Raw genomic sequence first — 409,818 nt, forward strand, 5'->3', positions numbered from 1 at the left:
CGTTATTCTGCAAAACCCTTATAATTTTGTCATTTGAATTTCTAACTAGTAGCTCCTCACAATTATTTCAATGTTCTCTGCTTCCACAGTTTGATTTCTCATTCTTACCCTTGCTTCCATTATCCTTTTTCACTATAAATTAACTTCACTCAGATTATGCACTCGTACGAGAAAGTAAGAGGGAATAAGAATCTCTTCAGTACATTCCTACATGGAGGTCTCAGGCTGTAGACACATCTACATATAAATAAGCAGGGCTGGACGTAATTGAGTAGGTGGGAAACAGGTAGAGCTTTGACTTATCTCCATACTTGCTGGCCTGCTTAATCACTGTTGTAATGCAGAACAGGAAGATCTGAAGGTCTGTTTTCATCTTCTCTGGGGAACGTTCTCTGGAGTAACTTGTGCCTTTCATAAGAGTAGGAAATATTTAGATAAATATTTTTCATCCCAAATTACCTGTTATTGGAGTCTAGTATAGGCCAGCAGTTAATAACTGTCCCCTGGGAGCAAGAAGGAAACAGGCAAGAAATTGTGACTCAGAGGTGTGTATCTGAGTCACAAGGCCTTTCTGGGATGGCACAGTTTACGCGTCACCTCCTCCTCAGAGCTATGCCTAAAGTTAGAAACTGACCATATTATGCTAATCCTTTGTTTTCTCTAAACAGAAACATGAGTGGTGTAAACATGCTTTGATCTAATCTCGTGATTTTTTCAGCTGTCCTGCAGTTTTTAGAACTATTATCCTTCAGAGTTTGTTTGCAGCCTTGAACATGACCAACCCAAGCAAAAGGGTGTGGGGTCTGCTCCTTAGTCAGCCCCTGAGGTAATGTAAGGCGCAGCCAAACAGCCTGGTTCCCTCTCAAAATTTTGCCTTGAAAAGCCTCAGATGCGCCATCCAATTAAAAACAATTATCTGGTTTTTTTTAAAAAGGGAACATTACAACAGATAGACCTTTGCCTTGGCTGTGAAGAAAAACTAAAAGAAACAAAGAGAGAGAGACTCTGGATCCAATCACAGCAAAAACCCTGCTTGAGAAGGTTGCTTTGAAGAATGGCTTGAACCCTGATTTTTGAGAAATCAAGTAGCTCTGCAACAGTCTGAATTTGGAGTGGAGGAGGGGAGAGTCTGCTGGGAAACATTATTGACAAATGTAGACCCAGGTTAATGTTTTTATGCTATTGGTTTGCATTATCACATGTTTCAACCTCAGTCATGTTTCCTGTTAACTAGGAATCCTGGTTTACAGTAAACCTGCCAAATTGTGGTACAGTGCAACTTTGAGTAGAGGATCTAGAATTTCTATGAGTATCCACTGTCTTGGGCTGCACATCAGAGGCGAATGACTCAAGCAGGCTTTGGGTGCATCTGTTGTCAACCTGCGACAGGAATATAGGCCATACCCAAAAAGCTACCGCAAGGCAGACTCTTTGCTGGAAGCAAGCATATAACAAGGTGACTGAATCCTGGGGACCCCAAATATGCATGCAGTCATGTCAGTTATGAAATTCCAAAACTGCACTTAAAAATAACTATATTAACATTTTAGTCTTTTTTAAAACAAAAGTATGGCTGATTGTAGATACATTTTGCAATAAAATTCATACTGTGTGGCTAAACAGTTAAATATTAGCATACTAGTCTGGGGGTGCCATGGTAGTTCTATGAAATGGCTATTTAAAACCCGATCCTGGTGGTGTGTGCATGAACCTTCCCCAGAACTGTGTTAAAGAAGAGTGAGAGCTGTTCTTATTTAAAAATGGATGCACACAGGTCATCAGGAAATTAGGAACATCTCCATCTTGTCTCACTTTCTCTAATACCTCCATCCCCTACTTCAAAGTAGACAGGTTACAAAGTGGTTGTCAAATGAAAGGTGAACCAGTTGTTAAATTAGTTAGTTACCTAAGATTTTGAACACCTGGGTTCAGTTCCCTGCCATGATCTAGACTTCCTGTGTTATCTTGGGCATGATTCTGTTTTGTTCTTTATCTGTGAAATGGAAATAATAGCATTTCCCCACCTCCTCGTGGTGGTGTGAGGGAAATACATTAAAGACAGGAAGGTGCTTAAGTACAGTGATATGAGTGCCTAAATTTTGTCTAGTTTAACAGCCTTTACCACCAGATGAAATCCTAAAATGATCCCCTCAGTGCCAGTTGAATTAGCTTTATGGCCTTTCTGTGCCAAAACTTGGTAAAAAGAGGCTGCACCAAACTGGCTTCCTATAAAGTAGTAACTATATGCTGTTACAAGTACTTTACATATGAAAGGACAGTTAAAGCACATTCAAATTCAGTTTTATGTGAATCTTAAATATTTTTTCAAAGAGTGAAAATACTTCATGTATTTCTAATTGTTTGATTGTATAAATCACTCTTTACAAACACCCATCATCCAAAAGATTTCAAAAGTGAAATACAAATGAAAGACAGCCGAACACACTTATTCCATGGTCCATGCAGTGTAATCCCAATGCAAGTCTATTTAGTAAAAAAAAACCACCAAGCTTTTATTGTGCACACATAGAATAATAGACAGCTTTTTAGACCTTTGGCGGTGACGACCATGGAATGTTTTCAATTGTTATTGAGGGATGACTAACACAGTTTTATATGAGTAAAGGAGATACTCAGTCAAGGACAGGAAAATAGGAAAGTGTGTTCTGTTCTTGTCTGATAGTACAGCTGTTCCTATGTTCATTATCCAAAGATAACTTCTATTGTCTCTGCAAAGTAAAAATATTTTATTTAAACCTTTTCACCCCAAGCTCCCTCTTCTCTGAACCTATAGTTCTGTTCGCTAGCATTAATCACTTACTCAGCAATGATCCTAGGAAGCCCACTCCCTGTTTATCTGAACATTTTGAATGTTCCTGAAACATCTGGGATAAATCAGGGACAGAAAATAACTGATAGTTTTAAAATATGTTTTGTTTAAATTATTATAACAAGGCCAAAATTTGCATCATCTTAAATTACTAGCAAAATTGCATGCAGTATTTATTGTGTTGTTAGGCCTGGTTAATCTATAAGGTCCTCTACATATCTGTACAGGCAAGGTACACTATTACAGCATGTACTAACTAAAGAGAAAACAAATTTATTTCCCCGTAGAAGCAAATATTAAAAGTAAAAATGTACTTTACATTCAATTTCCATTTTACAATATTGGTTAGGTTCTGCTGTTGTTGCTGTTGGGTTTTTTTGGTATATCTAAGCTGTTCCAGTATAATGTAGGGTGAATGTACACAGTTATACTATGAAAGTCATCTTGTGGCCACTCTCATTCTAGTAAAGCACTCTCATTTTTCAGTTAAGCGTATAGTTCTTCAAAAGGGGCTTATGCAGTGGTGCAAGGAGAGCAGTTGGTGTGCTAATAAGATACTTATAGCCAGCGCTTCTTATTGGAAAGACAAAGGATGAGCAGAATGTGGGACCACCAGCAGCGCCTCCAGCCCAGGTGTGCTGTCTGCAGCCCTATCCCATTTTTCCATGCTGCTGTATTTCCTGAGTCCTGCCTGGGGTCTGTACAGCAGCCCCACAGGAGGCCAGAACTGAGGGCAGTATAGCTGCTGATATAGGCCTGCCTGGAGGCCCATGTTTCACTCCTTTAAACTGCTGCAGTGAAAGGAGCAAAACATGGGGTTGCTGGGCATAGCTATATTGCCCTCAGGGCCATCCTCCAGCAGGGCTGTCCTATGGATCCAAGACAGGACTCGGGAGATGCGGCTGTGTGGGAGGGCTGGGAGCCTTACAGTTGCACCAGAGGAGATGCTAGCATGGGCTGCTCTGTGGTCCCACATTCCGCAATTTTTGTGACTGCAGTTCAGGAGAGTGTTGGGGCTTAGAAGTCTCCAGTGGAGCAGAAGGAGAACCACCTTCCTACCCTCTGCTGCCCCCATAACATGGGATGGATACTAGGAGTGTGGGGGAAGCGGGGAGTACAGGGTTCTGGGCAGGTCAGGGATGAGCCACGTGGGAAGCTTGCATGCAGGCATGCGCGCACACACAGAGCTAGTGCAGACTACCTATAAGAAATTAATTCTACTTGTGCCACAGGGTTTAAGTTAAACTTATTCAAAAACAAAATGTCATTTTAATGAAAGTGTCAACACACAGAATTAAACCAATATTGCTATACTGATTTAATTATCACTGTTAACTGGCAAAACATTTCAGTGTAGTCAAGACTGTGAGTTGGAGATCTAAAATCGCTGAATCCAGGTTCACTGAATTTTCAGGTCCTCACTGCTACAGTGCTTGTGCTTCAAACGTTGAAGTAGAATATTTACTTTGTTTAAAACAACGGTTTTCACTGGAAATTTTTCAGTGGAAACATTTGTATTACTTTTACATTTTATGAAAGCTTATATTTACATTAATTTGGATCAACATTTAAATAAAGTATGCAGTGTTACTTCAGTGCCTGGTATGCAGTATGACACTAAGTGCTGCTATGTACATATTTATGTCTCTCCAGGCTGTTAAATAAATAGCATTAAAATATAGGAACCTGCATGCTTCAGGACCTATACAAACCCTGACTAATGTTGATTAGCTAGAAACTTTTCACGATGCCTCTAAGTGTCTGTTACAGGTTTCTTGCATCTAGTGCTGGCCTCTGGAGGAGACAGATATCAGTAAAGGTGGACCATTGACATTAACTTGCATGCTGATTCCTATGCTGTTAACAATGTAGTTTTATTTATAATAATAAATATGAGCTTATTTTTCCTGTAGTGTTAAGTGAATGCTGAGTTATACAATAGGAAAACTGTTCCAAACAATGAAGTATCTTTCCCACCCCACTTCCCAGGTGTAGTCTAAAGACCTAAGAATATACTGTGTGGATGATCCAAATCATGCATTGTGAAACAGCTGGAAAGCTTCACAAAATAGTTCTGGTTATTACTAACTTTGGAAAAGCCTCATTTTTATAAAAATATGTAGCCAAACATTCTTGCTGGACTAAAAATATTCTTTCAGCTGTAATACTAAGTAATTCACTCCTGCATGAGGATTCTTCGAGTTTCTAAGAGCAGAACATAATGATAACCACTCTGGCACAGAGAAGTCAAGATTTACCACACTTCTACAGGAGGGTTAAGAGTTAATGATTTCTCAATGATCCAGTATGTGTAGAAATTGTTCATGGTGCTTCATGTTAAGCAGCTTAAACTGATACAAATGGGGTGGTTTAACATTTTCATGCCTTAATGTAAGTTTCATCATATTTCAGTATTTTTAAAGGTTATAACCCCTAGTAAACCAGAGAGGGACATGAGGTTTAACAAGAAGTTGAAAGCCTGCTTTACACACACACACACGTTTTTCTAAGGGTGCCAGTACTCTGAGTTGCACCAGAATTAGGGAGAGGCTAACAACCAGGCCTGGCCTGTGTCTGACACATTCTATTCTGCACGTTCATATTTTCCAGTTTTGGTGTTAATTTCAGAACCAGGGCAAATATTTTTGCAAACAGGAAAAGGACTGAGCAACGCTGCGAGGAAGGGGGGTTGAAAGAAAAAGCCCGCTGTTGGGACTGAACCAGCCAGGGCATTGGCCTAAAGATTGTTTTGAGAGTGGAAAGGAAAACTTGAACCCAACGGTGCCTTGCTGAGCTTGCCGCTAGGAATGCACTGCTTGAGCACGGGCACCGGCGACGCCTGAGAAGCGCCCCCAGCAGCACAGCCGCAGGGAGCACAACCTGGGGCCAGTTAGCCTGGCTGTCCCGCAGCTGGGCTCCGCCGGGGGAGGGGCAGGTCAGTTTCAAGTCCTGGATCGGTTGTTTTTCCCCAGACTAGCGCCCCCTGGAGCCGAGCGGGAGCTTGCGGGCCGGGCGCCCAGAGGCAACTGGGCAGAGCAGCCAGGGCAGGAGGAAGAAAAGAAAAGTGAAAGTCTCCAGTTCAGGAGCCCTGGGCGCCGGGAAGGGAGCGGAGCGGGGCCAGGCTGGGGGCAGAGGAACCGGATCGGGCGGCCGGGGCAGGGGAGGAGGCGGCGGCGTGGATGGCGGAGATGGGACTAAGGGAGGGAAGGGGCGAGGAGCCCGAGCCGGAAAGGGGCTGGGTTGGGAGCGGCTCCCCTCTCCCCGCCCCCCGCAGCTTCTGGAGGGAGCGGCCCCCGCTCGGCCCGGCCGCCCCTGCTGGGGGTATCAGAGCCAGGCTCAGCGGGGCGGGCGGCGGCAGCTCCCTGCACAGGCGGCGGCCGGGGCGTGCGCTGGCTGGGATCAGCTGGCGGCCAGGGGGAGGCTCCCGCCGAGCGGGGAGGGAGGAGGCAGCCGCCGGCCGCGCCAGCGCAGGCGGGAGGCGAGCGGGCTCGCAGGGGTCTGCCGCGCGCCCGGCGTGAGAAGCGGGGCGGGGGACGCCCGGGGGCTCCTTCTCCAGGCGCGGCCGCCTCCCAGCGGAGAGGCAGAGCCTGGGGCAGCTCCCCGGCATGGGCTCCCGGCGGCTGCCCTGGCTGCGGCGCGCGGGCCGGCGGCGAGGGATGCTCTGAGCCCGGCTCGGCTGCGGCCCCCCTCGTGCTTTGGGGGCTGGAGGAGGAGCGGGGGGGTCAGCGCCCTTCCCCCACCCCGCAGGCAGAGGCTGCTGAAGGCGGGATGCGCCGGGCTCCCTGTGCCTCGCCCGCGGCGGAAAGCCCCTGAGGCTGCCCGCGCCCGGCGCCCCTCTCGCCCCAGCCTTGGCCGGAGTGAATGGCCCCCGCTGGGTGCGTGCTGCATCGCTGGCTCGGCCGGGGGACCATGCTGGCCGGGGGGGTGCTGGTCGGCTTCTCCGTGCTCAGCCTCCTCACCTACGGCTACCTGTCCTGGGACTCCCCCGGGGCGGGCCTGGGGGAGAGCCAGGGCGCAGGGGCCGAGCTTGGAGAGAGGCCGGAGGCCAGCGCCCCCTCCTCTCAGCCCCACATCGTGTTCATCCTAGCTGACGACCAGGGCTTCCGAGATGTGGGGTACCACGGCTCGGAGATCAGGACGCCCACGCTGGACCGGCTGGCCGAGGAGGGGGTTAAGCTGGAGAATTACTACGTCCAGCCCATGTGCACGCCTTCCAGGAGCCAGTTCATCACCGGCAAGTAAGTTCGCTCTCACTTCTCAGCTCCTGAAACTGGCCGCCGTAACCTGCTCTGGCTTCCAACCAGCGCCAGCTCTCTAGCCATGTGCTCCCTGGCTGCCAGCTGGGCTTGTCTGGTATGGGGGAACGGCGGGGAAAGCCTGGTGGTTCGCTTGGAAGTTTGATCCGTTTTTTCCCTTGGACAAAATAGACTTTTCCAGCTTCCTTTTATAATGGAATAAAGACCTGTACTCTGTAATCTTCTCAGCCAGTAAGCCCTCAGCTGAATTCCCCACTTAATGTTGCAGGAATGGATTTTCCTTTATATCCCCGTAAATGCTCGCTGTAACTTAATCCATGGTGCCTTTATATATTCAGTGATCATTTAGGTCAGTTGTGTAACTTCCTCAGGGCAGACTGAGTACAGACGGTGACTTAAAGTCAAATTCCTCCTTGGTGAAGTAGAATGAATGTTCCAAGTTGTTTCCATACATTCTAGCCTGCAAGTTGTTGCTTTTCTCACAGTGGAACTCCCCTTGAGTGAACATCTTTCTGTGGGGTTAGGGGAGGGTTCTGTGGAAGCAGAGCTACACACAACAAGGTGTTGTGGCAGCATCTCTCTCCTTACAATGTAACTGCACTTTGCAAACAGTTGAAAACTTAATCTATGATGCCACCAGAAAAGCTGCCACTCGCTAAAGTGGGGTTAAAGCTGTCCGACTTGCACTATGTGGTAATTGTAAACAATCTGTTAGGTAATTAGTTATATTGATTAATGTGGTAGTGATCCAGATGGTGCAACTGGAAATAAGCAACGAAACGCCCATTGAATCCCGGATTGGATACATGCAAGTGGCCTAATGTCTTTCATGGTCATGTGGAAAAACTTGATTTAATTTCTGTTCCCAATTTTGTATTCCCCAAACTTACTGGAGCAGGGAGGAGTCCTGCAATGAAACTCACCCTCAAGAGTTCTCAAACTGTGAACCATATCACCATATCCTAAATAGACCATGTGTCTTACAGATATCTGCCCCCCACTCTAGCTCACAATGGCTACGTCTACACGTGAAGCCTACATCGAAGTAGCCTATTTCGATGTGGCGATATCGAAATAGGCTATTTCGATGAATAACGTCTACGCATCCTCCAGGGCTGGCAACGTCGATGTTCAACATCGACGTTGCACAGCACCACATCGAAACAGGCGCAGCGAGGGAACGTCTACATGCCACAGTAGCACACATCGAAATAAGGGTGCCAGGCACAGCTGCAGACAGGGTCACAGGGCAGACTCAACAGCCAGCCGCTCCCTTAAAGGGCCCCTCCCAGACACACTTGCACTAAACAGCACAAGATACACAGAGCCGACAACGAGTTGCAGACCCTGTGCATGCAGCATGAATCCCCTGCTGCAGCAGCAGCAGCCAGAAGCCCTGGGCTAAGGGCTGCTGCACACGGTGACCATAGAGCCCCGCACGGGCTGGAGAGACAGCGTCTCTCAACCCCCCAGCTGATGGCTGCCATGGAGGACCCCACAATTTCGACGTTGTGGGACGCGAATCGTCTACACGGTCCCTACTTCGACGTTGAACGTCGAAGTAGGGCGCTATTCCGATCCCCTCATGAGGTTAGCGACTTCGACGTCTCGCTGCCTAACGTCGAAGTTAACTTCGAAATAGCGCCCGACGCGTGTAGCCGCGACGGGTGCTATTTCGAAGTTAGTGCCACTACTTCGAAGTAGCGTGCACGTGTAGACACAGCTAATGACATGTAACATCCTGGCATAAGGTGGTAGCTTGTCAAGAAAAGTAATACTGGGTTGATCTTTAATAGGCCTTTGCTGTTACTGTAGCAGCTGGAAGGAAGGAGCAGATCCAGCACCATGTGACCAGCCAGTTCTATAGACCACCAGCAAAAGTCTTCTGCAGATCACAGTTGGGAAATCGCTGCTATAAGGGGAGAACTTATGCTATACAACAGTGACTCATCTGGTCATTTAAAGAATGGCATTGTTGGGTTCCAAAGAAATCAGGGCACTGCGCAAGCTTTTTCTGAAATTTTGTGGAAGTTTGAGAAGGAGAAATTGGCATGCCATCAAGACCAAAGGAAAAAAAAAATCTAAGGAGAGAGAGAGGAAATTTAGTTTATTTTAACCTTAATTTGAAATATCTAATATGCTAATTTTACTATATTAATTTATAAAAGAGAAAATAAAAATGGGCACATTTTAGGGAATCCTACTTTTTAAATCAAGTTTCAAGGAGAGTGGGATCCTGAGAATCTGCCTGTTTTATTTTTGGAACCATTTATTTACTTACAGTCTGCTGGACTAATGCCACACTTTTTTTTCTTTCCATTTTACTTTCAGAGCAAGAAAGGGAGGAGAAAAAGATGGCTTTACACAAATGTGACATAGGGGACCAAAGTGGTTAAGAGAGGCTAGGTCTGGGCAAGATACTAGCAGCGTAGAACCAGAAGAATATTGTGATCTCTCTTCTGTTTAAAAATGAGTGCCGCAGGTGATATCTTATGATGCTGTCTGCTTAGAGGTAAAATAAGAATAAATAAGGACCATGACTGCAATATATGAGTGAAAAAAAAATCCACCAGTAAAAACTGCTGTCATAATTAAGTCCTTTGAAGTTCTCTTAGGCGTCTACTTTCCCTTTGAATTCTGTGCATAATATCCCTTGAAGCTAATAACTCAAAGTGAGGTTGAAACCCTGAGCCAATGGTTTTAATGCCAGGTGATCTGCTCCCACAGTAGTTGCACTGGGCCCAGAGGAGGGGCATAAGGCAGTCAGCTTCCAGGAAGCAGGTCTACAAAAATCTGCAGTTGCTCCTGCAGAACCAGGATTGCAACAAATGACTAGCAGGAGGCAGGGAACAGGGAGAATCTTAGAATCATGAAGTTTTCTCTGACCTGTACAACTCTACACTTCAGCCCTGGCTGGGAATAATCTGATTCCTTACACAGTTTCCATTGCTAATTTAGAAAATATTGTCTGTCAGTTTGGAATTTCTAAAGCTCCCTAACTACTCTTGCTTTGCTGTTTGAGGTACTGTTGAGTTGGACAGTAGCTCGTTTATGTTTGAGGCATTGTTAAGTGGTTATAACTTTGCAACAACTAAGTTGGGGTGATGGTTTCATCATTGGTATAAGACTGAACACAGAAGATAGACAACGTTAGGTCCTGTATAGCTAACATTAGTTTTCTGGTGTTAGGTGATATGGTGCTTGCATTTTTACTTTGTCCATGCAAGTACTATGGAAGAATACGCAAGTCAAAATCCAAAGTTGGCAGGGCCTGACTAAATTCATTCTAGGACACTTAAGGAACTAGTTGAAATATTTCAGGTCCATTAGCAATTATCTTTGAGAATTCATGGCCAGAGGAGGTCCTAGAGGACTGGAGAAAGGAAAATATAGTAGCTAATCTTTTAAAAAGGGAACAAAAAGCACTTGGGGGATAATGGGCTAGTCAACATAGCTGTGACACTGAAAATTCAATGGACCAAATGATTACATAATTGGTTTGTAAACATATAGAGCGTAACACAATTATAAATAATAGGCAGCATGGGTTTTGTCAAGAATAAATCCTGTCAAATCAAAGTAATTTCCTCCTTATGACAGGATGATTTGCCTAATGAATAGGGGGGAAGAAGTAGATGTGATGTTTACTGATTTTTTAGTAAGACATTTGATGCAGATCCATATGGCATTGTCATAAGCAAATTGTGGATGTGTGATGTAGATGTAATTACTATAAGGTGCACACACAAGGCCTTAATTAAAGAGTAATTATGGTTCATTAACAACTGGAGAAAGTGTCCAGTGGAGTCATGCAGGGATGAATCCTGGGTCTGGTATTGCTCAATATTTTCAGTAATGGCTAGAGTAATGTGTGTGGTACAAGAATTAGGTTGGGAACTTGAGGCTCACAGCCCCTGACTTAAGCCCCCATACCTCAAGTTCCTGACCAAATTCCTGCACCACACACAGTTTGACCTGATGCTCACAATCAGGGAGGAATCAGTGGGAAAGTAGAGGTGGGTGGCAGTCTGGACTGCAGTGATCACAAGGTGGTAGATTTCAAGATCCTGAGGAAAGAAAGGAGAGTGGCAAAATATATACCCTAGACTTCAGAAAAACAGACTGGCTGCCTCAGAGAACTGATTGCAGAAGTCAGGGTTGATATATGTGAGGAGGGGCTCAGAGTAGAGGGTTGGGATGTGAGCTGAAGAGGCGGGGGGGCATCAAGTCATTCTGCCCCACCCCCCCACACAGAGACAGAGAGAGAGAGAGAGCGCGAGCGCCCCTACTCAGCTGGGGCTGCCTTCTATCTTCCTCAGGCAGCTGCAGCTCCCAGTTCCACTGCCAATAGCAAGTCCCCCTGATTCAAGTGGTGGTCTGTGGTAGGGAATCAGAGGGGAAAAGCAGTGAATGTGGGGAGGAGAAGAGAAGAGTGTATGGGGGCACAGCTGCAAAAAAAAAAGGCAAGTTGAGAGGCAGGGATAGTGAAAGGGCTTTGAGGGGAAGAGATGGGGTGCAGGGGTGGTGCTTCATGGGGAGGGGTGAAAGGTGGAGCAGCAGAAGTTCCAGCACTCCTCTAGAGTGTCTGATTTCTAAACAACACCAAGTTGACAACTCTAGCAAAGCAATGAGGAAAGGCACAATATTCAAAGTTAGTAGGGCTAGGGAAGGGGTGATGAGCAGAATGTGATATGCAGTCATATTTTTCAGGCACCAGTTTTTAATTTTATTTATAAGAACACTTTCTGGTAGCTTCAGGCCCAAATCTTGAAACCCAAAAGTGGCAGCATGGTATGGGATGCAAAATCTGTACCTAGTTTTAGGTCAAATGTTTATTGTCCCAAATGTATGAAAGTAAAGAGTTGAATGAAGGAGCATGCATGGTCAAAAGTAAATTATACTTCAGGAATCTTCTAACTGCCAAGAAATGTGTTGCTAATAACACTTGTAAGGAATTTTTTGAATGTGTTATTTTATCTGACTGTTTCTCAAACCTGGCAAATTCATTTTGGGGGGAAAAAAAGGAAAGATCTTGTGTGACCAAGGAGTCAGCCTACGAAGTGCATAGTGGATAATAATTATGAGATCTATAAAGACTTGCCTATGCACTTCAAAGTTTATTAATTCAATTCTCAGCATCCCTAGCCCATGTCTACTTCATACTTGTTCAATGAGTACTTCTGACGTTAATAGCAAACCAATGAAGGAATAAACAGTGGTCGGCTCTCGTGATCAAAGCTCTGGTGTTTGAATGCATCTTTTCTAAAAAAGACTCTTTGAAGTGAAACAACACTCAGGTAACTCAGTTGGGTTTTCTGTGGGAAAAATGGCTTGCATAGGAGGATGTTTATCTAGATGCAGAGTGATAAATACCTGTATTGTATCATCCAAAAGATCTAAGATCATTTGGGAAACTGAACTCAAACATTAGTAGCATGCTTTTCATCTGATAAAAGTAGCTAGTGGTCAACCATACATCCTGCAGCTCAGAAGAGGAAAATTTGCATGTCTAGTATTTCTTGCGTTTCATAAGAATGATCTCAGGCTTTTATTTTGACTTTTGTTGGGTTTTTTCCTAATTCTGTTATTTTAATACTTTATTTCCCACTCAGGGCTGCTGCCAGAGGTGAGAAGGCAAAGGGGGCAACTACCCCCAGGCCCCGCATTTCCCAGGAGCCCAGAGCTCCAGCCGCCGCCAGCACTGCTGCTTCGGCAGCAGTAATGGTTGGAGCACCAGGCCCCTTTGAAAAGCCACAGGAGTGCAGCTCTGGCTGCTTGCAGCTGTCAGGGAGTAGGTGGGGAGGAGGGCTGCACCCCGGTATGGGCAGAACTTGGCTGCACCTATTATGCTCTCAGCCCCACCACTTGCAGGCATGGAGCCTTACCCTTACCTTTCCACGTGGCCTGTGGTGCTTATTGGCACCGCCATTCCCAGTAGTAAGTTAGTAATGTTGGGGCATCTGCCCATATTGGAGTAAGTTTGTGCTAAAAGGTTTAACAGTGTACAGTGAACTCTCTTTTAACTGGTAGTCTATCGACTGGTAGTCTCAGATAACTAGCACTGCCACCACGTGCTATCCCAGCGCCTAGGTTTCCTCTTCCAGGAGGCTGTGCTGCTTGCAGGCGGCAAAGGGATTCCCCTCCCACGCTGGGCCATTGATGTCTCTTCCCCTTCTTAAGAAGGGACTGGTGCTGGGACATGGGTTGGGAGACAAAGCTGCTGCATCCACTGCTCCCCATCCTTCCCTGAGCCGGGGCTGCGGAGGTTCCAGGGCTGCTAGGTTGGCAGAGAGAGGGGAGGGAAGAGCATCCCTCTGCCACATGCAAGCCACCTCCCTGAACAGCAGCACGCCCGGGGCCTGAGCCACAGGGGGCTGCTGAGCCCTGGTGGGAAGTGCAGCAGGACAGGTGGCAGGAGCCAGCCCCCACTCCCTTCCAATGCGGCAGCATGGACAGGTCCTGAGCTGCTGAGTCCCTGCAGGGAGTGTGGAGCAGGTTGCGTGGGTGGAAGCAGCACTCTGTGGACTGGGCTGCCGAGAGCTTCAGGGAGAGGAGAGCTGCTGTAATGCATCCCCACTTTCAGAACTGGTGGCAAGGGCTCCCTCTCTAGTAACCATAATATTTTCATAACCTGCAACCTCCCGGTCCTGAGGGCTGCTGGATACGAAAGAGTTTACCGTAATAAGTATTTTAACAAATGTCATCAACATTTTAAGTATTGTACAGATTCAGCTGAAACATGCTTATATTTATTTGTTTTATCTGCAAAGAAATTAAGTCTATAGAGAGATTTGAGTGAATTAAACAAATGGCTATAGTAACAATTTTATGAAAATATGTAATACATGTACACAAAATATTATAATCAAAATTTGAGGTGTCGAAAATTGATAAAAATCTTTATTCCCACGGACGAAGAGAGATGAGTATTTCACTGAAAGCTAAATCATCACATTTGGAGAGTTCAAGGGGTTTTTGTTAAATTCTGATTAAAATGTTCGGCAAAAAGAATTCAATAATATTTGTGTTAGGAGGCTGGTTATTTTTTTCCTTTGTAAATTTTAATTTTTGTGAAATTTACATTTTGTGTCAAAGTTCATTATTTTTGGTAGGTTCAGGTACTTTCCCAGAAAAATCTAAAATATTAAATGTGAAGTATTTTATTAAATATTGCATCTTGCAGTTATGCTTTCAATTCATGCTATGTTAGGTATTGTTTCCCTTTTGATCTATCCAAATTCTTAAGCAGCTACTACAGTTCCTACCAATGTCAGTACCTGCTGCACCCTTATTTGTCTTTTGAATACTCTGAATTTTAATACATTAACATTTTTATTTTCAGTGAAGGGACCATTTTCTTCTTATCGTTGATTAACACACACATTTGCAGCCTCTTGGTACCCCTGCTTAGGTTTGGTTAATTTATAATAGAACATAATGAAATGACTTCACCAGACCAGATACTGCAGATATTTTATGACATGTTCTCAGTATATTTATATGAATCACAACTTGTCACGGTTTTAAAATTGTGTAAGTTCTATATTGCCATGCATGGGATCAGCTTAGTTTCCTTACGTTGTTGTTTTACCACTAACTCTAATATGACATTGAGAAGTGCCGTATTGCAGTATACAGCTTCTTGTGAGCCAAAACGTTCTCTTAGGAGAGAGCATGTAAAATTATTTTAGTGTGATTTTTTTTTTTTTTTTTTGCTTATCAGCTACTTGTTTAGTAGAATTTTTCTCAGTTAAATCCCAGTACAGAGAACTACTGACGTCAGGAGATCTTTATTTCTGTGAACTTAACTGGTAGCTTCATATCTAATAAGAAAGTTTAAGAAATAAATTAATATAATACTTGTGAATTGTTCCCCCTTGATGTTCGTGTAAAGATTCTTGTACAATTGACATCTAATTAAAATTACTTCTGCTTTTCTCTATGACCTCTGTGATGTAATCGTCAAGCCATCCTCTCTCACCAAGGTGGGCTGCAAAGAAGTCATACATCTTATTTGTCCCTGATTATTGCATCCCATTTGTGCAGTGGCTGCTTCTCAGAGTTTTGTTTGGAGCCCACTGAGTAGCAATGGGAGAGCTGACAAGATTCTGAATCAACAGTGAAAGAAAAAAAATCCGGAAATACCTAGTATGTCACTCATCTTCTACTGTTGTAGAGGAATTACTAACTGGCATATCTGGTTTATAATCTCCTTAATTTTAGGCTAGTGAGTTCCATATCTTAGGCTTCTGCTACACTACCATTCTCCCATCGGAGGGGCCATGGTAATGAGGCAAGCTGAAGCAGGCTAATGAGGTGCTAATGTGCATATTCAGTGCATCATTAGCATAATGGCAGCCACGCAATCAGCCTTTGAATTGCAGAGTGACAGTGAAGATGAGGGCAGCTTCGAAATAAGTTCCCCACTGCGACATTCTCTTACTCTGGTCTAGTTCTGTGAGAATAAGGGATTGTTGAAGTGGGATGCTTATTTTGAAGCTGTCCCCATCTTCACTGTCACTCTGCAATTGAAGTCTGTTCCTGTGGCTGCCATTATGCTAAGGAGGTGCTGAATATGCACATTAGCGCCTCATTAACCTGATTTGAATGGCTTCATCACCGTGGCACCTCGGCTGGGAGAATGGTAGTGTAGCAGCAGCCTTAGCTCAGGTCTACACTGCAAACTTTCATCAGTGTAACTAGATCACTTGATCCCTCTAAGCGGCTAGTTATGCTGTCCTAATACCCGGTGCAGACGGCACTATGTCAGAGGCAGAGCTTCTCCCATCAGCACAATTCTTGCCTGTCACAGTGGTGGATAAATCTGCAGAAGAAGCTTTCCCATTGGTGCAGCGGTGTTCTCATTGAAGTGCTGCAGATGCAGCACTGTATAAGTATACAAGCCCATTAATGCCCTGTATACAAAATATTAAAAGTTGTAAAAACTGCAGAGTTACAAATACCTTATTTTGGAACATGATTTGTTGGGTTCAGTGTAAATAATAGTTGCCTGTTTAATCTTTTTTAAGTATCTAAGATAACCTGTGTAAATACCCCTTGAACTAAGAATTCTTTAATTTCTTTTGGCAGGAATTTTAATTAGTTGTGCTGTTCTTCCTTTCAATTTATGGTCTACTCTCTGCACAATTTAATTAGGTCTTCAGGGACTGTTTTAAAACAAAAGCTTTTTTTAATCAAACATATGGTGCGTATCAAACTATTTGCCTACAGTAAGTTAACTCTTTCTACAGTCAGGCTGCTCCTGGTCCTCTAACTTGCTTGCTTTGGTTGTTGAAGAAGAAAAATGTCAATAGGGCAGGGATCTGAGAAAGTTATCTATTTCTGCAAAGTGGCATCACCTGTGTAGGATTAGCAGGTACCCATTTTTAAGATTAACTTCTGCATTTCAGATTACGTATTATAGTCTTCCCTACCCTTCCAGTTATTCTCAGGGGTGTCCTGAATCTACCAAATAACATCCAAAATATGCTGCATTATACCAGCAGCTGGATTTGGGTTTGAGTTTCAATGTGAATTTTGTGTGTGTGCCAGGCGAATCCCCTCTGTCATTTTCAGGATACAAGTCATACCTCATGCTGAAAATACATTTCTTTCATGGTATCAAGGGTTCCCAAAACAATATGACAATATGTAAGAAGCTGGAAAAATAGATAAAGCTGCACCATTAGCAGAATTGTTGGAATTTCTGGATCTTGGAGAAAAATTTCTTAAATAATTTTCAGAAAAAGATATTTTTCCCAATGTTAGTAATACAAAGAACTTAAGAAGGGTTTGTGGAGAAATTAGTTATAAAAAGAAAAAAAATTATCGAGTCTGGTATAGTTTGTGCTATTTTAAACCTTGGAGAGTTTCATGTTGTGTGTTTGGTCCTATCTGACAGTTAGCCGAGAAGTTAGGACTCCTTTGATTTCTGTAGATTGTGAAAGTTTCTCTTGAAAAAAAGTTCAAAGCCATCACTGAAACTAATTGGTTATGTTTTTGACTAAGGACAATGGGGGAATGGTGGACATGTGTCTTACTTTTTAGGCTATGGGAGAACTGCAGTAGGTAGTATTTGCAGCCTAATCTTTTTAAAGACTTGCAGAAACATTTTGTTGTAACAAGCAAGAAGATCAGCATATTTATAGTTATTGTTTGACTGTTTTTCTCTTTAACTTCTGTCTACCAGTGCAGTAACACAGTTGGGAACATCTTTTCCTCAGAGGATGATAGGACTTGATTCTGCACTAGGCTGGTCCAGCTTTATGACAGAGTAAATCCAGCTATATGACATAACAATGGAGCAATCAGTTCTGAATTAGGTACTCATTATTATTTATATGAGAAAGTAAAGTGACATAATAGACAAGTACAGTAAACCCTCGAAATATGCGATTTTGAGTTGTGTTTAACTTGAATTAAGGTGAGTTAAGTGCAAATCAAAATCTCTCTTCTCTCCCTGACCCCAGTTCAACTCCCTCAGCCCTGCTCACCACCTGCACACGGCTCTGGCTCCAGCTCACCACCCCCATGTGCAGCTCCAGTTCAACTCCCACAGCCTGGCTCCAGCTCACCTGCTGCTCCAGTTCAACCACCTCCCCCGCCAGTGGCTCTGGCTCAACTCCAGCCCCTGCTCCCCTGCAGTCCTAAGCCATCCCAAGCTTAACCCCTTGCCCCCTCCCACAGCCCTAACCCACTGTCAGGCTTAACCCTCCCCAGCTGTAGCCCCACCCCCCAGGACTTACATTTCGAGGAGCTCCAGTGCTCCTGCTGCTTCTCCACCTGCAGAACATGCATTCCACTGGGGAAAAACCTGCCCCCCCCGACTTACATGAAATTCGAGTTATGCGACAGTCCATGGGAACATAACCCTCCTGTAAATCGAGGCACGGCTGTGTACAGAAAACTTCCATGCTAGAGATTCAGTCCAGTTCTGTAACCCTGGGAGGTAGAGTCCTGCCTTCTCAAAAGCTTTCTATTTCCTCTGTCCCCCAAGCAGCCATCCCGTAGGTCTTCCCTTGTGATGGAATGAGTGAGATGAGCTAGAATTTACTCCTTCTTTGCATAGACCTTTAACTGGGTGCACCAGTTATTAAGCACTGTAGAGCTGTGGAAACTGATTTTGAACCATAGGAGAGAGAAGGAAGCAGTGATGAGTGAGTTGGGCAATGGAAGGAGACACAAGAATGGAAATTGAGCAGGGAATAATAATGAAGTACTGTGATGAATATGCAGCACCTCATTTGGCTAATTCTCCCTGCAGCAACACTTCGAAGCACCGGTATGCCATTTTTGGGGGAAGTAAGGGCAGTTTGAAGTTGCACAGATACTTTGAAGTGCCTGCAGCTACACGGCATGCCGGTGCTTCGAAGTTTGCAACTTAAATGTTGCCATGGGGAGAATTAGCCTAATGAGGTGCTGAATATTCATCACAGTACTTCATTATTATTCCCTGCTCAAGCTGACTACCATGCCCCCTGCTAGTGTAGATACAGCCTTCTTGTAAGACTAAAAAGAATTAGTCTTTATGATGTAATGAAGAATGCTTTGACTAAGATTTCCCAGCCATCAACATTAAATATGTATATATGCTGTAATGCTACAAAACACATTTTACTGTAAAGATTGAGATCGTGCATAACAGTGTTTGCCACTATTTTGGCCTGGTTTGAGTCCTTTGGCAGTAATTGATTGGTCCCACTGAAGGTGCATGTAGCAAATCTTAATGTTCAGTTTCAACTCTTAATTTTTTTTTGTTGTGTTGCCATCTGGCACAATTGTCATGTGTCATGAATTAAAATTTCATTGTAAGAGGAATTATTCTTGAATTTCTTTCAGATCCTGGTATTTTAATATCTGACTGAAATATAAGTTTTGAATCTAGCCCAAATTGAATTTCTGTTGATTGGTACAAGGCAGGTGGTGAGGCATGTGATTCCTCAGCTTCAGTATAAAAGGATCACATCTTTTGATATCTGAGTCTATTAGGAATACATGGGGTTGTTTTGGAGCACATGTTAAAGCATGTTTCTGCCACAGAAAAGCTTGGCTTTTGTTCATCAGGAAAACAGCCCAAGTAATGGGTGTTCTGCAACTAATCCCAAGACTCTTCTTTTTCATGTTGCTATTACAAGCCAACAGGATTTCTCCTGTGCTCTTTTGGATGGTTTGCCAGCTGTTGCTATTAAATGTCACCGTGAAGATCACTGCAATTTGACAGCCTGTGTTCTTGCTGGCAGTGTGGCATTCTGTCAGTTGGCACAGTGTTTGTCAGGGAGTGGAGTTCAAAATTTTGTTCTCACACATGCAGCCTTTCCTGTGGTGTTCAGTCTGAAAAATGGCAATGTGATGTTTCCTGAATATGGCTGTCACCTCTGTTCTTTTCCATGACAAAAAGTAAGTTTTGCTACTGTTATCCCAACCTAGAGAAGAGAGAGTGAATTGGATTCCATTTCTCTTTCTGTGCAAACACAAGTAATTAAAAAAAAAAAGAGTTAAATGCTCTGAAGACAGTGCAGCTGTCTGTGTCATGGAGTTCATAACTTTAGCTCACCGTCTCTGCAAACCAGTCTGTGCTTCAGTGATTTACTACAAGTTCTGGAATCCATTCTTCCATTGCTGCCAGCTTGCCTTTGGTATAGAGTGAAATGTGTTATACTTTGGTTTGCAACCTGATATGAAGAGTGAGGTCTTTTAAGGAAAGCAGATGTTTTATTCACATCTATAGTATCCTAAATTCGGAATGGTCTAAACAATGACGAGGTTTGTTGGACTTGGCATGCATAGCCAGTGTTCCATTAGAAGGGTGGAGTTTGTCCCTTTTTTATAGTAAGGGAACTATTTAAACATCAAACTCACTTTGGATCTTTTTTCTGTTGCAGTCTCTGTATCTGTATTCTTGTTGCTCAGCAAAGGGCACCTTTAAGAAAGGAGAATGAATGAGAACATTTGGCTATGTATTTCACCTTTAAAATATATTTCATACGAACTATAAACATATTTGTAAGGAACGCAATTGCATTTCATTCTTACTTTCCAGGCATTTATTTTAAGCTATGGAACAACTTAGTGACAGAACATTTTTAAATGAATATTTTGTATTAGTAACCCTTTTAAGCAAACTCCTTTCAGAATAAAGACAGTAAAAGTAAAGGTTGCAAAGATTTTGTTCCCTTCAGCTAAGGGTATAGGGAAGATGGGGTTTTGGTTTATTGTTGTTTAGTTCTTCTCTCTCCCCTAGCCCCCATTAACCCCCAAGTTCATACAGTTTTGTGGGTCTTTTTGTTTTTGCTTTGTTTTAAAGTTATAAGTAACCTATCATCTTAGCTCATGGCATCCCAGCCTGCATAAAATTGTGATGTCAAAGATGTGTTTGGACATAAAACATTTAAAATGCAATTGTTCTTCTGAATTACAGTAATAGTATTCATAAATATTAGAAGCAACTTTGGTTCTTCAGATTTAACTTTCATTTCCCAACACAGAAAACACTTCATTCACGAAGGACCAATTTGTGATCCCTCTTAATGTGGCCCTACAGCAGAGTGAGAGGGGAATTAAATCTCGCACCCCTTTTGAAGCTGCGTGATGGGTCTCCAGATCATGGGTCTCGACATAGTGGGGAGAATTTGTTGCATGCCTCACACTAATCTCTGTCCCATCTTTATTCTCTCAAGCAAGTGAGAGGGCAGGTGGTACAGAGGGTCATGGAGTGGCCAGAGTCATGGACCGACCCTCTCTCTCCTTTCCCTAGAGCTGCAGTCAGCAGCGCCCAAAGTGAGGAAAAGTAGGTTGATCCTTTTCAGAGCTGCAGTAACTTATTTTCTCTAACAAGTAGGGAGCGATTTTGACTTTGTCATCAGTTATAGTAAATCCCCTGGGGGAGCCCAGGGAGTAGACAGCCGCTGCGGCAGGGCTTCTCTCCTGCTTTCTCCAGCTGGGGAGAAACCACACTGCCACATCTATCTGTCCCCTGGCTTCTTCCAGCTGGGGGAAGCCCAGCAGGCAGACAGCTGTGACTCTGTGGCTTCTACTCGGAATCACCCAGCTGGGGGAAGCCAGGGAGAAGCTGAGCCACACCTCGCTCCCAGAGTGCTGGTGCTGGTCAGTTTCCTGGCTCCCACTCATGGAGGGGAACGGGAAGCCAGGCTGCTACCTAGTCCTCAGCTTCCCTCTGCTGGCAGGAGCCAGGAAACTGATCAGGGCTGGTGCCCTCATCAGTTTCCTGTGTCCCCAGCATTACACAGGAAATTTGACTTATGTGGATGTTGCGATAACATAACCCCTGCATAGGTCAGGCGTCAACTGTATTCCCTGCACCCCTCTTGGGATGGGCTAAGCTTTTACGGCTCATTCTAGCCCTTAGAGCAAAGGATGTTCAAAGGTATTTCCTCACAAAAATGCAAATGCTAAAGAGCAAGAAAATCATGAAACACTTGTGACCATTCCTAATATCCATATCCTGCCCCATTACTTTTCAACTGTATTAACATACCAGTGTTCTGGTACCCCAGTTTTTAATTAATCTGCTTTCTCTGTCTCATCATATTGAACCATATCACATACCAAATCAAGATATGAGCAGTGTTTAGCTTTTGTGCTGGTCCTACACAGAGAAGTGAATTTCATCCTTAATGAGCACAGCACCAGTTCTGGGACTGCTTTGTCGGTGCAAAAAGGAGATTCTTTTGACCAAAATCCTGAAGAAAATCATAGAAATTTGCTTCAAGCTTCTAGTTCTTCTTGCAGATTGGATATTTAAAAGATTAAAGAGATGTAAAAGAGAAGTGCTTTTTTGTCAAATGTCTACTTGAGTCTCATTAGATTTCCAGAGACTAGGATCGGATTTAATCCACTTGTTTCCTCTCCTGTGAGTAGCCGCTGTATTTATTAGCAATGTAACCTTTGTCTTCATCTGGAATGTGTTCTTCAAAATGACATCATCCCCCATCATCAGGTAGAAAAGCACTTCACTTTACTAAGCAGAAAAGCCCACTTATAAATGGTTTGTGTTGTGACTTACAGGTTGTCAGAGTTGTGCTTTGGGTATGGTGAACTGGGGTCACCACTCCAGGCCCTATGCTTTGGGGTCTCCTGTACATCTATTTGCATGTGTCGTGCAGGGATTGGTCTCACTTTCTGACAGTGACAGCCATAGCTACCACCTCTGTGAGTGTTCCAGTACTGGAGCACCTATGGGGAAAAAAAAATGCTGGGTGCTCAGCACTTGCTGGACAGAGACCTGTGGATGTGTCTTCCTCCCCACAGTGCCTCCTGCCCACCAGCAGGCACTCCCTCCCTCCCAGTGCCTACCACCTGCTGCAAATTTGCTGTTTCCTGGCACCAGGAGGCACTGGGTGGAGGGAGGAGAAGAGAGAGCAGCTCACTCGGGAGGGATTTGAACTGAGCAGAAAGAAGCAGGGCATGAGTGGGGCATGGGGAGGGGGAAGGGTGGAATAGAGGTGGAGCTGGGTGGAAGTCTGGCAGATTAGAAACACAAGCTGATTTATCCCAGGCCCCATCACCCTCTAGGGACAACACTGGATGTTGTAATAAGCCATGAATCCATTTTTGCTATTTGGGACATGTTTTTTGGTGTCTAGGAGAGTAATGAATTTTGTACTCCCATCCACATTCTTTGAGCGGGTTGCATTGGTTTTCTTTGGGGAAGAGGACTGATGAGTCAGATATGGCATGATGACTGTTTGAAAGGTGTTCACACACAGGGGATAAGGTGTTTAAATTGTGTAAATATTGCTTCTTTTGATGCTTAAATAAATCTGACTAGTACAGAGCTTTACAAACATTAATGGACTAAAATGACACGGTGTGGGAAGAAGGTAATTCTGAAGTATTCCCAGTCCCAGATAGGGTAATTGTGGCACAGAGAAGTAAAGTAACTTGCTCTGGGTCACACTTGCTCTAGGTCTGCCAGACCTAGGAACAGACTTCATTTTGTTGCTTTAAATGCCAGACCATTCTGAGATGGGAAATTGCAGTGTGCAGACACAGATTAGCTTCCGGTAGCTTCCAGAAAATTCTTTAATTGTAGGTAACACCAAGCCATCACACAGTGTTTACAAAAGCAGCTGGAAGATGTCTCCATAATTGGAAAGAGTTCTGAAGTGGGAGTTGTTGAATCAGGAGAGAGGGAATTTTGAAAGCACATTCCTCAGGGAATGAGTGGGAGCAGGCATTTCATCTGGAAACAGGATGACGTACCGTATATGAAATACCACGTATATTTTTGGGTTTTTATTTAAAAGAGAGCACTCTTTAGTGCTTCTTGTTTTCTTTTCCAAGCTATTTCAGGAAGCACTGTGATAGAAACCCACTTGTGATCCTCTGCTTTCAAACCATATTACCTTTTGTTCTTCTTTTCTTTTATTTTCCCATTAACGCTTTTTAGAAATTGCAAACACAGTGAATGTCACTTTGGAGATATCTTAAGAATCCGAAATGTTTTTCATTCTGAAATATGATAGCCTGCAGGGGTCTGCAACTGGTGGCTCCGGAGCCACATGTGGCTCTTTAAGGACTTCTCTGTGGCTCCTGACACTATAATTGCAAAGGAAAAAAACCCTTTTGATAAATGGTGACTGTCTAAAAGCCCAACAATAAAATATTCATATCCAAATAGCAAACAATATGGGATCTCAAAATGTTGAATAATTCCCCTCTTTAATATGTGCAGCACATTGTGGGATATGATACTTTATTAGCGACACAATCAAAACACAGATAAAGTCTTGATTTTGAAGAGGAAGCTTGCAGCATTCCAGCTGTGAATTTTAAGAAAGAAAACTGAAATTAAACATGAAGTAAAAATGGTTTAATTCAAGTGGGTTCAGGAGTGAAAGTCAGAAAGATAGTAGCGCGCGCACACACAAAGCGTGAAGAAATAGAATATGTAAAAACTTTGAGAAGGTCCTGCAGTAAATATGTATTGCATTACAAATCATTGTCTGCGTTTTTCTTGAAATAGGTGTTACAAAAAGTGTGGTTTGACGTTATTTATTAAAGACCATCTCATATTCACATGCATTGTGCCTCTTGAATTATTGAGTTTTTACCAAATTTGAAAAAAATGGCTGCTCTTGATATTTTGGTTTCTGACTGCTGGCCTAAAAGTATCAGAAAGATATTCTGTTATGCTCACACTCAGCTAAAAAGTAGGAAAAACATATTTTTTATTTTATTACCTGCAGGCATTTTGTGATGTTAGTATTGTCAGAATCCCAAAACATCTGTGTTCAGTGACAAATATAAATGTAGTCAGATGGTGGTCCCCAAGTTGTCATCAGTTATCTTGTCCCTGAAAATGTTACTGTGACTGTCTTGAAAAGTGCTTTTAACAGAGTGAGCAGGTCTGGCCATAGGGGAAAAGCACTACCACATCTGACTCTCTTCATTCAAAGGGACTACTCTGTTTGAAGCAGATAATCATGGGTGAAACTCATATGGAGTGTAGAGCTCTAGCGAAAGATAGTCTTCCTGTGTTTTCCCACTTGGCTATTGTGTTGGGCTTAAGCGATGCAGAGGGGTTGCCTGCGTATAACCTATGTGCAACAAAGGAAAGTCCCTGTGTCGACTCTGCATAGTGTCAGAACAGCCATACTGGATCAAACCAAAGGTCTGTGGCCAATGCCAGGTGTTTCAGGGGGGAATAAACAGAACAGGTATTCAAGTGATCCATGCCCTTTTACCCATTCCATCATCTTGCAAACAGAGGCCCAGGACACTTGAGAGCATGGTTTTGAATCCATGCCTTTCCCATCCTGGCTAATACCCATTTATGGACCTTTCCTCCTTTAGCTCAGGGGTGAGCAAACTTTTTACATCAGGCCCCACTTTTCATCCTTGCAGTCAGACAGGTTGGTGGGCAGTGCTAATGTAATCTAAACCGATGGAAATTTGGTTATGTTCGTGTGATAAACCCCCCTTTTGGCATGTGTAAGTATGGAGAATGTAAAACATTTATTAATTTGTATATAAATATGAATACACATGCATAAAAACAGTAAGATATGCCAACATTTTTAATGAGATGGATGAGCCTAAGACTCATAAACCAATCATGTTGCACCCTCCCATTTATGAAATGCCAGGCCCTTCCCCCCAGCCCCACCTTGCTCACCCCTCCTTTAACTTATCTAGTGGGTTATTATTTTTGGTGGAGGGGAACCCTGTTTATAGTCTTGGCCTTCAGAACATCCTCTGGCAAAGAGTTCCACAAGGCCGCAAGGGAGGCTACCATGGAGGTGGACCATGGAAAATCTATGTTTACTGTGTACGTTCAAACATACACTGAAAGAAATGAGGAAAAAACATAAATATTGTTTCTGGAAGGTAACATACCCCTATTTTGTTAGACCTTAGGACATTAATGCACCAGCGTACAAAACTAGAGAGAGAGGACAAAATGGGCTGCTCCCTAAGGCAGACATAGACTCAACCCTACCTTCCTTTAAGCCCACTCTGTGCTTATGCTTTGCTAAAAAGCCCCTGGTCTTCAATCAGGACAGGAACCCTGGCAAGGAAGGAATCAAGAAGCCTCAAAAGCGCTGTTGTCATCTAAGCTCCTGTCTGCAATGGGATCTAATGATTAAGGATGGCCACGATGAGTATTTTCTTCTCATTCTGTGCAACTGGATGCAACTTTACTCCTGTCTACCTGCCTTGCAGAAACTGGATGGATTCCACTGAGTATTGAGTTCCATCTACTTAGAATCATAGAACACTAGGACCGGAAGGGGCCTCGAGAGCCATCGAGTCCAGTCCCCTGCCCCGACGGCAGGACCGACCACTATCTACACCATCCCTGATAGACATCTATCTAATCTGTTCTTAAATATCTCCAGCGAGGGAGATTCCACAACCTCCCTTGGTAACTTATTCCAGTACTTGACCACCCTGACAGTTAGGAACTTTTTCCTAATGTCCAACCTAAACTTCCCTTAGCTGCAGCTTAAGTCCATTGCCTCTTGTTCTCTCCTCAGAGGCCAAGAAGAACAAGTTTTCTCCCTCCTCCTTATGACACCCTTTAAGATATCTGAAAATCGCTATCATGTCCCCCCTCAATCTTCTCTTTTCCAAGCTAAACAAGCCCAATTCTTTCAGCCTTTCTTCATAAGTCATGTTCTCCAGACCTTTTATCATTCTAGTTGCTCTTCTCTGGACCTTCTCTAATTTCTCCACGTCTTTCTTGAATTGGGGTGCCCAGAACTGGACACACTATTCCAGCTGAGGCCTAACCAGCGCAGAGTAGAGCGGAAGAATGATTTCTCGTGTCTTGTTCACAACACTCCTGCTAATGCATCCCAGAATCATGTTTGCTCTTTTTGCAACAGCATCACACTGTTGACTCATATTTAACTTGTGATCTACTAGAACCCCTAGATCCCTTTCTGCTGTACTCCTTCCTAGACAGTCTTTTCCCATTCTGTATGTGTGAAACAGATTATTCCTTCCTAAGTGCAACACCTTACATTTATCTTTATTAAACTTCATCCTGTTTACTTCAGACCATTTCTCCAATTTATCTAGATCATTCTGAATTATGACCCTATCCTCCAAGGTAGTTGCAACCCCTCGCAGCTTGATATCATCTGCAAACTTAATAAGCATACTTTCTATGCCAATATCCAAATCATTAATGAAGATATTGAACAGAACTGGTCCCAAAACAGACCCCTGCAGAACCCCACTTGTTATGCTTTTCCAGCAGGATTGAGCACCATTAACAACTACTCTCTGGGTGCGATTAGCCAGCCAGTTATGCACCCACCTTATTGCAGCCCCATTTAAGTTGGACTTGCCTAGTTTGTTGATAAGAATATTATGCGAGACCGTATCAAATGCTTTACTAAAGTCTAGGTATACCACATCCACTGCTTCTCCCTTATCTACGAGTCTCGTTATTGTGTCAAAAAAAGCTATCAGGTTGGTTTGACATGATTTGTTTTTTACAAAACCATGCTGGCTGTTTCCTATCACTTTACTACCTTCCAAGTGCTTGCAGATGACTTCCTTAACTACCTGCTCCATTACCTTTCCTGGCACAGAAGTTAAGCTGACTGGCCTGTAATTTCCTGGGTTGTTCTTGTTCCCCTGTTTGTAGATGGGCACTATATTTGCCCTCTTCCAGTCTTCTGGAATCTCTCCTGTCTCCCATGACTTTCCAAAAATGAGAGCTAACGGCTCAGCTACCTCTTCTATCAGCTCCTTGAGGATTCTAGGATGCATTTCATCAGGCCCTGGTGACTTGCAGACATCTAATTTTTCCAAATGGTTTTTAACTTGTTCTTTTTTAATTTCAGAAACTAACTCTACCCCTTTTCCACCAGCATTCACTATGTCAGGCATTCCTTCAGACTTCTCTGTGAAGACCGAAACAAAGAAGTCATTAAGCATCTCTGCCATTTCCAGGTTCCCCATTACTGTTTCTCCCTCCTCACTGAGCAATGGCCCTACCCTGTCCTTGGTCTTCCTCTTGTTTCTAATATATTTGTAAAAGGCCTTCTTGTTACCCTTTATGCCTGTAGCTAGTTGGAGCTCATTTTGTGCCTTAGCCTTTCTAATTTTACTCCTGCACTCCTGTGTTATTTGCCTATGTTCATTCTTTGTAATTTGTCCTAGTTTCCATTTTTTATAGGATTCCTTTTTTAGTTTGAGATCATGCAGGATCTCCTTGTTAAGCCACGGCGGTCTTTGCCCATATTTACTATCTTTCCTATATAGGGGAATAGCTTGTTTTTGGGCCCTTAATAATGTCTTTGAAAAACTGCCAACTCTCCTCAGTTGTTTTTCCCCTCAGTTTTTCCTCCCATGGGATCTTACCTACCAGCTCTCAGAGTTTACCAAAATCTGCCTTCCTGAAATCCATCATCTCTATTTTGCTGTTTTCCCTCCTACCAGTCCTTAGAATTGTGAATTCTATGATTTCATGATCACTTTCACCCAAGCAGCCTCCCACATTCAAATTCTCGACCAAGTCCTCCTTATTTGTTAAAATCAAATCCAGAACAGTTTCTCCCCTGGTGGCTTTTTCAACTTTTTGGAATAAAAAATTGTCTCCAATGCAGTCTAAGAACTTATTGGATAGTCTGTGCCCCGCTGTATTAGTGTCCCAGCATATATCTGGATAGTTAAAGTCCCCCATCACCACCAAATCCTGGGCTCTGGATGATTTTGTTAGTTGTTTAAAAAAAGCATCATCCACCTCTTCCGCCTGGTTAGGTGGCCTGTAGTAGACTCCTAACAGGACATCACCCTTGTTTTTTTACCCCTCTTAAACTAACCCACAGACTCTCAACACGTCCATCTCCTATGTCCATCTCCACCTCAGTCCAAGTGTGTACATTTTTTATATATAAGGCAACACCTCCCCCCTTTTTTCCCTGTCTATCTTTTCTAACCAGGCTGTAGCCTTCAATACCAACATTCCAATCGTGTATTATCCCACCAAGTTTCTGTGATGCCAATGATATCATAGTTGTATTTATTTATTAGCACTTCCAGTTCTTCCTGCTTATTACGCATACTTCTTGCATTGGTATATAGGCATCTTAGATATTGATTTGAACTTTCCCCCCAGTTTTTTCCTGGCACTCTTTTTACTCTGACATTGTTGCCCATGCTCCCTCCTACTTCCGACCCATCTCCCAGGTTTCCATGTTCTCCACTTACCTGCGGGCTTTGCTCCCCTGTCCCCAGCAAACCTAGTTTAAAGCCCTCCTCACCAGGTTAGCAAGTCTGTGTCCGAATATGGTCTTCCCCTCCTCGAAAGGTGAACGCCATCTCTGCCTAGCAGTCCTTCCTGAAATAGCATCCCGTGGTCGAAGAAACCGAAGCCTTCCTGGCGACACCATCCACACAGCCAGGCATTCACCTCTAGGATGCACCTGTCTCTGCCCGGGCCCCTACCCGCAACAGGAAGGATTGAAGAGAACACCACCTGCGCCCCAAACCCCTTCACCCGTGCCCCCACTTAACCACTGAAGTCCCCATGCAATGGTCTATTGACAATATTCTCTATGCTTTTGGACCTCCTCAGGACCTGAGAGGAGCACAAAATCCATGGAGGTCATTTTAACCGTCTAGACTGATGGGCCCCAGGAGGATACCAAGGAGGGCACCTTAAAGCCGGGAACTCGCCAGCTGCCCATACTGCTTAACTCAGGGCCTCTGCAAATTCTTATTGGCCTGGGGGTCGGGGGGCTTCCCTTGGCAACAGCAGCAGCAGAGGCCGTGCAGGAGAAAGCAGAGGGCTGACATGGCAGTGGAAATGGTGGGGGTGGGGAGAGTCGATCATACTGCACCCCCTCCCCCTTGCAAAATATCGCACTCCCCACTATGCGCACCCCTGCTTTATTAGCTGGTCTGCCGACTTGATTATCTAATTACCTCAGTCCTCTTCTCTGGAACAGTTAACTGGTATCTGAGTGGCTCCTCCTGTGCTCTGTTCCATACTCTTTTTTTTTTTCTACTGTCTCATTAAGGAGATGACCTATCACCTGAGAGGGAAGTCTTTACAGGTTGCTCAAGCTGTTTCAGTTCTAAGCCTTCTGTGAAATATGTGCAAACAATATATATGGTGCAGCTGCAGTTTTTTTTATTTTTTATGCAAGCTATATTTTAACAGCAGCAAAAGGAGAGTTTGTTGTCATGCAAGCTGAGGCATCGGGGTTGACTGTGGATTTTTTTGTTTTGTTTTGGGTTTTTTGTGGGGCATGAGGGCTTATTGTTTGACAGTAAAGACTAATGAGTCTGCAGTAGCACATGGGGTATGACTGCAAAAAGACAACTGAAATTCACTTAATACATCAAGGAAATACAGTTCAAAGACTCTTAATTCACAAACAGTTATGGGCTATTATTAAAAAGGGGGGCAACTATGTAACTATGCTATGTGACTTAGCACACAGAGCTAAGCAGTCAGTTTGTAAATATTTTCACTTGCACAATCAAATCCTATATATATATGTATATATATAGAAGAAAAATGTCTTACTGCATCTTTCTTTTTTTAATTGTCTTAAGATATAAAGTGTTTCTTAATATAGTAACTTAGTGTCTCACTTTCCTGTTACTTTCTAGCCTTATTCCTTCTTTCTAATCACAAAGTCTGCCAATGCTGATAGCTAGTGTGATGCCGGGTTTTCTCTGCATTTGCTATATTAGATGGGTAGGGTGACCATATCTCCCTGTCCCAAATATGGGACAGGGAGATATTGGCGGGAGAGGTAGGAGTGGCCCTCCTGCCTCCACCAATCCCTGGGGAGCCAGGAAGGAGGCAGCAGCTGCCAGCACTCTCTGGGAGCTCCGCGGAAGTGGAAGGTGCTGGCCCTCCTCCTCTAGCCCTGGGGAAGTGGGAGCCATCCACGCTTCCCTGAGACTCAGGGAAATGACTCCTGCCAGCAGCTGCACCTTCACAGCTGCTGGTGGAAAAGGTCAGCAGAGGGGGGGAAGGCCCAAATATGGGACAATTAGTCCCTTTTTAAAAATAAGTTGGGATGTCCCCTAATATGGGACGTATGGTCACCTTATAGATGGGGCAAGTTTTTGATACTGGAATCTGCAGCTATAGAACATGTCCATTTCCCAAGAGTGATTAGAATTCCTCTAGACAATACTATATTTTTAAAATCATCACCCAAGAGATTGTGGGATGGAGAAGTAACTATTTCTCCATTATGCAGCTGGTGGTATCTTCATCTCTATTTCATGTTATCGCTCTTAACTCAAATTCTGTGAGAATTCCACGTTACATTGCACAAATCACATACATTCTTCTCATTTTACAAAGCTGAATATGAATGAGTTGTTAAGGGGAGGGGAAACTGTTCCTCATCAAAATTTATCTGGAAGAAGTCACTGAAAGCAATATATGAATTCAGTTAGGTCCCAGTCTAATGTTCATTGAAGCCACTGGTAAATGGATCAGGTATTTATTTCATTTCCTCACCAGAGTTGCCTTCTGACTGTCTTTGAGCCCAAGGATTCCTGTGTTCGTATTCTTTCTCCTTTCTCCTAACCTTTTTCCTGTGTATTGCAGCAGCCTTCATTCCAGTTAGAGCTGAATTCAATCTCCTTAAGAGATTAACGGTGCTGCGGTTGCATTGGCCAGACGGGTTGTTTGCTTCAGAATGGTACAAGATTCTTCACTCTCTGTGCCTGAGGGCAGTGTTTCCGTGATACTTCATTTCTTGCTAGTCAGAAGCTTGAGTTAAAGTCTCAAATGTCTTTTGTGGTATCTCATTGTGCCGCTGCTAGGGTTTTGGGCCAGCCCCATTTTGGCTGCTATTATGCTAGTTTGAGCACATTTTTAAAGGTTTCATTTCATTTCATAGCAAATAAAAGCTTTGAAGGCTGTGATGAAAATTTTAGAACTCAACTTTAGGAATGTTGAATCTTTAAATATTTAGGAATCTGGTGTGCATTCATTAAGAGTATGTTAATATTTTAATTGTACTGTATGCTGAGTTTTATACCGATGGTCAAATGAAATAGCCATGGAAGCCCAGTTCAGTTAGACAACAAAGGTCACAAATTTCAGAGACAGACTCCAAGGTACCTCAGTGACACCAGACTGTGAAAACGTACTCATTTTACAGTATGTGCCCACTTCTGTGAGAAACTTGAGCAAATACCTATCTGCAGTGCTCTCTGTAACCTGTGCTCTTGTGCTGTTGCTCAGGAAAGATTCAAATGCTGTCCAGCTAATTAACAGTGCACCCACAGCTAGTTTGTTTTGTTTTGTTTCTGTTGGTGGTGCACATTAACACATGCCTTGGATCACATAAAATTCATTCTGCACATGGATAGAAAAATCCACACATGAATGGAAAAGGTTAGAGGAAATGTTGCATGTCTGCTGTGCTCAGAGACTGTGGAGACATGGCAAAGAAGCATGCTGCGCTCGTGCTGTGTGGACTGAGTATATCAACATAGCTTCTTTGGGCCAGGAACGGGAGGTGACTGATTTAATGAAGAGCTACAGGACGCCATCTCCATAAGTTAGTGAACATAAGCACAGAAGTGTCCATACTGGGTTAGACCAGGGTTCTGTCAAGCCCACTGTCCTGTCTTCTGACAGTGGGTAATGTCAGATACTTCAAAAGGAGTGCACAGAACAAGGCACGTATGGGTGAGCCATCCCCCAGCAGTCAGAAGCTTAGGGACACCCAGAGCATGGGCTTGACTCACACATGCCCACCCCAAATGTTGTCCTGGGAGGGGCAGGGGACCAGCAGCGGTCAGGCGTTGTTCTGTGTGTGGCAAGGTTCAGGGCAACTGCCCCAGCCCCCTGCTTTGAGGATCAGGGTGGCCTGAGGGACTATCCGGGGGACCTGGCTCTTCCCCACACTCACCAGCAGTAGTGGGAAAGCAGATCCCAGCTGCTTCACTCCACTTCCAGATAACGGTGAGCACAGGGGACAGCTCCAGTCCTTCCCCCAGGCCTCCTCTCCCAAGCGATGTGTCTGGGAGAAGAGCAGGCTGGGGCCGGTTCACTTTGCTTCCACTTCGGTATATGAACTTGGGGTAAGGAATGGAATGAAGGTGGAGTGGAGACTGGGAGAGGCCAAGCCTGGGGCAGATTGGCGGATGTCCCCCACCCACATAGGCATAGCTCTCCCCCAAGGGGAAGCCTTCCCCAAAAGCTGTGGATGCATGAGGAGCAGTCATGTGGCTGATGCCGCTCTTTTGTACCTACCCAGGAGCTGCCAATGATCTTAGCCTCCCTCCACATTTTTTCTCTCTTTTTAAGATTAACAGCCCCAGGATTTTAATTGCTCCGTGTATGAAAGCAGTTCCACACCCTTAATAATTTTATTGCCCTTCTCTGTATCTTCTCCAATTCAAATATGACTTTTCTAAGATGAATCAACCAGAATTGTATGCAGTTTACTGGGTGTGACTGCACCATGGATTAATATAGCGGCATGGTTATTTACTATCTTATTACCTATCTCCTTCACAAAAGTTCTTAACATGCTGTTTGCTTTCTTGATTATTGCTACACATTGAGCGGATGCTGTTAGAGAATTGTCCTCAAGGATTCCAGGATCTTTGTTCCATGATAACAGCTAATTTAGGCCCCATCATTTTGTATGTATACTGAATGGGATTATGTTTCCAATATGCATTATTTTGGACTTTTTCAGCATTGAATTTCATCTGCCTCTTTTGCCCAATCACCCTGTTTTGTTAGTTCTCTTTGTAACTCTTCACAGTCTGCTTTAGATGTCGAAATCCTGAATAAATTTGTATCATCTGCAAATTTTGCCACCTTAGAACTGTTTACTCTTTGTTCCAGGTCATGCATTCCTGAAAAGGTAAACAGCCCTGGTCACAGTACACATCCCTGCTATTTGAATATAGTACTGCCTATTTATGCCTACCCTTTGTTTCCTATCTTTTAGCCTGTTATTGATCCATGAAAGCATCTTCCCTCTTATCCCATGACGGCTTAGTTTGCTTAAAGCTTTTGGTAAAGGACCTTGTCAAATGCTTTCTGAAAATCCAAGTACAATATCTCCAATCAGTCACCCTTGTAAATTTTAATGGATTGGTAAAGGCATGAATTCCCTTTACAAATCTGTGAAGACTCTTTCAAAACAAATAATTATGTGATAATTCTGTTCATTACTGTAGTTTTAGTCAATTTGCCTGGTACTGCACTTATTCTTACCAACCCTTAATTGCCAGGATTTGCAGCTCTTTTTAAAAAATTGGTGTCCCATTAGCTGGCTGTCTGTCATCTGCTATAGAAGCTGATTTAAGCAATAGGTAACATAACTCAGTTCTGCAGTTTCATAGCTGAGTTCCTTCAGAATTCTTCAGTTCAGACTATCTGGATCTGGTGACTTCTTACTGTTTATGAATGTGTTCCAAACAAGGAAAGAATTGTAACTGTATGAAAGGTATTTAGGCACCAGTTGAAAGTCATTTTTTACTGGGCATCCAACTGCCCTTTGAGAATCTCTCTCCTGTCATATATAAGGCTGTCTGCCTGCCTACCAACATGAAGATATGGTAGAAATCCTAGAATATGTTAAGGTCTTCTTAACAGTCATTTAACATTGTGTGAGAAATAAGTTTATAGACAACTCATAAAAACAAATTTTTATTAGCTACTAAATAAAAAACTGAAGTGACAAGCTATTATAAAATATGCTCCTCAGTTGTTATTGATGGATAATAATTATACTTTGTACTTGCAGTCCAGGTTCTTTCACTATGCATCTTAAGAGATTTCACAAACATTAAGCCTCATAACACACTGCCACATCACTGCTGTTATCCCTATAATTGAGGGGGAGATTTAAATAACTGAGGTTACAGGCCTGGCATTCAGAAACTTGAATAAGTACAATTGCAACTGAAGTCAGTGGGAGCTGCCAGTACTCGGGAAATCTGAAAATCAGCCCCAATTTGGTGTGACCATGGCAACATACCAAGTCTGTGGCAGAGCTGGGAATAGAAAACAGGATGCCCATTTTGCTCCAACCACTGAAAAGCTATTGTTCTTAATAATGACCTTTCGACCTGATTTGTAATTTCAGTTGTAGAACGCCAACTAGGTCTTGACTAAATTTTTACAATAGTCAGGCAAGTGGGGGGTAAAGTGCCTGGCTAACCGGTTTCCTGCCCTTTCTTTTAAGTTGTAGCTGTTTAAGATAATACGACATAACAGGTTGTGATTGGGACAGGACAGAGAAGGTGACGTACACGGAAGAATGTTCACACCCTTGTATAAGAAACCACCGTGTGGATGCAGAGCCCAAACAATGTGCAGGCTAGACCAGCCACTTTCTTCCCCGTTCCTTTGCTTTTCATTCACTACATAGGCAAGGTACCAAGGAGGAATGCATAATGACCCATCCCGCAGTTAGTGTTACCCTGAGGACTGTGAAGTTAGTGTCTCTCCACATGCACACATCTTGATTTGATTTTTTGGACTGATAAAAGGAAAGCGAAGAGCCAGATTTTTAAAGGTATATAGGTGCCTAAAGATCCAGATGGGAACCTACTGGGATCTTTAAAAGTACCTAACTCTAGTTAAATCAATATGAATTAAGCATCTGAGCTCTTTGAAAATCCTACTAGAGCTTTTTCTAATTGTTAGACAGCTACATACTTTTAAAAATTGGACCCAGTGCTCTTTCGGTGTTCAAAAGGCAGAGGTGCATGATCAGAAAGCACCTCAAGTGTTTAACTTCATCCCTCTTCAAGACTGCACTTCAGCACATGCTTACCTTTGACTTTAGTAGGATTTAATCACATGCTAAAGTGCCATCCAGGCTAGAAATGCTTTCTTGACTTAGAGCCTGAGGTCATTATAATGAAACCTTCATTTTACCAGGACACTGAGTGTGGTTCATGTTTTATTTATTTGAAACTCCCAACTTCTGTTACTATCTGAGGATCTCTGCTTTTATAGTTTCTAGCCCTCATAGCTGCAAACAAAAACTTGAAAACATGGTTTCTCTCGCTTCAATCCCGAAATGGCGCAAAAAATGTTTTAAAATCTGATTATTTTAAGCCAATTTAATTACATTTTAAGACATGACTCACAGGCTGTTTTAACATTAGAGGATTAGCAATACTATGTTTGGAACTTGGTACTACATACAAGATTTTTAAGTGACCACATGTCCATGTATTATGATAAATTTTCTGTAACACAAACATAACCAGTGAATAGTGAACATCTCGTAGATGAAACATACCCCAATAAGGTTGAGATGGATATATGTGCATTGTTTGTTTTTGGTATGAACAAAACAGAGCATGAAAAAGCATCTTTCTGAGTCTCTGAGAATGCAGAGAGAGAACATAAGAAACATAACAAGGCCCAAAAACCAGTGAATGGGAGCCTGTTCTTTGACTTCGATGGGTTTTGAATCAAGGCCCATAATTTAAGGTCGTGATATTTCAGGTTCCCAAAAAGAAGACACTGCTGGAGGGGAACTGGAAGGCATATTTGAGGGATGTGTGTGCGCAAGGATATTGGGGGTGCTGGGGGGTTGGTGTACACTAAGGGTGGGTATTTGGAGTTGTGTGTGTACTGGGGGGGGCGTTATTTTGAGAGGTGCTGGGGTGTGCGTGTGCGCGCGCGCTGTGAGGCTTATTGGGAGTGCTGACATGGGGGGTGGGGTTGTGTACTGGGAGGAGTGCCCAAGAAGCGCTCAAGGAGGTGTCTCTAACTTCACTCTTGAGATGCAGGGAAAGGCAGTCAGCATCTCCATAGCCTTTTCTCCCATTCCAAGGGCAGGATGGGTAGGTGGCAATGTTCCCTCTAATTTTTTCCATATGTGGGTAGAATCAATTTTATGTGCACCAAGGCACATGCTGGTGTACACCACCAACAGAAACACATACTGATGGCTGTGAGCACTCTAACCAGCTGGGCAGCACCCAAATCTCTCCTGGGCTGCTACCCAAGTGCCCTTCTTGTAGGGAGCACTGGAGGATGGATCCTGGAGCTGTGGCTGCAGGGAAGGATCAGTTGGGATACAGAGAAAGATCTTTCTGAGCTGCTACTTCGACTCTGCAAAAATCCTGGACATTGCCTCTTCCTCGAAAGGTCCACCAGAACACAGAGGTAATGTCTAGGAAAATCTAAATGTATGATAACATTACATAAATCCCATCTCTTACTTGAGCAGTACTTTTACACTGAAGATTTCTTTCCTGAGTAATGCATTCCCTTACTTTATTGTGCAGTGCAGCAGTCTGTATTTTTAAAAGCCCACCTGTCTTGTCATCGGCTATCAGAGCAGTATAGTGCTAGCATTGCTCAACCACACAAACATAGAAGAGAATAGCCCCAGAAGACAGCTAAGGCATTACTGTATTGCAGTTAAGTGAAACGAAAATTACATGTAGGATTAATTTGTAATGAGTTGGTGTGCAGTGCATTGAAAATTTACCACCCACTAAGACTCCCTTTAAGTAAAGGGTACTAGTCTCATTTATGCTGGTGAAATTCCATGGCTTACAGTACTGTTATTTGATGTATTTTGATCTGGGATCAAAATCAGACTCTAACACTCTCTAAATGAGTGAAATTTAATAAAAATAGACTTTGTATGACTTTGTCTATTAGTAGACATCCTCTTCAAACAATCACCTGGTTTAATATCTTCAGACAGTCACTTGGTTTGCCATGACATTACCTCTGTTTTGATGCACAATCCTCTGTCCAGGCAGATTTTTCAGGGAATGGGCAAGGTCCAGGATTTATGCAGAGTGGATGTTGCAGCTCAGAAAGATCCCTTTTTCGTTACAGAATTTATAACTGTAACAATTTACATTGGTCTGTCAAATTACTATAGACCAAGGCAATAATACTGTAAAACCAAATCTTGTCCTCCCCCAGCTTTAGGTTGTACCCTCCATATGAATTCCAGCAGATCTCCCCAGAGCTGGGGAGCCAACTCCGGAGCACTGGGATCCTGTGGAAGCATCTCCGGTGCTAATCTTTCCAGACATGGCTTTGTGTTGTCATCCCAATAACTTTGGTGGAAAAGTAATAGGATTTTTAATTATTATATTATGAACAGAGTTCAGTTTTACAAAAGGTTTTACCCCTCTCATCCAGCACCCTTGGGATCTGGCTGGTGCCTGATGACAGAATTTCATGGATGATGGGAGGTCAATATTTTCTTGCACATTACCAGCACTTCCACTGCTTATGGAGCTCTTAGAAGACATTTAGGGATAAATTGAAGCTAAACAACAGCACAGAACACTGAGAGTTCAGTCTGGTGGCTGTAAAATAACTTTGAGACCATGGGAAGCTTGGCCACACCCATGATCAGTGGTCATCCATCTTAGAATCATGCTGGATTACAGATGTTGCCAGACATGAGAATTCCGAATGGGAGAGGTTCAATCTGTACTATTAAGTTTTAAAAATTTACTAAATATTAGTGTCCTGAAGGATATTTCATTGGTTCCCTCTACTAATTCAATCTCTGGATCAGATAGTGCCACAACCTGAAACAGGGCATACAAAAGATTCTAAATTAAAATAGATTCTAAATTAGAAAATGTGATTCCAAAATCTGCCTGTTGGTACAGGTGTCTGGCTTTCTGTTTCATATTCAGACCAAATCTGAGTGTAAAAAGTCTTGTTTGGTGTAACCCACAAAACTGCTGAGTTTGGTTCACTGTCCCATGTAGTGCCAACTAGACCATATACAGAGAGGGGGGAAAAAAAGTGTCCTTTGTAATCTTAGCTGAGAGCCAACTGACTTTTAGCTCAAGCTGTAGATGCTCAGGACGGGTTGAATAAGAATCTGTTTCCCTTCATCCCCTTTAATGGTCTTTGGACTGGAAACAGATCCGGACAGGGAATGATTCTACCAGCTGGACGTGTCTGTGCATCAAAGCCACATTACTCCTCTCTATCCCAGCATATGGATTTTTTTATTTTAAATAACAAATATTGGTTCCAAAACATACATAGGTGGGAGAAGAAACCTCCACGTTTTCATTACTCTGCATCAATTTTTTTTAAAAATCTAATAAATAGAACATCATGCTTTGAATGATGACATTCTGTGAATTTAATTTTTCCTTTTCATGCCATTTAACATTCCCAATAACATTTGATGTAGTAATTGAGAATTGTCAAATGATGAACTGTAGTGAAATAGAGTATAGTCTGCTACCCACTCAGTTCTTTGTTTAAGATACAAAGGCACGCCTACCTACAAAGACACTAGTTCAGATGATGGTAATAAGGGTGTTTTAAATTCCATGTTGAACCTGTTCTATGAATAAATGAAGAACTTTAGTTTCCCCTGCTTTCAATCAGGCACTTTTCAGCAGGGCGGGAAACTGTAATACTTTGCTCTTTGTTTTGGCTTTTTACTGAAGCCCAGGTCCAGCAACACTAATCATTTTCTGAAGCAAAAACGTGTAAGAAAAGAATTGCAAATGAAATAGCTGCTGGGCTAAATGATAGGCCAAAATGGTCAAAGATATACCCACCCAATAGAAAGACAAGAGCAGAGTTGAATGAAGCACCATAGACTGGTTTTTAATAACTTAAACCAGAGGAACAGTGACGATCAGTTGGTCTATTTCAGTGGCCAAAAAGAAGTGAACACAGTTCTGAGAAAGAAAAATATAATTATTCTTCAGAAACAGTCCATGTTATTCCTGATCATAGTGTCCAGTTCTACTGACAGCAGTCTGGGCATCAGATGCATGAAGAAAAGGATCCATAGTCAGCAATGTGTGACAAGATTTGTTGTTTTAATCTAATATTTCATGTTGTACATAAAATTCTGCAGATTCCATGCAATCTTTAGCAAATTTGTAGCACACCACTGAATAGCATGTTAATGTTTTCATTGGAGGAGCAAAAACTACTTTAAAATATAAACAGCATTCATATTAATATTAAGAACCTTCAGCTCTTGTCTCTGCTGGGAACAAGGAAAGTAGCATCATCCCCATATAACAAATGAGATACATTAAGTCCTAATAGAGTGGGGCTGACATTTTTCAGAAGGTTTTGAGCACCTCACACTGAACTCCAGGCATGCTTCAGATTGTGGAGATCTCTGGCAGAAACAGGAATAAAGCCTGGATCTCCAGTTGCCTAGTCCTGTATTTTAACCCAAATTTTAACTTCCTGGCTATCACATGTTGACACCTCTGACAATATACAACAGCACATGAAAGTATGTGTGGTATTTAAAAGTCAAAATCCCCTTTGGTTTCACCCAGTTAAAGATATTGTTCAAACTATCAGGGCTGTTGCTTTTCTTGGAAACTGTTCAGTTCCACCAGAAGCTCTGGGATTGCATGAGCCACCTTCTGGCACACATCAACCTCAGAGCTCCTGTTGTAGAAGCACAGTGAAAGAGGCATCTTCTTGTATTATTCTGCCAAGCGTTCAATGAGAGATTAAAACTAAAAAGAAGGGGGTTGTTGGTAGACATTTGCACTCTGTGTGATGAATGGGGTTTATTTTGTGTTTAATGCTCTCACATTTCTTTCAAGCTTTGAATTAACAATTATTACATTGCTAATTTATTTTTTCAGGCCAGCAGGATTAATCAGACCACTTTCTGTGTTGGAAATGCTTTGCAGTATTTTTCTGGGGAAAATGAAAGATTGTAATTTTATCAGATTTGTATTAAAAGGTGTATAGTTTACACTCTGTCACAAGAATGCTATTGTATAATACATTTAGGCTGTGTCTACACGGGCACAAATCTTTGAAACAGCCATATTTCGAAGATTACTAATGAGGTGCTGAATTTTATATTCAGCACCTCATTAGCATTAGGGTGCTTCTGGCCGTGGTGCTTCAAAAGCACTGCTTTCGAAAGCATGGGGCTTGGCGCAGCTACATGGGGGTCCTTTTTGAAAGGACCTGCACCTTTCAAAATCCCCTTATTCCAATCAGTGAGCAGGATAAGGGGATTTCAAAAGGGGCAGGGTCCTTTTGAAAAGGACCCCCGTGTAGCCGCGTCTAGCCACGCGCTGCTTTCGAAGCGCCGCGTCCTAATGCTAATGAGGTGCTGAATATTCATTTCAGCACCTCCATTAGTAATCTTCAAAATGGCCATTAGCATGGCTGTTTGGAAGATTTGTGCCCGTGTAGACACACCCTTAATGATTATGCAGAACAGTGGGGAGAAATAGAGGTGAGATAGCACAGACACAACAAGAGTCCATGGGTATTCCTACACAAAGGAGCTCTGCGATGGGAAAGGGCTGCCATTTTATTAATTTATTACCTCATTTTGCCAGCATTACTCTCCTGGGCTGTGTCTACACTAGCCCCCTTCTTCGAAGGCAGCATGGTAAATCAGCCTGAGCGCAGATTACTAATGAAGTGCTGTGATGAATATGCATCACCTCATTAAGCTAATGCTCCCTGGGCACTTGGAAGTTGCGCGAGTACTTCGAAGTGCCTGTGGCTACACAGCATGCTGGCACTTCGAAATTTGCAACTTCAAAGTTGCTGCAGGAAGAATTAGCCTAATGAGGTGTTGCACTCAGGCTGATTACCATGCCCCCTTTGAAGAAGGGGATTAGTGTAGATCCATCCCCTGAGTTGTATTTTATTCCTGAAGTAGCCCCGCTGGAATCAATGAGGCTATTTAAGTAGTAAGCTATAACTTTATGCACCTAGGGATTACAACATCTGGCCCTCATTTTCTGTAATTCCTTTCTTTACAAGGCAGTCTTAAGCACCTGTATATCAAGGTAATAGACATCTATAAATATCAAAAAGAAGCTGCATCGTCCTCTTAATTAACCTATTCCAATGGTCTAATGCAGTGGTTCTTAACCTTTTCACAAGTGCAGACCCCCAGTCACCTCCCAAACCATTCATGGACCCAATCAAAGCCAGATCTAGCCACTATGGACACTTCCTTACGGGCTTGTCTACACTACCACCTTCCTTCGAAGGAAGGATGGTAATTAGGGTGTTGGGAGTTTACTAATGAAGTGCTGCCACTTTTGAGGAGTAAGGGGACTTTGGAGTTGCCCCAGCACTTCAAAGTACCGACAGGTGAGCCACGGCTAGATGCGTGCTGGTACTTTGAAGTTTAAAACTTCGGAGTTGCCACGGGGGTGGGAAACTTGCCTAATGAAGTGCTGCGTGTGTTTGGCAGCACTTCATTAGTAAACTCCCAGCACCCTGATTATCATCCTTCCTTTGAAGGAAGCTGGTAAGTGCAGACACAGCCTACGTGAAAAAGCAAACCACAACATACAATTTCTGACAGCAATTAATAACAGTATTAGGAAATATTTCATTTAAAAGTAATACATTGTAACTTTGCAATTTATTTACAACTTTTCCTGTACAATCATTTGTATTTCTTTTTTTTTTTTTCCCCTGTGGACCTCCTGCAATACCTTTGTGGACCCACGGGGATCCACAGACCCCAGGTGGAGAACCACCAGTCTAATGCCATTCTTGTAAATATCACATTCATGTAGTTGTTGCATGGGTGATGAAAAATGGTGAATAGTAGTCTTTGCAGAATTTGGGCATAGCTATAAGTATATGTTATGTGTACCTTTCCACTAACTCCTGCCAAATAGCTCTAGGTTTCAGACATTACAGTGGTGCAATAAACTGATTCATATCATGTTTTACAGTAGCAGGATAGAGTACAGTATTTTTCCTATCTAACATCTGTTGCTTTTCGGATTCTTGACCTTCTTCCCCTGCCACCAGCAAATCAAAGTCCTCCTTCAGCATTTAGGTTAATACAGATTCGCAAGTGTGGTGTATGTAAATAAGACGCATGTTTGAAACTAATTTGGAGGTGATTTTGCACAACTGAAGTGTGCATTTTCATTAAAATATGTGAAATTATTGTTCAAATAGCTGTACCAACAAATGCAGATTCTGCTTTTATTTTATATATCTGAAATGTTTCTTTGTGAAAGGCAAACATACCAATATTTTTCATCTTCTGTATGAGCCGTTTGTTGAACTGAATTAAGAAAGCATTGTATTTATTTGGGTTTTTATGTATTATACGTTTCAACCATGAGATATTTTGGCTGAACAAATTTCACATGTGCATAGTAATTTTATTTTGGATGTGTAAATAATGCAGATGTTGATTGCTTCATTACTCCAGCAAAAATATTTCAAGACATCATTGACTGGTAACATTCAGCACATTGACATTTACTCTGTCTGCAGGAATGGTTGGCTCAGGATATTATTAGTGACTTGAGATAACAGAGAATAGGTTAACTGATCAAGTCCAGCTTGGTAGTAACCAAAGTCATTATGAATTGTTTGGATGAATCTTTGGTGGCTTAGGAAGAGCAAGTTGGTAGTCTTTAGTTCCTGGAAGACATGAATCAGCATCTGTAAGGCTATCGGTGCCAGCTGATCCATTTGCTTGAGGACTCAGCAGAGAAGGAAAGATTGAATGGAAATGAATGTTGACAGCACTCTCTCCTAGAATAGTACCTGAGACATAGCACAGAACTCACAACTGAGGAACAGTGGCCTCTCTGGGGGTGCATATTTGTGCCTTCTCATTTGGGGACTGATCCAGAGCCATGCAGTGGCTCTTATGCAGCTTAGGCTATGTCCACACTAGGCAAAGTAAGCTGACTGCAGATATGCCATTTCTAGCTACGGCAGTTGCATAGCTAGAATTGATGTATCTGCACTCAGCTTACTTGGTACTCCTGACTGAAGAAAGTCAACAGGTGACTTCCCTTACTCTTCATGCATGAAATTGAACCCCAGAAGATTGACCCTGAGCAGGTCCCTCCATCCAAATATTCCTCCCCTGTCCCAATCCCTAGAACACCGTACACTGGGACTCAGAAGACAGCCAGTGACTGCCTTTCTCAGATTTTTGTGCTGGGGAATTCTTCCCCTTCTACACCAATGTGTCACTGCAGTCCTAATGGCAAATACAGGGCTAGCAATATGGTGACAATCTCATGCACTGTGAATGAGCTGGCACTGCCGTTGTTCTTGCTTATGTCCAAGAGATAAGCAGGAGCCCAGACTCCAAAATTTGTACCTTCATTATTATTGTATTCAATTGAAAAGAAATATACTCCTCCTCTGCAAAGTCTTTGTTTCCATATGTGCGCACATGTAAACTGAAGTTCTGAATTAATTGGGACATGACAGCAGTGTTTTTTCGTCCTAATATGACATCACTCTGGCTGAAGCAAGAGAATGACCTCTTTCTGTCAGAGCTTGGGATTAGTGTAAGGGCTGGATCTATGGCAAACGAGCAATTATTTTGTCACACTTTTTTTCTTTTCATGTCATGTATATGTGTAGGTTTCAGTAAAGTCAGTACATTGATTGTACAAGCCATTTATACTTTTAAAAGATATTTGTGATAAAGCTGGGAAACTTGTGGTTCCATTCCCAAAGGAAACAATAACCATATATTATTTCCTTGGGGAATGTGTCTGATGTAGATCCATCATATTGCACTGTTGCTTTCATGTCACCCACAATGTTTCACATGCCCACCATCTCCATTAGCCCTTTTATTTAATCAATTTTAAATACACTAATTGTCTCAATGAATGAAAAGGTTAGTAGCAGAAATAGTGAGACTCTAATAATGGTTTGTTTAAAATGGGAAGTAATATATGAAAATATGTGATACTATTGTATTTGTTGAAAGTATGACATGATAGTGACTCTGCTTTAAAAAAAATCACTGACATGGAGAAATATAATTTCATCTTCTGCACAAACATTTCCCTTTACATCCACAGACATACAACCCCAGAAAATGCAGATGAAGGTTTCTGTTTCTTTTGTGGACAGTTGATATTCCTTAAAAAACAGATTCTCCAATGACTGCATTCAATGTGCAGCCATTCACCAGTGAGCCGTTCAAGGACTCTCTCTCCTTTCATGTCGCAGTTCCACCAACAGGCAAAGCAAGGGCAAAAAAATCACTTGGTTTGAAGCACACACTTTATGCTCTTCATTGTGCAGTATCAAGGCGGCATAGGGAAATCCTTTGCTGGCTTGATTGTTCAGCTTTAGAGCAGCTGCTCATCAGGTGACAAACAAAACTGCCCTGATAGACTGCAAAGCCTGGCTTAGTTCTCACTCCAGAGCTGGTGAGTAAATGCAGGTGTTATCTGAAATGCCACAGATTGGTAAGTCAGTGAAATTTCTTTTTTTCCTTTCTTTAAATGGCAAAAATTGGAGAAATAGGATTGGATTTAAAGGCTATGAAGGTGCTGGATGTTCACAGTTGAAGTGTTACATGGTAGATTATTTTAATTATTGCAAAATCAATCAAATTGCAGCGTTATGACGTAAGGCTGAGATCTCCAAAATGGTTTAAATGAATTGAGCAACCAAACGGCAGTGAGTTTCAATAGGATTTGGCCTATTTAACTCATTTGTGACCTTTTGAAAATCCCAGCTGAAATATTTTAGTTTATTAAATGATTAATAGACTGTTTTGTGTGTGAGAGGATTTTTTTTGTTGCTTTTTGACCAAAATTCTGGTGTAGCATCCCAATATTGCTCTGGATGAATTAATTAGATCTTCTGTAACAGAAAATCTGAAGCTTTTCAAATGAGACAAAAAGGTGAGGCTGCTTAAGTGATAAAACTGTTTATAAAAGTTGACTGTTCTTCCTACACACATACCCTTTCGAAAACCTTTTTTTTTTTTTATTATGACTTGATTCACAACCGCATAAAAACTGAAGGAATACAGGTGAGGCTACACAGTATGTGTGCATGTTGAACTGGCTCCACAGTGGTGTTTTTATGTGGGCAAAACACCATGGTTGCCTACAGAGGGCTATCTTTTTAAATTACATTTGCTGCTGTCAAACTACCCTATAGTTTCAAGACTCATCTGTGTAGTGCTTGCCTTGTGTGTATGATCACTGCAAAATAATGTAATTCTAAACTAGAAAACTTGAATGGCAAGACACAGAGCTGGATTCAAGTACCATTTTTGCAGGCTTAGGTATGCAAACAAGTATTGGGCCGCTCTATGGTCTAATATTCAAAAGGCATCTGATTTGGGCAACCTGAAAACTATGTATGATGGATTGAAGAAAGTTCTTAGACCAAACATTACCAAAGTCTCCCCATTGAGGCATTTAAAGGAACAGGCTATCACAGACAAAAAGCTGCAGATGTCCAGATGGGTGGAATATTACTCAAGTCTGTATTCCCACAAGCGTACAATACAACCTGATCTTGCCAACCTCATCCCAACTCTTTCAGAAATGTCAGAGCTAGATGCAGAACCTACAGAGGAGGAACTTTCTCAAGCCCTTGATGTTCTTTGCAGTGGAAAAGCACCAGGAAATGACAGAATCCCAGCTGAAGTCCTGCAGGCAAACAAGGCTGTGCTCATTCCCCTCCTCTGTGACTTACTCCTGTGATGGGGTTCTGGGGTCCCCAATGCTCTGCACCCTGTTTGCAGGCAGGAGAGTCTCTCACTCAGCAGGAAAACACCGGGTTTATTAGCCGACAGGACACAGCATCGTTCAGAGGAGTCAGTACAGCAGGCAGAGACAGCCAGTCCCATCCATATTGGGGAGAGGAGGCCCTGAGGGGACCCCAGAGCCGGGGCCTGGCCCCCTCCTTTGTCTCTCTCTCCCTCAGCCCAGACTAACTGCTTCCTAACTCCCAGTTCCAATTCAAACCCCTCAGGCTCCACCTCCTCCTCTGTCTCCAGTACAAAGGTGTTACCTGGTCATCAAGGTTACCCTCAGCAGGAGCCACACACCCTCTGTGAGCCACACACACACACACAGGTATCCCCCACTCCATCACATCTCTCCCCCCTTCCAGACCAAACTGAGCGGGGTCACTCAACTGGTGACCTGGGGAAGTTCGGGGCTCTCCCCTTGTGACAGGGCATTGGCTGTACCCTTTGTTCTCCCCCAAACAATTACTCACCCCTGTCTGGCTCCACAGGGGCACTGCTCCCTTGAGCCACAACCAGCTCCTGGGGTTCACCTACACCCAGGATCACTTCTGGCCCATCAGGCAGATTCCCACATAATCCCCCTCCAGGCAGACAGCCAGTACCACCGGACAGAAGGTTAGGATCCCTTTCCTCCCTTCTGCTACCAGCTCCTTTATTTCATCAGTCAGCGTAACTCCATTGCCCGTCTGTTCTTGTGTCCTGGCGAGAGGATGACTCTGGTAGGACAGAGTCCTCTCAACCCCTCCCAGTAACACCTCAGCATCAGGCAAAGAACAAGTACCAGAATCATCTGGTCTCTGGGGTTCCCTGATGATACTAACTGGATCAGACCGAGTTAAAGCATCATCCCCCCTGAGAGACACAGAGGTAGGCCCACTTCCCATCTGGGCTTCAGCTGCTCTCAGATCCAGCTTTGGGATCTTGGCTCCATTTGGAGCCCCCACAGGCTCAGGCAAAGGATTCACTTCCCCAGAAGCAGAAGCACTTTTTTTGCACCAAGGACCAGTGTCCTTAGCAGGGATACCACTGCCCCATCCCAGAGCCATTCCCTCTGCTCCAGCCCCCATGTCTGGATTCAGAGACACACCTGGAATGCTCTTTTCTGGTGGATCCTTCTCCAGCCACCCCAGGCTGGGGAATCTTCCTCAGACAATGGGCTAGTTTCCTTATTGGCACCTTTTCCAAACGCAGGCTCTGCTCTCTCCCCACGCTGCTGCTGCTGCTGTTTAACACAGACAGACAATGGGAGACACTTTCTCCTTTGTCCCAGCCCCCCGGCTGGACTCCACACACACACACAGAAGGTGAAGCAGCTTCTCTCACAGACAACTTGCCATTCCCAGTGGATCAGCTGCTTTCCTGCACAGACACACAGGCACCTTCCTCGGCCCAGGCCTGGAAAACTTTTCGCAGGTCTGTCTTGGCCACTAGTAGATGATGGGTTGGAATCGCTCCTTCCCTCCTTGAGCTGTGGCAGGCCACTCGGTTCAGAGCTCCAGGCAGTCCAGGGTTCCCTGCCCTGATTCGGGCTCACCTCTGCAGGATTTTCCTTAACCCTTAGCTCCGCCACTGCACATCCACGCTGCCTTGTCCAGCTCCTTTAATCTTGATTTCAGTTTCCAGGTGCTGCCACTTCACAGCGGAGTTGCTGAGCGTGGTTGCAGGCTCTCAGGCTGATGCCCGCTGCACCCCACGATTCCTAGAAGAATCCCTTCAGTGTGCCAGACTCCTTGCGGGTCACAAGCTGCCCAGGGTTAGGCCGTAGGCCCCTCCGCCCTCTGGGACCGACTCCAACAGACTCCCAGCGGAACCCCTTCTTCAGTGTGACACCCTCTCTTAGGGACCATGAGCACCCTGTCTTGGGAAGGACTCATTCAGCGTCAGCCTCCTTGTGGGTCACTTGTTTTTTGGGGGTTGGGCCCTTAGCCCCTCCACCTTCTGGGACCGACTCCAACAGATTCCTAGGAGTGACCCCTGCTCAGGTGTAGCACCCCCTCTCGAGAACCAAGACCGCAGTTGCTTGGGTTCGGCCGCAGACCCCTCCGCCTTGGGGAGCTGCACCTCACTGCCCTTTAGCACACCTGGGTCTCGCAGGCCCCACTTCTTCCAGGGCCCCGGTCACTTACTGCTGGATGCTCCATCCTCAGGGTGCAGAACATCCCACTCCTGACACCAGTGTGATGGGGTTCTGGGGTCCCCAATGCTCTGCACCCTGTTTGCAGGCAGGAGAGTCTCTCACTCAGCAGGAAAACACCGGGTTTATTAGCCGACAGGACACAGCATCGTTCAGAGGAGTCAGTACAGCAGGCAGAGACAGCCAGTCCAATCCATATTGGGGAGAGGAGGCCCTGAGGGGACCCCAGAGCCGGGGCCTGGCCCCCTCCTTTGTCTCTCTCTCCCTCAGCCCAGACTAACTGCTTCCTAACTCCCAGTTCCAATTCAAACCCCTCAGGCTCCACCTCCTCCTCTGTCTCCAGTACAAAGGTGTTACCTGGTCATCAAGGTTACCCTCAGCAGGAGCCCCACACCCTCTGTGAGCCACACACACACACACAGGTATCCCCCACTCCATCACAACTCCTAAAATGTTGTAGAGCGAGAGATGTCGCACAAGACATGAAGGATGCAAACATCATCATTCTCTATAAAAACAAAGGCAACCAGGGTGACTGCAACAACTACAGAGGCATTTCTTTACTGAGCATCACAGGAAAAGCATCTGACCGTGTCATTCTCAAATGCCTGCAAAAACTCACAGATTGAGCCTATCCAGAAACACAATGTGTCATCAGGACTGGCAGGTCAACAATGGAAATGATTTTCTCACTTTGACAACTACAGAAAAAATGCAGAGAACAAGGAAAGCCGTAATTCATTCATTCGTTCATTCATAGCATTTGTAGACTTAACAAAGGCTTTTGACACAGTTAGTAAATTAGGACTGTACAGAATATTAACCAAGATTGGCTGCCCACTGACCCCACTCGAGAGCATAACATCTTTTCATAAAAACATGAAAGCAGTAATGCAATGTGATGGATCTACATCCGAACCATTTGCGAAGAACAGTGGAGTCAAACAAGGATGTATTCTTGTTCCAACCCTGTTCAGCATATTCTTCTTAGTTCCACTAAAGAGCACATTTCAAAACTCACACACTGATGTATTTCTCCACACAAGATTAGATGTCTCTCTCTACAACCTGACAAGACTCAAGGCCAAAAATGAGTTCAAGGAAGTCCTCATTTGGGAACTCCTCTTAGCATGTTGATGCAGCTCTCATCACTCATAATGAAGACACACTACACTCATTGATGGATTCTCTGCCCAGAGACTGCAGGTTGTTTTCCCTTGGCATAAGCGTGCAGAAAACTGTTGTATTTACTCAAGGTATTCCGCAGCGACCCAATGTCATTCTGGATAACAACCCATTAGATGTGGTTTAGCAGTTTCTGTCACCTTGGATCTACTGTCGCTACAAATCTGTCCATGGACAAAGAACTGAACATCAGAATCTACTATTTCTGTCAGACTTACAAAAAGAGCATGGAACAATCCTAAACTGACAGTGAAAATGAAGATACTAATCTGCCAGGCATGCGTACTGAGTATCCTGCTATATAGATCTGAAACAGGACCACCTACTCAAACCAGGAGAGAGAATCAAATGGCTTCCATCTTCTCTGCTGCCGCAGAATTATGAATATCAACTGGCAAGATAGTTTCAAATGCAGATGTCCTATCAATGTCTCGCATACCCAGCCTCATAGCAATCTTCAACAGCAGAAGACTATGAGGGGTTGGTCATGTGAGAAGAATGGGTGATTTAACAGCTTCCAAAAGAAATACTCTTCACTGAACTGTCATGTGGGGCGAGAAAAGAGGAAGACCAAAGCTAAGATTAAAGGATATACGCAAAAACATCATGAAAAAAATTCAACATTGATCCAAACTCATGTGAACCTACATCATTCAGTCAAAATACCTGGCAACGATAACTATGACAGGGCACATTATCCTTCGATAGTATATGCAAGTCACACAAAAGAACTTTGTCTTAGAAGATAAAACTCTCAGACTCAAGAATTCAGAAATGGACTGGCATACAGTTGTTGCAGTCAACCATGCAAATCCAGTATTGGACAAATAAGCCATGAGAGAAGTGGCAGGCTCAAACACTGCCCATAGACCCTTGCGGCTGCTGCTAATCACGATCTCTCAAGACAAAAAGGGGCCATAATGTGTGTTTAAACTCTGATGGAGGCTCCCAGAAGTGGAAAGGCCATCAAGTTGTGACAGAGAGAGAGAGAGAGAGAGAGAGAGCGGGAAAACTGGCCAGGAAGCGTGTGGCTTTTGCAACACATCTGATCTGTAGCCTTCTCCACAAGGTTCCAAATATCGACCCATAAACTGAAGCTGCTACTCACCCGTGTGGGAATAACAGGGCAGTACAGTGTTTGGGAAAACTGTCTGTGTATCGTAGCAGCAACTCTTTATTGCCCTGTGATGCAAAGGGCTTCATTGGTGTAGGATGATTCGTGGATTCTGAAGCCAAAAGGGACTACTGTGTTCATCTCGTCTAAACTCTAAAGTCATTTCCTATGTACTGATGAAGATTAATGCTGTCACTCTTTAAAACTATAGGAAGAATATTGTGGGCAGGCAGATCGTATTACCCACAATCTTGAACTGGTAGGAAAATAGATTAGGTGATTAAATAGGCTTTTTTTTCTATCTTTAATTTCTCTTATCCTAAGAAAATCTGTGTAGAATTTCTTAGAAAGATCATATTCTGATATATAATATGCTATGCTAGAAAGATCATATTCTGATATATGTTATTTCCTTGATATGGCCTTCTATAATTAAAATAAGTCTCTCCCTGGACAAATTGCTCTATGTTCAATTTACAGGTACTCCCATACCTACAACATCTCTTGTATTCATACACAAAACTTGGTTGCGTACTTACGGTCCCAAGTCAGCAAAATACTTCATTAACGTCAATGGAACAATTCAGTGCTTTGTTGAAATGAAACATGTTAGCAGTAACTCAGGCCTGGTACATTGGAGTAAAATACCAGAGACATGGAGCAATATATACCATTTCATCATGTTGTTATTGTGTGTACTGTCATTTGAAATTAAATATTTTATAAGTACTTAGTGTTTAAAGGGATGTGTCCTAGAGTCAACCGATAGCATATGGAGTAACATTAGACATTTTTGCTGAAGCTTAGAAAATAAACTGCTTTTTTATTTTAAAAAGTCTTAAACTTATTTCAGTAAAAACAGAAGCAAAAACTCTAAAGAAACTCAAGATATGAATTGTAGAACTGCCAGCCATTGCATGTTACCTGTTGCTTAAATCAGCCTTTGTACCAGAGGAGAACTATTGTGTAGTACCCAGAGGCACTGAGACCTCATCTGAGGTGAGTGAAGTCTCTGCTGTACAGCCTCAGCTGATAGAGTGCAGGGCTTTAGACCCTATGCTCACAGATGCTATCCCTGGGGCCAGCAACCCAGGTCTGTCAGCGTTCCAACTGGTGCATTGGCTGGGAAGAACTGCTAGAAGGTCTCACAAGCTCGGGATATGCTTCCTCAGCCCAGGGAAATATGTAGTATCCAGAGGTACTGAGGCTTCATCTGGGGTGAGTGAAGTCTACAGGCCAAGACTGTAGAGCAGACACTTCAGTCACCCTAGATGAAGTCACAGTGCCTCTGGGTACTACAATTGTAATATCAGTTTTTAAAAAAAGGCTCCAGAAGTGATCCTACAAGCCCATAAGCCTAACTTCAGTACCTGGCAAATTTACTGGAATAAAGGTAAATATCATGTGTTGGAGGAGAGTCAATACACTTTTTGTAAAGGAAAATCATGTTGATCTGGAGGTGTGAACACCAAGGGAGGGGAAGCGGCCTCTGTATTTAACCAGCCATTCACAGTCTTTGTTTAAGCCAGAGCTGAGGGCATTGAATTTGCAGATGAATTGTAGCTCAGAAATTTCTCTTTGGAGTCTGGTCCTGAAATTTCTTTGCTGTAGGATAGCTACTTTTAAGTCTGCTACTGTGTGGCCTGGCACATTATAGACTAACAGAAAAATTTTGTTGTTATTTTTTATTTATTATTTATTTATAGTATTTTGTAAGCTCATGCTCAGAACTTTTCTGTTAGTCTGTAAGGTGCCACAGGACCCTTTGTTGCTAATACAGAAAAAGTGATTAGGGATAGTAACAGCGAATAAGCCATGCTAGTCTATACAGTATCAAAACAAAAAGCAGTCAAGTAGCACTTTAAAGCAAAATAGTTTATTAGGTGAGCTTTTGTGGGACAGACCCACTTCTTCAGACCATAGCCAGACCAGAACAGACTCAATATTTAAGACACAGAGAACCAAAAACAGGAAGCAAGGAGGACAAATCAGAAAAAGATAATCAAGGTGAGCAAATCAGAGAGTGGACGGGTGGGAGGGAAGATCAAGAATTAGATTGAGCCAAGTATGCAGATGAGCCCCTGTAGGCCGCGTCTACACGTGCACACTACTTCAAAGTAGCGGCGCCAACTTCGAAATAGCGCCCGTCACAGCTACACATGTTGTGCGCTATTTCGAAGTTGAAATCGACGTTAGGCGGCGAGACGTCGAAGTTGCTAACCCCATGAGGGGAGGGGAATAGCACCCTACTTCGAAGTTGACCGTCGAAGTAGGGCACGTGTAGACGATCTGCGTCCCACAACATCGAAATAGCGGGGTCCGCCATGGCGGCCATCAGCTGAGGGGTTGAGAGACGCTCTCTCTCCAGCCCCTGCGGGGCTCTATGGTCACCGTGTGCAGCAGCCCTTAGCCCAGGGCTTCTGGCTGCTGCTGCTGCAGCTGGGGATCCATGCTGCATGCACAGGGTCTGCAACCAGTTGTCGGCTCTGTGGATCTTGTGTTGTTTAGTGCAACTGTGTCTGGGAGGGGCTCTTTAAGGGAGCGGCTTGCTGTTGAGTCCGCCCTGTGACCCTGTCTGCAGCTGTTCCTGGCACCCTTATTTCGATGTGTGCTACTTTGGCATGTAGACGTTCCCTCGCAGCGCCTATTTCGATGTGGTGCTGCCCAACGTCGAAGTTGAACGTCGACGTTGCCAGCCCTGGAGGAAGTGTAGACGTTATTCATCGAAATAGACTATTTCGATGTCGCTACATCGAAATAAGCTATTTCGATGTAGCGTGCATGTGTAGACGTAGCCATAGTGACTCAGAAAGTTCCCATCACAATTTAAACCATGTGTTAATGTGCTGAATTTGAATATAAAAGTCAGCTCATCCACTTCTCTCTCTAAAATGGAGCGATTAATTTCTCTTCACTAACACACATACCTTGAGGTCCTTGACAGAACGCCCCATTCCATTAAAATGTTGACTAACTGGTTTGTGGATCTGGAGTGTTTTGATGTCTGTTTTGTGCCCATTGACCCTTTGTCTAAGGGAGTTAGAAGCCTGTCCAATATACAAAGCATCTGGGCATTGCTGGTACATGGTGGCATATATGATGTTAGTAGAGGAGCATGAGAAAGTGCCCGTGATTCTGTGAGTAACCTGGTTAGGTCCGGTGATGGTATTTCCAGAGAAGATGTGTGGACAAAGCTGGCAGTGGGCTTTGTTGCAGGGAAAGGTTCCAGGGCTGGTGTTCCTGGGGTATAGGCTGTGGCTGTTAGTAAGGATCCTCATGAGGTTGGGAGGTTGTCTGTAGGAGAGAACAGGCATGTCACCCAGGGCCTTCTGGAGTGTGGCATCCTGATTAAGGATAAGTTGTAGGTCTTTAATAATTTGTTGCAGTGGTCTGAGTTGGGGGCTGTAGGTGATGACCAGTGGTGTTCTGTTCTTGGCTTTTTTGGGCTGATCTTGGAGTAGCTGGTCTCTGGGTATTCGTCTGGCCCTGTCGATTTGTTTTTTACTTCTCCTGGTGGGTAGTTCAGGTTTATGAATATTTGGTAAAGTTCTTGTAGTTTTTGGTCTCTGTCAGTTGGATCAGAGCAAATGTGATTGTACCTAAGAGCTTGACTGTAAACAATGGATCTAGTCATGTGTGCAGGATGGAAACTAGAAGGGTGTAGGTAAGTATAGCGATCAATAGGTTTTCGGTACAGTGTGGTACTGATCAGGCCATCCTTGATTAGTACTGTAGTGTCCAGGAAATGTATCTCTTGCATGTTGTAATCGAGGCATAAGTTGATGGTGGGGTGTAGATTGTTAAAGTCTCTGTGGAATTCTTCTAGAGCCTCTGTACCATGGGTCCAAATCATAAAGATGTCATCAATGTATCTTAAGTAGAGGAGTGGTGATAGGGGACGAGAGCTGAGGAATCGTCGTTCCAGGCCAGACATAAATATATTAGCATATTGTGGGGCCATGCGGGTGCCCATAGCAGTTCCATAGTGATTAGGGATGTGTTATCTACCCCTTTACATGACTATTTTCCTCATTTCCCTTGAGGCATCTGTCACTGGCTGCTCAGAAGAGAGGATAGTGGGCAAGATGGTCTGACCCAGTGTGGTCATTCTTATGTTCTCTGAACTCTGTTTAAAACTACTTTTTGAACATACATATGAAATTGTAATGTATTGATGTAAAAACTGGACCAGATTCTCAGCTGGTTTAAATCAGTTTAGCTGCTGCATTCGCCTTGCCAAATGTTTTCAACACTGATCTGCATTTAGTAGAGCTGACACAGTCCAGCAGTAATTTACAATTCGCTTTGTCGTTGTATTGTCTTTATTATCACAGTCATTGGTAGTAATTGTTGTAATTAATGTAGAGCTCCCACTTCAAATCTGCTCATTCTTTCTTCCCTTCAGGCTTTTGGTTGTTTGGTTTTGTTATGCAACCATGACAGAAATACATTATCTCCCATGTTTCACTGGGAAATCTGCTAGCAAAACTAGCCAAATTAGAATCTTCAGTTTTTTGCTTTTTTTGTCAGGCCCCATGAAAGGAATCTAGATCTGAAGAAAATTCAATATTTTAAAAGTTTGTTTCAAATCAGCAGATCTATGCCTGCATCTCAGAATAATTACAAACATGTCTACTTCTTAAGGCATGTCTACACAGGAATAGTCAGGAGAATTAATCCAAATAAACTTTTAGAATGTGTTGGTTGAATCACATTAAAGCCCTGTGTGAATTTTTATTTTATTCAGAATTAAAATGTTTAAGTTCAGCTTCATTTACTTCCAACAAGAACTACAATAAATTGAATTCAGGTCACTTTTAATTCTGAATAAGAGTATATACCATGGAGAGTTTAATGAAGTTAAAAAAAAACACTTTAATGTCACACCTTTAGTTCATTTGGATTAATTTTCTGGAGTGTCCCTGTTTCAACCACCCCCTACTTTCCTAGCTGAGAATTCGTACTGAAAATAATTCATTTAAATGCCAGCTACTTAAAGAGGCCCTTATTTAGGGAAAACTGGTTCAGGCATCTGAAATGGTGTAGTTCAGGAGCACACAATCATCAGGGAATATCTGGCCATTTCCACAGAGTCCTGTGTTACACAGGACTGTATTCTTACTGTGATTCACACTCCACAAGTTGAGCAGATGTGGCCGTTTGAAGATACTTTCAAGATTCAGTGGAGAAGCTCTGTAAACTTCAGAGGAACTTTTCTTTCTTTCCCCTTTCTTCCTTAAAATAACAAAACCAGACAAATTACTGCAGGCAAGCTAGCTTTATTAAATTACAGAAACTAGGAAGTGAACCATTCAAAATTCTAGACATTCAACAAGTTCAGGTCATACCGATGTTGATGATATGCTGATTAATGTCAGCTAAGGATATAGAGCCTTGCATTCGGAAATTGACCTTTACAGCATAATGTCTACTCCACTTCATAGCAGGAGTTGAGCATAGTATAAAACATGGCAACATGGAATTGGACCTTTCCAGTCTGGGACAGAAAGGGGAGATGAATTTTCTCATTCAGGGTTTGGAGAATAGAAGTTTCCTGTTCAGTTTGAAAAGAAGTCTGTGAAAAAGGCTGTAGGGATCCAAGATCCAGAGGCCCTGTGGGGTCAGCACAACACTCTTATAGTACATATCTTTCCAATGCAGTTCTGTTGTTTTAAAGTTTCCATTACAAACCAGCAAAAAAAGCAGAATAAAAATCAGATAGCATTAAGCATCTCCATCCAGCTGGTAGAATTATTGAAGTGTTCTTATTGCAAACAGCTGAGCAGCCCTCATGCTAGTAAAGAGGTAATAATAGATAATAACACAATGAATGTTGATCTAATTGCAGTACACAATAAATAAAAATATAACTTTTCATATAGGCACATTTTAGCTGCAGTTTTACATGCTCAAGTTATTTCCTCTGTAAGAGAAGAAATTCTGATCTATTCTGCAAAATTTAGATATGTAAAAACCAGCCAGTTAATACCTAGAAATTCAGAAGAACTTATAAAACAGCAGAAATCACAATATAACCTTTATGTAATTGCTATTTATAAAGATCAAAATGTCAGAAATGTGTAAAATTAGATTCTGCATCCTGGTCTGTCAGCATTTGTTTGTATTTAATTGGTTACTAATGCTGTAATTATAATAATGAATTCCAGACTTTTGAGCATAGTACTTCTGTTTCTACATATGGGATTAATTTCAAGCAATTTATTCATAAGATTTATCCGGTCTTGCAATGGAAAATCATAAAATGTACAGAATTTATTTCAGAAAGATTGCAAAACAGACACCGTGAGCAAAATGCTCATGAATTTGCTTTCCACAGACTCTAACAATCAATGCCTGGCACTTATTGCCTCTGTGGTTTTGTTCTTAAATTAAGCCTGTGGCAATGCAAATAATAAAAATTGCAGGGTTCTTTGTTCATAAGCCTTTCCCATGGCTATTGGTGCTATTTTCCTTCCACAGTAATCTGTGTCCTAACTGCTTTGCTTTGTGACAAGCTGAAGGCTGTACTGAAATTCTGGAAGGTGCTCACCCGCTCCTAAAGACCCCTCCTCCAGCCACATAGAAGGAGCCACTGGATCCAGGACTCAACTAAATACGGCAGACAACAAAGAAATAGCAGGCTGGGTCACAGATAAGACATTATAAGGCTGCACGTTTCCCTCTGAGTATTATTGAAATTGGTGGATATAGTTATTCATTATTTATATATTAATTGCATACAGCTCTGGGCAGACTAGGTTAAAAACAGGCCTTTGCTTACAAGAGTTTATAGTGTAACTCAGTCAAATACTAAGGAAATGATTCAGGCAAAAGAAGGGGCGGAGACACTGTCAGCTCTTCATGGATCCTAGGATAGGTAGGGCAGCGGTGAGCAATCAGGGATAGTGAATGGGCTTCATGAGTGGCCTTCCTTCATCTCAGTGGGTCACAAGACATAAGTCAGGTGTGTGCACTAACTATGATGCCAAGAAGATTAAATACGTTGCACTTGATTCTCCTTCTTTATCCTGCTATTCCAACACAAGTAATGTGAAGCATGGCTCTCACAATGTGTGCAATCAGCATGCACCTCGTATGTGCCCTTGTTTTAAATGTGTCTAACTTCTCATTTGCCAGGGACTGCTTGACCTGTCTGATTCAGTACCCATGCCCACTCCATCCTTTCTATCAAACTCCCGCAACCCACCCTCTTCCCTGCTTCCTACCTCAAACGTGCCCCATCCCTTCACCTCCCCATCCCTCCCAGCACTTCTGGAGCACAGTGAATCCTTTGATTCTGTCTCTTTCTCTCACTAGTGCGCGCACACACACACACCACTGTCCATTCTCCTGCTTCCTCCCAGAGCTTGAATGCTGCAAATAAGCTGATTCGTGGCATTCAAACTCTGGGATGGAGGGGAAGGAACAGGGGTAGGGTACCAATCCGCTGATTCACACTTCTCCAAATGTGCTAGAAGGGAGGAGTAGGTAAGTGCAGGCTCAGAAAGTGTGAGGCATGGTGGGAGGATGCATGAAGAACCCCATTGGGCTTCATGTGGCCCGCAGGTTGCCCATCACTGATGTAGCGTATACTGGAAAGATTGCCTCCTAACCTTTAAACACTCCCAAGCTGAAACAGATGTCATTTTGTTTTGACAAGTGCCTCAGCATGATCTCCATGGTCTTCAAAATTTACACTTGTAAAACATTTCCAACAAGGACTCTTTCAGGGACATTTGTGTTGCTATTTATTGCATGTGTGGTATTGTTTGTAGAAGTGTCCACATACATTGCTCTTTCCTCCTCTCTGCCTAATATGTATTTCTCCTTCTTTGTCTCTTTCAGATACCAGATACACACAGGTCTTCAGCATTCTGTCATAAGACCTACCCAGCCGAACTGTTTACCTCTGGATAATGTGACACTACCTCAGAAGCTGAAGGAGGTTGGCTACTCAACCCACATGGTTGGCAAATGGCACTTGGGGTTTTACCGTAAAGAGTGCATGCCGACACAGAGAGGATTTGATTCTTTTTTTGGCTCGCTCTTGGGCAGTGGAGATTATTATACTCACTATAAATGTGACAGCCCAGGGATATGTGGCTATGACCTCTATGAGAATGACAATGCAGCTTGGGATCATGACAACGGCATATATTCAACACAGATGTATACACAGAAAGTGCAACAGATCCTAGCCTCTCATAATCCCAGGACCCCTATATTTTTATATATTGCTTACCAAGCTGTTCACTCTCCACTACAGGCACCAGGCAAGTATTTTGAACATTACAGATCAATAAATAACATAAACAGGCGGAGATATGCTGCAATGCTGGCCTGTTTGGATGAAGCCATCAATAACGTAACCCTTGCTTTAAAGAGGTATGGTTACTACAACAACAGCATTCTCATCTACTCATCAGATAATGGGGGACAACCAATGGCTGGAGGAAGTAACTGGCCTCTCAGAGGAAGCAAAGGAACATATTGGGAGGGGGGAATACGTGCTGTTGGATTTGTCCATAGCCCTCTTCTGAAAAATAAAGGATCTGTGTGTAAGGAGCTTGTGCACATCACAGACTGGTTCCCCACTTTGATCACGTTGGCTGAAGGGCAGATTGATGAGGACATCCAGTTGGATGGCTATGATATATGGGAGACCATAAGTGAAGGTAGACGTTCCCCAAGAGTGGACATTTTACACAACATTGACCCAATTTATACCAAAGCCAAAAATGGCTCATGGGCAGCAGGCTTTGGGATCTGGAACACAGCAATCCAGTCAGCAATCAGAGTAAACCACTGGAAACTACTGACAGGAAATCCTGGGTACAGTGACTGGGTCCCTCCTCAGTCTTTTAGCAACACTGGCCCCAATCGCTGGCATAATGAAAGAGTTTCTTGGTCTGCTGGCAAAACAGTCTGGCTTTTTAACATAACTGCAGACCCGTATGAGCGAGTGGACCTTTCTGGTAAGTATCCAGATATAGTGAAGCAGTTGTTGCGGAGACTTTCACAGTTTAATAAGACTGCAGTTCCTGTTCGATACCCAGCTAAAGACCCTAGAAGTAATCCTAAACTTAATGGAGGTGTCTGGGGCCCCTGGTTTAAGGAGGATGAGAAGAAAAAGATGCCAGGTAAAATGAAGGGAGAGAAGAAACACAAGAAGAACAAGAAAAAAAGCAGTCAGAAAAAGGGACAACCCTTAAACTGCCAATTGCACCTTGCTAATGGGTAGGATCAACTACTGTCATTGCATCAACCCAGGTCAGTCTGGCTCCAACTTTTGGGAGCTCCTGAAATTGCACCAGAGTAGAAATACCAGCTCCGTACTGTGAGTGACTGGGGGATTTTTCATCCTGGTTTGTTCTCAAATTATACCAGCACAAATTATCCTAATGCTGTACCTAAAGAATGTATAAATATCTCTGTGGAAACATTCTTCTCCAGCATAAATGATATTTTCCCTTCACAGCTACATTCCATATAATAATGGAAATAACACTCACTTCTAGTATTTCTTGCTGTTTGAAAGATGCTTGGTGAGGTGATTACATGCCCAAAATAGACTGTGTAATTCTATAATGATACGGAAAAGTTACTGGTAGACATTCCCAAATGGATAAAGTATAAGAAAAAGTAAAACCCAAAAATCTATCATTTTGAGTTATACTGGGTTGTAGTCGCCATGTTGTGATTTTATTTTTTAATTCACAGCAACAGATTAAGCCCCTTAATATTCTATGTACTTTTTTTAAAAAAAGCTGCTTTTAAGTAATTGTGTCTGTGATACATACATGGGAGAATTTTTGCGTGCCAGGTTACATTGCTTTCAATAAAAATGAAAGCACGCACATGACTCAGATAGCGTACATATTGTATTATTTACCATAGGAGTAGGCAGAAATACGTTCTTTGAGCACACCACCAAAATGAATGTAATGTTTATACACTTTAATGTAACTTTGCTACAGTACCTAAAATCATAATTTATTTTATAAGTCAATTATTTCACTTACATTAAAGCTTTCACAGTGGGTGACATAAGCCACCTTTTTATATGATTTGATTTGCTTTATCATTGGAGGTTTTATTTTACATATCTAAATCTGCATAGTACTGTAAAAACATAAATTACTGTAAACACTGCTAAAATGCAAAAGAAGAATGATCCGGGTACATCGTTTCTTTATATATTTGCCTCCAATTAATTTGAATGTGTCCAATTGATTATTTGACTCAGTAGTCACTTGGAATATTGTTGTTCAGTTTCTGTATAGAACTAAACTAGCTTTATATTTTGGGAGGGGGAAAGTCTACTCAAAATATTTTATTTATATATCTATTAAAATATTTTATTTTTATGGCATTCATAAAAGTATTCTGTCTCTCCTTTGTCCTAATGATCATAACTGAGTTCTTGATTTTTAAATTATCTTGCATTTGTTTTTTGGGGTATTTTTTTTTTTTGGTTTGATTTTCTTTAAATGCAGCCTCGATTTTTATGACATTGCATGTCTAAGATAAGGTTCCACCCTTCAAAGAGTTATTAAATTCAAGATGCTGTTAAAACTTTCTCCATATGTACAAGGCTGCTAGTGCAGAATTTTCAAATTCCCAGGTGGAAAATTACACTGGCCTTTTTTTAGTCTTGCTGTGTTACAGTAAATAGTATAATCCAGAGTTTACAGGATGCAGTCACAAAAGACCCCTTGGGATATTCCCCCGTGCGCTGATCAGGTGATTGACAACCACCTTCTTGCTCTCTGGAGCTCCCCCTACCTTTTCCTGCTGAGCCAGATTCCCTAGTCTCCCACAGCCCAGGCACAGAGTTGGGATTACCAGCTCCCTGTGGAGCAATGCAGACACCGATTAACTGCATCTCTGGGAAGGTGCAGTTCTAGGGCCCGTCACCCAGGAAACCAACCCCCAAAAGGGATCAAACCCCCATATAAATCCATCTCTCTCTGTGTGAAAGATTTGCACGTTTAGGTAAACCCTGTTTGTCAATGAAAGTGGGATATTCATATTGGTAGCCCTCCCCAGGTAATAATTTACGATGAGCTTGATTATAAGCAAAAGAGTTTTTATTAAGTAAAAGAGTAGTATTTAAGTGGTTGTGAGTAAACGCAGCAGATCAAAGTGAGTTACAAAATTAAAATAAAAGAAAACACACAGTTCTATTCCACTAAGAATCAAGTTAGTTGTGAGTTCTTTCCCTAAATATCTGTCCTTATATTAGGTGAAATTTTCAGGTCAGAAAGAGCTAATCCTGACCTGAGCTTTCCAGTACACTTCAATGTTCTTCTATTTCTCCTTAGGATGTGCCAGGCAATTTCCAAGGCACTCTGAAGATGGAAAAGCTCCAGGGCTGTGTTTGTACCCTTGTCCCCGTGGAGGAATTGTATTGTTCTCGCTGTTAGAAAGCATGTCCTGAGATGGATATTGTCACATAAGTGAATCACCTGTCCCTCTCCTTTTTAGGCAATCAGCCATTGCCTGTTTCCTGGCTTGAACATTGACAGCAAAGTCCAAGTGTCGATTGGCCCCCCATTAAAGGTCCTTTGTCATTTCAGCACTGCTATGCCCTCACAACTCATACTCTCACAATAGAATAACTGAACTTCCTGTTGCGGTCTTCACAGAAACAAACATTTGGAACATAAATGTGTAGACAATACTTATAACTTCAACTACAAAAATGATATATGCATAAAAATATGATTTACAGAGCTAGCAGATTATACCATTAAAAATGATAGGTGTTACAAGAGGTATGTTGTCCAAAGCATCTCTGAGTTATGAATATTTATATACATAACTCATTTTCATAATGGATGGGTGGGGGGGTGGTCCATCACTTATGCTCATGGCACATCTGTGTCTTAACATACAGCAAGTGAAATTAATACCAATGGATCAATATGATAAAGAGCCATCAGCTGCTTTTAGTAAAAATGGCGTATGGGCATTTTAAAAAGTAAAATATTGGCATACAATTATGTTTCTTGAGAGAATCTGTATTTGTATAATCAAAATTATAAGGTAAATTGGAAACAAAAAGATGATTTTGAAACATAGTAGTGCCTGTGAGATTTCTTAATGCACACAAAATAATTTTTGATTTTCTATGAAATATTCCTACATTGTGACCTAAGCCCGGCTTCAGAAAAAAACAGGTTTTTCACTTGCCCTGTAGAAAGCATTAAAACTGTGTAATCTAGGGAAATTTTGTATAATTGGCAGGGCTGAGATGAGCTTATCTCTGAATGGCTAAAGCATATAAATTATTCTCTCAATACCTTTGATCATAGCTTTTACTAATAGTATAGCAGCTAATTTATTTTCTCACACCAGCTTCTAGTAGATGGAAAGGTCAGCTTCTCCATCAATTTCCTGGGCTAATAGAACTAAAGTCCATAGTAAAAATGACATTATCGTACAATCAATGACGACTTCTTTGAAAATAAGTTTTGTGGTTTCATTGACATTTACTGGTCAGAAGTAAGCAGAGATGATTTTGGTTTGGTTACAGAGCAAAGGAAGAACTCATTCAATGTAATTAGCATTAGTGATAATGTTTGATCAGGGGAGAAAACATCTGCAAACCAGAGGATGCTACCACTGCAGGCTTTCTAAAGATTGCATAAGCTTTTAGTTCTGCTATCCTAGTAAACTCAACAGGTGAGAGGTATGTTTAAACTAGTGGGCAAAGCTTAGAGGATTGCAAGCTGGGTTTTAAAAAGCCTGGAAATTTTTGGAGGCAAATCTGAGTCTTTTATTGAACATTTCCAAAACTTCACAATCATTCCCTCACTTTTAGCTTTTGCCCTCCTTATTTCATGGTCCAGCTTTGGTGGTTCTCATTTTCCCCAAGTGTGCAGCTCACTCTTCTAACCTCCAACAGAGTATTCCAACCACAGCTGTTTCTCCATGTTCTTCAAGCATTGGTGGTATGATATGTACCAACACGAGGACGTTCTCTTGACTCAGTTGTCATGTGATAGTGTATTAGGATCTCATTCACTCACAAAGTTGAACATACCTCCAATGTATTGTTCATACCATATTCCAGTCCCAAGAAAGTCATTACAATTGAAAACAGCTGCCAACTCAGCAGCGGTACCCAGAGTTGCTTAGACACCAATCCCAGATTTCAGAGCAAAATTGGGAGGCCAGCTGGATGCTGTACAGGAATAAGGAGACAAGGCATTATTTTTGATGCTGAAAAACGTTTGTGAAGTCAGGCCTGCCTTTACGTTTACAGAGAAGAGAGTCTTGTATCCCTTCACCCCTCAAAACAGGTTTGCTACCCATTTTTGAAGCATTTAAAGAAAGAATAGGGTTTCTTTTAGATGTACTGCTTGTCACCATAGCCTATCATGTTGGTCACAGGAAAATATGAGGCTGTTATCTGTGTGGGCTGGTCTTGACCTCCATATATGACATCAGCACTGCTGCAGGAGCTTTGGGACCACCACCTTGAACACAGGTGCTGCATTTCTTCCCCTTCCCATGCACTGTTGGTGACTGTTTTTGTGAAATATGAATGTTGCTTTCCTTCCTTAGCTTCAGCCAAGGGTTCATTATTTCCTCACTGCAGCACTATGCAAAGAGAAGGGCAGAACTGGAAGTGGGTAGAAGAAAGGAGAAGGCTCTAAGGGAGAGGAAAGAAACACTCCCTCCTGACACATCACCTTTAGACACTGTACAATGCCTCAATTTTCTCTGGAAAAACTGGCCAATAGGAACAAGCTTCATCCTGTCCTTTTTTGTACTTTGTTTCTTAACCTTTGTCAGTCCCTAAAACCTGATTCAATATTTTTTAAAATGCTAAATGATTTTATCATCTGTTGTTGATAATTTTGTCTTTTTGGATTCAGCATCACATAGAACTGGAGGTGTTAGAGTTTCCTGGCTGCAAATAAAGCAAAGGTAAGTGTAAATGCGGGCTAGGAACGTTACATGATTCTAAAATGACAGTCTTTGTGTGTGATTCATTCCATGGGATGTGGGGAAAGATCATGGCCTACGGAATCTCAGGTTCTGAAGATGAGCTTCTCTGCACTAATGGATGCATTGAGTCAAAACCATGTAATAGATCTCTGTAGTCTTAAAAATCTTTTTGAGGAAAGGGCTATGCCAATAAAGCAAGTAATGCTTGCCTATCATATTGAGCTAGTGGATTTGAGATCAAGTTGGTAAAGAACGCTCGTGTTTCCATATGTAAAAAACTAATCTTTGGGTGGAATCTGACATATTGTCTAGACAACATCAAGCACTGAAACATAATTATTTTGTGGGTTTTCTGCAATCTTCTATTTTCTCTCTTCCTTTTCTCTCCCCCATGCATTCCCCACACAAATGCCCTCAGGAATTGCATGTACATTTGGATAGTTGCCATTTAAGAAAAGTCTGATTGCTATTCAATTTTGAAAAAGAGCTAGAAATAACCACATTACATTTTTGCAATCAATTTTTCATGTATGAACATGTTATAAAGCTAGAAGATCACACTCTGTTTTAATATTATCCTGAACCCTTAAACTACTCCCTGCAACTGTTTTGTATTTTTAATTGTTACATTCACAGAAGAGTCCAGCTCCTTTTGGTTGTCAAAATAAAACCTTAAAATAGTTATGGATTGTAATCAGTCATTTTAAATTGAGAGAATCAAGCATTTGCCTAATATTCCAAAAGCTTTGAGTTGAAATATCAATGCTTGATCCATTCAGCACACAGATACATGTGGAATTAATAGTGTGATATGGATCTTTCCAGCTGTTGTTTTCTAATTCAAATCTAAATGAACTCTCCTTTCAAGGAGTGTCTATTCAGGACAAAATTAATTCAGTTCCCCTAATCAAGATGGTATGGGAATGCTTGTTTTTCCTATTCTGTGAGTAAATTAGAGGGCTTCAATCCTGACAGCTGGCAATACAACGCTTTTCACAAACAGTGAATTTTAAAGTTACAAAAATATTTAATAGATGCCACACACGCAAGTTCCATTTTAATAAAAACTCACTATATTACAGCTGAGCAATAAGCTCTCTCCTGGTATTTTCCTGCATTTTAAAATGTAAAAATGAGATAATTCAGTTCATTCTTAGTCTTCTTCGGTAAAACCTCTATTGATGTGTCCAAACGTCATAGTGTGGCAAATATATTTTATATGGAAAAATCACACATTCACTTGGTTCTAGTACTCAGTTTATTTTCCTGGTTTCCTAGGAAAGACAGACAATGCACATTATCAAAAAGAGGATCATAAGACTTATTTTTTGTTCTGAAATAATTCAGGACCAAATTCAGCAATCCATCCTTATTCAGCAAAAAAGTTAAGCACGTGCTTAACTTTACTGCAAGGAAATTAAGTATATCCTTTAGTGCTTTGCTGAGTAGGGATGAAGTTAACAACATGATTAAATGCTTTCATGAAATAAGATGTTTGGTGTAAGATGGTAGGCCGGCTGAAAAAAGTGAAACCTTCTCTTTCTCTACGTTATTTTGCTTCTTACATCTCAGGGGACAGTTGATGATAACAGATGTAAACAACTGCCACCACTACAGAGAAACCAAATTAGTGTCTGAAATTGAATTAATATTACAACAGCACTCTATTCTGTAGTGTTTTTGTCATCTAGCTATCTTGTTAATTCTATTCATTTTGATTGCAATCAGGAAGATGGTTTCTAAGCAACACAGATTATTCATTACACTTTTTGCCTATTTCCATAATGGGAGGAGACTAAAAACCTGCAATGTCACTCTGACACCGTCTGAAAAACTTAATTTGTAAAATATCTAATTGAGATGCATAGGTGTTTCAGTAAAAGTCAAGCAATCAATTGCATCCAATTGCTTCAGAACCGGAAGGAACATATGTCATGTTTTGTGCTGATTTCTAGATTTGATTAAAAAATCTTCTGTTAATCACTTGACAAGATCTGTTGTGATAATTTGGCCCATGGATTGACACAAATGGTCAGCTCAATGTTTAAAAAGAAAAAAAAAAGGTGGAAATTTATAAAATATCACAGCAACCTATAACAGTTAACTTTTTATGGGAAAATGTACAAAAGGAAGACAAAGATTTGAATTAGTGAAAAACAGAGGCCTACTAATATAATCAAAAAAAGCATTATGATGCTTCCACATAAACAAGAGAATTTGTCTATTAAATAACAGCTTAACTTGTGGACAAACTAATGAGAGAACAGGCTACTCTGCCTATCATCCCCCTTTAGATTCCTCAGAAAGAGACTTGGGCTACATCTACACTACTGCAAAAGATTGACTCACTGGAATAGCTTAGTTTGGAATAAGGCTGCTGTGTAGACATACACTCAGGCTAAGGCTACACTGAGGTTTCTCTTTCAGGATACATTTACATTTATATAGCAGATCTATTCTGACACAGTATTCCATTCCCTTTACCCTTCCGTGTGAGAGGGATAGTGGGAAGTTAGAAATCGGCACTTGCAGCTGGCGCTGAGGTCAAAATCAGTTACCTTGAAATAACGTCACAATTTGCACGGTGTAGCACTAGTCTAAGAGATTGTTGTTATCAGGGAAAGGAAACAAGGGCTGTTTTTAAAATGAAAGATTTATTTAATAATTTACAGTTCAAATGCTTTAACTGTTTTCTCTTCTTTCTCTGTATCTTTTTCATGATGTGTTTGTCATCATACTAAGCAGGTTCAGGTCTCTGTCTGCTAAACCAAAACCTTGGTTAAAATAGTTCAGTGTTGGACAGTTTTGAGTCCTGTTAACACGTTGCATTCTTTGGATCCTTGTATTCCAGCTAAATTAATACAATATGTTTTGTACCCTTGTCAAGTCTAAAGTGTTAACATATATGCAGAAGTTGACATCTTAGCAAAAAGGCAGTAGTGTTCAAAGTTATTTTAAAACAAAAGTTTGTTTTTAAATCCTTAAATATGTTGAAATGGTTGGGAAGCGTGCAAAGTAGACTTTAAAAATAAGAGAGGGTTAATTGTTTTATAGCAATTGATAATTTGTTTAGAAACTTTTTAACAATAACTTTGATTTGTTTTCCCCTTTTCTTGTGTTAATTTTAATATTTATGTTTTTTGCAAGTGGTAAGAATTTCAAAGTTTTAATTTTAAGGAAATTTAGAAAAAAGCAAAAATTAAGTGCTTTAAATTGTTGATGGTTAAGGTTCTATTGAAAGAACATCTGGGGTAACTCTCTGTAGGAACAAACACCAGCTTAATTCAAGTGTAAGGCCAATGCAGGAGAAAATGTACCTGTGACCTTCGGGACTAATGCTGTGTGCTCTACAGCCAGAACTAAAGGCCTCCTGGCTTTTAGCCAAGGCTGTAGAGCTAACAATCCCTTGTCTTTGGTCTCCGTGCCTCTGGGATTACATAAGGTTGTCACTGCAGTGACCCCGAATTGAATTTTAAACTGCCTGAACCAAGAGCTGTTGCAGTACCATACATTTTGATTGATTTTTTTTGGTCTCCTTTTAATAAAACGTTAAAAGATACATTTGTGAGGCTGTTAAACAGACTGAGGTCTTTGTACCAAACTGAAATCCTGTTAGAAGCTATTTAATATGGAACAATTATCGTCTTTTTAACACTTCTGATTTTGGGGTCCATTTACTCCATCTGAAATAATACAACAGGCCATATGATTCCTTTAAAAAAAGTTTGCTTTTGCAGGGGAAAAGTAGCTAATACTTAATTGAATCCAGAAGCAAGTCAGAGTCTTTAAGTATATGTTTTTTCCAGTGCAAAGGTCCAGTTTAAAAGAATAGAAAGTCATACAGTTCAGTCCACTCACTGAAAATTGCCAGACTTGTACTTTCTCCTATTATCTAATTGCCAAAATAAAAAAAGTATCATCATCTGCTCTATGTTTGATCTGAAGACCACTTGAGGACTTTTCTCACAAGCAGTTTGATGAAGGGCCAAAAGCAGACTTTTTATTTACTGAAGAGCCTCTCTAACATTGTTAGCTATTAGCTATACGGTGGGGAAGGCCTCTTTTTTAAAATGTTCAATTTTATGGATAGACAATAAGCCACCTTTGAACTGACTCATTCTCCAAAGGTGTTTGCACTTAATTAATTTTCAGAATAACAAGGTACCAGAGCTAAAAGAATGATCCAGGTGGCCACAAAGCCAGCATCTATCTGTTCTTACAGGCGTGTCTTCTCCTTGGGCTGCCACCTTGAAATGGTGGAGAAGCTTACACATACTTAAAACTCTAAGAGCAGTGCTGTCTAGAGTCCTGTACTCACAGTTTGGAAGGGTTACCATATTTGAACTTTCAAAAAAGAGGACACCCCCGAGGGGGAAGGTATCTGTATTACTATCTACCAACTCTCATTGGCCATGTCTACACTAGCCCCAAACTTCAAAATGGCCATGCAAATGGCCATTTCGAAGTTTACTAATGAAGCGCTGAAATGCATATTCAGCGCTTCATTAGCATGTGGGCGTCCGCGGCACTTCGAAATTGACGTGCCTCGCCGCCGCGTGGCTCGTCCTGACGGGGCTCCTTTTCAAAAGGACCCCGGCTACTTCGAAGTCCCCTTATTCCCATGAGCTGATGGGAATAAGGGGACTTTGAAGTAGGCGGGGTCCATTCGAAAAGGAGCCCCGTCGGGACAAGCCGCGCAGCGGTGAGGCACGTCAATTTCGAAGTGCTGCGGCCGCCCGCATGCTAATGAAGCGCTGAATATGCATTTCAGCACTTCATTAGTAAACTTCGAAATGGCCATTTGCATGGCCATTTCGAAGTTTGGGGCTAGTGTAGACACGGCCAATTATAGTGTACACAGTAAATTAATACAACCTGAGTTGGTAGATATTGATACAGACAAACTTCCTTTCATGGGTGTCCTCTTTTCTGAATGTTCAAATATGGTAACCCTGGGTAATACTACCCATGGCAGTAGTGTTGAAGGTGATGTACCAGACAAAATAGAGCCCACCAGTTAAGAGAACAACCACTGACAGAAAAGCATCACCTCTTTGTAGATGAATTTGGAAGAATGCCAGGCAATGAGAATAAAATCAGAGAGAAACTCTGGAGCGGAGCCCTGAAGATGGTTAGTTAATGACATTTGACTATCCTTCCCACAACTCCTCCAGGAGTTCAGGTACCAGACGTACTGGTTCTTTCTCTCCGCTGGATTTTAATGGTGATGCTGAGACATCAGGGCAACTCAAGGTCTCTGTATCATCTGCCCAGGCCTTCACCCTGGAAGATTTCCCGCTTTCTTTACCTTTCAGGTTGCACACCCATAGTCTCTCAAGACTGAAGAATGCCTCCTACCAGGTCTACTTATGGAGCGTTGGCAAAACCTTATTGAAGTTGGATGTGGCAGCTGCCATTCAGAATGAAGGCAAGAAGAAGTTAAGCTCTTTATGGGAGTAAAATAACTGAGATGATAGGAGCCAGTCAGAACATTAGGTATGTGGGCAGAGGGCTTTCACTGGGTATTGTTTGATGGAGATGTGTATGTCTGTGAGAAGCACTGCCAACTCCATCATCCCCTCCCCATCCCAGAAAAGTAGATAGCAAGAACACTGAAATTGAAGAAAGGGAGCTTTGAGGGCAGAAGTAACTCACTTCCTGTACTATACAGGTGAATCCTGTAGATTTCAAAGTTACACCTATGTGATCCATACCCACAGTACTACCTAAAAGTGAGGGGAGAGTAAACAAAATGCAATAAGTTCTACCCTCTATGAGGAAGGGCTAGTGGAAGCATGGTGGAGACAGGAGGCATGGCTGTGAACTTGATGGACCTCATGTATCTGTAAGGAAATCAGGTTATGACCCTACAGAGCTTCAGTTCAGCTGCAGGTTCCATGGGATCTGACTTACCATTAACTACCTAACCTTCTGAAAAGAATCCGTTTTAAAGCCACTGGATTAATTTTCAGCATCATTCATAACTGTGTGGCTTTCTGCTTGAAAATCCTCTTATGTGACTGATCGCTTCATCCGTCTTTTCTTGCTCTCAGAAAACACCAGCATCCCAACAAAGGAGAACATGCAATGTTAGCTCCATTCCCACCATCCTTTTCTGAGAATTTTGAGAGGATTTCTACCACTTCATAACCCTGCACGCCCGAGGACTGGTCTGGAAGTGGTTAAACTATGTGTCTGATTGACCACTGAAAATGCCTGCTCTGCAATACTCATTTTCAATATAATGAGCCAGCAGAGACTGAGCCGAGTGCTTGTGCTGTTACTGGTCCTTTTTTTCCCGCTACTCTGCCTCCTAAGTACTTCCTAAACACATTGAATGAAAGCCTGTCTCTTTTGAAGTCAGTGGAAGCTTTGCTATTGAAAGCAATAGGGACCTAATTTCACCCGTAACATTTGCCTTCTCTTTTGCTCCCCTCTGTGCCACAGAATGGAAAAGAGCATGGAGCCTTCAGCTGCTGAACTGCAGCACTGTCCTAAGTGCCTATCCTCTTCTGTGTCACTCTACTGCCTTAAATAAATTCAAGAAAGAGCTTTACATAGGGTGCTGGTCTCATGTTCCTATCAGTGTTTGTAGTATTTTCACCATTGCTGAAAATAAGGAGACTTATCAGGCTGCAATTTCCTGTACCTTCTTTGATTCCTTGTACCTTATAAGTGCTAGCTTTTTTTTCAGCTACATCCACATCTTCCCTGTTTCCAAAGTCTTAAATAGGTAGTAGAGAATCTGAACAACAGTAGATTTTTCTAGTCTGTACATCAATTGCTTTTCACAAATGATCATCAGTGCCCAGGTAACACCAAATATACCTAGATATTTGCGAATCAGTGACAGCCAATCAAGATTGTGGAATGTATGAGCAATGTGGTAGAAAAGGGATATTAGGGACTTGAATAATCAGTTCTATGCTAGATGTGACACTCTCTTTTGCTACTATGATCTATGCTTGTGATCTGATTTTGTGCAAACAACTCAGATGATCATGCATCTAACTACACTCTCTGATATTTCGTAAGGATGTCAGGCTGTAGCTTGGAAAAGTTGGGTTTAAGTCTGTGCTCTGCCACAGATTTCTTCTGTGATCTAGGGTAAGTCACTTTTCTTCCATGTGGCACAGCTCCCAGTTGCGGGTAAAATGAGACAACAGTAATTCCCTTTACCTGACAAGGTTGTTGTGAAATAAAATGGGATCATGTGTTAACTGGGTACCACAGAAGTATCGATGAGAGATATAATATTTAATACATCACATAAATATATGCATGCAAATGTATTTTGTGTGCATGCATTTCAATGCCTTTGAAAATATGGCCTTTGACATTTCTGTGGCTACACCATGATGACCAGGTTTAACACTGGGTTTGGGAGATGAGAAATGCCTTGCCTTCTTGTTTCTTGACTCTTGATAATGCGAGAAACTGACCCAGAATAAATTTGCTTTTCTTCCTAAGAAAATACACAGAGGATAACAAAATGTTGGGGATAATTTAACAATATGAAAACTATGCAATATTGGATGCATTTTTGAAAGCTCCACTTTCTACAGTTTCGATGTAACCAACCAGAAAGGAACCTCATCTGTCCTCAAGGAGCTTAATGGTAATATTCACACTTCAGATGAGTATTAACAAAATAAAAGCCATATCCTGTGAGATGAGGGAGTTCTGAGCTGATATGCTGAATAACCAGCACTTTTAGGGCCTGTGTTCACTAAAGAATAGATCAATGGACAACAATCAATCTGGTGGGGGTGAAGGGGTTGATTTACTGTGTGTCTAGCATAAAGCGACAAGTCAATGGCTGAGTGCTCTCCAATTGACTCTGCTACTCCACCAAAATGAGAAGAGTAAGCTAAGTCGAGGGGAGATTTGTTAGTTGTCGACTTACTGAGTGAAGACACCACAGTAAGCAGACCCAAGCATGTCCACTTCAGCTACCATATTTGTTTTGCTGAAGTTGCATAACTTAGGTTGATGGCCCAGGTAGTTTAGACAAAGCCTTATCAGTGAGTGCTCAGTCCTTTATTGAAAAAGGACCTTTTGCATCTTGCAGCTTGTGGATAAACCCAGTGTATTATAACCATCCAGAGTTCACAACACCAGTCTGTAATCTTGAAAACCAAATGCTTTTCCTAAAAATTGTTGTTGGATCCCTTTAGAAACGTTTATAAGCCAAATATCCTAGAGAAAGCTCCTTTCTTCATAGATTCCTAGAATGTGAAACCATTTGGTCTGTGGCCACACTTGGCCAAACTTCGAAATGGCCATGCAAATGGCCATTTCAAAGATTATTAATGTGGTGCTGAACGGGATATTCAGCGCCTCGTTAGGATTAGGTCGCTTCTGGCTGTGGCACTTCGAAAGCACCGCTTTCGAAAGCGTGCGGCTCAGCGCGGCTACACGGGGGGTCCTTTTTGAAAGGACCCCGCTCCTTTCGAAATCCTCTTATTCCCCTCTACTGAGAGGAATAAGGGGATTTCGAAAGGAGCGGGGTCCTTTCGAAAAGAACCCCCATGCAGCCATGCCATGCCACATGCTTTCGAAAGTGGTGCTTTCGAAGTGCCGCAGCCAGAAGCGTCCTAATGCTAATGAGGCACTGAATATTCAATTCAGTGCCTCATTAGTAATCTTTGAAATGGCCATTTGCATGGCCATTTCGAAGTTTTGGCTAAGTGTGGCCACAGCCCAAGAGGACCCATTAGATCATCTAGTCTCATCTGTTGAATATCACAGACCATCACATTTTTAACAGTTTGCTCTATAGTGTGCCAATAAAGCATATCAGAAAGATACCCTGGCTTCATATAAAGTTGTCCAGAAAGGGAGAATCCATCACTTCCCTTGAGTTTCATTTGTTTTTGTTGTTAAAACTTTGTGCCTTATTTCCAGTTTGAATTGGTCTGGTTTCCAGTTGTTGGTTATTGTTACGCCTTTCTGCCCTTGATAAAAAGAAGTCCTTTAGCATTTGATAGTTTCTCCATGTCAAGGTACTCATACATCGTAATCCAGTGACCTCTCAAACTTCTTTGCTATAAACTAAATGGATTGAGATTTTTACATCTCTCTTACACACACATTTTCTTCAGCCATTAGATAATGTTTGTATTTCCTGCACCCTCTCCAGTTCTTCAACATCCTGTTTTTAAAATGTGGACACCAGAATTGGATATGATATTCCAATATCAGTCTCAGTAATACTGCTCTAACTCACTACTCCACTAGTTATACATCTAAGGGTTGCATTAGTCCTCTTTCCCACACCATCTGACAAAGTGGGTCTTTGCCCACAAAAGCTTATGATCCAAAAAAATTTTGGTCTGTAAATTGCCACAGGACTTCTCGTTGGTTTTTCCTACAACTTCACAGTAGGAGCTAATCTTCCATTGAATATCTAGTATGATCCTTATGTCCTTGTCAGAATCGCTGCTTTTCCAGATACTGTCTCCACTTGCCTCGATATGGCCTGCATTTCTTGTTGCTAGACACATAAGTTTGCATTTAGGTGTGTTAAAACAGCCTTCTTTGGAATAAGCCTAGCTGTAAAGTGATTCAAATCATTCTGTCCTTGTCATTATTTACCACTTTGTTGATCTTTGCCTCATCCACAAATGTTACCTACATTGCTTTTATATTTACTTCCAGATAATTGAGGAAAACATTAAATAGTGTCAGGTCTATTACTGATCTCTGTGGTCCCCAGTAAAAACAACCTCATTTGATGATTACCCACTGACAGCTACTTTTTGAGATCGGTCAGTTAGCCAGATCAAATCCATTTAACGTGTCCCCTCCTGATTTTTCATAATACTAATTTTTTAATAAGTCATGTGGTTTACTTCAGCCTGTAGGCTGCCTAGATTAGCAGCATCTCAATACCCTGAAGAATGAATCTGGAGTTCAGGAAAGACTTGGGAGCTTTAATCCTGGCCTGAATGAAGAGGCATTGCTCAAACGTTGACAACTACCGGCAGCACTGGACTTAGAGCATCCCCTGCTGCTGGATTCATGAAATGGCAAGGGTATCACTGACAGACGTGCAAGAGGCCTGTCACTCTCCCTCCTAGAAATAAGGAGCCGATGCAATGGGGACAGAGTGAAGCCTTGTCTACATAGTTTGGTGGGTCCTTCAGCTGTTGCTATGTGAGAGCTGTAGTTTCAGGTTTGTGTCTATAGGTACGATTTGTTTTTGTGTACAATATATTGTTTTTGCGTATAATATATAGGGGTGTTTCAAATAAGATGATCATGCCTGCACTTTTAGCCAAATACTGAGGGCTTTACATTTGGAATGAAAACTAAGGGTATGTCTACACTGCAATTACGCACCTCTGGCTGGTCCAGGCCGGCTGACTTGGTATCACAGATTATGGAGCTGGTTGACTGTGGTGGCTGGAGCCTGAGTTGTGGGACTTCCCCATCTTGGCTCAAGACCAGCTGCCGGTGTTTAATTGTAGCATAGACATACCTTATGAGACTGGTCCTGCCACTGTGATTCAGGATTGCATGTTCAAGCCCTTGGTTATTGTTCCTTACCCAAGGACTCCAGGGTTCTCATCCAACGTATATTGATTTCAGTGATGAGATGTGCTAGAGCAGATTTCAATAAAACCCTTGTCGTAGTTTACATAATTGGAGTGTTTTAGTGGTTATCTTTTCCCAGGAAGGTTTGCTCAACATTGTGAGATGAGACATCATCATGAAACAACAACAAAGAGCTACTAGAAACAGAATAGCTAATTCTTTAGACAAATGAGGTATCCAAATTTTCCGTGTTGGTTTGGAGTACGACATAGTGGTTTATAATTAATTAGGGATGACATTCATCCTGCATTAATTCCCCCACTTCACTCAGAAACTACTGTTGTGAACATGGATATACACTTAGATATTTTGTTACTTATAAGATTTGTTAGGGTGCTCAGGGCTGTAAAGTCTGTGCCCCTTACATTTACTGAATCATTCCTCACATCTTTGTATGGCAAGAAAACATTTTTACCTCAGTTTTACAGATGGGCAGGTATAGTAGGCCAGATTCAGTCTAACATTCTGTGAGCCGATGCCCAGGTGCCAGCTAAAGGTCCAGTGGGGCAAAGGGGGTGATGCTGCACCAGCAGCTACGCTAAGCAGCCAGGGCAGGCTGGGTTCTTTGGTTTGCGTTTAGTTCGGGTACAGCAGCAAGAGGAAAATTTCACTTATTAGAGGCTTTAACAATTACCTTTTATTTATACAAAGATAGAAACAATTTAACTTAAGAAAAGTTTTAGACAAACTAGCTAGCTTAAACTAATACAAGTAATGTGTACACAAGAAAGGCACATTGCAGGTGTGATTTTCACCCCTGCCTCTTAGACCTGGTGGAACCAGAGTCTTTCCCTCAATTCCTATAGGAAAGAAGTGTAATACAGGTGTAATTCTTACCCCTGCCTCATAGATCCGGTGTGACCCAGAATCTTTCTCTCAATCCCTCAGGAAGAAGTAGATACGAACCAGGCGTCCCCAGTCTCAGGAGTCAATACCAGACGTGGCCAGCAGGTGTAGGTGATTGGAGCTCAAAGGGGGTGGGCTGCCAAACCCCTCTTCATACCCCTTTGGTCACGTAGGCTTCTTCCTGGTCTCAAGTGGCCAATCGGGAGGAATGTGTTTGAACCCCAGGTTTCCCAGGGAAGGTGCAAGGCTCAATTCGCACCTGTGAATTGTGGACAATTGGGCACCTTTGGAGGTGATGGGCGGAGGTTCCCTGTTCTTCCTGGGGCAGTCATCAGGCGTGTCAATTACTGATCTCAGCCAGAAGGGCGGCCATTGGCTAGCCCATTCACTGTCTGGTTTCTGTGTATGGTAGAGAGTCTGGGTGAGACAGCACACCTGCGTTCCCAGGGCATCAAAGGCTGCCTGTCTCCCTCTCTGTCTCTCTCTCTCTCTGTCTCTCCCCCAGCGGGGGGAGAAGAAGAAAAGGCCAAATGAGGGCGGGGGGGTTCATGTCTGGCTACATCTACTTTCTAGCCCACAGAAACCTTCTTTGAGTAAAACACCTTGTGTGATTTATATTCAAGGGTTCTTTTCTACCAGCTTTACATACTATGTAGCCTTATACCAACAGTAGCATGGAGCCCTTAGCTCCCAAAGCAAGGAAAAAAGAGATTTCTTGTTGCTCTGAGTCTACAAGACTGAAGCTCCCCTGCCCCACACCACCACCACCACCACACAGTCTTCTCTCTCTCTTTCTCCCACACATAAACACCTGACCTTAGCCCTCTTCACACTTTCTATACATTTTGTACCTTCTGGTGATTAGTTTGCCTTTCAACCCCCAACAGCTCATCCCAATCATTGAATTCAGTTCCCATTGCCACGTGTGCCCTGGGACAACTAATTGAAGTTGCAGTGGATTCTTGGAATGGCAGGGGTATCACTGGATTCTGCAGTGGTCAGAGGGTTACTGTTACCCTACACTCTGTCATAGCAACTAAACCCCAGGTTGCTCCAAAGCCACCTGGAAATTTAGTGGCAGAGATGGGCAAAAAAACAGGTGTCCCAAGTCCTAGCCTCAATATTGTCCTTCCTCAAACAATTAATGCCCACTTTTTGGGTGCCAAAATGTGCCGAGAGATTTGCAGGGGTTTCTACGCTTGAGAAAATTTCACTCTAAAAATCTTTTGTTGCACCAAATATTTAGTTAACAGTATTTTTGTTTGACAAAAAAATACTTCTCACGTGCATAGCACCTGCTATCTTCTACTTCAAACCAACTTGCAACATGAATGAGCTCACTCTCCAAACATCCTCTGAGATATGTATAAAATAATTTTTCCAGTTTTCCAGGTGGGGAGACAAAAGTACAGAATTGCCAGTTGGCATAGAAGAAGGCTATGGAGGTGGTGTGAATAGAATGCCAGTCTTGGCTTCAGTTCAGAACGCCCTTCCTTCCCCCTTGTCCTCTTACAAAAGTGACAGCTAAATAAATACACCAACGAGAAATGTACGTATAACAAAAGGGAAGGTTTTCATTTTTAAAGTTAATTTAGTTTTGGTGACAGTGGGGCTGAGGCAGAACCAAGTATACTTAGAGAATCTCTAACAGGTGTTTGTGTAACTGGTTCTTAAAACATTCCAATTACTGGGATTCCTCAGCCTCCCCTGGAAGCATACTCCCATGGTTAACTATCCTCATAGTTAAAATATTTTCCTAAAGCACTAACATAAATCTCTGTTGCTGCAGATTAAGCCTGTTACTTCTTGGATGGATCTGCGAATGGAGTAACATTTGCAATGTCTCTTTATAACAACCCTTAGCATATTTGAAGACACCTATCAGTCTTTCCTCAGTCACCTCTTCTCATTACTCAACATGACTAGTTTTTGCACTCTGTCCTCCTAGTCAGGTTTCCTGTCCTAAAGCTGCCACAAATGGACAGACCAGATGCCACTGGTGCAAACGGTGTCCAGTCAGGAAAGTTGGCAACCTTAATTAGCATTTTTGTAGTTCTTTGGATTCTTCACCTCTTTCACAAACTGTGGCACTCAGAACAGGACAAAGTGCCCCAGCTGAGGTTTCAACTATGGCAAAGTGAATGGGACAATTATTTTTATGCTTTACGTACAGTACTCCTGTTGTTACACTCCAGATTTACACTAGATCTTCACACAACTGCATCACATTATCACACATTCATTTTGTGATTCACAATAAAACTCAGATCCTTTTCAGCAGCAGTACCACATAATCAGTTATTCAGTGTAGTTGTTCATGTGGGTTCCCCTGAACCACCACCACCTTCAGTGTTGTACTTTGGACTTGTCTTTATTATACTTCATCTTTTAGATTTTCAGACCAAGTGTCCAGCTGAAGTGGCTCCAGGCCGAGCATGGTGCTTTTATGGATCACACACCCTCCCTTTGATTCTATTGAGAGTCTACTCATCTAACTTGACTTTCTGGATTGTGGTGGTGGTCCTGTGATTTTTTTTTCTAGGTGCTTAAAAGTTAGGCATGATTCTCAGTGTTGTAACTCCAAAATCTCCTTGGTGCACACCCATATAGATTGTGATTGTTATATTTTAAGTCAACTTGAGAGGTTTGCACTCGTGAGTAGGCCATAGTCTTCAGTAGGACTATTCAGTGGCAATTTCTTGTCTGAGTAAGGGTCTTCAGGAACAAATCCTCCAGCTGTAAAATAAAGAAAAAATTATTTTGATAAAAAACTGAGATCTAGAAAACATTCATATCTATAATTATTAAAGATTGTAAATTACTTTGTTGATTTCCTTCACTTTTTAAAAAAAGAGAGAAGTTATTCTTTGTTGGACTGGTGAGGTAAATGATTGTCCATAAATATATTTATGTCCATTCATGGAGGCTGAATAGTAGCAAGAGCTGTTTTTTCCCCCTTCACCTTGATTTTTCTGGTGTAGGAGCCTCCTTGGTCATTAATGCTGTCCCTGCATTGCCAGCGCTTTGTTTCTATTAGTGAGCAGTGTGATTTTTATGCTGATATACCAATACAACCACAAGAGCCAGCATACTTATACAGGTATAAAATTCTCTCCTACCTGTATAGCTTGGGCCGGGTCTACATTCAGACTTCTAGCCAAGTTGGTCTTGGATGTGTGAAGAGCTGAGATCCCTGACAAACAGCAACCGGCTCACAGAAGCTTTTATTGTAGATGCAGTCATGTTAACAAGCCTTTTAAGAATATGATTTGTTTCATCTGCAATGAGAGACCTTGCAGCCCAGTGCATAGGATGACAGCACCATTCAGTGTGGATGCCCACTCAAAGGGTCCTTTGCAGTCTCTCTCATTGGGATGGTGCTATATGCATATGCCCATTAAATCCACAGTGCATAGAAGCCTTTTCTTGTGGTTTATGTCACAGCCCATAGCGCATGTGAGAGCGGAATGCTGTAGCGCTCAGGTTCTGGCAGTGGTCCAGAATGACTTCCAATGCATCCCTCATGTTTCAGCAGCTGACTAAAAGGTAGATTTTGGAAAGGTCAGAAGCAGATTGGAAGTCCTTGGAGAGGCTAAAGATGGAAATATTTCTCAAATGAGATATTTATACATGCTGAGTTGAGACTGCTCTAGGCAGGTTTCTCAGAAGAACAGCAGCTTCTCTGCTTAGGGGGATGGGGAGCTGCTTTGCTATTTTTACTTTTGAATCTTAGGGGGCAAACATGATACAATTGCTTGAGGTTGAATGACATGAACACAAAGTAAATAAAACCCCAAGGGGCTGACTTTCCCATTGTAAGAGAGCGCAGTACTTTTAAAATAATGAATATGAAGGCTATGCTAGTGTGTCACTCCTGATTGCCTTCCTGAATAGTTACTTAGCTACAAACCTAAATCTGAAGAGCTGTTTAAGAGAGACCCTGTTCTATGCTCATATATTTTTTGCTCATGTATTTGTCAGCAACTGACAAAGCAGTAATGTTTTACAAATGCTAAGGGCACATTCACTGTGAGACTGGACAGAAAGCTGGGCAACAAGGAAGGATAAATAGGGTAGGGAATGATTGGTTGACGGAGGGGGGGAAAAAAGAACCCCTTTCCCTCCTTCAAAAAAAACCTTGTTAATTTCCAAAACTCAGTCGAATCTGGGCTGGTGAGAGGGTCTCCTCATATTCTAATATGCTCTGTTTGTCTTTTTCTCACTCTGCTGTCCCTTTGCATTTTGTCTCTGCACTTCTAGCCTTCATCTAGAAATGGAATGCCCCAAATTGCTGTAAGAAAAGCTGATCTGGAAGTACTTTTGGCACTAGTGAAAGCAAGAAATATGTGAAACCTCATGAATCTGTTCTTAGAAGATTTCCAGCCAACATTTGCAGCCCAGGGGGTATCTGAGGCAAACATGAACTCTATACTACTTCCACTTAAGTAGAACCATTACAAGATGAGAGAGTTGAGAAATGCAAAACTAATGGCCCAAAAAGTAAAAAAAAGCACAGAAAGCTGATGGTGTGGCTGATCTCTGATTCCTACCCCAAAAACGGAGCTTCACAAAGCATGGAGGGAAATGTGCAACCCATAGACTGTCAGCTTTCAGATTCTTGACTGAAGAAGCCAAACAGTGTGAAGGAACTCTTAAGGAGGCTGGCTGAAGGATTTTAATATGGTATGTTGCCACTATTAGACCATTAGGCAAAATAAGAAAAACAATGGAAAAGAACACTGCTGACAATTACTTTCCTCCTCCCAAACCTTCCAGCCACATTTTGCAACCATTTGAAAGTGGAGGAGAATGGGGAAGGTAATGAATGATTGGAAGAAAAAGGAAAGTTATTAACTTTTCATTTGCCTGGCTTACTAGCTTAGGTCATGTTAGAGGGCAGAGCTACTGTTCAGTACTGTTAGAGAGAGGCTTTTAAAAATGCATTTGTGAGTAATAACCAGGCCTTCTGGATCAAATGGGGAGGTACCATATTGAAGGAATATAGATCTAAAGAAATACATTAAATATGTCTGTGTTCTCTGTAACCTTTCCACCTCCCATGGGTGGGGGAATGATGTGGCCCTTAAACAATTTCTGTCTTTTACCCCATGGATGTCTGCATTTCATCAGTGAGTGAAGTGAGTTTTGTGTATGTGTGAGACTCTTGCCTCCGAAACATACTTGGACTCCTTAATGCCATGGAAAAACTCCAGCTTGACATAAAGGGACCCAAAAAGCCTAGGGTTGCCAACTTTCCTGACTGGGCACCATTTGGAAGAGTTCTCAGGGGGTCATTGTCCAACCCCCCTGTTCAAAGCAGGACCAATCCCAACTAAATCATCCCAATCCAAGCTTTCTTAAGCCGGGACTTAACCTCTAGGGATGGAGAATCCACCACTTCTCTAGGTAACTCATTCCAGTGGTTCTCTCCCTCACTCTCTCTCACAGTGAAATAGTTTTTCCTAACTTCCTATCCTAATATTCAAACTCTCCCACTGCATCTTGAGACCATTGCTCCTTGTCCTTCTGTCACCACTGAAAACAGCTTCTCTGCAGCCTCTTAGTAATCCCTCTGCAGGTAGATGAAGGCTGCTATCAAATCCCACCTCATTCTTCTCGTCTGTAGACTAAATAAGCCAAAATCCCTCAGCCTCTCCTTATAAGTCATGTGCTGCAGCCCCCTGATCATAGCCTTTCCCCTGGCTATGTCTGCCTCCTAGGGTTTGTCTGCATTGGAGCTGTAGTGTGTTAACAGGAGCTTATGTACCTGAGACCTGGGAGGTAATAGTTTTACTCTACTCAGCATAGGTGAGGTCTGATCTGGAGTATTGTATCCACTGTTAGCTGCCACAATAAGAAAGCTTGGGTGAGACTGGAGCTACTGATAAAAGCTATGTCTACATGGGAATGCTACATTGAAATAGCTTATTTCGATGAATAACATCTACACGTCCTCCAGGGCTGGTGCTGTCGACGTTCAACGTCGATGGTGGGCAGCACTACATCGAAGTAGGCGCTGCAGGGGAGTGTCTACACGCCAAAGCGGCCCACATCGAAATAAGGGTGCCAGGAACAGCTGCAGACAGGGTCATAGGGTGGACTAGCATTTCCCGGACAACAGCTAGCCGCTCCCTTAAAGGGTCTCTCCCAGACACAGTTGCACTGAACAGCACAAGATCCACAGAGCCGACAACTGGTTGCAGACCCTGTGCATGCAGCATGGATCCCCAGCTGCAGCAGCAGCAGCCAGAAGCCCTGGGCTAAGGGCTGCTGCACACGGTGACCATAGAGCCCCACAGGGGCTGGAGAGAGTGTCTCTCAACCCCTCAGCTGATGGCCGCCATGGTGGACCCCGCTATTTCAATGTTGCGGGATGTGGATCGTCTACACGTGCCCTACTTCGATGTTCAACATCGAAGTAGGGCACTGTTCCCATCTCCTGTTGGGGATAGCGACTTCGACGTCTCACCGCCTTACGTCGATTGCAACTTCGAAATAGTGCTCGCCATGTGTAGATGTGGCGGGCACTATTTCGAAGTTGGCATGGCTACTTCGAAGTAGCTGGCTCAAGTAGCCGCGGCTAAAAAGTTCAGAGAACCTGTCCTTTGAGGAAAAGTTTTTAAAAATGGTATGTTCACTCTTGAGAAAAGAAGGCTGATGGGGATTGACAACAGCCTTCAAATATGTTAAGGGCTGTTATAAAGAGGACATTAATCGATTGTTCCCATGTCCACCCTCAGTAGGACAAAAAGTAATCAACTTAATAACCAATAAGATAGATATTAGGAAAATTTCTATAAGGATACTTAAATACTGGAATAATTTACCAATGGAGGTAGTGGCATCCCTGGAGGTTGTTAAGAACAGGTTAGACAAACACCTTGGTCAGAGATGTCCTAGGTGTACTTGGACAGGATGCTGAGGTAGACTACCTCTCCCAGTCTTACATTTTTATGCTTCCTTGTCAAAAAAGGATAAAATAAGTGACTTGCAAATGCAAATATTTGAGTGGGTGCAGGTGCATTTGCGATAAGTGAGCTGCTGGAGAGCTAGGTGGCTCAGTGTGTTTCTGATTGGTTGGAGTATAATGAGGATAGGCTTTGGATGCTAGGAAGCCTGCCTTAGCCTCACGACAGCGAGCCTAGTTTGGAAGCTGTAGCTATGGGAAGTTTAATCAGCTCAGCCCAGTTTGAAAGATTTGCTCCAGCTAGAAAGACTTTTCCTACGTTGGGAGGATCCATCTGGCTCCAGGTTTGGAACTCTTTCAGTTAGCTGAGGTAGTGTAGAAGCTTGTTCCAGGCTTGAAGAATTGAGGTTAGGCTGGAAGCCTGACAAAAAGTCATATCAGACTTTTGTTCAGCCTAGGAAAAGGCTTGACCTAGTTCTAGAAGATTTGACCTTAGCTGAGAGCTTTATTGTTATGAATTTGCTCTGGGAATTTAATTTATTCCTGGTCCTAAATTTAAAGATGTACATATTTTTTGCTGTATTTTTAGTGCTCCTGAGTCATGTTCTGCCTCTTTTCCTTTCACAGTACCTGAGTCTGTGACTCACAGTTTTCAGTCAGAATTCTCTGTGACCATAATAATACCTTTTGAAAATCAAGTTTCTAAATATATTAGCCTCGCCAGAAGTAATGATTACGCTCAGGTTACAAGATATTTATTCACAAATTTTGCAGGGTTATTTTGCTTGTCCTTCAAAGAATGATTTTGAAACAGAAATATTAATTCTACAGCATATAAAGGGAAGCCATTAACAAAGGAGAACAGTACTTGATTGCACTAGTCATCTTTTATAAAAATTCCCTGATTGCTTTAACCTTTCCCTTTTTTTTGCACTTAGCTCATCTGCATGTGATAAGTGTTAATAGCTGAACTGTTTGTATAAAAATGATGAGATCTGATTCATCTACAGTGATCTAAATAAAAACAGATCCTAGACAAAATCTACTGGAAATGAGCCATGTCTATGTTACAACAACATTCTGTACTAAATCCAAAAGTACAGTACAACATGATTCAGAGTGTTGGGGATATGTTGGGATGGGCAGTAAGAACTTTTTGCTTATTATATTATCTATCAGATGAGCCCACACGGTCACATTAATATTCTAATTCTTTGAAATTTGCCAAGGAAAAACATTCTGGCTACATCTATGCTACAGCAATCAGTTAACAGAAGTTACTGTCAGAAAATATCTTCTGACGAATAATCTGTCCCCACCCACAAGAATTATGAGGTTTATACTTCAAGATTGTCTTAAACATTTAAGCATGAAGTATCAAATATTTTTTTAAAAATTACTATCTATATAAATGCCCGATCCCTTTTTTGACTCTCAGAAAATTCCATGCCTTTAGTCATTCTTAATGTTCTCTAAACCTCTTCTAGTTCTATGGCATCCTTTTTGAGATGGTGTGACCCATACTGCACACAAACTTGGTCCAGATGAGGCTTGCCAATATTTTAAGGAAAAGTATCTTGTTAGCTTTGTTGAATTCAGCTCCATATTGTACAAAGATTCTGACTGAGCTGATCATAGATGAGTGCAACATAGGTGATTTATAGAGAAGGGCGTATCATTCACAAAAGGCTTCAAAATAGTTAATTTACCTTCTAGAAATAGTAGAAACCTGGAAGCTATATATTAATGTAAACCTTTCAATTAAACAGGTAATTTTCTAAGATTTCTGTATGGGACCAGTATAAGACTGAGATGAGCTGGTAGAATGTACATAAGAGGTAGTCAAATAACTAACTTTATTCAGTGAATTTGATCACTTTTTGCAGATTGTGAATAAACTGAATTTAAGGAATGTGCTAGCTATTACATTGTTCATGTGTTTTTAGGTGGCATATTACAGATTCTCACAAACTGCTGCAAGAATTCTCTTAAGAGTGAATACATAATGTTTTAAATCTTGAAGTTGAAATATGAGATTGATCACATAGATCACGAGACAGTTTCTTTTTCCTGATTGAATGACTTAAGCTTTATAAATACTTCTGTCAGGAAAAATATAGGTTTTTGTTTTCACTGAGGAAACTTCACACAGGGCTTGGAATTCACTTTGTGTCATGAACAAAACTGATCACTAGCATGTTCATGAAAACTGAATGAAAAGGCATGAAAAAGAAACCGTGATTTTCTTAATCAAAAACATCAAAATATTCATAATTTTTTCTCATTATTTTCCAAGTGCTAGCAGTTTCCTGCTTGCTGAAGACAGGAGAGCAAGAAAATAGGGGAAAAATAATAACTGAAGAAGAGAGAAAATGTGTAGGGCAACAAACACAGAAGGAAAGAAATAGACAGTGTTACTGTGGAAATAAAAGAGCACAGAGATTAAAAAAGACAAGAGACACATGGAATTATGGAACTGTGATACAGTTATTGATTGCACAGTATATTTTTACATGCCTAAGAACCCTTAGAAACAGGAACAGAAATGGCATTTTGTTTGCAGAGTTGTTACAATTTACACAAAAGAAACACGCAGTTGGCTCTATCACCTGGAGACTTTATTTTTGCTTTGTTGTTTTTATTTTTCCGTACCTGTAATAAGTCATTCAGGTTGAAAGCATGTGTTTGCTTTGTTAATATACAAAAACATATCATACAGAATGAAGTTTTAGAAAATGATGTTTAAGAAACTTTCTGCATCAATTTAAGAATATTACATCAATATAAATGTGATGCCTAATAAATGCATGAATGCCAAAGTGACAAACAGAGTAGAAAACCTTCAAGGAGTTCATTAGATTAAATAGATACCTGATACTTATCCTGGCAGCTGTAGGAAAGTTTGTTACTGGTGGCCTATAACACTATGCCTTTGAAAGAAGAAGAAATAGTGAGCATGACAAATGGGGAATAGGGCCACGGTATATCGAACTCATTGAGGGGATACTATTCATTGTCCACAGCTGGCTCAAAATGCTGGAGAAGGGGTAAGCACGTGGGAAGACAGAGCCCAAGTACCATAGAGTAGCAGGAATTGGAGGTCATGAGGGGGAAAGTTGATACAAATAAATGAAATGTCCCAGGCAGAGGGAATAAAGAGCATAGGTTAAAAATGGGAAAAGGGGAAATAACCCACCATCAGCATCCATTGTATAAAGCAAGTTGACTCTCCTCTTGTCTCCTCATTATTGCTCTAACATTAAATTTTAATGGAATCGTGTCCTGGGATTGTCAGAGGGAAGGTGTGGGGTCAGGACTGGCATTATGTTGGAAGGAGAGATGGGCTACGAAAGGGTTGAGATGTTTCACAGTATGACATAATTTGAAATAGAACTGGCATATCCAATTGAAACCATTGGAACTGTTAGGTAGTGATATGTAATTACTTCTCTAAGAAGGTGCTCAGGATTTCAAAGTGAGAACACTAATATTTCAGAGACTATATCTTCTATTACATGACTACATTATGGGCAGAACCTTAGTTATTCATCTTATCCAAAACAGCACCTAATACTCCAGCAATAGTGTGATACTTAATATGAGTTTGGTACTGACCCAAAAATAAGTTGTCATCTACTAAGGCCTTGACTCAAAGCCTACTGAAATAAATGGTACATCTCCCATTGACTCCTAGAGACTTTGAAGCAAGGGCTAAAGCCTCAACACAACTTCATTATGAAGACTTGTACAGGAAAGATTACATGAACTCCACTTCCATTTCATGAGGAAACTGGTTAGTATCTACAAAAACATGCAAGTTCTTCATTACTTTTTAACAGGTATGGATATGCGAGCGGTACCAGTGCTCTTTTTTTCTGTTTTGGCTGGAGTCATCTTAATGACTTTCAGTATAATAAATATTTTCCCTTCAGAGTTTAGACAGTATGAGTTGAGAGCTCAAATCCTGTATTATTCTGGGCAGCTCTAAAGGAAAGTATTTTCTTAAGGGAAATTACTGGAGTAAATATTTTTTAACTGAAAGTGCTCACAGAACAAAGGGGCCCAAATTGACAATATACTAGTTACTTGCTGGCTTAAATGTTTATTTTAGTTATGTAAGATAGTTATGTTATTTAAAGAAATATAAAAGTGATCATAGTACAGTATTTTTGTAAGGAAACTACTTTGTTTATTACATATTTTTATTTATGAAACTGAAACTTGGGTTATTGATAGAAAGTGAATTAAACTGCTATCATTTTTAACCCTTCATGTAAATCATTTGAATAATGTGATAAAACTATTATGACAGAATTTCAGTGGAACAACTATTGAATTTATGTAAACTGTCAAGGAACATCAAGTTTTCTGTTTGTGGGTAGCTGAACTGTTCCAGCCTGAGGCGTAAGAGAAGTTATTCATGTAGCTGAGACAACATTCAGAAACATTTATTGCAAATGCTAACAAGAATCAAATAGTAAAGGAGAGCAAATAAACACAACTAATGTTGAGTTTAACACATCTATGACAAGATCATGTTTGTTAAAGTCAAGTGCCAAATTTCCATTAACTAAAAAGGATCAAAATTGGGACCTTTTATTTCTGTATTTTACTGGCACAATAAACAAAATAATCAAACCACTGTGCAAATTTTAGTGTAAAACTCATGTTTTTAAATGTCAAGAAGAAACAAAGAATGAACTTTCGCAAATTGGTAAAAACAAATAATACACTAAAAGCTCTGGTATCTGGCTCTCAACCAGAAAGATCAATGAACAGGCATCTTCCAGTACAGATCTTCAATTAAGTAACCAGGACTAGTATGCTGCCCAGCATGTTAAGCAATTATGCATTCTGTGCTCTACTTTTACGCAACAAAGGCAGAAGACGAGTAATTTTGACAAAATCAGGAATTTATTCAAAAAAGCAGCTTCTAGCATGTGTCAGTGGGCTGAATCTGTAATGATGCAGTCTCTTACACCACCTACATCTACAATGATAAATGATGTTGATAATGATGATCCTAAGGCACTGCAAGATCGTCAAGTGCCCTCTGAATCATCAAAGAAAGATTAAATTATGTTCAGTGGTCTGAGTGTGCACCATGCACTGCCCATTGTGATGTGTGATGTCATAAAATAATCTACTGCATAGAACACTTTACAAGTAGGTGCTTCAGGAAACCAACCACTCTGTACGGCAGTACTGCAACTGGATTGATGATTACCTGTGTACTATTTTATACTTTATTCATTTTATTGTATTCTAATTCTTTAAAAATTGATATTCCATTGGTAAAGTGTAATCAGGATATTTGATTAATTGACATTCCCATGTCTTTAACTTACCAGATGACAGAGCTTTAACTGTATATACAAACAATAAAAATGCTGAGACATTCTCTAATTTGACAATGACCTAGACTCATGCTTAAATCTGAAGACATAGCCAAAAGCTCTCTGAAATGGGGTTTGAACAAGAGTAACTTTAATCACATGTGTAGTTCTACAGAAGTCACTTTATTATTTTGCTTCTGGGTTTTTTTTCTTTGTGGCTTGTGTTGAAAGCAATGCACTTTTGCAAATGATTGTTTTTATAGCAGTTTTGATACCATATCCCTTATTCTGGAAATCTTTGTAGTGTGATTGCTGCCACACTTTTTCAGAGGGGGAAAAATCTGGTTTCTGCTATTTGTTCACCCTGGATGTTTTGTCTTTATGCTTTGGTAAAAAATCTTAATTGAATGTACTTGTGTTCTTTCACTGCTTGTACTTTTTCGTTTGAGAAGCATTATTTCCACTTTCAGACTGCCTGTTTGTGGGCATCCTGGAGCTAAAGAGGAGTAACGCATTGTTACCTACCAGCTCTGTTTTTGGGGAACCACAGCATGACCACCTGTCAGCCCTGTGCTCTTGGCGAGGCAGGGAGTGACACTCATGGCAAACAAACCCTCTTCCCCCATGCCTCTGCTTGAATCAAAGGCAAAGCACTGAAACTGGCAGGGGTGGACACACCTAAATCCTATTGGATTTAAGGAAACACCCCTAGCCTCATCTGCATTGAAGATGGAACAGAAAGACCTCTCTATTAGCATAAGGAATGGAGAACAGCTTTTCCAAAGCAGGAATCCCACTGAAGTATGGGATACTGAAAGCAGAGAAACACGGTCTGATGGGAAACCTCTGCTCCAGATGCTAATGAGCTCAGGCCTGCTCACACTCAAATTAGTCATTATCAGACCTATTCTAAGAATGGATCCTGTTGACACACAAAATACTGAAACTGCCCAGTTGCATTGTGAGCTCCTTCAAGGAACATCACCCATAGCCAGGCATGAGCTGTCTCTATTGTCTCACCTCTGTTTACCCATAATCAAACTCAGTGTTCTTCTTGAACCATTGTCCTGTCTCTACAGAAACACCTACCCTTGCTCAAGAAAATGAACTGATGCCTGGATGTAAACTCTACATCTGTTCCATGGAGACCTCATCATCTCCTGCCTTATTGTGCTCGTGGCTCTACTTGTCTCCTGCTCTCTGGATCCCCAGCTACCATCACCATCTGGGACCCCCGATCAGTGCAAGCTCCACGGAGTGGTAAGATCTCTTTTTCTCTCTTTCTCTTTCTCTAGGCATAGCCTCCTAACCTTGCTTTATGCAATTAGTTCTATGGTTTGCTAGCCCTAACATTTGTAATCAGTTATTTCCTATTGTAACTGTTAAATTATATATTCACTACCCAGAAATAAATAACTTTCATGGTTAAACTGGTTGCTTCTCTCTCTTTCTTCCTCTCTGGCTCACTTGTCTTTGGGGTGTTGTTTTGGCCTCCTTATTCACTTTGCAACGCTTCTCGTACCTAAGCTAAAAGATCCCTGTGGTGCCCAGAGCGCCTGTGAGGTTTGCCCATCAAGTGGGTTACTAGTCGAATGATCGGGCTGATAGTGGGGACTGCAGAGAGTGCTGAACTGGGGTAGCATATGAGGGTGGCAGCTGAGAGTGCTGTTTAACCCAGCCACTGAGTCCAGGGGCACATAAGGGTCAGAGCTTGGCACTGCCGTGCAACCCAGCCCACTGAGTACGGGGACATATAAAGTGTCAGCTTGTAAGTGGGATTAACCAGTCCTCTCAGACGATCTCTGGCAGTGTGTGTGGGGCGGGGGGGTGGGAAGAACTGAATCCTGTGGAGGCTGGATTGAGCAGAAGAGTTCCATTGGGAGGGAATTAGCAGAAGGGAGAAGTAAAGCCCTTAGGAACACTAGTGTCACAAGCAGCACACAGAATTATTCACCTCTCCCTCCTGTAACCCCAAATAAATGAGCATACCCCAGAGTGACAGGAGAATCTGGAAACAGCATGTAGCTTGGGAGACAATATTTGATATCCAAGGGTCTTTGTAAAGTGAAGTCCATCTCTTGCAATAACCTTGCTCTGACCTGCACATTCATTATACTAGAATTAGTTACCAGTCACAGTTAACTGTTGAATATTGTGCTGTGACATAGGTCTGTAACACAGCAGTGAGTGGTCTTGACAGGCAGCTAAATTCTTGTAAAACAAACATGCCTTACTGTGATGTTCTAGTGTGAATCTCAGTATTCCTGAGACTTCTGAAGAACTGTGGCAGTTTCCAGTCATCTTTGTGATTATACTGGAATACGTTGTAAATCTCCAATGTCTCTGGGCCAGTCACACGGCATTTGGAGAATTTAACTCCAATTTCTCTGCGATATCTATTGCTTCCTGAACTGAAGGATCCTAGTGGCTTCATTTATTTCATTTTTGCCAACACTTCAGTTTTCTTCTTACACTCTCTTCTTCTCTTGGTGGTCACTCGATAATGAGTAGGGTGTCCTCATGTCACCCTCCTATTTGTGAGTCCATTGATGGCTGATCAGCCCAATTCTGGAGCCACAGATCTTATCACAGAAGGGGCAGGTGCTGGTAGCTATTGGAAGAGCATAGGACAGTTTTTGATGCTCTTTTCTTCTTCTCCACCTCTCCTTGTCTGCACTGTGGTGGGACCTCTCAAATCCCACAACCCCTTCACAGATTACCTTCTCCACTGAGGGTGTCTTGGGCAAGGTTCTCCCAAGTGTCAACACAGATGCTGCATTTTTTCATGTGTGCCTTCAGCATGTCTTTATATCACTTCCACTGGCGCTCAATGTGCCTCTGTCCTTCCTCCAGCTTGGAAAACAGAATCTGTTTTAGGAGGTGCTGATCAGACATCCAAACCATGTGACCAGTCCAACAACGTTGTTGATGAATGATAATGGCTTCAATGCTGGTCATGTTTGACTCTTCCAGGATGCTAGTGTTTGTGTACCTATCCTCCCTGGAGATATTTAGAATTGTCCCGAGGCAGCATTGGTGATATCATTCAAGTTCATTCAAATTATGCTTGTATGTTGTCCAGGTTTCACATGTGTACAGTAGAGTTGGAACAGCCACAGCACAGTAACCAAGGACCTTTGTCTTGGAATAGATGTCTCATTTCTCAATGACCGTTTTTCTCAGGCGGTGAAAGCAGAGCTTCCACACCTCAGACAATGCTGGGTTTCTGCATCAATGTTGACTTTAGTGGAAAGATGACTTCCAAGATACGGAAAGTGCTTCACATTTTGCAGCAGTTCTTCACTGACTTCAATAGAAGGAACATGAGATTGTCCCATTGGCAAGGGTTGGTGGAACATCTTCGTCTTTTTGATGTTCACGGTGAGGCTGAAATTCTCATATGCTTCAGTGAAGGCAATTAAGATGGTCTAATGGGCTGTGGGAGAAAGAGCAACAATCATATTGTCACACACCTACTGGAGCTCCATGATTGATGTTGTGGAGGTCTTGCTTTTAGTCTTCAGTCTCCTGAGATTGTCTATAGAATGAACGGGAAGCTTTTCAGTCTCCACACCAGCTGGACGCTTGCCATCAATGAGGTGAAGGGTCATGGCAATGAAGATGCAGAACAGTGATGAGGCAATGACACAGCCTTGATTGCTTCCTGTTTTGACCTCAAAGGGGTCACTTTGTGATCCATTGTTGCTCAATACTGTTGCAGTTGTGTTCTCATGAAGCAACCTTAAAATGCAAGTGAATTTTTTGGGGAGCTGATCTTTGAGAGGATGGGCCATAGGGTGCTACAATTGACTGAATCAAATGCTTTGGTCAGGTCGATGAAACTCATATACATGGCTTGGTTGTGTTCACAACATTTTTCTTGTAACAGCAACGAAGGGTCCTGTGGCATCTTATAGACTAACAGAAAAGTTTTGAGCATGAGCTCATTTATTTGGGGTTACAGGAGGGAGAGGTGAATAATTCTGTGTGCTGCTTGTGACACTAGTGTTCCTAAGGGCTTTACTTCTCCCTTCTGCTAATTCCCTCCCAATGGAACTCTTCTGCTCAATCCAGCCTCCACAGGATTCAGTTCTTCCCACCCACACACACACACACACACACACTGCCAGAGATGGTCTGAGAGGACTGGTTAATCCACTGGTTAATGGGACCAGCATCTGATGAAGTGAGTCTGTGCTCACGAAAGCTCATGTTCAAAACTTTTCTGTTAGTCTATAAGGTGCCACAGGACCCTTCGTTGCTGTTACAGATCCAGACTAACACGGCTACCCCTCCGATACTTGACAACATTTTTCTTGCAGTTACTGGGCAGTGAAGATCATGTCCGCTGTTCCTCGGGATATCGGAAGCCACATTGGGATTCTGGGAGAATTTCTTCTGAGAGTGGCAGAAGTCACTTTGCAAGGATTTGAGCTAAGATTTTTCCCTGCTGTTACCAGGAGGGAGATGCCATGATAGCTTCCACAGTCTGATTTGTCACCCTTCTTGAAAAGACTGATGATCAGTGTGTCTCTGAAAGCTTGTTGTATCTGCTCCCCATCCCAGATCTTGAGAATCAGAAGGTGGAGCTCTGGCCCACCTTCTTTGAAGACTTCTGTGGAGATTCCATATAGTCCAGTTGCCTTGTTGCACTTCATCACTTTGATGACAGCTTGGACCTCATTGAGACTAGGAAGTGTTGCAAGATCATCTCCAGGTGGTTACTGAGGGATTTGGTCAAGGGATTCTAGGACCATGGTGGAGGGGCAGTTCAAGAGCTCATTGAAGTTCTCCCTCCAGAGAGAAGCAATGACTTCATTGTCTTTCAAGAGTTGGGTACCCTTTGATCTCACGGTATTGATTTCATGGTTGTTTGGTCCATAAACAGCTTTGAAGAAACCTCTTGTATCGTTGATGTCTGCAAGGTGCTGGAGTTTTCATGCCTTCTCAGTCCACCACTGGTTTTTCAGAGTCCTTGTTTTACATTGCACTTCTGCCTTGGCCTTGGCATGTGCTTCTCTCTTGATCATGCAATTGATGTTGCTTTGCCAGGCCCGAAAGGCTTTCCTTTTTGCCTCAATCAAGCATTCAATTTCTACATCATTTTCATCAAACCAATTCTGATGCTTCCTGGTCTGGTAGCCAATGGTTTCTCCATAAGCTCCAATGATGGCATTTTTCAATTGACACAAGTGTTCTTCCACGTCTTCAGTGTATACTGTCGGCAGCTTCCTTTGGAGTGTTATGTGGAAGTCACTTGGTCTGATGGGGTCCTTCAAGCCTTTTACATTGATCTTTCATCAGATCTGTTTCCTCTGACTTCTCAATTTGGTGACAATCCTAATCTTCATTGTGAATCGAAATAAAGTGGTGGCCAGTCCAGAAGTCATCAGCACTAGTTGTTGCATGTGTGAGAAGGAAATCATGCTGATCTGAGTGTGGACGATGACATAGTCTATGAGGTACCAGTGCTTTGATCAAAGATGTTGCCATGAGGTCTTAAATTTGTTTTTTTGGAGGAACACAGTGTTCAAGATGATGAGCTCATGCTCCGCACATTTTGTAAAGAAAAGCACTCAGTTGGAGTTGTTGTTGCCGCCTCCTCCTTTCCCAATGGTTGTTTGCCAGAGATCCGTGTCTCTTCCAACCCTGGCATTGAAATCTCCCAAGAGACTAAGTTTGTTGTCTTTGGGTATATCTTTCAGGACTGGGTCCCGTTGGATGTAGAACTTCTTCTTCACACCATCTTTGGCATCTAGAATTGGTGCATAAGCATTGATGACAGTTGCCTGTTGGTTTTTGGCAAGCTTCAACTGGACAGTCGTGAGATGCTCATTGATGCTGACAGGGACTTCTGTTAGCTTGTTTTTGATGGCAAATCCTACTCCATGAATTCATTTGTCTTCCGTTGGGGGTTCCTTTCCAAAAGAATGTGTACCCTCTGCCTTCTTCTGGTCTACATGTTTCTGCCATGGGTGAGCCTGCTGGGAGGAAGAGACTCCCTTGCAGTATCACTCTTGGGTTCATTAGAACACACAAGCCCACTCACAACGACAAGGTGACGATCTGGAGAGTAGATTTAAAGATAATAAAATATTAATATATCTACAGTGTTGTGACTTCAGTAGTGTGTAAATGTGTACTTCCTTAAATGTCTGATATTCAAATACCGATATTCAAAAAGTGATGTCTTTGTTATAGTTCTGATTTGAAGCAAGCTCTGTCGTTGGGTTGGAGGTGAAGAAATAAGTATAAAAATATTACCTATGGTATGTCTATCCTGTCTGCTTATATTAGATGCCCATCATCAATTTGCCTATTTTGAAAACTAGGAATCAATTATGTCATGTCTAAACTGCAGCTGGAGTAGGTTTGCTGGCTTAAGAAGACAGACACGCTCGCTTGAGCAGAGCTAGATTGCTGAAACAGCAGGCTAGCCAGAGGTAGCATAGGTGGCATATGGACCTGGTTGCCCAAGTAACTACACAAGGCACAAGCTGCTACTTGTGCTACCTCTGCCCACACTGCTATTTTTAGCACATGCCCAGTAGATAGGCACCTTTAAATTTAATTTGTTCTCCAGCTGACTCCATGTTGTTAGGTTTCAACAGATGATCTCCTAGCCCTATGTGTAGTTTAAAAAAAAAAAGACAGACACAAGTATAGTCAAGGACACAACAGCAAATAAAGGCAAGATATCCGCAACTGCACTGATTTGTATAGTGTCATTTTTATTAATCAGATTTGTTGGATATTTATTTAGTGTATATGTATGTATCTCTCTTTATGTGCGTGTATCTCCATCTATCTATCTATCTATATTAGCCAATATTGAAGTTGTTTTCATAATATTTTTCTAACCAAAACATTTGCGTTTTTTTGAATTATTCTTGCTGCTTGTGAGTTAGTCATAAGTATTCACTAAATAATTTTTGGATTAAAGATGATTCAAAAACTGTTCACTATTCCATATTTGAAATTCACAATGGTGGACTGTTCATATTGTTTTGACTCCCTTATCAGATGGCTGACCCTTTCTAATGGAGAAAGATTAACAATAACAATGAATAACCCATTTCCAGGACAAACTGGTGAAACTTTGAGAGTCACATATAACTTACTTGTACAGATACCTGCAATTCACAAATAGCGTCATTCCAGGAACATCAGCAAATCAGATTCAGGTAATGTATTCATTATTAGTCTCACAAATTTGTTATTAGTCAACCACCAAGGTTAGATATGGAGAACTGGTTTATATAAAAACTCAGTTCTGTAACTCATATTTTTTAAAATTCACGAAGAAAGATTGTTGATTTATTTTCTCCATGTTTCTAATACCTTACAGCAAAAACCAATTACATACTTACTACTATATTATTCAATATTTCAGTCAGTGAAGAGAAAATCAAGCTTACCATTTTTCCTGAAGACAAAGACTGCTACAAAATGAATACTGCAGTGGTAGCTTTCAGCTATTTACTAAGGACCATATTCTCCTGTGCAAAGTGGTTTGTAATGCAAACATTTAATTTGTTAGAATCAAGGAAGGACTCAGGTGCTGTCACAAGTAATTTCTCAAAAAGTGAAATTTCTTGAAGCAAAAATTCACAAAACTGAAATTCTTCAGGAAGTCATGGAAATTTGCATTATAATACCTTGTTCCCTAATGTTTCCAGAAGGATCTCACAGAATTAATAGTAAAGCTGCATTTTTTTTTCTTTTAGTAATTACTCTGCTTGTACCAGCTGGGCAGTATTCCCTCTTGTATGGCTATATTTCATACAAATAATTACAGAAAATGTGATAGACTCATTTGCATAAATTTATTAAAACATATAACGAGTGTCTAAACATGCATTGATTGTGAATTATGTGAACTATGCCTATTTCATACATCAATGCAATTTGAATAGATATATGTGCCACGCTGTGTTAAAAATTGCAGTAACAAGCACAATTCCTATTGGAAATACTGCAAACACCATAATTAGAATTGTGCTATTGTATTTCCATGTTTTGGGTGTGACACACAGGATGAAATTGTGCAGCCCTTTAGTGCCATTAGAAAAGCCCACACCTCTCTGTGAGGGTATATGGAAACAGAACTCTACAACCAGTGTGATACCAATTCAGTTTCTATTGCTGCCTTTTTCTGTAGGGCAATGTGATGGGGTGGTTACCCTGCACTGGAAGGACAAGAGGTAAACCCAGCTCTAGGAGAGGGCTGAGACGGAGGAGCCGGAAGCTGAAGCAATTAGCTGTCAATTTAGGCCCAGCTGGAGCTGTATAAATAGGGTTCAAGGATAGGCGGACAGAACACTCTTGCTGCAGATTTGGAGCAGGAAGGACCTGGCTGTCAGGGAAGCTGCAGAGGCTTCCTGAGATGAAGTAGTGCTGGGGAAAGGCAGGCAGAGCTGGGGAGTTCTGGCTTGACCTCACTTCCAGACTGCAGGGCCTGAAATACTAAGGCTGGGAAGGAGCAGTCGGGGCAGGAGAAAGCAACAGGTTTGCACTCCCCTATGTATGATGAGTGGCCTTTCACTCACTCGCCCCACTTTGCTTTTTAACACTACAAAAGCAAACTAGCCTGAGAAATCAGTGACCATAAGTGTTGAGAATTTCAATCAATCAAATGCTTAGGACCAGACCCCTATTTGTGCGTAAACTAGTAGGGGTCCATTTAGGTCTATTTAAGGTCCATATAACTAGTGTAAAAGAGTCAGGCTGGCAAACCCCAGTTGGAAGGGTGAAAAACAGTTCAGGATGCAGGCTGGGCTAGGGGATGAAGAGAAAGAGCTAATTAAGCTCCCAGGTGGAGGCAACAGAGAGTGACAGCAATTCACACAAGGATTTCACTTCCATCATCCTGGCCGGGCTTTTAAAAAGCTGTCTCAGGCAAGAGAGGGTGTGAGAGTGAGAGGGAAGATGAACAAAGTAGGAAGGTCTGAAGAAGTGGGTCTGTCCCGGGAAAGCTCGTCACCTAATAAGTCATTTTGTTAGTCTTCAAAGTGCCACATGACGCCTGTTTTCTTTTGTTAAGGTGGGAAGCTGAAGACAACTGAGATAAAAGAAGACAGAGAAAGAGAGCAAGAAGTATTTACAAAAGACAGCAGGGGGAAAGGGAGTGGTTCAACTGGAAAGTGCCTTGGCTCCCCTTCCCTCAGCCAGACTGAAGCCCTGACCATGGCAAAGTCAGAAAGGACTGACTAGCCACACCAGACTGACACAGGTGGGTACAATCTAACCCCTCTGGCAAGAAGGGAGAGGTGTGGGGGCCCTAGCAAGACATGGGGTACCCTGCCACACTACAGGATGCTAGTTATTTACATCATATAAGGATCTGGGATTTACAGTAAACTTTGTTTTAATCAATATTCAAACAACCGGAATTCTCAATTAACCAGCATTCAGTCCTTCCCCAGCCATTGATGCCACATCCTCTTCTTCCTCTGGCAGCTTTCATGCTGAGTGTGTGTGCAGCCAGCAGCTTCTCTGCTCTCCCACTGCCCAGAGTGGCTCCCCATGCTATGGGTCCATGCACAAGCCTCACAATTGGAGCCCCATGTGGCGCAGCCATACACAGGCCCCACAATTGGAGCCCCATTTTAGCTTGTTTTATTTACCTTTTGGTTTTTGAATCTTTAGAGTCACATTTTTACAATTTCTCATTTTCTCCAACTAAAAAGCCAATATTTTCATGTAATCACATGACTCCAGGAGCTAAGCCTTTAAGAAAAATGACAAATTGTGAGATACTGAAAAAAGCTCAAGCACTGGCAATACTTTATTCTAGCTTCAGTAAGAAATAACATTTACTCACAAGATACAACCCTTCTCGGTGTACTTGAATTCAAATTTCCTGGTTTCCACTGTCCTTTTCTTAATGGAAAGGTTTTTTTTTTCTGCTCACATATTCTCTTGAACAAATAAAATAGCTGTTCTACATAAGTTTTTCTGTCCTGCTCTATTGCCACCCTCCCAGCTACTCACAGCTCTAATGTAATGATGAAGACATTGCCCATGAAGTTCAAAAAGCTAGCTTAGAAATCACTTTTAAAAAGTGAAACCTTTTCGAGGATTAATCAAACCTACAAAGTCACACAAGGATAAAAAAGTAACCTCCAACTTAAATACACATTTGTTAGCAGCCTTATTTGTTTTGTTTTGGTCTTTTATTCCTCTGTGAATTCATTAAATTTTGCTCATTAGATGCAGTTTGAAAGAAGACATGTATAACTACATCCCTGGAGGGCAAGACACACAAGCTAAGCATCTGCTGGAATAAGTAAAATTTACAGGGGAGAATAAAATATTTGGAGAAACACTGGAGCAGTTTGTGTCAGGAACAGCTGAGGAAGCCAGCATTATGCTACTGGTTGTTTAGGAAAGTTACTATCTTAATTCTTTTTTGCCTCTTCCAATCACCAAGGTAACAAAGAATAGAATCAGATTCTGCTAGACAGATCTTGCCAAAGACTTTGAGAAAATATATTTAATTGTATCTATGGGATGTCAGTGAAGAACCCTTAGTAGGTGGGCATATAAGAAGTGATGAGATGGTTCTGCTTTGGAAATGGCACACAAATTGCCCATATGAACTATCAAAACAGTGATATACCATCATTTAAACAAGGGAGTCCTAGAAATAGTCTATAAGCTAAAGAAATATTGAAACCTAATATATTTTACTTGATATGTAGATCTCACATAGTGTGGATAGTGGAAGAATACAAATTGTTAGATCTTAAACAGCTGAGGAAATTCACCATAACTAACAAATGCCTAATGGAAATCCTACATTTAACACTATTACTGGGGAACCTCATCCCTCACAGGATCTTGTGGGTCCCATAATACCATCCTTTACAGTATGGTTGTGGCTATACTGCCCCTCCCTTTCAGAAGGGGCATACAAATGTGGCTGATTGAAAATGCAAATGAAGCACAGATTTAAATCTCATGCCTCATTTGCATACTTGCACAGGATCACGATTCTGGAAGAGCTGAATTCAAAAGCCAAAGCAGCCATGCAGACAGGGTTCATTTGAAAGGAAACAAACTTTTGAAAGCACCCTTCTCCTTGCAAAAACTCAGGAAGTAAGTAAGGGTACTTTGAAGTTGCTGTGGTGAGAATTAGCATAATGAGGTGCTGCATATTCATTGCAGCACCTCATTGGTATTCCCTGCTCGGGCTGATTATCGTGCCCTTTGCAAAGAAGAGAGCTAGTGTAGACACAGCATTGAAGTGCTGAACTTCCCCATTCCACTTGCACTTAGCTAAAGGCACAATATTTTCAAATTGGTCCAGTGCAAGGAGTTGTACATTTTCTGGAGAGAACATATCAGCTCCTCTAAACATGCCTTTTCTGAGCAGATAATTCTGTGTATCAATGTGGCATAACTTGCCTTCCGACTTAGCAACTTTAATAAACTTGTTATCGACCTCTGGGTCAACTCTTAAAAATTTCACCAGTCTTCTCAGGAAGACATTTGGGTTCAAAGTCCAGCTGTATTAAACTTGGCAAATCTGGCTTTGTATTTGGAGTCTCTTGCTTATGATAATTGTTTCTCATGTACTCACAGGACCACTTGAGTAGCATTTCCTTGGCCCATTGTCCTCTGATAGAGGCCTGTAATTCTGATCACCAGAATGAATGTGGTCATGGTCATCTGAACTCTTCACCTTCCTCCCTTTTCCCAGGGATAAAACAGGCCATCGTTTTACCCTGGCATTTTGCTCTTCACTCTGGTTAGTATGTAGATATCAGCAAATTTCCCTTCCTCTTGTGTAGTACTAAGGAACTTAGCACAGATGGCCACACTGGTCTCCTCAGAGCATATACTCGGGAAATGTTCCTGTGTATAAAGGGTCATAACTCTCTACCTTTTTTTCATTTGCCCATTTTGCCATTAAATCACATGTCCAATACACAGATTCTCTGTGACTCACCTTATTCTGTGGGATTCCTGAATTTTAACCCATACATCACAGGGGTGAGTTCAAAGTTTTGAATGCAGGTTTCAAAAATTCATTATATTTCAAAGCCTCTTTCACGCCTTTTCATTACATACTTGCTATGCTCTCCCCAAGAGTTTGGAGATAAGCATGGGAATCCCCTTGTCCTCTGAAAGCTTATGTGGTTTGCAAATTCTTTCAAAAGTGGTGAAAGAAATATATTTCTCTGCATGTGAGACTGTTCTTCCCAGCTGGATGGCTTTGAGGAAGGACTGATTACTTCTTAAGAGTTTTAAATCTGTATCTTCAGCATTTTGTGCTTGTGCTCACTAGCCTAATGCTCCACTACACTGGGTCAATGGCTCACTGATGAGCAGCCATTTCTGCATTTCTCCTTCTCAGTTACCAGGGCTCTTTGCAGTGTCCATTTTCTCTCCTCCAGCTCCATTTCTTTTACCTTTTCTCTTTCCAGCATCTGTAACTCTCTGAGCCAGTCTGAACTGTGCGACAGTCTTGCTGTGGGCTGTATCTTTGCCCTCAAGTCCCTTTGATGGATCACGTTGCTCTTTTTTGCTGATTATGGTGCTTACTCATCTTACATTTCCTTTGTTTTACTTCATTTCTCTGAAATCCAGGAAATGAAAAATAAACAAACTTTTATTCCCAACCATCTCCTGTGAATTTCTCAGAATCCAATTTTCTTGGATGTGAACCTTTAACCAGCAAACTGTGTGTAAACCCTGCCACCTATGCTATTCTGACATTGAGTCATCCTACTACCACTTGTCTCCATGAGAGAGACTTGCCTGTGTTTAAATGGTCAACAGCTCCCCAAGGCTCCAGTTTCTAAGACAAACAGTCTAATCAGGGCTCTGCCAGCTCTTACTTGGCCATGCAAGTTAACACTTGGTGTACCCTGGCATCTGAATTCCCCTCAAGCGTCCGGCCTGTCATTGGACACTCTCAGTAATCACCAGATTTGCTGTTCTCTGGTACAGCACAAGGTCAAATCTTTACAACATTACAGCACTGAAATATATTTCTAGGGAATCAGACATAATGTTATGATCAAAGGTTAAGTTTTAATTGATACTGAACTTAAAGGAAAAGGACATTCTACACATATAAAGCAAAACATACAATGCATTTCTAGGGCTCTACTTACTAATGGTTTCCTTTCCTATTTAATAAAGTAGATTGTCTCCTGAGGATTCCAACTGACATACCTTCAGGGTTCAGTCAAAACCAGGATCCAAGTTTCCATGAATGAATACTCCACCCTCTTCAAGGGGTTTCCTCAGTAAATGGGTACTAAAATGGTTTTCTCACCCTTCAGTTAGTCAGTAAATGTCTGATATGACCTCCACAGAGTGATCTCTTCTGTGCTTACCCCACACTGATTTTACACCCCTCAATATTGCCCTGGCATGCAGATGTAATTCCCATTGTATTGGGCTGACAATGCTTACTTTAACTCAAGAGACAGAGAGAGGCTAATAGCCATGCTTTGGGAGAAAATCTGTTTGCCAACTCTGCCTGGTTACATAGTTTAAGATCTGAAGAAGTGGGTCTGTCCTGCAAAAGCTCACCTAATAAATCATTTTGTTAGTCTTTAAAGTGCTCCATGACTGCTGCTTTGTTTTGTCACCATTTTAGTAGATACACACAATTCTTTAAATATCAGTAGTGTATACGTCACATTGATATTAAAGATATTAAATTAATATTAAAGATCAGCTGACACCAACTTTTTTTTGACACTGTTGATAGATAAATGCCATGAAATTGGTGTGTTATGCCTGTTAGGAGCTGCTGACACTGAGTGGTGAACCCTTTTACCCATTGGCATTGGAGACTTGATCTGAATATGGCAAGTGATAGTGAATCCACCACTTCCTCTGGGCGACTGTTCCAGTGATAAATCGTCTTCACTGTGAAAAATGGGTGCCTTATTTGTCATTTACATTTGTTTGCCTTAAGCTTCCAGGTATTGGCTCTTGTTTCACTTTCTCAGCTAGATCTCAGCTGTTTAATAATTGATTATTTTTTTCCTGTGAGGTTTCTCGTACAACTGCTGCACAACTGGCCCAGTATCAAGGAGTCCCAGGCAGTTTTCTAGTATACCACCTTCTCTGCTTTATTTAGTCTCCTGGGACAACATATCTTCTTTCATATTAGTGGAACAGGTTGGAAACTGCTTTCCAGTTTCTTCCCTAGGGCTCTAACACTGAAGGTGTCACAAAATACAGTATTTTTCAACCAGATGGCTGTCTCTATCTCTAAGCTTACTTATACCACATATAATTAAAATGTCACCATTTATTTTTGGTGACAAGTACTTTCTACCCTGTAAACTCTTATACTCTTGCACTGAGCAATATGGGTGCAGTTTTCTTTTAAGTACTGGAGCAATTGTATTTCATAAAAGTTACACTCCCTACGTGAAACGGTTAGAGAATTTCCTTCCAAATATAATTTCACCCATTAAATGTATCCACCCATCTGTTATATCAAAATATATAAATTGTATATATGATCAAATGGTCTTTTAAAGCATGCAGAAGAAACCTAAGAATACTGGAAGAGCTAGCAATCGAAATACCACTAAATTTGTTAGAAAACAATACTTTGACAGAAACCATCCACGTTGTATTAAATATTGCCTTCCTTGCATCGTATCCTGCATTTATTTAACATCAGAATTTCCTGTAACATTTTTGAGTCACTCATCTGAATTGAGAGTCAACACTGCAAATGACTGCATAATTGGGGTATAATTGCTCTGATTAATTCAGGAAGAAATGGATAGCCCTGGAGAATGGAGGAAGGAAAGGGAAATACATAGAACTATTTTGTTTTAATAATCTGCAAATATTTTCCCTCGCACTAAAGGTTTCAAGGCCCGATAAGCCCCTGATTATTTTTCATATGAGATCAGGAACATAAATGAAACAGACAGAACACAGTGAGCTAGTATCCCATCGTTTCACTCTGGAGTAATGAAAGTGCTTTTTTTCATCATGAGTGAACTGAGACTCATAGTTTTATTCTTGAGTACTTGGTAGGTAACTGAACTGGTAGGGTATTGCAATTTACACTTCCCACCAATCCTAAATCAAAAAGGTGGAAAGTAGCCTTTCCAAGTGGTTTGGTGGTGATTAACTCTGTTGAAACAAATGCAAAGCTTTTATTACTCAGGGTTTCCTGGGGTATGCTAATCCCTCACCTTCTGGTTTGTCAGATGAAAAAGAGCTTAAACTGCTTGATATTTTTGGAATTGCCGTGCCATAATAGCAGTGTTGTACAATTTTACAGTGAACATTATCAGCATCAAAGGCACCAAACTGCAAACATGATGCCTGCTTCACTTGCAAAACACCCATCTACACTACTGCTGCTCAGGAAACTGATGTTTAAACAGCCCTTTATTTGTACTTCACACTAATAAGCTCATAGTCCTAGTTTGCAAAAAGAGGCCACTATGAAATAAGAAGTTGAATTGTCTGAAAGCACTGGTGGGAGAATTAGAAGCATATACATGATGGGTACTGTGGGGTATGAAAACTAATGTTTTACTAAATTAGCAGACACAACAGTTGCTAAAGTTATCCCTTTGTAAAAACTGTTCAGTAAAATTATCTAATGGACTGTTTGTGAGTTGTTTGGAGAGTTTTTTCCTTTAGAAGTATTTTAGGGCCGAATCATTCTCTTGCTGACGTCATTGGAAAACTCTGATAAGCTCATTCCCTTGCCTTGTCCATTTAAAACATAACCTGCGTCTGGTTAGGTTTTTTTTTTTTGTTTTAGTTATTACTTCAAGAGCCTGATTTGCCCTGCTTACTTTGTCACAATCCAAATTGTAGGATCAGTTTCTTTAGGTTATAAGTTTTGATCCTGCAAATTCTTATTCACAACTACAGTCTTTACTGATGTAAATAGTCCTGTGTACTCATGTAAGAAAGGACTCTCCATGTGAGTAAGGGGTGGTAGGATCAAATCCACAATTTGCCACAACAAAAAGGATCAAACTCACCTGTGTTGTAACTCCATTTAAAGTTAAGAAGGATACACTAGGATGAATCAGGCCCAGTGGGTTGAAGCAGGAAGTTTGCATCTATGATTCTGAGTACTTTGCCAATAATCTGTGTAGCTTAACATATCAAGGCATTCTGGATACAAGTTTAATTGATTCATTTTGGCAAAATAGAAGAATAATAGTATGATTTGATGTAATTGCTGTAATATCCATTCAAAACTCAGATGGGATTGAGAATTGCAAAGGTTGCTCTAGCTCACTAAGGAAACTGAATTATTTCTTGAGCTTTGCTTTTGAAAATAGTTTATTCAAATTTTATCTTTGAACATTTCCATTGGGTATTTATTTCATTATTTCATTGCCATCATACGGCCCTTAAGACCACATGAAACTGACTTCAGGATTGGCACTTAACTGCATAAACATAGAATGCACTGGTCTCATATTTTCATTTTACAGAATAATGATCAACAAGTAATTCCAATCATATAGGGTAGCGATAAAAGCATGTGTGTGCTTGGTTTTTAGCTTAGCCTTGAAGAATTTTGCAGCATTCAGCCTTCTAATGTATATCTTTTTCTATGGAATCCACAGATTTTGTCTGGGGTGGAGTGCAGATTGAACTGTGCTTACAGACTTCGGGGTTACTGGTTTAGAATGCCAACCACTGAAACTATTATTAAATGTGAAGTTTTTAGAACTCCCATCCTCAGGTTCCAATTCAGCAAGCTACTTAAACATATACATAAGATATGAGTAAGTCCATTGACTTTTTGCAGAATTACTCACAGTCTCAAAGTAGACTCATGTTTAAGCAGCTTGCTTAACCAAGGGCTTGACCATTGAAGTGAATAGCCAATGATCAAGGAGTTTTGCTTAGGACTCTTATGACATGGAAAAATGCTTTCTTTTTCCCAGTTCGCAGCTTTGGTGTGTGAGTTTCTAAATGATATCTGGTGTACAGTGTCATTTTTAAGGTGCCTGTTTTTATAGAAATAATATCTGGTGCAGGGACCATATTTTTATTTCTTTTTTCCAAGTTGGTCTTTTGTTTACTTGTGAAATGTTTTGGATCACATTCTGTGGACTTACATCAGGTTATTTTAAATCAAGCAGAACTTCACAGGAACTTTGCCCTAACACAGAGCTCAGGTTGAGACTGTATGGGTGCAAGTGTGTGGATAGAGATGCAAATCAAGGTAAATGTCAACACAGAAGGAACTGCTGTAATAAAGTTTAGAGAAGCTGAAATACAAGATAGTGAATTCTTGTTTACATTGTGAGCGAGATCTTCAGCTGATCAATATAATATATGCATAGATGAAGTTCTGACTATTTTAGTTATTCAGAGAAGCTTATACCATCTGAGGAGCTGGCTTTTTAAATGATTTATGTTATTGTTTTATTTCTTTGTCAATATAGATCTGAAACATAATATTAGAGGATATAAAGTGTTCCTATTTTAAAGACAATACTGAAGGAGGGAAAAATAGTTTGCGAGTTTAACCTCAAGTTATGCTGTCTATAGTGGGAATTTTTAACTCTAAATTATCGTGTCTATATAATTATGCACATTGGCTACATCTACACAAGAGGGTTTTGTTGATGAAACCGCGGCGCGTCTACACACAAAATGGGTTTTATGAACAGGCTGTGGACAAAACTGGGCACTTCAGCTGACAGTGTTCTGCCTCACCGGGATGAGGAAGAATGTCTTTGTTGACAAAAACCAAAAAAGCCATGTCGATGCTTCATGGGGCCCTCTGTCAACAGACAGAGCTTCCTATTCACCGGGCAGCCCTGTTTGCTGAGCTTCCAGTGGGCCATTCCATCAAGAGAGTGGCCAGGCAGTCTGGCCACTCTCTGTCAACAGAGCAGATTGCTTTTTCGATCTGCTTTTCTGCGTGGATGTGATCTGTCGACAAAAGTTTTGCCGGAAGGTCTCTCTCTACAGTAACTTCCGTTGGCAGATTGATGTAGTGTAGACGTGGCCATTTGGAGGAATTCTCACTCCTGTTTTGACACCTGTATGCTACTGCAGTGGCGCACAGAAGCCAAAAAAGCCCTTTACCATCTAGGGTAAAGTTCTTGGAAAGTTGTACAAAGCATCTTTGCAATAGGACACAGAGCTAGGAATATGTGGGTAGGTGAATATTCTGACTTGTGCGAGTTTATTTTAACCTGAGTCATATTTCCTTTTGTGTAGAAAGTTTATAAAATTAGGCAGGTTCAAATGCATTTAAGATAATGACTAAGGTACTGGCAAATGTGAATGTTAGTCAGATCTTGGCCCAGGAGCTAATCAAGGTTACAGTGTTCATACTGCAAGGTCATACTCTGTTTACAAAAACTGCACGCTTTCCAGCCCCAGCTGTCCTGCCACTTCACTGAAGGACCTGAGACAATTTTCTCAGTCTGTCACATATAACTGTACTGGGTAGCTTATCAAGATATCAGTGCACTGACAAATAAACTGCAACAAATGAATCTACTTGTTTCTAAACCTCCTGAGAGTCTGGAAGGTAAAAGAGACACACAACCACCTGGCAAACAATAAATATTACATTACTCAGCATCTCATAAATCTCATGCCTTCTTTTCTGAGGTAGATTAACGAATATGGTGCCTATTATTACCATTCATTGTTGCACTACACAGTAATCATTTAGATGTGGAAGCTGGAGGCCAGGGCCTGCTATTAATAACTTTGTATAGAGCTACTAATAGGGCAGTTAGCCAGTGGTATTGCTATGAAACCTAATTTGGGTTTGACGCCTTCTCTTGTCCAAAAATAACACAAAAGAGCCCAAAATAAATCCATGGCTAAGCGTATACAATATTAAACGATCATGAAAGGCTAAAGGAGGACTGATGCTTTAAAATACAAATAGGACAATGAAAGAAATATTCTTGGTAGAGCGGGGGAATGACCTTGGGTGGGAGAACAAATTTAGTCATTAGAATTCTAGTTAGAAATGGGCTAGAAGTGAATCACCCCAGTCTCAGGTGTGTTGAATCAGAACTCAGAATGGGCCTGATTCGAAGCCATTGACTTCTGTCGACTTTGGATCACAGCCAGTATATCCCAGTCATGTTTGATTCTGTTAAATTGATTCTGTTAAAAATTAAGCATTTACACCACATGTGAAATTGAACAGTTAGAGCAGGGTGTGGGAACCCCTGGCCCACGGTCTGGACCCAGACCCCAAGGCTCAGCCTTCCTTCTGTAGCTTCCAGCCTCTGGCACATGGGGGATGTGGAGCAGGCAAGCTAGGGCCAGACCTGGCCCCTGAGGTCTGCTTGGCGGGGGGAGAGCAGAAGTGGCTCTGCCTCTGCTGCCTTCGCTCCTCCTTCCACTTCCCCAGCTGGGAGAACTGCAATGTAGCACTGCCTGGAAGAGGCTTCTGCTCGGGCTGTGACAGGCTGGAATTCCAGCCAATCAGAGCAGTGGGGTGGGGAGTGCCTGGGAGCAGGGGAGAAAAGCCTCTCGAAGGCACTTTTCTCCCCACTGCCATTCCCCCAGCCAAGGGAGGGGGCAGCAGTAGGTAGAGATAAATGCCCCCCATGACCCAGTCCACTCCTGCCCCCTCCTCCTGCCCAGCCCACCCCACTCTGCTCCTGGATCCCCACCCGTCCAGGTGCGCAGGCCTCCCACCCTCAACACCCTCCTCCAGACACCCCCTCTTGTCCAGATCACCATCAGCCAGTTCCTGCACCCTCCCTCCAGTCCAGACCCCTCACCTCCAGCTGCTCCTGTACCCCCATCTACAGCTGCCGCCAGCCCACTTATGCACTTTACCTCTCACACAGATCCCCCAACCCCAGCCCACTCCTGTACCCTCCCACTCAGGCAGACCTCCCACCCTTAGTCTGTTCCTGCACCCTCCCTCCCGCCCAGACCCCGCACTTTTGTGTGTCCCCACCTGGTGGCCCCCAACCCAGAAAAGATTCCCTAACCCTGAGCTGGAAGCTTCTTTATAGGTGTATTCAAATTTCATTATATTTTAAAGAGTGATATGTAAAAAAGACAAAGATATAGATGTTGATTTTGTCTCCTTTCTGGCTGCCCATCTCTGGAAAAAATAAGGGAGGTAATATAGGGTTGAACCTCGCTAATCTGGAACACTGTTGTCCAGCAACATCCATAATCTGGCATAATTTTAGTTAGACGGACAACCATTTGTCATGGGTCTGGCCAAGTTTCTAGTGGTCACATAAAGTTTGTCTACAGGTGCCAGTCCTGGCTCTCAGTGTTTTGTGCTGTAATTTACCCCTAAATATCTTCTAAGAGCCCACTAAGCAGTGGAAATGTTGGTAATGTTCTAGAAAATATTGACCTCCCATTGTTCGGCAAATTCTCTCCAGCACCAGTCAGGTGCCAAGAGTGGTGGATGAGAGAGGTTCAACCTGTACCATGACTCCCTCAAAATAATCTTCCTGCCCGCACATTTCCCTTTAGGGTCAGGACCCCCACCTTGGGAAAAGCTGGTCTGGCCCCATTAAATCTGTATAGTATGTCACGTTCTTATGTTCTAGGATAAAGAACACAAAATACCTGATTTCTTTGGGGAGACTAGATTTCACAGTCCATAATATATTTTTCTTAGCCATGAATTTGACAGGAGCCCAAAGATGCAGTAACTGCTGGAAAAAATGTTTCTTTTTTTAAATTCCTAACTACTATACAGGATTTTTTCAAATAAAATAAGGAGATTTTTTGTAGTTTTGATTTTGTGTGACACTCAAGAAAGCATTTAAGTCTTTCTTGGAAAGTAATTCCATTTGAAATTGGGATGCATAAAACATTTCCATTATTCTTCAAGATTTTTGTCACAATGAGCTGATTTAGACATTTCTTATTATACTCAAAGTATCAGTATTTTATCTGATGGCTCCTGGACAGTGAATAAATTTTTCCCTATTGCTTTGAATATAGTGAAGCCATAAGTAATTTACAAGCCTTGACGGTTTCACATTCTGAAAATGTTAAGCTTGTCAGAAGGCAAGCCCTCTGGAATCTATGCTTTGCAAATGAGATGAAAATTGGGCTTATCATCATTCTTCACTTCTCTCACTGTCAGTACACCATCTGCCATGCTCCCTGATTTAATTCTTGCATTCAGTCTCCATTTACATCTAGGTTCTCATCAAGTTTTGCTGCTGCTTCTTTCATAATACCTTAAAAAGTCAGTCTCCCTTCTCCCTTCTTTCATAATACCTTAAAAAGTCAGCATCCCCACCATCAAAACAAGAGCCCATGACTTAATAATTTCTAGAACCTTTTGCTTTCTGGCCTATCCTTCTCATTTATCTCCCTTCCCTTCTATCAACAATACTGACATCAAATTAATCCTTTTTCCAACATTGTGATCGTGTTCCCAAATTCTTGGATCTCTGCACTGGCTTACCCTCTGCTTCCACATAATGTTGAAACTTCTCATTCAAAGCTCTAAATAACACCCTCTGTCAACACCTTCTGATTTCCAATGTTTCTTTCTTAACATCCTGAATCATCTTTGTCCATGCTGGTTTCATGCTGCCCTATAAACCTGCAACAGCTTTCCAGTACATGTACGTCAAGCCCTTTCCCTCTTCTGCATCAGAAAGTGCCAGAAAACCTGGAAGTTCCACAAAGCATTCAGTCAAGATTCTGAGGTAGTTTATTTGCCGTGATTGGTTTCTACTGAGTGCAAGCAAGCTGTCAGGGAGCCCGCTATAGTTCTTTCAGTTTCTAACCCACAGAAATTTTTCTGAGCACAGATTTAGAGCAATTGTGAGACAGCTCTAAATTGTATCTATTGGCAATGGGCTCTAAGGGACTGTCTGCAAGCTCAGAGGTAACTACTCCTACTCCCTCTTTCTCCATAGCCCAGTATCTTTAGGAGCTGCAGGGAGTGGGTTAGAGGAACCAGAAGTAATGACTCTTTTTATGCTCAGTTCCTGCGCCCCACGCTCCCCAACATTATGGCTTTGGCCATATTAGCCCCTCCTTTTGGAGGGGCTATGGTAATGTGGCACTTTGGGATATGCTAATGAGGCACTGCCATGAATATGCAGCATCTCATTAACATAATGGCAGCTGCGCATGCTTCGAAACTGCCAGATTCAAAACACAGCCACCCATATAGCCGGGGGGCCTTTCAAAATGACCCCCTTATTTCAAAAGCCCCTTATTCCCATCTGGTTTTGGGAATAAGGGGCTTTTGAAATCAGGGATCCATTTCAAAAGGCGCCCCTCCACCAGCTACATGGGAGGCTGCGTTTCAAAACTGGCAGTGTTGAAGCATGTGCGGCTGCCATTATGCCATACTCATGCAGCACCTTATTAGCATATCCTGAAGTGCCACATTACCATAGCCCCTCCAAAAGGGTTAGGAGTAATGGAGAAACCAGAGAATCTGGCTCCCTTTTCCTTGGTACTTTCTACTTAGTTTGAAGTGCTTATGTTTGTTGAATGAAGTCCATAATGGATATGACTAATACATAATTATACTTGATGTTGAGATTGTCTCAGACAACTTTTCTAAATTTGCATATTTTCCATGGTATTCTCAGGCAATGTGAAGAAATACTATTAAATCAGATCTTCTACTTTAGAGTCTTTGCCCACAAAAGCCTATGCTTCAAAATATCTGTTAGTCTATAAGGTGCCACAGGACTTCTTGTTGTTCTTGAAAGCACAGACTAATACGGCTGCCTCTCTGATATTTACTGGGAAATGTATATTTATTTCTCATCCAGAATTAGCATTTAACAGATGTTGATCAACTCCCTTGATGGGCTCAGCAGAGCAATGGGTGAGCTCTGGATCTCTCTCTTCTTCTTGTGGGATTCAGATTGCAGAGAATGAAAGAAACATGTAGGTTATCTGGAAGATTAACAAGGAAAAACAAAAATGTAGAAATACCAGCAAGACACAGTCATAGAAATAAGTCAGCTCTATACTATTTTGGTTGCTATAAACACCCAAGCTAGAAAGTGGCTGTGATGCATAAAATGAGAAGATGTAGGCACCATCCATGAAGAAACATAATGATCTGGTTCTTGCTTTTACCACTGACATAACAGCATGGCAAGTGTACAAATATTCTTTATGTACTTCTCAATGACTGTAGAGTAGAGTCACCTTGCTTTCAGATCATCTGCATTTACTCTCCTTGCTCCAATATTGGTAATCATAGAATCTCTGATGGTCCCTTTACCATATTGTTATTCTCTTGACATAAAGAAATTCAACAGCTCCTCAAAGCCTGTCTTCTTGCTTTCTTGCTTGCTTTCGTACCTTTGCACCTAAAAAGAATTTCCACTTCAAAATAGAGCTAGATCCTCGCTAGTATACTGAAGTCAAACAGTGTACACTACCCAGGATCTGGTCCAGTATTAATAAAAAGCTTTTATTTGATTTAAAAGCAGAACCACTAAAACCTAGAGCCAGATGCTCAGCTAGCGTTACATTGATTTACACCAGTAGAAGGTTTGATTTTATGTCAGTTTTGTCTCCCTATTGGCACAGCTAGGTATCTATACACTGCCAAAATTAGCATCAAATATCTGTATAGGGAGGGTTTTCAAAGTGGTTTGGGGATTAGATTAATTCTTAGATCTATGCACCTAAAGATTCTAGTTTAATCAAGGGATTTCTTTGCCTTTGTGTGTTTCTGCATGCACCTCTGCTTCTCTCTATATTGTTTTTATGCCCCCTCCATTCACACTAAACTCTGTATTCTTTCATCTCTTTCATTTCCAGCAGTGAAATTAGATAAATTAAGTTCATATGCTGGTCAATCCTCTTCTAAATAGATATTTTAAAAGGCATACGGTATGAAGCCCAGAATGACTCAGAGTCCCATGGGACCTAATGTGATCGTGCAAACCCTCAACCCTTTAGTCTTGATGTGAGAACAGCTCAGAGATAAGAGAACTGTAATGCACTGCAACCTTCTTTCCACAGAGCGAGCTCTGCATTGGCTATCTTTCAAGCCTGTTGCGTCTTTTTGTGTCCATACTTGATATGGTTTAATGGCTAGTCCTCGTGAAGCAACAAATTAATTTCATTGTGTGGAGAGGGCTGCAAAGTCAGTTTAACCTAGGTATTTAGCCCACTGGTGCTTTTTATGTCTGTTTAGGTAAGATATGCTTTTTCTTCTTTCTCCTTACTTCCAGTCACTTTGTCCATTTGGTAAATCCTTGTATTTCACCTTTATGTCAGTCTTCTGAGCAGTAAAGTTCTTTTATTCCTCTGTAAGGGAGAGTGGAAAGGAATTTGCTGAAATCTGGCTGTGCCTGATTTTTAAAGAAATTTGTAACAGATATGCCTATATTTGTCACCACATATATTTCAAATCAGAGCATTGTTTTGTTGATGTTGGCAATGCTGAACAAAGTCTGAAAGTTCTTAAATGTAAATGATACTATTAGCCAGATGATTAGTCCTGAAATTTAGATTTTAGTAGCATCTTAGAACAAAGTAATATTAATTTTGGGATGAAAAATTAAAAGTATGATTGAAAGATGCAATATTTTTCTCTTTTATTCCTTCCTCCTACTTGTACTGTCTCTCCAATGTACTTCTTAAATATAAAATACATATCCCAATACATAGTTACTGAGATTATTTCAGTGACTATCTCTTGAATATTATGCTTAATGCACATATGCAAATAGTCATGTAGCTAAGGTTATGCCATTCAGTCTATGAATGCTTTTCTGGATTTACTGCCTGAAGCTATATGCAGTTCAGGAGAAATCCTATACGCAACAATTTTTGGCAATAGAACTCATGCATTGATATTAGTGAAATGACACCAGTGAACTACCAAAGAGAAAGGATCTCTATGCTGATGTACTCAGTCCAGGACTAAAACTGGGATATGTGTACCACCCACTGCCTTTTTTTTTTTTTTTAAACAAAAAAGAGGTGCCAGTACTAAGCCAGCCAATCCCATGGCTGGGGCTGCAGAGGTGCTGGTACTCTGTACTGACAAGGACCAGCACAAAAAAGCACCTGTACCACCTATTGCTCCACAGTAGTTAGAGAATCCTATGGCCGCAAAGAGATCCATTGTTTCAGACATATTTCCCAGGGCCATAGTTCTTCATAGCAGGATGCAGTTAATGGCCCTGTATTCTGGCAGGTTCAGAACATTTGGGACTAAAAATGGCCAAACTGTTGTCCTCGTCAGGTTTTGGACCTGCTGCATTACCATACCAAAGATTCACATTGTCTCCAGTAGGCAGATTCTTACTCAAGTGGAGCAATTAACCTATAGTTAAAAGGTGGACGATAGTGGCTCAACATACAGAGATCCAGTTCTTCACTGGATTAATATGTAGGAAGAGAAAAAAGAAAACCACTTTTCTTATGAAAGACAGGCTACCACAATATTACAACATGTAAGTTTATGATAGAATTTTGGACCCCTTTTTAAATAAGTATCAACATATATATATATATATATATATATATATATATCTCCATGTTCAAAACATAGCATGGCCTAGAATGGTGGTATTTGCTGACCTCACTGCTGGAGTTCAAGGCCCTGTATTTGGGGCATTGCTAAGAGCTTCATTATTTATTCTCAGATTTTCTTTTTAAGACTATATCTTCTACTTCCATTTCCTCTTTCCATTCTTTCTTTTCCCCTTCCACTCTGCATTGCTGAATTGAGGAACTTAGACATGGACCGGGGTATACTCACTGAGAATTATTTTTTAAGAATGCCCGACATTTAGTACAATCCCAAGATTTTCAATCATCCAGGGCAATGATCCAGAGTGATGCTGTCTCCTGCAGTTCACAGGTAGCACCCCTAGGGATGGAGGGCACATTTAGCAAAGGCCCCAAACTGGGTAGTACTGCAGAGAGAGAGATAGTAGCCAATACAATCTCTCCTGAAGGGCTGTTTGCACAAAGAGGGTTAGGACATTGACTGCCTGCGTTCCCTCAAGGAGGAATTATACCTCTCTCAGATATTGCTTCTCAGAAGTGTCTTCAATGAGCTAACAAAGAAGCCATTTCCAGGAGGCGTGGCTTGGTATAGAAGATTGAGGATGAAAGGGCAGAATCCCGTTCCCTCTGCCCACCCCATACAGGTACAGCCTTCTCATAGGCTGTGGGAAAATTGTTCAATAAAAGAAAATCATTGCTATAAAATGCATGTCAATATATCTTTATAAATGTTCATATGTCCTTGTAGTTGTGTTCTGTGTATTCAGGATATAGTGTTTATATAGCGATGCAATGCATCAGTACTGAAATGGATTTTATTGCAATGTTTTGGTATGCGGCTTTCTAATTTACATATATGTTTACAAACACAAGTTATTGCCATGTGCCTCCCTTTCTTTTGTCCTTCCTTCTCTTTCCTGCCCTTCACTGCCTTTATTCTCTGTGTTGTATATTTGTCTGTATATTGATCTATGATTTTTGCTGTGTTTCCTCCCTCCTTTCCCTGTGCTTGTTCCATCTTTTTCCCCATTTTCTTATACCCAGTTCTTTCTCCTTCCTTTATGTATACTACTTTCCATACACCATTGTTTTTGAGCTTTAGTTTTACTTCCCACATCAATCTTTCTCTCTCTCTCCCCCACTCTTCAGTATTACAACTTTCCCTTTTCTAAACAAATTCTCTGTTCAAATTCTCTTGTCCTCTTCATTCATTGGCTGTCTCTAACCTCCAAAAAAATCAATTAATTCTCTCTACAGCTGCTTCTACATGGCCCCTTTCTTTTCGAAGGGGCATGAAAATGTGGCCAACTGGAAATGCAAATGAGGCGTGAATTTAAATATCTTGTGCCTCATTTGCATATTCCTGTGTGATCTGTCTTCTGGAAGAGCCATTTCTGGAAGCCAAAGCAGCCGTGTGGATGGGTTGCCTTCGAAAACTAATTTTTTTTTTTCAGGAAGAATGGTGCTTTCAAAAGCGGGGTTTCCTTTCAAAGGAACCCCTTCCACACAGATGCTTTGGCTTCCGGAACTGGCTCTTCTGAAAGTCAGATCACATGGGAATATGCAAATGAGAAATGAGATATTTAAATCTGTGCCTCACTTGCATTTCTGTTCAGCTGTATTTACATGCCCCTTTTGAAAGGAGGGGCCATGTAGATGCAGCTTATGTGTACACCCGATAAATGTCCATGCTCTGATTCCCTCTCATGTAATCGGGTCTTCCCCTACAGCATCTCATATGTCTCTTCTGTCCCTTTCCACCTAAATTCAAGTGTCTTATCTTCCATCTGTCTGTGGTGTCTGTGCATTTGTTTCATTTTGTAGTGAGGGGCAGTTTGCATAGCTGCCTGTGTGCCTGAGCACCTGTTTTGCAGAGAGGGGCAGTTGGAAAGCTTGTTTGGCAGTTGGGCAAGTTTGCAAGCTGTGAATTGGGAGAGCTTCCTTCCAGGTGGGCCTTCAAGGGCTGATTAGATTGGAGGCAAAGGCTTTGAGCCGGGCCTAACCAGCTAGCAGCTCTATAAGAAAGCAGCCCCAGCCTGTGAGCTGCGAACAGGAGCAGCTGACAGAGAGTTTGCCTGGGAGATCGCCTTAGGGAGGAGTCCCATACCTGTTTTTACCTTTCTTATACGGTGTTTCTCTTGTGCCCTTCAAGGCGGCACTAGAAACAAATAAGGGATCTCTGGAAAGGGAAAAAATGGAGAGTGGTATGGCTGGTGAGAGGTCTGTTGCTGTGACCTGCATGTCATGTGCCATGTTTGTCTTCCTCCTGAATGATAGAAAGGATTTTCTATGTACCAAGTGCAAGCTGGTAGCCATTTTAGAAGAGAAGGTTAAAGGACTTGAGGCACAAATATCAACCCTCAGGTCCATCAGAGAGGGTGAAGACTTTCTGGATAGAAGGCAACAGATAATACTGCAGGAACAGCAGGCTACCCAAAACAAGGAGGAGAACTGGAAGCATGTTACCTCCAGGAGGAGAAAACCAGTTCAAGTCACTCCAATTCCAGTGGAGTTAAGTAACTGCTTACAGCCTCTCTCCACAGGTGACACGGAGGAGATAATTGGAGCTGATACAATCCCTGGGAGGTATCTGAAAGAGTCCCCATGGTTCAGAAGGCATGGGATGCGCAGTCATAGGGATGGGAGTTCTATGACCACCACCGCTAAGAGAAAAAGATGAGTGGTGGTGGTTGGGGACTCCCTCCAAAGAGGGACGGAGTCATCCCTCTGCTGCCTGGACCTAGAATCCCGGCAAGTTTTGCTGCTTGCCTGGAGCTAGAATTCGGGATATTACACAGTTGCTGCCAAAAATTTTTAAACCTGTAGACTATTACCCCTTCCTACTTCTTCATGTAGGAACCAATGATACAGCTAAGAACAACTTTGACAAGATCACGGCAGATTACGTAACCCTAGGAAGGAAGATCAAGGAATATGGAGCACAAGTGGTCTTCTTGTCTATCCTCCCTGTGGAAGGAAGGGGTCCGCGTAGGGATCGTTGAATCACAGAGGTAAATGCGTGGTTGCGTAGGTGGTGTAGCAGGGAAGGATTTGGTTTCTTTGACCATGGGATTCTGTTTCATGAACAGGGATTGCTGAGAAGAGACGGGATACACCTCACTGTGGCTGTGTCTACACATGCCCCAAACTTCGAAATGGCCATGCAAATGGCCATTTTGAAGTTTACTAATGAAGCGCTGAAATGCGTATTCAGCGCTTCATCAGCATGCGGGCGGCAGCAGCGCTTCGAAATTGATGCGCCTTGCCGCCGTGCGGCGCGTCCAGACGGGGCTCCTTTTCGAAAGCACGCCACCTACTTCGAAGTCCCCTTATTCCCGTGAGCTCATGGGAATAAGGGGACTTCGAAGAAGGTGGCGTCCTTTCAAAAAGGAGCCCCGTCTGGACGCGCCGCGCGGCGGCAAGGCTCATCAATTTCGAAGCGCCGCTGCCACCCGCATGCTAATGAAGCGCTGAATATGCATTTCAGCGCTTCATTAGTAAACTTCGAAATGGCCATTTGCATGGCCATTTCGAAGTTTGGGGCACGTGTAGACGTAGCCTAAGAGAGGAAAGAGCATCTTTGCGGGCTGGCTTGCAAACCTAGTGAGGAGGGCTTTAAACTAGGTTTGTCGGGGGAAGGTGACACAAGCCCGGAGGTAAGTGGGGAAGGAGGACGGAACAATCAAGTGGGTTTTCTGGGTGAAGAGGAGAAAGTGGGCCAATCGGCCCCTTCTCTAAGATGCTTGTACACTAATGCCAGAAGCCTGGGGAACAAACAGGAAGAATTAGAGGCCCTGGCACAGTCACACAAGAATGAGGTAGTTGGAATAACAGAGACTCGGTGGGACGATTCGCATAACTGGAGCACGGTCATGGAAGGTTATAAATTGTTTAGGAAGGACAGACAGGGGAGAAAAGGAGGAGGAGTTGCGCTCTATGTGAGGGAGCCGTATGATTGCTCAAAGCTGCAGTATGAGGAAGGAGAAAATCCAGTTGAGTGTCTTTGGGTTAAGCTTAGAGGTGGAAGTAACAGAGGTGATGTTGTAGTTGGTGTCTGTTATAGACTGCCAGCTAAGGGAGATGAGATAGATGAGGCTTTCTTCAGGCAGCTAAGTCAAGCTTCCAAATCACAGGCCCTGGTTCTCATAGGAGACTTTAATCATCCGGACATTTGTTGGTAGACCAATACATCAGCACACAGACAATCCAGGAAGTTTTTGGAGAATGCTGGGGATAACTTCTTGGTACAAGTGCTGAAGGAACCGACCAGGGGTCATGAACAACTTGAACTGCTGCTCACAAACAGGGAAGAACTAGTAAAAGAAATAGAAGTGGGAGGGAACCTGCAGCAACTATGAGATCGTAGATTTCATGATCCGGACAAAAGTAAGAAACGCAAGCAGTAACATACAGACCCTTGATTTCAGAAGAGCAGACTTTGACTCCCTGAGAGAACGGATGAGCAGGATCCCTTGGGAAATGAAAATGAAGGGGAACAGTGTTGAAGAGAACTGGCAGTATTTTAAAGAAGTCTTACTGAAGACACAGGAACAAACAATCCCGCTGCATAGTAAGAAATGCAAACATGGTAGGCAACTGGCTTGGCTTAACAGGCAAATCCTTAGTCAGCTTAAATTCAAAAAGAATGCATACAAGAAATGGAAACGTGGACAGTTGACTAAGGAAGAGTATAAATATACAGCTGGAGAATGCCAGGCAGTAATCAGGAAAGTGAAAGCACAATTGGAACTGCAGCTGGCAAGGGATGTGAAGAGTAACAAGGAGGGTTTCTACAGGCATGTGAACAATAAACAGGTTATCAGAGAAGGTGTGGGGCCTTTACTGGATGAGGGAGGTAACCTAGTGACAGGTGATGCAGGAAAAGCTGAAGTACTCAATGCTTTTTTTGCCTCAGTCTTCATGGACAAAGTCAACTTCCACATGACGGTCCTAGGCAATGCACTATGGGAAGGTGGAGGGCAGCCATCTGTGGGGAAGGAACAAGTTCTGAGCTATCCAGAAAAACTAGATGTGCACAAGTCCTTGGGTCTCGATTTAATGCACCCCAGGGTACTGAGGGAATTGGCAGAGGCCATTGGTGAACCTTTGGCCATTATCCTTGACGACTCTTGGAGATCAGGGGAGATACCGGATGACTGGAAGAAGGCAAACGTAATGCCCATCTTTAAAAAAGGAAAGGAGGACAATCCAGGCAACTATAGACCCATCAGCCTTACCTCAATCCCTGGGAAAATAATGGAGTGAATCGTCAAGGAATCTGTTTTGGAGCACTTGGAAGAGAGTAAAGTGATCAAAAGTAGCCAACATGGATTCACCGGGGGCAAGTCCTGCCTGACCAATCTTATTAGCTCCTATGACGAGGTAGCAAGCTCTGTGGACATGGGGAAGTCAGTGGATGCAATATACCTTGACTTCAGCAAGGCTTTTGACACGGTCTCCCACAACATTCTTGTCCATAAGTTAAGGAAATATGGATTGGATCCTTGGACTATAAGATGGATAGAAAGCTGGCTTGATGGTCAGGCCCAACGGGTAGTGGTCAGTGCCTCAATATCTGGATGACGGTCTGTTTCAAGCGGAGTGCCGCAAAGCTCAGTTCTGGGGCCGGTGTTATTTAACATCTTTATTAATGAATTGGATGAGGTACTGGACTGCACCCTCAGCAAGTTTGCGGATGACACAAAACTAGGGGGAGAGGTAGATATGTTGGAGGGTAGAGAGAGAATCCAGAGTGACCTGGATAAATTGGAGGACTGGGCCAAAAGAAATCTGATGCGGTTCAATAAGGAGAAGTGTAGAGTCCTGCACCTGGGGCAGAAGAATCCCAAACATTGTTACAGGCTGGGGACCGACTGGCTCAGCAGCAGTACGATGGAAAGGGACCAAGGGGTTCTGGTGGATGAAAGGCTGGATATAAGTAAACAGTGTGCCCTTGTAGCCAAGAAGGCTGACAGCATACTAGGGTGCATTAGGGGGAGCATTTCAAGGAGATCTAGAGAAGTAGTTATTCCTCTTTATTCGGCACTGGTGAGGCCACATCTGGAATATTGTGTCCAGTTTTGGGCCCCCCAGTATAGAAAGGATGTGGATTTGCTGGAGCAGGTTCAGCGAAGGGCAACAAAAATGATTAGGGGTCTGGAGCACAAGACCTATGAGGATAGGCTGAGGGATTTGGGCTTGCTTAGTTTACAGAAGAGAAGACTTAAAGGTGATTTAATAGCAGCCTTCAACTTCCTGAAGGGGAGCTCTAAAAAGGAGGGTGAGAAACTGTTCTCAGTGGTGTCAGATGGCAGAACAAGGAGTAATGGTCTGAAGTTGAAGAGGGAGAGGTGTAGGTTAGATAGTAGGAAAAACTACTTCACCAGGCGGGTGGTGAAGCATTGGAATGCGTTGCCTAGAGAAGTGGTGGATTCTCCATCCCCTGAGGTTTTTAAGTCCTGGCTGGACAAGGTCCTGGCTGGGATGATTTAGTGGGGGTTGATCCTGCTTGAAGCAGGGGGCTGGACTAGATGACCTCCTGGGGTCCCTTCCAGCCCTGTGATTCTGTGATCTTACCTTTTATACCATGTGTTCACTTTCTCTACTCTTCCCTGTCCGTCCACTGTTTTCCTTTTCCTCTTTTTTATTTCCAGTCTCATCTCTCTCCTCTACCCTCTTTGTTTGGCCTTTTTTCCCTTTGACCATAGTGCTTCCAGAAGAATTTTTCTGAACAGAAGCAAATGGAAACCAATCAGTGATGTTTTTCTTCATCATTCTGAGAGAAGAACAAATGGCTGTCATTCAAACAAGCTGTTGACTCTGAAACCTAATGGTAAGACTTTAAATTACAGTATTGCTAACCATTTCAATGAGGATTATTTTAGCAGAAATGTTCAGCTACAGTTCTTATCTCAAAAGCCCAAAAGACCCCCTACAGTTTTTTAGTTAACCAAACACCCCAGATGTCAGCACCTCCATTTACCCTCCTGACAACCTCTGAAACAGAGTCATGCACTGTCAGTACTGAGGAACATTGGGAAACATAGGAGCAGACTACAATAAACTGAATTTAACAGTAAAAGGCCTAAAGCCCATTAAGTCAATGGGAATCTTTGAATTCATTGGCCTTTGGATCAACCCCGAAATCAATAACACAAAGAATATTTATTGATTTGAATTATTAATTTTCATATTTAATTCAGTAATACACCTCAAACTTCTTCAGAATTTACAATTTGTTGCCCTTGGGTGTTGGAGGATTCTGCCACAAGAGAACATGAGACCTTGGCGGTGACTAAGTATTGCAATTCAAGACTATGTGGTCATGAAAATTAAATATATGTCTTACCCCAAATCAAACTGTTCCATCTAGATCTTTGGCTACTGAATTTGTTCATGAGCTATATATCTAATATTCTGAACAGTGTTCATAATGAGAAGTTTACACAAATGGTCTTTTAAAAGCTCACTCTTTCATTTTGAAAGCTACAAATTGAAAGTCTGTGTTTGAAAATATCAGAAATTAAGAGAGAACTGCACTCTCTAAAAATAACACTATATAGCTAGAGTTCATTGAATAGTAAAACCTTTAACATAACTGCCACTTCCTTTGCCACGGTGAATGCTTTTATCACAATTTGTAAGTAAATTCATTCAGTTGAATTACTAGATTATAGACTCTTCGAGGAACCAACTATCCAGTTTCTCATACATTTTACCCATATACAATGTTCTCTTGAATTTTTGTTTCGTGTTCTTTAAAAGCCTTTTTGTTCTCTGTTTATATCTGAATTTTTCGCCTAATATAAGTCCTGCAAATTTAAGATTTGTTTCTGTAGCCTTTGTAGCATCCTCACAATTAATCTCTTTTCTTTTCCCAATGTTGAATTTAGTGGCCCAGATCCTTGGTTGCTTTTTTATTGTTTTCACTTAGATGTACTCTAGAGGGCTTATGTGACTTAAGAGTGCTCCACTTCCCCCACCCCTATCCCTGCAGAGAGATGAATTTCATCCAGAGTGAAAGATCTGTTTTAAGAACTATCACCATCACTAAGATGTTTTCATCTCTTCTTTCACTTTTTTCATAATGTAACTTGCCCGAATCCAGATTCCTTGGCTTTTCACACTATAAAGAAGGGTAAGTAAATATTTCTATTTTTCAATGTCCAATATTTTCAAGTTTTGCCAATTGCAGTTTGACATTTCCTATGGAAACTGTTTGGACCTACTTTGGATTTTATTCAGATTATTTCATGAGTGGGGAAAGGGTAAGAAGAATGACTTTTTTGGATCTTTGACTTTCCTGTGTGCAGCCACATGATGTCATAATCATAAGAGCACCAGTACAGATGTGATGAAAATGACTTAATTTCCTTTTGACATTTTGTGTTAATTACATGGCAAACATGGGGTATTACTAATTTCTATGACTAAACAAGTATAGAATTAACACCCCCTGCTGACTCCCTCTTCTCAAGTGAGTTTTATCCATGAAAGCTCGTGACCTAATAAATTTGTTAGTCTCCAAGGTGCCACCAGACTGCTTGTTGTTTTTAAAGTTACAGACTAACATGGCTACCCCTCTGAGGGCAGGCTTAAGCTAGACCTGAAAGTCAATCTTAGATATGCAATTCCAGCTATGACAATTGTGTAGCTGGACTTGATGTATCTAAGATCAGTTTGTCAGATCAACCACACACAGGGAGGTCAATGGGAGAAACTCCTGTTGACTCTCCTTACTCCTCACAAGAATGAGGAGAATCACAGTCAATTGTTGAGCCCTGATGGCTTGGTTTAGTGTGTCCCCACTCCATGTGCTAAATCGAACCCTGGAAGATCAACCCAATCACATATGCGGTAACTTGATTCAGATGGGGAGGCAAAGGGAAGCTATAATTACACTTTTCACCCACTAGACTCTGATGCGATGATAGGAAAAAAGGGCAGCTGGTTCATGGGCTGGAGCAACCAGCTGCAGAGAGGAAGGGTGTAGATGCTGCCCTTCTTACAGTACCCTGCCCTCAGGACCTGGTGAAGAGGCATGGGGTATAGGGGAATATATAGAGGATGGCATGTGAGGCTGTTACCGATAACACATACTGAAGTTCGGAAGGGCTGGTGCAGAGGACAGACTGGAATGGGGGCATAGAAGTTAGTCGGGGGACAACATTGAGCCTGGGGCTGAATGGCATTGGGGTGCAGGACCACATGGGCTGATGGAAGTGAGGGGGAGGCTGTGTGGGATGTAAGGAAATGTGAGGACAGGGGCAGCTGTGACTTTCTGAATGGAGAGTGGGGGTGTGGGGATACATAAATACAGGAAGATATGCCTGGCTGAATGGGTGAGGCTATGGGTCAGTCAGGGAGTCTCCCCAGCTCTCTAGCCAGTACCTGATCATGACTTTCTTTACAAAGGCCACACCCTCTTTCTTTGTGCTAGACACACAATAAGGCTCTGTCTACACTGGCACAACTCTTTGAAATAGCCATGCTAATGGCCATTTTGAAGAGTACTAATGAGGCGCTGAACTGAATATTCAGTGCCTCATTAGCATTAGGATGCTTCTGGCCGCGGTGCTTTGAAAGCACCGCTTTCGAATGCCCGTGGTTTGGCACGGTTTCAAGGTGGTCCTTTTCGAAAGGACCTGCACATTTCGAAATCCCCTTATTCTGTTCAGCACCTCATTTGCATATTCTTATTTCAAAATAAGAAAACCAGTGTAGACACTGCTCTTTTGAAAGTAAACCCCCATCTTCAAAAGAATCCTTCTTCCCTTTTTTATGTCTACACTAGTTTTCTTCTTTCAAACAAAGCTCTTTCAAAATAAGAATATGAAAATGAGGTGTCAGATATGTAAATAAGCACCCCATTTGCATTTTCAATTTCCCTCATTTGCATACCTCTTTTGAAAGAGGAATGCAAGTGTAGACATAGCCTAAGTGTAGGAGGTCTGTGTCCTTGCTTCGCATGCATTTCATTCAGTGTAAACTTACCTACAAAGAGCGTTCTGCTATCTTCATCACTGTAAACAAAAGTTACTATATTCTTAACAATCTTCTGTGGTGGAAAGTCAAGATGGGTTGCAGATGTTGGAGTTGAAAGTTTTATTTCATTTAAGCATAACACAGACCCTGATTTTGTAACTTGGCTGCCTAAAATCTGTTGGAGATTTGAGTAATTATTACAAATATAAATTTAGGTAGTTAACTTTTAACCACCTCCTTGAAATAATTTGGTTTTAAGATTGTGTCAGGGATTTTATCCCTTGGGCATTATCGTCCCCGTGGGCCAGCGGAAACAAGCCTTTGGCCATTAAACATCAATACAGGTACAGGAAAAATCTAAAGTTACATAGGCTGCCATTTAGCAGCCCCTGCAACGGTCACGCTGAGTCAGTTGGTTTCCCCGGTAACCTGAACTCATGAATTATTCATGACTGCAGGTTCAAAATGGAGCCCTCTGATTGACCCCAGGTAAAACCTTCCAGCACCTTCGGCCAAGAGGAGGACCTATCTGAAGACACCTGCATAGAACCTCCAGTAGGTAAATCATATAACGAATATTTATGAGATCCCTCTATAAATTCAAGAGCCGCAGCCCATTCGGCGGCCCTGAGGGACTCAGGCTAGAACCTGTTACTTCGCACGGAGGGGCGTGGCCACCTAGTGGCGTCTGCTGGACTACGAGGCCAGGCTTAAACAGCCAAAAGGCCTGAGCTGAAATCACTACGGAGTCTGCCCTTCAGGCGGCGCCAGCCAAAAAGCTAGAAATCACTACGGGGCCTGCCCTTCAGGCAGCGCCAGCCGAGAGTGGGAAAACACTGCAGTAACCGGCTCACCTCAGGAGCCCACCGGTGCGGAAGCAGCGCCAGCACGCCTCAACGCTAGCCAGCAGCGCATTGCATTGGGGAGCAGCAAGCGGGCCCTTTGGCCAAGTCACCAGGTGGCGAACTGGCCCCCACTCCAGTGGGGGTACTGCGTACCCGGTGACGTAACCAGGGACCTGCCATCAATATCACCAATGCTCCCCAGCATCTGCGTCTGCTGTGCCTACCTGGACCATTTCACCGGACAAGACATATTCACCTGGACGAGACCTCCATTCACCGGACAAGTCACGTAATCTATTTACTGGCCCGTGGCACAGCCCGGGACCTTTGCCAAATTAAACACTTCATTTAATATGACACTTTTGGGTACTGGGTCCCCTAATAGGGGGGTAGGGGTCACACCTCTGCCGCGCCCTTTCCAGGGCCAGGGAATGGTTGTACCCAGGGCTCGACCCTAGGGCCGGGCTTAATCACCCAAATTTAAAAACATTTAAGCTATACACTTGAATTAATAGTTTGTAATTATAGTTTAGATTAGATACTTAGAATTAGTTAATAAGTCATACCCACCACTGCGCAGGTGGGTTACCATGGTGAGGGCACAGCCTCCCGGTTCCCAAGTAAATCCTGTACCCAACCTATCCCATAATCTCCCAGCACTAACTGAGAGGGGCCATGGCAAACCCCCAGTTAGAAGAGGGACCTCAGAGGCAGAGTCTTAAGGTCCCCAGTGTTGGCCGGAGTAGCAACCCGGCCTGAGCATACTGGGGAAGGAGTAGCGCCCTTCCCTGGCTTGGAGCTAAACTGCAAAGAATAATAGATTCACCCTAAGCCTCCTCCTTGTTTCACCTTCGTCCCTGGAGCTAGCCACTGCCTGCCAGGAGGGTTACATCTCAAAGCAGGAGGGTACGTGCATCACCCCTGGTCCTCTCGCTGGTGGGGGGTGGGGCGGTCTGCAGAAGGGCAGGGAGGTCTAACGTTGCCGGGCCTCCGCCACCTCTCCTATGCATCTTAGGTCCTCAAGGATCCGGACAACTAGAGCGGGGAGCCTCGCAATCTGGTTGTGCTAACCGGGCGGCTCAGAGCGGGCTGTAAGAGGTTAACAATTCCCCGCGACAGATTGAAATTGAATTTTACAATAAACATACAATGTGAATTCATGAGAATTTAAACAGTATTGTTTTAGGCATTGCATATAAATTAATGCCACTGATTTAGCTAATTAACAGCTGCTGTTAGGCATGTGGGAAAGAACTGTGAGAGGTGAAATGACCTATGAGAATGTGAGAATTTGTCATCCCCGCTAAAAAGGTATTCTGTTAGTGTGCATTAGTGAACTTTGAACTCACACCAGCAGGGCCACAAAGGCCAGCTAGCGCAAACTAAAACTTGCATACTTTTGTTGTGCACTGGTGCCCTATTCAGACAAGCCCTACATTTACAGGAAGTCACCTTGTGGGTGGGGAAAATATCAGCTAATGAACTAATAAACAGATACTACAAAGTATGAAATCACATAATGAAAGCAAATCTGCATTAAAGGAACTCCTCTTTCCCCTGTCTCATTAATCCAGAAAATAATTGCCCTGCTTCATATTTGGCCAGGATACTGAGGTTAATAGTCTGGTATTTTAATGACCCTGGGTTGGCAGGAAGATTTATAGATTCACAGGGTTTAAGACCAGAAGTGGCCATTTGATCATTTATTTTAACCTCCTGTATAGCACATGCCATTAAAATTCACCCTGTTAGTTATCTAATAACTATGTCTTTATTAATAGCTTTCCTCAACTAAATCTCTATTGTATTGTAATTTCTACTTAAGTAGTACCTAAGAACTTTAATAGTAGGCCAGGATGCTAGTCACAGACAAGTACCCCATTCTCCTTTGCTCCACAGAGTCACGTAACAGAATTAACTTGAAGCGTGGCATTTCCTAACTTTGAGCATTTCACTTTGTAACCTAAATAATTTTGTGTTAATGCAGGGTTCAGGCTGAAGGGGGTCTGGGCAGGAGGGAATGTAGGAGTGGGATGGGGTGGTTTGGGCAGGAGCAGGCTGGATGAAGGGGAGGGGAGTTATCTTCCTGCTGTGTTGTTACTGGCCCTTCCACAGGAGGGGGAACATAACTGGGGAAAAATTGCCCTGGAGAGACTTTTCTCCCTCTGTCCCATACACTGTCCCCTTTCTCTGACTGGCAGGAATTCCACATAATCAAAGCAGTGGGAAGCCTCTCCCCCAGCCAGTGGAGGAGAAGAAGCAGAGGCAGCAAAGGCATAGGCAGCTGTGGCAAAGCCACTTCCTCCCCTCCCCCAGGCTTGCCTGGATCAGGCCCACAAGGCTCAGGGCTCCACACACCCCCCCCATCCCCAGCTGCTACAGGCTGAATGCTGGGAAAGGGACCCTCGAGGTATGGATCCAGGTAAGCTGTGGGTTTTCCCCTCTCTGCTGTAATAAAACTGGAAATAAGGTGAGTCTGGGATCGTAAAGGTATGCATCTTTATTTATTAATGAAACAGTTGTAAGTAGGGCTATTAATGTCTACGCCGCAGGTGCTATTTCGGGATACATACGTTTCCCGAAATATAGCCCTGCCATGGCTTTTCACAGTGCTGAAATAGTGCTGTTTCGGGTGCACTGTTCTGATACAGCACCAAGTTTGGAATAAGGTATTTTGAAATCATTTATGCAGTTTGCACAGCACAAATTGTGTAAATTATTTTGAAAAAAATCTTGCCATGTAGATCTAGCCTTAGTGATTTTAAAAAGTATCACTAGCAGTCGGATTGCACATAGAGGTCAAATTTCAGCACTCTACCTTAGAAACGTTGCTGAACCTGTGTTAATGTATATATGTAACCCACACACCTATATGTGGTTAACTGGCCCATGTACCAGTACCTTGCCCACTTCATATGCATCTGCAGTCCTGCTACACGCAGGAATTGAGAGAAGATGGAACATGCTCAGTTACTCTGTGGAGCTAAACACCTGCATAGTCTATTCAGCACAAGCAGCTGGGAGGGTTGAACAGAGCATGGGGAGTGATGACAGAATCTTCAGCCATTCTTGCTGCTAAAATTAAAGATGTCTCCATTGACGAAGCCCAAACTGCAACGGGGGTTGGGGGAGCGGCACATTGTTGTGGGGATGGCAAAAGGGACACTTCAGACAAAAGCCAACTGTCAGCTCCCGTTTCTGTACCACAAGGGTATGATAGCTCGTGGAAGAAAAAGTCAGCAGACTTTTTCAACAAAGGAAAGTTGGATTTCCTTACTGACCTCCTCTTTAGAAATCGGCTGAAATTTACAAGAGACAAATGCTGACATGAATCACGCTCTGGGGGGACACCGACCAGATACAAGTTCAAGGTTATAAACTGGCAAGGCTATGAACAAACAACTGAAAACAGGGCATCGGGCACTTTTAGTCAAAGGCCAAGCAACCAGCCGTGTCTGTAATTCACCAGGGGTGAACCAGACTTCCACATGGGGGGAGGTGCTAGGAGAACAACCAAGACACGTCCAGGTGATGTGGCAGGCCGAAGCCGTGGGGAGCAGACGCTTTGTGTCTACGGGCGGAGAACGCTCCCCGCGGAAGCTTCCCCTACCCGCTACGCTAAAGCCGCAGGCCGCCACGGAACCCCGCGGAGCAACCGGTCATACGGCGAGCGCTTAGCTCCTCCACTCGCTCGTGCTCCCCTTTGTCCCCGTCGGGAGAGAGATCTCGCGAGAACTTACACGCCTCTCTTGGCCGGGCGCAGCCTTCAGGAGGCTGGCTGGAAGTCACCCGGAGTGTGTCGATTATGACGCGAGTGAATGGAGCGCGGCGAAGGGCGGAGGCAGCCGCGCGCGCTCGCGGCGCGCAGCTGTCAGCCCGTAGGCGGGGGGCAGGCGGAACGCGTCCCCGCTGCTGATTGGACCCACGAGTCTCTTGGCCGGGTAGCCAGGGTAGCCGCCGTGCCGCACAAGGAGCTGGCACCGGGCAACATCCTTCCTCCCCGCCCCCCCCCCCCCCGCCCCACTAGCTCCTCTGGGCGAGGGTCCCGTCCAGCTCCGCCGCGGGGAAGGGAGAGACAGTCACGCACCACCTCCCCACGGCTCGTGCACCAAACGTGCCCGGCGCCCCCACGGCGCGAGCGCGGTACAATACGAAAGAGGCGGGAAGGCGACGTCTGCTCGCTAGTTTGAATGCAAGGGGGCGGCCGCAGAGCCCGTCTTCCGTGGAAAACCCGCGGAGCGCCCGCGAGCGCCGCTAGAGGGAGCCGCGCGCCAGAGGGAGGGGGACGGAGACGGGAGCGGCAGCTGCCGCAGGAGGAGAAGGACCCTCCCCTCTGCCCTTACTTCTCCGGCTCGGCCGGTCCTCTTCTTCCCCAGCGCTGCGCCGCGGCTGTCAGGAGCGGCGGCCGGACGAGCCGCACAGCTCCCCGCAGGCCGGCTCCTTCTGCTGCTGCCGCCCAGGCCCCGCGCGGAGCAAAGGCGGGGTGGACAGGGGCTGCAGCTGAGTCCCCGCTCCTCCTCCTACCCGCCACCTAGCTGTTTTGTTCGTAGCCGCTGCTGGGCTGGCCGCCTTTCTCCCTCACGCGCTGCCGGTCGGCTGCTTTTGCTTTCCCTTTCGCGGGCCATTTCCCCCTGGACTGACACGCCCGGGCTGTAGGGACGACGAAGAGCCGATCGGCCCCAAGGAAGAGCGGCAGGGGCAGCTCGCCCGGCGGCGTGGAGCTCCTCACCCCTCCCCTCCTCTGCAACCATCCGGCGAGAAAGTGAACAAGGCAGCGAGGGGGGACGTCCGCCCACCCGCGGGAAGGAGAAGAAACGCGGCTCGCCGCTTTTCCGCCCCTCTCTGCCGCCCAGGCGCCGGCAGCAGCAGTCTGGACTCATGATGGCTTCAACCACCACCTGCACCAGGTTCACCGACGAGTACCAGCTCTTCGAAGAGCTTGGGAAGTAAGTGTCCTGCCGGCCGCTGCAGCCTGTGCGGGATGGGGGCGGTGGTCCCAGAGCGGAGAGGAGGGGTATGTCGGTTGCGGGAGGTGGTTTGACGGCTTAAGGCTCGGCAAAGAGGTGGCTTTTGTCGGGGGGTAAAAGGAAAGGAGGGTCAGGCTGGCAGCTGCCTCAGGTCCTTTGCAAAGGAGACTTCGGTGTGTTGCTGGGCTCCGCAGTTGGAGCTGTCACTGGGGAAGGGAGTATTCACCCCAGACACGTACCTAAAGATCAATGCATATTTTATAGACACCGCTACCTCTCTGCTCTGGCTGCATGTCTGTCTTATACTTGATGCAGTTAGATCCCGCATTTACTGGGGCAGAAAGCCCAGCTGGGCATACAGCTTTCAAATGGGGGAAAGGACGACCCTGCCTGACTGTAACTTGCCCCCTCCCTGCCTCTTGTTATTTGTGAAATGTTGTTGTTCTTGCTCTTTATGACACACTACATCTATCATTCTCTTCGGGATTTATAGCCACCATTCTCGCTAAGGTGTGTGAGAAACCCGAGGTAGACGAGGAGGCTCTGCCCAGGGCAGTGTGTGCTTCTGTATTTTTCATGCCCACGGTCAGAAAAGCTGTGTGGGTATTTAGACACTCGAAAATACACATCCATTATTCACAAAGAAGCTTGATGGCTGGGAATTGTTAATACCTGAAATTAACTGTTCTCCAGTTTCCCTCTGATTTTTGTTTAAATTGAGAATTCATTGCTGTGTCATTTTGTTGTGTAAATGACTTGAAAAGGCTTGTAGGGATACCATTTGGCATTAAAAACATGGAGACTATGTCGGAAACAGCAGTCTAATTCACATGCTCCTTTTCTACAAGGAGTAGGAATGTCCCTGTGTAGTGTTGTAGCATTGTATTCATTAAGATGACTTCCTAGTCACACAAATAGGCTCAGGGCTTAAATAAGTACAATCTTCCTGTTGACAGAGGCAGAGGTGCAATTTTCACTTAGGTTATTTCATTTTTCACACTTAACACTTGCTGGCTGTAAAGAAGTCGGAGCATTTGAGGCTTTTAGAGTCAGTAAAAAATGTTCAAGTATCTGGTGTGTAAATACCTCCACTTATAATTTGCTGAGCGTGTATTTTAATTGAGTCTGTGACTTTTGTGATCACTTGAAATCCAATGTAATGTTGCAGTTTATAGAATCAGTTGCTATTGTGTCCTCATTTTTCTGTCTCCCTTATTGACAGTGTACATTTCAATCAAATCAGTTAAAACATTCAAATTATTAGAACCATTATCTAATAGTACAGCCCTATATTGATGTATTTCTGGTTATTGTTTTCAGGGGGGCATTCTCAGTGGTGAGAAGATGTGTGAAAATTCCTACAGGACAAGAATATGCGGCCAAAATTATCAACACCAAAAAGCTGTCTGCCAGAGGTTCGTATTTTTCAACCCAATATTTTCAGTGCGCCTCTCTCCTTTTTTTTTTTTCCTCCCGAACTCCCTTTTCTCCTTAGTATTATATGTAAGACGCACACACCAAGCAGATATTTATTATTCCTCCATATTTTTTCCATTTACCTAAAATATTAGTTGGATTTCCCATGGTTTTTGAATAATCTTTGGCAATGCTAAGATATGAAATTACTGTTCTGTCATGCTAAAAGGGGAGATGTACAAATTATAAAGCATTTTTGTAGAATGCAAACCTGCTTTTCAGCTTTGTATGTGAGCAAATTTGAATAACCGTCTAGAATGTCATTTTCTTTTATTACTTTTTGAGAAAATGCTCTCAGTAGATTTTATTTAATAAAAAAAGTCAAAGCTTAATTGAATCGCATTCTTTCATTGTATTAAAATAAGAACTGAATTCATCAAGCCATATTTAACAGTGAATGTGTTTAGAAAAAAAATTTGTCTCCTGCACATACGTTTTTTTTTTTTCCAAATGAAAATGTATTGCAACAGGGTAGACATTTTATAAAGTAACTATTTGTGTACCAGATAGCGATGGTTAAGTGAAGCATTTGTACTGTACTGTTGTTTCACTCAAGGGCACATTTTCTTCTATTTGTATTTTCCTCACTTGGTATAAATTTGGGACTGTATTTTACAAGTGTATATTTACTCAATGGTTGTGTGTTTACACAGCAATAAAGAAACTATGTATTTACTCATGTTAGGACTGTTGAAAAAGGCCTTATATTTATTCTCTGGCAAATCCATACTAACATGCTTGTACTAGGATGTTAGGATTAAAGATTATTCTCTGTTAACGTAACATTATCTTTACTTTAGTGTGAATCTGTGCCCTTGTGATGAGCGTGGAAATGAGGAGTAAACAAGCTATGTCAGTGTGTAAACCTGCCTATGTGGCCTGGTTTACGTTTTATACAAGAGAAGAATTGTACAGAAACAGGACTCATATATGTATGAAATGAATTAATGAAATAACTGAATTCTTCTAATATATGGTGGCATAGATATAACTTTTAATGTTGCTTTTACAGTTGGGATCAACATTTCACATTATATAATTTTATTTTCAGCTCAGTAACAGGGCTATAAAAGTTTACTTTTCACTAGCTTTTAATTTTCAGGCTCTTCCTGTGTGTGCTTTTTTTTTTTTTCCTTTTGTTTATAAAACCATATTTCTAACAAGTCTGTTCATTTTTAGGAGTTGGCTTGGTTTTTTTAATGGAAGGATGAGAAAAGTAAATAGAAGCTTGTGGTTTGAGAGAACAGCTTTTTTCTTAAAATACAGTTTGTTTTTAAACTCTTTCTCTCTGATAGTGTTGATCTGTTAGTTTACATATTTAAATGAAAAAATAGGCAAAATATTGACATTTAAAACAGACAAATGCTTAAAAATTTTAGTCCCTTGTGACACAAGAGACTGTCAATAACAGGATTGTTAATTAATTGTTTGTATTTATCATATATGATGTGTATTAAACATATACTTTAATCATAATGGCTACGTCTACACGTGAACGCTACATCGAAATAGGCTATTTCGATGAATAACGTCTACACGTCCTCCAGGGCTGGCAACGTCGACGTTCAACATCGACGTTGCGCAGCACCACATCGAAATAGGCGCTGCGAGGGAACGTCTACACGCCACAGTAGCACACATCGAAATAAGGGTGCCAGGCACAGCTGCAGACAGGGTCACAGGGCGGACTCAACAGCAAGCCTCTCCCTTAAAGGGCCCCTCCCAGACACAGTTGCACTAAACAACACAAGATCCACAGAGCCGACAACTGGTTGCAGACCCTGTGCATGCAGCATGGATCCTGGGCTGGGCTTGGATCCTGGGCTGCAGCATGGATCCTTAGCCCTGGGCTAAGGGCTGCTGCACACGGTGACCATACAGCCGCACAGGGGCTGGAGAGAGAGCGTCTCTCAACTCCTCAGCTGATGGCCACCATGGAGGACCCCGCAATTTCGAAGTTGCGGGACGCGCAACGACTACACGGTCCCTACTTCAACGTTGAACGTCGAAGTAGGGCGCTATTCCTATCCCCTCATGGGGTTAGCGGCTTCGACGTCTTGCTGCTTAACGTCGATGTTAACATCGAAATAGCGCCCAACACGTGTAGCCGTGACGGGCGCTATTTTGAAGTTAGTGCCGCTACTTCAAAGTAGCGTGCATGTGTAGACACGGCTAATATGTTACAATCCAATCATAGTGGTTACAGTGGTGACATTTATATTAAAATAAATGTTGAGTCTCCCTTAAACTCCTAAAAGCAGCACAGTAGACCATATATATGTTTTACTTTGCTCCTTTCTTGCTCTGATTTATCTAATTGTTGCATCATATTCATGACCGTATTGATCTTTGGTGTGTTCTATTAATTTTAAATGGATTTTCACCAAGGGAATTGAGAGTGTACTGAGCAGTGTAGCATCATCCATAGATCTTGGATTTCTGCATTAATGATACTGAAGAATTCAACTTGCAATTCCCTTCCTTTTGTGGATTTAAACTTTAAACTGGGGTACTAGATTGTGGAAATGTCAGTTTCCTTGCAGATACATATGTATACATGATATATTGCCAGTGGATGTAGGGACTATTAACCGTCCAGCTTTGCCTGTACAAATTTTCACAAATAATTTGGTCATCCCTCAGATGACTTATGCAGAGATAGTTTTCACACAGCTCTGCTAAAATTGCTTCCAATTCTGTTGCAGTAATGTGGTCCAGATAATGAGGATATTAACACACCTAACAAATTGCTTTGTGTGTGTGTGTGCGCATGCACTTGAACATGTGCATATATATCTATAGATTTGTATGTGTAAAACTATAAAGACAGGCTGTGTCTACACTACAAAAATAGCTTCGAAGTTGATTACGTAATAGTAAGTAACTCTGAAGTTGGGGGTGTACACAAACCATAGTTAGAAGTTTAACTTTGAAGTAGGGCACTACTCTATTTCTGGGAATGGAGTAAGGACTTTGAAGTTCAGCTCCTGACTTCAAAGTTAACTTTGAAGTAAGGGAAAAATTCATGTAGACTCTCTCTCTGCTTGCTACTTTGATGTAGTGCCTAACTTCGAAGTTAGTTCCTAGTGTAGACACACCCTTTTTATATTTTATCCTGTATATTGCTCCAGATATGAACCAATAATTCACAAGCATGCATCAGGTTAGAAAAAACATGTACCTAACCATTTGTAGTCCATTTAAAAGCATCCTTCTAATTTCTCTATTTTCAGATGTTTCTTGCTATATAGAAGCTGTATGTTATATACCATCAAGCTGTGATATGTTGTAATGTGATATATCCAGATGACACGTTATGGGTTTGCGGGTTGTAGTTTAGATACTGTTTGAAACCACACCATTATTTACCTCTTGTTACATCTTGGCATGCTTTCTACTGTGAGATGGAGCTGTTGACCTCCATGGTTTCATACTATAATTCACTGGTGTATGAAATCATACAGAGAATGCTGTTATAATTCTGATGGCTGTTTCATAACGTGAATTTCATTCCATTGCACCAGTATAAAGAAGGCACTCTGCACTGAGGAGAAATTCTCTTATGGTGACTGGCTGTTTTTGGTTTAGTTCACTAAATTGGCATAGTGGTTAATTAACCTTTTACTTGTATAATTGACAAAGAGGTATTTCAACAAATAATATGGAAAAACAAAGCCTTTGACTATATTTTACCAATTTTTTTTTTAATTTTATTAATATTCTTAGTTATGGGTTTCATTTAGCATAGCTCTGTCCGTATGCTTCTTCACACATATTTTTTTGAGTATATTTGAACATTTTAGATTCATAGATCTTCCACTATGAAATTTTAATCTGGTCATACAAGACTGTCTGTTGCTTGCACTTTATTCACTGTTTTCCTGTACAATTAAATCTTTACAGAGGCATTTTTAATCACTTTCGCATTTAAAGTGCTACATGTTCTTTTTCATTTGTTTTGTCTGAGGAGTCTTTGGTACAACACGTTGCATTTCTGTTGTTCTTATTTTAAAAACTAACGCCAAATTACATGTATTCAGAATGTGATCGCATACCTAAGTAATCCAAATTGTACTAGGAAAAAGTACTATTGTTTTAAAGTTGTGTTATTTTTTACAGAGAGCAGTTTGATTTAAAACGCATGATTTGTTATAATACAGTAGGGTCTCAACATTCGTGAACCTAAGGTTCGCGAATTCAAGTTATTTGCATGTGGCCGCTTCCTTGGGGCTCCAGGGCATGGAGTGCCGGCAGCTGCCGTGGCTTTCCCCAGGGTGAAGAGCACCCACTTCCTTCCCCCAGGGAGGAGCTCCGGCAGCTGGGCTCCAGGTGGGAGTGGCTCCCACACAGTACTGTATTCGCACAATTCAACGTTCGCGAGGGTTCGTAACACTGCGAATATTGAGATCCTGCTGTACTGAAAACAGAAATTTCATCAGTTCTGTGTTTCTCTTTTGATTTGTAATTGTTAAACAATAAAAGGAGTAGGACTTTTCATTGTAGATGCACCTTTGGTAATTTATTCTTGTGTTAGTTAACTTACTATTTCAGAAGGAACATGCAGAAGTTCTGCTTTTCACTTGAAAACAATGTTACAAAACTTTAAATAAGTATGAAGAATTAATTCAGATTGATATTGTTAGAAAATGAACAGTTGGCTACTTGGATGAGAAGAACTTGTTCTAAATAAACTAGGAGCATGAATATGCTGTAGGAAAATAGACCAGTGAAAGAAGGCAGAAGATTTGGAAAAGAGCATGGAAAGACATGGGGAAGAGAGCAAAGATCAGTCTATCTGTGCTGCTTCTGCATTGTACAAGGCTTCATTTTAAAGAGTGTTTTTCTTACTATGTTTGTTTTTTCAATAAGTTTTGGTTTGTTATTTGCAGAGGGTGCCCTATTTGTGGGCATAGTTAGGATGAATAAAGTTTGCTATTCTACAATTTTTTTTATTCTATCTTGCCCTATCATGAGCCAGACTTGCAGGCTAGTAGAGGTTTTTTGTTTTTTTTTTTCTTGTGGATTTAACCCTATCATGAGCTCTTGGTGGATGACTCCTCTGCTTATGCAGACCCCATTTCAGGATCAAGGTGTAAATCTCCACTTACAATATATGTGTTTTGCACACAATAAGTACATATGGAAAATTCTGGCAACCATCATGCTTTTGATGTCAGACTCTCTATTGCTGGATTGAAAAGGAACAGAAATTGGTGTGCTCAGCAGAATCACTGAAAGGATGTAGTGATTTCACTCATCTGAATCTGCACTATGGCTGTAGAAACCAGAAGTACTCTCCTTCCGATTACCATTTGATAGGAACTGGACAGTACTAAAGTGGTGGTGTCCGTCTTGCCAAAAAGTATCTCATCCAACCCTTTGTTCATTGCAGTAGAAAGGTGAGCAACTATATTTGGAAAGCATACATATATTTGTGGGGCAGAGACAGGAACTCATAGACGTAATCACTTCCTTTCTTTCCCTAGTCATGTCAAGGCTGGTCCCTACTCTGACACTCCTAATACAGAAGGTGGGGGCTCACAAGAGGCCTTTAAAAATACCTTGCCTTTAGAGGGTTCTACTTAAAAGCTCCTCAAAGTTATGGATTCCCTGAGCCTGGGACGTAGCTGTCCCCCTGCCCACTCCAAAAAAAAAAAAAAAACACAAAAAAAACCACAAAGAAAACCAAAACACTTTTAAAACCCAGAAAGACACACGGGATGTTTCCCTGTGGGGTAGCCCCAAGCTCTTAACCCTCCCTTTGGAGAGAGCTCAGTGGGAGAGAGGAAGAAATTAAGCTGCAATCTGATAGCTGACCTTTCAGTCTTACGCATGCATATACACAAACCTTTCTCTAGGACACAAGAATCAAATCATTGCCTTTTAAACAAAAAAAGGTGATTTATTAAGAAAACAAAAGACCAAGCGTACAAACAAAAAGCATATTTGATTACTAGGAGTCACAGAGCAACTTTTTTTTTTTTTAAAACAAAAAGGTAGAAAAAAGCACAGAGAATTACTTCCCTGGGATTAAGTTTAGAAATTATAGTACAAGGGAGTACCTCAACCAGCCTGAGAAGTCCTACACCAACACCACACCCCCCAAAGAAAAAAAAATCTGATCTTGACTAAACATTTCCTTTCTACTTTCATATCTGTCTGCCTAGTTCTCCTTGTCGACTGGATGTTCACTGAATTGCTTAAGCCCTGTTTAGGCTTAAACATTTTTGTGTCTCTTTCTTCTGGTCATACACAAGAAGACTCCTCATCAGTAACTGCTTTTATTCAAACCATCCCTCTCTCTTCCCATTGGCTCACCTGGCACCCACTTTCTCTGGATTTAACCCTTTACAGGCATTCATTCATGACAACCCATGACCTGATCCAAAGTCCACTGACGTGATGGAGAGACTTGCAATTAGTTTCATAGAGCTTTGGATAGGTTGTTGGAGGTTTCTGCTGTTTGTTGTCTTTTCAATTGGGCCCCCTCGCCACTCCTTTCAACATCTTCCTATTTTATGAAAAAGAGAAGTACTTCACAGATATTTTCTGTACTTTCCCCACAGAAGAGTCCCCGTACGCAAGTCAGTGCCACAGGTGAACCCACCAATTGCAGATTCTTACAAATAACTGTGATGGGCCCAAAGGCTGAAGAAGTGCATTCATCCTTTTGGAATGACATTTTGTTGGGAGAATGAGGAATTTTATAGATTGAAATACTCCAGCCTCAAAGCAAATCTATCCGTATAGAATATTTTGCAAACCATAGCCTTTAAAATACTGTAGGGAGGTAAATGGAAATATGAAGAAGTCAAGGTGATATTTTTTCAGCATAGTTTTTCATGGCAAAGAGAGAGAAATTACCAAACCGCTATAAACCAGTAGCTCATTTAGTCATGTAACTTGACTCTATCAGTGCTGTATGGTTTTGCAGAAGTCCTGAAAATGTCATTAATACACTAAGTAGTGCAATACTGTCTACCATGGAGAAAAATTTCATTTTCACCTCAGCAGGTAATCATTATAACCTTGAAACACAAACTTTAATACAATTTAGACTTTTTATTTATTTATTTGGTTAATTTTAGCATGACTAGAAGATATTCTTGGACTGCATTCAAACAAACTCTTAAGGATCTGATCTGATAATCTCAAATGTCAGTTTTGTATATGCAAGGACCACAGAACTGGGTTCTAAGCCATTTGCTTTTGTAAAGTTTTGCAGATTCTCTGGTTAATTGTATGTTGATTGATTGGTAACATGTTTTCTGTCAAGGTTTTGTGTTGCCCTTTCAGTGTTTCATTTAGGATGACAGGAAGTGATACTCAGTTACACCTGATTGGCCTTTTCCTAGTAACTCAGGCTGCATCAACACTATGAGATAAATTGGAATTTAAGGCAGTTAGCTTGCTATTATCACATGACTACCTTCAGCGTAAATACTATTGGCTTGATTTAGGGAGCACTGATATCGAGATTACAGTATCACAGTTGTCTGATGGGTATAGTGTCAAGCTCGAATTCAGAAGTTTGATTAAAGGCCAGTGTGGAAGCACTATGTCTTAAAATTGAATTTAACCGGAAGTGTCCCATATGTAACCCACAGTGCCCCTCAGTGTTCTGCTCCGGCTGCTGCTTTCAAGTTAACTAGGGAACAGGAAGACATTAATTTCAAAGTGGGAGCAGGAAGCCTGTGGCTGTGGGCTCATGTTTGTATGAGAGTTTGAGAAGTATCTTTCTTTCTTTGCTATTAGTTCTGTGAGCACATCTACCCATTACAAATAGCCCCTGCAGGGAGTTCATTGTTCTGTTGCTATACTTATTTTTTTCTGTGCTGCGTAGTACCAGCCACTGCCCTGCCGCACAACATGACAACAAGGCTGTTGTGGGGGTTGTGCTTGCATAAGGTGCAGAGAAACTTCTCGGTAGTTCACATTTGTGTGTGAACCCCCTTCCCTCCTCCACAGGTGCCATGCAGTCTGGGTCTTTCCCATGCTCAGCCACACTATGTGGGTAGTTTCCAACCCAGTAAAAGGGTGTGCCTGCTGTACGGTGGTGACCATGCTGCGAGGCAGCACCACATAATAGATTGCGTGTGTTTAGGGCTCCAAGGGCGGGAAAGATATTTAGGGTTTTACAGCCACCGGGGGAGACATTTGGGGGTTTACAGCCACTGTGAGGCAGTCTCCCCTAGTGGCTCAGATTTTCAGGGGCTTACTGCCACTGAGGGGGGAATCTCCCCCCATGGCTAAGATAGTTGGGCACCTACTTCAACATTCCAAGCGGCTTTGCTGCTGTGGACCACAGCGCCCCCCACACCCTGCCAAAAATACTGTTGGGAGCTTGTAGTATATTGCAGACACCTGCTGGGTTTTATATTTTGATTAAAAAATCTTTTTGCCAACATCTGCTATTTGTCTTCGTGCTTTGACCCTCTCAGAAACGTGAGGGGAGGGCTTATTGAGATTTCTGTTTGTGTTACAAGTTCACTGTATGATATTTCAGTGCTGTCACCTATGTTACCAACACTTTTACAGTTTAATGGGTTCTTAGAAGACATTTGGGGTAAATTACAGCTAAATAACAGCACAGAACACTGAGAGCCAGGACTGGTGACTGAAAGCAAACTTTATAGGACCACAGGAAACTTGTCTGTACCCATGATAAGTGGTCATCCGGCTGACTAAAATCATGCCAGATTACAGATGTTGTCAGACGAGAGAGTTCTGGATTAGAGAGGTTCAATTTGTACTGTATTTTGTTACTTAAATTCAAATCAAATTTCAAAGCAAAGGTTATTCTTAAACAGATTAAGAGGAAAAAAATTAAGTGCCTGGTCCTATATACATTTGCTACTGCACATGTGTATATATACTCTCCTGCACAGTCCAAATGACTTCAGTAGGGGTACAAGCAGGAGTAAAGAGATATTTAGTAGTAACTATTTTCAGAATGGAACTTTCAGTTTGTGATCTTTTAATAATACCTGTATTTTGAAAACCAGGAATCCAGGCAACTGTATTACTTGCTCTTCCACATCCTGTTGTGGTTCTCCTTGCTACTTCTTTCAGTCTTTTTATCTTAGTAACAGAGAGAAAGCCGTGCCAGTCTATATACTATCAAAACAAAAAAGCGGTCAAGTAGTACTTTAAAGACTAACAAAATAGTTTATTAGGTGAGCTTTTGTGGGACAGACGCACTTCTTCAGACCACAGCCATACCAGAACAGACTCAATATTTAAGGCGCCGAGAACCGAAAATAGTAATCAAGGTTGACAAATCAGAAAAAAATTATCAAGGTGAGCAAATCAGAGAGTAGAGGGGTGGGGCGGGGGAGTGATCTAGACTGTAAGAAGGAAATAGTGACTAGAATAGCAAAAGCAAGAGCGAGTTTGAAGGAGATGGATAAGATCTGGAAAAGCAAAGCAATTAGCTTAAGAATGAAGCTGGGCGTCTTGAAAACGTGTATTCAGCAGCATGTTGTATGGATGTGAGACATGGGTGATAACAAAAGATTCGAAAAGAAGAATATTGGCATTCGAAAGGAGTTGTTATAGAAAGATTCTGCGAATTGGATGGATGCAGAAGGTCACCAATGAGGAATTATATAGGAAGATGCAGCTGAAACAGAACCTGCTGCAGAAGTTTATAAAATGGAAGCTACAACTATTTGGACATATTTGCAGAATGAATGACAAATGACAAATCAAGACCCTAGTATTCGGCATAATGGATAGTTCGAATAGGAGAGGCAGACCCCACAGAGAATGGATAGATGATGTAACAGATTGGTGCGGAGCTAGTCTACAGAAACTAAGCCACTCTGCCCTGGATAGGGAAAGGTGGAAGGAAATAGTGAGAGAGGCATCAGACACCAGTGGGCGCTGAGCCCATGGTTATTGATGATGATGATGATGATGAAGTATGCAAAAGAGCCCCTATAATGACCCAGAAAATTCCCATCCCCGTTCAAACCACGTGTTAATGTGTCAAATTTGAATATAAAAGAGAGTTCAGCAGCCTCTCTTTCCAGACTGTTGTGAAAATTCCTCTTCAGTAAGACGCAAATGTTTGCATCGTACTAAAGAGGAATTTTCACAACAGTCTGGAAAGAAAGACTGCTGAACTCTCTTTTATATTCAAATTTGACACATTAACACGTGGTTTGAACGGGGATGGGAATTTTCTGGGTCATTATAGGGGCTCTTTTGCATACTTGGCTTAATCTAATTCTTGACTCCCCTCTTCTGCCCCTCTACTCTCTGATTTGCTCACCCTGATGATTTTTTTCTGATTTGTCAACCTTGATTACTATTTTTGGTTCTCTGTGCCTTAAATATTGAGTCTGTTCTGGTATGGCTATGGTCTGAAGAAGTGGGTCTGTTCCACATAAGCTCACCTAATAAATTATTTTGTTAGTCTTTAAAGTGCCACTTGACCGCTGTTTTCTTTTTTCTGGTTTTTATTAGTATTTTGATATCGGGTCCATAAACTGCTCTGTATGTGTGGCATACCTAAAGTATTACTTGCGTGCTTACACGTCTTCATATGAATGTCATGTACAGTAATAAGTTAGTTTTCTTAAAATGTGAAAATAAATTTTAAATATTAAATTTAAATATTTTAAAAATTCAATTGAATGTTTTTATTTTGTTCTTTAGTATACTCAAAAGATCAGTATTTTATGTCTGTTGTGATTTAAGTCCCAAGCTCAGTGAGGCACTTTAAAGCATTGCCTATCTTTAATTGGTGAGTTGTTTTATTGATTTCAAAATTAGGCAGATGCTTATGTTACATACATTGCTGAATCTGGGCTAGAGTGAATTATTGTTTCCCATCTAATTAGCTTTAAAAAAAAGCTTCTAAACATGAAAAATAGCAATACTCTAAGACATGGATATTAGGTATGTTTTCTGTCTGTTTTGTTCCTGTGTTCAGATCCTTCATCTTCCTAGTTATGTCTGTAGACAGAATTCAGGGTGTTCAGCCTAAAATTCCAAGCTAGCATTACTTTGCTATCCATCCCCCCAACACATGCATGTATCAAAATAAAAAATGTTAGGGTGCATTGGAAATTCATTTTCAGACAAATGCTAATGAAGTCCAAAATGTAGAGCAGGAGTCAGCAACCCACCCAGCACATGAGCTGATTTTCAGTAGCACCAGCTCAGCCACGCCCCTCCTACCCCCATGCAAAAAGTCCTGGGGCTGAGCCCGCATCCATGGGATTGGGGCCGGAACCTGAGCCCCCACTGCAACACGGAGGTGGAGCCATAGCCCCTGCTGCAGTGCAGGGCTAGGGCTGGGACTGGAACCCCCCACCTGCCAGAGCCTTGCGACAGCTCCAGGAGTGCAGAGCTGGAGCCCATGGCAATCCAGGGAGCCTGGAGTCCCTGGGGAGTGGGAGGCAGGAGCTGCCTGGAGCAAAAGCTGTGTACCTCTCCTGGTCGGACAAATTCTCTTGTTCAGGACCTATCTGGTCCTGACTATGCAGGACTAGGGAGATGCAACCCACTGTGTGTGTTTGACTCCTGCTATGTGGCTCAGGAAGAGCAATGCAGTGCCCTTTGCATATGAACAGCCAACACCATGCAGGGTGCCACAAAGTATGCTGCCTTGTTTTAAAAAAAAAAAAATTCTTTGGTCAGATGAGCTCATGACTGAAAGACAAGCCCTAATTCCCCTCACACAGGGGACTTCAGGTGACTTTAGAAAGTATCACTGGCACTTGGACTGTACATAGAGGTCAAAGGGTCAAATTTCAGCCAGTCCACCTCAGAAAGGTTGCTAACCTCAGAAGTAGAATATATTGAAAATAGCTCTCAGAATCACCCCATTTAATGTAATTGATAAACGCAGCATACATACGCTGTAAAATTGTTGTCTCAAAGTTTAAAGGATGGGAAATATGAACTGTCAGTGTATGGAGCTTATGAGCAAACATTACTTATAGCAAAGAGTCTTGTTTTAGGTGCTTTCAGAACTTTTTTCATTACTTAAGTGTAATTAAAAACTGCTTAATTATAATATTCTTCAACATGAATGCAAGTGCTGCAGAGTCAGGCATGTTGCATATTCATGCAGGTGTAGGAACAGATGGAGTACCTCCATAATACCTATATTTGACATCTGATGGGATTTGCCAAGTCTAAGCTTTCATTTACATTTTAACTTCTTCAGTAGATGCGTTTGTGATTTAGTCAGACAAGGTAGGCCTATGAGTTATTGGTATTGCAGATTGGACCTCATACCAGTACTTAAATAATGTGGTTTGAGAGATTCCTTGTGTAAGTGTTTTTTGAGTTTGATGTCTATAATTAGTCTGTTTCTCTTCTAGTTTTGTTCATTTGACTGACTATTCAAATCTTTCAGTGAAAGAAGCACTTCTTTTTATCAGTACTATAAACTAAAATGCAATGTATCATTGAGAAGTTCTTGGTTGCTGTGGTACTGCATTGCAGTGAAGATTTTGTACTGTAGTGTAGATTACCTTGATTTGCTGCAAGGCAGCTCAAGGTACCATTGAAGTTTTGTTGATAATGATACCCAGGTTTGATGACAACATACGATGATTTGCATTCTGCCTTTCATAGAAAGGCTTCTCAAGAGATTGCATGCCTTAAGGCTTGAGCAAATTTCAGTGGAGAAAACACCCTTCAATAGATGTTGTTTTGACTGTTCAGCATGAAAAGAGAGAGAATTATTTCATCATGAAAACCTAATGAGTGTCTTTCTGCATTTTTATATGGCACGTAACTTTTTAAAGGTAACCTGTTCTGGCTTCTTATGTTAAAAGATATATTACAACCAGCTATGCCAAATCAAGATATTTTTCCTTTGCAGCTTTTGTAAAGTGGAATGTTTATCAGCCTTCAGTACTTTTTTGCTAGTTAAATCTTTTTTTCAGCTTTTCCTTAAAGGAATAATGTAGAGTATTTTTAGACACACACTCTCTCTCTCTCTCTCTCTCTCTCTCTCTCTCTCTGTGGAGAAATATTTTTTAAAATAGAATTACCTTAAAACTCTTCCTTGAAAAGTTTTTAATTACTTTAAATGTTGTTTCATAATATTTTGATGCCATGAGAAACGGAAGTGACTATAATATATGACATTAACCTGGCTTGTTTGCTTGAGTCAACATATGTGAAATAGAAATAAGTGACATGTTTGGTGAAAACCCAATTAAGTAGTGTTCAGGATGACTATTGTTTGCATATGTTTGCTCAGACCACGGTGCAGAGGTCTGTATAGTTAAGCATAGAGATTTCGTGTAGATAAGCTCCCAGGGCAAATTTTGCATCCAGAGTACAGGCATAGCAAGTATCTGATCCACTGCCTATTGAATTGGGTATTTTTCAACTGTTGTAACAAAAATCAGTGGAGTTAGACAGTATAAAAGCCTGCTGAGAAGAGCACCAGGCTTAGAATCTTCTACCATGCCCATTTCTGATCTTGGGGTCAGGGTGGGACTAACAATGAGAAGGACCCTACCCAGTTTTACAACCATGAAAGCCTCAACATGGACTGTGAAATCTGGTCTTCTGTGTGCTTTTACCCTATATCATACCAATTTCCTGGGGAGACCAGTGTTACTTACATTGAGAATCTTGAGCCAAAAGGGTGTTGGAGGATAGTCACAAAGTTATTTTAGGGGAGTCATGGTACTGCCACCATTAATTCTGTGCTTCCTGCAGAGCTGGGTGACCAAAGAGCAGCAGCTGTTGGCCAGGCACTCTGCTCAGAAAGCTGCACTGCGCTAACAGCAGTGCAGAAATAAGGATGGCAACACCATAACATGACATCTGACTACTGTGCTGCTGCCTGCAGAGTTGGGTGACAGGAGGGCTGTGGATTCTGAGTCCCAGCTCTGCAGGTAGCAGAGCAGATGTAAGAGCATCATTACTACACCAGGACATTGTTACATCTGTGCTGCTGCTGGTAGCAGCTCTGACTTCAGAGCTGAGCTCCTGGCCCGCAACTGCTGCTCTCGAGCTGCTCAGCTCTGCAGGCAGCATCACTGCCAATAGCAACACCAGGAGTAAGGGTATCCTTCCTATAATCACCTTGCATTTCCCCCTCAACTCCTTTTCAGGTCAGCACCCCATCAGTTATAACACTGGTAAATTTCAGTTTTGAGAGGCTGAAATCCTGAAGTTTATTATTTTAAAAAGCTTATGACCATGAAATTGACAGAAGTGGACTGTGAACTTCATAGGGCCCCAACAATAAGCCATTGACCAAGTTAGCATCCCCTCCCCCTGTAGGAGCTTGCCTGTGTTGGGCCCTAACACAGCTCCTACATTGTGTGCCCCTACTGAGGAATGGGTCAGGCAGCCCTCATGACTTAGACCTCTACCAGATGGAAAGGTGGCAGACTTTCCTGTGCTGGAACCCTAATCTTTCCTCCATGCACTTGGCTGTGATGTTGCTGCCATGGCTTGCCATGTCACGTTCAGACTGAAAAAAAGTAGGAGAGAGTGTACAGCTGGGCTGGAATACTGGAGCCAGGTTAGTGTGGGATAGAAATTCTGTGGGGAAGACAGAAGAGAACAGAAAGGCCCTTTCTGTTACATCTGATCAGGCAGGGAAGGAAGAAAGGGGGGAAGTCTATGCTGTGGAGATTCTGGGAAGGAGGTGGAGTCTTTCTAATCCCCAACATTCATTTAGGCAATAAGCTTTCACTGGACGTGCACTTAAACAGCTTGGCTATGTCTACACTAGAAGCATCTCTCTACAGAAGTCACTGTCGGAAGAGATTTTTCGACAAAACTTCTGTCACCAGATTGCATCTACACATAAAAGGGGATCGATCTTTTGATCCCCTCTGTCGATAAAAGGGCCCCCTGGAGCGCCTACACATTTTGTGTGTAGACGCTTCCCTGAGTTTTGTCAACAAAACTCCAATTTTGTCTACAAGACTCACGAGTAGCCCTTGGAATCACTTGTGATCTCTCCACCCCATTAGGCCATCACTTAGTTCCTATGCCAAAGAATTAATCAGAATAACGTTTTGAAAGTCTGCATCTAGACAATCAGTAGCTAATGTGTGTAAGTGCTATTTTTCCTGTACTGTCTCTAAATCTCCTGCATGTATATTTGAGGAGAAATGAACCAAAAACAGTGGCTCTCATAGCAAAAATTTAATTCGGCATTTGACATGAAGGTTTTCTGTAGCCTGCTGCCATTGTTGCCTCTACTGTGTAAGGCCAAATTGGCATGTGCTGCTGAAATAAAGCTAAACGAGGAATAGTTTCTGTTGAATATTAGCATTCGTTTCTATAAGGTCACATGCTTTTGTGTTTAAGAAAATTGCTAAAGAAAGTGATGACAAAATCCAGCGCTTACAAATTGACTCATGGTTCATTTAAAGGAAAACTGAATCAGTTTGAGACTGTTTACTTTGAATAAATTGAAACGTACGTAAAAGTGAAGTATTTTATTTGCCGGTGTTAAAACTGAGCATTATTACAGTTGATGGCTGTTCTGGTCAATAAAATGACATGTACAAGTGCATAACAAGGTTTCTGTTGGTTTTGTTTTATATTTTCTGGCTAAAATTGTCAAAAAACTGTGCCTTTGAGAAAAAATCCCACAGGTGCTTTAAGAAATGACCTGGTTTTTTTAAAGTTCTGATCATCCAGGATCTCTTATTTTGGAGTGTAAAGTATTCTAAAGCAAAATTGCAATTTAGTACCTAACTCCCATTGACTTCAACTGCTGAGTGTTCCAAACCTTTGAACATCAGGCCATTTAAGTGCTTAAATACAGATCTGGGAACCTTTATCTTCTGTTCCTATTTTTGGAAAATCTTGGCCTCACTGAATGTGTCTAGCTGATATTGGAAGGTTAATTATAAACTATATTAATCCTTTAGGTTTTGTTCTTGAAGCAGGCCAGCAACTAAGCTCATGAAAAGTTCAGTGGGATTATTAATATGTGTAAGGTTGTGTGTGTGTTTAAGATCAGGCCTTAGTATGCACTGGACAGAGAGTGGAGCAGATTGAAGATGTAAGTAAGTATATTCTGATGCCTGAGATCAGTCATCTATCTAGGATCATGTTTCATAATGCAACTTATAACAATAAACATTTTAAATATTTAATGACTAAATGATCTCTGGAAAATCAGTTACTGTACGCCATAGCATTTTGCAATTTTTGTTTCACTTAGAAGTTGTCTGGGGATAAACGCTTACGTATGGGAGGCATGCATTTATGGGTGGAACTTTATCCTACCTTGTTTTCATATAGGACATTTTTAGATTGATTGGGTTTAGTTTTCTGGTAACGTTCTAAATATCTCTGCCTACTGTGGAAAAATCATTTATTTAAACATTTTTGCTCTTTTAATATTGTGGATGTTAATACAATACAGAAAAGAAATTAGTGTTTATTTTCTGCTTCCACTAGATTTTAGAAAATAAGCTGCCATTCTCTCCAATAAATTCTTGAGACCTGAATCATCAGAGAGGGAGTTCCACAACACAGTGTATTTCAGCTAAGTAGAGAATTTTGCTCAGTGATGGCACAGAACATTGTACTAACTATTGTATGGAAGAAGAAAAGCCTCTGAAAATAGCTTGTTCCTGGTGTTGAAACAGAAAAGGAGCATATGACATAAGTCAGCACATTAATTTACAAACCACCTGGCTCCATTAGTATTAAATAAAATACAGGCTGTCATTATTGGATAATTATGTTACTATCAGGCTTAAGACTCAAAATGGGATTCAGCTGCTGTAACACATACATGGTAAAGTAATACAATATTACCTACTCACACTGCTTTCTTTATCTTCAGTCAATAGACCTGAATGTAAACAATGAATTTGAGTATGCTACTTCAGTTCACTAGTTGCCTAATGGGGAATATGTGACTACACAACTTACATAAATAAGATTATGGGGCCATGGTTTAACTGTAAAGTTCAGGTTTCAGCCAGGTTCCATTATAAAAATTTACTAAAATTTTCAACTTTAGATGGTTAAAGTTGAGCATCTAAATACATATTTAGATAAAATATGTGGCCTGTTTTTAAGAGTTGATGAATATTTGAAAGTACCATTGATTTTTTTTTCCTGCATTCTTCTCATTTCTTTGTAGGAATATTTTCATCAGACAAGCATTTATTTTCATCATAAGAATGAACCACCCAACACTGAAACCACCTAGCCACCCAGTGCTAATCAATTAGCCAAAACAATAATTAAAATAATTTAAAAATTCAAACCCCTAACTCAAGCAAAGCTTTTTCCCTCAAAAGGGGAGTGATAGAGCATCTCTGACATCCACAAGTGATTTCACTACTGATTTTATGTAGCAGGTACTCAGATTCTTCTATGATGGGCAGCAGTGTAAAACTCATGTGTGGCATGTTAGGTAGGGGTAGAAAAAATACCCAAAACGTTAATTGAGTAACAGAGCAGCAGTGTTCACTTGTGCATACTTGAGTACAATCTAGATGTGGTGTGTGTGCACATGGGTGTACTTTTTACTCAAGTAGTTTTCTAGACGACATGAGTAACTTGAATTTGAGTACATCCCCCACCCCAAAAAAAGGCAGCTGAATTTACTCAAGTAACTTTTGGGGTACTTTTTTCTACCTCTGATGTTAGGTGAATGCTGAGTACTTCTAATTCAATTATGAAATCCCAATCTGTCATGATAAACACACAGTGTATGCATTTGTATTTCATACTTTTTCTTTCAGTTATGTACATAATACTTTTGTGTTCTTTAATTGGGCAGGCACTCATAATCTTTTTTTCTTCATGTAAAGCCACAAAGTGAGCATTAAGTTTAAAATTACCACAAGAGAGTATACACAATAGCTGGATTCTTGTTCTTTCTATTTATCCCTAAACCCCATTCTAATATGGAGATGATCTAGACCTGGCTCAGGCAAACATTATGGTCTGAGAGCCTCACGGGGGATGGAAATTGTATAGAAGGAAGGATGCAAGGAGGCTGTGCGCCCCCCCCACCAATGGCCATATGCAGCCTGGACCCTGTCCAGTATCCAATCCCTCCTGCTTGCTGCATCTGATCTCTGGGGACCCATGCCCTTTGACCATGTCTCCCCCGGACTCCACCACCTCTGCTCTCCAACTGTGCCACCTGGAGCACTGGGGTTAGTGGTGCTGCAGCTACCCCACCTGGAGCATCTGGGCTGGTAGCATGATGAAGCTGACACTGTGGCTAGCTGCTCATGTTCGCTGTGGTTCCTGGGAGATGGGCTAGTTCCTTCCAGCAAGGCTATCTCAATCCTACTCCCCAATGGGAGCTTGGAGGCTGGACTGAAGGGTGGGATTAGCCCCACAGGCTGTAGTTTGCCCCTCGCTGACCTAGACACTGGATTTCAGATTTTTTTTTGTTTTCAAAGTACTCACTGTTGCAGTCTCTTACTTAGGAGCACAAATCTCATTTTAAGTGATTTAGGCACTTAGGAAACTCAATCTCATTGACTGCATGTCTAAATCATTTTTAAAAATGAGATTTATGCTGCTAAATAAGTTAGATGTTACAGTAATGGCTAAATGTATTAAACAAATCTTGGCTTTGGGCCGTACATCAGTAAGGTTCTTGGGAACATGCCCCACTTTAAGCAAAGGCACTGAAAGAAATGGGCTTACTTAGATGCTTAAAATTTAGTTGGCTGATTAAGTGTATTTGTGTGTACAGCTGGTCTCAACCTTCAATACTACAGGAGACTGTGGACAACCTTCACTCCATACCTCCTTTCCTAGAGCCTTATTTGTTTTACAAGTCCATGTTCTTCTCGTGCGGAATCCTTGGATGGATCATGATGAGCTAGAACACATTCTTCTCAGTTTGAGGGTAGCATCAATCGTAATTCTGTCACTTTGGTACATATGTAGAAAATATCACTGGAACTGACAGTTCTGATTTCTGTCTCGCCAGTGATGTCCTCATTTCCTGTTCCTCAGCACACCTTCAAAATTTCATCACAAGATGAAAATGCTAGCATATGGTCTGAGTAGGTCTCATACATCAGCTGCCTCAAAATCATAAGCATAAGCCTTCCTTATTTTGGGGATTATTCTTTTTTTGCTAGGGAGAGAGTTAATTATCTTACCTTTTATATATAGATATTAGAAGAGGTGACCAAGAAAGCAGAAATTTGTTTGTGCTTGAAAATAAAAAATAATAAGAATAACAATAAAAACAAACAAAGAAACTTCTGTCTCCACTCTCCCTCCTGCCTTTTGAATTTCATGTGTTTTGGGTGTGTCTAAATTTTAATTTTCAGTTCTTTATTCATAGATCACCATGATATCTATATTCTTGAAACTGTCTCTGTACTAGATACAGTAATGTATTATACGGTTTTTTTCTGAATCTACAGATATGTAACTGAATTTGAAATTTGCTACTTTTTTGGTTCTATCCAGATTTTCTTGTCTCAGTTTAGCTTCATTTTCAACATATGACAGCGTTTTCCAAGCTGATCACTTAACTTTTATGTTATACACATCCATCCCCTGATATGCATTGGTCTTATTTTTACATAGTCTAGACTCCAGTGAATTAAGTCTGAAATGTGCCCATTTTTAATTTGTTAGTTACCTTATACTTGGTATAGTGTAGAATATAGTTCTCAACCTGGGAATGGAGTCTTGAGCGCCTTGTCCCCTCCCATGGCGATGAATGGAAAGTGAGGTACTTCTTAGATGCCAGGAAGATTGAAAGGGCTGCCTCATTATGGAAAGAGGGTCCTAGTAGGGATACAGGTCACCATGAGAGAATATCCCATGACAGTTTTGAAGGAGGATAAAAATCTAAGAGAATTTTCAGTAAACTTAACAAAAGTTTTTCTTTTATGTAACACCCCACATACTACAGCTCTAGCACAGTAACTAATGGAAGATTATTGCATTAAGACCGTAGGTTCCACTGATGGGTTTATAGAGATAAGGAGTTGATTCATTCTTGAAACTAAATTAATACAAATCAGATTGAAAATCAGAATCAAGCCCTTCTGTCTTCTTCCTTCTTTCGACTTATCTATTGCTAATAGTGTATTTATAAAGGCTTTTTAGTAACTGACCAGTGTAGGATTGTTTTCTTGATGAGACCTTCTGTGGCTATCTGAACAAAATGGTCCAACAAGTGACTTTAATTAGATAAATTGCCAAATGATGAGCATGGTTGCCCCACTTGAAGTTCTCATAATGGACTGTACAGCGGTCCCTGACTGATGAATACATTGACTTACGACCAGCCTCCAGCTCACACCCCCTCCCCTGCATGCCCCAGCTCACTGCCCCCAGTGGGAGGGCTCCAGCCTCATGCCTGGGGCTCACCTCCAACCCATGTGGACCTGGCTCCAACCCCCATGCCCCAACTCTTGCGGACCTGGACCTGGCCTCCTCCCCCACAACTGCCGTGTGGTCCCAGATCACCCCTCTGTGCGTCTGGCTCAGCATGCACTAGGCCCTAACCTGACCCCTGCTCAAGCACCCCGCCTTGGTGCACCCCTCCCCTGCCTAGCTCAATCCCCCTGCTGCCCCAGCTCACCATCCCTATGCCTGGGGCTCTGGCTCCCAGCCCCCAGTGGGGCTCCGGCCCCCCTGCACTCAACCCCCCCCCCCAGTGCACCCCCCCCACGTTCAATCCCCCACCTGGCTCAACACCTCCCTCCTGCGGCCCCAGCTCACTCTTCCCCCCTGTCCCCAACCCTGGTTTACACCCATTCAATCCCCCCACTCCACCTGGCTCAACCCCGCCCCAGCTGAGACCCACACCGGCACGTGGGGCTCCAGCTGTCAGCCACTGCAGGTACATGAGGCTCTACTGGCCCCCCGCCCCCGCCAGTCCACCATGGCCCCAGATCACACTGCTCAGCACACGAGACTCTGGCTTCAGTCTGCACCTGGGACTCCCAACACCTGGCACATGGGGCTCCAGCTCCAACCCCGCTACCCACCACTCCTGCAGCCCCAGCTCCAACCCCCTGGCCAGGCTCAACTCCCGCCCCAACCATCTGCTGCCCAGGTCCAAACCCTTGCAAGCCCCAGCTCAGCTGCACCCTCCTGCCACCCCTGCAGCCTTAACCCACCCCAGGCTTACCCCCCATGCCCCCTCACAGGGCCACAACCCAATCCCTCCCTGACTTGTGCTAAATTCAAGGTATGTGAGGGTTGTGTGGAACGCAACCCTCACGTACGTTGAGCGATTACAGTATGAGGGTATTTCTGACTTACGACCAAATCAGGTTATGACCAGGTGTTCAGAACATAACCCATTTGTGAGTCGGGGACTATCTGTACTTTTCTCATTTAAAAGTGAAATGTCGCTCAGGAGAGAGGGATGTTTCAAAGCTGTCATCAAATTCTCACAATTGCTTTGAGTGGTTGTAATGTTCTCCCTTTAGTGTTGACTGTGGAAACTTGAAAAACCATTTTAAAGTTGAAAAAATTAGTTGCTTTTTTGACTATGCAAAGATGGCTTTAAAGTTGGCGTTTTAGTTTCCTTTCCTTTCTTCTTCTTTTTTTTTTTTTTTTGTCTTACTGTATCTGTAACTGGAATATTAAGCTTTACCATCTCTATTTTATTGAGATGGCTCCTCAGAGAACTGGATAATTGGGATGGGTACTCTTACAGCCACGGAGAGAGAATTGGGATGAATCTCTTATAGAAAAACAGTTTTCTCAAGTCAGCAGTTTGAATTAATTAGATATCAGTAAAAACAAAAGAGCACCTGATTCTGAGCTGGCATATATAATCAAGGGGCAGTGCCCTTTTATACCAGCTGAGGATCTGGCCTGAGTTTTTTTAAACAGTTTAACTAAAAAATTCTTTCCTCTGTTACTTGCTCTGGTTTCAGTCTTTTGTGATAGCCTAATCATACTGGAACGCTAATTTTCCGAAAACTCTTCCAACAACAATGAAAGTCAAGATGATATTTTCAGTGTTTAAAGAGATCCAGGAAGAAAAGAAATTGGAAAAATATGTTTTGTCTTTGTAACAGAAAACCAAGTAAAATCTGGAAATTTTAGTCCAATCCATTGTTTGTTTAACGTGGTAGTTAGAAAACCAGAGAGTGCTGCCACTTAGTAGGAACATGTCATCTTCTCATGGACTGTCCAGCTTCTCAATTTGTTACTAACCCAAAGTAATTGTTCATTATGTTGCAACTATGATCTCTTCATTGCACTTTGTACTTTATCTTACCTACTATTTGTTTACTGACAAATGATCGTAAATCAGCGATTAAGTACTTGTCACTGTTTGTTTGAGAGTCTGTTTGGCATACTCCTTACAACATACCTTCTTATTTGTTTTCAGTATTACAGTGGCAGGATTGTGTTGCAATAACTGTGTTTTCCAAATTTTAGGGCCTGATTCTGACATCGCTGAATTCAGTGGAAAGGTTCAGTGGTCTTTGCATCAGTCTCTTAGCGTAGAATTCACATGTATTATTTTTTGTCTGTTTAGTGATAGGCTGTCTCTAGCCTGTTGGGGCTGCGGTACTTCACATCAGGTTTCAGAGTGACCTTAAAATGGTGGCTTGAGATAGGTGGTGGAAGATTTCCCCTCACTGAGGGGACCTCTACCAGTGGGAATCTAGTAGAGATGATGCAACTGGTTTTTATGCTAGCTGTCTGCCTCACTCACTACATAAGGGATGGGAGGGGGCACTTTGGGAGGAAACTGAGAGGCAGGCAGGGAAGGAGCCATGGAAAAGCAGAGCTCCCTCCCCTATGTCTTTTCTCTATCCTGGCTAAAGTTAAAATAGGTCCTCTACTGTTTTCTCTTCAGCTGTGGGAAACGATAGGGGAGCTACAATTGTCTCCCAGCAGTTGCAGTTCTTCAACACGTCTGTTCACAGCTTGGACAGAGTATAAAATTGGGGCCATAGCTTTTAGCCCCTGTGAACTCAGTGTGCAATGTTACTTCCATACTTAAGAATTTTTGGAAGTGTTCTTGAAGGCAAGTTATTTTGCCTCTGGATTTTCCTAATTCATGTTCATTTCGTGGCATAATGAATTATGGAGAATTGTGACAGTGGAGTTCTGTAATGTACTACAGTGCCAAGGGCACAGGGAGGGAGCAGTGATATTGCAGTGGCAGATGGCTGTCTTGTACGCCTTCTGACAAGGAAATTATATTCTGAAGCCAAGTGTTTCATTTGATTATTGATTCTCATGACTTGCCTGAAATAGGTTATTTCCCTAGAGTGAGTAATTTTAGTTTCCTGATGTTTAAATAGAGGGTGACAAGAAGGAAGTTGTAATGATGAAAAAGAAAGTTTATTATTTTAAAAAGTATAAATATTCAAGGTGTACTGGAAAATGGTGCCCTCATTGAGGATTGATGTCAGAGTTCTGTGTTTTACCTTTAGCAACTGAAGACCAAATCACTTCAAGCTGCGTCAGAAAGCTCACTCCTTCTGTTTCAGGTGCTTGGGATATTGCCTTCTGTGCTGAGGGAAACACATAGGACCTTGTGTTGCAGGGTCCAGTACGGCCCCCACGACTCTGAGCCCAGAATCCTGAACTGTAGTCTTTGCAGCTATGGAAGTATGAAATTAAAACAAAATGGAAATATCAAAGATTGTAATTTTAAAAATTGATAATCGTTTTGTAGATTTCATATCTGAAGCAAAGCATTGTGTTGACATGAAATGTGACCAATTCTAGCAATGTTAGCACCATAGCTGGTGGAAAACCAAGGGGAAGTAGTGTGCAAATCCTTGGTGGATCATCAGTAGCAGGAAATGAATTTGGGATCTCTGGATCTTCATATATAAGCCTCTCCTGTCTAAGCTAGAAAACCCTAGTTTGCTAGCCATGGCCGTGTCTACACGTGCCCCAAACTTCGAAATGGCCATGCAAATGGCCATTTCGAAGTTTGGGGCACGTGTAGACGTAGCCCATGACTGCAGTGGGGTACTTTAGTGTCCGTCCTCCGAGCCCCTGCTCCCACGTAGAATAGAATGCTGCACCAAATAGGCATATTTTATATACTTCCACTGACCAGGAAGCTTGTCTTGAACTTCAGAGGCTTCCTAGTTCAGTTCCTGTTAAAGGGTTCTGGTTGTAATGCTGGTGTCCTTCAATGGGTCATTGATAGTATGGGTCGATTAATATTCAGAGAGCTCACAAAATGTGAGCAACACCAGTTTGAGGGGAAAAAAGATCCAGCTATCTTAACCAAACTTGTTGAAGGCTCATCCATCTCGAGCTGACCTAGTCACCACAAAGTGCCATGACATAGTTACATATAACCACTGCTTTTTCTTGTGCCCATACTTTGCCAGTACTTAGTACCGGCACCACCTATGGAGTTGGCTGGGGGGAGGGGCGGCTGATTACCAGCACCTCTTTTTTATTTTATATTTTTATTACCAAAAAAGGCACTGCTTACAACAGACAACATCAAAGTGCCGTGAGAAGGAAGTGATGCTTATTCATCAATACTATGAACTGCACTTGAACTGGTCATGTAGAGACAAAAGAATTACTGTTTCCAATTTTTTGAGTCGTTTCATTTCCCGCAGGGTTTATCATCGTGAGATTTCTGCTTACCAGTCTGATAATTAATTTACGCAGTTCTTTCTGATCAGAAGTTTGACTTTCTCTGTGAAGATCTAGGATAAGTCTGTCCCCATATTTAGAGAAGTTATAATGTAGGTAACTTTCCTGTCACAAAGAACATCTCGTTTTCTGAATATTAGTTTTTAACTGGGAATCATTTTTAAAAAAAAAACAAAAAAACCAAACAAACTTGTGCATAATCTTAACTATGTAGTCATTTCAGTGGGGCTTCTTCCTGTAAATTAAATTTAGCACATGCCTTTTAGAATCAGGATCCAAGTTAGTAAAAACCTATTTTTAAAAAAGGTTAGGCCTTTACTGAACAAGATATGCAAGTACATGCCTGCCTTTTAGAAAGTGAGTAATCCATGGGACTGTTTGCATGCCTTAAGTTGTGTGCTTATGTTCCTTGTTCAAGTAGTAACACAGGGAAAGTTTATATACTTTATATACTAGAGGGTGCTAGTTTATATACTATGAAAACAAAAAAGCAGTCCGGTAGCACTTTAAGGACTAACAAAATAATTTATTAGGTGGTGAGCTTTTGTGGGACGGACCCACTTCTTCAAATAATAGCCATGCCAAAATAGACTCAATATTTAAGTCACAGAGAACCAAAAATAGTAATCAAGGTTGACAATTTTTTTCTGATTTGTCAACCTTAATTACTACGTTTTGGTTCTCTGTGCCTTAAATATTGAGTCTGTTCTGGTATGGCTATGATCTGAAGAAGTGTGTCCGTCCCGCAAAAGCTCATCATCTAATACATTGTTTTGTTCATCTTTAGAGTGCTACTGGACTGCTTTTTTGTTCCTCACTCAATCTTTTTACTTATTTGTTTAATTAGACTAATGGTCCCTGGCTTGATGGAGAGAAAATAACTTTGTCTGAGATATTAATAAACACAAAGATGTGCTGACAACATAGGCACTTATGATGTATGAATGAAATATGACAGTGTCAGGTTAATTTTTCTTTAATTTGTCATTGGCATTTTATGTAAATGTTGTACCTTCCTGGTCCAGCATCCTCAGAACCTGACCAGTCCCAAACCAGGCAATTTGTTGTACTAGGGGAGATCTGTGCTGGTCCTTCTGCTGCCACTGGTTGCCAGGCTCTGTTTCAGTGGCAGCAGAGTGACTGATATTGACCAAGTGGGAACTGCAGTGGGGAACATGCTTGGCTCCGCCCATGAGTGCAGGTTTCTCTCCTGGCCCCCCACCACTGGCTGTGGGGCTGCACTCCTGGTTCCCAGACTCAGGGTTCCTCAGTGACCCTGCTTCTTCCCATGAACATCCCCTATAGTTGCTTCTCCCCAACCCTCTGTCCCTGAGTTTGCAGCTCTCTGGAAGCTCTGGGAGGAACAAGAGTAATTTCAGTGGTGACTAGCTCTCAAGTAGATATTCATTTATGTTTCGTGTTTACCACAAGATGCAGCCAATAAAAAAAAAAGACGTATTTATTGGTGATACTCCTGCTTAAACAAATAGAATTTTGTCTGTATGAAAAGACAAAAGATGGAATTCAGGAAAATAATATTGAACTGGAGGGGGCAGTCAGGGAATGAAACCAAAAGTTAGAAAATTCAGAGTTGAGATTACAGGGACAACTTCCTCTGTTCTTATGCCCTGGGTTGGGTGTGCACTGGTTAGATTAGCACCTACCTTAATTGTTTCAGATTCTTTTCAAACTTTTGTAAACCCTGTTACATCACTCAGCATGTAATGGCTGAAATGGAAAAGGATGCATTTTGGATATGTTGGAAGAGCAGACTGGCTAGAGTTCCGAACTACATCAGGGAAATTGTTAAATAAAGTTTGTGTAAGTAACAAGATGTTTACCTGTTGTATTTTGCTTCTCTGTTGTATACCTGTTAATGCTTTAATTTCCTTAAGGTCTTCAGATCAGAGACTCTCTTCATATATTTATACAGAACTGAGCACAGTGGTGTCCTCTTCTGACCTTGGCCTTTTATGTAACATTGGCCGTGTCTACACTAGCCCCAAACTTCGAAATGGCCACGCAAATGGCCATTTCGAAGTTTACTAATGAAGCGCAGAAATGCATATTCAGCGCTTCATTAGCATGCGGGCGGCCGCGGCACTTCGAAGTAGGCGGGGTCCTTTCAAAAAGGAGCCCCGTCAGGACGAGCCGCGCAGCGGCGAGGCGCATCAATTTCGAAGTCCCCTTATTCCCATCAGCTCATGCTCATGGGAATAAGGGGACTTTGAAGTAGGCGGGGTCCTTTCGAAAAGCAGCCCCGTTGGGACGAGCCGCGCAGCGGCGAGGTGCGTCAATTTCGAAGTGCCGCGGCTGCCCGCATGCTAATGAAGCGCTGCATATGCATTTCAGCACTTCATTAGTAAACTTCGAAATGGCCATTTGCGTGGCCATTTCGAAGTTTGGGGCTAGTGTAGACGTAGCCATTGAGATACAAACTAGGAATGTAAAATGCTGTTTAATGAGGCAGGGAAGGTTGCTGCATTTCATGAAAGTACACAGGCCTCTTTCTGAGAGGCATAGTGGGGAGATCATCCTGGTCAGAGCAGCCCCTGACTGTGCTGGAGTAGTCCTTCTGTTGCCGCTTCTACCCCACTGCCTGCCAACTGTGCTGGAGTGTCCCCCACCTGTGGGAGCCCCATGGGTCTGGAGTAACCCCCTGCCCACTCTCATTAAGTGTAACCCGTAAGTCTCAGCCATTTAGGTGAGTTTTACTGGTTAATCATTAATGTCTCTGATACATGCTCCTCTTTGGCCTTGATGTGGTCACTTCGGTATTTTTCCTGGAGAATTACAAAAAAGACTCTGGTATACAGGTAGTGTTTCTGTGGATATCTGGGTCTAATAACCCCTTCTGGTGAGAGAAAAAGGTAATGCATTTATTGTTTGTACTCTGTGTGCTGAGCAGACTGGAGCAGCAATTATGGGTTTTTGGAGATGGTGTATTGATAAAATATGAAAGTTCTGTAGTGTCTGGAAGATAGTGAGATTATGGAGAGACAATTCTTTCTTGTATATAAGGAGAAAATCATTGGAGTGGTGGTCTTTGGAAGGGAGACTTTTAAGGAGGATCTTTGTCTGAATAGATGGCTCCTGTACAGTAAGAAAGTAATTTTTATATTATTAGGTAGAATATGAGCTACTGTCATGGGAATGTGTAGCTCATGTTGGAAGTGTATCAAAATGTGTGGTATATATGTTTTTGTAGCACTGAAGTAGGTTGTTCAGGATTATGAGCAGAGTGCTAGCCCCTCCATTTCTCTTTTGCATTGGTGCTCACAATTTATAATGCCCATCAATTCCATCTGCAGACATTGTATTACATCAGTCTATGGATATTAAAAGTTCCTAAGCAATGTTCTCTCTAATCTTTTCCATTCTCATACAGATTTTTTCCATCCATGTGTGGAGTAACTTTTGTGGACCAAGACATATGTAAATGTGCACCAACACTGGAAACAAAACCTAGCTGTAGGCACTCTGCTAATCAGAATTCCTCTTGAGTGGCTGTAGAAGTGCACAGCTTACAGGAAACACTGGTCCTGAGGCTTCTATCTCTAATGGATTGTTTATTGACTGTTGGGGAAATGAGGTAATTGAAGATTTGTGTAGAAAATTTGACCTAGTCATGAAGGCAAAATTTTCACAGCAACTTGATTGACTTGGGAATTTAAGTCCAAGTTTTAAAACTGACTTGGGCACTTAGGAGCCTGTATCAGGAGACTCAAGCACCTTAGTTCCCATGTCACTTTTAAAACTAAGGCTTAAGTTCCAAAGTACTCGGTGGTTTTGAAAAAATTATGCATTTAACTGGGACTGCTGTGTAAACATATTTCTAGAGTCTTCAGGGAGAAGCCATTTTGAGGTATCAGTGGAGCAAAAGATTTAAGAACAATTTTTAAAATGGAAAAATGTTTGTTATAAGTCCTGTAAATTTAAAATATTTTGTCTGAATAGTATCAAAATTTCATCTAAAACCAAGTTTAAGCAAACATTTTTTTAGTCCGAAAGGATGGGTGGCTTTTATGGAAAAGTTAAGGTATCAGATTTGGGCTTAGAAAGGAAAGTGTCTCAAAACTATAACTGTGGAGTGGCACCTGCAACTCTCTAATGCTCTACAAAGAGCTATTTGTGATTAAGAATATTTTCAAATACTGTGGTTGTTTTCCATAACTTAAGTAGCATTAAAAAATTGTCAGAGATATCCACAAGAGTTTTCTGGGCAAGCTGTTCCTCTGTTTACCTGCAATCTGTAAATGCCAAACATTTATGTTAATGAGAAATTTCTAGAAATTATGTTTAGAATATGGAAGCATGTATTTATCTGAAAGCCTTAAATATGCAGCTCTGGAAAATTCACTGGCCTTATGTGACCATGGATATTGATGCGTATTGTAGCTTCCTTCTGATGTTTAGATATTATAATACTTGTTCACTTTTCTCAATGTCTTTGCAGGATGTGGTTAAGGATTACCCTTGAGTGATAAGCCGATTAGTCACTTTGTACAGGACTTTTCTTTCTTAATTAATCCCTGAAGCTATTTATAGATACAGCATTTACTTAAATGCTTTCCTGTTGGATGGAAGTGACAGTGTGTGAATGTATTTTTGCATGTTCGTATGGCTGCTGAAGAAGATATTTATGCAGAATCCTATTGCAGAGTCCATTGCAAGATATCTGTGTAGAGTCCTATGTGTAGGGACTACTAAATTCATGGGCCAAACTGGGTTTAATCAGACTGCATCTTTATAACTAGATATTTGGGACTACCTGGAGGAAAACATGTACAGTGCACGCAATTCATGTTTTTGCATAATTTCCAGGGGCTTTCCCCTCTTTTTCCATCCAGGTCCCTCCAGTTGGGACCTCACCACCCAGTTTCCTGCCCTTCCCCATCCCCTCCGGAAGGTTAAGTTGGACTGCAATGGGGGAGGGGCTTAGCTCCCTACTATACCAATCATAAGGTGCCACAACCCCATTTCTCGCCCATTATTCATTCCTTTAATAAACACCTCTTTGTAAGTCCTTTTCCAATCCATTTATCCAGTCACTGAATTCCCTATGGAGTTCCTGCACTGGCCATCAACCACAAGATACTTGACTGCCTGACTTTAGGCACAGGGCTGTCTCTTTTAAACCCTTCATTCCCAGGGCATGCATCATCGACTCCATTGCTCCTTTTGCTGCAGTTCTTACTCCCCTCAACACCTCGCCCCAGCTGTAAAGCACAGTTCCCTTCATTTGGCCAGCCAGCCAACTACCCCCCACGCCATGCCAGGTGTGTAATTTTTTTATAGGAATGCCCAGTTAAAAAAGGGATTTTGGTTGTTCCAGTCAGCTGACAGGGCCCCTAAAAGTCGTCTTGGTCACAGTGGCTAGGTTTGCATGGCTCCTGGAAGTGGGCAGCATGTCTAGCTCTTAGACATAAGGGCAGCTGGGGGCTCTGTGCGCTGCTTCCACCGTGAGTGCCAGCTCTGAAGCTCCCATTGGCTGGAAACTGTGGCTAATGGGAGTTTCTCTAGGCTGTGCTGGCTCGTGGGGGAAGTGTGCAGAGCTCCCTGGCTGCCTCTGTGCCTAGGAGCCGGAAGGAGGTGTCAGCTGCTTTCTGGAAAGTGAAAGTGAACAAGAGTTGGGGAGAATGTGAAACAGAAGGGTGGGGGATGGAATGAGTGAGGAGCAGGCGGGAACGAGGGCTGGGGAAAGGGTGTCTACTTTTCCTCAGTCAGAAAGTTGGTAGCCTTACATTATAGACAGAAGGAGGGAGTTCCCTTTTTGAACTCGCATCAGTTCCTCTGAAGGAAAAAGGACAGTGTAACTTCTCCAAGAAGCTTTGACTAAAGTCTGCACAAGTTACACACCCATGTCTTCCTGAGTTGTGTTGTACAGGGAAGCTGGGTTGATTCCTAATACCGCTCTCCAAGTTTATTGGTATAAGTGAATGCGTTTATAAAGGGGAACTTCCCTCTGCTTTACATTAAAATGGTGTTAATAGGTTTTAGATAAACAGGGTTTTACTTGAAATGCTTTCATTTAAATACTCTAGAAAAATTAGCTAAAAGCAACAGTGATTTATCACATACTATTTGCTGTCAGTATTTGATATCCAGTACTCAGTAAACAGAATGCGATCAACTAATATGTTAAAAAATACACCCCAAAAAGAAAAATTTGGGTACAATCAAATAGTGAATTAATATCAAGACTTTTTCTAGTTTTGTGGCAAAGCCAGATGCTATTTTATTTTAAACTGCCTTTTTGGGAATCAAAGTTAATTTAGCTGTAATTTCTAATAGCAGAGGGATATTTGATGTGACACCAAATTTCTGTGCACCCATTGAAGTAAATTCTTAATCTTTCCTTGCCTGTCACATTGGGTTTGGGAAACCAATCAGTATGGATTCATAGAGCCAACACACCTCCTGAGGTCACAAATTATTGATTTAAAAAAAAAGAATTTTGTGTAGATTTTTTACTTTGTGTGTATAGTTTCAAAACGTCCAGTGTAATGATTAAAATAGTACCCATTTCTCTTTTGTTATATATGTCTGTCTGTGTATATGAAATTAGATTTTGAATGGGAGGAGTACAGACTGTTTTTCAGAGCATCAAAAAAGGGGAAGAAATAGAGAAAATGAAGCCTGTTTGTACTAAACAATGGCAAGAACTGAAAGTCTACATTCTGATACTTGAGGTCCTCTCCACTGTGGCCCCTTAAACCTTTGAACTGTCTGATGCAGGAATTCCCAGCCTACGGGTCAGGACTCAAACATGGATCACAATTGGATGTTCTAAGGGCCGTTGGTTGGGATCTTAAGGAGCCATTGCAGCAGCTTGACTCCTTGTCAGCTCCCAGTCCCTTCCCTGTGGTGCTGAAATGGAACTCAATTTAATTGATTTAACAGCCAGCAGGAGGGATCCCACCCTGAAACCTATTAAACTGCCAAATATCAGAGGGGTAGCCGAGTTAGTCTGTATCTTCAAAAACAACAAGTCCTGTGGTGCCTTATAAACTAACATAATTTGGCGCATAAGCTTTCATGGGCAAAGACCCGCTTCATCAGATGCATGAGTGGGGGGTTCCAGAGGAGGGTTTAAGTATATGGGTTTATGAAAAGGAGGTAATCCCAGCCTCAAGAGAAGGAACTGAGCTGACCAGGTGAGTTCAGTCAGGGGGGATGTGGCCTATTATCAGTAGCTAATTTGGAGGTGTGAGCATCGAGAGAAGAAACAGCTTTTGTAATTGGCCAGCCACTAGTCCCTGTGTCCCAACCCATGCCAGGGATCCTGCGGCTAGTGCTGCTGGCCAGGGCTCAGTGCCTCTGCTGGTTTCAAGTCTTGGGGCTGTGGGCTCCCCCACTCCCCCAACCCACCAGCTGGGAATCCTGCGGCTGGTGCTGCCAGCCAGGTATCTGCACCCCAGCCAGCTCCCAGTTGCAGTGCTGCCAGGGTCCCTACCCCCTGACCTTAGGTTTTGGAAATCTTATGCAGGACAGGCAGTCCTGGCTGGGGATCCTGTGGGTGGGGATGGCAACCCAAAAATCTGGCAACCCTATCTGAGAGGGGTTTAAGCCTGAGGCTTGGGGTGGAGACAGGGAGGGGTTGGGAACTGCTGGTCTAATCTGATTTCTAATCAGATGTATTAATGCATGACTGATAACTCAGTCTAGCCTCTCTGCAGTTCTGAGGGGGTACTGTAAAAAGTGTCTTTAAATACAAGTGCTGTCTGTATATTATCCAGCTTGTTAGGTGAACTGTCACAATATAGATTAGAAACTTCTTGCAGAGTGAGATGAGACCTTAATTTTTTTTCAAACTTTTTAACATCTTGACTTGCAAAGTAAAATGGGGTCAGGGAAGGTGGAAGGCATGAGTTGGAAAAAATTAAGGGTGTTTCAATGTAATTGTAATTTTGAGGATGTATCCGTTACAGTGGTTGAGAGTAGAAGGCTGAAGAAGCTAATTTTAGACATTACTCTGAGAGCTGGTAGACATGGCTCCAACTAAATATTCAAAGTATAATGTTCCAAGGAGGGGTTGGGGAAAATAATTTGTCTTTCATTGGACACCAGTTGAACAAAAGAACAATAGCTTTATATTAACCCTTCTCTGCTGGTCTCGATCATAGCATTCATGTATGTTTTGACATTCCATGGCACTGTTTGCATGTGAGAGAGAGTCAGTCCAGCAATTGAAGTACAGCATTGTGTCATATGCTACATATTAGGCAGCATTAATGTGGTTAGTAAAAGCAAACAAGCAAAATCATAGCTAGGAAACAAGTAAAAATTATGTTGGTTAAAGCAGTTTGTCAGTAGAAAAGTGTACCTTGTGAGATGTGAGTAGGTATGGCAAACCTGGAAGCATTCCGGATGAGATTGTTTGTGAGCAAGGGGAGTGGATTGGATGACCCATTATGTCATCTTTGATTCTCTGAAGCCTAACTTGTTCTAACATGGTATCAAACTAAAACCTTTGACACTGTACAGATGTTTTGTCTTCATTTGTTTGCAAAAGACTTACTTTTAGTGATCCTAGTTCCGGGCCATGCCTTTTCTTTGTTTTAATAGCATGGGAGAAGTGAAACATGATGTTTTAAGTCTTTTGTGAGAAAAGAATGTGTGAGGATTTGTGCAGCTTTATTAACTATATCTATATTGATGCAAGCAATTCTTGTGAAAAGTATCTATTTCTTAGCTGACCTGTTTTAAATTGGAGTAATGCACTGCTGTGACACAGTGATCCCATATTTTTATGGAAATGTGTTTTTGAATGTAAATATGTATAATTTGAATATGCTTTCTGCAAAACATAATATATTAACTATCATTTAAGAGCTTGTGATCCCCTAAATGTATAAAAACAACAAGAAGTCCTGTGGCACCTTATAGACTAACATATTTTGGAGCATAAGCTTCTTGTTTTTTTTGAAGCCACAAGACTTCTTGGTGGTTTTTGAAGATTCAGACTAACATGGCTACCTCTCTGATACCTCAATGTGTATATACTATTTGTATGCATGTACCTTTCTTGTATGTGAAATTGCGAATATGAAGTTAAACTCTGTGTTAATCTAGATCATTTAGTGAAAGCCATTTGTGTTACTTAGGGAACATAATGGCCTGTTGCTCCAGGTAGTGATCTGTGAATGGTCTTGTTTTTCTGGTAAACTTCTATTGTGTTTGGTCCTACAAAGACAGGTGACAGGGTTGTGGAGCTCCCCACAGGGCAGGTAGGTGGGCTCAGTGGGATTATCAGGACATCCGATAACAGTCTCAAGGGGATCTCTTTGCTCCAACCAGTCGTATGCTTTTTAATCCAGTTTTTAAGAAATATAAAGCTAATAAAGTCATGAGTCATTACTGAAGAGCAAATTAATGCACATCAGTATAGCGCTGTTACAGATGTGATGTTAGTGGGAAGTTTAAAACAGCATGTTTCTTTCATATGTCCCCTGCTCCATCTTCTGCCCAGCACGATATCTAGAATTACAATAGGTTGTCACTGTTTCTTTTTAGATATGACGACAGATTCCTATCAGTGTGCCTGGATTGATTTCATCTGTAGAATATGTTTCTTCTGAAGTGAAAGAAACAAAATACAAGTGCAGAAAAAATTTAACCTAGACTTGCTCTGTGGGAATTATCCAGCTGAGCCCTATTTCTTGATAGTACCATGCAAAGCCCCTTTGAGCGAGGTTTAAATCTATTTGAGGATTTGACGCATTGTTCTTGCTTTCTGCTAAGGCAGGGTGGGCAATTAACTGGCTGAAGAAACCTGATAAACTTCCAGTTGCTTAACAACGGTCAAAGCAAACAATAACTATCATGTGTTTTCTCTAAGCTCATTTGTATTTAAAATAGCCCTGGCAATGGGAGACATGACTAACATACTGTCCAGGTAAACTACTTAGACAAAAACTTAAAATTAATTTGTGTGAACATTGATGCTTTACACTGATGTCACTGAATGACAAATATATGTGGAGAATTAGATCTGATAGAGCTAGGTTGTTAGTAGCAGTTTCATTTCTAGAGTGTTAAGCAATGTTTACATTAGTACTGTGGAGTGTGTTTCCTTAGTAGAGCAAATATGTAATGAGAACTGATCATCAGTTAAAAGAGCAAACTGGGATCATATTGATTAATAATGGTTGTAGAGGTGGTTGCGAGATGCAGAACAATCTAATAGTGTATTCTTGTGGTTGTGTGGGTCACTCAAATGATGTCTAGTAGAGTCAAGTTTGTATTATGTCACAGGAAAGATGCTGGAGAATCAGGTCAAAGATCTTTCTTTTAGCTACATGAATTCATGGTTGTGGGTCAAATACTGACCTATCTGTTGTGAACGGGCGATAATCCAAATCTTTAGGCGGTTATAGCCTAATATGTAAGAAGAAAGTTGATTCACTGGTTAAATAATAAATTTAAAAAACCCTAATCCATAGTGTGTGTAGGAGAGTGCCAGTTCTGAAATAAATAGGTGTGACTTTGCATGCAGGGTTGTAGCTATCAAATTGAAGTGTGTGATTTCCAGCTTCCCCTGGGTATCATTGCGTACAATCAATCCTTTCTTGCATTTTGGGTATAGTTTTCAGCTGGGCTCCATGCTAACTCAATTTTTTTTTCCACAATGTTGTGCTGAATTTATACTAGAATGAGTTTTTGGCCCATTTATGGCAATTTCCTGATGTGTGCATTAAAAAAAGTAGTTAAATGTCCACTTAGTACCATTTTTCTTCCTCACTGTTTGCTTGTGAAAGTATTTTCATGGTGAAAATTCCACCTAGAGATTTCAGTCTGAATTTACTGAAGTGGCCCCTTACTTTAAAGAAATATGAAAGGGTAGATCAATCTTTGCAACAAACCTGGGCAAGATTGGGATTAAACAATGACTGTATCTTGTAGATGGGGCAACTGTGATGTTAAACCCGAAAATAGAAAAAGGAAGCATAGGACCTATGAATTAAAAATAACTGCAAATTTAACAGCATTTGCACACACAACCAAGCAAGTGTTTACAGTAGACCCCTGACTTATGCATAGATTGCGTTTCTTGGTATCCGCATGTAAGTCAAACTTTGAATAAATTGGGATGGGTGGGGGAGAGGGCCCTGCTGCCTTCAGGTCCCCCCACTCCTGGCTGTGTCTGGCTCTTTGCTTCTGTGAGCAGTGGGGAGCCCAGAGCAAGGCACAGCAGCAGCACCGATTTGTTTCCTGGCTCCCCTCTGCTTTCTGGAGCCTGGGAATTGATCCGCACTGCTGTGCAGGTCAGTTTCCTGGCTCCCAGGAATGGTGGCAGCTGGGAACCAGACCCAGCAACGCCAGTCAGTTTCCTGGCTCCCCTCCACTTGTGGACCCGGGAAACTCACCAGCACTGCTACATCTAGCTCTGGACTTCCCACCACTCACAGGAGCCAAGAAACTGACCTGCGCAGTAGCAGCACTGGTCAGTTTTCTGGCTCCCATGAGCAGCGGGGAGCTAGGCTGCTGCCTGGTTCTTGGCTCCCTGCCACTCACGATTTTGATTTGTTTTATTGCAAGAAATGCATATGTTGGAATCTTGTAAGTTGTGGGGTCTACTGTAATCATCATAGGAAAATAAGACTATAAGGACTGTCAGACTTCATCAGATTAATTGCCAGTATAGGCCAGTATCCCATCCCTTTAAATGGCCATCCTCTGGGAGACAAGTATCAGAGCGGTAGCCATGTTAGTCTGTAGCTTCGAGAACAACAAAAAATGTTGTGGCACCTTATAGACTAAAAGATATTTTGGAGCATAAGCTTTTGTGGGCAAAGACCCGCTTCTGGGAGAGTGCACAGAATAGGGTGATTTTTCTACTAATTGACTCCCAGCTACTGTGGTCAGACATTCATCAATGTCTTCTTGACCATCTTGGCTTGCAGCCAGTGTGGAAATCTATCCTCCATGAGCTTACTGAGGTTTCGGTGTTTTTTTTAAATTCAGTTATACCTTTGGTCATCATAGCATCACACTCACCCCTGTGAGTTCAACCAGTTAATTGTTCTGTATGTGGAAAAAGTACTTCCTCTTGTTCTTATGAAACATGCTGCCAGTTAATTTCATCTGATGACTTGTTTTTCGTATTGTGAGAGAGTAAATAACCCATCGCTATTCACTATGTCCATACCATTCATGATTCTACAGACCTCTATCATATCACCATTAGTCTTTTTCTTTCCAAGCTGAGCCAGCCCTAATCTTTTAGTCTCTCATTGTACAAAAATAATGTAATAACTGGAATCGTCTTTAGTTGCCCTTCTCTGAACCAGTTCCCATTTCACTGGATCCTTTCTGCTTTGGGTAACTAGGATTGGACACAATGCCCAAAGCATGGGTACATGATAAATTTATATAGCAGCACTATGATTTTTTTTCTTGTTTTCTGTATGTTTCCTAATTGTTCCTGACATCCCCGTAGCCTTTTTGACAGCTGCAGTACATTGATCAAAAACTCTCGGAGAACTGTCTGTGGTTACTCCACAAATCAACTCCTAAAGTGGTAACAGACAATTTAGATGACAGCATTTTGTATGAATCATGTTTTCCTGTGTTGTTCCTTTGCAGATCTCTGTTGAATTTCATCTTTTTTGATGCCCAGATACCCAGTTTTCTTTGCTGTCAGTTTTGGACTTAATTATATTAAATATTTTTTTATCATATACCAACTTTACCCTTTTACTGTTCACTCCCTTTTTGATATCTTTAGTGAATATGTTGAACAGCACTGTTTCCAGAACAGATACTTGGAGGTGGGACCATGTTCTTTACCTCTCCCCATTGTAAACACTGACCTCATTATTTGTTTTATACCTTTTGTTTCCTACCTGTTAATCACCTGCTAATTCATGAAAGAACAGTCTGTTTGACTTTAGTTGTGAAACAACTGTCAACTTTGTTTTTTTAAGAGCTTTTTCATAATGAACCTTGTTAGAGGCTTTCTCTAAGTCCAGAGCACACCATATGAATTGGATCACCTTTGTCCACGTTTGTTGATACTCTCAGGGAGTTCTAGTTGGTTGGTGAGGCATGGCTTTTCTTCACAAAAGCCTGCTGACTTTTCCCCAACATACCATGTTTAACTGTGTAACTGATAAGTCCATTCTCTACAAGCTGTCCGATACTGAAATTTGTCTCACAAAACTCTAGTTGCCAATTGCCAGTGTCGCCTCCGGAGCCCTTTTAAACATTAGTGTTACATTAGTTAATCTCACTAGCTATCATCTTTGTACAATACTACAATACTTGATTTGCATGTGCAAATACAGGCATAAATTACACAGGAAATTTCATGCTCCTAAATCATGTGTCCTTTTGTCTAAAAGGAAAGGAAAGGCAGAGGAAATTAATCTCAATTAATACCCAGTACCCCCCACAGTTTTTGACATTGTGAGGACTCTGAATTTCTGTGGTTGGTATGAGAAAGCTAGGTTTTAAAATGCACGTTACATCTGTGTTCCTTAGTTAAAATACAGGTGGCAGAATTATTTTAAATTTTGAGTTTTGTTAGCCAAAGTAGCTGTTAAAGTAGGTAAATTACCAAAAACCAAAATCAAGATGGTTAGATACATTTAGAAATTGAATTCAACATAGCATTTTAAATTTTTCATGGTACAATAAAGAAACAAGTTGGGTGTGGAAATATCTTTTATTGTATAATTATATCATCCACCTTGTGTGTCTCATATTCTGGACCAACGTGACTACAGTCACTCTGCGTACAAGAGGTAATGAAATATTTTAGTTAATACAAGGTCTTATTACAGACTTGTTACAAAGAGAAACATTTAGCTAAGTTTTCTATTCGTCTATGCAGGGGACTTTTGGTATCAGACTAGACCTGTAGATCTTTTGACTACAGAATCTTATTCTTACCAAGCTGGTAGGAATTTATGGGACTGCTGGAGTTAGTTCAACCAAATGATTTTAAAGTAAGATTTAGTAATTTAGAAAAGCTGCTGAATTATCAAAATTTTGAGTTCAGATGATACATGTAGCCAAGCTTTGATACTTACCCATCCATATTAAATCCAAATGTAGCATGCCCGTAAGTATTTTGAAGCTATTCTCATTTCTGTGTAGTTTGACCAATGTGGTGAACTCTTACGTCAGTTTAACCAGAGGTTCAGGAAGAGGCAAAAGTCACAGTTTACATCTGATTCAAAGCTGCTTCCTCTTTTGTCTGAGAAACTCAATCATCTTGACCACAAAATTTTTGTGATTTCTAGATAAACTCTTTGAAACCTATGGGATGTGTCTCAGCTTCTGCTATGAGAAAGCACGTCGCCTGTTAAACACATGCAGTATTAGGCTTAATTAGCACATTTCTGCAGTCCTCAACACTCTAAACTGAGTTAAGTATCGGAGGGGTAGCCATGTTAGTCTGGATCTGTAACAGCAACGAAGGGTCCTGTGGCACCTTATGGACTAACAGAAAAGTTTTGAGGATGAGCTTTCGTGAGCACAGACTCACTTCATCAGATGCATCTGATGAAGTGAGACTGTGCTCACGAAAGCTCATCCTCAAAACTTTTCTGTTAGTCCATAAGGTGCCACAGGACCCTTCACTGCTAAACTGAGTTAGTGATTCAGTGTAGTTTTTGACATCTAAAACTAAACTTGTCAGTCAGGGTAAGTGTGCATCCACTGTAGTCAGTCTGAGGATTTTAACTGCTCCTTATAAATATTTAGTTCTGCATAATCAAATAATCACTTGAGCAAACAGATGTATACATCTCATTCTGATTCTTGTCAATAGAAGGTGGCTTCTTCAGCTTAGCTTAATTTCATTTATTGGTTTCTCAAGACAGAAATGATGACCATATTCCTATTCTCTTTCTGGATTTTACTTCAGTCACCTTAGATGGGATTTTCAAGAGTTTCCTCCCTCCCATGCGGTAGCCTTCTGGCCAGGCAATGACCATCTCACTCACAGTCTTTCTTGTCCACATATTTCAACTTCAGGGAGAAATGTGTCAAATGACATAGAATGCTCTCTGCTGGGTGTGGGGGTGGCCTTCTTCCTCCTTTTAGCAAAGGTCCATGGGCAAATCAAAAAGTGGCTATGCTTCTGATAAGGTTTGAAATACCCATCTGGGATGAGAGTTGTGTACTCCCACTATCTAATGAAAAAACAGAGCATCGCCTTTATGGGTTCTTGCAACTGTCTGGAGGATTCTGATACCTTCATGCAAAACATTGTGTGCCCCATTTTATTTTGGGTAAGCATGGCTATATATTGAACACTTGGTCTTTTAGCTACTTAGTCAAGTTCAATTTCTGTGTTGTGTGGTCCTCTGGCCAACTTTGTATAATTCCAGGTCCTTTTTCCATCAGCACTGTTAGCTGTTTGCAGAAATGTCCATTTTGAAGGTAGAGCTTTTATGTCAAGTCTCTTCACGCTAATGGAATTTTTTTTCCTTTGTGTATGAGTCATCATGCAGAAGGTGAGATCATTTGACTTATTTGCTTGGGTCACTCACCAATAGGAGGTCACAATTAATGAACTCGTGCAAAAAAGCGCTGCATATCATTGAACCAGTATGTATTGTTCCCTAAAATTTGATGATAGGGTTGAGAGGGACACTTCATATGCAGAATTCTTTTTGGCAACTGCCAGACATACAGATGATCAGGCTGAATGACTTTATAACATGTTGGCTGGTTGATCTTAAAGATTTACACTTCATGTTGCCTTTTTAAGATGCCACTTGAATGAATTGGCTTCTTTGATTAAAAATGAAAAATGAATACTTCAATTATACCTTTGTATATATTGTAATATAAATCTTATTGATTGCCTTTCAATTTAAAACTGAACTTCCATTTTAAAATGGTATGAACTGTTTGTGGCTTTTGTATGGTAAGGCTGGCAAGGCCATAGAATTTACTCAAACTGAAAGGGCCTGTTTCAGAATGCCTTGAGTGAGCTTTAATTTTCTAATACGATTGCTATAATCTTGACATCTGTATACATTTTATTATCCAGTAACAGCAATGTGCATTACCATGCTGTAGCAAACAATACAGCTTAAACTAATGTCTCTCTATTGCAAAGGTATAGGAATAGTGTATATAGGAAAAAAAAGGGTGTAAAAGAGAGAGTTGCTTTACAGACGTAGCAACAGTTTTTGTGGTTAAATCTAACAAGTTAGCAATTCAGTCTGTCTGCTCTGTGTGAAACAGAGAAACAGCATCTGCTGTTCAACATGTTTTGAAGGCTTACGCTTAAGTGATGCCAAGATGTGTAGATGTCTGTCTTGTCAATAAACTTCATGTTTGCTGTGTCGTTGACGTATTGGTTTACTAGCCTATGCTGCATTTCTGAGAAAGATGTCATTTAGCTGCATTGTTTTAAAAATCTGAGTAGTAATCAAAGAGGTAAGTAGGAGAAATGCCAAGTATGGTAGGAGAAATGCCAGCCACCTGTGTCAACGTGTAGTAGAACTTGTTGGGGCCAGTGGTGAAAGGGTGATAATCCCAGTAGCAAGAGAGGGAGACAGACATCAGGGGACACAGTCAATAGATCTTCCTGGTGACCTCTATCACCTCTAGGGCTCTAGGCAGGAAAGAGGGAGGCTGATTGGCCAAGATTTCCTGTCTCCTAGTCCAAGGGCCATGTGGAGCCTGTTTCAGCTACATTCCAGCAGCTCACCCTGAACCCAGCATGACATGCTGTGGGTCTAGCCTATTGAGAGCATCAGAGAGGAATTTTTTTGCGCCAGGGAGTTATTTATGTTCTTCCCAGCACCTTCCAGTAGTATTGGGCTGTATAAGAACATGCATCTCACCCAACAGGTAATCCTGGGATGGAGTTGTTTTATTCATTGCAGCATGTGGCCAGTTTTTAGAGAAGTTAGGGAATAAAATTCACAACTCCCAGTAGTAAAATTCTGATTTTGGTTTTGGGCCTTGGGTTCATGTGATAGGGTGAGACCTTGTGGTCCGTGGCCCTGTGGGAAGGATGGTTCTAAGACTCAGACTCTTTGTCCCTGAGGCCAGAGGGAGCGCAGAAGTAGATTGATGAGTGCTTACCCCACATTGTGCTATATGATAAAGAGCTCTGTTACCTTTGCACCTCTGTTACCCTTGTCTTATAGCAGGGGTGGCCAAGCTGAGCATTAGAAGGAGCCAGAATTTACCAGTGGATATTGCCAAAGAGCCACAGTAATATGTCAGCAGCCTCCCATCAGCTCTTACTCCCTGACAATAAACACTTCCCTCTTTCCCATCTCCCTCCCTGTGCTGCCTCTGCGCTGCAATCAACTGTTTCACAGCATGCAGGAGGTTCTAGAGAAGAAGGGAAGAGAGAGGATGTGGCAGGCTCAGAGGTGGGGGCAGGAAGAGGCGGGACTTGGGGAATTACAGAATCGTAGAACTGGAAGGAATCTTGAGACGTCTTCAAGTCCAGTCTCCTTGCGCTCATGACAAAACCAAGTACTGTCTAGAGCTGTGGTGTCCAACTAGTTCCAAAGCAGTAGCCAATATATCTTAATCTTCCTTTTTTGTTTGTTTTGTTTTTTATCCTAAAAAGGATCTTGTTGGAGTAGGTTTATGAGGAACTGAAATAGGATATTACAACGGAATTGTGAACTTAACCTTAATTACTCCAGTTGCTACCATTTCTGCTTTGCATAAGGAAGTGTTTAGGTAGTATCTATTTTAAAGTACACCACACATCTAGAGGAAGTGAATTGCAAAGGAATGCTTTACAAAGAGGTAAAGTTAAAATTTCTACTGACCAATCTCCAGTATTATGCTAGTCACATGAAGTCATGTGGAGAATAGATATGAATACAGTACTTTTAAATATTGAAGGATGATGAAAGCTCTTATTAGCTGGTGGGAATGGTCATATAAGCAGAAAAACAATGTGCGTCTGTTTTTTCAGACTTTCAGAATAGTTTAAGAGCTTTTCATTTTCAGTACTCTTAAACATGCAGAAAAGTAGATGTTTATGAGAAAGCAACACATGAACTGATGATTTTGTGTGGAGAGTTCTGCCTGAAGTAAGTTTTCTTAGTGATACAGTTAAATGCCTCTGACTGTGGACAAAGATTAGGCACAGTAAAACTTTAGCTGACGCAATTTATATATTTGACTGCCTCTAGGAGTTTCAAATATTAACATAAGCACTGTGTATAGATTATCAAAGTTAAATAAATCCTAAAGGCTGAACCTAAAAAGGAGATTCTAATTGTGAAACTGCCGCCATTACCATGTAAAATGTCTTAGTTTATTCAACTTTAAAAAAATTAGTTTGCCTTGCCTACAACCATTCTGCCATTCTTAAATCACATTTTTCTGGGGTTTTATAACTTTCATAAACTTCATTTGGAGTCTGACAAGTGTAACCTTTGTGCAGGCTGAATCATCGAACCCCCTGAAGTGTGATTAAATGATTCAGCTTCCAGTCGACTGGTTCCTCAGGCTGTGTCATGTCATTATTTTGAGCTGTTGCTGAGTTGTGATTCATTCTTGTGATGTAGTATCTCAAAACCCAATGAAATGTGTAGCAGGAAACTGACTTCCAAAGTTAGGCATGCTCATGGCTTTGATACGGTTAACATCTCCTATGGTCAGTGAAAGGGAGATTTGTCGTTTCCAAGATCTGAAATGAGATCATGCATCTCCCAGCCACCAAACAAGACTTCCTGATCCCACAACTCTGCCTCCCACCAGGGTCACTGATAGTTGTAGCAGCTACTGGAAATGCCATGGGCATCAAGTCTCCAGCCCCATATTTGAAGATACGAAGAAACTGTGTTTGTGTAATAGAAAACTTTATTCAACCAGGGGATTGCAACTTAATATTGCAAACCAAAAGGCCCTATTGGGGCATTATAATTTCAGCCTTCTGGAGTTTGATGAAAAAATGTAGGGACCTCATGCTAGAGAATGCCAGGCAGGAGTTCTCTCCAGTGCCTGAGGACCGGTTAGTGGTAAGGACTGCACTTCAGGCCTGACTAGATGTACCCGACTTGGCTATTAGGTCCATGGCTTCTACAGTCTCTTTGCAAAGATACTCTTGGTCTCTCCAGGAAGAGATGCAGAGGTTACAGGCTTGTCCCACTGTTTTCTCTATCGGCCTTATTGACTAGCCAATGTACTAACTTTCATCTTTTCTAAAACCACACTTGGAAAGGGAAGAACAGTGTATTTACCTTAGACTAAGACTAATACAGGTTTTCTACCTTGATAATATGAAACCGTTCTGTAAATCACGTCAGCTGTGTGTGGTGATAGCAGATGGAATGAAAGGTCAAACATTCTCTCCTCAAAAGCTGCTTCTTGAATAACCACACGTACCTGCATGTGCTAGACCTACCTCACATCACTCTTCCGCCCCCCCCCCCCCCAAATAAAATCAGTGCTTGTTTGATAAGAGTGCAAGCAGCCTCTAGTACATATCTAGTGCAAGTTCCAGGTCTGTACATTTGTAAAGTGACAGCTTGGTCCTCAGTGCATGTGTTTGCTTCTCAGAAATCAACAGAGGATGCTGGAATTGAATGAGCGGGCCTGCAACTAGAACCTTTTAGTTAGACTTTACTCCTACCTCCTGCTTCATTCACCAGTGACTAGAATAGTAAAAAATGGTAACTGTTGTTTTTCAACACGTTTCACATGTGCATTCCACGACTGCCTCCTTTGTATTGGTGTTCCAGCAAGAGGGAAATGGAAATAGGGATTACCCTTTCTGCCTACACATACTGGCACACAACAGTTTTTTCTGTGTGTTCTATTGAAATGTTTTAGTATTCCTGTTCTAACTTTTTAATGATTTAAAGCAAGATAGCTATGCACATGAAAATCTGGGCAGTATTACTAGTTTTGTTTTTCTCTTACTAAAGTTAGTGCACATTTTCAGTAGCACATTACTTTCAGCTATCCTACTAATTTGCATAATGTACTGAAAATGCTGACTGAGGAGGATTAAACATCTCTATTAATGTTAAAGGAGGAGGAGTTAAATTGTATACAAAGTTACACTATTATTTAAAAATATTTTGTACAGGCTGCTATTTTTGTGTGAAATTGCTCATCCTTAATGACTTTTTTGCTATGCATGTGAATCACAGCTTTTTTACACTGTCAGTTTTACTACAGAATTCTAACATTCTTTATTTTGTACATCCATCGTAGAAAACTTACTATATGAGACTGTAGCATGAAGAGCTATAACCACTAGTAAAGTGATTAACAAAATATGTTCTCTAAGGCTATGTCTACACTATGAAATTAGGTCAAATGTAAGATCGATTTTCTAGCACAAAGTTTTATGAAGTGGAAGATCCATGTCTACACTGGTACATAAAGTCAATGGAGTGTGTCCAATTCGGATTGCCAGGTTTGACTTTGTCAGCAATGCACCGTGAGTAGCTGTCCTACAATTCCTGCTGCTCCATTGCATTGTGGGGTGAGTGTGATGGGACAAATGCGCTGTGGGTGTGTGTCATCAGCATCCCATAGGTCACCTCCCTCCTCCCCTCCACTTGGCAAGCAATGGCAGAAATGTTTTCCCACCCTTTTTTCATACATCATGCTCGGGGTACTGTTTTTATTGTTAGTAGGAAAGGAAAAAGCATGTTTGCAGTAACATATTTCACCTCTTCCATATGTGGATACATTTTTCATTAACCTCCTAAAATTAAAAACCCGCAAAATTAAAATGTGTCTATGAGCTTGGAAGAAAATGTTATTTGCTTATTATATGCATGAATAAATACAGATTTACAGATCCTAGCATATATATTTATCTTATATTATATGGGTAAATCTTGCATGCATATCCTTCATCAAATTCATGAAATGGGTTACAAATGTAATAAAAATAAGGTATTCAAAATTTAACACATGGGGGATGAGCAGCCAAAAATGCTCCTCACCTCGGGTGATATTTGGTCTTGTGCTGGCCTGTACAGTAGGCACAGTATGTTGATATATTTAGAGCTATGGCTCTCTTTTTTTTTTCTCTTGAACTTCACTGAACAATTGGTGTATTCCCTGCCAGTGAAGTGAGTCAAAAGCTGGTGTAGTCATTTAAAGATCAGAGAATCATATGGCTGAAAGCATCTTGAGAGGTTATCTAGTCCAGACCCCTGCACTCATGGACTATATAATACTCATAAGTGCTGTCTAGACTATATCTGACATGTTTGTCTAATCTGCTCCTAAAAATCTCCAGCAATGGAGGTTCCACAACCTCATTAGGCTATTTATTTTGGTGCTTGACTACCCTGGCAGGAAGTTTTCCTTGATGTCCAACCTAAACGGTCCTTGCTGCAATTGTATCCCATTGTTTCTTGCTCTATCTTTAGAGGTTGAGAAAAATTGTTTTCGTCTTCCTCGTTGTAATAATCTTTTAGGTACAGTAAATGCTTTTTTATCTGGCATCCCCAGTTCCCTGGCTCATGGGCCGCATGGCAGCTGGGCCTGGATGGGGACACTGGCCCCATGACAGCCTCCTCCAGCTAGCTGGTAATGGCAGTTAACTAAAAGTGCCAGTTATTCAAATGCCAGAAATGTTTGCATTGTAAACCTATAGTTATATAACTCACCAAACAACAAAGAATCATGAATTTATTATGCCACTTTACAAGTCACATGGAATCATGATAAACAGGGAACTCAGTAGCCTTTCTTGAGATGCAGCAGGTCTTGAATTTTCTAGTATGTTGCATTAACATATTAGGACTCTGGGTGTTTTAAATCTTTAAAGTTACCTGTGATTTGGTGCCTGCAGAAACCCATTGTCTTCCTGGTACATACCTAATGCTGTCATTGTTCTGCTTTAAACTGTATTTAAATGGGACAGTGTTTTTCTAGAGTCAAACAGTATTTACCTTCAGATCTGCTTGATGTGTGGTTATAGGTCTGCTGAATTTTCCAGATTATGATTTTATCAGAAAGTATAATTATTATTAACAGTAATTTGGGTATGGGAATGGGTTAGAGGCCACTTGATTTATGCAGAATTATATTTCTGTCTAGTTAGAATCAGAAAGGGAGAGAGAGAACTCTGATTTTGGAAGATTTGCCTTAACTGTGTAGTGAAAATTTTGTCGTCTTGTTTCTCTGTTGGAAAAGAGACTGTTGTCAGCATTGCAGATCCAGAACACTATGGAGCTATTTTGGGTCTTGACAGAGTTGCTAGCCATGTTTTAGCAGCAGAGTCTTTATTGCTCGTGGTGACGAGCAAGACAAAAGATATAGAAACATAGAGATCTCAGGTTGAGTCTTTGGATAAAACATATTGTTTACTTGTAACCTAAAGAAATTTTATACAGAAATCAATCAGCCTGGAAACCCATACTACTACTTGTATCTTGGTATAGGCTCACTTTTTTGAATATAAATTCAAGTTTAAATAGATTTATGGTACCTGCAGTATGGCCTACTTCTTAGAACATTGGATTGGGGCTCATGCGAGCTGGGCTGTGGCCCCTACCCTGCCACTGGCCTGCCAAGTGAGCTAGATAAATCACTTCACCTCTTTATACTGCAGTTTCCCCATTTGTAATTTGGAGAAAACAATGCTGACCTCTTCTGTGAAGAACTTTGAGATCCATTGATGGAAATAGCTAGGTATTTATTATCCTTAATAAGAAAGGAAATGTGTAATCAACTCTGTGTGTGTCCTTTTAAGCAAAGGAGGTAGTAGATAATCCTCAAAACATGCATGCTGAATTTTGTGGTAGCTTACCAAATAATTAAAGTGGCATAAAAATCTAGACTGCTTAACTGTCCCGCTCCACTGTTTCTCTCCACCCCCACCACCGCTCCCCAAGCAAGCGCTATACCACCAGTTTTTTCTGTGACAATGCAGAATGCAATATTAGAAGCAAGAATTCCAAAGTGTTACTGATAAGGGTGTGCCCTTGGTGGTGATGTAATCTGAAAACTTCTGGTGACTTTGTGGAATAAAACTGTTTAAGGACACAGCACAACAGCTCTGCTAATAAATCTTAAAGCTGCCTGTATGCATTCATGGATTTATCTCTTACAAGATCGTTCCGTACAATGTTCAAGTATGTCTTCTCTGGATATACATTGTTCATCCTGAGGCAGTGGAATGAGCTGACTCCACCTCATATATGGTGAACTATTAGTTTTCCGTGTGGTAGTCGCATGTTGGATCCTTTTACAATTGGAGAGGGGATATTTTAATGGCACAAGTGGACTGTAGGCCCCCCCTTATGTTTCAGTGAGAGATATTTAACTGCTATCTGTGATTTTGGAGTCTTACTTAGAACCTGTGAGAGGTCTCTCAATGAAAATTATTCCATTGCAATCAATAATTCTGTAATCTGTACATGAAAGAGATTCTAAGTATCCTCCAGTATTTTCATACTTTGTTTCTGAGAGACTGATGTTGTCCGAAGAGCACATATTTGTGCAAGATCAATAAAGATCAATCCTTTATTTATGGAATATTTTGTAACTATGTATGGCCTAGGTGTCAAATTAGTATTTAGCTTCTTTTACGAAAAAATGGAGCATATGCACACAAAATAATTTTGGTAATAAATAAATAATATGGCAACATGTAATAATGAAAATATGTGAGCTTCCTGTTTTTGTAATGAAAATCAACTGGCTGTAGCATGTACATCTGTGTTTAGAACTGGTTTCACTATGAATCTGCACTGCGTTTTAGAGGCATTCTAAAGGACTTTATATAGTTCCTCTTCTGTATGTGGCAACAAGTATAGGAAACTTTTGACTGGATAGTGATATAAACAGAACAATGTTGTTGAAAGGTCCTATGAAAATGTTTTTATTTTGCTAATGCGTGACTTTTTTCTGTGATGAAGAAACTTTAAGGTTTTGCTCATAAAGTGAAAATAGTTAGACATTTTACCTGCTATGATAGTTTCGCTGTGATTCCCTCAAATAGTCATAATGTGATGGCAAATCCAGTTTGCTAGGCAACAGGTAGCTGGGTGGGTGTCTGCTGTTTTTCCCTTCACTTTAATATAGTGTCCATTGGAGACCCTCACAGTGCTGCAGTTCTATTTAGTAAATATTCATTAGCTTGTGGTACTTAAAATTAAGTAGATTCTCCTCCTGATGCACCTCTGTTCCTGACTTGCAGGCTTGAATTAATCCATGTTGTTTGTATGGAAGTGTGACTAGCTAACTCTCTTTGTTGTACATCAGAAACTTCCAGTAGGTGCATATTGATGTTACCAATGAGTGCCACTAAGCTGGTGCTAAAAGTGATTTAACTACAAGACTAAAATTAGTTCATGCGCTTTTCCCAGAAATTTTTTTTCTGCTCCATGGTTTCTAATAGGAGCAGAACATGTTAGTCCTGATTTACACTTGGAATTCAACCATTTTCACCATTAAGTAAGCTGCACCTGTGGCTGACATCCCTTGTCACATCAGGTAAAACTTATGTTAGACTCGGGCAGGTCCAGTGTGACCGTGTTTCCATAAGCTAGAGAAGAGTCAATTGTAGTAAGCACTGTGTCAGCCTTTCTTTAACCCGCCTGTCTGTTGGATGCTTTCTCAAGGTAATCAGAATTATGGATTTTAGTGGGGCACCCAAAACTTGTATGTAATTTACCAATGACCTCATCCCAGAGAGTTGAATCAGCTGCATAATGTGTCATAAAGTATCCTCGAAACCACATAGTGATAAAAAGTCTCAAAGGGGTAGCAATTTCTCCACTTTTGATGTTCATCCCACTTAATTTGCTTCATCTTCTGGACCTACTAATGGCAAGTAACCCCTTCCCTCCTTGTTTCTCTTCCCTCAGTCCTTTGTGCCTTCCGCCCGCAGCTATATAAACCCTGGATTCTAAGTGTGTATGTCAATCATCTGAAGAAGTGGGTCTTACCCATGAAAGCTCATGAGCTAATAAACTTGTTAGTACTTAAGGTGCTACAGGGCTGTTTGTTACTAGTGTTAGAACTTTGTCTCCATAAGTACATAGTATGCACTCTGTGACTTCTCTAGGTATTTCTCTAATTGTTTGTAAATGTACGTGAAACATATTATCCTTTTGTTTAGTGCTAAAGCATTTTAATCCCATTTTTGGAGGGTACTTAAGGATATGGGTAACTTCAAAGATTTGACGATCCTGTTAACTTCACAACTTAATATTTCCTAAATAACTTCTTGAACTGAGGCCTTTAAAAGGAGAAACTAGAAAGAGGGACTGAAGAAAGAACAAAACAGTTTACCCAGAGCTGAAATTATCACAATGAAACTCTTCACTCTTTTTTTGTCATTTTCACTGTATTTTGCAGTAGCTCTATTAGAGGCATTGGGTTTCTATTTATTTCTTTGTTTTTTTTCCCATGTGAGTACTCCTCCCAAATCTGTCATTCTCTCGTCCGGCAACATCGGTGATCTTGCAGGATCAGAGAGTCCCAGGGCTGGGAGAAGGAGAGGCCAACCAGACCAGCGGTAGGAGCCCAGGGCAGAGCAGCCGCAGCTGGTGTGGTGGCAAGGGGGAGGGCCAGGAGCAGCAGCAGGGAGTAGAGGCCTGCACTGTAAAGATGGCAGCCCAGGCTCACAGCAGCTCATCCCCAGGTCTGGGTGGGAAGCCACGTGCGGGCCTGCTCCCAAAGCCGTCCCCTCTTCCTCCTGGAAGCTGTGGCCCAGGATGGAAGGGGGAGGGGTGGGAGAGCCTGTGGGAGGGTGAGGGGAGAAGGGGTTGGGAAGTTGTGTCAACAGTGGGGAGGGGAGCCCAAGAGCAAGGGAGGAGGCTGGGGCTGGGACAGAGCTGGCCCAGCAAAATCACTTGTCAGAGTCAGCTCAGGTCCTGAGGGTGCTGGACAGGGGATGGTGAACCTGTATTCCATTTGATTTTTTTTGTTTATTATTTTACACTAAAAGCATTTAGGTGTTTCTTTTCACATAGCAAAGCAGGAATATTTTATATTTATAGCTGTCTGTGAGGATTTAATCTGTGGAAGACTCATAAGTGCTTGAACAAAAGATTTTGAGGCTTAACTAAATACTCCTTCTGTTATCATGGTGAACCATCTGACAGTTGTCAAATTGCAGGTTACAGATCAATTTAGGGCCCCCACTCTTTCGAAAGAATGGGCCAGGGTAGCAAAATCTGGTGCCATGAGGACTGCTCTTTTGAAAAAAGGGCCTGTGGGGTGTCCACATGGGCCTCGTTCCCCCCACCCACCCAGAAGGTTTTAAAAGTTGGAGCTCTTCCTGAGCCGGGAGCAGAAGAGGGCTTCCAGAAGAAGAACCTCATCCTTTTGATTTCGGATTAAAAGAGCACAAGTGTGTGTGTGTATGTGTCCACGCTCCGCGTGTTCTTTGAGAAAAGGGCCTGATTTTCTGAAAGACCTTGCTACTGTATAACCCACATATCCTTGTTTATACCCTAGAATGCATATAACTACATTTTTCGTCACTGCTACTTCTAAAGATCTTTAGTAAGAAAATAAAAAAAAAAACCTTAAAAAAAAGTAAAAAAAGTTTGTAACTAGTCAATTAAAAAGGAAGAGTAAGGAAGTGATTTTACATACCACCTATAAAAGCAATGGCAAAGCGTGTTTTAATGTGTTTTGTAAGCATTTAGGCTATAAAATATCGAGCTGTTTGACCGTGTTGTTGCTGATGATGATGATGATTAATTGCCTTTTAGAAGCAGCTTGATTTCTGGCTCTCTTTAGTGAGATTCTGTGAAAGAAAAGGCAGCAAAACAGCTGATTTTAATAGTCTTTTTGGTATGAGATATAAAAAGTACCTCAGGAGACCATTTGTGGTCTTTTGACGGTAGATATAAATACTCTTATGACAAAAGCCAGAATGGCAGAGTAGGATGTCAGTAAATATGAATTAGACCTGAAAGTAATAGTAGAGCCAATTGAGAGTTCTCCCAGAACAATGACTGAAGTCAGTAGGAACATTTTGCCAGGGTAATGACTACAGAATTTGACCTAGTGTTTTATCATTGAATCTTGCTTTAGGTTTTTTCTAAGTACCAACTTGTCTGCATTTGGTATGTGAAAATTTTGTTTTGAAGGACAACTGTTCTTTCCTCATGTTACCACAATACAAATTCAGACAGATGCTAGTGTGGTAGAAGAGTATTGCTTCATTAAATTTTTACTGTAGCAAGCCAGACTTTGGAAATGTTACATTTCCAGATCACATCAGATATTCTTTATTTACCTTTTCATCATGATTTTATATAAATAAACACATACCTAAAATGTGCCTGGTGACATAGATTTAAAAGACTAAGGGAAGATGCTCTGTTAGACAGTGATTTATTAGTTTAGTACAACCTTGTTAATAAGATTTTGAGCATAGAATTCATGAAATTTACATTAACGTTTTCCACAGCACAGTAACTAACCTCTTGTAAAGCAGATTCTCTCCTGCTTTACTTGCTGCTAGAATGGGAATTTTTTGTTTTGTTTTGTTGGAAGCAGCTGATTACTGTTCTGTGATTCTTGAGAGCTGCTTCAGTCCTGACATGCATTAGAGCTGCTGCCAGGTAGCTGCCAATCACGCAGGATTGTTGTAGCAAGTTGGAGATCTGTTTTGCTACTTCCCAACCACTACATTCTTTATACTGGGATTAAATCTGTATCTGGTGCAGATGGAAGAGCATTGAAATCCCTTCCATCAGGGGAATTCTCTGCTGGTAATTTGTTGCCATAATCCATTGCCATTATGCCACAGAAATTGCTATGGGGGTGAATTCCAGAAGAGAATCTAGCTCACTGTACAGGAGTGGCATTCACTCTAATGCCTTAATACATTCTGACCCAGCTTCAGAGCTGGGGTGTTTACACACTGATCCTAGCAAGCCTCAGGAATAATCTAGTTCACTTGGCTGACCCCTCCTTGGGACCCGTCAAATCCAAGAGAAAGCAGAAAGCTCATACAAATAAGTTCCCAGTTCCATGCACGTGATCTTTGTGGATTCAGACCCTTGTGCTGACCATGAGGGGTAATTACTGACCATGTGCTACAGTTATCCCTAAAGACCAACCTCTGTAGCAGAGAGGGAGGGCTTGGTGATTGGAAGGTCACAAGGAGCCTCCCTAGAACATTACAGAGTAATGAGTTTGTGAAATTATGAGCTCTGTTCCTCTTACCCCTGATTCTGATTGCCTTAGCAACAAACCTGTTTAACCTATCATAGAATCACAGAAGATTAGGATAGGAAGAGACCTCAGGATATCATCTAGTCCAACTCCCCGCTCAAAGCAGGACCAACCCCACTTGATGGTTTGTCTATACTATTTAGAAGATCGACTTGGTAAGGCTTGACCTTCCGGGGTTGATTTTTGCATACCTGGTAGAGATGTGTGAAATCGAACTACATGGGGTTGGCATTTGACATCTGTACTCCTCAGTATTGCGTGGAGTAAGGGAAGTCAACAAGAGTTTCTCCTGTTGACCTCCCTGTGTGAAGAGGGCCAGGTACATTGATTCTAGCTACGCAATTGCCATAGCTAGAATTGTGCATCTATAATCAACTTATCTGCCTAGTGTAGACCTGCTCTATATCATACCAGCCTTGGCTTCATCAAAGCCTGATCTTAAAAACCTCTAAGGATGGCGACTACACTAGCACTCTAGGTAACCCAGTTCTTCACCACTCTCCTAATGAAATAGTTTTTCCTAATGTCCAGTTTACCCTCACCCCCTGCTACTTTTGCACCATTGCTTCTGCCACCACTGCCTCCATCCTGTTTGGAAACCACCTTCTTCTTTGAGTGACTGCTCATATGTATTCTAAGATGGGCATGCGCTGGTGTGTGTCCAGTCATTGGAAGATTTTTGCCCTAGCTAGTAGCCATATGGTTGGAGTGGCGCTGATATGGCGACCAATATATGCACTGCCCGACCCACTCCTTTCTCAGTTCCTTCTTGCCATGCTGCTGGTCATTGCGGCTTTTTCCTTCCTCTACCCAACTTATTAGCTAGTAGCCTAGTAGCCTGTTCTTATAGTGTAAATAGTTCTTAAGTACGTGTAAATAGTTTTATTGTTAGGTAGTTGGTTCTCACCCATCTTCTGATAGCTGAGATGGGGCTTTCCTTCCTTCTCGGTGCCGGGGAATGCCTGGTTACCCAGGCTGTAAGACTTGTCCTAAGTGTGGCAGACATATATGCCCAAGAGCGACCCCCATTCAGCTTGTCTGACTTGTTTTGGGGGAAGGACAGTTTTATATGACTGTTGCTCAGTTTGTAAGGCTTTTAAGCTGAGGACTTTGAAAGATAGAACACAGCGCCTCACAGTCCTCCTAATGGAAGTGGCACTTCAGCCCCAGGAGTCCCCAGCAGGAGCTGGAAGTGGTGCTTCTTCAGTGCAGAGTGCACCAGCACCTTCCACCGTGGTGCTGACTAAGGATTCCCAGAACCAGGAGTAGGTGCAGGCACACAACCACTTTATTTATCCAATCCATACTTCCTTAATTTGCAGGCAAGTATATTGAGAGATGGTATCAAGAGCTTTGCCAAAGTCAAGGTATATCGCATCAATTGACTTTCCCATGTGTACAGTCCTTTACCTGATCGCAGAAGCTAATCAGGTTGCTCAGACATGACTTGCCTTTGGTGAATCCATGTGGACTATTGCTGATCACTTTCCCCTGTTCCAAGTGCTTTAAAATGGATTGTTTGAGGATCCCTCCATGATTTTCTGCAGACTGACATAAGGCTGACCCATCTATCATTCCCTGGATTATTCTCCTTTCCTTTTTTTAAAGATGGGTATCATATTTTGCCTTTTTCCAATCATCCGGGACCTCTCCTGATCTCCATGAGTTTTCAAAGGTTATGGCCAAATGCTCTGCAGTGACATTTGCTGATTCCCTCCAGGACCTCATGCATTAAATCCGGACCCAGGGATTTGTGTATGTCTAGCTTCTCTAAATAGCTCTTAACCTGTTCTTTGCCCACCAAGGTCTGCCCACCTCCTTCCCATAGTGCATTGCCTAATGAAGTAGTCTGAGAGCTGTCCTTGTCTGTGAAAACAAAGGCAAAAAAAGCATTGAGTACTTCCGCTTTTCCCACACATCTGTCATCAGGTTACCTGCCTCATCCAGCAAGGGCCCTACACCCTCCCTAATCACCCTCTTATTGTTAATATGCCTGTAGAATCCTTTCTTGTTACCCTTCACGTTCCTTTGACCATCAGTTACCGCAGCATTTGGAACATCAGCCATGGGACATACAGCTCTTTGTCAGAGCATAAACCATATTTATGCTTCTTCCCAGTGGCATGCTAGAGGAGGGATTTCTAGACGGGAGGAAAGTGCTGTATGCATTTTTTTTTTTTGCATGATTAGGAACAGAGCAGCATTTTAGCCCAAAGAAGATTTAACATTAATATCAAAAGACGATTGTTTTCCTTTCCTATAAGAGCATCACAAACAATAGAGAAAATAAACTACAAAATATTTTCCAGTGTCCATATTCTGCTTTCATTAAGTGGCTGATATCTTCAACACCCTGAGACACTTGTATTTTTAATAGTAGACCCCCTGACTTATGCGAGGTTCTATTCTCACAAGCCGCACGTAAGTCAAATTTCAGTCAACTCGGAGGAGCCAAGAAAGTGACGAGGGCTGCTGCCCTGGTCAGTTTCCCTGCTGCTGTCAGTGCCAACAGCTGAGAGCCTGACTTTTAGCTGTCACCACTGACAGGAGCAGCTGCTGCTGCTGACAGGAGCGGGGAAAATGTTCTTGTCAGGGGCAGGGAGAGTCAGGCTGCCACCCCGATGAGCAGTTTCTCTGCTCCTGTCAGGGTGGCATCTCAGGGACGGCAACCCCAGATAGATTGATTTTGCAAGTCTCCAGCAGATGTGCAAAATTGAACTCTGGAGAATTGACCCTGAATGGATTGATCTCCTGGTAAGTGTAGACAGGCCTCAAGATATGTTCAGGGTTACTGTTTCCAACTTCCATCTCCACAAATGACTCCACACAATGGGTTTTACCAGCACTTGCTCTGTGGCAACTGTCAAATTTATTGTATGTGATAAATCTGTTACAGACATTGAAAAGTAACTGATTATAAGCTACTTTCCTTTCACAGCATGCCCTGATAACAGATATGATTGGCTGAAAAACGCAGGCAGTTGAAATAGACTGTAGTGGGCCTCTCATAGCTGCAAAACGGAAAACATTCCAGCTGTGTGATACGTAATGAATGACATTGAAATACAGTTTTGTTTTGTTTTTTGTTGTTTTCTTTCAAATCTGGAAGAGATGTGCGAGGGTGGAGCAGAAATGATCAGGTTCTATTATCTTAGTTTATAAAACTCTTTGCTATTGCAGACCTGCCAAAAGAAATTTTAGAAGCAAAGTAAGAATGCTGCTGTTTTTTTCTCCATTCGTGTACCCAGAATGCTTTTCCAGCTTACCCAGTTGTATTACATGTGCTACTGGATATGAGTTCCTGAAATTAACTGAAAATTTTGTAATATGCAACAAATCTTTGCTCTGTGGACTTAGCAACACTGTGCTAACTTCTCCATGGATTTGTGCTGGAGATTTAATTAAATCAGGAGAAAGTTCACTACCTTCTTCGGGTTCAAGGGAAGATGTGTTTGATGAATGTGAAGAGGAGAAAGTGGGCCAATTGGCCCCTTCTCTAAGATGCTTGTACACTAATGCCAGAAGCCTGGGGAACAAACAGGAAGAATTAGAGGCCCTGGCACAGTCACACAAGAATGAGGTGGTTGGAATAACAGAGACTCGGTGGGACGATTCGCATAACTGGAGCACGGTCATGGAAGGTTATAAATTGTTTAGGAAGGACAGACAGGGGAGAAAAGGAGGAGGAGTTGCGCTCTACGTGAGGGAGCAGTATGATTGCTCAGAGCTCCAGTATGAGGAAGGAGAAAATCCAGTTGAGTGTCTTTGGGTTAAGCTTAGAGGTGGAAGTAACAGAGGTGATGTTGTAGTTGGTGTCTGTTATAGACCGCCAGCTAAGGGAGATGAGATAGATGAGGCTTTCTTCAGGCAGCTTAGTGAAGCTTCCAAATCACAGGCCCTGGTTCTCATGGGAGACTTTAATCATCCGGACATTTGTTGGTAGACCAATACATCAGCACACAGACAATCCAGGAAGTTTTTGGAGAATGTTGGGGATAACTTCTTTGTACAAGTGCTGAAGGAACCGACCAGGGACAGTGCGCAACTTGACCTGTTGCTCACAAACAGGGAAGAAGTAGTAGAAGAAATAGAAGTGGGGGGGAACCTGGGCTGCAGCGACCATGAGATCGTAGATTTCAGGATCCGGACGAAAGGAAGAAGGGTGAGCAGTAACATGGAGACCCTTGATTTCAGAAGAGCAGACTTTGACTCCCTGAGAGAACGGATGAGCAGGATCCCTTGGGAAATGAAGATGAAGGGGAAAAGAGTTGAAGAGAACTGGAAGTATTTAAGAAGTCTTACTGAAGGCACAGGAACAAACAATTCCGCTGCGTAGTAAGAAATGCAAACATGGTAGGCAACTGGCTTGGCTTAACAGGCAAATCCTTAGTCAGCTTAAATTCAAAAAGGATGCATACAAGAAATGGAAACGTGGACTGTTGACTAAGGAGGAGTATAAACATATGGCTGGAGAATGCCGGGCAGTAATCAGGAAGGCGAAAGCACAATTGGAACTGCAGCTGGCAAGAGATGTGAAGAGTAACAAGAAGGGTTTCTACAGGCATGTGAACAATAAACAGGTTATCAGAGAAGGTGTGGGGCCATTACTGGATGAGGGAGGTAACCTAGTGACAGGTGATGCAGGAAAAGCTGAAGTACTCAAAGCTTTTTTTGCCTCGGTCTTCACGGACGAAGTCAACTTCCCCAGGACGGTCCTAGGCAATGCAGTATGGGAAGGTGGAGGGCAGCCATCTGTGGGGAAGGAACAAGTTCTGAGCTATCTAGAAAAACTAGATGTGCACAAGTCCATGGGTATCGATTTAATGCACCCCAGGGTTCTGAGGGAATTGGAAGAGGTCATTGCTGAACCTTTGGCCATTATCCTTGAAGACTCTTGGAGATCGGGGGAGATACCAGATGACTGGAAGAAGGCAAACGTAGTGCCCATCTTTAAAAAAGGAAAGAAGGACCATCCAGGGAACTGTAGACCCGTCAGCCTTACCTCAATCCCTGGGAAAATAATGGAGGGCATTCTCAAGGAATCCATTTTGAAGCACTTGGAAGAGGGGAAATTGATCAAAAGTAGCCAACATAGATTCACCAGGGGCAAGTCCTGCCTGACCAATCTGATTAGCTTTTATGATGAGGTAACAAGCTCTGTGGACATGAGGAAGTCAGTGGATGTGATATACCTTGACTTCAATACAGCTTTTGATACGGTCTCCCACAACATTCTTGTTCATAAGTTAAGGAAATATGGATTGGATCCTTGGACTATAAGATGGATAGAAAGCTGGCTTGATGGTCAGGCCCAATGGGTAGTGGTCAATGTTTCAATATCTGGATGGCGGTCTGTTTCAAGCAGAGTGCCGCAAGGCTCAGTTCTGGGGCCTGTGTTATTCAACATCTTTATTAAAGACCTGGATGAGGGACTGGGTTGCACCCTCAGCAAGTTTGCAGATGACACAAAACTAAGGAGAGAGGTAGATATGTTGGAGGGTAGAGAGAGAATCCAGAGGGACCTGGATAAATTGGAGGACTGGGCCAAAAGAAATCTGATGCGGTTCAATAAGGAGAAGTGTAGAGTCCCGCACCTGGGGTGGAAGAATGCCAAACATTGTTAGAGGCTGGGGACCGACTGGCTCAGCAGCAGTACGATGGAAAGGGACCAAGGGGTTCTGGTGGATGAAAGGCTGGATATAAGTAAACTGTGTGCCTTTGTAGCCAAGAAGGCTAATGGCATATTAGGGTGCATTAGGATGAGCATTTCGAGCAGATCTAGAGAAGTAGTTATTCCTCTTTATTTGGCACTGGTGAGGCCACATCTGGAATATTGTGTCCAGTTTTGGGCCCCCCAGTATAAAAAGGATGTGGATTTGCTGGAGCAGGTTCAGTGAAGGGCAACGAAAATGACTAAGGGTCTGGAGCACAAGACCTATGAAGATAGGCTGAAGAATTTGGGCTTGTTTAGTTTACAGAAGAGAAGACTTAGAGGTGATTTAATAGCAGCCTTCAACTTCCTGAAGGGGATCTCTAAAAAGGAGGGTGAGAAACTGTTCTCAGTGGTGTCAGATGGCAGAACAAGGAGTAATGGTCAGAAGTTGAAGAGGGAAAGCTATAGGTTAGATATTAGGAAAAACTTCTTCACCAGGCAAGTGGTGAAGCATTGGAATGCATTGCCTAGAGAGGTGGTGGATTCTCCATCCCTTGAGGTTTTTAAGTCCCGGCTGGACAAGGTCCTGGCTGGGATGACTTAATAGGGGTTGATCCTGCTTGAAGCAGGGGGCTGGACTAGATGACCTCCTGAGGTCCCTTCCAGCCCTGTGATTCTGTGAATGTGTGCTATAAGAAGTACCAGTAAGCTGCACTTGTATTCTGCAGTAGCAGAAGGCTCTCAAGCATTGAATACAAGAATATGTTAATAATTTAACCTATAGGTTCACTGTGCATGAGTAACTGTGCCCTTTCAGGTGAGGGCCTCACTGCTGTCTTCTTGGGAAAAACAGTGTTGGTAAAATGAATACAATATCCTCAAAAATTACCAATCTAGATGAACAAATTGAACTGATTGAAAAACATGGACTAGGATTTGTGCATCACAGGAAAAGGGCAGAGGATTTAAACTGTTAGAAAACTTAATCATGTATCAATCCGCTTCTTATGACAAAATCAAGAAACAGTGTATCTTACCCACTGTCCCCCTGAGTTGCTGTCTTTTACAGCTGCCACCTAATAGACTTAGGGTTCTTCTACACTACAAGATACATTTGAATTTAAGGCAATTAGCTTGATATTACTAGATGACTGTCATCACTGTAAATACCATTAACTCAATTTTGGGGGCACTAATATTGAGATTATAATATCACAGTTGCCCAACAGGTATAACATCAAGCTCAAATTCACAAATTCGATTAAAGGCCAGTGTGGAAATGCCAGTTCTTAAAATTGAATTTATGAGCCTCTACAAGTGTTTCCTAAGTATCCCACAATCCTATGTGTGCTGCACCTGTCTCCCAGCTCTCCACCGCTAGCGGGAGATGTGAAACTGACCAGGGCTGCTGTACTTCTCTGGCATGGGGCCAGGCACTCCGCAGCCAGGCAGCTCAAGCTGCCATTCAGGGCCAGCCACCCCGCAGCTAGATACCCATGGGCTAGCACCCTTGGCCACCTGCAGTCAGGTGCCCCCAGTCAGCCGTCTCCAATAGCATTTCCACCAGAGCCGGTGAATGGCAGGGTTTAGGGTTTTTTTTGGAGGGAGTGGTGTTTGTTTTTTTTCCAGGAGGTTGTTTTTTGCGGGGAGGGGGAGTTGGGGTGGGACTGGGGCTGGGAGAGCCTGCGGGGAGGGAAGTAAACCCTCACATTAAGGGACTATTGAGAAGAATAGACAACTCTATTTCACCATTAGTCCACTAAATAGAGGGTTTACTGTGCTAGTGGAAGCTGGGAAACTGACCAGGGCTGCTGCTCCTGGCTCACAATGCGGGGCTGAGGGAACTGCAGGATAGGTTTCCAGAATGCACTTCTGCAACAGTTGATGTTTGGTGATTTCAGTGTGGAAACAATGTGTCAAATTTGTTGGGAGCCTGTAGGAAGAGAGAATACTCAAAATCGAAATTAAAAGAAACAGCATTATAAAATTGATTTTAATAAATTCAAATTTATCTCATACTGTAGATATATCCTTATTCTCTTTGTTCTTTGGAGTTGTCCCAGTAGCACATGAATGAAATAATTTAATCTTTGGTTTCTTTATTACTGAGCTTGAATTTAAACGGGGAAAGAAACCAGCTTGAGTCTCAGTTTCTAAACCCAGTTTGCAAGGCTGTCTATTAGAAAAACTTTAAAAAAAAAACAAGATATATTGAACAAATGTGATGTGGGATTAATGAGATATAGTCAATATGGATCATCGTGTTATTTTTAGTTTTCATAGTATGAGTATTTTCAGGTAGCTTGGGAGGTTATAGCTTCAGAATTCTTGTATTAGAGAGTGCTATAACATAAAGCCCATACCTTGTGAAGTGTGATTAAATATCATCTCTTTGGAAAAGAGTAAAGCTTTAAGCAGTTAAATTGCAGTTTGTTTGTGAATAGTGTTTAGGAGATGTGCTATATTTATGAGCAAAGATTTAGCAACCTGGTAGTGTAGCAAAAATACAACAAAGTTAGTTACCTTAAAAGTACTTAATTTTAAAGGGAAAGAACAGAATTATTACTCAATTTGTAATCTTCTGTTTGAACTGATTGTCCTTTCTGCTGTAGAGCAGTTTTATGCGGAAATAGATAACTTGTTCCTGTTTTTCTTAATCTGTTATTCAGCAAATATTGAGATTAAATCAAATTATTTTTCAGTAATTTGCTTTCATTATGCATGAATATTTCTGGTCCAATAGCATTGTCAACATACCAAAAGGAAATCTTATGTAATGAAATACTTACACACTTTTGGGGAGAAAAAAAAAGAAAGAAAGTTTAATAGTTCCAGCTTCTGGTTTTATATGAAAATTCAGACAGTGCTAACAAATTTCCTTTTAAAGCCAGAATAAAAGTCACCAGACCTATATTTTCAGTCTTATCAGCCCTGTTCCTCATTCTGTAATTTTTGCCCCAAGAGATTAAAGTCTACTCTGCTGTCTGAGATAATCATTTCTGAGTTGAAAGAGGTTTCCATAAGGAAACCAATGTCTCATAGTTTCTGCATGTTTTAACTCTGGCCTGTGTTGGAATAATATTTGTCATGACGTAATTTAATTTTATAGTTACAGTGACTACAGAAAAGGTGGGTGGAGTTGCCTTATTTCACGGAGCGATGCCAGAGAGGGTGTACAGTCTGAACCTCTCTTATCCAGAACTCTCTCATCTGGCAACATCTGTGATCCAGCATGGTTTTAGTTAGCCAGACAACCACTTGTCATGGATGTGACCAAGTTTCCCACAGTCCCGTAAAGTTAGTCTACAGCCACCAGTCCTCACTCTGTGTTCTGTGCTGTTATTTAGCTGTAATTTACCCCTAAATGTCTTCTGAGCCCAGTAAGCAGTGGAAGTGTTGGAGTATTGCTGGACAACATTGATCTCCCATAGACCAATATATTCTCTCGTCTGGCACCTGTCATGTTCCGGGGTGGTCAGATTAGAGAGGTTCGGCCTATAATAGGTTCTCTGGGGTTGATTGTCATTTATGCCAAAGCCACACTTTACACTCTTCTAGTCATGTGGAGGAGCATAAAATGTAGGTGTAAAATAGACTTTATTGCCTTTTTAAGGCTTCTTTATTCTGCTAGAGGATTATAAAGTGACATTGATGAGATTCATACTCACTGTTGATCTTTGAGAATGAAAGAACACCATCTATGAATAGATTTGGGTGAAATAGATAATGAAGGTTCTCTTTGCCGCTTCCCAGAGACCAGGAAGCAGGTGACTTTTTTTTCTTTCTCTAAGACCTTGGCTTTCACATCTGGAAATCTGCTAAATCTAGAGGAGAATGTTCAGTATTTTGATAATATTCTTTGTCTATTCTCTGTTTGGCTCAAAAATGGGATTCCTGAGGTCTTCTTTTGACTCAGCTATATCAGGTTTCTCTTTTCTTTTGTTAAATGTTGAGTGCCCAAAGACACCCATAAGCTGCCAGCGAATTCAATAGAAACTTATACATCGTAAATGAATGCACAAATGTTAAATACTGTGTGACAGGTCAAATGTATCACCTAATTTGGTTAATTTAACCCCACAGATAAAAATATGTTTTTAGAGAGCTAATCAAAAGCATGAAATTCTTTCCTAGTTCAGTGAAATTTGAAAGGAATATCTGCAGGTGAACATTTTCCAACTGTTTTCAATGCCAGTTCTTGGTAAAGATGGTAATTCATGAAGATGGAGAGATGGTCATCTGAAGAGAATTGCTCGGGACACACTGTCACCAGCTCCAGATAGCTTCATTACTTCTCTTCTTTGTCTCCCCTTTTAACTGTATTCTACTTTTTCTTCAATCATAACTTTTATTAAAATACTCTTTAAGATCTCCAGCCCATTCTTCATCCTCCAGAATAAGATGCAAGTTCTCCCTCACCTATGAGTAATAGAATTCCGAGTTCTGGAAATAACATCTGAGCACAGGATGCAGCTTGTTGACATTGTGATTTATTTTTAGAACCATACATGAAAAAAACTTGAGCTCAGATTTCCAAATTATTTTCTGAAGCAGGTTCAACTTCAAAACTGGAGATTTTGCTCATGTTCTATTATAGGTAAGTGACTCTTGGTGACTGTTTTAAATGTAATGGTGATTCATGCCAGTCATCACCGGCTAACAGTCAGTGGGTCATGACTCATTTCAAGCTATAAAATAAACTACTACTGCTAAGTCATGTGTGAATGTGGCTACTAGCATCCATAACTGATATAGAGAGCTGCAGGGTTTTTTTTTGTTGACAAATTATTACTTCACCAGGATTTGGAAGGAAAACATTGTTCTTCTTCGAGTGGTCCCCGTGGGTGCTCCACAATAGGTGTCGGGCTCGCCCGGCACCGCAGATCGGAAATCTTCCAGCAGTTTCTCCTGGATCGCGCATGCGCCGGCGCGCACCGCCACCCTGCACGCCCCTGGCCGCGTGCACGATCCGGTCCCTGCCAGTTCCTTCTCAACCGCCATCGGCTGCAGACGGAATCCACTCAGGCTAAGGCCAGAGTCAGATTACTTAGTGGTCTTTTTCCACGTGTAATTTGTTGTTTTTTGGTTATTAAACAAAAAAAAAAAAAGAAGAGAGAAAGCAAAGACAAAGAGAATACCAGCAAAAAAAAGGAAAAAGAGAGGAGCGGAGAAGAACAGAGCAGACGTGAAAGGCCATTAGGCCTCCCGCTGCCGCAGGCCGGTGATCACTCTTTGAGGAGGAAAGGCACGGATTAAGTGCTAAGTACCCTCTTAACAATAAAGGACTCACCACAATGGCCTCTTCAGGTTTTACACAGCGAGTCATGCTGTGAAGCTATGCCGGCCTCCGTGGGGCATAGCGAAGGCATCCGACGCCTGCGGGAATTGCAGGCTACCCGGCTGCGTTCTCACTGTGCTCTGACCGCCCCCCAGTGCAGAAACGGAGGAAACTCTCCCTGGCTCGATCCTTGCCGTGCATCTGCAGCGAGCAGGACGAGCGGAGCACACAGCTACCAGCCGTCTTCCCTCCCTGGCTCGATCCTTGCTGTCCATCTGCAGCGAGCAGGACAAGCGGAGCACACAGCTACTGGCTGCATACTCAGGCGGCGGCACCGTCACAGGCGGCACAGACCCCCGCGGCACCAGCGGTGCAGGGGTGCCAGGCACGGAGCCTGCAGGCACCGGAGGGGGATACCCGCGCAGCACCGCAGCTGACGGTGCCGACCACGGTGCTAACAGCGGGGCCGAGATTCCCAGCAGGGGAGGGGGCGGTGCTGGCCCCACAGCGGAGGGGCAAGGCAACATCAAAAACCCGGCACCGCAGTCCATCTCTGGACAGGGCTGTGCTGCTGTTAGCACCAAGCCCTCTCCCTGTGATACACATGCCGCACCAAAGGCCTGTGTCTCCACCGGCCCATCAGGGGAAAAAGAAACAAAAAAAAAAAAAAGCTTTCTCTGTTCCTCCAACCGATGTCACCACGGCTTGGGCCACCTTCACCATTTTCTGGGATTGGATCCCCCTGGAGTACTGTCACAAGCCAGTTTCATCTCTATTGGTGTCGCCACGGAGGTCTCGCTCTCCCAGACATCGGGGGTACACACCCCATGAGTGGTCCAGGTCTCCATCTCTGGACCCTTGCCATGCTGCCATGGTCGTCCCTATCAGGCTGGACACAGACAAACCACAGGCCTGCACCCAGGGGCAGGTCCCCACCCCCGGCCGCTCAATACCCCTGTGGGCGCTCCCGATCGGGGACGGAAACACAGTTGTCTCAAGGGGAGTTAAATTTAGAACCCCGAGACTTTCCTTCACAATCCTCCAGCGAGCAAGTGTGTCATCGCCCGCGGGAACCCAAGGGTTCAAGGGAGGTTTACCTTAGGGGTTCCTCCTCATCTTCCCCAGACAAGGCCATGGCCCCCGGGGATGTCTCTCCCCAGGATGACCTTAAACAGTTTCAGGAGCTGTTTTAAAGGGTGGCTTTCACGCATGACATTTAAACGGCAGAGGTGCAGGAGAAACATCACGAACTCCTGAAAAATCTGAGACCCCTGGCTTCATCCAAAATTGCTATTCTGCTGGACGAAGCCATTCTGGAGTCAGCCATTACTATATGGCAGACTCCGGCCTCTGTTCCGCCTACGAATGGGAGAGCGGATAAGAAATACTTCGTCCCGGCAGAGGGCATGAAGTTCCTCTTCAGTCACCCACAACCAAATTCTTTGGTGGTCAGGTCGTCCCAGCAGAGGTCAAAGGCTTCTCAGTACAAATTGGGGGATCAGACAAAGATGCTAAGAAGCTAGAGCTGTTTGGCAGGAAGGTATATTCCTCTCCTATCCTGCTATTGAGAATGGCAAATTATGGGCACACCTAGCAAACCATAATTTTGATAATTACTCCGGGCTTACTCCCCTCAAGGGTTCACTCCCGGAAGACAAAAAGCCGGTGTTAAAGGCGATTGTTCAAGAGGGCTATGCAGCATCGCAGACGGGAGTCCAGATTGCCATGGACGTGGTGGACATGGTGGCACGCTCAACGGCTACAGCAGTGGTCATGCATAGAGAATCCTGGCCCTAGGCGTCGGGTATCTCGAGGGACCTACAGGCGAAGATCGTGGACGTTCCCTTTGATACACAAAAGCTGTTTTGCAGACTCAACCGACTCGGTCCCTCACTCCAGTAAGGACTCGAGAGCTACACTTAGAAGCTCGGGCATTTATACTCCCCCATACAGGAGGGAAAAACTTTATCCTCAGCAAAGACGCTACGCTTACAACCACAGCGTGCTCAATATCAACAGGGCTACAGCCACAGGCGCTATCAATAGCGGCAGCAGTACAGAACCCCTAGGCGATGTTCTCAACAAAGCCGTACGCCCTCGGGTCAGGCCTCAAAGGCAACAAGTTTGATGGGTACGTCGGGGGCTGCACTGTCAATACCCTCGCTCAATGCCACTCTCATCTCATGTTCCATCATCTCCTCAGACCGTTCCACTCCCAATGGCAAAAGATGACCACAGACATATGGGTGCTGGAGATCATAGCCACGGTTACGCGATCCCCTCCTAGTCGCTTCCACCGACGAAGCCTCCCACCAGGCCTCACCTCAGGGGCGCTGCCACGAGGCGAGGCTCAAGCAGAAGGTGACCCATCTTATGTTCACAAGTGTGGTGGAAAGAGTGCCGGAATAATTCCAGGGGAAGGTTTTTATTCACGCTACTTCGTATCGGAGAAGAAAATGGGACACCGGAGGCCCATCTTAGATCTTCGTGGCCTCAGCCGTTACTTGCGCAAGCAACAGTTTCGGATGATCACAGTTGCGTTGATACTCATGGCACTGGACAATGGAGACTGGGTTGCAGCACTCGACTTATGAGATGCTTACTTTCATATAACAAGCCACCCGGCACACAGACGCTTCCTCCGGCTTCACGGTCGGCCAGGAGCGCTTCCAGCACAGGGTTCTTCCGTTTGGCCTCTCCTCGGCCCCCAGAGTCTTACCAAAACCCTGGCAGTGGTGTCAGCCTACCTGCACAGACAGGGGGTGTTTATTTTTCCCATATCTGGGCGACTGCCTGCTAAAAGGGACCTCGAAGGCAGAGGTCTCACGCATGATACGCGTCACAGCGGACACGTTTCTTCGCTGGGCCTAGTCATCAACCTTGCAAAGTCAAAGTCCGAACCCACACAACATATAGAGTTCATAGGGGCACACACAAACTCTATCACAGTAAGGGTGTACCTACCCAACGCCCACTTCCACGCAATCAGTTCGCTGGTGCAGGTCATTACATACAGCCCCACGGTGCCGATCTTACTGTGCCTACAGCTGCTGGGCCATATGGCGGCAGTGACGTTTGTGGTACAGAATGCCAGGTTGCACATGTCAAGCCTGTAGCATTGGCTGGCGAGCGTTTACAAACCGCCATCCTGCACTGTCCACAGGGTGGTGTCGCCCACAACAGAGGTGCGCAGATCCCTGGTGTGGTGGGAAAACCCCGAGAATCTGCTAGTGGGGGTGCCTTTTCACCAACCACAAACTTCTATTTTTCTTACTACCGACGCCTCCCATATGGCATGGGGAGCGCACATCGGCGACAAGTAACGCAAGGGCTATGGTCCCCTGCGGAACAGACACTGCACATATCCATACTGGAGCTCAGAGCAGTGTTCAACGCCTGCAAACATTTTCGAGATTACCTGCATGGCAAAGTAGTCGGGATTCAATACCGACAATACCTCCATTATGGTCTACATCAATTGATAAGGAGGAGCACGATCCCGTGCCCTATATGCAGAAGCACTCCGATTGTGGAATCGGTGCATCGCCAACAACATAACGTTGAAAGCCTCGTACTTGCCGGGCGCGCACAACGTGAATGCAGACCAGCTGAGCAGGCGCTTCGCAATCACGCACGAATGGCAGATCCGCTCCGATCTGCTACAGTGCATTTTTCGTACATGGGGGTTTCCCCAGATCGATCTGTTTGCCACCCAGTACAAAAAAAAAAAAGCGTCCCCAGCACTGCTCCAGAGCAGGAGTGGGGCGGGGTTCCCTGGGGGACGCATTCACGTTTTTCATGGAAGGGCTCCCTACTTTACGCGTTTCCCCCGCAGTGCTTATCCACAAGGTCTTGCACAAAGCCAGAAGGGAGAGAGCTCGCACGATACTCATAGTCCCGCTTGGGATCGGCAGCAATGGTTTCCCTGGCTTCTGCGCATGTCAGACCGCTCACCGCTCCCTCTACCGATGGCGCCAGACTTTCTCCCGCAGGCTCAAGGGTCCATAGTGCACCCGCACCCTTAAGGCCTGCACCTACAAGCATGGCTAATCCATGGCTCAGCTCGTTAAAGAGCACATGTTCGGAGGGAGCACAACAAGTCCTGGAATGTAGCCGAAGGACCTCCACCAGGAGGACTTACAAGCACAAATGGACTAGTTTCACAGCCTGGTGTTCTGCCAAGCAGTTAGCTCCCCTTGACGTTCCTATACCTGTAATATTAGAATACTTATTGGACCTCAAGAGAGGCGGGCTTTCTCTATCCTCGCTAAAGGTGCACCTCGCCGCTATATCAGCCTTTTCGGCATACAGAGGAAGGGCCCATGGTATTCGCCCATCCTATCATTACCAGGTTCTTGAAGGGGCTAGTAAACCTGTACCCCCTCGGAAACCACTTCCACTATCGTGGAATTTGGGCTTGGTGCTCAGCACGCTATCGGGTCCACCTTTTGAACCATTAGCCACAGTTCCCATATGTCTCCTTACGATAAAAACAACCTTCCTCCTTGCAACTATGTCAGCCAGCAGGGTGGGTGAGCTCGCGGCAGTGATGGCAACGCTGCACTGCACAGTATTCTCAAAGGAGGCGGTAACCTTAAGGCTGCACCCAGCCTTTGTTCCAAAAAGTCTCTCTGGAGTCCAATCTTAACGAGCCAATAGTTTTACCCTCGTTTTACCCGAAGCCTCACAGCTCTGGCAAGGAGGCACGCCTGCATCTCCTAAATGTGAGGAGGGCGTTGGCCTTCTACACAGACAGAACTAAGTCCTTCTGGAAAATGGACAGGCTTCTAGTCTCTCTCACTCCTGGGTCAAAAGGAGAAGGTCTCTCTTCCCGGAGAATCTCAAAGCACATTGTGCCCTGTATAACAATGTGCTTCGAACTTCGAAAGACTCCTTTGCTGGCCCCGCCCAGGGCTCACTCCACCAGGGCGGTGGCGGCGTCAACAGCCTTATTCAAGGGCATCGCGTTAACAGACATCTGTAGAGCGGCGACCTGGTCATACTATGACACCTTCGGCAAGCATTATGCCCTGCCTTGGGTATTCTGAGAGGATACCCATCTGTCGACAGCAGTCCTCTCGGGGGCAAGCTGCACATAAACCGATTACCCACCTCCTTATTTGGGTTACTGCTGGGTAGTCACCTATTGTGGAGCACCCACGGGGACCACTCGAAGAAGAAAGAGAAGTTACTCGCCTGTAGTAACAATGGTTCTTCGAGATGTGTCCCCGTGGGTGCTCCACCACCTGGCCATCCTCCCCGCTTTGGATCTCTGTCAAGTGTTTTTCAGGAGCATCCGAGGCGGTTGGTCAAGGAACTGGCGGGGACCGGATCGTGCACGCGGCCGGGGGCGCGCAGGGGGGCGGCGCGTGCCGGCACATGCGCGATCCAGGAGAAACTGCTGGAAGATTTCTGATCTGCGGCGCCAGGCGAGCCCGACACCTATTGTGGAGCACCCACGGGGACACATCTCGAAGAACCATTGTTACTACAGGTGAGTAACTTCTCTTTTCCTTCTGAACTGTAGATATATTGGGAGGTGCTCCTACCTAATTTATCAGTATATGTTTATTAGCCAGGTTGACTTAGTTGTCACGTACTGGAGTCACAATTCAGATGAGGCAAGTATAATTTTGGAGCAGGTACAACCATATTCCTGTTGAGCCCAGCAAACATTTCCATAAGAGTAGTCAGGACCTATTTCCACAGCCCAGAAATCAGGATGAGCAAGACTACCATTGTTCCCTTCAAGTTAAGAAAGAACTCTGTTGCCATCTGTGGCATACATACTGCTTGTGGGCAGAGGATTTCAGAAGAGGTGAAATTTTTTGAGTCTTTGGAATACAGCTGTTCACATGCTCTTGGGTGGTAGCTCCTTTTCTCCCTTCCTGCACAAGAGTGTGACCCTTACCATATGCAAAACTAGGCCAGAGCGAGGCTCTTGGTGCTAGGGAGCAATCTAGGAATTAAGTGAGCTCTTCATGACATTGTCATTTCAGAAAAATGTCTGTACTATTAGCCATTTTGCTTCAAACTTTTTGTGTAGGGTGCTCATGAAAGCAAGGAGCTTATAATAGAACTGGCTAGAGCACTGTCTCTGGTCTGAACACACAGCTGGGAATTAGGGAACTTCCAATTGTTAATCTTGGCTTTCACAGTGAATTCTAAGATAGCACTGCAAAAAGCCCTAAGGGCAAATATGACATCTAGTGGATTTTGCCACTGGAGATCTTCAAGATTCTGAGTGAAAGGGGAGAGCGGGAAAATAACGACCGAGTACACTTCATCGTGGAGTAAAACCTGATTTATTGTAGTTGTAGTTCCAGAGATATGACAACCCTTAGCACAGCTAGTGTGCAAATTTTGTAGTTCTAGGTCCAGCATTCCATTTCTTCACCAGTCTGCCTCCAGAATTCTTCTGTTTGCCAGATGTGGCAGAAGTCCTGTGGGGCACAGCTCTGTGGCATAGAGGAGATGCAAGTTCCTTTAAATCCAGCTCGCAGGATCCTGTCCTGCAATCCCTGTGCAAACAGAATCTGCCGTGGTCTGCTGCAGTTGGGGCCTCCTCTGGGCATAGAGAAGGAGAGAGAGTTATGCTACGAAGTGTGTGGATTATTGCAGGGTAACTGAAGAGGCTACAGAGAAGTGTGTCCTCAGTGTGAAGGCATGTACTCCTTGCACACTGCAGAACTCCGCTCTGTGGAAGTTTCATCTATGTGGAAGTGTTTGTCAGGGAAGCTGGGCTGGGAGAAGTTGCAGGGGGAATCCCTTTGATCTGCAGCTTAATACATTCACTGATCAAACTTCTCTGAGGGAGATTCAGTGGCTATCGAGGTTATTGAAGCAACTTTAGAATGCTTCTTCCTTTGCAACCTGTGGAGGATGATTCCTCCTTTGCCCCTGCTTGAAAAACCCTCTTTACTGGGGCTGAAAGGTTGGAGGATTTGGGTATTAATCTTTCATTGATCTTCCCTCACCTGTTAAATTAATACTCGTGATTACTTATCTCACAGGGTGTTAGGAGATTAGTTAGTTAGTAATTGTAGTAGGCTTTGAAGATATCTGATAAGTATTCCTGCTGTTCATCTTCTCAGGTATGACTACATTGACTGCCCTTTTGCCATATTCTCCCACTGCTGGAAGTTGCTTTTAATTTATCTTTATGTATACAGCTCCTACACAAGACTATAAATGCATTTAACATATGTTTAAGACTTATTCATATAAACAAATTAGCACCTCTCCTCCTTCCTAAAATAACCACCCTCAAACTGCTGATCAAGCCCACCCATTACACCTTCTGCCCAAAGGCCTGGGAAAATAAATGGGTTTGTACTGTGATCAAAGGATTCGTCAGCTTCTGCCTCATGTTCTATTCACATACAGCCAGGTAGGGAAAGGGGTGCAGTTTTATCACAAATGGCAATGTCGACCTATGCCATGTTGTAATTTTATACTTCTGCTTACATTTTTAAATGAGTCATTAAAAGCTAGAATGTTGAGGAATGGCTGTACAATCAGTCCTCGATATAGGTCGCTCCAATATAAGTTGTTTCGCACTTACACCATTAAAACGTTGAGGAATGTGTTGTGAAGATTCCTTGCATTTAAGTAGTTGTGTCATTTAGGAGACGGAAAATTAGCATATCCTCCTAGCATCGTCTGTGACTCTCCTCTGTCTCATAGTGCACATAGGATAAACATGGCTTAATGTATTTTGGGTTAGGATCATTTCTTTAAATGCTATTTAAAATGCTGTATACGTATGGAACGGTAAGTGAGTGGTACATAGGCAAAATGTAAGTTCTTACAGTCCCTATCCTCCTATTTACATAATTTCTTATGGGGGAAAATTCCTCATTATATTTATTTCACTGTAAGTAGCAACTTTATAGTCTCTGTGCCTGACATATGTTGAGGACCCCCTGTACTTGCCCCATATAAAGCAATGGGTATATGAAAGTTTAAGCAGACGGGTGCATTCAGTAGTAATAAAGTGTTGGCCTTTTGTGTTATATAGCACGTTTGAAGTAGGTGTATTTTTTATAAGATTAATGAACTCATGGGATTCTTTCCAATTTATATCATGCATGCTCACAGCATTTATTTTCTTTACACCATGGTTTATTTGACATGCTCCAAACAGTTCTAGAGAATAAGAAAACATGACAACTTCTTTAAGATAGTGTGAAGTGTTCATTTCTTGCACACATGCTCTCACTTTACATTTGTTATTGTTCTAGACCTTTATCTAATCCAGATGTAGTCTGTGCCAGTGCCCTAAAATACTACAATGTACAGCAGTACCCTTCTGGTGTTAACATTTAAAATATTGATTATATTAATGATAACTGATGGTAAAACACTTGGGCTGTGCATGGATAGGGTGGGTTGCTGTGAGATGATCTCGTTTTGTCTGTAAACATAGGTTCCAGTAAAAGAAATTCTCTCGTTTAGCCTTGCAAGTATTGGTTTTAGAACATCGTCCTTGTTTCTGTATAACATGCCTCAGCAATTTAGTAAGTCAAGTAATTGTTCAGCAGCAGGATTCTGCAAACACATACTAGTCTGCAGAATAGAGCAGAGGAAACAAAAGCAAGTTTGCATTTAATTTTCCTCCAGTCCAATGAAGCCAAAACAAAACCCAAAGCCCAGGTAAAATAAATACAGTAGAAGCTCAGAGTCAAACCACAGTAGAACTGAGCAGTCAGCCACACACCTCATTTGGAACTGGAAATAAATAGTCAGTCAGAAACAGAGATTTTAAAAACAAAAAAAAAATCAATCCAGTGTGTTAACTATAAACCACTAAAAAGAGAAAAAAGTGAAGGCAGCAGTTTTCGTATATGTAGTAAAATTTCACAGCTGTATTAAGTCAATGGTCAGTTGTAAACTTTTGAAAGACCAGCCATAACATTTAGCTCAGCTATGAACTTTTCAGTTACAAAAACCTCTGTTCCTGAGGTATTTGTAATAACTTTTAAAGCCTAAATTAATATTGAATAGTAACAGAGAGGAAGCCGTGCTAGTCTATACACTATCAAAACAAAAAGCAGTCAAGTAGCACTTTAAAGACTAGCAAAATAGTTTATTAGGTGAGCTTTCGTGGGACAGACAGAAGAAGTAGGTCTGTCCCACGAAAGCTCACCTAATAAACTTTTTTGCTAGTCTTTAAAGTGCTACTTGACTGCTTTTTGTTTAAATTAATATTGCTGACAGATTGCTTTATTCATAGTCATCACACATTAGTATTTAAATAAGAAGACACACATTGATATCTACAGTGAGACCCAGGGTCTTCTCTCTAACCAAATCTAATAGTAAAACCAAAGCTTCCCTTTAATCTCATATTTTTCACCGGTTTATTTTCAGTGGAATTCTTGAAAAGGGTGTTTTCAGATTGACAGACAAGGGTTTTTCTGCATCACAAAATCCCTCATATTTACAAAATTAAACTAAAATAGCATGTGTGTGCATTGTCATGCAAAATAGCATTTGGCAGCTACTGGACATTATATCATTTCTACCACAAACCTAGATAGTACTACAGAAGTAGGGTAGGTTGGTTCTTTTAAATAGACGGCCTGATAAAAATGGAAGGGAGAAGAAAAAAGAGGGTGTCAAAATGAATCTTGGTTGGTGCATTTGCAAGTATCAAACCTTTTTTTTTCCTCCATGGGCTTTCATTTTTCCAGGGATTAGCCCAAAACAATCATTACGAGATTAAAAAGTGACTATAAGCTACTTTTCAATAATTTTTCACCCTCATGGTGCTGTTTCCACTTCTATTTTGTTGTAATCTTGGAATCTGTGAATTGGGGTTCATCTATGTCTATTCCCTTTCCAACAGGAATGCACGCATGGCTCTTGTGTTATGGGTAACACCCATCAAAGGACTAGTTTGAAAACAAAAATTACAAGATGCTGGAAACAGTGTTATGGGTTGAGTGGTTTGACCCACCAGTTCCAATGTAATATGGATTTCACTGCTTAGTATCCTATTAAAATTTGTAAACACCATTCTGTAAGTCCCTAGTTCACTAAAGTAGGTCTTAAATCCATCCATGTCTAACAAAACACGTAAGCCTTTTATTATGTATAAACATATGCTCAGGTGCTTGTTGGACTGCTGAACTGGGGTCTAAAATACCAAACATCTCCCATTCCACATGCATCTATTATTTTTCTGATTTAACACCAAACAATAGTAGTTCTTGCAGACTAAGTCTAGCTTTCTTGAGAACCATGATTTCAGGAACTTAAGTTATTTTCAAATTAATGAGCCTATTCATTTAGAACCTTAGGATTATCTACTTTCATCCTGCAGTATGAACAATACAAGCAGAACAAATGAAACAGGAAAATATAATATTTCATAGACTGAATATTCTGGTACTTAGAGTTTGCAGTGCACTGTGACCAGTTTGCAGTTCTCTTTGACTCGAGCATTTCTAACTGAATCAGAAAAAATATTTCTGATTTCATCCACAGCATCACAGGACATCACTTTTGCACTTATTACTATAAAGGGATATGGAGAGAGGCTCAGAATATTGCTAAGAAATGAAGTACGTTTTCAGTAGTAAGAAATGAATTACAGTTTCATGGTTTACTAATTCTAATTACAGTCTATTTTCCAACATGTCTCCAAAAGTGAAAGCTAGAGGGCATGAATTTGGACTTTCCTTCATACTATCCATTCCAAAGGGGCTTTTTTTTGTCTTAGAATCATTCTTTCAAAATCTTAATCTACACAAACCAGGTATGTGAACTGAAACTTGAATTACTAACATTTCCACAGACCTTGGTAAAACTTGAACAATGATCCATCAATCCGTCCCCCCCCCACCATACGTCACTCTCTCTGTCATAACAGTCAACTATCCAGTCTTTGATCAGTCCTCCCCACTCCAATACTGTCATGAGAACGGTGAAAACTTTAGCACAGATTTCATATGGTTACACTATTTTCAACAGACCACCTGTCAGAAAACCAGGTTGAGCAGATCTGTATCAGCAGCTCTTTCAGAAGGTCAGTGCAGGATGTCTGCGCTAGAAGAGGAACACATGTAGGTTCAGACCACCATTTGGTCATGGTACAACTCAAGTTCAAGCTTAAGAGGTACACCACAAATGTGACCAAGCCAGGATTGAGACTCAACACAGAGCAGCTGAAGGATTTAGAGATGAGCCTGTCCAACAGATATGCACTTCTGGCAAACTTCATCCTGAAAGATGCTACCGTGGAACAAATTTGGGAACAAACCAAAACAGCCTGGAAAGAAACCTGTGATAAAACACTGGGAAAGAGGACAAGGTGTTACAAAAAATGGATCACGGCAGAAACTCCAAGCAGCAAAACAAGAACAGCCAAGGTGGAAGCTCAGGGACTGTATTCAGAAGCCAATAAAGAAGTTAAAAAGGCTGTAAAATGGGATAAGAAGAAATTTGTGGAAAACCTTGCACAACAAGCTGCAAGACAGAGAAATTTGAAAGAGCTCTATAACATCACACGGAAGCTAGCTGGGTCACAACATACATTGGATCAGCCAGTGCAGGATAGGGAGGGGCACGTGCTAATAAAGTGAGCAGTTCAGTAGATGGAAGGACCACTTGGAAGAGCTACTGAACTGCCCTACCCACATGGAATCTCTCAAATCACCACCTGCAAATATACCACTGCAAATTAACAGCAGCAGGCCTTAAAAGAAGAAATCAGAAAACCAATTGCCCATCTGAAAAGCGAAAAAGCACCTGATCCAGACAAGATCCCCACAGAAGCAATCAAGGCAGGTAGGGAGACAACAGTCAACATGGTAGAGACACTTTGTTGAAACTGTTGCAACGTCATGGCATCCCATCAAAAATTATTAACTCAATTAGTCCAATGTAAGAACTCTTGACATGGCAAGTTGTTCACAATGGCAGCTTGCAGAATCCTTCAGCATACTGTTGGGAGTGCGACAAGGGTGCCTATTGTCACCTTTCCTGTTCTTGATCACAATGGACTGGATTATGAACAGGACAATTGATGGCCATCAATGAGGCATTCAGTGGATACTTTTCAAACAGCTAGAGGACACGGATTTTGCTGATGATGTCGCCCTCCTTTCACACCAATGTGGAAGCATGAAAGAAAGGGTCACCACACTAGACAAAACTGCCACATCAATTTTGAAGTGCCGCGTCTGCGGGCATTCTAATAAGGTGCTGAATATGTATTTCAGTGCTTCATTAGTAAACTTGCATGGCCATTTTGAAGTTCTGGGCTAGTGTAGACGTAGCCAAGGATATCAATGCCAAGATAGGGAAAGCAATAGCTACATTCAAGATTCTCCATCTCACATGGAATTCACAATATCTGTGAAGATGAAATTGCACATTTTCAACACGTGAAGAGTGTGCTCTTGTATGGTTGTGAGACCTGGTGTATTAAAGAGTCTTCAAATCACAAGCTACAGACATTTTTAAATAGATGCCTGAGGTACATCCTTTACATCAAATGGTAAGACTTCTTCACAAATGAGGAGCTGTGGAACAGTGCAGGACAAGACCCAATGGACACTGAAATCAAGATAAGAAAGTGGTGATGGCCAGGTCTTCCTCTCAGAAAACTATCATTCAGCACAGTCCATCAAGCTCTCACATGGCTCCTGCAAGGAAAACGGAAAAGAGGAAGACCTCAGACAATGTAGACAAGGTCTACTGAGACTGAAGGACAACTAGAAGCTGTGTCCCAAGACAGTGACGTGGAGGAGACTTGTAGAAGACATATGATCCATGCACAGTACAAGGGTTAAGTAACAGTACTATGTACTGAGCCCTGGTATAAATGAAAACATCTCTCATCCATAGTCTCCAGAGCACTTCAAATAGATATGTTTCAATTGTTTCATCTTTATTTGAATCTTGCCTGGATTATACTGTTTATATATCACTGTAACCCCACTGGAGTGGAGTGAGATTGGTGCAAAAGTAGTGTAGCACAGTGGAGACTCAAGCACCCTTAATGCCAGATGAAAGTGATTCTAACATAGCCATTGCTAAAACACACCCTTGGTCATTTCTTTTTGCTGCCAAACTCTGGGACCCCATTGTTCTCTGTTCCATGGATTAATGTAACCCTCTTCCATAAAGCACCCTTGAGTCTCACCTCTCTCCCTTCTTCAGTCAGCATTTAGGAAGTAAAAGTCATTTTGTCCCAACACTTAAAGCTGTGTCTTCTCTCCTCTTGTCCTTTCACTTGGTTCATCTTTTATTTTGAAAGCCTTGCCTAAGGAGTTCAGTTCTAGGTCACTGGTTCAAATCTAGCCCAAGTCAGCGTTCAGATTATTGGCCCTTTGGTGAGCCTAATTAGAGGCTTGTTAAAAACCTAAGACAATTTTGGGCACACTCACAGAAAATGTAAATATAATAATGATCACTTTTGGTTACTATTTTCCATTTGCTCAGTGCCTTATGTGAAATGTGCTTGTGGTATCTATTCAGTTTTTAGAGGACAAGGAATATAAATAAATAGAGATCGACTAGGAGCCTTTTATACTGTAGAGAAAACATACAGTATAAAGAAAATTCTAAGTTTCAGCAGAAATGTGAAGGACTGAACAGAAACTGAACAACCATTTGGTTCCTTCAAATTAGTGAGTTGAAGCTTGTGTTGAAGTGCTTTGATAGGGTGATGTGGATAAGCTTCTACCAGTATCATTCCCACTTCGTTGGTAAATAGAAGTTCAGACTTCAAAGTCTATAAATTTGACACTTTTTCTGAGAGGTAAATATTGAAATAGGTGTTGAGGGATAGGGGGGAAGTCCTAAAGAAGCACTCACTATCTCAAAGTGTATTTTCCTGTCGGTTCTTATTATTGGAAGTCTCTGCAGCTGAACACAAAAATGCTTTTTGTTTTCTGTATGCCTAAAGGTGATTTATGAAACAGGTGTGTTATTGTTGTCGATTAAATGATCATGCAGCATTTTAGATTACTAGTCTACATTTTGTTTGCCTTTCTTATCCAAAAGTCTGACCGAATCAACTCGTATATGCTGAAAATGACTACATAGATATATCAAGGCAAACTGTGAGCTCCAGTTTTTTGTCTGTTGATGCTTTTGACCAGGGGCCCAGTAAAGAGATTTAATCTGCTGTTTCCCATTATTGCAGACTGTCCTCCATTATGGTTTGGAGTATCCATGGAAAAGTTGTTTTTACACTAATGACCACTTGGCAAGTGCTTACTGTCAGGAAGTATTAGGAACACTGGCTTCAGTTAAATGCTGTTCTCTTAATGGCAGTAGTAATTTATTTGCTATATAAATTTATTGGTGTTTCACTTTTTGAGTCTTAAATGCCAGTGAGAGAACATAAGAAACTAGGAACGGCCACACTAACGGTCCAACTAGTCAAGTGTATTGCCCTCCAACAGAGGCCAATGGCTGATCCCCCAGAGGGAGTGAATAGAACAAGTAATCACTAAAGCGATCCCTCTCCTGGACATCCATTTCCAACCTCTGACAGACATGATGGACACCATTCTTGCCTATCCTGGCTCATATCCATTGATGGACCTAACCTCCATGAATTTATCTAGTTCTCTTTCTAGCCCTGTTAAAGTCTTGGTCTTTACAACCTCCTCTGGGAAGGAGTACAGGCCTACTACGCACTGTGTGAAGAAAAACTTCCTTTTGTTAATTTTAAACCTGCTACCCATTAATTTCATTTGGTGACCCCTAGTTTTTTTGTTGTAGGAACAAGTAGATAACTTTTCTTTATTCACTTTCTCCACATCAGTCATGACTTTATAGACCCCCCCTTACTACCTTGTTTTTAAGATGGAAAGTCCCAGTTTTTAAAATTTTTCTTCATATTACACTTGTTCCAAACCCCTAATAATTTTTGTTGCCCTTTTCTGAATCTTTTCCAGCGCCAGTATATTTTTCTTGAGATGAAGCGACCACGTCTGTATACAATATTCAAGATGTGGACGTACCCCGGATTTATGTAGAGACAATAAGATATTCTCTGTCTTATTGTCTATCCCTTGTTTAATGATTCCTAGCTTTCTATTTGGTTTTTTGACTGCTGCAGCACACTGAGTGGATGTTTTTCATAGAATTACGCACAGTGACTCCAAGATCTCTCTCTTGAGTGGTTATACCCATATTAGTCCCCATCATTTTGTATGTATAGTTGAAATTATTTTGTCCAGCGTTCGTTTCTTTGACTTTATCAGCATTGCCATGTTGTTGCCCAAGCATTTAGTTTTGTGAAATCTTTCTGAAGCTCTTCACAGTCTGCTTTGTTCTTAACTATCTTGAGCAGTTTAAGAGCAAATAAAGATTGAATGTCACGTTTCCCCAGGAACAGGGAGCTGAGTGCTAAATAATTTGATTTGGAAAAGAGCGCTACTTGTAAGAATTCTAAGAACCAACATTCTGCTGCATTGCCTTTGGTTTAATGATGAGTGGGTGGAGGTTGTGCCACTTTGAGTTTTTCATCATTTGGGTATATTAAATCCACTAATGGAAAACTCAGAGGCTTCCTAGCTGTTATGTGAACTACTGTGCTGTTTTTGAATTCTCATATAGTCTACAAATGACTGTACTGCAAAATGTCAACGGTATCGTAAATTATCCTCTCTTTTAAATCAACAAGCTCAGGCAGGGACATGGTAGCATAGATGGTCTATTAATGATTTCAGCATCTTAAATTATTGGTCCTAATTTTAGAAATAGAATTAAAACATTTTTCAGGAGCTAGTGTGGCTGAGAAATCTTGAAAATATATTTATTTGATTTTATTCATTCCCTAATAAACCACATTCCTTGGTTTTGAACAGGGGCAAAGGAAATTACTGTGACAGCGATTTTAGCTTTATATAATAGGCACTTAGGCCACAAGCATTTACATTTAACATAACCCACAGTGATTGACTTTGCTTATACATTCCTTAAGAAGTTTGTCATCTGAGTTTTGTCACTGTTTTTCATAAAAAGACATGCTTTATATTTGGTGACTCCCAAAGAATTATGCAAAGTGAATTTGGGGATGCTGTTTGTCCCCTGAGTATCTCAGTTGACAGCATTTTATATTGCTAAAATGCAGGCGGTCTTATTGCATTACATCCTGTGGTGAGTTGCACAGTATTTTGCATAATTCTCTGCATTGCTCTTTTGTGTACATGGCAGTAGTTGTATGTAGAAGAGCTTTTTATAACCTCAGCCCTCAAATCTGATATGCTTTGCTAAACTATGAGATTATTGCCTAAAGAGCTCTAGTTAACTCCTCTTGTGCCATTGGTGTGTAGAGTATCTTTTGTAGGCATATCTCTTCTCAATGATTTAATGAGAAGGCAGGGGATATTGACGTGCTCTTTTGCATAAGTGGTGGAGGTCATAAACCAATGCAGAAATATTCTAGTATAAGGTGTCTTTCTCATTGCTTATAGTATATGGCTGTGTGGGAGGCACAGGAGCTTTCTCTTCACTGACCATAACATTCCTGATGTCTTGTTCAATTGATGTGTCAAGTCAAAGACAGCTAAATTAATACACTACCATAAACCATCCATAAACCAGAAAGAACCTTCCATTGCAAGGACGTTTGATTCCTTTTTGAGTAAAGCTAACTGGATTTTTACTTTTTAAAAAGGCTTTTATCATATTTTTTCAGGCTAGGAGGCTTGAGCCTTTCTTTTCAGATGTGGGTTTTGGTACAATGAGCAGCAGGTTTGGGACTTCATGATTAGGATATTGCAGTATAGTCTAAAAATACATATGCTATAAATCAACCAAGAACATTAAAACGAAAAGCAGTCAAGTAGCACTTTAAAGACTAGCAAAATAGTTTATTAGGTGAGCTTTCGTGGGACAGACCCACTTCTTCAGACCATAGCAGGACCAGAACAGACTCAATATTTAAGGCACAGAGAACCAAAAACAGTAAGCAAGGAGGACAAATCAGAAAAAGATAATCAAGGTGAGCAAATCAGAGAGTGGAGGGGTGGCGGGGAAGATCAAGAATTAGATTGAGGCAAGTATGCAGACGAGCCCCTATAGTGACCCAGAAAGATCCCATCACGATTTAAACCATGTGTTAATGTTCCGAATTTGAATATAAATGTCAGTTCGTCCACTTCTCTTTCTAAAACGGAGCGATAATTTCTCTTCAGTAACACACATACCTTGAGGTTTATTTAGGATATAGTTGCCAACTTGCTAAGTGGTGTTGCTTGCTTTAGCTGCACACGGCTGGTGCTCTGGAATCTGTACTGTCTGGGTGATGGTTTGTAGAGGGAGTTGAAAGTATTGGTTCCAATCTGTAAAATCCTATGTGCCCATTCAGCCCCCACCCCGTTTCTTTCAATGCTGTATTGCAGAAACTGTGTTTAGTGCAGTGCTTAAAGTGGAGTTCCCTCAACATAAAAGAAAGGGAGCAGTTGGTGGGGTGTTTATTACTAGTGCCCTTAGGACTGGAATATACAATTCTCTTTTGCTTAAAAAGAACCCAAATTAGTTGACTTTTGAATGAAACTGTTGAGATTTATACCAGCTCAATATCCGGCTGTCTGGTTTTCCTGAAAGTATATTTTCACCAGTTCTCAAAACTATTAAAAACTAGTACAGTAACATTCCTTTAATTCAGCCACTGATGATTAGGAAATCCTGATGGTCTAGCAGGCAAAAATAGTCCCATTTACAAAGATAATCTGGTAAAATTTGATGGTCCAATATACAGAAGTCCCCCAAGATATGTGGGGGCTTGGGTGGTTGGTTGGGGCCGTGGGAAGGGGGAGTAGGGGGTTAAGCCTGGGGTGGGTTAAGGCTGCAGGGGGATCAGATGGAGGGGGTTTGCAGCTGGGGCATGCCAGGGTGGTGAAGCGGCAGGAGCATCTGAATTATGAAGCGAGAGGAGCACAGGGGTGGTGAAGAAGCTGGGGACACGTGGGCATGGTGAGCTGCAGTTGGGCACAGAGATGGTGAAGCTGCAGGGACCCAGGGTGGTGAAGAAGCTGGGGACATGAGGTGGGTGGTGAGCCATGACTGGTGGCAGGGTTGGACTAGGGCATGGGGGGTTATGGTGATGTCCAATAGTCCATAAAATTTGGTAATTGGGTGGCTGTCCGGTCCTTGATGTGCTGGATTAAAGGAATTCTACTATGTAGATAAAAATCATTTGTCCTACTTCTGGATGCTCTGTAGGTCCTTATTTTAACTGTTACATACTCTGAGAAACCAATATAGTTATATTCTAGCACTTCTGCTTTCAGATATTAGTGACTCCATCCTCTGATTTCAATAGAACCCAGAGGCCTATATTACACAGTAGGACGTAAATGTTGGTGTGTCCTTTAAGATGTTCATATGTTTGAGTTCTGAAAAGTGAATGTTGATAGCATAGTTTATTTAAAACTAGTCTGCCATTAGAAGTGAAGGATCCCTAAAGTGGGCAACAAGCAAACTGAGCTTTTGTGAATCCTGAGAGAAGCATTGCTATTAGGGGGTGAAATCTGTAGGAGAATCTCATGATATTTTTGTGCAGTTGGTCAAACCTATAAGGTAAGGAATAAGGAGCAGTCCAAAGACTTAGGGTAGAAACTGTGAAATAACTTAAGGTGAGATAGTGTAGTGGTTTTGTGATTTTACTGTCTGAAGTGTTGAAGATTGAGAGCCAGTGACATTGGTGGATTTATTATAGTGTTAATCCTAAGAGAATAAATTAATGGGCTTTCAATTGCATGTTGTATTTAGCTATGAATGTCATGTATATATATATCTTACCCCTAATAGTTGCGCTGAGATGATTGGAACAGTCAACATGTTCTCCATTGGGAGATGTCAGAAGAGTACTGAATAGGTATGAAAAGGCTCGTTGAGAATCATACTGGCCTTCAGTGGGAAAATGGAATGTTTGAAGTTTTCTTCTTAGCTGCCTCCTGGACTCTGCCTCCTTCCTTCTCTCCATTCCAGTCATGTTTCTTTCATGTGCAAAGACCTGACTTTTAAGATTGACATTCAAAAGTTATTTTTTGTGGGATCTATGCTCTTCAATGAATCAGTTACTTTTGAAACTCCCACCTAATAGATTGTAAGTAAAGAAAAGAATTTCTCACTAAGTTAAATAAATTTTGAAAACAATGAAGATAAAAAATTCAAGAGCTGCTTTCTTTGTAGCTTATCCTGGAAAGGCATATCTCATTCTTCTTTCTCTCCCTGCTGCAGCTATATCACTGATAACAATGGCTGTAGCAGAAGTCCTGAGATTCTGGAAGCAGTTCTAGGTGGTACAGCTCCCAGTCACTGGGTATGATCACATGATAGAACAGTGTAAAACTTTTTTTCTGGTTGTTTATATTTTCTACCAAGAATAGCTTCCATTGCTAAAACTGTCATGGAAATGAAGCTTGGCCTTCAGGCACCCACACAGTATGAAGAAAGCTAAACGAAGCCCGAAGAGTCCATTGGATTCCTCAGTCCAGTTGGGCAAAGTCTGAAAACCTTAGAAGTCCAGCAGTTGGCTACAGTTAAAAGAACATATAAATACAGATGCTCCTCAGAAAAATGAGTGCTCTGTGAAATTCCTGGTTGATTTTAATGTGAGCAAATAGGAATTTTTTTTTAATAAGCGATGTGTGTACTGTTTGCTGGAGCTCTAGAACGTAATACAGAGGTGCTGGAACAATTTTGATAGTGGGTGTGAGTTCTTGAACCCACTGGAAACCCTGTATGTAATGGAAGCCACTTCGGGTGTAAGGGATGCTGCAGCTTGAAGTTCCAGCACCTACGTTGCAATAACAAAGAAAAAGTGAAGGAATAAAAGTTGAAAACATCAAAAAGATGGGAACATGTTCTTTGTGGCAATCAAACAATGCCAGTAGGTTCAAGTTATTTTCTTAAAAAAAAAAAGGCAAAGAAAAAGAAAAGAAAATAGTGCCATTTCATAATGCAAGACGAGGCTCCATCTGAAGTACTTCATTCATTTTGGGGAATGCTAGTTGTGTTGGGATATAGGTGGGTTCTGAGATATATGAAGAAAGAACCACTAAATTTATCTAACATTCAGAGGTCTTAGCAATGATGAGGATGAAGAACATAGGTTCTCAGATCGTGGTGTTGGGGGTGATCTGAATAGCTGCTTCTTAAAATAGTGACACAGTTACACTTGACATAAGAGTTCTTACCATGCTGGAAGTATAATTTGTGCATGCATATTGCAAGAGCAGTTTGAGATTCCAAGTGCAGGGTACCATGTTCCAGGGCAGGTTAGGCTAGAATACCAGTGCTAGCACTTCTGCTCCTATAAAATGTGTTATAGTGTCATCAAGGAACTGTTTGGTATAAATAAGTTACATTCTTCCATCACTTTAAGCTTTATCTTCCCAATAACCTTGCATCTCAAATTCCGATATTATTTAGCAAACATATACGGAGATTCTTTAAGCCACTGGCCACAAAAATCGTGTCAAGTTCAAGATATTACATATCAGGAGGAAATAACTACTGGAAAAATCTACTATCAAGGATACATTCATACAGTCACTGTCTCGAGTTCAGTGCTTTTTACTGCATATCTTTTCCAGCTTTTGCTGAGCTGCATTAGTCTTTGTAGAATCTGACAAGTTGTAGCTAAAGCACATATTGAAATCTATGACATGTTCCATTCAAGTTATCTACAGCTAGCCACAGGAAATGGTATTTTCAAAAAACACCTTTTCCATTTATAAACACGTATTGTTCCTATTGCTGCTTTTCTCTGAATGGCTTCATAGGCTGTACTTCGTCTCCCACTACATTGACTGTTTAGTGTGACTAAATGTCCATAGCTTATATACAATAGCTGACTAAAGAGGTTTGCTTTAATAAAATAGTTTAGAATGAAGGAAAGAGTTCTGGATTTATCTTGCTGATGTTTAACCTCCTCACTTGTATTTTGAGTTTAATTTATAAAAGAAATATCTCAAAATACAGCAGAATTGTCCTGGCTGTTTTAATGAGTGTGAGTTTGTCATCTCTGTGTATGAGTTAATATTTCATATGCTATGCATTTTTAGCTTCTCAGATGGAAGGATATGAAGGGGGAAGACAGTTGTTTTATAATAGACGTACAGACAGCTAAGAGAAAAATAGATACATAACTCTTTCTTGCAATGTTACATATTTAATTACATGTTTGCCTTTAAAATCTGATTTTTCTATTCCTGTTCAAATCTTCTCCCCCTTTATACTGGGATGTATACATCATCTTAGCACCAGTAATTTATACCCTGCCACAATTATATGAATTCCTTTTCTGGTTTGCAGTAATTTGTCCTTCAGTTAAATTTCATTCTTTGATGTATTTTATGTAAATATTTGTTTCTCAGTATGGATTAAGCATAAACATTTTATAATATGAAATAATGATAGGCAGTGAAAAAAAGCAAGGGTGTTGTTTCATTGGACCTAATTATCCTTGCTAGTACATCTAGCTGGGTGTACCTTTAAGACATTGTTTGTTGTGATTCACCAAAGGTCTGGGATTAATACAGTAATTAATTCAGTTGCTGGCAATTAGGAAGTCATGTATTCGAATGTTAAATTGTCATATGCAATCTTGAAAAAGTTCATTTCATACCTCTTGATTTTTGAAAGCAATATTGTATGTGAAACAAGGCAAAATATGTACCAATGCATCAGCACTTTGTATTTTAAATTGAGCAAGTGAAAGATAGGCCTATCTCATGAATAGGTCATTTGTTTTCCGAGTTCCTTATACATGCAAAATGTCCATTGACTTGATGAGGGTTTGGGGTGCACAAGAAAAACAGGAATATTTTTTTTGGCATGATATTTAAGCTGCAAGACATACTGGACTGTGATAGTGATAATTACTCCCACACTTCTGGACGTACCTATTATAGCCACATGATGCGTTAATTGGCAATGCCTTGCCATGTCATGCTTCATTGTGCCTAGAAAATAGACATTAAAAGAAACTGCACACAAGCTATGACAGAAGAACATTTTATGGGGGAAGGTGCTAATTAAAGATGCACTATGGAGAATGAAATTCTGTAAGCAAGAAAAATTTAGGACTGTATTTGTTCTACTAGTTACTTAATATTTTACATCGTGTTTATAGCTGTTTATATAGTTCACTGTAAAAACATGTACTAAGTGCAATATTTAACAACAAAAAGATAAATTCATTTTATACTATGTCCGTTCTAAACTGTGGTTTAAAATTCCTGTATAGTGATGAGAGCTGTGCTACCTGTGTGCATTCAGAGTAAATAATACAAATATAAGTGTTATTCCTGCTTTAATCTCTGTAAAAACCAATACAGCAAGGACTGAGTTAGAATTCTCAGCACCTTGCAGGAGATACTGAGCGACTAAAGGATCAAGTCTTAAGTGCATAATCTTATGATTACTTCAACCTAGGGTCTTTTAAAGGGGAATTATTAGGACAATGGAACTATGATTGTTTATATCAGCTGAGTATCTGCTCCAATATTTGTTGTTGCCTCAGTTTTTTGTAAATATTTCCCATTTTATGGCAAATAAGTAGCGAATACTCTAGCCTAATTATTTAAAATGTATTGCAAGGTAATGTGTATTTCTTTCACAGACTGAACATTTTGCCAGAAGGAAATTATAATGCCAAACAGATATGCACAGTGATAACCAAATATGTTGGCTTGCCTGAGATAATGTACAGTACAGTATTATTTTCATAATTGTTCCTCTATAGGGAGCCAGACAGCTTGCAGTGCAACTGGATGGCTGGTATGCCACGCTCCCCAAAAGTGTTGGAATTTCATTGCTTTTAATTATTTATTTTCAACTTAATTGATGCTAAAGCTTACTTTATTTGCCTTTGGAAGTTCCTGCCAACTTCAAGGTACTTGCAGTTAATTATTTGAGTTTGTTATACATACAGGCTGGGTTTACATGTGTCCTTTCCTTTCGAAAGGGGCATGTTAATGAGCGGGTTTGAAAAATGCTAATGAGGCGCTGCAATGAATATACAGCAACTCATTAGTGTAATGGTGTCCGTGGCGATTCGAAAGTGCGGCTTTGTGAATAGTGCATTGCCCGTGGAGATGGGACCTTCCGAAAGGACCCCCCCAGTTTTCGAAAGCCCTTCTTCCTATCTGATGATCGGAAGAAGGGCTTTTGAAAACTGGGGGATCCTTTCAGAAGGTCCCATCTCCACGGGCAGCGTGCAATTCGAAAAGCCGCACTTTCAAATCGCCACAGCCACCATTATGCTAATGAGGTGCTGCATATTCATTGCAGCATCTCATTAGCATCTTTCGAACCTGCTGGTTAACATGCCCCTTTCAAAAGGAAAAGGCACGTGTAGACACAGGGACAGTGTTTCAGCAAGGTCTTCATTCAGCTGCTTTAAGTTTAGTTTCAAACGTATTTTTCAGCTAGAGAACCCACATCTTCTCTTCTTCTGGTGGTTTAGCAGTTATAGGCAATTGTTTAAGGCTCTTTGATGATCATTCCTGAAAGTGATTTTCTGTTACCGCTTGTACCCTGATAATCTCCAGTTCCCTAATTTATATAATCTCTTCATTCATTTGACATCTTTATGTAACTGTCATTCAGATTTTCTCCAAATATTCAATCACTAGTCATTGAGTTAGTGTAACCTGGAGATTCTATTCTGATTTTATGATATATCTGTTACACTGGGAGGTTGCCAGCCAGGATATCTAACATTCAGCTATCTCCACTTGGAATAGGGTTTTGCCGTTCTTGTCATACTGTTTGTTCTAATGTAGGTCTCTGAAAGATATGTCTTTTGTAACTCCTGTGGGTTTTTTGTCCTTAGTTCAAGAAGCTTGTTAGATATTGACACACAGATTTTTATTCTCTCCCCAAAAATCTCTCAACTGATGAATTTAGAAAATCATTTTATGAGGTGTGTTGACATATTCAAACAAGTACTTAAAGATGGATTTGTTGATCTCAGCGAGACTTTTACAATGAAATTCTTTGCTGTTTGCGTTTACCATTCTTCTCACATATCTTAATTATGAATAGTAACATCTTGATAAGGTGTGGTTCAACTGAGAGGTCTAAGAGATTTGCTAGAATGAACTACTCATAAATTGAGGATCATTAGCTGTTATTAACTTGTTTGGAATCCCTTTGAGGAAAAAAAAACCCTGTGATTTCGAATGTCCTACTACATTGTTATTTCATTTTAGTTGTGCAACCATGCAGTTTCCCCAAAATGTAGCTAGTATTTCTGTCTCCTTTAATTCCAATACATTTGCGACAACCTTAGGGCAAAGGTTTTAAGCAGTCTCCTGAGAAATCTCTCTGTGTGTGTGTGTGTGTGTGTGTGTGTGTGTGTGTGTGTGAAAACAAAAAGCACTCAAGTAGCACTTTAAAGACTAGCAAAATAGTTTATTAGGTGAGCTTTCGTGAGACAGACCCACTTCTTCAGACCATATCCAGACCAGAACAGACTCAATATTTAAGACACAGAGAACCAAAAACAGTAAGCAAGGAGGACAAATCAGAAAAAGATAATCAAGGTGAGCAAATCAGAGAGTGGAGGGGTGGCGGGGAAGATCAAGAATTAGATTGAGTTAAGTATGCAGACGAGCCCCTATAGTGACTCAGAAAGGTGTGTGTGTGTGTGTGCGTGTTTTCATTCTATTTCCTGTATTTACCCTTGAGTCCCTGTTTGGATGCCTTATGGATGGCATCATTATTTGTGTCTGGCCAGAACAGGACATTTCAGTCTGTGTTTCTGCACTTCTCAGTATCCATATGGGCTGTAGCATTCCAACCGCATGCTGTGTAGCATGATGACACTGTGCCCAATGTCCAGAACCCCATCATATTCAGTAACTCATTGGGTTTTTAACAAATTTTTTTTATCAGTACAGTGGAATGACATATAAAAGGTTTAATGTTTCTCTCCCTGGGTTTTCCAGGCATCTTGTGGTAATTCTAAAGGGCCCGTGTATGTCTCCTTTTCAGTACAGTCTCTTTTTCTGATTATTTTTTGTGTTGGTTGCCATAATCCAGTAGTTGATACAGTAAAACCCACCAAGACCAACCATTCTTGGGAGCTAGCAAAAATGGTTTCTTATCAGAGGTGGTCTCTCTCCAACGGTTTGCACACCCAGAGGGTGATGGTGTTCCGTAGCTGCACAAAGAGTTGCTTTTGACAGGGGGTTTCTTGTCAGAGGTGGTCATGTGTATACACAGATGTTGTTATGGGAAATGCTCCAAAGGTCATTGATTTTTATATTCACACAGGCAATCACTGATTCGTTAAATTTGAAATCTGACTTTAGGATGTATATTCAGAATAACCTATGTTAAACTATATGACTTTCTTTAGCTTGAACAGAAGCTACATGGATAGATTCCCCTGTCACAACTTAAAAACTAGCTGTTTTAAAGGCCTGATCTTGTGTAGGCTAAAACTGGGGTCAGGGTGCTTTTTCCAAACTGCTGATCTCCCTTTATGACCACTGAAAGCTGAGTGTAGTAATTTCCAATATTGGGTATCTGCTCTCAGATATTCCATGATCAGGAAAATAAAAAGTTACATTTGGCAGGTAAATCACTTGTGTATTAAGCTCTGTCATAAGCAATTGCAGCACCTTTGTTTGCAAGCTGTAAAATGCCCATCTTGGTTCAGCTCCAAAATGGCTCAGTTTCAGGAACCCTGAGTGGCTTGCAGCCCAACTTTTGCACATGGGTTGGATTGAGTGCTCTAATATTGAAGTTAAATTTTAAAAAATTCTCTCTCCTCTCTCAGCATGAATAAAGAAACAGCCAGAAACCTTTTGAAATAACAAAACAAACTCGGAACTAGTCTTTCAATGATTTTTTTAAAGTCGTGATTCAGCACAATGCTGAGAAACATGTATGCAGAACATTACATGATGATCATACCTGTGGATATGTAAGCCTGCAATCTCTCTTCCACTCCAGACAATGCTGCAGTCAGATACTCAGGATAAATATCACCCCTCCTGGGGTCTGGCTTTTTAATAGAATATTAATTCCAAAACTACATCCATGAAACTCCAAGAAAAACTGCCTTCTGAGGTTTGCATCCCTCTGTTTCCTCCAGTCTAAGGCTTCTCCCCTGATTTGCCTGCATTTGGGGCTCCTTCTCTCAGGAGCCATCTTCCCCACCTTTGGATAGGTGTCTGCCTGAGGGCCATGCCCCCTCCTTTATTTATAGGTCAACCAGTGAATCAGCAAAACTCAGTTAATACTTTCCAGCAAGATGATGACCTGCTAGCATGTTGTGGTTCTTTTTCAAGTGCCAGCCCTGTGTATTCCACATTGTGGCGTGCTGTCAGCACATCTTGGTATGTCCTGTGTAGGGGTCACCGCTATTCCTAATTGGCCCTCCTCACTTTGTTACCAGTCAGATCAGTTCATGAAGGCACACCTTACACTGAGTCCATCAACCCTCGAATTGCAGAGTTGCAATCTCCTTCTGGCTCCTAATTGCTTTCTCAGGGTATACCTACACAACGCAGCTTTTACGGACAAGGTTGAGTTGACACAGACCTCCTGCTAAAAGTCAGCGTGTGTCAATGCTGTTTGATGGAAGTTTTGTCAAGTAAGTGCAACTGTAGACACAGCCTCAGAGGCTTCTTGGTGCAGTGGTGTAGCCCCTTTGCTGTCCCAGGCCGTTCACCTTCACTCTTGCACTCTGTTTGCTCACCTTTGTAGCTGGTTTTCTTTTCTCTGGTGTTGGCCACAGCTGTGGGTGCCTGTTTTGAGGATTGACAGTTCTGGCAGCTGCATGGGGATGTGATCAAGCTGCTTGATTGTAAGACTGTCTGCTCCTTTCTGCCTGTGCTCGTAATGGAGTTTGTAAACCCCATTACACACAGGCTGGTGTTCCATAGGCCAGGGACCAGAAGGATCTTGCAAGCATTGTGTGTTGGTCCATGGCTAGGCCCTTTCTCTCCTCATATCATAGAATTATAGAAGAGTAGGACTGGAAGGGACCTCGAGAGGCCATCGAGTCCAGCCCCCTGCCCTCATGGCAGGACCAAGCACTTTCTAGACCATCCCTGAAAGCCATCTATCTAACCTCTTCTTAAATATCTCCAGTGAAGGAGATTCTACCACCTCCCGTATGTTAGACTGTGGGCATAAAGGGTGATACAAAATATCTATCTCTTCAGTTCCTTCCATATTTACTGCTACATAGTCTTAGACAGAACCTTCCTAGTGCTGATCTTTTTCCTCATTGAGTAAATATTTTAAAAATCCTTACAGTTCGTATTTGGTTTTATCAGAATTATTAGTTTTCTTCAACCTTCACCGCAGATATTTCTGCCTGACTCCCTATGACAGGGTTTAGAGTATTGCTCTAGTTTTCTGAGTTTGAAACTTGTGTCTTCTGTTCTTGCTCCTTTCCAATCAGTGGTGACCACCTATACTGCTATTACTGCCTCAGATATTTCTGAATCTCCTCTGTGTGCAGCATCTGCTGCTCTTTTCCCAGCTGAACCCAGCAGGTGTGAAACTCTGCTTAAAAATACCTCATGTGGCATGCAACAAAGCCTTAGTTAGACCTAGCTCAATGCATCCTTCTCTTCTCCCCATTTACATTGTACAGTGATGAAGAACATATCTCTAAACATGATGGATCTGACTCAGGAGTTGCACAAAGGTATAGACTCTTCATCTGTCTTTTAATAAGTGTAGGATAGGTAGACTCTTGTAAGCATAAAAGCAGATCCCCTTTAAATCTACTTTGAAGAAGAGAGTTTCTTCCCTGACCTTTTGGGCAAGTCTTTCTGCTCAGATTTTAGGCATTTCATGGCTTATGGACATGATCAGATGGCATATGACAGAGAAACTAGTTCAGTTCTGACCTCTGCATCAGAAGCAGTACTGGCTGTGGCACTGACAAAATGTAAGGTAGTGGGATGTTAAGGACCCAGAACTCTCAGTACCTATGAAAAACATCAAAGGGGAAACATTCACCAAAGGTAGGGCCAGGGCCCCATATGCATCCGCTGCTGACCACTAACGATCTTCCCACACCAACTCTAGCATTCTGAGGTGAGGAGTCCATTTCCCTTGAGCAGAGTAGAGCCTTACACTTCTGCAGAGGATGTCTTCATCCCTGAGGAGCTGCATTTTTCTCTGTTGTTGGACCAACCCTCATTATGCAGACTCAAGAGACCATCAGGAGTCAGGGAGTCTGCAAGGACTCCATCCCATGTGCTATTAACACTATGGACTTCATCACTGATGATAGTGGGTCTCAATTTTGTCATTGTTGAAAGAAATTGATGCACTGGAAGAACTGTTGTCCCCTTCATTGAGGGAGAGCTAGATACATTAATAGAGGAAAGGTCCATTAATGGGTTTTAGTCAAGATGGGCAGGGACCTTGTCCTTTGCTTCTTTTTGCCAAAAGCTGGGAATGCATGCTAGGGGATAGATCACTTAGGGTTAACCTGTTTCACCTGTCATTGGCCACAGTGGGAACTGTCTTTAGAAAATGACATTCTTTACTCAATTACAGGCATACCTGTATCCCTGAATACATTATCTTTATTCAGATGCACACATGCTAGATTCCATGTGATTATGAAAGCTGGGTTATTTAGCTGATGCTAAAGGTGAAGGAAAAAAAGCCATGGAGGATAAGAAGGAAAATAGAAAAATTCTTTGAGCACTAATAATGAATAGGTTGCATCTTATTCAGCCCTATGCAGAAAACCTGTCAGCGATTGCTTTATGTACATGCATAACCTGCACTGTGTGTCTTTGGTCACCTTTTCAGTTCCCTTAGTAAGTCGGGGCTAGAGAGAGAGAGGGAGCCTCAGTAGTTAGAAATTGATTCCACCTGGCAGACGGTACCAAAGACAGCTTAGAGGAAGGATCAGTCAACAGCTGTTTCTGTTTTACAATTTGATTGTACAGCGGTTGATTTCCCCTTTTTCTGCAAATGAGATCAACAAAGGGGGGAGGCTGGGAGTGGTTCTGTTTTCTAGTTTACTAGGTGTTTACCCATCATCATCAATAACCATGGGCTCTGTGCCTGTTGGTGTCTGATGCCTCTTTCACTACCCATTTTACCCATTAGCATCATTATATTTTCCTTTGTCTGCCTTTGTATATTCCCTTGAACATCTGCAACCAACCACAATAAGACAGCTGCTAAAGTGAACTCTGCTCTGGAAGAAAGATGAGGCTATTATTCTTTGTAAACATGATGAGGATGACATTAAAAATCTATAGTTGAATTTATAGACCTTAGTTTATACAGCAACATTATTGCCCTTGAGCACCATCATGCTGTATTTAAGATGCTGTTGATGTGATATGTAGTATTTGTATGGCAGATGTTAATGCTATTCTATTTCTGACACAATTGCTGTTGTCAGAGATCTGCAATTTAATTTATAGATCACAGGTTGTGTTCAAAGATATGGTCATATATCATACAATCTTGTAACTCCGCAACTGTAAAACACCTGTGGTTCACATTTTTCTGCAACAAAAACGTAGGTAGAGAAGGGATATGGATTGTGATAAGGAATGGGTTCATGCCAATTAAAAGGAACAAATGAAAGGAATTACCTTCCATTTGTCTCATTGGAAGTTTTTCTGTACAAGACCCTGAAAACAAGATTATAAAGTCTGTCCGGAAAGTATATTTCTCCAATCATCTGATATATATAAAACACTTTTTGAACACGTCCTTGTTTATTTCAGTTAGGCTATGTTGGTGCACACAGGTACAGCCCTGCAAATCCACAGATATCCACTTTATATCCGTGGGTATCCGCAGCCATGGATATGGCTGCAGATATAGGCAACCCACTTTTGCGTATACAGATGTGGATACAAATTTTGTAACTGAACTCTGCACATTTGCCTATATCTGCTTTATATATACCATTATCTACATCCACAGATATGGATACAAATATCTGAAGCTCATTTTTGTGGATTCCGATGTGGATACAGATTTTACATCCACGCAGGGATACATACAGAGGCCACATTAGCACAACCCATAACAAAGAAACACCTTTCAGAATAAGTCACCAAAAAGTATATATTAGCCTAACAGGTAATCAGCCTAATGGAGAAATAGTGTGATATAGGTGTTGTGGGGGGATGCTGTTATTTACCATTTAATTGTTGAATCCTCCTGTAGCATCATTGTGTTAGTAGAATGCCCAAGTGCATTGAAAAGTGTTGTCCTTTCGTTGAAATATTAGCACTTCATTAGTGGTGTACTTAGTACCTTAAACATCACTGAAACACTTAATAGTCTAGGACTAGGTTTAGAATTCTTGTAGAGATTTGGGACTGTCTTTATTCTCACTAATTCTGTAACCATAATTTATCATCTGATAATTATAAGTCCTGATGTAAATATGTCCCATCTCCCACTGAGAAGGCCGCTTGATTGGCTAAAACTGTGGTAGGCTCACGAGCCAGTCAAAGCAAGGGTGAATGTGGTACCCTGATTCAATGTGGCATATAATTTAAATGTACAATCATGGCAGTTCTAGTTTTTCAATTAACAGTACCACATAGAAGTATAGCACTTTAAAGCCTAACAAAATGATTTATTAGGTGATGAGCTTAAGAAGTGGGTCTGTCCCACAAAAAGTCATCACTGAATAAATCATTTTGTTAGTCTTCAAAGTGCTACATTTCTGCTGCTGTATTTTGTTGGAATACAGACTAACACGGCTACCCCTCTGTTATATAGTACCGCATAGAGTGAAGTGCCTTTTCATAATTAAATAAAAATTTATGATTTTATTTTTTTTCTTGCAGATCACCAGAAATTGGAAAGGGAAGCTAGGATCTGTCGTCTTTTGAAGCATCCTAATATTGGTAAGAACATATAATCGCTTTGAGGTGTGTGTCAGTGCAGAAATTAAGAGAAAATATAGAATAGCTTCATAGAAGTAGTAAGTTGGGAGATGTTAAAGAAAACATCTGGTGAAAAACTTGCTTTGAACAACAGAGTTCATTCCAAACTCACAATACTCTCCTGAGGTGTCATGTCCTGGAGGTGGACATCACCACACTGACTTCATCACTTAAGATCATATTTTGTGTTTTTTGTGATCTGTGTTTCTTTGTTGAAGATGTATATAAAAGGGCAAAACCCTTCATTTCCCCACAGTAGTCTTGATCACTCTTTTTTGCTTACACGAACATGGTTGAGGCGTTTATATGGATACATCTGTAACCCAGCAGCAAAAGCATGATTTTAGTTTCATGCTCAGTAATTTGCCCCCCTTCCCCATGTTTTTCAGGTCAGTGTTGAAGTGTAAGAAACTAAGTATAGGAACGAAACATAGAAACAAAAAACAAAACAAAAAATCCATCATGACCACAGTTCAGAATGGAGATTGGAATCACGCAAAAGTCTCTCTCAAAATGTAAAACAATTCTTTTTTCCTCAGAGAGCACAGTAAGTGAGAAAACAGGAAGCTCAAAGATGCAAAAACAGGAGGATCCTGGCTGCTCCCTTGAATGTTCTCAAATGTAATAAAAGATTTCGTTCGATGCAGTTTGTTGCTTTTTTACCGTTCCCAAACTAGTCTGCCCATCCCTTGCTATAGTAAAGTAATGTTGATGCCAAGAAAGATGATAAAGAAACGTAAACAGAAGTTGCTATGAAATGGGAAGAGGCAATCCACAAAGGACTCTTGAAGGATGACTTAATGCAATTTAAATTCCTTTGTTCCATTAAATAGTTTGAACCAATATTATAACTGTATGCTGTCCAGATTATAGTAAAATAAGGTTATAGTAAAATAAACATACGACTTCAAAACACAGATGTGTTGTAGTTGTTGAGGAGACACTGTTAATGTTCAATAAGGTAGCATAGAGGAAGTTCCGTGCTGTGTACTTTACTCTGAAATAGGTAATGTAGTAAATGAATAACACAATAGAGTAATTTCTTGTAATTGGCTGTTCAGTTTCAGAAAGAATATCAGGACTCATAATCTTATGACAGGGACTGTTTTGATTTTCATCCTTTAGAATCCCCATGAGTACTATCAGTCACTGAAATGTATCTACTTCCCTTTCTCTGTAAGAGGACATACTAAGCCTGGAAAATGTCTGTCTGCCAAAGAACCAATTTTATATCCATTATAAGAGCTTTCAAGAATTAAAGTACCTTGGTTGTGCAGTGAAGAAGTTTGCTTTTAGATCTGGTATCTGTTGTGTCGTAAGTTCACAGAGAGTTTCAAAAGTAGAAAAAAATCTTTACATTTATGAAGTCTCTAATTTTCAAAAGTGGGGGCCTGCAAGTGTCTCCTAAAACCACATTTAGGCACGTAAACTAAAAGCTTGCATGCTTCATTGCTAAATTACAGTAATCTCTTGATTAATACGGAGGTTGCATCCTGGGCAACCTCTGCGTAAATCAAATGTTGTGTAAATTGGCGGGGGGCGGGAGTTGGGGAGATCCCCAGGATTCCTCTGGCTGGGGGAGCAGGCATCTGGGGGACGTGGTGGGAACAGCCATGCAGCCCCTGACTTCTCCCAGCTGGGGGGCACAGAGCTGCTTGTGGCAGTTTCTCCCAGTTGGGAGAAACCACACCACAAGCAACTGTGTGCCCAGCAGGCTCTCCCAGCTGGAGGAGCTGAGGCCTTTTGGGGGTGGTTTAGATTTACACAAAACTGACATAAATGCAGGTTAAGGGCAAATTGAAATCTCAGTTCTTGAGGGCTTACTATAGTCCAGGCTTTAAACCCGGGTATACCCTGTGTACCTGACCCATCCTAAAGATACCTTGAGTATCCATTTGGTCAGGGGCTCAACTCATGGGAGTGAGAAACTTAGCTGGGGGCGGAGCTTCCCAGACGTGGGGAGATCATGTGGGTGTCAAGCAGGCTGGGCTAGAATGAGCATTTTCTGGTTTTCTACCTTTCAGCAAAATCAATACGCTTCTGAACAGCAAAGCCTAGGATAGTCCCCTGAAATTTGGGAATTGATCAGATGGCTCTTTCTATAATTGTTATTGCACTATGTACAGACAGAGAAGCCATCAGTCGAGCTGATAATCAGCTCTTGTCTCATTTGGCAAATACACAACCTTTTTCCTCAAATGTGGCAACTGCTCTCATGGACGTCTGTCTCTCCAGGAGCTGCTCAATTCTTTCACATATCGGGTCACCTATTTGGGTGCCTAAATGAAAACATAGCAGCCTAACTTTATGCTCCCCTTTTGAAAGCATAAAGGCAAAGTGTCCTGAAATCACTATATCTTGACTCTTCATTCTGCTCCTCCTTTTTTGGTTTAGCAGCTGTTGGTTTAAAATATAATCTCTAATGGGCGACATGACTTAAAAATAAATTAAATATTTTAAAATGCTGTGAATAACAATGTTGCTATGCAAATAAGAGGTGGGAATTTCAAAGGCCTTTCAAGGACCTAGGCATCCATCTCCCGCTGACTTTCATTGGGTGCCCTACTCACTTAAGCACTGTTGAAAACTCCATTCTAAGTTGTAATGTAGACGTGACAGAGACTGTAAAACTGTAGAAATTTTACTTAAATTTACTTTGGGGCCTTTTAATGACCTGAGGTGGGATTGCTAAGAGTGTTCTGTTAGTCTTATTCTGGTCCAATTGCAGTTAGTGGAAAGCAATGTTAGATCAGTGCTGAGTTTATGATCTCGCAAATTAGACTAGGTTTATGTTGGTTGCATGTAACTGGAGCTGCATCAAGGCTAGAATATAAAAGATATCTATTGTATGTATTCTAGAATAGTTTAAAAGGAAAACTGGCACCCTATCTACTTATAAATGAAATCTCTAACGGGCAGCAGTACCTTCAGCCTAGAACTTTTGATGTTACAAGATACTACCCATGAAGTTCTCCTTATTAACAGTATAAAAACTCAATTTAAACAGTTTTCCAACTAGAATTCTCTGTTGATCAGCAAGAATGTGATAGTATCACAATAAAATTTAATTTCTGAACGTGCTTATTTTAGCAAGTTTTGGTATAGCTATAAATATGCCAGTATTGTGTGAAAATAATCATATGGCAAGGGGCATGTTGATCAGTAGGAATACTTTTTTATGAGGACAAGCCCATTTAATCTATAAAGAACTATGGATGTATAACATTTATTTTCTTTTGAACTTCATTTTTCTCCATAAGTGATACACACTTCATTGATTGATTGTAGTCGAAAAAATAATGGAATATTTTGAAAAGAGAGTCCTTTCTACAGTAAAAATATAAATTAGGTTTCTGAAATCATTCTTGAGAATGAAGTCTGCAGAGAAAAGCAACCATTTATTGTAATTTATTATTTTCCTTCTCAGATTACAAATTTAAATTGGTTTTTCATAATTTGCTGTTTTTCTGTGTATGTCTCTCTTTTTCCCTAGTTAGAATTGAATCACCCTTTCTCTTCTCTTTCAGTCTTTAGTAGCTGTGTGGCCAGGTTTTACCGTATCAAAACTTAAAAACTGAAATAAACAGTTCAGAACAAAAATCCCTTTAAAAGTTGCTCTTGCCTTTTTCTTAACTGACAGTAACTGAAGTGCCCTTTTTTGTTCACAATTCATTTAATTACATCTCTTTTCTGAAACTGTACTTTTTGCAATGACAGGGTTTGATTTATTATTTTTCTAAAGCAATTTATAGACTGTTTACAATTTCTAGACTATGTTCTAGTTGATTATCTTTAATAGATATGAGCAAAGCCTTACTAATTTTATTTTCCTGATCAGGTATATTAGGGAAAAAAAAACCCAACCTTTCTTAATTGTCTTTTGTTGTATTTTTCTTTTAATCCTATGAAAACAGCAGGGTGTTGATAAAAGCAGCTTTTAAAATTTCAGCACAGAAATATTTTATCCTGTTTAGAAACAAATGGTATTTCTCTTAAAAGGGAACTAATGCAACAAACCAAAAATGTAGAACACTGGGAACCATGTGAAAGACTCTTTATATTTTCCTTATGTCTTAACGTAAGAGAATAATTATTGGATATTGAATCTTTGGGGAACATTTAATTATCCTACTTTACACTTCCAAGCAGATATCCACCAGGAGGCTAGCTGGAAAAAGTCTATTCATTGGTTTAAACTCTGTTACAATAAAGAAGTGTCTAGAATTAAACTTCTTCCTCATCTACTTAAATATATAGTTTTGGTTTCCTGAAAATGTGCATGCCCCATCTCTGGCTGCCAACTGGAGCTACATTGGGCGTAGCTGATCTCCTGATTTATTATTTGTACAGCTAGCAGTATTGCTCTTCAAATACTGAACCTTATGTGTACTCTGTGGGAGTAGGCATGTGCATGGTGTCTGGAAATGGACAGTCATGAAATCAGTATCTGTTCGCCACACATGCACCTTTGGTTTTCTTGTGCATCTGACTGAGCAGATAAGATTAGTTGGCCTGACTACTCTTCTGGTTCCTTCTTACTGCCACAGGTCTGGTTCTGAACCTCCAGGGTCCAAAGCCTGGTCTTTATTCCTTTATCTGGACATATATTTTTAGAACTATTATGTTCTGATGCTATAGGGAACATCTTTTCTAGAAGAGAGTCTACTAGAAAATGTTGTTTTGCGAAGTGGAGATGCAAGTGTGCATCAAAGATTTCTAGCTCCTCAGATCTTCTTAGTTTGGACTGTATTCACTTACAAAAGAAAGCAGGCTAGTCCAGCAGCTCCTTATGGGTCCACTTGGTGTCGATCAGTTCATACCATCCACCTTGATGGGATTACTGAGTCTACACATACTCACTATTTTTTGGAAAGACTTAAACAGAACTGATTTTGCCAATAAAAAAAATGGACTTAAATCTTATCATTTCAGTACTCTCTGTGCCACCCTTTCAACCAGTAGATTCTTGCTCCATGTTTCACTTATCCATGAAAGTTGCTTTCCTCGTAGAAATCATCTCAGCGAGTAGTGTTGATGAGCATGGGCCAATGCTCGTGGCTCTTCCTTATGCTTTGGGTTTGTACCTTAAATTCATCTCACAATTAAGGAACATAAGAATGGCCATACTGGGTCAGACCAAAGGTCCATCCAGCCCAGTATCCTGTCTGCCGACAGTGGCCAATGCCAGGTGCCCCAGAGAAGGAGAACAGAAGACAATGATCAAGTGATTTATCTCCTGCCATCCATCTCCTGCCCTTGTACTGAAGGCTAGGGCACCATACTTTACCCCTGGCTAATAGCCATTTATGGACCTAACCTGCAAAAATTTATCAAGCTCTTTTTTAAACCCTAATAGAGTCCTGGCCTTCACAGCCTCCTCCGGCAAGGAGTTCCACAGGTTGACTGTGCGCTGTGTGAAGAAAAATTTCCTTTTATTAGTTTTGAACCTACTACCCATCAATTTCATTTGGTGTCCCCTAGTTCTTGTATTATGGAAAAGGTAAATAATTTTTCTATATTCACTTTCTCCACACCATTCATGATTTTATATACCTCTATCATATCGCCCCTCAATCGCCTCTTTTCCAGTCTCTCTAGCCTCTCCCCATATGGGACCCGTTCCAAACCCCTAATCATCTTAGTCGCCCTTTTCTGAACCTTTTCTAATACCAATATATCTTTTTTGAGGTGAGGAGACCACATCTGCACGCAGTACTCAAGATGTGGGCGTACCATAGTTTTATATAGGGGAAGTATGATATCTTTTGTCTTATTATCTATCCCTTTTTTAATAATTCCTAACATCCTATTTGCTTTACTAACTGCCGCTGCACACTGTGTGGATGTCTTCACAGAACTATCCAGTATAACTCCAAGATCCCTTTCCTGATCTGTCGTAGCTAAATTTGACCCCATCATGTTGTACGTGTAATTTGGGTTATTTTTTCCAATGTGCATTACCTTACACTTATCCACATTAAATTTCATTTGCCGTTTTGCTGCCCAATCACTCAGTTTGCTGAGATCTTTTTGTAGTTCTTCACAATCCCTTTTGGTTTTGACTGTCCTGAACAACTTGGTGTCATCTGCAAACTTTGCCACCTCACTGCTTACCTCATTTTCTAGATCATTGATGAACAAGTTGAACAGGATCGGTCCCAGGACTGACCCCTGGGGAACACCACTAGTTATCCCCCTCCATTGTGAAAATTTACCATTTATTCCAACCTTTTGTTTTCTGTCTTTTAACCAATTCCCGATCCATGAAAGGATCTTTCCTCCTATCCCATGACCGCCTAATTTACATAAAAGCCTTTGGTGTGGGACCGTGTCAAAGGCTTTCTGGAAATCTAGGTATATTATGTCCACTGGGTGCCCCTTGTCCGCATGTTTATTAACCCCTTCAAAGAATTCTAATAGATTAGTTAGACATGACTTCCCTCTGCAGAAACCATGCTGACTTTTGCCCAACAATTTGTGCTCTTCTACGTGCCTTGCAATTTTATTCTTTACTATTGTTTCTACTAATTTGCCTGGTACTGATGTTAGACTTATCGGTCTATAGTTGCCAGGGTCTCCTCTAGAGCCTTTTTTAAATATTGGCGTTATATTGGCCGTCTTCCAGTCATTGGGTACCGAAGCGGATTTAAAGGATAGGTTACAAACCACTGTTAATAACTCCGCAATTTCGCATTTGAGTTCTTTCAGAACCCTTGGGTGAATACCGTCTGGTCCTGGAGACTTGTTACTATTCAGCTTATCAATTAACTCCAAAACCTCCTCTAATGTCACTTCAATCTGGGAGAGTTCCTCAGATTTGTCACCTAAAAAGGCTGGCTCAGATTTAGGAATCTCTGTAACATCCTCAGCCGTGAAGACTGAAGCAAAGAAATCATTTAATCGCTCCACAATGGCACTGTCTTCCTTGATTGCTCCTTTTATATCTTTATCATCCAAGGGCCCCACTGCTTTTTTAGTGGGCTTCCTGCTTCTAATGTATTTAAAAAACATTTTACTATAATTTTTTGAATTTTTGGCTAGCTGTTCCTCAAAATCTTTTTTGGCTTTTCTTACTACATTATGACACTTAATTTGGGAGTGTTTGTGTTCCTTTCTATTTTCCTCACTAGGATTTGACTTCCACTTTTTAAAAGCTACCCTTTTCTCTCTCACTGCTTTTGTAACATGGCTGTTAAGCCATGGTGGTTCTTTGTTAGGTCTCTTACTGTGTTTTTTTATTTGGGGTATACATTTAAGTTGGGCCTCTCGTATGGTGTCTTTAAACAGTTTCCATGCAGCTTCCAGGGATTTTAGTTTAGTTACTCTACCTTCTAGTTTCTGTTTAACTAGCTTCCTCATTTTAGTGTAATTCCCCTTTTTGAAATTGAATGCCGGAGTGTTTGACCACTGCAGTGTTCTTCCCAACACAGGAATATTAAAAGTTACTATATTGTGCTCACTATTTCCAAGCAGTCCAGTAACAGTTACCTCTTGGACCAGATCCTGTGTTCCAGTCAGGACTAGATCGAGAATTGACTCTCCCCTTGTGGGTTCCTGTACTAGCTGCTCCAAGAAGCAGTCATTTAATAAGGCATCAAGAAATTTAATCTCTGAATCCCGTCCTGAGGTGACATGTACCCAATCAATATGGGGATAATTGAAATCTCCTATTATTACTGTGTTTTTTATTTTGATAGCCTCTCTAATCTCCCTTAACATTTCAGCATCACTATCACTGTCCTGGTTAGGTGGTCGGTAATATATTCCTAATGCCATATTCATATTAGAGGAATGAATTGTTATCCATAATGATTCTATGGAACATTTTGATTCCTTTAGGATTTTTGCTTCATTTGATTCTATATTATCCTTCACATATAGTGCCACCCGCACAACCTGTTCTGTCTTTCCGATATAATTTATATGCCGGTATGATAGTGTCCCACTGATTGTCCTCATTCCACCATGTTTCTGTGATGCCTATTATGTCAAATTCCTCCTTTGATATGAGGTACTCCAGTTCACCCATCTTATTAGACAGACTCCTAGCATTTGTGTAAGAGAACTTTAAAAAACTACGACTATTTATATGTCCGCCTTTCACAGACGCGTTGGATTTTTTTATATGCGATCGTTTCACATCTGATCTTGCCCATATATTATTTCCCACATTCCCTATCTGACTAACTTCTAGGGAATCCCTATGTATGGAGCCCCGTGTAAGAGAAGTCTCCATCCGATCCAGGTGCTCCCCCGCACCAGTCGGCTTTCCCCCACCTCTTAGTTTAAAAACTGCTCTACGACCTTTTTAATGTTTAATGCCAGCAGTCTGGATCCGCCTTGATTTAGGTGGAGCCCATCATTCCTGTATAGGCTCCCCCTACTCCAAAAGTGTCCCCAGTTCCTAATAAATCTAAATCCCTCTTCCCTACACCATTGTCTCATCCACACATTGAGACTCTGAAGTTCTGCCTGTCTATCTGGCCCTGCGCGTGGAACCGGAAGCATTTCAGAGAATGCCACCATAGATGTTCTGGATTTCAGTCTCCTTCCTAGTAACCTAAATTTGGCCTCCAGAACATCTCTTCTGCCCTTCCCTATGTCATTGGTACCGACATGTACGACGACCACCAGCTCCTCCCCAGCACTGCCCATAAGTCTGTCTAGATGCCTCAAGAGATCCACAACCTTTGCACCAGGCAGGCAAGTCACCATACCGTTCTCCCGGTCATCACAAACCCAACTATCTATATTTCTAATGATTGAATCCCCCACTACTAAAACCTGCTTCTTCCTAACAGCTGGTGCTCCCTCCCCCGGCGAAGTATCCTCGGCGCGAGAGGATACCATAGCACCCTCTGGAAGGAGGGTCCCAAATATGGGATGGTTTCCCTCTGCTCCCATTGACTGCCCTCCTTCCCTGAGCCTTTCATCCTCCGTAACAGCATCAGGACTGTCAGATTGGAGGTGTGACAGCCCTACTATGTCCCGGAAAGTCTCATCAACAAACACCTCTACCTTCCTTAGCTCCTCCAGTTCAGCCACCCTGGCCTCCAAAGCCCGCACTCGGTCTCTGAGGGCCAGGAGCTCCTTGCATCGAGTGCGCACATATGCCACCCGCCCACAGGGTAGGTAGTCATACATACTGCACTCAACACAATAAACAGGATAGCCCCCACGCTGCTGCTGGGCTTCTGCCTCCATTTCCTACTCTAATTATATATGAGGGTTTAATTAAATGTTTCAGATAGAGGTTGTTATAAAGGATTTAAGTTTAAGGGCAATAGAAGTCACTGGCTCCCTCCAAGCTCCCCCTCTCAACTCCCTTCTCAAAACTCCCTCCTGTTAGCACTCACCCTGTTCGCAAGCACCTGGTTGCAAAGCTCCCTGGCCGCTTACTAGCGGGGTTTAAGTGCTCGGCCTCCCTGATAGCTCCTCCCTCTGCCTACAGCTCAGCCAATCAGCACACGGTGTTTTGATTCAAACCTAATCAAGACTCTCAGCTTCCAACTGCCTGCCTGAGCACACGGCCTTTCAAACAAACACTCAGCTCAGCACTCCAAACAAACACAAGCCCAGAACCCCCAAACACAAGCAGCCACTTACCCCAAGGTGCTTTAGTTTGCTCCTTCCTTCTCCTCCTCCAGGAGAGCCTCTCAAAACTCCCTCCTGTTAGCACTCACCCTGTTTGCAAGCACCTGGTCGCAAAGCTCCCTGGTCGCTTACTAGCGGGGTTTAAGTTCCACCAGAACCAATCAATTCATTTACCCAATCTTTCAAAAAACTTATATATCCATAGAAGAAAGCAGACGCCATTCTGTCAGTGTTCTGGCCCTTTTAGCTGGAGAAAGCAAATCGGTCTCCCAGGCTATTTGTCATCGAAATAGAAAGAATTCAGGATTGGGCTATATCTTCTCAGAGTCTCAAAATGGATTTGGGGCTGTATTTTGCTCCTGTCATCTCATTAATCTTTCTTTCCTTTATGGGAAAGGGCTTATTCCAGGGTAGCACAAGCACTGTCTTTGGCATCACTTCAAGAAGTGCCTCTGTTTGATATGGGCAAAGCATCCATGTGAAGTTCTAGCTACACATTTTCAAGGCATTGTGCTTTAATTCAAGCTCACACAATTAATGCATCCTTCAGAAGTAACTATCAGAGGGGTAGCCATGTTAGTCTGTATCTGCAAAACAACAGGAAGTCCTGTGGTACCTTACTGACTAACAGATTTATTGGAGCATATATCGGAGCATCCTTTGGAATGGCGCTGCTTCATTCAGCTCTGCCACCTGCATCCTTCTACCCTTCTCCTACTAGTATTACTTGTGGACTATACATAGGGACTCTCTCATGCACTTTTTAACATCCTTCTGGAACATATCATGACAGATGCTCTAGATGACCACTCTGGAACCGTAAGTAGTGGCGGTCAATCTATAACCAACTTACATTTCGCAGATGAAATTGTTGGACTGGCAGGGAGTAAAAAAGAACTAGATAACTTTGTTAAATGCCTAGATAAAACTTCAACAAAATATGGCATGGAAATAAACACAGAAAAGTCAAAACTTATGGCCAACAATCCTAGGGGTATATCTGCACAAATATCCATAGAACAACAGAAATTGGAAAAAGTAAAACAATTTAAATACTTAGGGTTGATCATCTCTGATGCTGGTAGCAAACCAGAACTACTCTCCAGAACAGCAATAACAACCGCAGCAATGGCAAAATTAAAACCAATCTCGAAAGACAAAAACATATCCCTAAAGTCAAAAGTAGGGCTCATGCAAGCTCTTGTACACTCCATCTTTTTATATGCTTGTGAGACCTGGACTCTGACAGCAGAACTAGAGTGCAAGATCAAGGCCCTCGAAATGAGGCTATACTGCAAGCTTCTTAACATCCCCTACACGGCATGTATAAGTAATGAAGAGGTCAGAAACATCATCAACTCAGCAATAGGACTTCATCATGACCTACTATCCAGAGTGAAAAAGAGCAAACTAAGATGGTATGGACACAATGAGATCATCAGGCCTGTCCAAGACCATACTGCAAGGCACAGTCAATGCTATAAGGAGACGTGGCAGACAGAAAAATCAATGGATAGACAACATTAAAGAATGGACAGGGATGAGCTTTGCTGCAACTCAAGAATTGGCACATGACCACCAAAAATGGAGAAACACTATAAAGAACGTTGTCATGAAGGTGCCCCAACGACGTCTGTCAAGGGACTGATGATGATTACGATGATGATGATGATACATAGGGAGCAGCATTTGAAGAGGAAGAAATTATTTACCTTGTAGTATTTGGAGGCTCTTCAAAATGAGGTCTGTGTAGGGTGGTTACATTGCCCTATGGCAAATATGGGACACCGGCCTCCAAAGATGGGGGGCTGCTGTTCCATGTCAGGGCTCCTCAGTGATGGGGGCGCACAGTGAGGCACCAGGGATGGGGGTTCTACAGCTTCCTAATGAGAGGGAGTGGAGGATGGCGGGGACAGGTGGGGCACCAGAGAATGAGGAGGCAGCCCTGTGGCAAAGCTCACCAGCAGTGGGGGCTACTTCCGTGGGATGTGGGGGAATGGGGCAGCTGCCCGGTGGAGGGGCTCCCTGGTAGTGGCAGCTGCCACCATGAGACACTGAGTGCCACGGAAAAGGAGTCTCACAAAATACAGGACATTTAGCCCATTCGCTCCAAAGTTGGAATGCCTGTGAGACAGCTTAAATGAGAGACTGCCGCAGGAAAAACAGGACAGATGGTCACCCTTTATCTGTGTATATATTCCACCACTTGCCTTGCTTCTCCTCTGCACTGTATCATCTTTTGGTTCACAGCTGATGAGCCAAGTCACATGGGCTGACCACTGGACACTCCTTTCAGAGCTCTCAGGCTCCATGTATGCATATCCACAGTGGAATACAGATAGGTACCACACATCTTGAAGAACCTCCACTTATTCTTAAAGTACATAATTTCCTTTTCTTTGGGGCTCCTGGTCCCTTCTCCTCCACCAGTTGGTACTCTTTGATATTCCCAGTGTCCAATATGCCCCTCCGCAACTGCTCTTTAAGGGTTCCAGGCTCCTTCTATCCTGTTCCCCCTGACCCTACTGCATCATATTATGTGCTCCAGGGCTCCCTTACGGTGTCTTGCAGAAGGAAAGCCAGGCAAACACACAGATAAAGTGGCTAATTCTTTTATTAGCAGAGCTTCAGTGGTTGTCGGTGAGATTTGCTTGCAGCAGCCGTGAGTTTCTCTCATTCTCCTCTCAATGCATTGACTTTAGCATACTTAGCACATCCTGGTGAATTTACGGTGTATTTAGTGAGTGTCTCAGTTATCAAGGCCTCAAAACTTTGAGAGTTCTGCTAATCCCACACCTTCCCAAACAGTTATCTTCTCCCCCACACCCCACAAGTATTTCCCTTTTACTGCAGATGAGTTGTTTGGGAAAAAGCTCAGAATCCAAGGACCAGCAGAGTTTCTACCCTACAGCCACATATCTCTGTGACCAGACTTTTGTGCAATAACTTGCTGTGGACCCCACTCTGACTCAGAATTTTCTAAAAAAAAAAATGGTTGGGATGGGAGGCAGAAAATCTTCCTTTTGTGTTCCAGGATATTGGGTCAACAGAACTGTTAATAAAAATCTGGGACTGTCCCAAACAAATCAGAACCCTTGGGAACTGAGACTAATAGAGGACCACATTCTCAATCAGGAACCCTCATAGTCTGACGAACTGGGTCTTTGCTCATGAAAGCTTACACTCCAAAATATCTGTTAGTCTGTAAGGTGCCACAGGACTTCTTGTTTTTGAAGATACAGACAAACTCGGTACCCTTCTGATACTCATAGTTTATGAAACTGGTATGGGCTGTTTAATCAGCTAACCACTAGCTAAACCAACTTGGACAGGACGTCATTTTTAAAATCTTTGCTATCAATAGCACTCTTATCGTTGACCTTTTACTTAGAAACTTCTTCTGTAGAATTTGTATTTAACATCATAAGATAATACTTCTAGCCAGACCACATTTTTCTGAAAGCATTTCGTTTGCATGGAGGCAGGGAAAACAGCATATGTTGGTATTCTGCAAAGTAAAAGATTTTCCCTTAAAATGTAATGATATTCTTTGGTCTTAAATAGTACAAAAGTGACTGTGAAAAATGTTAATTGAGTGAGAGAGATACTTTCTTGACATTAAGAATTCTCATGCACTTGTAAGCCGTGATATAACTTTTTAGTTTAAAGTATACATTGCCAAGGTTGTAAATTTCAGTGAAGAAAATCTGAGGGCTGGCAGTTTTCCTTTTTTGAAAAAGAAGGTGATGAAAAATTAAATAACGTTATTCCCAAATGATTTTATGACTAAGATTTAGCTGAGATTAAAGCTATGCAATGATTTTTTTCTTTTAATTTCCAAGGCAGTTTTGAAAAACAGAAAATGTCGATGTACCAAAAAGCAAAACGCACACGTTTTCAGTCAAACGTAACATTTAATTTGACCCAAAACAAAATAATTTTGTTTTGATTTTGAGATTTTTAAAAGACTTTTTAATAAAGAAAATGTTGAAATTGCATTCTGAATTTTGTTTTTTCTTTTAAGATTTCTTTTTCAATCCAGAAAGCTTGGTAAATTTTGCACAAACTTGAGAAATGTTTTGATCTACTTGAATCTGTAGTTTGCACCAAAATAAGTTTTGGTTAAAATATTTCTCATAATGCTCGGTGAGATTAATTTACAGGGAATGTCTTCTTTTTTTTTAAAAAAAAAAAAAAAAAAAAAAACACCATACAAGTTGGTGAAACAAAAAAGAAACTAGCTTCTCGATCTTTTATTAGGATTCATTTCCTGACATAGGAAAAAAAAACAACCATTATTCACTGAACCCATCAGTAATTATTTTTAATATTTGTTTATACAAATTTGGGAATGCACTAAAATGTCAATATCTCCTACTGTTCACTTTTACACCTAGCGGATAAATGATGAGAGGTAAATTAGAGTTTGTCTGCACAGACTTTGTGCATGGCAGGCTACCGTGTGTGTACGGTGAGTGTGGTATTCTGATGCATGCTAGCTAGCCCTGCACTGAAAATGTCGTCATGTTTTTTGACTCTACGCTTGTTTCACACTGTAGTAAGTCAAACTATGCTACAGAATTTACACTGCATGGTAACTGAGTCCACATGGTAACTTAGGTTATGGCTATGCAACAGAGGTGTTACAAAACAGCTGTTTTGAAATATTTTATTTTGAAGAATAAAGATTCTTCTGGAAGGGATGGTTTTTTCAGAGAGAACCCTGTCTACATGGTTCTTTTTCGCTTCCAGAACAGGCTCCTCTGGAAGTGAGATCGCTTGAGAGTAGGCAAATGAGGCACGGGATATGTAAATCTGTGCCTCATTTCAATTTTTGCTCTTGCTTATTATCATGCCCCTTCTGGAAGGACGGTACAGCAAATACAGTGTAAGTTTACAATGTACAATACTAGTGTTCTAGGTAAATAAAGTACTCTGCATATATTGTTGTTTCTTAGTATCAAATGTTGTTTTTCTTGAGTGTTGCACATTGCTAGTGTAACCCACACACGTGTGTGGGTAACTGTCCCACATATTGGTAATTAGACCACTTCACAGAGCATGAATGTGTCCTCTACAGTGAGCTGGCCTTTAGATCAAGCTGTAGAGGCACCTGTGCTAAGCTCCAGATGTCCCAGGTTCAAGCCTGCTTGTGGGCACTTATGCTCGTTATACCTCTCTATTGTCCAGAATATTTGAATATCCAGTAACCTCCCACAGTTGGGTTTCGATGCAGTATTTCAAGAGACCCTTTCAACTTAAAAATGTGAGTTAAAAGTAGTACCCATTCCCCTGTCTGTCCCTGCATCCCATTGCCATTTTAAGTGATTTTACCGCTATGTTTCCCTATTTTTTAAATGCCTGTGTCTTCTGTTGTATGAAAGACTCATAGAAATCAAAAGCGAAATTGGCTCTGGTGAAACAAACTGTCACAAATAGTACACAAAATAAATCAGAAGGGAAATGGACTTTGGGAATTGCATATCCTACTCCAGTATTTTATCCTTCCTGTGACTCTGTTTAATGGGCTTTGTGCAGATCTCTCTGCAGTCAGAATAGACACTTGTTCAGGGTGAAAGGAAAGTTCTCCTTCCACAATTCTTTCTCATTCCCCTTTTCTTTCTTTCTCTCATAAAATAAATTGCATATGAGCAGCTTGTATCTGAGAGTGCTGCAGAGACATTCTCATTTTCCAGCTGAAAATGGGAAAACACTGTCTTGGAAGCATTACATAATGGCATGAAATAGACAGATACACCAGCAGCAGAAGCACAGTTTTATCTGTTTGTTACACTCTTTCTAAAAGGTCATCAAGAATATTGCATGTTCTAAGGTGGATTGAAAATTCATGATATTATATGAATGAAATTCAGTAAATCTGAGGTCAGAAACCAGAATATGTCAGGTTTACATTACAGCAGTTATGTACTGGAAATCATTGACTTCACTGTGCTGCAAGAAGAAATGTTATGCTTGTCGTGTTAATCTATGTCCCCACTTGTGTGCTCAATCCTGACGTGCTGTACTTTTCCTGCAGAGTTACTTTGCAGGACCATATTCTGAATGATCTTCTTAATGCTCTCATTGTACATGTTTGAGAGGAATAAAATGTTATATTGAACAGATTGTCAAAAGGAATTAATTGGTTATGAAGATGTTAGGAGGCTAGAAAATCTTTCACTACTAAATCACTGGTTCAGATCCAGCCAATGAACATCTCATGGTTGCTCAGTTGAATATGTGAAATTCAAATAGTTCCCTAGTTGTAGCAATCAACAGACTAAAACTTATGACCCTAAATGACAGTACTGGGGTGTCCTCGGTAGTTGTTTCAGCAGAATGGAAGATAAGCAAATTAACAATTATGTTAACTACCTTCTCATATCTAAAGTTAATCCCTCTAGGTCGTGGTAACAGATAGTTCCAGATCATTACAACAGACACTTTGGCTTCTATCTGGTGGGAGGGAGTAGTTTGAGCACTGATCTGCTAAACCCAGGATTGTGAGTTCAGCCCTTGAGGGGCCATTTAGGGATCTGTGGCAAATACATTTAAAAAAAAAAAAAAAGCTCTGTCAGGGATGGTGATAGGTCCTGCTGTGAGTGCAGGAGACTGGACTCAATGATTTCTGAAGGTCCCTTCCAGTTCTGTCAGATAGGTATATATCTTCATATTGATTACACACGCACTAACAGTTTTCTTTAACAGAGAGCTGAGACCCAGCACCTGTTGAATTCTGGAAGACAGGTAGGCACAAGCCTGCCTGCATCTGAAGGCCTTGTCCTGTGCCTAAGGGGAGGAGCTGCTGGACTTAGGATTCAAATGGCGACGGGACAGCTGGGGTCATAGGTACAGGTTCAGAAGGGGTACACTAACCAGAGAACCCTGGACATATGCTCCTTGAAGGTATCTGAGAGCTAAGTGAATGCTGCCCAGAGGAGCTTTGCCTGGATGTGTGAATCAAGGGAGTAGAAGACGTAGGCCTCTGTGGTCACAGACCATCTCCCAGTTTGCTCTAGTCACTGAATTGCCTGGGACAACACCTGATTGAGGGAAGCTGGTGCAATTGCTAGATCAGTCCGAGGGTGTTAACAGACTGTTCAACCAATCAACTGAAAGAGGAGAAAGCATACACAGAAGGGAAGTGCAAAGGGGAAGTTGAATGGGTAGGTTGAAACAGACAGTAGCCAGGCTAGCATGAAGGGAGATTTCTGTGGCAAAACTGGATGATTGGATTTCACTGTGCGTAGAGTTGCTTGACTAGACTGTAAATGTTAGACACACATGCGCACACACACACAAAATAATCATTGTTTGTAAACTGAAGTGTTAGAGCCACTTGGATGAGAATGCAGAAGCAGAGGTCCATGTCCTGTCACATGTTCATGCAGTAAAATAGAGGGTTTGATTATTTGTCTACAAGAAATGTGTCCTCAGCTCTGAAAAGCATAGCACCATTATGAACTACTATAGGAATAAAACAGTAATACTATATTGTACAATGATTTTATTGTTATAGCAAGCTAATGTGATCATATACTTCCAAAAGAGACATTATAATGTAGATTAATACAGCTACTGGGGCCAAAGCTTTTTTTATGTAGTTACACTTCAGATTACATTCAAAGCATACCCATTACTGAGCAAAAAGCCCCCAAAGGACTTGTGCAATTTAATGTAACTTACATTTTCAGCTGTTGCATATACCAGTGCTTCCAATTCTGGAGGAGAGAAAGATCTGCAGCAGAAATTCTGACGGGAAAATAATCCTCTCAGTACTGAAGAACACCTTCTTATGTTTTTGTTTTCTGGTCTTTAACCTTATGGTGTAAGTGCTCAATTCACAGTGCTTGCTTAGCTGTCACAGAGGCTATATCTAGATTACAGCAATTTGTCAACAGAAGTTTTGTCGGAAGATATCTTCATACAAAACTTCTGTCGACAGATCGCAGCCAGACTGCCAAGTGAATTGCAAGAGCAAGCCACTTGTCAACAGAGAATGGCAGACTGGCTGACTGCTTTCTCAACAAAACGGCCAACCGGAAGCACAGCAGATAGGGCTATCCCGTGTCCCAGAAGCCCTGTCTGTCAACAGAGGGCCTCTCCGTAACATCCAGGCCGTCTTTCTGTTGACAGAGGCATTCTCCTTCATGGGGAGCGACAGTACACTGTCAACAAAAGTGCTGTGTTGTTTTGATTTACTGTCGACAGACTGCCTTGGGAATGTGGACGTTCTCCAGATTTTAGTGTTAGACATAGCCAGAGAGTTCAAATTCTGCTGAGCCTCTGATTGTTAATCTGCATCTCTGAAGACTTCTGCTGGTTTAACACTATGCTGGCATTCTCCTCATTGTTTCTTTTGGTGGTGACTTAGAATCCAGTGATTCCCTTAATTATTCGGAAGTATCTTCAGTCGTGCCTGCTCTTTTTAATTTTTGTTAGGCTGATCTTAACACATCACAGTAGCTAGTTATAGCACAGAACCTGCTCAATGCTCCAGGAGGGGAAGACAAAAAACAGTTTATTTTCACTTCAAGTTACTCTGCCCCTTTGATTATGAATAAGAAACAGTGTTAACATGAGTTGTTTTAAGGCATAGACCTTTACTTTTAAATTCAAAATGTCTATGACTACAATTAGTATGAAAATATGCGTGACTCTATATTCAGATACACATTGGTACTTTACAATACTTGTTAATGATTTTGTAAGTTCCATAGCAACTGATAGAAAATACCTGGAAGAGATTGACTTAAAAAAGCCTCATTCTGACTTTTACAGTAGCATAAATCAGGAGTAACTTGAGTTGAAGTTACCAAAGTCTGTGTATAAAACTGATAAGAGGTATGAATCAGTCCCTCTGTGTGTGCATGCACATATAATTACAGCAAGGTAATTTTTTTGTTTTAATCCCACAATTCCTTGTTTTCCAAATCATTGCAAATAAAACAGTATAGACTTCAGGAATCAAATGCATTGTCCTCTTTTTTACATCCATAAAACAAATCATCTAGATATATACTTTACATGCTGATACGAAAAATATGTGAGGTCGTTTCCTCTTTTCACATGGCTGTCCTAAATCATGGGCCTCCATGAGATCTACTTTCATTTCCAGTTGCCTCATCTTAGTACCTCCAGCAGTTAAATGAGATGGTCATTTTAATATATCTAGAATGCTTTCATTCCAGTAAGTTAACAAAATGGTTTTGATTCTTTGATAAATAAAATGGATTGTTTTCTTCTAGTGATTTTTTTTTACTTATATAATGTTTTCAGTTTCCTAGTTAATATAAAAGTCAGTTAAATGTGTGGTCAGAAGAATGGAGCCAGTGTTTGATTCTCAGTTACGGGATGCTGTTGAAAAGAGAAGTGCAACAAAAGTAAACAAATAACAAATGACAGAAGCAGCTGCAATAAAGCCTGTCCACATAAATCTGAACACGTTGTAATATGGCTGAGGTGAAGATATGAGGGTACATAAGTTGGATCTGCCTGTGTATGGATGGGGCATCATATGCCTTTTTACTATCTACAGTTTAAGTCACACACTAATTGTTGTTTGAGTTCTTTTACCCATCAGAGTTGTCAGTTATGGGGTGGAGAATAGGAGGTTTTAGGAAGTGGAGGATTAGACTTCCAGTGCTTGTCAGGAAATTAATTTGGGTAAATGTATTAAACAGTAGATGTGCCTTTATGGAAGTGGTGTGGAGAGAGAGAGGGAGAGAGAGAAATCGGGAAAATAAATATCTTCAACTGTTTAACACTAATCAATTTGTTTTTAAGACTGTCCCAACCAAGTATGACGTAGTCGTATAGCAATAATGCTGTGCTCTGCCACACTTTAGTGTAGTGTGTACAATGCAGAGATATATAGACACTGAGTAAAATAAGTGTAAAACAGTCTTACAATGGACTATCTTTTCATTTCAGATAGGTCCTGACACTTCACCCATTTATTTAAATAGGAGCAGGATTATGCCTTTGGACTGTACTCCAAAAGGACGATCTGGGGGAGGGAGAACTAGCTAGAAGAAACAAACAATATGAAGAGCTACATATAGCCTCTTTTATGTAGCTAGAGCTGTGCAAAAAGGAACATCCTGAATGTAAATCATAAAGAGACACCAAGTTACTGTCTTTTCTAATAGTATGGGGATTGATGGAGGCCCTTGAAGCTTCTAGAAAAACAAAAATGGTTTACCCTGAGCTCACAACACTTGTTCCTTTAGCAGTCAGACACAATATACCTGGAGATCACAGTGTAGTATTCTTAGTGTGGTATGGAAAGGAGGATGCCCTATGGTTTGCTGTCAGCTGTGATTTTTCCCCCCTCCTATACATCACCCTATTTATCGTACCCATATATATCTGTTGGTAAAATATAAACCCCCATGAACCAGCTTTGGGGTTAAAACTGCCTATTTGTAGCTACCTACTATAAGAAGCTTTTAATTTCTGAAACTGCATTCGTAACATTTTTCTACCTCCTGCAAAGTTTTGTTTTCTTTCCAGAGTAAAACTGTTTCTGATCTTAAATGTAAAATACATTAACCCAATTTGCATAAGTATCTTGAAGACCTTGCAGCATCTGTGTAAGATCAGTAGACTGTGAAAGCCGTTGCACTTCACTTAGATTTATTGTTTTGTTTACCTGGTGTATCTCCTTTATTTAAAAAAAAAAAAAAAAAGAAAAGGCAGAGCCCTCATACTGCCAATTGCATTACAGGATTGAGAACAATTGACTAAATTATTTTTAATATTGTGTATTTTAACATACAAGGAATAAATCTTTACTTCTGAAACCTTGTATAAAGTTTGACTTGAAAAAGGTTCATAGTGAATCAGACCACATATAATACAAATGCGTAGACATCATGGCTCCTGGGTAAACCACAAACATTCAGCATTCCTCTGGACCGTTTCCTACAAAAACACAAGTCTCTACTACTCCAGCTAAAAAGAGATTTTTCTTTCAACTCGCTTGGTGTAATGGGCTATGTTTTTGGAGCAGAAGGTTCTGAGTACTTTGTCAGATTGGTATCCAACTGCTGGAGTGAAATCTCATCCTCTCTGTTAAGGTGGAGGACAAGGTGTGCCTAGCTAGCTGGAATGGATGTGTATGAGTGCTATTGGCTTAGATAGAATAGGTGCAGGTCACCTATTTATCTGAGTTGCCCTATAGTAACTGTCCCAGTATTATTTTAAAAATAGTGAATAGTCTTCTTTATCTGAAATTACAAGGACCTCTACTTTTTGAAGAAGAAATCCCTGAGTTCTGTTCACTACAGTAAACTCTTTCATGTCCAACAATTCAAGGACTGGGAGGTTGCTGGATATTCAAATATTCTGGATAATAGAGAGGCATACCTAGCAATGTATACGCATGCGTGCATGTGCATACACACACACACAAGAAGACAGGATATTAAGAAACAAGCAAAAATGTATGCAGAGGACTTTATTTACCAACAGTAGTACTGTACACTGTAAACGTGCATTGTATTTACTTTCACTATACTGTACTTCAAGAAAAGCTAAAATTTACTTGATCTTTAACTTAAACAATACTGTATACTATAGTTATTTTAACTTTCACTATACAGTACATATACTGTGCTTATATGAAACGTAACTAAAATTTACTTGATCTTTAATTTAAACTTAACTTTATTTCACCACTTTATCTTAAACTTGACTACAGCGCTGGTTATTGGATGTAGGCTCTTCTGTGTGTGGAGCCTGTAGCTGTAGCTGTGTGTGGCAGTCTGGCTCTAGAGACTACATCTCCCATGAGGCTTTGGGAAGGAAAGGGGGCTTTTTGGTGAGGCTGGAAAAAGAAGATGGTGGTCTCCTGTTGTTGGAGAGAAAATGCTGATTAACTGCTTCAAGGCAGGAGTGTAGTTTTCTCCCAGCCAGGAACTGCTTTGGGGAGCTGCAGCCTGCTTATGAGACACCCTGCAGGAAAGGACCTTGCAGAGGTCAGCTCCAGGTCAAAGGGTCTGTTCAGTTGGTTGCTTTGCCTGGACTGACACACACAACCCTGTATATTTGTATTAGCTTTCAGAGGCCTCACTGAAAACAGTGTGTAACCCTTCTGTTAACGCCAGATGCCTGCCAGAAGGGCCGGGTTCAACTCTTGTGGGGTTTTCCTATCAAGGATACAATCAACCGGCTCGAGCCCCCACCCAGTGGCCTGGGACAATTTCACCCCCGTGCTGCGTGCCTGTAAGGCGGTTCTCCCCCCCCTCGCAAGCACAGAGTCTGAGATAGAAATGGCTTGTTTAATGACTGTAACCTACCCCAAGGTTACAGCGACAGATGCAGTATATCTCAGCACAGAAGAGACAAAACCCCTTTTACCCAGATACCATCCCCATATGCAGTAGGACCCAGTCTCTTGCTGGGGCTCTTGGCCCTTTTCCACACACACACAGTTACAGGGTGTACCCTCTGCGGTGCAGTCCCAAACTCAAAGCCCACAGATACATCACCAGGGCAATACTAGCTGTCCACTTGTCTGTAGCCTCCCCTTGCTGTCACCAGCCGTCTGCCAGTCGCCGTCGTCCGCCGCGGCTCCTACCGGCCGCCCGCCGGTCGCCGTCGTCTACCGCCGCCGCTCCTACTGGCCACCCGCCGGTGTCTACCGCCGCCGCTGCTCCTACCTGCCAGCCGGCCGGTCGCCGTCGTCTACCGCCGCCGCCGCTGCTCCTACCAGCTGCCCGCTGGTCCTGCTGTTGTCCACCGGTCCTAACCCCACTGCTTGGGATTGCCCTAAGGCAGAACCCAGTGATTTCAGCTCTGTGTGGCCTCAGCTGCCACTCTGTGATTTCAGCTCTTGGTATCTCTAGTGTGGAGTTTCACAAACACCCTAGTATTCAGCTCTATCTTTTAACAGGTGGGGAGGGTTAGTCAAGCCAGGCTTATAGCTATATGGCCAAGGCACTCAGCAAGCTGGCTCAACCCATACCCTCCCCCTTGCTCTCTCACAATGCTTTAAACCAGGGAGCCCTGTGTAATCAATGTCTTACACAGCTAAGGCGACTGCCCTGTCCCCCACAACAACCCAGAGCATTGGTGAGATCTCACAACTCCCACCTTAAGTGTCAGCTTAAATTGTGATTTTTACAACTACATGTTTACAATAGACCAAATCTCATGGCTTACTTGCTACCCATTAGGCTTTGCCTGAAAAGGTATCACACATGCACACCTTTTGCATTCTCATGCAGATGACCTCTGGGAGACTCATTCCTCCCAGCCTTCAGCAGCACTGCATTCCTTCTGCCACATTCCCTACAAGTGCAGGCCCATAAAATCTAGTGAGAAGGAATTTCAGGTGCTGCTTTACCTGCATGGAATTCTTGCTTAGCAAATCTTGTTTTCAGCATGCAGTGGGAACAATAGTTAAAATGTTTGCAAAATGTTAAGATTGACTGTTACTAGCAGATAATTAATGGTACTCATTATTTGAAATGCAGAAGATATGGGTTACGGCAAGGTGTTTGCATTCTATGAATTACAAATTTCAAAAACCAAATTTCCTATGTCAGTCATTTTTTCATAATAAATATGCCTGTATTAGCTGCTGCAGAGATGAATAACTTTCATTGCTGTCTTGTTGAATAAAATATACTTTTTTAAAACATGCACAATTGCATTCTTACAATAACTTGACGTGAGCAGCCATCTCATTTTACAGTGTTTTTTTAAGCAATTTAGCACAATCCTTTTTTGTTTTTTGTTTTTTTCCTAACCAGTGGAAAAGGAGGTAGAAACAGTGAAATGCAGAGTCTTGAGTACAGTTGCGGCATCCTGGCATTCACTGGTAATTGTGATGATCAAGTATTGTGGCATTTATTCTTTATGGAAGTATAATTTAATTAGAATTTGTAAGCTGAATGCCTGGCATCTTTGAATCTACTTTCCACATGATTCATAAATGGCTTTTTTTAAGCATACATCCTCTGGACTAACTTGGTTTTGATTTGTGCAGTGAACAGAACTCTCTTTTGTTCTTTGTTTTCAATTAATATTTCCCTTTCATTTAGGCTTTCTGTCCCAAAGGACACATATTTCATAGGAGGAATTTATGAGGTTCTCTAGTTTATTTGGGAGCCGCTACTTGATGTCAGAAAAGAAATTTACACAGAAATTAATGAATTAAATGGTGTTTCTACAGTTATGAAAGTGGAAAAATATTTTTGGGAAGGAACATTTCCTTCTGCCATATTTTTCCACATTCTCCCCTCTTCAAAAGACTAGGACATAGTTTTATGTAAGGCATTTAATAATAAAATGTTAAGTGGAGATTGTGTTTTGGTTTTTTAAAGCATTGCACTAGGATTGTCAGCAAAATAATCTCTTTTATTTTGGTCTTCAGCTCAGCTAGACTCTAGACTTTAGAGGACAAGTCTCCCAATGCCACATAATTGTTGATAGCAATTTGCTGCATCTAAAACACATACATTACTAGTAATTTTATCTCCATCAAACACAGTAAATTATAATTATCATTTTCTGCCTTTTTCTTATTTTGAAAAGCTAATCTCATTCATTTGAGGGTAATTTGGGTTCAGGGATAGAACTACTGGGAGATGTCATTTCTGTACTTAGCAAATAACAGTGAGAAACATGCTGTTCTTGAGTTTGGTAGGGCTGACAACATGTCAGAACACTGGAATTTGGTTTAACAATCCTGGCCAAGCATACAGAGACAGATGACAGTGTCTGCGTCTTGATTATACTTAATTCTGTGCTGTAGCTGTTAGCCTATAACTAGCTATGATAGTTGTAGAGAAGCATATAGAAATACTGTCAGTTTTCAGTAGCAGGAACCATTCACTTCCTATTATTGGGGAGGGTGAGTGCTTCTCAACACTGCCAGTATTTCTAGAGTCCCATCAAAAAGAGAATATAATGGACTCTGACAGTACTTTCTCCATCATAGGGTGGATAGTTCGAAATGACAAGTTGATTTGGATGGTCCTAATGTACCAGTTGTCCTGGTGCTCTCTTTGAATTGTTGGTCTAATGCTCTAAATTTATGAATGATGTCTTATAAGTAAACAAATAGGTACAGGTTAAAAGTCCCAAATCCATCATTCTCTTTGTCCAGCAGCACCAGAGGTGGCTGGGGTTGGGATCTGGCTGGGGAGACCGTGCGGGGGTTGGGGTGGTAGAGGTAGAGAGAATTGACTGCCCCTGGCCAGCATGGGGCAGAATTAACTACCCCAGGTCCAGCAAAATCCCTGGTCCAGGACTGCTCAGGACCCAAGGTTCCAAACCAGGGAAGTTGAACCTGTAGTACGCTTCATGTGAAGTTTCTCTTCAGATGGCTATGTTAGGGTTTCTTAATTTAAAATTAAAGATGAATTTTTAATGCATAAGTAAATGACATTTTTGTGCAAATTTCTCGATGGAAAAGTTCCGGAGACCAAACTTCTTTCTTTATACAAAAATGACCTTACAAGCAGCAACCGTACAAGCTTTGCTTCAGTGGCTTGCTGTAGTGTTTTCTAATGAACCACCTCTGGGAGAAGACGCACAGTTTCCATGACCACTCAGTCTGCGACAAATGTGTTGGTGGTGGTTTTTGTGATGTGAACACCTCTCTATTAGAAACTGCAGTACATTTCAGAAAAGTTGCCAAGCAGCACTGGATTTTGAAGACCCTTCTTATTCAAGTTCTCATCCACCTGCCAACAATCTTAGTCTTATTTTTTTACAACTAAATGAAAATAATTTACAAAGGGATGATATCTTTCTAATTCTGTTTGGAAGTTGTGGTGGTGTAGTAAGTGTTCATATTCCTGTTGTTTCTGTGATAACATTTTTGTGTAGCTGAGCTTGTTTTATGTAGAACAGAGTAATAAAGATTCCATGCTTATATATTAAACAGGCCCTTTGTGACTGGCTAATGGAACTTGGTTTCAGTAGTTTCACAGGCACAATCTGTTTCTAACTTGACTTTGCCCTCTAGCTGTCCCTCTCCCTTGCAATATGCCTGTATTTCACCTTACAGTGCTGGACAGGGTTCATTGTGACTGTCCTTTTTCATGTTGAGGATATTCTGGTGTTTTACTCTGTTTCCATGGCAGCAGGCTCCTCATTCCAGTTGGAATCAAACTGTTTATCAGTCTGAGTGTAGATACAAATCTGGCTGTGAGACTAGCTGGCAGTATTCTGAAATGCATGAATATTTTGGGTCTTTGGCTCTGCCAAAATCCCATTCCAGTTATCGTTCTCCACACTGGAAGCTTCTATACCCTCAGTCCTTGAATGTACTGCTACGTTTTTTCTTCCTGTGGAAATTGCGGCATGGTGACACAGGCAACATAACCACTCTACATTTCATGCTTGACAACTCAGTGGATGTACATTTTTCTTTCTGTCTTTCAGACTGCACGCTGCACCACGTATGCCTACATTCTTGGTCAATCTATCTCTGTCCTATTTCCTAGATTCCTTGAGGTTGAGCCCATGTATTTGTTTTATACTAATGACTGACGTTTTAGTGCATCCCCAGCTCAGCTGCCCTTCATATCTGGAGGCTTTCCATGAGCATTAGATCTGTTTTCTCTATATATACCAGAATCACCGTATTCTTTTTGAGATGCATCTTTAATTAGGAAATGTTCTTAATGTCTCCAGAACTGCATGTGGATGCCAGTATTCTCAGCTCTATCATGCAGGTGTATCTTCTGTCTTCTGCTTCTTGGTTTAAAAAAGGACTAATTTTGTCTGGAAGCATAGTACTTGTCAGATACCTTGATCTGCTGTTCCAGTGTTGTGGGCATTATGCTTGACAACAGTATCATACTCACTTCTTATCCCTTTTTACCAATGAGATAATAAAAGCTTTTATGTTTATTCCCCTTGATGAGCTCCATATGGAGACTCTTGTTTCTATTGTTTTCATGCTCATGCAAAACTTTTAGTCTGCAAATCCAGCATTCACAAGAGTCTGAGTTCCACTGTGATGCCTGTTCAGTTTGAGTGTTGCTCTGCTTGTGAATCACACTCTTGGTTATGTTTCTCATTACTGGCCACAACCCTGTATTTTCTGTAACATTTCTGGGTAATAACATGAAAGGGCTCTGTGTTTCTAAAACTAAACTGGCTCTTAATAAAGAGAGCTGTGTGCAGAGATTCTGTATCTGTAGCTAATGTTTAGGCCTTGTGTATATGGACTGGCTTTCTGGTGCCTTCTCCATACTCTTCTCAGGTTCTGTGAATTGTGCTGCAGAGGTAATAAATTTGTTTCCAGACCCCCAAAATGAGCAAAAGTTAAAGTGTGATGACAAATTTTCATTACAAGTCTGCTGTTTGTCATGTATTAGATGAATATCCCTTTCCTGTCTCCACTAAAACATTTTCAGTCACTTGGAATCATAACTCATTTATGCAGCAATGTGTTATAAAAAGGGAGTCATTTGTAGTTCTCTTTGGTTCTGGAAACTAGTGGCAGAAAATGGTTGATAGTTCATTGATACAGGGAAAGCCATGCTAGCTCAGGAGCTTTCATAGATGGGCCTGAGTCCCAGTCCAGTGAAATGACACCATTATGGAAATATTCCAGCTGACTACAGTACTTCATAACCCTCAGCTTCATGCTTTATTAAGTTATTGGAAGCATCCTGCTGTTTAGATGTCATTTTGATGGATTCTAGGAGCATTTGGTTATCTAGGTTAGTGGAAATTTTCTTTTCACTTTGTTTGACATTGTATGGGAACTTGGTTTCAAGGAAGCCACCTGGGAAGTAAGACATCAAATATAGAAACTATCCTGGTTTTGGTCTCTTAAATCTTTCAGGCTGTGTCTACACTAGCCCAAAACTTCGAAATGGCCATGCAAATGGCCATTTCGAAGTTTACTAATGAAGCGCTGAAATACATATTCAGTGCCTTATTAGCATGCGGGTGGCCGTGGCACTTTGAAATTGACACGGCTCGTCGAGATGGGGCTCCTTTTTGAAAGGACCCTGGCTACTTCTAAGTTCCCCTATTCCTGTCTGCTCATAGATCACAGATAGGAAGAAAAGCTTTCGAAAACTGGGGGGGGTCCTTTCGGAAGGGCCTGTCTCCATGGGCGGCAAGCGATTCGAAAAGCTGCACTTTTGAATCGCCGTGGCTGCCATTATGCTAATGAGGTGCTGCATATTCATTGGCACGTGTAGACCCAGCCATTGCGTTCTAGTCAAAGCATTTGCAAGAGCCCAGCTCTGTATACAGTACTGACTGCTGTGCAGGGAAACGGGTTCCCTTTTGTCGTCTCATTAGCCTTCGTCCCATCATGCAGTAAATAATCAGCGAGCTGAACACTAAAAGCCCTGAGTTTTGTATTATTTTCATTGGTTTCAAAATAAAAAACATTGAGATTTCATATTTTAATACACAAAGACAGATTTGGAGTCTGTTTGCACCCACACTACTTATGTTTGGAAGAGTTTTATTGAGCAGCCAGAAATACAAACTACCATTAATTGACTAGAAGCCATCCTAAAGAACAGGCAGATTGGTCATGTACACAGAAAAAGACAGTCCCGGACTCAATGACTTGACAATGTAATATGCTATTGATACACTCCTACATAAACTTCTGTGATGTTGAAGAGAGTAAAGCTTTGAGTCCTAAACATACTTTTTGAGTGGAAAGGACCTTTTGAACATAATTTGTATGCTAAAGTTCATTACTTCCAAAGTATCCATTATAAGGAATAAATAAAGTTCATTTTGAAGCAACTATAAAGACCGGAATTTGACTGAAATATGGATTGCAAGGACCTTTATGCAATTGAACCATTTAGTCTGAGATTGCTCTCTTGCAGGGTGTAAGCTAGGACTGTACGTACAACATGCACTTATGATAAAGTCTGATCTTTTGCTCTTGTGAACTAGCTTTCCTCATTTTCAGGTCATCAGTCTCTGAACATTCACATTTTAAAAATAGGTTTTGTATTCTGGAGGACAATTCTTCTTATTTATTTGCCCATTTCTTTACGTATCTGTATATGTATTTATTCAGACTGACTGACTATAATCGTTCCTGGTTTGCCCAGTTATTGGTTAGGGTCCCATTGGGCTAGGTGCTATTCAAACAAGAAAAAAAGTGTCTCATTTGGAAGAATTTACAATGTAAGTAGAAAATGATATACCTATGTTAAAAAATAGTGCATTCCTAGGGCATGTGGTTATTGTGAGATCACCGATGACTTTGGACTCAAGTACAAAAGCCAAGTACTTGCAAATTCCAAGAAACGTAGCTGTCTCACAATAACCACAGTCTCTGCTGCTTTTCTTTTTTTCATGTTGAAAGTGATATACTTTGGCTTTAAGTGAAAATTTAGAAAGGATAACTGATTTACAGCTGTAACAGAGAGAAAGCCTTGCTAGTCTATGTACTATCAAAACAAAAAGCAGTAAAGTAGCACTTTAAAAACGAACAAAATAATTTATTAGGTGAGCATTCGTGGGACAGATCCACTTTTTCAGACCATAGCCATACCAAAACAGACTCAATGTTTAAGGCATAGAGAACCAAAAATAGTAATCAAGGTTGACAAATCAGAAAATAAAAATATCAAGGTGAGCAAATCAGACAGTAGAGGGGCAGAGGATGGGGCACCTTGATAATTTTTTTTCTGATTTGTCAACTTTGATTACTATTTTTGGTTCTCTATGCCTTAAATATTGAGTCTGTTCTGGTATGGCTATGGTCTGAAGAAGTGAGTCTGTCCCATGAAAGCTCATCACCTAATAAATTATTTTGTTAGTCTTTAAAGTGCTACTTTACCGCTTTTTTGTTTTGATAATTTTGAACTGTGTTGGTGTACTACAGACATATGATTTTGGAATCTGACCAACCAGGTGAACTTTTGCTCTGTGACACAAGTTAAGGGTTCTTACTCTAACTTTAAAACAAAGAGAAAGTTGTCAAAATCTAGGTCGTAGATAAGGTTATGATGACAGTGTGCCTCATGATATCTGGACTCCCAGCTACTGAAGTCAAAAGTTTCAAGGGAAATTATTAATTTTTTTTAAAAGAAATCAGAGATGGAACTTACAAAGATGCAGCGCTAGGTCCCGCCTCAGCAAGTTAAGCATGTTTATCTGGAAGCATGCGAGTAGTACCACTGTGTTTAAGGATGGATGTATACAGACTTGCCAGTGGGGAGGGCCGCTAAGGTGGTTGGAGCTCTGGGCCCCTTTGAATTGCCAGGGCGGTGTGGGTTACCTCATAGGGTTATTTGTATTTTTCATCTTTACCTAAGGAAAAATTGTTATAATCCAGTGAAGATCCTTTTTTTTTTTTTTTTAACTACAATCAAACTTGCTGTGCTATTTTGCTAGAAGAAGCATACAGTAATATTAACAAATATACTGGTTGGAGTACAAGTGCTATGGTATTTCTTCTTCAAACAATTGCTTATATCCATTCCGATAGGTATGTGCATGCACTGTGTGCAGAATTGTTGGAGACTTTTTCCCCTCTACCTGTACCCTTTGGGTCATCTGTGGGGCCCCCTGGAGTGGCACCAGTATACATACATACAATAGCCGGCCCCTCCCCCTGCTCAGTTCCTTTCAACCACAGTGATGATCAGAGGAGCACTCAGCCCTTACCTTTTAAGCACATTCCTAGCTTTATTATATTTCTTAGTAGTTGTGCAAAGTTTGATAGTTACAGTCAGTAATTTTAGCAGTTGTAGATGTAGTTTGGAGGGCTCCCCCACCCCCAACATGTTCCACCCCAGACCACATTCTGTGTGCCCCAGGGTGTCAGCCTTGTGACTTGTATGGGAAAATAAGGAGTCAAAAAAGGTGGATGTTTTTGGGCAGAAGGTATATTCATCTTGGGGGCTTTAGTTATGTGTGGCAAATCAGGAGGCAGTCTTGAGCCACTATGCATTCAGTACTCGGTCAGCTATGGGGAAATTTCATGACCATCTCCCCCCAGACTCAAACCAGGAATTTGGAACCCAAATCCAGGAGGGCCAGGTGGTCTCCTGTGTGGCCTTGCAAACAATCCTGGGTGCTGCAGACTCCACAGCCCACCGTACGACCACAGGAGTGGTTCTATGTAGAAACACCAGGCTTCAAGTATCTGGCATTCCACCTGAGGTCCAGACAACCATTCAGGACCTCCCATTTGACTGCCAAGAACCGTTTGCAGCCAACACAGACTCCATCAGCCCCCAGAGTCTTCACAAAGTGCATGGCAGTGTTGATGTGTCACCTGCTCAAACACAGGGTCCAGATGTTTCTATACCTGGAATATTGGTTCATCAAGGCCTCACCCTTAGTACAAGCCACGAACCACTTAGCCCATGCCAGGGGCACGTTCCAGTGTTGCTAAACCTATCCGTAGCCCTTCCCATAGTCCTTCTGCCGTATTCTGATCTCCTAGTCCAGGAGCATGGGAGACTGTGTCACTCCAACCTGGAGCATCTCCATTTGACAGCATGGAAGCTTCATGGTTGAATCCCATAGAATTGCAGTTTTCAGAACTGGTGAGGCAGATGCTTATGGGAAGTAGGAAACCATCCAGTCTAGCTAAGGAGAAGCAGTTCTTCATTTGGTCCTTGCAGCAAGGCTCTTAGGTGATGCAGGCTTTGATCCAGGTCATTTTAGATTATCTGATCCACCTTAAGGACCAAGGCCTGGCAATATCCTCAGTGGAGGTTCACCTGGCTGCTCTTTTGGCATTCCACCTGGATGTTCTGAGAGCATCATCAGTGTTCTCCAGCCCTAGGGTGGCCAGATTTTTAAAGGGCCTAGACAGAATCTATCCTCAGGTCTGTTGCCCGGTATCACAATGGGACCTTAACTTGGTACTCCACAAAACAATGGGGCCCTCATTTGAACCTGTGGCCACTTGTCCACTGTCCTATTTGTCATAGAAAATTGCATTTATGGTAGTGTTACCTTGGCCAGAAGGGTCTCAGAACTAAGGGCCCTTATGTCAGAGCTCCTGTGTACAGTTTTCTATAAACAAAAAGTGCAGTTGCTTCCTCACCCAGCCTTCCTTCCCAAGATGGTGTCCCAGTCTCATATCAACCAGGACATTTTTCTACTGGTTTTCTTCCCGAAACCATATGTGCTGCGTTCCCTGGGGACGACGTGTACTCTACAAAGCTCTTTTGAAAGAAGACCTTCCAGAAGCTCTCTTCCGAAAAAACTTCTTTCAAAAGAGTGTGTCCAAACACCAAAAAAACCAACCAACCAACCAAGCAAACAAAAAACTGGATCAAAAGAGTGATTTGCCCTTTTGAAAGGGAGCATCCACATAGCCCCTGCTTTTTTGAAAGAACAGGCCAGCAGTCAAAAAATCAGGTGCCATGAAGACTGCTCTTTCGAAAGAAGGACCCTGCAGAGAATCTACACTCATTTTCTTTCGAAAGAAGGCATTCTTCGTCAAGGGGGAGTGGAAGAGCGCTTTCGAAAGGCGCACCATGTTCTTTTGATTTACTTTTGAAACAACACTTTTTGTGTATAGACGTTCTGCGGTGTCTTTCAAAAGAGCCCCTTTTGAAAAATCTTTTGAAAGAATTTGCTAGCGTAGACACAGCCTGGATGTTAGACATGCAGCAGCTTTCTGTGTTGACCGCACAAAGTCCTTTCGTAAGTCTCGACGACATTTTACTGCCTTTGAGGAAAAGATCAGAGGACAGCCTATATCTTCCCAATATATATCATAATGGATCACTTCATGTATACAGACATGCTATGCGCTGTCGAAGTGCTACCTCCAGTGCTGACAGCACGTTCTACCAGAGCACAAGCATCTTTGGCAGTATTCATTGCACAGCTTCTAGTTCAGGACATTTGCAGGGAGGCATCGTGGACCTCAGTTCACACTTTGCAGCTCACTACACAATCACACATGAGACCAGAAAGGATGCAGCTTTTGGTGGAGCAGTCTTGCAGACGGTGACCTCCTGAGTTCCAGACCCTTCACTAGGATTACTGCTAGTAAGTCACCTATCGGAATGGACATGAGCAATCATTCCAAGAAGAAAAAATGGTTACTTACCTCTTATAACCGTTGCTCTTTGAGAGGCATTGCTTGTGCCCAGTCCAAATCCTACATGCCTCCCCTATGTCAGAATTCCAGCTAGAAGGAGTTGAGCAGGGAGACGTATGGCTGTTGTATGTATGCACTGGTACACCAGTGCTACTGTCGGGGGCACTGCAGCTGACCCAACAGATACTGGTAGGGAGAAAGTCTCCAATGAACATGCGTGCAACATGCACACACATCTATTGGAATGGACGTGAGCAACACCTCTCAAAGAACAGCAGTTACAAAGCAGGGGAGGAGGACCAGAGGCACAGGCAGCAGTAGCAAAGCTGCTTCCTCTCCCACCATCAGCAATGTCCATAGGCCAGATTGGGCCCTGGCTTGCCTGTATTCCAGCCCAAGGCTCAGGGCTCCATACCCCCAACCTGCCACAGGCTGAATGCTGGGCAGGGGAGTCTCTGGTCTGGAGCACCCAGCCTGTGGCAGCTGAGCCGCTAACCTCTAGCAGCCTCTATAGCTGCGGCACCATGGTTCAGGAACATCAGTGCTCCAGCTGGACCATGCGTATTACCAGACCAGAGAATCTGGGATAAGAAATGTTCTTCAACCCGTATTAAAATCACAGACATTTTTAAATATTTTAAAAACCCAAATGGACAGAGATTTAAAAACTGAAATGGTAAAGCTCTGCATGCCCCACTGCCTTGTGGGTTATCCTGGGAAGGAGCAAGGCTAAGGGAGTAAACTCTGACAGCAAATCTGGAGGGGAGTCCTAAGGCGGTTCTGTGCCAACTTCTGACCTGGCAACTCCTGCAGCTGAGCTGGTACCAGACGTAGAGGTTACCCTCTCCTTTGGACTATATCAGAAAAGCCGAGAGGGGGACACTGGTGTCCAGTTAGCCCAGGGTCACAGAAAAAAAAATTGCCCAGGCTCGCACCTGGAGAGGTACTCCAGCATCGCTTAACAGCGTTGAACCAACATGGGAGGTAACAGATACCGGTTATAAGCTCTTGCTCAGTTGGCATAGAGAATGAGTGCCAGGGGTTGCCTTCGACGGTGGGAGAGATCATCGCATCTCACTGGACAGTCACCACCCGCCTCAAGCTGGGCAGCCCCCAGCCAGAAGGGTACTGTCCCGCCACAGTTCACGTGCTTCACTGGGTGCGTGAGGCTTAAGGTTCTCAAACTTGACAAGTGACTGAAATTTGAGCACCAGGCAAACCAATAAGAAAATCAACAAGAAAAGGAAACCATCAGAGTTTTAAGCTTGCTTGCTGGAATGTGCGGACCATGCTGATCGGTTTGACTGAAGATTTTCAGGACATCAGTGACACCCGAAAGACCGCTGTCATCAATGAGGAACTGAAGAGGCTCCAAGCTGACATTGCTGCTCTGCAAGAGACGCAACTCGCAGATTCGGGATCTCTAAAGGAAAAGGACTAAACCTTTTTCTGGCAGCGTAAAGCCCAAGAAGAACCCAGGGAGCATGGTGTTGGCTTTGCCATCAGAAACACCCTTCTACAAATGGTGGAATTAGTCACGGGCAGATCAGAAAGACTCCTTCAGGTCATACTTCAAACTTGCGCTGCTCCTGTCCACCTGATCAGCGCTTACGCTCCAACCCTGCACGCCACACCAGAAGTAAAAGGCAAGTTCTATGACGTGCTTAGTGCTGCCATAGCACAAATACCTGCTCACGAATAACTGTACATTTTGGGTGACTTCAGTACAAGAGTTGGAGCTGATCGTGACTCATGACCTTCCTGCTTAGGCCACTTCGGTGTGGGAAAAATGAATGAAAACGGACAGCATCTTCTCGAACTTTGCACATGCCACAATCTGTGCATCACAAACACATTTTTCCAAACCAAGCCACAGCACCCACGCTCGAAAAACTGGCATCAACTAGACCTGGTCATCACTAGACGTGATAACCTCAAAAACGTCCTTCTGACACGCAGCTATCATCGTGCTGACTGCGATACAGATCACTCGCTAGTTTGCTCCAAACTCAAGGTGAGACCCAAGAAGCTGTACCACTCTAAACCAACTGGAAGGCCCCACACTGATGCCAGAAAGATGGCAAACTTGGAGAGATCCGAACAATTCAGAGAGACCCTCGAGGAGAATCTGCACAGGACCGCTGGGGGTGCCGATGTGACATCCAGATGGCAGCATCTGAGGGATACAATTTACAACATGGCCTTTTCAGTGTTTGGAAGAAGAGCTAGGAACACAAGTGGCTGGTTCGAAGCTAACTCCGATGAGATTCCAGTCATCGAAAAGAAGTGCGCTGCACTCTTGGAGCACAAACGCTCACTGAGCCAGAGTACCCTGCAAGCACTCAGAGCAGCCAGAAAAACAGTACGGCAGACAGCCAGGCACTGTGCCAACAACTACTGGCTCGAGTCACGCAGCAGCATCCAGACCAGTGCTGACTCTGGTAATCTCAGGGGAATGTACGAGGGTATGAAGAAGGCATTAGGACCCACCCAGAACAAGATGGCACTTCTGAAATCCAAATCTGGTGATGTCATCACTGACAAAGACAAACAGATGGAGCAATGGGTCAAACACTACTCCGAGCTCTACTCACGTGAGAACATTGTGGTTGATACAGTCCTCAGTGCTGTCGAGCTCCTACCAGTAGTGGACGAACTGGATCAGGAACCAACTGGGGATGAACTGAAGAAAGCCATCGACAGCATTGCAGTAGGAAAGGCCCCAGGCCAGAATGGTATACCACCAGAGGTAATCAAGTGTGCCATGGACACCCTCCTGGAACCCCTACATGAGCTGCTGTGCCTGTGCTGGAGAGAGGGAGAGGTTCCACAGGATATGCGCGACACTAACATTGTAACCTTGTATAAGAACAAAGGAGACAGAAGCGACTGCAACAATTACCATGGACTTTCCCTCCTAAGCATCACTGGTAAACTGTTTGCTTGTGTCATCCTCTGCAGACTCCAGAAGATTGCTGAGAGGGTGTATTCCAAATCGCAGTGTGGATTCCGCTCAGAGAGAGCTACCATTGACATGGTCTTCTCTCTGAGGCAGCAGCAGAAGAAATGCAGGGAGCAGAGGAAGCCACTCTATATTGCCTTCATCTACCTAACCAAGGCCTTCAACTTGGTCAGCAGGGATGGACTATTCAAACTGCTCCACAAGATAGGCTGTCCACCACGGTTACTCAAGATGATCCAGTCTTTCCATGAAGACATGAGAGGAACCGCCCAATATGACTGCACATTATCGGATGTTTTCAGCATCAGGAGCGGCGTCAAACAAGGATGCCTCCTTGCTCCGACATTGGTCGTGATCTTCTTCGCACTCTTCCTGAAGCACGCCTTTGGATCTTCAACAGAGGGCATCTTTTTGCACGCAAGATCTGATGGGAAACTGTTTAATCTTGCAAGGCTGAAAGCTAAATCTAAGGTGCGGGAAGTCCTCATCAGAGATATGCTGTTCGTGGATGACGCTGCTGTAGTGTCACACACGGAAGACCAGCTTCAGAAACTGCTGGATCAGTTCTCCAAAGCATGAAAGGATTTCGGGCTTTCCATCAGCCTAAAGAAGACAAACGTACTTGGTCACGACGTTGCTGAACCTCCATCAGTCAGTACTGACAACTATACATTAGAGGTCAAATGAAATTTAATGTGGGTGGCAAATGAAATTTAATGGGGGTAAGTGTAAGGTAATGCACATTGGAAAAAATAACCCAAATTACACATACAACATGATGGGGTCAAATTTAGCCACGACTGATCAGGAAAGGGATCTTGGAGTTATAGTGGATAGTTCTCTGAAGACATCCACGCAGTGTGCAGCGGCAGTTAGTAAAGGAAATAGGATGTTAGGAATTATTAAAAAAGGGATAGATAATAAGACAAAAGATATCATACTTCCCCTATATAAAACTATGGTTCGCCCACATCTTGAGTACTGCGTGCAGATGTGGTCTCCTCACCTCAAAAAAGATATATTGGCATTAGAAAAGGTTCAGAAAAGGGCGACTAAGATGATTAGGGGTTTGGAACGGGTCCCATATGGGGAGAGGCTAGAGAGACTGGGACTTTTCAGTCTGGAAAAGAGGCGATTGAGGGGTGATATGATAGAGGTATATAAAATCATGAATGGTGTGGAGAAAGTGAACATAGAAAAATTATTTACCTTTTCCCATAATACAAGAACTAGGGGACACCAAATGAAATTGGTGGGTAGTAGGTTCAAAACTAATAAAAGGAAATTTTTCTTCACACAGCGCACAGTCAACCTGTGGAACTCCTTGCCGGAGGAGGCTGTGAAGGCCAAGACTTTATTAGGGTTTAAAAAAGAGCTTGATACATTTTTGCAGATTAGGTCCAGAAATGGCTATTAGCCATGGGTAAAGTATGGTGCCCTAGCCTTCAGTACAAGGGCAGGAGATAAATCACTTGATCGTTGTCTTCTGTTCTCCTTCTCTGGGGCACCCGGCATTGGCCACTGTTGGCAGACGGGTTACTGGGCTGGATGGACCTTTGGTCTGACCCAGTATGGCCATTCTTAGGTTCTTATGTCATCCGCGAGTTCGTTTACCTCGGGTCCACCATCACTGACACCCTGTCATTGGAGACTGAGCTAAATAGGAGGATCAAAAAAGCAGCCACAACTCTGTCCAGACTCAGCAAGAGGGTGTGGAATAACATCAAGTTGTACACCCACACCAAAATGCAAGTCTACAGAGCCTGCATCCTCAACACCCTCCTTTATGGCAGTGAGTCTTGGACCCTGTACGCCCACCAGGAAAAGAGGCTGAATGTCTTCCACTTGCGCTGCCTCAGGCGCATCCTTGGAATATCATGGAAGGACAGAGTGCCCAACATCGCCATCCTTGAGCAAGCTGGAATCCCAACCATGCACACCCTCCTCAGGCAGCTTCGACTCCGCTGGCTTGGCCACGTCCACAGGATGAGTGATGTCAGAATGCCAAAAGACATCCTGTACGGCGAGCTAGCCTCTGGCAAAAGACCTCCCGGATGTCCCCAATTGCGCTACAGAGATGTTTGCAAGAGAGACATCGGGGAGGTAGACATAGAGCCGGACAGCTGGGAGGAGCTGGCAGACAGTCGCAGCAGATGGAGGCAGGAACTACACAAGGGCCTTCAGAAGGGTGAGATGAGGATCAGACAGCTCGCAAAGGAGAAGTGAGCCCACAGAAAGCACAGTAAGGACCTGCCAGACACCCACTACACATGCAACAGATGCAGCAAGAACTGTCACTCTTGTGTGGGCCTTCACAGTCACAGTCGACGCTGCAAATGATGATCCCAAATGGAACTACGAAGGGCGCGATCCATAGTCTATGTAGACTGAAGGATGCCTACTACTACTACTACTACGAAAGCTCTGCATCTTAATTTATCAATGAAGCTGTTGTAAGTAGGACTATTTGTGACTTTTAAAAGTATCACGGGCACTCAAACTGTACATAGCAGTCAAAAGGTCAAATTTTGGCCCTCAGCCTCGGAAAGGTTGCTGACCCCTGTGTTACAATATTATAGTTGTGTTATTATAGTATAGTGGTACCCTTATTAACATAAGACAGTTTAATACCTGACTTTGATGCCACAATGATAAAGCACTTTCGGAGTAGATAAATGTTGTCATAGGCAGAAAAATACTACAATTTTACTCTAGTTTGCACAATGTGTGTCTGATGGTAATTATAAATCATACTGTCTGCTTTAATAAATATTTTACTTTTGTATCATTTCACAGAATCAGAGGATTATAAGGACCTCAAGGATAATCTAGTCTAACCCTCTGCTAAGATACAGGATTTGTTGTCTAAATTATCTGAATAGTAACAGGGAGGTAGTCCTTTTCTTGAGGGACAGAGTAGGCCAAGTGACTTACTGAAGGTCACACAGTAAGACTTTGTCAGAGCTCTGTGAATTGAATCCAATTGTTCTGAGTCCCTGTGTAGTGTCCTCACCTCTAGACTATCCCTTCTACTTCAGAAGATTGTAAAATGAATAAAGCAGAATCCTGCTAAGTGATATCTGAATGCATGCCGTGTATTCTGATCTTACAATATACCAGATTTCTGTTAATTAAATCCATTTTATTACGCTTTTGTAACCTTCCAGCCTGGGTCGGCAGGCACTTGACCAGACATGTCTTTAGCTGTCCTTATTGGGAGTTTTTACTTTAGAGCGTTACACCATATTTATTGATACAGAACAATGTTTAGTCCATTGTGAAAAGAACAAAGTCAGCTTGTCTGCATAAAAATTGCATTAGTTTAACCAAAGGTGTGACACAAGTCCAACCAGTACAAAAACCTTTGTGGACACATTTCTTTTTAAGCGAGGCTTATTTTCACTGAGTTTTAATTGATAGGCAATTTCTTTAAAATGAACAAAAATAACGCACTCTTAAACTGAATGTATGTACAGGAATTACACTGGTTTAACGGGGCAACTTTCCCAAATTGACATGGCCTGAGTAGTAAATCTCAGTACAAAAAGCTGAGCCTTTGCTGGCAAGTGAGAAAAAAGTGACCTTTCTTGTGTAAATGATAAAGTATCAGTATTAGTCAAGTGCAGACTAACATCTTTCAGCTGTATATTTTAAAATTATAGGTGAAATACTTTTCCCCTCAGATTTTTTTTTCCACTCCAAAGGTCCACATTTTATAAATGTTACATATTTAATGTGAGCTTTTGCACTATGATAATTGAACAGGGAGCTCCTACAGTATGATGTGTTCTTTTTCCTTCATATGGAGTAGAATATTAGTATTTTTAAACTAGAATCAGTTAGACTGTAGAGACTACCCTCTCTCATTTCTTGTTCCAAGATACTTTCTATGCAATATCTCATTCAGAAGAGAATGCAGCTGCAAAAGAGAAATAACAAAGTTAGTCATTTAGTGTTGTATATGGGTATGGAAATTTACAAGAACAGCTTCACCTCTGTCTCTTCTTTTGGTCTCCCAGAGTAATCCCCAGGAAGTGATTGTTTCCCGCGCTGCTTTGCTATGGGGAGTTCCTGCAATCTGAATGCTATTAGACTAAGCTCACAGACTACATAGGGCTACTTGTTATATCTCTGCAGAAACCAGGAACTGGGAATTCTCCAAGATAACTATCAATTTGTTCTTAAAACAAGATATTTTATTTAAATCATAGGCGAAAATAATTAAACCACCCTGAGTGTCCTAGGTGAGCTTTAGACTTCACTGTAAATTAAGCTAGAGAAGGCTGTATCATTTGAAACTGCAGAAAACGATGACCAAATTTTACATTCTCACACAGGAGGATGCCTTCTGTCACTACTTTGGTCCTGCCAATCAGCCTGTAATGCTGCTTAGCTGGAAATTGCCCCCACCATCTGTGAGAGTGTGCTAGAGTCTCTTTTTCTTCCTTAAAAAGTTGCAGCCTCCTTGTTGGTTTAAGTCCTTTAAAATAATGACTTTCATTAATATATTACCTTGTATCTCAAACCAGCTCAAGTAAGTCTAGGGAAATTCCATTCTAGGTCATCAAAAGTGATTCGTGCAGGTGATGGGTATTCGGGTAGATGGGATCCACGGCGTTATAAGGGTCATATTTCACTCCTGAGTTTGGAGTTGGATGTTATCATATCTTGTGTGAGCAAAATTTTCCTTAGAAAGTAGCTTTCTCTTTACAAAGAGTCCTCAAACAATTTTAGAAATTAAACATATGACTCCTAGTTCTGTCACTCCTGGTTCAGCACTGTCTCTGGATCTGAAGAAGTGGGTCTTCCCCACGAAAGCTCATCACCTAATAAATTATTTTGTTAGTCTTTTAAGTGCTACATGACTGCTTTTTTGTTTTACTTCAGCAGGGTTATTAAAGATCATGTACATTTTCTTAATTGTGCTTGATTATTCATTGAAGTGTCTTAAGTACTATAAACTTTTGGAACATTAATTTTACTTACATTTGCTGTCTCAAATTTATAAACAGAAACACAAGTCCTCAATGACTCAATCATTCTGTTCTTTGAGCTGACTTCTCCATTTTGTATTTACATTTGTTTGTCACCTATTACAATATCTAAGCACATGGTTGTATAATCTGGCTGTAATTTTTACTTTTAAAATATCATTTGTAAATACATGTATCAATTTCAGCAATGGTGGAAGATTTCAAAATCCTTGGTTGGATTTAAAGTTTAACCATAGATGCTCATGGGCAATAAAGAGAAATCCCAGTTAAGAATATCAGATATTCTGATGGCTAGGGCAAATAGACCCCCTGCTAGCTGATTCTTGAAAAAAAGAATACAAAATAATTTGATAGTTGTGATATTACAATATCATATGTCACTTTGGAAATCTGTATATAGTGGCTTATCTATTACATGTATAAATGTATTAACATGGAGCAGACAGACATAATTCATAGCAATCATCACTGTCGATACAGGATATGAGATTAAAATAGTCTTTTGTGCAAGTCTGTTTTAGTCACACTGTTTAGAATTTGTTTGGTACTTTTAATTTAGAATCTCAGTGCACTTCAGAAACCTCATAACATGTACAGCTTTGGAACCTGTAAGGAGTAAGTTAACCATGTTGCCTGTTTCGTAGCTGAAATGGTACCTTAGAGCTGGTAGAAAGAAACTTCAGAATTTTGAATTTTTATTTAAAAAAAATAATTTTTCCCTCTCTCCCCCATTTTCTAATGCCTGTATTGTGCATACCCTTTGTAGGCCCCAATTATGCAAGCATGTGCTTAACCTTACACACAAAAATACAGGTTGAACCTCTCTAACCTGGTACCCTTGGGACCTGATTGGTGCCAGATGAGAGAATTTATCATACCGTGGGAAGTCGTTGTCTAGCAACATTTCCAACACTTCTGCTGCTTGCTGGGCTCTTAGACATGTAGTGGGTAAATTAGAGCTAAGTAACGGCACAGAACACTGACAGCCAGGAATGGTGGCTGGAAGCAAATTTTATGGGATCACGGGAAACTTCGCCACACCCATGATAAGTGGTCACACAGCTAACTAAAATTATGCCAGATTACAGATGTTGCTGGATGACAGAGTTCCAGATTAGAGAAGTTCAGCCTGTAGTTCTATTGAAGCCAACTGGACTCTTCATATGATTCACATCTTATTTTTAAGGACGTCTTTTGACTATTTTCAGGATGAGGATCTATGAAAGACATGTCAAATCAAATCTCCCTTACTGACTGTTCACCTTTTCCTAAATTTGTCATGCGAAATGGCCAGTTTCATGTACTGCCTTATAAGAAAATTTCCAAAAATACATATAAAGATCAAAATAATATATTTTTGGGTTATTACTCTAAAATGGATGCCATAAATTAGATTTTGTATGCTTTTACAGCATCCCTATCAATTTGTTACATACACTGGTTGATCTAGGATTGTGGTTTTGTATTCCTAATCATTTAGTCTTTGTGTACACTTGACTTCTGATAGCAAAAAAGGTGTATTTTCTCGGACTAGAAAATGAATTAAATTGCATGTTGATTTTTGAGGCATACCTTGCTTATTGTGCAGTCCGTGACCATTTCCACTCAAGTTCTGATTTTAACGTCTGTTTTCCTCAGACTGGAAGAATAAAACTCTAGACTGATTTTTTTTTTAACTGCTTTATTAATATTTTATCGGTAAGAAATGCAGAAAATGTATGCATTGTCTATTCAAGAAACAAATCACAACAGCAATTTATTTTGAGCTTTTGTACCGTCCAGGAGTATGATAGTATGATAATGAAGTTCCTAGGAGACTGATGGAATGCTGCTGTCTCTGTTGAGAATAATTTTTATGTGGAATAATTGCATTTAGCCTACTTCTTGCACATCCAGTAAATGGCAAATATGGGGCCTGATACTAAGGCGTACTTGCTTACATCATTTCCCACAATAATCAATGGAAGATGAGGGCCCTCAGCACCTCAGAGGCAGTGAAAGGTATCTGTAGGACTGGGGAAATAACCTCCTTCTCCTTTGAAAGGCAGGAACACTCTTATTACTGGCAATAATCAGTTAGTAAAGCTCTTTCTAAGATGTTTTTGAGGACAAGGAAGGCCAAGAGGAAATCCTAAGCGTGCTTGGCTGATTAGAGCCCCTGTAAACCAATTTTCTAGACTTAGAAGGTCATACACTTATCAAAAATAGATCTGGATTTTGTACTGAAACCTTCCACTTGCAAGCTTTGAAGTGTGGGTGTGGGTGGGTCCTTTTAGACAGCTTGGCAATACTGTCAGATTTTATTTTGTTGTCCTGAGGCCAGGGGCTAGTTCAAGCCTCCTTTAGATTGCTCCAGGCAGTTCCTTGGCAGAGTTAAGTGTATTTTAGGTAAAGCTATATATATATATAAAGTGATATATTTTAATAACTGGTCTTTCCAGTCTTTGTTTTTATATTTCTGTTTTTCAAGTATTCCACACTTTTCCACTTCATTTGTATATGTTAAAAGTGTCTAAAAGGAGGAGAGAGAAAGAGAGAGGGAGAGAGAGAGCTTACCTTCCTGTTGCAGTAGCTGTTCGGTAGATTTGGTCTGTCTGAGTATCATATGCAGGAAAGCTTGTCCATTGCAGTAGATTTAATCCAGGTTCTTATTCTCTTTCTTGTCCTGCTCTTCAGTGATCTTAAGTTGCCAGTTCTGTGCTCGCACTCTTAATCAGTGGTTTCTGCAGCTACTAAATTCCACACCATCATGATAAGTACACACTAACCAACCTAAGAAGCAAGGGTCAGAAGTTTCCTTCCAGTTCTGGAATTTCTATGCCATAGGATGTGATCTAAGCCTTGATAGTTGACTCCTCTTTCAGGAAAGCAAAACTAATTCCATTCCCACTTTGTTTTGGAGTTCAAAACCTGTTAATCTTAATTTATACAATTTCTATGTCCTTTAGCTGCTGTTTCACTTACCAGCATTTCTAGATTTGTTAGCATGAATCATCATGTTTTGTCACAGTCTCTCATTTCTCACATACTTCCATGAGCAATGAAGTAGTTAATATTTAAACTATCAACATTGTCACATGAATTAGCGTGGAGAGTGGCAGCAGATGACTAAGGTTCCAGCTCTGGAGGCAGCAGTGCAGAAATACCATACCGTACTATCCTTTCTTCCATCTGCTGCTGGTAGCTCTGCCTTCAGAGCTGGACCCCGAGCCAGCCGCCACTGTTCACCAGTTGCCCAGCTCTGAAGGTAGTACCATTGCCACCAGCAGGACAGAAGTAAGGATAGCAGTGCCACAACCCACTCTGCAATAACCATGCATCCCCCATATCACTCCATTTTTGGGACAGAACCCCTACGATTACAACACTGGAAAAGTTCAGATTTAAATATGACATGAAATTTACCATTTTAAAAATTCTGTGACTGTGAAATTGACCAAAATGGACCATGAATTTGGTAGGGCCCTAACTATTGTGAGAGTGTATGGAACTTCTTCAGGAGCAAGACAAGATTAGTGCAATCTCTGAAAAGGATTAGGGCCTTCAAAGGTCTCTTTCGAAGAGTATGTCTGAAGTGGATTTCCTGGAAAGTACCTTGAGGTATGCATAATGCAAATTCTCACCTTCAAAGTCAACCTTTTGAATGTAAATTCTAGAGAGAGAGAGAGACCCATTCCATACAGCTTCTGGAAGCTCCAGATCGAAGACCCCTGATCTGTATGACAGGGTCATCTACATGTGTTCTAAGTGTGCTTGTTCTCAGCTGAAAAGTAACAGAGAGAGAGCTGTGTTAGTCTATATACTATCAAAACAAAAAAAGCAGGCCAGCAGCACTTTAAAGACTAACAAAATAATCTGTTAGGTGGTGAGCTTTCATGGGAGAGACCCACTACTTCAGACCATAGCCATACCAGAACAGACTCTATTTAAAGCACAGAGAACCAAAAATAGTAATCAAGGTTGACAAATTAGAAAAACTGTAATCAAGGTGGGCAAATCAGAAGAGCAGAGGGGCGGAAGGAGGGGGGAAAGTCAAGAGTCAGACAAAACAAAGTATGTAAAAGAGTCATTACTTGATTACTATTTTTGGTTCTCTGTGCCTTAAATTTTGAGTCTGTTGTGGTATGGCTATTGTCTGAAGAAGTGGGATATCCCACAAAAGCTCACCACCTAGTAAATTATTTTATTAGTCTTTAAAGTGCTACTGGACTGCTTTTTTGTGATGAGTTGTGATAAACTGGAAATCACAAAGAATCCAATAGGGCTGAGGGTAGAATGACTTCCGCTGGAGAAGTTAGGATTATTGTTGTTCTGGTAAGATTATTAGCGCGTGTGTAATATTTTACTGTTTTTTTTTCCTCCTCTGTAATATGTTGTACATTAAGAAAAATGTAGGCGTGCATAGGAAGTCTGTGTGGTATCTTATGTCGGAGGCCATTGCACCAGTTGTATTGGGGTGGGGAACCTCTTTTGGGTCAGAGACCAGTGACTCTCAGAAAAATTATTTGGGGGCCACATGAAAGTTAGGGTCTGGGAGGGAGGATGTACGAGTGAGCGGGGGGCAGGGCATCTGGGTGGGAGCAGTGGGTTGGGGGCAGCAATGAGTGGAGTTTCAGGAGCCACATAGAGGTGTGTGGTCTACATGACAGGGAGGATGCAGGATCAGGCTGAGCATGGTGGCCTGGGCAGGAGGGGCTGCAGGAGCAGGGTGGCTGTCGGTGTGGAAGGCAGCAGAGGCACAGACAGAGGCAAAGCCACTTCTGCCCTTGTCGAGCAGAGCCCGTGGGCCAGTTCTGGCATCAGCTTGTCTGGATCCAGCCTGTGAGGCTCAGGCCACCACACCCCCACCTGCTGCAGACCGGATGCTGAAGAGGGGAATCCTGAGCCTTGGGGTCTGGATCCAGGCAAGCTGAAGCCCAGATCTAGACTGCGGGCCAGGGGTTCCCCACCCATTACCCTTGACCAACCTACCTGTGCTGAGAAATAGATGGCAAAACTGGGAACTGTGTTGCCTGGAAGTATTCAAGTTGGATTGCAGAGGGACACTCATTTCCACTCAAAAGAAGCAACTTAGTGGGTGCCCTACCTGTACCACTGACTGGGAGAATAGGCACAAGTGCCCTGAACTGTTAGTGTGCATGCAGTAGGTCTTTCATGGCTCTTTTAATACCCATAGATTGCATGAGCGTGCATTTTAGTGTTCTGCATCTCTAAAGTCGGTGACAGAGAACTAGCTGTAGCGCATATTAAGTTTAAAATAAAGTCATTTGCGTGAAGGTAACATTCAAATTTCTTTTCTCTGAAGCACGAGTGTCCAATCTTAGTGACATTTGTCTGAGAAGAATGAACTTAGATTAGCAGTTATCAGGACAGAGGTCTGGCTTGGATATAGGAGACTGGTATTTGGGAGATAATAAGGTTTGTATTTAAAATACAGTAGAACCCTGAGATACGCGTACTCGAGTTGCATGTACCTTAGGTTAAAGTGACTCTGAGTGGTGGGGAGCTGGCGCCTGGTTCCAGGCTGCCCACCACTCAGGGAGCCAGGAAACTGACCAGTAGTGCTGTGCTGCTCAGTTGCCTGGCTCCTGTGAGTGGCGGGCAGCTGGGATCCAGACACCAGCTCCCCAGCACTCACAGGAGAGGGAAAACTGACCAGCACTACTGTACTGGTCAGTTTCCTAGCTCCTGTCAGGATGGTGAGACTCAGGCTGCTACCTCTGACAGGAGTGGAGAAACTGCTCCTATTGGGGCAGCGAGAGTCAGGTTTCCCATCTCCTCTCAGGGAAAACAGACTGACTATTGACTGCTGCCACTGACAGGAGCAGGAAAACTGACCAGCACAGCAGTGCTGATCAGTTTCCCCTCTCCTGTGAGCAGCAGGCAGCCCAGAACCAGGCCCTCATCTGCCCACCACTCACAGGAGCCGGGAAAATGATGAGTAGTGCTGCTCTGGTCAGTATCCTGGCTCCCAGAGTTACACAAAATTTGACTTACACAGGGTTGTGCAAGAATGCAACCTCCGCCCAAGTCGGGGTCCACTGTACAAGAAGAATGTGACTCACAAAACTCTCCTTTAGCCTGACAATTTGTGAGGCAAATCAAAATATGACTTTAATTGTTCTTGGTATCATCAGAAGCTACAATAAATGGATTTTTCAATGCTATTGTATTTCGGATTTGTATTTCATTATTGTTCTCTATTCTGCGTACTGCAATCATTTTGTTTAACAGTATGACAAAAAGAAAACGAGGTGCTACTTTTTAGGTGTGATTAATTCATCTACAAGTTCCCTTGTATTAAAAAAAAATTCTGTCTTATTGTTCTTATCACATTCTGGATTTTTGAAGAGCATGGTTATCCTCTGGAAGAACATAGATCTGTTACTTTATTTTAAATTTTATTTTTCAAAAGCAACATCAAACTAAAATATAGAAAGAAATGCTATTCGTTGATGTTCTACCCAGCAGCATTCTTCAGAATAAACAAAAACATTGGCACCAAGTACAGGAGACGTTGAACTCTCACAGTAGTTTACCTCAATTAAGGGTTAAATAAAATACTGAATAAAGCTTCTGGGTTCTGGCACTTTAATTAGTGTGGTTGATAAGTAGTAACTGGTGATCACTGATTCCAACCTGATTAGTAGTGCCAGGAGCAAAAGGAAAACGCATAAAGTCTTGGGTTGCATGAAAACTGCCTTTCTGTTAGAGCTCTTCCATTACCAGGTTTGCTTGCTGAAGACTTTCCATCAAAGATGTATTTAATTTCTCTCTAATGTCTTGTGAATTAGCCATGGTGATGTATGTGAAAGAAGAGAACTGAAATAGAGGTATTTCTCATTCATTCCACCTTAAAAAGGTGGCAATTCATTATAGCACCCCTGAGAGACTTATGGATTACCCAATGCCAAATAATAATAATAATTAGGTCCAAATGCAGTCTTTTTAAAAGAGATAGAGGGGACTTCTGTACTCTGTGAATGCTTTGTGAGCCTCTAGGAAGAGGGGAACAACAAAACACGCTATTGATTAGAGTTCTTCTGTCAAACATATTATCTTCTTTTACTTACAGCCATTCAGTCTACCTTGCCTGAGTCCTGTGTGGGATTTCTGTATATAATTGAGATGAATAACCAATTTTTTTTTTAGTAATGATTCTCTTCTCCCTAAATGTACCCTCATGGCAGTTTGTCTTTTGTTCCTCATGGCAGTTTGCCTTTACGGCTACAGGGGCTGCTGTCTTTCCGACGAGGATTCTCTGAGGCAGGCTGGTCACAGACCAGTATGTTCCGCTACAAGTGCAAGCCCAACTGGGCATGGCTCTCTCTTACTGCATAAACACCCCTAGGTCCTCAGTCAGTCTTCCCCACTGCAATTTTCTCACATCTCCATATATAACCTTTTCACCTGGTTAGTAAGTGCCTGGTAACTTTTTATGGACTGACAGATGATAATCCCATTGAAGGACTTGCCTAGTCCAGGGACACAGACTACTCCCCAGTATCCTGATACAGGGTGGGAGTTGTCCCATCTAACTAGTAGGCTATGGAAAGATATCTAATGTGAGGCTTGAAGAAACTGCCACCCACCTTCAGTCTGGCATATCCAAAACAGAATTTATCTATGGAAAATATGGTTTCATTGAAAAGCATCACCTCCATCCTGTCTCCCACCTCAGCGATATGACATAAACTGAACGTGAGGTAAAGGTATTATGTCTTCCAATGAGAGAAACTGATAAGAACCCTGATAAACTGGGAGACGGGAACTGGTTGGCGAGGCGTGTGAAAGCTACCACTCTCCAGGCTAAGTCCTGAGTTTGTTAACTATTGGTTCTAATGGTGTTACTTGACATGTGGGTTACTCATTTAACCTCTTGGACATGATGAGCATAGGCTACTTTTATTCAGGGATGCTATTTGGAATAGTTAGCTAATGTCTGTAGAGTGCACTCTATGTGAATGAGAAGTGTATGGTAACCTTCAGCAGAGTCTTTGCTATGCTGTGAAACCATTAAGTGGAGTTGTTGTTGTTAAAAAGCTTCTTAGCGGCTGCTGCAATGGACATGTTTCACTTCCTGAGTGGAGACCGAAGGGCCTCTGAGAGGTTTCCCTGCTGCTTTTCTGGTGTACGCTGTCCAAACTGCAGGAGGAGTGCTTTAGTGTCGATTTGGTCCAAGGTGACTGCATTCTCACACAGGAGAGCGCAGCTGTCATTTGCACACAGAAATGCTGATTTCCACAAAAATACTGTGGCATCATAGAAGAGAATTGTATCATCCAGTAAAAGAAAGTTGTACCGCTGTTCAGTTAATTGCCAGAGACTTCATTCGAAAGCCAGAGAAAGAGTGACCCAGAAAGGCTGACAGGATGTGAATACTCAATTGGTATAGGAATGGATAAATGCTGTTAAGCATTTCCTAGATGCAATCTCAAACGAAGACTTCCCATTTTCAAGATGAGCAATAACTCAGGGAGAATTTCATAACTGTAGAATGTGATTTGGTATCTATCGTATGTTTCAGGGCTTTTTAGGCAATTGGAAAAATCTGGTTATTAATTTTTGTTTTTTCAGAATAGTCTCCAAGCTATTAGCACTGAGTACATTGTCCAGCAGTAGGTCTTTAATAATTCTTTTACTATACATGGATTGTACAGGCATGTGGTATAGCAACTTGGATTTGAGTCAGTGTGTTGAATAGCGTACTCTTACTAAATATGGAAAAAAAAATTTATGAATCAATTCATGCATATTTTTCCCCACTTCATTTCTCATATACATATGTATTGCTTATACACAATTTAAGTTTTGAAAAGATGAGTGTAGTTTGGTTCATGTTTATACTTATGTTAAAATTCTTCTACTTTTTAGAGTAAGTTACACAAAGAGCCCTGTTCTGTATATCTTTGCAAAAACATATTCAGTGTAGTCAGCACTTAGGTTTTGCAGTCTTCCCAGAAAATAACACCTAAGTTAGCAGAGTGACTATATTTTCTTAATTGTCTTTATTTGATAGCTTCCTTTATTTTTGTCTTTTTAAAATCTCACTTTCTAGTGTTGAAAGAAGCTTCATCTGCTTGATAACTTCATGTTCATGGTATAAAATCAGTGGTTTCCAAGTGTCTTAAATCTAAATTCGAACAAGAATACTTTGTTTAAAGTTGAGAAATTCCTCACGTTCATGAATATATGTTGCTGAGAGAGTTGAGCTTACAGTCATTCTTCGACCCTGCCCCCCATGCATTAAAGTTCAAACTTTTCCAGAAGTATGTATGATCATGCCTACTTTGACTTTTTTTATAGGGTCATCTCCACAAAGTAATGGTAGACCAATAATCATTCTTATTTTTCATCTCTGAACTCCCTGTTATTCTTCAGTATACCCTTTCATATAGGGTGACTCTTAACTTTCCATATTATTCTCTGCCCTACCCTTATGAATCTTATCATTTTGTTTGCCTTTTTGACTACTGCTAAGTCTAGGTCTTCATTGAACAGAAACTGCTGCAATGCTGGTCATGTCCTTTGCATGATCTTAGACAGTTATGTCAAAACTGGTTGAAGGATGTGTAAGTAATTTAATTTTTTCCCGGTTAGTATGTGTTGTTGTGCATTTATCAAAATTAAAGTTTGTTTGCTATTGCGGTGTTCATTTTCTTGGTTTGGTTAGATCCTTCTAAAATTCTGCACAGTTCTCTGTGAACTTGACTACCTTATATTGCCTATAAATCTTGCTGCCTTTCCAGTTTAATAAAGGTATTAAACAATACTGGTCCTAGTACAGAACTTCATGGCATTCTGCTGTTAACTTTAACCAGAATGAAAATAAATTTGTTCTCACTCTATTTTGTCATTAGCCAATTCTTGACTCATGACAGCATTTTTCTGCTCATCCATGGGTTGATTTTTTTTTTTAGTAAAAGAAGCCTCTACATTTTGTGCTCTGGTGTGTGACATTGTGTATCCAGAAAAAAGAGGCCACTTTTGAAAGTATGGGTGTTGCATGATGACCTGGCTGATAGTTCTTGGATACAAGGCCCAGCATTGCAGTGCCCTGCCTCAGTTTCTGTTTTCCAGCATTTGTAAAGGGACTTCCCAAATGTCTCATTTCAGAAATGGACTTGTTTGGGTTTATTATGAAAAACATGTCTTTGAGGGCCATACACAACGACTCCAAATCTGACAACATCCAGTGGATAGAAAATTCTACACAGAGGATTGTTTTCCACTCTCTCTTCTCCTGGGCTGATCTTCAGCAGTGCTCACGTGATGTTCTTATTAAATGTATGTAAACATAACTTCAGCCCCTCCTGGAGCACCCTAGGCCCCTTCTCCCAGTTCTCTTTTGCATTCTCCTAGGAATCCCCTTGTTCGCAGAAGGGTGCCATTCCTCCCCCTTCCAAATCCAAAGACACTTCTTACTGCTCCTGCTTTCTCCTTTCTTACTGACATCCCAGCTTCTTGTATGGAACACTTGTTCCCTCTTGGATGGCTGACCCGAGGACTCCGGCTCTTAAAGAAGCAGAACATTGGATCACAGTAAGGGTATTTCTATACTTGTTGGAAGATTGACATGCTGTTGGTTGTTTTTCCCAGGTTAGATTTAGCGTGCCTAGTGGGCCTACACGAAATCCAACTGTCATGGCTCCTCCATTGACCTCTCTACTCCTGGCAGTCACAAGATGTAAGGGAAGTAGACAGGAGTATTTCTCTTGCTAACCTCCTACTATGTGGATGGCAAAGATCGATTTTTGATAAGTTGACTGCAGCTATGCAATTCTTGCAGCTGTATTTGCATATCTAAAATCGATTTTATTCATAAGTGTAGATCTGGCCTAAATAACAAACAGAAGTAACTATAAGCCATAAAGGTAATTGAGAAAGCCAAGCCAATATGAGAATCTGGAAGATTCAAAATAAGTAGTCTTTACATAGCCAAGTTATTTTTCTCCCATTTCTGTACTGTTGGTGTTTAAATATTTTTCCTGAAAATTGTTTTATAATTCATGCTCTGTCCTTTATTGGATATTTTAGTTCTTACATTCCTGCACTGGCGAGCAACATGGGGGCCTCTTCTGTGTGTACCCCCCTCATGGCAAACAATACATACGAAGTAAGAGAGAGTTGCTTTGCAGAACCAGCCAAACTATCCATTCATTCTGATTTGGACCACAGATTTGACTTTTCTGATTCAGCAGAAGTTCTGGAGAACCAGCTTTTTCTTCAGTATTGTATAAGCATGATATTTTCCTACAGTAAAATGTTACTGAGGATTAGGTCATGTTTATTTGGTTCCCCTATTTTAAAATTTCATATGCATGGAAATATTAAATATGCTAAACTGCCATCTGGGAAAATCTAAAAATCCTCATCATGTTTTCTTTATAAGCTTAGTTTCCTAATACAAAGAGATTTTGGGGTAGCCTGAGTTTGTATTTGGTACTGTAAACAATGTTGTCATTGTGCATTGAACCACTGATGCCAGCACACTTTATTGTAGTGGAAATAGCCTAGGAAATTGTCACAGCATTTTAAGTGATGATGATAATGGTTGACAATTAAAAAAACACTTGGGAATTGTTTCACAGTTCTTCTGCAGTGTGGTTTTAATGACTAACACAATTTAAAAGTTTCTGCCAGTGACTAGATGTGATGTTACTCAGAGAACAGTCTGGGCCGTTGAACAGCTGTCTCCACTCAGTTCTTCATCTTGGGTTGCCTTTTACATTGCTCTCTCAGCAAAGCAACCGTTCCTGACCTGCTCTCCCACAGGCTGTAGCATGTAACTTATCCCCAGTTCTGTTGCATGAGTGGTTCAGACAGCCACCCTGAATTATATTAAAGAGTGACATCAGCAAATTCCCAGTTCGATTTTCCTCCCAGAAATGTGCTTTTTATATTGCCCAGTGCCCTTCTGGACAAACTCTTATAGAGTCAGTCATTTCATTCATAGAAAACGGTATGCACAAGTATCGTTATTTCAAGTGGATTTCTCCAAAGGCTTCAGTCCAAACACACACTGGTTTGGATAAAACAATGGAATGAGTTTATTTACTACAGAAAGATAGATTTTAAGTGATTGCAAGTAAAAGAAAGTAGCATATAATTTAGAGCTGGTAACAAAGGAAGAAAAGATAAAACACAAACTAAATCCTAACTTAACAACCTAAGTAAGGTCACAGCTAGTGGCTTCTCTCAACACATGTTGTAGCAAGCAGTCTTACAGGGTGAACTCCTTGAAGTTGAAGGAAGGTAAATGGTGTTGCGAAGGGTCCATGGACAAAAAAAAAAAATGTCATATGCCTCTAAACCAGTAGATTACTGGGAGTTAGTAAATAGTGAATAATGTGAAGGAAATTAAAAGTATACTCTCATTTCCAGATTCCTCATCCCTTCATTCTTATCTGGTCCTAACTAGCCCCCTCAAGCATTTCTCATTTTTCAGAGGTGACTCTATGGGAGTGGTTGTCCTGCAGACCCACTGTTTCCCTAAATATAGCTGAAACTAATCCGCTTGATAGTCCGGGCTCCCTGCTCTATGGATGCCTGTAAATCTAGTTGAGCTCTGGTGCATGTAATTGGTGTGTACTTCCTTGCCTTCTGCTCCCCATACTTCTACATTCCTCCACTGCTACTATAGAGACCTGAAATAGATTTGAAGTCCATGATCTGTCAGTACTTTGTTCACTTGTAGCTCTTCACCACTCTTGTATCTTAGTTGGAAAACAGGTGGGAGGAATAGACAGTGTGGGAGAGACATGAGAAATGGGGAGGAATTAGTGGTTTATTTGGTTGTTTTTTTCAGGGAGGTAGGAGCTGGTTCTGCATTATATTCCTTATTCTACAGATGGACTATCCCTCATTGTCCTTGCTTGTAGGTGAGTCTCAAAAGGTATGCCCCCAGTTACATGTGCACTAATTAAATTCTTTCCCCTAATTTTTCCTGCCATGTACAAGAGACCCAATCCATTAGACTTTTGTTTTTTTTCCTCTATTTCCTCCCTTCTCACCCACGCGCACAAAAATCCCCTCAGCACTCCAAGGTGCCTCTAGACCTTTTTGCTGACTCATGAAGTCTGTATACTGACTCCCTCACCCCCAAGTAGTCCATCTCTGATTGATAGTATCCCAAATGTTATGTCTGACAACCAAATGGTGGAGACAGAGTGTGAAGAGTGCACATCTGAGATAAGAGAGTTTTCTTACAGGGAGAAGTAAGTCAGGGCAGGTGGGACTCCCGGTAAGAGTCCTAACCTGCTGTGCTTCTCCACTGATAGAAGCCATATCCAATCTTCATGCTACTGCCCTCCTGTGGAAAACCATGAAAGCAAACAGTTTTGAAGGGTATGGTGGCCAATTTTGTATGGATTAATGGATCAGCAGTTTAGAATGAAATGGGCTGAATGCCGTAAAGCCATTGGATTATTTCCTGTTGCAAAGGTAGAGATATGTTTCTACAGGCTTGCACTCTTTTCGTTTTTAAAAAGGATTACAAGTGCCTTCCAAAATGCATTGAATTGTTGGAAAAATGTATTTTTATTTTTTGAAATGAGTGTTTGACAGTTAATGAAATAGACAAGTAACCTGTGGACATGTACAAACAATGCTCTCTCTTCTGCCACTCCCGTCGGCAGCAGCAGGACATAAAGCTTCACACACGCAGGAAACCCATGGCAGGAAGCTGAAAGTATGCTAGGAGCAGCCTGCACACGCGGTCCAGCCTGATGCTCCAGTGGCCACATGGCAAGTAGCCAGCCCCCCTCCGAGCCCCCACAAGGCTCCCAGGGCTCCCAGGGGGAGAGGAAAAAAAAAAGGCTCCCTCCTGGACGGAGCGGGAGCTGCGGGACCTCCTCGGCCTCTGGCAGGACAAGGAGGTGCTGCGCCACATGGGCGTGAAGCAGCGCAATGCCGCAGCCTTCGGCCGCCTGACAATGGGCCTCCACACCAGGGGCCACCCGGAGCATACCGCGGAGCAGGTACACTCCAAAGTAAAAGAGCTGTGCCAGGGATATGTCCAGGCCAGGGACCAGGCCAGATGCTCTGGGGCAGGATCAGCGATATGCCCCTTCTAGAGGGAGCTATGCAGCATCCTGGAGCCCCCTGTGGCTTTCCTGGACACCTCCAGGGAGGAGCTGCAGCCGGAGGAGGAAGAGTAGCAGCCCGGATCGGGGACCCAGGAGGGCGAGGGGACCACGGACTGGTCGAGCGAGGAGGGGGAGCTGACCATAGTGATCCCCTCCCACTCCTCCAGCTGGGCGACCAAGGGCGGGACATCTCCAGACATCGCCGAGGGACCCTCAGGTACGTCCAGGGAGGGCCGCACACCTACTCCACAGGGTGGTGGTGACACAATGGCTAGGTGCCCGCACATGGAACCGGTGGACCCAGGCCGCACACAGGCCAGCCTCCCCATGGGATGTGGCACCCGGCTGTGCCACACGAGCAACTCCCAGCACCCACCCCCAGTGGACAGCGCCATAAGCCACACAGGGGTTGCAGCCAGTTGGTGCTGGGGATGGTGCCCAGGGCCCGTGCACCACAGGCTGGGAAGGGCCACCTGCAGGAGAGACCCCTGGAATCACACCCAGGCTGGGAGGCCTGGTCCGGGGGGTGGGGGTGTCAGTGTCCCTTGGGAGGGTGAGGGCCCCATGGGGTGGGCTCGGGCGGGTAGGTCACAGTCGGGTCCCCTCCGTCCAGGGCACACTACAGACACGCTCTCCTCCTCTCCACGCAGCCACACCATCCATGGGCCAGGACAGCCCTGTGCCATCCCTTGTCCCGGAGAGCCCACCCGCAGCTGTCGGAGGTGTCCAGACTCCACCCCAGGCAGCGCGCTGTTGGGGCCATGGCCGGAGGGCCCCCTGGAGGGCCGAGGAAGACCCAGCCACCCAGCGACAGGCCGAGGAGCACCCCCAGGTCGCCCAGGCTGACATGGAGTGACGGAGGGAGGCCTGGGATAGACTGCTGGACACCCTTGAGGGCATTGGCCATGCTGTGCAGGAGCACTCGGCCACTGTGGCCCACCTCTTGGTCCCCCGGTGTCTCCCCCTGCTGGCCCTGCCCCCTCCGCCCCCACCGAGCCTGCCCCCACCAGGCCCACCCGCAGGCAATATTTGCTGGTGCTACTGGCACCCTCCCCACCCACCACCAGGGACCCCGCATCTGGGGGGGGGCAGGGGCTGACGGGGTTCGCATCCCACCATCCCTGCCCCGGAATGAGCACCTCACCCCCCTCCGAGTTAGGTTCCCCCCATACGTATTATTTACGAACACCCAAGTTATATAAATGTTTCTTTATTATTCACCACTCTGTGCTGTGCTCCTTGGTGGCTGTGAGTGTTCGAGTGCGGTGCTGGTGGGGGTGGCAGGGACAGTGGGTGACGGATGTGTGTGGGATGTGGGTGTGCGTGCAGGTCAGAGGTGGCCATCGGCAAAGGCCTGCCTGAGGGCCTCTCGAATGCAGGGGCCGTCCCGGTGGGCCTGGCAGATGGGGGCAGCGCCCGGCTGCTCATAGACAGCGCCAGCCAGAGGTCCATCCCCCGCCCCGGGGACATAGGCATCCCCCTTTCCCTCCACAATGTTGTGGAGGACGAAACAGGCACCCACCACCTGGGGCACATTGGGGACCCCGACCTCTTGCCGTGTGAGGAGGCACCACCACCACCCCTTTAGACACCTGAAGGCCCGCTCCACCATGTTGCGAGTGGGGTTGAGGCGCTCATTGAATGCCTCCCGGGTGGGGTCGAGGTGTCCTGTGTAGGGTCTCATGAGCCACGACTGCAGGGGGTACGCTGCATCTGCCACCAAGCAAAGCGGCATGGTGCTGTCCTCTGCCACGGGGATCTCTCCCTGGGGGACGAAGGTGCCGGCCCCCATGTGGCGGCAGAGGCCAGAGTTCCAGAAGACCCACGCATTGTGGTTGCGGCCAGCCCAACCCACACAGAGGTCGGTGAACCAGCCCCTCGCGTCCACCAGGGCCTGCAGCACCACCGAATGGTAGCCCTTCCTGTTCACATACTGGGCGGCACTGTGTGGCGGCGTGCAGATGGGGATGTGTGCGCCATCCAAAGCTCCAATGCAGTTTGGGAAGCCCAGGTCCTGGAAGCCAGCGACGGTGTTGTCCACATCCCCCAAGCGGACAACCCTATGGATCAGCATCGCATTGATGGCCCTGATGACCTGCAGAGGGGGAAGGTGGACACGTGCTCTAGTGCGGGTGTGACGGCCATTCGCCCTGCCTCAGGCCCATTCTGCCCCCCTCCCATCTGGCCCCTGGCCTGTGCAGCCCCTGCCCCCTCCCTTCCAGCCCCTGCCCTATCCGGCCCCTTGCAGGGGACGGTTCCCCTTGCCCCAACCCACCCAGCCCCACCTTACCTCCATAATTACAGCCCCAATGGTGGCCTTGCCCACCCCAAACTGCTGTCCCATGGAATGATAGGAGTCCGGGGTGGCCAGCTTCCAGATGGCAATCGCGACCCGTTTCTCCAGGGTGAGGGCTGGCCACATGAAGGTGTCATGGTGCCGGAGTGCGGGGGTGAGCCGGTGGCAGACTCATCGAAGGTCTGCCTCGGCATGCGGAAGTTCCACAGCTGCCTTTCCTCGCCCCACTCCCCCAGCACCATATGCTCCCACCAGTTGGTGCTGCTGGGGCGGGTCCAGAGGCGTCGGGGCACCTGTGGGGGCACCCGGCAGTGCCCCGGTGGAGGGAGCCCTGTGGCCCTGGGGGGACTGCTCAGCCACCCAATGAGCTTGGGTGCAGCTGCAGCGAGGGTGCACAGTGCTGCCAGCAGGACGTCCATGATGAGGGCGTCCTCCTGCAGGAGCTGTCTCTGGGCCTCCATGGCAGGCACGAGTGGGCTCTGCTGGGCTGGGACAGGCTGGGCAGCACTTGGCTCGTGTGGAGGGGAGGGTGGAAGGAGGGGCCCTTTGAAGGAGGCAGCTGGCTGCTGCCCCAGAAGGGCTTGTCAGCCATGGGACCCAGTCTGCGGCATTTCCTGCCTCCCTTCTTTCGAAAGAGAGCTTGGAGCTGTGTGGACGCTCTCTTTCGAAAGACCTCGACAGCACTTCGAAAGAGCAGATCGGAACGCCGATCTGAAAAATGGCGGCGGGTGCTCTCTTTCAATGGCCGCTTTTTTGAAAGCCAAACTTCAGTTTTTGCCCTTTCGAAAGGGCACTTACGTGTAGACACAGCTTATATGTATATATTCTATAAGTGTTTCTCAACCCTTTTTTTAATAAAGTTACTCTTTTTCAAACAGAAAAAACATAGTAACAGAGAGGGAGCTGTGCTAGTCTATACACTATCAAAACAAAAAGCAGTCAAGTAGCACTTTAAAGACTAGCAAAATAGTTTATTAGGTGAGCTTTCGTGGGACAGATCCACTTCTTCAGACCATAGCCAGACCAGAACAGACTCAATGTTTAAGACACAGAGAACCAAAACCAGTGATCAATCAGGACAAATTCTGTTCTGGTATGACTATGGTCTGAAGAAGTGGGTCTGTCCCACGAAAGCTCACCTAATAAACTATTTTGCTTGTCTTTAAAGTGCTATTTGACTGCTTTTTGTTTAGAAAAAAACATAAGTACCCCCAGTACCCATAATTTTCAGATATGCAATTTTTTTTCCTACCATTGCAACACATTTATTTAAACACCTTAATTGTAACTGGTTTGTTGGAAGAAATTGCCATCGTGTTTATAATTCTGCAAAGAGGATAAATTAAAAAAAAATTAGATGAACCTAAAATAAGTCTAGGGTTTTTTTATTCATACATATCTATGTATTTTTATACAAACATCAATGAACAGTAATCAATGAAATTACAAGAAAAATTATAATGAATATGAAATTTGAGCTTGTTTGAATGAAATCAGATATTCAAACCAAGGTTTCAAACTGCTGAGGGCCACAATTACATAAATATTTCTGATAGTTTCCTGTGTGCTACCTTCTTCCAAATCTTCAGTTTTATTCTTGTTTTCATAAGGAATCGGTCCATTTTAAACCCTTTCAGTTGTAATTATAAATACTAAATGAAATCTTGTACAAAAAGCAGCCCCCACCCCTCCTCCAGAGCCATGCACCTCCCCCTACCCCCCCCACACACACACTGTAATTCAGTGCCGGTGACTTACCAGAGCTGCTGCTGCCACCACCGCCATCACCGCTGCCACACGCCTCTCCCTCCAAGCGCCAGGGAGGGAGATGTGCACAGAGCGATGCACAGAACTCTCAGGGCTCCAAGCATTTTATTGCCCAAAGAGCCGCATGCAGCTCCAAGTGCCCGTATCCCTGCCTCCCAGATTTCTCTCGTGCGCCTAAGGGTACGCATGCAATGTCTCAGTATTGTGTCTAAAGAGTCTCTGTAAGGTGTGTGAATGTAGCTTTGAACCATGGTGTATTTCTGAGGAACTACCTGGTTAGTTGTCACAAGTTTGTTCTTGCTACCTTTTTAAGGGAAGAGAATGCACACATAAAATTATAGCTAAGAAGACATCTGCCTTTTCGCAGGGCAGTGCTTCAAATTCAGTTGTACACTCACTTTGCCCAGTAATCACTACTTTATAAGATAGGAATTTATTTAAGCCAACGTAACGTAACTGGTGAGTGCCATTAAGCACTCTATGTTCTGTAAGATTTCACAAGAGTCTATAACACTTCAGTTCACCTCAGACACATACCAATGTCAGAAATGAGTGTTGTTATGAAACCATAGCAAAATTATGAAATTCAGCCCTTTCCGGAGACAGAAGAATGTTGATTTTATGGTGAGTGTCAGAGAAATATTTGCAAATTCCCAAATGTCTAGTAATTTAATTTTTGTATCTAATATTGGCACTTTTCGCACATGATTTGGGTTTCATTGTGAGAAGGTCATAGAGCTCTGGGAATATAAGGGAATAGGAATTATCTGACTGGCTCACAGAGGCGACTAGTGCAGGGATTCCAGCAGGGCACTGGCCATGTGCTCCTGCCCTGCCCACTCAGCTCTTCCTGAGGGAGTGCTGCACTGCTTACAGCAAGTGCGGGGGCAGTCCCTACCCTCCCAGAGTGGAATATCACCTCTGCTGGATCAGACCAATAGTCCCTACAGTGAAGTTCCTGTATTTGATAATGACTCATACCAGCTGCTTCAGAGGAAGGTTCAGAAATCATGCGCCAGATAATTGTGGAATGACATCCACAAAGTGAAAAAGTATTTATAAACTTCATTAGTTAGAACAAAACAGCAGAAGTGTAGCACTTTGCTGTTGTGTTTGACTGGAGTACAAACTAACATGGCTACCTCTCTGTTACCGTTCATTAGTTAGAGTTTGCCTTATACACTGAAGTATCTGTGCCTTCCAAAAGTTTGTTTTGGTTTGCTTGCTTGCTTGCTAATCTTTATCAGTAATACTCTTGGTTGTTCTGGTACCCATAGAAAGATCTAATTGTTGTTTGAATCCACAAAGCTCTTGTTCAGAATCATATCTCATGGCAATGAGTTCTGAAGATCAGCTACACTACTTAATATTGAAATATCACTTGGGATTCTTCAAGGTCCATGTCTTTTGGGTGCCGGTGCTCAGCTTTGGAAAGCTGCTGTCTATATAATTGGAGGTGTCTGTGCTGCAATTTTTTTTAAAAAGTAACAAAGTCTTTTTCCCTTGTGCAGTCTCAGAGCCCAGGCTTCATCCCAACTTCAAAGGTCTATACTGTAATTTGACAGCCTCCTAGCCCAATTGCCATGAGCCCAAGTCAGTTAACCTGGGCTAGCTGTAGCCATGCTACAGGATTTTTGTGGAAGTATAAATGTACCCATCAGTTTTGTAGAAGCTTCAGTAGTGGTGGTGGTGGTGGTGTTCTCTGCACTGAGCAAAAACGTGGATTTGGAAAGGAAAGTGTGTTGTATTTCTGTTTGGTGGGATTTTGCATTTTGGAGAGTGCAGTTACTTATTTCTTAAATCACATCATTTGTTTGCACATTTTAAATGAGCGTTGGACTGAAACTACAGGCAATTAATTTAGCTAGACTTTGAGAAACTGACAGGAACAACATAATAAATCATCTAGTCATCAACAGATTTGTTTTTAATATTGGCTACTTTCTACTTACATAGAGCCAGGGTATTGTAATGCTAACTGAAGTGTGAGAGTTTGGGATTTTTTTTGTAGTATTCTCTCTCTTTCATGCTTTTGATATATTCACAATGAAGTTTGCAAAAGGTAATGCTTTCTTGTTTCTCTGCCAATTATAATACCTTGGAACATACTTATTTCTCCTTATTGAACGCTTTAATTGTTAAAATGATGCTGAGAGTAATTTGTTCTGCTGAAGTCTAGGATTAGTTGACACTTAACTGTTTTTATATTTCATACCAGGTTAATGGTTTTGAGAAAATAAATCTTATTCCTAATATGTGTCTAACACAGTTGAAGTTCAACAGCTGGGAATTGCTTTACTCTCTTATTTCCAAAACTGGTGATCAGAGAATTTTTTTAGGGAAAGGAATTAATTGGCTGCCATTTTTTCCACATATGTTAATGTGATATATTTTAAACTAGTGTTTGCAGAAATGCTGTTATACCCTAAGGCTATGTCTACATTAGAAGCGTCTGTTGACAGATATTACTGTCGACATGGTAATCTTGACAGAACCTCTGTCAACAGATTGCATCTACACACAACTTGCTCTGTCGACTGAGAACTGCCAGACTGCACTGCCCTCTGGTGTCAGACAGCAGAGTGGCAGCTCTGCAAAGAGGGCTGCCAGGCAACGAGAAGCCCTCTCTGTCGACAGAAGTGTCTACGCTGCACTTTTATTGACAGTAATCTGTCCAGAGATTGTTATGCCTCAAATTTTTGAGGCATAATACTGTTGAGGAAAATGCAGAGTTCTGTCGAGACTTTGTCAACAGAATGCTTAAAGTGTGTAGATGCTCCCTGAATTATGTTGACGGAAGGCCCCTTCTGTCAACAAAACTGTCTAGTGTAGACCCAGCCTTAGGGCAGAGGCAAAGTGCTGCCCATGCTTGCTGCTGTGTCTGTAGGTGATGGGGAGAAAGAATAGGAAATGATCACAGAGTGCTTTTCTGACATGACACAGCATCCCCAGAAAGGTACGCTGCGAATCACATATACTGTACAAAACGAAAAGCAGTCAAGTAGCACTTTAAAGACTAGCAAAATAGTTTATTAGGTGAGCTTTCGTGGGACAGACCCACTTCTTCAGACCATAGCCAGACCAGAACAGACTCAATATTGAAGACACAGAGAACCAAAAACAGTAAGCAAGGAGGACAAATCAGAAAAAGATAATCAAGGTGAGCAAATCAGAGAGTGGAGGGGTGGGTGGGGGGAGGTCAAGAATTAGATTGAGCCAAGTATGCAGACGAGCCCCTATAGTGACTCAGAAAGTTCCCATCACGATTTAAATCATGTGTTGATGTGCCGAATTTGAATATAAAAGCCAGCTCGGCTGCTTCCCTTTCCAGAACGGTGCGATAATTCTTCTTCAGTAACACACATACCTTGAGGTCATTGACAGAATGCCCCATTCCATTAAAATGTTGATTAACTGGTTTGTGGATCTGGAGTGTTTTGATGTCTGTTTTGTGCCTGTTGACCCTTTGTCTAAGGGAGTTAGAAGTCTGTCCAATATACAAAGCATCTGGCATTGTTGGCACATGATGGCATATATGATGTTAGTAGAGGAGCATGAGAAAGTGCCCGTGATTCTGTGAGTAACTTGGTTAGGTCCAGTGATGGTATTTCCAGAGAAGATATGTGGACAAAGCTGGCAGCAGGCTTTGTTGCAGGGAACGGTTCCAGGACTGGTGTTCCTGGGGTATAGACTGTGGCTGTTAGTGAGGATCCTCATGAGGTTGGGAGGTTGTCTGTAGGAGAGAACAGGCATGAAAAACCCTAAGCAAAAAAATTAAATAAAAAGCAAATTGAGAAAGGGTTGGGCAGAGAAGGTGGAATACACAATACCAACCAACCAAAAAATCCTGGGATAGTGTGGAAAAATGGAGTCATGAGAGGGATAAATCAGTGTCTTTTTTTTTTCTTCTTTTAATAGTGCGACTTCATGACAGCATATCAGAAGAAGGATTCCATTACTTAGTCTTTGATTTGTAAGTATATGCTTTGTGTATGGTTGTAGAATAAAAGCACACTGGGGACCTGATGTTTAACATTTTTAATGGAAACAACAGTCTTATAAAATGATGTTCATGCACATAGTCAGGATGATACATAACTGATCAATTGTAGTCGTGCCTGACTTGTGTAGGTCATTGTGATAACCACTTGTTCAAAATTTTGCATATCCAAATGTTGAAAACCGTATGCAGTGTATTTAGAACAGCTGCTTAAATTAACACCAAACTATTACATATTTTCAAGTGATTAGCCACTGTTATGATTTTTTCTGCATAGCTGCAACTGCCTAAAGTTTTGTTTATTTTAAATGGAACCTTTAGCGAATTTGCTTCTTGAAATGTAGGTAGTGGTTGTCTCGTTATTTCATAGCAAACTAGACCATCTTGTGATTTTAAATTAATATAAGTGTATAATTTAATTTTAAATAACAAATGGGGCTATAAATCAATTAACTTCACCTGCCTCCATGTGTCCTTCCTCTGTCTGAGAAGCCGCTGGGGAGATTGGGCTTCCAGACTCTGCAATCAGAAGAACAGAAATTTTGATTTGCACATTTCCCACAGAATGAAAATTCTAGGTCCCTCCCAGCTCTGCTTTTGTCCTTCATCTCTGTGCCTCAATTCTCCATTTCTAAAATAGGAACAAAAATATCCACACATCTCACAGGGTGTTTTGAAAATAAATTCATTATTGTATGTAAAGCCTTCAAATATTGTAATGGTAACCATCACAGAACCACTCTGAGGAAATTTAAAGTCCTTTCTTTAGAATAGGGTTTGAATAATGCACAGCAAATAAAGTTGCCCTGGGGCCACACACTGAGTGAAAAGAAAATACATGAGCACTTTCTAGTCTGTGCATTAAAAGGGCTGGAGTGTGGTGGGGAGGAAAATAGCATGTGTTTACGTAAAATCATAGCTTAATAGAAGTGGAAGGAACCTCAGAAGGTCATCAAGTCCAATCCCTTGCACACATACAAGTGGAGTGTGTGTGCACACACAGAAGAGCATAATTAAAGTTGCATAGTAAACCTTTATTCTGGCGTTTCCTGATCTTAGAGTTCTTGACTTAACAGTGTACTTTTTAATATGACTTTTTGGGAGCATTTGTGTCTAGGTTCTTTGCGTGATGCACAGCTAGTGCTCAAGTCATTAATGTAATATCAAGCTAATATGAATGCCAAGCATAAGTTCATAATGTTACATACTTCGTAACGGTCATTACTTTTCAGTTTTTTGTCATATTGATGCACTTTTTTGTAACCACTCATGAAATGAGTTTCTGCAGTTCAGTGGACTGAAAAAGTGTTAAATACCCATTTTTTACCCATGAATATTTTGTGTGCCAGAATATTAATCATTGTGGCAAAGAAAAACCATTTAAAGAAGAACTGTAATACTGTAGCAAATTACATAAAACAGGGCATTTTAGTACAGGTTGAACCTTTCTAGTCTGGCAAACACTTGTCCGGCAACATCCATAATCCGGCATGATTTTAGTTATCTGTAAGACCTCTTATCATTGGTGTGGCTGAGTTTCCCATAGTCCCATAAAGTTTGTTTACAGCAATCAACCCTGGCTCTCAGGGTTCTGTGCTATTATTAGTGTAAAGATAACGTAGAATCAAATGAAATAAGAATTTTAAATGAATCAGAATGTTCCCTAGAATTACTGTGGGTAGAAATTCCAAGCTCTAGTACGAATATAGCAGTAGGGATATAGTATCAACCACCTGATCAGGACAGTGATAGTGATGTTGAAATGCTAAGGGAGATTAGAAAGGCTACCAAAATAAAACACTCAATAGTAATAGGGGATTTCAGTCACCCCATATTGACTGGGTACATGTAATATCAGGGCAAGATGCAGAAATAAGATTCCTCGATGCCATTAGTGACTGCATCTTGGAGCAGCTCGTACGGGAACCCACAAGGGGAGGGGCAATTCTCGATTTGGGACTGAGTGGAGCACAGGATCTGGTCCCCAAGGTCACTACTACAGGACCGCTTGGAAATAGTGATCTGGTCCACAAGGTCACTGTTACAGGACTGCTTGGAAATAGTGATCATAATGTAATAACATTTAATATTCCTGTGGTGGGAAGAACACCTCAGCAATCCAACACTCAGCATTGAATTTCAAAAAGGGGAATTATGCAAAACTGAAGAGGTTAGTTACAAAGAAGTGATGACACTAAACTGTTCAAGATAGTCAAGACAAAGGCAAACTGTGAAGAACTTCAGAAAGGTCTCATCAAACGGAGTGACTGAGCAACAAAATGGCAAATGAAGTTTAATATGGGTAAGTGTAAGGTAATGCATATGGGAAAAAAATAACCCCAACTGTACTTGCATTATGATGGGGGCTCTTTTAGCTATAACAAATCAGGAAAGAGATCTTGGAGTTATCATGGATTGTTCCTTGAAAACATCCATGCAGTGTGCAGAGGCAGTCAAAAAGGCAAATAGGATGTTAGGTATTATTTAAAAAAAGGGATAGAAAAAAGACGAGTATCTTACTGCCCCTATATAAATCTATGGCACGCCCACAACTCGAATACTGTGTACAGATGTGGTCTCCTCACCTAAGAAAAGAGATCCTGGCACTAGAAAAGGTTCAGAAAAGGGCAACTAAAATAATTAGGGGCTTGGAACAGGTCCCATATGAGGAGAGGCTAAAAAGATTGGGACTTTTCAGTTTAGAAAAGAGGAGCCTGAGGGCGGACATGATAGAGGTATATAAAATTATGACAGGTGTGGAGAGGGTGAATAAAGAGAAGTTATTTACTTGTGCCCATAGTACAAGATCTAGAGGACACCAAATGAAATTAAAGGGTAGCAGGTTTAAAACCAATAAAAGAAAGTTCTTTGTCACTCAGCGCATAGTTAACATGTGGAACTCCTTGCCAGAGGAGGCTGTGAGGGCTAGGACTATAACAGAATTTAAGAAAGAGCTAGATAAATTCATGGAGGTTAGGTCCGTAAAAGGCTCTTAGCCAAAGGTAGGAACGGTGTCCCTGGCCTCTGATTGTCAGAGGCTGGAGATGGATGGCAGGACACAAATTGCTTAATCATTGTCTTCAGTCCACCCTCTCTAGGGCACCTGGCACTGGCCACTGTCAGCAGACAGGCTACTGGGCTGGATGGACATTTGGTCTGACCCAGTGTGGCCATTCTTGTGTTCTTCTTATGTTCTTATTTTATTGCTAACTGAGCTCTTAGTAGACATTAAGCAGTGGAAGTGTTGGTAATGCTGCTACATAATATTGACCGCCTGTGGTCTAGCAAATGTTCACATTCAGGGCCAGTCAGGTCCCAAGAGTGCCAGACTAGAGAGGTTTGACATGTATAAGAAACTTATTTTATTCATTGCCACTCATTTTCTATATTTCCCCTGCAACTCCTGTAGATATATCTGAATAAGGATTTCCTTACTATCAACTCTTCCTTTGCTTAATCTTGGAGTGAAAGCAATACCCTATGCTTATGATCAGTGTCCAGGTTTTATCCAGCTTAAGTTTACCGCCCCTATTTTTCCCTTGGAAAAAAAGGCTCTATGTTTCCTGGATGCTGTGTCAAGACCTAACTGTATTTTAAAAGGGTCAATTACCTGGTTTCAGTATTCAATGTTCTTCACAAGTTTCCCCTTCTCCCAAGGGCAGAGTAACTCCATTGAATCTAACTGCCATTAGTTCTCATTTGTAAGGATATTATTGTTACTTAATTAACAGATACACAATATAAATGAAATTTTTAAGAAGCCAAATGAATACATGAAGTGTAAGTTTGCTGAGAGGAAACTGTCCACAAAAGAAGACATACCAAAGTAAATAGGTACAGCTTTTTGCCAGTTCATGGGAAACTTCTTTGTTTGCTAGACTGAATGATTAATCTGATTTTCCTGGAAAATGAGAATTCTCCACGTTTTTTTTTTTATTTTTATTTTTGGTGTATGGCTTTTACAACCTGGAGAAGCAGTCTCATTTGGACATTGGTTCAGCCAGTGGAATTCAGAATGCACAGCATGTATCAAGGAACTCTCTTATTATAGCAACACAAGTCCTTCTTCAAATTGCCATTTCATTTCAGTAATTGCAAAGCTGAAAATCTTGTGCACTTGCCAAAAAGAAGGTTTATTCTGTGAGGCCATATGCCTCCCTGTCGATACTCTTTTTACAGTGATTGCATCTATATATTTATTTCATTATCATGTATTGTACTATTAAGAAAGGAAGTAATTCTAACACTGACAAATTGTATATATAACAAGTAGTAGAGACAGGAGTCATTGCCAAAAGGCTGCTGTCACAGAGACTAAGGGTAACATTAGCAGAAAGCAGCTGTTTATATCCTCTGCCCATTTTGATCCAATATTGTTCTCCTAAATGCTGTTAGATTACTCTTAACTAGTAAAGGGGGACTGTTTGGTAACTTGATCTGTGTAACAAGTTGTCTGTGTGAAAACAAAATTAAAACTACAGATGGCACACATTTAATCTCTGGGAAAGACAGAATTTTTTTCCACCCATGTGAAATATTCCTGCTGTCAGTTCATTGGTTCAGGCAGATACAAGTCAGATGTGCCAGTGAGCAGAGGTTTTAGTTTCTTGGAGAGTCGTCTCTCCTGGCAACTGGCAAAGAGTGTTGACCCTTTTATTAATGTATTTTAGAAGCATTGCACCTACTGTGTTTGTGCAGTATGTTCGAGTGCATAATAAATAGGATATCTCAGCAAACTATGGGTACTATGTGAACCAAGACAGTTGATCAGTGTATAACTGTTAAATAGCGCTCTGCACCATATTAACTATAATTTGATAGGGATAGCACAAAATGAGTGTCAGTGTTACATGACTGCAAATGTACACAAATTTCATTGACTTGAAAGACGCTGTCTTACAGAGACAGACAAGCCTTCTGCAGTGTAAGATGTCTGCGTGTGTTACACAAAGGACCAGACAATCAGAATTAACCTATTAATAGCTTAAAGGCGCCTGCAGATCATCTGAGTGAAATGGCTGGCCATGTGCATTTCAGTTTGTTGTTCTCTTCAGAAAGACTCCATTGCAATATGCATTTATGTGTGTGTTTAGTAGTTTCAAGATATGTTTTGTGAAATATTCCATCTGAGCGTCGTATAGAGTAACAAAAGAAAAGAGATCTGCAAGTTGAAGAGGCAGGTTGACTCAAACTGAAAACAGTGTTGCATTCTTGTTTTTAGCAGGCATGGATTTAATTTTATTTTTATTTTCAAACTAAAAAGTATTTCTTTAGAAGTGCACTAAATCCAGTGATCACTTGAAACATTACGTAATTTTTAGCGGTTATAGATGTCTACTTTTAAATGCACTTTGGTGACTTGTTTGAAAAAATAATGGAGATAAAACATTTTGCAATATTTTATATTCCACAAAAATGTCCCTTCTCTGTGGCTACGTCTACACTTACAAAAAACTTCGAAATGGCAAGGCTAATGGACAAATCGAAAAATACTCATGAGGTGCTGAAATGAATATTCAGCACCTCATTAGCATGCCGCCCACCGAGGCACTTCGAAAGTGCTGTGTTTCACTTGCCCGTGGCTCATCTACATGGGGGTCCTTTTGAAAAGGACCCCACCAACTTCAACTGATAGGAATAAGGGGATTTTGATGTTGGCGGAGTCCTTTCAGAAAGGACCACTGTGTAGATGAGCTGTGGGCAAGCCAAACGCTCAAAAGTGCCGTGGCCTGCGGCATGCTAATGAGGTGCTGAATATTCATTTCAGTGCCTCATTAGTATTCTTCGATTTAGTCATTTGCTGGCCACTTCGTAGTGTTTTGTAAGTGTAGACACAGCCTGTTTCTTTAGCATGGAAACTATGTACTTGGCACTTTTTTTCAGTGATCTCAGATTGTGGCATAATGCAGTCATACCGTACCCCACTCCAAATCTTTACCTTATCTGAATGTTTGGTTTTAGACTGTGGGATTAGAAGGAGTTTACAAAATACGGTGGCATTAAAATTGAATCCTACCCAGGAAACTGAGGTAGGAGTGAGGAGGGCCTTTTATAAATAGAAAACAAGGGATCATTTTCACAATCTGGTAATTTCTCTAGAATTACTGTTTTAAATAAATTTGCTATTTGGAAGGTGGGTTTGCTGGTTCATTTGTATACCATAATATAAGACACACTTTGAACTGAATCATTTTTTTATATATTAATTTTATATTAAATCTGCACATTTAAGCATGCAATTACTTTAAAAAAAAGTCTTTATTCTATTTTGTTGCATAAAACAGTATCCCGATAGCTACTTTGCTGTAATTCACTAGTTGCGATTTTAGTTGCAGAAAAATCCAGGAATTCAAAGTGACAGTTCTCCCAAATGTAACTCCTCCTACTTGCATTCATACGGAAATGTGAGGCCCCCTTGTAAACAGTATTGCAGATCCCCATGAATGAGACAATGGTTTAAGGAGGAGGGGTTTAGTTTTATTAGGAACTGGGGACCCTTTTGGGAGAGGGGGAGCCTATACAGGAAGGATGGGCTCCACCTAAATCAAAGTGGATCCAGACTACTGGCACTAAACATTAAAAAGGTCATAGAGCAGCTTTTAAACTAAGAGATAGGGGAAAGCTGGTGCAGAGGAGCACGTGGATCAGACAGAAACTCCTCTTAGATGAGAGTCCATCGATAGAGAGACTCTAGGCTTTAGTGAAAAAGAGAGGAGGGGAGATAACAAACAATGGGCTAGATCAGACAATCATGTATGAAAGAATCTAATACATCTGGGATGGGAAGACAAATAAGCAGAGGCAAATCTTTAAAATGGTTCTACACAAATGCTGGAAGTCTGACTAATAAATGGGTGAACTAGAATACCTTGTATTAAAGGAGGAAATTGGCATAATAGGCATCACGGAAACCTGGTGGAATGAAGACCATGTATGGGACACAATCATACCAGGGTATAAAATATATTGGAAAGATGGAATGGGCCAGGTGGGTGGCGGAGTGGCACTGTATGTGAAAGATAACATAGAATCACAGGAAATAAGAATTTTAAATGAATCAAAATGTTCCCTAGAATCACTGTGGATAGTAATTCCAAGCTCTACTAAGAATATAGGTGTAGGGATATATTATCAGCCGCCTGATCAGGACAGTGATAGTGATGTTGAAATGCTAAGTGAGATTAGAGAAGCTGCCAAAATAAAACACTCAGTAGTAATGGGGGATTTCAAGTATCCCCATATTGACTGGGTACATGTAATATCAGGGCAAGATGCAGAAATAAGATTCCTCGATGCCATTAGTGACTGCTTCTTGGAACAGCTGGTATGGGAATCCACAAGGGAAGAGGCAATTCTTGATTTAGTACTGAGTGGAGTGCAGGATCTGGTCCCCGAGGTAACTACTACAGGACCGCTTGGAAATAATGATCATAATGTAATAACATTTAATATTTCTGTGGTGGGAAGAACACCTCAGCAGTCCACCACTCCAGCATTTAATTTCAAATAGGGGAATTATGCAAAAATGAGGAGGTAAGTTAAACAGAAATAAAAAGCCAGAGTGACTAGAAGAAAAACCCTGCAAGCTGCATGGAAGCTTCTCAAAGACACTATAATAGAGGCCCAACTTAAATGTATACCCCAAATAAAAACATACTAAGAGACTGAAAAAAAGAACCACCATGGGTTTACACCCATGTAAAACAAGCAGTGAGGGATAAAAAGGCATATTTCAAAAAGTGGAAGGCAAATCCTAGTGAGGTAAATAGAAAGGAACATAAACACTACCAAAATTAAGTGTAAAACTGTAATAAGGAAAGTCAAAAAAAGATTTTGAGGAACAGCTAGCCAAAAGCTAAAAAAGTAATAACAAAATGTTTTTTAAATACATTAGAAGCAGGAAGCCTGCTAAAAAGCCAGTGGGTCCCCTAGATGATACAAATACAAAAGGAGCTATCAAGGATGATAAAGCCATTGCAGAAAGACTAAAAGATTTCTTTGCTTCATTCTTCACGGCTGAGGATGTTGGGGAGATTCCCAAACCTGCACCATTTTTTGCGGGGAATGAAACTGAGGAACTGTCCTGGATTGAAGAGTCCTTAGAGGAGGTTTTGGAGCAAATAGATAAACTGCATGTTTAGAAGTCACCAGGACCAGATGGCATTCATCCAAGGCTTCTTAAAGAACTCAAATAGGAAATTGCAGAACTATTAACACTAGTTTGTAACCTGTCCTTTGGATCAGCTTCTGTACCTAATGACTAGAAAATAGCTAATGTGACACCAGTATTTAAAAAGGGCTTTAGAGGTGACCCTGGCAATTACAGACCGGTAAGTCTAATTAGTTGAAACAATAGTAAAGAATAAAATTGTCAGGCATGTAGAAGAACATAACTTGATGCGCAAAAGTCAGCATGGTTTCTGCAGAGGGAAATCACGTCTTCCTAATCTGTTCTTTGAAGGGGTTAACAGACATGCAGACGGGAGATCCAGTGGATATAGTATACTTAAATTTCCAGAAAGCCTTTGACAAGGTACCTCATCAAAGGCTCTTATGTAAATTAAGTTGTCAAGGGATAAGAGGGAAGGTGCTTTCATGGATTGAGAACTGGTTAAAAGACAGGAAACAGGGGGTATGCAAAAATGGTAAATTTTCCAAATGGAGAGAGGTAACTAGTGGTGTCCCCTAAGGGTCGCTCCTAGGACCAATCCTGTTCAGTTTATTCATAAATGATCTGGAGAAGGGGGTGAGCAGTGAGGTGGCAAAGTTTGCAGATGACACTAAACTGTTCAAGATAGTCAAGACAAAGGCAAACTGTGAAGAACTTTAAAAAGATCTCATCAAACTGAGTGACTGGGCAGCAAAATGGCAAATGAAATTTAATGTGGATAAGTGTAAGGTAATGCACATTGGAAAAAATAACCCCTGCTATACTTACAATGTGATGGGGGCTCATTTAGCTATAACTAATCAGGAAAGAGATCTTGGAGTTATCACGGATAGTTCCTTGAAAACATCCACGCAGTGTGCAGAGGCAGTCAAAAAGGCAAATAGGATGATATGCATTATTAAAAAAGGGATAGAATATAAGAAAAGGAGTATCTTACTGCCCCTATACAAATCTATGGTATGCCCACATCTTGAATACTGTGTACTGATGTGGTCTCCTCACCTAAAAAAAGAGATCCTGGCACTGGAAAAGGTTCAGAAAAGGGCAACTAAAATAATTAGGGGCTTGGAACAGGTCCCATATGAGGAGAGGCTAAAAAGATTCGGACTTTTCAGTTTAGAAAAGAGGAGCCTGAGGGCAGACATGATAGAGGTATATAAAATTTTGACAGGTGTGGAGAGGGTGAATAAAGAGAAGTTATTCACTTGTGCCCATAGTACAAGATCTAGAGGACACCAAATGAAATTAAAGGGTAGCAGGTTTAAAACCAATAAAAGAAAGTTCTTTGTCACTCAGCGCATAGTTAATATGTGGAACTCCTTGCCAGAGGAGCCTGTGAAGGCTAGGACTATAACAGAATTTAAGAAAGAGCTAGATAAATTCATGGAGGCTAGGTCCCTAAAAGGCTGTTAGCCAAAGGTAGGAACGGTGTCCCTGGCCTCTGATTGTCAGAGGCTGGAGATGGATGGCAGGAGACAAATTGCTTGATCATTATCTTTGGTCCCCTCCCGCCCCGGGGCACCTGGCACTGGCCACTGTCAGCAGACAGGCTACTGGGCTGGATGGACCTTTGGTCTGACCCAGTATGGTCATTCTTATGTAATAATGTGACATCATACTGTGCCCTGTTTATTTTTTCCATGTTAACTGTTCAAATCTTAGCAGGAATTTAGTCATTTTGGTGGTCTCCTGGATATTTTTCAATACTAGTCTTGGTATATAGTGATTACTCTGTGTCATGGGTAAAGAATGGAACTTTTATTGTCCTCACAACATGGATCCTGTCAGTAAATAATATTGTCTAAACAGTGATTGCTGCTCTGGTACTCTTTCCAGTGGAGGTATTGTGCCACATTTGCTCCTCCCAATAGATGTAGCTTTCCGGGGGAGGTGTTTCAACAGACCTAGAACTGGCAAAAACGCCCTTCAGAATGCATGCTGGCGATGACTACGCAGCCATTCAGTGGTGTATATGGTGAATTTAAAGTTGGAGACGTGTGTGTCCTCTCACTGTTTTTTACCACTGAAACTCCACTAGCTTTACTGAGACTGCTGTAATGATTCTCTCTGATATGTCAGATGAGGGCCACTGTCTTGCCTGGCTAAGATGCATATTATTTAAAACCATTGTCCTCCTCTCTCTCCTACGTGTACTTGCAGGGTGTTCTAAACTGAAAGCGGCAGTTGCATGGGACAGTGTACAGTAGTACCAGGTCACTGAAATTGCTTTTCATTTCCTGTCACCTCACATGCATACACATGAACACTTATTTTAGAGTCAGCCTATATGTACGTAACTCTTTTAAGTTTCCTTCAACCTCCTAACATTATTTGTTGCACTTCTCTGAAAGCACTCAAAGTTTTCAGTGGTTTTACAGTATGTATGCCAAAAACTGAATATAATGTTCTTATTATGGTTGAACTGAAGCACCAAAGAGGTTAGAGAGGGTTTAAAAAAAATTGAAGGAAAAGTACTTCCAATTAAAAAGTCATTTTTCAGAATACTTTCCACAAATTGTAAATATAGTCAAAATGTTTACTTAATGAAAAAAATATATTTTCAAAATTTACTAAAAATTATATGAAAATAGAAAAAAGTATGTAAAACCATAGAAAAAATCATTTGCAGAAAACTGTTTCTAATAAATAAAAAGTTCAGTAACCATTTTGATATTTTTGATTAAAAAGAAATTCCCAAAGGTATCAAAGTTTAGAAACAAACGTTTCAAATCCTTCAGAATTAAAATGTCAGTTTGTAATAGAGACAAATGATTGCTTTTCTATTCCATGATGTGTTACCTCTGTGTGTTTGACATGAAAGGTGGATAGATACAGAGAAACATCACACAGGACACTCTTAATGGATGGAGAAGACGTTGAAGAGGACCAGTCTTATCTGGCTCTTTTATGTCTTTTATATTACCAATTCCCCAATTATATCAGTGCTTCACAGATAAATAAAATCAAAAATATTTCTAGTGGATGTCATGAAGTTTTCTGCTTTTCTACCCCTTTTTAGCTAAAGAGGCTCTATTTACGAAATAAATATTGTTCAAGATCATTTACCGCCTGCATTCTACAGTGGGGGAAAAACATGAACAAGCCACTTTTCCATATTAGTGAGACAGATGAGTTCAAATTGTGTTAACTCTGCCTGTGTACATGTGGGTATGAAACAGCTGAAATACTTCAATATTCCTTTATATTAGTCAATTAGATCCTTTTTCACAGAGTCTGGTGCGTTCTGTCATAGAACAGAGTGCATTTGTTGGAATACAATTGTTACATTCATCATCAGCATTGCTGTAGAATTTCAAGAGGCGGGACTATTGTGTGAGTATATGAAAGAAAGACAACTACAAAAAGACTGATTTGCCTGGAATAAGTGTCTAAACCTTCATGTTGCTGCAGAAAGAAGAAAGGTCACAGACAAATGTTAAAATATACAACCATGGTGATCCGAAGGCTCTTATTTCCCTTCCCCTCTCCACTTTCATCCTGTTACTTTCAAGTGTAACCCAGGAGAAAAAAGAAGCGAGGGTTTATTTTGTTGAGATTTGTAGTTGGTGTTAATTTGAGGGCCTGCCTTTTCCTGTATAAGACTTGTTGATATGTACATGCTTTTCTCAGCAATTACATTCTGTATGGCTGAGTCTACACTTTCCCCCAGCTTCGAAGGGGGCATGTTAATCAGGGCGACAGGAGATTACTAATGAAGTGCTGCGGTGAATACGGAGCACTTCATTAGGCTAATTCTCCCCCGTGGCAACTTCAAAGCATCAAACTTTGAAATGCTGGCATGCATGTAGTCGCGGGCACTTAGAAGTGCCTTTACTCCTCAAAATTTTGGGGAGTAAAGGCGCTTCGAAGTAGCGCGGGCACATCAAAGTTCCCACGGCTACATGCATGCCAGCACTTTGAAGTTTGAGAATTCGAAGTTGCCACTGGGGAGAATTAGCCTAATGAAGTGCTGTGTATTCACCATATCACTTCATTAGTGATCTCCCATTGCCCTAATTAACACGCTCCCTTCGAAGTTGGGGGCAAGCGTAGACAAGCCCGGTGTGAGGTAAATGTGCTTTCATAAATTATCACAACAAAAGACAGTGTAAGAAGATACTTGAATTTTAGCAAATGTTAGAAATTTACTTACTGATTATAAAATTCATTGCCCTGAATACACGCACCCTCAAACTGAATGATGAAAAACTGTTACCAGCTGTTGCTCTATTAAGGTGAAATGGAAATAATTTGGGTTTATTTGGGAAGCTCTCCCTCTTGTTCCCACATGTGCATTTCCACAAAAAGATGCACGTGATATAGAGTGTCTTGGCAATCTTGTATGATACTAATACTCTGTTTTATCTTCAAAGGAAACAAGTTTAATTTGTTGTCATAATATGCTCTTCAGAAAGTTCTAGATTTAAGATAGGAACAGAAAAGATACTATTTGCATGATCAAACTGCATTGGAACAGGGCAGTCAAATCCAGTGTAAAGATGCAACTGGTGACAGATGCCTGCTCAGAATGTAAATGCTACCTGATGCCACAGCAAGGTAGTTTTACTTGCAAATGCCTACAAATAAGAATTCACAAATTTCCATATTTACCATTGCTCACTTTTATTCACACTTCGTTAGAAGGAAGCAGACACAGGCCTCCATTTTTCAGTCATCAGTGTATAAAAAAGAACCTTAAAGCATGTTCTGGATGATAGTAATATATTCATAGGTCTTGGCTCTGATGAATATCTAAGTTTGAGTGAAAATACTTGTGCTAGCAAGATCCACCTTACAGAAACCTTCCATAAAATGTGCTTGGTTTCATTTGTGTGTGAATGTTTGTGTTTATGTAGAAGATAACGTTCTATTTGTTTGCTTCCACCAACCTCCTACTTTGTGAAGTTATTTGGGAACAGCTCCTTTTATGTCTCTATTGTCCAGGGGCACCACTGCTTTTTTAGCAGGCTTCCTGCTTCTAATGTACTTAAAAACCATTTTACTATTGTTTTTTGAATTTATGGCTAACTGTTCCTCAAAATCTTTTTTGGCTTTTCTTATTGCATTTTTATATTTAATTTGGCAGTGTTTATGTTCCTTTCTATTTTGATCACTAGGATTTGACTTCCACTTTTTAAAAGATGCCTTTTTATCTCTCACTGCCTCTTTTACATGGTTGTTAAGCCATGGTGGCTCTTTTTTAGGTCTCTTACTGTGTTTTTTAATTTGGGGTATACATTTAAGTTGGGCCTCTAATACGGTATCTTTGAAAAGAACTCAAATGTGAAATTGCAGAAGTATTAACGGTGGTTTGTAACCTATCCTTTAAATCAGCTTTGGTACCCAATGATTGGAAGACAGCTAATATAACGCCAATATTTAAAAAGGGCTCTAAAGGAGACCCTAGCAATTATAGACCAGTAAGTCTAATGTCAGCACTGGGCAAATTAGTAGAAACAATAGTGAAGAATAAAATTGTCAGAGACGTAGAGGAACATGATTTGTTGAGCAAAAGTCAACATGGTTTCTGTAAAGGGAAGTCGTCTCTTACTAATCAGTTAGAGTTCTTTGAAGGGGTTAGCAGGCATGCGGACGGGGGGATCCAGTGGACGTGGTATACTTGGATTTCCAGAGAGCCTTTGACACAGTCCCTCACCAAGGGCTCTTATGTAAATTAGGTGGTCATGGGATAGGAGGAAAGATCCTTTCATGGATTAGGAACGGGTTAAAAGACAGGAAACAAAGGGTAGGAATAAATGGTCAATTTTCACAATGGAAGGAGGGTTAGTCCTGGGACCAATCTTGTTCAACTTATTCATCAGTGATCTAGAGAAAGGGGTAAGCAGTCAGGTGGCAAAGTTTGCAGATGACACCAAACTGTTCAGGATAGTCAAAAGCAAAGCAGACTGTGAAGAACTTCAAAAAGATCCCAGCAAACTGAATGATTGGGCAGCAAAATGGCAAATGAAATTTAATGTGGGTAAGTGTAAGGTAATGCATGTTGGGGAAAAATAACCCCAATTATACATACAATATGATGGGGGCAAATTTAGCTACAACAGATCAGGAAAGGGATCTTGGAATTATAGAGGATAGTTCTCTGAAAACATCCACACAGTGTGCAGCGGCAGTCAGTAAAGCAAATAGGATGTTAGGAATAATTAAAAAAGGGATAGAAAATAAGATGAAGAATATCTTACTTCCCCTTTATAAAACTATGGTACGCCCACATCTTGAGTACTGCGTGCAGATGCGGTCTCCTCACCTCAGAAAAGATATACTGGCATTAGAAAAGGTTCAGAGAAGGGCAACTAAAATGATTAGGGGTTTGGAATGGGTCCCATATGAAGAGAGGGTAGGGAAACTGGGACTTTTCAGTCTGGAAGAGAGGAGACTGAGGGGCGATATGATGGAGGTATAGAAAATCATGAATGGTGTGGAGAAAGTGAATACAGAAAAGTTTTTTACTTGTTCCCATACTATAAGAACTAGAGGACACCAGATGAAATGAATGGGTAGCAGGTTCAAAACTAATAAAAGAAAGTGTTTCTGCACACAGTGCACAGTCAACCTGTGGAACTCCTTGGCAGAGGACGCTGTGAAGGCGAGGACTCTAACAGAGTTTAAAAAAGAGCTCGGTAAATATTTGGAGGTTAGGTCCATAGATGGCTATTAGCAAGGGGTAAGGTATGGTGCCTAGCCTTTTGTCGAAGGCGGGAGATGGATGGCAGGAGACAGATCGCTTGACCATTGTCTTTGGTTCACCTCCTCTGAGGCACCTTGCACTGGCTAGTGTCAGCAGACAGGATACTGGGCTAGATGGACCTTTGGTCTGACCCAGTATGGCCGTTTTTATGACAAATGTTGAGGTCCTGCCCTCCCTCTTATTGAAGGTTGAACAATGTCAAGCTCAATCTCTCCCTGTATACTGATTCCTTATACAGTAGTTATCAAATACACATCACAAGGTTATGGAAATTAAGACAATTCTATTACTTTTGCTAATGCTTGTCACTGTCCTTAAAGTACCGAAGAGGAGGAATAAGCTACATATGTAACGTACGCACTTAGAGCAAACACTTTTTTTAAAGAAGTCAAGATAAATAAATACTATATGAAATTTCTCTAAATCAGTGCTTCTCAAGCAGGGATATATGAGTATAGAGGTTTTCCAAGGTGTATATCAATTCATCAAGATAGTTATTTATATTTACAAAAGGCTACACAGACAGCAATAGCAAAGGCAGTGCAAACTAAAATTTCATACAGACAATGACTTATTTATATTTTTCTGTCTACTATCCCCAGTAATGTAAGTACAATATTTATACTCCAGTTGATTTATGACTATATGGTAAAAATGAGAAAGTGAGCAATTTTTCAGTAATACTGTGCTGTGATACTTGTATTTTTATGTCCTGTTTTTGTGCGTTTTTAAATGACGTGAGGTGAAATTTGGCGGTACACAAGACAGATGAGACCATGGAAATGGGTACAGTAGTCTGGAAGGGTTGAGAGCCACTTCTCTAAATGAACAGTACTTGTTATCTTAAATACGCTCACGGTCTCTCAGATTATCCGAAAGCCTTGATCTAATTTGTCTACATTGATGATTTGGAAATCCCAGTAGTCATCTTACTCTTCCTGATATTAAACTGAAATGTGGAAAGGTGAACACATTCTCTAACTACCACAATATCTAAGAAGCACAACTTCTTGGCTTTCAGCCCTGTTAACTGCAGTGGTGCACATCAGCTCAGCTTGATGCCACGGCTTACTAAGCCTCATTAGTTATCTAAATAGAGAGCCCTTGCTGCTGCAACTGCTATTACTGAATTCCAGGGAGACTCAGTTGTATTCCACCCCACCACCTCACGCACACACTTTAATGTCATCAGCATGTAGCTAAATGTTCTAAATCAATCACAGTGCATGTCTGTAATTTGCAGTTTCTTCGAAATGTAGGACCTGGTGCTGGTCTCACTAAATCAATAATAAAATTGACCTCTGTGTTCAGGATTTGGCTTATAGCTTACAGTATATGTGATTACTTCCCTTTCCTGCACTCACTGGCATTGGAACAGTTTTTATAGTGACAGGGATGCTTCAAGAAAAGCAGCAGCATCAATCATCATTATCAACAACCATGGGCTCAGCACCCATTGGTGTCTGATGTCTCTCTCACTGTTTCCTTCCATCTTTCCCTGCCCAGTGTGGAGAGCCTTAATTTCCGTAGAAGAGCTCCTCACAAATCTATATCATCTACCCATTCCTTGTGGGATCTGCCTCTCCTATTTGAACCATCCATTATGCGAGATACCATGGTCCTGATTTGTTGTTCGTCGTTCATTCTGCAAATATGCTTGAATAGCTGTAGCTTGCATTGTATAACATTCTGCAGTACGTTCTCTTTCGGCTTGTATCTTCCTATATAATTCCTGGTTGGTGACCTGCCTCCATCCTATTCTCAGGATCTTTCTATAACAACTCCTCTCAAATGCTAGTATTCTTTTCTTCGAATCTTTTGTTATCACCCATGTCTTGCATCCTTACAAAATGCTGGTGAATACACACGTTTTCAAGATGCTCAGCTTCATTCCTAAGCTAATCGCTTTGATTTTCCAGATCTTATCCATCGCCTTCAAACTCACTCATGCTTTTGCTATTGTAGTCACTATTTTCTTCATATAGTCTAGATCATACATTATGTGGTTCCCCAGATATGTGAACTTCTCTACATTCTGTAGTTCAATCTCATCTACACTGATCTTCCTTCCTATTTCCTTATCTCCAAATACCATTGTTTTTGTCTTATCAATGTTCATAATCAGTTCATACCACTTTCCTTCCTCATTTAGCAACTGCACTGTTTTCTCTAGCTTTTCCTCATCTTCCTCAGTGATAACTGTATCATCCGCGAACCTCAAGTTGTTAAATCTTATCCCGTGCACAGATGTCCTTCTACCTCTTCCAGGGAGGTATATAAGATGATCACGAATATTGAAAGGAAGTGGCAGCTGAAGCAGGTAGCAATCAAAGATGAGAATGAAAGGTGCTCATGAACAAGGAGAAGATTGTGCAGTGATGGACAAGATAATTGCACTGACCTGTGCAAAGGACAGTTGGATCCGAGTGTATCAGAGACTCTGATCAAAGACTTGAAAGAGGTATCACTGCTGAGCATTGAGAGTGAGACCAATATTTCGAGGGAGGAAGTAGAAAGAGCAGTAAAATGACTAAAGAGCAAGAGCCCTGGAAATGATAGGATCACGGGAGAGGTGATTAAATATGGCAAAGAAAGTATGATTCAAGAAATAGTCCAACTATACAATATAGTATGGAGAGAAATGAAGGCACCTAAGGAATGGACAAGATCCATGGTAGTGACAATACACAAGAAAGGAAATGCATTGGAGTGCAAGAACTACAGAAAGATTGCCCTAACGAGTCATCTGGGCAAGGTGCTGAAGATGATACTGATGGAGGGACTAAGATCCCAGATAGAAGAACATCTAGTGGATGAGCAAGCGGGGTTTAGGAAAGATAGAAGTACCATACAGCAGATACTGGCACTAAGATTGATAGCGGAGGAAGCTCGACGAAAGAACAAGCATATCTACCTTTGCTTCATTGATTTTCAGAAGGCACTGAACAGTATATATCAGAAAATGACTTGGGCGGTGTTGGAGTCGTACAGAGTGGAAAGCCGACTGATACAGTTGTTGAAGGATATCTGTGACAATGCGGAGGCAGCAGTGAGAACATGCAGAGAATTAGAAAATTGGTTTAGGACGAGTAGAGGTATGAGACAAGGAGATCCAATATCACCAAGTATCTTCATCATGCACCTAGAGAGAGAAATGGACAAGATCAGGGAAGAGGTAGAAGGGATATGTGTGAGCGGGATAAGATGAGCATCCCTGCTGCATGTATACTCCCCCTACCTCCCCAGCATGCTAGTTTCATTTCCTCTGTCAGCATTTCATCTCATTCCCCTGTGGAAGCACAGGCCACAACTCAGCCCTTTCCATGCAAAGATTTAACATTATACAGCATTCCACTTCTGAGAGGAGAAGTGTGACCTATAATTTCTCAAGAAGGGACTGTTAATAAGCAAAAACAATCTGCAAGCAATAAGTGCAGGAGACTGCACTTGATGACCTCTCAAGGTTCCCTTTCATTTCCAGTGTTCTGTGATTCTGTGAAATGGGAGCGACTGTTGCAGCTCATCAGCAACAGCGCTCTTCAACTCCCACAACCAGTGGTAAGTCCTAATCTTCTTCTCTGCTTTATGTTGATACAAGGAGCACAGGTTCTTGAGCCGAAGGGTTTGCACTGTCTTGAGACACATCTCGTGGTGAAGAGCTCTTACCCCTGCAACTTTTAGCTGTTGTGTTCTCTCTGACTCTCTCCTACTTCCCCTATTTTGTAGTCTTCTCAGTGAGCTCCAATTGTTTGAGTCTTCAGGTGATGACTGTATTTCTTCCCGTTAAAGCTTTTTCCTTATCTTTCTAATGGCTACTGAGGCCATGCCTACATTACCCAGCAAATTGACCCTTGCAGGGTCAACCTTCCAGGGTTCAATTTCACACACCTGGTACAGACATGTGAAATCGACCTATCAGGGATCAGCAGTTGAACCCTGTGCCAGGAGTAAGGGTGATTGATGGGCGAAGAAACTCTCCTGTCAACAAGGAGGACAGGCACGTAAGTCGATTGCAGATCAGTCGATTCTAGCTGCGCAATGGCAGATAGGCAATTCTAACTACAGCAGTTGACTTACCTTCCTAGTGTAGACCAAGCCTGAGATGTTTAGCAACCTGTGATCCCTGGCTTCTGTGGGGAAGTATGCTGCCTCGCTCTGGCAAATCTGTAGACACAGAGTCCCTGAAACAAAAGCAAGAAATTTTGTTTATGCTACTTTGTCTTCTGATACTTACACATCTAAATGAGGCAGTGCATGCATGTGGGTTACATTTGCATTTCCAGAGTGACTAAATAATCATTTATAGATGAATCAGTGAAAAAAGAGAAATTACTTCAGCCCAATTTACTACTTAAACAAAACTAAGTTAGCAGCAATAACAGCAGAAAAGATAGCTTGCTTGGGCATAAAGAGTGCACCCAGTGTTCAGATAGAAAGCTTCAATAAAATCCCAAGGGAGTACTTATGCTTATCACAGCTCCTTCAGTAAAAGAGTGTGTGGCTGCTTCAGCCTATTATGCACTAGGATTGCCAGAAAAAAGGAGTTCATTTCTTGCCATGAATATTGTAGATTCAGAATCAGGGACAGAACTGGGCTTTAATTCTGGGAGATTTTCCCACTCCTTCCCCACATCCTCATGCTGGACAACACCCCCCTCCCCCCCCGCACCCTGCGATCCTACCAACATCCATGCCTGTCTCGTTGCTATGGGAAATGAAGAGGCACATCTGTCAAATTATTTTGTAGGCTTTGATGCTGCAGCTTGCAGTGTGCTGTTCAAAGTGTTTCATTTGAGTGCAGTGAGACTGAAACAGAGGCTCAGGTAAGGTTGAGGTTGCTGAGGGCTCCTGACTGAAAGGTAGTAAGTTTCATGCCTCCAACGCTCCCTGTTACTTTCATCCCAAAAGAAGGATGAAATTAAGAATAAGGTGGCTGTATCTGAATTGAGTGGTTTATGTAAACTTTACTATGAGGCACTGATTATTAGTAGTAAGCATATTATTAGTACTTGTATTGTGGTATTGCTTAGTTGATCCTGGGATCAGGATCTTATTAAGCTGAAGAGTGTGAAGTCTAGTCTGTATCTGGAAGCTAGCTTCCACCTCATGTACATAAACAAATGCCAAGTAGTGGTGTATTTGCTTTCTCCAAAATGCTTAGCAGTAGTTTGTTTTCCATATTCAAGCACCATGAAATGATTAAACAGAAGATTCTAATATAAGTAAGCTGATCTTTTAGTTATGGGCTGCCTTAATTTTCTTCTGTATGGATGGATTTTAGAAGTAAACTTTAATTGTTCCTGCAACTGATAGCACTTTGAAAAGCTGATTTCATCACATGTTCCTGTATAAGGCTTTATTTTCTACAGTAGCAAAAAAGTCAGCAAAGGAGCCAGATGTGTAAACAGGGAATTGTGTTTCAAGTTCATGTTTTTGCATTAGAGATGCAGTCAGACCCACCAAACACCCCAGATCTCTGGGAAAGCTTGTATCTGTGCTTGGCAGCTCAGCTGTACATTCCTGTTTTGTAACTAAAGATACATTAAGTTTTACTTCACAAGAAAAGTTACGCACAAGATGGTAGGAATGTACTGTGGCCATTTTGATACTAAATTACCACGGTAAGAGGAAGAGAGAGATTAATGTTAATTGTTCTGGTTTTTATTGTTCGTGTTAAAGGTCAGTGCTAATGTTGTTGAAATTTCCCTAAGAGCCTAATTCTTTAAGGGGAAGGAATGCAGTCCTTTCTGGCTATTTATTTGCTATCAATAAAATTTCATTTTTGTTTTTTTATTGCTTTTGATTTTCCACCTCATGTCACTAGCTGTGATTGCCATGTAAATATCCAGTATCAGCAAATATAGCAATCTCTTCTGCTTTTCTTCAATTTTGATTAGAACAGACAACATTTTGGTGTATTCTATAAGAGCTGCTTGGATGAAAAGCTTTTTTTTTTTTTCTTTTATTGTCTTTTACTTTTGGTTTGGATCTAAAGAGCTTGTTGTAATGAGGCACAAGATTAAAGGTTGTTTTGTTTTTATTCATTCATCTTACATAAAAATTAAACCATTCCTCTTTACTGAAAACCGACCTAACAGAAATCAGTACATCTAATAGGCTGTGTCTACACGTGCACGCTACTTCGAAGTAGCGGCACTAACTTCAAAATAGCACCCGTCGCGGCTACACGCGTCGGGCGCTATTTCGAAGTTAACTTCGACGTTAGGCGGCAAGACGTCGAAGTCGCTAACCTCATGAGGGGATCGCAATAGCGCCCTACTTCGACGTTCAACGTCGAAGTAGGGACCGTGTAGACAATCCGCATCCCGCAACATCAAAATTGTGGGGTCCTCCATGGCAGCCATCAGCTGGGGGGTTGAGAGACGCTGTCTCTCCAGCCCGTGCGGGGCTCTATGGTCACCGTGGGCAGCAGCCTTTAGCCCAGGGCTTCTGGCTGCTGCTGCTGCAGCGGGGGATCCATGCTGCATGCACAGGGTCTGCAACTCGTTGTCGGCTCTGTGGATCTTGTGCTGTTTAGTGCAAGTGTGTCTGGGAGGGGCCCTTTAAGGGAGCGGCTGGCTGTTGAGTCCGCCCTGTGACCCTGTCTGCAGCTGTGCCTGGCACCCTTATTTCGATGTGTGCTACTGTGGCGTGTAGACGTTCCCTCGCAGCGCCTATTTTGATGTGGTGCTGCGCAACGTCGATGTTGAACATCGACGTTGCCAGCCCTTGAGGACGTGTAGACGTTATTCATCGAAATAGCCTATTTCGATGTCGCCACATCGAAATAGGCTACTTCGATGTAGGCTTCACGTGTAGACGTAGCCATAGAGTGTTAAATTATGCCCTTATCAAATATTTTTCTGCCTTAGCAACCAACACAAACATCTGGAGGGCAGAAGACAAAAAGAAATGAGAAGGAGAGAGAGAGAGAGAGAGAGAGATTTTTTTCCAGAGTCCCCAGTATATTAGGCCAGAAAATGAGGGATTTATCCTCATCAGTAGATGGATTCAGGAAATAAAAATGTCATTTGCAACAACCTAGCCCTGCAAAGGGGTCTTTACTACAGGTTTAGCTGAGCCGTTTGTTTTTGTTTCTCTGCTAATTGCTTTATTGCACTGATTAACTAAAGTACAACCTATAGCTTTTTAGCCGCAAGTAACGGCTACGGTGCTGTGGAAATAAATATTGTAGTTTTGTAGAACTCAGCTCCCCCTATGTGTTTACTTTTTCAAATAACAAAATACAGTTAGGGTCTGCAAATAAAGAAATGTGGTTCAGTGTGTTTAAAACAATGGATTTTCAAGCAACTTAATGCAAGTTTCTTATTTTCCACTCCGGCTTAAGAGGGCTAGTGTATGAATTCTAGTGAGCACTGGCATGTAGCACACTAAAGCCTGTGTGGACACTCTCTTGGTGGACACTAAAAGTTCCCTTTGTGCACTAATGTAGTACACGGGACTTCATTATTTACTTGGGGAACTTTTTGTGTCCACCACAGGAGTCCATGCAGGTCAGGTAGTGTGCACTGGAATTTACACTTTCCTGATGTAGTCTAACACAACAGGAGCATAACCCCAGAGCTAAAATTTCTAGTGTTTTGACAATGTACTACAGTGCGCTTCACCAAAGCATATGAGAATGCCAGCCTCACACTGAACATCAAAAAGACCAAGGTGCTCCACTAACCCTCACCAACGGGACAACCTCATGTACCTTCTATTGAAGTCAGCGGAGAACTTCTGGAAAATGTGGAGTGTTTCCCATACCTTGAGACTCATCTTTCCACTAAAATCAACATTGACACAGAAAGCCAGCCTCATCTGAGCTGTGAAAGCGCTGCTTTTGCCCACCTGAGACAAGGGGTCTTTGAAAACAGGACATCTTTGCCAAGACAAAGGTCCTTGTATACCACGCAGTGGTTATTCCAGAGCTACTGTATGCATGTGAAACCTGGACAACATACAAGAGTCATTTGAAGACACACTAACAATATCATCAATGCTGTCTCAGGAGAATCCTAAATATCTCTTGGGAGGATAGGTGCATGAGCACCAGTATCCTGGAAGAGTCGAACATAGACAGCATTGAAGCCATTAGAATTCACCAACAATTTCATTATAATGGTCACATCGTTCAGATGTCTGATCAGCGCCTCCCCAAACAGATTGTTTTCTGAGTTGAAGGAAGGATGAAGGAGCATTGGGAGCCAGGTGAATTGATATAGGGACATGCTGAAGGCACACATTAAAAAGTGCAACATCGGTATCAACACCTGGGAGAGCCTTGCCCAGCACCATCCCCAGTGGAGAGCGGTAATCCATGAGGAGGTGGCACAATTTGACAGGCCCCACCGCAATGCAATCAAGGAGAGGCAGAGAAGAAGAAAAGAGCAGCAAAACTGCCCTTTGCCCCTCCAACAGCTACCAACTCCCCATGCCTCTGATAGGCCTATTCATGTGCTTAAATCTCTCCTAAGTGTTCTGTTGTGCTGGTGGCCATTAGAGTATATGGGGTGGGGGGCGGGGTGTCCCAGTTACCTGTTTGTGCACACCATGAGTAAATAAGTTGGTTCTGTTTCCTGGAATACACATAATTGTCCATGTGTATTTTGGATAAAGTTATGTGTCCTTATTCTAGTGGGGTTTTTTGGTGCATAACTGAATTTGAACTATTTTTTTTCTTTAAAAGAATTCTGTGACAAAAATTAAGATCTTATGTGTTATTTATATGTACTTTGTATTAGAATCACAATATTCATCCTGTGTCAGTTCCCACCACAAAACAAGGATACAGACTTCATTGCAGTCTGTATATGTTCATAGTTCATGTATTTTTTCCACCACAGCATGAGTCATAGATCTAATTCACACTGAAGTAAACAATTGCATCTTCTTGAAATAAATAGGTTTGCACATGCTTTACACCACCCAGGAACTTAGGTGGGAAATTCTAGCGTTGTATTAAGGGTAACAGCCTATTGCGAAAAAAGGGATAATGGTTATAGTCATAACAATAATTGTAAATAATTTTTCCCCGCCACGTCTGATTGCTTCTGGCCCTAATGCATCATTTGTTTTCACAGAGTTACTGGAGGTGAACTGTTTGAAGATATAGTTGCCAGGGAATATTACAGTGAAGCAGATGCCAGGTAAGTGCTTGATTTCTAGATTATCTATTGTTAGATTTTAACCATCTCCTTTAATTTTACTGGTACATATGCAAATTTACTTATTTTTCATGTTTAAAATTTTAATTCATGTTTAATTGTGGTGTTTGGCATCAGTTAGAATAGAGGAATTCAATCTACATCTATAGTTCCAATCAAGGCTTTTTTGGATGTGGAAGATAGACATAGTCTAATGGCTTAAGCTCGTTTTGGGTGATGGTAAATTTCTCACTGACTTCAGTAGAATCATGATTTCAACCCTGGTTTCATAACCTGATTGTGACGCCCACTGTGTCTTTACTCAAGGCGCTTTCTTCCTTAATTTTCCCATCTGTAGAATGGAAATAATCCTTAATATGACAAAATGCTTCTTGCATGTTGATATTGAAAAGACTGCATATTAAATATTGCCAGTGTTCTGAATCTGAGATTTCTTCTTTTGAGATACATTTTTTGAGATGCAATATTAGCTACCACTTGTATCTGAGTCAGTACTGATACTGTGGAACTACAGTACTATAACAGCCTATTGTGGGGGAGAGGGGAGAAGAAAAAAAATCTGAAAACTTAATATGATTCTTTAGAGGTAGGGACAACCAGGGTTCTAAATCCCTTTTCTTGTTCAGTGTTCTGCTGAACTTGTGACATTTCCAAATTGGCAAAAACTATGGTCCATTAGTTTTCCTAATGCACCTCGTCATATTTGTCCCATTACCAGACTATGTGGGAAAGTTCCTTTTGAAATAAATTCAACTAAATGCTTCTGTATATTCATAATGCTCAAATAACAAGTGTATAGAGATGCCAAGTAGTAAGTAGTGAAACATTCAGTCAGTCCTCTACAGCAGCAAAGGTTGTTCTTTTAGACCACAGTCCTTTTATGTGAAATATTGTACGTTTTTGGGAGTGTTTTTAAATAATAGTGCAAATATTCTGTCCTGTCAGTTTTATTTAGCAGAAGTAGTACATTAGCAGTGTCCCAAGTGTGTACAATTAGTAGTAAAGGGATGATGGTGAACAAAGGTAAATTTGGACTGGATGTTTGGAAACTTCTTGACACTGAAATTGTTTAGAATTAAAAATAACCTTCCAAGGGAAGTTGTGAAAACCTGCTCACTCGGGACATTTAAAACTAAGCTGAACAAAACATGCTGCAGGGGAGAAAACTGGGTTTGTATTTGTGGAGGGCTGACTGGATAATTTTTGCATGCTGTAATTTCCTTAGTTCTGTGGAAACAGCCACATTTTCTAATACTGATGCCAAATCCCACAAAGTCATTAGGCCGTGTTTTTTAAAGAAAAAAAACTGAGGTGATGATTCTGTTTTAAAAGTTGTTATTAGAAGATGCAAAGAGATGCATACAAATATGCACTGTATTAGCAAGTGCAGTGTTTAGGCATGTTATGCATCTATGAATGTGTGTGTGCATCCTTAGAAATCGCTAATGAGCTTTATAGATGCATGATCTATCATAAAAATAGGTCTTGTTCCTGTAAACCTTTAATGTCAGTAAGAATACTTAAATGCATTGGTGACTACTCACACAAGAAAGTGTTTTCAGAACTGGATTCTGCTTCCTGATTTATGACCCACTGAATTTAATGACAAAAACATTTAAAACAATCAGTATCAAATCCATGGCCCTTCGGCAAGTTCAGTACATACAGTTCTGGAATTCTGACCCATTCAGAATTTTAAAAATAGCTTTTCTCATCAGCTATCTTTAGTGTGAAAAAATGTCTGAAAATCATTCTATTGGTGTAGAAGACCAAAGTTTTCTGTTTTGTTGTGTCTTTCTTTGGAGGGGACGGGGTTTAGAGGGACTTATGAATGGGCCAAAAATTTCAAATTGCATATATAAAACCATGCTGCTAGCTCCATATTTTAAGAACCTAAATAAAAGTGGCCTGATTTTTCAGTAATAAATATTTCAAAGAAAACTGTGGCTTCTGAGCATTTAGTTGTGCATTTAAGAATTTAGGAACCTATATTTATATACTCATATTTGAAAATTTTGGCTCATAGCCTTATAATGTTGGTTTTCATTTTACACATGGCTACTAACCAAACTATTATTGTTACTGCTGTTTTAAATGAAAATATATACCTCCTTACTGAATGAGTTACATTTCTTTTCCCATTGATACTTTCTAAGAGAAACCATTATGTTCAAAATGCTTTTTTTTTTAAACCTCTTTACTCTTGTTTCCTCTTTATTGTTTCATTTTTATTCATCTTATTTTGCACTGGTGTGTTAATATTGATGTCAGACTATAAACTTTCTTAGAAAGTACATCAAAACCCAGTAATATTTCACTGCTTTGTCTTCCCAATTTTTTTAATATTTGATATATTCTTTAAAAATCACCACACTGCTGAATGAAAACACTGCACAAATTGTTCTGTCTGATATCACACTTTAGGTGTTAAATGTCTTCTTTTTGTTTGTTTCATTTTGGTTTTATTTTAGATCTGGAAATATTTTTATATTCAGCATTATTTTGTTCCAGTTCTATGTGCAATTGAGATTTGTCAGGAAATGTAAATCTGTTTTTGTTCCTTATACATTTTTTTTAATTTTTATTTTATTTTGTATGTAATGTGATTATGTGCCTTTAAAATGTTTTCCCTTCCATTCTGCCCTTGTATCTTTACAGTCATTGTATACAGCAGATTCTAGAAAGTGTTAATCATTGTCACCTAAATGGCATAGTTCACAGAGACCTGAAGGTCAGTATCTGGTGCCCATAAATTGGATAAGAGTTGTTTTTTTGTTTTTAACTTTGAAAGGGCATAGGGTGGGGTGGCTGAGATGTTCCCTTGCTTATCCTCCTCACCCTCGAAATGACTAAATGAATAAATAATGCATGACGCCTCTTTCCAGTTTGCAAGTCTACAGGCCTAACATACATCATGGCAGAAGGGGAAATAGTTGCCTTAAGACTGCAACCTGTAACCTTCCAAAGATTTGAGATTATCCCGCCTAGTTGCATGTGGTTTGTGCAATACATATATTTTGGAAGGAATTTCATTAATCATTCTCTATGCATCTGGAGTTGCACTTCGGCTGTGATGTATGTTAGTCTGCAGATTTAAACACCACTTCTGTTCTGAGACCATGGGTTGCAGTAGCAGAACAACTGGTCACACATTGCTCCATTAGAGTATGATGAACCCTCAGGCAAGAGATGATGATTGTCATCTAAATTAAAGCATAAATTAAAAATGTAGCTGAAATGGTGCATTACTTCTAGTAATTTCACCTACATGGCTACTACGATTTCTTATGCAACAAAGAGCTCTAAGGAAGTAAGGAGGGGAGAAAAAAAAACAAATAACTCTAAATATTTAACACAACTTTTAAAATGATGTTAAACACATTATAAGTATCACTACTTTGTGGCTCATTTAAAACACAGTAATCTCCAAAATAGCATATCCCTGTTACTAGGTCTTCTGCATTAAATCAAGTGGAATCCAGGTTTTCCTTCCTTCTTCCGAACTCCCTGTACAGATTAAAATGGGTTGAAATCAAGTAAAGCCTGAACATGGCAAAATCCTGTTTTTCTGAGATAGTAGTTGCTCTGTGTGAGTGATGTGTGCACATTTCTGAAGGTTGTATAAAACATCTTCAGTTGTTTGCTAGTTTTGCACTTTAACCCAGTCTCGCTGAGGGTATACAGACAGTGAGTGTAAGCTTGGAACTAACACACGCCCCCTGGTGTTTGCATGCAGTCATTGCATTCAGCAGATCCTGGAGGCTGTGCTACACTGTCATCAGATGGGCGTAGTCCATCGGGACTTGAAGGTGAGTAATTCTGTTGGAGCAGCCCTCACACCACACAGCTCCCAGTTACTGTTCAGCTGCAGATGTGCATGTGAAGGCAGAAGAGATGAGCATGTCTTTTTGCATAAACCTGCTTGTAGACTTTGCCGAACTGGAGTATCTCACATAATGGAACAGATTGTTTCTATTTCATAGTTCAATTTAGAAAACAATTTCAGTTACCGAATTTGTCCAGTGACACTATAAAAATGGGCAAAAATTGAAAATGACCCTGTGAAATCCTCACAACCTGCTCAGGGACTGTCGTTACCCATACATGTGTTTATTACAGAGAACAAAGGGGTAAGGAGGTTATTTTTCAAGTTTTGAGCACAAAATATAGTGGCATAAACAATATATCACTCTGCTATCCCAGAGCTGTTGGGGGTGGGAGACAGCAGAGCTAACATGAATATGACTTTCAAGCCATTTGTAGAAAGAGGTGCCTGAGAAGCATAATACAACATGAGGCCAAGTGCCCTAGTAGTGAAGGGCCATCCTGAAATGATACTACCAAGGTCTGACCTGTTCTACTACTGTTGTAGCCAAAGACTTGCTACAGGCCAGCTTTGTTTAAAACTGAAATTGCTACAGTTTTCTGACCAGAATGCTTGGGAAGGTTAGAGTTCTTTTCAGAGTGTTTTCAGTGTTTAGAGTAGAATTTTGAGAAAGCAATTTTCTTTGCTTAGAGCAATATTACACCATCGTAATTGTATAGATTTCCAATTGACTGGAGATAGCTGCTACATCAAATTCCTCTCACATCTGATACAAGTTGGAGATGGAACTAAAGAGGCTGAAGTGCCCTTTCTGCTTCTGGACAGAACATAAGGTATGTCTACACTGCAGTTAAATGGTTTGTGCCAGCTGATTCTGGATTAAGGGGCTCAGGCTAAAGGGCTGTTTAATTGCAGTATAGATGCTCAGGCAAAAGCCCAGGTTCTAGGACCATTATGGGTGGTGTCTTCCCAGAGCTCAGGCTATAGCCCCAACCAAAAAGTCAATGCTACAGGTAAACAGCCATGCAAAATTGAGTGAGCTTGCACAGGCCAGCCATGAGTATCTAATTGCTCTGTAGACATATTCATAGAGACAAGGTAGGTAGCCCTATAAAGACACGGGTACTGACTTCTCATTCTTCATACCAAAGAAGAGAAAAACTAAGCTCAGTCAACACTCAGTCTTCAAGATGCCAGGTGTAGTTGGTCTGTTTAAGTAGAAGGCTAATGGAAACTATTTGAAAAAATGGGGTTTCCTTTAAAAAAAGATTTAAAAAAAAAAAAGCAGCCCAAAGTCTCACCCCTTTCCTTTGTTTGAGCGCACTCATTCTGTTTTCCTCTGTATTGCCAACTTTCCCCTTGGTCAAGGAATTTTGTTACAGAGAGGTAGAATTTCCTGTCCAGATTGGGGTTTTCCATCCCTGCTGGTAGAGCCGGGATCAGAATGCTGCCTTATGTCTCCTCGTCTCTCACCACTAGGAAAGAACTATACAGTTATGTTATTTATAGATTTCCTTAATGTTATGCTAGATAAATCTATGGGGTTGTAACACAGGAAAACAGGAATCAGAAAACTGACAGGATCTGGTGAATTCCAAAAGCACAGCCTGCATCTCTTATTTTGCTTTTACAAAGCTCCTGTATTTCATATTTTGGACAACATTACAATACCAAGTCTCTGTCCAGGATATAAATCCTGCTTAGCAGATGAACAACACATGTCTCAGCACCAGCTTTGAGAAGAGGATATACAATTTGACCAGCTGCTCTAAAGATGCCTGTTCCCACAGCATATACTCTAAGATTCGTGGTTAAAGAAACTGCAGTGTAGTTATATGCACTAAGATAAGGAATGGTTTGTCTTACCATTCATAAGTTTGTATAAAGTGACGTTTTCTTCAAAGATACAGGAAAAAAAGAATGATTCCTCATGTTACTCGACTGCTGACCCCAGACTATTTGTGGATCTTTTTATTTTGGCAAATTCTGAATGAATTGGACGCAGCAAAGACACTTTGTGCCTACCACGCTGTAGTGCTTCATTTTAAAATAATATTGTTTTCAAAATGAAACTGAAAATCAGCCCCCTAGATATGACACAGAAGGAAGTATATTCCGGGGTCATTTGAGTTTTCCACCATTCTCTGCACCTGAAGGTCTGGTAAAACTCTAACACTGGAGAGGCTACTTAAAACTCGCACTGCAAGAGGTTGAACCTTGGGGGTTGAGGAGATGGTGTGGGGAATGTTCTAGGCCTTTGTTTGGTCGGTGGTAGCTTTTCTTCATACCCTATCAATATCCTGACATCATGTAAGAGTGACCTGTCCCATTTGATGTGAGAGGGATGGTCTGGCTTTATTTTAGGAAATTATGCATATCATTCTGGTTCTTTTTTCAATGCAGCTGAGCAGCTAGAAATGAAGAGGTGGAGTGGGACAATGTGAGGAAAAAATCATATCGTAGGATTTTTAAAATTACTGGTGGAAGTACATTTTTGAGGCTTCCTTTGTCACATAGTTCACATAGGTTCAACATTCTTGTATGTAGGAATTTCAAGATCTAAGTTACAGTGGCACTGGCAATCAGTAGCAGTGTTTTTCTTGACAAACGATGATTAATAACTCCCACAAACTCCCATTGTGAAATAATAGGGATCATGCTCTAAATGCATTGAAACCCACACACAACCTTTATGAAAAGACCCTTCCACACACAAGCCATAGTCTCAGCTCAGTTAGTTTATTTACAAGTAACAGTTTTAATCAGCACTGCTTTTCTGCATGCATGACTGCAGCCAGACTTTCTTAGTATAGTGTGCAACTTTTGGATCCAGACCCATTTGTCAGTTTCATGGATGATACACAAGATTATGGTGTAAAATCTCCGTCTTCCTGTCCAGTTATGCATATATGTCTTAGTCATTTGAAGTTCATGCATGATAAACATCTATTGTGTTTCTTACTCCAGACTGGTAGCTGACTGTTCTTTAAGGACGTAGTCACACAGTACACTGCCTGGAAGGCTATTGATCTTGTCACAGGATAAAATGAGCTTCTTACTTATTATCTTATGGCAGTGATGTTTGCTTACATTACTTTAATCCCATTTAATAGGGAGATTACAGATTTGTAATGGCATAAATGTGTGGCGGGCAAAGATGTATAGCCTATTTTGAATGGGTTTACATTGTGAAATGATATATGGTTGATGAATTAGGACTTCTGTTTGTGAGCTGGTGATGTATGAAATTTTGCTGTGTTGGATTGTTAAAGATCACAAACAAATAAGATCATCCATTGCTTTAAATGGTTTATATTAGCCATGCATTCTAACAATTGCTTAGTCTGTGTCACTGAAAACCTCTAAATATTAGACTGTACATTTAAATAGGTGGGGGGGGGGATGAAAACAATATACCATTGTCTATATTAAAAGTACTGTAAACATATTAAAGTTAAACATTTTAAATTATTTTTAAATATTGGGGGTACTGTGATTTAAGTAGATGGAAATAACACAAGTCAAAAATAGATTACATTTTATTCTGGGAAATCTTAATCTTTTTAAAATAAATTTGACAAATTATAAATTGTTTGATTTTTGTATATGTTATATTTTAATGTAATAATTTATATGATCTAGCAGATATGGGGTGAACAGTTAATGACTTTCTCATTTATTTTGAAAGTTGTATTTCCTTTAAAAATACCACAGGGGAGCACAACCCTGTTGAAGAACTACAGCTATATTATAGTTTTCACTACTACTACACCAGATTTCATGTAATCCCTTGTTTTCAGAACTCTCAATAATTTATTAAAAAATGACTGATTCCTTTAGGACTGAATTTCCATGTTTGGCCTCAACCGAAAAATTGATTTGGGAAGGGGTAGAAGATAAGAAATCAACTGCATTTCACCCAGGCATTTTTTTTTTTTTTTTTTAATTTGGTGAGGGTGAAAGCATACTTAAAGCACACTTTTAAAATACTGTTGATCAAACATTTTTAGATACAGCTACACCAAAACTAGAGAGGAAGAAAAGAAGAAAAATTGTTGTAAATAACATTTAATGAAAAGGTAGTTCTTTGTCAGGTTTTTGATTAATAAAAGTTTTATATGAAAGGAAAAAAATCAAAACAAGATTTTAGAAGAACCTATTGAGAACCCATTGTTTATTAGCAGCAGCAGCCCTGCAATGACTAAAGGCCCTATGCATGTTAAGGTCCTTTTATGCTATGCACTTGCACAAGCATATCCTAAAAGACAGCCTGTAACCCAAAAAGCTTACAATCTTCAACCCACCCTAATCCTGAAAACATTATGCACACTATTAACCTTAGGCATCTGTCTAGTTGTACTGAAAACAATGCAATTGCTCACATGCTTAAAATAAAACTTGCGTTTAAGATTTGGAAGCATAGGGGCTTCAGTTTAAGACAAGATGTAATGAGTTGGTGCATTGTTTTTATCATCTCTGCAAAAGAGATGCTTTGGGTAATTAGTGGCATAAATTTGCAGGCGGGAGACTGTAACAAAAGTAAGCCTACAGCCTGTCCTTTTGTTGAGTTTTGTTTTTTTAAGAAAGTGTTTTAGTATCAGAAAGGAAAATGATTATCGGAAAGAATATGGGGTTCCAAAGTTTGCGTCTATATTTTTTTCTGAATTCTGCAATATTCTGCAAATTCTAAACAAAGAAAAAAAGTTAATTTTGGTCTACCCCTTTTGCAAAGATGGCTGTCCTGTATATTCATTCAAAAGTGTGTATTTTACAGCACGCAGGCTGTGGCTACACTAGCTCCTCCCTTTGGAAGGGCTATGGTAATATGGCACGTTGGAATATGCTAATGAGACTCTGCAAATTCATTGCCCTTAAGAAAGGAGGGGCTAGCGTGGCCACAGCCACACAGTCATATTTTAAACTGAGCACACTGTTTGAAATGCCTACTTATGCATTTCCTTAGCTTCTATTTTAAACGTGTAAAGTTAATGTTGCATTTGAATTCACATTACAAACAAATCAGAGTACTTCATACCTAATCAGAATACCTGAAGCAGTGCAGAATTTTTTTCAGTTTCTTCTGAGACTCATAAGTAACCATTAATAGTGTTCTATCTAAATTAATGATAATTGCCAGCAGTAGTAGGCAGACCTATTCTAAAAGACTCTCAGATTCAGTGTATACCAGTTGTTATACAGTAGTTTCTTGCTGTTGACTAGAATCTAACTTGTAACTGAAAGTAATGATAAATAGCAACAACAATCATAGCTATTGTTACTGTGCTTGCTATTGTTCATGTATGATGCACTATGCAGTCACAGAGGGTACATTCCCCATGCTGACGATCTTGCACTGCATAATTTACTTCATTTTCTAAATACGTGTATAAAATCATGACTTTACTGTTATTACTGTGTGTGTTGCAAAGCACATTTGTAGTGTTGCTTCAGATAATATGCTGATCCTGCAAAAATTCTGCATGCAGAGCAGACACAATGTAGATTATTTCCTTCAGCGTTTTTGCAGGTAAATTGTGATTGCCAGCTGTTACATATTGTGTCACAAAGACAGATGCCAAACACACTTCCCCATAATCTCTCCGCTATGTATATACATCTCCTTTAGTCTTTGGTTATGCAGGATTGGTAAAGCCATTTGCAAGTCAAGAGGTCGTTTAGAGTAGATAGATTTGTGTAGTATTCAAGGGAAAAACGCATGGTTTTTTCCACTTCATATGATATTTTTGTACTTTTCAGTATTGTCTGTCATTGAATAATGTACTAGAAACTGTAAATTTAAGAGAGTTACTCACAGTTTGTTCTTCTCTCATTCCCCCTTGCCCTTTACCCTCTGTCTCTTTTGCTTTCTCTCTCTCTCTCTGCATAAAGCCTGAGAACTTACTTTTAGCTAGCAAATCCAAGGGAGCAGCTGTAAAGTTGGCAGACTTCGGATTGGCTATAGAAGTGCAGGGAGAACAGCAGGCTTGGTTTGGTAAGTGAACTTTCTTTTATTTTTTAATCTCAAATTTCTGTCCATCTTCCCAACCCTTTTCATTCCCACTGTAATAATAATGCACAATCACACATAGCGGAGCTGAATATGTAATGTTTGGCTATTTTGATACTAATTCAGTTTGTACCTTTTACTTCACTTTGGACTCTGTCCTGCAGAGTGTTGAGCATCCTGAATTCTTACAGCCTCCCAAGAGTTTGGGAGCTCATCATCTTGCTAAAAACTCAGCAGATAAAATTTTAAAAGCACTTGTATGACATAGGTGCCTAACTCTCATTTGCAGACATCCCTTAGGCATTGAGAAACCTAAGTCCCATAGACTTTCTGTGAGAGGCACAAAGATATATTGGAGAGTGGAATCAAAATGATCCATTTTGCCTTCAAAAAGAGAGTAATTTTCTTACTTCATTATTTCCTGAGTCCCTGTCCCCCATTCACAAGGAAAATATTTGCTGTTATATTGTACCAGGGATCTGGCAGAGCTCTTTACACACATTCTGAGATTGATGGTAGCACTTGCAGAGAGACACAAGGTGAGGAAAAGGTCACTAGGTATGGAGGACATACATTGGACCCATCAGGCTTCAGAAAAGGTAATACAGTAAAAACTTGATTTAATGGAGTAATGGGGGGAAGAGATGACCGTTAAACCCCGAAAGTCCATTAAATCAGAGGGTTTACAGTACGTTACAGTACAGTACAGGACAGTACAGTACAGGGTATGTTTACTGAGACGTACCCCTGCCAGGCTCCCCCAGCCCCAGGCTTCCCGCAACACCCTGCAAAAAAAAAAAAAAAAAAAAAAAAAAAAAGCCTAATACTCACCTGCTACTGGAGGAGCTGGAGCCCAGTGCCACTTGTGCTGGATCTGCCCCGTGCCCCGCGGCTGCAGGGAGCCCCAGGCTGCACAGCGAGAGCTTCCAGAGTCTGCTGCACAGCCACAGGAGCCGCCACCACCACTGCAGCTGCCACATGCTTCTAAAACCGAATGAAAAACACTTATGTGGAATCCAAATGATTTCTGTTAAGTTTTAGAAATTGTTTGAGAAGTGGTATCTCTCCTGGAGAGTGCCGTTGCAGCCCCTGAACTGGGGCTCAGATAATGCTTCTACTTAAACCTTGAATTCGGTGTGGAGCATAGGTGATGACATGCTCAGACCTGACAGGTTAAGAATACAGGAGTTTGGGTTCCTTTTAAAAAAAACAAACCAACCATAGATACTGGAATTATTATCCAGCCAGAACTTGTCTTTCTCCTCCCACCCCCAACAGCCCAGCTGGGCTGAGAAAGAAGCGGAATCTCCTCTGCCTGCTGCCCCAGGACAGCTGGAGGAAATGGGGCTTTCAGCATCTCCCAGCTCCCACACAGTCCAACTGGGGCTGCAGGGGAGTCAGACTCTCTGCTACCTGCCAGCACAGCACAGGCAGGAGTTTCAAGTATCTCCCTCCCCCCTAAGCAGCTCAGCTGGGGCTGAAATGGAGTCTGGCGTTCCTCTACCTGCTGGCTGCCACTGCAGCAGGGACTTTCCCTGGCTTTCACAGGAAGCCCAGCTGAGAGCGGGATGCTCCAGATTTAATTCTCAACGTAGACCCTTAGGCTATGTCTGCACTAGCCCCAAACTTCAAAATGGCCATGTAAATGGCCATTTTGAAGTTTACTAATGAAGCGCTGAAATATATATTCAGCGCCTCATTAGCATGCGGGTGGCCGCAGCACTTCGAAATTGACGCGGCTCATCCCGACGGGGCACCTTTTCAAAAGGACTCTGCGTACTTTGAAGTCCCCTTATTCCCATCTGCTCATAGGAATAAGGGGACTTCGAAGTAGGTGGGGTCCTTTTGAAAAAGAGCCCTGTCGGGACGAGCCGTGCGGCAGCGAGCCGCATCAATTTCGAAGTGCTGCGGCCACCTGCATGCTAGTGAGGCACTGAATATGTATTTCAGCGCTTCATTAGTAAACTTCGAAATGGCCATTTATATGGCCATTTCGAAGTTTGGGGCTAGTGTAGACACGGCCTTAGTCACTTCTCCTCACCTTCTCTTGTATTCCATCTTCACATCCCTCCAGCTCACCTTCCACATCTGTCCTAGAGTCCAGGAGGCACATAATTAGTGGAACCACAGCCGTGTGCAGCTTCACTAATTGGATTCACCGTCCTTGTTTTCCTCCTGTGCACCCTACAGGGAACTATGCTATTTTGCAGATAGGGTATGTCTACACTGAAATCAAAAGTGGGGTGATTGATTACAGGTCAGGTAACCATATAACTAAAAATAGCACTGAAGCTGCAGCAGCACAAGAGCGTACCCAGGGTTCTGGGCAGGCTTATACAGCCCATGCTGAAGCCTGTGCTGCTGTAGTTTTATTGCATTTTAGCTATGTGAGGTTGGTTAAAGCTACCCACCTGCGTGTCTGTCTAATCTACAGTCACAGTTACTTTTGGTTTTAGCCAATATCTATCCATAGCTAACCCTTAAATTTGTGTGCCCTGTCTAATACCAGCATATTGAACTTTCTCTCTGTCTCACTCTCTTCCCTCCATGGGAGTTTTTATCTGGAGAATCTTCCAGCACTTAGTAACTCAGAAATACTATTTATAGCTCTGAACCAATCAGGATTGATCTCTGCATACTATACTGTCCCAAAAAATTGTGGGAGAGAGAAACTATTTCCCAACAGAGTTTCACCAAAGTCTGTGGATTTATGCCAGCAGAGAATTTGTATTTTGTTTGGAGCAGGCAAGATGCTTTCCTCTTTTGCATATTTGTTAATCAAATAAGCTTCATTTCTGTGTAGCTGTAAAAAACTTGGTATTGTTTTCCCAACATGTTCTACCCAGTTAGCAGGTGTTTAATCTACTGTAAACATGTCAGGTAGGCTGTGCTGACTCACAGAAGCATGTGACTCATTACACACATTAAACTCCATGGGGAAAAAACACCTGTTAACTCATTGGGAGCTTGATAGAGCCCTAGTTGCACCTTGTCTTAACTTTAGAGTTACCTATATCAGGTTCCCAAAGAAAGGACACTGCTGTAAGGAGAGAAGCAGGATATGTACATATGTGGTATGGGAAACAGTCACCAAATGAGGATTCCAGGATCACAACTTAGCACTCAGCCTGGGTTGCAGCTTGCCACCCAGCCTTGGTGATAAGCTGATGCTCCCCAGCCGGGGGCTTTGCATGCAGTCCTGGGTGGGACTTCCAGGACTTGCAGCTTCCCATTGGTCCCTGGCGGGGGGGGGGGGGGGTGCTGATCCACCGTGAGCTCAGGCTGCCAGCTTACCAGCTTGGGTTCTCTGGCTGCTGCTGGCGTACCAGCAGTGGCTGCCCTGCTGTGAGCTCCTGCTGCTGGTCTGGTTGACCCCTCCTCCTCCCAGTCCTGGGACTCTTAGGTCCTGCAAGATTTGTGGTCCTGCCAGATGTTGCTAGATGAGAGAACACTGGATTTCAGAGTTTCAGCCTGTTTTCTGTTTGGTCAGTAAGTGCACTTGAAATACCACTGAAGAATAAAATATGCGATAACATTTGTCACAAATTTTTGTGGATGTCAGGCTGAGGATCCACAGAGTGGACAGATGTCTGAATGGAAGTATCCAAAGGGTACATTTTGGGATTCTGAGGTAATCTCCAGTGACATATTTTCTACAGTTTAGGGCTCTCCTGTGCTGTCCCTGATCAGTCTCTTAACAAACAATCAGAACAAATGTTCATATGATCAGGGTGGTGTACTTTTCTCCCCTCTCTTTAACGCACTCGGAGCTAACTAATAGCTGGCCTGACTAAAATAAAAAAGAGGCTGCATTTTCAGGAAGAGGGACTGAAAGGCCTAGTAGGTTTCCTCTCTTTGTAACTTTTATGATTCTGGGACACTGAATAAATGCACTTGCTTTTCGTTGTGGAAGGTCTACGGTGGGTTTACTGTAGTGCATAAATTATGAGTGTCTGACCCCAAATCTGTTTGTGAAACCTTCTTATGTTGCTGTGTTATTGGTGTAGCTCCACCAGTGGTAACGTGGGATTGCAGATCTAGGCAGGTAGCCAATGATATTTTTACTCCCATACCTCTACACTGGACATGGTGGTGTTGTGTCTATCACACCAACACTCTTGTTGTCAGCTCCTACCTGATGGACTGAACTACTGGTATCGCAAGGGTCAACAATTTAAAAACTGAATATCTAATTTAGGAACAGTCTGTGAAGGAACGTATTATTTCAGAAATACTTCATTTGATATACTGTATGTACAGATAGAACACAACTGTACTCATGACTTACTGGGTAATTCCCTCATTGTGCTCTCTTATAGGTTTTGCTGGTACACCAGGGTATCTGTCACCAGAGGTGTTACGAAAAGATCCCTATGGGAAGCCAGTGGACATGTGGGCATGTGGTAAGAAACAAATGTGACAAACTGTATTTAGCCCACTACATTATCTTCTGTCAGTTAAGAAATTCTGTTTAATATATTTCAGTATTACTTTAAAAATTTTCCTCATCTCATATTTACCTGTTCAGTAGTTTATATGAACAGTAGGTATTATTTGAGTGTTACAGTTAAGCAAATGTGCTGTCAGAGGACTCTGGGCCCTGTCTGTATTCCAGGTGTAACCATTTCAGAGAACGTAGATACAGCCCAAGTTTCCCTAAGCATGATCCCAAACATGTTTCCCATTTCTATTATAGATTGGGCCTTAATTATATTTCATTACCAAGCTAAATGCCAGTCTCTTTGTGTGCTTAGCAAACCAGCTAAAACCAGGTTAAGGGACGACCATTTTACAACCTGGTTCTTTATTATGTACTTTTTGTAGCTTAGACAGGCTGATTAGGCCATCGCTGTGATGGCACATACATGGTTTTTTTAGTTATCGCTGAACCTAGCTGAGTAAACGATGGATAGGCCTGCCTGTTGTGGTTCTTTTCTTAAAGTTTCCTATCGTCTTTACAACCAATGCATATCCACTGATGAGAGCACTTACATTATATTCCTTACTTCCCAGTGTGCCTGTTCTCCTAATACCTAGGCATAGTCTTCCCCTGCATTCTGTGTACTTTGTTCAAGCTGCCCAAGAGCACTGTCAAGATGTTTATTTTACAAGATCTGGAAGATTTCTTTTCAGATGTACTGCCAAATAAGTCATTTGCCTTATTTGTTTGTACCTGTTTTGTGTCGCCTTAAGGTATGATTAAGTTTATGTACGCTGGGGCTAGTTGTATGAATGGCTTAATTAGTGCTACTCTGGACTTCATGCAGGTGTCATTCTCTATATTCTCCTTGTGGGATATCCTCCTTTCTGGGATGAAGACCAACACAGACTCTATCAGCAAATCAAGGCTGGTGCTTATGATGTATGTATTATGAGCTACTCTTATAACTGTTTTGAATTACAGATTTCAATATCAGTTAATTTAGTTAACTTGATGGCTGGGGTGCATGGAGAAAGGTAGTAGCCTCCCATCCATCACAGTTACAGAAGTGGGTGGATGATGTTGTTTGCCCTGCAATATGCAAGAGGTTAGACTGGATTATCATAATGGCCCCTTCCAGCCTTAAACATTTATAAGTCTAACAGCCCCTGAGTCACTGATGATCCACAAAACAGGTACCAAAGAGGAAAGAGAGTGATATCTTCTTTTGCACAGAACAAGTGTGAGACCATGAACTCATTTACACCACACCTGTCTTCCTTTGGTTTGTTAATAAAATCATCTTTTTAAAACTGTGATCTGATTCCTGTGACCTAGAAGGCATGAGGTTCTGTGTGCACATGCCTGAGACTAAAAGGTCAGCTATTAAGAAATTGCAGGTGCTTTCAAGCTGTCTCCCAAGGAAGTGTTAAGAGCTCGGGGTTACCCTACAAGGAGACATCCCAAGTGTTCTCATCCTGGATCCTCAAAGGTGTTTTTGCTCTTGGGTGGTGGCAGTGTATTGCCTGAAGTCAGAGAGTGTGACCTTGGTGAGGTTGGCCGTTTGTTTTTGTTTTTATTTACTGGAAACCTTTAGTATCGGGGTACTTTAAAAATTCTTCCAGTGCCCTACCTTCTGCACTCCAGGGCTACGTCTACACGTGCCCCAAACTTCGAAATGGCCATGCAAATGGCCATTTCGAAGTTTACTAATGAAGCGCGGAAATGCATATTCAGCGCTTCATTAGCATGCGGGCGGCAGTGGCGCTTCGAAATTGACGCTGTTTGCCGCCGCGCGGCGCGTCCAGATGGGGCTCCTTTTCGAAAGGACGCCGCCTACTTCGAAGTCCCCTTATTCCCATCAGCTCATAGGAATAAGCGGACTTCGAAGTAGGCAGGGTCCTTTCGAAAAGGAGCCCCGTTGGGACGCGCCGCGCGGCGGCAAGAAGCGTCAATTTCGAAGCGCCGCTGCCGCCCGCATGCTAATGAAGCGCTGAATATGCATTTCCGCGCTTCATTAGTAAACTTCGAAATGGCCATTTGCACGGCCATTTCGAAGTTTGGGGCACGTGTAGACACGGCCCAAGTGTCAGAGTAAGGAGTAGCCTTGGCAGTAGTAGACCCCTTAACCTTTGGCTGAGTTACTAAAGTCCTCAAATCATGATTTAAAAACTTCAAGTTACAGAGGATCCACCATTTATGCTTCAGGTTGAACCCATCTAACCCAGAACTGTCTCGTCCGGCAAACTCTGTAATCTGGCATGATTTTAGTTAGCCAGACGACCACCTATCATGGGTGTGGCCAAATTTCCCGTGGTCCTGTAAAGTTTGTTTACAACCACCTGTTCTAGCTCTCAGTTTTCTGTGCTGTTATTTATCTGTAATTTACCTCTAAATGTCTTCTAAGAGCCCAGTTAGCAGTAAAAGTGTTGGTAATGTGCTAGAAAATATTGACCACCCATTGTCCGGCAAATTCTCTCGTCTGGCACCGGTCAGCTCCTGAGGTCTCCAGACAAGAGAGGTTCAACCTGTAGCTAAAATCTGCAGGTGACCCATACTGTGTGCTCCATTTCATAAGCTCTAAATTCAGTCATTTAAAAAATGAAAAACACTGGGGCCACATCTGCGCTAGAGATTTTGAATTTCTTTACCTGCTCTTTTCCCTTGAATTTGTAATTTTGTCTGTCTGTGTCAGGTTGTTGTACACTGTTCTATGAATGCTGCACTGCAAAATAAGTTAACATTTGAAGCAAGCTTTTTAAAAGTCATCAAATAAAAAAGAAAAAAAACATGTCAGCAGAAGTAGTTTGAAATTGTTCTCTTTATAGAAGGCTTCATTTACTCTTCAAGCTTTTAAGCTCTGCTGTTTGTTCACGTGGCATACATATAGAGAGAGCAAGAGAGAATTACATATTTATATTTTTTCTTAAGTTTCCCTCTCCAGAATGGGATACAGTGACTCCTGAAGCCAAAGACCTCATCAATAAAATGCTTACCATCAATCCTGCCAAACGTATCACAGCATCAGAAGCACTGAAGCATCCATGGATCTGTGTAAGTAGTTTCCATTTGCACTCCTCAAAAATTTCACATAAAAAATAGCTGATAGCATTTTCTAAAGTCTAGGACACAAATTCAGAAGGTTAATGACTGGGTATTTTTTGTTAGTTTGTTTGTTTGATTTTTTTTCCTTCTTTAGAGCTGTTTCTTTGCAATGTAGTTAAATGGAGGAGATGAAATTATTATTATTGAGACTTTGTAAATGTAGAAATATTTTGCCAGAACTGAGGCTCCAGTCTGAGAAACTGCACCATACAGGCAGACCCTTGTGTCTGTGCAGAACAGAGATTTCACTGGGGTCCTCCTTGATACAGACACCCACTTGCACTGAGGAGAATAGAGGAAGATGGCTCTTAGGACATCGTTGTACAAATGCTCAGGGAATACAGTATAGAGTGGTTCCAGTAAAATTTCTTGCTTATATTGTGCTTTGCATCTTCAAAGCAGTAAATTCTTGGTGCTCTTGGAGATAGATAATTGTTATTGCCCCATTGTGCAGGGAGAAATGTGAGGAAAAACAGGTTACGGTAGAAATTTATCTGAAAATACTCTGCAAGTAACTGACAGAGCCACAGTCAGAATTGATGTGTGTCTGGGTGCCCAGCTTTTTACTCATTCTCATAAGCTGTCTTGTCTTCTCTGTCAGAGAGCAATACAAGTGATAATGAATTCAAGGGGAAACGAGGTTGTTGAATATTTCTTACTAACACATTCCACATTAATATTAAATAAACTTTAATTTCTCTTTTTAAAAGAGAATTTTACAAAACTTCACAATAAAGGATGCTATTGTTGGGGAGGGGATATTCTTATACTTACATATGGCCAAAATGGTTTGCTTTTAGGCAGTCTCTACACAGGTGTGAATCCCACAGATTTAAGTTGGCATTTTTCATGAGTAATAACTAGTACTAATTGAGTCTCCAATTTTGCACGAGGTTACGTTAGCATCGATACCTTCACTCAGGCAAAATCCTGGGGACTTCTCAAACCAAACTCTAGAAACCAGTGAATGATAGGGCTTAGGAATTTGTCCCATATTGGTTATGATATGGTCTTAAGCTGCTATCCAGTAAATATAATGTTACTCAAATATTTGTGTGTATTGAATATATGGTTCTGTTCTTCTCCCTCAGCAACGTTCTACTGTGGCCTCTATGATGCACAGGCAGGAGACTGTAGACTGCTTGAAGAAATTCAATGCAAGAAGAAAATTAAAGGTAAGAAAGCAAATTTCTTCACGGGAATTTTAGTGGCAGCTGATTTTGGAACAGTAAAAGGAGAAGGTGGCATATATGACGAGAATTAGGTAGACATTATTAAAGGGATTTTATGGTAAATATTGCCTATCTTCCAAACACTTAAAAACAAGACTGTGTAAACAAACATTAGGTATTTAGATGTTAAAATGAGTACATCTATGTGAACTCTGCTGTGGTGTCTATTAACCAACATAAGTTTGAGCTCTACGGGCATTTCTAGGAACATGTGTACTGCTTTTAGAGAGAACTGTCAAGGAATCCGTGTGCTTTAGATAACACCAAGTTAATATAAATATTATCTAAATGCATTTCTGGAATCAAGGCAACACAGATAGCTCATCCATTTGAAAATCACAGTGGAAAACCTCCCTTAGCTGTGGTAGTGTATCCTTTATAATCTTTGCAGCCCAGCCAGTCGTGGCCAGCGTTACGTATGCACAAGTACGTACACAGAATAAGTATGTTACATATAAATACCAAGTTGAACACAACTCATTCCAAGCAACTAAAGTGAGGGTCTTGGTTCTAGTCTCAATGTCATATGATTGCAATTTAATCAACGACTCATATTGTCGTGTGTGCGTATGTATTTTTGGCAAGACTTGTACTGGCAGCTCAGTAACTATTCAAGGATCTTATCATAGGTAATCATAGCTAGCAGCCTATTTAAGAATAATAGCTTATTTAAGATAATAGCTTATTTAAGAATAAGCCACAGTTCCTTCATTCTCAATGTACTGCACCTTATGCCAAATAATGCATGGAAAATTCATCATTTCAGAGTTGACTTAGATATTTAAATGATTTATGATTAAGCAGATTTGCTTTTTTGGTCTATTCATGATCACAGCTCTAATTTGAGATAATATGTGTGTACACAGGGAGCTATTTTGACAACTATGCTGGCTACCAGAAATTTCTCAGGTACGTTTGTTGAGCTCCAAATCTTTATGTTCTTTACATTTTGACAGCTGCTCACTGCAACCAAGATCTAATTGGAAGTAGTCTAGTATTGTCAAGGATTTACTCCAGCTGCTGTAGATTTAACTTAAAGGGTCATATTGAACATCTTCTCAGGTAGCTGTGCTAGTTGTAATAATTTGATGCAATGTCTGTTTCCTTTATTTTGAAGGGGGAGGATGTTTTTCATTGTTCTTTGTAGAATCCTATCAAGGAGATCAGACTAAATATTCAAGATAGAAAGAGAAAAATATGAAATGGTAAAGACAAATGTGCAAGTTGAAATGTTGTGAAAGAATAATGTTGAAAAAATTAAATTACATAGTACAAGCAAGATTGTATATTCAAAACTAAAATACATTTCTAAACTTTATAGACACTGTTTTGGTTATGTTTTATCTTAGATAAAAAGTAACCGTATAGTACATATTTTACTACTTTCCTGGTATCATATCAAATCAAGTTGACCTCTAATTACCATTCCTATTTGTTTGGCTTTCTTAGTACTGACAAACATATGAAAGTGCTTCATGCATTAACTCTTTTGTCATTCTCAAGCTTCATGTTATAACAACATAAGAGTACTTTTCGCATATGAAATATAAGTTTTGGTACACATGTTTATAGTAAATGAATTCTAAAGCTGAACTTCAAGGTTTATTAGCCCATGACATAATTACAATATGTGTCTTAATTAGGAACATCCACAAAATATTGTTAGGCTTAAATTTATAGTTACACATTTCAAGCTTCTGTGAAACTGAAAAGAAAAAATACTACAAATAGAATAGTTGTACATTTCTGATTACCTAAACTTCTTTCCTTTCAAGTTTTCTTTTTTTCCCCATCATCTAATCCACACCTTGCTGATTAGCCAGACTCTTGTAACTGTAGTCACATGTTTTTGTTTACGTTGTACTTCAGTTCTTATTTGGAAAGGAGGCACTGGGAATTTCCCAGTGTAAACCTCAGTATTTGAGAATTATTCTGAGCACCTCCATCAAACCAGACATTGATAATGCACTTAAGACCTCCACAAACAGGAATGTAGGCAATTGAATACCTTAGGGTGAACTCTGAAGTTCACTGTAATACTGCAGCAATGTGTCTGAGATAATTTATATTGCAATATGTTTAACAAATAAAAATGTTACAGTACGTTGAGCATTTTTGAAGAATAATTATTATCAAAGCATCCAAAATATAAAAAGCTACAGCAGGATGCATGTGAGACCAATTGGTCCAATCTCCTAAGTGTTTGGGATACACATTGCCTTTCTTGGTTAGGTTTCCCTATTTAATATACAGCTGTGACATGTAAAACCATTTTTAGAGATTGTAAATTGTATTTGATTAATGCTTAATGCCAGTAATTTTCAATTTCCTTTAAGAATTGAAGTGCTTTAGTCTGAGTATCTTGTCAAAAATCTTAAAAATGTGAAGCGTGTATAATTTCTAATCACTCTCCATAATCTTTGTTTCACATACATCATACGTGAGATCTAACACCTCTCTGAATAATACAAATGTCATAGTCCTTCAAAAATATTATTTCAGAATGTCTCAGCATGTTGATCAAAGACTTTTCATCCATCATTTCAGTGTTAATTTAAAACATACATTCAGCATCCTGCACTTGAGAAGACATTTTAGTTTTTGAGTTATTCATCAAGTTTCGTTGAAAGCATGCTTTTTAAGGTTATTTATCCATAACAATATGTTTATAAAAGTGTTTTATTTTTCCTTTTCTTTCTTCCTTGTATGTGGAATGTGTGTTTCTTGTGAGGTAAGACCCTCAGCAGCTGAAAGAAACATTTTTCCTACCTTTTAAGCAAAACTGCTCTCTGCCCTGAGCCATACTAATCTCTGCTTGTTGTCACAATTGCATTTATTCTCAGTTTGCTTTCTGGCTTATTAGCAGTGCCTTAAGATTTTTTATAACTTTGTTTTTTAGTTGTGGGAAATCAGCATGGTTGAAATTTTCATTGTTAGCTTACTTTAGAATATGCTTTGCTACTGCAATTTTTGGTTTGCATACAATGTCCTTGCTTACACAAAATGCTTTTAAATAGTATTAGAATCCTATCTCAAGCTAATGAAAGGCAAAAGATTCATAGCTAAAGCTGGTGTTAACACCTCTTTAAATAGTTTTGTGTGGCTATTGCAGTATACATAGTACAGGGTATATGCCATACTTGTTTAGTTGGCATATAGTTTAGGGTTCCTGTTAAGATACAGGAACCACATAAGTATGGAGCATGTCCCATAATATGATGTATCACATCAGAATCTCAAACATCAGACCTCTCAAGGTCTCCCTCTAAGTGTTAGAAATCCGACAGGCACAATGAAAGGAGTAATGGCAGTCACAAGCTTATTTTCACCTTTCTTTGTTTATTTTTATTTTAAAACATATTTCCGAAGCATGAAAAATATTTTAAATGGGAACCAATAAACTTCTGATTTTCCTTTTCTTTCCTATAGCTTGAAAATAACCATTTTCTCATCAATTAGTTTAAGAATTTGACTCTCTTTCTATTCTGATTATTTGTACAGTGGCAGTGCCCAAAACCCAATCAAGAATCAAAGCCCATTGTGCGAGGAGCTGTACTTACAATTAGCAAAAACACAGTCTTTAGCCAAAAAGTTTTAAAACAAAACAGCAGCAGATTATAAATTGAACATATAACATATTATAACATTGTTTTCACATATAAAATATTCTGCTTAGATGGAAATATTTTCCATCAATTTTAGCCTGAAATAAATTTTTATGAATGAAATTTTTCGGCTCCTAAAAACAGGGACTTCTGATGATGGCAGAAGTTATAGTCTTAACCGTAATCTGAGTAGATGTTTTGTAACTGATACAGTGCATTTGAAGGAGTGATAGTTTGAGCATTATGTGCGGCAATTTTTTGTTATGACACCCCCACCCCCGCCCTACCAGCATGTGTGTGTTCCATTAATATATTCCAAGCCCAAAAGTGTTCCATGGCCAAATTAGTTTGGGAAACACAGGACTAGACAGAAGATATGCTGCACTTCAATTCTAGTTAGTGCTCCAATGTCTTTTTAACAAATGTAAAAAGGCACTTTCGTGAAGATCTGTCATTTGTGCCTGGTTTCTGTGCTATGTAGTCTATCATGTAGAATCACAGTAATATGAGCACTTGACCCAGATACAAGAGGTGAATAAGACATGAACATAGAAATGTAGATGAAGCAGAAGCTTTATGTTCATTAATTTAATCAAGAGAAATGGTACCTCAGCAAGCTACCGTGGCTAATGCAGTTCCTAAGAGAATAATCTCTCCTTCTGCCAGTCAAATAAAGGGGCCTGTCTCAAGTGTCTGTGATCCCTGCTATCCTCCTTCATGTTTAGAATAAAAGTCCAGATGAGTAATGCTTCAAGCTGTGCAAGATACTGAGGCCAACTCCTGTGCCCAGGAACACCAAGACCCAGGTCCAAAGCCTTCCAAGGCAACTGCCCTTGCAGCCTTTCCTTTGTTTTTGCACTTTTGTCCTCAACAACTAGTGCCACCCATGTAAAAAATTTGTGGACAAATGTCAGCCCAATGGCTTAGCCACAGCCACTTAGTCACGTTATGATGTCACTGCTAGCTATAATAGCATGAACAAGACTTAGAAGTTGCAACTTCCAAGTCACCTCTGCAACCTTCAACTCTTCTCCTCCTCCTTCTCCTCCTGGGTATCTTGCTATTTGAAGAGGGCACTGAGAGTTGGTCACCTATCCCAGAAGTAGTTCTGAGTACACCAGATCAAAGGGACATGAAGTCAGTGATGTGTCCTTGGCATCCACTGAACTAGGCAGATGGCTACACGCTGAGATGCATGGCCATTTCCAGCCCTTATATTCCCCTCCACTCTGCTATAACCCTTTCTATCCCCCAGAAATCAAGGTCCTCTAGGAACATATGCTTTTGTTGGCAAAGACTCACTTTGTCAGAGGCATACTTTTGCCCAGGAAAGCTTATACTCCAATATATCTTAGTCTGTACAGTGCCACAGGACTTCTCATTGTTTTTGCAGATACAGACTAACATGGCTGCTCCCCCCCCCAGCCCCCGATATTGGCACACTAGGGTTTTTCGTCCCTGGTTTGGCTTGGCCACAACCCCAATATCAACTAGCAAGGTGGGGTAGCCATCCCATTGGTAGCTATCCCAGAAAAGCTCATCTCTCCCCATTTCTGAGCAAAACATGTACAAATGAATAAAATGCTATCAATTGTTCAAAATACAGTGGAACCAGAATTAGCTGATCTAACTGTGATTAAGGCCGAATCAGATGACCAAAAATATGCTTAAACCAGAGAATGGGTGACAGGTCTCTAGCTGTCAGCCCTGGCATGCGGAGTTCCAACTGTCAGCATGACAGGCAGAGAGCGCCAGCCTCCCAGGGCTGCCAACGCAAGTCCCTCCACTGTCAGTGCCTGGCATTGAGTAATTTACTTAATACAGAGAGCCAGATAATGGAGGCTCAGTTACATGGAGTTCTACTGCATACTACAGTATGTTTCCTAGGAGTACATATTCACTCATAAATAAAGCAAAACAATAAATGACAGGCACATCTTGTGATCTGTTGTTTTTGGTATTTTTGGCTGTAACCCTGCAGGTGTTTACCCATGTGAATAATTCAGCTGAATTCAGTTCATCTACTCATACTGTTATATCAAGCCTTTGCCAATTCAGGGATTTTGTGTGTTTGTTCACACGCTAATGCACAGATTTTAGAAATATGCTGTAGTTCTGTTTGTGAAATACTGAGGTTCCACTGGATATGATAGTGTTTAATGTTCAGTGTAGATCTTAACAAAATCAAAGGAGCAAAGCTAAAAACATGATACTGCAGCCTTACATCCAGTTGTTTTGAATTCCTAAAGTAACGTAAACATTCCATTTTCTAAATGTAAAGCAGTGGAGGCAGGACCTAGAAACAAAGTGCTTGCTTTATTTCATGCCTTTTGAACTTCATTGGTTACCAGCTGACATTGAATTTATTCTCTCATGTTACAGCAGCAAAGAGTTTACTGAAAAAACCTGATGGAGTCAAGGTAAGTTAAACAAATGCCCCAAACTATATAGTTCATTCAGTCTTTTTTTACTTGTACCTTTCAATTTTTGTTGACTTTGCAACTGGAAATAACTACATCCCTTCTTCATAGGTTATGTTACGTAATGGTTCTCACTGTGTGTTTGAAGTTAGTTTAACCTCAAATTAATGTCAGAAAACAAATAGTTGAAAAAACTGGACTGTATTTTAAATAAGGTTAGAAAAATGCTGACAAGGAAGTATTTTCCTTGCTTTTTTCTATATAAGGTAATCCTGTCATTAGTGACTAGCTGTGTTTTTAGCTGCTTAATATAAATGAGACTTTGGTCATGGATATGTTGGGTTTTCAGTTGCTGCTACCGATCTGCTGCTTCCCTGCTTCCATGTTTCCTTGAATTTCCATTTAAATTAATGGAACATCAGAAGCTTACTGGTGGTTTGGGCCCGACATCAGGTACATTCTACCAGCAGTACTTGGTGTGTCTGGCAGAAGTCGGGGTTTAAGATCTCAGTGAGCAACCTCATCCTGATTAATACACCTTCGTAAGAATGGGAACATGTTGGTAACTTTCATGTGTGATTTAGAATTCCTATTTTCATATCAGCAGGTCCCTCAGGAGGAGAGATGCTTCACAAATGAATGTTCTAAATAGATATTGTGAAAAATAGCAAAGAAGAAAATCACTGAGCATTGAAACATGTTTTATTTCTTTTTTTTCAGAGGTTTCCCAAAGACTAAATAAAGCTCCTCAGCTATAGAGCAGTGGCTCTCTAACATGAGTGCATGTACCCTTGGGATATGCAGAGCTCTTCCAGAGGGTACATTAACTCAGTGTTTCTCAACCTTTTTTGGATTAAAAAAAAATTGGACTTTATGTTGATCTAATTTTTTTATTTATCCTTTTTGCACAATCATAAGTGGGATGGTAAGTTAATTGCCTTTAGGCAATTTCTTCCAACTAACCAGTAAGGATTAAGTTGTTTAAACAAATGTGTTGTAATGGTAGAAAAAAATTGTGTATCTGGAAATCATAGGTACAGGGGATACTTACACTTTTTATTTTTTTAAGGGGATACTTTATAAAAAAGGTTGAGAAACACTACTTTAGAGAATACAAAGTTTCTTCTCGGTTTCTGCCTTATTTCTCAGGAGTGTATCTTAAATCTGAATTTTAGTTTTCTCTTAAGGTTTCTTTAAGAGAATGTTTACTTATATTCAATTTCACAGGAGATTTGTACTTTCCTCATTTATACAATCAATCTCCCACACTTATAAATGGCAAAGCTCTTAAAATGAATTCAGCATACTATCACCTGAATGTTACATAAAATGAAATAATGCGACTCTTTGAGAGAATGAAGAAGTACATCATTATGTATGATTAGGTTGTTCCTATAGAGACTACTTAACACACCTTTGTGGAATGCAGGAATTTTATGTGCTCCAGTCAGGCAAATATTTTTATAAATACCATTCCTTCTACAGGTTTATAATGGTACCTGCTGTATCTCCATTTTGAGAGCAATATGACTGAGAATTATCCTCAATGGTTTGCTAATATTAAACTTGTTGGGAGCTGATTATTTTTGGTTTTCAGGACGTTTCAGGTTTTTGAAAATTTTCCTGCTCAGTTTGTCAGTCAAGGGGGGGAAATGTTTACCTGCATGGGAATCTTTATTTTCAGCATTTTTTCCTCGCGTAGAAATTTCCCCTACCAAAAAGAAAAAAAAAAAAAAAGAAGAAGAATCCTTCCTTTCTGCAGATTGGGCTGTCATTTTGAAAACAAGTATATACTGTACCTTCAATCCAACCAGTCACATTTTCTTCTTTTCCTTTTCTCTCTGACTGGTCAATTCAGAAAAGGAAGTCCAGTTCGAGTGTTCAGATGATGGTGAGGATCTTTATCTGCCAGACTTTTCCTCCTGTGAAACATTCACACTTAGAAATCAAATAATTGCATTTAATATGTTAATATAACTTGAGAAGCTGCAAGACTTTTAACATGCAAACTTGTGACTTCTAAGCCAAGAAGTGCTATGTGACATCTGTGATGAATTGCTTCACGATTCTTTAAAGCAAGATTTTAGCTATAGAAACAGAAATACAAAAAAGTAGATGTAACATTGGCCAATGCAGCTGTCTTTAGTACACTAATAAAAATGGAATTTGTTTAATCTTCCATTATTTTAATTTCCTTGAACTAAAAACTAACTACATTTAAAATAATAAATGGGTAATAGTAAGTGTAATGGAAACATTAATCTCTGTGTAATTATTCACATAGTAACCTCTAAAAATAATTAAAAATTGTATTTGGGAAATTGCTAGAGCTTTTACCCATATAGTATGAATAGAGTTCATCAGGAATCCATTAAGCAACAGTTCCCTGCTCCTGCTGCCCCTGCTTTCAAAAAATATATGACTACATCAGCACTTGTATTGATTCCAGCTTTAACTGAGCACATATCCATTATTTAGGACATTTTAATGTGATCTGCAAAACCCTGCTTTGCATATGTCTATTGGCCCTTGAAATCAAATTAACAAATGGAAGGATGGTTATTTTCTTTTTGGGAATATTGTACTTTGAAAAAAATCTTATGATTTGATTGTAAAAGTGTCTTTATTTTCACATGACTCATGTCAGGATGACAAGTGCAGGCCACAGCAGACATGCCATCTCCCTTTAATTCTCCAGACCCCAAGTCCGCTCCGTTCCAGGTCCAGAGCATCATCCTAAGAGCTCCTTTACTCAGGCCCCCAACTACAAAGATCCTCTTCCCCTAGCACCAAGATCCTCAGGCAGTCAGTGACCATCCCCATTTTAATGGCATTGCTCATGAATTCTGAGATGGTGGTTGTGACCCTGGCAAGACAGCTTACTCAGCATGACACTTCACGATGCCTGCCTACTGCTGATCCAGAGAGAGAGAAAGCAAGTATTCCATTTCTTCCAGCTGGCACCTCCATCAGGAGCAAACAGACTTACCTTTGAAGAGCAAAAAATATTTGTCTAGTAAATGGCATCTTCTAACATGGTGCAATTTTTTTCATGCAAATGAACAGTGTGTTTTCATACAAAAGTACAAGCCATTTACCAGATAAGGTGAGATATTTACACACACCTCATGACTGCTCTGGCAGTCTACAGAAATATCACTTAGAATGCTTGGAGATTTTACATCCTGAGATATCATTTTAAACAGTATATGCACTACGTATATTTCAACTTTAAAAAAAAAACTTGAATGCTTAGGAGGGTATGACCCTGCCCAATTCTTCTCTGAGAGAGAGAGGGAGAGAGCATGTGTGTTGATATGAGAGTTAAAAGCTGTTTCATGACAACCACAGTTTTAGTAAAAAATGTTTTCCTTCCTGACAACAAATAGGAGTACACCAGTTGGAGTCACTTAATTAGTTGGCATGAAAATGCTGAATTTCTTTTTTAATAGTTTTCCCTGCCTGTTAAAATAAATGCAGTAAAGGTGATTTAAATACATCTAAAACCTATAATATTTTTTAAGTTAGGAGGTGTTTAGCCAAGCACTGCACATACCAAGGCAATAACTTGACTATGCAATATATTCTCTTTTTTGTTTCTATGAATGTAAATGTTGTATTCTTGACATACTATTAATAAGCTTGAATATATATTCTTCAGTTCTCAATGGTAGGTGGAATGAATGTTATTGTTCATTTTAATAAGATTTGACCAGGGGAGTGGGGAATTAATCCTGCTCCCCTATTCAGGCAAAATTCTCTCTGAAATTTGGTTCTTCTGTTTGTTGTGTTTTCCATGACAAGCGCTTCTATGGCATGTTATTTGATTTCTGATGTTGCTGGTTAGCACTGTATGAAGTCTAGTGAAACTTTCATTCCCTCCCTCATACATGTTTTGTATGTTCTCATTTCTTCTTTGATTGCTTTTCTCTTGATGGCCAAATTGTCAATCAGTACTCATTTTTAGTTATGAAACTTGGGAGAGTGATCTTCTCTTGTTTCAAGAGAAAAAGGATATGATTGTCCATATTTGTATTGTTGTTCCATAATCTCTGTGATTTTAATTTGAAAAAACATCCAGAATTCAGTGAGTTTTTTTCATTTTTAAGAAATGCAGGTAGTAATATTTTCTATCATTTTTTTCTTACTAAACTCCTGTAATGTAGCTAAGTGCTGTCCAAGATTGTCCCTAATGTACAGACATTACGCTGCTTGGCATGTATCTTTCAGTATCTCAGAGGACAAACTGAACTCCAATGCAAGCCCATTTTGCATAGTAGCTGTATGTCTGTATTAGGGATTTCCATCGTCTTAACTACATGGGTGCGGTATTGGATGGGGAGCCGAGTTCATCTGTACCTTCACAAATAACAAGCAGTCCCCTAGCACCTTGGAGACTAACACATTTATTAAGTCATGAGATTTTGTGGGAAAGGCCCACTTCTTCAGATGAGTGGAGGGAAGTGGGTCTTACCCTGGAAAGCTCATGAACAGGTAAATTTGTCAGTCTGTAAGGCAGTATGGGACTTCTTGTTATTCATAGGTGTAGTTACAGTAGAACAGAGTTCCCTAATCTAGAGATGTCCTAACTAAGGCATTGGCTATGTTGCAGATCTGCTCTGATACTGGTAATTGATGGGTGGCCACCATTGTACCTGCAGCAATGCAAAGAATTCCAGTGAAATCCTGGCACAATTAAAATCAACAATAGAGCAGCTTCTGTTGACTTCAGTGGGGTCATGCTTTCACCCTTAGTAAACATTTGCCCAAATATAGCTTACTGGGCACCTTTATCAGTCTGTATCAGGAATTGCATCAGTGAAGAGGTAGAATTGAGGGAAAGCTGAAGTGTAAACAGGGCCTAAATATCATTATCCCCATCACACAAAGAGGTTAAGTGATTTACTCTAGGCCATGGTAGAGTTCATGAGTTGAAATTAGAACTCAGAAATTCTTGGTGCTCAGCCCACTGCTGAAACCATTAGTCTCGGGCTAGGCTAGCATATCACATTACACTTTCTGGTAAATACTTATTCAGGGCTTCAACATTGAATGTTTCCTAATGAGTTTTATATAAGAAAAGGAATCCCCACCACCCTGACTAAAACAAAGGTTTGTCTTTTGGTTTTTAATGTTGTGGTAAATTTTGTTTTAATACTGACAAAATGTCCATCAGTGAAAGAAGAGAAGCCTGGATTTGCATTCTTGAATTTCTTTCCTGTTTAATGTTTGTTTTTGGTACCAGAGTACTGAGACACAGTGGAATTTTATACCTCTGACTGGTAGAAATGATGCCAACCTTGTATACAGATATCCTACCTTACATTTTGCTGCTTTGACCTGCCCCTGTTTTAACTACGACTGGTCAATTTAAAAAAAAAAAAACTAATTATTTTAATTGAAAATAGTCTGTCGCTGTTATTGTCAAACTAACAAGCTTTCTAGTTAATATGAAAACTTAATTTGGGGCTTGATTTTTAAAATCTCTCTAGTTTTATAGCCACAGTGATATTTACCTGTCTGATTTCACAAGTGCCATTTTGGAATGTGGGTTTTAAAAATGGGTATACGAATCAGAACAATTCAAATTCATTTTTAAAGTCTTACTGAGGAACAGCAAATATTTATTTTAAACAAATAAAAGCTTAGTTCTTCAAAAACTTTCATGTTTTGACATCACTGAGATTAGTCCCATATTTAACTGTCGTCAGGGTCAGAGCTTAAAACTGTAGTGTTGAGAAGCTACAGTACAGAAAGTTAAACTCTTAGGTTTTGTGGTCTGAAGAGCCAGTGTACAGAAAAAACGTAATATCACTGCAGGCACAGCTAGATTGGAAAAAGATAGCATCAAGGGTTTCAAAAACAAGCAAATTTAGTTTATTTCATGTAATAAGAATGAAACGTATGTTTTCTATTGGAAACATGATATACTTAATTGAAAAAAAATCACACAGTAAATATACCTGTACACATTCTGTCACCCATATAAATCTAGTGTTGCCAATTTCAGTGGAGTAACTCCAGATATATATGGGTGTAAATGAAAATTACAAACAAAATAATAATTAAACTAGTGACAACCTAGAAAAAAAGTGAAATTATGCTAGATTACTTAATATTGTTGTATGATCGTAAACTGACAAAAAAGTCACAATGGAAATATAGGCCTTTTCTATCTAAAAGCCATATTAATAGTGAATGCCTATTACTTGGTTTTTCCCCATTATTAAAAACTCTTAAGTGTCACAGGTGAAACTGCTTAAGCTCTATATAGAAATTCCTAGAGCAAGTCCAAAATACTGTAACTAGTGTCTTTGCAAGGGGCTATAGCAAATTATCAAATCGGTTGTCCATGTTCTTTTCAAGTTCATAAGTTGCCCTTTTTGTTTATTTTCCTATCTATATCTGTATATAGATATTCTATATAAAGAGATATAGATGTGCTAGCTACCAAGAATTCTAAGGCTTGTCTATTTCTATTTTCTGCATACTTACAGATAAACAACAAAACCAACGTGGTAACCAGCCCCAAAGAAAATATTCCTACCCCGGCGCTGGTATACCTGGATTCTTCTTTTTCACCCTGTCTTTAAGTTCTTTACCATTTTCTGTTTGTTTGGGGGGGTGTTGTTTTTGTTTTGCTTTTACTCTTTGTTTTCTAACATTTCAGAATAATTTTTCTCTTTTTTTGCTTTATTTTCTTTTTGTGAGGACGTCCATTGTGAAGCAACATATTTATAAATAGAAAATGTGACACGAAAGCTGGACGTGGTGTGGTAGCAGTAGTAGTGATAGTTCAATTTTTTTGCATGCTGTGTCAGAAAGTGAATAGAATGCTCTTTGTATTGCCCTTAGCTTTTCACCTGATGGTTGTTTCAGTGCTTTTAAATGCTGGCTTACTTTTTAAATTGTACCCATTATCTTTTTTTTTTTTTTTTTTTTTTTGCCTTAACACAAGTTTTGACATCAAGTAGAGCTAACAGGATTATTGCTAGGCAACAAAATAGACCTTATTCAGATTTTCATTCACCCTGTTCTCTGACAACCCAGCAGGACTTTGCAAGGCTTTACTTACTGGGATCAAGAGGCACCTTAGTCCGAAAGCTTTTTGTATAATACCATTACAATTTAAATCTACAGTAGGCATTACTTGGTAATAAGTTCTATTGGGGGAATGTTACTAAACAGTAGGACAGTGTATGTGAATATTCTATGTCACCCTCTTTCTTTCTGCTAATAAATCACATTTCTTCTGAATATACTATTGAGAAAGGCTTATGCACACAAATGTTACTTTTTAATTACTTAAATTTAAGCAGTATTACTTTTCATGTACTTTCGTACATAACGCCGAAGAAGTGTTTCTGTTCTTTAATATAAACATAGGGACAAATTCTGCCACTAGATTTGCATGTGCAACTCCAATAAAAGCCTGCATTGTTAAGTCATTTTCAGAGCAGTAGTTTAGAGGCTTTATGTTATGTACATGAATCTTCAACTCTGTCAGGTATTCCCAGACATCTGTTAGATCATTGAAAAGCTACAGTGGCTTCTGCAGCTTGTTCCTGTCCCAGTTAACTGGCATATTAAGGCACACAAGATGGGAGTTAAGCTTTGAAATGGCATCAGGAATTTCTGGCATACTTGGTATCTGTGCTGTTCAAATGGGCAAGAGGACGTAAGTTTGCTTGGCCCATATTTATTTTAATTTTTGTTCATTTGTGCTTTAGTAATAAGCACATGGGATCTTTTTAAAATTAGGGTACTATTTTTGAGCTAAAGCAGGGATCAGACAAAAAAAAGTCAACATATCCAATGAGTCAATGTGGAAGAGTGCCTCTTCAGGTCCCCAGAGCTCCAAAGCCCTGTGTGTATGTGTTGTTTATGAATAAGGTCTTTGCATGCTGCTACAATAGATAAAGTAGTCTTCCTTGCTGGCTTGCCAGTCAAGGAGTCTTTATTAGAGACGTTGTTTCATCATCTGGCAGCTGTAAACATTTGCTTTTGCTCTTGTCACTGTTGAGCACTTGTTCGCTGGTTCTTCTCATGCTCCCTCACACTAATGTGAATGTTTATACCAATGAGCACTGCTTTTCTCTCTATTTTGTTCTCACTCAGGAGCCCCAAACTACAGTAATCCACAATCCTGATGGAAATAAGGTATTCAGAAAGAATCAGCTCCATCTTTCTTCTCCAAAGCGCACATTTCATCCACTCTTCTGAGCCAGAATGTGCCCATTTGCCCAGGACTTAGCCAGAAAAATCTCTTCCTGGTATCTGTTGTACCTGGTGTCTCTTGGTCCTTATTCACCTGTGACTTGTTCCTACTGAATGTTTTTTTTCCTGTCTGTCTGGTGGCACTCTCAGCTCCTGTGGATGTCTGTAGGAGATGAGGGCTCTCAGAACCCTGAGGAACCAGGTCCATAGTGTTTTGTACATCTCTTGCTTCAGGCAAGAACTTCTAGTTTTCAGAAAAAACAAAGGAGGGTTATGTTCAGACAAAGTGTAGTGAGGTTATTTTTAAGACTTGTGTATGAAACTCTCACTAAAATTGAAGGCATATTTTGAGTCTTTTGCATCTGCTGTTTGTCAGCATGCTTATGCATCATACTGTGAAGTGTCTTCTGCATGGACCTTGTGACTTCTTCCATCACATCATACTGCCGTTAAAACTTGAAGTGGCAAGATGCTCTTTTGAGTTCATAAATCCTGATTGGATACATTTTTCTCATTGGTTTTCTTTTGTCTATGTGCTGTGATGTTTGTGTTTGGTGTGTGTTTTCTATAACATGGTAAATTTTAATCCCTGCACGGACTTGAAGAGGGCTAAGGAACATTTTTGTTTGTGATTCATGTTCCCAGTTTTTATATGTAAATTTCACTTATTTAAACAAGTTTTAAGATCTGCTGAAGATTTAAAGTCCCTAAAGGATTGTTGTCACATTTATCTAGTATGAATACTTGTGGTCATTCTGTGCAGTATTTGTAAAGGATTGCATCTGGAGTGTTTACAAAAAAATCACATGCAAGCATTTCTCAAGCATGAAAAAAACATTAACTGCGTGTATTGTTGTCATATCTCTTCTCAGTTTGTGTATTTTATAGTTGGTGGGTAACAGTAAGGTGTGATGTTAATTTCACTAGTGTGCCAACTACTTTCTACGCTTACTGTCCATATTTCATCAGCCATGCTTCATTAATAGGCAGGATACAGCCAGCATTTTAATTTTAGTAAAATGTTTACTAAAGACCAGCATAGGGACATAGAACACCAAAACACTGGAGCTCTTTGGCATGACTACATCTACTTGACTTTATTTTATAGATATAGATCACAATTTAAATATTTTATGTCCCCAAAAAAGTCATAACATAGACAGGAAAACCACTTATGAGTACAATTACTCTTAAATTTCATAATCTGCAAAAAACAAATATTTTAGCACAACATCTGGAGTGGATGCTTCCATATTACTGGCCACATCTCTCGTGTGAGCTTGTGCATGATGTTTCCTGCTTGTATGTGTGGTTTTTATTTTCTTCTAGGTACTGTATATGGTAGAGCATGGTATGTTCATTCTTTGGAGTGAATAGTCTAACACCATTCACAATAGGCAAAGCATGATGGTTTATTTAGCTTGGTTTGTATATGTGGATTGATTAGTGTCATTTGTATATTAATGCATATAATTTTGTTCTTTTACATATGAATAATGCATTAACCATTCCGAAAGTTTTCTTTGACTTGTCCTTGTGAAATCATAGTAGACAAAGGAACACTGTCAAGGGTATTTTGAATTTTTTATTTCATTAATTAATTTAACGACCCTTCAGAAGTTTGAAACAAATCTTATTTTTCCCCCGTCTCAGAAGTAGAACTGGCTTGCTACAGGTATTTTTATTCAAGTATTTTGCATCTGACTTTTTTCTTTTTTTTTTAAATGTGCAACAAAGTGTTTATTTCAAAAATCATAAAAAATGGATCTTCTGAAAATAAATTTAGGAGAAAAAAGTTTTTGCCTACTAGCTTTGACAGTGTCCTTTTAAGTTGCTCGCTAATTTTTCATATTTCTAATATCTTATCAAAATTGTGATAAGCAGCCTGGCCTTTTAACATTGCAAAGATTTCATTTCAACTGTCTGAGGGACAAGTCATTCCTGTGTGTGGCTAGTAGCTTAAAGAATATTTCTACAAAGATATCTTAGATTGCATAGCAGCATTGTTGTGGGTCTTTCTAACATCTGTCTTGGAAAACTTTTAGCACAAGGAGAGTATAAAAATGAAATCATGGATTTGATCCAATTCTTATTGAAATCAATGGGAACTTTAAATTTATTGTATCAAGTCTTATATGAACAAAGGAGTTATTGTAAATTGTGAAATGCAACATTTTGCTTACTTTAATGCAAAAGCTCACGTGGAATGACTTATTTTACACAGTTGATATTCGTGAAGCTTAAAATGGCAAGTTTGAATATTTGGCTGACGTAATTCATATAACAGTTCAGACATACTTTGTCTAGTAGAATGTACAAAAAAAAGAAGTTAACTCCTTTTCATAAAGGTCTTTTTATATTTCCTGTATATCACTGTGATGTTCAAAAATGAGACAGCCATAAATACATTTAATAAGATGTTGCCTTTTGAAATGGATGAAAATTGACATTTGATTTCAGGTACAAACATCTCAATCTGTGTGGCCTTTTGTTTGTGAATTACATCCATGTAGCCTGCTTTAAGGCTTTGCATGATCTGTACAATACCAAGTCTAGTTTTCATAGGTGCATGAATAATATTTCTGGGTTATTTTATGCATTTCAATTATATTTACTTCTCAACAGGAGTCAACAGAAAGTTCCAACACGACTATTGAAGATGAAGATGTGAAAGGTATGGTTAACAGTTTGAAAGGCAAAATTGTGGTTACATACATGTATTTCACTAGGTTTATTTTAAATTTTGTTAATCTGTTGGAGGGTGTTCCTAAGTAATCTAAGGAGAACAGTCTGTTATTTTGGGAAATTGTATTCATTGCTCAAGTTCTGTGTGTTTATTGCTGACTTCTGATAGTCTGACTTTAATATGTACCATCCCTGTAGTATTTTGGAATGAAGGAATTTTGCCACTTAAAATTATAGCTATGGCAGTAGTAATTGCAGATTTAAAAACTGATTTAATATTATTTTAAGTTTCATTTTGTACTTGGTATTTTGACTTTTTTGTTTGCTTATTTTAATTAATGAATTTTTAGTGCATTTTTAGCTTAGCATTTACAAAACATTTCTGTTCAGATGCCAGCATTTTTTTTTTTTTGTGATTCTCTTGTATTCTGGTTCTACATTTGTCTTGGTCTCTCTTTTTCTTTTTAATTTTCTGTACACTTACCTTCCTAAGTTTGCAATCTTTGGAGGTTATTTTAGATTTGAGTTTTGGGTTTTTTTTTGTTTTTATTTTTGTATTGCTATTATTATTACGATTATTATTATTTTAAACTGAAGTGTGACCTTATTCATTATTATTTTTAATAACATTTTGTGGATTTAAAACCAGTGTATTCAGCTCATATTTTATATGTTTCATACAAGCCACAGGTTTTTAGCTTTAAGTACAAAATTTTAATTGTTGTTGATTCAAAAAACAGGCAGAAATAAGGGACATCTTTAAAAAATAAGAGGGGGATTGGACTGTGGTAAGAAAAAGAAAGATTTCTCAGTTACTTAGCCATTACAATGGTGAGCTGGTTTTTATACTAGAAGTATTATGTCTGTAGGTATCCTTATTAAAGTGTTTATTAGCAGAAAGTTACAGTATGTTTTCTGAGATGCTGGAATCTTCAGTGTGTTTAACACTGAGAACGCATTTTAGAATATGGATTCAGTGGATGCAGTTGCTTGAACTGGGTTTGGTAAACAATTTTTTCCCTTGAATAATGGAGCATGCGATATCCTTATTTGATGAAGTAACTGATGTTGCCTGAGTAAGGAATGGATAATGTAAAGTTTTAGGACTCATGAGTATCTCTGTCAGAAATTTAATCTGGTATATATTTTAGAGTTTGTGTTTGTGTGATCAAGAACTCCTCCTAAATAAGCAGAGCTAGGACCCCCAGATTCAGAGTACATCTTCCTCTTATCTTACCTTACAGCAACCTGTGGGTTTGGTTGTGCCAGGAAAGCAGGATGTTTCTGTAATGGGATTGCTTCTCGTAAAACCAAACACAAGAGAGAGAGAATCACCAAGTACATTCCTCAAAACTGGCATAACTGAACGGGAATGTTGTAAGAGATTGAGCCAGGATGAGCCTGGAATAGGACTGCTTCTCAATTAACCTTGCAGCAAAGAGAGAAAAAGGAGGAAATTAGAAAAGTGCTCTGTTTTGGTACAGCTAAAACATTGCTTAAGCTTTGGAAACTAGAAGAAAATGTGATTGGAGACCAAAGTGACTAGAGTCTATTTTTGTTAAAACATAGGGAATTATAAGAATTTGTGAGGATGAAGAAAAAAAATACAGTTGGTGGAGTTTTCTTTTTAAAAAATTACTAAAAAATATTAAATGGAAAAATTTTAAAATCTCATCTAAGAAATCCAGAATAAAAATTCATAAAAATAACACTATTTTTGAAAAATACAGTATTTAACATAAAGCATTTCCATTTTCCTTTTATTAAAAAAAGTCTTAATTAAGGATCTGAGCAATATCAGATAAATCTGCAAGTAAAAAATTTAAGATAAGGTAATTCTTTTAGGTAGGACACTCCATTGTTTATGAGCTGGCATTGAAATGAGCGTCAGTAGTCTGGGGATATCCTGTGTATTGTCTATTTTGGTCGAGAGTTTTTTGTTTAATGACGAAGTGGCATATAGTTTCTGTTTCACTTTTATTGTGTGTGCAATCAAATCTTACAAGAGTTACCATCCACTGTGCAAAGCAGAGTGAACTATCCAGGGTTAACGATGATTCTTGGTCCACCCTTCAGAACTTCTTGTTTACTTCTCCTTCCTGCCACCAACACTCCATTCACGCAATACAGCAATCCAAAATTTCCAAGCATGTCTCTGGGAATGTGTGTGGTGCTATTGTGTAGCTACTGCTCTTCAAACCCCATGAAATATTTGATGCTCACTCTGGTGACAAGGTATTTTGGCCCTCTGCAAGATCATATGAATATGTCACCAGCCTAGTTCCTCTCACATAGGGATTTCTGAAAGCCGCATCCGACAGGCCTGAGAAATAAATGGGCAATGAAGCAGTCAAACCTTTATTTAATTTTTCCTTTGAGTAAAAGGCTATCAGACAAACACCCTGTACACTATGCCATTACACCTATTGCAGCACAAGTCCATTAATGATGGCATTTATGTTCCTGACTAGTGAGTAAGAGGATAATAGGGAAACTATTTTTAAACAGACCTTTAATCTTGACATGTCAAAATCAGGCACTGGAGATTATCACAATTTAATAACCCTACGTAACTTTTTGCAAATTAAAAAATGAGCTAGATTGCAAGTTTTCACCCATATAGCAATGTATCAAAACTATTAATATCCTCTGCTTTGAGGGACAGGTAAACAAATTGCTCTGAATTCCAACAAACCATATGTTATTTTTTTTCCTCCAAAGCAACAAAGGGTGGGGAAGTGAGATTTAGAAATTCTTTTCAAATTTAATAGAAATGTAATGAAATGAAATCTGATTTTGGGAAGTTTGTCGCTTACAGTACAATAGGTTTGGTGCAGTTCCTTTGATTCACTGTTACTATCAAAAGATAAATAAATTTCAAAAATATTTAGAACACTGTGTCAATCTTAATGCTTTCAACATTTCCTGAGGGTGTTTTGTAATTATTTACAGTGTAAATGAGCCATTAGTTGGGTTTAGGATTCTAAACCTTTCAATGTCAGGATTTGCTCTGCTGTGTTATACAGCTATCAGCACATAAGAGCTCCAGTCCCACTTGGAGTTTTTGGATGCTACCATAGTATAAATATGTTCTCTTAATATAGTGAGAGTGGTAGATTAAAAAAAAAAACTATCCAGAATTAACCTAAAATGCTGTGGAAGCACAAAATCATATTCGTAATTAAACCCAACTCTGCTAGTTCCCCTGAACATGCTGACACTTGAAGAGACCTTTTCAGACTGAAAATGTGTGAATTAAAATGCAGTTCATTTTGCTCTTTGCTGTGATCAACACTTCATCTACTTTCATTTTGCGGTACAGTATTCATGGGGATGTCACAAGAAGGCAGTGAATTTGTTTCCAGCGAGGACTGAACAATACTCATTTGAGTTCCCTTTTCACCTAGACCCAAAGGTTCATATCTCACGCTCCTTAATTGATGATTCCAGAACAACTGCACCACAACATTCTTGCCCATGGCAAAGGTCGAAGCCATTCCAAAACCAGGAAATCCATTGGAAGATTTTAAGAGCATTGAGCCATGTCTCTGTTTTACATGTAAGGCTGTGGTTCTGTGAGGGACTGATTCTGAGCCACAATTGACCTTTGTTCAGGTGGATGTCAGAAAAGGAGAATGTGAAGCAAACCTATAGGCCAGGGTGGGTGAGTTGAGCACCAGATAAAAGTGAAGAAAATAAACCCCACAAAATCTTCACTGATGTGACCCTTGACTGAGACACCTCACTGCCCCCACACAGGAAGGAGGGTGAAGAAATGAGATCTGGGTTTCAGGGCTTTCCCCAGGCCAGATTAACTCTCCGTTGGGGGGAAGGGGGCCAAAAATAGGCATTTTCAGCATTCAGTGTGCACAAGGGTGCTTCTCAGGAGGAGGTGTGGGGTCTGGGTGAAAGGGAGGGTGCTAGAGCGGGCTGGAGTGGGTGTTTGGGGTGTGATTGGGAGGGAGGGAGGGTACAGAATCAGACAAAGAGTGGGGGTGCTGCATGGGGGGCTGCAGGAGTGGGCTCTGGTTGGGGGATCTGGGTGGGAAGTAAGGTGCATAGATGGTTTGGGACAGCAGTGGGGGGGAGTTCAGGAGCAGTCTGGGTGGAGGTCAGAGGTTTGAATAGGAGGGAAGGTGCAGGAAAAAGCTGTGTGTCTAGGCTGGAGGGAGGGTGCAAGAACAGGCTGAGGCAGGGTGCAGGAGCCAGGTCAGGGGGTCAACAGGAGGATGGGACGGGAGTGGGTTGGCAATGCATGCTGCTGCCATCCCTTACCCCCCTTGCTGCTCTGATTGGCCAGAATTCCAGCCAATCAAAACAGTGGGGAAGACTCTCTACAAGCAGCACCTGCTGGTCCCTGAGATGGGGGAGGACGAGCAGCAGCACGTGGACCAGTGGCACGCAGAGCCTGGGGCTGTAGCCTATGCTTCCTACCACTCCATCTGAGCCTGCGGGTTGGATCCTGCCCACAAGGCTCAGGGTGCCCCACCTCCCACCCTGCTGCAGGCCAGATGCCAGGGATCCAGGCCAGCTGCAGTATGGTTCCAGACCCTGAGTTAGGGTTTCCCTACCCCTGCGTTAGACAGACCAGAGCTCTTCACTCAGCTACGAAGCCTCACCCCTCCAGCAGAGCTTTCAATAACTCATCTGAAAGGTACCCTGCCACATCTCGTCCACACTGACTCATCCCACAAAGCAGAGCCTGTGGTGACTCATTACTCAGGCATGTCACATCAGCCTATCCCTGAGCAGGGCATTGGTCAAACTACCCACCAGGCACAGGTGTTCCACTCTCACTACAAATCAATCTGTGCAACACCACCACTGAGCTAGGAACTTACCTGCTGCCCCTCAGTGGAGTGGAGTAGTATGCAACAGGAATGGGCAGAAGTTGGCATATGCACCTCATTGATTCAGAGCTGAACACAACCACCCGTATCATTAGTAGTGATCTTCTCCATACTTTAACATCAGGTTTATATAGGGTGGTATGTGTAGCTCCCATAAAACTGCATGGGGTTGGGGCTATGATGGACAAAAACAACCTGCCGAGTACACACCTTATACCAGGTGCAATTAAGCAACCCGTACTTCCTATCAGAAGATCTACGCACCTGCAAAAGAAAAAACATACACCTGTTGACTTGTCATAATATCGTCCCATCCATTGGCAGCAGTATCATTTAAGCACAGTGCAAATCTCAGATGAGCAATGGCACATTAGGGCCTACCTCTTTTTCTTCGGAGAGCGGCAGCTGCTCTGAACAAAAAGACAGGCGTGTTTGAATATCTTCAGAATCCCTTGTTTCTTTGTTTTCAACCTTGGAAGTATAAGTAGATCACGCATTAGGCTTTAACAGACTGTGAGTGAAGGAGTGGCTGCCATAATGAAGACATTTGGTTTAGACCAGTCTTTTCAGTGTGACTGCAGTGTAGAGTCTTAGCACAGTCTTCGCCACCTGACTGTCTGGTAGGTATGTAGATTGTCACGTAAGAGGTGGTGACGTGCACAGTTAGAAGATTGGAAGATGGACTGCAACTTGATGGAGTAGTCAGAGATGACTGAACAAAATAGATATCAATTTCTAATGTAGAATAGATAAGTCCCTTTTGCCCCTTTATTTTAGGAACCAGCCAAGCTACAGAAAGTTCCCAATGTACAATTCTGTTTGAAAATAAAGAGGAGGCCTCAATGAACTATGTTAGTTAGATTTTGCTTTCATGCTCTGTTTCCAAAAGAGAGAAATCCCTGAAAAAGTTTGTTGTGCTAGTATAGATGACACAAGTTGGTCATCCCATGACAGTAAGTGTGGATAAAAAGCAAACTCCCTGGTTTTGCTGTGTAGGTCTCAGTGTGACTTAAATGTGTGTAATACTCAGGAAAAGTGTGTGAAGGTAGGCTAGGCATGTAGGGAAGGCCAGGCAGAAGAAGAGGCACTGAATGAAAACGGAGGTGTTCCCAGGGGCTTTTATAGCTTGTGCCATGTAGAGGGAATTCTTTTGTCCTTACCGTGGAAAATGACAGATAAAGGTGAAGTATGGAGTCACATGGGTGAGTCACATGGCAAGTTCCACAAGGCACCAGTCATTACCTATACTTCAGATGAAACATCTTCAGGAAAGTCCATTCAGCGTAGATGGGCATCTCCCAGGATCCACTGAGAGTATCCCTTGACGAGCCACTTTTGAACTCTCTCTCCAAGATATGGGGGGGTAACTACCTTGTGGGTGTTACCTCAGGCATAAATATTTGAAGAACAAGTATTAAGTCAACATTTGTAACTTCAAAACAAAATGAAACCTACATACGAATAGCGTAATGCTATTCACAAAATCATAGCCTTTCTATAGGCACCCTACTTGACAGCCTTTGTACAAGATTTGTTGCAAATATATAACAGTTCTTGCAACAATGATCTGTATGGTTATATTTTAATTAGATATTCACAGTAGAGTGGCCCCTACTCTTCTATTGACAAGGTTTCATTGTGTGTTTTCCTTACGTTAGCTCAGCTGTGTTAACACTGCCTATTGCTCTGACCACTCCTTTTCCCATTGCATCTGGAGAGATAGAACCACGGGCTTATGCTGGGCCTCTGAACTTGGGTAAGTTTTGCTCCTTGTGCAAGAAGTTGTGAAGAGACTCCTGTGTGTTCTCTTCCCTCTCAGTTTGATACACACACAGCTCGCTACAGTCTAATTGTAGATTATACTTGTTCGTAGTATATGACCTAGAACTAATTTAATTAAGTCCCTGATGTTGCCTTCTCTTCTCAAAGTTTCAGTGAGTGATTTAGCTTGTCTTGAGCATATTTCAGGTACATTAACAACCACTAACTTTTCAGCTTAAATAACAGCATCACAATGAAGATTTCAGTTAATGGACACAATAGTTTGAGGAGTTTATGTGCAGTTAATGTGAAGAAAAGTAGATGCAGGGTAATTTAGTTTTATTCATAGTGTCCTCCTTCAAATCATTCACCGTAGTTTAGCAACTGATCTCATTAACTATATAATTTAATTGTAGCTGGGCCTCTGCCCTAGTAGTGATAATATGTTGATGATTAAAGATAGGGACATACTATAATTCCAAATTTTTCTTGGGTTTATAGTTTGAAATTTAGCTGACCCTGGAGTGCAGTTACAAGAGAACTTAAATAGGTTTGCCTATTAATGTTTATTTGGTTGTTTAATAACAAAAGGAATTAAAGTTTATGTACTCTTCACTGCCATCTAATAGGAAGGGTAATCTGATAATAAAAATACATGTCTGAGTTAAAAGAGAGAAGTCTTGCTCCTTGGTCTGCTGCAGAACAGTCAACAAATGCAGTAGAAACTAAGCAGCAAAGCTGTTGAGCAGAGCATCAAGGATCTGACATCTGTTTATTTTCTAAGTTGTCCTGTCATTTTAATGATTTCAGTTGCTCCTCCTCCCATATAAGTCAAGCCCTACATGCCTGTCATCTCTGTCCTGGTTAAATCAAATAGAAAACAGGAAAATTGGCTGAAGGACATGAGCTCTCCTATTAATTACCTTAATTATAAAACTTTTATCAGGAGTCAGCAAGCAGTCTTCTCAAGGCAGACCAATAAGCATCTGAAACAACTCTCTACTGCTGCTTTGCTACTGCTGTCTTGTCGGTTCCATTATACAAGGTGGAGAGAGCACAGTCTACAGGCCCATTCCTGAGTTCCCCTGCCCTGAGTGGAGGCTCCTTCCTCCTATTCCCATGCAGATGTAATGACCACATAGTGGGCAGGAAGGAGGTGAGTGGGCAGGAAGAATTTCTGCATTTTGGGGAATTCCATGAGCTCTCTAAGGCTCATCTACACTGTGAGATAAAATTGAATTTGAAAGAGTTAGCTCTACATTAATGTCACTGACTTCACTGTAAATGTCATTCACTTGCTTTAGTTTGCCCTAATAGCGACAGCAAAATGTCGATATTAACGGACAGGTATAGAGTCCGTCTCCAGTTTAAAATGTCAAATTAAGGCTAGTGTGGAAGCACTACGTCTTCCATTCAAATTTATTAGTCTCCATAAGTGTCCCCTGTGTACCCCATAAAGCTATGCACTGCATCTGGCTCCCAGCTCCCCACTACCAACGGGAGCAGGGAAACTGTTCAGGGCTGCTGCACTTCTGCCGTGTGGGGCCAGGCACCCTGTGGTCAGGTGGCTCCTGCTGCCTGGGGCCTGGCATCCTACAGCCCAGTGGCTCCAGCCATGCAGGGCCAGGCACCCCGCAGCCAGATGCTCATGAGCAGGCAGCCACCCCACACGTGCCCTTGGCCACCTGCGACCAAGTGCCCCCAGCAGCTCTTCCACCAGAGCCAATGAGTGGCACGGTTTGTTTGTTTGGGTTTTTTGAGGAGGGATGCTTTTGGAGAGGTCATCGATGTTTGGTGATTTCAGCGTGGAAGCAATATGTCAAATTTGTTGGGAGTCTGTGGGAAGTGACAGCAACGAAGGGTCCTGTGGCACCTAATATACTAACAGAAAAGTTTTGAGCATGAGCTTTCGTGAGCACAGACTCACTTCCAGCATCTGATGAAGTGAGTCTGTGCTCACGAAAGCTCATGCTCAAAACTTTTCTGTTAGTATATAAGGTGCCACAGGACCCTTCGTTGCTGTTACAGATCCAGACTAACACGGCTACCCCTCCGATACTTGTGGGAAGTGAGGATACTCAAAATCAAATTTTAAAAAAAGCATTATAAAATCGATTTTAATAAATTTGAATTTATCTTGTGGTGTAGACATAGCCTAAATCACACTTCTTTCCCAAATCCCCATTTGTCATTACTTTTTAGTCATGGTTGTCCCTTTTGGGCACTATTGTTTACTCCATATTAGGGCTAATGTATACTAGGAAAATTTAAGTCAATTTCAGAAATGAAAATAAAAAAGCAGTCCAGTAGCCCTTGAAAGACTAACAAAATAATTTATTAGGTGTTGAGCTTTCATGGGACAGACCCACTTCTTCAGACCATAGCCATACCAGAACAGACTCAGTATTTAAGGTACAGAGAACCAAAAATAGTAATCAAGGCTGACAAATCAGAAAAATTATCATCAAGGTAAGCAAATCAGAGAGCAGAGGGGCAGAAGGAGGAGGGGGAAGTCAAGAATTAGATAAAGCAAAGTATGTGAAAGAGGCCCTATAATGAGCTAGAAAATTGTCATCCCGGTTCAAACCGTACATTAATGTGTCGAATTTGAATATAAAAGAGAGTTCAGCAGCTTCTCTTTCCAAACGGCTGTGAAAATTCCTTTTCAGTAGAACACAGACTTTCAGGTCATTAACAGAATGGCCCACTCCATTAAAGTGATGGCTGACAGGTTTGTGCATCAGGAGTGTTTTTATGTCCGTTTTATACCCATTAATTCTTCATCTAAGAGAGTTTGAAGTATATCCAATATACAAAGCATGTGGGCATTTTTGGCACATGATGACATCTATGATATTAGTTGAGGAACATGAGAATGTGCCCTTGATTCTGTAAATAACCTGGTTAGGTCCAGTGATGGTATCTCTTGAATAGATATGTGGACCAAGTTGGCAACAGGCGTTGTTGCAAGGAAAAGTTCCAGGATTGGTATTCCTGTGGTATAGACTGTGGTTGTTGGTGAGAATCCTCATAAGGTTGGGAGTTTGTCTGTAGGAGAGAACAGGCCTGTCACCTGGGGCCTTCTGGAGTGTGGCATCCTAATTAAGGATAGGTTGTAGGTCTTTAATAATGCATTGCAGTGGTTTGAGTTGGGGGCTGTAGGTTAATGACCTGAAAGTGTGTGTTTTACTGAAAAGGAATTTTCACAGCCGTTTGTAAAGAGAGGCTGCTGAACTCTTTTATATTCAAATTTGACACATTAACACGTGGTTTGAACCAGGATGACAATTTTCTAGCTCATTACTGGGGCTCTTTTACATACTTTGCTTTATCTAATTCTTAGTTCCCCCCCACCGCGCGCACACTTCTGCCCCTCTGTTCTCTGATTTGCTTACCTTGATAATAATGTTTCTGATTTGCCAATCTTGCTTACTATTTTTGGTTCTCTGTGCCTTAAATATTGAGTCTATTCTGGTATGGCTATGGTGTGAAGAGGTGGGTCTGTCCCACGAAAGCTCATCACCTAATAAATTATGTTGTTAGTCTTTAAAGTGCTACTGGACTGCTTTTTTGTTTTCATAGTATGTAGACTAGCATGGCTATCTCTCTGTTACTATTCAACATGCAAGGCACTTAATTTCAGAAATGTCATTCTAACTATAGCAATTGCATAGCTAGAATCCACTTATCAGAAATCGACTTACCTGGCTGTCCTAACTAAGGAAGGTTGGTGAGCGTGTTTCTCCCATTGACCTCCCTTCCACCTTGCAGTAGCAAGGGGTCTAGGGGTCAACTGCCGAACCCAGAGAGATCAATTTTGTACGTCTTTACCGGATGTGCAAAATCAAACTCTGAGAGGTCGACCCTGACCATGTTGATCTTCCAGAAGTATAGACATGCCCTAAGTGACCCTTTTGTGGCCTCACTGATCCCTCTCTCCCCAAAGGATAATGAAGAATGATTGTCAATGAGGTTGTTGAAAATACAATATGCAAAATGTAATTTAATAATAACTTATTGGAGAAGAAATGTGGAATAATTGATCTGACTGGAACAGTGGTGAAAGTAAGCGGGTGCACAAGAGCTGGCTGAACTGCAGCAAAAGCAAGCACAGAGCTATTTAAAGAGCTGTCAGGGACTCAGGTTGCAGTAGGATAGTACCTGTGAGAAATTTTAAGTTACTTTCACCCGTACATTGGAGAGAACTTGTTGTTGTTTCAAAATGAATTTTGAAATATCCCTGTTTCATTAAGGCAGCTGGAGGTACTCTAACATTTAGCTAGTGTATTAATGTGCAGCAATAAAAGGTTGTGTAGATTGTGAAAAGTTCTGAATGAAAGCAGTGACTTGAGGACTCCTCCTGATGTTATTTTTCTCATTGTTTAGCATTTCTCTCCTTTTAGGAATACTGTAGAAGTTTCTATTAGGCTGAGCAGTTACTATTCTTCTCCAATTCCTAACACAGTACACAAGCTTACTCCAGTATGGGGAGTATTATTATTATTATTATTATTATTATTATTCATGTCAATAACATACACATTTCCACCCAGTTTGAGTATGTTTGTGTTTGGCTGTTCCTAGGATTGCCTGTAGCAGGACCCTTCTGTCTGTGCCATCTCAGAGTGATAGTCAAACTATTTTGTGTTCTGAATTAAAGTCGATAGGACCCACTTGTTCAGGCAGCTGGCATGAGTCAGCAGAACAACAGCTTTGCATTATGTACAATCCCACAACCTGATAATTCTTGCTAATAGGTTGTGACTTTTGTAGCCACTGCCACTATGTGGGAATTGTAGGGGTGAACCACAATAGAGGACAGGCTGGCAACTTTTTGCCTATGGAGAAGAGAAGTTAGGATGCCTTTGGGGATTCTGGGAAGAGCACTCTGAGAAGTTATACCCAATGTGTTTTTAGAGATGCAGGATATGTACAAATATTTCTGGACCCACCCATAATGTGGCATGCCTCCTTTAGGGTGTTACAAATGCCAGAAGGTACTTAACGCTCCCCCATTCTTTTTACATTGTACACAAACTGAACAAGAAGCAGGATTTTGGCTGCTTCCAGTGTGCACATACACAGTCCTTCTTCTGTGTCATCCATTTGCATATCTGTGTAACAGCAAACCAAATGTAGTGGGAAACACTCAACTTGTGATATTCATAAATCTTTTAATTTGTCATCAGTTAATTTTTGTATTATTTATTTGAGTTTACAGACCCCAGTACAGATATGTGAGTGCTATGGCTATGTCTACACTAGAGTGATCTGTTGACAGAAGTTACTGTCAGAAGATATCTTTTGACAAAACTTCTATCAACAGATTGCAGCCAGACAGCCAAGTGGATCGAAAAAGTGATCTGTTCTGTCAACAGAATGCAGCTGGACTCCCTGGCCACTCTGTCAACAAAATGGCCGACCAAAAGCACAGTAGACAAGGCTGCCCAGTGTCCCGGAAGCCCTATCTGTCAACAGAAGGCCCCAAGGAATGTCCAGAGATCTTTCTATTGACAGATCTCTGTCAAGAGAGATGTGCGGGGGGATGGCAGAATGCTGTTGATGAAAGCGGTGTTCTGTCGATTTACGGTCAACAGAATGCCTTGGTAATGCGGGCGCACCACAGGTTTTGTTGACACAACTGGCACTTTGTGGACAAAACCCTCTAGTGTACATATAGCCTAGGGATCTGTGTGAGACCTGAAAGTTTCTTACAGGATTCCTTTTATTCTGTGTGTGTGTGTGTGTGTGTGTGTGTCTCTCTCTCTCTCTTCAAGTACATTGTGTGTGTGTGTGTGTGTGTGTGTGTGTGTGTGTCATCAAGTACATTGTTACTCCTTGGTTTCATCAGAGAACTGCATGTTATATTTTAACAGTGGATAGCAGGACCTTGTGCTATTGGTTGTATTAAATGGATGTATTTCTGTAATGTGGAGGCAGTGAAACCAGAGTTCATTTTCCATACATTTTAATGTAATAATTTCTATTTAAAAGTAATACTGTGAGTAAATAAGGGTTATCAAGCCATATTCCATGTACCATTTATAAGTATTCTTTTTTAAAGTAGATTTTTAATACAAACTTTCTTTAGAAAAATTGTAAAGCGCAAGTATTTTAGCAATATATACTGGGCCACCTGTTATGCATGAAATCCTTAGTACCTGCAGTTGAGAGCACATGTAAATGTAAGGACCTGACTGTAGCCATAATCATGTTGACAGCCAAGTGATAGTAAAGGGACATGGAAATAATTGCTGCTGTGGAAATGAAGACAAGTCTTTGAAAGTTTAACCTATAGTAAAGGGCATCTGACAGGAATACATGTGAGATTTCTCTTCCTTCTGGGAAGGTAGATTATGAGGCCCAAACCCATCAACAGCATCTCTCCAATTTCAGAATGGTAGATATGTTCTCTCATTAATGTTGTAGCATACCTTCTTTATTTTTGCCAGTAATTACATGTAAGCTCTAGAGAGGTGATTTGCTGAGTGCAAAATGGTCTGCAAATCTAGATTCCTCATTGTGGTATGTCCCTGAGGGTGAATTGATGTAAATGCTGGTAAGAGTGATGATTTCCTGTGGGCAAAAGTGCTGAGTTTCAGAGCATTTTTTAGAGAAAATCAATTCTGAGTCATCTGTGACTTGTCCATATGGTGGGTACCTGTTAAAGGTATTCCATTCATTAAACATGTTAATTTAAATTCATGTTACTCAGGTTTAAGAATGTATGAATAAACCAATTTAAAGTAAGCATGTTGACTTATGTATTGTTTTTAGCCTTGCTTGCTTGCTTATTTTTTTCCAAAACCAATCTTTTAAGACCCAAGGAACATAAGAGAATGGTTCTTTCCAACCCTCCACATCACAAAATCTGATTAAGGGGATTGACACTTTGCACTGGCATCTGAACAGAGACATTTGTTGATACCACTGTCTCCTTTTCCTTGACATCCCCGCTCATTTCCCTAAAGCGTGTTATTTTTGTGTTCAGAGATTTTGTCCATTTGTTATTTGTGATTAAATCATGTTTTTCTTTTTGGCCTTCTTTTTTTCCTTTCCTCATATCTGCATACCCCATATACAGCTTTCAGAAAGGAGGGTGACATGGAGAGGTTATGTTCTGCTCACCACTCCTCTTCTTCCATTGCTTCTTCATCTCACTGGTCACCATCTTTGCTGTGGCCCAGCAGCCGCTCCTGCTGTCAGTGTCTACTGAGGATTCTGATCATGCTCTACCTCTTCATCTTTGTTTGTTCATATGTTGTGTTTCTTTCCATCAATTCAGCGACCCAGTCCATGGAAAATATAAGTTCACAGAGTCACTCGCATGAATCTGAGCTTTTCCAGTCCACTCCTTCCTCTGTGCTGTGTAAGTTGACAGATACCATCACTTTGGATGGCCCACATCCCACAAACAATCGTCAAAAGACCTTTGTGATCTGGCCTAGAAATACCATTTGTGTTGCTGTTTAAAATACTGTTGGGCGGGTGGATTTTCCATTTGATTGTGTTTTTCTTTAGTTGAATTATCATCATTTACTATAATAAATAACTATTAATATTTCTAGTCATCTGCATGGCAGGTGAATGCTCTGAGGAAGTCATTAATGAAGTCTGCCTTGAAGGCTGGGTAAAGTCCAGTTCCATTGTCTACAATGTCTGTGTTGAAAAGTGGAATGAAAAGCCTGGTTAAGCCTGCATAATTCAGAAGAGCAGTCGCTGTATGGAACAGAACTATTTACATGAATTTAGCAGATAGCCCTGGTGACAGGGATGGAATGATCAGTCTTCATATCTTTGCATATACTCTGTACAGCTTCTCTCTTTAAAGCTGTACAAATCAAGTTGAACAGCCTAGGGCAGGAGGGAATAGCATCTGAGCAATAATCCACCCTCACTTAATGATTATGTTTATGGAGATCATTAGGGTATCTGCCTTGACTTCTGTAGTTAGAGGTATGTTGAACTGAATCTAAGATACAAAGGTGTTCAGTGAGGCCATCTCTGTCTCACTCATAGGACAGTGGTTATAGCAGGGTAGATTTGTTGCCAAATTAAACCTCTGTGAATGTGCTTTTTGAGACACTTGATTTTTGTTACAGATAAATAGGTACAAATTTTTTCTAGACTACGAACAAATGCTATCTATAACTGATAATCTAAAAATCAGAAACAGCATGAGAAGCAATAATGGCCATGAGGACAGGATTTTCAGTTTGTAAGATTTCTTGTAAAATATTGCATAGGAAAGTGAGATGATGCAATGAAAAATACCAAAGGGTGTGATTTTTGAGCTCATATTTCTTCTGTAGCCATTCATTTTTTTTAAATCAAACACCATGAAAAAATTAGCGCTCAAGTTCAGTAATATGTTTTGGCTTTTATCAATTCATAAAATAAATAGTGATGGTTGAACATATAGATATTAGTAGTTAATAAACATATAGATAAACATAAACATATAGATATTAGTAATTAATTTTATTTGGTGCATGAACAGCATGTTGTATCTTCATCCTTTTGCATCTCGAATAATTTGTGTTCCTTGAAAGGTAGCTCCAAGAAGCAAAGCAGTTGTTCTGTTTTAGTTCTAAAACACCGTGTGTACTTATGAAACAAAACAATAATTATACTGTGTGCTTGGATCTTTGTTTGGTGAGTTTATGTCTAGGCCAATACACAGACATGAAAAACATGTCATGGACAGTCAAATTTGGAACCTCCCCCCAACCCCCCGGTAAAATCCAGTCTTTGAGCTCTGTCTACTGTATACTGTATAGATTTCTCATGTGAGACCAGTGTTTATCAAATTAGGGTTCTTTACAGGGGGAGGTAGCAGGATTGCCACTGTTATTTTGGGCTACCTTTAGAGCTGGGCTGCTGGAGAGCAGTGGTGTTGTTGACCAGGAACCCAGCAGCAAAAATGCAGGAGTATGGATGTCAGTACCATACCATGCCATCCTTACTTCTGCACTGCTGCTGGTGATGGCTCTTCCTTCAGAGCTGGGCTCCTGGCTAAGAGTTACCACTCTCCAGTTACCCAGCTCTGAAGGCAGTGCTGAGATCAGCCAGTTAGCCACAGCACAAAAGTAAAGGTATCAGTACTACAATGCTCCCACTCTCTAAAAATCTTGCAACTCCCTTCCCCTCACACACAGACACACAACTCCTTCTGGGGTCAAGACCTGTACAATTACAACAGTGAAATTTCAGATTTAAATAGCTGAAATATTGAATTTGAGGATTTTTAAAATTCTAAGACCCATGAATTTGATAGGTTCCTAGTTACATCTAACTTTCTAAGAGCCTGTGCTCTTTTTTTGCTGATGTAATCTAGAAACAGATGGTACTGGGGAGATAGCTAGAACACTAAAATCTCATGTGCTGCCACTTGGTGTACCTTACTACAGTTTCCGTACATAATATGCAGAGTGCTTAGATATGGGCATTTAACAGATGGAAGAGAGAAGAATTACAATTGAATGAACAGGCTCCTATTGGTTTTGCTCACCTGCAGCTCATCTGGAGCTCCATTGTTTGTCCCATCACAGAAATAGGAAAGATTTAGAGGGGAAAAATACAAAAGTGGCACAAAGATGTCAACAAGGTGCACCACAGAAAGGATTGTGGTATACCATGGATACCTGTCTAGCGTAAGAAGCACTGAAGTAAAAAACACCTTAGGTGTCCTTTTGTTGTTGATTTCAACAATTCAGAAACTACAAGTCATATCGCAGTCTTTGTTGGAAGTAGATTTGTTTGCCTGCCTTGTAAGGGTGTTCTGTAGCATGTAGGGATATAGTAGTAACAAGCTCAACAAATCTGCTGCTTTTGTCCATTCTGACTTCCTGCCCCTCGCAACACTAAAGGTCCCTAATCACTCACCCATCTCAAAAAACTTGTCTCAATCTATACATAAAACTACAGGTTACGATTTCATTTAAAAATGGCATAATGCTATGAAACAGCCATCTGCTTCAAGTACAATCATTTCATAATGTTAGCCTGCTATAGCTAATCCGATTTTTCACAAATGAAATACAAAAATGTGTTAATACAAATCCCTATTTTGGCAATGATTCTTGAAAATATGGTTAATCATCATGGTAATGTATCAGATTGGTAGTTAATCTCCAGTCATGAGGTTTGCATAAAATATTATGTCTATGTGGAATATATACAGGTTCTACAGATTTGTGTATTCAAGTAGTCCTGGGTTTTGTGTCTTGCAAAATTTGAGTTACATATGTTGATTACCTTTAAGAACTTCCTACAATTACACTGGGGAAGTAGCTAAGTGTCTGCAATTGTGTCAGAATCTGCAGTATTCGTTTGTGCTTTCTATGCTTATTATAGGAAATATCTGCAGTTACTGGGTTAAAGTTTGTATAGCTAAAGCATTTTCTAAGACACTTGTGAGTCTTTAAGGGCGACTGTTATTCCACATAATCTGCCTTTCTTAAATGTGGCATTAGAAAGTATAGACATATAAGAGTATAAGGTGGTGATAGTTAGCATTCTGTTGACAAAGTGTGTTGTATATGTACATTTTCTAGCACCCAATCTAAAATTAAAATAAGGGCAAATGCAAAACGGAAATGTATGTTCCGCTCAAAGTCTTCTCTGAGCCGTTAGTCTATGCCAGTAAATTCATTTCTATAAACTTAAGGACCTGAGTTCACCTCTGCATCCCTCCAGTTGTTTTTGCAACTGTAACTCCATTAAGTCCCAGTGGCATCAAACTGAAGTAATGCAGCACTGAATCAAACTCTTTCCTTTATATGATTGTTCATGTCATTGTTGACATTTGGGTTGGTGAGGCATATCTGCCATGCTTCAAAATATCTTTCTAAAAAGTGAAAAAATACAGTGCTGTAAGCATGTGAACTCCTACATCTCCTCCATCAGTTCATTTTAAGGTAGATAGTGTGGATCATAAAGTTAAGATTAGCTAATGGAAAATGAGCTGTGTCTCAGGATGTAAATTAAAGCTGTGTTTTAGTCCCTGTTATGCTCTAGAGTAATTGCCAGGATACATAGCATTTTCAGTAGCATAGGTATAATCAATCTAAAATTAACCTGAAATTTTCTTCTTAGGCCATGGTATCCAACACGCTAGCCACGTGTGGCTCTTTGGCCAGTTGAGTGTAGCTAATCAGCTTGAACAACAAATATATTTTCAAAATAATGGGGCTAGTTCAGGATAGTGGCTGCTGTTTCAGAACTAGTTCGACATGACAGTAATCTAAGATTTGATTAAGACATTAAATAAGATATTCCATTCATTACCACGTGGCTGTTCTTTCTTTCTGTTCCGTGCCTCTATAACAGGTAGACTAACTGAACTAACCATCCCAATCCTTTCATATGTCCCACATCATTATTGCGCCAGACACCATGAACTGGTCATTAAAATTGAGGACTGGAAATCAAGAGACCATGGTTCCATTTCCTATTCTTTGAAATGGTAGTAGGAATAAAGATGTGTAATCATTGAGCAATACAGGTCCTCTGAGTAAAGATGCTAAAAAAAAACAGAGCTCTTTGGTAGACAGTATGGTTTTATATAAACAAGGAATTATGTTGTTTAGTGTGATCATTGCTTAATTCCTTACACTTTACTCTGTTTGTATGATTCCAAAATAAAAAGAATATAATATTTAAATACCATAATCTAATAATTATAAAAAGCTATTTTTGCTGTTTTACTCATTTAAGAATTTAAAAGATGTTTTTAAAAATCCTCCACTTTATCCTTTAAATATCAAGGAGACTGAAGGGAAAGCAACAAGTTAAAACATTATCTTGTTTGGTCCTTTGAATTAACAGAAATGAGCAAATAATTCCTTCAGGGTTCAGAGTTATTCCTGATTTCTTCCTCCTAACTCCATTTATTAAACTGAAGAACAGCACACAATACATCAAAAACTGTCACTTTAAAAAAAAACGATTCATTACTTGAATGATTTACATAATGTACCACTGATTGCTTTTACTGATGTGATTTCCCTGTTTGCATGTCATATCACTTTGTAGTAATCAGCTACAGTGAAGTTATAAAAAAGTCAAACCTTATGGGAAAAAGAGCTGACATTCTGATGGAATATGCTGATTTTAGAAATAAGGCTGTGTCAGTCTGTTTGCACTTTACTCATATATTTCTTCTTGGTTTTACTTTTTGTTAAGCTATGGTTATGACTTCTTCCCACCAACAAGCTGCAGAAGTGTACACAAAGAATTAAAGTGGCCAATAGTGCCTCTGAGAGCATGTTGGGACTGCTTCTCAGACTTTGTTACTGTGTTTGAGAGGTAAACAAGCGCAATTCTGTAGGTGCTCCAAAGAGAAGCCCAGCATAGGTAATATGGTATTGTTATGCTCTGTCAGCAGTACAGGCTACTCACAGACAGTGTATAATTGGAGGCTTAGGGTATGAGAAAATCCTCTCCCCCTCCATATTTAGATGCAGAAAACACTGTGGAAATTAATCCTGTAATGCACCTGGACTCAATAAAAATAATACAGTTCACTACTGAAAAATTAAAAAGCATCATGCCCTGCACAAATTTGCTGGAGTTGGTACCAAAGGATTTGCAAGAACATGACGAAAGCTTGCAAGTTATCCAGGGGTGAAAGTAACTTAAAATTTCTTACAGGTACTCTCCTATTAGAACCTGGGTCTCTTCCAGCTCTTTAACTAGCTCCCTGCTGGCTCTTGCCAGGGCAGCACAGCAGTGCTCACTCGCTTTCTTTCACCTCTGAGGTTATCATAGGATCGTATAAATGTCTGGGGCAAAATCATGGCCCAATTAAAGTCAATGGGATTTTTACTGTTGATCTCAGTGTGGTCATGGTTTCATGCCAGCAGACCGACACTGGTAATGCATTAGTCTGCTGTCTTGACCAGTCCATGTATACAGATAAGGGTAACAGTGTGGGTTTCTTCATAGACGGCAGTTTCCATCTAATTGTTAGGAAGGATGCTAGAAAAAGCATGGTTTGGTAAAACTTGCTGTGATCTTATTTGCATTTTCATATAAGACCAGAAGAGAGAGATGGCGTTATGAATGGTTATGGGGTTGGGGAAAAAAAAAAGTAGAAAGTAGAGAGGAAGGAGTGACCTATTGCTAAAGCTTAGCTCTGGAAATTAAAAGTTCTGGCTTCTATTCTTGGTTTTATTTGCACTACTTAATCTCTCTATGCTTCACTTTTCCCATCTGTAAAAATAAGTCAAACACTGGATTTTATGGGAGTATTGTATTTTTATTCATTACAATGTACATTTCATTGTTATTTTAAAGCCTTTTGAGATTTAAGAGGAGGTATAATAGAGGCAAAGTGTTATCATTTATACTATTATAATATTGAGACCAAAGATTTAGGTTTAGAGAGAATTTAAAGAGACATAAGATGGAAGTATAATTTTAATAAAAATGTGTAATGAAGCAAATCATATTAATGTTTCAGTTGCCACAGGAAGCTTTGACGTTGTTAATACCTTTAAATATTATTTCTTGAGAAAGTAAGCCAGGCATGTGATTAATGTAAAAAATTAAGAAATCTCAGTGTAAACTTAGTGTTAATTCATGATCACTGCAATCCACCATTTTATGTTCCTTTTTGAGACTTCAGAGTGTTTGCCATCCAGAAACAAGTTGCCACATAAGACAGAGATTAGTTTAACTGGTGTGGTAACTGGTAGCAGTTGTACTCTTTGGAAATGTCTGCAGTAACATACACAAAGTGACATTCTATTTGGTGACTCTGACAAGTGATTTAGCCAAATGTTAACCTTTGTCATAATCTGGCTAAATAGTACCAGAGAGATAGCCGTGTTAGTCTATATTCTAGCAAAACAAAAAGGCAGTCCAGTAGCACTTTAAATACTAACAAAATAATTTATTCGGTGGTGAGCTTTCGTGGGACAGACCCACTTCTTCAGACCATAGTCTGTCCCACAAAAGTTCACCGCCCAATAAATTATTTTGTTAGTCTTTAAAGCGATACTGGGCTGCCTTTTTGTTTTGGTAATCTGACAGAGTTTAACACAGGGAACGCATTCATTGCATTAGATCTTGTATGTCATTTAAGGGAAAGGTTATTAGCTGGCATAACTTTTTCAGAGATGTCTACTATGGAATAATGCATTTGGGTTTCATCAGACAAGAAGTGAGACTTGTACGTGTTTTATTTCTGGAGGGTGGTGGGGAAGGTTGAGAGGAGTCAGCAGCTCAGAAACCCATCAGCTCATAAAAACAGAGTGAATCATTAGGAATACCAGACAGTGGAAAGGAGTACTGTTCTTATGATGACAGCTTAAGTGTTTAGAATAGGCATATAATAAATCAAAACAAGTTATAGACTGTTTCAGGCTACAGGCTAAACTTTTTTAACCTAGCTTTTTAAAACATAAATTCTACAGTTTTGACTACAATATATTTTACAATTTGTGGAAAAGGACAAAACATGAATCAATTTAAATTGTCACCAGAAAGGTTTGTACCTAAAGAATTTAACACAATTCTTTTAGGGTCTAATAAAAATAATATTGAAGATAACAAAATAAAAAAAAAACCATCCTGTAGCACCTTCAAGACTAACTGTTGAAGATAATGGAAGTCTTTCCATTAATTTCTTTGAGCTTTGGATGAGATACTTAAACTGTGATCCAGAAGACCACTTACGCACCTACTTTAACCAAACAAAGCTAATAGACTAACACGGCTTCTTCTCTGTTGTTAGTACACCTACTTTAAGTATGCACTTAAACGTTTTGCTGAATCAGGACCTCCTCCTTCAAGGGGTGGTCACTCTGTGGAATACAGATGTGAGTACAGTTGGATACAAACATAAATGGGCCTAGTACAATATTTTGCAAATGTGTTTCTCATACAGCTGAGCAATAATTGACGCTGAGATGTTCGCCCATTATCTTTTTTTTTTTCTTATAAACTAATCTACTGTACTGTTTGGGGAAAATAACCATAAGTGGTATAAAGCTACCAGACCAACTTTAAATTTGAACAGTTAGCCCCTGAAAATATTTTGTAGAATTTTACAATTCATCTGTCTCTAGATCCATGGCTGCACAGCTGAACATCTGATGTGTTCATCTGGTTTTTGCAGTGTTACCTTATCTTTTGCCTCCAGCTTCACTTGTGTTTTCAAAATCTTAAATATGTTGTTTGAGCACACTCTGCAGTACACTGTGTAGAAGTACTATTAACTGTATATTGTAACTGTTGAAATTGCTGTTTGTTGGGATCCAGATTTTATTGCAAATTAACCAAGGGCACATCATTTTTAAGCGGAACTCCCCTCTGAGCTCAGTGAAGTGTTCTGCTTTAAAATGGATAGCATGGCACATACCAAGGTCTACTGTAAGGAGCACTGGGATAAATTATTTTCAGAGTTTTATCTTTTTAAAGAACATTGGAGGCAAGTTGGGGAACTGCTGCCCCCTCTTTTGTGCAAAGGGTGTAGTATTGTTTGTCTGCTTGACAATTTGATAATCTGCAATGGGTCTCTCTGGTATTGAATGTGAGCTAACAAGCTGCCTCTACACAGCAAATAACTGGTAAGCAACTATTTTCTATAATACTAGAAAATACGTGACGATGGCTATTATTTTTGGCTTCATAATGATTATTCTTCCCAGAGGCACTATATTAGTAGGAGTATGCCAAGGAACAATAAAACTACAAGACTCTCAGTTATGTAAAGTCAAGATAATAACAGTTTGAGTACAGTAATTATAAAATCAGTTACCACAACTATTAATTAAAGAAGTGCATTAACCTCTAAGAGAGTATATTTTAAGAGTTATTTTAAATTTAGTAATGCAGCACAAACTGCAATTTTAAACCATTGCACCATCAGCATCGCACTCACCCAATTAGCCACGGTTCTGCATGCATTTCTCAGTCGGTTTCAACAGATATGCCTGTGTGGGTAAACTAAGTTTTACTTTTATATGTCAACAGGACTTTTTTATGCTTGGCTCTTCTCTATTTTTCTTTCCATTTCTTTTTGTTGTAATAAGCATAGTAAAATATGATTCAATAGCTACGTTAACTTTATCATATTCCCTTAGTTTGATTTTAAAAAAAAAAGTGTGTTCTTGTATGGAGCCATATAGGTCTGATTTATCGCTGCTTTTACCTTGTTTTATTGGTTCATTAGTTCCATTAATCCTGAAAGTTGCCACCATGATGATCTCCAAGACCCTTCTTGCATAGTTTATATATTGGTAGATTGTCAAACATGCAATAGATGTAAAATACATCCCTGTAAAATATGGCCACAGTCTAATAAATCAACAAGAATTGATTGATGTAGTGGGATTAATGCTAAATGCTATAATAATTTCAGCTAAAATTGTAACATATTCCCTTCATTTGTTTGAATGAGATTTCCTTTTTAGTTTGACTTCAGAATATTTGTTAGAAATGTCTTTGCAATCATCATATACCTGCCAACATGCTAAAAAAGTCACATTAGTGTGAATAATGTGAATACAATCCCTCAGCTCATCGTGCTCTGTATTGTGCGCTGTGTAGATTATGTATGGAAGCCAAATCATAGAACTGTAGTCAGCCCACTGTCACCCACGATGTCACCCAGTCTCTTGCTCTGGGTCTCCTACGTGATCCCCAGCTCTTAGACAATCTTGATGAGAGTTCAGCTTCAGCCCAGGGTCCTTCGTGAGTCCAGTAATTTCTTGTCCCTGGTGGCACTCGCGGACACACCCCAGGTCAGTGTCTGGGAGCAGCCCTCCAGGTCCCCTCACCTGTGTCAGACCCATAGGGCTTGGGTTTCTGAGCTCAAGCCTTTCCCTACTACTAACAGTCACCTCATCTTCCTGTTTCTTGTCTGGCTCTTTATGAAAACCAGCTGTTTTCTATCAGGCCCCATTGTGATCCTATTAATGAGGCAGAGTTGGGATGTAGAAGTTCTTTTTTAAAGCATCTGGTGCACCCTGTCTCACGTCTCGAAAAAAATGAAGTCAGTTTTCAAAATCTGAAAATCCTTTGTGAAACTGAGCTTTGATCTTTTCCACAGCTCTAGTTTGTGCTATTGAAGCCACACACACACATGAGAATGACTCAGCTGTTGCCAAATTATGGTAAGAAATACCATTGACAGTGCTCCACAAAAAAAAAAAAAATCTTCTTCAGCCTGTTTTGTCTCACTTAGTAGTATGTTATGGTAGAGGACATGCAGATGTTCACCACTTAATTGGCAATATATGTGACCTTATATCCTTCTGTAGATGTGTTATGGTAAAATGGAAAATCAAATGTGACGCTAATTTGTTGTGAATTGGAGAATATTATGAACATAAAAATATTAACATAAAAATAAGCAACCAACTGAGCATAAGTTTGTTTTAGGATTTAGTGTAAATTGCATCTGGATAATGTCATGTTTTTTAGATCTCGGTTTTACTTGGTGATCCAAGAATTATATTCTGTCCAACAGTAGAATATGATATTGCCTAATTTAATAATTTGTAATTATCTTCATCTCTTAATGTATTGTTAAACTTCTAGTTCAAATACTTTTAGACTAGGTGGGGCATCCTAAGTTTTGGATTACAGAAGTCCCCTTGCTTCACTTTTTCTCTCACTATGTAATGTCTCCTTGGAATCGTGCACTCACTAACATTTCAACATCACATGGAGTTTCAAATTCTTCAATATATAGACCCTTCCTCATTCTACTCCTTTTGTCTCTTATCTCATCATCTGCCCCCACCCCTCATCCTCTGCTCTGCTGATAATGCCAGCCTTTGCATCCCATTTTTCTGCTTCTTCTGCAACTACATCCACACTTTCTTCTGCATCAGTCTGTATACATGGAGCTTCCTGCCTGTGCTGGTCAGCAAAGCCATGGTCCTTGCCCTAAACAGATTCATCCACAATACCGGCAAGAAATCAGGCAACTGAAACCTCTCTTTATTGCTAAAAATCTTCCTTGCCCATTATGCTGCCTACTAGCTAGCTGAGTCACCAGCTACTGCTTAGAGGGGCTTGTACATACACAGTTTTTTAAATACTGGTCTTTTATAAAGCATTTTTATTATTTTAATATTTGTTTATGGTAACGCCAAAAGGTCTTTTGTAACTCTATGCTAGAGACTCGAAAACAAAGTAACAGATATAGTCACTGTGCTTACAGTTGAACTACTCAGTTGAACAGAGCTTACAGTTGAAGAACTCATTGCTACAATTAGGTTTGCATTGAATCCATATAGAACTTACTATAATCAATGGGACCCTGCAGAGGAGAAGCTGGTATACCATCAGGACCCATATTTCTCTTCAGTAGAGGTTTGGACTTATTTCAGGCGTGGTAGCAGACAATACAGCATTACTCAAGATAGTTAACTCATAATGTGACTGTGAAGGGTTATAAAGAAATCTCACTAAACTGGGCAATAGAATGAAACAGCAGAAATGTAGCACTTTAAAGACTAACAGAATGATTTATTCGATGATGAGCTTTCATGGGACAGACCCACTTCAGATATAATTCAGTGTTGGTAAGTCCAAAGAAATGCACACTGGAAAATAATCCCAGCTATACATACAAAATAAAGTAGTCTAAATTAGCTGTTACCACAAGAAAAAGATGTTGGAGTCCTCGCCACCGGTTCTCTGAAAATAACAACTCAGTGTGCGGCGACAGTCAACAAGCTAACAGTGTTAGAAATGATTAGGAAAGAGAGGGCTAATAAAACAACAAATATCATGCCACTGTATAAATCCATGGTATGCCCATACCTTAAATATGATGTGCAGTTCTGGTTTCCCCATCTCAAAAAACATGTATTAGAATTGAAAAATGAGCAGTAAAGGGCACCATAAATGACTAGGGGTACAGAACAGTTTCCTTAAAAGGAGAAATTAAAAGGCAAGGACTGTTCAAGCTTGGAAAGAAGACAACTAAGGGAGGATATGATGGAGATCTACAATATCATGAATGGTTGAAGCAAGTAAATAGGAAAGTTTATTTACTTCTTCACACACCAAAAGCTCAAGATCATGACGAAATTAAGAAGCAGAAAGTTTAAAACAAGCAGAAGGAAGTGCTTCTGTCAAGCTGTGGAACTCCCTTTGGTAGGGGATATTATGAAGGCCAAAAGTAAAACTGGTTTAAACAAAAGAAAAAGTTTGTGTAGGTCAGTGGCTATTAACCAAGATGGTGAGGACACAAGCACGCATTCTGGGTGTCTGCAAACCTCCAGTTGCCAGAAGTTGGGACTAAACAAGGGAGGGTTGATTTGAAATTACCATTTTGTTTTTCCTTTCTGAAGCATCTGGCCTTTGCTGCTGTCAGAGACAAGATACTGGAGGAGATGGACAATGGATCAGACCTAGCATGGCTGTTCTTACATTCTTAAGTTCACATGGTTAAATCTCTGTAGTTCAAGGCAGTGTACCATTTAAGAAGTGCTGGCATCCTGTCTGGCCAAAACAAATGCTATCTGGGAAAAGTTCTTTGTAGACATAGATTTCTGAGATTAGGATTATCCACTTACAAGCTCCAGGTCCCAGATGCAGGTGACTCATTACAGTACTGCTCATAGAATGACAGTTGGCTGCCTTTACATTTCTGTAAAGGTCAAGTGATTGTTGTGTTTTTAAAGGCAGGTCCTTCTGTGGAAAAAAAGGTGGATCAGAACTGAGGTAGAAGATGTATCATTGATATGTGACATGTGTTTTAGTTCCTTAGAAATACACTAAGATCAATATATTGTAAAGCCAGTAACTTAACACTTCTGGCTGTGATACTAGAAAAGGAAGTGGAATCTTGGAATAAATACCCGTGTCTCTGATCAAGATGTCTGAGTGTCCTTGTATTGGTTATTTAGTCTGGCGGTCTGTTATGTTGCTGCTTTCCACTTTAGTTCTCATCTCATGTTTTGTTTTCTTTTTGTCTGTTTATCCTTTCTTTAGCTCGTAAGCAGGAGATTATCAAGGTTACGGAGCAGCTGATTGAAGCTATAAACAATGGGGACTTTGAAGCTTACACGTAAGTTGACTCAGTTTGCAAGAGCCAAGACGAGATAAAAATGTTAATGCTTGTAGGCCTTAAGGAAACACAGAACCTGCCTGTTTCTGCTGTATTGCATAAGTAGCATGCTGGTGTAACAGCCGATTTCAGTAGAGTTATATGAGGATAAACATGGCATAATAATAATGAATCAGGGCCATTATCAGTAAATAAACACAGTGATCTCTTTCTTCAAGGCAAGAGCGAATGTTCATAATTTAAAGTCTAAGAATCATGAGCAAAATACACTGGAAAGCTATTCTGACAGAAATTTTTCAGTATGAGCAGAGGTTCACTAACTCCAGAATTCCATCTGTGGCACTGTAATATCACTTGGAATTACGGCTCATTTACAGAGAGAGCTAGTACACAGCAAGTCGGGGTATGAATCTGCAGCACACTCACCTGCCAATGAATGCCAGTTACATAATTCTCCTTGATGTATCCCCGGCCCCCCTCCCCTTCACCATTTCACATAAGAGTACATTGAAGTGCATTATGGAATTCCTAGTGTGTGATGGCAGGGTCCATGTGGCCAATTTTGTCTCCATGTAGACAAAGCCTGCCTTTTGTACGTTATTTCACTAATATCTAAGTGTCACGGTATAAGTGGAACGATCTTGTCCCCAAAATTGATGGAGACAGATAATTTCCCCTGCAGACTCACAAGACCACCTCATTCACTGCAACCCCACAAAAGTTGTAAGCTTCTTTCTCTCCACACTTCCTTAAAAAAAAGGCAAGACCCTAACGCTGTGACTACACTACAGAGTTTTATCTACAGAAAAGGCCTTCTGTTGACAAAACTAGGGAGCATCCACACTACAAATGCATAGTGTCTCAAATCTGTCGGCAGAACACCTTTTTCCCCAGCAGAGTTATGTCTTGAAAATTAGAGGCGTAGTGCCTCAGTAGACAGATTCTGTAGACAGAAAAATAGTGTAGACACTCCAGGAGGCCCTCCAGTTCACCTGGCAGCCCTGTTTGCAGAGCTTCCGGTTGGCTGTTCTGTCGACAGAAGGCTGGGCAGTCTGGCTGCTCTCTGTCAAGAGAGGGTGTTGACTGGGAAAGCCCCTATTAGGTGTGGACATGTTCTGTAGACAGACATTCTGCTGGCAAACCTCTGTCAACAGTAATTTCTGTAGACAGAACTTTGTAATGTGGACCCAGTTTAATTGTCTACTTTGGTCTTCTATTTGTCTCCAGATGCTTCCCATTGTGTGCTGCTCCAGTCTGTCTTCACAAATTTGGTTTAGGACCCGGGAAAACTTCTGTTGAAACTAATTTTTTAGGTATTCTATTTTAAAAATATCCTTTTAGCCAGTTGTAGTCTTTTTTTTTACTCCAACCCATTAAAATATATTTGGAACAAAAACAAATTATGTTTTGTTTAAAGTAAAGGTCTAGAACAAAAGGTTCTGTTTCAACTCATGAAGAGCAGAAGGTTCTAGAACAGTTGAAGTAGGGAAATAATATGCCTATGTGACAGTGGCAGATTGCAAATTATGTGCCCTTACGTGGGATGAGCACTGCATATCCCTTGACTCTTACAAAAACTGATACAAAAATTTGAAATAGGAACGTCCCCATGACTCCTCTGTTTTAAAGCATGGTGGAACTCAGGCCTGAAAAACATCTCTCCAAAATTAGATTAAAACATTGGTGTCAATGTTGGTTTTAGATGTAACAGACCCTGGGGCTAAACATAAAGAAGTCAATAGCAAATGTCCTAATTATTTCACTGAGATCAAGATTTCGCCTTTTATGCCTGTATGTGTTGTGTGTCATTCCAGTATGATATACTATGTAATTTATGTTCCTTCTTGGAATAACACATGGGAAAGCAATTGTTAATTACTGTGTTTATTGATGATAAAAATTGATTTCTGTGAGATAATATGCCTTTCAATTCAGTCATACTCTGCGGTAAACCAAACTGGATGCAGGATGAGGATCCTTTGTTCTGGGTTACCATGCAGAAATAGAATACCATCTCCTTTAAATCTCAGACTGAGAGGGCTGTGTTAATTGTTTGTTTTTAATTGTCAAAGCAGTGGACTTTATAGTTGCGAAAAGTATTCTTGTGGGGAAGGTTTCCAATTAGAAGTTTTCCATCCTACGTGGAAAACAAGACCTATAGGAATAAATCAGCATTTATGAACTTCACTGCACCTGCCTTAAGAGGAAAATCTGCAAAGGAAAAACAAGCATGGCTGGAATAGGTGGCTCTTTTTGAGTAGCATACCCCCGGGTGCTCTACTTTCAATTCAAACACCTTTGATTAGAGATTTTCATCAACAGTGTCCATTCAGCCCATGCATGCACTGCTGATATCTTCATGCCCAGCAGTGAGTACAGGTGACCCGCCCTGACTTCCTTTTCAGTCATCTCAGTTTGAGATGGAGTTTAGCTCTTCTGAATTATGCATGTCTCTACTGTTTGATGAGCTCATTCTGCCTAGTTTAGTTAGCGAGTAGTAGTATTTAGTTACTGCTTATTGAGAGATTATCTCATTTCCTCTAGGGGAATCTGCCTTGTGAAGGGCATGCCCAGCTGGCCAGAGTTTAAACATTGCCTCGTGTACATGGGTGCTCTGAGTGTCTTTTGCTCCCTGGGGGAGTCCACATCCCACAAAGGTGTAACTTTGTTTAGCCCTCAAATCCAAGGCCTGCAAGAACTGGGAAATTGGGCTGCAGCAGTTAATAATATTCCCTTCACTCCACTTTGGAACCAGGTCAGGAGAACCTCTCGCCCCGTATGTCAGTCCCTGGAAGTCTCTTATGCTCCTTCAGCCTCAGCACAACTCCCTCCTAGAAAGGGGACAGCTTGACTCCTCTTCTGTTTATCCCAAGAGGAGTTCTCGTCCTCCTTTTAAGGAACCCACTTCAAAGAAACCTGACTCTTTGACTAGGTAAATGGCATCAGAGACTTAACCCTTAATGCTTGGAAGTGTTAAGGTGTAAAGGGCTCATCCAGTACTGGTGAGGAGGGAAAGTTCCACAGCTCTAGGAGTAAACACAGCACTGAGACGACTCCAAAGCCATCTAGGAGAGATGGTCAGGGCAAACACAGATTGATATCATCAGCTTAAAACCTCTCTTTGTACTCTTATCAAGCTCTTTGGTACTGTCTTAAATCAACAACGTCCATGAAGCAATCAAACCTGTGGATACCACTCTTCAGAGAGCATACCACTGCAGTTATGCCACAGCTCCACTCAGTGTTGTAAACATCCTCAGTACTGCAAGTCTTAGGTACCCAAAGGACTTAACAGTGACTACTAACCAGAATTTCCATTGCTGGCAGTTATTGAACATTTTTTGGTGTCAGGAACATCTTGGTTTGTGGTCCTTTACACATCCCTGCTGTCATCACTTTTCTTTTCAGTCAGTGCTCCTCATTGCATACCCACATATAAACTCTCTTCCTCTAAGAGGCAAGGAAGATATCTGGGGATCTGTTTGGAGAAACTGTGGATGCCACCCCCTCCATCTAATGGTCGTCTAGGCCCATATTGGCATCTCTAGACAGGTTATCACTTACAGTTCTCCTGGGCTAGGACCCTTTCCTATCAGGATGATAGAGAAACTCAAGATTCTTCTCCCTATCAAGAGGCAAAAGTGTTGGAGGGCCAAGAGACTTCATCAAATGTGACAGAAATCCGTCCACCTCTATCTACAGCTGATGATTTTTTGGCAGCTTCAGTGCCTAATTAAATAGGAGGCAGGCTCCCTTACGTATACCTCTTGAGGAGGTCAAAGCTGTTGTATATTCTTCACTCTGCAACATCAATCAGAGTTGCCCTTCCTATCAACAAGGCTCTGCTGGAACCTGCAAAAATTAGTTCACAAACCCTTGCTACACTAACACCCATGTGAAAGAGTCATTAAGAAGCATTATGTTTACACTAATGACTCTGAGTTCCTGTTTTCTCACATTCCACCTGACTCTCTGGACCGCTACTCAGAGGCTCCCTGGGGCAGCCCTTCAGACTACTGCTTGGGTGTTCCCCAGAACTAGCCACAGTGGCCACAGTCCCCAGAGCCTGCTTCATGAGGCTGCCTGAGCAGTGGCTGGTACACCTGGCTCTGGTGTGATCCTCAGGAGTGCTGCTTGAGCAGTCCATGGGATCAGCCACAGCAGCTGCCATTCAGGTTGTCCCCAGAACCTGCTGCCTAGGTCTCCTGTGCATTGGGCTGTGTAGCCATAGAACACCTGAGAGCAGCTTGCCTCATGAACCGGTAAAGAAGGAATGGAGGTGATGGAAAGTCATAGGATCCATTACTACTGCAACCTCTGTGAAAGAATCACAGTCTTCCCTAGGTTGCTCTTTTACTTGCTCTCGTTTTTCCTCTGCTTTGGAGTTTTTCTGAGACCTAGCAGTGGCAAAGAAACTGAGGCCAGTTAGCAGTGCATGCAAGGGCAAAACACACAGCTAATGATAATCTCTAATGAAAGGCACAGACTGAAGTTGAGCACTTTATATCTTGAAGAACTACAGCTACTGTGTATGCTGCAACTGCTCTTTCTAGTTCTGGACCTCTAGATTCTAGGTGGTAGACTGCATTTCTTCAAGCTTTCTTTTTCCCATGACTGTGTATAGGTCTCACGCAAAACTATTCCTGTCTCTCTGACTTCTGAAGTTTTTACTCAGACATCCTCATGTATTGTCTCTCCTTCCTTCACTGGTAAAAATATTCCCGTTTTCCCTCAACTCTGTCAAAAGTATTTAAAGTCTGTTTTCCCTCATTCTGTGAAATATACATATTAGAGATGAGAAATCCCAATATTGAGGATTTCTTTGGTCTCAAAGACATCACAAAGAAAATAATCCTGGGCTGCATTTGAAACCAGCTCTACATTTGTCATCATTGTTTAATTTTTCTCTTCCACAGGAAAATTTGTGATCCAGGTCTTACATCTTTTGAACCTGAAGCTTTGGGAAATCTGGTGGAAGGGATGGACTTCCACAGGTTCTACTTTGAAAATGGTACGTTTTCCTATCTGAACATCTTCAAAATATTTCCAAGCATGCTTCTCAAATCCAACTGGTTTTTTTGTACTTAAGATATTTTTGCAATTTTGAGTTACGTATGAAATACCTTTTTTTTTTTTTCGTGTTTCTGCTAAACTTGCTCAGAAACCAGAGAGAACTTTGGATTCTGGAAAGAGCTGTCAAGTTCAAGTAGTTACTTTTTGTGGGTTGAGGAGTAAGCAGAGGAGTGGAGGGGCAACTAAAAGGTGTAAATACGATTGAAAGGTGATTCCCATTCTTCGTTAGTCAGAGCCAGAGGGACTAAGTAGCACAGCACTGGGCACATTTGAAGAGATGGCAGTGATGAACAACAGACTTGTGAGCATTACCTGACTGTTGATCATTCAGTGGTTTGAGCATTGGTCTGCTAAACCCTGGGTTGTGAATTCAGTCCTTGAGGGAGGCATTTAAGGATCAGGGGCAAATAGACTTAAAAACAAAATCTGTTAGGGATGGTGGTAGGTCCTGCTGTGAGTTCAGGGGACTGGACTCAATGACCTCTTGAGGTCCTTTCCAGTTCTATGAGATAGATATATCTCCATATAGCAGCAGCAGTAGGTATTACACTGGGGCTACGTCTACACGTGCCCCTCCCCTTCCCTTCTTTTGGAAGGGGCATGTAAATGAAGCAGGTCAAAAATGCTAATGACGCACTGATGTGAATATTCAGTAACATATTTGCATAATGACAACCACCCAGAGTGTCAAAAGTGCTGCTTTCGAATTGCAAACTAGCCATGTAGACGGGTTTCCTTTGAAAGGAAACCCCAATTTTGAAAGCACCCTAATTCCCCACACAGCTAGTTTGCAATTCGAAAGCAGCACTTTTGATGCTCAGGGTTGCTGCCATTATGCAAATGAAGCGCTGACTATTCATATCAGTGCCTTATTAACATTTTCAACCCACTTCATTTACCTGCCCCTTCCAAAAGGGAGGGGCAACTGTAGACGTAGCCTAAGTCTAAGGAAAAACTATAGTCACTATGCTAATACAAGCTGAGGCCCTGGCCTTTTTTAGTGGTGGTCATAGCACGTCAGATAGTAGATTTAATACAACTATGTCAGCTTCAGAAAATAAAAGCTGCATCTCGGTGAATAAAATACACTGCTTATTTGTTCATACCATAAACTATCATGTACTATACATGATGCAGCTTCAGAACAGCTTTGAAATTCAGAAACTAAATTAATTAATTGTACTGATTTTCTTACCCAGCAATTTCTGAGTCAGAAATGTCAGAGTACAAGAATAGCTCCAGGGACTCCTGATCGCTAATCTCAGCTCTGAAATGGGCTCCCGTTGTGAACACATAACTGAATTTCATTGCCTCAGTTTCTTCATCTGTACACCTATTAGAAAAATGTAATATATCTCACAAGTGATGTGAGAACTGAAGAATATGACATGGGGTGGATGGTAAAATGAAAATGACTAAATGCAAAACATTGTTATCCTACTAACTCAGGTGGCAGATATTAGATGAGCCTCTAAAAGTGTCAGAGTTTGCAGTGTTTGTGGTTATTTATTACATTTCTTGAGTAAGGATTTGGGTTATTTTCTCAGTATTGCTATCTAACTTGCTCTGAAATGAGAACTACAGGCATTTAGCATTTTCTTCTTAGTGCTAAGGTCTACAACAGTGGTGAGTAACCTTTTTGGGTTCGGGGGGGGGGGGCACTGACCCACTGAAAAATTAATGGGAGGGCACATGCAACTAAGAAGCTAAATAAATAAAACCCCTCATCAATGAAGCAAAAAAAAGACAGCTTACCTCACTACCTCAAGCACCACCCCAGAGCACAGGGAGACTGAAACTAGTAGATTTTGTGGTTCCTCCTAGGCTCTTGCAAGGAGCCAAAAATGAAGGTTTCAGTACATGGGAGGAGAGTAGCCAGAGAGCAGGCTGAGGTGGGGATGTAGAGTTCAGACAGGAGGTGGGGTACAAGAGTGAGCTTGAGGTGGAGGGTCTGGTGGGAAGCAGGAGTGGACTAGGGATTGGGGGTCTGTGTGGGAGGTAGGGTGCAGGAGTGGGCAGAAGTCAGTGGGTTTTGAAGGGGGTGCAGGAATTGGCTGGGAGTTTAGAAGGGGAGATGCAGGAGCGGGCTGGAGGTGGAAGGGGGTGCACAAGCAGGCTGGGGTTGTGGAGTGTGGAATGGGGGTGCAGGAGTGCGTTGAGGGCAAGGGGTCTGGAAGGTGGGCTGTAGGAACAGGAATGGGCCTAGGGTGAGTCAAAGGGTTCGGGAGAGATTTGTGGGTGCAGGAACTGGAAAGGAGAGACAGGAGATAGAGGTGTGGATGCCTGCCTGGCACAGCCGGGAGTGTGGGGGCACTCCATGAGGCTCTGCATGGAGCAGGGAACTGTCCACTCCTGGCACCACCCCTGTTGGCTGCAGTTTGGCCAGTGAGAATGAAGGGGGGCAGTGTCTGCACAGAACACTTCCCTGTAACACAGGAGTATCTTTCCCTCTGCAAGGCAGAGCCTGCAGGCTGGATCCAGCCATGGATGGACTGGATTGGGCCCACGAGGCTCAGGGGCATTCCCCCTCGCAGCAGCATGAGCTCTCTGGCTCTGGTACTCAGACCACAGTGCCTCCTGCAAAGCGAGAAGGCCAACGCTGGCTTTTGTCCAGAGGGGACAACCCAGAGCCTGACCGGGCAGATCCAGCCAAATTATGGGCCACAGGTTCCCCACCCCTGGTCTGCAGGCCCTTTACAATGTGTACTTCAGCCTGTTTGCAGCTTTGGGGCACAACCAGACCTGTCAGTCCCTGATGACAGTGGAATGTCCTACTTCCTGAAGTTGCCTTCTGTTCTCTACCCACTACTGCTCTGTGTTCAGTGGCTCAGCTGGGCAAGCTTGGCAGTGGGGCTTTTTTTCCTGACTTGATTTCAAGTTTATAGGCTAACTGTGCGGTTCAGTAGTGTGTGTATCAGACTCCAAGCTGTCACCCATAGCTGTGTTTGATTCTGGGGAAGCGTGTCCTGTCAGCTCCATGCTTCTCAGACATAATTTTTCCACTAGGAGTCAACCCCCTGTTACAAAGTGGATGCTGTTATCCAGGGGTGGGGACCAATTGTTGCGTTGAGGGTACCTGACCCACAGGAAAGTCAGTCAGGGGCACACAAGAGTGAGAAGTAAAAGAAAAAAGAAAACCCACAACCCTTCTTATGTGACTCCCAAACTAAGACACCTCACTACTCTCGTGCTCCAGCCCATGGGGAGGGAGCACCAATGTTCAGGACTTCTCCCACGTTGGATAAACTCTTCTGAGGCCCAAGGCTAGTAGATTTGTGGGCCCCATAGGCTCTAGGGTGAGGCCAAAAATGAGGAGTTTGGTGTGCAGGAGAGGACTGTTGTGGAGCAGGATGGAGATGGGGGAGCAGGGTCTGGGCAGGGGAGTGCAGGGACAGTCTGAGCAGGAAGTAGGATGCAGAAGAGGGTAGGGGAGTAGAGTCCAGATGTGAGGGTGCAGGAGCGAGTTGGAGGTGGGTCTGCAAGGTAGGGGAGGAAGGTAGGGTGCAGCAGCAAGCTGAGGGTGGGGGTCTGGGCAAGAGGTAAGGTACAGGAGTGGAATGGGGGAGTCTGGGTGGGAGGGGTGCAGGAATAGGCTAGAGGTGCAGTTGTAGCGTCTGGGCAGGTGGTGTGGGATCTGGGTGGGAGGTTGGGTGCAGAAGGAGGCTGGGGGGATGGGGTTTAGGCAGGATGTGGGGTTCAGGGTGGGGCAGGGTCTGGCAGGAGGAGGGGCATGAAGAGGAAAATGAGTGCTTAAAAGGCACGCACAGCTCTGCCCCCCTGCTCCCAGGCACTGCCCCCCCATTCCCATTGGCTGCAGTCCCAGCCAATGGGAGCAGTATTGGAAAAGCCATGAGGTGAGCAGTTCCCAAGGTTCCTGTTTTCCCAGCTGGGTTGAGGGAGAACCACAGCACACAGAGACGTTTCTTCCCCTAACCATGCAGAACCCTGCAATGCTTGGGGCTCTCCCACCCTTCCCCCACATCCTGTGAGGGTGGAGCATCAGCCCCAGCTCCCTGCTGCAGAGGGGTGAGTGCTGAGTCTCATGGGCCCAGATCCAGCCTGTGAGCCTTAGGTTCCCCACCCCTGCTTTAATCCAGAGAGTCTGCTCGAGAGCAAAGTAGAGCCCCGAAAACAAAACAGGGAGTTCACAAAACCACCCCCACGCAGATCCCAAATACCAGCCATTCTGTTTTCTAAAGTACAGAGAAGTACAGTCATGTAATTACTGCATTTGTTAGCACTTGCACTGCTGTGCTAGAGCCACCAAACAATGCATCTAAAACAAACCAACATCATTTTGGATAATAATCATGTTGAAGTCTGTCCAAAGACTTTCCTGAGATCATTTCAACAGAGGTGGAACACCAGAAGTAAGAAATGCCAACTAAAAATTAAAAAGAAAAAAAAGGAACTTTATAGCTGGAAGGTTCAGAAATGGGAATAATGCAAATACATTACTATGAGGAGAGCTCAGGTAGTAATTAATTACCTCGTTTCTAACAGTAAACAACAAAGGGAACAAAAGCAAGGGAACAATATAATTACACATCCTCCTTTTCTGTCTCTATTATGCAGGAAACCTTGAGACTGATCAGGGTTGAAAAGCAGGCAGACACTTGGTTAGCTTACTTGGCCTATGAGTGTAGACCACTGTTGTTTCAGAATGCTTTTCAATTAGGAGAGAGGAGAACGTGCTTCATCTCTGTAACGCCACTCCCTTCCCACTTGTGGGATGCTATTTGTGCTAGTTTTGTTTGCTGATTGCTGAACAGTGTTTAGAATTTAGTGTCTGCTAATCATGATACATTTACACACCATTCTCAATAGTGAGAGACATGGCTAACTCTGTTGGTTTTCCCGTGGAAAAAAATAATTTTGTGTCTGTGTTTTTCCCCGTAGCTTTGTCCAAGAGTAATAAGCCAATCCACACCATTATCCTCAATCCACATGTTCATCTTGTGGGTGATGATGCTGCCTGTATTGCCTACATTCGGCTGACACAATACATGGATGGAAGTGGAATGCCAAAGACGATGCAGTCTGAGGAGACCCGGGTCTGGCACCGCCGTGATGGCAAATGGCAGAATGTTCATTTTCACTGTTCGGGGTCACCAACAGTTCCAATCAAGTAAGAAATCTGTGCAAACAGTATTAATTACATGGGTAATAATGGTCTGTTATGTAGGAAGTCAGGTTAGATGATCTAAAGGTTCCTTCTGGCCTTAAACACTACAAAGCTTTCATTCTCTTCAAAGTACCATTGCACTGTCATGTCTACAAAGTCAGTTTAATAATTCAATATGCTGCATACAGTATTAGTGACGATATTTGTAATTGTTGTGGTTTACAATCATGCCCATTTAAATTTAGAGCTTCAGTGTGCTAGGACCCACAGTAAGTTCACCTACAAGTACGTACACTTAGAAGTGTTTTAGTTTAGGCCTCCTATGCACTAAGGAAGATTGCCGCACTGTAACTCAGCTAATGTGGTTAGACTTCACTACTGTAGACGTGCTGTCCCTGTGCAAAGTCGAGCTTGCGCCAGTGCAAGCTTCTATAGTAAATCTCTGGATAGAGTGTCATGAGTGTTAGCAGAACTTTGGATTATGAAGCTTGTCTCCATTAAGGGGCTTATGATGTTGTAATTACTTCGGCAGAAGCTTCTTTAATATAGACCGGGCCTGAAACAAGACACAAAAGTAAGCATAAGAAACATAATCCAAGGGAACTACCAAGAAGTAGAGAGAGAAAACTGATAAGTAATATATAAATGATTAGAAGTAACTGGAAAATTTCAGTGAAAACAAAATTGTGATGAAAAGTGAAAATGTTAGCATTTTTTCTGTTTTCCAGCCAACCCTAATGCATACACAGGCTAACCATGAATACATGGCATCCTTAGAATCATAGAGGCTTCACCTCAGCATGCAGAGTACCGAATTCCTCAGGCTAGATCCTCGGTTGTGTAAATCAAGTATGTCCATGGATCCCATAGCTACACGGGTTGTACCAGCTGAGGTTTTGGCCCCTCATCTTTCCTCTTAACCCTCTGCTTTTTTGTTTCTTATTACGGTCAGTTACGCCACTGTTCTTCCCATGATCGAAGCTTGCAAAGGAAGTTTGCACTGGTACAACAGCATCGGTGTGCCAGTTCCTAATGTAGACAGACTATCCCTTTGCTACTTACTTTGTGATGATTCAAAATTAAGTTATGCTCTTGCAGCACATCTGCATTTGAGGATTGCAAACCAATGTACTTGCACCAGTATGAATTTCCTTGGTGGAGGTAGTTCCTCAAATTGAAAACTTGGATGATAAGGCCTCTGTATTACCTTAGGCTCCTCATTATGCCTCCAGGATGTCACTTAATCTTTTGATTCTTGCTCTACCACACCTTGAAAATCCATCCTTTTCATCCTCACAGCTAAAAAGTTCTTATGCACGTTTCTTTTGGTGATCTCCTGCCGTGACTACAACACTCTCCGCCTCCAATGCTCTCTGGCTGTGGCTACACTTGGCCAAAATTTTGAAATGGCCATGCTAATGGCCAAATCGGAGAATACTAATGAGGCGCTGAAATGAATATTCAGCGCCTTGGCATCATGCTGCCAGCCGCGGCACGTTTTGTTTGCGCACAGCTCAGCTATGTGGGGGGTCCTTTCCGAAAGGACTCTGCAAACATCAAAATACCCTTATGGGATATTATTAAATCATGCTTCTTCCACATAGCCTTGCAATGTCAATCTGTCAACCAATGAAATATTGTAACAGAACAAAATGGTGTTAAACTTGAAAAGGCAGGAAATGCACCTTTAGGGAAACCCATCACCAGTTCTTACAGTTGATTTATATGTTTGTGAAATAGGCTACGTCTACACTAGCCCAAATCTTCGAAATGCCCATTTCGAAGATTACTAGTTCAGCGCCTCATTAGTATGCCACTGGCTGCAGCTCTTCGAAATTGCTGCTTTTCGCTGCCACACGGCTTGTCCAGACAAGGGTCCTTTTTGACGGGGGTCCATAAGGGGATTTCGAAGTTGGTGGGGTACTTTTGAAAAGGACCCCCATCTAGATGAGCCGCGCGGCAGCAAAAAGTGGCAATTATGAAGAGCCGCAACCAGTGGCATGTTAATGAGGCACTGAATATCCATTTCAGCACCTCATTAGTAATCTTAGAAATGGCCATTTTGAAGATTTGGGCTTGTATAGGAATGGCCATCGTGTTTATTCTAAAATGTAAGCACATTGGTGCAGGGGCCTTGTCTTCATCTGTTTTGCACAGCTCCAAGCACACTGTCAGTGCTTAACAAAGTATGTTTAGTGTAACAGAAAATGAGAGATTTTGCTTGTTACAAGATACAGGATTTTCATTGAAAGGATATGTGTAACAGGTCTGTCTCTTCTCATTGTGGGAGCCACAAACATAAATGGCAACGTCCATAAAGGATTAATATCTAAGAATCAATATTTCATCCTTACATTCACTGAAAAACAAAAGTACATACAATGATGAGAGGAACTAGATTAGGGAAAACTTTAGTCATTTACATTTTAACTTTTCTGCTTGAATGTATTTTGTTAAGTACTGGAGGAGAACCGAGTAACTTTCCACATCATACATACATAGGCCACAAGGAAGCATAATGGTGTATCTAGTTTGACCACCTGCAACATACAGAATCATAGAATGATAGGACTGGAAGGGACCTTGAGAGGTCATCATGTCCAGCCCCCTGCCCTCATGGCAGGACCAAGTACAGTCTAGACCATCCCTGATAGACACTTATCTAACCTGTTCTTAAATATCTCCAGAGATGCAGATTCCACAACCTCCCTAGGCAGACTTGATACAGACTTGTGCCTAATACTTCCTTCAAGCAGTATATTGTGCAGTTTTGGGATAAAATGATCAATGTAGAGCACTGTATTTTAATGAAGTTCAGCTCTTTTAACTTACGCAACATGAATAACATATAGAAGTCACTTTCTACAAGCCTTCATGATTATAAGGTCTTTAGAATTCACCATCAGATCTCACAGAGAATATTGCAATGCAAAAATATCTCTGTTCTGGAGCCTCAGAAAACCAGAATGCCACACAGTTATATCCTTAGTATGTCTTTTTTGGATCTGGAATACTTGCACTCCCTCATATATAGAGCTGTCATTTGTAAGAATATGCTCCATTCAGTAACAAACTGTTGTAATACATAGTGACTCTTGCACTGGCTGAAGAAAAAGATTTCAGATACAATAAAATTAAAAAAGTGATCATAGCTATTATCTTCTGCCTTTGCAGACATGTTTCTCTAGTGTCCTATTAGCTTAGACGAGCACAGTAGCTTATTTGTCAAACCTGCTGTGATGAATGTACATAAATTTGAGGACAGAACTGAGCCTCTAGGCTGCTGTAGATGCACAAAGATTATCTTTGACAAAAATTCATTTGGCTGATAAAATGGCCACAAATTCAGATTATATTTTAACTGAGTTAAGAAATTTACAGAGAAGATTTGTTTTCTATCTGTTCCAGTTTGCATCTACTTAAGTGACACATTCGATGAGAGGAAATTGGTCTGTTAACTTTCTCTGTGTCCACCATTCTTAGGAATCTATTCTTTTAGCTTCCCTTTGCAGAACTTCTGAATACATACTCACACACAAAAGAGTAGTCTCCTGGTTTCAGCATGGAATTAGCTGCCCTGGGACTAGTTGAGTTTGAAACTGACTCCCAAGGCCAAATTCAGACACAGTAAGACCAACAGCCACTGCAGTCCTGGAGACAAGGTGTGTGTGTGGGAGGTAGTGCCATGCCCCAAAAGGGGTGAAGCCTCAGGCAGAATGACTAGGGCCAAGGACAGTCAGCCCTTAGCACCACCTAGAGCAGTGTTTCTTAAACTTATTGAGACCATGGAGCACCAACCAATAATATTTCTTATATGGAACAACTATGAGAATTGTCTTTAAAAAAAAAAAAAAAAGAAGAATAGCAACGTATACAGCAAAAACAAAATGAAGTAATTTAGTCAGATATCTTAGCAATGAAGTAGTAATGTTGTATCTGGTTTTAGTAACAGAAAATGTATACAGTAAACTCTTTCATATGCAGCATTCTATCACCCAGAACTCTCAAATAACCGTTTTAACAAGTCAATTTCAGTTACATTTTCCATAAGTAAAGTATAGTGAACGTAAATACGAATAAGTACAGGACATACAATATAAGTTTACCATGTACAATACTAGTGGTGTTGGTAAATAAAGTACTCTGCGTACATTTTTGTTTGTTTCTTAATATTTTCTGTATTATCCAGAATATTTCAATATCCGACAACCTCCCAGTCCCGGGGCTGCCAGATATGAAAGAATTTACTGTACCATCAGTGTATGATATCAAAAAAGTGTCAGATGCTCATGGAACACCAGTGTTCCATGGATCATAGTTTAAGAATCACTGGCCCACCCCCGGTCCTCAGAAGCTGCATGGAGTGACATTCCTGCAGCATTTCAGAGTGGCATGGAGCTCTTGGCCACTGCTGCAGTGGCCACAGCTGAGAACTGTGGGCACCTTTGAAATGCTGGGTCGCTATGCAGTTGTGTGCCCCCTCTCCCACCTCAGTCGGCAAGTCTGTTCACTAGATTCCCTCGTACCTACTGACCAGGTTAGAAGGTGATCTACATTGTTATAAGTTACATACTGATAAATCAGAAGGTTTAAGTAAGGATTTTATTTGATGACGGTGCAGCACCTAGCACAGTGGGATGGTATGCATAACTAGGGTTCTTAAACATTATAGTAATACAAATAATAAATGATACTATATTGAGTGGCCCTCATTCATATTTTTACACATTCCTGTTGGTTTCTTTTCCTCTTGCCCACGTTCAGCACTTCTGCATGCAAATGATATCAGCTCAGACTCCCTGAGATGCACAACATGACTCTGTCTACACTAGCACCCCCCCCCTTTTGAAAGGGGGATGCTAATAAGACTCATCAGGATATGTTAATGAAGTGCTGCAATGAACAGACAGCACCCCATTAGCATAATGGCAGCTGCGGAACTTCGAAAGTGTTGCTTTCAATCGCGCACAGCTCGCCTAAACCAGGTCCTTTTCGAAAGGACCCCTCAGATGTCAAAATCCCCTTATTCCTGTTTGGTTATAGGAAGAAGAGGATTTCAATGTTTGCAGGGTCCTTTTGAAAAGGATCCTGTGTAGACAAGCCACACGCGATTGAAAGTGACACTTTCAAAGTTCGTGGCTGCCATTGTGCTAATGAGGTGCTGCATACTCATTGCACGCAGCTCATATGGGACAATTTTCAAAGGTGGAGTGTAAGGTGGGGTTGCAAGTGGTATGATTGCATGTGACTCTGGCAGTCAGTATGAGTTTATGTAATATGCACACTGAGGATACCAGGAGGTGGTATAAAATGCAATACCCTTTGTATGAACTGACTGCTCAGCTCTGAGCTTAGTCCCGTCTATGGAATTAGGCAAGTCATAAATGCTTTCTTCCTGAGTTTCCTATTCTCTGAAGTAACGAACCTTCAGGCATGTAGTGAGAGTTAATTGTTTTTTGTAAATTGATTTGAAGAGTGAAAGAGCAATGTAAGTGTTTACTTATTTCTATGCTTTGTAGTGCGTATTCTGCTAGGTTGTAGATTGTTTGGGGAAGACGTATAGTACTCTTCCAACACTTGTAGTGTGCTACATAAAGTAGTCAGGTCAGTAATAGCAATGTTGGGATTTTTTTCTCCTTCTAGTTAAAACTGAGCGATGCCACTCTTGCATTCTCCGTACTCAAAGCACCTGATTGGTTACCATGTGGGCCATCCTGTTCTTCTCTTCATGCATGTTTCAGAGTGCATGAAGCTACAACGGTTCTACATGTAATGCATTTGTGATGCATCATTTTGTGGTATATTCTATCTGTACATTTTGTTTACACTTCAATAAAGAGGATGTTCCATGCAAATTGAAAAAGAGAAAACAAAAAGAAAAATAGCCAAAAACTGAAGTACAGTTGTAGATACACAATCTCTCTTGTCCTTTTTCTCTATTAATGCTAAGTTTGAACAAATAACTTTAAAATTGCTATGTTTGTAAAATGACTAAAAAGAACATGTTCTGTTTTGTTCTTAAGCAAGTATTTTTTGGCTTATTTTTTTTCAAAACCACTCAGTTTTGCTTTCTTCGTAGTAGAAATTGATGAGCTTTCCAATGACAGCATTGCTACTGCAGAATAATTTTTGGTGGAACACAAAAATGGATAAAATCACTGGTGAATATGAAGCAAAATTAAGTTGGCTTGGTAGCCACTGAAGCCATTTTAGTTATTAAACTGGAAATATTGTACCATTTTCTGGCCTGAACACTCTAGAATTAACTTTTATCATTCTTGCTAGTCAGCGACAGTTTTTTATCTTTCTTTTTTTTTTAATCTTTACCATTATTTTATGCCAACTGAATTTTTTTTTTTTTTTTGGGAGAGAAGAGCAATATTAAAATTTGTCAGAATGAAGACTGGAGATAATTTTTGATGATTAAAATGAAAGGGTGAAACAAAATTGTCACTTTCAGGATGTACAGTAAATTTATTAAGGAGGCTTTAGAGGATTATTTTATTTTGTGTATGTGCTAGTCCAGATACTTGGTTAGTTTAACCTAGAAATATTAGGCCTTAAAAGCTTGGTATAGAGATTTTGTTTACTTTCTGTTGCAGCAGCTCGCTACTACTCTGGAAAACTATCATAAATATACCAATTTTCTAATACTGTAATGCTGTACAACTGTATTTTCCCCCATTTACTCTTGGCTTATTAAAATCCTTGCATAGTGCATAATATTAGCAACAACAACTATTACAGCATTACTTACTGTTATGTTTCTTATGTTGCTGCATATTGCTGCATAGTAAGCAGGGAATGCTCTCGGTGTCAATTTTAAACATATACTTTGTGACCTGGACTGTTTTTGCTTCTGTTTTACAGCTCTGAATGTATATTCCTGCACACATTTAGATTTCGTCTCCCTGCTCCTGTCCTCTTTCCATTTTTAATAGAAAAATACAGGGTTGGTTGTTTTTCTTTTTTTTATTTTTACTATCAGTGGGGCTAACTGTTTTCTTCAGTGCTGTATAGTGCATGATAGTTCTCTCAGTGTTCTTTTTAGCAATTACAATTTACAACTCTCAGCAGCCTGTAATTTTTAAAATGGGACGGCTTCCTAATTTGTATAATTTTATTTTCTGTGTTGATTATAAATCTAAAGCGTTCCTTTACAATTTGATGTTGTTACTAGTGGATGTACAGTAGATGAATTTAAGCTTATCTGATAATTATTACATGATTTAAAACAATGTATATTTAAAATAAGCATTTGCAGTAAATGTGTTGAGCCATATTAACCTGCCAATGGGATCTGTGAAACACAAAAAAGTAATGGCCTAATTCTTTTCTCATTTATTTCTTGACTTTTTTGGTGAAGCAGCTATAAGTAGTATAAATGTATTTAAATTTAACAAAATTAGGTGTAGGGTGGGGTTTTTATACTTTTAACATAGCATGTGGTGTTGATATGTTATTGTAGATCAAATTTGTCCTCCACACCAAGATGTGAAAAAATTGTGATTCATTCTATCCACCACAATCAAATTATACACTTACCTTCTGTCATTTTGGAACACTGCAATTTACCATGGGATATAGTGTACATATTTCTTGCCATAATGGTAAATGACTGACAGATATATTTAAAGATTAATAAATTTGTGATTTCTGCTGGTATTGTGTTGGTGGTTTTATTTCACAGTAAGTTGTGTTGTACAAAGGGGGGGAAGAAGCACAGTGTAATATCTATTTTTGTTCTTTCAAACTGTTAATTGAAAGGAACAGCTAAAGTATTTGATAGGCCAATAACAAAGTTCTCCTTTAGTCTGTAAGCAGTGGCTTTCCTGCTCTGTCCTTAATTTAGTCTGGTTTTGAAAAATCTCTCTCACACACAGAGAGAGAGAGAGAGAGAGAGGTTTTGTGGATCCCACAGCCTGTAAGAACAAGATGCTCTAATCAGGGTTGCCATGAATCGAATGCTGCAGGTCTTGACAGGAGATAAAAGGTATTCATAAACTTTTAGATAAGATGGGACCATCATGACCATCTCATCTGACTTTCCTGCACACTGTGAGCCATGAAACTTCTGATATAGTCCCCTAACCTCTGGCCAAGTTGTTGAAGTCTTCGAATTAGGACTTACAAAGATTTCCAAGTCACAGAGAATCACTATTAACATTAATGTTACCCAGTAAGAGAGAGGTAGCTGTGTTAACCTGTATTCTAACAAAACAAAACAGCAGTAATGTAGTACTTTAAAGACTAACAAAACATGTACACGAGAACAGCAAGAAGTCTTGTGGCACCTCATAGGCTAAAAGAATAAGAGGTGCCACAAGACTTCTTGTTCTCGAAACTACAGACTAACACAGCTACCTCTCTAAAATATGTATACATGTACTTCAAAGTACTGTAACGACTAACAAAACATGTACATGTGTACTTTGAAGTGCCCGCAGCTGCATGGCTTCCTGGTGCTTCAGAATTAGCAACTTTGAAGCTCATGCAGCGAGAATTATGCATATGCAGCACAGCACCTCATTGCTATTCACCAATCAGGCTCACTTACATTCCCCCTTCGAAGAGTAGTATAATGGCAAATTGGGCCCATAATACCCAGTGCTAACTTGCCAGTGGTTGGGATTGTTTTCTGTTTGTTCAAGATCTCAGGCTGTTAGTTTTTGGAGAAATTCCACATTTAAAAAGAAGGAAGTGGCACCTATGTGAAGGTGTTCAAACGTGGAGTGCTACAGCAAGTCGCAAAGAAAAATACTTCAAATGTGTCGCATGATCCTACGTCTTATCATGCATATGTCGCTGCTACTGGTTGCGGCATACATTTACTCAAGGGTCCCACCAAACACTGTTCTGGAAAGGAGTTAGATTCCAATTCTGCACAGCTGAAAAACATAAATTAGTGTACTCTCCAGCCTGACGGAATCATCTTGATGAGCATTATGACTTAACAAGTCACTAAAACTATTAATTTACTAACTTATATAAATTAATTTTGCAGTTTTTTTCCATGAGTTGAAATTGTGTTGCAGCAGTGAGGGTGTTGAAGAGAACAATTCTTAACATTGTGGAAAGGCTTCTAGTAACCATTATGTCACTATAAAAGAACAGACTATTCTCGGGGAAAAACTGGCATTAGTAAAAGTGGCATGTTGATGTTAATTTTTTTTTTTACTGAGTACTTCACATAACCCCAGTACAGCCATAATCCAAAACATAACTTACAGTTATAAAACAAAATTTAATTTTAACATTAGCTTGATTAAATTTTAATCCTTGCCTTCAACTTAGCTTTTGCTTGTAACTTAACATTTACCATATCAAGTCAACATAAAAATACATTATCCTGCAAATTAGAAAATGGAAGAGAAGTTTGTTTATGTCCTATCTGTACTGTGGTAGTGTGGAAACACCCAGTCAGGATTAGGGGCCAGTTATCCAGGCCCTGTACATAGATACAGGAAGATAGTTCTTAGCTTCCAGCTGGTAACCAAAAAGCACAAAACTTCTACGTGAGCCACTAATAATGTCACAAAACACAAAGGGTCCAAAGGAAAAAATGAGATATAACATATTTAGGGTGAAATAATGGTATTTCAAGATCATCATCCTGAAATGACCAATGGTTTCCATTTCGACAATATTATTTAGGGTAACTTCTATACGATAACTTCAATGTACAATACTCTTCAAGATAAATTAAATCCATGTAGGAAATATATGGAAGTAACTCAGTCCCTTCAACAAAATTAAAAAACATGGAGATAAATTTCCGAAAGCCTTAGGTGATTTAGAAGCCCACATTAATTTTCAAAAGTGAGTTAACAAATAGGATTTAAGGGTTTTTCTTCATTGTGGTAGTTTTGCCTGATAGAAGCTACTCTACTTGAGACAAGGTGATGTGAGTGAGAGAAGCCACACTGTGAACCAGCGAAGAGTAATTGTCTTAATAGCGGATGGGTTGTAAATCAAACTGTGGCATCCCCACTGCATTGCTAGTTTGAGCATCAGCAGCAGTCGCACTTCAGCTTTCCTGCACGGTGCAGTGAAACAACTAGCTCAAGTTGCAAGTACCATTTAACTTAAGTTACTGATTTTTATATATGGATGGGCATTGGGTCAGGTACAAAACTCAAATTATAGCTAGAGCTAACAATGCAGTGAATATGAGCAGTAAGACTAGGTAACTTACAGTGAGACTTAAGCTCTTATGTGCTTAAATGACTTTAAAATGTCAGGAAAAAAGTTGGAAATTTTTCAACAAAACATTTTTTCATCAAAATTTGCTAGTTCATCAAAATTGAAACCTTCCAAAAGGCAGCTTGATTTTTGATGTTAAAACTGGATTTCCGGCCAATTTACTTATCCAGCCCACTGGGTGGGCTACTGGAGAGTCCAGAGTAGGTAAACCTTGAGAGTCTTAGCTCCCAAGTTCATGACTTGTCAGCTTCCTTTGGGGCAGCTTACATGGTGGACTGTTGCACAGTTAGGTTTCTCTTAGTCTGTGGATCCAGTGAGCTTGCCCCAAAACCAGGACACCTGATAAAGCTGGACAAAGACAAATAATACTGTTTTGTGGAGAACTTCAACATTTTATGGTTTTGTTCCAAATCAAAACAAAATTTTAATCTGTAACACCAAATGGTATTAAAACAAAAAAGGAGTCATGTAGCGCTTAACCATACCAACACCAAACGAAGAACTCTATGGCTACGTCTACACGTGCACGCTACATCGAAATAGTCTATTTCGATGAATAATGTCTACACATCCTCCAGGGCTGGCAACGTCGATGTTCAACTTCGACTCTGGCCAGCACCACATCGAAATAGGCGCTGCAAGGGAACGTCTACACGCCAAAGTAGCACACATCGAAATAAGGGTGCCAGGAACAGCTGCAGACAGGGTCACAGGGCGGACTCAACAGCAAGCCGCTCCCTTAAAGGGCCCCTCCCAGACACAGTTGCACTAAACAACACAAGATCCACAGAGCCGACAACTGGTTGCAGACCCTGTGCATGCAGCATGGATCCCCAGCTGCGGCAGCAGCAGCCAGAAGCCCTGGGCTAAGGGCTGCTGCACACGGTGACCATAGAGCCCCGCAGGGGCTGGAGAGAGAGCGTCTCTCAACCCCCCAGCTGATGGCCGCCATGGCGGACCCTGCTATTTCGATGTTGCAGGATGCGGATCGTCTACACGTGCCCTACTTCGACGTTCAACTTCAAAGTAGGGCGCTATTCCCATCCCCTCATGGGGTTAGCGACTTTGACGTCTCGCCGCCTAACATCGATTTCAACTTCGAAATAGCGCCCAATACGTGTAGCCATGACGGGCACTATTTCGAAGTTGGCGCCGCTACTTCAAAGTAGCGTGCACGTGTAGACGCGGCCTATGTGCTACATGACTCTTTTTTTGGTTTGATAGAATACGGATTAACAGGGCTATTTCTTTGTCACTATACAAAATGATATTACCATTCTTTGTCCAGCTCTACATTTGTTCCTAAATTACTTCAGCATTTCTGAGAATGTAATCCAGAAATGTAAATGGTATCAGAAAGCTTTATAAATTGGAGAGGGGTTAGCTGTACAACACTATGCTAGTCCTGCAGATATCCTACTATGTTACAGGTGTTGTTGACACTGCTGAAGACAATCTAGTTAGTGGACTAGATGACAATCCTCACTACCCTGGCATAAATTTGCAGTAGCTCCTTTGAAACCAATGGCTTTACTATGCACTTACATTCTAATCTGTGAATCCTACTGTAGTACGGTGTATAAATTAAATTAGTTGATGACAAAGAAAAAAGTACAGCAAAAATCAGATTAACAATCTTTGGGAAATGTTGTTAACATCACTGTGAGCATCTCTTTTTGGTACCATGCAATAAATATCAAAACAAAAAAGCAGTCAAGTAAAGACTGACAAAATAATTTATTAGGTGAGCTTTTGGGGGACAGATCCACTTCTTCAGACATTATGGTCTTCATCTATGGTCTGAAGAAATGGGTTTGTCTCACAAAAGCACACCTAATAAATTATTTTGTTAGTCTTTAAAGTGCTATTTGACTGCTTTTTTGTTTTGATAGTATATAGACTAACAGGGCTCCTTCTCTGTTACCATGCAATAAATACTTTAGTATGCTGCCACCTGGTGGACTTTTGTGTTTCTACCTTTTCCATTTGGGACTACTCAAACAAATTGAATGGATATAGAACAATCCTTTTCATGAATCTTTCTATCACAAATAAACAACACAGGGTGTTTCATAGATTAGAATGTCTGTTTTCTCATAAGAACTAATAATTGCACTACAGTATTCACAAACATGTAAGGAAACTGAACCCAGACTAATTTCAAAGGTATTAGTGAAGAAAATAAGTATTTTTCTCTCTATATTGTGTGCAGAACTCTTTGAGAAGTTTGCTTTTTCCTATTTCCTCAAGTGCTGTAAATCTCTCACCCATAGAGCATTTCCATGCTCAGAAAGGCTGGAGATGTGTGGAGATTCTTTAAGTCCTACGAAGCGGGTCTTTGCCCACAAAAGTTTATGCTCCAAACTATCTGTTAGTCTATAAGTTGCCACAAGACTTCTTGTTGTTCTTTAAGTCCTATTGAAGATCTCCCTGGTTATTGTAAATTCTCAATTCTTGGATCCTTATGATCATATTTTATATTCAGTAAGTTTCCAATATAGTCCAGCAAATGGTCTTTACTTCTGAAAATTAGCTGTGTTAACAATGAGGTAAATTGGCCAAATGGCTTCAAAAGGACTTAAGGGTTCAGCTTCCCTGTCTTTAAACAATGATTATTTGGAAGGAAAACCTATCAATTAACAGCGAGGCCTTAATCTTGCCATTGTCGGCAGAGTTCCCACTGAAGCCAAGGGGAGCTTTGCATGTGAAAGGATTGCATGCTTAAGCCATTACACCTAAATTTTCAGAAGGGTGGCCATAGATTTGTGGTGCACTGGGAGGTTGCAAATTTTACATTTTAAAGTACCTAAGTCATTATAAACATACATAATGGGCCAATTTCAAAAGAGCCTGAGGATTTTAGGCACCTAAGTGTCATTTTCAAACGTTTTGAGTATTGGGCTTATTCTCCTGAGTCACTTAGTGTTTGTCTAGACTGGTGGTTAATTCACTCTACAGGGGTGTGATTTTCAAAGTTTACTAATATTTTGCGCATTAATTGGTCCATGTAGACCTTGCTGCTGCACTCAAATGCACTTTAACGTAATACTGCATGAAACAATACTGTCTAAGGACCAATTAATGTGCAACACCTTAGTGTGCATCAGAAAGCACAGTCCATGTAGACAAGCCCTTGGTGCACTTGCAAATTTTATCCAGCTGCCCATGATGTTCCTTTCAGTATCTTAATGGGTGTCCAAAATCCAAGTACATTTTATATATTTATATAATTTCTCATACAGTGGTGACTGCCTGTATGTTTTCTTCCAGCTGATGATGTAAGGAAGCTCTCCTTAAACAGCTACATGAACAGCAAGTAATTCTATCTTCTACTAGCACCTGACAAAGTGGATATCTCAGTGTATAGTAAACTCTAGCATATTATATCATTCCATTATCTAGGACTCTCAATTAACCATAAGTAAATTTTAGTTACATTTCCATAAGTATAGTATAGTGAAAGTAAATACAAATAAATACAGCAAATACAGTATAAGCTTACAGAATACAATATAATTGTTGTTGGTAAATAAAGTACTCAGCCCACATTTTTGTTTGTTTTTTAATATCTATTTTTGTTTTTCTTTAGTGTTAGGCATTGCTAGGTATACCTCTCTATTATCCAGAATAGGTGCATATCCGGCAACCTCCCAGTCCCAGGGCTGCTGGATCTGAAAGACTTTGCTATGAAATAAATAACATACCTACATCTGATGAAGCAGGTCTTTGCCCACAAAAGCTGATGCTCCAAAATATGGGTTAGTCTATAAGGTGCCACAGGACTTCTTGTTGTTTTCAAAGATACAGACTAACACAGCTACCTCTCTGATACTATACCACAAGTGGTATGCATACACTCCACCTGAGCTGCTGCCGCTACCTGGGCATTCCTTCACAGCATCCTAATCGATGATATCTGTAAGGCAGCAATTTGGACATCAGCAACACTTTCACAAAACATTACGTGATCGAGTAACACTCATCAGCTGACACCTGGTTTGGATGTTCCATCCTGAATGTTGCTCAAGATTATATGCCGAAGTCCCACAACTGGATACTGCTCCTTAAGTACCCATCTTTCCCTCTGAGGCTGCTGCCACCCTCTGCCCCGTCAGAGCTGCCACCATGTGTTTCTCCCAGCAAGAGGTGGGGAGCATCGGCAGAGCGGATGGATGCCACCCCCTGCATGTGGCTCTCAGGGGGAGCTGCATTTAAAGCCTCCAAGAGCTGCAGTTTGGTCACCACCCCCACATGCCACAACACAGCATCTTATTCACCACAAGTGGCAAACGTACTGGACTCTCCGGTATACCGTTCTCAGCCTGCTTAGTTTGACTTCTCTGTAAAGTGGGTGCAAGTCATGTGCATCATATCCCCTTAGTGCTTTGATCTGAGTGACACCCTGTAAGTAGGGTTCAGGTCTCCTCCTTTACATAATCAGCTCCTCCAAGGGTTCAGCCCCCCTTCCTATTTGGGTTGTTGGGCTAGTGAATTGGACTACACCCTGTAATTCGGGTGCCAGTTCTATACCTTTTCCCTTTCCTTTTTGAGGGGAGAAAGATGGGTTGAGTTTAACACTGTAGATCAAATGACCCATTACCGTAAACTCTGTCTCTGTTCTAGAAAGTCCCCTTTTGTTTTGTACGTATGTGGTTCTGAGATGGTGTGATAGAAATGGGTGTGAAACTCATCAAATATTTACTTATTTAGAGGGAGTTATATTGCTAGTGGGGTTCTTATTTCAACTCCTCAAAATCAGAAAAGAGCTCAAAGTTTATCAATATATTCTTCCTCCTCCTCACTCCAACAAAATAAGGGCTCCGCTATCATCACTTAATGTCTTGGAGAAAGTCTTTCCAATTCCCTTATTTTAGGTTTGGTTCTATTTTGGCTGAAGGCTGTGAATAGCCTTTTAGGAGGGTAACTTAGGTCGCAGCAAACACAGCATCTCCTACTATTCAGGCATTATGACCATTCTGTATTGAGGGCTCTAGTCTCTGCCCTTTATTCCTTTGACACTATGCTACATCAGGTGGTTGGTGTGACTCACAAAAATCACAATTAGGGGACAGTTTGTATCCCTCTGGCTTCTGGGATGTACTGAGCACTGTGGAAGCCAGGAGCAGTGTGATTTTTCTTTTAATAGGCTTCAGGTCTGTGCCATTTTGTCCTTTCACATTATGCTCCATTTGCTGGCTATTGGGAGTGACTTTCCTGTACATAAGGTGCAAGTTACTTCTTCCTGTCTTTGGAGGGGCACTGAACTCTTTGAGCAATGTCACTGCCCTAGAGACTAACTAGGGTTTGGGTGTCTTCCCACTTGCTCATTTGTCATTGTTCTGCTCCATTAGTCCGCATGACATGCCAAGCATTGAAATTAGCGTGCAATCACAGATCTCTAGACAATGGCACATGTGGCTCTCCTTAGTACTTTGAGGAGCTTCACATTCGTGGAATTAAGGTTATGGTCTCTACTGTTTGGCTAATCCAGTGGCCACCCTGTAATCAGGATACAGGTTGAATGCATCTGACGTCTGAAATCTGGACATTACAACCATTTCAGGAACATGGACATCTTGCCCTTCCTGTAAGCAGGGTTTGCATCTCCTTTGACGACCTTTGGGTCTCTTGGCCTTGTGCTACCTTTGCAGTCTGAGGCAAGTGCCCACCCTCTAGTCTTTTGAAGCTAGGCCAAGTGCAGTAAAATACTCTGAATGAGCACCCTATAAGCAGGGGCCATGTCTCATCAGGTATTATTTAGCATACCCACATGAGCCTGTGTCCAGTATCCTGGCCCATCCTGCAGTGCTTCCAACTTGCCTGGAATTCTGGAGCCAGCATTCTTGCCCGCTTCCACTACTCTCAGAGACCTGGCATCTGTAGTACTTTTCCAAAAAGTCCATCCAGGACATGTCAAAAACATTTTTTTGAATGCTTGTCAATTAATTCCTTTCTTCCATTAATCATTTAATTCCTTTTGAGAATATACTTTCACCAGTGTTCCTGACAAGGTGAGCGCTTGAGTGGCTGCCCAGGAGTGATATAGGTACGCCCCAGCAGACTAGTGACGCGCACACAGCTGCCCTCAGCCAGAAGCAGCCGTTCCTATTGATGGTGTACATCTGCCCATGGCTTGGGGCCCATAACAAAATTTTGTTCCACCCATGGGTGCAAAAAAAAAATTGAGAAAACACTGGTGATTGCCTTGTGCACTAGCTGGCAAGGCTCTTTTGTTTCAGGCCGTTTCGCACACAAGTGGAGAAGTTGGACGTATGAGGGACGTCATGCCAAGAGGAGAAAAAAAAAGGTGAAAGCGAAGGACAGTGACTCTGGGTACAGGAACCTCCTTGCAATGGCTGGAGGGAGTGCTTTCTTAACTGGGGTGCCTATTGTTTCTGCTGGTCTTCTTTGGGTGCAGAGAGCGGTTGAGCTTGTTGTTAAATTGAGCAGTGTCAGACAGCTCTCGCACCCAGGGCCAGAGGCTCTGCTCACTTTCTCATGTGGCATTAAGCTGTTCTGTGTATCTTTACGCAGGAGTACAACCTTGTAAGAAGTGTGCAAGTCAGAGTCTTTTGCTCCTGGGGGATACTTTAGCAACCTTGAATAGTGGCACTCAACTCTCTGTTATTCCAGGTTACGTCTCTGTCCTCTTGCTGTTTGGCGTCATGCCCCGCTTGCAGTCTACTTATGTGACCACCTGTAACTCAGGTGTATGTCACCAGTATCTGTAGTATGGGAAATACTGAACCCTGTGATACCCGGCAGTGCATGACCGCCCTGTAATTCATGGTCAGATCTTTGCAATAGTACTCCCTGTCTTTATGGGGCTTTTGTTTTTCACTTTTAATGTCAATTTTGTAGTTAAGGTACAGGTGTAAGCCCTCGTGTTTATTGGGGACATGGCCTTTATTACCACTGATAGGAGTGTGACTGTCCTGTAACCAGGGTTCAGGTCCCAGGGTAGTCTCATGTGGTTATGTTCCTGAAGGCATCTAGTAAGAGTGACCATACTATAATCAGTTTGAGTCTCATGTGCCCTCGCTTATGGGAGCTACTGATGTCTTTTTAGCTGAGCAACGTGACCTCCCTGTAACAAAGGTTCAGGTTTCTGTGTTTCGTTTTTCTTGTACTGTGTTTTGAACCCAGCTTTGGCAGTCTGAGCATCCTGTAATTTGGGTGAGGGTCATTTGCATCTTATTTAGGGAGGACTAGGTTCCTTGTCATGTTATGGGATGGGTGACCACCCACTAAGTAGGGTTTAGGTCTCCCCCTTTTTTTCTTTCTTGGAACACATTTTCTGTTAATCACCTAGTCTGACAATTGCCCTCCACGAAAGGTTCGGGGCTTTTCTCCTGCAGGTCTTTGGGTTGTTGGGCTGGTCAATTTGACCTCCACTTTGTAATCAGGTAGAATTTTTGCCGCACGCCCCCCCGCCCCCGCCCCCGCCCCCAGCAGCAGGAGAGCTCAAGAAACTTTACAGCTGAGTTTAGAACAATTATCTCTTCCCCTCCAACCCACAGTTTCTTAAAGAAGATTCTGGCAGAGGGAGGTGAAATAACTTGCCCAAGGACAGCCAGCAGACAAGCAGCAGAGTCAGGAGAAGCACTCAGTTTTCCTGAATCCCAGGCCAGTGCTCCAAACCCGTACACCACACTTACCTCTCAGGTGTTTAGAAACTTAGTACACCCGACAACTTAATTTCCAGGAAAAAATTAGATTGAATTAAATACCAAAGTATGATATGAATCCAATTTTTTTAAAAGAATTCTGAAGTGGAAAAGTGTTGCAGTCAGAGACCCTGGCCCGTTTTAGTCCAATTTTATGAGAGCGAGACTTATCAGAGCTGCCCACCCCCAGCCCACATCTGTGTACTTATCACCTGTGCTTCAACCACCGCTTGGCCTCTCCAGAGCTGTGCTCCCTGAGTAGGAAGAGGAGCAGGGTGGTGGGGTATGTTTTTTAAGAGGGGGGGGCGCCGCAGGCAAGAAGGAGAGGGCCTTGTGGGGCAGTGTCTAGACAGGAGTGGGGTAGATGAGGCAGTGGTCTGGCTCAGTCAGCAGCTGAATATAGGTCCTTTTGACTGGCAGATCCTAAGACATTAAGAGGAAAGACCAGCCTGGGCTGTGCTAGAGCCTCTTTTCCTCCCTCTGCAGCCATTCAGGCCCGAGCAGCTGGGTTCCCAGCCTCCCCTTCCTCCGACTCTAGCTCACATTGTCCCTCTAGAGCTCGGGACGGAACACTGGCATCCTGGCTTTAGAGCTCCCCACGATCTGTGGTGCATTTTCCAGCATTGGTAACATTTAATTCAAGGGGGGATTATTTCAGGCCTGGGGACAGATGACAGGATGACAAGCAGGGATCACTTTTGGCATTGGGAGCCATGAGAACCTTGAGCTAGCAGCAGCGAGCAGGGCAGCTCATGGTAAGGGCTGACACCACAGGCAACCTCAGCTGTGGCTATCTCTGGAGGAGGTCCCTAGCAGCTCTCCGGGTGGAGAGGGCGTTTCACCACCTGCAGCCAATCAGTGAGTAAAGCAGGGACAGGAAGTTTATTTAAGGGCTGGATCTAGGCTGGCCTCCCCCCTTTGGAGAAGGTTTGGCAGAGAATCCCATTCAGAAACTCTCCTAAATTACAGACCCTTCCTTTTCTGGTGGTTGGAACTTTCATCTCATTTCCAGACTCAGTTGATCCCTGGTGAGTTTATAGAGCATATCTAAAGCTGTCTTTAGGCCATAGAAGCCAACCATGCCCAATCTCCCCTTGGAAGATGGGCTGGCTGTTTCCCTGAGTACTGTAGTTTTCCTGTTCTGTCTCCTTGGGATCCCAACTTAGATTTAGCATTCCAGATGAGACCTGCTCCACAGCATTAAAATATCCAGCTCACACCTGGAAATATATTGCCTGGTACAGTGCCAGGAGGAGGACTACCCTGTTGACTCACAAGGAGGGATGAGCAGAGCTTGGTAGGGAGGAGAGCCTCTGGGCTATGCTTGTTTTAGCTGACTAACTTGTGTGCGGTCAGGGTAAAAGGTACCGTGATTAATACCCCTCCCCTCCCTTGCTTTGCCTGCTGTGCATTCTCCAAAGGGTTAAACTACAAATCAGACAGCCTAAGGGATCCCTACATAAGCAGCACCTGCACTCCACCCCAGAGGTGGCTGCGTCGCTGTACTGAGCAAGAAGTCCCTGCATAAACAGCCCTTCTGGCCCATACATAGTGATACTGAGAGTCATACTCCAGCCCAGAACGTGTGCTGGAACTGGAGTCGTACTGGAAGATGAGAATGGCTATTTGATCTATAGCTAATCACAGATCTGGGTGTGCGAGGAGCCTTTCTCTCATCTAGGTGGAAAAATGGCCCTTTGGGTACCGATATCTGTGAGCTGAGGGGAGCCAACATCTGAGACAGTGGGCCACAGGCCATAGTTGATAAGAAACTGTGGGGGGTATTTGTGGGACTCATTGGCACCAGGTCCTGGTAGAAAGTAGAAAAATAGCTCCTGGACTAGTTGGAGAAGCAGGCTTTGGTTTTGGAGCAAGGAGCGGGCCTGGCCGTTCGGAGTCTCTTGGAAAACAGGGCTCAGTGTGTTCTCAGTGAGCAGCTTAGATTGTGTGAGCTGGAAATAGCTCCAGGCCTCACATGCGCCAAAGGGGTTACCAAGCCTGTGTACTTCCTAAGTCCCTCTGCTGCTACCTTGATGTTGCCAGCCATGTGCACTATGAAAAGGGGAAGGTGGTGATGCAATGCTCCTACTTTAACTGGTTGGGGTGGGGGGCACTGACAGCACCCAGGCCTGGGTCAAGCTGGTGGGGGCCGCTCCAGGCCCTCAGATAAGGTATACTTAGCGGAGCACAACAAGCAGTGCTGCAGCATTTCAAAGGGGCCCAGAGCCACTGACGGTAGCTTTGGCAGCAGCCGGAACACTGGGTCCCTGCTTACTTGCCCCTTTGTCCCCCCTGTTGGCAGGCCTGTACTGGGGGCACTATGATAAGGTCATGGGTGTACAGAAAGGGGGCGAGTATGTAGGGGGGCACAACTCTGCAGTAATTGTTTGGGGCACTGAGCTCCTGCAGCCATGGGGGGCTGTCGTGGCCAGGAGAGCTGAAACTGAGGGCGGGAGCAGCAAGCGCCTGTCAGCGCGAGTGAGGGGGAAGGGGTCACAGTTAAATACCTGTTCATGCTGCAGATGACTTGCGCTTTGTTCTGGGAGAAGTGCTCCCACACAGGGGGCTCCCCACGCCGCCGGCACTGTAAGAAAGGGCAGCCTGTAGAAACTATTTCAGTGCTGCTGCTGCGCATTTCTTAATGTTCTCTCCCCGAGTGTTACTGCTGAAATTCAGGTCATAGAGTTCCCTTCTTGGTTTTGGGCCTCTGTGTGCTACTGCTAATAATGACCAGGCTAAGTCAGGGCTCAGGAACTCTTCTGAGGCAGAGTGCCAAATTGTGACCTTTTGACCTCTATGTACCAGCCGAGTGCTGGTGCGACCTTTTTACAGTCACTAGCAGTCCTACATATGCCAGCGTCATTAATAAATAAATTATAACGCCAAGTTTTACCATTTAGGTGGTGGTTAGTAGCTGGTCTTTGGGTATGTCGTAGGTGGGATGGCTTTGAGCAAGCTTCAGCTGCAGGGTGGAGGAGAAGGGTTGAACGCTTGCCTCATGTGCCAATGAAAATCAGCTCACATGCCCCTCTTGGCACATGTGCCCGGGGGGGGGGGGGTGGTTGCTGACCCCAGCCATAAGTGGGGTCTGATTTTGAATGGTGCCACTGTAGCCCAAACAGTAATGATCCCCAGCAGCCAGCTGCTCTGGCTCCTGGGTATCACTCCCCTTCCCTTTGAACTATTTCATCGCTGATCAGCATGCTACTGTTCCAGGAGAGGAGGCTGTAGAACACCTTGTTTGGGTGGCATTATTGCTGGGGTAACTAGAGCAGAACAGGCCAAAGGGTGCAATGCGGTGTTACTTCCCCAGAAAATTCAGCAGCTGTTTCTGTCTGAGCTGGCTTCAGCTTTTAACGCCCACTGTATAACCCCACTGATGTTGGAGTTGAAAGTTTTATTGCCTTTTAAACTTAATGTAAGGTAACATATTAACAAACACATGTGACATTGAATAAGTTCTTCAGCTGAATGTGCGTCTCCTGTTTAGTGAATTTAGTAAGAAACAAACAGTTTGGTACTGTGTCTGTTAATTACAGGACGATGTTGAAGGCTGAGGCCTTACTTGCTTGATTTACAATGCCAAGGCCTTTAACTCTGCTTTTCTCTGAGAGTCCTTGTAAGAATTGTTTATGTGTGTAAGTGTATGTCTGGGTTGAAATAAAGGTGTAAAGGTTATACCCAGAGCCAGATGTTCAAGACAGGAGGTGGCGAAGCATGAGTGAAGACAGACTCCAGGGCATCAGAAAAGGACCATCAGTGCGTACCCCCATCAAGAAGTGACTGGATTGGCAGATTGATGACTCTGAAGCATGGAGCAGGCACCACTAAGGACAATCGATTACAGGATGAGCCTTTTGGAGATGTTTTGAGAACGGCTGGTATCAAAAGATACCAGGCACAGACTGACACAGCAAACCTCAACGGAGGAAAGGGTTATAAAAGCAGGGTTCTTTGCCCTGGGACTTTGGGTTCAACTTGCAACCAACTCCAGGAGAGCATAGGATCGCAACCAACATGGCCTTTCTCCCGCTCTGTGATCAGTCTAGCTGGCCACTACAGTGATCCAGGCTCTGGATTGGTAACTATAACATAATTTGGCGGGACTGTGTGTGTATGAGTGTATGATTGAGGGGCAGACTCCTGGGGCATCAGTCAGCCACCCTGCTGCCCACTGCAAAGGGACAATTCGTCCTAAAGACTTGAGTGAGCACTCAGTATTGAGTGGTCCCCGCTATTGTACCGTGTGTGTGTGTAAAAAGCATATGCTACTGTTGTATTCTCAATAAATGCAGTGTACTGCCTTTTCTCACATAAAAGATCTCACATGCTTTGTTTAAACATAACACTGAGCCCACCAGATTATGATTTTGGTCTCCCCACCTCTCTCCCTTTGATTTCACCGGGGTCTAATCTGTGCATTACCCAGCAGGGTACAGCCCAGTCTCTTCATGAGCCACTCAGGGACCAGGGTGCTTTGTTTACCTGCCCCTGGGCCTATACTGGGGGTTCTTCCTAGGGACTATGATAATGTCATGGGTGACATTTGCCACACTGTGGTTGGTATTTCCATTGCTTTAAAAAAATATTCCAAAAACAATTCTGTACAAAGAGCACTTCTGAGACCATGACGTAGCTCCTTCCAGTAGAAGTGGTCGCAAATGCAACAGGTGTGTGTGAGGGGGGATTTGGGGGGGAGGGGGAGGACTTACTTAGAGATGGGGGTGGTGGGAAGCAAAGATCAGTTTTACTTCACCAGCTAACATACCAACCTTCTAAGGCCAATTCCCAGGGGCCTGACTTCTTTAAGAGGTGCCAGAGTCTGGTTTGCCCAAAATGAGTATTTTTATGAAGGTCTCTGCCTGTAATTAACCATCCATGTGGCCGGTGGTGTTAGCTGGTGGCCGGGTAATGTGCGGTGAGGTACCAACTATGCCCTTGTTATCATCCAAGTTTAAAACTACAAGAGCAGAGAGCTCTTCGCTGCAAGCAGCCAAGACAGGCTGACGGATTCCCCTGGGTCCTAAGCAACCCAGCCTTTCACCATTAGAGCAGGCAGCCCCTAGCACTCTTACCCATGGCCAGGCTGTTGTAACCAAAAAGTTCTTTTGTTGTGCCGGCTGTGTTGCAGTGACAAAAGGGTTAATAAAATAGTTAGGCTTGGATCTTAACTAGTTACAAGTTTATTAAGCTACAGTTATAAGCGTGCGGTTACAAAAGGCTATTGTTTACTTCTTATATGCTAGCAAAGTACAGGTGTTAATCCAATACAAAGATATCTGTTACCATCTAACACAATGATATCTTGATACTAGTTACAGAGCTCTAATTCTTTAGCTGTGCACAAAAAAGTCAGAGACCTAGCATGGGTGTATCTTACCCTCTCTGCGTCTCTCGATACCAGCGTAGCCAAGCCGGATCGGTCACTCAATTCCGCGGAAAGACGACTACGAGGTTGGGCGTCCCCAGCTGTGGACCTCGGGAGGCAATCACCTGACCCGACCAGCAGGTAGTTGGTGGAGATGCACTCAAAGTTAGAGTTCTGCTGGACCTATCTTTTATACCCCTTTTGGGTTACGTATTCTCTTTCTTATCTATGGTGCCAGATCATACTGGTCTGTCTTTGTGACTCCAGTTTGTTACAAGGGCATTTCTACTTAGTTTGCACTTGTAAGACAAGAGATTTAGGAGTACAGGACATTCTTTTGTGCGCGCGGGGCACGTCCCCTTCTGGGTGAGTGTGTGTGTGCATCATATTGATCAATGCCAGCTGGGGTGATTTCTTGAGGGTCCCCCCCCCACGTGACAGCCTGGCCACCGGCTAACAGGCGGGCAGTGTTGATTAGTCAATTGCTCAGCTGTTCCTTGGTTTGTCATGAAATATATAGAACAGTTCAAATAACCAGTTTCAGTCAGATTTTTTGTTGAAAGGCAATACAGTAGCATACCACAGGAAGAAAAGTTCAGTAAGATACTGTAATGGAAGGCACGTCCCTAATCACACCAGACACATTACGCGAGGCTTTGTTCAGAAACTAAAACTTACTGGACAATAATGTCACAGTAAAATGTATGTAGCAACATTACATGTGAAGTTGTGAACACAAGCTGAAGTCAATATGCTGTGTTTACCAGACCCATCTGGGGAGTGGGTTAGCCTTTCTCAAACACAAGTTGACACTCTGGCAGCAAGAGGTCATGCATTGGCAAGGAAGCAGGACAGGAACACGGGGATCTGATCGTAGCACAGGACAGCATGAACCTACTCCCCCAGCAGAGTCTGTCTCCTTGATCTTAGATGAAAAGAACTTTTGACCCCGGTCATGCTCTGGAAAGTGGGTTTTGAAGGGTAACATCTCAGTTTATTTCTTCTTGTCCATCTCTCTCTTTCTTCTAAGAGGACAAAAGAAAATAGACGTTCGACCTGGGGAGAAGATCCTGCCCTGAACCTTGCTCAGTGATGCTACGGAAAACCTGCGGTAAGGGTAACAGAGAGAGAGCCATGTCAGTCTGTACTCTATCAAAACAAAAAAGCAGTCCAGTAGCACTTTAATGTATTAGGTGATGAGCTTCCATGGGACAGACCCACTTCTTCAGATCAGGTGTGTGTATGTCAACAGAATTGCCCAGCCTCTGGACAAGGAAGGAGTGGTGCTTCAGGCAGAAGGGGTGAGGCTGGGGAGAGCCAGCACTCAGTTTTGCGCTCTGACCCCAGCCAGCCATTAGCACTGCCCAGAGCTTGCTGCCTGGGGCTCAGGAGTGATTTAAAAGGTCTAGGGATGTGGTGGGTCTGCCTGTGGTAAGAATTTCACTGTAGACTATGTCTAGTTTAACCTGATTACGAGCAGGGGCAGCAGGTTTGTATAGTTTTTGGTCGTGCCCGTAATGGGTCCAAGTCCTGTCCCACCCCAACCTCATACCGACCTAAGGCCCTGGGAGGGAGTTTGGGTGCAGGAGGTTGTGTGGTGTGTAGGCCTGGGGTGAGAGTTGGGGATTTGGGGCACTGGCTCTGGGCTGGGGCAGAAGAGTAGTGTGGGCAAAGGTCTGAGCAGGAGATGAGGCATTTGTGGTGCAGCAGGCAGATGAGCAGAGAGGACCCCCCCCCCCAAATAGCCTTTTGCTCCATGGATGGACACTCATCAAAGCCCAGGAGGGCTAGCTGAGGCAGGATAAGGCCCTGCCCCCTTGCCGTTGCCTGCTGAGGGGGAGCTGCCATGTACCACCTCCTTCCACAGTGGTGGCAGCAGCTGCCCCAGTGCTGCTCCCTTGCAGCCCACTGCAGCAATGGCTGGCAAGGGGGTGCAGCACAAACTTGCAGGGGACAGCTGCCCAAGGCAAGTAGGGCAAAGGAGGTGTGTAGCAGGCAGGGCTGAGGGAGAGACCTGAACATTGGTGGAAGGGGCGGAGTGGAGGTGGGAGCAAGGGGCACCACCCCCCAGTGCTGTGCATGGACGGGGCAAGAAGCCAGCC

General features: G+C 41.5%; 2 protein-coding genes and 1 long non-coding RNA gene across 11 annotated transcripts; 2 read left to right on the top strand and 1 right to left on the bottom strand.

The window, feature by feature from the left end:
- The first annotated feature begins 6,054 nt into the window (after positions 1–6,054).
- Positions 6,055–60,845, top strand: ARSJ (arylsulfatase family member J). The gene is made up of 2 exons (XM_074991964.1): positions 6,055–7,068; positions 58,325–60,845. The coding sequence occupies exons 1-2, from the start codon at positions 6,692–6,694 to the stop codon at positions 59,718–59,720; spliced, it is 1,773 nt and encodes a 590-aa protein (XP_074848065.1). The 5' UTR covers positions 6,055–6,691; the 3' UTR covers positions 59,721–60,845.
- A 50,007-nt stretch (positions 60,846–110,852) lies between these two features.
- On the bottom strand, positions 110,853–128,427 carry LOC142012708 (uncharacterized). 2 transcript variants are annotated; one of them, XR_012645432.1, is made up of 4 exons: positions 128,142–128,338; positions 120,149–120,298; positions 112,279–112,360; positions 110,853–110,989 (listed from the first exon to the last, which is right to left on the bottom strand). It is a non-coding gene; the product is annotated as an uncharacterized LOC142012708 (long non-coding RNA). The 2 variants fall into 2 exon arrangements; XR_012645431.1 differs by lacking the exon at positions 112,279–112,360 and having other exon boundaries at positions 128,142–128,427.
- Positions 128,428–128,677: 250 nt separating this feature from the next.
- CAMK2D (calcium/calmodulin dependent protein kinase II delta) lies at positions 128,678–392,141 on the top strand. 8 transcript variants are annotated; one of them, XM_074993405.1, is made up of 21 exons: positions 128,678–129,347; positions 130,689–130,783; positions 225,247–225,306; positions 287,990–288,044; positions 312,034–312,099; positions 314,776–314,848; positions 321,833–321,935; positions 326,270–326,353; positions 327,218–327,312; positions 329,302–329,424; positions 330,567–330,650; positions 331,574–331,616; positions 336,695–336,732; positions 338,591–338,623; positions 343,230–343,289; positions 344,851–344,892; positions 347,575–347,623; positions 374,205–374,280; positions 379,197–379,291; positions 384,253–384,481; positions 390,122–392,141. In XM_074993405.1, exons 1-21 carry the CDS (start codon positions 129,280–129,282, stop codon positions 390,123–390,125), a joined length of 1,575 nt encoding a protein of 524 aa, XP_074849506.1. In that variant the 5' UTR covers positions 128,678–129,279; the 3' UTR covers positions 390,126–392,141. The 8 variants fall into 8 exon arrangements, with proteins under 8 accessions (XP_074849506.1, XP_074849508.1, XP_074849509.1 ...); XM_074993407.1 differs by having other exon boundaries at positions 128,680–129,347; positions 336,698–336,732; XM_074993408.1 differs by lacking the exon at positions 338,591–338,623 and having other exon boundaries at positions 128,682–129,347.
- The last annotated feature ends 17,677 nt before the right edge of the window (positions 392,142–409,818 follow it).

The sequence above is a fragment of the Carettochelys insculpta genome, chromosome 4 (assembly GCF_033958435.1).
Source record: "Carettochelys insculpta isolate YL-2023 chromosome 4, ASM3395843v1, whole genome shotgun sequence".
NCBI lineage: Eukaryota > Metazoa > Chordata > Testudines > Carettochelyidae > Carettochelys > Carettochelys insculpta.

Excerpts from the sequence above, each read along its gene's own strand:
- ARSJ (XM_074991964.1), top strand. The coding sequence starts at position 6,692 with ATGGCCCCCGCTGGGTGCGTGCTGCATCGCTGGCTCGGCCGGGGGACC. Across the intron at positions 7,069-58,324 it reads AGCCAGTTCATCACCGGCAA|ATACCAGATACACACAGGTC; the intron begins GTAAGTTCGCTC and ends TGTCTCTTTCAG.
- CAMK2D (XM_074993405.1), top strand. The coding sequence starts at position 129,280 with ATGATGGCTTCAACCACCACCTGCACCAGGTTCACCGACGAGTACCAG. Across the intron at positions 312,100-314,775 it reads TACAGTGAAGCAGATGCCAG|TCATTGTATACAGCAGATTC; the intron begins GTAAGTGCTTGA and ends GTATCTTTACAG. Across the intron at positions 374,281-379,196 it reads GGGGACTTTGAAGCTTACAC|GAAAATTTGTGATCCAGGTC; the intron begins GTAAGTTGACTC and ends TCTCTTCCACAG.